Genomic DNA, 523,797 nt, shown 5'->3' on the forward strand with positions numbered 1-523,797 from the left:
CAGCTGGCGGGGGGATGGGCAGGACGGGGCCGGGGGATGGCGAGGGGGCGGCGGGGGGGGGCCGGGGCTGTGCTTGGCTGGGCACCCCGCCATGGCTGTCCCCGGGCGGGATGGTGTCACCCTGCTCTGTGCTCTCGGGGGCCGGGGGGACCCCCGGGGCTTCGGCCTGGCCCATCCCGAGCCCAGCACACCCCAGTACACCCCAGTATGCCCCAAAACACCCCAGAATGCCCCAGTACACCCCAGCACACCCCAGTACATCCCAGAAAATGCCCCAGTACACCCCAGAACGCCCCAGTACATCCCCGAATGCCCCAGCACATCCCAGTACACCCCAGTATGCCCCAGTAGATCCCAGCTCGCCCCAGCACGCCCCAGTACACCCCAGCGGCCACAATCAGCCCCGGCGGCCCCGGGGCGCCCACCCCCCGCCCGGCTCCGCCCCCGGCCCCGCCCCCGCCCCCGCGCCCGGCCTTGTATGGAGGCGGCGGCGGCGCCCGGGGGGCTCCAGCCCCCCCCGGCCCCGCCCCGGCCCCGCCCCCAGCCCCTGCCGAGGGCCTCAAGGAGGGGGAGCCGGGCCGTGACGTCGCCGCGGGGCTGGGGCTGTGACGTCACTGCGCGCGTGAGTGAGGAAAGCGCCGAGGCGACCGCTCGCCCGGCAGCCGTGATGTCACGACGTGGCCGGGACCAGGGCCGTGACGCCACCGCGGAACCCGAGGCGGGCGTGACGTCGCCTCCCCAGCCGGGCCGCTTTCCCGAGGCCCCGCCCCTCCCGCCGTGCCCGGCGGCCGGAAGTCGCGCGCGGCGTAGGCAGACGTGTCGGTAGCGGCGGCGGGGCCGGCAGCGCGTGGGTACCGGGGCGGGGGGGCGGGCGGGGGCGTCCTGCCCCGCTGGGGTCCCGGGGGGGGGGGGCCCGGCCGGGAGGGGCCCATACCCCCCCCCACCCCCGAGGGTCCCGTCGCGGGGTCGGGCCCCGGGGTCTCAGGCGGGAGGGGGAGGCGGGGGGGACCGGCCCCGGGGTGGGGGGCCCCGAGGGTCCGGCCCCAGTGTTCCCGGCGGGGGGGTGGCAGCGCGTGTGTCCCGTGTCCCGTTCCCCCCCCCCGCAGGATGATCACGGACGTGCAGCTCGCCATCTTCGCCAACATGCTGGGCGTCTCGCTCTTCCTCCTCGTCGTCCTCTACCACTACGTGGCCGTCAACAACCCCAAGAAGCAGGAGTGAGGGCACCCGCGGTGAGACACGGCACCGGCACCGGCACCGCGCCGGCCCTGCCCCGGCACCGCTCACCCCTCTTCCCCCCACAGGGCCGCAACGAGCTGAGCCGCACCGTGCCATGGCGGAGCAGGGCCTGGCCGAGCACGGCCCCTCGCCCGGAGCATGGCGGTGCCCGCCGCGGTGCCGCGCTGAGGCGGGAGGCCGTGCTTCTTCCAAACTTTAACAGAAACACGATAATACAAGAGGAAACCGTGTGATGTAAAAATATCTCCCGCCCGCACCGGGTCCCTCCGCCGGTCCCGCGGGGAGGAGCAGGGCCGTCCCGGGGTGGGAGTCCGCCATCGCCAAGGAGCGGGCGCTGCGGTGAGCCATGGTGAGACACGTGAGCCGGCCCCGGCACCCTGGGCGGTGATGGCCACGCGAGCCGGCGGCTGTGCCTGGAGCCCAGTGGGGAGGGGGTCGAGCGGCAGAGCGGGTCCGGGGCCCCTGGTGCCGCCATGGCTTAGGCTCTGCGCTGGTGCAGCTTTGGTCTGGGGGGGCCGCAGCAGCTGTGGGGGGGTGCCCCGGCCCTGCCCCAAGCACAGGTGCAGACGCGGTGCAGGCTGGCGGCGTGGGGCCCGTGGCTGGTGGCTGTGGTCAGGCCTCAGCGCAGAAGGAGAGGAGCTGCCGGTAGGAGCTGAGCGAGGCACGGGCCGGGCCCGGTGGGCACTGCGGTGCAGGAGAGTGGGGTGGAGAGGAGCCGCGGCCACGGGGGCCAGGGCAGAGGGGCTGGAGCCTCCTCCCCAGCACCGCGGCCCCTGCCCAGGGCCTGCCGGCACAGGGCAGAGCAAGGCTGAGGTCCCCCTGCCCGCACCGCAGCCCCCCAATGCCGTGGGGCCATACCTGGGGGTGCAGGCCCTTGCCCCCGCACAGGAAGAGTCCCTCGGTGCTCTGCACCCCCCCGGGGGGTGCGGGGGCCTCCTGGCAGAGCCCTGCGGGGACAGAGACCGGCGTCACCATCGGTGGGGCACGGGGCAGGCAGGTGCTCCCAGCACCGGCAGAGTGTGGGGCCGGGCCAGGGCATCCCCCGGGCTGCCCTTATGCACCAGCGCTGCCCCCACAGCCCCCATGCCTGGGGGGGTATCGGGGTCCTAGCCCCCCCCCCCACCCCCTCTGCCTCTTGCAGCACGTTGGGGGCTCCCGGGGGGTGCCGGTGCCCTCCTGTGCCCGGGTGAACAGGGCCAGATGCAGGACGGGCGCTGCGGCCCCCCAGCCCTGTGTTGGGCCCTGCCGGAGGGGGTACCGCAGCAGCCCTGGCACCAGGGCTGTGCCGTGCTGTGCCGTGCCCTACCTGGCAGAGGCTGCAAGGCCCAGGGCCCGCCGTGGCTGTGCTTCCCGGCCCGGCGGGCTGCGGTGCTGTCAGCGTGGAGCCCCAGCAGGCTCTGGCCGGTCGTTGCCCCCTTCCTCCGCACAGGGATCCTGCTGGGGCGCAGGGGAGGCCCCCCAAGGCTGCGGAGAACCACACGCCACTCCTGAGGGGGCTGCCGGGCGTGGGGGGCTACAGCCCCTCTCAGGGCCGGTGGATGCCGCTGGGGTGGAGGGTGCAGCTGCAGCCCTGCTGCCCGGTGGGGGCTTTGCTCGGGGCTCCCACCGCCCCGGTGTCGGCACGGGCTCTGGGCTGGCTGAGGGATGACCCCACGCCGTGGGACGGTCCCACACCGCGGCTGACGCCAGCACCTACCTGGGCTGCTCTGGGGCTCTCCTGGTGTCCAGCTTCTTCGGCAGCGCCTGCGGGGAGGGGAGGGTCAGTGCCTGGGAGGGGTGGTTGTCCCTGGTCTTGTGGGACCCCCCACGGCTGTCGGGGGTCCTACAGAACCGGACCCCTGCCACCAGTGGTGTCTGCACGGCTCAGAAGAAATACACATGGGGCAAAAGCTGGCAGAGCCCCACAGACCAGGAGTCTCAGCCCCAGAGATGGGGGTCTCTGAGCCCCGCAGATGGGGAGGTCTCCAAGCTCTTTAGGGAAGCCCCCCAGCCGGCCTGGGCTGTTGGTGTGCAGTGCCCCACGTGCTCCAGGAGGGTCTGACAGCTCCCAGCACAGCCTGGGCCTGGTGTGCCCCCCGGTATTCCCCAGCCCCACGTCCCCCAGGCCTGGCTGGCAGAGTTATGGGGCAGACCCCTCCCAGGGCTCAGGGACCACCAGAGTGGGGGTTCAGGGCCCTGCCGTCCCCCCAGGCTCCCTGCCCCAGGCCCTGCCGGTGCCCAGCGGTACCTGCAGCAGTGCTGTGCCATGAGTAGCCGCTGGCTCTCCCACGCCGCGCTGGGCCTCCCGCGATCCATGGCTGGTGCCGGTGCTGGGCGCTGCCCGGGCACCCACCGGCAGGGTCCCTGTGTGACAAATGAGACAGAGCTCAGCCCACGCCAGGGATGTGCCGGGGTCGGCAAGGGGGGCTGTGAGCTGCAGCAGGGGTACCGGCTGCCTGCCCTGGGCGCACAGAGCCGCTGCGGTGCAGATCGGCATGGCCTGGCCGAGCCCTGAGTGCTGCTGTGGTGGGAAGTGCCGGGGCCGGTGCAGAGCCCTCACCGAGTTGTGCTGTGGCTGGGCAGCTGCCTGTCCCACGCGGGCAGGGAGCTGATCCGGCCACAGCTGCCGGTTGTGCCCCGGGCGGCTGCAGCAGCCTCGGCGGCTGGTGGGCTGGGCACGGCGGGCATGGCGGCACTGCTCTGCCCGCGGGCTCCGCGCAGGCAGGACGTGGCCCACGCTGCGAGCACGCAGGAGGGGCCAGGGCCCGGCGCGGCACAAGACGGGACAGACACACAGACACCCATGGGCTGGTGGTGCCGGCAGCACCACGGAGCTGCTGCAGCGCTGGCAGGAGGAGCCAGGACCCCGGCAGCCACACCGGCCTGCGGTGGCCGTCGGGGCTTGACACCTGCCCGGACCCACCCCAGGCACAGGCTGGTGTGTGCCCAGGGCAGTGGCCCCCCGCCGGCGCTGCCCCCCCATGCTGGCACCTTTCCCCGTGGCTGCAGCTGCCATGCACTGAGCCCCCGTCCCCCACGAGGCCTGGCTGTGGTTGTGTTTCCTTTTAGCCAGGAAAGCCGGGACGGAGCTGCTCGCTGGAGCCGGAACCCCACCATAGCACAGGCATGAGGCACAGCCCCAAAGCTGAAGAGCAAGAGGAGCTGCTTTGGCAGCTGCCGAAGTGCCGGCGGGGAGGACCACGACAGGCACTCGACGGCTCAGCACGGGGCCAGGGCCGCTGGTGGGAACCAGAGTCGGAGCCAGAGGCAGCAGCACCAGACACATGGCTTGATTGCTGCAGCACAAGGCTGCGGCCGAGGACCAGGCTTTGCGCCCGCGCTGGCGCTCGGCAGCGGTGTGGGAGGCAGGCACAGCTGGGCAGGGTAGGACCGCGGTGCCCTCGGCAAAGCCATAGGCAGCACTGGGCTGGGGAAGTAACCGATGCCACGAGGGCTGCCCTTCATCAGCAGGGCTGCGCAGGCTGCCAAAATGGGGCAAGAGAAACCTCGGGCGGCTGGAGGGAAGACGCAGAACCCTGCACCCGGAGAGAACGGGCTGGGGCTGGCTGGGCAGCACCAACATGGAGGCCGGCAGCATGCTGGGCACGAGTCACCAGTAGACCCAGCCACGCTGATGGCATCAGACAGGATCAGCCCTAAGAGCACTCGCACGCTGTCTGGCCGAGCTGGCAGCGCTGACGAGCTTGTCCCACGCCTACGGCAATCGCTTGGCAGCCGAGGAGGGGGACAGGGAAGGCGCAGCGTGCAGGCAAGGGTTGCTTTCCTTGTTAAACTGTCTTTATCTCAACCCAGGAGTTTTCTCCCTTTTACCCTTCCCGTTCTTTCCCCCATCCCATCGGGAGAGCAAGCGAGTGGGTGGCGGCAGGGGGCTGAGCTGCCCCCCGGGGTGAAACCATGACAGTGTCCCCTGGGAAATGGACACCACGTAAAACACCTGAGTAAACCATGAACAACGGTGGGACCCCACAGCAAATGAGACCCTGCGAGCAGGAGCAGGCAGGAGCCAGGCTGCGGCAAAGTCTGGGTTGGGGCAAGTTTGCGGCATGCCGAAGCACTCTCTGGGTGGTGGGGCTTTACAGGCAACAGCAGATGGTACCGGTGAGTGACAACTCTTAACCTTGGACTCGTCACAACTGAAACGGCACAACTTGGTGATGAACTCCAGGCAGCAAAGGCCAGGGCAGCTGAGGCTGCACAGACGAGAAGGTCATTAGGGGTCCTGCAGAGACACCCCCCCCCCGCCAGCACTTGTGAGGCCATGTGCAGAGCACAGGTCCCCTCTGGGTTCCCTGGGGCTCGGCCGATGCGGGCAGGCTGGAGCGGGAGCCGTGGAAAGGATTGGGGCTGGAGCATGGGGTGTCTGAGGAGAGCCCGATGAAGCAGCTCTCTGGGAAAGCGGCTCCTGCGGCAGCACTGCGCAGGCACAGGCTGTGCCCTCTCCTCCCGCACTCGCACAGAGACCTGCCCTTCCCCTCCCCGGCCCCCTTTTTGGGCACTGCTGCTCCTCAGACATGGCAGCTGCCAGACAAGACCTGGCCCGGCAGCGCCCATGGCTCTGCCGATCAGTGGTGAGGGCTGCACCCCTGCAGCCGGCTGGGTGAACTCCCCACCATGTCTGCAGGGACACCGGTCCCTGCCACAGCCAGGGCTTGCTGGGTGGCACAGTGGAGAGACAGCAGGGCAGGGGGGGCCCAGCGGCCACCAGACAGCTTAGGCTCGTGCTGTGCCAGAGGGCTGTGGCTGGAGCCCACCAGGAAAGGGCTCCCTTCCCGCGAGGCTCGGAGTAAGCAGCTGGGAGCAGGACATGGCTCTGACACTTGTCAGGGCCCCCGTCCGAGCAGCAGGTCCTGGACAGGACATCCTCCTCTGTGTAACCCGGCCATCACCAGGGGACAGCTGTCCTGCAGGGCCACGGCAGGAGAGCAGCCTCCCCTCACCCTCAAGGCACGGCCGGTGGGGACGGCTGGGCATGATGTCCTGCCTGTGGGGACTGGCTCCTGCCTGTCCACATGGACAAAGATCTCAGCAGCACGTGTGCAGGAAGGGGAAGGATGGAACACGACCGGGGCACAGTGTCTTCAGCCTGTGCCATCTAACCATCACCTTGTCACACCTGGCTGGCAGCAGCTGGGGCTGCCGGCAGGATCTAGAGCATTCCTGGTTCCTTCCCGGCTGCCTGGGGAAGGAAGAGTCTGTGACAGCATCCCGGCACCACCCCAGGATGGGACAGCTGACTGGAGGGCAGTGGCATGGTGCTCGTAAGGCAAAGCCGTGGGGTCAAAGCATTCCTGGGCCGCATTTCCCTGCGCAGACGTGGCAGTGCCAGCGCTGCCGGGGCCCTCACACTCAGAGCACTGGCACCGCTGGCTGAGGCAGTGGGGAAAGCTGCTGGCAGCCAGAGCGGGGGGTGCCAGCCAGACTGGGCACACAGAAGGTCAAGCTGCCAGGTGCTGCTGGGGCAGGGAAGGAAGAGCCACGTCCCAGTCCCAAGAGCCAGGCAGCCGGGGCTCCACCAGCACGAGGGCACAGCATCCCACCAGGCACTCGGCTCTGCCGGTCACAGCTCCCCTTGCCGGAGGAGGCCGTGCAGACAGCACCCAGCTACCACACCGGCAGCCAGCAAGCAGAGAGTGCAGGCTAGGGAGGCAGAACGATGCTGATCCATCCCATGGAGACAGGCTCTTCCCCTCCAGCCCCAAAAGGTCTGTTCCTGCTCACGCGCCCGACTATCACCGACTCCCCGGCAGCTGGGGATCGGGCCAGTGGGTTGCTCCCGCTGGCTCTGGGGTGGCTCAAGCATGCACGGCAGAAGGAACAGACGTTACAATGTGCCCATGAGAACATAAGCCTTTTATTTCCTCCCCACCATGTTCTCATGGCAGATGAGAAACAGTCACTACAAAGTGCTGGAAAGCAAACATGGAGGACGAAGCAACGCGAGAAACACAGGCGGAGCACGAGAAACAAGCCGACAGTCAGAAACGCAGCAATCTCTCCCGAGAGCAGCACCAGTACACAGAGCCTTGACACAACAACAGCTTCAGAGTCACACCCAGAGTCACACAGGCAGCCCCCTCTGCCCCGAAAGCAGACCCTCGCTCTCACACCTCTGATCTTTGGGCACTGGGATACTTCAGAGCACGGTGCTCACTGGCCTCCAGAGCCCCACAGCAGACCGGGGCTCCCAGTCCAGCCCTGTTTCCTCAGCTGGGGGCCTGTGGGACCAGCCCACAGAATAGCATGGGGCACCGGGGCTTCCCCCACCATCGGCCAGCCAGCTGCAGCTCTGAACCCCCAAGGGGCCTGGAGCAGCACTGCCTGCCCTGTCACAGCCTGCAGTGGTGCTGAGCCCCCTGCCCCATGGTGAGGAAGCCAGCATTGCCTTGTTTTTGGCACCCTCCCGCTGCCAGAGTTGGGGTGGTAAGCCGGGGCCTTTCTCCTAGCTGTGCAGGTGGCTTGGCAGCTTGGTGCTGCGAGTCGGCCCCCACCGGACAGGACTCGCCGTGTGTTCAAAGCCCCCAGTGACTAATTACAGCTCTGCTAGCCTGCCTCGCCATGACCACAGTCATGTGCCATGATCGACTGCTGCTCAGCAGGTGCCTGGGAAGGGAGAAGGCACTTTGGTGTATCCCTGCAGGCCTTGGGAATGCTTTGGGAGCGGCTGAGGCCTCGGGAAGTTGAGCGGAGGTTTTCTGTGCTGGCTTCTCCAGAAGCCCCTTGGCCCCTGCGCCACCAGTGCAGGAAGGGCCATCTCCCCCAGCAGCCCACAGCGGACAGAGTCCCTCTAATCTCGGTGCAACAGAAGTGGCCGGCAGCTTCTGCCCAGCCAGGGGCTGCAGAGCCGTTGGGCAGGAGCTCAGCTGGGCCCCCTCGGTTCCCTGCAGAAGCTGGGCTGGAGGAGCCACAGGTCTCGCCGTGTGGCGTCTGTCCTGACTCAGCCAGGGCTGCTCCGCTCGGGACACAGCACGGAGCTGAGCACGGCATTCAGGACCCTTCCGAGGGGAGGGGGCGGCGGTTCACACGCACTTCTTCCACGCAAAACCACTTTTATTACGTCAAAGCACACGGTTACGCTGGCACAGAGCTCTCCTCAGGGCTGCGGCTTCACACAGCAGCTCGACAGGTACTGGATCAAGCGCACGAGAGGTCCCCAGCCCAGCTTACCTCTGCCCGGTGCCGGGGCTCTGGCGCTGCCTTTCTGAGGACTCTGGCTCACAGCGGCCGGACCCGAGGGCCTGCTGCAGCTGAAGGTGAAGCTGGGGGAGGCTTTGATCTGCGGAGAGTCCTGCTGGCTGCTGCCGCTCCCGCTGGTGCCATTGCTGAAGCTCCTCATGCGGGACAGGGCGTTATCGGAGGCTGAGGTGGGAAGCCCGCTGGAAGGGGATGAGAAAGAGGAGGCTCAGCCTGGCTCTGTGGGGAGGGGGTCCCCCCCACCGGCCACCTCTGCGCACCCCCATTCCTTCCCAGCCGGCCCTGCGCCACTCCTGCCGAGCGGGTTTGTCGTCTCCAGCCCAGGCACTGAGCGTTAGGCTGCTGATGCTGCAGAGACACCATCTCTGTCAGACCCCTGGACTTTTCCCCAGCGGTTGGCAGGCAGCAGGGGACAGGAACAGAGCCCATGTCACAAGGGGATGTCCCTGAGCAGCAGCAGACCCCAGCCCCCCATGCTGTACATCGCTGTCCCGGCAGCCTCGGTGCAGCAGCATGGTTTCAGAGTTCCCACTCCCTCACCCCCAGTCCCAAATCCATCCCAGTCCAGCGCCGGACCAGGCTGGGGAGGGGGAGAAGCAGAAGAGATGCTGGTTCTCTCTGCAGGCAGATAACCACTTCCCAGGTTACTGGGGCAGGTAAATCCCAAACAGTTTCACCCTGCAAGGTTGCGTGCCCCTCTGGCCTGCCGATGACTCGGAGCTGAGGGATACCCTTCACAAAGCAAACTCTGCAGGGACAAGCACGGGCCCCAACAAGGTGGGAAAGCAAGCAAATAAGTGTTGGCTTCATTAGCTGCAGGGTAACTCACTTGGAGTACATTTATCATCTCTAATTGGCGTTATCCTGCAGTTCTTGAACACTCAACCCGGCAGGCGCTTACGTGGAGCTCCTGGGGGGGGTCCTGGCACCTCCTCTCCTCCGTGGGCCCCCGCCTGCGCCCTTCATGCCCCGCACATGCTTCAGCATCCAGGCTCGCAGGTTGCTGAGGCAGCTATGCTCTGACAGGACGATCCGGGGCCAGGGATTGCACTCTGCCATGTCCAGTGCTGCCACAGCCAAGGCTCTCCCGACCTGCAAGAGGCAACTGGTGAGAAAGGCCTCGAGAAAGAGCAGCAACTCTCTGGGACTTGAGGCAGAAAAAACAAAGGAAGAAAAGAAAACTCAACCCCAAATTCCAGACAACCCCCCCGAGCCCATTTCATCTCCATTACAGACTCCGATCGAGCTCCCCGGCGGAAGGAGTGTTCCCGTAGGAAGTCTCCAGGCGCACAGCACGGATGCAGGGCCAGGGTGAGTCAGGCACCCACAGCCACCAGGACCTGCTGCCTCTCGCTGCAGGCATTAGACGAGCAGGCAGCCCTACACTCAGCAGTGAGGGACCAGGGACCCCGTGTGTCAGCAGTGGTGCGAGATGCGCAGGGACAACCCTGGGATGCCCCAGAGGCTGAGGGCAGAAGCCTCCAGTCCAGCCAGGGGGCAAAGCATTTTGGGGCTGGGGCTAGTGGCGGGGGCAGTCACAGACGGCCCCGCAGACTGGTATGGGCTGGGACGTACCGACAGGTTACGGCACTGACACTGAGAACACCCTGTCTCTCACACAGCTCTCCAAACCCGCACCACGGACTAGCGCAGGAGTTGCGCTGTTTTCACGGGGACATGCAAGTGCAGAAGCAGGAGAGAGCGTGAGCGTTTCTTCCTGGGAGCCGAAAGTCCTGCCTGCAGCACTCAGGGCAGGGGAGGGCTGCGCAGACCCAGCTGCTCTGCCGCTGGGGATCCCCTTACCTGCTCAAACAGCTCCACGGTGTATTTGGAGGGGAAGGCAGGAGGGGGCGGCGGGCTGGCCCTCCCGTTGTCGTGGCAGGCCACGGGGATGCTGTTCACCGAGCGCCCTGTGTTGTAGTTGCACTCCAGTGTGTAGCTGTGAAGCACAAGGAAGCCCACGTTACCCGATGGATCCACCGCTGCCCAAGCACAGCAGCACTACTGCTGCCTCTTGGAAGACGCTCTGTCCCCCAACCCTGGGAGGGGAGGCTCCCCGGGGGAGTCTGGAGAGAAGACGTGGCTTCTGCCATTGAGCCGCAGCTCTTGCTGCGACCTGCTTCACGTGCACTGCATTTTCTCGTCCGCTGAGGTAGGAATAAAGGAGGTAAAAAAAGCAACAGTTGGCCATCAGGTGGAAGTCAGAGGTGTGCCGAGGACAGGAGAGGCACCTGTGACACAGGTGCCAATGAACTGGACTCTGAAATCAATGCCAAAGAAAGGACTGGCTAAGGGGAGCTGGAGAGCAGGAGCAGGAGTGGCCAGTGATTGCTGAGCACCCATCTCCCAAAGCGCTAGAGTACCCACCTCTTACCTTAAATCAACTACCAAAAGATGTTCTTTGGTTATCCTAAAAGGGTCTGCAGTCATCCCTGGTGAGTTCATGCTTAAGGACAGGGCAAGAGGTTCACAAAGGGCACAGGAGAACGGGTGGCACGTTGTTCCCCAGGAGCAAAGCCTCAAGCTGTACCGATTTTCTGGCAATGAGACACTGGACCATCGACACAGCACAGACTGCAGGACTTCAGGGAAGGGGCAAGAGAGTCACAGGGCCATCTTCGTGTCTCTCCACTTCCAGGGAAAACCCAGCGAGAAGTCACTGGGACAGAGCTGTGGGTGCAACACTGAAGGTCTACGCTGGCAAGCCCTGTGCGGAGGAGCAGCCTGGTGTGCTGCCAGCAGAGCCGGGAGCGTGCAGTGGAAAGGAGATCAGTGGTGGAGGAGGGGAGGGAGGTGTGGGCTTGGACGTGCTGCACAGCCAACGCGTGGAGCTGAGGGATTTGCAAATACACATATGGCCAGGATGCGTATCCTGATAGTTTGCAAACTGATAGCGGGAGTGTGTGTAACGAGCATGGGGAAGTGGGAACTCTCACTGAGGAAACTCAATAAAACTGGCAAAGCCAAAGCCGTATGGGGAGATTGGTGTGAGGGAGGTGTTAAACAGCCCAGCTGCAGGGGCATCCCCCACAGCCTGCTGACGGGAGAAACTCGCCTTCATCTGCTGCAGTGTGCCAACGCTGTCCTGGCACCCACAGGGCTAACCACCACAGCAGCTCAGTGGGCTCCAGAAGGCGGAGGGGATCACCCTCTCTCCAGCCATCAGTTCTCGGCTATCACTGTGGGGCCACTGTGTGCACCCCCCAAGCTGCAGAAGGGCTGGAGAAGGGGCCCCAGATCACCCCTCTCCAGAGACAGAGGGTCCTGTAGCCCAGCACAGCCCCCTCCTCGCTTGCTCCCAGCCCTGCACTGCCCACTCCACGCCCCAGCAGCTTGGTGCTGGCACTTTGCAGACAGAGCAGGGAGGGAGGGGGAACTGACAGACAGACTGACAGCCTTCCCTGGCTGCCAGGGCAAGGTGCCATGCAGGGAGCAAGGCAGGAGCTCAGCTCAGGGGGCTAGAGCAGGGCTGAGCCTCGTTAAACCGAAATAGCAAAAGATTGGTGCCCTGGAACCGCGATACTACAGTGATGTCAACCTTGCCTATTAACGACAACAATGACCAATTTTCTTTAAAAAATGCCAGATCCTGAATACATGCCTGGTTGGAGAGTTGGACTTTGTCTGGGCTGACATTGCCAGCTGGCTGAGACTTACCAATCTCCCCCCAGGTGGGAGCCAGAAAGTAGAAAGCACACACCAACCTCCCGAGGAACTTGCTGCACACTTCCAGCGCTGCAGCGCAGTCAAGAGGTGCCTCATCTCCTCTCCAACCCAACGGGATGCCTCCTGCCTGGGGGGGCTATTCTAACACGGGCATTGGGGGTGGGCACTGCTGGACCTCATACTTAGAGACAAAGGAAAACTGATTGGGGGTGTGCAGGTCAGGAGCAGCTTTGGCTGTGGTGACCATGTGATGCTGGAGCTCAGTAGCCTGCGAGAAAGGAACAAGGCAAAAAGCAGGATCACAGCCCTGGGCGTCGGGAGAGCAGATTTTGCCTTTTCAGGGATCTGCTTGGAAGAGTCCCCAGGGACAGGGCCCTGGTGAGGAGAGGGGCCCAGGAGAGCCGATTCATTTTCAGGGCTCACCTCCTCCAACTCCAGAACAGTCCATGCAGATAGGTGGGAAGTCAAGCAAAGGCGGCAGGAGGCCTGCGTGGATGAACACAGAGCTCCCGATTGGACTCAGATAAAAAAAAAAGGAATCGCACAAGAGTTGGAAGAAGGGAGAGGTGACCTAGGAGGGACACAGAGATGCTGTCTGAATGGGCAGCGATGGGGCTGGGAAAGCCAAAGCCAAAGCCCACCCGGAGCTGAATCTGTTGAGGGATGAGAAGGGCTACAAGGCAGCTTCTAGAGGTGCATCAGTAGCAGAAGGAAGACAAGGGAGAGTGTGAGCCAGCTGCTGACTGGAGCAGGGGCCAAGGTACTCCATGCCTTCTTCACCTCAGTCACTGGCAAGCAGCTCAGGGCGCACCTGCACAGCCAGGACACCACAGCTCCGTGGGACCCGGTAGGACGCCCTCACGGGTGCCAAGGGAGGCGGCTGACATCCTGGTGAGGCTGCTGCTGATTATCTCAGAGAGGTCCTGGTGACCAAGGTGGGTCCCAAGGACAGGGAGAAAGCAAACGTCACCTCTGTCTTCAGAGCCAGGGACCCATAGGCTGGTCAGCCTCACCTCGATCCCCAGGTAGATGATGGGAGAAAAGAGTCGTGGAGACCCAGGAAGGACAGAAGGTGTCTGGGAGTGGTCAGCAGATTTACAAAGGAGAAATCACGCATAACCACCCCAGCAGCCTTTGATGATGTAACGGCCAGCTCCGAGGCCGAGGGAGAGCCGTGGGCGATGGCTTACGGCTTTGGACACCGTCTCCCACCCCACCGTTGCAGGCGAGCAGATGAAGGACAGGCGATGCCAGGGGATGGGGAGGTGGCCTGGATGCTGGCTGATGCGCCTGGCTCAGAGCCCAGCTGGAGCCCCAGCAGTGGCGGTGCGCCCCGGGTTGGTACCAGGTGTCAGGATGCTGAGCCCTTTCACCGGTGCCCGAGGTGCCAAGGCAGCATGTGCCCCCAGCAAGGCTGCAGAGGATGCAGAGCTGGGGGTGATGCTCCAGCCGGTCGTGCTGCCCTGGGGAGGGACTCCCCAGGCTGGAGGAGGGGGCAGGCAGGGACGTCCCCACTTTCCCACGGGGAAAGGCAAAGTCCTGCTGCAGGGAGGAATAACCCTGGGGCCAGCCGGGGGAGAGTGGCTCCGCAGAGACAGACCTGGGCATCCTGCTGGGCACCTAGTTTTGTAAACTGATCCCAAGGACACTAATTGGGGTCTGCCCTTCTTCCAGTTTCTCTGTTTGCTGTCTTACTGTGTTCTTTATTCCATGCTTTGACCTCTCTCCACCCTCAGCGTTTTCAAGGTGGGGAAAAAAACCTAATGGCTTTTAAGGTACCTGATGAATACCTGCACACGGCACCCGGTTACTCTGTGTGTGTCTGTCACACAATGAGATGTGTGCTAGAAATTCACCTGTGCTCAGCAGGGTTGAGAAAAAATATAAAAGAAATCATCTCTTAAGTACTGATTCTATCCCCCAGAAAGTCCTGGAGCCCTCCAGATCACTGGAGGGTGTTGGGGAATTACTTCCTGATATGGGTCTACGGGTGCTGGATGGGCCACTCAGGGGTGATGCACAGCTGGATCATGGACAAGGAGGAACTTGTCAGCTGGGGATGTGATAATAAACATCAGCGTTGTCTGTAGTGACTGTGAAATAGTGGAGTTCATGATCCTGAAGGGAGGAGAGCAGCAGAGCAGACTCTGGGCCTCAGAAGATCAGATTTCAGCTAATTCAGTACACTAGTAAGGGGGATCCCACTGGAGACAGTTCTGAAGGACAAAGAAGCTTAGGAAAGGTGGCAGTTTTTTGAGGACAGCATCCTCCAATTGCAGGAACGGTCCGTCCCAGTACTCAGTGAGATGCACAGATATGCCAGGAGATCAGCTGGCGGATAGTGAACTCGTGATGGAGCTCCAGTGCAGAAAACAGTGGGTGGGGTGGGAGGATCGCTCTGCCTGGAGATGAGGCTCCAGGAGGAAAACCACCAGAAATGGACAATAATCAAGTTGGGTCATGTTTCTCAGGAGATCCCCATGTGAGCCCATGGGCCCTGAGGGGCAGCACCCAAGGGTGCCGAGGGGCTGCCGAGGTCCTTGTGGGGCTCCTCTCAGTCATCTCTGGAAGATGACAGGGAGTGGGGGGTGGTTCCTGATGGGTGGAGAAAGGCAAATGTTGCATCTGTTGTCACAAAAGACCAGCCAGGGACCAAGCGGCCGGTCAGCCTCCCCTCGGTCCCTGTGAAATCACCGAGTGAGCGCTCCCAGAGCACGTTTCCAGAGGCAGGAAGGAGAAGAGGGTGACTGGGAGCTGCCAGCTAGGATCGCTTGCATCTGTCTGACTGCTCAGAGACAGCTCATCTTGCTACCACCGCAGAAAACCAGCGAGTCTCCCTCCCCACCCGACGCGCCCGTACAGTACCGCTCGGCACGGGCACCGAGAGCACTCCAGACACCAGCAGAACCCCCACTGTGTTTCGGGATGTCACTGTTGGATTAACCATGGGCTGTTCCCTGCCAGCCACAGCAAATGGGCACAGAGCAAGCTACAACAGGAACCCGAGCCTAAAAAACTCGTGTATTTGTTACTGCAGGGTTGGTTTTAGCCAAATCAGCAGGCTTTCTGACCCAGCCCTGTGGCCAGGCGCAGAGAAGCAGCAGAGTGCACAGCAAGTGCTGAGGAAACGGGGGAAAGAAAGGAGCCAAGGGTGCCACCATCGCTGCCGGCAGCCTGGTCCTACACCAGCCTAAGCCAGCAATGAAACTGCACCTGCAGAAAGCAGCTGTTCACAGGAGAAGGGGTGCAGAGGTTTCTGGGGGAAGTCCAGGGCTGGTAGGAAGCCCGGTGCTGCTTCCACATTCCCTCAAACCGCAGATTCCTGCGGAATGCAGCACCTTCTAAAGAAGCATTACACACTTCTTGCACTTTTTCCTCGGCATCTGTGTCTGGCCACCACTGGGGCCAGAAGAGGGTAAGACAGGCCGTTGGGCTGATTGCTTCAGCCGTTTTTATGTTCCCAGCAACCACAACAAACAGGCCAAAAATATCCCACCCCTTGTTGGAGCACACGTGGCTGCTACGGGTCACACGAATATCCTCAACCCACAGAATCACGGATTGCTTGAGACTGGAATCTTGCATGGCAATCTTGCATGCAAGGTCTGGGGAAGCTGAGCCCATTACAACTAAACAGGTTTTAATTACAGCTCATTACAAATATAAACATCTGGGAAAGAGGTGAATTCCTCCTGGAAAGCGGTGCACAAGCAGCTCTACAACAGCGAGGACAAGAAGCCAGAGCAGCTGCAGGAGGGATGTGAACGGACAGGAGATACAAGAGGAAAAGGAGTCAAATGCGGCAGTAAACTGGCACGGCTGGGTCTTGGCCTCTGCCTACACCAAGCACCTAACATTCCTCTTGGCCAGTCCCAACCCCACCAGAGAGCCGCGCAGGGCACAGCTGCCCCCACAGAAGTGGTTTCAACTTCCCTTAACATCCTGCCTCCAGCAAGACCACCCCCTTCCAGGACAGAGGGGAGCTGGGCCAGGTCAGCTGGCACGGACGTTTAGCAAGTGAGCGGAGGTTTGCCTACCTGTGGATGATCCCCAAGGCTTTGTAGATGGCCACTCGCCCACTGCCCTCCTTCGACTGCCCGTCCCGTTTGTCTTTGGCGTACATGTTCTTCTCCGAGAAGTTACAGCCCGTGAAGTCAAAGTGAGGTGAGTTCAGGGAGATGAGTTTGGGGAACAGCATGTTCTCCACCTGCGATGTACAGAGAGGAACACGGGTGACTTTGAGGAGAGCCCTTGGCTGTTTGTCCTGCTCCAGCACTACCAGTGCCAAGCTCTGGGATGCACTGGGCTGTTGGCTGGGCCCACCCTGCCCAATTCCAGAGTCTCACACGCTCCAGCCCTGCCCGGGGGATGCTGCCCACCCCTGCCTGCCCCCTGCCCATCCCCAGCAGGGAGAGGCAGCAGCTGGGCTCTCCTGACAGCCTGCTCGTGGAGGCAGAGAGGAGGGAGCCCAGCGGCACAGCTCTCCCCCACCCTCTCGTCCCTTAGGAGAAGGGGGGTAGCTCTTCTGTCCTCCCCACGCCAGCTGCCAGGGAGAAAGCTGAGACCTGCTGCAGCTGCCCCGGTAACAGGCCCCGGGAGGGGAAAGGGAGAGCAAACCCCACCGAGCACCGAAAGCAGGGAGGGCAGCCAGCTCTGCGCCCCAGCCCCTGTCCCGACAGGGTGTGACAGGGACGTGCCACCCCCCTCCCAGCAGTGGGAGGGAGCGTTTGGGACCCTGGAGATGGGGCAGAGCTGTGAGGGTCCCAGCCTGCTCCAGCACCTCTGTACTCCTACCCCCTGCCCTCACCTGATCGTTTTCATCACTGAAACTGTTGCCGTACATGAAGCAGCCGCGCTTGGAGGCGTGCCCGTGGAGATCGATGTAGTAGGCCAGCCCACTGTCCTGGGGCAGGATGGTTTCGGGGAGAGGTGCTGGTGGAGGCCTCCTGGCTTCCTCCTCACAGTGCTCCACGGTGTGGCTTGAAGGGAGGATCCAGACAGCTTGGTCCTTGCCGCCCAGCTCGGTGGCAGGCGCTCCCGAGAGCCGGGGTTCCTGAGAAGGGCTGAAGTATGTGCTGGCACGCCAGGTGCTGGGTGAGTTGCGGAGGTTATTGGCTTTCTCCAGCTCCGACAGGGCTGCCTCCGGGGACGGGGTGCTGCTGCAGACGGAATGGTTGGAAGATTTTGTGCTTAACGAGCTGGTGCTGAGCGGGGAGATGTATGTCCTCCAGTCAGGAGAGCCTGGCAGGACGCGGCTGTGAATGTGATGGTAGAGGAGGACAGCTTTGGCCCCATACACTGCGGGGTGCAGCTCAGCGTCGGGGTTGAGATACTGGCGGTTCAGATTTACCCCACGGGAGTCAGTTCTATGGAGAGAGCAGAGGAGGTGTGAGGTCCTTTGCACAATGCCGTCCATTCTGCAAAGGCAGATCTGACCTTAACTCATAACGGCTGCGGCTTTGGGCTCTATCCTGGAGCACAATTGGCCAAACCGTCCCCTCACGGGCTATGGACTCTACCCCAAAGCAGCTGAGAACCTCTCTCCTGGTGTGGCACTTGCCTCAGCAAGGCAGAGCCCTGAGTGATCTCCCTCCCTCCTCCCTGAAGCTGGCCCAGGGAGAGCAAGGAGAAGACAGCATCTGAGTGCCTCAAACGCGCAGGGCAGCATTGCTCGCCCAAGCCAGAAAGCCCTGATCCAGGAGATGACCTACGCAGGCAACAGCAGCCCCAAGCCGTTGCCACAGATCCCGGGGGGTAGCAGGGAGAAGTTGCTGTAGCCTGTAGGCCTCGGCTCATTTTACTGACACAGAATCTTGGGATTGTTCTTCCCAGCCACCACGAAATGCACGACAGGCTCCAAACCAGGAGAGAACAGCTCAGCCTGGACCCCAGCGAAGCTGCAGCTGCAACCTGGGCTCACTCACCGATAGTGGCCCCGCACCACCCCGTCAGGGTTCAGCATAGGAATGAGCTTAAAGACGAACATCCGCCGCAGCATCTGGGCACGGGGGTCCTCCTCCCGCAGGATGAAGTCCAGAAAGCCATTGAAGACAAAGCTGGAGGGTGTTTCCCCCGGGTGGACTCTGCTGCTCAGGAAAAACACCTGAGGGCAAAGAGACAGGGACGATCGGCAGGTTCCTGCCTGCCCCAAGATGCTGCAATGGCTTAGCCGAGGGGCCAAGCGCTCCCTGGGGCTCCCCCCCTGCACCGCAGCCAGGCACCATGCTGCCCAACACACAGCTAAGGTCTTTACGTGGAGCAGACAACTAGGTACTGGGTGCAGCAACACAACAGTTTTCAGTGGCTTCTTTGCCCAGTGCCTCCCCTAGGTCCTGCTTGGAATAAGGTTGCTTATCCCTGTGTGAGACTAAAGGGACAGAAGCCCCGCAGCCTGCTACCAAGAGAAACCAGAGCATGGGCGGCACAGGAGCAGAGATGCAGAAGCGCCCCTGGGAAAAGCCCCAAGCGATCCCACAGAGCGGGGAATGACCTCGAATGCAATGACAACATAAAGCACCTCCTGAAAAACCCTTCTCTTGGTGGGAGCTTCTCAGGAAGAGATGCATGTGTGGTGCAACCCAGCTGCCCATCGCAGCTCTGTCTGGCCACAGAAGGAGCTCCCTGCCCATCCCTGTTCCCAGCAGGCAGGGCCCACCTACTGCAGCAGGGGCTGACACCCCAAATACAGCCCTTCCATCAGTTTCTTCACAGCTTAACAGAACAACAGTGTTAAAAGGACAGAACAAAACTCCTAGGAAACGAGACCCTAATTTTTGCCCTGAGGAACAGGCATGTGGTGCTACCAGAGGGCATTTCATGGTGCTGAGTAGATGCACTGGGGCTCCTGGCAGGCAACCAGTTCCCACACCTCGATGCAGGATCTCACAGACTCTCTACTCCCCATGCTCCAGCCCTCCAGGACATGACACTTTTCAAGTCACAGACGTGAGGGTGGCAGCAAGGCCCCGACACACAGGCCACCACACACTGCCGACCACACTCGCTGTCCCCAACGCAGCCCCAAAGCCGGTGGCGGCAGCTCACCCTCTTCCCTGCAAAGCGGCGTGGCCGGGGAGTGGTCGTGTCTGGGAAGAGTTTGTCCAGCCGGGGCTCCCGTTTCTCCAGCATGCCGTGGCACGAGGTGACGGTGAGCAGGTCCACTCGCAGCTTGTCCAGGGAGTGGCAGAGCAGCTCCCGGTGGTAATAGACAGAGTCGAGGGGGCTGCAGGGCGAGGAGAAACGCTCAGCCAGCCTGCCCCGGTCAGCTGGGAAGGGGCACCCACCAGGGAAGAAAGCAGCTTGGCTGGGGCAGCTGCCATCCCGGCTGAGCATGCCGCTGGGCTGGGGACTGAGGGACAGGGTGCCGAGCCTCGCCGTAGGCAGCTGCGGGAGATGTCTTCAAGGAGCGAAGGGGGCTCCCAGCTGGGCAGGGGACACTCTCCGCACCTACAGCCCTGAGCTCTGCCTCTAGCCGCTTGTCCAGGACCGCGTCCCTGCTCACTCTGCTCCCCAGGAGTTCAACAGCCCTAGCCTGACCAGAACCGCCAAACCCTCTCCTGCTGCCTGCAGGCACCCATGGCTGAGCTGGTCACCGCCAGCTCCCCTTGGAGTCCACCAGGATCACGAGGAGGATTACTTTGGAGGAAAAAGCGGTGGCTCAGGGCCTGGGGTCATGCTGCCTGGCCCCCTCCATGGCTGCGGAGAGCAGTAGGAGAACGGCTCCTGCACAGCCAGACCCAGCAGAGGTGCCCGTGGCCGTCAGGTCATCCCACCGTGGCGGCACAAGACTGCTCCGGTGGGGAAATAAACCCTGGCTAGCAAGAGGGGCTGGCCACCTCCAAGGGTGTCAGCTGGGATGGGCAGGGGAGGCAACAGCCCCCTGTACTTTGGGAGCTCACCGCGGCCAAGGCAGCACCCAGCAGCAGCGAGGTGTGTGCAGGGTCACCAACAGCCTGGGCACCAGACAGCCCGCCGGGCACTGCTGCAGGACCAGCCTCTGGCCTCGGACTCGGGTGTTCGATGTCACGATTGTGCGTGACCCACCTACGCGGCGTGGACATCCCTCCTTGCCCTGCTGACGGCCCCACCCAGGCCCCCAGCAGCTCCCGCTGTGCCGGGGCCTCCTGCGGGATGGTTCGGTTGGGACCACCCAGCCCTGCCGTGATCCCGAGGGGCTCAGGGGCCTTGCGTCAGTAGGTGAGTTTGACCCATAGAGACTATGATATTGCCATCAGAACCTTGCCAACCGACTGCCAGATTTTGAAATTCTTATAGTTCTCTGTTGCATGACAATTTAAGAACAAACCCCTTTCAATAAGCCATTGCTCAGCCCTTGTTGAAGAAAAAGTATTTACGATCCCAGCCTTGCGGCACAGAAACTCTCTGGGGCCAGGAGGGGCTGCAGGGCAGTTATCCGCAGAGGCACCTGAAGACTGACTCTGTCCTCCTCAGCTGGGCGTTAAGTTCTCCTCTGACTTTCAAGAGAAATTCTTGAGATCAGAGGATCTTCCTAGCACCATCCACAAAGAGCCCGATGCTGAGGCTGGCTCTTGGCAGCAAGATCTCCCTCTGCGACAGCAGTTGCAGAGGAAGGGAGCAGTGGAAGAGAGATACCCAGACCTTCCTGCAGCCAGGAGGTGGAAAGCAAACGAGGTCTTGGCTTCCAAGAACCCCCTCTCCTTAAACCAAGGGCTGCAGCTTTGTTACAGCCCCTCCTCAGCCTCTTCTGCCTGATGGGAACCTGCCCTTAGGAATGCCAGAGGGATCTGGTCTGAAGCAATAAAGGCCCCTCTGGAAGCCCCTCGGAAGCACGTGCTTAGGAGCTTGGGGGAGCTGCTGCAGCTGCCCCTGCAGAGCTAGGGCCCAGAGGAGCAAGCACCAGGCAACTACCGGGGGGCAGTGGGGGGCACAAAGACACATACCCCCCTCTGCCTTCTACCCCACTACAGCCAGAGCTGGACGACACTGCACTTCCACAGCAGGGGCAAAGCCAAGCGGTTGAGGGCTGGGAATGGGGTGGGGGGGGTGCGCACCTGCTGGGAGACATGTGCCTGCACTCCTGGAAGCGGCCGTCCAGCTGCGCCAGCATCTCCTGGCACTCTGTGTAGGAGAAAGGGTAGCAGAAGGCAAAGTAGGTGGTGGCACCTCGGTGCTCCAGGAAGCGGTGCACGAAGGACAGCACAAACTGCGTCTCCACCATCTAGGACAGACACAAAGCAGAGGCTGAGCAAAGGGACGGCCCCAGGAGCAGCCAGCCGAGGGCATGCAGATCCACCTCCCGGGCACAGGCCAGGCAGCCACGGCCACCACAGGCCCCCATGGTTCTCCTCCAGCACCGCCACGCCGGTTCCCTCGTGTATCAGGTGGTACCTGCAGCCGCTTGCCCTTCTCTAACTGTATGGGAATCAAAGCTGCGCTCCCTGCAGATCCCAGCCCGCTTCGCTCAGATCCCCAAAACACCACGCTCTTTCCTACAAAGCCTTTGGTTCCCTGCTTGCCCTGCCACGCAGCACTCGGGTCTCCGGAGCAGTGCCAAAGCCTCGGCGTATGCCTGGCTCTGGGGCAGAGCTGTCTGGGAAACCCAGGGGTTTCCTTCTAGTCCTCGTGCCCACCCGCCAGCACTCTGAGACAGAACAACAACTACTCTATTTCAGCACACTTCACAAAGTTAACGAGCGCTGCAAAGCTCAGGTGTATGTTGTGTCTCTCTCCCTGGTGCTGGCATGGGGCAAATCAAGCATCATCTTGTCCTATGTCAGGGGATGGGAGATTCTCTCTGGCCCCTGTTCTGTGGGGCAGAAGGGGGGGGGGCATGCTGGGGGGCTTGCTGCCTCCCCACAGCAGTATGCACAGAGCAAGGACAACCCAGAGCACCTGCAAGCGACTCTCCCCCAGGCAGCTCCTACCCAGACCGAAGACAGAAAATGCCGGGACCAGCAAACTCCTGTTTGAGGTCCAAACGGCTTAGCGGGGGTGTGAGAGTCAACCTGCTGCTGTGGCCCTTCCTGCTGGCTTCGGTTCCCTGGGCTCTCGTCCTACTGCCCTGTGGCCAGCACCACTCCCCTCGCAGGGGCATCAGCAACCTGAGGTCACGTGGCTTGCCACAAAGAGCCATTTACTGGCCACTCCAATGACTGATGAACAGGAAGGGAAGCACCAGGTGTGCTTCGAGAGCAGTTCTGTGGCTACCCCTGTCACGCAACAGGGAAATCACCCAGCAAGAGCCCACACCCCAGCCCGAGCTGGCCAGCAGAGAAGAAGGCTGCTGGGTCCTCCGCTCCCAAGTGCTCAGCCAAGAGAAGGGGCTTTGTCACTAAACCCCCCCTGCCCTCTCCCCTGGGGCTGCCAAAGTACAAACCAGCCGCTCACCTGCCCCATCCTGCCCTGCCACAAGAGGCTGGACATCACCTCGGCCTAGTGAGTGAGGGGTGTTTGTGCCCCAGAGCTGCCCCCCCCAACCCCGAACAAAGGGTCCTCCTCTCCCTAGCTGTTACCGCCCTTCAGCCGAGCCCCCATCCCCGGTGCCCGTACCTCGAAGCTGGGCCGCTCGCGGATGCGCTCCCAGCGGGGCCGCACGGGCAGGGTCCGCACGAAGGGGGACATGCCCTGGGAGTACAGCCGGCTCTGCTTGTTCATGTTCAGGATGTGCAGCTTGATCAGCTTCCCCGGAGCCCCCCCCCGCACGCTGAAGTAGAACCAGGACCTGGGGAGGGACCGAAGCGCCGGGTCAGCCCCTGAGCCCACCGGTCCCCCCCCTCCCCAGGCCACCCCCGCCAGCCTGTCAGATCCCGGGGCTGGGGGAACAGACCCCATGAGCCCCCCCCCCGGGCATCCCTGACCCTGCTAGCTACCCCCCAGCCCCTCGACCCCGCCGGCCACCCCCCCCCCCCCGCCGTACCGTTACCTGTTGCCGTTCTCATACTCGGTCTGGGCGCAGTCGGGCCGCGTCCAGACGTTGAACTCGTAGTCGGCGGCGGGGAGAGCGGCACCCCAGGCCGCGGGGCCGCCGCCGCCGCCCCCCGCCCCGGGCGGTTCTACCTGCTCCACGTGTGCCAGGTTGCCCGAGTCGAAGCGGGAGCTGAAGAGCAGCCCACCGCAACGGATCTCCATGGCTGCCGGGCCGCCGCGGCCCCGCTCATCTCACCGGCCCGGCCCGGCTCGGCCCGCCACGCCGCTTAGCAACAACAACGCGCACGCCCATTGGCCCACCGCTCCCTAGCAACGTACCCGCCCGTTGGACGGCGCCCCGGCAACGAGAGCCCTAGCGCGGCTAGGGCCGCGCCCCCCCAGCTGACCACGCCCCCACCACAGCTGGCCACGCCCCGTTTAACCGCACCCTTCGCCGCCCCCACCCGTGAACGGGCTACACGCGCGCCGCTGCGTGCACGTATTACGTCAAAACACACGAAAGGATAAGCATGTACGCACACACGCGTGCGTGTGTCGCCACACCCCCACCCCTCGCCGCGCCAGCCAAAACTGGAGGATGCGGGTATCGATCCCGCTACCTCTCGCATGCTAAGCGAGCGCTCTACCATCTGAGCTAATCCCCCGCCGCCGCTTCATCTCCCGCCAGCGACCCCCCTACACCCCCCCGGGACCGGGGGGGGATCTACCCAGGCCCAGCTCCATTGTAGGAGTGCAGGCAGCTGCCTGTGCAGGCAACACAGCCCTGGAGGGGGCATGGGGTGCTTATCAGCAATGGAAATTATGGCAATTATGGTCGTTCCCCCCCACCCCGAATGGTTCTGGATAGCCCCCCACCCTGCAGGCACCTTTAGTAAGAAGGAACAAAAAGCACTAATTAAAAATAAAATAAAATAAAAAAATCAGTGTGGTTCATTCACCCATGGGAAGGGGGAGGGGGGTGTGTGGGTGTTAGGGGGGGAGATGTCCAGGTGTCCAACTCTGATCCTTTGATGCTTCGGAGCAGACACACTTGCAGGCAAAAGCATGAAGGTACAGGGATCACAGATGCGGTTAAGACCTAGAGCAGGGACAGTGGAACAGGGAAAGCCAAAGCTGTGGAAAAGCTGGACCTGTGTTACCCAGGAAAAAACAAAACAAAACAAAACTCCCCTGTAAGCCCCAATTTGAGCCCAAAGTCCCCATATGCATCTCCCTCGGCATCCCCATCCTGCGGCCAGCACCAAGTTGCGCTGAAGATATTCCTCGGTGGCTGGAACATCGGGAGATGGCACAACCGTGTCCCCACTCCTCCAGAAAGCAGATCAGTGTCCAGAAATCATAGCCAAGGCCCAGTTTTTGACGGCTAGAGTTGTGTTTTGCAGGTAAATCCAAGAAGAATAGGTAAAGCTTGTCAGGTGTTCTCTCATGCAGTCCCATGACACTTCTCCACTGGAAAAGCGAGGAGAACAGGTTACAGGCAGGGAACCCGCCGTCTATGGAGCAGGCAGACCTGCAGGCAGCAATGGTGACCCAGCCCCAGCATTACAAGCTCAGGAGGGAGACGGGAGCCCCTCGAGCTGGCAGCGGTGCCCACTCACGGGGTTGAGCGCACCCGGCCTTTAGCAGGTGCAGAGCTCAGGGTAGCTGCAGGTTCTGCGGCAGAGGCACCTGCCTGCGCTGCCCACAGGGCAAACGCTGCTCCCACAGGGGTACAAGCTCTCTGGGGGACCGCAGGTCACTCACACCAGTCACAGTGCCACGTCCCAGCCCCTCTGCCCCAGCAGGACCAGGAGCCACCCCCAGCCAGGACAGGGAGAGACTCTGCTGCTGTACCGAGGGACTGACCCCCCTGCCGGCAGCCACGGGGCAGCACTGGGCTTGGAGATCATCCCGGGGGAAGCAGAGCAACACCGGAGCCTGCAGCACCGGGGGGGTCGAGGAGAGCAGAGATGCTCACTTGCAGGAGTCCACACAGTGCTTCCAGCCCCGCTCGAGCGCTGCGGCCACGCACTCCAGCAGCGGCAGCAGGCAGCTTCGCACCAGGAAGAGCAGCAGCTCTCTGACGCACTCGGCGAAGTGCAGCAGGGAATCTGGGACCCGGGACTGGAGCTGCAGGGGCAGAGAGAGCCGGCGCAGGTTTAACACCAACCTCCCCTTCAAGCGCTGGGTTTGTGTACCCCGAGGAGCCCAATGCCTGGGTTACCCGTGAATGAAGCTCTGCCAAACCAGGCTGTCCCACTCCCTCCCCTTTCCACACTCTCCCTCCACGGTCTGGCATCACCAAGCCCTCCCCACGTTCACTGCTTGGCTTGGGCACAGCACGTCTCCACCAAACAGCAGAGATACAGTACCCACGCTGCTTGCTCTGTGGGATGCTAAAGTCACCCCTCCTCCACCAAACTGCTGATTTTCAGGAAACTAGTGAGCTATCTTTGAGACCTCTCCCTTTCAGACCCGACAGAGTCATTGGTGGCAGCTGGAAGGCAGCCAGGGTGAGTGGTAGCCATGGGGGAAGAACGGCATCAGAGACTGGCTGCAGTGTCTCCCTGTCCCCAGACCCACCAGCACCGGCGGGCTTGAGCCGATGGCCAGGGCAGAAGCACCGACAGCGATGTCGCCCTCCTCCTTCGGCCTCTCCCCCCACCTCCCACCCTTGGCGTTGCCACCTGGCAGGAACCCCCGACACGGGCTCTTCAGTCTCACAAGCCCCCACAGGCTGCGGCCACTCTGGCATTCCTCATCTCTCCCGGCAGCTGGGACATCCTTCTTACCCACTCAGTGAACCAGGGCAGGCTGTCGTGGATCCAGGAGAGCAGGGCGGAACACTGCTCGGACGCGTACAGGGCCACCTCACCACTCTTCGCCCAGAGCAGCTCCAGCTGCGGCTGCAGAACGGCCGCCACTTGGGAGCCGTAGACCGGCAGGCTCCTCTCCAGCCACCTGGAAGAGAGCAAGTGCCGGCTGAGGGCAGCGTCGGCTGCCCCAGCACCGCCGGTGGAGCCACGGGGGCACATAGGTACCTGGAGCTGCTGCCACAGGCCAAGAGAAGAGAACTCAAGAGCAGAGCTGAAAGCCCTTTCAGGCAGAGCTGGAGAACACATTCCCAGCAGAGAGTGCTCCCTACAGAGATCACTTTGTGCTGCAAAAACAGCTTCACACCCATGCAGACACGCACGCTGCCACCCAGCACCGCTGCCACTGACCTGTACCCTTCGAGGCAGCAGTGGGAGACCTTCTGCCAGGCTTGCTGCGAGGCCAGCAGGATGCCAGAGGAACGAAGCAGGTGAGCAGAAGAGGAGGCTGGAAGACACAAGAGCCATTCCCTGAGCAAACCTTTGGCCGGGTCTGCAGGAGCTGTGTGCTCAGTCTGTCCCCGAGGCCTCTCTTTGGGGATGCACAGCTTGAGCTTGTCTGCAAAACATCTCGGAAGATGCTCCAAGATGGGACAAAGAGGGGCAGAAACTCCCAATCAGAGAGAAAACCTGGGTTAGGGCAGCCCTGGGTGAAACCCTCATGAGGGGGCAGGCAGGGGGTCTGTCTGCAGCCTGCTGAGAACATCCAGCCCAACGCAGCCCATGTACCCCCCCAAGCACCCCTCATTTAAAGACAGACCAACGGGGCCACGCTGCTCGAGGGCGGCCAGTGACACAGACTCAGGGTGAAGGCAGGGGCATGGAGGGGCTTCACTCGGGAGAACGGCAAAGATAATGTCCCGCAAGGACATTCCTCTGCATCTCACAGAGCCATGAACAAAGCTGCTGCCTTACCCTGGAAGGAGCCGTGTGTCCGGACATCGTGCAGGAGGAAGCCAGCTGCGAAGACCAGGAGGATGAGCAGCAGCCGCGACCAGGGGAAGCCCCGGCCCTTCATCTTGCGCAGCAGCTCCTGGGCAAGTGGGAGGATGAGGCCCCATCACCGTGTGGCTCCCGAGGCTGGGGAGGTATCCGTGCGGCCGCGGCACCCTCCGGCAGCACGCTGCCGTGCTTGCGGCTGCTCTCACCACCCACCCCCGGCTTCCCAGTGGAAACCAGTGTCATCTGCCGAGCAGCTGGTAGGATGGACAAAGGCCAGCACCATCTGTCCTCAGCGTGTCCTGCAGATGTGCCACTGCGGGGCCCACAGCCCGGCGCGTGCCGGTGGCAGGAGAGGCCGACCACAACCCCAGCGTGGAGCCGAAATCTGGCTGCCAGCTGACACCAGGCACCACCCGTCCCAGCCCTGCCCAGGGCTGACCTTGCAGGCAGCATCGCAGGCGGCCACGTCCTGGTCACTGTTGGATCCTCTCGCCACCAGCTCCTCGTTCGTTACTTTGAATGAGCGAACCGTCTCCTGCAGCGACTGACGCACCTTGGGGAAAGCAAGAGCTGTGTCACGGCACCAAGCACCCCGAGCCGGCAGCACTGCGCGCCCACACAACCCAGCACCGCAGGGGCTGCAGGAGGGAGCAGAGGGAGAGGAGACGGGAAGGGTAGAAACAGTGAGGACCTACAGGATGATCAGGCTGTGGGGACACCTCCAAGGCTCCTGCACACAGGAGCAGGAGCTGCGCTGCTTCTCTAGGGACACTGAGCCATGGCCAGCGTGACCTCCCCACTCATCACAGCTCCAGAACAGTGAGGCCTAATGGGGACTGAATCCAGAATATCTGAGTCTTGATGCAGCACGTAGAGGGAAAGGGGCTCTCCTCTCTATCAGCAAGCAGATAAATGCCCTGACTGCGGGCAGCATGTTGCCTGTTCCCAGGACAAAGTGCTGGCTCTCAAGCCTGGCAGACACACACTCACACCAGTGGACCCAGCTGAGCCGCCAGTGTGCTGGAGCAGCGCCGGGTGGGCACACACAGGTCCCACAGGGACCTCCTGCAGCAGCACAGGTACGTTGTCTCCCCACCCCACATAACTCCTTTCCACAGCTCATTCCTACCTTCTTGCTGCTGCTGTCCCAGGACTCCAGCAGATGGTTCAGAAGCAAACTATGGGGGGAAAGAGAACACAGGGCTCAGTCAGGAGCTCCGAGAAGCAACTTAACACACTCCTAGATGCTAGCAGGTTGGTGCTGGCCTGCTCAGAGCAGCGGGCAGGCAGCAGGCACGAACCGACCTGGACTGAGAGAGGTGCTTGGTGTACAGCTGCCTCCAGACGCTGAAGGTCAGGGGGTCCAGGCTCAGGCACTGGCTCATGGAGGTCAGGAGCTGGGAAGAGACCACACACCACATCATCACACCCAATCCTGGCCCCCAGTGTGACACATGTCACTCAGTTTGGTGCATCGGACACACCGTGCCCCAGGCTGTAGGCCGGTGCAGCCGACCATCCCCCAAACCTGCCGGCTCGCTGCTCTCATGCCAGCCAGCTCCTGGGGCACCGAACTCACAGGTCCAGCATTCCCAGACCTTGGGTGTGGGTGGCAGGAACCCTGGCCCACGATCGCCGTCCCTGCCTTGTGATGGCCTGCGATCACCATCCTTGCCTCGTGATGGCATGGGTCTGGCCTGCTGCTGCTCTGTGGGCTCTCCCCAAGCCTCCCTCCCCAGGCAGCTGGGGGACCACCGAACCCGACCTGTCCTCCAGCACCTCACAGGCCAGCTGGGCTGGGTGCTGACCTGACGCTCACCGCTCCTGGGAAGGTCCCACTCCCTCCTTTACAGGGACACACTCCCACCTGCCCGACCCGCCTGCCCATTCAGCCTCCGACATGGGGGAGCCAAGCCCCCATGAGAGGTGGCCAGCACCCAGCCATGCCGGGGAGCCTGGCCAGCGGATGGCAGAGCCCCGGCACCCACCGCAGCGGGTTGGGCAGGGAGGAATGGACCTGCTCAGCTGTCCCTCCTCAGTGGCGCACCAGGGCTGCCCCGAGCCACGTGGTGACAGGCTGGGACTGGGGGTCCCGCGGGACCAACGGCCATGCGTCCCCTGCTCAGGGCTCACCTCTTTCTTCATGCCGGGAGGGCAGCTTGGCGTAGCTCGGGAGAGGAAGGAGGGGAAGTAGGTGTGCAGCGCCGTCTCCGGCTTCGCGCCGAACGCCAGCACCTTCAAGCGAGGGTAGAGCCGCCGCAGCTGCTCCTGCAGGCTGAGGGGAGATGGCACCGGGGCTGCAGAGAGCGGTCAGCGGGGCGACCAGGGCGTTCGGCCCACAGTGCAGCCCGCGCTGGGGTGTGCTGGGGGGGGTGCCAGCATACCTGGGTGGCAGCGAGTTGTTGGGCATGAAGGCAAAGTCCAGGAGGGGGAAGAAATCCTTGGGTCCGATCATACCGAAGCCTTTGGTCAGGTTTGGGTGCATCCTGCGCAGCAGAAACAAACCCTATGAGCCGTGACAGACATGCCGGCGGACGAACGCAGCCCTGGAGGGAAGGTCCGCCCTTGCCCCGGCACCGGCGGTTTCCCTTCAGCGGGACACACTGATCAGGTACACATGGGCAGTTTCTGGCCACCACAGTCATCTGCCTTCGCTGCTACTCAGAGATGCCCTGCACAGTCAGCAGGCAGCTCCGGGGCTCCAGGGGCCGTATTCCCTCCCAGCAGCAGCCGGCCAGACAGGATGGACGCAGGCAGCTGCCTCCACACCCCTGGGAGAAGGCAGGCGGCCTCAGGGGGCTGAGAGGGGACAGCCCCCCCCTCCCCAGGCCACAGCAGCCAAGCAGCCCCCTGGCCCTTGGTGCTCTCGGTGTTCCGACACTCCCGCTGTGGCCCCATTGCCAAAGCACACAGAGGAAAAAAAAGCGGTTTGTGTAAGCCGCTTCCAGCAACCCGAGCGAGAGGCAGCGTTGGCACCCGCTGCTGGTGTCAGGCACAAGGGTTCATGTGGTCTTTTTCCTCCCCGAGAAGCTGCAGACAACGGAGGTCTGGCAGGCCTGTGGCTGTGGTTGCTGGTAAATTAAATGTAGTCAGAGAAGAGAAACCAGATTGTAGAAAACTAATTAAATAAAGTTTCAGAAAGATCAGGATGAACTGTGAAGTTTGGCTTGATGCATCTCCATAAAGTCCTCCAGCACAACCAAATGCAACGTTCTTGTTACAGTGAAGTTGTAAAAAGAACCCCTTAAATAAAAGCTCTTGAACCCTTAGGAAGGGCAGTGGATGTCCCTCAGTGCTCGCCACAAAACCGCTCCTGACCTTTCCCATTTCTGTGTCAGCTATCTGCGCTGTGCGGCACCAGACTTTCTTCCACATCAGGTGCTGGAACTGCCGCAGTAACACCCAGCTTCCTTACACCGTGCTGAGGCAGCGACACCAGAGACAGCGGCTGCCTTCACCCGCACAAAGGCCAGCAGAGCTGCCTGTCCCAACCCTCAGCCAAACGCCACCTCCCTTCTCCTTGCAGGGAAAAGCTCATCTGCCTGCAACGGCTGATGCTGCAGGCACCTCTCGCCGCAGCTGGGAACCCCAACACACCTGTGCACCGCAAGAGCTGGCAGCAATGGGGACCCTGCTCCTCTGAGTGCCATCCCTCCGGGCACGGACACCACCTGCACTCAGAGCGGAGCCGTGCTCCCCCAGGCACGCTGGGCAGGCGATGAGGTGCGCAGGCACCGGAGAAGCCTGTTCCTGGCACAGGGTCACACCAGCGCTGCCGTGGCCTCGAGCTGCGGCACCAGAGCAGCCTGTCCTGCCGCCCCAGCCAGAGCCAAGGGGCGGCTCAGCTGCTCGCCTCCCCCGGGGAGGTGACCAGGGCTGGCTGGGGAAGGGCTCTGCTTCCCCTCCACCATCAGCACCTTCCCCCCCCCCCATTTTAGGAAAGGCACCAGCAGGGCCAGAGAGGAAACCTGTGCAGAAATCCAGCGTTTCTATAGAGCCATAGTGGAACCAGCAGCCATTGAAGCACCAGAGGCGGTCAGGAGGCACTGCAAATGCTGTCTGGACACCCAACACAACAGGCAGCCACCAAAGATCAGGGACAAACTAACCTGCACGGCAAGCCCACCGCTGCAGGCTCTCCAGGTCACACCCACCCACTCACTCGCACTCTTACACACACATGCTCAGGTTTTTTACACCAGCAGAAATGCAGACACAAAGTCACAGGACACCCAGCAGCCCAGGCAGGCTTTCATTCCTCTGAACGAAGATACCCTGATAATGAAAGCGAGGTGTAACTCACATCAGCAGACGGTCCAGGTAGGCAACGGCGTATGGGGAGAGAGACTTGATCCCAAGCACCGGGAGCATGACACCGAGCCACACTGCAGGAGAGAGGCAGTGGTCAGATCAGGGAGCAGGAGGGCTCCTGCCGTGCCTCCACACCCCAGGCAACACCGAGCACTCCCCAGCCGCGCTGCGCGCTCCTTCCATCAGCACAAGCGCTCCTTGGGTCCGCAAGTGGCAACTGAAAAGCAGAGGAACGCTCGGGTGCCAGGACCACAGCTATATTTAAACCCAGGACAAACCATCACCTCATTCCCCCACTCAAAACGCCCAGCAGGCAAACAGACAGACAGACAGATCCCTCAGGAAGGGCTCCAGGGCAACCACGCTACCTCACCAGCTCTCAGAGGAATGGCAGAGCAGCACACTCCCTGTCTTTCCAGGAAGGATGGTTCCTCCTGGGATCCAGCGGTTTCCCTGTCCCTGCCAGGGGGAGATGCTCTCCAGAGACAAGATGCCGTAAGGACAGTTTCTATCATTGCAGAGGAGCCGCTGAGGCTGGGCACGAGATCTGAACTCACCCTTCTGTAAGCAACCTGCTTCTTGTGACATCTCCAGCTTCCCCGAAAATAATTAACCACTTCACACAGCTCTACAATGTCACCACTCTAAACATTGAGTATTTCTGCCTCTATAAACACACTTCAGCACAAGTCGCTCCCCTTCTGCGGTGGTGACTAGCCTTTAACATATATGGCCAAGGAATGAAGGCACACACAAGGCATAATGAGCCGTTGGGACCAGCGAGCAGCGACACGCCAGTCAGCAAACCCCGAGCCAGCCCCACCGCAGCGTGGGGGACACCACCACTCGATTGGACTCAATCTTGAGGGTCTTTTCCAACCTAAATGATTCTGTGATTCTGCTCCCAAATGAGCATCTGACAGGCCTGGTATGCCCTCACCAGGAGGTACCCGCAGCAGCTGCAGGCAGCAGTTCCCAGGTGTCCCCCCGGAGCCGTTTGCCCCTGGGCCCCCCCAAGTGCTGCAGCCCCCTCTCCAGCATTTCAGCAGCGTGACGGCATGTTTTGAAGCAGACCACGTGCCCGAGCGGTAACACCAGTGGGAGCGGAGATGCGCGGGCAGTACCGGGGGCCGCCCTGGCTGTCCTCCCGCTCCCCAGGGGAGGGGGAGCCCCCTCAGCGGGGACGGGTGCCCAGCCTGCCACTCCCAGCTCTCACCTTTCAGGCCCTCATGGAGGTCCGTGAATCCGGCCTGTCCCAGTGCCCAGAGGACGGTAAGGCATTTCGCTGGCCTGTTCTGGTGGGACCGTAACACCTCCAAGTACTGGGGTGAAGACAAGACATGTTAGTCGAGAAGAGCCTCAGCCTGTCCCACCCCAATGTTGCCGTGTCACCTCGTGAGGCCACCAGTGCCGCAGGACCACAGTGGCTTCACTGGGCCCTGGGCTGCCCAGCCTGGCAGGGAGCAGCCCCCGGCGTGGGGTAGAGCCCCTGGCCCCCCAGGAGGGACCCTCAGCACCAGGCAAGGCCAAGGAGCCATGCTGGCTGGTGGCAGGCAGAACGCCAAACCCAGCCCTGGGGAAGCAGAGCTGCTGGCACCACATGGTGCTGGACAGCAGCCGAGCTGCAGCCACCATCACCCTCTCAGCCACTTGCTTCAAAGGAGCTGGACCCCAGAAACCCTCATTGCTGTCCCACGGCTGCCTGACCGCTGAGCACAGCCAAGGGTGGACGTGTTCTGCTCCCTCCGAGAGCAGCAGAGCACAGAGCGTGCAGCAGAGAGGGAGCGTGAGCTTTGGACAAGGTCTTTAAAGAAAAGACACCGCGGGACACTGGTGCTTACAGCAGCTCCAGCACATCTGGGGAGGAGGACAGATACTGGAGGTACCAGTCCCTCTGCGTGGGTTACAAGCACAGGGAGGCACAAGGGCTTCATGAGTGGGACAACCCCAACAGGTCCCAAAGGGCTTCCAATTAACGGGGACAGATGTTCATTGTCCGGCTGCACCGGGGGATCCTTGGGGCGGGAGGAGGAGCAGCACCGCCGAGTTTACTGCATCTGCCAGGAAAGCGCCTGCAAACCCAGGTATCCAGCTCACCTTGCCTAGGTTCATCGTGGCGATTTTGGGCCTGTCCAGAAGCACTGCCTGGATGCAGATCCTGTACCCATGCAAAGACTCCCCTGAAAGAGAGCACAGAAGGGGCCTTCTCAGCCACGGGCCACTTCACATGCCTCCCTCCCCCTGCGATACCCCCAGAAGGCGGGGGGGGTTGACGACCCCCTCTGCGCAGACCTGCCCTGTTCACTGGCTAATGAGCTCTGGGCACGAGCCCCACCACAGCGGCATGGGTCTTGCTCTCTCCTCGGCTGCCCCTGACCCATCCTCTGCCTAGGACCCCCCACTGCAGGGCTCCAGCCCGCAGAAGCAGGACAGACCCCACAGACCCTCAGAAACCCACCAGCAGCTTCCTAAAGCCCCCCCCCAGCAGGAAGGCATGGTCACGGCCCCAAGTCTGGGAGCTTCCAAGGGCTCGTTTCCCCCTTGTTCATGTTCAAAAGAGAAGGAGGGTTCAGGGGACCCCCGTGGTTCCCAGGTGCCATCCAGAGAACCCATCCCCCGGGACGGGTGGCTCGGCCATGGCAGGGGCTAGCTGCCCCCCACGGCAAAGGCTGGCTCCCTCTAGGCCAGTCCTGCTCTCCGGCACAGTCCCGCTGCTGCCACGACCCTCTCCTGGGGCGCACATGGCTTTCACGCCTGATGCACCGGCCACACCAGCCCACAACACAGTCAGGCTGATGGAAGGGCAGCGGCGATGGCAGAAGAGGCCAGCGCAGCCGCGGCACCAGGTGGAGCCCCTCAGTCCTCCCTGTCACAGACCGACCCCGCGGTAGCTCTGCTGACAGCCAAGCATCTTCCCGAATGACGTATGAACGCAACTCCAACAGCAAAGCAGCACCTCGGCCATTTACTAACAACTATTTTGTGCTACTCCTGTCCCATTGTTTTTATCAGCCAGGTAGGTTTTGTGATGGAAACAAAACACCCGTGGGGTTACCAGCCATTCAGCGCAGGAAACAGCAGAGCTGGGGGCTGGGAACCGGCGGTACCTGGGTCCTGCTGCTAAAGCTGCCAGCAGCTGCCGGCATGGCAGAGGATGTATGGAAACAGGTATTTAGGGTTTGTGTCTGTACTCTGCTGAAAGCACCAGGCCATTGCCATCGTTCAGGATGCTGCTTCTGGCTGCCCGAAGACCCAGCCAACACCGCTGGACATCTGTGTGCTCTGCTCAGGGGGTAGAAACAGCCACCTGCTCCCCGCACGGCAGCTCAGACAGGACCCCTCGCTTCGCAGGAAACACCCTTACTGCAGCACAGCAACAAAACAACTTTTACCAAGTTTCATAAGGCCAAACGGCCCCATTTTAAAAGCTGCAGCAACACACGCCACAATGTGAAAGCCCTCGCAAAGGCATTTTCCACCATGCACCCTTCGGTCTGCAATTCTCCCCTTGACAGCACCATGCTGGGCTCATACCTTACACCCAGCTATGCCTGCTCTGGCTCCTCCAGCTCAAAACCCCACAGCCTCAACAGCATTTTGCATCACACTGATGAGCCACCTGGGCAGGAACAGCCCCTCATGGCACACAAGATGCACAGAAGGAGTTTCCCACTTCACTTTCTCCACAGAGGAATTCAGAAGAGCTCTTAAAACAGGCAACAAGGAGCAGCAGCATCCCCACAGTCAGAAAACCTCAGCACCAGACTGCCTTGTAGAAGAACTGCCGCACGAATGGACCACAACGGGTGTGTCGGTGCCCCAGACCTGCGCTGACTGCACCTTACCTGGGGTTTTATCCAGCTCCTGTAGCATGGTATAAATACAGTGGTCGAAGAAGAGCTCCAGCACACTGGACGACCTTCCCAGCAGGGTTCTGATGATGTTCTTCAGCTCCTTGCTCACGAGGCAGTACGGATAGTCTGGAGGCAACACAGGAGTAGGAAGAGTTTAGCAAGCGCCAGTTTGAGACTTTCAGCTGCAGCTGCAAGGAGAAGCTGACCAGTGTGCAAGGTGGTCGCAGAGAAGCAACTTGTTCTCATACACCACACGGTCAACAAGTGGCTTCTTTCTCAGTCATTCTACATTAGATGCATCTATTTCAGCAATAAAGGATTGCTTTCTGTTAAATGTTGATACTGCAGGATGTACACAGGTGTTGAGAAGATATTCTGCTCTTTTACCCATTGCCACCCCTAGCAACAAGTGCTCAAAGCAAGTGTAGACCAACAGGTCATGGATGAAAGGGAAACCCAGCCAGAATGTCCCTTTTAAAGATGAGTGCAGATACCTGCGAGCAGATTCCTGAATTCCACAATAGTAGGTACAGGTCATGGGTCCTTACAGAGAAGGAGTGACTAGGGAAAGTCTCTAATTTGCCAGCTGTATACACAATTCCATTGTCTTTGTAATCAAGGCAAGTCAACTGTAGTGATATCACAGAATCAAGCAAACAATCCCCATTTTATTTGTTGAATAAAGAACACCAGTCTTGTGCCTTTTCTATTACCAAGTTTCCTAAGACAGTTTTGGCACAGAAAAAAACACCTGTTTGGAAGGGGGGAAAAAACAAAGAAAAGCCCAAACATCTCAGTTTGCAGGGAACAAGCCTGGACTGTGGGACAGGCTTGACCTGATTTGTCTCAGGTGAAAACAGGAGATTTTTTTCCTTTCATGTCTGTGACTGTTTTGGTCCTGTCTGCTCTGATGTTTCTAAAAACTGCCTCTTTAGCGAGCTGTCCTTTAACCTGTACTCTTAAGAAACCTGCACAAAATAAACCTGGCAAAGAATAGAGCACTGAACTCCTTCAAGTCTTCCTGCTGGGACCAAGACAGTTGGACTCGATGATCTTAAGGGTCTCTTCCAACCTAAATGATTCTCTAAGATTGCCTGGGGGGGGACAGGAGGGGAGCAGTCAGCGGCTGCTTCTTCCTGGGCACTGTCCCACACCGCACTCCATGCCCGTCTGCCCCATCACCCCACCGCTCGGCTCTGCATGGTTTTAAGGACCATGCTGAGCTGGCCCAGATGCAGAGAAGCGCCTGCCCCACGGCTCTGCACGCCTCTGTGAACACAAGGCCACTCCAGAGCGAAGCTCCAGGGTGCAGCCTCCCCCCAGCAGTGGGGCAGGTTAAACACCACTGACCGTGGGGGTGCTGGCTGAGCGTGGGGTCACTCCTGGGTGCCTGCAGCTTGTAGTTGAGATAGCTGGCCAGGTCCTTCACCCAGACGGAGGGGTTCTCGGGGAACACGCTCTGGCTTTTATCCAGCTCCTTCTGCAGATCTGCCAAGTCGAGCTGGAAGCGACAGACAGACAAGTTCAACTCAGGATGTGCAGAACTACTCAAAAAGCACAGAAAGAAGAAAGTTAACTTCAGCTCCTAAGGGGCTGCTGGGCACAGAGTGGAATGCTGCCCACCTTCATCCTGAGAACGCTGCCCTTCCCATATGGAAACAGCCCCCCCCCCGTCCACCACCTGCTAATGCAAATGGGAAACAGCATTTAGTTTTGTACTGGAAACACATTTTCTTCAGATTAGCAAAGACCGCTACCGGGGAATAACAAAACCCACATGGGGAACTGCAGGCGCCTGGCACCGAAGGGGCTGCAGAAAGCCCCAGAGCCAACAGAGATGTCAGAAGGACAGGCTGCACTGGCACAGCCGCAGGAACGAGCTCTTCCCCTTCCTCAGAGCCCTGCTCCACCTTCCCGCCGGCGCCGGCACGCCAGCCGCAGCTCTGCCGCTCTGTGCTCCCACATGCCCTGTGGCAAGCATTGCCTGGGACCAGGCAGCTCTGTGCAAACTGCCGAGGAGCACGTCGGCATCATCAAAGGCTTGCTCTGGGCAGGAGACAGCTCAAGGCTGCAGCTCGGGGAGGATCAGCCCAGTGTTATCCCAGTGTGGCTGGGTTGTGTGAGCACCATCAGGCAACTCTACACCCACAGTCCTCCAAGAAGAAAATAGCCAAGATCATCAAGACCTACCCAATTAACAACCTGCAACCAACAAACCACGAGTACGGACAGCAGCTCACATCCCTTCACCTTCCTCCGCCTGTGCTATTTGTCATGAAACATGCTTATTGTCTGCTTTTAAATTTACAATTATCTTCAAGCTCGCAGGGAGAGATACCCTGTCTACACTTCAGGGAATTTAGGAGATGCAGCAAGACTAACGGCTGTTTGAAGTTTTGCAGAGACTAACATTTCAGTACACAGCAGATTTCAGCCATAGCATGTTACTAAATCTAAGCTGGTCACCTTTTGTTGCATGTTTATTTCAGCAACCATATTGAAAACAGGAATAAGAAAAAAATAGCTGCTGCTACGTCAAAAAATGAAACGACGCTGTCAGCGAAGCTGACAGAGCAAGTCACACAATGGCATTTGTCGCTGCTGAGCTGTGCAGAGCAGTTACAGGGCAACCACGCTTCAGCCCCAGGCCGCTCTCCCTGAGGAATATCTGCCCTGACACACACAGAAATAACACGTTTATTTGCTCCGAGCTGTCTCCATGTGCAAAAGCTGGATGTGGAGAATCGCTTGTGCCCAGTGGAGCGGAGGAAACCCCCCACCCCTGCTGCAGGGGAGAGCAGAGGTGCTCAGGGCCCAACACTCAGGTGAAAGTGAGGAGCTGGGTGGGCGACCACTGCGGGAAAGCCCTGCCAGGCAGATGCTTTCCCAGCAGACATGTTACCTCAACAGAGAGTCAATTTGGGGTTCCCTTCTAAAATGCATCCATGCTCAGACACCACAAGAACAGGCGGGAGGAAGACAAACGAGTTCTACAGATTCATCTGAAACGCAGGGAGTGTGAGCTGCAGAAACGGCTCCCCAGGGCCTCAGCCGGTCAGACAGGGAGGGGGTTTCACCAAGGACATTTTCTCAGGATTCCTCCCAGACAGCAGACAGGGAGTGGGTGAAGAAAGAAACCAGAAATTCCCTTCCAGCCACCTCCTGCTGTTCTGTCTCCTGCAAAAGTACAACTTCAAGCACGAGACAGATCTCCCAGGCCAGCCTGGCGCTCGCCAAAGCACCGAGCACCATCTGTTCCGCTCCCACAGCGAACGCGACCACCCTGGGCCGCAGCCAGAGGCAGGCAGGAGCACTCATCCCTGCAAGAAGGCAGGGGCACGTTAACGAGCCTGGGGGGGTCTCACAGCAGAGAGGGGGTGGGGGGCGGGAGCTGGCCTCCTCCTCCAGAGGTGCGATGAACCCGTGCTGTAAGCCTGAACCGAAACAGGGCACTGTACTCTTTCTGCTGCTCCCTTCTACAGGATTTAACAATGCCCTGAGCGCCCAGGCTCTCGCTCCCAAAGTGGTGGAGAGCACAGGCTGCTGGAATGCCGGCCACGGAACAACAGCACCCGGAGCTTCGGCTCTGCTGCGTTGGTGTGGGTCGGGAGTGAGCTGGGAACTCTCAGGCCTGCAGGAATGGGGCGGCACGGGGACGAGCAGCCCGTGAGCAGGGCACCCACGAGGGCACAGCCTGGCCAGGCACACTCACGGTTCTCAGGGCTTCTTCCAGCGAGCGGCATTTGCCAGGCTTGACGCCGGCGTCATTCGCCGACGGCTTCTTTGCGCTCTTGCCCGCGTGCTGCTTTCGGTGCGGCTGCTCGGGCGCCGAAATGGGAGGGACCTGCTCCTTGTTCTGCTTCTTCAGTGTCCGCTCGAAGCCCAGCTCGAAGATGGTGTCGGAGGTAGCGATGGGAGCTAGAACCCGGGGGAAAGGGGAAAAGGTGGCCGAGGGCTCCGCCGACAGGTCCGACGCGGTGCACCGGCGGCCCCCGGGCCCGATGGGCAAACCGGGACTGAGCCCCGGCGCGGGGGTGGGGGGTGGATCGGGCCCACCCCGGGTCCCACCAGCGGCCCCCGGGCTCCGCTCGCCCACGGCCCCGCTTGAGACCACCCGGCCCCCAGCAACCCCCCCCCCCCTCCCCGGGGCGCCGCAGAGACCCGCCGGGCCCCTCGCAACCCGCGCCGGGGGGGGCCGCCGGGCCGCGACACCCCAGGCACTCACCGGCCAAAGGCAACGCGCGGCCGGCGTTGGCCTCCCCCAGGGCGCGGCGGCTGCCGGGGCCGCCCGCAGGACGCCGGCCCTTCCGCACCACCTCCCAGCGCCCGCCGCCGGCCGAGGCCGGGCCCGCCGCCGCCGCCGCCATGGCCGCCGGCCCAGGGGAGCGGGAGGAGGACGGTGGCGGCGCCGAGAGGGGCGGGGCGGGGCGCATGCGCCCGCCGGACCCGCCGATTGGCGGCCGCCGCCGCGCAAACGGGACCCGCGCGGCGGGTGCCACGTCTCCCCCCCCTCCCCCGCCCCGCCGCGCCACGTGACCCGCCAGCCCCACCCCCCCCGCCCCGAGTCGTCCAGGCGGGGCCAACAGGCTCCGCCCACAGAGGGGGCTAGCCACGCCCCCAGAGAGGCCCGGCTCCGCCCCCGCAGCGCGGCCGCCGCCGGGAGGTCTCCGCCGCCCGCCCCGGCACTGCCCGCGTTGTCGGAGCCGCTACCGCGGGCCACGGCACGGCCGACCTGCGGGCACCGCCGCCCCAAAGGCGGCACCGGCCCGCCCCGCCTCCTCCGCGGGCCCCGGGCACGGCACGGCACAGGAGAGGGCGGCACGAGAAGGCGGAGGGGCGGGGCCTGAAGAGTGGGGCGGGGCCATACAGATAGCGCCGCCGCCGGCCAAGGAGCAAGGAGGCGAGGCCTTCGACGGAGGGGCGGGGCTATGCAGACACAGCAGATGCAGGGCGGGGCGTTGCAGGTGAGGCGGGGCCATGCAGAGCGCGCCGCCGCAGGCTGGGCAGCCGGGGGCGGAGCCTTTCGGGACGGGGGCGGGGACATGCAGATCAGGCACGGCGCGGGATGGCGGGACTTATCGCCGTTACACGAAGACGCCGGCCACGGGCGTCGCAGGAGCTGCGTGGGCGCCGCGTGACGGGCAAGTGTGGGGTTTCGAGTGGTGGTGTGCGTGGGTGCGTCGTGGGCCTGTGGGCGCGCGTGTCCGTGTGTTGGGAGTAGGTGGTGGTGCGTGCGGCGTTGTCGGGCGTGAGAGGAGGCATACTTACCTGGCAGGGGAGACACCATGATCAGGCAGGTGGTTTTCCCAGGGCGAGGCTCATCCCCTGCACTCCGGGTGTGCTGACCCCTGCGATTTCCCCAAATGCGGGAAACTCGACTGCATAATTTGTGGTAGTGGGGGACTGCGTTCGCGCTCTCCCCTGATTTACCTGTGAGCAAAAATAGAGATGAAAAAGCATAAGGAGTTATTTGGCCAGATGGTCCTATTTAGCCCGTCCAGCCGCGGGTTGTGGCCCGCGAGGGCTGAGTAGTAGATGGGCGGGGGTAGGTCCGTCCGTGCAGGGCACATCCCTCGTGGTGGCGGCGGAAGACCCGGTCCCGCCCCGGCCACGATTCCCACCATCTCGGCGGCGGGCGGAGCAGGACCCGGGGCGGGCAGCGGAGGGCGGGCAGCGGAGGCCGGGCCGCGGCGCAGCGGTTCCCGCAGGAGCCGGGGATTTTCCGTGGCTTTCAAAGCCGCGATCGGAACTCGGCGGTAATGGTCAGAACAAGGTATTTCCCTGCCCACGAGCATCCCGTCCGCTTCCTGACGCTATGGCTCCACCGCGGCTGCTTGCGCCGGGTCCCCAGGTCCCACGGCGGGGCCTTTCCGCGCACCGGATGCCCATCGGCCCCGCCGGTGCCAGCAGCGAGAGCAGTCCCGTCATTTCATCCCCCGACTCGAGCTCCATCCCCAGGGGCCGCGAGAAAGGGCGGAGCTCGGACGGCAGAGGCCCCTGCAGACGCAGACCGGAGCGCGGCCAGCCCCGAGCTCGGCCTCCGCCGCGCTGAACGGTTCGGGCGCCGGCGGGGCCCAGCGTTAGTAAGACCATGGTGGAAGAAGAAAAGCATAGCCGCTGCACGGTGATTCTCGTTCTGTTTTTGCTACCTCTAAGCCAGGGGAGAGCGCGAACGCAGTCCCCCACTACCACAAATTATGCAGTCGAGTTTCCCGCATTTGGGGAAATCGCAGGGGTCAGCACACCCGGAGTGCAGGGGATGAGCCTCGCCCTGGGAAAACCACCTGCCTGATCATGGTGTCTCCCCTGCCAGGTAAGTATGCCTCCTCTCACGCCCGACAACGCCGCACGCACCACCACCTACTCCCAACACACGGACACGCGCGCCCACAGGCCCACGACGCACCCACGCACACCACCACTCGAAACCCCACACTTGCCCGTCACGCGGCGCCCACGCAGCTCCTGCGACGCCCGTGGCCGGCGTCTTCGTGTAACGGCGATAAGTCCCGCCATCCCGCGCCGTGCCTGATCTGCATGTCCCCGCCCCCGTCCCGAAAGGCTCCGCCCCTGGCGGCCCGGAGAGGCTCTGCTGGCGGCGGGGCGATCTGCATGGCCCCGCCCACAGCCCGGCCGGGCTCCTTCCAGGGTCGGAACTTCCAAACGCGGAAGACCCGGCAGAAGGGCGGGAAATGCGGAACCGGCGGGAAATGCGGAACTGGCGCGGAACGGCCGCCGTGTCCAGGAATTTGCACCTGCCGGAGCCGAGCAGCAGAGCCAGCGTTGCCGAGGAAGGGGGACTTTTGAGGGACAAGCGCCGTTTCCCCCGAACGCGGCACCGGGGGAAACGTCCATCCCTGAGGCTCCTGCCCCTGGACCGTCAGGCACGTCCGTGGCCGGGCAGGACGGCGCAGGGTCAGCCGCTCCGACTGGTGGTGGCACGAGGGGTCCTGGTGTCCAAGGACACGCGGACACATCCCTGACCCGCAGAGAGAGAGGATCTCTGGCTCTTTCCTCCCCAGGGAGCTGGGTCCCTTCTAGGGACCTTAAAAGCCTCTGCCCTCGAGAATTATGACAATCCAGGCAGGGGGTTGGGATGGAGACAGGTTCGCTGCCATCCTGCAGCACGCCCAACCCCTTGAACTGAAGCACTGAAGGCAGCTGGGGTGGGCAAGGGGCCGGAGGGGACCCAGCCGGGACAGCTGACCCCAGGGGTATTGCACACTGTGTGCTGTCCTGCTCAGGGATAAAAGGGTAGGATGGGATAGGGTAGGGTCCCCTTCCCAGCTGGAAGGGACCTACAAGGATCATCTGGTCCAACTGCCTGACCGCTTCAGGGCTGACCAAAAGTTAAAGCACGTTGTTAAGGGCATTGCCCAAATGCCTCTTAAACCCTGACAGGCTTGGGGCATTGACCACCTCTTCAGGAAGCCTGTTCCGGGGTTTGAACACCCTCTCGGTAAAGAAATGCTTCCTCACGTCAAGTCTGAACCTCTCCCGATGCAGCTTTGAACCATTCCCAGGCGTCCTGTCCCTGGATCCCAGGGAGAAGAGCTCAGCACCTCCCTCTCCACGTCCCCTCCTCAGGAAGCTGCAGAGAGGTCGCCCCTCAGCCTCCTTCTCTCCAAACCAGACCAACCCAGAGTCCTCGGCCGCTCCTCAGAGGACATGCCTTCCAGCCCCATCACCAGCATCGCTGCCCTCCTCTTGGAGGCGTTCGAGGACCTGAACAGCCTTCTCAAACGGTGGGGCCCAGCACTGCACACAGTACTCGAGGTGAGGCCGCACCAGGGCTGAATTCAGCGGGACAATCCCCTCTCTTGGATCCCCTCTCTTGGCCGCTGCTCACGCTGTCTTTGATGCCCCCCGGGATGCGGTTTGCCCTCTGGGCTGCCAGGGCACACTGCCGGCTCCTGTTGAGCTGCTGCCGACCAGCACCGCCAGGTCCCTTTCTGCAGGGCTGCTCTCCAGCCACTCCTCTCCCAGTTTAGGCTTGTGCCTGGCATTACTCCGTCCCCGGTACAGAATCTGGCATTTGTTCTTGCTCAGTTTCATGCTGTTGATGATTTCCCAATGCTCCAAGCTATCTAGAGGCCTCTGCAAGGCCTCTTGTCCCTCGAGAGAGTCAGCAGCACCTTCCAGTTTGGTGTCTGTCGTGGTTTAACCCCAGCCAGCAACTAAACACCACACAGCCGCTCACTCCCTCCCCCCCCCCCAGTGGGATGGGTACAGCAGCACTGTACCAGCTACTAGGAAGACAGTTAACTCTATCCCAGCTGAAACCAGGACAGTATCATCAGTGAACTTGCTAATGGTGCATTCAACTCCTGGATCCAGATCATTGATAAATGTATCGAACAGAACTGGCCCTAGGATTGAGCCCTGAGGAACACTGCTGGTGACTGGTCACCAGCCCGCTGTAGCCCCATTCGCTGCGGCCCTTTGAGCCCTGCCGTCCAGCCCGTGCTTCACCCAGCGCACCGTGAACCCGCTCATCCCACGGCTGGACAGCTTGTCCAGACAGATGCTGGGAGGGACAGTATCAAAAGCCTTACTGAAATCCAGAACTACCTCCATCCCTTCCCTTCATCCCCTGGGCAGGTGACCTTATTGTAGAAGGATATCAAATTAGTTCAACAGGACTTTCCCTTCAGGAACCCATGCCAACCATGCCTGACAATTGCATTGTTCTTTAAAAGCCTTGCCATAGGGCCCAGGATGATCTTCCCCGTAATTTTTCCAGGAACTGAGGTTAGACTAAGGTCTAGTGTTTACCTGGATCTTACCTCATGCCCTTCTTGTCAATTGGAATAGCACTGGCCAGCTTCCAGTCAGCAGGGACCTCCCCAGACCGCCCAGACCTTCGGTAGCTGACCGAGGGGATCCTGCCAAAACCTCCGCCAGCTCCTTCCGCCCTCTGGGGCGAATCCCACCGGGCCCCATAGAGTCGCGACGACGTCGCGTCCTGTTCCCCCACCGCGGTCCGGGACCCCCCGCTCTACTCGGCGTGCTCAGAGGCAGGGCTATGCTATAGTACGCACCACTGGAAACACCTCCGTGCAGCAATCGCTTTTCCTCTTAAAACTCTGTTTTTGTTCACCGCCAAGCCAGGGGAGAGCGCGAACGCAGTCCCCCACTACCACAAATTATGCAGTCGAGTTTCCCGCATTTGGGGAAATCGCAGGGGTCAGCACACCCGGAGTGCAGGGGATGAGCCTCGCCCTGGGAAAACCACCTGCCTGATCATGGTGTCTCCCCTGCCAGGTAAGTATGCCTGCCCTCACGCCCGACAACGCCGCACGCACCACCACCTACTCCCAACACACGGACACGCGCGCCCACAGGCCCACGACGCACCCACGCACACCACCACTCGAAACCCCACACTTGCCCGTCACGCGGCGCCCACGCAGCTCCTGCGACGCCCGTGGCCGGCGTCTTCGTGTAACGGCGATAAGTCCCGCCATCCCGCGCCGTGCCTGATCTGCATGTCCCCGCCCCCGTCCCGAAAGGCTCCGCCCCTGGCGGCCCGGAGAGGCTCTGCTGGCGGCGGGGCGATCTGCATGGCCCCGCCCACAGCCCGGCCGGGCTCCTTCCAGGGTCGGAACTTCCAAACGCGGAAGACCCGGCAGAAGGGCGGGAAATGCGGAACCGGCGGGAAATGCGGAACTGGCGCGGAACGGCCGCCGTGTCCAGGAATTTGCACCTGCCGGAGCCGAGCAGCAGAGCCAGCGTTGCCGAGGAAGGGGGGCTTGGGCGGGACAAGTGTCGCTCCCCCCAAACGCAGCACTGGGGGAAACGTCCATCCCTGCGGCTCCTGCCCCTGGACCGTCAGGCACGTCCGTGGCCGGGCAGGACGGCGCAGGGTCAGCCGCTCCGACTGGTGGTGGCACGAGGGGTCCTGGTGTCCAAGGACACGCGGACACATCCCTGACCCGCAGAGAGAGAGGATCTCTGGCTCTTTCCTCCCCAGGGAGCTGGGTCCCTTCTAGGGACCTTAAAAGCCTCTGCCCTCGAGAATTATGACAATCCAGGCAGGGGGTTGGGATGGAGACAGGTTCGCTGCCATCCTGCAGCACGCCCAACCCCTTGAACTGAAGCACTGAAGGCAGCTGGGGTGGGCAAGGGGCCGGAGGGGACCCAGCCGGGACAGCTGACCCCAGGGGTATTGCACACTGTGTGCTGTCCTGCTCAGGGATAAAAGGGTAGGATGGGATAGGGTAGGGTCCCCTTCCCAGCTGGAAGGGACCTACAAGGATCATCTGGTCCAACTGCCTGACCGCTTCAGGGCTGACCAAAAGTTAAAGCACGTTGTTAAGGGCATTGCCCAAATGCCTCTTAAACCCTGACAGGCTTGGGGCATTGACCACCTCTTCAGGAAGCCTGTTCCGGGGTTTGAACACCCTCTCGGTAAAGAAATGCTTCCTCACGTCAAGTCTGAACCTCTCCCGATGCAGCTTTGAACCATTCCCAGGCGTCCTGTCCCTGGATCCCAGGGAGAAGAGCTCAGCACCTCCCTCTCCACGTCCCCTCCTCAGGAAGCTGCAGAGAGGTCGCCCCTCAGCCTCCTTCTCTCCAAACCAGACCAACCCAGAGTCCTCGGCCGCTCCTCAGAGGACATGCCTTCCAGCCCCATCACCAGCATCGCTGCCCTCCTCTTGGAGGCGTTCGAGGACCTGAACAGCCTTCTCAAACGGTGGGGCCCAGCACTGCACACAGTACTCGAGGTGAGGCCGCACCAGGGCTGAATTCAGCGGGACAATCCCCTCTCTTGGATCCCCTCTCTTGGCCGCTGCTCACGCTGTCTTTGATGCCCCCCGGGATGCGGTTTGCCCTCTGGGCTGCCAGGGCACACTGCCGGCTCCTGTTGAGCTGCTGCCGACCAGCACCGCCAGGTCCCTTTCTGCAGGGCTGCTCTCCAGCCACTCCTCTCCCAGTTTAGGCTTGTGCCTGGCATTACTCCGTCCCCGGTACAGAATCTGGCATTTGTTCTTGCTCAGTTTCATGCTGTTGATGATTTCCCAATGCTCCAAGCTATCTAGAGGCCTCTGCAAGGCCTCTTGTCCCTCGAGAGAGTCAGCAGCACCTTCCAGTTTGGTGTCTGTCGTGGTTTAACCCCAGCCAGCAACTAAACACCACACAGCCGCTCACTCCCTCCCCCCCCCCCAGTGGGATGGGTACAGCAGCACTGTACCAGCTACTAGGAAGACAGTTAACTCTATCCCAGCTGAAACCAGGACAGTATCATCAGTGAACTTGCTAATGGTGCATTCAACTCCTGGATCCAGATCATTGATAAATGTATCGAACAGAACTGGCCCTAGGATTGAGCCCTGAGGAACACTGCTGGTGACTGGTCACCAGCCCGCTGTAGCCCCATTCGCTGCGGCCCTTTGAGCCCTGCCGTCCAGCCCGTGCTTCACCCAGCGCACCGTGAACCCGCTCATCCCACGGCTGGACAGCTTGTCCAGACAGATGCTGGGAGGGACAGTATCAAAAGCCTTACTGAAATCCAGAACTACCTCCATCCCTTCCCTTCATCCCCTGGGCAGGTGACCTTATTGTAGAAGGATATCAAATTAGTTCAACAGGACTTTCCCTTCAGGAACCCATGCCAACCATGCCTGACAATTGCATTGTTCTTTAAAAGCCTTGCCATAGGGCCCAGGATGATCTTCCCCGTAATTTTTCCAGGAACTGAGGTTAGACTAAGGTCTAGTGTTTACCTGGATCTTACCTCATGCCCTTCTTGTCAATTGGAATAGCACTGGCCAGCTTCCAGTCAGCAGGGACCTCCCCAGACCGCCCAGACCTTCGGTAGCTGACCGAGGGGATCCTGCCAAAACCTCCGCCAGCTCCTTCCGCCCTCTGGGGCGAATCCCACCGGGCCCCATAGAGTCGCGACGACGTCGCGTCCTGTTCCCCCACCGCGGTCCGGGACCCCCCGCTCTACTCGGCGTGCTCAGAGGCAGGGCTATGCTATAGTACGCACCACTGGAAACACCTCCGTGCAGCAATCGCTTTTCCTCTTAAAACTCTGTTTTTGTTCACCGCCAAGCCAGGGGAGAGCGCGAACGCAGTCCCCCACTACCGCAAATTATGCAGTCGAGTTTCCCGCATTTGGGGAAATCGCAGGGGTCAGCACACCCGGAGTGCAGGGGATGAGCCTCGCCCTGGGAAAACCACCTGCCTGATCATGGTGTCTCCCCTGCCAGGTAAGTATGCCTGCCCTCACGCCCGACAACGCCGCACGCACCACCACCTACTCCCAACACACGGACACGCGCGCTCACAGGCCCACGACGCACCCACGCACACCACCACTCGAAACCCCACACTTGCCCGTCACGCGGCGCCCACGCAGCTCCTGCGACGCCCGTGGCCGGCGTCTTCTTGTAACGGCGATAAGTCCCGCCATCCCGCGCCGTGCCTGATCTGCATGCACACGCCCCCGTCCCGCAAAGCCCCGCCCCTGGCGGCCCGGAGAGCCTCTGCCGCCGGCGGCGCGATCTGCATGGCCCCGCCCCCGGCCGTGGGTCGGCTGGCGTCCGTCTGTCCCTGTCGCCGGGCGCCCACCGCGGAGCCGACGCTCCCCACAGGCCTCACAGGCCTCACAGGCCCCCGCGCCGCTGTCGGGCTCGGCTGCTCCCACGGTGGCACCGGCCCCGTGTGGCGCGGGCAACATTTGCCTCCTGCAGCCCACCGGCACCTCCGCCATCACGGTGGCCGATCACAGGTCACCGAGCGTGGCTCACGGTGGATGACGCTCTGCCAGCTGGCGTGGCACGCCTGCACCGTCCCGTCGGGCCCTGGCGCTCGTGTGCATCTGGGCTGCTGCAGCGCTCCCTGCCCTGATCCCCGTCCTGGGGCACACCGTCCCTGCTCCAGCCTTTCCCCGCTCTCGGGGTGCTGGGACCCCAAAGCCCGGGGTGACGCCTCCGCCTCTGCCACCTCCGGTGTCACCAGGTCCCCCGCGTACAGCACCCTGCCCACGCTCTCCGGCACCCCTGGCCGCTCGGCTCCCGCGGGGCTTCACCTCGCCCGGCCTGGTCCCCGGGGCCGGGACGCGCCTGCTGCCCCCCCGGTCGCCCTCCCGGCTGCGGCCTCGGCACGCTCCCCGCGCCGCCCGAGCTTCGCCGGGGACCCGCTGGCCGTCCCCGCGGCGCTCCCGACGCTGTGGCCTGGGTTGGAGGGACGACGCCCCGAGTCCTGTCACGACTATCGCCGACGCGGCGGGCGCGGTCGGGGGGGCACCTCCGCGGGCGGCCGGGGAGGGGCGGGGGGAGCGCTCCCCGAGGCCGCCCGGTGGCGCTGCCCTGCGCGCGTGACCCGGGGCGGGGCCTTGGGGACAGGGGCGTGGCTTCGCAGATCGCGCCGCCGGCGGCAGAGGCTCTCCGGGCCGCCAGGGGCGGGGCTTTGCGGGACGGGGGCGTGTGCATGCAGATCAGGCACGGCGCGGGATGGCGGGACTTATCGCCGTTACACGAAGACGCCGGCCACGGGCGTCGCAGGAGCTGCGTGGGCGCCGCGTGACGGGCAAGTGTGGGGTTTCGAGTGGTGGTGTGCGTGGGTGCGTCGTGGGCCTGTGAGCGCGCGTGTCCGTGTGTTGGGAGTAGGTGGTGGTGCGTGCGGCGTTGTCGGGCGTGAGAGGAGGCATACTTACCTGGCAGGGGAGACACCATGATCAGGCAGGTGGTTTTCCCAGGGCGAGGCTCATCCCCTGCACTCCGGGTGTGCTGACCCCTGCGATTTCCCCAAATGCGGGAAACTCGACTGCATAATTTGTGGTAGTGGGGGACTGCGTTCGCGCTCTCCCCTGGCTTGGCGGTGAACAAAAACAGAGCCTTTATACGGAAAACCAGCCTGCGAGCAGTAGTAAGCGCAACTCTGTGTCGCGGGAGCGAGGGGGGCTCGATGTCTCTCGTCCCTACCACGGTGTTCCCCTATCTCGGAGGCCGTGCTGGGGCGCACCATCTCCTTACGTGACAGCTCCCGCCCTCCAAACGGGGGCGGGGGGGTCCTGAAGCACCAAGAGGCCTGGCCCAGGGACCCGCCCCACAGCAGGATCCAGCCCAGGGGTCTGGAGGGGCCGGTGCCCTGCGATGCTCCGCTGGCCCCTCCCCCGGGGGAGGGGGGGCGGGCAGCCCAGCACTGCACCCATACCCAGGCCCAGCAGCTCCTGCAGCACCCAGGCTGCGCACAGGGCCCGGAGCCAGGCCACAGACGGGGAAGACAACGTTTTACCACACGAGTTTATTTTAAATAAAACTTAACACAGATGCAGGCTTTGCAACCGGAGTGACGGACCAGACAAGCGATGCAACAGGGAGAACGACGGCCAGGGCAGGCGCCGCGTGCCACTCTTGGCAAACCCACCCCGGCACCCCACAGGGTGGGAGACCCAGCCAGTCCAGCTATAGGGGGTGGTCCTCGGTGGCTGTGGGCGAGGGCAATGGGGCCCCGTGGCGGGGAGAGGGGCACCACTGTCCCCATGCCTCAGAGGGAATGCGCTCCCACTCCGGGATCCTCTGTCCTGGCCTGTGGTGACCAGGTGCCCCCGCTGCCTGCACCTGCCCGCGCAGGCAGGCGGCCGCGGCCACGTCCTCAGCCCGGCCAGGGTTTTTCACCTTCCCAGGAACCTGAAGCAACACCTCCCTCCTCCGAGCCACGTCCTCCCCGCTGCCCGCAGGCTGCCGAGCAGGCACCGACCCCCATGCAGCAGTCCCAGCCCCCATCCCCGGGCACCGGGGATGGCAGGATGCAGGCAGCGCAGGCAGCACACGAGCACGCTCCACCCCAGGAAAACACCCCGAGGATTCGGTCTTTCACTCTCACACAGCGGGGCAGGCGGGGACACCGGGGCGGCTGCGGCACTCACACCGGAGGGGACAACGGAAATAAATACGGGGTGGGGGTGGCGAGGGCCAGGCCCCGGGCACGGCGGCCAGAGCCCGTCCCCACCCCCCAGTCCCCGCCATAGGTACAGCCGTGCTCCTCGCTGGATGGACATCTATTTATTATGGAGACAGTGGATTCCCACCGGAGCTGCTGGACGCCGAGGCCGTGGGCTCGGCTGCCGGAGACCGTGATGGCGTGTGACAGTGCAGGGCGAGGCGCACAGGCTCAGACCTCAAATGTCTATGGTGGGGGAACGGCGCGGGGCGTCGCGGGGCATGGGAGCGTGCCGGGGCTAGTACTCGTCCTGGTCCTCTGGCTGCTGCTCCTCCAGCTCGTCATCCTCCGGTGGGGCGAAGCCCTCCTGGCAGGGGAGGGGGCACAGGCGGCCGTCAGCCCGGGCGGCTCCCGCCTCGTCCCCTCCCGGCACAGCGCAAGGGCTTCGGCAAAGCCCAAAGCCACCCTGGGCACCGCAGGGAGCGAAGGAGGCCAGAGGCTGAAAGCAGCCGTGGGGAAGGGGGGTCTCATCCCAGGGAAGCCCAGAGAGCAGGATGAGGGTCCCAGGGCGGGGGGGGTATGTGCAGCAGTGCCCGGCCCTCACCTCCGTGGCATAGAGGACGCTGATGATGCCGGTGATGATGGGGCTGTTCTCGTTCTCGTGCTCCTGGCAGATCAGCTCGATGTCCCGCAGTTTGCTGAAGTAGAAATCCCGCTCCTTCTCCAGTCCGTCCACTGTCAGCTTCAGGTCCATCAGCTGTGGTGGGAGACGGGGGGCCAGACCCTTCAGCTCGAGGCCGGGAGGGGGCCGCTCCCCCGTACCCAGGGCGGCTCAGCACCATCCCCTCCCTCCCACGCCGGGGCATCCCCCGGCCCTGCCGGCAGCCGGGCGCCGGCAGCAGTGGGCACAGGCCCTGCCTACCTGCTGGTTGAGCTCCAGGATCTGCGCGTCGGCCTCGGTGCCCCCGTTACGGGCCGCGGGGGAGTTTTTCCGGAGGATGCTGCTGGGGACGTTGCTGAGGCGGGCCGGGTTGGGCGTGCTCTTGGGGCCGGTGGGAGAGGTCCTCTGGGGGACTTGACAGCAGATGGGGACCAATGGGTTAATGCAGGCCCGGGGGGCTGCCGGCAGGGACCCCCCCCCCCGCTTCGTGCGGGGTGGCAGGGGCCCGGAGGTAGCAGCAGGCAGCAAGGGCAGGCAGAGCACTCGGGGCTGAGCCACGACTCCGGGCTGTCCTGCCTTCAGCCTCCCCCCCCGCCTCAGATTCCCCTGGCAGATCTCACCCCCAGCCCCCTCGAGGGGTGCTCGTAGCCTGGCTGGGGTTTGCAGCGGGATCGGGGGGGGTCCGGCCCTTGAGATGCTCCCATGGGTTGGCACAGGGAGCCCACGATGCCCACGGAGCATCGCCCGCGGCCGGGAGCATCCTGGCTGCGCAGCGGCACTCGGGCACCGCGGCGGGATGGCAGCCGTGGCGGGGTGGCCTGGGGGGACAAACCCCCCACCAGGCCCGGGGTGGGCAGGAAGGAGGAGGCAGCCGAGCCCTGCCCAGCTCCCCACGGGTCCCTCCGCCGTCCCCTCCGTCCCGGGTGTCCCTGCAGACCCGCTCGGCCCCCCCCCAGGTCGCAGGCAGGCAGGCAGCAGAGCGGGGTGCAGGCAGGGGCGGGGGGGACGCCTGGCCGTGGCCAGAGCGATGTGGGGTGCAGGAGGCCGGGCGGGAGGGCGGGGGGGGGGGGGGCAGCGCTCGCCGGGGGGGACCCGGACATTACCTGCAGTGCCAATGGGTTTCTTGGGTTTGTTGAAGATGTGATCACCTGGGTTTGGGGGGGGCGCGACGTCCTGGCCCTGCCGCGCCAGCAGCGGGTTGTACTCCTTCCCGTCGTAGTTGGCGTCGAAGAACTTCTTAAACCACTGGATGAACTCGAAATTGTCCTGGAACTTGCCCTTCACCAGCCTCTCCACCGCGATGATCTGGAGGGGGGACACGGAGGGGCTGGTGGGGCTGCCCTCCCGGCACGGCCCCCGCCTGGCCGCAGCCCCCCCCAACCGCCCCCATGGACCTACTTTGTCCACTCCCATCTTCTTGAAGGCGGCCTGCAGCACCTTGAAGTTGTGGATGTACTCGTGCTCCAGCTTGGCCTGGAACTTCACCTTCCGCAGGTGGACGCAGCCGGGGAACAGCATGTCCATGAACTGGCAGTAGGCAGCCCCTGCGCCGGGCCCACACCGCAGCGTCAGGGAGGGCCGGCGGCACCCTGCCACCGTCCGTCCCCCCCCCGCCCCGTCTCCGTCCACCCCCCCGGGACCCGCACCCCACCTGAGCAGAGCTGCTCGATCTTGGTGTAGTTGAGCTGGAGGGAGTCGTTGACCCAGGCGAGCATGTCATGGCGGCTCAGGTTCTCGCTGGTCACCGACGTCGAGTACACATTGACGGCCATGCCCCAGCTGCCGAGAGATGGGCGTCACGCCGGCGCCGGCACCCCCGTGTGCCCGCCAGCCCGGCCCCGCTCCGTTCCATGGGTGGCAGGACTTGGGGCGCCTGTCCCACCCAGGCTCCAGCACCTGGGGACACTGGGGCCAGGCTGCCATAGTGTAGCCCGTGGGACCCCCCCCCCACCCCGGCTGCACCCCCAGGGCATAAGGGTCCATGGCAGCCCCATGGTGTCCCACCCGGCCAGGCGGACCCCCATCCCGAGCAGGGGTACAGCCCTGGGGGAGCTGGGTCCCAGGCTGCCGCTGGGAGCAGGACCCACCGCAGGACACGGATGGGGTGCTGGATGCGGCTCATGGGCAGGGGGGTCCCAAGGGGATGCCGGCACCACCGAGGGCACTGCCCCTGCACCGGGGCACAGCTCCTTCCCTGTGCGTGGCCACGGGGGCCGGTGCCAGCCCATAAGCAGCTTATGGCCCCCCCCTCCCAGCCCTCGGTGGATGCCTAATCTGCCGGGGCCAGGATCGGGGTCCATTAGAGCAGGGCTTAGAGGGGCAACATCTGCCGGCAGGCACGGCCGCAAACCCGCTCCCAGATGGCGGAGGGCTCTGCCTGGGCACCACGGGAGCAGAGACCCCACAGCTGCAGCCCCGGCACAGCAGAGCGCTGGAAAGCCGTGCCGCAGAGCTGGGGAGGGGGGGCACTGAGGCACCGTCCCACCGGTTCTCGCCAAGGGATTTAGAGTGGGGACCGTCCCCGCTGCCAGAGCGGGGTCCCTGTCCCCCCTGCCCCCTCCCCGAGTGCAGTGGGGGCCCATCCCCGCTGCCCCAGCACCTCCCCCCCCAGCAGCAGCATTAATCCGCTTCCCCTCTCCCTGGCGAGGGGGGCTGCAGGGCTCAGGCCCAGCTGCTGGCTGGGGGCTCCCAGGGCGGGGGGGCAGCCCCCTCTCACCCCCCCCCGGCCCTGCTCTCCTGCTGCCGCAGCCCAGGGTGTTGCGTGGGGCCGGCGACGGGGGGCATCGCCTGCACCTTGGGCCTGGGGGGGGGACACCCCCTGTGCAGGAGCTGCTGTCCCCCAGCAGACAGGGGCCATGGGGGCAATGGCAGGGTGGCCGTGGGGTGCTGCCACCTCCCTGGGTGCCCGCTTGCGAGAGGGGAAGGTGCTGGTGGCCGCAGCTCGCCCCCCCCGCCCCCACCCTCAGCACCGTGGTGACTCAGCACCGGTGATGCTGGCCCCGGCACAGCCACACGCCCTGGCCGGTGGAACCGCCACCGGCAGCTGAGCCGGCCCGGACCCCCGCCAGGGCCGGGACCCCCAGCACCCCGTCCCGTCCGGCCCTGCGTGGGGCCACGTCGCCGGCACACAGCCGGGGGTGTCGGTATTTTTAGCCGCGGGAGCAGCTGGAAACGAGGCCCCTGCGGCCACTGCCGGCCCCTGAGCCCCCAGCACGGTGTGGTGGGCACCGTCCCACCCCCTGGCAGCCAGTGAGGACCAAAGCCACCCATCGTGCTGGCCGCAGCGCCCATCCGAACAGCCTAATGCTGCCCGGTGCTGGCTGGGGTGCAGGCAGGGGTCCCCTCCCTCCGGCAGCACCGAGCTGAGTCATGCGCGGCGCAGAGCCAGAGCCACGCGCACTGCGGTGCGGCCGCCGCGGTGCAGCCGGGAAAGCGGCGGCGCTTGCCTGCTGCCGGAGTGGGCAGGGGGCTGGCAGGCTTGGGGGGGGTGCTGCTGCGGGGCAGGGGGCCACCTGCCCACCGCGGCGAGGAGCCAGCGGCCGGCTGACACCCCCCCACCCCGCCATCGCCGTCCTTTCCCAAAATAGCTGGGAGCAGCTGCCAGCACCCTGCGCACACGGCAGAGCCGGAGCGGGGTTGGGCCGAGTGCCGGAGCCTTCCCGGCAGGATCTGGCCGCCACGCTGAGCCACGGGGGCCAGGTCTCACCCCACTCGAGTTGGGGGGATGCATGGCGCACGCCGTGGGGTGCATGCCATGTGAAGGGGTGCACGTGCAAGATGGGGCACACGCTGCCAGATGGGGCACACGCTGCCAGCACCGGGGTGGGCACAGAGCCACAAGCGAGCCCCCCAGCCTCCACCACAGCCCCACACGTTGGGACGCCCTGCATGGCCGGGTCTGCAGGGACCCTCCCCACACCACAGCTGGGGGGGGGGCAGGCAGGCAGCCCCCCACTAGGGATGCTCTCTGGGCAGGTGAGGCAGTGCAGAGCCCAGGAGCGCACCCCCCGAGTGGGGCTGGCTTGAAGACGCCCTCCCCGCACGGTTGCAGCCCCCGACGGCATCCCAGTGCCGGCACCAGTGGGGTGCAGTCTTGGCAGAAACCTCGGCTGCTCCCGGGCACCCTCCTCATCACCTCGCCAAGCGGGAGGGAGCATCTGCGCCCTCACCCCTCCCCACCTGGGATTTCCACTGCACTTCCCGGCAGGCTGCCGGCATTGGTGCCCCTTTGCCAAAGCAAACCAAGGCCCATGCCGACAGCCGCAGGAACGGGTTTCACAGCGGGATGAATTCAGGCTTCGTCGCGCCAGCCGCTCCCCGGCGTGCCGCTGCCAGCTGCACCCCGACTCCCATGCGTGCCACCACACGTGCAAGCCCGGCAGGGAGAACCCTGACCCCGCTCGGGCACGCGGCACCACCGAGCACGGGCATGTCCCAGCCCCAAGCAGCCGGTGGTGAGGTGAGGCAGCCGGAGCTGCCGGTGCTGCGAGGGGATGCTTGCCGGGGCGCGCGGTGCCACCCTGCTCATTTCCACCCTCTGAAATGCCACGCTGGGCTTCAAAGCCCTCCGCCGCAGCGCCGAGCACGCCCCGGCATAATGACAGGGAAGCCAACGCTTGCGCCAGCCCTCCGGCCGGGGCAGGAGCCGGCCCCGCTGCCCACCCCAGCCCTGACGCCGGGTGATGGACGCACCCACAAGGCAGGGAGCCTCCGGCCCGGCCGGTTTGCAGGTTGCCTCTGCCGCTGGCTTTTGCGAAAAAATAATAAAAATAAGAATTTAGCCCCGATTCCCGGCAAGCCGTGGGGAGAGGAGCTGTTCCGGCACAGGGCTCGGCACACGGCTGCCTCGGCAGTGGGCAAGTGCCGGCCCAGCTCTGCAGGTGCCGGGTCCCTGGGGAGCAGCGGCTGGCTGGGCAGTGCGGCTCCTGCCACCTGCCCTTGATGCCGGCCGTGCCTCCGCCACGCAGGCAGGTTGCAGGCAGCGGCGGTGCAGGGAATGCGGGGGTCTGGGGCGCAGCCCTCGCCACACACGGCAGCCCCCCCGCCCCGTGCCGCCTGCGCAGGGCGCCCGGCCAGCCGTGCTGACGGGGCAGAGGGGACGCTTACCGCTGCATTTTAATTGTCCGGCCGCCGAGCTGCTAATCAAGGCCCAACGGCGAACAAAACACTCGGGCGCGTGTCTCTGCCCCGTCCCGCCGGCGCTGCCGGGGCGCGGAGAGGTCGTCCAGCCCGGCTCCTCGTGCCGACGCTGCCGGGGAGGCGGCGGCAGGCACCGGCGTCCCACGCCGCAGCCCTCGCCGGGACGGGGCTGGCGCGCTCTGGCCAAACAAAGCGAGAGGAGAATGAGGCCGGCGGCCGCGCCGGCCGTGTTTGCTCAGCACCGAGGCGGTGGTGCCAGCGCCGGCGGCCAAGGCCGGGCACTGACCGCGCGCTGCAGTGGCTGCCCGGGAGCCGGACGGGCAGTGCCGCCTGCCGAGGCCGCGGGACGGTGCCGGCCCCTCGCTGCCTGCGCCAGCCCGGCAGCACCGCTGTGCCGGGGCGAGCTGGGCTGCTGCGACTCGCAGCTTCTATTTTGGGAGCCGTCCCGGTGGCTTCTCAAGTGACAAATACGCGAGGGGGGTGGCAGACAACCCAGCGGGGGCTGAGCGCCGTGCGGAGCCGCTGCGGTGCTGCCCGGCTGATCTGGCAGCTGGCAGGCAGCCCCAGGCAGCGGGCAGGGTCACCCAGGTGCTGGCAGGGGCGGCCACTCGCCCTCGTCCCCCCGGCCATCGCAGACATCCCCCCCAGCGCCGCTTCCCCCTACCCCGAGGGGAGCATCCCCACGCCACGCCGTGCTGTGCCATGCCATGCCGCGTCAGAGCCCGTGCATGGCAGATGGGTTTGCCCCGGCGCAGACAGCACCCAGCTCCTCGCTGGGTCAACCCCCCAGCACCTTTCCTGGTTTCCCGGCTCTTTAGCCAGCAGCAGCGCCTGTCCCAGCCCGTGGCGAGGGAAACCGGCTGCTCATGCACTGGGAGCTCGTGGCTCCCGATGGCAGTGCTTGGTGTGGCCGCGGTGCCCGGCTGGCGGTGACGGGGGGGAGCATGGGCAGGGTGGCCCAGCCTCACGGGTCCCCCGCCTGCTCCACTCTTGCTAACCTAAATAACTTGAAATAGCAGCGGCAGGAGCATGTGCAGAGCGCTGTGCCGGCGGCAGCGCCTCCCACCGCGCCTGCTCCCCCCTCGCCCGTGCTGGCATCCTTATCCTGCACAGCATCCCTGAAATATTAATGCCGAGTGCCTTTTGATGATTCAAATTGGGTGGTTGTTAGAACCAGCGCAGGGAGAGCTGCTCATCGGCACCCCACGGCCAGGGCAGGGGACATCCACGCTGGCAGATCCGTGCCATGGCAGAGCATCCCCCAACCCGGGCAGCCCCTCACCGGCGCGGCGAGGCCCCATGTGCTCCGGCCATACCAGCGCGCCCGTGCCGCTCACCGGGGAGAGCCGTTGCCCCGCCGTGTCCCCATGCGCGCGACGGGAGGGAGCCACTGTGGCGGCACACGACGTCCTGTCACGCCAGGGGGCTGGGGTCTGCGCGCCCCGCACCGCCACTTTGGGGACCTGCTCTTTCCCACCCGGCGAGAAGGTCATCGGCAGGAGATGGGGCTGCACGTCCCCCAGGGACGGCGGGGGGGGGGCACCGGGAAGGACACCGTGCCCCCCTCACCGCAGCGGGCACCCTTTGGTGCTTGCGCTGCCATCCAGCCAGCAAAGGGCTGCCCATGCCCTGCTCAGCCCCGGCATGGCACTGTGCCGGAGCCACCGCTGCCATCCCAACCGGGAGGACGGGAGCGCGTCACGCTTTGGCAGGTCACCGCGATGGCCGCCCCGCCGTCCTGGGCTGCTCTGGCCGAGCTGGTGCCACGCAGCCTCTGCCTGCCCGTCCCGCGAGCATCACCCCGCACCGGCACCTGGCAGGACAGGGCAGCGTGAACCCCGCACCCGGTGGCGACCCGGCTGATACCCGGTAACCGGCGGTGATGCCTGGGCCCCGGTGATGCCCGGTAACCAGCAGTGATGCCCGGTAACCGGCGGTGATGCCCAGGCCGGTGCTCTGCGGTGCCGGGTGGCCCCGCCAGTGCCGGGACTACAGCTCCCGGCGTGCCATGCCGTGCCGTGCCGTGCCATACCGTACCGTACCGTACCGGGGCCGCGGCCCTACGAGAGACGCAGCCAGGGCGCAGGGGCGGCCGCCGCTGAGTCAGGACGGACGCTGCCGCCGCCACCGGCACCACGGGACCCGGCCGCCCCAGGTCCCCGGCCTCACGGCTCCAGCCCCGGCCCGGCTGCCCCTCCCCCGGCCCCGGTCACGGCCGCTCCATCCCCGTGCCCCCCCACCTGTCACGGCCGCTCCATCACCGGCGCCACCGGACGGACACCGCCCCCCCCCCCGCGCCACGGTCGCTCCATCCCCCAGCCCCGCCCGCTCCATCACCCGAGGTCCCGGCGCGTCCCCCCCCCCCCCCCCTCCCCTCCGCCCCGGTCCCGGGGGGCGGCGCCGGCCGGTGCCGGGATGCGGGTGATGGCGGCGGCCCGGTACGGCGCTGTCCGGTCCCTCCCCTCCCCGGCCCGCCCCGCCCGGCGGTAACCGGCCCGCACTCACCGCGCTCGGGCCGCGGCCGCTCCGGCCGCCGCTCCGTTCCCTCCGCACCGCGCCGGGCTCGCCGGGACCGGGCCGGGACCGCACGGGCCGCCCGCGCATGCGCCGCCGCCGCCGCCTCCCCTCCCCGCGGGCGGGACCGGCCTCTGCTCTGCCCCGCCTCCCGCCGCCATGGCAACGGGGCGGGCGACACGCCCCCTCCCGTCGTCCTGGCAACGCCGGCCGCGGCCCTGCCTCTCCCACAGCGCCCCCTGCGGGCGGGCGGCGGCCTCCGCACCGCCGGGACCCCCCGGGACCCCCCCGGGACCCCCAGAGACTCCTGGGACATTTGGGCCCCCCCCCCGTAGCCCGGGGACCCTTGTGACGCGCTTGAGAAACCCCAGAGCCCCCCCCCCGACACCCCAGCGGCTCCCAGGACACCCAGAGCCCCCTGCACCCCGCTCCCCCTCACCTGCACCCCATCCCCGCCCTACAGACCCCCCCCACCTTGCAGCCCTTCATGCACCCGTGTGTGTGTGTGTGTGTGTTTGTGCGAGCGGCGTGTGTGCACACATGTGCACGCGTGTGCCCTCGTCCCCAGTGCCACAGCCGTGGGGAACCGGGCCGGGGGCCGCACACCGCATCCGGTGCTGCCGTGGCGGCTGCGTGCCGGCGGCTCAACCCGGAGCATCCCGCAGGGGTCGGAGGCCTGACCCGGCGTGTCTGTGCCCGCACACGCGTGTATGCACGCACACGCGTGTATTCACGCACACGCGTGTATTCACGCACCCGTGTGCGCTGGGCTGCACGCTGCTCCCCGGGGAGGATGGGGCTCCCCCTCCCCAGGCAGCCTCTCACCCCACTCCCCCCCCCAGACAGCACCCAGCCACGCTCGGGGGGGGGTCTGAGCCCCCCACCATGGGCACCCGCCAGGGGCAGCGTGGATGGAGGTGCAGGGGGGACATGGGGACAGTCCCTGACCCCATGGCAGGGTTGGGGTGCAGCCACGCACACCGAGAGGTGGGGACGATGCAAAGCCCACCACATGCCTGACCCCAACCAGGACACCCCCCCCCCCCACGCAGGCGTCCAGGCCCCCCCTCCCCGCAAGCAGGCGTCGAGGCCGGGCGCTGTGAGAACGGTCTTTAATGAGCAAACAGAAACGTACTGCAGGTTCCTAAAACGGCCAATATGCAACTACCCGGGGGCGGGCAGGACCCCCGTGCCGGGCTGTGCCCACCCGGCCCCCCCGCACACCTACAGGGACCATCTAGGGGAAAAGTGCACAAGGAACAATTCACATCTGACACTACCCCGGGGGACAGCTGGGGGGGGGGAGCGGGGCACCCGCCGGATAGCACCAGTGCGCGGCCGGGGCGGGGGGGACGAGGACCCTGCTCTGCCGGGGCCACGCGCACCCGGACCCGCACCCCACCGGCACCCGCCGCGGATGCTCGGGAGCATCGCCGGCCCCGGGGTCGCCGGCAGCCCCGCGGCGGGGTGTGGAGGGGCCGGGAAGGGGCAGGGGCGAGGGGTGCTCCCGGCACGGCGTGAAACAGGCGGCCGCCATCGTGCGCGGAGGGATGGGGACGCGGGTGCATGCGTGTGCACGAGTGTGCGCAGCGAACACCTACCTCACTGGGACCGCGCGCGGTGCAACGTATGCGCGCACGCAGGCGGCAGCGAGGAGCCCGCCGGCACCTTGCACAGAGGGATGCAGGTGTGCGTGCACGTGTGTGCCGGCGAGCGGCTGCTGGTACCATGCTCGTGCCTGCCGCGACGCTGCTCGCTGCCGGGGCGTGGGAAGGGCTCACGCATCCCGCGTGGGGGCCGGGCTGGGAGCGGAGGTGGGGGCCGGTGGGGCAGCCCAAGGAGGGGGGAAAGGGTGGAGAGGGGGTTGGGGGGGTCCCTGCTTCTCCCCTAACGCTAGTGACACAAACCACTTCAGAGTATTTCCACGTGATGCACAAACAAGTCAAAAATTCACTGATCCAAACCCAACGTGCAAACAGAAAAGGGCCGGGGCCGGCCCACCCGCTGCCCCCGTCCCCTCCCGCCGTCCGGGCCGCAGCCCCCCGGCCCCCGGCCCACCGCACATGGCTGCCGGCTGACGCCGCCGGCACGGCCCCGCGGGCAGGACGGGGACCGGGCAGGGCCCCCCGGTGCGAGGGGAGCCCCGCCGGAGCCAGGGTCCCGGGGCGGGGGCGGCGTGGGGCCGGTGCCTGGTCCTCAGTTGGGGGACAGGTCCCCGGCTCTACCAAATGCCGCTCGACCGGCCTCCGGGGGGAGCGAGAATCCGGGCCGAAGCTCGCTTTGGAACGTGGTCATCGATCTGAGAACCTGCCGGACAGATGGACAGACGGGCGTCAGGGCGAGAACCCAACAGCCACCCTGGCACCCACAGCGCGGCCGGCAACCCTGCTGCCGGCACTGTGGGGACAGCGGATGCTCCGTGTCCCCCCGGCTCCCCCGCAGCCCCCGCTGCTGCCTCGGTGGTGCCGCACGCGGTGGGGAAGCACCGGAGCACTGGTGCCTCGTGCAGCATTGGCCATACTGGGACTGACGCTCGCGACCCCCCAGAACCCAGCGTCTTGCCCTGGGGGGGTCAGAGTGTCCCCGGCCCCGCTGGGAGCACTGAGCAGGGTGCCAGCAGGGAGCTTCACTGGAGGATCCCAGCCCCTGGCACAGCCAGCACTGAGCCGCGGTGAGCACGGGCAGCACGGAGCGCCGCAGCCGAGGGAGCAGGATGCAGTCAGTCCTGCTCCTGTCCAAGCATGGCACGTGGCTCGGTCCTGTCCGGCACAGGACAGTGCCGTGGCGGCTGTGGGGTGGGACAGCGGGTGCCCACCGGAGCCGCGGGGATGACCCCCATCCCTCCGGTTCCGCTCCCAGGGACAAAGGCGCCCAAACGCAACGCATGCGCTGGCCCAGTCCTGCCCGCCCCGGCCCCCCGGCCCGGCACAGACCCCTGCCAGGCGCAGCTATGCGACGGACGGTGCGTGGAGGGGACGGGCGAGGGCCGGTGGGGCTGTGGGGCTGGGGAGGGGGTCGGGTCCCTACTCTACCGTGGGAGCACCGGGGTGGCACAGCCCCCTGCCCGGGAGAAGGGGGGTTGCACCCCAGGGTGGCAAGCGCCCAGCCGGTGCCGGAGAGCCGCCGGGTGTGGGGCTGCCGGTGAGCCCCAGGGGGGGCTGGACGCGGGACGGGGGCTGCCGGGACCCTCGCTGCGGCCCCGCTCTTACCGGACAGGCTGAAGCTGGACTCGTGGAGGTCCCTCATGCCCCCGTGTCGCGTGGCAGGCCGGGTGGGCGTATCGGCCAGGGGCGTCCCCGTCTCTTTTTTCCCGGCATGCACAACCACGGCCACGTCCCCCAGGTATGGGGTGCGATCCACACCCCGCAGCTTTAAACTCTGCCAGAAGGGAAAGAAAAAGCAGAGAGAGCATCAGCTCGGGCGACACCGCGCCGCGGTGGGCTGCGGCTGGGGTGTGGGGGGGAGCACGGGGGTGCCCCGCGGCACGAGCGGGGTTAGGGGTGCTACTGCCTTACAGCGGGGTGCGGATCAGCCGGGTGTGGCGGGGAGGGGAGGGTGCGGGGGCATGCTGCGGCGTGGGGAGGGGGGCTGCGGCGTGGGGAGGGGTACAGGCGGGGAGGAGAGGCACCCAGTGGGATGCTGGCTGGGCTGCGGGGCTCCTGGTGCAGGGAGGTACCGGCACAGAGCGGTGCCAGAGCAGGGACTGGGGGAGGCGGGTGACCCCGGCGGCGCAGCCCCTCACCCCTGTCCCTCCCGGCGATGCCAAGCCGACCCCCCCGCAGTGAGGCGCAGGCCAGTGCTCAGAGCGGCCCGTGCAGGCAGGCGATGCCCCGTGCCCCCCCCCGGCGCTGGCTGTTGGCTCCCAGCTCCCCGGCATGGCACCCGGACCCCCCAGGCGGGCCCCTTCCCTCACAGCATCAGCACCACATCGAGCCCCCCAGCACATCTCCCACGGCTGGGCAGGGGCTGGCGAAAGGCGCAGGGGCACGGAGGGGTTCCCGGTGCCGGGGTCTGCCGGAGCTCCCGGGTGTCCCACCAGGACAGCCCCAGGGACCCACGAGTGCAGAGGGGGATGGCAGGGTGGTGGCTGTCCCCCTCGCCCGCAGTGGGTCAGCAATAGGGTGGGGGGCACCGGGGGTAGAGAGGAGGAAGAGGGGGCTTCTGCAGCCCCACCAAGCGTGGGCAAGACCTGCGCTGCAGCCCAGGGGAGCGCGTGCCCCGGGGTCCCCTCCTGTCCCAGCCACGCGTGTCCCTGTGCCGGTGCACGTGGGGCCACTGTGAGGCCGCCTCAGGGGGCTGCAGAGGGGGGACCCTGCCAAGGGCAGAGAGCCCAGGGCAGCGGGGCACCGGGGGGGCCCCAGACGCCTGGCACGCGCCTCGCACACGTGTCGGGACAACCGCCGGCCGCAGCAGCACACAGAGACCGTTCCCAAACACTCTGCACTGCCGGCACACGGGCAAGGGCCCAGGGAGGGGCAGGAGCTGGGGTGGGGGGGTCCTCCATCATACGCCCACCCGCAGGGACCCCACCGCTGGCGCTTGCCCCTGACCGGGCACTGCCGCTGCCATCCTCCCCCGTCCCCAGCACGAGGCACGCTGCGCTCCCGCCACGCGATGCTCCAGCGTGGTACTGACCGCGGCATGGTGTAGCACCGTGATGACATGGCACTAGGCGGCACAGACCCGTCCCCCCATTGACCCACGCTGCTGGGACCACCCGCGACCACTGCCTCCCTCGCCCCCTCCAGCAGCCGGGAGCCAGGCACGGCGCAGCTCTGCCCCACGCCGCAGCACAGCACCGGCACGGCCCCCGCCACCCCCCTACCTTCTCCCGCTGCACCAGCTTCTTATAGACGGAGTCCGGGAATGAGCGGAGCGGGCAGAACTTGCCGGTGCCCTCGGCACACATGAAGACACCGTTCTCGTAGACCACGCGCGCCCGCGGCTGATGGTGACCAGGGGCACCCCGTGGCACCGCATGTTCTCGTACAGGTTGATGTCCCCCCCCCTGCACCTGGGTGCTGGCCGAGATGGTCCTGGGTGGGGGGACGGGGCAGTGAGTGGGTGCCAGCAGCACAGGGAGCCCCCCCTCCCCGGTCCCCTCCCCGCCAGCTGCACCTACTTGGTGGCCTCGGGGTCCCAGACCACGACGTCGGCGTCGGCCCCGGGGATGATCCGGCCTTTGCGGGGGTACAGGTTGTGGATCTTGGCGGCATTGGAGCTGGTCACGGCCACGAAGCGGTTCTCGTCCATCTTGCCCCCGACCTGCCACCAGAGACGGGGGGGGTGAGGATGTGCTGGGCCACATCCTACCCCAACCCCGCAAGACTGCCCAGCTGCCTGTGCCCCGTCCCTCGTGCTTTGTGCTGCCTACCCCAAACCCCCCGAAAATCTTGGGGGGGTGCTGCTGGGGCCGGACCCCTTGCTGGGACCCACTGGGTTGCACTGGGGAAGCGCCTTGCCTGCCCCCACACCGGACGGCAAACCCACCCAAGGGACGTCCCATGGACCTACGGAAAGGGCCCTCCAGCCCTAAAGCTGGGGCCAGCTCAGCCCAAGCCGGACCCACTGCCGAGCCCCCCGAGAGCTGGGGTGGGGGGACAGCCCCGTCCCGGGGGTGCCTGGGGGCAGGGGAGGGGTGCGGGACCCCGTACCACGCCTCGCTCCCAGATGATGTTCATGCGGTCCTGCACCCCGCTGACGCCGTGGGGGATCTTAGTGAAGTCCTCCTTGCCCATGGCTTTCTGCTTGGTGCTGAAGGGCCGGTGGTCGGAGGCCACGATGTTCAGCCGTGTCGCTGCGGGAGGACAGGACAGCGCTGCTGATGGCACAGCCGGGACAGCTTGGGCACAGCCAGCCAGTGGCATGGCAGGCGGCCGGGAGTGGGGTGCCCAGGGAGCTCAGTGCTCAAGGAATGGAGCACCCATGCTGTGGGGTGCCCAGGGAGCTCAGCACCTGGGGAGTGGGGTGGCTGGGAGCTCAGCACGCAGGGAGCAGGGTGCTCAGGGAGCTCAGCACTTGGGGACACCTTGAGGTGCTCAAGGAGTGGGCAGCCACGCAGTGGGGTGCCCAGGGAGTGGGGAGCAGGGTGCCCAGGGAATAGGGCACACAGGGAGTGGGGTGCCTAGGGAGCTCAGAGCCCAGGGATGGGGGTGCCTGGGGAGCGAGGCATTCATCCAGTGAGGTGCCCAAGGAGCTCAGTGCCCAGGGAGCAGGGTGCCTGGGGAGCTCAGCACTTGGGGAGTGAGGTGCTCGGGGAGCGGGGCACCCACACAGTGGGGTGCTTGGGGAACAGTGTGCCTGGGGAGCAGGGGCACCCATGCACTGGGGTGCCCAGGGAGCTCAGCACCAGGGAGCGGTGTGCCCAGGGAATGGAGCAGCCATGCAGTGAGGTGCCCGGGGAGCTCAGCACCCAAGGAGCAGGGTGCCTGGGGAGTGGGGCACCCAGCACCCCAGGTGCTCAGTGAGTGCTTGGGAAGTGCAGCACCCACAGAGCGAGGCCCTGAGGGAGCACAGTGTCTGGGAAGCGAGGCACCCAGAGAGCCCAGTGCCCAAGAAGTGAGGTGCCAGGGACATGGGGTGCCTGGAGGCTAGCCCAAGGAGGGGGGGTGCTCAAAGGATGGGGTGTCTGGAAAGCACAGCACCAGGGGAGCAGCGTGCCTGGGGAGCAGGGTGCCAGAACACATGATGCTGGGGTGACGGGGCAGCGGGACGGCGTGGCACCTGGGAGCAGGACGCCTGGGCACGCAGAACACCAGGGATGCCTGGAGAGCACCAGCAAGCGTGGCAGCTGGGGAGGGGGTGCCGGGAAGAATGGCCCGCGGGGAGGGGGTGACCAGGGCGCGGGGTGCCCGGGGGTGCCTCACTTGGCAAGCAGGCTCATGAGGTAGGCAGAGGTGTTGGTGTCCAGGCGTAGCGGTGGGCACGGTGACGTAGGCAGCAGCATGGAACCAGTCCTGGTGGTAGTAGTGCAGCCCGGTGAGCGTGGCGTGCGCCGTGGTCGTCTCCGCGTACACCACCTTTCCTGCCGGGGTGGAGGCACACGTGTGGGGCGGGGGGGCAGTGGGGCGGAGGGCGACTGTGCAAGGGAGGGGTGTGCACAGGTGAGCGTGCAAGGGGCATGCGTGTGGTCTGTCTGTGTCGGTATCTCTGCAGGCAGCATGTGCCTCCGTCTGGGTATAAGCCTGTGTCCACGCATGTGCCCATGTGTACACCACATGCTCATGTGTGTTGCGTGTCTGTGCGAGCAGAGCTGCAGGTGCCCGGTGGCTGGGGGCCCACATGTGCACGTGTCTGAGGGCACATCCCCACATGCACATACGTGATCCTGTGTCCACGTGCCTGTTCCTGCCTGCATCCCTATCCACGCGAGAGCCCATGTGTCTCTGCGTGCCCACGGCTCCGTACCTCCTGTGCTGTGAGTGTCCACGCCTCTGCACGTGACACGGCTCTGTGTGTGCCCGTCCATGTCCCTTCCAGCCCACAACTGTCCCGCTGCCCACATTCACCCTGCGTGTGGCCCGTGTCCGTGGGTGTGTCCGTGTCCATGCATGTGCCCCTTGCCCACACATGTCCGTGGCTGTGTGTGCCTGTGTCCCTGCTTGTGCCCCATGTCTGTAAGCCCGCACGGGCTCACGCCTGTGTGTGCACCACCCCTCCGTGTGTACGCCGGTGCCTCTGCCCGTGTGCCCGTGTCCCTGCGTGTGCCCACGCGTGTCGCAGCCTCCCGCCCAGGGACAGTCCCCACCACAGGGGGCGGAGCTACGGGAAAGGGGGCGGAGCTACGGAGCAGAGGGCAGACCCGAAGCGCCAAGAGAAGGGGCGGGGCTACAGGCGAGGGCGGAGCTAAGGGCTCTTCCACTGTAGGGGGCGGAGCTACAAGGCAAGAGGGAGAACCAGCGGCTCCGGCTGCAGGGGGCGGGGCCAGAGGACGGGTGGGCGGGGCCAGAGGGCTCCCACCTCGTGGCCACGATCCCTGGGGAAATGCAGGTTTTGCCCCAGTGGTGCCAGACCCCCCCACCCCACTGAGTCCAGAGCCCACGGGGGTCCCCGTCCCACCCCACTGCCAGCTCGGGTGGGGGGCCACATCCTGCCCTGGGGGTGCCCATCCGGGCCCCCTACCTTGCATCTTGGCGGCAGCGATGACATCCCCTGCAGACATGCTGGAGACGTTCACCAGGTAGATGGGGCAGTGGGTCTGTGGAGAGGGGGGTCAGTGCCACTGTCCCCATGGCGCCCCAGTTCCATGGGGGGGGGCCCCAGCACCCCGATAGGGGCATTGGAACCCCCCCCATGGAACTGGGGCGCCCACCCACAGATGTAGCAAAGGGGGATGCCCCAGCCGCAGGAGGTCCGGCATGGCCGTGTGCTGCACACCCCGCTTGCTCAGGGTGGTGGGAGGGACACCCCAGCGCAGACCCTCGGCAGTGAGGTTCAGTCCCGGCCACCTGGCTCGGGACCACTCACCCTGTTGGCAATGGTGATGACGCGGTGCGTGGCCTCGGCTTCCAGCTGCAGAGAGAGTGGGCAGTGAGATGCATGGCATGGCACGGCAAAGCGCCCCGGCTAGGGCACGGTGTGGGTTTGGGTGGGTGGTGCAAGGATGGGCGTGCAGATGGGTGCACGGACAGCACAGATGGGTGCACGGGTGGTGCCAGCTATGAGGATGCCCCGGAGCATCCAGCCACGTCCCAGCCCACCACCTGTGCGATGACTCAGGGACACCAGCAGTCGCCTACCTCTTCGGGCCGGCTGATCTCAATGCCCTCCGGCCCCGTGATGCCCAGGTCCAGTGCCTCCTTTGCTCCCTAGGGAATTGGGCAGGGGTGTGTGTGTCAGGGTGGAGGTGACACGGGGGGCTCTGCCTGCCCCAAGCGCATGGCTGGGTGCCCATCGCTGCCGGGCACTCCCGGTCCCGGCGCTCACCTCAGCCACCAGCTCGCCGTTCTCGGCATGGACTCGGGCGATGGCGCCAATGTCGCGGCAGGCCCGGAAGACCTGGTAGAGCTCGCTGTCCCGCAGCATGTACAGGTCCTTGTAGGTCATAAACATCTGGAAGGAGTTCACCCCCTTCTCCCGCACCAGTGTCTCCATCTCTGCCTTCACCTGCACAAGGATGGGGGGGGTCAGCAAAGTGTGGGGGGGATTCGGTGGCTCCGGGGTGCACGGGCAGCCATGGGACCCACTCCTCCCACCCCGCCATGAGGCAGGGACTGATGCTTCCCCCCCTGGGGATGCGAGATGCAGGATTTGTGCATGCACCCTGGGGTGATCCGGGGAGTGACAGCTGCTGGGGGGAGAACAGTGGGGATTTTGCTCGCCATGTCACGCCATGATCTGGCCCTGGCCTGGCTGGATCCCTGGTGTGCCAGTTCTGGGACGCACCCTGGGGGGGCACCTGCTCCGTCCCCTTCCATCCCCTGCTCTGCCTGGGCAGGGCCTGGCTGGGACACAGGGTACACAGTGGCTGGGGTCTCCCTCAAACCGGGACTGATCCTGCTCCGGCAGTTTTGGCAGGGATTTGCATACACCATAGGACGGGGTCTGGGTGCCGAGCAGGACCAGCCCCCACTGCCACCCCCATGGGGGCCATGCTGCAGGATGGGGTCCCCCCCTAAGCTGGGACCACCGTGCCCAGGCACCCCCGCTCCCCTCCATGGATCGGCAGCACCTTCCCCACCCTGGCAAGGGGCTCAGCCCCACGCGGACCCCCTGCCTCGCTGAGCCCGGATCAAGGCAGCTCAAAAGGCAGCCTGGGGGCTCAGCCCAGCCCACCCCAACAAGCAGCTAATGGGATCAGCGGGGCTGGGAATTAGCCCTGGCCGCAGCAGCTGCTCCCGGGCACTGCGGCCCTGGCGCCTGCCTCGCTGTGCCGGCGTTGGAGCCTTGCTGTACCGGCGTGGCGTGGCCGGACTCACCTTCGGCGCCCACCAAGTGATGCCCATGTGCAGGGCGTAGTCACAGCAGACCTTGGGGTCGGCCAGGCTGCGGCACTTCTCGTAGGCGTCCAGCAGCGAGGTCTCCTTGTCGGGCAGGACGTGGCCGATGATCATCGTCGTCCCTCCCACCAGGGCTGCCTGCAGGTTATGGGGGACAGCAGCGGTGGTGGGGGGCAGGATTTGTCCTGCTGGGGAATGGCCCTCGAGGCCCACGGTGCTGCCCATGCCGCGAGGCGACACTAGTCCTGCCTGGCTACGACCAGGGCTGATGCCCGGGCGGCCGGGCTGGGACAGCCACATTTGGGGCATGGCGATGCCTGCAGGCAGGTGGGGGCCCTGGGCTGGGCCCCGTTGCAGGCAGGGATCCCCCCACATCACCCTGGGGTGCAACCACCCCCCGCAGTACCCTGGTCCTGCCTGCGGCTGCCCGGTTGCAACAGGACATCTGGGTGCATGACACAGCTGGAGAGCCCCATCCTGCTGCCTGCTGGGGCACCGACTGTCCCCCCCAGCACCAACCACTGGATTTGGGGTGCCAGGGGTACGCCCTGCCTGTGCTGCCCATGGGCCTGGGCACCGCAGTCCCTGCAGCCCCCCCAGCTGCACCTCTGGCACAGGGTCTGATCCGGGATGGGGCTGCCCAGCCCCAGCCCTGGCAGCATGGGGGCCACAGGGAGACCCCCCCCCTCCCGCCGCGGCATGCGTGGGCAGCAGGGCGGGTGCTGTCACACCCGGCGGTGTCCCCTGGCTCACCCCAGCCTGGCTAATCCCCAAAGCTCCTTTACCAATTGGCCTTCATGGGCTGGCGCCAGCGCGGTGCTACAAGGCAGACTGCCGGGATGGGGACGGGGAGCAGGCAAGGCACAGGGTGCACCGGCATCCTGCCCTCCGGCACATCTCCGGGCCCATCGCTGTGCCGCAGCATGGGATGGTCCCCCAACCCCTTTGCTGCAGCTGCCGTGGCAGAGCCGAGCTGAGCCCCCTGCCCAGGGATGCTGGGCACGCCGGGGCCAGGCACGGCCAGCACTGGCTTGGCACAATGGCTGCTCTGTGTGGGGTGCTGGAGACAGCCGGCCCCGGCACTGCCCGGGACAAGCCCGCGCCGGCACCCTCGACACCCCGAGGCAGCGGCACCCAGTGCACGGCACCGCCGTCCCACAGCAGGGCCCTGCAGCAGAGGGAGGGCCCTGAGCCAGGCTGGCACTGCAGAGCATCCCCACGGCAGCCTTGCTGCTATAGGTGACTCCAGCCGAGCCAGACCCGGGCTTGCCATGCCCTGGTCTGGAGCTGGACGAGCATCCCTCCCCAGCAGGGTCTGTGGGGCACCGAGGGGTCCCTGCGTGGGAGAGAGCGTCTTTGCTACAGGCAGGTGGGCTGCACCCCATGGGGACCGATCCTGCTGGTGCACCCACCCCTCTGCTCGCCCTCCTGGGGCTGGGGGCTCATCTGTCAGAAAGCGGCATCTTTCACTCGCTGCCCCATGCCAGCAGCATCGGCTCGTGGGGGGCACGGCAGTGGCACGCAGGGAGCCGCAGGAGCAGAGGGACCCCATGCCGGCACGGGTGCCGTGGTCCCAGTGGGGGGAGGAGGATGCTTACAGCAAGGGGACCTGATGGATGGGGACACGGGGACAGCCTGGCACGGTGCCACCCCACCAGGGACTTGATGCAGCCGGCTGCCTGCAGTGCCGGGGCAGAGAGCCCGCTCACGCCGCACAGCTCCTGCCAGCGGGACCCGGCCACTGAACGCTCTTGCCTGCCCGGCATCCCCCTTGGCCACGGATGCTCCGTGCCAACTCCCTGCAGCACCCCGTTGGCACCTGGGGGGCCGGGGGGCCCTCCCCGAGCTGGGAGCAAACCCACCCGCCGGGGCCTCGGGCTGCGGGCAGAGCGTGCAGGCAGCAGCGAGCCCGGGGGGTGCAGGGGGGTGGCTGTGGCCGGGTGGTACCTTGGTGCCGTGGTAGAAGTCATCCACGCAGGTGGCGTTCATGAAGGTCTGGTGGAAGTGGGTGCTGGTGTCAATGCCGCCCGGGATGACGAGCTTGCCGGTGGCGTCGATGACCTTGGCCCCGCCAGGGATCATGAGCTCACGGCCCACTTGCTGGATGATGCCGTTCTCGATGTAGACGTCCGCCTCAGTGTGCAGTCGTCGTTCACCACCTTCCCCCCCTTGATGAGGATCCGCATGGTGGCCGCATGGTGGCCGCGTTGGCGAGCATGGCGCTGCAAGAGCAGGAGTCAGCCCCGGGGCGGCCGACGGGTGCCCCCGTCCCGCGCAGCCCCCCGGGGCCGGGTGGGGCTCACCCCCATCGCCCGCCCCTGGGGGTCCCAGGCTGGCACGGTGCTGCCGCTGCGGGGTCGAGTCCCCCTTCTCGGCACGGGGACCCGGTGCAGGCAGGCAGGCAGGCAGGGCTCCGGGCAGCCCCGCGGCTGCGCATCCGCCATGCCCATCCCCGCCCTGGGCCATGTCAACACTGGATTATCTCGGGAAATCCGGAGAGGGGGGGCCCTGGGCGCCGGGTCAGGGGCTGCCACCCTGCCGAGCCCCCCTCCTCTGGTGACATCAGCCCGCACCCTGGCCAGCGCCAACCGCCCCGTGGTCCCAGCACCTGGAGCCGGCCATGGACCGGGGCTGCCGGACCCCCACCCTGCCAGCCCCACGCGCTGCCAACCCCCCCTTGTTCCTCCCTGGCTATGGGCAGGGACCCCAGAGCAAGGGAGGGGGCCGAGCCCCGGCTGCTGGTGCCACATGTGCCGAGGGGACGCTGCTGGGGCTTCTCCCTGGGGTGTGAGCACCCATGCTTGGGGCAGGCTGGCTGCCTCTGCCCCACAGCCCCGCACGGTGCCAGCTCTGCCGGAGCTCCCCGCGCTGCCCAGCGCCGCCTTCGCCCCCCTGGCAGCAAGGGGTGTCCCCAGACACGATCTATAATTCATTTGGTAGATGAAGGTCAAACACGATCGACCTGTCTGAGCAGGGCCAGCACGCGACGGCTGCACGGGTACCCCGGGAGCGCCATCCCCCCGTGGGGCACGAGGTAGCCTGGGACCCCACCAGAACCCACGGCACTGCCCGGCCTCACCGGCACAACCACGGGGCAGAGCCCACAGCGGCACCGGCCGCGGCTGACCTGCACTGAGCAGCCCCAGCTGCCGCAGGGCGAGCGGGGCCCCAGCACCCACCGAACCCCAGTGTCCCCAGGCCCCCAGACAGGGACGGTGCACGCCGTCCCTGCCGCGATGCCGGGGTCAGCACTGGGCCATGGGGCAGAGGATGCTACTGGCGGGGGCACGGTCCCTCGTGGCAAGGGGCTGGCCCGGTGCCCCCACAGCCCTGCCGCCATTCCGTGTGGATGCTGGGGCCGGGGGCACTGCTCTGAAGGGACTGTCCTGAGCATGTGCCAGCGATTCCCAGCCGCCCGGCGAAACGCCGGCTCGGCAGCAAATGGCTTCCCTGGCCATTGGACCTGGCGGAGAGCCGCGGTGGCCGGCGGGGCTGAGCTGGGCCCTGCCAGCAGCTGAGCATTCCCAGCGCTGCAGGCAGGCGCAGCTGCCCGAGGAGGGCGAGCGGCTGTGCCCACCGCAGTGCCAAAACCGTGCTGGGGCTGGGGGACACCGGGAGCCCTTGCCGGGTCGGCTCGTGCCCCAGGGCTCCATGATTGCAATGCCAGCCCTGCTGCGGGTGAGGTCGGTGCCAGCCTGTGCCTCGTCCCGCTGCTCTCACGCCGGCACAGGACTGCAGCAAGCACCTGCCGGAGGGTCCCGTAGGCAGCCCCCCTGCCGCAGGGAACGCTCCTGGGAAAGGCAGCCCCCGCCCTGCCAGGAATGCCGCCACCATGCACAGCTGCACCGGCTGCTGAGGGATGGCAGAGGAAAATGGGTCCCAGAGGGACCGAGGCGGGATGGCAGCGACCTTCCCGCCGGCAGCAGCTCCTCGCGCAGCATGCCAGGCCGCCGCGGCATGCCAGGCACCGGCACCCCATCCCAGCTGGTCCCAGGGCAGGGGCAGCCTCTGCCCATACCTGCCCCCCAGGTCTGCCTCCGGCACCCAGGGAAGCTGCTGCCCCATGCCAGGGCTCTGCTGGGGGGCACCTGGACCCACGGCTGCGCAGCAGGGGACGAGGAGGACAGCCCCAGCTGGAGACCTGCCGAGCCCCTGTGCCAGCAGCAGCCAGGATGGGGCAAGATGTCGGAGCAGAGACCGACCTTGGTAGGGTGAGGGACCCCAGGAGATGCGCTGGTGCCCACGGGAGACATGGTGGTGCCCACTGCCGCCCCGACCCACCCGGGACCCTAGGGCAGGGGTGGGACGGGCAGGATGGTGCTTGCGTGGCACAGGAATGGGGGTGTGGGAGGAAGGTGGGGCATGGCACCCCGAGATGAAAGCGGGTTGCTGTGATGGATGGATCTGGAGCGCGGCAGTGCGCGGGGAGGCAGCCTGTGCCGGCTCCCAGCAGCACCGCAGAACCCCCCCGCCGTGTGGCATGGGCAGGGCCCCCCGACACGGGTCGGGTGGTGGGAGAGGGCACCTGCTGTGCCCGGTGCTGCACTGACCAGGATAGGACCTGACCTGCCCCGGCATCCTGCACGGCTCGGCCTGTGCTGGGCCCTCATGGGCAGGACCGTGCTGCCGGACACTGCCCCGCTGCCAGCCGGATCCGTGAGGTCTGGCATAGGGGAGCGGGTGGGCTCTCTGGCCCCACAAGCAAGACTGGGGAGAGGGTGGCTGCCATGGGTGGGCTGGAAGGGGGTGAGCGTGGTGGGCAGCGGCAGACGCACAGGGGGTGAGTTGCTGGCCGTGGGGACAGAGCATCACTCAGGGACACAGGCGAGGGTGAGCCTGGTGTGGGCTGGACACGATGCACAGACGAGGGCTGGCAGCTCCAGACGCTGCCCGTGGCCTCGGCCACCACGGAGCCGCCCACGCCACCGCCGCTGTGCTCCCCCCACCCTGCTGCGCCAGGCCCATCTCCTGCCCCCCTCCTTGGGGACCCAGCCGGTCTCCCCCTGCACGCCCCCCCCGGCAGACCCCTGCCACCCCCCGCCTCCTGCACCACTAGCCACTGCTCCAGCTGGCACGCCGGTTCCCGTGCCCAGCCCAGGCTGCCCACCGCGGACTGCCTGGCACACCAGTCCCCCCCAGCTCACTCCCAGTCCCCCCCAGCTTGCACCCAGTCCCCCCCAGCTTGCACCGAGCATCCCCAGGGGCTCTGCCCCTCTGTCCCCCAGTCCGTGCTGCAGCGCCAGCGCGGCACAGCCTGCCTTGGGAACACCCGCGCTCTTGCCCGCGCCCCAGCGAGCTGCTGCAGCGCGGTGGCACAGCCGGCATCAGGCAGCAGCGGTGGTGGCTGCTCACTGGCGTGGCGGGCAGGAGGTTTCTGCGAGACAACAGGTTCCCTGGGCAGGGCAGAAACGCAGCGTCAGCGCTGGGGGGGGCCGCGACCATCCTCGGGGACACCCCCCCGCCCAGCCCCGCCACCGCAGCCGGCACCCCTGTGCCGCAGGCCCTCGGCTCGGCTGTCCTTGGGCGCTGCCGGCAGCCTGGCCGAGCCCCGAGAGGCGGGGGGCCGCGGCGGCGCTTCCCGGCATACAAAGCAGCGCGGCCATCTCGGGGGGCTCGCGGCCCCCCCAGCGCCCGCCGGCTGCTCTGCCAGCCCTGAGCCGCGGGGGCTGGCAGGGCGGGGGCGCGGGGACAGCTGTGACCCCGGCAGGACAAAGGGACCCCTGCCCTGGCGGGGGCTGCCGGGGGGGGCACCTGTTGGGGCCAGGGCGGCTGCTGGGCCCCGGCCTTTGTGCCGGGACGGTGGGGGCTGCGGCATGGCCGCACACAGAGCCGCATTGTGCGGCGAGGCGAGGCCAGGGGCTGCTCCCGCGGCCTGCCGCGGCCCCTCCGCCGCCCCCCGCTTTTGTCTGCGCCGGCGAGCCCCCCAGCACCCAACCTGCCCGGCACCCACCCTCCCAGCTGGGGCTACCCGGCCTCGGCCCTGGCTGGGACCCTCCTTTGTCAGGGGTCGTGCTTGGTGACCATCCCCTCCTGGGCAGGATCAGCCCTGCTGGTGACACCAAACCGCGACCACCGTCTGTCCCTGGCCGGCGGTGGCAGCTGGGTGGGCATAGCCCCCCACCCGGGAGATGCCTCTTAGGGCGTCATGACTGCTGTGTCCCCCCCACCTTGCCCCTTCCCCGGCTCCCTTTTGGACACAGCCAGGCCGGGCACCGGCATCCTGCTCCGGTGCTGCATGAGGGGCCCAGGCTGCCGTGCCCCGCTGCCGGGGTCCCACCGACAGCCCCCCCGGCCAGGATGAGCTCCAGTGCTGGGGTGACCGAGCCACCACCCCAGGAAGGACGGGGAGACCTGGGCTGCCCCACGGTGACCGGGGCACCACGATCCACGGGCAAAGGGCCACAGCCGCTCCGGCAGAGCCGGCTGCCCGTGCCGCCAAGGCCGGGATGCTGTGGGCAGGCGAGCAGCCGGTCCTGGTCCCCGCGGGCACCTTGGCAGGGCACGCTCCACGGCACGTGCCACGGCGTGCCGCACACCGTGGCACGGCCACACCCGAGCGAGCGCGGGGCGCGCTGCCACGGCAGAGGGGTGCCGGGTGGCCGGCGTGGTCCCCCAGCCCCGTTATGGGGGTCCCCATCCCACCCGGGGTGTGCCGGGTGGGCGCGACGCGCTCGTCACTGCGGCAGGCCCCGAACCCAGGGGTCCTGCCAGCCCCCGGTGGGGGTAAGGGGGGTCCCGGGGCTGCGGGGGGGGGGTTGTCCCCGGACAGAGACGGGAGCTGCTGGGGGGTCCCCGGGCAGAGCGAGAGCCGCGGCTGCCCGCCCCCGGTGCGGGGTGCCGGGCAGGGCGCAGCCCCGGTGCGGGGCCGGGCCCCCGGGGCAAGGGGCGGGGGCGGCCCCGGGGCGAGGGGCGGCCGCGGTGCAGCTGCGGCGGGGCCCCGGGGACCGGCTCCCGGGGGGGCGGCTGGGTCCCGGTGCCGGTGCCGGCCCCGCCAGCCCCGGGGCGGCCCCGCAGACAAAGCCCGGTGCCGCCCAGCACAAAGGATGCTCCGAGCCGGGGCGGGGCCGCCCGGGAGCCCCCGCGGAACAATGGGCCGGGCCCGGCGGGACCCCCGCCCGCCCCCGCCGCCTCCCCGCCCGCCCCCCGCGCCCCGGCCGCCCCGGGGCCCCCGCTCCTCCGCGCCCGGCGCACCTGCCGCTCCGCAGCCGGTCGCGACACGGCGCCGACGAGGGAGCCGGGCCCGCTCGGGCGGGGCGGCCCCGTCGCCACACCCCGCCGAGGCGAGCCCCTCGCGCTGTCGCGACACCATCGCCCTGTCGCGACAGGCGACTCGCCGTACGTGGGCGGGGGCCACACACCACCTTTCTGCCCGGCGGTACCCCCGCCAGGGGCCCCGTGCGGGGGGTGGCGGGGGACTCCCCCTCCTCGCCTGTCGAGACACCCCCGCCTGTCGCGATACGCGCACCTGTCGCGATTTTCCCACCCGCCGCGATACAGGCCGCGACAAGCCAGCTCCCGCCCGTGCGGGAACATCCCGGCCCGTCCCACCCGGCCCCGCCGGTACCTCCCGCTCCCGCTCCCGCTCCCGCTCCGGCTCCGGCTCCGGCTGCGCCCGCCGCGCTCCCCCGTCCGCGATCGCCTCTCACCCAAACCTGCGCGGCGGGGGCGGGGCCTACCCGCAGCCGCGGCCAATCGCCGCCCGTCTTCCCCGCCGTGGGCGGGGTCGGGCCCCCCCAGCAGGGTGGGCTGCGCGCGGCCTGACGGACAGGCGGAGGGGGCGGGGCCGGCGCCCGGGACCCCGCCCAGCGGCGGCCACCTGCCCGCGCGGTTGCCGTGGTGACGGGAGCCGGCACAAAGGCGCGCGGGGGCGGCCCCGAGTAACCCCGGGCCCCCCCCGGACCCCCCCGTGGCACTCGATGGCACCTCCCCGTGGCCCCCCGACCCCCCCGGCATCTCCCCGTGGGACACCTGTAGGCCCCCACCACAGCCCCTCCCGACACCCCCCCCCCCCGGGCAACCCCCCCATGGCAGCCCCCCCCGGCACCCCATGGCCCTCCCGTGGCGCCCCCTGACACCCCCGAAGCATCGCATCGCTCCCCCCTGACCACCCATGACGTCCCCATAAGCCCCTCCCAGCAGCACCCAGTAACACCCAGTAGTGGCCAGCACAGCCCGGTAACAGCCAGTGGTGGCCGTAACGTCCAGTAGTGCCCAGTGCACCCCAGCAGCGCCCAGTAACACCCAGTAGTGGCCAGCACAGCCCGGTAACAGCCAGTGGTGGCTGGTAACATCCAGTAGTGCCCAGTGCACCCCAGCAGCACCCAGCAACGCCCAGTACAGCCCAGCAGCACCCAGCAAAGCACAGCAGCACCCAGTAATGCCCATCAGCCCCCAGCACAGCCCAGTATCTCCCAGACCCTCCCAGAACCCCCCAGCACAGCCCATCCCAGCAGCCCCAGGCTCCGAGCCTGTGGGGACAGGACACAGGAGGACATGATGGTGCTGTGTCCCCCCCACCGCTCCCCCGTACGCAGCCTGAGGGACCGGCGGCACGGGGCACCCTGCATGCAGGATGCGGCCCTCGGTGCCGGGGCTAGCACATGGGGTGGGTCCTCATCTCCATCCCCTGTCCCCATCCCATCCCGGCCATGCCTCCCGGTCCTCGGGGTCTGCCTGGCTCCACCAGGTCCCTTTCCTGGCCCGAACAAGCCCCGGGTCCCTCAGCCTCTCCTCACAGGACAAGCGCTGCAGTCCCCTGAGCAGCTTGGTGTTCCTCAGCTGAGCTCGCTCCTGGTTTTTGATGTCTTCCTTGTATTAGAGGCCCTGGGACAGGACACAGAATCACGGCGTGCTCTAACGAGCGCTGAATAAAGAAGGATGATCGCTTCCCTTGATCTGCTGGCTGTGGTCCTACAGCTCAGGATGCTGTTGGCCTGTGGTGCCGGGGCACACGTTTGGCTTGTGTCTGCCCGGACCCCCGTGTCCCCTCCAGCAGAGCTGCCCCCAGCCTGTATCGCTGCTGGGGGCTCTTCCTTCCCAGGGGCAGGAATTTGCCTTTGTGTAGGGTCCCCGCTGGCCCCTTCCTCCAGCCTGGCTCGGTCCTGCTGGTGGCAGCTCTGCCCTCGAGTGTATTGACTGGTCCCCCGCAGATTTGGCCATCACAGAGTCACAGATTTGGGTTGGAAAGGACCCTCAAAGGTCATCTAGTCCAACCTCCTGCCATGAGCAGGGACATCTTCAACCAGATCAGGTTGCTCAAAGCCCCGTCCAGCCTGACCTTGAATGTTTCTAGGGAAGGAGCATCGACCACCTCTCTGGGCAACCTGGGCCAGTGTCTCACCATCCTCAGCATAAAAAAATCTCTTCCTTATATCTAGTCTGAATCTGCCCTCTTTCAGTTTAAAACCATCACTCCTTGTCCTGTCGCTATGGGACCTACTAAAAAGTCTGTCCCCATCTTTCTTCTAAGCCCCCTTTAAGTACTGGCAGGCTGCTGTATGGTGTCCCCGGAGCCTTCTCTTCTCCAGGCTGAACAATCCCAACTCTCTCAGCCTGTCCTCATAGCAGAGGTGTTCCAGCCCTCGGATCATCTTTGTGTCCCTCCCCTGGACCCGCTCCAACAGGTCCATGTCTGTCCTGTGCTGAGGACCCCAGCGCTGGACGCAGGACTCCAGGTGGGGTCTCACCCGATGGGAGCAGAGGGGCAGAATCCCCTCCCTCGACCTGCTGGCCACGCTGCTTTTGATGCGGCCCAGGACACGGTTGGCTTTCTGGGCTGCCAGCGCACATTGCCGGGTCACGTCCAGCTTTTCACCCACCAGCACCTGCAAGTCCTTCTCTGCAGGGCTGCTCTCAATCCCTTCATCCCCCAGCCTGTGTTGATAACTGGGGGATGCCCCGACCCAGGTGCAGGACCTTGCATTTGGCCTTGTTGAACCTCATGAGGGTCCCATGGGCCCACCCCACTGCCTGCCCAGGTCCCTGGGGATGCCAGCCCCCCCTCCCCGTCCTGACTGCAGGTGTGTCACCCGCAAACCCCAGCGAGTGCTGCCTGGCCGCCCCAACAGCCCGGGGACCCCGCTGCGGTGCCCGGCGGCACCCGCTCACCACCAGCCCCCGGCAGAGCACGGCTCCCCGAGCCGTCCACCGCACCCGCCACTCGCCAGACCCCACGTCCCAGCGCGGCCACACATGCTCAGCACCGGCCGTTCAGGGATGCGACATTTGCCTTTCCCCACCCCTCAGGGATGTCCCCCTGTCCCCGTCACCTTCCAGAGATGACCAAGAGGGGCTCACAAGGACCTCGGCAGCCCCTGGGCACCCTTGGGTGCCACCCCCGGGGGGGGTCAGGGTGTCTCAGGAGAGCCCCTGCCTGGTTGTCCTCCATTTTTGGCAGTTTTCCTCCTCCAGCCCCGTCTCCAGGCGCTTGTCACCCATCTCTGCCGTTCCCAGCCCCAGCCCGTTCCCTGGGCAGCCCCCGGCTGCGGGGGGGGTGGGCGCTGTCCCTGGCCCAGGGGTCCCTCACCCCCGCCAGCCCCTCTCCTGGGCTCTGTCCCATGAGGGGTCCCCACGGCCATGCTCAAGACCCCACCACCTCAGAGTCTGGCATAGGGACTGGGGGGGGTCCCCAGGAGTCTCACTACCCACCTGGCGCTGCCCGGCTGGAGGGGAAACTGAGGCAGAAGCTGCTCAGGGCAGTTTCCTCACCCACAGCTCATGGGGCAGAAATGGGGGGTCCCACTCTCCTGGGGGTCTGCACCCCCACACCCCAGTGCTGCATGAGCAAAGCCCCCCGTGCCTCAGCTCATGGCCCCCTGCACCTGGGACTGGGACCCTACTGCCCGCTGGGACCCCACCATCACTGGGACCCCACTGCCTGCTAAGACCCCACCACCCACTGGGACCCCACTGAGTGCCCACCAGGACCCCACCATCACCTGGACCCCACCACCCGTGCTGGGATCCCACCACCCATTGGGACCCCGTCATCGCTGGGACCACACCAACTGCTGGAACCCCACTGGGACCCCATCATCCGCTGGGACGCCGCTGCCCACCGGGACCCCACCGTTGCCTGGACCCCACCACCCGTTGGGACCCAACCACCTGTGCTAGGACCCCTCCACACCCCCCACCAGGACCCCTCTGCCCACCAGGACCCCCCCCCCCCCCGGGATGCCAAGAGGACATAGACCACAGGACCGCAGGGAGGGTTGTTTTTTTTTTCTCTTTTTTTTTTTCCTCTTTTTTTCTTTTTTTTTTTTGCACAAAAACAGTACATTTATTCAAGTGTTCTCCAGCACAAGTACATTAGAAAGGAGCTCGTCTGTATTATACTCTTCTGGGCACCAAAGAAAAAAAAAAAAAGGAGGATGGGATGGAAGCGGAACGGACAGACTTTCTACATCTGCTGCACGCATTGACCTTTAATTAGTTCAGAACAGCTATGTCACGAGCAATACTTACACAGATACAACAGAGTGCCGGGCAAGCCCCGCGGGCCAGAACCATACGGTGAAATGCACAGTATTCAGCGGCAATAAATAGAGAAGCGACCCTAAAAAAACAAACCAACAAAAAACAAAAGGAACGAACCGAGAAAGAGAAAAGTAGAAAATAAAACGGGGTGGGGGGGGGAAGAGCAGCTGGGGACGCTGGGCCGGGGCGGCCGCGGCAGCGCCGCTGGCACTGCCGGGAATGTGGCGGTCGGGCGCGGGCTGAGCCAAATCATAGGAGAGGAGGGTACCGAACTCTACGCGTTTATTCCTCGGTATGAGTACATGATTCCCCACAAATAGTTAAGCGTCAGCTACTTCAATGTCTAGGCTAAAACACATGAAATCTCTCGTTTAGTTTTCAAGTACAAAGTTAAAATGCCTTTTTGTTTTTTGTTTTTTTTTTTTAATAATAATATATAAGAGTAAAATAATAGTGCTCTTTGAAACTCCACTACAAGAAAACAAAACAAACAGTCATTGTCCAGACAGCAGACTTAATTTAACAATATATATTTTTAATAAAATGTTTTAGCACCGTGTTTGTCACCTACTCCCTCGGCGGATCTTAAGGAATTTAGGCTTTTTTTTTTTGTTTTTACTGTTTCATCTAGGGCTGTGCAACAAAATTTGTCTGTTTGTTTTAAAAAAAGATGTGAGTCGGGTACGTTAAAAACTGAACTCTTTCCCCAGGCGTCCCCACGGTCCCCACCACCGCCGGCGGCTGCCGCGGAGCTGCCGACGTGCCCCCGGCACCACCGAGCCGAGCCCGGCGCCGCCCTGGTGCCTTTCCAGTTGTGCCGCGACGGGAACCTGCTTCCCGCCGGCACCGGCTCCGTCACCGGCTCTGGCACCGGCTCCGGCACCGGCCTGGGCGTCCCAGCTGCGGGCGCCCGGGGCAGGTGCAGGAACCGCCTGGGACGCGCCAACGCCGCACCAGGCCGGCACACCGTGCTGCAGAGCCGGCTGGGACCCGGCCCGTGAAAGGTGCCGCGGGGCTGAGAGGGTCCCAGGGAAGCGCTGCGGCGCTGCGCCAGGCCGGTGCGGTGTGGCGGGGCCCGCCGAGACCCCCCAAACCCTGCTGCAGGGCCGCGCCAGGCTCCCAGCCGGCGCTGCAGGGCCGTGCAGGACCCGCAAACGGTGCTGCAGGGCCCTACAAGGCTCACCAAGGGTGCTGCACAGCTGTGCAGGATTTGCACCTGGTGCTGCAGGGCCGTGTAGCGCTTGCACCCGGCGCTGCAAGGCCATGCAGGACTTGGAAACAGTGCTGCAGGACTGTGCAGCACTAGCACCCAGCACTGCGGGGCCATGCAAGACCAGCACCCAGCGCTGCAGGGCCACACAAGACTCGCGCCCAGTGCTGCAGTGCCACGCAGGACCTGCAAACAGCGCTGCAGGGCCATGAAGCACTTGCACCCGGTGCTGTGGGCCATGCAGGACCTGCAGACAGCGCTGCAGGGCAGTGCAGGACCCACAGCTGGTGCTGCAGAGCCGTGCAGGACCTGCGAGCGGTGCTGCAGGGCCATGCAAGACTCGCGTGTGATGCTGCGGGGCCGTGCAGGACCTGCACCCAGCGCTCCAGGGCCACGTAGCACTTGCACCCAGTGCTGCGGGCCACACAGGACCTGCAAACAGCGCTGCAGGGCCGTGCAAGGCCCGTGCCCGGTGCTGCCACAGCAGGCGGGACTCGCGCGCGGTGCAGCAGTCCTGTGCCAGACTCGCCCCGGCGCTGCAGGGCAGCGCGGGATCCGGCCCCGGGACCAAGCCGGAGCCCACAGCCACGGCTCAGCACCGGGGCCGGGGGGCCGCGTCCCGCCTCGCCTCCTTTACCACCTGGCAAAGCTGGGCCCCGCGGTGCCCCCCACGGCGGCCGCCCTGCGCCCGCTCAGCTCCCCGCGCCGTCCACACCGACAAGAGGGGCCTCCGAAACCCCGGTAGCACCAGGCGCGGTGGGGAGGTGGGGGGGGCCCCGGGGCCACCCCCCGCCTGCCCCCGCCACTGTCGGTCCCAGCACCTCTCAGCACCTCTCAGCACCCCGGGGCCACCGGCGTGGCTCGCTGCCAATTAGCCAGCACCCCGCACCGAGCGGCCGGCGGCCCCTGCCTGCACGCGGACCCCCAGCACCTTTCACAGTTAGAGAAGAGACGGCAACGGGCCGGAGACCCTCGAGAGCCTCCCCCGCGCCGTAGCACCAGTCCCTGCCCCCGCCAGAGCCCCTCCGCTCCAGCACCAGGCACAGGATCCGGCCACCCCAGTGGGCACCGGGGATGTGGGGCAATGCCCCCGCACCGAGCCGGACCCACCGACCTCCTGCGGCACCCACAGCTGCCAGACAAGTAGCACCATCCACAGCAATGCCAGCACCTGCCCGCGTCCTGCCTGCACACTGCCTGCACGCACCACGGCTCCCCTCTGCACCGCCAACGCCGTTGCGGCACCCGGCCCCCTGCGGCCGGGGCTGCCTGCCCTCGACACCGACACCACTGCTCCTGCGGCATCCCCATGCCCACCGTGCACCTCTCGGGCACCCATCACCCCGGAAAGGGGGCACGGGGCCACCCCCGGCACGGGGCACCAACGGGACACAGTTGCTCCAAACCCACGCTCGGACAGAGGAGCGATGCCCCGAGCTGCCCGGTGCACAAGGCGCCGCCGCGGGCAGCACCGAGGTCCCATCCCGGCTCACCGGGGCATCGCCCTCCTGCCCGACCAGCCCGGCCCCGCGGATGTTAGCACCAGGGTCCGGGGACCCGCAGCCGTCCCCGTCCCGCGCCGGAAGCGCCCCAGCCACGCTCCGGCACCGCTCCGTCCCACGCTCGCTCCCTGCCTGCCTCCCGCCCTGCCCGCGTCTCTGCCGGCGCGACACCGCCACAGCTTTCGGCAAGAGCCCGATTCACAGCACCCGTGCCCCGTGCCGGCCCGGCAGGCAGCACCTGCGGGCAGGAGCAGGCAGGAACACCCCGCCGCTGCCGCCGGGTCGGGGAGGGGGGACAACCAGCACCGGCCCGGCCGGGGACGCCACGTACGCAGAAGAGCACCAGTACGTTTGTGCGCGTCGCAGGCAGGGCGGGCAGCGCGGGCAGGGCCGGGCAGGGCAGGGCGGCCACCACCGTCGCCGAGGGAGGCGCTTCCTTTTAGGACAGAAAAAGGTTATTGCATGACTCGGGATGGAGACGCTTCCCGCCCGGCCGCCGCCCCGGCCCCCTCCCGCGCCGCTCGCTCGGAAAGGCCCGGCACGTAAGGCAACATGGAAGCTGATGTCTCGACTCACCCCGCTGTTTAAAAGCACCATTATGAAGTCAGGTTGTACAGTAGTAACAGTACCTTTTATATATATATATATCTATATCTCATATCTATCATATATATATAAACTGTAAACAAGAGGTAACAGCGGCTTCTAGAATTTGCTTTCTTCAAGGTTTCCCGTGTGGTAGGCACCCAAAATACTGTAGAAAAGGTGTGTGTTGTGGTGTGTGTGTTCTCGGCTTCCCTGCCAGTTGGGTTGGCTCCATATCACCAGTGAACGGTGCTGGTGGAAAAGAGTGAGGCTCAGTCGCTGGGCGTTGCGGAGCCGGCCGAGCGCCTCCCTGCCGCTTCGCGCTCCCTCCAAGCTCGCCGGGCCGGCGGCCGGGGCCACGAGCTCGGCGCACGCTCGGCGCAGACGGAGCGGGTCTCCTTCGCCTCCGCCTCTCCCGGCTGGGGTTTCCCGCTGCCGTTTCCCCTCCTCCGAGAGCAGAGCTGGCGACGGCGTCTCGTCTCGCCCGCTGCTCCGAGAAGCAGAAACCAAACCAACAGAAAAACCCAGCCAGAAAAGAGCGGAAAATTAAAAGGTTACCCAAAAAAAAAATGGTTTTGGTTTTTTGTTTGTTTTTTTTTTCGTTTCGTTTTTGTTTTTTTTGTCGTTTTCGTTGGTTTTTTTTGTGGTTTTTTTTTTTAAATAGGCTAAAAGCTGAACATTGGAAATTCAGGAGAGGACACCGAACCCTTTCGCTCGGGGAGACGTGTGCTGGGTTCCCGTCGGGCTGCGAAATCCCGTCTCTTTTCTGGGTGCTGACTCTTCTCTCATTCCGTGTTTTCACTTCTCTTGGCGTGGATGGTTTTGTTTCTGACTCGCTCCGTGTCACCAGTTCCTGTCTGTCTCTCTTAAACGCAGGCAAAGTATTCCTTCAGGGGAGCAAAGAGATGGCGGATCACCGGCACGCTCCAGGATCTGCCGAGCAGTCTCTGCCGGGCCAGGCGGCTCATGTTGGACACGTCTGTGTAATGCACTGGGAAGCCGAAGACCCTGTGGGGACACGGGGAGGGGACGGGGAGCGGGGTCAGAGGGGTGCTGGCCCCGAGGGACGCGGCGCTACCAGCCCACCCCTGGCGCCCGCGCAGCCCCGCGGCGAGCCCTCGGCCGGCCGTGGTACCTCTCCATCTCCGTGCACCACAGGATGTCCTCCTTCTCGTTCATGAAGACGGGGAAATGCTGGTCCTTGCCCTGCTTGATGGAGTTGGAGCGAGTGGTGATAGTTCGCACTTTGCTGAACTGCAAGAGGCACAGTCTCGTCATGCCGGGGGGGGGCGGGATGGAGCCCCCCCGGCGTGCTGGCTGGGCAGGCAGGGTGGTCACAGGCAGGGTGACTCCCATCCCGGGGTACCGGTGCTGCCGCCACATCCCTCCTCCACCCTGATGGGACCCCTCCCCAAAAGGTGTGGGACCACCAGGGACGACCGCCGGACCCCACCGCCCCCTCGGCCACACCGTCCCCGCTCCCACCGGCTGCATTCCGCGTGCCGGGGCTGACCTTTGCTATCCTGCCGTGCTCCAGGCACTCCTGCAGCTCCAGCTTATCGTTGACTGTGGACGCGAGTGGCCTGGGGAAGAGAGACAGGGTGGGCACCACATCCCCATGTCCCCATGCCAGCACCTGCGTGGGCACAAGGCAGCTCTCCACCTGGGGTTTGTGGGGGGGCCAAGGCTGTTTTGGGGGGGCTGTGGCAGGCAATGGTGAGAAGCAGCCGATCCCTGTGGGAGCCTGCCCGTGGCCACCCGCTGTGTGCCACCGTGACCATCGTCCAGGAGGGACATGGAGGGCAGCTCCATGCCACCCCACCAGCACAAGGGAGCAAGGGCAGGACTGGCCTCTGTGGGGGCCACCGCTCTGGGCTTTAGGGGTGTGCTGTCACCCAGTGCCACTTTGTGAGCCCCCCACTCTCGCCCAGCACTGACTGGGGTCAGGGGACCCCCAGAGCCACATCCAGGCCAGGGGAGGACCCAGGGGACTGGCCCTTTCCGCAGCCCCCGGCAGCACCCTCCCTCCCGGTGCCGGACCAGGGGCTGCCGGCCGCCCCAGCCCCACAGCGGGCAGGGTGACAGGCAGGCAGCCGCCGCAGGCTGGCCGCAGCGGTGTGGCTCCGGGGTACTCTCACCAACCTGTTCATCCCGGGAAGGTTCCCCCAGAAGTACCGTGCCCTGTGTGCTGCAGACACTTCTTTGGCATCAATCATGACGGGGTTGGACTGCGAGAAGGGCGAGAGGTGAGAAGTCAGCGGGGCTCGGCAGCCCGCCGTGGGGGCAGGACCCTCAGGGTCCCCGGGGCCGGGTTCCGGAGGGTGGCGACCCCCCGGCACTCACCTCCAGGAAGCGCGAGATGTCCCTCTTGTCGCTCACCCCCATGGCCACCACGTTCTCAAAGAGCCAGAAGAAGGGCCGGTCGTCGCCCTCCTTGGGCCGGGCTTCGTGGAGCAGGCGGTAAAACTCGAAGAAAAGCCGCCCAGTGCCCTCTGGGCAAGAGAGAAGAGAGGGGCCGGTGTCAGTGGCGGGGGGCTGGTGGTGGGGGTCAGCCCCAGCCCGGCAGGGAGACACCTACCATAGAGCCCCTTCCTGGCCGGGTTGACGATGGAGAGGTCATTGCAGGGGCTCCCCCCGATCACCAGGTCGAAGGGGCCCCACTCCTGTATCTGCAAGAGGGAGAGCCCCCGGTGAGCCGGGCACTGCCCGGGGAGGACGCTGCCTCCTGCTTGGGGGACGGTGTGCCTGCCGGGGGGGACGCCTGGACACATAGTGGGGGTGGATGGTGGCCGAGCTCCCCGGCACGATGGTGAAGCCGTGCCGGTGAAGACCAGCACGTGGGGAGATGCAGGACAAGGGACCGGTCCCGTCTTGGGGAGAGAGGAGCGCTTTGGGGGGACACAGGGAGGGGGGAGCCGCGGGGGGACCGGTGGGCAGGACGTACGTGTTTCTGGGTGACATTTCGGACGTCCCCGACGTACATGATCTTGCCCTGGTGCCTCACCATGCCCACGGTGATGGAGTCCTCGCACACCTCCGAGGCGATGTAGCGGTCCACCTGGATGCCCAGGTCCTTCAGCACCAGCAGGCCTGCGGGCAGCGGGGCTGGGGTGGGCAGCATGACGACAACAGCCCCCCCCCCCCCTCCCCGTCCCACCCCGGCAGCACCATCATCCCCGTGCCATCCCTCTGCCCTGTCCCCCACCAGCGTGGACCCCCCAGGGCCCGGGGCAGAGGAGACGGTGCGGACTGCCCACGGGAATACCCCGCCAGGGGTCCCACAGGCGGCACAGGTCTGTCCACCCACCGCTGACACCCCGATGGGTGCGGGACCCCCCCACTCCGAGGCCAGACAGTTGTGGGGTGCAGGCAGGTTGCTCAACCCACTCTCTTCTACCCCCCACACCGGTCCCAAACACACCCCAGGGAGGGTCCCCGTGGGGGCTGCCAGGCCGGGGACCCCCACCCACCTGTGGCGATGCCGTCGAAGAGCGAGAGCACCCGGATGGGCTTCCTCTTCTCGGCCGGCACCGGCGGGTACACCTTCGGCGGGTCCTGAAAGCCACAGGTGGGGGTCAGGTGGGGAGGGGGAACACGGGAGGCGGCAGGGAGCCCGTCTGGGGCCGGGGGGTCCTTCTGCAGGGGCACTCACAAACTCCTGGTCGTGGTTGTTGGCGAAGAACATCTGGAGGCGCGAGGGCCAGTCCTCCCGCCGCCGCAGCAGCCCGTAGACGCCCTTATGGCCGCACATGTAGCAGTTCCAGGGGTCCTCCTTGATGGCCGCCTGGGCCGCCCCCGGGCCCACCAGCAGGTCCACGCACTCCACGCAGAAGCACCTGGGAGAGCCGGGAGCCGGTGTCAGTGGCGGGGCTGGGTCCGGTGCCCCCCGGCAGCATCCCCGCTATGGGATGCTGGGGGGTGAGTGCAGGCAGCGGTGGGGGGACGGCGTCCCCGGCACGGCCGTGCTGTCTCAGCCAGCTGCGCGGCCCCAGCGGGACTAAGGCCAGGCTGCGGCCACGTCCCTCGAAGGCCAGTGGCAGGGAGGCACGCCGGGACCTGGCGCGCTGCCCCAACCTCCGCCAGCCCCATGCAAAGACCCGCAGGTGGTACTTGTGGTATCATTGAAACCTCCCAGCCCTACACCAGGACTGGCATCACCAAAACCTCCCCAGCCCCATGTCAGGACTGGGGCATCACCAAAGCCCCACGCTGGGACTGTGGTGCCACCAAAACCTCCCAGTCCCTTGCCAGGACTGGGGCACCACCAAAACCTCCCCAGCCCCGTACCGAGACTGGGGCATCACCAAAACGCCCCAGCCCTAAACCAGGACTGGCATCCCCAAATTCCCATGCCAGGACTGGGGCACCACCAAAACCACCCCTGCTCCACATCAGACTGTAGAATCACCAAAACCTCCCCAGTCCCATACCGAGACTATGGCATCACCAAAACTTCCCAGCCCCATGCTGGGACTGGGACATTGCCACAACATCCCCCAGCCCCACACCAGGACCAGGGCATCACCAAAACCTGCCCAGCCTCATGCCAGGACTGAGGCATCACCAAAATGCCCCACTGGGACTGTGGCACCACCAAAACCTCCCAGTCCCATACTGAGACTGTCATCACCAAAACGTCCCAGCCCCACACCAGGACTGGCATCACCAAAACCCCACGCCAGGACCGTGGCATTCCCAAAACCTCTCTAGCCCCATGCCAGGACTGCAGCATCACTGAAACCTCCCAGCCCCACGCCAGGACCATGGCATCACCGAAACCTCCCCAGCCCCGTGCCGAGATGGCAGCCCCTGACCTGCAGCAGTTGTTGTTGCCGCACATGAGCACCTCGCGGCCACCGCAGCAGATGGTGCAGTAGGACTGGTAGCCATCGTCGTCGTACTGGTATGCGCACTCCAAGAAGCAGTTCTGGGGGAGAGCCAAGGTGTGAGTGCGGTGCGGCACGGCCCGAGCCCCGTGCCGGGATGCTGCTGCGAGGGCACCGGGGCAGCTCCTGGCAGAGCGGCCTGGCAGGTAGGCCTTCGGGACAGGGCGTTGGGGGGGACCCGGCCGTGCCCGCTTGCCTGGCGCTGGGGCTGCCTGTGCCACGCCGTACCTTGCAGTTTTGGCACATTCCTCCGATAAATAGAGGGTGCTCCAAGGTCACGTTGAGGCTCCCGCAGGAGATGCAGATGTCTGGGGACAGGAGGGGAGACGTAAGCCCCAGTCTCTGCCACCCCCTGGCACCCCGGATCAGGGCAAGCCCAGCACACGGGGAGCAGCCTGACCCCAAGCCACGTCTTGCTGCCACCCCCAGCAAACGCTCATCCCCGTGTCCGGGTCACACCAGCTTCACCCCCCTGAGCCAGGGAGCGGCAGAGCCCAACCCCAAACTGCTGGTGCCACCGGGACAGCCACTGCGGTATGACGGGGACCAATCCTGGGGACAGCGTAGCAGGGCTCCCACCGCCTCCCCGTCCCCATCCTGGCCCCACACAGCCCCCCCCCCCCCCCCCGCTGGCCCTGCCTCACTCCATGCCCAGGCTCAGCCCTTCCTGTGCTGGTGACCCCAGCCCCGTGCAGCGTCCCAAGGGTCCCCACCACCGTCCGGAGCAGTCCACCGTCACGGCTGCTGCTGTCCCTGCTGCCAGCCAGGCTGAGGGATGGGACAAGCCTGTCCTCTGGCCCTCCCTGCCCCTCCGAGCCCTCTCTGCCTCTCAGCTCTACAGCCAGAATTGGTGCCTGGCTGGGGAGGGACCCTCCACCCTGTCCCTGTCCCCGGGGAGCAGGATGTGTCCCAGCCCCGGAGCCGGGCACTGCCCCACGCTCACCTTCGATGTTTCTGCATTTCTGCCGGACCTCGTAAACGAGCCGCTCTGGGGAGGGAGAGAGGTGTCAGGGCACTGGCCCTGCCCCAGCCAGGTCCCCTCCACACAGCCCCCGCAGGGGGTGAAGGCAGGGGACCTGCGGGAGGGAAGGTCCCCGATGGAGAGCGGGACCTGGCCCAGAGCAGCTTTTGCCCCACAGCTCCCCCCCAGGGTGAGCACGGCCCTCCCGGCACCGGGACAAAGACCTGGCAGGGTCACAGCTGAGAAAAACCCGTGGAGGGTGGGTGGGTGGGCGCGGGGGCATCCCCGACCCCCCGGGCGGTACCTCGGGTGCGTTCGTCGATGATCTCCTTGACCTTGGGCTTCTCTGTTGTGCTTTTCCTGGGTTTTTTGGCGGGCGGGGGCGGTGCGTAGGCGGCTGCTTCTGGCTCTACCCACATCTCCGTGTAAACTTCTTTGTAGGGGTTTCGCTCCTCTGCAAGGGGCGCATGGGGTCCCGTCAGCGGGGTCCCGACGGCCCTGCGCGCCCGCAGGGAGACCTGCCCGCCCCACGGCGCTTCCTCTGCCCAAGCCCACACCACCCCGGTGACGCCGGAGTCAACGGCCGAGGGTCCTGGGGGACACTCGCCAAGGCCACTCAGCCTCCCCCCGCTCACCTTCGGGGGGCTCCAGGCCCTTGGGGCCGGAGGGCTGGAAGCCGCCCAGGGCCCACTCGATCATCTGCTTGTTCTGGATCTCCACCACCTTGGAGGTGTCCGTCTCGTCGTTTTCGGGGCATGCCGGGAAGATCTTCCCTGCTCTGCTGCTTGCCACCTGCCAGGGGAGCCGCAGGCCCAGCCATCACCCACCCACCCTGCTGAGGGGGTCCCCATCTTCAGACCCCTGCCCCAGCTGCTCCAGACGCTGCCCACTTTGCCCAGCCAGGCAGCCCCCAGCCCCAAAGGGACCTACATGGTCAGACTCCCCCACATTGCGCCACAAGAAACCCCCAACACCTCCCAGCACTGCCAAGAGACCCCCAGAAAGCCAGGACCTCCCCAGCATCACCCCACAAGGACTTCAGCAACTCCCCAGAGACCCCAAACTCCCCTATAGCTTCCCCAGCAGACCTCCAGACACCCTTGGCTAGGACAAGAGATTCCCAGACACCCCCAAGATGTCACTTACAGAGTCCCCTAGATCCCCCACCCTTTTAAGAGACACCCTGTGCCCCCCAGGATGCTGCTGGGTGCAGGAGGTGAGGCAGGGCCAGATCCTGGTGGGGCAGAGGGGCAGCTGCCTGCTCCCACACACCCTGTCCGGGGCTGGCAGGACGGACCCGCTTGGGCACCCATGTCCCCCCAACCTCCCGGTGCTGGGGCCGGTGCCCCCCCACAGCCGGTGCCGGCCTGCAGCCGCCGGTGCTCACCTGCAGCACCTCGTAGATGGCTTTGCGGTACATGGGCTGCTTGTTGTAGGTGGCCTGGTGGAAGGCGCTGGCGAAGGAGCTGAGCGGCAAGAGCTTCTCTACGCAGACCTGGGGGACAGGATGCGGCCGTGAGCCCGGGAGGGGACGCCTGGGGACAGAGGGGGCTGCCGGACCCCCGCCTCATGGGTGCCACTTACCACCGAGAACTTGCCGTCCCCGAACCACATCACCCAGCGGGTGCCCTCGGCCGCCCGGCTCCGGCCCGTCATCCACCAGGAGACGATGCGCCCGGGCCACCAGGAGAAGCCGCGCAGCTTGCCCCACACCAGCTCGCCGATACCGAAGCCCCGGCCATCCTGCGCCGCGAGGAGACGGGAGGAAGGTCAGAGGCCGGTGGAGAAGGGGTGCCCGCGTCCCTGGGGGGCAGCAGCCCCGCAAACCCCTCCACACCCAGCCGGCCCTGCCCTCACCTCGTACTCGGGCTCGTCGTCGGCCGACTTGGAGGTGTTCTTGTCGACGGCGTCGGCCACCACTGGCTCAGGCGTGGTGGCCACGTTGGGCGAGGCAGGGTCGGTGGGCTGCTGCGAGGCGGGGGGGCTGGCCTCCTCCTCCTTCTGGGGCTCTGCCCGCGGCGTCTCCTCCACCACGTTCATGACAGCGATCACCTTTGCCTTCTTCTCCGCCTGCGGAAGGGACACACACCGGTCAGGGCAGAGCTGTGGGGCATTGCTCACCCGGTGCCCCGACATGCGGGCAGGGGCAGGCAGGGGTGGGCAGGGTGCCTTGGGCCAGCCCGGCTGGGTGGGGGGCGAGCTCGGCAGTGCCACCCACACCCTGCTATGAGCCTGGCAGCCCCCCAGGGCAGCCCCCCAAAAGCCTCTCTGGGCAGCCGTGGACCCCTCAACCTGCACGGCCCTGCTGCCCCCAGCCACCACTCCCCTGCCCCGTCCCCGCAGGCTTGGGGTGCTCCCCTTAGTGCCCGTGCCTCAGTTTCCCTCTGCGGTCAGGAGGGGACAGCTTGGGGAGCGTTGGCAAAGCTGCCGGGGGTGGCTCTGGGGGAAAAAGGTGGCAACTGCCCCCCCGCCAAGGGGCTGCCCCTGCTCTGCCCCCCCCCCCCCGGGGGGGACTGTCCCTGCTCCCAGCCTGGCTCCCCCAGGGGTACGTCCCCCCAGGACACGGCCCTCGCCCCCCCAGCGATGCCAGCGGAGCGATGGCACCGGTGCTGGAGCCCTGCGTGCCGTCCCACCCCCATCCCGGCCTGGGGGCTGGCCTGGCCCCCCCTGCCCAGCCTTGCTGCCATGCCAGGTCCCCTGTCTGGCCCCCCCCTCGACCCCTTCCCCTCCCTGAGGGCACAGCCCCCCAGGGCTTGTCCATGTCCCCTCGCCCCCGGCTCCTCTCTGCCCTGGAGATCCCGGTCCCTCCTGACCCCCCCGGACCCCCCCCAGCGCCTGCACCGGGGTGCAGCTCCATTCCGAGAGCACACCCCCCCCCCCAGCACCCTCCACCTCTGTTCCGGGGCGCAGCACCGGGTCACCCGCTGCACCCGGGATATCCCGGGACACCCAGCACCCCCCAGACCCGTGTCACCCTTCTCCGGGTCGCCCGGTACCCCCCACGTCGGACCACCCCCCCCCCTCCCCGCCCCGCGGCCCTCCCCTGCCCGGGCACCCGCTGTCCCCGGGCCGAGCGTGCTGAACTGCGCTGGCCGGGCCGGGCCGGGCCGGGCCACTAAGCCCAGCGGTGCAGGGAAGCGCCGGGCTCAGCCGAGCCGAGCCGAGCCGGGCCGTCCTCCCCGCGGTGGCCACCTACCCATGCGGGCTGGGCGCCGCGGCGGGCCGGACCGAGCCGAGCCGAGCCGAACTGAGCCGAGCCAAGCCGGGCCGGACTGAGCCGAGCCGAGCCGGGCCGGACTGAGCCGAGCCGAGCCGGGTCGAGCCGAGCCGAGCCGAGCCGGACTGAGCCGAACCGAGCCGAGCCGGTCCGGTCCGGTCCGGGCCGCGGGGGCAGGGCCGGCGGTTCTTTGTCTGGGATCCCCGGGTCACATGGTGCCTCCCGGCCCGGCTGGTTGGCTGCGGCGGGGAGGGGCCGCGCGGCGCCGAGGGGACAGCCCGGCTCGGCCCCCCCCCCCCCCCCCCCCGCCCGCGCCTCGGCCCGGCTCGGCTCCGCTCGGCGACTCACTCGGGTCGGCTCGGCTCCGCTCGGCAAGTCGGCTCGGCCCCGCTCGGCTCAGTCCGGCTCGGCTCGGCCCCGCTCGGCTCTCTCACCGTGGCCCGCTCCCGCTCGGCTCGGCTCCGGTGTCTCCCCGCGGTCCGGTCCCGTGCAGTCCCGGGCTCGGCTCCCCGGCCACCCCGGCACCTTCCCCCGCTCCCCAGGCCCGGACCCGGGGTCGGGCGGCAGCAGCGGGCTGGGCCGGGGCCGGGGCCGGGGCCGGGGCCGGGGGGCGTTGCTCCGCGCTCACCCGGGCCGGGCCCGCTCGGTACTCACCGGCCCGGCGGCAGCGATCCCGTCCGGGCTGGGCTGGGGCGGCCTCCCCGCCGCGGGGCCGCTCCGCGCCGCCTTTTGTCCGGGGGCCGCGGCCCCCCCGGCCCCTTTGTGCTGCAGAGCGGCGGGACGGGGGGGGGGGGGGGGCGGCGGCGCCCCGGGGGGCCTCGCCCCGGCACGGCAGGAATCCGCCCGGGGGGCTCCGGGCCTGCCGGCCCCCCCACACCCTACCCCCGCCGGCCCAGTTCGCCCCAGTGGCAGACCAGTTGGGGACTGGCTGGCCGCTACGGGCTGGCACCGGCCCCGCTGCACCAGTTCAGCCCAGTACGGATGCTGGTCTGGGACCCCATCGCCCAGTTCAGCCCAGACACACACCGCACTGGTCTGGGACCCCACCACCCAGTTCGCCCATTGGCACACACCGACGCAGCACTGGTCTGGGACCACGTCACCCAGTTCATCCGTTGGCACACACTGACGCAGCACTGCTCTGGGACCCCATCGCCCAGTTCAGCCCAGACACGCACGGCACTGGTCTGGGACCCCACCACCCAGTTCACCCATTGGCACACACCGACTGCAGCACTGGTCTGGGACCACGTCACCCAGTTCATCCATTGGCACACACTGACGCGGCACTGGTCTGGGACCCCATCGCCCAGTTCAGCCCAGACACGCACGGCACTGGTCTGGGACCCCACCAACCAGTTCACCCATTGGCACACACCGACGTGGCACTGGTCTGGGACCCCATCACCCAGTTCGCCCATTGGCACACACTGACATGGCACTGATCTGGGACCCCATCACCCAGTTCAGCCCAGACACACACAGCACTGGTCTGGGACCCCATTGCCCAGTTCACCCATTGGCACACACTGATGCGGCACTGGTCTGGGACCCCATCACCCAGTTCAGCCCAGACACACACGGCACTGGTCTGGGACCCCATCACCCAGTTCAGCCCAGACACACACGGCACTGCTCTGGGACCCCATCACCCAGTTCACCCATTGGTACACACCGACGCAGCACTGGTCTGGGACTCCATCAATCAGTTCATCCACTGGCACACACTGACGCAGCACTGGTCTGGGACCACACCACCGAGTTCAGCCCTGACCCACATGGCACTGGTCTGGGACCACATCACCCTGTTCAGCACCAGACACACATGGCACTGGTCTGGGACTGCATCACCCAGTTCAGCCCAGACCTGCATGGCGCTCGTCTGGGACCCTGTCACCCAGTTCAGCCCAGACCCACACGGCACTGCTCTGGGACCCCATCATCCAGTTCACCCATTGGCACACACCGACATGGCACTGGTCTGGGACTATATCACCCAGTTCGGCACCAGACCCACACAGCAGTGGTCCGGGACCCCATCACCCAGTTCAGCCCAGACACACACAGCACTGGTCTGGGACCCCATCAACCAGTTCACCCACTGGCACACACCGATGCGGCACTGGTCTGGGACCACATCACCCAGTTCAGGCCAGACACATGGCACTGGTCTGCGACCACATCGTCCAGTTCAGCCCAGACACACACGGCACTGGTCTGGGACCCCATCACCCAGTTCAGCCCATTGGCACACACCGACATGGCACTGGTCTGGGACCCCATCACCCAGTTCAACCCAGACCCACACAGCAGTGGCCTGGCACCACGTCACCCAGTCCAGCCCATCCACACACACTGACACTAGTACTGGCCTGGTCTGGACTCAGCTGTCCCAGTTCAGGCCAGTCTGCAGCCCCAGCGGCACCCCGAGCCTGGGGCCGCGGCAGACCGACACCAGGACGGTGGGCTCACCGGGACAGGCTGCCCCTGCCAGCGGCTGCTGAGGCATTCGGGGGGGCAGGTACTGTCCCCATCACCCCTGGCCCCGCAGAGGAGCTGCAGCCGCGTGGAGAGCTGGACACCCCAAAACACGTCCCCTACTGCCTGCCTGCCCCACGGCACATTCCCCAGCAGTGGGATGTGCCACGCACGCCCCTGAAGAGCCACATGTCCCAACACACGAGAGCTGACGCACCCCAAAGCAGGTTCCCCCGACTCCGGACCCCCCCAAGGCACAGCCCTGAGCACTCAGACACCCCCCCAGCAGCCAGACGCCCCAAGAGATGTCCCCAGTGGTGGGCAGGACAAAGGCCAGGCAGGCGGCACGGCCGGCTGCGGCCGCAGGGGCTTTGCTGGTGTCACGAGGCCGGCGACGAGGACGAGGCGGCAGCACCAGCCACCCTGGCAGCAGCCTGTCACCCGTGGGCTCCACCATGTCCCCTCTCCTTCCCCACCGCTGGCGGCAGGCAGGGTCAGTGCCCCGTGGGACCCCCGGGTGGGAGGCCGGGCACCGAGCTGCTCGGGGGCTCGGGCAGGGTGCTGCGGGGTGCTGGCTCGAGCCCTTCTGCAGCACCCAGGGCGCAGGACCGAGCTGCGGGGTGCCGGCGTTGCCCTCCCGGCACGGTGGGGTGTTTTAGGGGAGTTTTTCACCGATGCCAAGCAGAGCAAGGAGCCCAGGTGGGAGCCGCAGTGGCAGCCCCGGGCTGTGGTGGGACATGCTTGGGGTGTCCGGCACCCCAGGACGGACCCTGCCAGCACCCCGGCAGGCGCTGCTGCCCCCGCTGCCCTCCCTGCCAGCCCTGGGGCGGGGGGGGGTCCCCGAGGGTCCCCCGGGCAGGCGGTGTCCTGCAGAGCGGTGGTTCCTGAGCTCCGGGACCCTTTTGTGTTGCAGAGTAGAGAGACAAAGGGGTGGATGGCTGTCACCCCCAGGCATGGGGCTGCCCCACAGGTGGGAGGGCTGTGGGGCTGGTAGGGGGGATGGCGGCAGAGCCCTCCTGCCCCACGAACCCCCCATCCTGCCCAAGGGGTGCCGGGGCCGACGGGACGGTACCTTGGCCAAACCGCCTCGCCCAAGGCAGCCCCCTTGGGACCCCAAGGGACCCCAAAAACCAGGAGGTGAGCAGCACCGGCCCCTCGGCATCACAGCGGGGTGTCGCAGCCCACGGGCACCCCGTCCCCTCCAGCACCTCTCGGCCATGCCAGAGCAACAAAGCTGCTTTGGGGACCTGGAATAAAATGATCTGGACACAAACCACCCCCGGCCAGAGGAGATTCCCGCTGGGGGGGGTGCTTCTGCTTTGTCCTCGGGGAGAGGCAAGAGTCAGGCGAGAGGCAGGAAATCTCCCATCCACCGGTCGTTAAAGCAGAGATAAGCTGGATCTCCAGGGGATGGGCACATCCAGACAATCAACCCAACCGCCGGCTCTCCTGCCCTCGGGCCACAGGCAGCTCTGCCCAGCCCCTGCCCCGTTCCTGTTCCTGCCCTACCTCCACCCCCATCCCCTGCCCCATCTCCATCCTCATCCCCACTCCACCTCCATCCCCTGCTCCATCCTCATCCCCACCCCCATCTCCATCCCCATTCCCTGTCCTTGCCCCTGCTCCATCCTCGTCCCAACCCCCACCCTCATCTCCATCCTCTTTCCCTGTTCCTTGCCCCATCCCCATCTTCATCTCCATCTTCATCTTCATCCCATCCCCATCTCCATCCACGGTCCCTGCCCCATCCCATCCTGGTCCTCATCTCCATCTCCATCCTCATCTCCATTTCCATCTCCTGTCCCTGCCCCATCCCCATCCACTGTCCTTGCCTCATCCCCATCCCATTCCCATCTCTATCTTCATCCCATCTCCATCCTCTGCCCCTGCCCCATCCCCAGCCCTGCCCCTCGGCTGGCACAGGGTTAGGGGTGCACAGCCCACACCAGGGCCCAGCTGAGGGTGTCCCAGCAGGGACGGGCAAGGGCCAGCGCCCGGACCTGTACGTTACTCCTCCGGCTGCAGCCCTGGGGCTGGCGAGCGGCAGTGATGGCCCTCAGAGGCTGTGGGGGGTGAGGAAGAGGAGGGAAGGCTGGAGGGGGCCAGGCCGCCCCTGTCCCCGCTGCAGCAGGGCTGGTGACCCCAGCCAAGCTGCTGGGACGTTGCCAGGCAGCCTCTGCCCCCCCCAAACAGCACTGGCGTGCTGGTGCACGGGTGGTGGGTGTCCCTGCCGTGGGGGGCACGGGTCTGTGCTTGCCACATGGTGGGGGAAGCCCCGGCACCGTCCGGGGATGAGGAGCGGCCATGCCTGGCCGATGGGATGCCACCAGCCCGCTACACTCGCTAAAAATACACCCCAGAGGTGACTGATTACAGGTTTGGGGACCTCCGCAGAGGAAATAGCCGGTGCCGAAGGGCTCCAGTTTGGCGAGACGAGGCAGGGCTGGCGCCGGCGCCAGGCAGGTTTGCCGGGCATGGGGGACCGTGCTGTGGGGGCCCCTTCCTGGGAAGGGGTTCTGTCCCCCAGCCCTCTGGGTCCTCGGCACCCCCAAAGGAGCAAACCCCTTTGGGGCACGGCCAGTGCTGTATGGGAGCACGGCCAGCACCGTGTCCGGCACGGGAAGCTCACCGGAGCAGGGGGCAAGGTCAAGGCTCCCCACTGCGACGGAGCCACATGGGCTGTGGGTGGCATGTCCCGTCCCCGGGGACCTCATCGCTGACACCACCAGCAAGTGACAATTGGTGCTGGGTGTGCAGCTCGCAGGCGGTTGTCAGCCGAGATCGGGGGCAAAAGGCTGATCCAGCCTGAAAACGTTTCAGGCTTTCTCCCCGTAATGAAAAGAAAACACTTATTCTTATTAGAAAAATAAAAGAATTAAACGCGGCTAAATTCAGCATTGTTTGAGAATGAGAGACTCCTCAAAAGAAGTATTTTGATTTTTTTAGCATTTTTTCCCAATTATTTTTGGCTGACGAGCGATTCTGGCTGACCTGAATCTGCATTTGTTTTGGCGAGCGAACCGTGTGTTGGAAAATTGTTACTCAGCGGTTGCAACCAACCTCCCTGGCTGTGCCGAGCTGTGGTTTGCCCCGCACGCTTGGCGTGACACAGCATGGCCGGCAGCTGCCTGCACGGGCCGGCACGCAGCGCGGGCAGGGGTGGGGGGTTGCGAGGCCGGGCACCGCCGGGGCAGCCACCGCCAGCCCACGGCCAGAGCCCATGGCGCAGGGGTCCGTCCGTGGCACTGCCGGCAGCAGCTGCAGTGCTGCTGGTGGCCAGAGCGCGGCTGCACCGGGGCTGCGCCGCTCTGTGGCTGCAGGCAAACGCCTGCATCGCTGGTGCCCCCCACGCCGGGCAGGGGCAGCAAACCACGACCACGACCACGCGTTTGGCAAACCCCCCTCCAGGCACGCAGCCCACCTGCGCCTGGGGGTGCCCACCCCGGCCGGGACACCCCCCAGGACACCCGCCGGCTCCACCAGCCCACCCTGTGCCTGGCTAAACCTCTGCCCCGGGCAGCAGCCGCACGCAGACCCTGGGTGCACCCGTGATCCCCCCCCCCATCCCTGGCTGCCAGCCCCTCCCGGGGCGGCGGGACCCCCTGTGCCCATGCCGACCACCCCGGGAGGAGCTGATCCACGAAATCCACTGGCACAGCCACCCTGGCCGTGCCAGCCGTGCCCTGTGCCCTACGGGGATGGCCTGGCCGTGCCAGCCGTGCCCCGTGGGATGCTCCGGCCGTGCCAGCCTCCCCCTGCCCCTGCGCGGTGCCAGCATGGCGGCGCTCGGCAGCGCGGGGCTATAAATAGTGCCGGGGGGGGCGGCGGTGGCGCGAGGGGACCTGTTGCCAGGGAGACTCGCCGGCATCGGGGGGACGACGCAGAGAACAGGGCGAGGCGGGAGCGGTGGGGACGCCGGTGGGAACGGGACCACCGGGGCGCCCGCAGAGCCCCTGCCCCACAGGACCCCCCGGAGCGGCTGTCGGCACCGCGGCCTGCCCGCAGCCCTGCGCCTGCGCCGCGGCCGGGGCTCCCGCCGCCGCCCCAGCCTCCCGCCGCTGCCCTCGGCTTGGCCGATTTCGGCTGCGTCACGGCGCGCACTGGTTCCCCGGGAAACCGACAGGAACGGCACATCCCCGCGCATCCCTCGGCACATGCCGCGGAAGGGCCCCACGCTGCCCGCGCCGGCAGGCCCCCTGCGCTGGTGGCCGCGCACACTGGGCCCCTGGCCCCCGGCTTATGGTGGTCCCCGGCTTATGGTGGGCCCCGGCGGGGGGCACAGGCACGAGAAGTGAAGCTGCCCGCCATGGCGCAAATACCGGGTGCAGGCAGTGCAGCGGCACTGCCGCAGCGGTCCCATGGGGAGCGCCCGCTCCACCGCCAGCCCCGCGGCACGGCATGGCACAAGCCAGGGTGCCCTGCGTGGGGGGGGTTGCCCGCCTACGCCCCCACCCTGCGCTGACCACCCCTCATGCAGCCGGTCACCCTGGCACTGCCGGTGGCCGGCAGAGCGCTCTGCGCGTGCCATTTTGCCGGAGCTCTGCCTGCTGTCATTAGTGATGCTGCAATTCGCTGTGGGACCCTTGGAGACAGCTAGACGCCGTGGGGCTTGGGGTGCTCGAACCGGGCAGCACCGCGCAGCCCACCCTGTCCTGGCATCACCGCCACGCCGCGGTGTCCCCCCTCCCTGCTCACTCCAGCGGCGTCCAGCTCCTTACCTCCCTCTTCCAACGGGCCAGCCACTCGTCCCGCTTCCTCTTGCTGATGTAGTAGGGGTCCCCAGCCTGGAAGGTGTGCCGCTGCATGGGCCGCTGCCGCAGGCTCGACTCCCAGCCCAGCCCGCCGCGCAGCCGCCCGCGGGAGCCCTGCCGCCGGAGGAAGAGAGAGGAGGCTGAAGGCCACGGCTCCAGCGCTGCCGCGGGCACCAGGAACGGCAGCGTGGTGGGAGCCGTGGCCCGGGACAGGCAGGGCTCTTGGGGGCAGAGGGGAGGACGGGGGACAGAGCGGAGCTGCTCGGGGGGGCTGGAGGTCAGCACCCCGCTTGGGCATGCTGGGACTGGCCGGGGGAGACGGGCACGGGGGACGCTGCCCGCGTGGGTGCACACACACGTGCACACGCATACATGCTCTGGCCCACATCCGCACCAGGACTGGGCACCATGCCGTGGCTGGCTGCACCTCGGCGGGCGCTGTCGGCACCGTCCTGGGCACGGATCTGCCCCAGGCTGACGTGCTCTGCCTGGGCACCTGGGGGAGGCGAGGGGTCAGTCCGGGCAAGCGCTGTCCCGTGGGCAGGTGGGCTGGATGGAGGGGGGTTCACCGGCCTGGCCACGGCTCGGTGCCGTCTGGTCCCCAGCACAGAAGCAAGTGCTGCCCGGTACCCCGGCTGTGTCGGGGTGCAGGGTCTTATTTTTTTCGACCCCTGTCCTGCTGGGGACCCCCCCCCTTGCAGCTCCCCCATGGCTGCTGGCACCGAGGGACCCGAGGGTGCCAGTTCCCGCGGGCACGGGGAGCACCGTGCTGGCCGGTGGGCTGCAGGGCCGTACCCGTCTCCTGCGGGTGCCTCGGTGCAGCCCCCAGCGGGGACCTGGCCCCGGGACATACTTGCCTCCATTTTCAGGGTGTCGAAGTTGTTTTCTTCCTTCTCTTCCTTGCCTGCACACAGAACAGAGAGGAGCCATCAGCTGGGGGGATCAGCTCGGTGCTATGGGGCAGGGCACCCGGGCCCCCGCAGGGGAGAAGGGAGCCCACCTGGGACCCCCCAGCCCGGCTGGGGGCCGGCTTTGGGCCGGGGAAGGGCACCCATCGCCGCCGTGCGAGGCCTGGGCCATGCTCCCCGGGGGACGCCGGCTGCCGGGATGTGAGCTGGCTGCTTCCGCGCCCCCTCCCCGCACCCCGGCTGGGGGGTCTGGGGGGTCCGGGGGAGCAGCCCCCGCTGAGGCCGGAGCAGGCAGGGGAAGCGCGCGGAGCCCCGCTGGCTTCCTGTGCTATCGGCACATCTCGCACGCTGCAGGTACGCGCCGAGCCGCTGCCAGGAAAGTGGATAAAAATAACACCGACCGTTTCTGGGGCTGCAAACCTCCGCGCACCCTGAGCTGCTGGGGGCTGGGGCCAAGCGGGGGCAGCCGGGCCAGAGCGTGGGGTGTGCCGGCGGGCACATGCGGGGGCACCCACCCGCCCATGCCTCGTCACGGGCACCGCCAGGGCCGGTGGGTGCCTGTGCCGGGAAGGGGACCTCCGTCCTGGGTGCCGGCATCCCTCCGCCCTTTGCCCTGGCCGGCCCGGCACAGACCTGGGCTGCAGGGGAGGGGCTCGGCTGGGACCCCCCGTGCCCCCTTGCCGGCTGAACATGCGCCCTGTTTTGCTGCAACGTCCCCCAGGTCCTGGGGCTGTGCTGCAGCCACGGCCCCCCCGGACGCCCACGCAGCCCCACGTGACACCCAGACAGTCCCTCGCAGCCAGCCCGTGGGGACCAGACCCCTCCATGGCAGCCAGCCCCCACCCCAGAAGCAGTGAGGCCCGAGCAGGAGAGTGGCCGAGAGCCCTGCTCTGAGTGCTGGCGGACAGCGAGGGACACTGGGGGACACGAGCTTTCTGGCTCCGTAGTGAGGGCAGGAGTGTGTGAAAGCCCTGGGGGTGCCTGGGCAACCTGTCCTCCCGGTCCTGCCCACAGGCACCGGGATCTCAGGTGGGGAAACTGAGGCACAGGAGAGGGGACCTGGCCTCTTCCGAGATGCTCGTCCCCTCTGTCACTGGGTCCAGCAACCCAGGCACTGGGACTGGCCAAACTGGGAGCACCGACCAAACTGGGGACAAGCAGCTGGTGCCTCCCCACCCCTCTGCCACCCTGCTTGCTGCGCGGCTGGGGGGCGCAGAGCCCAGCGCCGGGCCGTAACCTGTGCCAGGGCTGCCGCAGCGCCTTCCTGCGACAGGCCGCAGTGGCCCCGCTATCCCACACATGCCTGGCACGGATGCGGCTCGGCAAAGACCCCGGCCTCAGCTCCTGCCCGCCCCAGCACCCTGCAGCAGTGCCGTGCCCCATGCTCTCTGCCGGCCCGCTGCACCGACAAGCCAGGATGCAGCTACCGACTGCCCGAGACCTTCCCCCACCGGGGATTTCGGCAGGGACGGGACTTGGTCGGACAGCGAAGGGGTGCAGAGCTGATGGGGTGGCTGGTAAGTCGTGCTTGGGCAGCGCTGGAAGAGCAGGTCGTGGGCCCCATGCCGGGTCAGAGGGGCAGCGTGAGGTGAAAAGCCAGCGTGGGAGGAGGAGGAAGCAGCGAGGGAGGCAGGAGTGCTGGATGAGGGGGTGAAGGATGCCCGGGAGAGCCCTCTGGCCAGCTGGGCACGAGGCAGCGGGAGCTGAAGGACCAAGGAGCAGAGGAGGATCTGGCAGGAGCCAAGCCTGTCGCGGGAAGGTGACAATGCCGCTGCTAACCTCAGCGCAGACATGGCTGAAGCGCTGGAAATGGCGTCTAGGGAAGGGAGCGAGCTCCCGGAGGCTGTCACGGCTCCCCCGGACAGTCTCTGGGTACCACCGGGTACCACTTCGACACTGTCACCTGGGCACTCGCCCCGAGGCCGGTGGAGGAGCCTTGGAGCAGGGCCGGACACTGGCTGTGTTTGCAGGAAAGCGCCAGAGAAGAAGGGAGGGCAGGGAAGAGCCTCTGGATGATCAGAAAGCGCCTGCCTGGCAGGAATACAGGCAGCTGCCGCTCTCCCCGTGCGGTGAGAAGAGCAGGAGGATGAGCACCATGCACAAGGGCCCCACGGGCAGGTCACACTGCAGGAGGATGGGCTCGGTAACGCCGAGGGGAAAGGGCTGAACACCAGCCTGAGGCCGGAAGGTGAAGCCTGACCTGCTCACGGCACCCACATTCATGGTACCCACGTTCACGCACCGTGCTCACAGCACTGTGCTCATGTTCGCGCCGGTGCCTGCTGCTGCCGGCCTCTGAATGCAGAGCTCTGCCGCGCATGGGAGCCGGTAGCAGGGCACCCCCAGGGCTGTATTCTCCCCACTCCACACTGGTCCCGCCGTCAGGGTGTGCTGCGCTGACCCACCCTGGCTCAGCCCATCTGGTCCAGCTCCCCTCGGCCGCCACGGCCAGCCCGGCACTGGGGCTGCACCATGACCCACGTCTGACCACGGCGTGCCCAGCCCAGCAAGCTCTCCCGACCGTCTGTACCACGCTGCCAGCTATGGCTTCTCCGCTCCCTCAGCTGCCTGCTCTGTGCCTCGTGACTGCAGCAGCATCTGCATCGCTTGTCTCCATCCCCAGCCCTGCCTCATCCATCTCCATCCCAGCCCTGCCCCATCCGTCTCCATCCCAGCCCTGCCTCTCCCAGCTTCAACCCAGCTTTGCCTCTCCCTGCTCCATCCCAGCCTTTCCTTGCTTGTCTCCATCCCTGGGCCAGCATGGCCAGCAGTAGATCTCTGTGCTGATCTGGGTCGAGAAGCCCCTGAGAGCCAGAGCCTGACCCCCAACTTGTTGTCACCCCGTTTCTGCTCTGCAATGCCCCACGGTGCCAGTGCTGTGACACCCCAGCTCCGTGCCCCCTCTGCTGCCAGCTGTCTGTGCCCTGCTGTGGGGAGAGCACAGCCCCCATCACGGCTGGTCCAAGCTGCCCCATCCCACCGCCCGGCACCTCCTGGCCAAGAGGGACGGTGGCAGCGGGGCCACAGGCTGGTGTGTGCCTGGGGGGCAGCTGGGGCCAGCGCTGGGCTCCCCCACGGCCCGTGCCGGAGCCAGGCATCCCTCTCCGGCTGCAGAGAGCGGAGCTGCTCCTGCCTGCGAGCAGCCGCAGGCAGGGAAGGTGCCGGGGAGGTGGGGGAAAGCCTGTCCCCGGTGAGCGGTAGCCCTGCCGGGGCCAGGAGCCAGCAACAGGCACTGCGCAGCCCCGAGGAGCCTGGTCCCCGCTGGGGTCCCCCCATCCAGGCCCCCGCCCCGGCCGGGCCACCCGGAGCCGCTGCCCAGGACCACGACCAGAGTCTCCAGGGACAGAGACCCCCCGCCCCGCCCCGGGCAGCCTGTGCCAGTGTCACCCTCACGCTGAGGAGTGTGTCCCGGGGGGCCAGAGGGACCCTCCCAGGGTCCGGTTTGTGCCTGTTGCCTCTGGTCATGACACTGGGCACCGCTGGAAGAGCCTGGCTCCGTCCTCTCGGCACCCTCCCTGCAGGTATCTGTAGGCATGGATTCAATCCCCCGGAGCCTGCTCTGCTCCAGGCTGAGCAGTCCCAGTCCCCTCAGCCTTTCCCCATAGCAGAGTTGCTCCAGTCCTTCAGTGTCGTGGTGGCCCCTCGCTGGACCCTCTCCCAGGCTGTCCATGTCCCTCTTGTACTGGGGAGCCCAGCACTGGACCCAGCACTCCCAGGGTGGCCTCCTCAACCAGTAGGCAACACTCCTAACGCAGCCCAGGACGCCATTTGCCTTCATTGCATGAGGACCCGCTGCGGCCTCGTGCTCGGCTTGGTGTCCACTGGGACCCCCCAGGGCCTTCTCTGCCGAGCTGCTCTCCAGCCTGGTCAGTCCCCAGCACGTGCTGCTGCCTGGTGCAGATCCTCAGCGCGGCGCTGAGCCCGCTACCTCACATGCTCTGCGCAATGCCCAGAGCAGCACCGGCACCACAGCCGGCACCTCCTCGGCACCACGTCAGCGTGGCCCCAGGACCGCACCATGCACGCGCCTACTGCTCTGCCCCCGGCACATGCAGGGCTGCCATGCGAAGCGGCACAAGCACCGGCGGCGGCAGGCACGCTCTGGGGCAGGCTCGCATGCAGGCAGGGGCATGCCTGCTCCACCGGGCACCTGCACTGGCTGCGCTGGCAGGACGAGGACCGACCTCCCCTCCTGCCTGCCCTGGTCCTGCTGGCAGGAGCGGAGCCCGGCAGAAGGAGCCCGGCAGAAAGGGCGGCGCGATGGGACGAGCGTGCGAGGGCAGCCCCCCGCTCTGATCTGCTGCCCCCACCCCAAATCCCGCCTGGCACGGAGGGGCTCAGCCCTTCCTCCTCCTCCTCCGGCAGCGTTCCCCAGCCTGGGAGCCGCCGCAGCCCAGACCCCTCGCGGGGGATGGCGTGCCGGGCAGGGCGGTGGGGGCCGGGGGTCCCCGGAGAGGCGCAGCGGGCGCCGGTGGGACTGCGGGCAGAGCCGCAGCCCCGTAGCGGGGAGCCCTCAACGCTAAGGTCTTACTTTTCTCTGCGGCCTCCAGGAGTTTCCTCCTCCCGCGTTTCTTCTGGGGGTCGGAAGGGGCCAGCTCACCCTCATCGGCCGGGGCGTCCAGGCCCTCCTTGGGGGTGCAGCGGCCGTTCTCCAGCGCCCGGCCCGTCTCGCCGTCCGGCAGGCTCTCCGTCTCGTCCTCCTCGGGGCGCCCGCCCTTAGGGCTCGTGCCGCCCTCCTCTGCGCCCTTCCACTGGGCACCGTCCCCCTCCACGTCCCCGTTGGGCAGCGGCTCGGCGGGGCTGGCCTCTGGGCAGGGCGGGGGGCACTTGGGGACGGCCGCGATGTCTTTGGGGGTGTCACTGCTTTCCACCTGCCGAGAAGGAGAGGGAAAGGAGCTGCGATGGGTGCTGGCAGGGGGGCATGGCCCCGCTCGCGCCCCCAGCCCGCACCCCACCACGGCACCACTGGCCACCACCACCAGACCCCGCGGCAGGATCCCCTGCACCACCTCAGGGTGGCCGGCTCCATCCAGTCCCCATCCCCGTCCCCCTGCCCTGACCCTACTTCCCCACCGCAGACCATCGCAGCGCAAAGGGTATCTCCAGGACCACAGCCTATACCCCCAGAGTCACGGCTCCACGACCCAGTGATAACCTGGGGACAAATGCGGATTATGCCAAAAAAGGCCAAGTTTCACCTCCTGCACCTCAGGCATGCCACCCTGCCACTGCCTGCAGGGTGCCCCAGGGCGAGACGGGGCTACAATGGCACCCTCAGGCCCAGGACATGTGGCCATGGAACCCTCAGGACATGGACATGCTGCCATGACACCATGAGGACCACTACACAATGCCATAGCATCCACAGAACCAGGATATATAGAAGTGACATCATCTGGAACAGGACACACTGCTGTGTCACCCTCAGGATGAGGACAAGCTGCCATGGCACTGTCAGGACCAAGGCACACTGCCATGGGACAAAAGGACCAGGACATGCTGCCACAACATCCTCAGGACCAGGACACGCTGCAGTGACACCCTCAGGACAAGGACACATGGCCATGACATATTCAGGACCAGAACGCAACACCACAGCATGCTTAGGACAAAGACACATGGCGGTGACACCGTCAGTACCAGGACACACTGCCGTGACACCACCAGGACAACGTCATACTGCTGTGACACACTCAGGACCAGGACACACTGCCATGGCACCTTCAGGTCCAGGATACAAAGCCATGACACCCTCAGGACCAGCACAAGTGGTCACGACACCTTCAGGACCAGGACATGGTGCTGTAACACCTTCAGGACCAGGACACACAGACATGATACCCCCAGTACCAGGACATGCTGTCATGAAACCCTCAGGACCAGGACATGGTGCCATGGTACCCCCAGGACTGCTGCCATGGCACCCTCAGGAGCAGCTCAGGTTGCAATGACACCCTCAGGTCCAGGACATGCTGCATGGATACCCTCAGGACTAGGACATGGTGCCACGGAACCCTTAGGATCAGGAAAAACTGCCATAGCACCCTCAGGACCTGGACACCGTGCCATGGCATCTGCAGGACCAGGACACACGGCCATGACACCCTCAGGACCAGGACACAATGGCATGGCATCCTCATGATGAGGACACACAGCCATGGCACCTTCAGGATGAGGACACACTGCCATGACACCCCAAAACCAGGACATAGAGCCATGGCCTCCTCAGGACCAGGGCACACAGCCACAGCACCCTCAGGACCGAGATACACAACCGTGATGCCCTCAGGACCAGGACACCGTGCCATGTCACACAATCAGGCAGCAGACTCAAACTAACCAATGACATATTCCTTTCAATACTTAAAGCGGGCTTCTAAGAAAGGTGGGGACAGACTTTTTAGCAGGGCCTGTAGCGAGAGGGCAAGAGGTAATGGTTTTAAACTGAAAGAGGGTAGGGTTAGGTCAGACATGAGGAGGAAATATTTTACGCTGAGGGTGGTGAGACACTGGAGCAGGTTACCCAGAGAGGTGGTTGATGCCCCATCCTTGGAAGCGTTCAAGCTCAGGTTGGACGGGGCTCTGAGCAACCTGATCTGGTTGAAGATGTCCCTGCTCATGGCAGAGGGTTGGACTGGATGACTTTTAAAGGTCTCTTCCCACCCAAATCATTCTACGATTCTATGATAGTGCACACCATGTAACGTCACAATCAGCAATAAAATGGGAGTGGAGGGGGTCTGGGTAAGTCAGACATCTGATGTTGAGGAACTGGCTGGGCATCGCTCTACCCATAGGTGGTTAGTGATGGCCTTTGCGTCCCTCGGTTTGTTGTTTTCTTTCCCTCTTCTTCCACTTCTTCTCTTATTAAATAATCCTCATCTTGACCCAGACATTTGCTTGCTTTTACTCTTCCTTTCCTCCTCCCCCATCCCACCGGTGGCAGGGGGCGGGGGGGGTAGTGAGTGAATGGCTGTGTGATGCTTAGCTGCCTGCCGGGTTTAACTCACAAGACACCCTCACCAGGACACACAGCACCCTCAGGACCAGGACACATGGACATGACACCCTCAGGACCAAGACAAATGGAAGTGATACCATGAGGACCAGGACACAATGCCATGGTACCCTCACGTCCAAGAAAAAAGGAGGTGACACCATGAGGACCAAAACATGGAGCCATGGCACACTCAGGATCAGGATAGACTGTGTGGCAGCTTCAGGTCCAGGACAAGTGGTCAAGACACCCTCAGGACAAAGACACATTGCAATGACATCCTCAGGACCAGGACACAATGCCATGGCACCCTGAGGACCAGGATGCAATATCATGACACACTTAGGAGCACGACACACTGCCACAGCACCTTCAAGACTAAGACACACCTCCATGGCACCCACAGGAGCAGGACACATGGACATGACACCCTCAGGACCAGGACAATCTGTCAAGGACTGTCAGGACTAGGACACACTCCCATGACACCCTCAGGACCAGGACATGAAGCCATGGCATCCTCAGGACCTGAACACACTACCAGGACATCCTTAGGATCAGGAAAAGCTGCCATGGCACTCGCAGAACCTGGACGCATGGACATCACAGAATCATAGCATCATAGAAAGGTTTGGGTTGGAAGGGACCTTTGAGTAGTCCAACCCCCCTGCCATGGGCAGAGACACCTTCCACTAGACCAGTTTGCTCAAAGACCCATCCAACCTGGCCTTGAATACTTCCATTGATAAGGCATCCACAACTGCTCCGGGCAACCTGCTCCAGCGTCTCGCCACCCTCATCGCAAAACATTTCCTCCTCATGCCAAACCTAACCCTACGCTCTTTCAGTTTAAAACCATTGCCCCTTGTCCTGTCACCACAGGCCCTGGTAAAAAGTCTTTCTCCATCTTTCTAATAAGCCCCCTTTATATATTGAAAGGCTGCACTAAGGTCTCCCCAGAACAGGGGACACAACAGCATGGCACCCTCAGGACAAGGACACAAGGATGTGACACCACAAGGACCTGGATACACTGCCATGATGCCCTCAGGACCAGGACACAGTGACATTGTACCCTCAGGAGCAGGACACGGTGCCATGACATCCTCAGGACAAGGACACAACACCATGGCACTCTCAGTACCAGGACACATGGCCATGACACCCTCAGGACCAGGACACAATGGCATGGCATCCTCATGACGAGGACACACAGCCATGGCACCTTCAGGATGAGGACACACTGCCATGACACCCCCAAAACCAGGACATAGAGCCATGGCCTCCTCAGGACCGGGACACACAGCCACAGCACCCTCAGGACTGAGATACACAACCATGACACCCTGAGGACCAGGACACAGCATCATGCCACCCTCAGGAACAGGACACAACGCCTTGAGACCCTCAGGAGCTGGGCATGCTGTCATGATGCCCTCAGGACAAGGACACACAGCCACAACATCCTTAGGATAAGGAAAACAAAACCATGGCACCCTCAGTACCAGGACACATTGCCACAGCACCCTCAAAATCAAGACACAATGCCATGACACCCTCAGGACTAGGACACGGTGCCATGAGATCCTCAGGAGCAGGACACAATGCCATGACAACTTCAGGATGACAACGCATGGCAATGACACCCTGAGGAGCAGTATATACTGCTATGACACCTTCAGGAGAAGGATGCAATGCCATGACACTTTCATGGTCAGGATTAATGGCCATGAAACCATCAGGACCAGGACACATGGATATGACATGCTGAGGACCAGGAAATACTGCCGTGGCACCTTCAGGACCAGGACACAATGCCATGACATCCTCAGGACCAGGACACACCACTATGTCACCCTGAGGACCAGGATATTCCACCATGGCACCTGCAGGACCAGGACAAAAGGCCATGGCAACTTCAGGACCACAACACTCTACCATAGCAATCTTAGGACAAGGACACACTTCCATGGCACCCTCAGGAGCAGGTCATGTTACAGTAACACCCTCAAGACCATGACACAATGACATGGCATCCTGAGGACCTGGACAGAGGGACATGACACCCACAGGAGCAGGACAGAAGTAGGCAACACCATGAGGACCTGGATACACTGTCATGGCAACTTCAGGACCAGAACACGCTGCCATGACACCCTAAGGAATAGGACACACTACCACGACATCCTCTGGACCAGGACACAAAGCCATGACACCCTTAGGAAACAGAAGACAAATCCATGGCATCCTCAGGACCAAGACACAAGGATGTGATACCAAGAGGACCTGGACACAATGCTGGGGCACCTTCAGGACCAGGACAAACTGCCAGGACACCCTGAGGACCAAGACAAAACGGAGGTGACACCATGAGAACCAGGATATAGAGCCATGACACTCACAGGACCAGAATACAAGGCCATGGTGCCCTCAGGACCAGAACACAATGCATGGCAGCTTCAGGTCCAGGAGAAGTGGTCAAGACACCCTGAGGACCAAGACGCACCTCCATGGCACACTCAGGACCAGGACTCGCTGCCATGACACCCCGAGGAGCAGGTCATATTGCAATGAACGCCCTCAGGGCCAGGACACAACACCATGTCACCCTCAGGACCAAGACACAAGGACATGACACGATGAGGACCTGTATATGCTACCATGACACCTTCAGGACTAGGACACAACGCCATGTCACCCTCAGGACCAAGACAAATGGAGGTGACACCATGAGGATCAGGACATGGAGCCATGTCACCCTCAGGACCAAGACACAAGGACATGACACGATGAGGACCTGGATACGCTGCCATGACACCTTCAGAACCTGGACAAATGGCCATGAAACCTTCAGGACCAGGACATACCGCCACGATGCTCTTAGGACCAGGACACAACGCCATGTCACCCTCAGGACCAAGAAAAACGGAGGTGACACCATGAGGACCTGGATACAATGCTATGGCCCCCTGAGGACCAAGACACAGGGAAATGTCACCATGAGGACCTGGATACACTGCCATGACACCTTCAGGACCCGGACGAATGACCATGAAACCCTGAGGACCAGGACACATCACCATGAAGCCCTCAGGACCAGGACACAACGCCACAACACCTACAGCAGCACGACACACGGCCATACACCCTCAGGACTGGAACATGGTGCCACGGTACCCTCAGGACAAGGACATGCTGGAATGTCACCCAGCTGCCCCAGTCCCCATGTCGGTGAGGACACCCCCAGCGCAGAGCGGACACTGGAGCTGCCCGTCTTGCCCGGCTCGCTTGTGCTGCAACGCTGCGGCGCGGGGCCAGCGTTGGGACCCCCTCCCTCCTGCCCGTCCCCATCGGCAGCGGGAACATTGACCAGCTGGTGTGTGCACACGCACGCGCTTGTGCAAGACAGGTGGACTCAGGGCCCGCGACGGCCGTGCACGTGTGTGCGTGACAGGCAGAGCCAGCCACTGCGGCGTGCGCTTGTGACAGGAAGGGACAGGGCGCGTGACAACCGTGTGTGTGCGTGTACACGGCGGCAGGGACAGCCCGTGACGGGTGCTCGTGGGTGGTCGTACACGTGTGTGTGTGCACAGCAGGCAGAGCTGGGGACCACGACCTGCGCGTGTGTGTGTACAGGTGACAGGTGGAGCCAGGCCCTGTGACAACCCCGTGTGCAGATGTGTGTGCAAAAGTGACACACGCAAATGCGACACACGCAAATGTGGCCCACGGTGAGTGTGAGAGTGGGAAAGAGTGTGACAAGCACAGCCGGAGCCCGTGACACACATGTGCGCGTGTCAGATGGGCAACGCCAACACTCGCAGGCGGGTGTGCGTATGCGACAGGCGGTGCCGACGTGTGCGACAGGCGGGTGCGCGTGTGACAGGCGGTGCCGGTGCCCGCAGGAAACGTGCAGCCGGCCCCGGCTCGCGAGTGCAGCGACAGAGCGGCGAGCGTGCGCGAGCGTGAGACACGGGGGAGGACCGTCTGCGCCGGCACTCACCGGCACGCCGGGCCCGAGCGCGTGCCCGCGTGACAGACGGCGCCGACGTGAGCGCAGGAGACGGCGGTGCCGAGCGCGCAAGCAAGGCCGCTTGGCTGGGGATGGCATTGCCGGTCCCTCGCCATGGCGCCAGCCCCGGGGCAGCCGCACGGCACGGCACGGCGTGGCACGGCGTGGCACGGCACGGGCTGGCGGCCGCAGGAGCGGGAGCGGGAGCAGAGTCAGAGCGAGAGGAGCAGCCCGGCCCGGCGGTTTCCGTGGCGAAGGAGAGTGAAAGTGCTGCTGCGTCACTGCAACAGCCGGGTGCGCGGCGCAGCCGCGGCAGGGTGGGCTCTGCCTCCGCCGCTCGCCCGGGCCCCGGTGGGCCCCGCTGCCGCCGTGCCGGGGAGGAGCGCTCGGTTCCCCTCCCGGCTGTGCTCCCGGGGGGACACAGGCTCACCCCATGCTGGTGCATGGGGGGCCCCATCCCTGGGGCTAGGCCCTCGCCAGCACAGCCCAGCGGAGCCGTACCGGCACCAGCGCCATTCCTCCCTGGAGACCCCCTGCGCTGCCCACGGGCGAGGGGTGCCTGCGCCGTGGGGTGTCTCACCCCAGCACCAGCGGCTGAACACCCTAAGGACAGACACCCGCTGCCGCTGCCTCCCGGTGCCGCCGGGGCCGGGAGCTGAGGCGGTGGCACCCTGCCCCGCTTCCTGCGCCCCGTGCTCGCCTCCGCGAGCTTGTACGTCCCTGAGCCCCGTGCTCGCCTCCGTGAGCTTGTGCATCCTGTGTCCCGTGCTCACTTCCACGAGCTTGCGCACCCCTGAGCCCTGTGCTCGCCTCCCTGTCCCCGTCCCCACGCCGACCCACAGCAAGGGCTCTGCAAGAAGCCGGGAGCGCTGGGGGCTTTGCAGGATCCCAAGGATCCGCATCCCAGGGATCGGGAAGACGCCCCAGGTTTGCTCCCAGCCCAGCCGTGCCCAACCCCGCCTGCCATCCCGCCGGGGCTGGAGCAGGGCCCCCCCGTCTCTGCGGCAGCAATGCCAGGAAACGCGGCCACGCTGCGGAGGCAGGCAGCCCACCAGCACCTTTCCTGCACCGCCGCTCACCCCCACCTCTGCCTCGGCCCTCCCAGCTCCCCGTGGCGCAGGAGGGCTGGGGTGCCGGGGGGCTGGCGCGGTGCCGGGGTGGCACGGAGGGGAGCCGGCTGCAAGGACGCTCCTGTCTGTCCCCAGCAAACTACATGTCCCAGGATGCACCGTACGGTGGCAGGGTGCCAGGGAGCAAATGCCGAGCTGCCAGCCAGGCTTGACGTGAGCCGGGGTGCTCGCGGTGCTGCCGGGGTGCTCGCGGTGCTGCCGGGGTGCCCGCCGTGCTGCCCACCCTTCCCTGCCCCAGCGACTGCTGCGAAGCGGACCGGGGAGAGGACACCGAGGTGTGAGGCAGGAGCTCGGGGGGGGGGGCGGCAGGTGGCAGCTTTGCTTTCCAGGGCTCCCCGAATTCATGCTGCCGCCGCCACCCGCTCCCCCGCAGGGTGCAGGAGCCCCCTCCCCAGGCGTGCCCGGCAGGCGGCGGTGGGGGGGTGCATGTGACGCTTACCATGGTGCATCCCCTCCGGCTGGCGCGCAGACCCCCGTCCGGCTGCCGCTCGCCCTTGCGCAGGCGCCTCCTCCCCGCGCTGGCGGCCGCGTCCCCGCGGCGGCGGGCGCTTCCTGCTCGGCCTGGCCGCCCCGGCTCGCTGGCAGAGTCACTTCCTCCGCTCGCTCGCCGGCCCAAGCCCCGGTGTGTGGGGGGCCGGGGGCCGTCGTGCCACGAGCGGAGCCGGGAAGGAGGGGACGTGCCGCTCCGCAACCCGCAGCGGGGAAGGGGCTGGCGAGGCAGGAGGGGTATTGGGGGCCGGGGGGGACCCTCGCAGGGTGTCTGGCAGCACCGGCGGGGAGCCACGGCCACGCCAGCGCAATGCCTGGCTGCCCACGGGGACGCAGGAAAGCGCTCCCAAACGCCCTCCCGCTGTGCCGAGCTCGCACCGCGCAGCCCCCGGCCGCAGCCAGGCTGACCCCGCTCCCACCCGGGGACAGTGCGGTGGTGTCACCTGCGCCGGGGATGTGCACGCGCCAGGGCGGGGGCCACGGCACACCCACACGCCGGGGACACGCGAACCACCACCGCCAGTCCCAGGGGTGCCTGGCAGCCTCTCCCTGTGCCGGATGGCCTACCGGCTGCGGCAGGCGGCAAAGCCCGGTTCCTGGGGAGGGCACGGCTCAACCGAGCAGACACCGCTGCCATCGGGAGGGTGGAAGTGTCGTGCCAGGCCACCGCGCGGGAGCTCCCGGCTGCAAGCGAGGGTGCGCACGGGGTGACAAAGGCTGAAGGACAAACCTTGGCGTGCCTGGCCGACGGACACCGCAGCCCCGGGAGGCCTGGACACCGACCACGGTAGTGGGACGGGCTGCAGGGACGCCACGGTGTGTCTGGATGTGGCCCTGGAGCAGCGGAGGGAGCTGGCGCCGTCGGCGAGATGGATGCCGGAGAGCAAAGTCCCCGGCTGGCGGAGGGGAGGGAGCCGCCAGCGCCGCTGTGCCTGCGCCTGGGCCTTGTGCTGGCTCTGGAAGTGATTGTGCGGCGCACGCTCTGCTTGCATCCCACCGTGCCCGTGTGCCGCCGGCGCCCCAACCGCCCCAGCCGGCCGGGGGCCTCAGCGCAGGAGGAGCTGCTGGAAGGGCCGGAGTTGGCTCAAAGGGGATGGGGCAGCCCGGAGCAAAGGGGAGGGAGGGAGGGAGACAGACAACCTGAAGCGGGGCTCGTGGGCTGCACCCCAGCGCTGCACCCCGGAGCTCCCTGCCAGGGGCTGTAGCCGGAGGGACAGGCGGGGGTCCATCCCACGTCCCTCATGGGAACGGCCCGGGGCTCTCTGTCCCCACAGCAGGCTCCACGGCGAGTGTGAGGGGACCTGCTTCCCGCTGCGTCCCCCCGCCCCGTCCCCTGCCAGCCAGCATCTGCTGCCCTCCCTTGGGGTCCCCGGCTGCCGTCCCAAGGCGGTGCCGGGGCCGGGCTGCAGCTTGTGGTGGGGGCCCAGCCGCTCCCAGCCCCGCTCCAGCCTCCTGCTCAGGGCCGCATCCTGGACACCGTGCCGAAAACAATCGCAGGGGCTGCGTGGGCTTCCCGGGAGGAAACGGGAAGGCCAGCAATGTGCTCCGGATTAGGCGGCTGCGGGGGCTGGCGAGGCACGGCTGCGGGGGGCTCGGCCCACTCCCCCCATCGGGACAGCGCCCGGGGGGCCACGCAGGCGCGGGGGTGGCAGGAGCACGGTGGCATGCGCTCCCCTCGGGGCTGCGAGGCCACGGCACCGGCACCGGCACCAGGGTTAACCATCACCGCTGGCCATGCCGCCGGGGAGTACCACCCTGCCGGCACCACGCACCCTCCGCCGGGAGCCGTGCCGCCCCTTCCCAACGTAGGGCTGCGGCCGAGCGGAGCAGATGGAAGCTGACGTGCCGCGTGCCGCCCCGGCGCCGTGGCCCCGCTCCAGCCCCGCCCTTGGCAGCCCCTTCCCGCCAGCACGGCAGACCCCGGCCCACCGCGCTTTCAGGAAACAGGCGTCACCGCGCATCTGCCGTGGCACCCGCTCGGCCCCGGCTCCCTGCCCGCGGCGGGGGGCTCCCCAGGCCCTGCGGTGCTGCCGGACAAAGCCAGGAAGCTGCGCTGGGCAGGCGGGTCCGTCCGCATCGCAGTGGGACAGGCGGCACGTCGGAGGTTAACCCCGGGATGGGACAGGCACCGCGTCCCTTTGCACGACGGCCCACCAGGACAGGGACACGCAGGCCACCCGGCACCACGGCCGGCATGCCCTGGCACGGCACCCATCCAAAACCCGCCTCCCCGCGCCCTCGTGCTTCCAGCGCCTCAACAGCCGCCCCAGCCAAACCTGGTGCCCCGGCTCCACCGCTGCTGCTGCTTCCCTACCTGGGTCGGAACCGGACCCCGGCTCGCTGGGCCCCCCTCCCCGTGCCGCTGGCACGTCCCGGTGCTGCCACTCGGACACCGCCGCCGGGCCGGGGAGGCAGAGGGGAAGGGGAGGCCGGGACCCACCCTGCGGTCCTGCCCCTCCCCGGCTGCCCCGGCGCCCGTCCCCGTCCCCGGCGGCGGGTCTGCCTTCCTGCCCACCCACCCGCTTCCTCCGCGCCGGCCGGGCCCTGGGAACAAGCGTTGCCTTTCTCCCGCTCCCCTCCCCTCCGCTGGGCTCCCGCCAAGGACGCTGCTTTGCCGGGAGCCCGCCGGGCTGGACGGCCCCGTGCCGGCCCCGCCGCCTCGCTCGCTGCCGGGGTGACACCAGTGGGGCCTCGGCCGCGGGGCGGGGGCTGGCTGCGCCGGAGATGCGTGCTGACGCTGGGGACCGGTCCCTGCAGAGGGACGGGGGACAGCCCAGATGCACCGCAGCCCGCGGGGAGCCTCGTGCCGACCCGAGTGCCGGAGCACCGGCAGCAGCTCCAAAAACCCGCAGGGCCTGGGGAGCTGCCAGGCGAGGGGACAGGGGATGGGGCAGCCCCTGGGCCATGTCCCCTCTGCCAGGGGGGGAGGTCTCGGGAGAGCCACTGCCATCCACGGCACCATCCACAGAGCCGCTGGTGTCCCACTGCTGAGCCCCTGCCGGGCCCAGCTGGGGCTGGGGGCACTGGTCGTGGAGGCGCAGCATGGCATGGTTTGGCACGGCGCGGTTCAGCATGGCACGGCACGGCTCAACGTGGCACGGCACGGCTCAACGTGGCACGGCACACCACAGGACAGCACGGTATGGCCCGGCACGGCTCAGCACAGCTCAGAACGGTACGGCTCGGCGCGGCACGGCATGGCTCACAGATACCGTGATACCTGTCCCTGCAGGGCCGTCCCCAGCCAGACCCCCTGGCTGCCCCCCTGGCAGGGCGGGGGTCTGGGGAGGCCACCCGCCTCGGCCAGCAGCATCACACCCCAGGCAAAATATCTCCGACACCTGGGAAATCAGAGGGGCCGGTTACCACCGCCAGGCAGGGCTCCCCCCACCCTGCCCGCTCTGCCCGGCAGCTGCTGGCTCCTGCCAGGGTCTGTCTCTGCCCATCCCCATGGCCGCTGCTCAGCACCGCTGCCCCCCGCTCCGGCGCGGGCAGGCCTGCCTGTACCGGGTGTCGGCATCTCCTCCTCCCGCCTCCCTGCCAGCTCCTGCCTGTCCTCTGCACCCCGCTGAGCACCCTGTGGGGTCCTGGCCCTGATGGGGGTCTCGGGGCTGAGCTCCCCACCCCACGGACGTGCTAGGAAGGGAAGGCAGCAGCAGCACGGGTCCTCGGTGCCCAGACCCCCTGCCAGTCCCACATCGAGCCCCCCCTCATGCCGGCAAGCTCCATCCCCAAGCAGGGCTCATGTCCCTGCCCCAGGCGCGGGCTGAGGTGGGTGCTCAGCACCCTCCTGCAACACATCTGCCTGATGGGTCCCTGTGAGCAGGGTCCTGGGCACCCTCGGCCAGTCCCCAAGGAGCCAGCCCGCTCGCTCAGGGTCCCCGTGCCACACACCGGCTCCCCTACACCGCAGCCTGGTGCCCCCGGCCAGGGGCTGCTCCTGCAGCCGCCGGCACCGCGGGGCTCTCCAGCGGGGAGGATATTTTTAGCAGTTCACACCCGGCCGGGGCTTTCCCCAGCCTCCTGGCAGTGCCCACGGGGCTGTGGGGCTTGCCAGCTCCACTTGCTTGGCAGCGGGAGCCACTGGCCGGCCGGCCGGGCCGGCGCCGTGCACGGGGCAGGTGCGGCGCGCGGGAGCATGCAGCAAGCGTACATCGGACGAGCACCCGCCGCGAGCCGGCCGGCTCTTCTGCAGGAGGCACCGGGAGGTGCCTGGCATCGGGGCACCGCTGCCATCCATCCATCCTGCTCCGGACCTGCCGTACTGGGGGGGGGGGGTGCTCCTGGGGCCGCCTGCTCTGATGGCCAGAGACCTCCTGGTTCCCAGGCTCTGTCTGTTCCCGATGACTTTCCCCATTTGTTCCCGTGCCAGCATTGTTCTTCCATCGAAACGGCTCCCCCCGCCCCGGCACGTACCTCCCGCCCCGCCAGATTTACAGCCAGCTTTCGGAGCCCGGCTGCCTGCTCCCCTGCCGGCTCCCGGCCCCGCGCCCCATCGTGCCCCATCGCACCCCCGCCCGCCCCAGGCGATGCCGTCCCGGCTTCCCCAGCCCCGCTGCCACGACTGCAGGGATCAGGACAGGCAGCACAGATCTGGACACGTCAAAGTGCAGGATTAACCCTTTCTGCAGCCGGAAACCTTTGCAAAAAGGTTTTGCAACCTTCTAGCAGCGAAGGCGCCCCGGCCCCGCTCGTCTCCCCACCAGGGAGCTCTGCCCCTACGTCCCCTCCCGCGGTGCCAGGGGACGGGGACGCTGCCCGAGCCCTGCCTGCTCCTGGGACCAGGGTGACAATGTGCACCTTCCCTCCGGGGCTTCAGCATCGAAAGGAACCTCCGCTCCTCCTCTGAACACCGAATTCACGGTGGAACCAGCCGCCGGCGGCACGACATCCGGCCAGCTGACAGGGAGGAAGCCACCATGGCTCCTCCACCAGCACCACGACACGCCACGGCTGGAGGGGGCCAAGCCACCGCCTCCACGAGTGCCTCTCCCAGCCCTGGCTACCCTGTCCCGGTGCCCCACCAGAGCGGGCTGCTGCCCAAAGCCCTGAGCACCCCATCACCCCGCAGCACCCCCGCCGCGGGCACGGCGGCCTGTGAGCACCGCGGCGCTCTCCTGTGCCTGCCCCTCAGCCAGCGGCACCGCCGGGGCCCCGCGCGGTGCTCCCCGGGATGAGCCGTTTCAGCTGCTTTGGCGCACGGCAGGCTGCCAACCCGGCCAGCTGGGCTAGCGAGCCGGGAGCTTGCCGAGCCCTGCACGCTTAAGAGTGGGCATCGCCTGCGCGGCAGGAGCCGGGGAAGCTGGCGGGGGCTCGGCCCCCCGCACTCGCATCCGCCTTGTTATTGCAGCTGCTGGCGCGAGCCCGGGAGCCGCGCAGCATCGCCTGGGGAGGCTCCGCTCCCCGTACCCAGCCGGCCCCAGCAGCCGGAGGAGGACTGAGCAGCTTCGGGGACGGGGTGGACACACGGGGGTGCCAGCCCCCCCCCAGACAGAGAGCTAATGCACAGCAGGGCCTCGACCGAAGCTGCGCCGAGCGGAACGCTGCTGCCACCAGGCACAGGAGGGGCTTGCCGGGGGCCGCGGGGACGGGGCAGCACTGGGGGCCGGGGGGGGGATCGCTCCCCTCCTGCCGCTCCGCCGCCCTCGGGATCTCCTCCCGGCCGGAGGCTGCCGGGGCCGTGAGCGAGCGGCCGCGTGCCCCGGCACGCAGGGGAGGCGGGCCGGCCCGCGGCACGCCGGGAGCCGTAGTCTCCCGCCAGCGCGGCAAGTCCGCCGGGCGGCGGGGCGGGACGGCCCCGTGGGGGGACGCCCCGCCGCCCCCCACCTGGCCCCCGCGCCCGGCGCCCGCTGGCTCACCTGGGCATGCTTGCGCTTCCGCCCGGGCCGCCCGGCTTTCCTCATGGGCGTCCCCGGCTCCTGCTTCTCCTCCTTGCTCTGGTTCTCCTCGGGCTCCTCTTCCCCCTGCGAGCCGGAGACAGAGAGGACGGTTACGCCGCCAGCCCCGGGGCCGGGCAGCCCCGGGTCCTGGGCACGGCTCCGCTCCCGCTCGGCGCTGGGATCGCCGGCACCGTGGGTGCACCGCAGAGGGCCGCGCGTGGCCGAGCGCCTGGCCAGCAAGGCAGGAGCGCTGCCGGCATCACCAGGCCAGCGGCCCCCAGGGCACCATTAGAAGGGCCATTACGGCTCCTGCCAGGGCTTGGGCCGCGGCGTGAGCTGCCGTGGGGCCGGGTGCCTTCACTGGGTGAGCCCTCCTGCACCGTGGCCCTGTGCGGCGGCCGGCTCGGGGGTACGTGCCTGCTCCCGCAACCCGCCGGAGCCCTGCGCGCGTGGGGCTGGGGGCTCCTGCACCGCAGCATACGGAAAGGGCTGCGTGGGCCCCACGGCGTGGCACGGCACAGCATGGCACGGCACGGCACAGCAGGCCTGCAAGGAGCCATGCGGCTCCCTGGGGACGAGGGCAGGCAGCAGGAGTCAGGGTGCCCTCAGAGCAGGCAGGCAGCTGCCTGCTTCACGGTGCCGCCTCCAGCGCGGGCGCTTCGGGGGACCGCGCGCCCCTCTCCGTGCTCTGCCCCGGAGCAGCCGCCGGCGCCCCGCCGCCCCGTCCCCCCCCTCCCCGGCGCCGTGCCCCAGCCCCGGGCGCTGTCAGGGCGCACGCGCCGGCACGGGTGGCGGAGCAGGAACGAGGCCCCGGGAAATAAACCTGCTCCCCGCGCTGGGGCCGCAGCAGCCGCCCGAGGCCCGCGGCGTGCCGGGGGCCCCCCCGTTCCCCGCTCGGGGGGCCCGCGCCCAGCGCCGCGGCACGGCAGGGGGATGTGCATGCGGGACGAGGGCTGCGCCGGGTCTCCGGCGTGTCCCATGGCGGCGGCGACGGCAGCGGGGCCGGTTTCACCTGAGCCCCAGAAGATCCCGGCGGTGGCAGCAGCCAAGGCAGGAAGAGGCCGCGGAGGGGGGAGCAGGGGAAGGAGGAGAGGCCGGCGGGGGGCTGGCGAGGGAGAGGCCGGGGAGGGGATGGGGCTGGCAGCCAGACAGCGCCGACATCCAGCTGCACTCGCACGGCCCCGCAGGCGCCAGCCCCGGCCGCATTCCTGCCCGCCGCTGCCCTCCTTCCCCCTTGGGCCGGGGCAGCTGCAGGTAGCGCTGCCCACAGCACCGCCGCGCCGCAGCCGGCACACTCCCGCTGGGGTCCAGTCCAAAGGTCCCGTGGAGTTGGGACACGCCATGCCCCGTGGCTGCGGTGCCCCACGGCCGCGGTACCCCACAGCCACGGTCCCCCAGACCAGCTCCCTCCGTGCCGCCCACTGTCCGCCCACCCAAACCCAGCCTGCATCCCCCCGCGCCCCCGTCTCCCCCTGCCCGGGGCCGTGCATGTGGGATTGCACGGGAGCCACGTGCCGGTTTGTCCCCAGCCACTATGGCGGCCCGCCGGGACCACACGCGCCCCAGCCCCACCGCCGTGTGCCACTCGCCTGCGCGTGGGGCAGGGCAGCCCCCAGCCCCCTGCCCTGACCCCGCACCCTGCCAGCCCCGCAATGACCGTGCCCAGGCCCGGCACCCACCGGCACCGCGCCACGGACCGGGAAGCCAGGGCCGAGCAAGGAGAGGCAGCACCTCGGCACCCGGGAACTCAGCCCCGGGCCGAGGCCCGCTCCCCACGCGGTCCTGGGCGGAAAGTTTTGGGACGGGTCCAAGGACGACGTCAGGATCACGGTTCCAGCTCCATCCCGGCGCAGGAGCCAAACGGGGTCCCCGGGTGGGGGAATCCCGGGGGTCCCTGCCCTGCAGGCCCGCTGGGGGGGGGAACAGCACGAAGCCCCCCCTCGCCACGGCCACAGGGACCCGCCTTGCCAAACCACGCGGTGCTGCACTTTGTCCCAGCTGGAGCCGCCTCCGGGTGTTCGGCCCCGGTCCCACAGTGCCGGGACGGCCCTGCAGCCGTACAGCCTGTCCCTGCGGTGAGGCCGCGCTTCATCCAGCGCCACGGGGAAACGAGCAGCTCCTGCCACCGCTGCCAGCGCCGGGGCACCCGGCAGCGCCAAGGAGCCTGGGGGGGCCCAGCCCAGCCCCGCTGCCGGCAGCAGGAGTGCCATGGCAGAGGCGAGCCCCCCGACACCCGTCCCCTTGCTGACGGTGCCGCCCCGGGCGCCGGTGCACGGCTCCAGCCAGCTGCCCCACGCCACGCGCCGACTTCGGCCAGGCCCCGGCAGCGTTTACGCTGGATGTAAAGGAAAGGTACGGCGGGGTGTCAAGTGCACGGCGCTGGCACGCAGCCTGTGCCGGGCGGCCGGTCCTCCCGCGGCTGGGGGAGGATGCGGCCGGGGAGCACCTGGTGGGTGCTAGTGAGGCGAGGGGGGGCTCTGGGGAGTGCTCTGCAGGGTACCCAGGCAATGTCGCCTTTTGGGGGGGGCTGCAGTCCCCTGGGGGGGGTCTCTGTGCTGCCCCAGCCCCGTCTCACCGCCCAAGTGGCAGCAGCAGGCACTGCTGCGATTCCTCCCACGGCCTGGGCCTGGCCCTGCCCCGTGCTGGCGAGACGGTGCTGGGCACGGTGCCCTGCCTGCGAGAGCCGCGGCCAGCTCCTGCCGTGGTGTGCGGGACCCTCCGGCGCTGCCCCTGGCACTGCCCCCGGCCCCCCGGGATCGGTGCTGAGGGCTCCATTCTGCTCCCCACACCGCTGCACGCACCCGGCACGCGAAACACCGGTGGGGCAGCCGGCTTGAAGGACGCTGCGGTGGTGGTGGGGGGGCAGCGGGGGTCCCCGCCGCAGAAACAGGAGGTGCCCCCAGTGCGCACGGGGACAAGGCGAGCCCCCCGCGAGCCGTCCCCACCGCTGCAAACACGGGGCAGCCCCGCCACGAGGCTCAGCACGGTGCCCGCAGCACCGAGCTGGGGACCGCGGAGCCCGGGGCAGCACCGGGGCTGCAGGGACCCCCCAGGGTGTGGCTGGCACCCCAAAAGTGGGGCAAGTGCCTGAGAAGCAGGGATGCAGCCCAGGCGCGAGCAGGGCTGGTGCAAAGGGCTGCGAGGGGGATCTGCTCCCCCCGGCCCGGTGCAGGGGTGCTGGTGCCGCAGCCCCTCGCTGCCTGCAGCCAGCTCGGAGCTGAGTCATCTCCCCATACATCACCCCGCTCCCCTTCTCCCCAGGGCTCGGCCAGGCGCGGGGCTGCATGGCGCGTCCCCGATGCACCGCGCTCCTGCGCCGCGCTCCTGCGCCGCTGCCAAGCAACAACCCAGAGGGAAACCACCGCCGAGGAGGAGAGCTGCTGCATGACGCAGTGCTGGCTCCGCAGCTGCTGCACCGGGTCCCAGCTCCCGGCTGCGCCGGGCCGGCAGCGGGGAGGAAGCAGTGAGCCCTCGGTAGTGGGGGGAAACCAGCCCGGTGGGGCGGGAGAAGGTGGGTGCACAGACACCCCCCATCTTGCACAGGAGCTGGAGCTCAGCCTCGCCGGTTCTGTGCCGAAAGCAGCCGGCACTGCCGCGACCCACAGTGCCATGGGCATCGGGGGATGGCCTCGTCCTCCTGGCCCCGCAGGCAGCGCGCGTCCCTTCGGCAGAGGTGACCTCCGCGCGTGGCCACGGGGGAGACGATGCCGCGTCCCGGCGGGGTCAGGCCAGGACAGCGCTCAGACAGGCGCGCTCACGGCGTGCTCGCTGCCAGCCCACGTGGGTCGCTGGCACCGCGGGGACCGGCACCGGCACCGGTTCTGCTTTCGAGGGTGAGCGGGGCTGCACCGCAGGCGCTGGTTTCTCCCACGGCTCTTCCGGGCGGCCCCCCCGGCACCACGGCCCCGCGCCCCGCTCTCCAAGTCAGCTCTGCCACGCACCTCCAGAACAACACCAAAACACAGGGTGGGCTGCCGCGTCCACCCCCCGAGGGCTGCCCTGCCGCCTCGCTCACAATCCCGGTGCCATGACCCACGCGGGTGGGCTCGGCCGCATGCACACGCTCCGGCATAACCCGCCATGGGGGAAAAGCACGAGACCGACCGACCGACCCCTGGTTTACTCATACCCGCCAGCCGTACCAAGAACATGCCGGGCACTTCCCAACAGACGCAGGGATCAGCCCCCCCAGCAGCCAGGAGCGATGGCCAGAGGACGGGGAGCACCGGCGCAGGAGGCACGGCGCAGCCGCCACGGCTGAGCCAGCCCGGAGGAACTCAGATGACCCCGACCCTGCGCTGCCCGCAGCGGGACAGCGTCCAGCTGGCTGCCAGCCCCGATCCCCACGCCGTGACCAGGGCAGGCCCTGCCCCTGCACCCGCCGATACGCTTCTCCTCTCCACGGGAAGAGCAATGCCTTTGCCGGCACTGGGAGCAGCCGCACCGGTCCAGCATGTCCTTGTGTGGCGAGGACGCCAGGGAGCACCGAGGATGCGGTCAGAGCCTGCCGCCCGCCCTGGCTCAGGCCTCCCCAAAACCAGCACAGCCCCTCGCCTGCCCTGCCCTACATCCACACTGCACCCCAGCCCCCCCACCCGGCCCCCGCTCAGCCCTGCTCCGTCCCACAGCAGGCAGGGTGGTTTGGGGCGCAGCCCTCCCTGCAGAGCCGCTCTTCGGCTGGGGAGGCAGGGGGGACACGTACCGGGGATGGGGGTCCATCCGCCGGGGCCACGAGCCTCTCGCACGGTGCAGCGATGAGAAGGTGAGCGTGCACCGGGTGCCGCTCGGCACGGAAGGGGGTCCTGCCTGACCCCGAGCATTGCACACGGGGAGGCAGGAGGAGGTGCAGGGACCCCTGGGCCCCCGCAGCAGGCGGGACCCCCACATGGGGGGAGCAGGACTGGCACGAGGGCTCGAGCCCGGCAGTGGTGAGGCTATGGGGCCACCTCTTGATGCACGCCCCGCGTCCCCTTCCCACTGCCCCACAGCCCAGGACGCGTACCCACCACGCACCCCATCGCCACCCGCCCAGCCCCAGAGCCGGGGCAGCCCCCAGCCTTGGGGATGCCCCCCCCGACCCTGTGCTCTCTGCCATTGCGGCAGCCCCCTCCCCGCAGCCGGGCTTGCCCCGGCCCTGGCCGCCGCCGGGAGGTGACGGCAGGACTCTGCTTCCCCGTCCCCTCCCCGCGCTCCCCCACCGCCAGGAATAGCTCAATCCTCGCTAATCCCGGCTGCGGCTCAGGGCTCCCCCCGCCCGGCACAGCGCTCCCCACTGCAGCGAGGGGGGGAGCGGGGCCGGCACACGGCAGAGGGGACCCTGCACCCCCTTTTCCCGCACGCCTGCCAAGCCAGCGTTGGCCAGGAACGAACTGGACCCCCGGAGCCCACCGCTGCCCTGGCACCGGCAGGAGCAGCGCCAAGCCCAGCGATGGAGACGGCTGCGGCGCGAGCAGGGCCCCCGCGGCAGCCCCCCGCCTGCCGAGAGCCGGCAGAGCCGCGGCGGGACCCTACCTTGTGCGTGTCGAGCGCCTCGCGGTTCGGAGCGGGGCTGCTGGCGTCGAGGGTCCCGCTGGACGGCATGGTGGGGAGCGAGGGCGGGCGCCTGGGACCGTCGCCTCTTCAGCACCAAAGCGGACCCCGCCGCCGCCGCGCTCTGGCTCTCTGCGCCGAGGAGGGGGTCCGGGAGCCGTCGCCCGCCGCAGCGGCCAGCCCCTGCGTCCCGCCGCCTGCCTGGATCCTCCTGCCCCTGCGGGAAGCAGAGAGGGCCGGGGTGAGGGGGGAGCGCCGGCCCTGCCGCCCCCCGCCCGCCGCACCGCGCCCCGGCCCCCGGCAATTATTAACACGCCACAACCTTGACTCAGCCGGGCTGGGCCAGGCCGTTGTCCCCGGCATCGCCTCCGGCGGGCGGCGGAGCCCCGGCCCGCGCCGGCTGCGGGGTGCTCGGTGCGGGGTGCATGGCACAAGGTGCACAGTGCTGGCGCAGCGGCGCTGGGCGCACGGGGCACGGTGTGGTGCGGGTGTGCGCGGCGCGCAGCGTGGGGTGCAGGGTGCGGGGCGTGCGTTGCACAGCGCAGGGTGCACAGCGCGGGGTGCACAGCGCAGGGCACACGGCGCAGGGTGCCCAGCCCGGGGCGCGCGGTGCGCAGCGTGGGGTGCATTCTGCAGGGTGCAGAGTGCGCGGGGTAGAGCGTGGGGTGCGGGGTGCGCTTCGCAGGGTGCGCAGTGCGGGGTGCAGGTTGCGGGGCGCAGGTTGCGGGGAGCAGAGCACGGGGTGCGGGGTGCGTTCCGCAGGGTGCGGGGTGCAGGCAGGGGCTGCGGAGGAGGCGTCAGCCCCAGCACCTGTTGCTATGGCAAACGCTGCCTGCATTAGCCATGGCCGAGGCTGCTGTTGCCTTTGGCACCGGAGCTGCAATTTGTTTCTAGAGCTTTCCAGCCGCAGCCCGTTCCCAGCCGGCGGGGTGGGGGGCTGCCGGGCGGGCAGGGCCGCTGCTGCTAGGAACAGAAACTCAAAACCCGACACGTTCCTCCCGTCCCCACGGCTGCCTGCAGCGGGGGGCTGCCTGCGGGGCTGGGGGGGGGCGGGCTGGGGGGGGGCTGGCCCCCGGCAGGGCTGCAGCCTCCCCTGGCCCCGCAGCAGCACCGCCGCATGCACGGGGACCCCGGGGGGCTCAGGGTGCTGGGCAGGTGGGACAGAGGGTGGGAGATGGGTGGCAGCTCGACCGTCCCTGCCCCGGCTCCCCCCCCTGCCGCAGCACGGCCCCTCTGGCAGGGGTGGGACGCGGGCAGGGGGTGCAGGCAGGGGGGGTGGGATGGTGGCGTGGGGTGCGGGCTGGGGTGCAGGGTGCAGGCTGGGGGTGCAAGCTGGGAGCGTGGGATGCAGGTGCAGGATGCAGGCTGGGGGTGCTGGGTGCAGGATGGGACCTGGGGGTGTGGGCTGGGGGTGCAGCAAGCAGGATGGGGACATGGGGTGCGGGCTGGGGGTGCAGTCTGCCCCCCTCCCACCATGCACAGCCCCGTGCCAGCCAGTGGGAGCCGGGGAAGGGCTTCCCCGTCCGTCTCCTTTGCCAGCTCGGGGAGCCCCTGGGGGAGGTCCCATCCCTGGCCCCATCCCGGGGCTCCGTCCCCGCCAGCCCTCTGCCGCGCAGGGCCTGCGCCTGTTCCCCGCGGAACCCCTTTGCCCCCAGCCCGGCACGCTTGGCCCCCGCCGCTGCCGACCTCCGCCCCGCACCGGCACCCGGGGCACCGCGGTGCCCCTCGGTGAGGGGCCGGGACTGGCGCCGAGCACCCCCAGCACCCACATGGCACCGCTTCAGGCACCCGTCTGGCACACGGCACACGGTTCGGCACAGCTCGGCACACCGTTTGGCACGGCATGGCACAGCACGCCATTCGGCACAGCACGTCGTGCCATCTCGGCCCCGTGTCCCTCCCTGCGAGCTGCCTCCCCGGGGTGCTGCTCGCGGGGCCAGGGGCTGGTGGAGGCCCTGGCTCTGCCCGTGCCCCCCGCCCGAGCCCCCAGCCCCGCTCCCACCGTGCCGTGCCTCAGCAAAGTCCCGGCCGCGGGCACGGGAGGACACGTGCCGCTGGGAAGCGCCCGGGGACACCCTGGCTGCACCCAGGCACCTCCGCGGCAGGGGCACCCCAGACACCCTGGCGGGGCCCCCCCCCGTGCCCAAAAGAGGGTGCTGGTGTCCCCGGGGGAGCCCGGCATGTCCCTGCCTGCACTGCCCTGCAGTGCTGCCGCCGGCGCCTGCCTCAACGTCCCCGCAGCCCTAGAAAATGGCTCGGCAGCCCCCAGCCCCCCAGGCTGGCCCCACCACACCGGGGTCCCTCCGGCAGCGCCGGGGGGTGGGTGAGCCACCCCCCCCACCCCCGGCATCGCCGGTGCCCGGGGAGCGCGCGGCCGCGAGCCGCCCCGCTTGGCGCTGCCGAAGGGCCAGCTCGCGGGCTTTGATTCGCTTCCAGCAAACATGGTCTCCAAACGCACTAAAAATAGTTGGGCTGCGTACAAACCCCGCGGCAGCCCCGGGCCGGCGGCCGCCGAACAAAGACGGGGAGAAGCCGGCGGCACCGGCTGCCTCCCGCTCCCCCAGCCCCGCCGCCGGCCCCACGGGCTGAGCGTGGCCCCGCCAGGAGGGTACGTGCGGGTATCGCCACGGCCCCCGGCACCGCTCCCGCTCTCCCGCGCTCTTACCCGGTTGAGGCTCGCCCACCGCAGCGGGACGGGATGGGGGGCTGCGGCGCCGTGCCCCCGCGCTAGGCCGCCGAGACCCTCCTCCTGCAGCGCCGGGGCATCCCCTCGCCGATGCGGTGGCTTGGCGGCGGTGGGGGGGGACAGACCCTCGTCCGGCGTTCGCCGCCGAAGCGCGGGGAGGGACTCGCCGCGCTCTCTCCTGCCTCCCTATTTAACGGCTCGGGCTGACCTTACGGCTGACGGTAAGCGGGGGAACCGGCAGCCCCAACCCGCGCCGTGCCGCTCCCGCACGGCAGGGCCCCGGCGAGTCACGCTCGCCGCGCGGCAGAGGCGTTTCAAAGTAGGTTACCTGCGATGGATGGATGAGACACGCGGTATTGACAAAAAAAAAAAAAACCAAAAAAAAAAAACCCGCCTTTTTTATATTTAGGGACCTCGCCGGCGCCCACCGTTGCCGTGCCGCAGCCGGGAACCCGCAGAAACCCAAACGGCCATTTTAGGTGACGGCGAGCAGGGTCCCCGACAGCCCCCCGTGCCGGTGGCGGGTGACACCTTCACCGCAGTCCCCCTGTCCTGTCCTAACGTGACCCCGCGTGCAGCATCCCCCGGCGCGGTGACACCCACCGGGTTTGGACGGGGTCCCTCGTGCGTCCCCACCGCCAAAGGCGGTGGGGACGCACGAGGGACCCCGTCCAAACGCCTCTCCCGTGACAAGTGCCGCAGCGTATTATTATTGTTGTTGTCACTTTGAGTCACCGCCACCCCCGGGCAGCCGCGCTCCTCCTCCTCCTCCTCCTTCCCAGCGCCGGGGAAGAAGTTCAGGATTGACTCAGAGGGGATGGGAGCCGTGGCCATGAGTCACCCCCCACCCCCTGCGCCCCCCACCCCTGACTCACGGCGGGGCGCTCCCCCCCACCCACAGCCCCCCGCGGCGTGGGTGCTGCTGGCAGGGGCAACCGGGGACGGGGTGGTGGGTGTCCCCCAGGGCCCAAAATTTAGCCGAGCGGCGGCAGCTCCCCTGCGATCGCCTCCGACAGATGGTTGTGCCGAAACCACCGTCGCGGGCAAAGCGTTGACCTCATCCCCCGTAATTATAACTTACGAGCAAAATATTTGGCCACGCTGCTCGGGGGTGCACGTGGCGGGCAGGGAAGCAGCCGCCCGCCCGGCCACACGTGCAGCAGCTCCTGCCCTTGCTGCAGCCGCCTGGGAACCGCTGCCAGCTCCCGCGGGGATTTTGAAGGGACGAGGCACCGGCGGGCGCCCTCCGCTCCCAAAAATAGACACGGCGCGGAGGGGGGACCCCAGGTTGGTTGGCACGACGGAACCAGCCCCATGCTGCACCCCGGGGAGCGATGCACTGCACGACACTGCACCCCCAGGAGCGATGCGCTGCCCTGCGCTGCTAAGCCACGCCACGACCAAACCGAAACACAGGCTGCAGCCCCAAAGAGAACCAGACCCTGCAAAGCGGGAGCACTAGCAAGGGCCGGGGTCAGACGAAACTGCCCGTGGGACGGGACGGGACGGTCACGCGCGCGGGAGACCCCAGCACCGGGACGTGGTGCTCTTTTGTAGGCGGGACGGTGCAAACCCGGCGGGGTTCATAAAGGAGCCGCGGGCGAGCTCCCAGAGCTCCGGGAACGCCTCGCCGCAGAGAGCCAAGGAGCTCGACATGCTCAGCTTCTTGGGGAAAAAAAAAGGCTGAGAGATGATGTGATTACGGTGAGCAAGTGCCGCTGTGGGCAGAGCCCCGGGCACCACGGAAACCCTCCAGCTGGCAGCGGAGCAGGGCCGGGAGCTGAGCCGGGGCGATTCAAACTGGCAATCAGGTACGGGCTTTGAACTGGGAAGGGCGGTTAACCGCAGGAACAGGCCCAACCGGCGGCAGCGCGTTCCCGCGCGTGCTGAGCCCCGCGGCGGGAACGCGGTGCGGAAGCGGGACGGCGGCTCGGCCCGACGCCCCTTCTGGCCCCGGCTGCTGGGTTAGGCGAGTTTGCCCCAGTGCGGCCCCACGTGTCACTGCCCCACGCCGCGACGGTGGCACCGGTGGGAGTCCCACTCTGCAGGTCGGTTCAGCCGGCGTTAAAAACCCAAACCAATGCGCAGCCTCGAGGACGAGCGGGTTCCTGCAGCAAACCGGAGAGCAGACAACATCTCCGACCCCGCGAAACCGCATGCCCAAACACCGCCGGCTCCTCCCGCGGAGCCGAAGCCGCTGTGACACGTGTGCACCTGGCACACGCATGCCCTGGGCACACGCACACACGTGCCGGCGGTTACCTGGCAAGCCCACAGGCTTTCCCCTCCAGGTGCTGCAGGGCACCGCACGCTCGCTTATGGCCCAGCCTGCCTGGGGCAGGCAGGCAGCGGTGCAGGCAGAGCCCGTGGGAAGGCGTCGGGCAGGGATGCGCAGATGTGTGGTCCTAAAAATACCCGTACGAAAACCACCACCTGAAGGTCCCCGAGCAGTCGCCCCGGCACGGCGGCTCCGCGGCAGTCCCGGTGGCGAAGCAGCGGCCGCCACCGGATTTCAGGCACAGACGTCGCCCGTGCTCCGCAGCTCGGCGGTCACGCAGGCAGCCGGGGGAACGCCTGGGCCGCGGCCTCGCCAGCCGGCCACCGGCACGGGCACCGGCATCCCGCCTTTCCTCGAGAGGCGGCGGGCGCTGCGTGTCACGAAAAGAGGCTCCCGCTAGGAAGTTTCGAGCTGACTCAGCACGAAAGGCCAGTGCAGGCGCGGGAGCTGCCGGGAGCAGCCGCCGGGTACGACAACATCCTCTCCCCTCCGGCTCCCCGTGGCTGCCGGCTTCGAGGGATTTGCTCTGGGCTGGTCCGGGTCTCCCCGTCCGGGCGGGCGAGGGGCAGCCCCCCGGCACAGCCGGGCAGGATGCGGGCACCCACCGTCACGGCCGGCTCCTGCCACCGCGCACTCGGTGCAGCAATGCAAGCACCGAACGCCAATCCCGTGGTGACACCGTCTACGTCACACAAAGGGAAGAAATAAAGAAAGAGGAACTGAGCGAAGAGGAAAATTTCATTTGCCCACAGGTTCGCACACACGAACACCCGAAAACGAGGAGGGGGGGTGGAGAGAAAAAATAAAAGAGAGAGGAAAGGGGGGAGCGAGCGGGCGGCCGGGCCGTGGCCCTGCCAGGGCCGGAGGAGCCGGAGAGCGGGCAGGCGGCGGGCAGGCGGCACCGAGCGCCCTGCCAGGCCTCTGCCCCGCGCCGCCCCCTCCCCGCCCGGGGCTGCTGCTCTTCTGGTTCCCCGTGGTGGTGGGGGACAGACACGCGCACACGCATTTTTTGGGGTACAAAAAAAAAAAAGAAAAAAAATCAAACTTTTGGCAGGTGCCAGCTAGCCCGTCCCCCCCCCCCCCCCCCGTCCCCCGGGGCGAACTCTGCTGCTGCCCGCGGGAGGGCAGCGCCGCGCCGGGCCGGGCCGGGGGGCTGCGGGCACCGACCCCGCAGCGGGGCTGGGGTGGGGGGGGGGTGTCCCCCCGGCTCTCCGGCCCCCAGCAGCCCCGGTGTGTGTGTGGGGGGGGTGTCTCGCCCCGGGGGTCTCCGCTGCCAGGCGCGACGGGACCGGCCCTGGGGGGGGGGGGGGAGCGGACGACGACCCCCCCCACCGGCGGTGACCCCCCCCCCCCCCCGGGGCGGCCCCGCAGCCCCGGAGCGGGGATCGGGCCGGGGCCCCGCGCTGCCCTTCAGCCGCCCGGCGCGGCGCTCAAGGACACGGCGGCGCCGCGGGGGCCGGGCCGGGCCGCGCCGCCCGCCACCCCCGCCCGCCGAGCGGGGCCGGGCCGGGCCGGGAGCGGAGGAGCGGGGCGGGGGGGGGCGGCGAGGCGGGCCCGGCCCGGCGGGTGGCGGCCCGGCCGCTGCCATGTTTTCCTGCTCGGCGTTGCGCCCCCCGGCCCGGCCCGGCCCGGCTCGGCTCGGCTCGGCCCCGCCGCAGCCCCCGCCGCCGCGACGCCCCCGGGCCGGGACGCGGACAGACGGACACAGACGGACACACACCGGGGCGGGGGTGTCGGCGGAGGGGGGGGGGCTCCGCGGGCCGCCCGCCGGGCTCCGCGGGCCGAACCGAGCCGAGCCGAGCCGAACGGAGCCGAGTGTTGCCGAACCGAGCCGAGTCCTCCCGAGCCGAGGCGGAGGGGAAGGCGGGCGGGGGGGGGGGGGGGGGGGGGAGGGAGAGTCGGCGGGGAGTCGGGGGCTGCCCGCCCCGTCCCGGGGGTCCGCGGGGGCCACGCCGTGTCCGCGCCGCCGCGGGGCCGTTACCTGGGCCGGTGCGGGCCCGGCGCGCCGTGCCGAGCCGTGCCGAGCCGCCGCCGCCGCTGCGCTGCCCGGCGAGGCCTCCTCCCGCAGCGCCGCCGCCTCCACTGCAGCACCGAGCCGCGCCGCCCGCCGCCCGCCCGCCGCGCGGTCCTAGCGCCCGCCGGGCCGCGCCGAGCGCAGTCCAGAGCGGGCCCGGGACGGGACGGGATGGGATGAAACGGCCGCGGGGGCAGCGTCGGGGTCGGGGGGTGGTCACTGGGACGGGCCAGGCCCGTGCCGTGCCGTGCCGAGCCAGACCGAGCCGAGCCAAGCGTAGTCACGGGCTGCGTGCCGCGTCGGGCCAAACTGGGCTGGCCGGGGCCAAGCCGAGCCAAGCCAGGCTGGGTGACGCAGTGCCAAGCCGAGCTGAGCCAGGCTGGGTCGAGCCAACGCTGGCCACGCGGCACCGTGCCAGGCCAGGCCATGGCGTGCCAACCCACGCTGGACCAGGCCAAGCCAAGCAAGCCAAACTGAGCCGCGCCGTGTGGTGCTGGGCTGGGGGGGGGGGGGGCAAGCTGAGCCAGGCCTGGCAGTCCCACGCGGTGCTGGGCCAAAGCCACCCGGAGCCAGGCTGAGCCCGGCATCGCTGAACCGTGCTGGGGAGCTCTGAGCAGTGCCAGCCCAATGCCGAGTGGTGCCGTGCCCAGCCGAGGAGCACCAGGCCGTGCCATGCCAAGCTGTGCCATGCAGTGCCAGGCTGTGCAGCGCCGAGCCATGTGTGCCAAGGTGACCCAGGCTGTACGACGGCACGCTATAAAGACTGCTGCCGAGCCAAGTGGTGTCATGCCATATCAGGCCGTGTCAACTGGAGCAGTGCCATGCCAAGCAGTGCCACACACTGCCATACAGCGTCAGGCCACACAGTACTATGCAGTGCCAAGCAGTGCCAAGCCAGGCAGGGCCATGCAGTGCTGGGCCATGCAGCGCAGCGTTGAGCCGTGCCATGCAGGGCTAAGCCATGTTGAGCCGTGCAGAGCCAAATTCTGCAGTGTAGCACCGATGCGGTGCAGGTCAGCTGTGCCGAGCCGTGCCATGTGGTGTGGCATCTACCTGTGCCGAGCTGCACACTGTCACGCTGAGCCGTGCTGTGCCAAGCCATGCCGCGCTGAGCTGTGCCCGCAGTTGAGAACCATGCCGAGCTGTGCAGCGCCATGCCAAAGCAAGCCACACTGGGCACTGGTGAGCTGTGCCATGCAGCACCGAGTGGAGTTGTGCAGTGCCAAGTCACGCCCTGCTGTGCCTAGCCACGCCAGCTGTGTGCCGCAGTGCTCAGCTGAGAGCCATGCGGTGCTGAGGCACGTGCCTTGCAGTGCTGAGCCGTGCCGTGCCGTGGGGACCTGCCCTATGGTTTGCACTGTGCATTCTGTGGTGCTCAGCCACGGGGGCTGCTCCACGGCAGGGACCCTCGCTGCACCCTCCCGCGGTGACCCCCCAGGGCTGGTCCCACATCCCTCTGCCCAGCCCGCGGTATCCCCTGGCCCCATCCCTTGCTCCAGCCCTTCTCCCCACGCTCGTGCCAGCCATGTCCCCCTGGTCCCCTGGTGCCAGCAAGCCCTGACCCGCAGGAGGCACCGCCGGGCACTGCCGGGATGTCTCTGGGAGCTTCTGCTTGCTGGGCACCCCTGCCCTGTGCTCCAGCACCCCACGCCAGCCCCATGCTGGGGGGGCGGTCTGGATGGAGACCCCCCCTGTTTCTCTCCCAGCCAGAGGCTGCTGGAGGGATGCCAGAGCTGAGCGGGGACCAGAGCATCCTCGGGCACCTTCCCCCGCGAGGCGTTTGCGAGGCAGTTCCTTGAGAGGCTCAAAGCCCCATGATGGGCACGGACGCATCACGAAGGCTCGGAAAGCAGACGATGGATCAAAGGACTCGGCGGTTAGGATGTCTTTGAGTCTCGTGATTTGTAAACACACCTGTGGTTTCCTCGGGGCTGATACAGGTTCCTGTGGCACTGGTGGTGCCGTGGGTGCTGGGGAGGGACTGGAGACCTGGGCACTGCTGGGACCAACCCACTGGCTGGCAGCAGTTGTGGAGGGGAGACGGGCTCTGCGCTGTGCCAGTGGGGAAGCACCTGGAGGTCGGGACTACAAGGAGCATTGGAGACCCCAGAAGAGCCGTGCGCCAGTGTTGCGCTGGAGAAGGGGGGACCTGGGGGGCCATGGAGAGCTGGAGGGGGGGTTGCTGGGTCCCCCCAGCCGCAATGGGCACCCAGGTATGCTCACGCTGCCGCCCCCCGACACCGCACACACTGGGCATGGGCTGCACCGCCAAAGCCTGTGCTTGTCCGGGGCCGCATGCCAAAGCTGGCACCAGTGGGTGCTGAGGACAGAGTGACCCCAGAGAGGGCCAGCCTGCCCCAGGGAGCATCACAGCACCGCCTGGATGAGTGCCCGGGGGTCCCAGGCTGGCATCCACAGCCCCCAGCATGGGCATGGAGGGGCTCAGCAGCACCCAGCCGTGTTTTGGCAGCCCCACTCCTGCCCCCGGCCGTGCTGTGCTGCTGTGTTGTGCTGTGCCGGGCGGCAGCCCCGAGAGGAACCTTTCAAGGCAGGGGCCCCGGCTCGCCTTCAGTGCTGGAAGGCGCCTAGTGCACATGGGGGCACTGTAAAATAAGACATTAATTAATAATAATAATAATAATTAATGTTGCATTCCCCTGACTTAATAGACCGTCTTCTTCACTGCTGCAGGGGAAGGCTGCTCCTCACCTCCCTCCCTCCCGCTCCCATGGGTCTCTTGCAGGAGACCTTCAGTGGGTGCCGGTGTTCCAGGCTGGAAAAGGGCAGGTGCCTGCCGGCCCAGAGCCATGGCAAAGGCCGACAGGCTGCCTGCTTCTGCCGGTACCTCCCCGTGCACAGCCGGCGGCAGCACTCGCGGTGCCTGCAGCGGCAGACCCAGCATGTGCATTTGAGCCAGCATCTGCTCGCTCGCTGGGCTCGACCCCACCAAACCATACAGGGTTGGCAGCAGCGCCGGCCACCGATGGCTGCGTCCGCGACGGCACAGCCCCGGCGCTGCATTGGGAATCACCCTGCGATGCTTCCAGAGCAAGGCTTGGGTGCAGCGAGCAGCGGCGTGTCATTGCCCAAGCACATGAGATGAGGGATCTGCCCCAGCTCCCTGTTGTGCCGACATAGCCGGGCCTGGCAGCGGCATGGCGTGTGGGATCCCCGGGGCGAGCAGCCCCTACTCGCTGGCACGGTGATCCCAGCCGGCTGAGCCTTGGCTCCAGGGGTGTGCCAGGACTTTACCATCGGCTGATTAAACCCCAGCACCCCGGCTGCCCCCGACACCGGGATGCAGGTGAAGAGCCTCGCCGCGCTCCCGGCGAATGCTGCTGCAGCTCAGCCCCGGCAAAACCCATTTTTCTCCAGTTGCTTAACGTGCCCCAGGCTGCCCTGCTATCCCGTGGCGATCTTCCTGGAGCAGCACGTGCCGTGGTGATGGCAGCTGCCGTCACTCCCTCTCGGCAGGTCTCCTCCGGCATGCCGCCGTGTCGAGCCACAGAGCCTTCGTTCCCCCAGCCGGAGTAGCCGCGTCCCAGTGCCCCGAGCCACCGCGCGCCCTGGTGCAGCGCAAGACGGCTCTCCCCAGCTGCACCGCGCCAGCTGCTATTTCGGGATGCTGGCACCGGCGGCGGAGCTGCGGTAACTGCGTGCCTGCAGCTGAACTCAGGCAGGCTGACCCCGGCCGTGCCCCCCTGCATCCCATCCTCGAGCCGCCTGCGGCCCCACTGTCCCCCCCCGGCTGTGGCACGGGCTGTGCCAGGGCTGGCAGGGCTTTTCCAGCTGGCTCTCGGGGTGTTGGTGATGCTCGCTTTAGCAGCCTGCTTGGGTTTGTTGCAGCTGCCGCACGTGTGCTCCCGCTCCCGGCTCCAGGGGAACCTGCCACGCCGCAGGAATTTTTTTCCATATCCCAAAGCCCCAGCCTAATTGCAGTGCTGCTTGGCACAGCCGCCCTCGCACTCCGGCACAGCCGCCCTCGCGCCCTGGCCACAGCCATGCTGGCACCCTGGCACACCCATGGGTCCCCGCGCCTCGTGCCGCAGCACTTCAGGTGACTGTGCCCACGGCGCCGGCTGGCAGCCAGCCCGGCAGCAGCCCGGGCACGCACCGCTCCCATGCAGCGCGCGCTGCCTGCGCTGCTTGAACAGGCAGTGTTGCCTACGGCACGGAGCACGGGCAGCTCAGCCACAGAGCCCTGCCGCAGTGCCGGTGCAGCAGGTTGAGCTGTGGGTAGGTGCATCATTGCACAGGGGATAGCTGCCGGTAGGAATGGCTGCGTGTAGGTATACCTGCATGTAGGAATAGCTCCATGTAGGTATGGCTCCATGCCGGTATAGCATCACATAGGTATGGCCCCACGTATATCTGCACATAAGTAGAGCTTGATGCGTGGGCACATCTGCAAGTGAGTATGTCTGCCCATAGGTATATCTATATGTAGGTATGGCTGCACATAGGTATATCTGCACCTCTGTAGAGCTTGATATAGGTATATGTGCAAGTAGGTATAGCTGCACATAGGTATATGTATACACAGGCATGGCTCCATGTAGGAATATCTGCATGTTAGGTATAGCTGGAGGTACATATATCTGCACATGGGTGCGCCTGCAGGTGGGTATGGCTGTGGGTGGGTTCACAGCAGCGCCCGGGAGTGGTGAGGGTCCAGCACTGCTCCCTCCCGCCGGAGCAGCCCACGGCCCCGGCTCAGCAGCCGGGTGCTGCCCCACAGGGATGCCCGGCCGGGGACGTCCCTGGGCGAAGCCCTGGCACAGCCCCGCTCCCCGGGGAGCAGCCGCAGGGACCAACAGGGGATGGGCACGGCAGAGCCGGGGTGGGAAGCACCGCACGTGGGGCGGCACGGGGCACCAGCTGCACCGCGGCACTGGCTCTCCTGCACTCGCTGCCCAGGCAGAGCCGTCTCACCACGTTTCAATGACAGCATCAGGGCAGCTTCATTTAAATGATCAATTAACAACCTGCTCGGGTTTGTATTTTTGACTTCTTTCCTTGAAGAACAACTGCCCGGTGACCAGCTGGGGCTCCTTAAACCTGCTACTAGGTCAGGCTTTGCGCTGAGCCTGGCTTTTCCTCTGGCTGAGCAGAGGCCATGGTGCTGCTTATGCCGGGGTTTATTGCTAGAAACACGCCGGAGCTGCGCTCCTGGCTGGGGCAGAGGGAAGGGACGGGCAGGTTTCTCCTGCCAGACCATTATACGTGCTTTCCCTGTCATTCCTGCCGCGGTGGGTGCAGAGCCGGGGGGACCCTGGGCATCTGGGCTGCAGGTGATGCAGGGTCGCTCCCCCGGCCGGCTGTCTGGCAGGGGTGTTGGGATGCTTCTCATCACGGCGCTTCCTGCGCCTCTCCTCTCGCCTGTCAGGAGGTTTCGCCCTTGTGTCTGCTCTTGCTGACAGCTTTCGGGATGGAAAACATTACTGTCTCCAAAAACAGGACATTTTTTTTCCCCCTTTTGCTTTGAAACCCCCATTGAAAAGGAAAAGTTGATAGGAAGAGCATTTGCTGCGTCTTGCCTCCACTTCCCATTCACCAGCGATGGGCATGGGGTGGGTAGGGCTCTAAGGTGGGCTCCCATGCGAGCCATGCCAGCAGCACCCCAAGCGTCCCCACTGTGTTGTCCCCCAGTGCTCCTGGTGTTGTCCCCTCCATTGTCCCCTTTGCTCCTGACATTATCCCCCATTGCTCCCGGCATAATCCCCTACGATATCCCCATTGCTCTCAGTGATATCCCCATTGCTCTCAGTGTTATCCCCATTGCTCCCAGCATTATCCCCCACATTATCCCCATTGCTCCTGGAATTATCCCCATTGATCCTGGCACTATTCCCCCCATTGTCCCCATCGCTTCCAGTATCACTCCCCACATTACCCTGCCGTGCCGGGGAAGAGTTTGCACCTCCATCAAGAGCCCCACGTTGGACTCCGCCACGGCAACGCCCGCCATGCTGGCCAGGTGCCGTGTGCCGGTGCCACATGCCGACGCTCCTCTCTGGCAGGGCATCACCCAACCGGCCCTGCCACTGTTTCGGCATTTGCCGATCCTTGCTCTCAGCGATGGGAAAGCTCTGGTGACAAGCACCCGAGCGTGCCACCTCTCGTGGCAGGGCCGCGGCGCGCACATCCTGTTATCGCCGCTCAGGCGCCGCGCCCGGCAGGAGGAAGCCGCCGCCGACCGCCGGGAAGAAGGAAACGGCCGGGGCTGAGCGTGGGGCACCGGGGACGGGCAGCTCCCGCTCACCGAGGGACCGGCCGGCTCTCAACCGCCTGCGCAGACTGAACCCGGGCACCTTCCCCGGGGCTGCTCGGTCACCAAGAAGCAGCGGGTTCACCGGTGGGGAGGAAGGTGGTTTTGGTGTCAGGGCAGGCGGCGGTGGTGCTCAGCGGAGGGGAAGCGGTGTTTGCCAGTGGGAGAGGGAGGCTGGACGCTGGCGCTGGCTGGGGGCGGCTGAGTTAAGTGAGGAGCTGTGAAAGCTGGACAGAATATTGATCGGGGATGCTGGAAGCTCAAGGGGTGGCTCTGGGCAGCAGCGAGGGGGACAGTAAAGGGAATTTAAGCATATGGGGAACAAGCGAAATCCTGGCAGAGATGTGGGACCATCCCTGGGTAACGCCGCTGGTGAGGGCAGATGCAGCCGGTGAGCTCTTCTGCTCTGGCGAGGGGCTGGTGGCAGGCTCAGCGGAGGAGGAGGTAGAGGATGGCTACGGGTCGTCCATCTTCCCCTGCCAGGTCTCGGTGTCTCCACGCTCCAACGTGGCCATCCTGTTCCGTGGTCCTCGCCACTGGGGGAGCTGGCAACTCCTGTCCCCTCCGTGCTTTGCATCTCCGGGGAGTTTCTGCAAACCCCAAAGACCCTTCGAGTACCCAGGGAGCCCTGTGGCCGGGGCAGCCGGCCTGGGCTGTGTCCCTTGCCGTGCCGAGAAGTGCCCGCGTCCCTTGGAGCCACTTGGCTGCTGGCATTGGGCCTTTCCAGCCCGCTTGCCACTTCCCACGGCAGGCTGTGGCGCCCGGCATGGTCCCTGCTGCCCCGCTCCATGGGGGCTCAGCTGGCAGCCGCGGCCGTGCCGGGGAGCGCAGTGTGCCACTTGCCCGCCTGCCCGCTCTCCTGCCCTGCCAGCTCCTCCGGCAGCCCATCCTCCACCGGCAGCTTCGTTTTGGCTAATAGGTGCAATTATCCCCGGCTTAAATCTCTGCGTGACAGGGAGGTCAGGGCAGCTGGAGGAGGGCAGCAGCTCCCGGCAAGGCGTTTCCGACCGGCCGTAAATCTCCTGTCCCACGGATGGTGCAGCACCAGGCACCAGCCGGGCTCTGACCCTCTGCCTGCCGGGCTTGTTAGGGCTGGAAGCAGTGCTTGCCGGACTCAGCGTCCTCTCCAGCCGTGCTCCTGCCACTGCGCAGGGCACCGGCCGCCCATCCCGCAGCCCCTGGCAGAGGTGGGGGTCCCTGGGGTCCCCCTGCGCCAAGCAGCCATCCGCCCCCGGCAGCTCGGCCTCGTCACCGAGAGGAGCCGCGGCAGCGTGTCCCGGTGACGGTTGCCAATTTGGAAGGCGGCTCCCTCTGGGGGCTTGGGCGCGGGGATCGGATTAATTAATCTTGCCAAGAGGGCAGGCGCCAAATTAAGCCGGTGACACACGGTCAGCCAGTTAGTCAGCGCCGCCGCGGAGGGAGCAGCAGCTGATCCTGCCTCGGTGCGGGGGGAACCTGCGTCACGCGCCGGGCAGCGGCATGGCGTGCCAGGCTGGCGCACAGTGTGCCGGGCTGGCGTGCGGCCTCGCCGGGGTGGGGGGGATCTCTCTCACGGGCACCTTTGCCAGTCCCCCGGGGATGTGGGGCGTGAGGATTGCGGCACGCCGCCCCAGCAGCGCTCACCGCAGGCTCCGGTGGGCTGCGTGGGGGTGATGTAATGGGGGCAGCAGCGGCGGTGCCGGTGGGAAGGCATCCCCTGGGAAGAGGCAGAGCTGCTGCAGTGGGGCCCCACATTTGCCCCCCGCTCCCTGGTGATGCCACTGACCCGGCCCGGCCACCGCTGTGCTCGGGGTGGCTCCTGTCGCTGCCTGTGCCCCACAGGTCCCCCTGCCTCTGCAGTGGGGGGGTATTTGCTCTGTTCCAGAGTCCCTCTGTCCAGGTCTGAGCACCCCCAGACTAAGCAAATCCCAAGAGCCGCGCTCCGGGGATGGGGCCCACCCCACGGCTCTGGCCCCACGGCAGATGTGGGGATGCAGGCGTGATGCCACCATGGCCAGAGGGACCCCGAGGGATGCAGGTGTGATGCAGCATGGCTTGAGGGACCCCCGTGCTCTCAGCACTCGCGTTGCTGAGCAGGGCCGGCATGCTGTGCCATGTCCCGGTGCCATTCCCGGCGCGTGGCTCCCACCGCGCTGCTCCCACCGCCGCAGCCTGGGGAGGGAGAGCAGCCGCCGGCCGGTCCTTCCCGCTCCCCCCCGCCACCGCCGTCTTCCCGCCTGACCTTGTTTTCAGGACCGATGGCTCCTCGTTATGTAATTGCCGCCGAATTTCTGCACGAGCCTGCAGAAATGGCTGATGGTCCCGGCATCCCAAAGCGTGGCAGGGGGTGGCCAGGATGGACCCCGCGTGCCCCGGCCCCTTGCCTGGACGTCCCCAACCCGGCGTTGTGCCGGTGGGAGAAGGATGCTGGAAGGGGCTCAGAGATGTCCCACAAGGCTGCAGTGGGGCCGTGTCCCCTGCGCCGTGTCCCGGAGTGCCACCAGGGCTTGTGCCACCCCCTGGCACACCACAGCCCCCACCGGGGCAGGGCAGCAGGTGAGGGGCACGGGGAGCCGGGGTGCAGGGGCTGCCGGGGCTGTGGGAGCACTGGTAGCACTGGTAGCACTGGTAGCACGTGGCGATGGCCTGTCCCGGGGGGGGGACACACACAGCGTGTGTCACACGGGGGTGCGTGTGCGCAGGGGGTGTGTGTGCGAGGCAACCGGGTGCGTCTGGGACCCCCCAGGGAGGGACCGGCAGCCCCCCGCGGAGCCCCAGGGCAGGCACTGTGCCGGGGTCCCCGGCACCCGTGGCCGCACCCTCCATGTCCTGCCCCAGCGTGGTGTTTGCCCACCGATAACCGCGCTCGGCGCTCCCCTTCCTCTTCCATAAATCATGGGTGGGTGTGTGGGACAGGGAGGAGGAGGAGGGCAGGGGAGGAAGGGCACGGGTCACACCAACGGCTTGTAGCGGAGCGGAGGAATCGGTTCCCTGGTGATGGATGGAGCCGGGGCAGCCGATGTGGCCCAGGGTGGCCGTTAAATGGTGCAAACGAGGAGCAGCCCCGGCCCCGGGGTCAGGCACTGACATGGAGGCCCCCGACCCTGCGTGGGGCGAGGCCGGGTGCCCCTTAGCAGTGCCACACGTCCCGGGGGGGCCATGCTGCGGGCTGCCCTGGGGAGGGGGCTGCAGGTGTCTGAACTGCACGGACACGGGGCCACGGCTGACCGTGCCCCCCCAGACTGGGGCAGCGGCCCCCATCTGTGGCACCCATGGGACCCCCTGCCCACCCCGTGCTGTGGGTGGGAAGGGAAGGAGGGGGATGCAGAAGAGAGCGCTGCATGCCCTGCTGCCGTACCCCCTGAGCAGGGTCCAGAGGGGGTCGCGGTGGTGGGCGTGGGTGCAGGGACTCCAGTCCTGACCTTGCACGCTCTGAGGTGTTGGGTGCTCGTGAGCACCATCCAGCATGCGGGGCCATTGCTGGCTGGGGGCCCAGGGGCTGTGCCGCAGCACCGGAGCGTGGCAGCGGGGTGGGCACGGCGGGCAGTGGGTTGTGTTGGCACCTCTCCCAGTGCTGGCTGGGGGGAGCCTGGCAAGGGGCACCCAGGTCTGAGCCCAGCTGTGGGGCTCACGGGGGTCCCTGGGGTCTCCCTGGGGCACGTGGAGTCCTTGGGGGTCTCTGTGGGGCACATGGGGTCCCTGGGGGTCTCTGTGGGATGCATGGGGTCCCTGGGGTCTCCGTGGGGCTGAGCCCATCTGCTGCCCCATGCTGAGCAGGAGCTGATCCCCCTCCTGGGGCTGGGGGTAATTGGGTTCAAATACGGCACTAACGAGGTGCGAAAGTGTTATCACCTGTAGAATAAACAGAGGGGCAGGGATACAGGTGCCCCTGGACAGGCACCTCAGCTGCAGCCTGCAAACAGGTCCTGTGTCCACACGCAGCACCCGTGTCCCCCTCGGCACAGCACCCAGCTGACGCACAGCACCCACATCCCCTTTGGGAAGGGGCGCAGGCAGGCGGGGGACCCTCCCCACCCTCGGGGACGTGGTGTCGCGGCTGTGCCGCGGAGCAGCTCAGCGCACGCGGAGATCCCACCAGCTGCCGCCGGGACCTGGGTGCTGCCCCATGGCACCCGCGGCTGCGTCCCCCCCCCGTGCCCTCCCGCCTGGCACGGAGGCAGCTGCCGGCAGCATTGGGGAAGGACCAACGCGGTGGCTCGATGTCCCCAAGTGATGGCTGGCAGGGTGGGTGGGCAGGACAGGGTGGACGCCGGGGACGGGAGGGGACAGGCAGCACGGGGGAACCGGCGCCGAGCACGGTGCTCTGTGCGTGTGCAAGAGCACACGCGCTTCTGCACAAGTTTGTCTCAGTGCACGGCCGTGCCTGTGCACGCACGTGTATGTGGGCGCACGTGCAGGCGCACGCGCGTGTGCACAGGCATGCACGACCCCGTGGGGACCCTGCCCACGCGTGCACGCGGGGCGCGGGAGTGTGCGAGAGCACGCCGCGAGCGCGCACAGGCCTGAAAGCACGGGCGAGCGTGCACGCGCACACGGTGTGTGCACGCACGCTCTGTGCAGGCGCGTGTGCTCGCACCCACGGGTGAGCAGCGGCCGATGCAGCCCTTGTGCCAGGCTCGGGGCTTCGGCTCCCCGTGCCCGCCGGCGGCCGCGGTGCAGGCAGGGCTCAGCCCGGCAGCGTGGGCTGGGGTCGGTCCCCGTGAGTGGGAGGCGGTGGGCTGCGAGCACGGTCTGGTGATGGACACAACACTCGTGGCTGTCTACCGGCCTCCCCACCCACTGTCCCTGTGTGGGCTGGCGCGTGGGGTCCCCGGGGAACCCCCCCGATGGGGCCCTGGGCCTGGCGGGCTCCGGGTGGCTCCTGGGGGTCTGCGGGTGCCAAGGAGGGGGGGGAGAGACACAGGGTGCTGTGGGGAACGGGACCGATCCTGGGGAGGAGAGAGCAGCGTTCCCACTGCGGGGACCCTCCTCTGTGGGGGCTGCGTGGGAGAAGGGGGGAGCCGGGGATTGAGGCAAAAATCCTCCGCCACAAGCAGGGGGGTGGTGATGGACAGTTAAATATGGCTTTTAAGGGCAATAGCTATATTTAGAGGGGTGCTGCCCCCACGTCCCCCAGCGCGGGGTGGGAGGGAACAGTCGGGGGGGCTGGGGGACAGCAGAGGGAACACAGTGGCACTGGGATCTCAAACCGTCTCCGTCCCCAGGTGGTCCTGGGCACTGCTGATGGGGTCGGGGGACACAGCACCCACTGCTCCCTCCCTGGGCACACACTTGGCCGGGGGATGCGGGATGGGGAGCAGAGCCCAGCAGTGCCGGTAACACCCGGGCCACCCGCTCCGCCGCACTCGGCAAACGCCAGGTCCGTGGTGGCGGCCATGGCCGGGCAGGACCCCCGCCAGGGATGGTGCCTGCGCCGAGGACAGGCAGCTGCCCCCAGGCAGAGCCCGGCAGCGTGCCGGTGCCGTGGCGGCAGAGCTGGGCGTGCGCTCCGTCTGTGCTCCTGCGAAGCCGGGCTGAGCTCTTGGGGGGTTTCTCGCTCCCAATCTCACCTCGCGCTGGGTTGAGAGGAGCACGAAGCCGCCCCAGGCCCGGCAGCCCCCCCGGCTACGGGAAGGGTCTGTGTCTTTCCCACCAAGGTGCCTAATCCCTTACACAAATGAGCGCCTGGAGCCGGGCAGCGCCGTGCCAAATCGGGGCCGAGAAACGGAGGGGATCCATCTGCGCCCGCGAAGCCGCGGATTCCTGGGGCTAAGGTTTCCTCTGCGTGAGCGGAGCCTGGCCCCTGCCGCCGGCGGCTCTGCCGGGGGTCTGCGGGAGCTGGGGCATCCCTCCGCAGCGGTCGCAGGAGGGTCCGGGCGTGGGCGTGAAGCATCTCCGCTGGGTCCTGCGGTGTGGGAACTGGGTGTCCCCATGGCAGAGCCGGTGCCGGCTGCGAGCCACTGCCAACCCAGCGCACCGGGGCTGGATGGGGCACGAGACCCCCTCCATCAGCGGCTCTGTGTCTGGGGGGACCAGTGGCGACAACGGCCCCACCATTGCAGGGGCCGTTACCGGGGGGGTCGGGCACCTGGTACCGCAAACCCCAGCTCCCCCAGTACAGTTCCTAACGCTGCGTTGGGAGAGGATGGGGGCTCCGGTGCGGATGCTCCCACCCCGGTGCCTGCCCGCCCTCTGAGCCCGGCCCTCGCCCTTTCTGCCACCACCAGATGTGCTTGCCGGTGCAGGGTTTGCAGTGGGGGGGAACATCTGGCGGGGAGGAGGCAGCCATGCCGGGGCGTCGGCGCCGTGCCGATGGCACAGATGCGGCGGGCGCCACGGCCCCGAACACAGGCAGCTCTGTCTGCTTCCAGTGACCTGCAGCCATGACAAATGCGGGTAATCCTCTGGCTCTGCCGCTCCGTACGAATCCACGGCAAAGTGCCGGCAGCTGCTCTCATACTGTGTGCTGCTTTGGAGCAGTCGTTTCCTATTAAAAACCTTTTTTTTTTCATGAACATCTCTGCTTTTTTCACATGGTGAAGGGACAAGACACCCCTTAGGGATGAGATGAATTTATTAAATATTTGGCAGATGACAGAACATGGCTTCCAGTTTACAGGTTTCTGTTAGAGACATTCCCCACACTTACAGCATCGGCTCCAGCGCGGGTTTGCCAGCCGCTCCCAGGGACGCTCCCGCACTCACCCGTGCCCGCGGCCGCACTCACGCGGTGCCAGGAATAGGGAACGGCACCAAAGCTTGGCACGGTCCCCGACCCCCCGACTGCCGGGCTCTGCTGCCGGGGACACCCCGATTGCGCGAGCACGGTCAGGGCTCGGGGAGCCTCTGAGCACGCCTGCGCCGAGGGATGGCATGAGCGGCCAAAGCCACCGCCTTCCTTTGGCACATCGCCGACAGACCAGCCGGGTGTGGGACATACTGCAGGGCGCCCGTCCCTATTCCTTACCCTGTGAAAACTGGGGGTTTCCCTCTCCTGGCATTAACCCCTGGCACCGGGGCATCGGCCGGGGATGCCAACGCAAGGAGATGGCTCTGTCCAGGTAACTTTCCCATGAGAAAACATTTTTAGGTGGCATTTTGCTTTTTTGTTCAGGTAGGTTTTGCCCTAGGGAAATTGCAGTTTCCTTGCAATCCGAATTTGATGTGTGCTGCCGGCCGGCTCTGCCCGGCAGGAGAAGGCACCGCGAGCCCCATGGCTCTGCCCCAGCCCGTGCTCAGCCCAAGTGGGAATTAAAGAGGGGCTTAATTACAGCCGCCGTGGCTATGCCGCAGCACTGGCATGCCTTCCCATCACTGCTGAGGCACCAGGTCTGTGCTGGGGACCGGCCATTCCCTGGGAGCAGAGCCATCTCCCAGGAAAACCAGGGCGACCCGGGTGAGGGAGCGGTGCCGTTCCCAGCGGTTTTGCAGGTGCCGGGACGATCGCAGGTGGTTTGGTCAGTATTGGCGAGGGAATTACAGCACAGAAAGTCACTGGAGAGCAATCAGCAACTATTCCCTTACAGCCCACCTCAACACACCGTCCCCAGGATTCAGCAGCGATGCCCGACACCACGGCCCGTGGGCTGCCTGCTCTGCCTGCTCTGCCTGCACCCGCCCGGCTCCGGCAGCACCGTGCCCGGCTGGGCTCTGCGCGGGGCCTTGCATCCTCCCCGGGCTCCGGATCCGGTCCCGCTCTCTGCTAGTGACTCCCATTCCTGGATCCTGACAAAAAATGACCATCCAATTGCACAAAATAAAGCCCCAAATTGGAAAGCAAAGAACCGTATCTGTGGTTATTTATATTTTTACCAGCAGCCTCAGGGGTGCGGGCAGATGCTGGGCAGCAGGGATGGGCAGGGAGGCACCGGCAGACACGCTCGGACCCAGCAGATCTCCCGAGAGCAGCAGCGTCACGCGACACGCTGCCTGCAGCGCATGCAGGCACCCGTGCACCCACCCACACAGGCACACATGTGCACACCCGCACACGTGCACCCACACACACCCATGCACACATGTGCACACACGCCGGGCTCCGACCCCGGGAGCTCTCTGGTGCTGCGGAGCAGATTTCCCTGGCAGCCTCCGGGACGTTGCATCCCAGGCGCTGAGCAAGGACTCGGGTGAGCGGCCGGTCCCTCCGGCACGGTGCCACCGGCCTCGGGAACCCGCACACGCTGGAGCCGGGGTGCAGTAACGCCGCAGCAGGACACAGCCTGGGGACATACATAAAAGCCCGGCCTGAACTGTTCCTCCCGGAGGGTTTAAGGCGATTATTCCAAAGGCAAACAATAGTTTGTAAGCAGGTTTCAAAGTTAACCACAAGCAAGCTGGGGTGCTGGGTGGTTTTTCCCCTACACAATGTCCCAGCATGTCACCGGTGGAGGTGCTTGGTGTTACTGGGGTGCAAAATGATCCCGGGCATCCTGCCTGGCACAGGAACCCCTGCTGATGGCCACGGCAAGGCTCGGACCCCAGCATCCGCGCTTGTCCCGGTGCTTCCCGGGCTCTGCTGGACCAGTCCGTGCCCCAAGCCCTGCTTTGAGCCCACGCTGCCTACCCCAGTGCCGGACTGGTGCCGGGGGCAGCGGCACCACGAGGGCAGACCCCAGGGCACCGGGACCGCCCGCACCAGCTGGGCTTCACCAACAGGGTCTGGGGACCAGCGGTGACCTCCCTAAACGACACCATTGAGTGACATGTCACGACAGCCTGCCCGGAGTGCCGCCAAGCCAGCTAACCGTGCTCTCCTCGGCATCACCATGCACCGCAGGGAAAGGCTGGGGGGACCCTGCGGCATCGTTCCCGTCACCTCCGAGCGATGGCGGGGGGAAGCTATCGGCAGCGGGCTGACGAGGACAGGTACAATTAAGCTCAGGCCTTGGTGATCCGATGCCTGGACCTGGCTAGCAGCTGCCCTGGCTCTCCATCACTCCCGGTTGCTCCTGCTGGCTGCAGGGTGCACATTACCGGAGCCATGCCCACAGGACCGTGGCCTTTCCAGGACCCTTTAGACTGGGGGGGGCACAGATTCCTCCTGCTCCAGCAGTGGCTTGCTGGGCGCACGCCGTCCTCACGGCAGCAGCCAGCACGGCAGCAGCCAGCACCAACCTGCAGCCCCAGCCTTGCAATAATATAAAGTATCTGCTAAAATGCTTTACCGGCCACAATAAATGGCATAATGGGCGAGGCACTGCAGAGCCACGGCACGCAGGGTCACATTTAACACACACAGACGATATCCCCACTGCATCTGTACAAAACCCCATTGATCCCGCCAGGTTTTCCGAACAAAGCCCAGATGCCCCCGCTCCCCCGGCTGTCACCCTCCCTGTGACCGGCAGCGCTGGCTGCAAGAGCCCTGGCAGCGGGGGGTTCTCCCCAGCGCCTCCCCTCCGAGCGCCTGGCCGGCCGGAGCGGTGGTGGCCGGTGGTGGCCGGTGGTGGCCGGTCCCGGCAGTGCCACCTGCACCTCCTCCAGCTGCGGCCGGACCGCAGGCTCAGCGAGATGCTCGCGGCCGAGGTGGCAGCTGCGGCAGGAGGTTTTTTTGCCTCCTGGCAATCGTGGTAGCAAAAGCGAGAAGGGAAAGTCACAGGGTGAGTAATAACAGGAAAAAAGCAGCAAATGTGACGCTCCCCTGTGATCCAGGCTTCGTGCGTAACGTGCTTCCCTGACGGCTACGGGAGACGTGTCTCCATCCCTTCCTTCCAGTCTGCGCCACATTTTGGGCCCCGGCACCTCTAAGGAGGCGACGACTTCCACCCCACCATCCCGCACGTTGCCACGGGCTCTCCCATCACCGCCCCGGGCTGCCCCGCGGCGCAGCTCCCCTCCTCCGGCACTGCCGCCGGTGCAGACACCCAGTCCCTGACGCCGGACTCCGCGGAGCTCGGCCGGGAGCTCCCAGCCTCTCGCCCGCACGAGGTGCCAGGAGATCCCACCGGCACGATGCAAACTCCCCGGCCGCTCGCACCTCTGGTCAGCAGGAGGAAGACCCCGGTGCCTGCGCAGCCGTAACACCTCCTGCTGCCGACAGCCTTCACCACCCCAGCAGGTCCCCAAGCGTGGCCATCAGCAAAACATTCCTATTTTCAGTGCTCGAATCCGCCCGTAGCTGCAGCCAAAGCCGCTGCAGGTCCTAATTCAGCAAATTCAGCCGAAAACGCACACAAAACCTTCCCCATCCCCGCGAGCGCACTCTGTTTGGCAGGCTAAAGCTAACATGCTGCACCAGGTTATCATCACTTTCCTTTCCTTCTTGACAGCTCATTCACAATATTTATATTCAACTAAGTCTGTGGCCACCACGTGCGTTTATTTTCTCTCTCCCCAAGGGCTGTAGGTACCCAACGAGCACTTTCCACCGAGAACCGAGGCCATGTATCGGTTCAGACAGGAAGAAAAGCTGAGGGCTGGTTTCAGGGTTTATCACTCCTTTCCATTCATCACCCTTGATAAATATTTATAGATGCATTAGGGCACTCAGCTCCTTCCACTAAAAATAACATTCCTAAGCACCAAGAAGAAAAAAAAATCACCAGTGATTGGAACTGATTACAATGTTTTCTAAGCAGCTATGGAAGAAAAGCCTAGCAAGGATCAGAGAGTGGTGAGCTGCCAGCCTCAGACTACACAACTTGGTTATTTCTCTTAATTTTAAACAAAACCGAACTCGACGCCTGAAAGTGAATGCAGAGATGCTAATCTAACCCTAGCAATGGTCGTCCCTGAATTCTTTGCTTATAAAGGGAAATTTTTAACAGTCTGAAGAGAAGCAGAGCCAGGAACGCCGGGAGGCAGGCGGCTGGTGGCCCATCGCTGCCGCTGCTGCTCCTCTGGCTGTGCAGCCCTCCACCCATGACGTGCCCTGCCATTTACTCCCAGGATGACACGCGACATCACACACGATGGCAACCAGACACTGACAGACAGCGCGGTGTTTGGAGAAGGTGGGTTTTTTGAAGGCAGAATCCCCTTCGTGTCACACGCAAGGGACCCAGGAGGCTCTACACCCATTTTTTCATGCATATCGAGGGGCAGAAGTCAAGAGGAAATAACCAGTGTGTGACGCAATGATGACACCATTTGGGAGGAAATCAAAAAAGATCAGTACACTTAGCAGGAGCAGGGAGTATTAGCTTTCCTTTTGGTTTTTTTTTTTTTTTAAACCTCCCATAAATTGCTGAGTTTGATGGGGCATTGTCTGATTACCGTTAGTAAACACATGAAGGAAAATAGTACATGCAATGACCTAAGAGGCAAGTGCCCACGGGGAAAGCCCTCCAGGTGGTTCGGAGAAAGCCGCTTTCATCAGCAGGTGGTTGAGATCGGTCACAGTTGCACGATGGTGAATGTATCGGCTGAAATGTGCCTCTTCCAAAGGATGGGGAGACGTCTCTCAATCGTAAGCGTAACCCTCCATGCCTGCGTCATCAGAAACACACAACGCGCCGTCAGCATCTGCAGAGCAGAGCTCCGGCCTGACCCTGCACGGGTTTGGAGATCAGTTCCCGCGCGGTCGCAGGGCAGAAGCCAAGCTCCTCTGCTGGGACCTCCTGAACCCTCCGGTTGGGGCTGCGCATCTCTGGGGACATCCCGGGCAAGCTTGGAGCAGACCGAACGCGCGGCGCCCACCACGGCCGCCAAGCGTCCTGCTGACCCCAGAGCTCCTCACCTTGGACCCGACAACCCGGGAAACAGAGGAAACACGAGCTCCTGAGTCACCGATGCCGGGACCGTGGTGCCGTGGCAGGTCCCCAGGTCCCGCGAGCGAGGGCCCGTGAGCTGACACGGTTGACTTTGCAAGCCAAGGTGAGGTTGGTGCTGGGCATTTTCCCCCCAGAATAGCCAAGATCTGTTAACAGAAAGCCCCTGACGATGCTGCCCGTCCCAGCCCCCTCTGCCACTGGTGGGCAGCCAGAGCCGTGGCTTGGCCGGACACCACCGCCACCAGGACGGCTCAGGAGGACCCATCACCGGTTCTGGCACCGCAGACGGGAATGCGAGGAACTTGAGCTACCACAGTTTAAAGGATTTTTTTCTTTCACTGACATGTCTTCATTCTTTCTGGAGGATAAAGAAACCTGAAAGTAGTTTCACTCTCTTATTTTTTCAGTTGTGTCTAATTTAGCGCTCATCAGCGCCGGTCCTTGGTGGTGTTGGAGGCACTGCTGGGCTTCTCAGGGAACAGGGAGCTTCTCGTCTCCAGATCAGTGGCTAAGGGGTGACCGGGGTCAAAGCCGTCCTTTCCTCCAAAGCCATTAGAGTTAAAGGGACATTAAGAAAAAGCCACACACAGCAGTATAAACAGCTCCCCATTGCTGGCTTCCTCTCTAATGGTATAATTTCACTCCTTCTTGAGTTACCAGATTGTTTCCCAGATGAGGCAGGACTTGAATTTCTAATGTAAAAACTATCAGAAAAACTCTCAAGCCACTTTCATGTTATCTCTATCCACCACTAAAATGGCAGGGAGGCAGAAAGGGCAAAGCCTCTTTTTTCTCCTTTGCAAATTACCTTTAGAGGACAACTGTGGTGGTTTTATCATGCAAAATTGTGTTTCAGATCCATCATGACTAATTCATCTGGCCCACTACCACCGTGGGCTGGGTCTGAACTGATAAGCTAAAGATAAGACTTTCTCCTGCCTGGTTTCTACAGCTAACCCACCTACAGTGTAAAGGAACAGGTCCTAGAAGGAAGGTTACCTACTACACGAGTCCCCATCCCTTTCTGGCTAATTATGTGTGCATCCACGCTACGTTTTTCTGCCACGAGAACCCTCCTCCTTCCCACTGGGAATGGTGAAAGATGGGCATTGTGGCTAAGGCAAATGTCCAGCGAGTGTATGGGGAGTGTGGAAACCTGATCGGGTGCCCTCCTACGAGCTTTTCAGATGGGGATGATAGGGATCTTATTCAGGTCCTTCGGAGCCATTGTCACCGTAGGGCTCAGGCTTTCTCCCTTACCGTATCCTGTGCTCTCCAACCACCTGTTTGTCTATCCATCTGTTGTGCCTTATTATAACTTAAAGCACAGGCTCTTCGAGGGTAGAGATGGTATTTTTAGTACATCTGGATAGTGTCCATCACAATAGGGTCCTATTTCCTGGCTGAGGCCTCTCAGTATAGAAGTAATACTAATAAAATAGGAGATAATGCTCTTCTCGCTGAAGTTAATGACGTTTTCCCACTGTCTGCAGCAGGAGCAGAATTCCGTCTTAACAAGAAAAAAAAATCAACATCCTTTTGAACGGTTGTGGAGCGATGGGCAGGCGGGGAACCTTCCTTGTGCACAAATAGGAGATCAGGGGCAAGGGCAGGAGGTGACCAGGGACTTGGTCCTATGCATTGCAACAGTGCGTACAGAGCAACGCTGCTGGAGATGGGAAGAAAAAAGATATCCATCCTTACCTGAATTACTGTACAGCCGGCGGTCATCCATCTAACCTGCAACACAGGCGGAAAGGCACGTTTAGAAAGCAGGTAATTTTATTTCCTGTAAAATGAAAAATCTACCCTCCCCGTCTCTTGTTGCTCTTCTCAGGACTGCAAACAGCTTTACAGGCATTGGAATAAATGGCAAGTCCTCTGAAATACAAGGTGGGTAGAAAAGTGCTCCTGATCTTACTGAATCCCAGAAATCCCAGCATCGCTGGGATCACCCAGCCCAACCCCCCCCCCCCTCAAAGCAGGGTCAGTCACTGCAGGCTGCTCAGGACCTTGTCCCATCAGGTTTTGAGTATCTCCAAGGGTGGAGACCCCACAAACTCTCTGGGCAACCTGTGCCAGTGTTTGACCAGCCTCACGGTAAAGAAGTATTTTTTATGTTCAAACAGAATTTCCTGTATTTCGAGGTGTGCCCGTTGCCTCTTGTCTTTTCACTGTGCACCACTGAGAAGACTCTGGCTCGGTTTTCTTTAGTCTTTTCCATCAGTTATTTACACACATTGATGTGATCCCAGCTCTCTCAGCTTCTTGTCGTGTGACAGATGCTTCAATGCCTTCATCATTGCCATGGCCTTTTGCTGGACCCTCTCCCAGTCTGTCCATGTCCCTCTTGTACTGGGGAGCCCAGCACTGGACCCAGCACCCCCGGGGTGGCCTCACCAGCACTGAGCAGAGGAGAAGGATCCCCTCCCTTGACTGGCAATGCTTTGCCAGCCCAGGAAACCATTCGCCTTCGTTGCACGAGGGCACATTGCTGCCTGATGGTCAACTCGGTGTCCACCAGGACCCCCAGGTTCTGCCCTGCAAAGCTGCGTGCAGGTGGCCTCCAGCCCGTCCTGGTGCCTGGGGTTGTTCCCAGGACTTGGCACTTCTCCTTGCTGAACTGCATGAGGTTCCTGCCGTCCCATTTCTCCGGCCTATTGAGGTCCCTCTGGACGACCCGCTGGTGTACAGCCACTCCTCCCGGTTTGGTGTCACCTGCAAACCTGCTGAGGATGGGCTCCGTCCTGCTCTCCAGAACAGATGGCTGCATGGACTACAGTTTTGATTGGTGTGGGCAGGTGTATTTCAAATTGGATATTTTTGTCTAACAAATTTTACGTGGCTGCAAACCAGGCACTTTCTTCCAGCAGTTTGACAGAGCAGATCACAGCTCTTTAGTCCCTTTTCTAGCGGTTTGGGGGTTATAAAATCTGACCGGCCAATACATGAAGGGACCAGCTCATGGAGAGTCTTGTTTCAGGTGATACTGTCATGGGTTCACCTCCCGGTCACCAACAGAAGCATGCCGTCTTGGAGAAAGGCAGCAGGACCCAGTGACTGTGGGACAGCCCTAGCCAAGCAGGCATCCAACCTGGGATAATGACTGGCACGTGTGCAATGTATGGATACGTAATGCCAGGTTTCAAGAAGGGGTAACTCAAAGAGAGTGCTGAGGCTGGCTGAACTGCTGTGGGGTGACGTCTAACGTGACTGGATGGACGTGGCTTTGCCAGCTCCCGACTGTGCTCTTCTGTGCCTGGAAACCCATGTAGACATCATCTCTGGAGATGCTGCTTAATTTGTAATCCTAACCACAAAAGACGCAGCCAACTTGGAGTCTTCCCGAATGATTTCATCCTTCTAAAGCTGCACCACACCGCTGCTATATCAAGTATACGAACATAAGCCTCTCCAGCGGGGAAGTGAGTTCTGAGGTTGATTAATTGGGACCCAGAGAAATATGAAATAACTTTGTGAAGAAACTTGTGAGGAAGCCCAAGGGTGATGCTGTCCCTAGGAAACACATCGCAGTGGAGTCCCTGTGAGGACTGGTGTCTCCCTGGTCGGCGCCAGTGCAGAAGTTGGGGGAATACATGAGCTGCAAGTGATTTTTCTTCTTGTCCGTCCAGGATGGGAGGAAGTAACGGAAGAGCTTTGCTGAGATGGGGATGCACACAAGAGTCACTGTGCAAAGAACGAAGTTGGGGCAGGTAGTGCTCGGCGTGGGTACAGGGTCCATCGGACCCCACGTGCCTGCAGCATCCTGGCCACGGGTCCCTATAGGTAACGTGGGGCAGAGAGCAAGCGCTTTCGTAACGCCCGTCCTCTACGTAGCTCACACAAAACCCATTGGGACTCCCCATTGCTGTGTGAGCTTTGGTGTCTGGAGGAGCTCCCATAGAGTACACACTCCACAGGAGGACTGCAGTTTATATATTGATCATTCCTTGATTTTTCTGCCAGATTTTTATCTCACTAACTTTGTGACATTAAGAAATCACTTACTCTCTGGCAGAGATAATATTTACATTCCACATGAAGGCTTTTGGACCAAGTTCTGCTTTTGGTTACATGTCTCAGTCCCCGTCCCCCCCCCCAACTTCAATGCTGCTGCAATGAGTAACAGAGCTGAATTTGTCTTACTACGTCTCTGCTACCATACATCATAGTTCAACTCTTCAAAATCCCCCTTTCCCTATTTCCCATGCAAGATACAATGCACATTTGGAAAAAAGCAGAAGGGTCATCTGCTAAGCATCTAAAATATTTAATTGAAGAGGAATGTTCTAGGGCAAAGACAGGGTCCTGTGATTTAAAGCCAATGCAATTCTGCTTTGAAAACTCCAGTTTTAGCTAAAATCAAACTTACTGCACTTCCTCCTACAAACTTATAATGTCTAATACTGATGGACAAACCATCAGGAAGCAGAGCATTTCTAAGCACCCGAATGCTTTGCAGGACTCGCTGGACAGAAAAATTTAGGAAAACGAGCTCTTTTGGTGAGAAATGTGAGCCCCGCCACTTCAGCTTAGCCAGAAGGAAAATGTGCGTACAACAAAAAAAAGGATAAAAAGTTCCAGTTTGTTGACGCTGAACTTACTTAGGTTTGGCTCAAGTGAGACAAATGCTTGGGCTGATTCAAACCTGTCTGAGTCTGTTTCTCGTGCTTTGGTTTAAAACATCGAAAGCAAAAGTCAAGAGACCCCTGAGCAAGGTCTCTTTCCAAGGAGGCTCTGGGAGGTGCTTTTGTGTTCACTTGTGGAGTGTGACATGAGGAACAGATCTCCTGCAGACGCCTCCAACTCAACCGTACGCTGCACGGTTGTTTGCAAGTCTCGGGGCTGCGCTCCACGCCTGCGATGATCACTTCCAGCCCCGGGAATAACTCTGCTAGCACGTGTCATGGATTCATTTGCACCAAAGGAAGATGTGGTCTGGGGAGGATTAGTATCTAGACCTGCAATCCAGGGATAGCAGAGATGAAAGAGACCTCCTGTGAAACCGTGTTCAGCCGATGGCACTGCCTACACGGGATTACCGTCAGCAGAGTAATTCTGAACATTTGTCCAGCCAAGGTCACAGGAGGCAGTGGTTCAGCAGATGACGGTCCCACCTCTCAGGAACTTCACTGGTAACCAGCCCACGCTTTTTTTTTTTTCTAATATATTCATCTGGAGTTCTCGCAGCACTCAGAGCAACTCCTCCTCCTCCTCTTACACATTTCTGTGCATGACCTTTGCTGAAAGAAAAACATTCTTGAAAGCTGAATACACACACTGAAGAAATCCTGGCCATGACGTCATCTCAAGCCATGGCAGATGTTGGAGAGAGCGACCCAGCAGCATGGCGATGACCGGAGCAGATAAACCTGTGCTGTGTCTGCAGGTGGCGTAACAGCAGCAGCAGCAAGGCGGGCTGCTTCCACCCGGAGCCATCTGCATTCACAGCCCTCTCCTGGGGCTCCAAATGGAGATGCCAAACTCAGTTCCTGCGGAGGAGCAAGGCAGAAAATGCTTTACAGCCCACAGACTGTAGTTTGTCCCCTTACCTCGGTCCTTTCCATTCTGCATTTTTTCTGTTTCTTCTTCATCTTCTTCCTCTGCTTCAAAAAAAAAGGAAAAAAAAAAAAAAGCAAACATGAGACAAGCAGGTGAGAGAATAGATGCTTGGGGAACTTTTCTGTGGCAAGGAAGAACTGGCTTTTCAGGCATAGCGGACATTGGAGGGGAAGGAGGACGAGTGTTCAGGCTCCCAAGGAGAACCTGGATGGAAGCATCATCATCCTTCCTACGGCATGGTGCCTGTTCACTGCTGGCGGTGAAACGGTCCCCGCTCCATCCTGATCGGATGATTAGAGGTTGTAGAATGCTAGCTGGAAGCGGTGTCTACATTGTCCGAAAGAGTGGACTACTAGCTGGCCCGGGTAGTACTGGGACCAAAGTTCCTTGTGCACTCTTACTTTAGCACTGTAAGAAACAGAGAACTGCACAATGTACACAGTGGGAAGGAAGTCACGACTTTTATGCCGAGGTCAAACCTAAGGAAGAAAAATGAAAACCGTTTACAGTGAGGTGAAAACCTTGGAGGGTCCCTCCTGGCGTTGCAGGGTTTGCCCACGCAAGGTGTTCAGGTACGCCGACGCTCACACTGGGGCAAAGCCACGTAACTGGTGACAGGCTGTGCCCCCAGAGACAGGCGCTCATTATGTCTGAGAGCTGGTGGTTCATTATATTTAACTCCGGCTAAGTTGAAGAGAGTTTATGGCCAGGCTCGTATTTATGTAGCAGAGAGCGGGAGCAGAAGGTCACATTCTTCTGCAGATGGTGGCTCATATCTCTCTGTGCAACATTTCAATGAGACCTGTGTAAACAGGTAATAGTTATTATGAGCAGTGATATCACTTCTGCCTACTTCACATGCTGCTGAGAGCAAAGAAAGGGAGAAAACCCTGCAATGAAAAGCACAATTTGAAAAACAGAAGCATTCTGAATTGATCTGATCAAAGGGGTTCTTATACACATTTGATCTCTTTGTTGCTTTGACAGCAGGACCGATGAGACACCTGGGAGTCACACAGTCTCTGCCTACTCAGCGATGGCTACCAATGAGTCCTTAATGCGAATGCAGAAGACATCACTGACAAAACCAAACGCATTTTTAATAACAAGAGACATGACCTGGAGCTCAGCAGCCGCTCTGCGTCCTGAACCTGGCTCCTCTTGGGCAGCTTTGCAGGGCAGGGGCCGAGCCGCCTCCGGCAGCGTCATGCCTGGTCCCTGGAGACCAGCAGTGGGTGTCTTTTTAAGCTCAGTTAGGAGTAAAAATGACGTCAAGTGTTCCCTCTGCAGCACCAGGAGCATTCGACTATTGGCACAGGAGAAGGGGGATGGCCAGAGCATCTCTGGAAGCCCATCTAGGAAGGGGCAATGCAAGCAGTGTTTCCTTTCCAAAGGAATCTGTTTTCTGAGCTTGTGCAAAGGTACGGAGAGGCAAACAGAGGTGTGGGTGGTGTACGCACCCATGTCTCACAAAACGCTCAAAACACAATGCCTGCAGCTATATTGGGCGAGCCTGAGGCTGGAGGAGGTGTCTATTCTCACAGCGTACCTCCAGGACAATATGTGTTAAATCCCACTGACTCTCATCAGCTGAGGATAACTCATGCTTTTCCTAATTTACACAAATGAAATGATTTCAGATACTTTCAAGGGAGCCTTCTTTAGTATCTGCATATCCTCAAGTAGGAGACTGTAATTAATTCCATTTTCACTCCCTTGTGAACCATAACTGCTTTGCACGATCCCCGACAAGCCTGAAAGGGCTGTCAATAGCGCAAACCCGGGCTGTTTGCATTTGCCAAACTCTCAGGGATCTCAGAGGAGGGCAGGAGCACCGCAGGTCCAGCCGTCGCTTCAGCTCTGCCACCAGCCACCCTGGACCAGACCCTGAGCTCAGCCGTACCGCTGCAAACGCGCTCCTCTATTAAAAGCAAAAAATAAATTACTGCAGACATCTGTTTTGGGCAGAGGGTTTGTTCACTGGGTTTCAGCCTAGCAGGAAGAGAGCTGTGCGTCTCGAGCATGGTGATTTATTGAAGAAACACACGGCCCTTCACTGCAATGGCACCAGCGGTGCTGCTGTCATACATGAAAGACTTTATTAACTCACAGCTGCCTTTGCAGCCAAGACACGGGGTTTAGACTGGGTGAATTTACTGCTTAGCAGTAAAATATCAACCCGGTTTATAACTGTGACTTCTCCATTAAGGGCAGTGGGAACAAAAAGCCTAACTGGTTTTAACATGGAGTTTGATAAGTTTATGGGGGGATTATGAGATACAGCAAGGGGTTGGGGGAGGTACGAAACAGAAACCATGAGGTTCAGTCTGAATACAGAATGCTTTACTTTTTTCTTAAGAGAAGGCAGCCCACAAACAAGCTGCTGGAATCCTAAATGATCATATATTCCATCGCTGACAAAGCTTGAGAGCCACAGGATGCGTCCCTGGACTATAGCAGAAGCTGCTCCAGTCCCATCAGGGTGTTTACTTACACTGGCCCAGTAAAAAGGCACGAAGGGAATAATTATCTTTCTTCCACATCGCTGTTTAATCCTTTGTTGCAATTGGCCTCACATACATTTACTATATATTTGTGATTACGGCATCTAACGGGGATTCATGGCAGAGGAGTCTCACCTGCTGCTCAAGTATCGCTGTCACTAAGCAATACTTTGGGGAGACTCACTCACACATCTGCCCTGGCTTCTGACTTGCTGGCTTGTGTTGTTAAGGAGCTCTGACTTCCAGAAGTGGGACTGGGAAGTGGCACTTCTCCTGCCTCGTAAGAGGTCCAGGACATGCCTGCAGGGTACTCTGGAAAAGCTGCTTAATGCTGTTATATATGCACGATCAATACGAGCAGGAGCGCGGGAGCTAGATGTGAGTCTGCTTCATGAATCACCAAACGGTCCTATCAGCCAGGCTTGTATCTGCAGAGTATTGCCTTAACTATCAGTGATAAAAATCAATGGAAAGCCTGTTCAGGAGGCATTTGGAGTTCTCAATGACGTTAGCTATAAAGATTATTTTTCATTTTATCATTGAAAAAATGAACACATAATCTTGCATTACGCTTTAAGTAGTTTTTATAAAATATAAACCTAAAGACAAATCTCCAACTTGTGGCTTCAAGCTCTCCTTTTTCTGCTGCGCGATGTACCGCTACGTTAACTCTTACCTGAATGAAGTTCCTTCACCAGCGATGACATGGTGTTGGTGATGGAATCGGCTGCTACCAGCAGGTCATTGCGGAGGTTCCTCCTCGTACCTGGGAGGAGAGCAGACACACAAACAGCAGGAATTGCACGTGCCGCACTGCCACTGCCCAACCTCCTCGCGCCGCGATGCTCGGCCACGCGTCCCTCACTGGTCCCCACCAGCGTCCCCATCTCGGGACAGAGTTTGGACACCCCAGCGTACGGCAGGGCCCCATCAAAGCAGCTCGGCTTAGCAAGAGATGGTGATTTGCTCTGGAACAGCCCAGTTCTGCTTGGCTGCCTGATTGCCTGTTTGGATAATTAGCTATCACACCGCTCTTCTCCTTGACAAGGACAGCGCTCGTACGGCAGCTCAAGGGCAGACGCTTCTCTCTCCATGACAGGAGTCGCTGGGCGCTGGCTGTGGCGCAGCTGATCCACGCTTTTTGTTTGTGCAGAGTCGTTATCGCTGCTGGCTTCTCTGTTGCAATCGATATTGCTCAGGTTTGAGCGGAATAAAAGATAACCGAATTCTCGCCCTCTGCAGAGCTCTCCTCTTGCGTCACTGGAGGAAGCAATCCTCTTCCTCGGTGTGCCACACAGCCGGGGGCATGGCACCTTGCTGTCACCCACATGACATTGCCCAGTTCCAGTCTGCACACTTGTCTTGTGCGAGCCTCTGCTCGAGGGACCCGCTCACCCCATCAGCAACCTGGACATCTGCCACGGCTCCGTCGGAATGACCGGGACCAGCGAGGGGCCACGATCTGCAAAGGAACCGTCAAACCGGCTGCTGCCCATAAGAGAGATGAGTGAGGGCAGCAGGAGCTGCTGCGTGTCGGGGATAATGCTTATTGCCTCTTGCTGATGCTGGGAAGATAACGATCTCCTTCGCCATCTATTCTGGTTCCCCGTGCCAGTCCCTCCGGCAGAGCCAGCCATATTCTCGCGGAAGAGCTTCCATCCTGCCGACCGCAGCCCAATTCTGCTGCGCTCCAGTGCCTGCAGATGCTGAGTACGTGACTCCCCGTCCTTGCCGAGCCCCCTTTCCTCCGGCACCTTTTCGCGCTGCACTGTTTCGGTTTTATTTGGAGGCTTTGATGGCGCGGGGTCACGTTTTCTGCCCTGGCAGGTGGTCTGTAGCTGCAGTTTCTCAGGTTGCGGAGCCAATGGCCCTGAGCTGCAGCTTTGCTGGGAGCAGGTCCCTGTAAGGGTTCATTGGCCCCAACTCAGCCGTCCCCGTGCTTTAACTGCTCACAGAAAATGGCTTTAGGCGGTCTGTTATCCCACACAGGCACCAGACGTCCGCACCGGCGTAGCTGCCAGGAGCATCGCTTTGATGCTGAGTGTCTGACAGTGCTCTAAGATCTCGGCGTTTGGGATCCTGTCCTGCCATTTACTCCAGCGAGGGCATGAAGACAACACGTGGAATTGCTGGAGACATTTGATGTGACATTTTGCAGCTGTACTGAACTGCAGTAACGACAACTGTACGTTACACGTTTACTTTTGTTTGAAGTCGGGTGTCTCTCTCATTCCAGACGTGCCGCTTTAATCTCCCAAATGCTGTGCTGGCTTTTACTCCGTCCTTGGCTGGGGTGCTGTCAGAGTGCCTGCTCCTACATTTTGCCTATGGATTTTGGTGCTGTTTGAGCGCTGCCAGAGCACGCTACTGAGCTGACGTGCTTTCCATCAGCATTTTTTTCCTCCAGGTTAGGTTGCCAGCTGACCAGCATCATGCCCAAGGCAGCAACAAGGCACTGGGTGTTCCTGTGCACGTACAAACAGTGTGCAATTCCCAGGAAAAAGGCAGATCTAGGCCAACAAGTCTGGGACCTCTGACTTAGGGGACTCCTCTGCATACAGAGGCCACTTTATCCAGGCCTCTAGATGTCCCAAGTCCTGTCACTGCACGTGACAGTGAAGCACGGCCACCACCCTGCCCGGCATTACTTTTGGGTGTGAAAGGTTGTAAAATTCCAGCCTGTCTCCCCTGTGAAACAGATGAATAATGTTAACGAGCACGTCTGGACATGTACGTGCAGAAGCCACCTGAAGCCCTCCTGGCTGGTGGCATTCAGTTATTTTATTATGTGAAAACATAGAAATTTTATCCTGTTTCCTGTGTTCTCCAGTTGCCCTGATAGCACTAATTGTGCAGATTGCCTTTCCGGAACGATCATTCCAGGAAATTTATTACAGAGTCTGTTGACCATTCTTTTCTTGCAAGGGTTTTTCCAGTAGTTGAATAAGCCACCACTGTGGTTATCATGAGAGGAACTTCCACCTTTCTGTTGCCAGCGGCGGATCGTATTTGCATCTAAGAAATCCTGAGGGACTGTTTTCTTCTCTTTCAAGATGATAAACAGCAGCATTAGTTTTCTAATTAGATGGTGGCCTCTGTATCTGACTATTTCAACCGGAATACCATCCGGACATTTTATTCTACTACTGTATTACTGTGTTCTCTCTCTTTGGCCAAGTGGAAGATCAAGAGATCACCTATGGAAGAAACTTACCTAATCTTAAGACTATTTTATTAAAATCACTGGGATTCAATTCTTTAAAGGTTTCCTTCTCTAGACCTTCCTGCACTGATGGGGAAGCTCGCAGAAGACTTGTGCCCTGGGAGGAAAGACAAGACGCTGACATCCCTGCCCGCTCCCAGGTCACAGCAGCAAGAGGTGGAACAGTACCGAGATCTTCACTCCCTTTTCCTCCTCTCTCCCACTGTGACATTTTATAAGAATCTGGTGGACACACAAAAGTTAGCAAAAATAATTTAAATGTTTTTGTTAAAAAACTCCCATAAAATAAGTGTACTGCAGGCATTGCCTATAGATTTTTTGCTTCTGGGGAGTTGTCACCCCCACCGACACCTAGCTGTTGTCATGTGGCTGCTGTACAAATCCTTAGCCCAGCCCTGAATAGTTTTATACAACACCTGGTTCATTGCAACATATATTGCTGTCAGGTGTTAAAAACCTAGAAAAAAACAAGTTTTCACTTTGGGCAATATCAACAGGTCCTGACGAAGACTATCGCCTTATGAACCAGTCATTCAGGTAAAAGGCATGAATAAACCCTTGATTAATTACATCAGCTTCTACCGGAGCCAGGAGTTTGAGGAAGACAGCTCTGGTGATTGTAAACCATGCAGAGAGAAGTTTGCTTTGTCATGGCTTTTGCCTGTATCTCCGAAGAAATAAGCAGATAGATAAGAGAGCAAATTTGGATGCCAAAGCAATACTGTAAAATGAAAAAAAATCAAGTAGGACAGCTAATGTACTACTGTAATCATGTGTTCATTACTCCTAGCAGCAGAAAGGAGATAATTTCATGTCTTTGTGCTCTCCTAATTAAAAAAGGAAAGGGGAAAATGATGAAGCAGATAGAGCAGATTTTCCCAGTAACTGGTAGGACTCATTGCGCTGCTGTTCCACTTTACGCAGCCTGGAAAAAGAAAGCCAATCTGCAAAGGGGGGAAGGAGAGGCAGCTGCCAAAGAAATCAGTTGAGAGCTCTCGGCTGTACCATCAAACTTGTTGTAGAGATGAAGAGGAGGCGACTGGACCACCCACAGCAACAGATGGAGTGTTGTGCCTCTGGTATTTGGCATCTTGCCTCCCTGGAAATGCCTGCTTCTGCTGTCGTTTCTGGAAGTGTTTAGAGAGATGAGGAGCTTGTTCCTACCGATGGGATCGGAAAAAGATATATCCTTCTCACAGAGGAGTTGTAGATACTCGGACTGGATGTCCTCCTTCACCTGACCCGTTCACCGGCTGAAGTTCTGGAGAACAAGTAACAGCCTTTCCCTCTACTGAGTATGCTGGGGGCTACGGGCTTGCAGTCCTTGCGGTAGCACTCCAGGCATCAAATACCAATTAAAAGTATTCACTGATACTTCCTGCTCCTCTGCTACCATTTTGTAGTCTCTTTCCTCACCTCCTTCTGGCAGCAGCTCATTTAGGCAAGGAAGAAGATCGTTCTGGAAGGATATGTGTAATGAGAAGCTGATAAATGCAAATTGTTATTTAAAATCTGTTTGGTTTTGAGATATATCTTCAGTTCTGGGAAGTTTGTTTTCATGTTTTCTTTGTTTTGAAAAGGAGACCATCTATCTGACAAAGGTATTTGACACTGATATTCACGATTTTCCCTACCCAGAATGAGAAAACAACACCTCCAGTTTTGTGACTCCATATGATACAACCTGTCATCTTTTAAAGAAATAAACAACCCGGCCTCTGCAACAAGATGAGGGCTCTTGTTTACTGCAAAGGACCAGTACACAAGAGAGGCTGCAGCACCCCGGCACTACAGGCTCTAAGATGTCCAGTACCCGGTGGGATTTCCCACGGAGTACCAAGAGGTCCGTATGAAGAGTTGCTGCCCACCGGTTGTCTCTGCCCGCAAACAGGTGAAGTCCTTGCCAGTGCATTAGGGAGAGGTGGATTTTCTGTCCTTCTTTTTTTTATTGTCAATGAGAAGAGTATCAAATACGACTGGATGTCCACCTCCAGAAACACGGATCGTGTTCAGAAACAACCTCTGTGTCTGTCAAAGGTACGTGGGGAGACCAGGTCCTGCTGCTGTTTTTCTCATAGCTCTACATCCCGGAATGCTTCTGGAGTACTAAAGATGAAGAGTTCTGGCCCAATATGGGCAAAAGAGAAGAAAAGAATGTGTAAAACCCAAGTGACACCACTCCTGAGAAATACAGAGTATGGGCACCCGTTCCTACTGGGAATGGCTTCCTTCACCATGAGCAGAGCTGAAGTAGGTAGGACTGAAGAATAACTAATTTCCCTCTCCTTTGCAGTGAGATGGTCCCTGAAGGTAAAAAAATATTTGCCAAGATTCTTGACAGCAGACTGACAGTCATGTCTTTGCTTGCTGCCTTCCAACATCGCCAGATAGTAAAGCCTCTTTGGTATTTGAGGAAGAGGCAGTGGTCTGCATTGGGCTGAACAAGTTTCCATTTCATCTGGTTTTCCAATTTTGGAGCCCTTCTTGAGCCAACAATGGGTTTGACATGGAAAAGTTTGACTTTTTTGAAACGCGTGACTGTAAAACTTTTTTTTCTTTTTAAAAAGCAACAGCAGCTAAGTATAAACTCACACTACCTACAGAAGTTGGGGAATAAAAATATGTATGTCAACTGCTGCCCTGATTTTCTACAAAGCACGATAAGCTGTATTATCCACAAATGGACAGCTTACCCATTTGATCCAGCCACACTGATTTTAGCAAAGAACTGAAGGACAAGGTGGTCAGACAGGAGTACAGCTCAAACTACCTGATAATCCAGCACTTCTTATGTCTACTTACGGAGCAGTTGACAGCAATGAGTTTAGGCCAGAAAGTGATATTTTTTTCAAACACAGAGGGGAGTAACATGTAGAAAAGGTGCAAAAGAAGGAGCTCCGAGTGTTGGAGCAAGAAAAAGTTCATTGTCCTATCTGTCTTTCTGCTTCTTCATTATGGTCTTCCTCTCTTCTCTCTTCTCTTCTCTTCTCTTCTCTTCTCTTCTCTTCTCTTCTCTTCTCTTCTCTTCTCTTCTCTTCTCTTCTCTTCTCTTCTCTCCTCTCCTCTCCTCTCCTCTCCTCTCCTCTCCTCTCCTCTCCTCTCCATTTCTCATGTTAAGCACTTTTTTCTTCTTGTCCCCAGAGGGCTGCTGCACGTCTGTGTCTCCAGCAGAGCAAGCAAGCCATTCTGCAGATGTGCACGCCAGCCAACCGCTCCATTAGGAACAGCCTTGAGGTGTGCTGCAAAATTTCAGCTTCCTTTCTGCCTCATAACCAGCAGAGAGGCAAGTAGCTATTAGATAAATACTCTGGATAAGAGGCCTGCTTGTTTTCTTGCTTTTTGTCATTAAACTGTTTTTTTCCTCTTGCAAATCATAGCACAGTTCAACCACCAGATTTGTAAATATGACCAGTTTTTAATATCTAACTGTTAAATTACTTGTGGGCGTAACTTTCTGGGATGGAAGATCCCTTCCCCGGAGGGAAGTTCACCATCACAGAAATAATTTCATCAAGTTATAAAGATTAAAAACGTGTCCCCAATCTCTTTGGTCTAGAGCACAGGAAAGGGATTCGTAATTATTGTCTCACTATTGGTGAGTTACGCTTTTGTTGTATACACAGAATCATCAAATCATAGAACGGTTTGGGTTGGAAGGGACCTTAAAGATCACCTAGTTCCAACCCCCCTGCCATGAGCAGGAACATCTTCAACCAGATCAGGTTGCTCAGAGCCCCGTCCAACCTGACCTTGAATGGTTCCAGGGATGGGGCATTGACCACCTCTCTGGGCAACCTGGGCCAGTGTCTCACCACCCTCAGCGTAAACAATTTCTTCCTTATGTCTAGTCTGAATACACACTCTTTTACATGATGATGGCAGGATTAAGACCAGATGTGGTTCTGCTCTATGTGATATTCACCTTGTGTGAAAGCTTCCTGCACATCTCCCCCGACACCTGCAAGCGAGTCCTGCGGGACGTGAGTTGGTGTAGAGCCGGCGGAGGTGGATCTGACGGGCATGGGCATGGGGCGGCTGGCTCCGTGGGTGGGCGAGGAGTGTGCTGAGCCTGCTGCTTGCGCCTGCACGGGAGACACGAGACACAGTTTCCAAATTTTAAACTTTTTTTTGGGTCAATGTCTAAAAATAATTCTGTAAAAAAAAAAACCAACATAAGGAAAGACGCTTCACCAAAACACTCTCAATTTGAGTAATGATGTGATGCATGATCGGTAGATGTTGTGGGAGGACCCCGCGGTGGTGGCACGCTGGGCGCAACGCATCACGCGTCGGCCTGCAGCACCCAAGGTTGTGCTGCACGTGGTGCTCGCAGCCATGCTGCCTCCGGTGCAGGATCTGACCCGTGGCCTCCGCACCACATGCTTACCGTGTCACTGGTCAAAGGTCAGGTTGGAAAAAACCCCAGGAAGGCATGGAGTGACCTTCCCAGCCGTGTGCTCCAGAAGGACCCGTCAACTGCTTGGCATCGGCTCATCCTTCCCACAGGCAGCAGTGAGGAAACCCCCAGAGCTCCGCAGTGCCACTGAGGCTCTGCGGGAGGTCCATCCCCTTTTTAGATTTATTTTTATATGTCTTATATATTTCTACTTATTACTAAAATAGTGATTTTAAATCTTTTATTTTACATTTTCTCCAGCCAAACCCGCCCCGTCTCTGTCGTGCCGCTCCAAGAGCCTTGCGAGCAGCTTCGCATTGCGGGTGCTGGTGCCTTCCTTGAGAAGGCTTCTGGTGCTCCCCTACAGCCCTGCATGGATGACGAGCGACAGTCCCAAGGGTCTTTCAGGTACTGCCTATGTACGCAAACACTGCTGAATTTCATAGCAAATCACAAATAAACAGAGAATAATTTTTTCCCTGTGGTTCGAAGGCTCAGAGAAAACTGTTGCAATACTCACTCGGGCAAAACTCCCACTGGCTTCAAAGAAGATGCTGCCCCAGCAAAGCCTCCGGAGCACAACCTGAGGTTAGGCACTGGAGCGATGAGCCCAGAAAGGAGAGGGACTGACAAACGTATGAGGACGAGATAAATACAGGAGACTACATGCACTTACTGGCTCCGTGCTTTCAAAAAAATAATCTCACTTAAGTACTCGGCATGTGGTGCCAGCAGGAGAGAGAGCAAGGAGGCATTCACCAAGTGATGCACCTCGCTGGGTATTTAAGGACATTTGCAGAGAGCTCAGTTCCCCATCTCCCTCCTCCGGCTGTTCATGCAGGTCTGTGCAGCCTGGCCGGGCCCCCCGTCCCCGGCAGTCGCTTGCTCCCCCAGCATCCATCCTCACCGCCCGGGAGGCAAAGACGTCACACTGCCCCGGAGCATCAGCCATTACTTACGAGAGCTTTGAATGTGCACAGTATTACTTTATTGTTAATAATCTGGTTGTTCTCTGCAGCCACTCGTGTCTGTCAACAACCTCTGAACCCTCTTGCTCAACTGCAAAGTTATTAGTGATCAGTTTTGTCTGGCTTTGCTAACAAGGGTTTATGATCTGTGACTGTATTTATATTTAAGCACGGTCCCTATGCTGCTGTTGATTAAAGGAAAGCTACTCATAAATAATTACACATGAAGGGCATTAAAACCATACAACTACTCTGAGCAAATACCTGGTTTGTTTGTGCCATTTGATTTGTCGCCCTTTTTTTAAGCCTGTTCATCGTTTGCTCCCTTTGACGTGCATCAGTTACCGGGGCAACCCGGCCGGCACAGCGACGATGCGGCACGGTGACACCGCCAGCACCCGTGCAGCCGGTCCTCGCGCTGCCACAGGGCACGGCATCAGTCGCCGGCATGTTTTACCCGTGCTCATGTTGAGCGTTGCCCTGCTGCAAGGTCCTGCTTCCCATGGGAGCGCCCAGGAATGGGATGCTGCTCGGGACCATGTGGGGATGGCAGCAGCTCCGGCTAATCCCTGCCAGCCCAAAGTTGATATTCTTATTAACATGAAAATCTAGTCATGTGTAAAATTGTCATTTTGAAACTGTATTAATAATAGGGGGATGAAAAGAAGTGAGTAAAATGTTCTTGTGACACGGGTGTGTGCAGAGGAGAGGGCTGCAGGGGGGAAATGACGTCTTTCAAAGGTAAAATCATTAGAAAATGCACATGCCACACCAGCAACTTCACTTCCCCACACTAAAACCTCAAATAAAACCTTAAAAAACGACCTGAAAATGCACAGAAACAGGCAGGAGTGTCTGAATTTGCATAAATTTGTGGCAAGACGCCTGCCCACCGCTCGGCGCTCCTAGTCCAGCATGTGGGATGCGGCAGGGTGGAAGCGGCAGCGTTCACCCATCCCAGGGCTTTGGTTCGGAGGAACCGGTTCATTCCCTCTCCTCCTCCCAGACCGAGTGTCAGCCTTGGCAGCCGCTCAGATGAGGAAAAACAGCCCAGGCGTAAATTAAGACTCAAAACCAGGAGGCAACCCAGCGCTGACACCCACATCGGAGGCAGCGGCCGGTGAGCCGGAGCTCCCCGTTCCCCAGGAGGGAGCCAGAGGAGGGTGTGGGAATATTTGATGTTTTGAAGTTTGTTCCCCAGGTTGCACCTCGCGTTGCGGGACCTCGGCACGTGTTCCTGTTCACCACCTGAGATCTGCTGAGGGTGGCAGGTGTGAGAGGGATTACAAATGAAAAGCCACCTAGAGATTTTGTTAGTTGGAAAAGCAACGAGTTCAATTAATGGAGTAAGACCTCACCGCTGACCTCCTTTCCCCAAAACACATTTGCCTAAGCTGCGAGGGGACAGATTTTACCCTGTGCGGCAAATTCCACCCGTCCCACCCATCTCCACATCTGGCCCACGGTGGTTTTTGCAGATGTGCTCGCTCCTTGGACCAAGGGGAGACCCTGAGCCCCAGAAACACCCACGCTGATGGGCTGGCAGCAACAGCCGGGAGAGCAGCACCCCACGCACACGTAGACTTCGGCCCTTGGGAGAGGGAAATCTTTTTTTCACCGTCATTTATCCGTGAGACATGCTGTCTACATTTATATTCTTAGAGTAAGTGCCCAAGCACTCTAATCATTTTTTTAAAGTTTTTTTTAACCGCTGGGCATGCAGATGGTCCCTGCTGATTTGCATACTGCAGCCACCGGAGCAGAGGGGCTGGGAATGTCCCTCATCTGCGTGATGACGCGGTTCCTGGAAACCGTAGTGATTTTGAGAACAGCTTGTGAGGTCACACACAGACAACATATTTCCACGGGGAGCAGTTACAGGGCAGAGCTGCGTTTCCCTGCTGCTCCTGTCCTCATGCATGCTCACGCTCCCGTGCTCAGTGACTCTACGTGATGCACCCCACAGCACTCAGTAGTCGAAGGAGGATCTGAAAGTTTTCGGTTCAGTGAAGACTTGAAAATCACCTTCACAAGAAACATGCACTGTCCCAGCCTGCCTGCTGGAAACACGGCGGCTGCTCAGGACCACAGGGCTGCAGTTCCCAGGCTGCTGGTGCTCCCAGAGCTGCACTGGGATCCCCACGGGCTCCTCTTGCTGCACTGGGATCCCACTGGCTCCAGAAGCTGTGCTGGGACCCCAGGGGCTCCAGTAGCCGCACTGGTGGGTTGGCCCCAGACAGCAACTAAGCACCCACCAGCCGCTTGTGCGCTCCCCACCGGTGGGATGGGGGAGAGAAGTGGAAAAGCAAAAGCAAGAAAAAACTCCTGGGTCAATCTGGGATGGACTTCCTAGCCAAGGAGGGATGCGCCTCTCACTCCTGATCTAGAAGATGAGTAAAAAAACAACTCCTGGCCAACACTGACACTAAACCTTCTTGTGCAGCATTGACCAAAAGGCAGGTGGGAAATGCCGTGGTCTGAGCTATACCTACATGTGCACGGCATGTGCAACCTTGCGGGGGCTGTTACAAAGCCCTCCAAGTTTATGTCTCTAGGACGAAAGAAAGAATCTGATCAATTGTGGATGATTTCTTGGGAGATCTCTCTGAGGCCACAGTTCCCATCAGACGGCCACATTTTTCATGGCTTGAGCCTGACATAGCCTGAGCATCGATGGAGCTTTCCCAGGCCAGTACAGGAACCAGGCATGAAGAAAAGTAGCAACCATCACTGCAGAACTTAAAACCCAGAAGTAGCACTGGCATCACGAGCACAATGGACAGAAGCTTTGGGAAGGAAAGGAAGAAAGATTGAGTCCAAAGCAAATGTAATGATGCATTCACCAAATTACAAGTCAGCAGAAGTCAGTTCAACCTCAGCAACAACCTCAGGGGGTGTGTGGGGTGTTCACTACTGACATACTTTGGGTAAGACTTTCTGAACACACTCTGCGGGTGATGCTGAAGCACAAAACACTGTTGTCTCCAGTGGCTGGATGTACTCCCAGCACGAGCATACACGTAAACAAATATCCACAGGAGAGTGAATGGGTGCTTTTCTGGGCCAGGGCTGCATGTGGTTCTCTAGCACCTGGTAATACTTGTTCTTCTCTAATTCCAGATAAAATAAAATAAATAAAATAAAATAAAATAAAGTAAAATAAAATATATCTATTTTACTTATTGATCTCTCTTCTTGCACTTTATATAGCCATGTAGTCTTAACATGCTTGTGTGTTTTCCCCCTGTACTGAATGATGAGTCCTGTGGAAAAATGATGCATGTGGAAAAATGGTATATGACCTCTGACTGTGATGCACATACATACAGAAAGCAGAAATAAGAACGTATGAGTTGGCGTTTCCTAACCATTCACATTATTTGTACCGCCCCTCAGCCCATGGCTCTCGGGCAGCGTGTTGCCTGTGGGACCCCGATGGCATCTACAGCCACAAGGAACTCAGAGGCTGACTCAAAGGAGATGCTTGAAGACACGAGTAAAAGCCAAGGACACCAACGGTGACAACGAGCCTCAGCAACAGCTGGGCTCACACTGCACAGCATGAAACCAGCCCTGTCCTAGAAAGCACTTTATCTACTGAGAAAGCAAGAAAGGCACCTGGGGCGGACGGCGAGGGAGCAGCACAGAGCCCTGCCAGCAAAGGCAGACACCACACGACCCACGGGCACTAGGGCTCGGGGCAAAGGAAGCCGTGGGAGGACACGGCCGGTGTAGCTGTGCCTCTGCAGACGTGGGAAGTGAACCGGGACAGCCCGGAGGCAGCACGCGACCGTTAACGGGTACGCTGTGGGATGGCTGCCAAGGCATCACTGAAGCGGGTTCAATAAATCACTCTTGCAACCTTCCTTCTCCAACGGCTGAAGGCAAAGGGAGTGAAGGAAGGAATGAGGCAAGGTCCAATAAATACTGGAGTTGAGGTTGTTCCCATGGTTTTTGAAGCTGTTGAAGTTCAACATGAAGTTGAACAAGGCCAAGTGCAAGGTCCTGCCCCTGGGTCGGGGCAATCCCAAACACAGATACACAGGCTGGGGGATGAAGGGATTGAGAGCAGCCCTGCAGAGAAGGACTTGCAGGTGCTGGTGGGTGAAAAGCTGGACATGAGCGGGCAATGTGCACTTGCAGCCCAGAAAGCCAACCGTGCCCTGGGCTGCATCAAAAGCAGCGTGGCCAGCAGGTCGAGGGAGGGGATTCTGCCCCTCTGCTCCCATCGGGTGAGACCCCACCTGGAGTCCTGCGTCCAGCGCTGGGGTCCTCAGCACAGGACAGACATGGACCTGTTGGAGCGGGTCCAGAGGAGGTCACAGAAATGATCAGGGGGCTGGAAGACCTCTGCTATGAGGACAGGCTGAGAGAGTTGGGATTGTTCAGCCTGGAGAAGAGAAGGCTCCAGGGAGACCTTACTGTGGCCTTCCAGTACTTAAAGGGGGCTTAGAAGAAAGATGGGGACAGACTTTTTAGCAGGGCCTGTAGCGAGAGGGCAAGAGGTAATGGTTTTAAACTGAAAGAGGGTAGGGTTAGGTCAGACATGAGGAGGAAATATTTTACGCTGAGGGTGGTGAGACACTGGAGCAGGTTACCCAGAGAGGTGGTTGATGCCCCATCCCTGGAAACATTCAAGGTCAGGTTGGACGGGGCTCTGAGCAACCTGATCTGGTTGAAGATGTCCCTGCTCATGGCAGGGGGTTGGACTAGATGACCTTGAGAGGTCCCTTCCAACCCAAACCATTCTGTGATTCGATGATTCTAAGTGAGCCTGTGCTGGGGCTGTTGTTTCAGCATCTCTGTTCCCCAGCACAGGCAAGTGCTTCTGCAGCTTTCCTTGATATGAAGACGGGTTTACTGAGGAGCGTGCAGGGCTCTGCTCCTCCATGGCCACCACTGCAGAACTCACTAGATGGGAAATTCTGGGATGCCTTTTGTAAACAGAGCAGAGACAGATTTGAATAGGTTTGTAAACTCCTCTCTGACTCTGTTGGAGTTGCAGACTTACAAAATCCTGGGAGTTATTGCATGTTCTTCCTGGAAACTGCACCAGGGAGGACACAGAAGATGGATTTCAATTTAGAAAAACAATGAAGGAAACCTCTGACCCGGCTCCTGAAATGTTTGGGAGCTGACTTCTATTTATTGGCCCCAGCTTATCAAGTCTTGTATACAAGAGTTCTGAGGTTTAACCTAAAAAAACCTTAATATTTCCTGAAGAAAAGAAGCAGAGCTCTGGCCTGTGCACCAAACCCAGTTCAATGGAGGTACAGGAAGCAGTGACCGTAATAGCTTTTAGCACGTATACACAATGCTGTTGCACCATCACCTCCCTCGGCCCAGCAGTTTAATTGGAGGTCCCCCAGCTCTCTGGTGACCTGCTGTCAAATATTCTGCAATCACCGTGACAGAGAAGAGTTTTAAAGGAGCATTGAAAAATTCAGGTCGGAAGGAGCCTCAGAGGGTGTCCAGTCCAACCTCCTCCACTGAGCAAGGTCAACTTCGAAGTGTTGCTCAAGGTCTTCTTCAGCTGATCTCTGAAAATCCCCCAAAAGGGAGATCCCACCAACCCTCTGGGCAGCCTGCTCCAAAGTTGAACCACTGTCACGGGAATTTCTTTCCCACACCCAGCCAGAACCCCCCGGTCAATCTGTGACCATCACCTCTTGGTTTCTCCATGCACCTCTGGGAAGGCTCTGGCTCTGCTGCCTTCTCGGTCACCCGTTAGGAGATGGAAGATTACAGCTGGATTTCCTTTTTGCTCCTCTTCTCCAGGCTGAACACAACCAGCTCATATGTCACCCTGACCAGAGGGTTTTGTAGAACATGGACATTAGGAAAAGCTTCTTCATGGGGAGGTCACCAGAGACGTAAGGGACCTCCAACCCTTAGAGCTTTTCAAAGCTTGCCTACGCAAAGCCATAACTGACTTGCTCCAGTGCCAGCAGCAGTCCTGCTTCAAGCAGAAAGTTGGGCTAAAGATCCCCAGAAGGCCTTACATTTCTACAATCTACAGATGTTTACTGAGAAACTAAGAAATCTTGCTTTGCAAGAAATATACATTGATTTTAATGCATTTTCTTATGTAGCATATTCCTATGAATAGATTAAAATAAAAGGGATTGTGTATACATATAAGAACAAAGAGCTAACAGTTTTTAGATAAGTGATTTAGACAAGTAAACATCTCATCATGCCCCAAATAACTAACTCCAGAAAATACAGCAGAAACAGAACGAAAATGAAAATATGAACACATGGCCTACAACTCTCATTTTTTGTTCTGCATCTTTGCTGTAGGAGATAGAGCAAGCCAGAGGATGTCAAACGGCATCTAAGAAAAAGCAGGGGGTCTTCATTAGAAAGTGAAATGGCAATGGGTTTTTCATCTGCATACCATGCACATTTGATGTCTAATTCACATTTACTATGCTTCCCTTTGTCTTTACTTAAGAATCATGAGATGGCTCTTGAGCCCGGCTTCCTCACGTCAAGTATCATGGGGCTCAAGCTGAAGAGCTTTTATAATATTCACTGTAAGTAACTGGAGCTCTTCTCCATGCTGCAGGGCCTTTCTTGGAAACAAAAGCCCCTCTTTTCTCACCCAGGTGTTCTCTCCATGTCAAGGGCTGGGGACACACACTGAACCCAGACCCCCGAAGCTGACACTGCCCATGGCTTTCTCTGCGGTGCTCTTCTTGTTCAGACCCTCATTTTCAAATAACATTGACATCACCCTGCTCGAATGGGCAGAGTAACCTCTGCTGACGTTATCGCATGTACTGTGACCACAAAATATTATGCAGCAGGGAAGAAAAAAATGCTTTCTGCGTATTTCACCAAAAAAACTGTCAAGTAGGAAATCAAGTTATTCTTTCCATGGATGTATAGGTCATCTGTCTAGCCTACATCATCTGTGTTTAAAACTTCACGCATATATACAACCCAAAAGCCACATGCCACAGTGCCCTTGCATTCCTCTGCTCATTTTGGGGCTGAGCCAACTCAATAAATAGCGTCGAGGAGCCTGAAAACAACAAGCTGAGACACTCCTTGCACTGAGGTTAATTTTGTTTAGAAACGTCTTGAAATATTGGGGAAATTTCTGAGTCCCGAAGAGTGCAAATGTTTTACTAGACAGAATATTATGGAGTACTGCAGGCAGGTTGGGCAGGCAGCAATCCTCGGCCAACGATCAAACAAACCAACAAACCCAGAAGTTTTTAATGACGAGGAATAAATGACAGAAACACAGCAGATGTTGGACAAGTTGGTTTTGCTGAAAACAGGCCTTGCCAAATAACACTTGATTTCCTTTCTTGAGAAGATTATGAGTTTTATTGACGAGGATAATTATGGAGAAATAATATCCTTCATAAGGCATTTGATTTAGTAATGTGTGACTTTCTGATGAAAAAAGTGAGCAGTAGGCAGCAGCAGCAGCATGCACTCTGCACAGATTAAGCAAAAGATGACTCAAAAAATGTACCACTGAAGGGCACGTCACATTGAAGGTAATTTGGGTTTGGTCTTCAGAGCAATGTATTGCCCAAGTCCTGCCTGATGCCCCCAGCCACAGCCATGTGCTGTGCACTTCCTCCTCCATCCTGACCACTTGCTGGCAAAATTTCCTCAATATTTTTTTTGCAGTTTTCATGCACACTTCAATGCCCTGCCTGTCCCCACTGCTGGAGCAAGAGCAATCCCCTTGTGTGCATGGACATACCCAATGTGGATGTGGAGCACCTCTTCCATTAGACTCTATCGTAGAACCAACATGCTGTAGACCTACGGGAAACTTTGCAATCATTGCCACAGAAGTAACAAAAATAACTTGTGTTTACTGTAATTTCAGGCACTTTTCCTGCAGTCATGAGTTATGGAAGCTGCTGTTTACAAAGGTGAGGTGCAGGGAAAGGACGTTATTTGCTGACACAGAAATGAACAGCATCATAGAAAAATCAAGTTGTACGAAAACACCTCATCCACCCCTGTGCACCACAGCTGGATCCGCTCTTTTTAATCCCCTCCTGATAGATGTTTATCTCACATGCTCTTAAAAACCTCTACATTCAGGTTTTCCTAAAGTCTAAATGAAACTCCTAAATGAAATTTTCAGCAAGTGAAGACTGTGGCATGGCCCAGCCCCGTGGGGCAAGGACAGCAGCTCTTCCCTCCTCTATGCAGCAATCTTTTCTGCATCTTAAGCCTTCTCTAAACCTGCTCTCAGTCCTCTCTTCTCCAGGTAAACAACTCTGGTCTTTCAGCCGTGTCAGGTGAGCCAGTGGTTCAGCCAAGACAAGCTTCCTTATCGACCTCCCCGGGACTTGCCGCATCTTTTTTGAGAGCTGGAGCCCAGGGCTGGAACGCTTGTTTCAAGTGGGACCACAGCGAGGGTCGGTGGAGTGGGAGGCTGGTTTGTGGGTCTAGTGAACCCCACAGTCATCTCTAGTCTTTTTTTTTTAATACCATGAGAGCATTGACTCATGTTTGCTTTGTAATCCACCACAGCCCCAGGTGCTCGTCTGCAGAACAGCTATCCTTCCAGTTGCTTCGCATTTCGTATTTGCTTAGCTGATTTTCCCACATACATACTGCATATATTCCTTCCTACATACTGAAATCCATTTTTTTTCCCCTCCAAATATTCCTGCAATTTTTCAGGATAATTTTGAATTCTCATCCCCTTCTCTAAAGCCCCAGCAACCTCCTCCTGCTTGGTGTCAAGAGCAAATCCAAGTCCCCTGCAGGAAGGCTGAATAGTAATTAATTCAGGACAGAAATAATGAACTATAGAGGAATTTCAATTTACACGTCTTTCTATTTTAATAGAAAACCCTTGACAACTGATCTTGGAGAAAACTTTCCCAACCAAATTTATAACTGCTTTGCATGAGGCTCATCTAGCCTACGCTGCTCCAGCTCTATGGGAGGAAAATAGGAGTTTGCTCTGGAGCAGGTCTGCAAAGGAGAACTACAAAGGGGATGCTCACTGTTTGCTGCTTTTTCCCAATACACATTTACTTGAATTGCTTTAACCTGTGATAAAAATTGGAATGCTGTTCAGCCGGTTTGCTGTAAGACCGTTTGGTCTTGTCCCTACAGCTTTTGCAGAGAGATCAGGTAGGTGCTAGAAGCATGACGATGCAAGCTAGGCACTGATGCAGCTCATGGGTACAAATGCTATTTTCCTGGGACACCACCGGAGCCATCCTCCCTGTTCCTGCTCTGCAGCCCCTTGTGCAATTGAGTACCACAACTGCAGTCACTGGGGCTGTAACTTCCCTGCAAGGTACTTCTCCAGAATTTGGGTCTGTATCGCCATTTGCGGTTTTCCTTTTTACTAGTAATTTAAAAACTATTTATGTTAACCAGAAACAGAGAAGAAAAATCCCTTCAGTGCTGCAAATGAAACTATTGCTGTTGCTGCCTGAATAATTCCAGCTTGATCGAAGCGAGTGCTAAAAATAATTCAACCCCCTCTCCACAAATACACTTTGAGGAAAATATTTAAAACAGAAAATAAGGTCATTAAATCAGAGCCCCCACCAATTGGTCCTGTTAACCTTATTCTTGTAGGAAAATTGAATTTTACTCTCCTCTGTGGCACATCAGTCAGGGCTATCGGCTCCAACAGGCCTCACACTGCCTGCCGCCCTTCTCCAGGAACAATCACGTCAAGGAATACATAAAAAGCTTATTAGTTGGGTAGGCTAATTAATAAAATCCCCCGACTAAAACCTAACGCAGGGCTGTTTTCAAGGCAACAGAGGGAGAGAGGCGTGATGCCCTCTCCCCCGGACCCCCGGTCCCCCCAGCACGGGGCGGCAGCCAGCGAGCAGCCGGCTCGCCTGGACAAGGACCTCCGTCCTGCTGCAGCCTCTCTGAAGACGTCACGCTCCCGATTTGCAGAGGCACACGCTGCTCCGAAACACGGGGCGAGAAAAGTGCTCTGCACGGACACTGTGCTGCTGGCACCCCAACATCTATCTATGGACGTATGCACCTATCTATATAAAAGAAAGATGTATTTATATATAGAGGGCTCACGTGGGCACGCGTGGGGGAATGCATTACAAATATACAAACACCAACCTCCGAACCAAGGCTGCTCTGTTTTGGATCCCCGCTGACGCCGGGCTTTTCGGCGATGCCAACCCAGTGATGCTAACTGTCTAACCCAGCGGTGCAGTGCTGAGGCTAGGCAGAGTCGACGGGATTATTAGACAGCACATTGCCCATTGCACCGAAAGGTTTGCATTTAATTGTTCAAAATCACATAATTAGATTAGATACACAAAACCACCCAGCAATACTGCGTGGGCTGTGAGACAGGCAATCTGGCGGGGAGGCTGAACGTGCCAGGGGGGCACACAGAGGGGAGGAGAGGGGGCCAAGACTGCGCACGGAGCAGCCTTTGTTTTTAAATCACAGTGTTAATTAACAGCTAGTTTGCTTGGGAAGAAAGCGGCTCCCCCCTCCTGACCGCAGCTCCAGCCCTCGCTGCAGGTGAGAGCCATGCACTGGGCTGGGGGCTGCAGACAGGCTGGCGAAACCCCCGTACTGCACGACTGCTGCATCGCAGAGCCCGAGACCGCCGGGCTGCAACGCAGCTATGATTGTTAGCGCTAAATTAAAACTGCTTCGCCAGAGTCCCCAATTCCCATCCCAAGGGCAGGGCCCTGTGGCAATCGCCTCCGTCCAGGCAGTGCCCCGGGAGCCGGCAGAGCCTCCAGCGGAGCCAGCAGCTAATCCTGCGGCAGCTGGGCAGGACTCGGTGCATCCTTCTGCCAAACTGGGAGACATCTAGCCTCAGTGATGTTTCCACCGCTGTTCTGGCAACCGCCTGGTATTACTCAGCTCTTTTTACAATTTGCTTTTTCAGCTTTAATTCTAACGCACGGATAACCCATGACTTCAGGACAGCTATTTTACGCAACTTTGCCGTCACTGCTTTGGGAGGTGAGTATTTTCAAACCATTTACCCATCGAAGCTGGGGAGCTGCTTTGCAGTGCTGCTGAACGTGATGGCCGCGCAGGCAGCCCTGCCTCCCCTGCCTTCTCCCTGCACATCAGGCAGGGCGAGTCATGTAGCAGAGCCATACACACTCCCTGCAGAATTAAACACTGTGTCTTATAAAGGAGAGAGCGATGAGGATGCTTCTCCCTGGATTATGACAGAGAAAAGGGGGAGAAAGAAGAGAAAGCTCCACTTGACTTTTCCACTGGTATCCATGTTTTCCAGCAGTTAACACTGAGCAACCAAATCCTTCTTTTATTGGTACAAGGAAGCAGAAGATGCGAAGCCTTCTGCTGCCCGGCTGCCGAGGAGCCCAGCCGCTGCTCCGAGACCCCCCCAGAAACAGGTCTGCTCCAACCCCAGCTCTGCCGAGTGCAAGACAGTTGTTTGAACTCCGCCATTCATGAAATGTTGTTTGTTTTCATTCCTCTCTATCCCCCCAGCTGTGGGATATAGAGCAGGGATCAGGAAACAATAAAATCTTGGTTACCACACAGAATGCCTCCTTTTTCCTAGCTCCTTTCAAAGCCTGACATTTTTGCTTTCATCCGCCATTTCCACAGTTATGGGGCATGTGCTGCCTCCCCTTCCAGCGGGGCCTCATGTGGGGATCCCGTAACTGCGCTCAATATGTACCAGATTGCTCCCCTCCCCAGCATCCAGCATCGCCTCCCACCCCGCCGCTCTGCGCTCTCACTTGCAGCGGTTCCCAGGACTCCTACAGTTTCAATTCCCATCCGATTCCCTGACCGACTTGTATTACAAAGGCTAAAAGCAAGTGTTATCTTTCAGAATTATTCGAGTTTTGTTTTCAGGCTTCTCAGTTTGCACTTTTATCCCTTTAACTCATCAGGATTGCTAACGTGGCTGGAAAGCTTTCCGCTGCCTCTCCGGAGGCAAGCAGAGCTGCTCCCATGCAGGAGGGGTGGAGGAGCTGCCCCAGGCCCCATCCTGCAGCCCCAGCGCCAGGGCGGTCTGCACAGGGTCAGAGAAAAATGCCTTAATTCTGGGAGCATCCAGACCAACCACCGGAGCCGCTGTCTGCGGTGGTGGCTCTGGGATTCCTCTGTTCTGCAGACATAACTAGGGGACATGTGAAGTGCCTCGGGTCCAATTTCCCTACCATTAAAAAAACCGCTAGAAAAGTTCACCCAAGCTGAGAAGGCAGACCTGCACTACCAGAAGTACGAAGGCAAGCTGTAAGTCTATTTGACTTTCAGCATGGTTACACCATGGCAGCAGTGTAACGAGAGGACACCCATTACTGCTGATCAGACGTGGGAGAGAAGCCATCTCCCCTAGAAAACATCAAAAGCTTGTATTGGGAGCTCGTGCTCAACAAAGCAGGCTGTTGAGAGCACACCTCTTGCAGCTCTGGCTCTGCACCCATCTCTCCACGAACACACAGCCTGATCAAAGTGTCTCTCGTCATTCGTGGCTACCTATGAGCACGTGGCCATGGACCAGCCCAACTGCTCCAATACAGTGTCACCAGCAAGCAGCAGGAGGGAACAAATCTGGAGGCTACAATAATCAGCATGTTGTAGCACAACACTCATGTCTGACATCTTGCTTCCCAAGATCAAGTTCCTTCTCCCTCTGCACAAGCAGAACTGCTCTTTCGAGAGAGAAGTATTGCTTGTGGTGGTTCTCGGGCAGGATACGGGTACTATGATGACGGAAGCCACCCAATTAAAGCGCTTATGCGATAAGAACCAGAACCAGTGGGTCTCTCAAGAAATACAGCTTTTAAAGTCACTGATGAAATTCTTCCTTGGTAATAAGAGCATGAAGCTAAAAAGACGGTACATAAACAAGTTTGCACATGAGCTTCTAAGCAGGCAAGGGCATGTGACTTGCAAGGAAGTTGGACACGAACCATAGCTCTGTGTAAATGCATGACAGATATTGACAACAAAGAAGTACCTCTGCAATCCTGGATGAGCTGCGCTCCCTTTTCACAGACCAGAAAAAAACCTTCCAAAGCTTGCACCTTCTGGGGGCCACACTAGACAAAAAGATACACATCTAGAAGCACACGCTTAAACACCGCATCCAAAGGATAAAGGCATTTTGGTTAGCCTGATGTGATAACCATTGCCAAAGACACAACAAAGAGAAAGATAAGAGAAACAAGCCTGCGAGAAGCTGAAAAGATGGATTGTCGACTTGTGACCATGAGACAGAAGCGTGAAATCTTCAAGTCAGAACACAGAGTCGTTAGATGATGCTTAGAAAATGAACTACCAAGGAATCTGCCCCAGGCACCATGCAGTAACAGGCTACAGGAGATAAACCTGGTATTTGGTTTTGTTCTCTGAAACAGTTGTCAGCACAGGTCAACTAGCAAGGCAGGGTTGTGATTTGTGGCTCTGTATTGAGAAGAAAATGGGTTCTGCTGAAAGACAACCTGCAGGCTGGAGGGTACAAGAGGAATTCCTCAGGGATTCATCTATTTAATATTCTAATTACGTGCACAAAAATAACTGCACTCTAATGAAACTTCCTGATGACATAAAGGTTAGGATGAATCATTAATACAGAGGCAGAGCAGAATATTACACATGAACTGGAGGCTCAGAAGAATAGAAATGGCGTGGGGTACACTTACGCACAACAAAGCAAGGGGTTCTGATGCCCCGGCATATGGATGCCCACAGGATGACAACTAGTGACTGGTTACCAGGCAAGTACGAGTTACTAGTTACTAATTCCAGATAAGTACTAATTACCAGGACAGTGTAGTCATGTAAGTAGCCCCAGGGCACACTCTGAAGGTATTACCATTAATATGTCCTCACCTCTACTCTAACATCCACAACACTGACGAGACACCCTGCAGAACAACGTGCATAGGATCCGGTTAGTCCTGTTCCAGAAAGAGGAATTTGAAACGGAAAAGGAGAAAATGGGGGAAGACACAAACTCTGTTTTCCATCTTAGCAAAATTAAAAATATTATTGCTACCTAAGGACAACAGTGTTGTGAAAACTCAGATATAAGAAGTCCTTTGGGTATCCAAAAGTATTAGTCCAAAGAAGAAGTAAAAAGCCCCAGAAATCATGGTTAACGAGGCAGTAGAAACCAATGGTGCTGACACTGTGATCACAGAGAATTTGCATGCTTGGCATCTTAAAATCCAACTTTTTCCCATTTAGGAAAGGTGAAGAACGTAAAGAGAAAAAGATGTGTGTGGGTGGTGGCACATCTTCTTAATTATTCTTCCTTTAGATATATCGTTAAGCCAGAACTCCACCATCTCAAATGCAATAGATCCATGAGGTAACTGATACGGATGGAGAGGTCTAATAGAATTAAGTATCACAGCAAATGAGGGAGCAGGATGAGCTCTTCTTTAAGACCTTACTCACAAAGCACAGAAGTGAAGTTGCGTGGTTTTGGAGGATTTAAATTCGACATGAGTTTGCAAGAGTTCCCCTAGGACCGCTGCTAGTGTTTAGAAAGGTTAGACATTACAGTGTTCTACAAAGTGCACCATACCCAACACAAGATTACCACCTGGACTTCAGGATGGCGAACAAAGATGAAATAACTGATGCTGGGGAAACTCGTCGTTGTTCTGGGACCAGATTTTATGACTTGATTACAGCACAGTATTTCAGTATTCAGCACACTGTTCTCTGAAGATACTTATTTTTAAAGGCAGCAGGGTGGATAACTTGAACCTAAGAGTCCCTGAAGACTTGCTTGAAGAGTTTTTTGGCCTACTGATATCCATTTTTAATAAATCTTGAAGTAACAGGGAAATTCCAGATGGTATATTAGCATTTTCCTGGATAATATTAAAAAGGAAAAGCAGAATGATTGGGTAGCTAACACCAGTTAGCCTAATGTTAATAACAGGCAGAATAACAAAAAAAGCTGATAGGAGATTATAATAGCAAAAAATTAAAGGATTATAACTGATGATCATTAACAGGATCTTTTAGTGGGCTGCTGCGGCAAAAGAGAAGAGGAGCCAATATGTACTGAGGGTGCTAATGGTGATGATACTGGACTACCTGAGCGAAAAACTTTTAGACACTACATTGTAAAACAGAGAGTGAGGAGGAGAAGGTGCTCACAAGAAAAAAGCCAAACAGAGGCATTAGTTAAAGATTTGAAAAGACTAGGACACATCTACCTTCTTCGGTTATCCAAAAGTTAGTCAAGAGCCGACTAGATACATTCACAGGATGAAAATACAGAATACCAGAGATGTTTAATCTAGCAAGCAAAGGTAAAATCAAAATCAGCTGAAGCCAGATACGTACATCCTGGGATGGAGACAACATGTTTTTCAACAATGTGTGATGCAGCAGTGGGATAACCTGCAATGCAACCCAACAGATCCTTTGTATCATCATGTTTTCACAATAACATCAGAGACATTTCTGGCTCAACAATTTAATACAGAATGGAATTTTACTGGATTCAAAACGTGAATTAACCAGATGAAATGTCCTATGATAAAAAGAACGTCAGACTAGCTGGTGAAATGGTCACTCACCTTCAGGAGTCCATGAACTGCTCAGACCAGTTTCCAAGATGGACATCTGGACTTTTGGGCAAGAAACTCAAGTGACAAGAGGGAGCCTGTAAGGGTCCATGCCAGTCTGAGAAGAAAGCCAAGAGATAAGACCATCAACCCTTCCCTAAGGAGCACTGTTACACAGTATAGCCAGAGAGCCAAGGGTCTTCTGGATGGGGACGTCAGGGACCCAAGGGCACCGAAAAGCTGTGCCCATCCTCTACCTCCCCAGGGGTGTGCGTAGCTCAGGGCCAGCTCTGGTAGAGTGCAGCTGTGCAGGTGGTCGCCCACCTTGGTGAGCATGGGCTTGGAAAGGGGAGAGCTCAATGCGCACGCAAACTCCGATCTCACACATTTTCTATGCCACGTACTGCCTATCATCTAATCCTTAGGAACAGGTGTAGTGCATTAACCTACGAGCACCACAAAATCTGTATGTGCAACGTAATTTTGACATTTCTGAATATTTGAGAACCTTTGCTATGCAAATGTAAATGTATTCTGAACATAAAAGTATTCACTGAAAAGTGAAGTTCCCAGCCTTGGGGATGTTTTTAAACAAAAAAACGTTTTCTAATTTAGACAACACAAACTTGGAGGAGTGCATAAAAAACAATGGTAGGGGAACAGTAGTCTTCCCAAGGAATTGAAACATTTCAGTCACTTAAAAAAGGCTGCTTTGAGGAAAAAACACCTGCTTCATGGAAAAGATAAGTGACAAAAATGCATTAAGAGAATATTGTTACTTTCAAAAGAGAAAACAGTTTCTTACCGTAGCAGGTAATTACTGAAAAATCTGATTTCTCTGAACTTGCAACTCTTGTGTTATTCAATAAAGCTTGAAGGAAGCCATCCAGAAAAGAGACTTCTCAAGTCAAAACTCTTCTTTGAGACCCAATAAACACCTACATTTGCTTCATGGTTTGGATCAGACTTTATCTGACCAGTCCTGACAGCAGCATGAGATGCTCAGTATTTAAGACCAATACATCTCTCCAGGTAGACATGTTCCTCTTGATGCACACGAGGTGCCCAACCACGAGAACGCTGTTCCTCCTGGGCTATTTGTTATACTGCACTTATTTTATATATTACTCACTACGGGGTAACGCTACGTTGAGTCAATGAATGAATTCGCCATAGGGGAAAAAGTCCAAAGCTGGGCTCCAAGCCTTCCTGACACATTGCTCCTGCCCATCCTCGCTGCAGAAGGTGCAAGCCAAGCCCCATGGAAGAGGAGCCAGCAGCGTGCCTTTGCAGCAAAGGCCAACCCCCTCCTGGGGTGTGTTAGTGGTCAGCAGAGCCGGGGAAGGGAGCCGTCCTCCCCGCTCAGCACACGTGGTTGGAGCAACCTGCTCCAGCTGGACCTGCTCCGGGCAGGACCTCCAGAGATCCCCCCCACCTACAGGAGAATCATCCAGAGGAGATCTTCACAGCCAGCTCATGAGTGAGGAGGCAGGACCATGAGCAATTTGCAACAGGGATCACCACTTGCCAGGACTATGTAACCGCTCAAGTCATGGTGTGTACACGCTCGTAAAGGGACCCGCAGGGGCAATCGGGTGACGGAGGAGAACAGTAATTCTGGTTCCAAATTGAGCTCTTGAGACCTTACTGACGCATGCAGAGGAAAAAAGGTATGGAGTCGTCCCAGGGGCAGACTGATGTGGGGTGGTGATGGAAACAATTACTAACTGCGTCGGAGAATTAATCATTAATTAATGATACAGCTTCAGATGCTGAAAGGAGAGAAAACACTGGATGGATTTACAAGGTTGTTCATCTGTTGTTTAAACCCGTGGCTGTCACGTCAGAGAGGAAGTGTAAAAGCAACAGAGCACTCAAGGCTTTTGCAGGACCTTAAAAAACGTGGCTCAAGGTTTGAGTTTGTTGGAAAAAAGGAGAAGAAGCCAACGAAGACAGAATGTGGGCGAGGACAGAAAACTCGGGAAAATATTTAAATTCTTCATGGCTTCCATCATTTCCTGGAACACTCTCCAATATTTTATGCGGTCCTCAAGGACACTGGAGACTGTGCTTGGGAAGTTCTGTGTTGGTGACGAACACTGCCAACGCAGGTGTTGCTGTAGGCTAACCTGCTGCCAAAATAACACAGGCCTGTGTTGTGCCATGGAAATGGCTGAAACAGGCATGATTAATTTAGAAATAGAGGCTGTAGCCACACATACATGTTCCAGTGTTGGCCCTGAAACAGAGGCACTCAGGCCAGCAGGAGCATGGACCGCATGAAGGCTATGCAATATGCTGCTTGCAGGGCAGGGACTAGGAGCTGCCTGGAATGTGAAAAAATAATGCATTGTTCACAAGAGAGATGAGCGCTCAGTCTGCAACCAACAGTGTTGACAAACTGCAGAGACTCTCCAGGAGCTGAATTGGGAAGATTACTATGCCTACTTGGGCTCAAAGAGTCAAGACACGAAATAATAAATTGTCACTCCCCTTGGGCTAGCTGTCCCTAGCTGAATCTGTGAACAATCCTCAAATCTTACCTTTTGGGGCTTTACGTGAAGCTTTATGCAATCAAAACTGCAAGAAGTTAACACTGATGGAGTAGGCACAGAGGGTCCGTGCCACTTCGTGTAACTGAAGCACAGTCATCAGTATCAGGGTCTGGAAATGATTCCTACAGAGTCCACGAATGGCAACTAAGAAAAACCACGTGCTCCTTTGGTGTTCCCAAGAACTGCACAGGAAGTTTTTGCTTTTTCATCCACTCTTCCACTGAAAAACTTTTATGTGCCAAAAATCAAGACAGATGAAAACTACTTGTCAATGGACTAAGAATAGAAACTGCTGAGCACTGGGGGAGGCAGGGCTTTTTGTGAAGTCTAGTTTCGCTTAGTGGGGCTGACCTCCTGAGGTCATGCTGAAGTCAATGGTGGGAGGTGCAGCATCCTCTGGAAAGTGATTCAGAGCAGGCGGCTGGTTCAGCCTCTGACTTGCTCTTTGGAGGACCACTGACTGCAGAGACTCATAGAATCATCGAATCATAGGATGGTTTGGGTGGGAGGGGACCTTTCAAGGTCATCTAGTCCAATCCCCCTGCCATGAGCAGGGACATCTTCAACCAGATCAGGTTGCTCAGAGCCCCGTCCAACCTGACCTTGAATGGTTCCAGGGATGGGGCAGCGACCACCTCTCTGGGCAACCTGGGCCAGTGTCTCACCACCCTCAGTGTAAACAATTTCTTCCTTATATCTAGTCTGATTCTAACCTCCTTTAGTTTAAAACCATTACCCCTTGTCCTATCGCTACAGGCCCTGCTAAAAAGTCTGTCCCCATCTTTCCTATAAGCCCCCTTTAAGTACTGGCAGGCTGCTATAAGGTCTCCCTGGAGCCTTCTCTTCTCCAGGCTGAACAATCCCAACTCTCTCAGCCTGTCCTCATAGCAGAGGTGTTCCAGCCCTCGGATCATTTTTGTGTCCCTCCTCTGGACCCGCTCCAACAGGTCCATGTCTGTCCCGTGCTGAGGACCCCAGCGCTGGACGCAGGACTCCAGGTGGGGTCTCACCCGATGGGAGCAGAGGGGCAGAATCCCCTCCCTCGACCTGCTGGCCACGCTGCTGGGGATGCAGCCCAGGGCACGGCTGGCTTTCTGGGCTGCGAGGGCCCATTGCCCGCTCACATCCAGCTTTTCATCCGAGAGTCATGAACACCAGTTTCACCAGCTAAACTTAGTGGCTGGGAATACAGCTCGTGTTCTTTGAGAAACACTGGCATTATTACTGCGAGAAATGTGGAAATTCCCAACTTTCATGGACTCTGATGGTTTCAGTGTTTGTGCTGCGCTGTGTCTGAAGTTGGATGCTCAACTTCCTCTGCACCTTCTCACCCTGAGCTTCTCCCAGTCTAAAGACCTATGTCCTCAGGGAGTCACGCTCCAGGTTGTTTTCAGTTGTGAAAACGGGTATAGATGGCAAAATATTATTCCCCTCTTCCAGTTAAAACGAAGTAGACATGCTCACGGTGATCTTATCCCTGGCTAATGAGAATACAGTGAGGACCAACCTGCATTTCTCCAAGATGTGAACAGGGAATGGGCTGCACTGAGACCGAACTACAAATACTACATGAGAAGATAAAGGGCCTCAAAATTGCCAGATGCTGCGTACCAGTCCTAAGCTCCTTCTCCTGCAATGCCTCAGATGGTCCAACCACCTGAGAACATCCCACGGATACTACAGGTGACGCTCCTGTGGTCCAGCACCAGGACTCGCTCTGAAGGCACGTAAGCAGGACCATGAATTGCTCCATGCCAAGGAGCTCAGCAGGGAGAGGACCCTACAGCGTCCCCTTCCAGACGCCGCCGCGGCGATGGCTGAGGGCACTGAGCGCTTCTCCAGGCTCTTTTTATTGTCTTGCTCCTAGAGAAAGATTTGTTCCTTTTCTCTCTACTGTCCAGGACACTCCTCCTGAAAGACAAGTGTCAAATGTGGAGCTTACATGCCACAAAAACATAAGGAAACCTCTCTGACCATGAGCTCTCTCAGAAAACATTACTTTCATGAAGACAGTGACCATGACAAAAAATGAACTAGCCTAAGACCCCACGTGTTCAGGTCCCGCACAGTGCCACTGAAGTCAATATCATCGGTCTCACTCTTTGAGCGAGACACTGCTCAAGCCTCTGGTCTTCTCCTTCCAAACGAGGTAAGTTTGCTAAATGTTTATATGATGTTTATATGCAGCTGATATACACAGCCAAAGCACTAAAACCCAAAGATTATTAGGAAGATGTATCTTTCACTGACCACAGACTAGCATAATAAATACAGTCTTAACAAGGATACAGAAATGAATATTTTACTCTCCATAAACTTAAATCTAACCACTGAATAATAAAAAATGTACACGGCTTGATTTCTGTACCTAAACATTTTCTCTGAATAGCTGTGAAGTGGTGAAAATAGATTAAAAGATAAATGAAGTGTTTGATGAGAAGGATACAATACAATGAGGAACAAGCTTTAAGGAAAGCATATTTCATTGCTAATGTAACATTATGAATTTCTGTAGAAACTGATCAAAGTACACATTTTAAACCCATTTCAGGAAGACTGTGATTACAAATAAATATTTATTTTGGGACGGTGAAAAATTGCTGTGCTGTGATGAAATCTCTAGTTCTTTGGATAAATATATCTATGCTTTATGCAGAAAATGGAAGGCTTACAGTGCCCTTAAGTAGTCATTTCCACACTCTTTGAAGCCACGGTCTTATAAATTTTCATAGGTAAGTAGCAGCTGGTTACTTAGCAACTTTCACTACTTTTCTGAAGTGTACTACCTATAAAATTCTCAAGGATTTGTCATCCTTTTTTAACATACTTGGCTCTTAAAAGAAGCAATAACAAATGCAGATTAGTTGTCTGTAAGGCTTGGCGCGCAAGGATGCCGCAAATACTCTACAAATGAATAACTTCATCAAATGATCTGCATGTGAAGTTACTCCTCGGTGTATGCCTCCACAGGCAATGGCCTACACAAAGAGCAGAAAAGCGTGAGGAGCTGACATAGGAGAGAGCCAGTAAAGCCGCCTAGTCACACCGCGCCTGCAGTACGAACCTCATTTCTCCTCCTCCTCCCTCCTGCCCAGCAACGTTAGTGATGCTCAGAGGCTTGGTAAGTACAGCCGCGCCGGCTGCCGCGCTTCGGGCAGGCAGCATCCCCAAACGCAGAAGAGAGGATGGTTACTTACCTGCCGAAAGCGCCGCGTTGGGAGGCTGGCTCTCGGGCTGGGTGTTTAGGCACCTCTCGCGCACAAGACGGGAGGAATCTTCTCTCCGCTCCCCAGGAGCAGGCGCAAGCCCGGGCTCCCGCTGCTCCTCGGCACGGGCACGGCTGCGCCCGGGGCGGCTGAGACACCGCTCCTTGCATGGGGCAGATGCCCGCGCTAGCTGTGGGCTTAGAAAATGAGCAATGGGAAGGATGCTCATGGGATTCGCGCTGGTTCAACAGCCCTTCTGAGGGCAGGATAAACACTGGCTCCTTTCGTCTGAACGTGTGGCAGTGTGAATCCCATGAGCATGCTTTCCTGGACTGACTAAAAGTAAACTGGACTCACACCTTTAGTAAAAGGTGAAAGATCTAAGAGAAATCCGAGGAAGCAGAATCCACTCTAGATGGACAGGAGAAGCATCAGCTGCTACGTGAATTTGAGATGGAAGAACTGCTCTCCCCAAGTTTGCCCGAGACCCAAACCAAGGATCGCACGTTTAGCACAAGGCAGTAGGTTGCTCCATTGCCTTACAGCTGCTGGAGGCATGTTTTTAAAAGCAAGCTCCTCGTGTCCTGGTGAAGCTCCTTTGATCTTCAGAAGGAGTGGCTCACGAGCTAATTAATAACACATGGACACAGAGTATGACGCATCACGAGAGCCTCTGATGTGATGCTGTGGTCTTTTAGTGAGCTGCAAATAGCCACAAAAGGAAGGGAGATAATCTGAAAGGCTTAGTCCTGTCACCGTAAGAGAGCGAGGCCCAAGGAACAGCCCGTACAGCTTCTCTCCTCCCCCTCCACACTGTGTTTTCTGATGGAAAACTCCCAGGTTGATCATTTAGCTGATCAGACTAAGCACGATATGCGTGCTGATGTATCACCCTGTGTCCCATGCACAGAACATATGATGACTGGGGTCAAATTTAAGTGTTGTGCTTCTGATAGGAAATTTCTTGCTGATTGAGAGCAGACAAGTCCCTGTAGACTTTGTTCCCTATGATGACAATATGATCTGTTCCTCATATTTTCCAGAAGCTTACAGAGGAAAGTAAGAACAGGGCATACTCTGGCCATGTCACTTCTGATCTGGAGGACAGTAAGAAACAAAGCAAGCATTACCATCTTGAACCTGACATAGAGGCACCTTTTTTTGCATCTTCTTGGGTCAAGCATCAGGAAAAAAAGCTCTTTCTTCTTTGAAAGAAAAAAATCTGGGAATAAAAACTGTTGTTAGCTCCTATCTACAGCAACAAGCATATGCTGTTTTGTAACAAGTTCATGTAAGAAGCATCACTTGAGAGAAGAAGGATCATGAGAAGCACAGACTGGCACACAACTGGATACGGGAGGCACAAGCAATGGCTTCTGCCCCTTCGTGTCTGATGCCATGGGCAGAGCAGTGAAGTTTCTTAAATTTCATGCTCCCTCATTCTCAGATGGTTCACAAAAACAGCATCAAATTCACAGAGCTGTCAGCTGAGCAGCATGCACCGCTGCGGATGACACAGACTGATGATCTTTGCTGTATTTTGGGTCTTTCCCTGTGGGTAGAGCAGCAGTTGCCTACGACGCTGCGAGAGCGACTGCTGCCTCGGCTGAGCTGATGGCCCGCAGGGTTTGCAGCAGGGAGCTGAGATGTCAGGCAGGCAGTGCACAGCGCGTGGCAGCACACGCACTCCACCCGACAAACACCAACTCCTCAAACATCTAGACTTCTTCCCTTTTCTAGGGAAACCCAGTGCTTGCAGCATTGACGTTCTAAATCATCGTTCCATGCTGCTCTTGGTTTCAGAAATGCCTCCTGCTGTCTGACCCAGCTGCCTCAATAGCTCCCCTGCATCCCTCACTACCACCTTAGAGTTTTGAGAGGAACAGAAGCACCCTGCTCCAGTTTAAATAAAAGCTGGGCTTGGCTACCTTGCAGACGGGGACGCAGAAGAACTTGGGCCTTTGCAGTCACCAGCTCTTAAAGGTGCCCTTCAGCAAATGGGTTTCCCTGCGGTACTGACACATGCAGGGAGCGAGAATGGGGATGGGATAAGACACACAAATCCTGGCAGATGGGCTTAGCTCTGATCTCCAACCATTTGAACGTGGGTGGCTTGAAGGCCAGTACAGCAGTGTGGCTGAACATCATCCACATTATCAAATCTCTGAAGAGGTTTCACTGGTGACGACCAGCGTCACTATCAATAGAGTCTCTAAAACTCATGAATTCTTCCAATAATCCTCAGTCACCTGCTGTTTTTTAGGGTAGTAGAGAGCTGGGAAAGACTTTCTAGACATCAAGCCTGATCTCCTCTTATCACGTATAACCACATCAAGTAACTGTGCTATAACCCTATCAAGACCTTTGGCAATGGCTTCCTTGGTAGGCAGGCTGGACACGATGGAGTTCAGAGCTCCTGCCTGTTTCCTCCTGATGGCCTTTGCCAAAGGCTACTCCTGCGGTCAAAGGAGCTGATGATCCCATGCGGCATCTCCTAACGTCACAGGTGACGTATTGTCTGTGACCATTCTTGACAATGAAAGTAAGACTTTGGATCTGAAACTGATGGTGAAGATTCTTGATATCCTTGATATCGAGATGATGAAGTTCTTGGTATCAGCCACTATCAGCAGTGGGAGATTCGGTGACCAGAGGTTTGCAGTCTCCAACACTGAGGAAGAGGGATGTGTAAAGGGATATCTGAAGATACAGGCTGGGCTGGAGTGAACCTGATGGTCAGCATCCAGCTCGAACAGGTCAAAGCCAATTACTGAGGCTATACATCAATGGGTGAGAAAAACTGCAGGAATCTTTGAGACAAATATTGGAGCTAAGAATTTGGCAATTCGATCTTGCCAAGAGGGCAGTACTGACCGAGGCTGCCACGACTGCTCCGACCATGCAGACACAGGGTGTACCTGACATCTGGATGCGCAGCAATGTTCAGCAGAGTCCGACCTTGACATGCACGAGTGCCAAGAGCATTCATAATGGCATAACCCAACTTGCAAGATGTAGGTCTCCTGGAATTCTGCATTTTATTTAATCTGATGAACTCATTAATGTTGTCAGAAACACAGGATTAAACTGCCAATGATCTGGAGAAATGAGGCTGCTAGAAGTAAACGTGATGTTTTCAAATGAGTACAGACGATGGGGTTTGACTGTACCACGGGTGCACTACCACTTTTGTTTTTTTCAGTCCCAGGATGCTACTGGAATTCAGATCTTTCTTAAAGCAAGCACCCCCCTCACCTCAACTTGGTGAATTTATTTCAACAGGGTAAGGTTCAGAGAAAAGAAAATTAATATTCATGTGAGCAGGGTTTTTACTAAACTACATTAGTTAAAATACCGCGATTTTCTATTTCTCTGCTGTTTTAATTCTTTGTGGATTTAAGCACATCTGCTTTAGGCTTGCAAAATTGTAGGGATATTTACAGTAGACTAAATCACAAATACAATACAAGCATTTCTCTCTAAACCGAATTTGGATTACATGATGATTTTAGTAGTTAGAACAACTTTCATTTCACTTTGATAAATAAAACCCCCAAAAGGTTTCAGTCTGAAAGCATCATGAAAGGCCAAATCTACAGCTGGAACAGATATTTCATACAATCAGGCTCTTAGGTAAGACTATTTTGATCTAGCACTATGGATAAATTGATTCCAGGTACGTTTTTTTTTTTTCATTTCTGCAGTACAGTGTAATATTTACACCAGTGTTTGACTATGTGAAGTATTTTGATTTTTTTGATAGCTAGGTTGTAAATACATGTTGTCACAGTGCAGTAGCCATCACTGTACAAGAGGAAGCTATCACTATAATGGCTAACATAACATCTGAGTAAGCAAATATTGAACCTCATCATTTCCAGGGTCTTGAATTCCTAGTATTTCTTTAATACTAAACAGCACTGCATCTGTATTTCCTAGGTTTCTTTATCTTACCTCTAGCATGCTTCAAATCAGCTGTAACTACAAAAAACCCCCCCCAAAAAGTAAAGCAAAACACACAGCTCAAAGGTTTTACCCTTTCAGAAGCACCACAAATGGTCCCATTTGGCAACGAGCTCCATGGCCAGTGGGGAGGACTTCCAGCCAACCTACAAACAAGCTAGAGCAAGCTGTGCAAAGATCTCCTCTCAGCTGCTCAACCTGGGATGCTTTTTAAGGATAACTGAATCAACACCAATGTGACAACAGCGAGGTAGATGCCAAAATGCAAATCCTTTCTACAGGTGTTATGCGCTCTTCAAAACCAGGCTTGCTGGCATGCAGCTCGCTGGGATCTATTATTAAGTTAGACTTCAGTGACACAAACGCTGGTTTGAGATAGTGCATTTTGTCGACAATTATGGGGTTGTGTCTTCTCATAGCTCTTTCATTTGCTCAAAGTTGGGAGTGCAAAAGTGTATTTGTGGGCTGGGGAAATAAAGAACAAATTGGAGAGAAGCCAATAACCCAGAAGAAACTACCAACTTCAAAAAGATAAAAGTTTACAACACAGTTAGTAAAAGAGTGATTTATGCTCAAAGGGATCATTTTGTTGTATCAGACCATACCTAAACCCCTGTGCTGCACATAACATGCTTTAACAAGATGTTCCAAAACTCCCTTTGAAAAAGACAACCCTTATACAGAGGCGAGGTGGAAAAAGGGATAGCTCCTTACAAAGGAAAGGGCCAAAATGGAGCAATAAAGTCTGTGTAACAGATGATGAAATGAGCCCCAAATTGCTGCCATCTGTTAGCAACCTTTGCCCAGTGAAATGAATTTCATGTGAGGTCAAGAAATCCCAAACTGCCATTTCCTCATTACTATTAATAAGGGCCAGGTGCCATATAAACCAACACTGGATCCAGATGTCCTTCATGTGGCTTTGATTACCCTTCTAGGCTTGGATAACGACAGGAGGGAAAGTTTTACAGATGCACACACAGAAACACGTTTAATATTAATTTCTCTGCAATTGAATTACTGGGCATTAACAGCATTATACACCTCCCACCCTACCGAATGTCTGCAGGTCAGCTATGTGGATGGCACTCCTGCAAGGTGTAGAGCAGGCAGTCCTTCAGGATGAAGTTACAGCATCTGGGCTTCTGCCATATTTTCCACGATTGTGTTATGAGAAGCAATCCCTTCTACAAGTGACAGCCAAGATACAGGCAACAGCTCTCATTTGAATTTCATCAACATCTTGTTGGATAGTCTTGAATGTCTAAAAAAGTATCGGTTTTCCCTGTCTCTGAAATGGACACACTCAATTTAATACAGCAAGATGTGAAAATGTATGGTTATGTAGTTTGGTTAAGATTAAAATGCTATGGAAAAGCTAAGCATATCCACTATTTATGGCATCAATCCGTTGTATTTGGGTGCCAAGGCAGTGCTACAGCACAGTAGAAGGAATTAGTAATTGCAGAGAATTAAGCATTATGCTGGATCGTATCCTGAAGGAGTGTGCATGCACTGTTTGCACTTAAGTTTATTTACATACTACAGCAGGTCCTTGACTACGAAGTGAAGAAAACATTGTTTTAGAAGAGTCAGCATGGCTATGAAATTCAGCAGGGAAGCAATAAATACTTCACATCCTGGACTCTACAAGGATAATCATTTAACCAGTTACAACCCATGCTCAAAGAAAATACGGTAAAATAAATTATTCCAGAATTCTGTCTTCTAGCTTTCAGTCTTGCCAAACTCATCCTCAGCATCACATTTCTTAGGAACTAAACAAACATCAAGAAAAATTCGATCTTGCCAAAACAAATGCAAATCCTTGGAGTACATCCCTCCAGTCATCTTAATGATGTCTCCACAACAGAAACACAACATCTATAGGCTCATGAATATCTATCCCCAAATGTGGCAACAAATGCTTTAGTGGAAACATCTATGTGAAATGAAAAATACCACCAACACACCACAGTGAATTCTCATGAACAAGTGACAAAGAACAGAAACACCCACGTAGTGGGAGAATATCTTCAACAAAAAACCCCCACTCTGACCTTGCATATGAGATCTTTCATGGTGACTGATAAAATATTCCTATGGGATAAGCCTGAGCACTGAATTCATGGTTCTAAATAATCACTGACTCTGGAGAGACATTGCTTGTCAGCCTTTATAACCTTCTTTCTGATCTGCTGTTACATGAACTATCCTTTTTTCTTGCTGCTCCAAAGGGGCACGTACCTTACCATGTCCCTGCAACTACACCTTCCCTGATCCACAGGTGCTCGCTACCTATTTTCTGCCAAGGAGCTTAAATGATTGACACAAAAAGATCAGTCTCGGGAACTGCATCCAGCCTCTTCCAGTTTGGATCGGTATTTCTCAAAGATCTGATGCAAGGTCAGTGAAGGCGTAGTTACAAGAGCTTCTGGCTTCACCTTTTTTCTAGAAGTGCTGTTTTTAAGTAGGACAATTTCAGTGCTCTGATTTGTAGCACGGCCCCTCAAAAACTGTACAAACATAATTGCTGGAGCAGTGAATACTGGCACAGGAAAAGGAATGTTTCAAGCTGGCTTTGCTGTCAGACAGCTTATTGTAAAGCTGAACCCTGGGCATTTGACAAATACATCTGGGTATTTGAAAAATATTACTAAACTGCCAAGAAGGAAAATTTCTCATATAAGTGACTCGTGGAATAAAGCCGTTGTTGGTACACCCCAAACTGATAGCCCGTGCTCGGACACCTCTCAGACACTGTTCTTACTTTGTGGCCTCTGGGGCATCACCTGCACTACAGCTTGTTCATGTCAAAGACGCAGAGACAGCTCCAATCTGGTGGTGGCGATTAGCTCAAGAACTGTTCCCATGCACCTCTACATCCAAGGTAAGTTTAGGCTTGAAGACACGATGCTTTTGTGTGCTGACTACTGCTTTGGCATGACATGGTGAGCCCATTAATGGATGCTGTTGGATTCACTCTGGCTGAGTCCAGCCTGGGCGCCCCAGTGCTGGGCTCCCAGAAGTGGGTGCTGTGGGATGGCGCTTGCAGTTCTGCAGCGAGCAGCTGAGGTCTAATGGGATTATTGGTCCCAGCAGGTCAGACTCAGGCTAAGTCTGAGCAAAGTCATCGTTTCTGCAGCAGTTCCCCCGATCTCCACCTTTATTTGCTGGGGCACATCGTAATGCCTGAGCCGGCTCTGTGCTCCTGTGCTATGCTGCTGCTAAAGCAGCCCCTGAGACCCTGGGCTTCCTGGGGGGTGCAGGAGCACCCCACGGATCTGCTGGAGTTATCCTGCAGCCGGCAGGATGGGCGCTGGACTCGCATTAGGGAGGTTGGCACAGTGCTAGGACATGCGGCTGCCTCTGCACCACCTCCCCGTTGCAATACCTGGGTTCTTCTGGTGCCTGGGGCACCCCAGGGCCCGCTGCAGAAGTAAGGGAGAACTGGCTGTATTTAACTGTCCCGAAGAGACCTAGACCTACAAAACAGGCGCTACATTATACATCACATACAGCTTTCACATACTTTCCTACATACAACCTCCCTCCAAAGCTGTGCCCCTCGCCCCCACTCCCCGGGGCAGAGGGTCTCTTGGGATGGGATGTCCCTACGATTTCTGCAACGACCCAGGAGCCTGCAGGTAGGAACTGCAACCAAAGCAGCGTGTGAACCAGAGTCTTGGTCATTCCGCCCGAGTGAAATGCATCTCAACACCAACCCTTCCACTACAGCCAGCCGGCAGCACGGCCAGCGAGCAGCAGAACTGCCACGTCCAGGGGTGCACGACGTGCCTTCTCAAAGCAAGGACACTCCTCTCCTGCAGCCACTGTGTTTCAAATTTATTAACATCAAAATGGGACATCAGAAGGAAGGGGAGAATACACCGAATACAGAAATAAGCTCTCGGGGCTCTTGGAGCCCCTCTGAGCACACCTGGCGTATGACCAAGCCTTGACTTTCCTTATAACTGCCCGCGATAAATCTATAGGAACTGCTGCGTGCCAGTTCTGTGCATCTTGGTGTAAACGCTCTAACACCATTTCATTTCTAATCCTCTTTTCACAAATAGCGTGCATTAAAACAAAAAAGTATGCAAATAAACAGAAACCTCTAGAAGATAAAAATTGAAAAATTTTCATGCTGGGCAGCCTCTTCACAGAAGATCTGTTTAGAAAATAAAACCAATCCCTTCAGCTGGTTTTGAAGTACATTAGAACGAATAAGCGTATTTTTCCCCCCAAGTCAAAAGCAAGTGTATCTGCAATGCTTTTGCACAGAGCTTTGTTAAAAATGGTAGCGGCTTAAAAGTTGGAACTTGGCACATGTATCTTTCTCAGCGAAGGCAGGGCTTGGAAGACAAGAAACTGAACAAACTCCTGCCTGTTTCTAGCTGTGCAATCCAAAACATGATTAAGTACAGAGGAATGCGATTCAGGGAAGGCATGAATGGAGTGGGACTCTGCAGAAACCGTTCTGCCTTATGGCTGTTACCTCTTCATGGGACAGCGGGAGCACAGGAAAAACACACTTCTCCCTGACAGCTTTCTCAACTGCTATTTTGGAAAATATCTGGTTACTACAATTCAGGATTAAAAACATCTAAGTGCTCTCTACTGTTTTAGTTTGTGTTTGACAGTTACTTACTCCCTCGTGCTGTTTGTGTGCCCTCCAAAACGGGACAGAATGACTAGATCCCCTCTGGACTGACAGCAACAGGCCAGCAAGTCCCCAGCTGAGCGTCAGGAGAGGCTCTTGCACCTCTCCACTGCTCCCCTCCAGCAGCAAGTTTATGCAAAGCCACCAGACGCAACCACTGCAGGTCTGCGTTTATTTGGGAAGGTTCTGGCAGACTTCGGCAGTGTTTGGCCTCCACCATCCACTAGACACAGCATTAGAAAGAAAAGCAGCAACCCACTTTCCTCTGCTGCTGACCGAGCCATGCTCAATCCTCTTAGCTCTGCCCGCCGAGCTTGGCACAGATGGCCAAAGGCGGCAGGGGAGGGCTGCGTGAGCCCGGAGAAACTCGCTAATGCTCCGCTAGTGTGGGGAGAGGGATTTTCTTTTTCTTCAGACAGAAACCAGGTCTTCTGCAGACATCAGCTCCACACCTCGGTCTACGTTTCAGTGCATTCGTCTCACCGCAATAGGAAGCACCACCACGTTATTCAGGGATTTGTCTCTTACCTGACGCAACCACCACAGGACAGTGTGATCCATCAGAGCAAACAGACTTCCAAGAAAGTAATCCCGATGCGTATCTACAGCTTTTCCCTGCCAAGCCTTCCCCCTCATATCCGAAAAGGTCATCTGCTGGGAGCAGCGCTGCCAATTACAGAGCAGGGTAAGGTCTTCTTCACCTCCAATACCTGCTGTCAACACAGATCCAGCCTTCCTTTCCAAAATCTCTACTGACAGATAAACTCCATAGGTACGGAGATCTGGTTCCCTACGTGACTTTAAATCAACACCTAAATGGCTCTCTCAGGAGCCTTTCTAGGTTTGAAATCCTCCAGGAGGCCCATGAACATGGCTCTTAGTGTGGAGGCACCAACTCAAAGCTTATTCTAAAGCTATGTCTGCCTATATTAGCGAATTGAACCATACGCAGGAGTGTTTCTGGCACTGGAACAAGATAATTCACACTATCTAAGTGTTAGAACGCTCCCTGGCAGGGTTGTGACACATTTCAGCTAGCACACTCCCCATCAGTTCCTAGGCACACCACTCCCAATGCTGCATGCAGCCACCAGGTCTTGGAGGTGGGTGCTAGCACGGACGCAGGCATCTTCATGCCAGTTGCCCTCATTGTCAGAGAATTTTTCCGTGTGCATTTACTAGCACAGACATAGCCTGCATGCTACAATACTTGTCAGCTTAACCAGAGAAGGCATTTAAGGCTGCCAGTGTGGTGGGTAACCAGGTATGGTCCTTTCCTTAAATTCATCCCAAATAGGCAATTTTGTCTTATTCTACATTATTCTGCTCGGGCTGTTCACTCCTACCCTCCAGAAGGTGGTCTTCCACTTATTTCAGAAAAGTTTTTCAGTTATGAGTATAAATGAATGTCATTCAAGCAAGTTGGGTCATATTAGCTATATAGGTGGCAGACATAATCCATCAGTGCTGAGAGCTTGCTAATCATACACAGAGACCAAAGGCACACCCTGCAGATGAATGAGACCATGCAGTGTAAGAAGCTGACTTGCAGTGTTGAGGCATTAGGAGGAATTCTTCATAGTTTTTTTAAAACGCATCAGTATGTGATGCTGGGAGTCACCCAGACATGCATCAGTGATCCACTCCGGAGGGGTGTACAGGACCTTTGGCTGATGTAAAAATGGATGCAGAACTGAACAGCAGTCTCAGATTCAGATATCAACATGATGAGACTTCTTCAGCTGTTACAGGGCTCTTCAAGGTTAGGAATTCCCCACTCACAGGTTTCTACATCTCTTGGGAAACAATGCAGGTATCATCCTAGCTTGTTGTCTGGGCTCAGCTTTGCTATAGCCATTGGTTAAGAAGGTTCACCTCATTAAAGGTACGTGCACTGCTGCCCTTGCACTTCTCAAGCTGGCTGAAAGGTATCATCTATATACTCTGAATCTGAACAATGGGAGGAAAACGGGAGGTCCTGACTCCCTCTCCGTGGGCTTAAGAAGCAACCCTCCCATGATTTCCATGACTTCACAAGGATTGTTGGGTGAGAGTGTGTCTACTTTTTCTGATTGGTAACATAACCTTGAAATTCATGAGCCCAATCTGCTCTGCTATGTCGTATGGTTCCCACCATCTTCTGAAAGGAAAAGATTTCCATTCCAGTGTTTAAACACTCCCATGTGAGGTCCTCTGCTGTGAAGCCATTTCTGTGCCTGTTCGACATTAGAGAAGTTCTCTTGTGTTGGAGTACGAGTGCTTGACGCTCTTCTGGATTTGTTGTATGAATTGTACTACACGCAAAAAACATCATACATGTGATGTACATCTTTGTGAATTCCTTTAACGTTCTTCTGAATATTGAACAGTACAGCTCCAATGGCTGTTCATTTGACTATAAAACAAAGAGGTTTTAATATTTAGCAGATTATTCAAGCCTCTCACCAGCTGTGACATGAAAACGGTCCTGTTGTAAATTAGGATCTACGCTGGCAAAGATCTTTATTAGCTGGGACACAACAATCTTAGCAGTAGTAGAGAATAGTGTGGTGGACTATGAATACCATGTGGCTTAATACTCCATTACTGGACTAATATCTCTACACAATGCACTGTTCCTCAAGGGTGTGACCAGGACCAGCCCCATTGATTCCAAGGGGCAGTCCTGCAAAGGGAAAGACAGTACAGAAACTTTCAAAATCTTCGTTGGAGATCAGCTCTGAACATGGGGCACAGAAGTTTTGGACTTTCCTGTAAATACCAGGACCAGAAATAGTGGCTCTCTCCTGACACAAATTCCTTATAGCTTGCCATGATTTTCTGACCAAGACTGGCCAAGAGACATGGTAGCTTCTAGGCCTTTTAAGGGCATTTTTGTGACTGGAGTTTCGTCTCTCGGATGTCACTGTGCTCACCTAGTTGTTTGCTGGAGATGAAAGTCAGTTATCACAGTTTTCTGGAGGTACTTGGTGGTAACCTCAGCAGCCAAGTGACTTCTCACTAGTGTCCCAGGAGCAGCAAAGATCTCTACTCAATGCTTAGACATGCAATCACTCTGGCTGCAAATACATGAACAAACTGCCCCACCAGGTTAAGTGTCTTGCTGCACCAGGTGGAATGCTGGCTCAAGATGACAGTCAAGCCATTCAAAATGGCCATGCTAACCTGGACACTTTCAGCCCCTGGAATACAGCGTATGTTGTGTCAGTTAAATGCAGAATGAATGAGATGGCTTTTTATTCAGGAAGCCTTTTTTGCTTGCCAAGCAACTTGCTTGAACATAGCCAAGAAAGCTGATCCTCTTTGACCCGTCTCTGTAAATCTTACTAGCAACATGGAGAAGGTAGAATGGGACTTGCAGCCTTAGCAGTGAAGGGAAACCAGAAATTCCTAATGTGCATGCTGATGCTACTGCTCTTGATGTGCTGCCAGTCCTGAATCAGTGATTGTTATTCTGCCTGTTATTTACCTTAACCCTTCATATAAATTCATGTTGCCACCACATAATCAATCCACCTCGTCAAGGGTCGAGAGGATCATCACTTTAGATCACTAAGACACTTGGGCCTTCTCTTCCACAGGACCCAGATGGTGCTCCACATTTTCCGTCATATGTGGTCCTGCTGTTTCTGGACTAGTCCGTAGACCTTTGTGATGTACTAACCAGACGAGCCTCCTCTCCTCTACCTTCTTTTTCCTAGCCAGATGCTTGTGGACACGAGGATGGGGCTGGCTGAGCACACAGTAGACTGGTACCCTCTCCTAGCTACTCTAAGGTTTTATACACATGCAGAGGGAAGACATGACACTAAAGCCACCAAAACCAGTTCTCAAGATTCTCAGGGACAAAGGGATGTTTGATAATATTTTTAAAGTTCTTCAGTTGGCTGTGTTCCTTTAAGTGTCACAGACATCCACCCTTTATTCAAGTATTGGAGTACATGGATGACCATGAAGTCCTGAAGACATCTGGAAGCCAGTGTATGGTCCAACAAGTTCTTCTGGACTTCAAGCTGGAGACATGCCATTACGTCCCTTCCAGAATAGTGCAGATACCAACACAGTGTGTGATGTGTAGGGTTATCATCAGCCACATGAAGTCCAGCTGGAAGCCAATTACCAGTGGCATGCCTCCAGGTTTGATACTGGAGCCAGTACTATTTAACATCTTCAGTAATGACCTAGATGATAGGACAGCATGCACCCTCAACAAGTTTGCAGACAATGCAAAACTGGGAGGAGTGGTTGATACACCAGATGATTGTGCTGCCATTCAGAGGGATCTTGAAACACTGGAGAAATGGGCAGATAGGGACCTCATCAAGTTCAACACAGGGTGCAAAGTCCTGCTCCTGGGAAGTAATAACCCTGGGCATCAAGTGCACTCTGGGGGCTGACTGGCTGGAAAGCAGCTTGGCAGAAAAAACATGTTGGGGTCCTGCAGAGAAGTTGAAGACAAGCCAGCAATGTACCCTTCCAGCAAAGAAAGTCAACAGCATTCTGGGCTGTGTTGGGAAGAGCATTGGCAGCACGTCGAGGCAGGTGATCCTTCCCCTCAACCCAGCACTGGTGAGGCTGCATCTGAGTGTTGGGTCCAGTTCTGGACAACCCAGTACAAGATTTGGAGCAAGATTGGAGCAAGTCCAAGGAAGACCCAAAAAGATGATTAAGGACCCAGTGTATCTGCCATACGAGGAGAGGCTGAAGGAGTTGGGATTGTTTAGCTTCAGGAAGAGAAAGCTCAGGGGGATCTTATCAATGCATACAAATCCCTAATGGAAGAAAGTAAAGAAAACAGAGCTAGACCCTTCTCAGTGGTATCCACTGAAAGGACCAGAGGCAATGGAATGGAAATATAGGCACAAATGGAAATATAGGAAATTCCATTTAAAAAGAAAGAAAAAACTTTCTTAGGGTGAGGGCACTTGAATCAGTTGCCCAGAGAGGTTGTGGAGTCTCCATCTTCGGAGATACTCAAAACATGGGACAAATTCCTGAACAGCCTGCTCTAGTTGACCCTGCTTTGAGCATGGTGGCGTGGACCAGATGATCTCTAAAGCTGCCTTTCCACCTCAGCTATTCTGTGATTTCTGTGTGTTTCTTGGCCAAGTGGAGGACTGTATCCTGGGACTTCCAGCTTTTTTCAGGCTGCACTTTTATAGTTAAGAGGAGAGCATTTCAAGCTACTTCCATCCATGCAAACATAAGGATGTAGTTTCAGTTCCTAAATCCTTTTTGGCTCATTCATCATTGATTCCAACAGAATGGGACTGGACCGAATGTCAATGTGTTGACATTATTTTAGCAGTCAGTTTTGGCTCTCTTATCCTCCTACTAACATAGTGTTCCAGGGAAAGAAGGGACGTAAAATTGGGCAAATTCTTCTTTTTCTTCTATTTGCCCCTTTTCTATATCCATAATGCAGATGAACAGCACAGCACAGGAAATACGAGCTAATATAATGTTACATTTCCATGCAGATGATTATTCCTAGCAATGATGCTGGGTAAGAGAATGACATACAATACAGCACTCCACTTGCACAGTTAGAAGTTGGAAGACAGGGATGGTGGTGTCTTGGTTCTTTTCCTTCCTCCAGGAAACTCCTTGAAGATCGCTGCCACATGCTGCAATCTGGTCCTTTCATTAAGCCAAAGAATTTCTGTAAGGTGCTGCCTTAGCAAACCCAGGGATAAATCTTCACTGGCAGCATCAAGTAAAGATGAACTGGGCTCCAACAGAAGATGCACACTTACCACCATCTTCTTTTTAATTTGATGACAGAATGTTAATAAAAGGCCATCCAGGAGTCACCAAAAGCCAATTTTAGCACATGTAGCACTGAAGCATTTTCAGCAATAGAAGTTACCTAGAAACATGTATTTCCTTACAAAAAATAAGTCACCAGAATTTCTAATTCATATATCCAATATCCAATTTGGGTATCTGATAAACAACATTTAACCCCCCCCCCAACACTGGGAAACACAGGATTAATCTTCATTAAAGCTTTGTGTATAAAGAAAACTGTGTTCGAAAATGCTGAAAATTTGTTCTGCTGGAGAGAAGACATTGAACATCTGGCTATTTCTGAGAAAAGCAAAAGGGCTCCCTCTGGAGTGGATTCCGAAATTAACACAGGATTCAGATTTTAATAGGCAGGCAGAGAAAATGAAAATCAGTAACAAAGCAAATGCATTCTTGTCTCTCGTTAGTTTACTCATCCTGTTTACAATGAGCATACTGGGACTAATTCAAGGAGACTATATCATGACTGAATGATATGGATCCATGCCCAGAATATTAAGTCATTAATTAGTTTTCATGCATGGACTTGTATGTGGCAAGGAGGCAAATTAAAGGATTCCTGAAGAGACAAGAAAGCTTCCTTAGCATGTAAAATACTCCAAAGAATCTCCAACAAAATAAATTATGAAGCCAGCTGAGAATCCACATTTTCAACCCTGGATGGTGATGCACAATTCTATAAAAACCTAATGAATACAGCCACTGGTTGTGTACCCATGGCAATAAACTTAATTTGAAAGGGAGAGAGAAATAACTTTAAGGATGTATACAAAAACATGCTCTACTGGAAACTGATGAAGGCTGCTTTCAAATTTACAAGTGAGAAAGACCCCACATTCCCATGGTTTATTTGCATACAAGCCAATTAACAGAAAATTGTTTTTCATGCAGAAAGAAAAAAGTTAGATCACCTACAAAGTGAAGTCAACTTACTGCCTGCTTTTGCTCTTCTTCCTATAAACGTTGGCAAAAGAAAAAGGTGAAGAGAGAAACAGGATAGATTAATTATCATATGAAAAGGAAACATACGCACACAAAATACACGACAGACCCAATGGAAGAACAGAACATGGCAAATCATAGAAACATCTGCAGACACGAAAGGAAACAAGGACCTTAGACACAACAGCCGTGGTGGGAAAGCAAAGCTGTCATTTGTTCCATTCTCAGAAGAAGAGTCTTCTCTAAAATGGCCCTCAGTGTTGGCAAAAGTTGAATCCCCAGGATGGATATTACAGTATGGATATCCTGGATATAGAATAGGATATCCAACGGATATCTTTTCCTTTACGCAGAACCTTCACTGGCTTCTCTTCCTACCCTGGGCTCAGAAATGCCTCTCTAGCTGTCCTCAAGGCAAGAAATATCAGACTACCATCCTCTAACGTCTGGAAATACCATCTGGAGTGTGCAACCACTGCATGGCATTCAGTTCCCTGTGTGCACAAATCTGCCATCACAGACACCCAAACTGTCATAGCCCGAGAGGCAAAATATCACCTTTTTGGTCAGAGAGTGCCTGTTACCACCAGGCATGCAGGGATCTCTGCAGATCAGATTCAAAAGGGCAAATTAACAAGCGGCCGGCAACCGGGTCCAGAATGGGAGGGGAGAAACTGGGAGGCAAAAGCACCAAAGATGCAGGGTAAGGACAAAGATGCAGAGAAAACAATTCCTTTGTTGCAACGCAACATTTGTCAGTACGGATCACTACTAATTTGAAAGACCAGAAAAGGTGAAATACGGATGAATTTATTCTCTCTTGAAGCAGGGGAATGTACACTCTGATCCTACTGGGCCAATGGGGTCACATTCTGACTTCAACTATATGAGCATTCCTGGGAACGAGCAAAATACCACCTAGTCGAGAGTTTCTTTCTTAAGTCAAAAGTTTTCATAGATTTTGTCCTCGCATATATAACAAACATTATGAGTCCTGAGGGTTCATGTCTTGCGGGCTCGGTTGTGTGGAGGAGCACAGCAGTTGTGGTGCGGGCAGCAACACTGTCTATTAAAAGAAAGGCTGGCAGCATGTTTTTGATGACTCTCATCTACGCAGAAATAGCAATTACAGCTTTTTCAGGGTAACAGCGTGTGTTCCCTCCAACGGTGGCTTTGCATGGTGTGGAGGGCAGCAGGACAACTGGTAAGCACGTCTCCCCAGAAATTCAGGTCATGGAATTAAAATTCATGGAATAAAAGCTCCTTCTGGCCTTGAAATCCCATGAACCCATTTATCCACCTTCCCTCATTTATTTCCCATCTGAGCACGATTAACCAGAACCTGTCCCTTAATTTAGAGTAGCTTCTTCTCACTGACCACTCTACTAAAAGATGTTTTCCCAACTGTGCACTCAGGGCACTACACAGATATCTAGGAACGACTGCAGAGAATTCCACATTTCTGAGCAGATACTTTTGTGCTTTTCTCCCAAGACTTGGGGTTCTTTCAGGTGTGTATTTAGACACTGATGTAGCAGATGTAGGGTATGGCTCCACTCAGTCATGGATCAACATCAGCAGCCGAGGCCAGTGCTGCCCTCCCCACACTCCCACATGTTTCCAGTTGTTCCTCCTACCAGCACTGGGACTTGCAGGACCAGATGGTGAGCCAGGTCAAGGGAAAGATCTTAAATGATCTCCACTCTACAAAAAAGTTGTTAGTTTGAAAAATGAGGCTTTAGCATTAACTACAGATGTGAAAAAAAATCTCAAGAGGCATGGAGCTTTGCTAGAAGGACTGAGCAGTTATTAGATAAATCATCAAATCAGCTAGTGAGGAAATTACCACTGAGGAAATGGAAAAAGTGAAATGGGATATGTCTGCTGAATATCCGTGTAGCTGAAAGCAAAAGCCCAGGCAGACGATCATCACTGTGGACTACGTATTAGAAGAGTGCCAGCTAATGGCACTAGGTGTATTACAGAAGACTTCAGGAAAAAAAAGGAAGCTAAGCCAAAGGCCTGGATGAGGAAAAGAAGGTAAAAATATTGGAAGAAAGTCACTGACGACAGTACTGACAGGTTGTGGCCACTGATCAGCCTAGAGGGACAGGCTGCCTCTTGTGTGCAAGGGGCTCAATCCGCTGAACTAAAGGCTGGCTGGAGCGGCCAGGAGGACATGAGGTTAGCAGCCAACGGGGAGCCTGACGGTGGCCACTGCGGCAGCCCTGCAGACTCGGAGGCTACAGCATTAAATGAAATTGTGCAACTGTTCTCCGGCATGATCTGCACACGTCCACGCTGTTAAAATCCCTTATTGCCCCGATCGGGGTGGCCTTATCCAAACTGCCCCCCGGGAACAGATCTGGGCACCTGATAACCTCCGGATGGTGGTTGGAGATGGTTTGGGAAAGTGCTGGCAGTTCTGACCCAAAGGCACGTCAGTGACCACACCAAGAGCAGAGCAGGTAGCCGAGTGGCAGTCCAAGGAACGCCATCCGGCACTAAGGAGCTCACCCGGACAGACACAGCCAGGCTCTCACAAGTGCATGGGACGACACAGCAGAAGATACCAACCGCAGCACTTGGGGAAGAGCTGAACGGCCAGAACTTCTCCTTTGGGGAAAACCACCAACAAATTCCCGTAACCAGAACCTCCTAACCGGAGCGTCAACACACGCTGGCAATAAGATGTGGAAGAACACTCGATGCAAAAAACAACCTTAACTCTAAATGGCAACGGCGCGGGTAGGTCACTGTGTGGGCTAATAAACATCAGAGCAGGACCCTAATCATGGGGTTTTGAATACTTCTGCACTACCACCCAAGATAGTCAAGGGCCTTTCTCTACTCTGAGGCCAACTATCACAGCATGGCTCGCCATGGGAAAAAAGGATGAACCTCCAGAGAACAACAACGTCCTTCCAAGCATAGGCTTTCCTCTCTCTCCTTTTTTTCCACAGAGGGAGCTGAGGTACCAAACTCACAGATAACCAAAGTTAGGTAAGCTGAATCCAGCTCTAAATGGTGAAATGAAGGCAGCATTAAAAATGTAGAAAATACTCCATAAGAAAATGGAAAAAACCATAAAAGCTTAACAGCTGATGTAAATTATAAATGAAAATTTTTGAAGTGCACCAAATGATGAGAGAAGCTAAAACCTTGCAGGAAAAATTCGGGTCTGGCAGGGCACGAAAAACCACCAAAAAGAGACTTTGAAATGAACACAAATCAGAAAGAAAACAAAGCCCTGAGGTGTTGTATACTGCTTCTTGATAGTCATGGTAAAATTCTTAATGTGGGAAGAGGAATTAGTATTTCTGTTCTGTGTTTGACTAATAGTACTTTCCCCTTGTAGTTTCTATCAGCAAACAGTGAAGTACTTTCCATTAGTAATGAGAAAAGGTGTTAAAAAGTATCTACTAGAAATAATATTTTTAGATCAGCAGGCCTGGGTAGCTTGCAGCTGGGATTCTTAAAATAATTACATGAGGAGTTATATGGTCCAGGGAAGGTAATTTTTAATAGATCTTGAAATACCCAGAACTGGAATGTGCTGTGTTGCACTAATGTTCAAAAAGGAAGGTATGACAACTTAAATAAGCATAAACATCTTACCCTGTCATTAATTTATTCAAAGTAACAGAAATGCTGATACAAGACTCAACTAATAAGTAAAATACGAAGCATTATAACTTCATGGAAAAGAGGTCTTGCCAAATAAATCTGATTTTGTTACCTGAATGTGTTACAGGTTTGGCTTCTAAAGGAACTGCAGAGATGTAATATATTTTCATATCTGCAGTTCTGTTAGAGGCCAAACTTGTAATCCGTTGTCATTAACCAGTTAGCACTATACAAAATAAATAAAGTACTTTATATGGAGTAAGATCTGGATTACTGACAGCTTTCAAAAAGCACTCACTGGTGCAGAAAGGCACAAAAAGAAAATAGTCATGAAGAGTAATGAAACTCCTCCTGTAACTCTCTGCATAGTGTTGCTAAGATTCAGAGAAGAATTCAACATACAGTTTGTTTTTTCCCAATTTAAAAAATTATATTCAAAATTGGGAGAAGCCAAAGAAATCAACCATAAAAAATACTGAAGTACAGTATTGTGAGAAGCTCAGAAAAGCTCTACCTGTTTAACTGATTTAAAAAAGAAGATTGAGAAGTGCCTTCACTGAGATGAGTAAGTATCTATGTAGGAAAAAACCAGGAGTGCTAAAGTACTCCTTAATTTAATGGAGGGAGAACCACATGTAGCAAAGCCAATGGGTGTAAAGTGAAGCTAAATACATTAAAACTGAAAATGAGGCATAAATTTTTAACTGTGCAAGCAAATTTGCATTGGCAGTGAATTTCCATTTTTGATTTCTTCAGCTCAAGAACAGATGTCTTTCTGGGAGATGCTTTAATCAAAGAGAAGCTGCCAGGCTCCATAGAAAGCTAAGAAGGGGAAATGCAAAGAACCATATTATGCAACCTGTAGAACCAAATAATTACAACAGTCACAGGCTCATAGGATAATTCAGGTTGGAAGGGACCTCAGGCAGTCTCAGTTCCAGCCTCCTACTCAGAACAGGGTCAAGCTAATCTCAGACCAGGTTGCTTAGAGCCCTACCCAGCTGGGTCTTGAACACCTCCAAGGATGGAGACAGCACAACCTCTCTGGGCCCCTGCTCCACTGCTCGACCATCCTCATGGGGAAGTAGTTTCTCCTTATATCCAGTCCTATTTGCCCTTATAGTTTTTACACAATTTTGGGAACTGGGGGAGTTAATGAAAAGATACCAGATTTATAAATGAAAAGTCTAGTAAGAGCCAGCTTCTAAACTAACCTTCTGTATAATGCAGCCTAGAAGATGTCATTAAAGTTTCTGTCAAGCTCATAATCGAACTGCATGATTCAACTTAATGAATCGGTCCTAGAAACATCAGTTTATCGAAGGTGAGTCAGTTACGGTTCCCGTCCCTCTTCTGCAATCCTCCTTCCTCCCTCCTGGGTCTCCCCAACTGCAGCACCCACCACTCATACTCGTGCTCCCTTCCCTCTGCAATCCCCCGCGGTATCCGTGCTCTCCTCACTGGTGTGTTACTGACACCGCTATCCTCTGCTGCTCCACACAATGCCACGCTCATGCGTCCAACCAGCCGGGCAAGAGGAAACACACACTGTTTGGGCAGTTGGGAGAGGAGAGAATGATGGCCAAGCAGGCAGCAAAGGCGGGCATGCTGCCGGCCTGCCTGCTGCATCTTGCCTAGAGGGTGGGCAAATCTCTGCAGGTTGCTCTGGAGTCCACAGGTTCAGAGCAGCGCATCTGAGAAAGATAGTCCACGTGGCCTTCAAGGCTTTCGAGATGGAAGAGCAGACAGTCAGGCTGGCCGGCAGAACAGCCGTTCACCCTTATGAGATGACAGCATTTACATCAGGTCCTGTTTGGGAGAATTCATTTGTGAAGGCTCACGAGTGCTTTGAAAATAATGGGGTCTACAGAAAACTCACGTCAGAGTTTGTCATCATGTTAAAGCAGATATCCAAACTGATTTTGTTATAAAGAGGCTCCTCAAATGTGTGCAAGAAAAACGCTGACTGTGGTCACCTGAACCACAAAGCAGCAAACTGTTTCTGATGCAACAACTTTTTGTACTTTCCTAAATCTGTAATTTGGTTTTGGATGTCCATTTTCAGAGATACCACACTTCAACTTACAAAGGTTTAGGGTCTGAAGAAATCAAGGTGAATTTAGCAAGTGATTGTCTTCAACATTTTTAGAAGACAGACATTAACTGGCTGAACAGGAAAAAAAAATACAGCGTGCAGAGCCACTGACTTAAAAAAAAAAAATTACTTCCTAAATATTAATACAAACTATGTGCTCATCTGCGAAGGGAAACTAAATAAAACAGGCACCTCTGAAGAGTACTCGATCATAGCCTCTTGTGTGTATATATATATATATATATCAATTCCTATTCCAGAATGCAAGCCTAATCTGAAGAGCAATCACACTTTACATTTACAGAGGATGTGAATTCATTATCGCTTTCAAGTGCAGGCAAGCTCTGAATTTTTCTGGAACTATCAAGATGTGCCTATAGCTAATCTATAAACCCCTGCACTGCTCCTGTCAGTGTCATTGCTGCGATCTCTCCCCCACCTCTATTGCCAACAGTCGCACCTTGCCTTAGACCAAAACCTCTTTGCTTAAGGACAATGTTTTGCCATTCACTTCATAGAGAGGCTCTTGTCCAATTTAAAGAATGGAAAGAATAAACACATAACAGTATTTCAGACTATAGTCACCAACTATGAGCTCAACTCTAGCAGGACTCTATAAAAAATAATAATGGACTCTCATCAGAAATCCAAACAACAACATATATTATAGATCAGAGCCAATACCATCATACTCTAAAGCAAAAAAACTCCACAGACATTGCAGGGTTAGTGTAAGATTACCTGGTGAAACACAGCACCATGCCACTGGGGAGTCATATTCTGTACTGCAGTACCTATAGTTTCCAGTTTATTTTCCAGTTAAAGTTGGAAGACCTGAATTGGTACCCAGAACAGCATGCAGTTGATTACCAAACCCAACACTTCTTTAAAGCCTTCCAAATCTTACCGGTTCTTGATATTTTAATCAAAGCAGCAGCATATGAACCTGAAAACCCATTAACCATCTGCACCTCCACGCAGAGCCAGTATGGAAATAACATTTTGCAAATTCCTTCTATTCCTCATGAAGTATTTATAATGGTACGACAGAAAAGCAGGAATCTCAGAGCAGCAGTAGTGCATTCCAGACCTGGGGAAGTGAAGGATGCACTGCATTTCTGACAGGAGATGGCTTACTTTGAGCAGTTTCATCAGCCCTTCAAGCTGCACCATCAGTTCTCTTCTGCTTTCCTGAAGTGCAGACATCCTCTGTTCCAATTCATCCTTTCTCTGCCTGTTCAAGTTACATGAAAGAAAGAGTCAGAAAATAAACGCTGGGTATTTCAAAACCACTTCAGGAAATTCACCCGTATAAATGTGTCTTTGATTTTCATCACTCCTCCCTGCTTCCAATTTAAAAAAATAGAGCAAAGCACAGTACAATGACCATGAAATGTATATATAACAACCAAGCTTTTCACTTAAAATCCACAAATCTGCACTCAGCACCTTGGTAGTAGGAAGCCCTTTTCAAAAGCACTGCATTTTGAGAAAAAAAGCCTGCTTTTTTCTTCCTTTTAAGAACTCTCTTAACGTCAGACCCAGGCATCCTGCAGAGCTTTCAGACAAGCACGAATGAACTATGGGAGGAAAGACAGAGAAAAAAAAAAAAAAAAAAGAGGAGAAAAGGCTGCAGATGTTTGGAAAGGAAAAGCTATCACCTGTCTGGATGGAAACTTGGCAGAGCTATTTCTGTCCACCAATGTGACGTATAATCTTTGACATATTTGCTGTACCAGAACCCAGGTAACAAGAAAAGGAGATAAGTGACCTTCCCTTTCCTTGGCATGAGAAAACCACTGTATTTCAACAGATGCCTATCTGTGAGATATTTAAAGAAATAGGAGTTTGGTTTTATTTTATATTTAAAAAAATAAAGAAGTGACTAATATAAGGAAAAATTCAAAGATGAATGTCAATGTGTCAGAAGTTCAGTATCTTATATGATTTAAGAAATGCTGGGCTCCACAAATCCCAATCATAGGTAATGATAAATAACTGTAAGAAAAAAAGAGATTAGAAAGCCTTATTTATTAATCTACAGTTATTTTTGTGGACATCACAATGTCTGAATCCAAACTTAAAGGCACCACATATTATAGACTGAATTTGTAAATGTCTTAGATTATATCTGTGTTCTCACGTGATATACTATGGATAAATCATTCTGGGAATTTTAATAACCAACTAATTTTAGAAAAAACAATTAGACATCAGAGTCTGGAAAAGAAACAGGCCATTTATTTAGACTGAATAAATCTGCCGAGTATGGCTTGCTTTCATTATGGTGATGGTGAAAATGGCATATCATAAGCATACACCCCAACCAGAAAACTGCTAAGACTACGTAACAGAATGAACTTGTTTCTACACTGGTTCTTAAAAGGACAGAAGACTGTGAAGTATTAACTATCCTCGGTATTTCTTTCAACATCTTTTTGTATCTTGAAGAATGTGGTTATTAAATGCTGACACATATCACAAAAATAAGGCGATAAAGAGCAAGATTACACATGCCTGGTCACCTAGAATGTGTTAAAAAACCACCACAGACATAGCTTTATCTGTCTATACGGTCTTTTTTCTCTCTCTAGGTCAGTTCAAAGTCTGTGGCTTTTATTCTATAGTTATTTAATGTAACATTCTGGTTAACAACTACAAATAATGTAAAAATCAACGTATTAAATAAGTATAGGTCTCCAAATGCAGTTGTTAATGAAGAAGCAACATCAATGTGTATGTCTGATTTTCGTTGATGTTATTCAATTTCCTTTTCAACGACCTCCAGTGAAGAAAGAGGAGGTACTGTTTGTCAATGACAAGGGGTGTTAAATGTTTACAAAAACAAGACAGGACAGCCTCTAGGGACAAATGGAGAGACGCAGTTTGAGCCATACGCCTGGGCCAAACGGGTCCTTGGCACCCGTGTATCACTGAGCACCCTGCGGAGCTGGGAGCAGAAGCAGCTGAGCACATCTGCATTCCAGGGCAGGGATCTGTAAGGACGACGGATCCAGCCGTGCTTCTTCCAAGGTTACATTTGCCAGCAGCGTGGTAGAGATGACTCATCTCTACAGGCTGTGTTGTCTGCAGGTTTTTAAACCTGGGACACGTTGATTTTCCATGGATTATCCTTCTCATGCTTTCACAGCCTAAATTCTACACAGCAGCTGAGATCATTTGGTAATGTGCTTACATATACTCAAAGGCAAGGTCATCACATGCCGCTCACAGGCTCGGGGAACATCTCCTCGTTAGCTGTGACTTTGTAAAGTACTTTCACATCACGGATAGCCCACTAATTATGAACTTCCAGTGTGATGCTATGCAGTCAAGACAATTAACATGCACTTTGAATTTATTAATGAGAGTGGTGTTTGGTGGTAAGAAAGCTAACACTACTTCTATCTATAGCACCAGTGAGACTACGTATGAGATACTGCAGCCAGTATACTCCAGCCTATATAGAGAAGAGATGCAGAGGACTTAGGGAGAGCCCGACAGCAAGCTAAAGGGATAGCTGGAGATTTGGCAAACCTGCTTTATGGAGAAACTGAAGAAGTTCAAGCTATTTACGCAAGATGAGGTTAAGAGGGGAGGGAATCAAAATCTCTAAATACTCACACACAAAGAGGAATTTTGAATAAGACCTTTTTAGCCCAGCAGACAAAAGCATGGGGAAAGACAAGGTTTGGAAAATGGCACTAGGCTTATGAAGGTTAGACATAATGGGCACACTTTTAGTCCACCAAGCACAGATGCGGCACAGAAATTAACTGACGATCACATTAACAGTATCGGGGGATACTAAAATCTCTAACATGAAAGCTTGAACGTTTGTCTTGCATGGATGCTGTAGCCCCATCAAAAAGGGTTCTGTAGGAGTGCTGCAGGGAGAAATTTCCCAGCCTGTGTTACAAAGAAGGCCAGACTGGACAATCACGATGGCTTCACAGGCTTTACATGCTTAATTCAACCTTTTTTTTTCTTTCATAACTCTTCTATTTGCCAGTGGTGTTTACGTATCTGAAGGCCAGAAATGGCTACAATGATCATTCAGCTTTTTTTCTTTAGCAAAATACAGGCCATCTAATTCTTCCTGGTTAGCTCTGTTTTGTTCCCAATAACCTATATTTCTGGAAAAACATCTTCAGGAAAGATGTTTAGGGACTGAAAACTCTATCACTGCTCTTGAGATTATTGCCTCGCTTTAAAAAGCATGTGCTTTATTTGTGGTCTGAATGTGGCTGGTTTCCAGTTTAAGCTCTTGATTCTTTCTCTGCTGGGTCAAACAGCACATCAAGTTGCACTGCATTCTCTTTTTTCTCCACCTCTTACATAACATTTGTGGGTATTTTCTGCATCCTCTCCAGTTTTTTAAAAATTAAGAAAAATATACATAGCTATGTAAAGCATAAAGCTAGGAAAATCTATGAGCTATTATTATCATTAGGTAATAGAATGAAAAATATCAGTGAGATACCAAAATGTACTGTAATGTAGCAAATTCTATATGAAAAAGTAAAGAAAGAAATTGAAAACCTTAGATTTTGCAATATGGGGCTGGATTATACCTCGCAGGCACTGCCTGCAGTTGTAGTAGCTCCATCCCAAGAACAGTGCACTTCATGGAAAACCTTTAAACATTCCTGGGAAGCACAACAACCATGCCATTTCCTAAGCAGGCGGGAAAAGTTTACCCCAACAAATGAAATACAATGCAGTTTGCAAAGAGCTACTACTGCCAAGAGCTTGTATTTTAGAACCTACTTTAGATTACAGATGGCATTTTTGAAGGTTGAGCTCTGAATTAACTAGTAACAGAAGATGAAATAAAATATAGCCAGAGAATGCCCTTGTGACTACCCAAACTATGAAACACTTTATTCTATAAATACTGACATTTTTTCCCTGTCACTTCAAAATGCAAACTTAATCAAAGAGGCTTTGAAGATTGTTCTCCAGCTTTGGATGTATGTCTGATTATCTGTAGGTATGACGTTTTGGAGTTTCACCGACTAATCAAATAACTGACATTTATCTTCAGCTCCACTCCTTGGACAATAAATAATAAGCAGTTAATGTAATTTCTGCTAGTTTTTTCTTATCAGTTTCTTCTTTACAGTTTTGTGAACTATACAAATAAAATTCACTTTAAGAGACATTTTTATTTACTTCTAAAGTCACTTTAAAAAAAAGGCAAATTGCAATATGCTGTCAGTCTTCAGAATTCAGCAGTTTAAAACAACACTTTAAGGTCATTGAAGATATGCTGACATTACCCTCTCCCCAGTAACAGGCAGTGCTGTCTGTGCCACAGAGCAGACCCCATGGGCTGACTGGCCCAAGTACCAAATGCACGTGAGCTTTAGATATTTCTTACCGTAGAAGCCTGAGTTCAGCCAATAAAGTTGGGTTCTGCTGGGCTTTCTCAGGGGTAGGTTGAGAGGCTTGTTCATGTTCCAGCCTGAGACGCTGAATCTCTTGGAGTATCTCTCTATAGAAATGACATAGGGAAGATTAAAGAGGAAAAAGGTCAATCTCTGCACTGCTCTTGAATACTGTTATAGCCCTTCAAGCATTCTTTCTGTCAGTATCCAGCCTAAGTACAACAAATTTGTTCATGTATGACTGGCACAGACTCAAACCCAAGACAGGTAAGTTAGTGCAGTCCTATGAATTGCTGTAATACACACAGGAAAATTTATTACTTAATAAGTATGAAATCACTTATGTGCCATACGCTGGCAACGTCTCTCCAAAACTTTTCATGCAGAATGGGCTTAGAGACTGTTCTAAAAAGAAAAAAGTTCCATTTTCAGCATAATCTGCATCGCACGTGCTGTAGGAATGGCTCTGAAGTGACACCGCCAGCATCCCCAGCTGTGCCAGCACCAGTTAGCTTCCCACTCACCTTTCCAAGGGCTCCTGGCAGGTCAGCAGGAATAAGGAAAGTAACAGCTCATAGTAATAGAGACAAACTTGTGAGGTCTCACAAAGGGAAGGTGATCAGCCAGCAGCCCAATTAAGGCCACTGTGTTCTGTGTAGCCAGAGGCGAGCAAAGGTAGCACTGATGGCCAAGGACTCACTCATTAAAATAGAAATGAAATCCTTCTGAAAGTGAAGATTATAATCTCTAATTCTCCCCCCCCCCGCCCTGCTCTTTTTTAAAACTGCTGAGCTGCTCTCCTTGCAAGGTTTCATACCAGCACTGACTGAAATCTCCCTTATCTGTGATCTCGATGAATAATTTCAAATACCTGCAAGGTCTCTCGGTAGCATACTGAAGCCAAGATGGTGCAAGGATTGAGCTGTTCCTGTGCTCTCCAGGAACTGGTTCTCCTCCAAACTAACCCTAAGAAGTATTTTTACCTGGCATGGTGAGGGTGCCTTGGCAAGGGGCCGTGCAGGCAGCAAGCTCATGCATGCCAGCTGAGGCACAGCTGGAGCACAGGGAGACCCGAGCACGCTTATGAGGAGAACACATCATCGAGCACCCGGAGAGGCTCCATAGGTAACCCGCGGGCTGCCTGTGCCGTACAACACGCGGGGTTTGCAGCTGCTTAACAGCTTGCTCTTTAGAGCTGTACCCTCTTAGTTTCTCTTAGCCAGAGAAACACGAACTCAAAATGTGAGTGCTGAAGAATCACGCCGGTGAAAATGCAATATTATGATAAAAACAGAGTGACCTCTTCTCAACAGTCCCTCTGAAGCAAGAAGAATCATTGAGAAGGGAGCTTTCAAGGTCATCTAGTCCAACCCCCTGCCATGAGCAGGGACATCTTCAACCAGATCAGGTTGCTCAGAGCCCCGTCCAACCTGACCTTGAATGGATCCAGGGATGGGGCAGCAACCACCTGGGCCAGTGTCTCACCACCCTCAGCGTAAACAATTTCTTCCTTATATCTAGCCTGAATCTCCTCTCTTTTAGTTTAAAACCATTACCCCTTGTCCTGTCGCTACAGGACCTACTAAAAAGTCTGTCCCCATCTTTCCTATAAGCCCCCTTTAGGTACTGGCAGGCTGCTGTAAGGTCTCCCCGGAGCCTTCTCTTCTCCAGGCTGAACAACCCCAACTCTCTCAGCCTGTCCTTATAGCAGAGGTGTTCCAGCCCCCTGATCATTTCTGTGACCTCCTCTGGACCCGCTCCAACAGGTCCATGTCTGTCCTGTGCTGAGGACCCCAGCGCTGGACGCAGGACTCCAGGTGGGGTCTCACCCGATCGGAGCAGAGGGGCAGAATCCCCTCCCTCGACCTGCTGGCCACGCTGCTGGGGATGCAGCCCAGGGCACGGTTGGCTTTCTGGGCTGTGAGCGCACATTGCCAGGTCACGTCCAGAAGAAGGAAACCATCTTCTACAGCCCATCTCCTATTTCTTTCAGGCCTCCCAGTTTCTTCAGACTGTTTTGTTTTACAGCAAAAGGAAAAAACGCACTCGTTCTTCTCAAGCTGAATTTACCACCCCAGCCTTCCAACCAGCTCACTCCACTACATCGCAGCTGATTTATTTTCCTGCTGCCACCTGAATGGCTTACCCTGCTGTGAGAAGTTTGCTGGGTCTGCAGATAGCAATACAAGATAGCAATGCAGCTCCTGACGCTCAGCACCAGTTAAGATGATCTTAAGATCAGTGAAGAAGATCAACCTGCTCCCTGGGGAATAAGGGCACTGCAGCTGCATCCACCCTAAGCTAATTGGTTAGAGGCAGCTACACCTTTCAACAAAAGAACTAGGAAAACAATCTGGTTAATATAATACAAAAGGTTAAAAACAACGAAGCACAAGGACTGAAGGCTCTTCTCTCTTCAAATATTGTTCCTGAAACAATACTGATCAAAGCTTGCTTTTTACCTGTTTTTGTTTTCCAGCTCTGCTATCAGCTGTCTTTGTTGTTTATTGGCATCAAAGCTGAAACCCAGGTCTGTTGGTGGGCGAGGCTGGTGGATGAGGAACAGAGAAAAAATTAGACAAAACATTCATTACCTGTTACCACATATGACACAGTCTGGATCCAGCCTCATATTTCCTGAATGCCGTGGTACGATACTTACACCCCAGGCTGCAAAACTGTGAAAATATCTGTGCTGAGATGGACTACGGGGGCACACTGAGGTGTGGTTTTATGGCTGACTTGGTCTGATCTCAGGGTGGGTGGCTGCTGAAAGGGTGACCTGGCTTATCGTCCTATCTGTCTGAAGAATTTTATTTGCCCTTTTTTTTTTTTTTTAAGGACCTTCAGAAAAAAATACACCATACCTATCTGTTCTTAAAGCACCGATAGGCTTTCCTGGGAAGAGATGCATATTTACCCTTTATCATAAAGTCTTCTAGCAAAACATTGATCTTCCCATACGTCAGCTAGTGAAGAGAAGTTAGAATAACTTACAGTTTATGAACAGGATTATTTGCAGACATTAAATTTAAGCATGGTCACCACCTCTGGAAAATCTAATTCTTCTCAACCCCTCAAAAGCATCAGCTGAAGTGAGATTTGTGATCCTTGCGTTAGGTACTTTTCACCATCACCATTACTGAGAAAAGGAGTAGGCAATTAAACAAGAATCTGTACTTTCTGGGAGAACCTGCTGGCAGCTGGGCTGGGTGGTGAAGAAGCCAGTTATATGAACCAAGAAGAGAGAGAGAAATATTACAAGGTCTTGTACTGATTCAGTGCATTTTTCCAGTGGAATCCTAAGATCCTGCTTAGGAGGTCTAGTACGACTCAAAGCTATCTTTCTGGCCATCAGACACAAGAAGTTGTCCACTCGGAGCTGAGGAGACATCTTTTATCATGGACAAGTCTCCCTGGCTGAGAAATGCCTGATGCACAAGATGGTATGTAGGGTCTGCTTCTAACACCAGGTCATTATAGCATCACAGAACGGTTGAGGTTGGAAGGGACCACGGGAGGTCATCTGCTGAAGCAGGGCCACCCAGAGCTGGTTGCCCAGGACTGTGTCCAGACAGCTTCTGAATATCTCCAAGGTGGGAGACCCCACCACCAACCTGGGCAACCTGTGCCTGTGTCACCCTCACACCAAGCAGTGTTTCCCAGTGTTCAGAGGGAACCTCTTGTGTTCCTGTTTGTGCCCATGGCCTCCGGTCCTGGCACTGGGCTCCACTGGGAAGAGCCTGGCTCTGTCCTCTCAGCACCCACCCTGCAGGTATCCCTTCTGTGCTCTGCTTTTGTCTTTTTTTCATCTGATCTCAAGATTGCACAGATTTTTACAACAACATTTTCAGAAGGACCTCAGATTGGGATCCTGGTTTGAGAAGACACTTTCATAACCATTTTCTGAAACTACTTGGGTAGAAAAACAGAAGTTGGAGGGAAGAGCTTGGTATCCGCCAGTGCTCCTGGAGACAGGGTGGAGAGTGATAGATCCAGGACGAAGGGGACGGACACCGCTGGGCTTTCAGCTTTGTTTCGCTGTGGCTATCTAGAGCCAACCCTGACTGGAGTCAGGCTTGACGTGTGGATAGAACTTCTGTTCTTTGGGCAAAACCCTCACAGTGGGTGGGTCTGCATGTGGTAAATGAGTCTTGCTTGAATGACAAGCCTACAAGTGCATCTTCTGTGTCCTCCTGGGTGATCTGATGGCCGCTTCGGGAGCCTCCTAATGATGTGGAAACTGCCTGTGTAGAAACTTCTTGGTAAGGCAGGTTCCAGGCAAGAAGAAACAAACAGCTTGGGAGTTAAAATGAACAGTGTGAAAAATAAAAATAAACCAACCCAGAAACTGAAGTGCAGAAACACTGTTCATTGCAGCAGGGTCAGAAAAAAAGCCTCTTCTCCCAAGCAGCGGGGAGGAGCTGCCAGGGCAGGGTGGGCTCTGCTCTCACACCAAGGAACAGGGCTGGTGTGGGCGAGGAGTGGGATGGATCTGCCGATACAGCCAGGGCAAAACCCCAGCTCTCATCTCTCGTCTCATCTTGACGGTTGAGGTCGGTGCACAGCGTAGGCAGCAGCACTGCCACCACTCTTTCCATCTTGGGGTGACCTGAACAGTCTCGGTGTACATAACTCTGATAGGACCTACCGGTCCCCCAAAACAGTGCGTCACAAAGTCCAGGTCCCACGGTCTCTCCCTGCAGCCTGGTACAATCAGCTATGAGGACAAGTGCACTCTGGGGCTCCATCCAAAGCACATGAACCCTTGCTCTGCTGCCAAGTAGGACCGTGCCTATAAAACCACAATCTTATCCTTAATTCCTTTCTTCAGAAATCTTGTCCAAAGCCTGAAATCACCCTCATGACCTAAAGTACTCGAGTCCTCAGGAGCAAAGACAACACTGCAGAGAACTTATTTAGAGCAGACACATCCCTCATGCTGCTCACTTTCAAACATTGCTAGTCAAGAGGCCTTTTGGAAACTGTACGGTGGCTATTTTACATGACAATTCAATGTTCTATTGCTTCCAAGAGTCTATTTGATTTTTTAACAACTCAGAATCACAGAGTCGGGGTTGGAAAGGACCTTTTGAGATGGTCTAATCCAAATCCCCTCCTCAAAGCGATGTCAACTACAGCGGGTTGCTCAGGACATTGTCCAGCTGAGTTTTGAATACCTCCAAGGATGAAGAGTCCACAACCTGTTGGGGTGACCTGTTCCAGTGTTTGAGCACTTACACCATAAGAAAGTTTTTTCTTTTGTTTAAATGGAAGTGAGCTAGTGCCCATTGCCTCTTGTCCTTTCATAGGGCACCACTGAAGAGAGTGTGGCTCCATCGTTTTACTTGCCACAATCATATATTAATACAGAAAAAGACCCCCACGAGACTTCTCAAGGCTAAACAAGCCCAGAAAAAAAATTCAGGCTGCTGATTCTCCACCAACATCTAAATCTTCCAAGTTCTTAAACTTAAAGGGCACCTGATGCTCAGTCTGAAAGTTTGCAAAGGGGATGCCTATGCTCGTGAAATAAAAAGTACCAGGCAGAGGCACTGGAATTTGATCACCCATATTGTTAGATATTTAGTATGGCCCCTGCCTTATTTTTAGCCCAGACTAACTAGCTCTCTCAAGCAATTCTCAGCATGGTTTGGGATTTACCCTAAGCTGAGAACTATCTGCAGCAGGTGGTTTGTATGCAGCTGCACTGTTCTGGAGGATGAGAGCACTCAGTATTATAGATGTGGGCACCAGCAGTTTTTAATGACTGCTATACACAAAGCCTAAGTGTCTATCTTACACTCAGCTATTGAGAAATAGCACTTATCGCTCACCTAATCTATACTACAATGTGGACTCAGGAGGAGAGGTATCTAAACTCTTGGGTATTCAAAAGTGCCTCAAAGAGTCACCTCAGACAGCGTTGAGCCTGCTGAAAATACAACAGAGGTACATGTCTAATTGCTACTGCACTTGTCCAGGAAATATCTGACACCAGTTCTAGATATATCTGACCTTGAATGGGTACTAAGACACAGCTCCTGTGCCACATTCCCCAACAAACAGGCATCCTGTGAGGCAGCAGGCTCCATCCTTCCCACCAAAGCCCAGCCACAGGCAGCAGTGCCAGATGCAGTGGTGGTCAGGAGGCAGCCCTGGGATTCTGGTTCATGCTCTCTGGGGTAGGTTTTATTAAAAAAAAAAATCCAATGGTGGTCTAATATTAAAAAATATTAACTCCCTTGGACATGGAATTTAAAGCCTTGGGGTAAAATCTCAGATTAGAAAAGAGAAAACAGACCGAAGACAACATAGACAGATGTTTCAAGTAGCCAGGGCATGAGGAAATTCATCAGAGTACTTAGATCTTGATACTTAAATAAACCTGAGGCAATCTCGGAGCTTTTGTGTTCATCTCTGAAAGCACTAAGTTTTATAAGGTGACATTCCAGACACTAGAAGTGGCTATCCATAAAGCTTACACCTAGAAACAATGTAAGAAGGAACTAACAACTATCGACCAGTCAGCTTAACCTTAGCTCTTGGGGAAAAAACACGAAATAAGAACACTTGTAAATACTTAGAAGATAGGCTAAGTAATAGGTGTTTTTATGAACAAATCATGCCAAAGCAAAGCACTTTTCTTCCAAAGTAAAAAATCAAATTCTACGTATAAAAGAGAAACTATTAACACAATACACTTTGACCTCAGCAATGCTTTTGACATCCTCTTGTGGGGTTTTACAGCTTTTCTCTTAGATTTAGTACCATTCAATATTTTCATTAGTATCATGGATGATGGAATAAAGCATTTATTTCCTACATCTGCAGATTGTGTCACACTGTGGCGAGCTCCTACTGCTTTATAGGACAAGAAAAAATATAAAATATACTAAAATACAAAATTGTTTGAGAAATTCAAGAAATGGTTTGAAAGAACAGGTTGCATTCTATTAAGACAAGTGCAAACTCTCATATTTACTTTCGACATGTCAACTACATAAACACCCAATGGATGAGGCAGCAGTTCTGCAAAAATGGATTTGCAAATTAGTTTAGTTCACAACCCAAACAGGGGTCAATAACCTCATGCTGTTGTGGAGTCCAGGAACGGGTTGTTTGAAGCAGGGCATGCTATGTAGTACAATGCAGGACTTACCCCTGCTCTAACTCAGGTGAACTACTGTTTCCAGCCTGAGCATTGCAATTTTAAAAAAGCTAAGGGTCAACTGGAAAAAGAAAGTGAAGAAGAACGATCAGAGGTCAGTAAATCATGACAATGAGGAAAGACTGAAAAAATGAAGAGAATAAAAGAATGAGAGGAGACAACATAAGAAACTACAAGTATATAACACTTGTTGCAAAGAGGCAATTAATACATTGCTCTCCATATCCCCTGAGACAGGAGAATGAGTCGTGGGCTCAAACTGAGGAAGGAAGCATTATGTTAGGATTCAGGGAAAATTTTTTATTGGTAGATGAACTGACACATCGGAACAAATTCCCTCAATGGACTCCATCTGGAGTGGACTACATCCACTGAGGTTTTTAAAAAATAATTTGGATAAGCATCTGCCCAGGAATGGTTTATGCACAGCTGAGTGGATGGACCTACAGTGGAAAATGCCTGGAGGTACGTCCTAGCTGGCCTGTCACGATTCAGAACCAGGGAAGCCACTAAACTGTCAGGGCACTCCAGCTTTGATAATGCGGGTGCAGGCTGCACGTAGGGTGTTTACATTTATACCGATCTACTACTTGCAAAGAGATAAGGTATATGACCAAATACTCAAAAGTGACGGCCAACTTCAATTTTCATACTGCAGAGAGCAATGTCATTTGTTTGGCCATTTCCAGCCTCTGCCGATTCCTCACTGGTCCCTGTTCCCTTTCAAAGAACGTAAGGGAAAACCTTCCTCTAATCAATAAACAAAGCTAGGTAGCTTTCTTCTCTCTATTTAGATCTAGTGTGGAAACATGTCACCTTCTGGTTCCATAGCTGAAACTTTCCCTGAGCATTGTTTCCTGCGGTATGGTAAATAGGAATGTCTCAGAACATTTCACACCCCGCCCCATCCTCCTCCTCCCTTTTAAAAAAAGTAATCTTTTCTCTAAAATACCCTCAGAATGTCCTGTAACTCATATTTCTATAAAATCAGAAGATATTAGAGATCTTCACTATTTTCAGCCTTGTGAACTAGATACATAGTTATTTGAATCAACAACTTCCCATCTCTTCTGTTTTGATTGAAGGAATTTTTTCCTTTACCCTTTAAAGCCCCCAAAATCTGACTCCAAGACACCCTTCTGCTCCCATGACTTCTCAAGTTCTTCTATTAGGTTTTCTCTATCACTCTTCCTTTTTTTTTTTAATCATTCTTGTTACCAGTCTTCATTCATATTGCTTTATAAACCTCTAAAGACCTGTGAGAAAAAGCACAGTGTTTCATAGAAACTAACGAAGTAAGTGACCATCATGTTCTCAGTAACAAAGGAGTAAGATTAACCAAGAACTCAGATTTTTTTCTTTTTCAGTTCTTTTGTTGATGGGAAGAAGTCTTTGTGTTTATGTTGCATTTTCGGGTGGCTTTTCTAGTAGCTCAAGCATTGCTTTTATTTCAAACTGGTTTTTCCTCCAACTACCAGAGCCCGGTAGTCTTAACACAGCACAATTGTGCAGCATTTGTAGAAAATCTGACATTCTGCCCACAAAAGCACACCTGAGTTTCAAGCATCCAGCATGGTAGGCATCTCTATTGACTCCTTCTCAAAAATGGGAAGTCATTTAAGTAACTGAAAATTTCTTATCAGTTACTTTGCTCACAGGATCAGTAGCCTTAATCTTTCCTCGATTGATCGTTGATCAATAATCGCCCAAGTTCCTTTACAACCTAGCCATGAGATGTAACTATTTTCTCTGTGACAGGCAAGTATCTTGCTGGAGCTTGCATAAAAATACAACGACATAATGAAAGAGTTTACAGTGTACACCTGGATTTGAAAAAATTTGACGCTACCTTTCTCAAGCCTAGATGATTGCAGGCTCTTTTATGGAGTAGACAGTTTAACGAACCCTGGTTCATTTTTTGCAGCCATCTCAGGATGCCCTTACTCCTCTGAAAACATCAGATTTCATGGGTGAGAGGAAGTATTACTCAGGGTAAAAGTATTCTGAAGAATGACTGAGAAGCTGGTGGACAAGGTGTGGGACCTCTTGTTGATCTAAGGGTTTCAAATTAAATTCATATGGATATTGCACTACCTCTTGTGGATGCGAGTATTTCAAATGCATCTTCTAAATATGACTATTAGGAGATAATTATAAAGTATGAGGCATCATTTAAATGTGTGAATACTGTTCTGGGCTTCAGGTTGGACGTTGGTAGGACAGCCTGTATTTCTTTAGTGAGTGAACTCCTCTGGAACACATGGAATGAAACCTAACTGTAGTCGCTGCTCTCATTTCTGCCCAGCATTTTATTAACACCAAATTCTTACTGTCATTGCCTTTGGAAGAGTTTTGGGTGTATGGTATAGGATTGCAATGGCAAATGCTATTCTTCTTGTAAATCCAGGGAGACAGAATTCATTAGAGCATTTGCATGCTACTATTTACTTTGATGAGAGGTACCTGTCCTCTCTGTGAAGTTACATGTGGTTCTTAAAACCTCTGCACTTAAAAAAAAAAACAACCCAAACCATTTGTTTACTGTTCAGCACTCTTATGTTTGCACTCCACCATACTGGACAGGTACGAACGACTTGTGCCTTCCAAGATTTATTACTGTAACTCCTTTCTTCAAAGAGCCTAGCAGGTTCAGCTCCCTACCTGCTCAGCAGCACTGAACATCAGGGACATATCCCCTTTCTACTCAACTCTTGCAAAGGCTTTCTACTACAACAGAGCACAAAAGACCTGGTGGGAGTCAACAGCATCAGATGTAACGCCTTCAAAATTACTACAAAACCCCAAACCCCATTTTTGCATGTGCATGAGAAAATGAACAGAGTTTATATTATTTTGTCCTCCGTAGCTTTCCTTCACAGTAAGGAGTAAGTATCTCAGGAAGAGAATAGTCCTAACTATTATGGCATAGAAGCAATGTGGAGATCCTTACTTGGCCCTATGGGATGCAGCTCCCAATCTTCTGACAGTAATGTAGTATGACCAAACCCCAAAACATTACAGAACCCTGCAGAAACAACCAGTTTATCCAGGGAAAAGGATTTTGAAGTATGGTGGAGCTTGAAAAGGAAAGAGACTTTTTGACAGTGAATTGTAACATAGGTCTCTCATTTTATACCAAACAGCAGCAAGACCAAAGCCGAAGCTTTTCAAGCTGAAGACTAATATTTTAAAAGTTAAAATGTTAAAAAAAGTTTAAAAGCTAAGCAAACTCTCCAACACAGCTGAAGGTATGACTACCATTCTCTTCTGCTTTCCTGGTGCTCAGCAGGAATGCTGAAGCCTCAACAGTTCTGAGAAGATCATCCAAATGGCAAGCCCCATTTTCTCTCAGCAAGAAAATTCCTAAGGTGATTATCACAAAATCTACTGAAGATCCTTAATATCACATAGGAACAGTAAAACCTTCTAGCACTGTAATTTAGTTTTCCTATTAATAGGCCATTAAACTTGAGAGAGAGACATGCTGGAACTTCAAGTCATAGAATCATAGAATATCTCAAGTTGGAAGGGATCCGTAAGGATCATCGAGTCCAACTCCCTGTCAGACTGGTATCTGTAATAAGGAGCATTCAGACCTCACCTACAGTATACCTTTTGTGGGTGACAGAAGAGGATTTAATGACAGTGTTTAATCAAGTCCCAAAAAGCCAGTTTGGCAAGCCACTGCACTCCTCCAACACCCTGATTTGGAAGAAACTGCCGAAGAACAGTAAAGCTTGTGTCTCATGGGCATCAGATTCCAGGTTCCTTGGTGCAAGGACCTCATGGTGTGATGGAAAGTCTGAACCAGTACTTCTCCTGCCCATCACTGTGGTATCACAGTGTTCTTTATGATCAACAGACAAAGAAGAAGAGAAAACAAATAACAAAAATGGTTCATATAACTGGTGTATCCAGAAGAAGAAGAAATGATCCAAGAACCAAGCTGCAGATTTATCCTGCAAACATGTACAACAGGAAATCTGGTTTACTTCTTCTTTCCTTATTTAAAAAACTATTTATTAAATAATGCCTAAAGCCTAAAAGAAAAGTTACATGAAGGGAATATGACAAATATTATTTAGGTTGTAGGTAGCTTTAACAAGATGAGATCACGATAGGCTTTTAGCAGTGCTTAATGTTGAGGGAAGAAGAGCAACCACACACTGTTTTCAAAAAAGAGCAACGTGGGCAAGAACCTAATTATTGTAACTCATCCACATAACTCAACCTAATTATCCACTCATCCATAATTGAGTATTATCTCATATTTATTGGGTGCTCGTGCTTTTCCTAGCAGCAAGGCTGCACAGGTCAGCAGAGTCCTGCCAAGAGTGCAGGGTCCCTGTGGACCTCTGCCCCCGCCGAGTGCCACAGGCTGCTGCCGGCCACGGTGGGTCACTCTCCATCAGAAGTCCATCGGGAAGCAGCAGGCCCATCTGGCTCACAGACCAGATACTGCCCTCTGCTTGTACGAATCAACCTGCCCAGGTGGATCAGCAGAAACGGGGGAGGATCTGGGAGTGTGCTAACAGCAGAAAACGGGGGAAATAAAAGAGCTGAGGTAGACCAGGTGGGAGAGGAGATGAAGGAGGTATTGGCTTGGAGAAAGGGAGGTGTTGTATAGGACACTGATAACAGAGGGCCTAGGGCTGCTTTATATATGTGGCTGTATATACATATATTCACCTGAAATACACATAATCACCCCTTCTCTTAAAAGTATGCAGTCACCTTATATGCAGGATTACCTATATTCAAGTAAGAGGGCAGTATTGAGGCGGGATCTGATATGTATGTGGAAGGCATTTTGTAAGGGAAGGTAGGCAAGGGGGCTGGGGACACAGGACATCATTTTCAGTCCCTGCTTTTATCAAAAAGATGATGCTTGATAGGAAATACCAGATTATTTCTCACCTCAGATTGATAATTCCAACAGATCAGCAGAGGGAGACACACAGATGAAGCTGTGATCTTGAAAGTTGTGATTTAAATGAAGTTTGGCTTGCTTTCCATTAATTTCTTCACTTTACCATCTAGTCACCTTCTGCTTTTCTGTTTTCTGCTTTCTAGCTAACCGGTCTAGCGGAGCCAGCCAACAGTTATTTTAATGCACAGCACTCTGCTGTGACCAAACTGGCCGGCCAAGCATAGCCCTGAGCAACTTAAATTCAATAAAAGGGATTTTGTCTTCTGAAGACTGGATTGAAGAAAACAAGAGTAGCCCAGTCAGAGCTTGTTTGAGAGAACACAGACTGAGCTGCTGTCTAGCAGTGCGTAATTGCACTGGTTGCATGCCATCAGCCTCTCCTGCACTACTGAGCAACTCACATGTATCAAGTGACAAATGATGCATTCTCCTTTCTCCTCCTCCCTCCCCATCTATTTTTCTTCTTTTAAGAAGAAACAGACTTGGATTTCAAGAATTAACTCTGAGATCTGCCTAAAATTACTTCGTCCCAGTAAGACTTCAAGCAAAGGCATTTCCCCTAAAAATGTTAATGGAATGTATTTGCATTCATATGGCAAGTGACATTTATTATAGTAACAAGCCTGCAGAAGGCAGTTCTAACATTTTATCTAATTTGAGAAAAAGCAGAAACTGATGGGCTGAGTCAGATCCATTGCCACACAGCCTAATGTACAATTTCCAGCAGTGACCACTGCCAACTACTTCAAAGAAGACAGTAAGAAACTCTGCATTAGGCTATTGTAGTATGAACAGTCAGTATCTGGGATCCTCTTAATTTCTAGCAGTTAGAGCATGTTAAAAAATAAAGCACATTATATCTGAGAGGTAGGGTTGCAGAGGATATTAAGAAATAATTTTGTTCACATCAACCTCTCTCAAGTATTCCTGGAAGATACTTGTCTACCTTGGTTTTAAAATCTCCACTGACAAATATTCCATAACTCCTTTATGGTGGTTTGTTTCCTTTCTCTACTTCTCTTTAAGGTCCAGATTCATAGAAAAATATAGGTGGGAAGGAACCTCTGGAGGTTTCTAGTCCATGCACCACTCAGAGCAGGGCCAATTCACAGCAGGTTGCTCAAGAGCTTGCCTAGTTGAGCTCTGAATGTCTCCAACGAGGAAGATTCCAGTTCTTCTCTGGACAACCTCTTGGACAACAATATTTGACCATTATCATGGTGAAAAAGTTTTTCTTAACATACAGTTGGAATTCCTCTTCTCGCCACTTCTGTCTGTTTCTGTTGCTTTTTGTCCTTTCACTGTGCACCTCTGTGGTGGGTTGACCTTCGCTGGCTGAACAGGTCCCCATGCATCTGGCTCATCAGGCAGCTGCAGACAGCAGTGAGATCCTCCTTTGCTTTCTCTTCTCCATCCTGACCATACCCAGCTCTCTCAGCCTCTCCTCGCGTGCCATGTCCTACAGCCACCAACCACCTTAGTGGTGTCTGCTGGGCTTGCTCCAATATGTCCATGTCTGTCTCGCACTGTGGAGACCCAAACCAGACGCAATACTGCTGATACGGCCTCACCACCTCCGAATAGAGGAGGAAAGTCACTTCCCTCAGCCAGCGACCCTCACTCTCCTGGCTGCACTCTTGCCAGTGGTGGGCTGCTTTGCTGCAAGGGCACACTCCTGACTCCAGCTTTCCACCAGGACATCCAGGTCCTCTTCTGTAAAGCTGCCTTCTGGCCCCAGGGCACTCAGCCGGCACTGCTGCGCTGTGTTTACCCTGGCCCAGATGCAGGATCGGCACTGGGCTATGTTGAACTGCATTATAATTGTCAGCTCATTTCTCCAGCCTGTCAAGGACTCTCAAGTTAATGCCATGCAGATCCAGTGACTTACCATGCTACGTGTTACCCTTTTTAAAAGCTCCTGTATATTTATTTTGAACTGATCTGAGTCCTCCAACTTATCTGCTATAAAGAATACATTGCATGATGCACCTTCAGCAGTAAAGACTGATGCAAACCACTCAGTAGGCTTCTTTGCTATGGTTTTTCATTCCTGACTACTCTTTTGTACATCTTGGTCACCAAAAAGTCTTATTCGTTCCCTAGTTAGGTTCCTACTTTTGATGGTATTGAAAATCTTTTTACCATAGACTTCAGCATCCCTTGTGAAGTGTTCTTCAAATTCTCTTCCCATCTCCAAATTTCCTGTTAACAATTAACCAGCCATGTATATAGGCTTTCTTTTTCTTTCCATTTGGGCAAGCTCTCCATTTCTTGAATGCCATCCTCTCCTTGGGACATCCTCCTTAGCTTTCTGATTGACCCATGAAAAGAGTTTTTTGTATGGTTTTGTTTTCTTTTTGAATTTTGATACATAGATTTGCTGAGCTTCTAATACAGGATTTTTAACAGTCTCCAGGCAGCTTACAGGCTTCCTGCTTTTTTGACTGATCCTTTTAGGGTTTTTTCCTAATAGTTTCATTTTTACATAGTTCCCTTTCTTGAAACTAAGTATCTGCATACTGGATTTACTTGGCGAGCTTTCTCCTGCTGTTAAAGCTAAGCGTGTGATTGTTACTACTACAGATCAGCTAGCACAGTTAACACCACTTGAACTTATCCTGATGCACCACTCAGGACCCAATCCAGGAGCGCATCTTTTTGTGGATTCTAAAACTAGTTGTTCAAAAAAGTATCATTTATTGCGTTCCAAACTGCTTTTGCATCTCCCTCTGAAAAGGAATTCATTTAGCCTCTATGTGGGTAGCTGAAATCTCCCACTGTTACTTACCTGGCATAAATTTGCAGCTTGTCTTATCTCACTTAACATTTCCTGATCTCTACCACCACCTAATCAGGGGGTCAGTATTTCTTTTCCATTATTAAGAATTTGGAATTTCAACCCACAAGGATTCTGCAGCTCTTCTCTTTTTCTGTGATATTTTTATGCTGTTACACTGTGTATTTCCTTCATGTACAGTAACATTCCCTTGCCTGCACATCCTACTGTATCATTCCTGTAAAGTTGGTAGCCTGGCTGCTGTATGCTCAAGGAGCATCCTTCTCCTACTGGATCTCTGAGGTGTTTATTATACTAGGGTTTTCATTTGATGTTTCCTATTGTAATTCCATATAGGAAGAAAAAATTGTTCCTTTTTTTTTTCTTTTGGTTTTGAATTTCCCAGCCTTGAATTTACTCCTATCTCTCTGTTTTAATGCTAGAAGAAGAGTATTAAAAAAAATGACTGTGGCTGACAAATCTCAGCTATTCCATTTCCCACAAACAGCGAATCCTCAGAAGCGAGTCCCGCAGACACGGCACACTGTCCCAGAGCTCAGCAGGATGTTCCTCCACCAAGTTGCAATGGCCAACTTGGACACTAGTCATACAAAGTGCTGGCTGGGGAAGGGGGATCTCCTGTTGGCAAGAAATAATTAGAATCTGCCATGAAGCAGAGCACTTTAAACTCGGATTCCTTCAGAATATGAAAAATATATCCATTTCAGCTGATTATTATTTCTGGACTGTGAATAAACAGTGGACCCAGCAGATTCCTTGCTGCTAAGCTTCAGTCGCAATGGAAACACACTATTATTACTCTTACATCCTTTCTCTACCACACTTCAATCCCTGGAAGCACTTTGACATCTACCCTATGCTGTAACTTATTTGGATGAAAAGAAAGCAGTAATTTGTCACAGGTCTTTGAAAAGTCTCAGGAAATTCTAAATGCTGCTTTCTTTATATCCAAATAAGTTGCTTCATTTTTGACCTCTTTCAGAACTACAAAGTACACAGAAACAGACTGAGGTGATTTACAGATTTTTAAACGATCAGTTTCTTTCAGAACCAATATTGTGACTCCTTAGTTTTCATAACACTCCTTTGTTACTACCAGAAAAAGTCAGGTCATGAGTAAGAATTCTTCCACCATCTTCCAAGGTGAAACTGATTCAGCACTTACTGTCTCAAAAACTTTAATTTTATATGAAGATTACATAGAAATCACCTCCCTTTTCATCTAAACCAGAAAGTTTGCACTGTATTGCTTTAATATTTCAACACGAACATAGTCCTAGTGAACTGAATGACTTCAGAAATGCAAAGATACTTTTTTATTAAAGTTTTACAAAAGGGAAATACCCGGTCACATCCATATGATGAAGTCAGATTATTGGCTGAACACACGCTGAAGGAAATTATGAGGAGGCATAAGCCTACCTTGCTGGAAAGGACTTGGAAGTATTTATACAACAAATACTTAATGAAAAGGTGAATGAGGACACTGACGTTAAGATACTTCTCTAGCCACAGTAACGTGTGGCAAGACACACACTCTGCCATAGTGGTGAGATGCTTAGGAGAGGTCATTGCTACTGCTGGAGGTTGTGGAAGACAAGGGCTATATCTGAAATGGTATATGGATAAGAATATGTTTTGCAATAGCGATCGCGTAGAGCAGCAATGAGGGAGAGACATTGGTGCAGCCCGTTCAAAGCTGTTATAGCAGGCCTAAGGATGTGCACCTTCGACAGACAGAAAGCGTAGCCAGGTTTTTGAGTATGTGCTAAGCCAAGCTGCTTCTGAGCAGCATACTCGGTGGAAATGTTATAAAATGGCAGCCGTGATTCGAGGGAGACCCACTGCCGCTCAGTAACACCGAAGATTGCTCCTGCAAACACTACTATCCTTTTGTACGGATAAAACAGCAAAGACAGGTATCTCCCCATCCAGCTAGACTGCAATTATGCTGTGGAATTTCAGTAAATTCTTAATTGCCATGACCTCCTGTAGCAATTTTCTGTTAAAGTAGTGTTTATTTTTACCAATTTAAAATTGGTTGGGTGTTTTCTTTAGTTTCTTCTATTATAAGAGACTGCAAACATAAAAAATACCTTCCCTCCTTTCTCTCAGTCTCCTTCCCTCCGGAATAAATATATTCCATAACGTTTGTTCCATGATTTGTTTTCCTCAGGTATCTACGTATTTATCTCTTCTGTAGACTAAGTAGGACTAATCTGCTTATTCTCTTGTCTCCTCTGACCTCATTTCTAATAATTTGTGTTGTCGTTTCCCATTTCCCTGCTCTTCCCCTGCTGCCTGAGAACACAGTATTTCTGCTGAAAATGAGGAAAGCTTACTGCTCTTTCGCATCAGCCGAATAAACAAAAAATGACAATTTCACACAGCTATTAGCATTAAGCTACTAATTAGACTCTGAAAAACACGTTCCATATTCCACGGTTGGTAAAGAGGGATGAATATTCACTTACTGCATTTCCAGCTTCGGCAGCCAGCCGGGCGGCGTATCTGGCAATCAGCCTGTGCTCCTCGTCCAGCCTGCCGGGGCTGTCCAGGACACTGCCGGGGAAAAGCCAAAACACCCTGTCAGTATCCGCCGCCTCGAGATATTACTCATACAGGGGGATGACAGAGAAAAGGATGTATTATTGCAAAGAGACAGTGATGGGAAATAGAAGAGTCACACAGGAAATAATCTAGATCATTCTCTTTTTCATTCCACTTCCAAAGGGGGGACTGCTCTCAAGATTTTCTGCCTAGTAGCATTTTCTCCAGGATTCACATATTCCAGTTTTAAATGATTAAAATAACTTGTTTTCAACAATTCATAAATATGTATCATGAGGAACAAATTTCATTTGTTTCTGAGGAGCTTTTCTGCAAACCCTTTTGGTTTTCTCAAGGTAAATAGGGGCAAATAGCTGAATGACAAAGGACAAAACCTTTGTCCTCAGGAGATGTAGGATGACAAGTGTCAAAGTCAGGATGATTTCCAGGAGGAAGAGTGTGGAGAACCACACTGACCTGAGAAGAACAGACTCTGTCACTGAGCAACATCAACTTAAATGCAAATAGTACTTTGTAAGTCAGCCTGACTTACGCCTGACTTCCTACCACCTTACAACACCCAAACATACAAAACGTGGTAATTTGAGACTTGGTCCTTCACAGCTAGCGGAGGATGAAACAGCTCCAGCTGCCACGCACTGCCTCACGCAGACAGGCTGTAGCTGTCTTGGAAATGTTGCTAAAGAGGTATTAAAAAATATTTCCAATAATCATCAGCAACAGTGACAGCACCATGAGGTGACAGAAGAAAGGGACATTGAATTTTGAAACGGGAGAAGTAGAGACAGTAAATGGGCAGATTCCCAAGATTAGGAAGTGAAAGGCAGCACCTGGATCTTTCTCACATTTAACAGGAGCATCATCCCCTCTGTGCATGTTAATCATTAACGTGATTAACCTAGTCTGGTAACCCAGTTAGTGCCCAGAGTGCTGAATCAGTTTCTACTATTCACAGATAACTGTCTTTTTAATATAAACACACAGGGGGACAAACGATAATTTTCAGGTTGTGTTAACTGAAGGCAGTCAATGTTAAGATCTATTACCAGCTTGGTTTCGGTGGCACAGTGGCCTTGCCACACAGAAGCAGCAGGAGGAAGCCAAATGAAAGAGCAACTTTTTAAGTCAACATTCAACTGAACTATTCAATAGTTGCTTGTTGTCTTACTGCTGCACAGAGATTTCTCATCACAGTCTCCCTTTAAAAGGGAAGCGACTCAATTAGTTGTATAAACCAAACCATTATTAACTGCAAACAGCCAGGATTAATGTGGAAATGAGCAACCTGCTTCATGTTGCAACACAGCCTTCCTAACACTATCCGTGGTGTTTCACGTGGGATTCACAAATACCATGCTGGCTGCCATAAATAACACAACACGGTACATGTATGTGCTTACAGTGAAATTCAGGGTAGGAATCACACCACAGACAGTAGCAAAGAAAAAAAGACACATACCTAGTGCACAGCAAAAGTTACTTTCAGTCCATGTTACCACTTCACAAGATAATTTACATTTCTTTAAGCTTAATTTCACAGATTTATGTTTACCTTATTTTAATTTCACAGATTTATGTTTACCTTAAGAACTAAATCTAAATTGCATACACTATGTTTATTTAAAAACGTAGATTTAATTTCTTTTTTGTAATGCTGAATTTAACAACCTGATCTCTTTTAAGACTCTGAAAGTCTGCCAGATGATGCGTTTGAGGTGGCATAGAAACATTGGACTGAATTTAATAGACATACGACTACAATTTACACAGATGGGTCTACAATGAGTATAAATTGCACTATTATGCCTCTGCGTTTGGCCTGCTGGATTAAGACCTGAAGATATTCAACTAAACAGCAGAAAGAAAGCAGCTGGCGAAAGGCGAGCTAAAACAGTGGGGAAACTGATTTAAGAGAAGAAAAAACAGTCTACACTAGGCTTGATGAACTTCTCACACGCCTTCATGCCAATTCATTTTCATTTTTTTTTTTTTTGGCTGAAGGAGAACAAACTTCCCCATCCCACTTCCTGAATCTGATACTGTTTTTGTTCAGCTTTGCTCTGCAATTTTGTCTGTAGGTGTTTTTTTCTGCTTTTATAGGAATGCAGATCATTTCATCCCTTCTTCTTCATCCCAGATTTCCATAATCTGGTATCTCCTAATACCTCTCCTAGCTCCTGGAACTATTACCTCTTCTTATCTAAGAGAATTAGAAAATAGTTAATTAATAGAGAATAGTTATTGACAATTTCTTACTTTCTTGAAGAAAACCTGTAACTTAAAAAAAAACTAACAAAACTTTTTGCATTTGCTTTTAGAAATATCTTACAGATGGAGAGGAAGTGGAGTTCAAGCGCATCTCCTGGCCCTCCTGCATGTGCTTTAATATAAAAGTTTGAACAAATGAATCACTACAGCTCTGTCGAATTAACAGAGAGGGTATTAAACACAACCCACAAAATACTACAGAATTCTTTACATCGCTTCACAAAGGAGAACTCATTTTTTTGTAGTTTTAATTTCTGTGGAGCCATTGCAAAGGATTCCTACCCTGAAAACCCTTCCTTGACAGGAGTCCTGTGGAGCCTCCCCCTGCCTAAACGAGTCCCATGGGTATCCAGCGCTGCCTGTGCAGAAAGGTCCCGGAGCGACAGCCAACACACAAACTAGAGGACAGTAGCTCAAGAACAGGAAAGGTAGCAAAGGGGAAGAATAAGTCTGGCTTAAGCCCAGAGCTCAGAAGCAAGGAGGGTATGTGAGTGAGAGTTCAGAGATTTTCACAGCAGCAGAATTTTGGAAAGGTAATATTACAGATTTCCCTATCTTAAAAATACTGTGCCAGGTGGTTTGGTCTATTCTGACAACGTTGTGCTACTTATACAGCACTGATGATTCGTCAGTCCGCGAGCTCTCCCACTTCTTCCTTTGGAGATACAGGTGATAGCTGGCACAGGGATAACACAGATGGAAAGGTCTGACTTGGGGAGGCTTTGACGCGCACAAGGAAGCGTCATCCTCGGGACAGCCTGGCTCTACTGAGAGGCACCGAGACAAGGAGACAGAATCAGACTGATCGGAGCCACAGAACGTGAGCACCCCGAGGGGAGACAGGGAGGGTGAAGTGATGCTGATTTTTAGGTGTCAGCAGAAATGTTTGAGGCAACGTGATAAATGCATACAGAAAGTATTGCTCCTCCAGTCCCTTTGATCTGACCCAAATGTGTGCCGGCACTGAAAGGGATGTTCGCAGCCTCTGCCCTCCACTGCTGTGCTGGCAGTAGTGTCGGGGCAATGTGATGAGCCAGCGAAGGAAATTGAATTGGCTTAAGACTGGCCTGACAAAACAATAACTTGGTTTCTGCCAGGGCAGTTCCCTGAGCCAGCTCAGGAGGTGGCTGCATAAATGTGGGAGTTAACACAAAGGCAAGAGCCAGTGCACTGGCAGGATGAATGGAGCAGGGGGAAAAAGGGGAAAAATCAGCACTTATGCCAGCTTGAGGCTTTTATGAAATCACGTCCAGCAAAATGGGGGCAAATGCAGTCTGTAAAGAGAAAGCTGTGATGCCAGTGCCCTGTTGTCAAATACTAACACAAAAATGAGCCTGGACAACCAAAGTATTGGCTAGGGATGGGTAATCAGTAAAGCATGTAAGAGAAGACGATACAACATGGGGGGAGGTTTGAGATCTTAGGCTCCTTCCAAAACTGCTTAGGAATTCACAATGCTGAGAAGTGGCAGAGAACAGCAAAAGAAGGCAACGGCTTATTCTTCCAGCACTGACCTGAAGGGCCACACATCCCAGGTGTCAACTGATGGTGAGCCAAGAGTAAGGATCCTGGGGACAGAGTATCTTCAAGAAAAGTGACTCTTTCCTTTCATTCTCCTTTAAAATCAGGAGTGCTGCAGACAATTGCAGTTTCAGAGTCAGGAATTTAAAGGAAACCAAATCAAACCAGCCAAGCAGCTAACCACCCATCCATCCACCTAGATCAACCGACCAAAAGTAAAACACATAAATCCTGTGGCCAGCTGTTTTCTGCAGGAAATCCAGAATACATAATACATAAAAATAACAACATTCCAGGTAGGGCTACTCAATTTTTCTAGTGAAAAGCAGAACTGAAATAGAGGCTTCATGGGGACTGGGGAAAAGCAGGCTTGCTGAATGATGTGGAACATAAGTTATGAATGCTAAGCTTAAGAAATATGTAACAAACAACTGTCCAAGTAATAAAGCACAACTCATCAGCTCCGTAAGCTTTCTAACTGTATATGGTATAACTTGCTGCACTCTGCAACTGTCTTTGCCTGCAGCACATCCTTTAGTGTGGGGATTTTCTATTATTTCTTTGAAAAGCACTTAACCAATTTGGCTTGCTACCACGATAATACAGTAGGTTAAAAAAAAAGAAAAATATATTACTGTAAGATAAATGAAGTCCACTGAGCTCTGTTTGCTATATTCCTTATGTAGCTTGGATGGACTTTTTGGTTGGAGGACATAAGTGAATTAAATAATTTTTAATATGATGAAAAATCTCAGGGAGCCAGCTAGCCACGGCTTAAAGGCTCTCAAAGTTTGGCTGAAAGACATGAAAAGATGCTGGCCAATAAAGACCAAAGGTAAGTATACACAAAATCAGTGACTAGAAGTGGAAGAACGTTCAAATTTGAAGTAGGGCTCTTTTTTAAAAGAGTCAGCACAATTAATCACTGGGACATTGTCAGTGAAACGAGTGGCTTCTCAATCATGGTGTTCTCTGAAAGCTGCATCTTTAGAGAAACAAGGTATTAGGATCAGCACAGGGATGAACAGGGGTAATGGTTTTAAACTAAAAGAGGGGAGATTCAGACTAGATATAAGGAAGACATTGTTTACGCTGAGGGTGGTGAGACACTGGCCCAGGTTGCCCAGAGAGGTGGTCGCTGCCCCATCCCTGGAACCATTCAAGGTCAGGTTGGACGGGGCTCTGAGCAACCTGATCTGGTTGAAGATGTCCCTGCTCATGGCAGGGGAGTTGGACTAGATGACCTTGAAAGGTCCCAAACCATTCTATGATTATAGGATAGGATAGGATGGGATAGAATGGAACAGAACAGAATAGACTATTTCAGTTGGAAGGGACCTACAACAATCATCTAGCCCAACTGACCGATCACTTCATAGCTGACCAAAAGTTAAAGGATATTATTAAGGGCATCGTCCAAATGCCTCTTAAATGTCCAAATGCCTGGACACTGGTGTGAGTTGACAGAGAAGATGCTCTAATGGTCTCTTGTGGCCCTGAAGGCTATACTGCCCTGACCCGACTGGGGCTGTGAGGAGCGTAAGAACAGCAGCTGGGCCAGAACAGCAGTCCTGTACCTTGTCTCCAACAGCAGCTCAGAGCAGATGCAAACAGGAGAGCAGAAGAGAGAAAGCAAGTGATGGTTATTACAGAAAATGCTGTCCATAAGTGAGATTTACTGTTATCTCAATCAGTCAGAAACAGAGACGGTCTGCAAGGGCTGGCTGGAATACACTGAGGATCTCCACACAGCCTGCCAAAAGCAGAAAGATATACTGTTATAGGAGATTTTGGGGCAGGTGAGGGGTGAAGATCAAAAGAAGTGACAATGGAGCACAGATTTCATCAGTCTCTGGTGCTGATTTGGAAGACACTCCCGTGCACAATGAAACTAGGATTTAAATTATTTTCTTCACGTTTGGCTCCTTCTAGGAGTACGCTGTTACTCTGGTAACACTACCAAGTGATTTTTTAAAATGTAAAGACCTAAAAGACTGGGAACCTCTACTCCAACTGGTTGTAACATGGCAGCTACGAGCTACATACAGTATACTAATCTCATATACTCTTCAAGATGTACTCCTTTGTATCTCAAAACCCTATGATTACAGTAATTGAGTGAAGGTGAGAGTCTGAAATTCCTCGGTTTTTATTGTCTTGTGGACAATATTATGGGCTTTCAGTTCATAGCAGGTGATAGCCGACAACAGTGATTCACTATCAAGAAAAAAACTGACTTTCCCCAGAGATCTAGACAGCCAGAATGCACTTCATCAATACAGCAGTGGAATACAAATTTCTACATGACAGTGATGAAACAGGACTCTAAAAATATTATCCAGAGGATGACAACATGGATAGAGCAAGGCCTTTACATATAGCCTCCAGATCACTAAACCTCCCTTTCCTTTCCAGCACAGCTCTGGCTCTGTAAAGGCATAATTTAATTAGGTCCAAAAGTGGAATACGGAAAACCTCCTGGCTATGTCCTGTGATGAAATGGGAGAGCTGCATTTTGGGGCTCTAGGGTAAAATTTCTCTACATAAACACAGACGTGAAATATAAATGTGCACAAATACTAAAGCCGAGATAAAAGAAATTAATTCTTCAAAGCATTAACATTTTTTGGAAAAGCACAGAAAGAAGCAGTCCTATTAAGCAGGTCACGTTGATGGGACTGAAAGAGCTTGCTTGTTTAGCCCAGGTAACAAAGACGGTGACAGGATGGGACACCTGTCTGCGACTGCGTTGGGTTGGAGAGGTAAAAGCGGTAAGGAGAAAGAACAGTTAGAGTTACAGGACAATGCTGGCACAAGAACTAATGGGTATGAGCTGGCTGTGAAAAAAATGTAAGGTGGAAGACTGTGGAGAGCAATGACGAGTGGTAAGTGGCGTTCCTCAGGGGTCGGTGTTGGGACCAGCGCTGTTTAACATCTTTGTCGGTGACACGGACAGTGGGATTGAGCGCACCCTCAGCAAGTTTGCCAACGACACCAAGCTATGCGGTGCAGTCGATGCGCCGGAGGGAAGGGATGCCATCCAGAGGGACCTGGAGAGGCTTGAGCGGTGGGCCTGTGTGAACCTCATGGAGTAAAGCAAGGTCAACTACAAGGTCCTGCACATGGGCTGGGGCAATCCCAAACACGGATACAGGCTGGGGGCTGAAGGGATCGAGAGCAGCCCTGCAGAGAAGGACTTGCAGGTCCTGGTGGATGAAAAGCTGGACGTGACCGGCAATGTGCGCTTGCAGCCCAGAAAGCCAACCGTGTCCTGGGCCGCATCGCCAGCAGCGTGGCCAGCAGGTCGAGGGAGGGGATTCTGCCCCTCCGCTCCGATCGGGTGAGACCCCACCTGGAGTCCTGCGTCCAGCGCTGGGGTCCTCAGCACAGGACAGACATGGACCTGTTGGAGCGGGTCCAGAGGAGGGCCATGAAAATAATCAGGGGGATGGAACACCTCTCCCATGAGGAAAGGCTGAGAAAGTTGGGGTTGTTCAGCCTGGAGAAGAGAAGGCTCCAGGGAGACCTTATTGTGGCCTTCCAGGGGGCCTACAAGAAAGCTGAAGAGGGACTTTTTACAAGGGCATGTAGTGATAAGACAAGGGGTAATGGCTTTAAACTGAAAGAGGACAGATTGAGATTAGATGTAAGGAGGAAGTTCTTCACTATGGGGGTGGTGAGGCACTGGCACAGGTTGCCCAGAGTGGTTGTGGATGCCCCATCCCTGGCAGTGTTCAAGGCCAGGTTGGATGGGTCCTTGAGCAACCTGGTCTAGTGGAAGGTGTCCCTGCCCATGGCAGGGGGGTTGGAACTAGATGACCTTTAAGGTCCCTTCCAACCCAGCCCAACCCATTCTGTGATTTGATGAAATTAAATAGTTTCCTGCTGGTGAAAGATAAGATTCCAGAATGGTCATGGAGAGAAAAATTATCTAACCCATTTGGGACGATGATAATCAGTTCATGTAAGGGATTCTGTAACACAGTGAATGCAACAGGGTGGTAATGGACACAAATTGATCCCTTCCCATCTGATGTCTTCCCCTGTGCATACTTGTGTGTGCACGCATGCATACATACTTGTGTATTTTCAGAAGATTTCGGAGAATGCTAAATACATTTCCCTCTATTTGCCAATGGAGGCCAAATACCTTTGATTGGAACATCACTCCCCAGAGGAAGCAGCGCTACTGTACCCGTCCCTGCTCCAGGAACGCTTTCCTAACACTAACCGTGCACCGCTCTGCAGCCGGTTCACATAGGTTGCTATCAGTGCATGCTCGTCAGCTAATCGGCTGGCAGTATCCAGGTTGCACTGTAACCTAGTAGCAATGAAGGCAAAAGAGAGTAAACAAAACATAACATAAATACAAAGCAAATAATTAATGAATGTTAATGAAACAAACAGTTAAAAATTAAAACAAACAGATGAGTAATTAAAAATGTAAATATGTTTCCGCAAGTCACATGAAAAGGATACATTCTACAGTTCAAGATTAAAACACAGATTAGAGAACATTTGGGTACCTAAATATGCAATGAATACAGCTGTGGAGCTTCCCTGAGCCTGCTGTCGCTCTGGGAGAGCGGGACTGCCCTGAGCAACACGATCAAAAGCATCAGGCAGCCTCCGACTGCAGCAGTGACATTTCCACCAGGATCCGCCGTCTTCAGGGAGCCACTGGGAACAGACTGCTGAGCGCAACCAGAGCCACCGTGGCTGGGGGGACTGGAGGCTCCAACCTGAACAGAACTTACCCTTCTGCTGTCAAACCACTCCAAAAATACCCCAAACCACAATGGGTTGCAGTTTTATTACCATGTCTAAAATCAGAACTGAAAGCGTCCAGTCTCTTCTCTTTCTCACATAAAACAGGTCCACCAAACGATAAAAAACTAAAAAATTAGTGGTTGGTATCAACAGAACTACCCTCTAACAGGGATTCATTAAATGACATAGTATTTTTTTTGTTTTGAGGACTCACAAAAATAAAGCTACTACAGTTTTGAATACTTCTATGAATAAAGATTGAATGCAAGAAATATTTGTCAGAAGTAATCCCACATAAATAACTATTTGTCTATATGGTCCAATTAAAACGTGCTGGTTTCTACCATGCTTGCAGCATCATCATCTCAAAAACCCTGAGAGAATACAGCAAAACAGTTCTTTTTTTATCCCAGGCATTGCACACAAAGGCTACAACGTTTTCTTCTCCAACCCAAAAGAGCGATATACCAATTCTGCTATGCTAGATTTCCTCCACATCCATATGAAGTTTTGCCTACAGGACTCCAGTCTGCTGTTCCACCACAAGGAATGGTGCGTGTGTAAAGAAAGCACCACTCTCTACTGGGAGACGAAAAGTCCCGTGCAGATATGAGATCAGATTGTTACCTAAAAAATGATTCTTGAACATGTATCACTACTATTTTAGCATAATATGCATTCCTTCCTAAAATACAAGTATAGGAGAAATTCCATTTTTCGTTTCTATGTCACATATTCAAGCCGCTCTTTCAATTGATAAACTGCAGTTAATTCCTTCTCCACACATGTCCAGGAAGTATTTGTTTCAGAAGCTTTTATAAACACGGCATTTATTGCTTTCAGCATCAATATACTGACACTATGAAAACAGAATTCACATTTTTTAGACATACAAACTCTTTTCTTCTCTGTTATGTGCAGCAACATGTCAAAGAAGTCTGCCAGAAGCAGAATAAGACCTTATAAAAAAGAGGCAAAATGGAATTACCCACGTCAACCCCTCCAGGCAACGAGCAACCTTTGTAATAATGGGTTTGTAATAAGAAAGAGACTTAATATTAACCACTGCACGGAAGAATTTTTAAGCAATCTACACTTTGTGAAGCCTGACTCCTGGCAAGTGCTGAAAAGCTTAATTTTAGATATGCTTTATAGCAGGCACATTGCTGCAACCACAACAATTAAGATTCCAAGACCTTTTTCATTATAACTCATTACACATGCTCTTTTGAAAAGTAAAAAGCCCAGCAGAAATGACCACATTTTAAACTCAAAATGGCAATAGCTTTAACAATGATTAGCATTCCTGGTTTTGGAAGAAAAATAAGAGTTAGATTAAATGAACATGAGTCTGAACACTCTTCCTAGCACGTATCTGATTTTCCAGTCACATTTGTGAACACAGGTAAGCTTGCCGGGTGGTACCCCAGCCCCCTCCAGAACATCGCTCAGCAGCCTCCAAACCTCAGAAAATCTCAAAATGCAGAATTAAGGTACATGCTGACAACCTCCTCTCTGCCTCCTCCCAGGATGGCACTAAGATAGTAGGAATCCCCAGCAGGTATTCTGGCTGCTTTACTTTGTTAGGTGCAGCTATATAGAATAGTGGAAAGAGTAAAGATACAGTCAGATCAGGTTTTTGACTACAGGAGAGCTGGAGAAAGAGGGTCACCAGGGGGGAAGCCCGCTGCTCCTGATAAATCTATCGCCAAAAGTAGATGCATCCTGGGAAGAACAATTCATCGCTGTGTTTGGCAAGCTGTGTCAGCTACAGCGTACAGATATTTTCTCATCGAGGAGAATATCTTAGTGGGCAGGAGAAAGTGCAGGGCCAAGTGGCATTCTGTGGCTTGCACTGGGGTGTTGTAAAAATCTTGTAGGTATGCATGTTGCTTTCATAGAGCAAGGGAAAGATTAAAATATAAAAGTTAGTGTAGGTAATCCTGATCTGCAAAACTCACATAAACACAAGCTTCGTGGTTCAACAGAAAGCATTAAGCTCGTACCCACTGTCCTAGTACCTTCCTAGCTGAAGGTGCTGCTTTATTTGCAAAAGGCAGGCCGCGTTTGTCCCCTAAAGCGGAGCCATCATGGCAGTGCTGGCTCATTATTCAAAGAAAGCAGAATTTAAGTTATGCTGACATGTACCTTCAACTCTCATTTCCAAAGGGCTTGCCTTTTACTGAGTTCAGCTCCTCTGGGAAAGCCTGAGATAACTACGGACAAGCTTAATTCTTTGTAAACTTGGTCAGTATAATACCTACTGAATGTTTGTATAGCAGTTAGTGCTCATTCAAAGCTGCTGCAGCATGCTAATTAACAGCTAAGCAGCAGTGCGGATGGCAAAAAGTAGAAGCAATACATGACAGCGCTACTGACAGGACAGGAAAAGAAATCACCAACCTAGTACATAAACCTATACCTTAAAAATTTATTTCGCGTTGGCCTCAGTTAAGGTGCAAAATTGTTTGGTATGTCCCTCTGCTTCCTCACCCACCCAGCAATGTTCCCTGTTGCATGTAAACAAACCCGCACCACCACCAGCCTACCTCCTCTTGTTTTCTTACGAAGCAACTGGCATCTCGGTAACATCGCTACACCTGAACTGTTCCTGGTGCCTTCTGCTGCCGCGTGCCCTGCTTCACAAGCGGGGATTTACTTGGAGGACAGTCACGCACTGGAAACACCGAGCAAGGTGTGTGCTGAACTGGGGACCCCCTGGTCCAGCCACCTCCCCGCTCCCAGACGGCTTCTCACCTCTCCCCATCACAACCCAAGGCTGCTGACTTGCCTCCTTCCCTCTCCCCACCTCGTCCAGGGACGTCTGACATGGTAATTCTGTATTAGCTTGCTTTCAGATGTTTAAACGTATATAATTCTTAACCTCTACATTTATGGTGTTTTGAGGTTTAAGTTTAAGGCACTCTGTATTTTGGAACGCTATTAGATACCCTTGATTAGCATTGTATTAGAACTATTCTGAGGCATTTCATTTCTTTGGGTGAGAAAAAGCCCTGTAATGTCTCTGTTCATCACAGCCCAACTCCATCCTTCTTCATTACCTCTGGCTCTTTTCTGAACACCATCTCACCAGACCTGAGCTTCACCCAGCCCTGCTGCACCACACAACCATGATGCAGCTCTTGGTCACCAGCCACCAAGTTACAGCTCCCAAGGACACTCTCATACTCACAGGTGTTGATTAGAGCAAATTCTCCCCTCTGGCCTTGATAAATGCAGTTCTGGCCCTCTCTTCTCTATTCTTTTTTTCCTCAATGAATCATTCATACATCAAAAGGCAATTTTGGAGTAGCCCAAGCCAATTGTGAACGTGGATAGAACTTGCTAAATAATTTTAAGCAAAATGAAAAAACCAAACCCAGGAATCGCTTCTCCATATTGCTCAAGCCATCTTGCTAGTGAACATTATGTGGACTTTCAGCCTCCTGTTGAAGTTGTTTCATCTAACACGCTTAGACATACTCTTTAAATTAAAGAAAATCATTAAAGAATGGCTCTATGCTTTGGTAATTAATTTACTAGAACGGTGACGTCAAAAGGATCTCCACAGGTCTCCAGTCCACCCTTCTCCTCAATGGGGGATCAAACAGATGAGATAGCAGATGTTTTCCTAAACTGTTCTTAGAAAGTGTACTGCTGTACATGTAACCTGGTCTGAAACGGATCTGCAGAACTTAACAAACCTCTAGACCTACAGTTGCCACCGCTCATCTGAAACCTCCATTGCTGAGAATTAAATCTGGTGCTTCTCCTCCCCCCTCCCCAGGTGGACACCCAGTCCCCTTCACCAATCCCTCGCCCACAGGGACCGCCGTTAAGAGCTCTGCCAAAGCAGAGCACTCTCCTTCTCTGGAAGGTCGAGCTGTCAACACCACCAGCTGCTTCTGGACTTGCCGTGCGTCTACAGCCTTCTGAGCCCCTGCTGTCCAAAAGTCAAGGCAGCGCCTCGGGTGGATGCCACCGTGACCGAGTCGTCGTCTGAGCTGCCCTAGATACGGCCCTCCTGTTACTACAGACCCCAATCCCATTACCATCTCCTTTTTTGTGGGAACTTTCTTCATTTGCATTCAGTTCCTAATCCGCTACAATTCCCCAGTCACTTTTCAGCAACAGGCCCGTCTAGTCGGTCATTCTCTACTTCTTATTCATGCATTGTATTTTCTGTCGGTCGAAGCTGTCTTTATTAATTTCATCTTACTGATCTACAGGACCATTCTGAATTAGAGGCTTGCCCTCTGGAGAATCCCCAGTACCTCCCTTGCATAGTGTCACTAAGACATTTATGTATGCCTGTTCCTTATTTCATCGTGCAAGCTGCCAAGATGTAAACCAAGCGATGCTGAACTGGGAACTGACCCTGTGGGATCCCACCTGACACGTGCTCCCTCTTTGGTAGGAAAATATTGATATTTTCTTTCTCTGACTGCAATTTTTCAACTGGTGTTGCACCCACGTAACAGCAGTTTCAACCAGTCAACATTTACCTAGTTTATTTATGAAAATACCATATGGGATAGTGTCAAAAGCTTTATGAGTCAATACATTTTAAATTAGTGCTTCCCCCTCCTTCACGAGGCCACCCACCCAGGCAGAACCACCCAATTTCCATTCTTTGACGCGATTTGTTCTCCACATAGATATGTCAGCTATTTTTATTCCCTACCCCTCTACGTGGGTACGGACCGATTGTTTTGTAACGTGTTCAGGAATCTGAAGGTATCCCTTTGACTTTCAGACACGTATTTCAGCAAAAATACTTCTTTATATAGCCTGAGAGCAGAGAAACAGCAATGTCACCTCTTGACACCACAATGTCACTCCCTCTCCTTTCTCTTTTTTCTTTTCTTGAGTAAAATATAAGTGGCTCGGTTCCTTGTCTGTGCAGAAAAAGGCCCACAGCCAGCAGTGCCTGCACAGCTGAAGGATGGCCAGCTGTTGGGGACAGGGACACTTCGGGGTGGTTAGGCTGCAGATGCAGCCACAGCTGTATCTGTGCCATTCTACAATTGCCTTTAAAACCTAAAGTCTGGGAAAGTTCATTGTTGAAAAAACACCCCTTACAAAGTTACTTTTTATTTATCCTGCGCTTTGAGTCATATCTACATCTTCCAAGAAAATTTTTAAACATCTCCCAGAATCATGCCTGGCCCTTAACGTGGCCTGAATTCAGACAGCAGTCAAACACACTGCTAAGGGCTTGTTTTGTTCTGCTTTTAAAAAAAATTGAATATATCCCTGGTAGAGACACTCAGGACTATACTATAACCACAGAATCTTTTAGTTTTCAGAAGATGGTATCAAGGACAAAATACTACCTGCTCCCCCAAGTTAGCCACACACTATAACTGAATTCTTCAAAGCAGCATTAAAATGTAATTCTGTAGTATGTTTTCCACGCTTTTCATATAACAGCCACCATACACAAAACCAGGTTACACCATGCAAAGCAACAGTCCAAAGATAGCAAGAAATAATGTTAACCATGCTCCTTCTGAGGGAAGAAGGGAAGCAGTATTAAGTGGGAAGGGAAAATCGAGGTCAGAGGAATCTGCACAGAGCTGCAGGACACTCCTCCTTGTCCTGCTTCTCAGGGGTGATGGTTGAAGGTTTGGGTCTGGGTGCTCAGTCGTGCCCGGGGCTCGAACATGTAACTGCACGTCAGTGAGAATGGGGTTTGAAAGGTTCATTGGCTCCTGCCCCAAATTTTACACACTAAGACTTGGCTCTGCAGCTTTATAAGCAACTCAATAAATTACTAAGGTATTTAAACAGTACTTTTGGTGTCTTAAATTAAATTCTGTTCTGAAAATCTACCAGGAAAGCCAAGTAAAATAGACAATTTATTTAAAATCTTGTAATTTACAGCAAGAAATCCCTGCAAATTTTTATTATGCTGGCTCACAACTTTGTAAATCTTTACAAAATTGCACACTGCTGCTCTGGCTACTGAGAAGGGAAAGAGCTTTTGAAAGAGCTGCCAGGATATAATCTAGAGGGGTCTCTTGTTTTCTGTCACATTACTTTTCCCCATGATTGATTTAAATAGTTGTTAAGGTCAAAAAGGATAATTACCATCATTCTCTGCATACTACAGACGATGAAATTTAGCATAGTAATTTCTGAATCAAAGCCATGCTTCTGACTGACCTCCAGCACTCTGTTCAGACAGTGATGTAATCTGGCTTAAAGATTTAAAGTCATGGGGAAGCCACCACATTCCTTGAACACTCTGAACAACCTTTTAATTTCTTCAGACCCCTACCTCCAGCTGTCATATGCAGGAAAGACGATGGGGCGTATATCCAAGCTGAAAATCACACAATATAATTATACAGGGAAATGTAATGCAGTCCAACAGCAGCAGCATGCTGGATGGTCATCATTAAAGCAGAGAATAAAACCGTGATCTCCTAACACTTGAACTTAAAGCAAATACAGGACAGGGAGGAATGAAGAGCCAGCAAAGTGGCTGCAGAAGGACAGCAGTGATAAAAACTGTTTGAGTATGTATGCTGCTGTTAAGTTACTTGAAAAAATAATCAAAATCTTAATCAGAAAACTTGTACCAAACATGTGGAAGAACATGTGGAAGTGTAAAAACAGAGGACTTGAACAAAAATTAAAGTATCAGCATCATAGTGTCACCAGCAGGTTGAGGGAGGGGATCCTTCCCCTCTGCTCAGTGCTGGTGAGGCCACCCCAGGAGTGCCGGGTCCAGTTCTCCCCAGTACAAGAGGGACATGGACAGACTGGAGAGGGTCCAGCAAGGGGCCACCACGACGCTGAAGGACTGGAGCATCTCTGCTATGGGGAAAGGCTGAGGGGACTGGGACTGCTCAGCCTGGAGCAGAGCAGGCTCAGAAGGAATGAATCCATGTCTATAAATGCCTGCAAGGAGGGAATGAAGAAGAGGGAGCCAGTGGTGCCCAGTGCCAGGACCAGAGGCAACGGAAACAAAATCAGAAATGCCATCTGAATACAAAACCCCCACTTTTTTACTATGAGGGTGGGTAAACACTGGCATAGGTTTGCCCAGAGAGGCTGTAGAGTCTCTGTCTGTGGAGATATTAAAAACCCAACTGGACGTGGTCCTCGGCAACCTCCTCTGGCTGACCCTGCTTGAGCAGGAGTTGGACCAGGCGATCTCAAGAGGTCCCTTCCAACCTCAACAAGTCTGTGATTTCTGTGACTTTGTAATGTAAACATTGAGGTGAACTAGGCTGACAAATCTCAGAGCAAAGATCGGGTAGCTAGAAAAAAAAAGTGTACCCAAAATGCAGTGAAAAAGAACTGAAAAAGAAACTAAGTGTTTGAATGGGATGAGAAATGTGATAGAGAGCAAATCCAAATCCTCAGAGTGCAGTACTCTGGATCTGCTCTGCCTGCAGGGTGCTGCTGACGGACAGTCTTGCTTCCCATTCCCTTCCCTTCTGGCATGGTGTTTTTATCACCACTGCTCTGTTGGACCCAACAGTCCTGTGACACCAGTTGGATTGCAATAAAGTTATTAGAAAACCCATCATGAACCAGAGGGAGGAAGAACTGGAACGCATGAGAAATATTACTTCAGCGACAGCATGTAAGATACACTGAAGCACCACTACTGAAGAAGGGAAAAAACTACACAAGAGGTGAAAGTAGCTGATGTGAGAAGTGGTGTAAAGGTAGACCGAAGCTTTCACAACAGAGATAGGTTAGAAGACACCATCAAAGCAGCATCAGGATTAAGCACAGCTATCTTGCCCGCAGGTCCTGTGTCTCCTGTTCCTACCCAGCAGTCCCACGAGGCGCTTGCTGACTGCAGGATGAGTCTGCAGAGTGCTGTACCTGCACACCCTCGAGGTCTGCGTTAGCCCAAGACCATCCACATGCCAACAGCAAGAGAGAAACACCTTTCACATCTAGGTTCCAAACCCAAGATTTCTTTTATATTTTATTCACATACTGTCCTCTCGATCTTGAATCTTATAGCCACTTAAGAGTAGTGTAAAAATGTCCCAACTATTCCCCTTGGAGATGCTTTCTGACCATTTTTTCCTCCCCATCAAACTCCCCACGCTCTCACCTAACGCATGTTCCTCAACCCACATCCCACAGACTCAAAATTACATGCAGAGGATTTTAAACTACAGGTTAAAAATAAATACCTAGAGGCATCTAGATATCAGTTTAAATAATAAGTACTGAAACAGAGATTTTTTGTTTGAAATTGTTAGACTGAATCATTATGCTGACCCTTGTCCTCACCCTTCCTTCCTCCTTGCTGTCCCCTTCTCTTTCATCTTGTAAAGTATCATCACATCTTCACTGAGCAAGGTTATATGTGAGCTGGGATCTCCCTTGTCTCTAGACAAAGAGGTATTTTTATCCCTTTTTTAGAAAGAAAGTCTACTTTGGTATTATGCAGGTATATATAGGGTATTATGGGATGCATTATGAATCATGGCACAAACATGCCTGACCACCCTGGCTACATCTATAACGGCAATCCAGACAGTGCCAGCTGCCACAATCCACCCAGGCTCATGCTATTGAGCTCTCTTCCCCAAAACCTTTTCATGGCTGAAACTATGGCTAAAATGGATCTAGGATCCCTAGAGGTCACATAGGTCTAAGAAGCAGAATATAAAAAACCAAATGTACTCCACCTGTGTCAAAGAAAAATGGCAGAGCAGATAATAACAGTAGTTTCAGTCACTTTCAGGTGGAATTGGTGACTGGACAGCTAGAAGGAAATGTCAGAGAGATGAATGTGGATGTGGGAATGAAGGAGAAAAAAGGCACATTGGAAATTGTCAGATGATAAATTAAGCTAGCCGAGCAAATAAAAATCACCCTGGGTTACAGAACTTAAAAAACCCAAGAGACAGCATCAATGACATAGATATGTAATACATCAATGCAGAGATGAAGGCAGAGGAAAGTTTCTGGAGGTCTGATCAAAAAGCTGGAAACTACACAGTTCTGCATACATTTGCAAACCCAGAGAAGGACAGAACTCAAGGGGCATAAATCAATGGTACTAGAGACAGCAAAGTTAAATAATGACAAACAAAAATAAAGGCAGAAGGAATATGAGGGTCTAGGAAGAGCAGATAATCAGTGACATTAGGAGCAGAAGACTGAAAAAAAAGTCCAAGTTAGAGTTAGTGGAAATAAAACCTCTCAGATAGGAAAAAAGAAGGTTTCTGAATATTGTCTAGGCAGGTCACATCACATCCCTTTCAACTTCAGTTCTTAAGTTGGAAGTAATTTTCTTTCTAGGCTGTAAGAAAATGTTTCACCTGCCCAAATGCAATGTCTATAGTCTCCAAGCTCCTTAGAAATCAGAAAAAAAGAATGCAATATTTTGTTGTATTATAGGTAGCAAATACGGTGACTGCTTTTATACGCTAGGTTGTTGAAAAGGACTTCTATTTTAAAGACCCTTCTCAGTCCAAAGGAGAAACTTTTGCCTCCCTGAACACACATTACTAGAGGCTTCTTAATATGAGCTAGCTGTCTGCACTCCCTTTAAGGTCAATGGGAAAGAAAACAGGCATTGCTAGACTGTTCTCATCTTAAAGTGGACATCTAAATCAGGTCCGCTCTATCACACTCCAGAACAGTTTATTTGTCTACATAAACTACGTAGGGAGCCTACTGCAGCTAGCTTAGGAAGAAATGTCTCCGCTGTAGGCAACTGAGCAGTTGAGATGATTGTCACTCTTACACATTTATAGGAGCCATAATGGCAACAGAGACATATACAAGCCTTTTAGGAAAAAAACAGAGTGATCAATCCATCTTTTCACATAGTATATACATTAACAAGACTGAAATACAATGCATTTAAATTCTAACATGGATGTGCAATATAAGAGGTGCTGCATAACCTACAGACTGACCACGGCTGCTGAGAAAACAAATGATGTAGAAGGGTATTTAAAGAGGGAAGTACACGTCATTAACCTAATTGAGGACAGGTTGTCTTTGGGAACAGAATTACTGGAAGAAGAATAGTGCACATTGACCACAACAGAAATGGAAAAAAAAAAAAATCCGTTCTTGAAGTAATTTAAAATAAATTAGCTAAAACAAATAACATTTAATGGGCTTGGCCTACTCTTACAGAAGAGACATAATCATCTCCATTTATTCAGAAAGGCTCATTGGCTGTAAAGATCAGAGAAATGCTGTGTTTTGTTGTATCATAGGTAACAAATATAGGCAAGGTTGCATTAAAATTTCCGTTTTGTAAATGTCTCAATAAATGTACAGAACATGTGTCTCCCACATCTGATACAACACTATCAAATGTAAACATGCCATTGAATCAATCGGCTTTTTTCATTTGGAAACTTACATTTTGCAGGATGGAAAATATCAAAATTATAATGTTACATTTCTAAATGTGAAAAAAATCCACAGCTGAGCATGGCCATAGCTACACTTCTGTTCCCAGAACTCCCTGCTTACTAGAAAAAACTTCTTCTGACCTCATTCTGTCTACAGCATTTTAGAGATGACAGAAAGCTCCCTGCCTCGCGCAAAATATAGTTATTGAAATGGTGGGATCTGAAGAGTTCATTGCCCCTCTGGATATTTTCCCACTGAAAGCAGAGGATGAGGAGGCTGGAAACGCTAGAGGTTCCTCAGAGATGTGCATAGACTGAAGTGAAGCATTGACGAGGGCTCCTTTGGTTTGTTTTTCACATTTTAGTTCACAAAAAAAGTGAGCTCAGGCATTACAATCCTGTTCTTTCAGCTCAGTCTTATTCCCGACAAAACAGTTGCCAAAGGGAGGTTATTTTCATGTTTTTAACAGAAGGAAATCACAAAAAGAGGTTTCCATCCTGCCCTGCTGCTGAATGGTGGCGTTCAGGGTGTCCTGGAAGAGCAAGAAGCTCCGCAGTGCAGCTAGCCCCCGTCCTGTCTTTTGGTAGCCCTTGTGCAACGAATGGATGCAACCATCACAAGAATCATAGAATCATCGAATCACATAGCGGTTTGGGTTGGAAGGGACCTTAAAGATCACCTAGTTCCAACCCCCCTGCCATGGGCAGGGACACCTTCCACTAGACCAGGTTGCTCAAGGACCCATCCAACCTGGCCTTGAACACTGCCAGGGATGGGGCATCCACAACCTCTCTGGGCAACCTGTGCCAGCGCCTCACCACCCCCATAGTGAAGAACTTCCTCCTTACATCTAATCTCAATCTACCCTCTTTCAGTTTAAAACCATCACCCCTTGTCCTGTCGCTACGGGACCTACTAAAAAGTCTGTCCCCATCTTTCCTATAAGCCCCCTTTAAGTATTGCAAGGCTGCTGTAAGGTCTCCCCGGAGCCTTCTCTTCTCCAGGCTGAACAACCCCAACTCTCTCAGCCTGTCCTCATAGCAGAGGTGTTCCAGCCCCCTGATCATTTTTGTGTCCCTCCTCTGGACCCGCTCCAACAGGTCCATGTCTGTCCTGTGCTGAGGACCCCAGAGCTGGACGCAGGACTCCAGGTGGGGTCTCACCCGATCGGAGCGGAGGGGCAGAACCCCCTCCCTCGACCTGCCGTCCACAGCCTTTCTTCCCCAGGGAGACCCTGGGCTGACGACTGCCCACTCTACCTCCAGCGGTGAAATCACTGCCTCAGTTTCTCAAGGCCAGAGCTGTCAAGCACAAGCTGGAGAAGCCTCTCATTCTCCCACAGCAAGAGTTACTGATTTCAGCCTCTGTTTCACGACAGATAACGTATTTTACGGATGCAGACTGGCTTTACTTTTTTTTTTGCAGAGGTCAGTACGGAGGAGCCGTGGCACACAGCCCAGCTCTGCAGTAGCTCTGGTCGCAGAGAAGCCCCGGGACGAAGCAGAAAACCCGTGTGCCTCCTAGAGATCCCCACACCCTCCACACGCGCATCTGTGATGAACAGATTAAAACTGGAATGAGGCCAGTTTTCACAAATAATTTAGCGCAATTCACAATTACGACTAAATTCCTTCTCTTGTGAAAAACATTACTTGGAAGCACATGAAAAAGGCTTTTAAAACAACGTACATTAATTGGTATGGACTTTCACTGAGGTTCTGGGTTAGCTGTATCTAGCTATATTTAGCCAGACAGCTATATCTAGCTATATCTATATCTACAGGAAGCCCCGTGAACAGCAACTTCCTAATAGTATGTGGGTGCAATAAAAAAATTGCAGAAACAGTTCTCTTTTTCCAACAAAATCATGTATAGATATCCATTTACTATTCCTTCCAACTTTGCCTTCAAATAAATTGACCCATGTTTGCTCCATCTTTTGGGGAAAGCAAGCAAAACAAAAAACCTTACTCTTGGATTAGTCTACTGGTGGAAGCTGGAATATATTAGCGTGAAGGAAGGAAGTTTGATGAATGTATAAACAAATGTAAAATGCTCTTCAGAATGGAAAGGATTTAGGCAGGATACTACCTTTTGCTCCTACTATAGTATTACTGTCACAGAAATCAAATATATTTCCAACAAATGCTATTGTGCTTTGCTGGTGCCCTTTAATTCTTTTTCAGCACTGAGGACATTCAAAGATGAGCCCTATTGTGTCCCCAGACAGGCAACCATGTAACTTCTAACACTTTCATCCGTCATTTATTCCAGGTATATAAAATACAGTCAATTTTAGGAACAAATTTGGCTTTCAAAAAGAAGCCAAGCCACTGAAAAGTGGCCAGTTTGAACAGCTTCAGCACATTAAAATGCGGATCCGAACCCCATTCAGCTCACACAAAGCAACCTCAGCAACCCTGCTATCTTTATTTCATGCTGCCAAGATGCGACAGTGCCTCCAGCTAGGGAAATGAGGCCCTTAATTTTAGTCAGTGATGATCTTTTACATCATGGATTGATCTAGAGCACTAGTAACTGTAATAAATCTTGGGGAAAACATTGTAATCAGACATATGTGAACTGACAAAATAGAAATGTAAGAAATTTTTAAAGGGGGAAAAACCTGTTTCTCCTGCCTTACTTAACTCTATTATTAACTGCTGACACCTGTACATTTTCCAGGTTTAAAGAAATGGTGGATACAAAGACAACACAGACACGTGCTCCTATGCCCCTGACAAACTAGATGGATGAACCAATAATGCTTCAATGTATTCAGTGGTTCAGTCAGCGCACTAAAAGTCTCAAAATACTTGGAAATGTTATCCCATATATGGATGGGCATATGCTGAGACAAAAACAGAGACTTTCAAGCTGAGGCAAGAGCCAAGTATTTTAGCTTTCGTGCTTACTACTAACTCCACAGGTTCTGTAACCATCCACTTTGGCTGTATGCAGAGGTTATGCAGAATTTAGTGGACCTTGAAATGCCCTTCTATGCAAGGCTAAAAAACCACCCTGCTACTGGATATATTTCCATGTATAAATATCTGTAACCTAGCAATCAAATCACTTCCCTACCTTCCTTAATAAACTAAACAGATAATGCTCCTTTAGCATCACATTTCCAGCTTTTAGATATTTCTATAGCTCTCTCCTAATTAATTTTGCAGTGTTTCCATATTATTTTTGAAATATGTATACTTGACCTGAGCCAAAGTTTTAGCAGTCTCAAGTAAAACCTGGAAAGCAGCATTTCTTTGGTATGTGTGGACACAGCCTGATTAAGATAATCTATGCTACTTTAGAAGTACTTTTCAGTGTAGTTCAACTCAATAATGCCAGCAGGCAAGCCTTGCAGAGATGGAAACAGCTTGGGTCATATAAATCCTATAATGTGAAATGGCTTTCACTGATCACTTCCTGTAGAACCTCAGCTGAACAAACAGAGAAGCTCTGATGAAGACCTCCATTTCTCATTATTATGTGATTAAAAACAAACCAACCCTGATTAGACTTGGACAGGTGTATGTAGCCACCACAACTAGATATTTTGCAAAGAACAAAGGCACTAAGCAGAGTCTGAATGACAATACCTTTCGAGAGATGTGTTTGGGTTCCACTGCGAGCCTCAGGTACATCCCCAGGGGCTTGTTGAGTGGTTATGGAGAAGTATGCGTTCTGCAAGCTGAGAGCCTGAGGAGCTGGAATGATGGAGGCAAACATTACTACCTGAACCTGAGGCAGCCTGTCCGTTCCCCCCAGGTCCAGGAAAAGATAAATACCCCATTCCTTCTTTGGAATAAGCAAGTACAGAGAGAAGAAGCCTCCTCCCGTGAACTCTTGCAGAATCTGCTAGATGACATAACCTTTCGTAACAGAATTCTGGAAGTGGGATCCTTGAAGAGGGAAGAGCCAGGACCTTGGTAAAAGGCAGATACTAATACAGGTGTGGCGATCACAGATGGTGACATCTACCATGCATTTGCTGCCTGTCAGTTCTCATGATGCCTAACTAAAGAGGATGCTTGAAAGTAAGATGATTTCTGGCTTTCTAAAGATTGGTTCTGGACTGGTTTAGTGTCACACTTCCGTGAATGTCTCGCCTCTCAGAAAGAGCAAACTATAGACAAAGCATGACACAATGATCATTTTGCAGAATCAGGTCATTTCTTTGGTGTTTATTCCATGTTTATTCCAACTTCTTTTCTTAGCCTTTGCTGGGGATGGTATTTGTAAAGTATATATGCTATAGAGGTCTTCATTCTGAGTTACTTCACTGCAGCCTTTGAATCGCTGAGGGAATGGCTTATGTATCGGAGTACAGAGAAGTTCTGTGCTTTTAAGTGGGCAGTCACCTATAGTTACTTGCGTGTTTTTCAAAATACAAGCTGCTTGCAATCAACTGGTACGTTGTTTGATAATAATTGTGAGCAAGGATCGTCCCCAAAGACTGAAGTAGCCTATCTTGACATTTGTGTTACCATTCAGTGTTTTTTGATGATCTCAGTCAGCTCCCTTCTAGAGATGTATGAATGAGGCCTGAGTTAGCAAATAATAACTGATTCTCACAAGGAACCTTTTAAGCAAGTCTTGCTAGTTGACAATTTCAGGGTACGTAGAGGCAGATGACATGCCATATGTCCAAACAGGTCTGATTTCTCAAAGTTTTTATTTCTGAACTATCTTTGGTCTACCTGGTCTTGTCTTGGACAACAGACAGCAACAGAGACCTTGCTCCTTTATAAATACAAAAATGGTCCAAGCCAAAGGGTGTTGCTGATTCTAAAGCCCTGTTGCTGATTCTATCATGTCCTTATTAGTCGAAATACTGATCTTGGTAGCGCTGTTGAAAAGCTATTTATGTTTCCCTTGATCACTGCGGTTTCTATATTCAGTATTTCTGGGATTCTTGTGATCAGATCCAGATCTATGCATATCCTTGCCCACATCAGAGAGGAGAAAGATTTCTTTAGTTGCCTGCCTTTGGGACAGTCTCTGCTCACAAGACGTATGCGGATCCCTGCAATTCACACAAGCAGAAGAATATGGGACTGGAACACCAAAGTGGCCTCAGATTTGACTATTAGATGCAGTTCTGGCCATCCCACATAAAAAAGAAATGTTGAAAGAAGAAGAGTACCGATAAGGACAACGAGTTACAGACCACCTTCTGTGCAAGGAAGAATTAAGTAGACAAGGACTCTTAGGCTAGAAGCAGGTGGGATATAAAAAATGTTCAATAGAATGAAGAAGGTGAACTGGTGAATGTTACAATAAAAAAGGAAGAGTTTTCTTAAACAGGTCATAACTGAATTGTAGAACTCACTTGTGGATGCTGGATTTATGAAGCAGTGGTCTCTACAAATACTGCAAATGAGGAAGTAGACTGATGAGTGCTGCAAGACGGGAACAAGTGCAAAAAACAAGAGCGAAATTTGACTTACTGACTTGACTTAATGATTTACTGCTTATAAACTTCCCTAAGCATCTGGTACTTGTCATCATGGGTGACAGGAAACAATATCAGCATGGAATTCCTGTACCCTTAAACATAAAGGTCTTGTCATAATGTAATTAGAGTTTACCTTCAGCACTACTTTGCCTACTAATACCTATTTACCTCAAGCTGTTGATTTTCTTTCCCTCCATTATTCCATACAAAAATGCTGTTCCACTATTCCTTATCTCAACAGTGTATTTTAAGATCTACATGGCCAAGAAAAAAAGTAGAAGGGTCAGGTGGCAATAGCCAGCCCTTCTCTTACTTTGGATTAGTGCTTGATATGGTATTTTCCTAGCATTTTCTGTGGTGTCCCCCTTCTCACATTAAGGGAATAGGTGGGCTAGCCCCTGCCCACAGACGAATGGAAGCACAGCTGGCAGATGATGATGTGAAAGAGGTATTTTGAATGAGTTTCTGGATGTTCCCATGGGAAAAAAAAAACCAAACCCAAGTGTTTCCTTGGGTAAAATGTACTTTAGGATCAATACTGGTACTTAGCAATAAAGCCAATACTGGTATCTTCTCTTTTGTTCATTTAGTAATAAAGTATTTGTCCCCGTGTGCTTGAACTAAATTGGCAACTGAAAAGCATATCTGTGGAGGACTGCTTCACCTCCTCCATCAGAGGCCATCCTCCAGAATATTCAGTGCTAAGCTTATATTTTGCATGAGTCTGCCTCCTGGTATTTTGCAAAGCAAGAAACATAAAGATACTTGCTGTGGATGATCTTGACTCAAGTTTCACTGGCCTCTTCTTCCAGAACAGATATGATTTTTATAGATAACACAGCAGACACAATCTGAGAAAGAAAGAAATCTCTGAATGGAAAGAAGCAGAGGAATGAATGGTTCCTGGGACTACGTTATTCCACAAGACAAAAAGGCACCTATCACACCCACTGACCAGCACAGAAACTCATCACATACTGGAAAGAGGTGAAACGCTGGTAAGCCAGAACATGACAGGATGGCATTAGGAAGCTCTCCCTACCAGACAGGTGAGATGGTCTTGATGACTGTGGAATTAAGAGATTTTTTAAATGTGCATTATTCAGCTTGGATTAAGAAAATGGGAAAAGGTGGTTAAACAAAGTAGAAACTACAGAACTAGGTGATCACCACCCACATTAACTGTTGCTCCTGAGTCAGAACTGGCAGAGGGTTGCACCATTCCATTCTGTAAGACCTTTTACGCAAGAGGATGAAGAGGCTGCAGGAGAACCTGACAGACACTGTTACTTGGGAAAAGTTTCAAGCTTGTGTGCACAGAGGACATGAGTGCCTAAAGCACGATCTTGTCTGATAGAGATTTGGAGATGGCTGTTGCCTCCGCTACAGTGAACAAACTTGGACCCCAAACAGAGGTTAAAAGCAGAGACAATGCAAAAGACCTTGCCCACAAGGTTGCTTGCAACCCAATAAACAAGATATTATGTGTTATGTTGCTTAAGGACTGTAAAAGCAGTCTGTAAAGCACTGGCTTTGGGAATTGTCTGCTCTCTCAGCCTCTTCGCTTCTAATTCAGCAAAAGTTGTATTTCATAGAATCGCAGAACAGCCTAGGTTGGAAGGGACCTCACAAGGTCATCTGGTCCAACCTTCCGTGGGAAAAGGAGCCTAGACAAGATTATCTAACACCTTGCCCAATTGTGTCTCGAAGACCTCCAGTGATAGGGACTCTACTACATCCCATATTTGAAGTCATACAGTGTATTGCACATTGCGTAGTATTTGTAGATGTTACATGGAATGATTTACAGACCGATTGTGAAATAATTTTAACACAGCCAGTTCAAACCTGCATACATAACTGACTTATTTTGTCAAGGAAAGTACATGGATCTTTGCTTAGTTCTGTTTGAAGGACTGCTGCTGAAAATGAGGGATCTAGCTTGCCCTCCTGAGTGCCACCTTGCCACTAAAATTGTGACAGTTCAGTTTCTCATTCCCTGCAGGGAACATATATTCATTCACAGCTTTGGACAAGTGAGGTCTCCAGTGAACCACCTTGCTATTCTCCATAACATATCTTAACAAGAAAGAAAAGTGCAAATACATGATTCAACTAGTTTTTTGCATGTTTACATACATACATCCATACAATAATTTACATATATATAACTAAGTAAAAGTAAAACCAAATTCAACTCAAACCTAAATGCCTCTAGTAGACGTGGGCAACGCGAAAGAACTTTGGCAGCTTAGCTGTGTTTGGTGTGAACAACTGTTAACAATGGCAATGCAGTATACTCATTATGTGAAATGTCTCCAGCAGAACAGAATAATCCTTTGTCAGCAGAGGAGCCTATGATACAACAAGACCAGCCTTTCTCAGAACAGCTTTGGAAGTAATGCTCTATTTAAAAATGAAAAACAAAAATATCTTTAGCGCTCTTTAGATATTTCTTAAGTCACACTCACATAATAACATCTATTCCAATAAAAGAAAATCACTCTTCAGAGAGAACAAAATGAAGCACTGCAAACAGTTCCTTATATTATGAATGCTGCATACACATTTTGAAGGGGCAGTGTTATGTGAAATATATTAGAAGAGTCCTAGTGATGCGAAATCCACGCTCTGTATTTTTTACCTCTCACAGAAACAACCAACCAATATTGCAAAGCACACATACCTTTTTGTTGGTGTAGGTGCTCCAGAGGACATGTGGGTCACCATGGTGTCATTCATGTTAGTCAGAGGCCGAGGAGGACTAAAATAAAAATATTTACTCCAGTTAGTGATTTTAAAAAACAAAAAAGAAACAAAACCAACACTAGGAAAAAAGACATAACTGTGCTCTTTGCATTTTGCACACAGGTACTTGAAGAGCTTGATCTGCTGTAGACTAATTGCTTTTCACAGTTCATGTGTCACACTAAAATGAAGATAAAACTAACATCTGTGATTACATAGTTGACCTTTGGCATTGTCTAGTAGTTCAAGAAAACATAGAAACCATTCAAATTACGGCAATTATTTGAAATGTTTAAAGGAATTAAGCAAAGATTTATTATAACAAGCAATCATTTATACAACAACCACATACACCATCTGTCTGGTTTTTATTTTAATAAATTAAAGGTAGTTGAAAAAAATAAATTGATAGAGCCTTGTGTTCCTTTCTGCCCTATAAAATACAACCACAGACTGATGCTCCCATTATTTGCATTTTTAAACCCTGAAAGTTTCCCAGTGCCACACTACTGTGGCCACCCAGGCTTCGTCTGCTTGTGGCTGTGCAGGGAGTGGGAGGACACGAGGAGCCCACACGGGACGTCCCCAGACAGCTCTGCCGGTAAATTCAAGCCACTGGGAGAGAAGAACTACAGCAGCTACTATCACAGAATCAATATTTGCCTATGTTTACCCTCCAGTGATATCCAAATACATCCATCATCCTTTAAAATGAGACGTGCAAAAATGTACAGGGTTGTCTGTGCACAGATAAAAGCTCAATTTGCACATTAGACAACATGGGACCTGCGCAGATCCTAATGGAGAAAAATGCCACACTTTCCTGCATGCTTTCTTGGAACATGGATTAAAATCTTCATAGGTTTGTATTTGCCATCATCTTAGCATTCCCTCTCAGTTAGATTTACTGCAGATAATACTGAAATTAATTCCTGCCAACTTCCGTTTTCTACAGTACAACAGCGCAGAAGGTGTTCTCCCCAACAGCGTTCGCAGCTTTTGCCTTCCCTGACATTCCCAGGGCAGCTGCACGGAGCTCCTCTTTCGGACGTGTGAACACTAGGAATTGCCTTAAGACTCATTAGCTTATTTCATTCAACAATTTTAAGAGCCCAGTAATCCAGAGAATCAAACAACCATTAAAAAAAAAAAAAAAAATCACCTGGATGTCAAACATATGAAATGACAAAGAACATATTTCCTGTACATCTTACTGCATTCCTTCTCCATGTAGGATTTGAGTGCAAAAGCACTTCAGTTCTCAGTCCTTGCTCAGGACAGATTTGCCCAGAAGTAACTGTGCTGCATGCTTTCACGTTAATGTTGTTCTAAATATAACATTAAACCAAGAAATGATTTGGTCATAAGGTATTTACTGAATGTGCTCCTTTGGAAAAGGAACTTCTTACTGTACAAAAAAAGCAGAAATAGGATTATAATGCACTGGAAATCCAACAGTATGTTTGGAAGCCATTAATTTTGCTAGTGAAGGTACAAACACATCCTGTGGCAACGAGCAGTTAATTAACAGTGCTTTCCCTCTGCCCCTTTATCTCCCTACTTACTTCTTCTTGACCGAATGCAAGGAATGCTCTGTCCACATCTCCACTGCAAAACTCTCCTTTTTTCCTAAAGATTTACTTATTGGCTTTGCATTCTCCTGCCACACACACCATAAAACTATATGTGCAGCTGTGAGAGAAACAGCTACAACAAGGAGCAGCTTTTGCAACCAAAACTGTATTTTTTAGCAACAACTCTTGTTTCACCGTTTCTGTGTGCATTAGCTGGGTTTTGTCCTTTGGGAGGGACAAGCAGTTTCCTTAAACACTGTGCTCTTAGACACAACACATACCACCTCAGTACTCCTAATAACTCTAGGGTAAGTGAATTTAATCACACGGTATTGCGTTTCAGTGGAGGGGATAAAGCAAGCTCACAGCAGAGTGTGCCTGAGACACTGAAGCCCGGACCGCAGCGTGCTGCCAGCCTTTAATGGCTGCACGGGGGTATATGGAGCGTAGAGACCGAAGAGGACAGCACACGCATACTCACCCTCCACGAGACATATACAACAGCAGAAGTTTCCACAGAATTCATTTCACTTTAAGTAACAAATTGTACATGAGGGCACATTTTCCATTATCCCACAGAAGCTCACCTCTGTGGGTCTACTCTTTTGAGTGAAGGGTAATTCTTTATTTTATTACAATACTGCTTTTATATGACTCTTCTAATAAGAAAGTGGATGCAATTCACCATTTGCAATCTGGTTTTAGTACCATTATGAGACATTTCCACACGTTCACTCCAGTTCTGTAAATACCAGTGTCCTCAATTTTCCAGCTAAATCCTTGCTAACCGTGAAACAGGCAAAGAAAATTAAATACGAACATCTGGTTAAAAGATTTCTAATAGCACGATTTCATCTTCTTTATTAAGTACAATAAAGCCTTTCCCAGTTCAGAGAATTTCTTGAGGCCATTTATATATTTTTATGGAATACTTTTTCAAAAAACTGTAACTCTGTCAAGATGGCACTATTTTTTCTTGTATAACCATGACAGAAAAATCATATTGTTTGTGAAACTGGGAGGATGCTGTAACCATGTACACAATACCACTGGAGTAATAAGAGCTGCTTTTATGAGCCTGGGACTTTCAGTGCAGGTCCACCTTACGTTACCACAGGTTCTAGTTTAAAAGGAACATAACTGAATTCCCCTTCCAAGATGCTCATGATAGTTGGCATCTGCTACAGCCTACCAACATAACAGAGAAAAAGACAAATATTCTTGAATCAGCTACTGAGGAGAGATTTTTCTGCCTCGATAATCTCACCAGAAAACATAACTATCCAGACACCTGAGACAGGAGAAATCCCCAAACGATCACTGGCAGAGAAACTCAGAAGATGCACTCAGAAGAAGTAACTCCTCTCCCACCCACAATGTAGCTGAGATATTAAAACAGCTAAGGGACTCTGATGCATATCAAGAGCAGCTTACAACTTTCTTTCAAAACTTCGTCTCTTTTGTTAGGTTAAATTTTTCAGGTTTAACTTATCTGGCACTTAAGGTGTGTTTAATCAGCCTAGGGTGCTGTTGGGAAGAAAAACACCTAAAAATAAGCAGTATAATAAGAGAAATCTTCCACATACCCAGGAGCTGGGACAAACGCAGCAGCCATAGAAGCTGAGAAATCAAACTCCTTAAATTCTCTTTTTTCACGATGCTTACAAAAAGTGACATTAGCCAAGCAGCTGGGAGGTCAGAGATCAGCCTATGCCAGAGAGCATAAATCAAGACATGGGCAATCTTTACTCCCATTCCACACGCGAGGTCCAAGGTGTATATTGCATAAACTTTTAGTAGTTTGAAAAACACGACAGTATCCTTCGCAAAACAAAAACGCTTATTCTACTTAGTACGTTGCTGGTTAGCACTGAAGTAGGTGCTAACTCGTTCAGTCACGTCTGAAATGCTATCCCTCTCTGTGTAACTAGACCCAGAAATAACTGAGGAAATAACAGCATTGTAGGCTCAAAGCCAGGACAAGGGCTCGTCTTGACACTTGTACTGGCGAGAAGCATCTAATGATGGGGGTGCTCCTTTGGCCAGGGACACGTAGAAGAAAACTTACAGCTTTGGGTACTTCTATTACCGTGGTCTCCTGGGGTTTGATTTATTCACAGTCTAACCAGGGTCTGTACACTTTCATGTACCGAAGCATCGTATAGCAGTGGCAGATGCTATCAGAACACAAATAAATAGTAGAGATTTGTGGAGGGCTTGAAAACAGGGCATGAGAGTCCTCTGCATTCAGCACAAATTTGGGAAAGAAGGAGTAAAGACTTGAAAGAACAACGCAAGTATGCCATCACTTAGGAGCCATTTTAAACAATTTACGCACATAATTTTTTTTTTTTTTTACACAAATGTCATAAAGTTAATTCTGAAGCTAAAATACCTTAAATCGTCTTTATAGAAGGTATCACAAGTTAGAGCTTTCCAGCCCCAGCACTTGTTTATGTTCCTTTATTTTTTCAAAACATATTTATGTGTGAAGATTACCTCTGTCTCTTCTGTCATGACCATCTCCCTCTCTAAGTGTCCAGTTTTGGCTCCTACTGGAAACAAGATATTGGACTAAAGAGCTTTTTAGTCTAACTCAGGATGGATGATATTCTATTCTTAGATTTCCCCATCATCTTCCCAAACGTGTCAACAGGCTTTTATGGGCAATTACCATAATTCTAATAAAAACAGCAAAAATCTTGACTTGTCTCTATCACTAGTATTTAGTCTTATTAACTACTGTCTCCTACCTGTAGTAAAACCTATGAGATCCAGATGTAACTGAAGTTGCTGTCACACCTGTTCTCAGTAATCTTGTCTAAATATAAAAGTAATCTTGTCTAAAAATGAGAAATAAGAAACAGATTAGTCACTGCTATTTTGTGTCAACAGTTTTCCTAAGTAGGAAAATCAATCATTACGCATTCTGAAGAAAAGCACAATTAAGCCTAGGTCTAATTACTTGCTTGTCTTCTTTCAGACTTGGTTGATGAAGGTCCAGAACAAAACCAGGACAATTCTGAGACCTCAGAAGTCTAAAACCTCAATAAATAAAAGGCACTAAATCTTGAGACTTTTTGCTGTGCTGGACAATCACCCTGTAAAGGGACCTTTACAAAAAAGCAACAGTAAACAAAATTTACCAAACTGTCTTCCGCTCTAAACAGTTCTCCTATCTGAGATTGCTGATGTGCAGCAAAGCAACATTATTTATTGGCTTCCATCAGAGCACAGAGACTTGGAAAATGCAAAGCTCAGGAAAAGCAATCTATACTTGAGGGTTAAGGGCTGTCACAGCAGCCAAGAAAAAAAAAAAAAAAAGAAAAAGAAGAAAAAAAAAAGAAAAAAAGAAGAAAAAAAGAAAAAAGAAAAAAAAGAAAGAATGCTCTGTCAGTCAGATCTGGAATTGATGAGTCTGAAGTCAAAGACTGACACCTGAAATTCCAAAATTTGAAAAATTTCACTGGCCCTCAGGAAGGACAATTAAATAGGGTCTGAAGGGTCCCGAGCCAGGTAAGGATTTCAAGCAGCAGAAGTTAAAAGTGTATCCATGTCAAAACCATAACTGGTAACATTTCCTACCTTTATTCAATGTTTTGTGTGTAAGAACCAGTGTGTGTATCACATATAACAAAAAAAGACAGTATTTTTCAGGTGCACTGATTAGCACTGTAATAAATGTCAATATTTCTTTAATTATCATATAATAATGCCTGGAATTAAGCTACTTTTAAATTAGGAATTAATGGGGATAACTACATGATATCTGTCAGTCTTTTTTTGTTATTTTTTCTAAAATTGTAGCTATTGTATTTACATAGCTACAATCTGAACAGCTATTTATTTGCTAAATTTAAAGCTGAGTTTTGCTCTATAACCTGAGAATTTCTAAACCGGTAAGACTGTGTAACAGATACTATTAGTCTTTTGACATTGCTTAGGAATCCCACTGACAGGCCAGGTTGTGTTTCTTTGTGAAAAGAAAATTACAAAGAATTACAACTAAGACTGGACCGACACATGAAGGTAGGCACAAACCAAAGGTTATATTATATATATTAGGTATATGAAACTGAAAAACCATACTGATGTTACATCACACTACACTACAGAGTAGTTGACTATAATCTCTGATTATTATTATTACTATTATTATTATTTTACAGGCATGCTGATGGAATTTTAAGGAGAGATTTAAAAGAAAACAGATAGTTTTGTGGATGTTTGTAGGTAAAGGTTAACATAAAGCATTTCTAGGTGCCAGGCAGGCTGGCATCACAGGTAGCAGACACTGCAGTCAAGACCTTGATATCATAAGAGACAATTGCTTGAAGTTAAACAGAGGGATTGTAACAAAGGAATAGCAACCAAATCCACAGGGAACCCTAGTTCAGTTTATTAAGTGAAACCCCCCACCCTAAATGATAAAAAACGGCTGATGAAACATAGTTGCATAAAACTGTAAAAATAAAAACATCCCAGCTGGCATGCTAGTCCTTTCACTTTTCTCAGATAAGGAGTCAACTGGAAAAAGCAATAAAGTGAGATTGATTCCTTTTTCTGGGAACTTTATTATTTCTCATACAGCAGTTCAGGAAGTACAAGTCATTAGCATTCATTAGAATTGTTTGTTCCTAACAACACACACGCTATTAACGCTTTTTTGCTTAGCAGTTCCCTCTTGATTAACGCTTTTTTGCTTAGCAGTTCCCTCCAGGTGAGAGGGACATTGATTATAAAGTGCAATCTGATTTAATGTAATTCTTGCTTTCTACTGCGTGCCATTTTCACAGAAGCAAAGAAATGCCTCAACAGCTATCTGGACGTCCAGTAGGAGACTCCCATGAACAACCATGTAAAAACTAATCTCTTTCTATTATAACATATCAGGAAGGTTTCAAAGCAACAGAAGCATGACCAGCTTTTCTCACATCGTATTCCTGGAAGAACTATGCTAATACATTTTGTTAACAGCACAATAATGTTACCTGCTCTGTCTTAGCTCTGGTTCTCGGGAGAGACCAAAAGATTTCTCCAAACACTAGTCACACCTGAAGCTACCTACAGTAAGTACCATCCCCGTCTATTAGCAGTGCCACCCAGTTCTCCCAGAAAGACAAACGCTGTGATGGTTTGAAGGGACAGGAGCAAGGTTGTGACCCCCAAAACATATTCTTTCTTTCCTGTTACGACAGCTGATTTAATAAAAGAGATTACTTCTCCCCTGCCACTCTTTAGAAAACAAGGCTACTTGCTGGTAACCATAATTAGGTAACTCCATATACAAGGTTTTGATTATTTAAACTTAAGGTTGCAAATCCACGTTTTGCTCAATACATACACGCACAAATACAAGACACACATCGCAGAAACTGTGAATCAAATCATGACACTTTGCTTTCCTTAGCTAACTTACATGCTTTAGCAAACTGTACATCACTGCAGTCAAATCACTTGTACTGACATTTGCTCAAGGAATGCAGTTGGGTTTTGGATGGAAGCACATACTAGCTCCTAAACTCTCACGAGCCAACAACTGCATCCACATCTGAGACCATGTTGCTGAGGATGTTATGCCAGTTTATCATACTAACAAGAGCTCAGGACAAATTCCAATAATCCTGGGCTATTACCTATTACTGTCACAACCTCCTTCTCTCACAGCAACCAAAACACTGCAGGTACGAGCACCCTGTGGTATACTACATCCAGGATTGTGCACATGTGACGCTACTTTTCCCCAGAATACCACCTGAACACTCAGCCTGCAGAGCGCTTAGTGCAAACGCTGATGGGAGCGTACACCACTGTTCTTACAGCATCACCAGCTCAAGCCATGCTAGGACTTGTGCTCCTGTATGCTGCGGCAGAACACGCTCGTTTTCCACGGGATCCTCTGCCGCACTGCTCTTCGCTTGCCAATGCACTTGGCTGAGGAACTTCAGGACCAACGCTCCTTCCTTGTACCTGCTCCATGCAACGCCAAACCACGGACGATCCAGCACTGCTTAAGCTGACTTAATGATGGAACTACTGTTGCAGAAGGACTGAAAAAGGACTCAGCGATATGACTCAGCAATGTAACTGAAAAAAGACTCAGCAGCAATTTCTGGTCATTGGCAGATGGGTGGCTCCTGAAGGGGAGTTCACAGGGTGGAGACATGTCTTACAGCTGTAATTACTTAGGGTTTGTGCATGAGGACCAGCAGTTCTAGACCAGGACAACTAGAAAGGCCAGTCTAATGTGGAAGAAACCCACAGTGACACCAACCTGGAAGAGGCAATGGTGATTCTGGTACCTTTACAAGAAGAGACAGTTTTACAGAGATGTATGAACAGATTATCTTGCCCGTTCGTTACCTGGATGCAAATAAGGATGAGGTGATATCACTTCTAAAGCAGGTTGGTATTACCACCAGGAGCTGGCTGTCATATTGCTACTACCTTGTGGCACATCAGTGTGGTGACTGCATCTCAGCTGATGCTAGTATAGTACTGATTTAAGAGAAACTATAACCTTTTTACAGATGATAACTAGTACATTTAACAAAACAGATAATGTGTTTTTGACACTCAGAAGCTTGCTGGTTTGTTTGCTAGAAGGCGCATGTGCACATTTCATTCAGTTCCGTCATTATGCATAGACTCGTAGGTTCATCAACGCCAGTAAAGGCCTTATTACGCTTGATGTTGGGATGATACGTCATTTATTTTACTGGGACGACATGGACATTATTCACACCAAAGATGATTAGTGGATTGCCTGTTCTTCCTGTTATTCTAGCAGGTCTTGTTTATCTTTAAGATGACAAGATACAGGATCTCTTGCTACTGTTTTGTTTTTAAGCTTCCTTTCCAGCCAATTTTACTCTGTAATAATCCAAAAGCCAAAGAAGGACATACTCTTCCAGGCTAGTGTATAAAGGAGATTGATTCTTTGTTTTGCTAGTTGAATGAAAAACCTACCAAGTAGTGGCAAAGGAAGATAGATATAGAGACAAACACTTGAAATGCGCTTTGCCTGAGAATCTCAACACTTCTCCTGTTCAGAATCTTCCCATCTGTCACAAATAAGACAAGACTTGGTATATGTTCAATGCAGTACAAGGACACTGCGATGCTCTAAGGGGAACAGAGTCTCTCCCCTACCTGGCATGATGCCAGACATGGCAATAGGACAAAAAGGCACAAGACACAACCATGAAAAGAAAGCGTATCCAGGCCATTGAGGTCTAGTGCTAGCAACTATACAAGTCTACTCACTCTGATAAAGTGATCATTGGATCTAAATGACCAAAACGAAGGGTGGAGTCGGGGGGGAGAAGGTTCAAGAGAGCAAGGAAATGGTTAGGGTCTTCCCTCAGTGAAAGAGGATAAAGCCATTTTGCTATACGCAAAATGCTCTATATTGATAATACATTTGAAATCTTCCCCCCTTGCATTGCAAATTCTCCAAAAATAATAATAAAAATGGGAGATACCATTTACTGAGTTAAAGATTGAGAGCCCACTCCAGCATGCCTCATTTTCAAACTGTTCCTACAGTTTATGTCCCACAAATCTTCAAGAATGTAGTTTGATGGCCTGATCCAGAGCCAGTTTGGCCCCACTTATATTAGTAAATGAAACAGTGCCAGGGAGTCTTCTAATATCCTGGAACGGGATCATCTGCATGTTTAAATTGTTAGCAGACCCTAGCGCAGTTTTGGCCTGAGTGAAATAGCTCTCTCCCAAACAATTCCTGCGAGTAGTTTGGGAGTTAGCAGGGGCCAGGAATGACTCCCAGTAAGCAGTTCAGATGTGGCCAGACTCTTTTGGAAGGTAAGAAAGATCAATAGCATGGATGTGACGGTTCAGAGCCAGCTGGCTTCACTGGCAAAGAACGGTCCCAGGCACATTCAAATTAACAGCATACACAGCACTCTGACGTGATTGAGGGCTTATTCCTTTGACTTTGCATCTTCAGTTTTTCCTCTGATATCAAAGCCGCACAGCTTTTAACCAGAAATCTGCCAGAGGACAGTGTTTGATCACCAGCACTGATCCAGGCAAACCCCTCACATCAGTGGTAGCAGACAGGGAACTGACAATTGTGATTTAACTGATGATTTCTGGCAGTGCTTGATCACCCTGCCCCAGAACCTTGAAGCTGGTTCCTGCAATTGGGTATTTCAGATGACAGAATCGTTGAGGTTGGAAGGGACCTCTTGAGATCACTTAGTCCAATCTCCCTGTGCAAGTTGGATCAGCCAGAGCAGGTTGCCCAGTCAGGTTCCTAATATCTCCAAGGACAGAGACTCCACTGCCCCTCAGAGCAACCTATGCCAGTGCTCAACTACCTCACATACTTCATCCAAAATCAGGCAGCCTTTCCTCTTTACATCAGAGGTTTTGATCAGTCTGATCTGGGATGATCCGCAGAAACAGAGCAGTCTGCACCAAGGTACTCAATAATCTCAAAGGAGTTGGACTCGATGATCCTTATGGGACCCTTCCAACCTGAGATATTCTATGATGATAAACCTACACATGCTCCAGAGGCAAGTGGTGAGCAAGCAGCTGGGAAGACCAGAACATATAAGGTTCAAGCACTTTGTAATGGTCTTTCAGGCCTGACTTTGCACAAGCACTGGCTATTATCTCTCCACAATAGGTATAGGTTAAAGAATGTCTGAAAGTGAAAGCTTTAACTCATGCTAGGCAAGAGAACATAGTTTCAATGAACATATTGATAAGTATTTCAGAGCTTTGCGTGCAAATGGCAAGGACTCTGGGCCAGACAATGTACATAACATGGGCTAAATGTGCAACATAGACATACATTAAATTTAAAGAGGAGGGCTGGCATGAGCAGACAGGGCTACTGTGGAATGCTGTGGGATAGCGAAGCTTCAGCAGTAGTCCACAGAGCTACTTTTAAACAAGATTGGGTGAAAATGGTTTCAAACCTCTTACTTAAACATTGTCCTTGCTATTCCACTCTATGTGCCTGAAGAGTTCAACAATTACTTGAAACAATTCTGGAAGTTAATTGGGTCAGATACCTACTTGCTTTGAAATTCATCAGCTCCGACGTTAGTAGGTCATACCATACGCTTGATAACAGTGAGCACTAGATGGGTGAATTTTCTGTCCAATGTTCTCTCTACTGAACAAAATTGTTCCACTATTTAACAGGGTAATTCTTTTACTGTTATTTGCTGTATGAACTCTTATCCTCTTAATTGCTCAAAAACTATCATTAAGTAGGCGGAAATGCAAGAATTACTTCTTTTGTACAGTGTATTATATATAACCAAACCCATAAATAAGGTCCATTATTTATTATTCAAATCTAAATAATGATCTCCTGCTGCCTTTTCCCTCTGACTACATGCCTGAGTAAGTAGAATGTAAGATCAATACATCTGTTCAATAGGAGGCACTGAAGGCAGACAAATGAAGAAAAGGAAAACCTATTTAAAAATGCAAAAGCTGATAATGAAAAACAAAAGTTCACAACAGAAAGCAAAGAAGGGGGTGCCAGAATTACCTTTTTCACAGAATTGACAGATTGGGGACACAAATAGACTTCGTCTTGGGAAAATGACTGCAAAGGGCACGAGGGTTCATGGCAGTCAGCTAAAGAAGCATCCCTGGTGAGATGCTAGAGCAAAACAGCCAAATGCAATAACCATGTGCAAAAGGAGAAGAGCAGTTTCTAGGAAGTGAGGGGTTTCTGTTGCATTTGGCTCTGTAGAATACTAATGGAATTACTTTCAATTTTAGGAACTACAATCAAGAGGGAGGCTGAAAAGCAGGGGTGGTTCAGCGAAGAAACACAGGAACAACTAAAAGCTGGAAAACATTCTTTCCACAGAGAGAATCGTAATTCCAAACCTCCTATTTAGCAGACAATTATGTGGTGATTTGATGGCATCTTACATATAAATTTGATTTATTTCTAATAAAACCAAACCGCAGTACACAAGCAAAGATGTAACAAATCCAAAGAGCAGAAACTGCAATGAACAAAGTGCAACAAAGCACATGAACTACTCCCATGGCTGTGGCACCCTCTTCATGTTGGAAACTTTAATGCTTTTTATAGAATACCTGATTTTTTGCACAGGAAGTAATTCAAAGAAATCTTCTGATCTCTGTTTTATTTGTGGTTGAGGTTAAACGTCTGTGATGATTCACTTGGACTCCATGAACTCCAAATTAGGAAATAATTGTAGTAACATCTGTGTATATGTTTGGAGCTCTTTTGTCCCAAAATGTGAGGGAAAAACTTCACAGCAGGCAAAGTTTGGAAACTTTTCTTTGTCATAGATATATATATATATGATTTCTTACAATGACTGAAGACAAATCTATGACACAAGAAAATCCATCAGACACAAATGTAAGAATTACCAGCCAAATTCAAGAGGCAAAATATGCAAATTCAAAATTACACTTTGTTGGCAGCTAAGGCCCATGTTCTCAAACAGCTAACGATCAACCACGAGATGCTGCAAGGGAGCGGGTCCCTTCAAAATGACATATTGATGCAACACGCTATTTGTTGCTTTTCCTACTACGCTGTACTTTCTCTTCATGTAATATACTGTATGATAAAATCTCAGAAAGACTGAATTTGCATAGTCACAAAATAAGGTTTGAACAATGCAGTGGGAAGATGCTGCAGCGCATGCAAAACAGACCTCAGAAATAAAATCACTGTATTTTAAGAAGGGTTTGTTCTTTTTCTTTTGGGCTTTTCTTTCCTTTTCACCATCTGTACATCAAAAAAACTCATGGCTAGGTCTGCAGCCATGCTTGCAGCAGCCTTTGTCACCCCACAGAACTCCCATAGAGCAACTCTGGCCAACGTCAAGCAGCCAGAAGATTTAGCCCTTTGGGCAGCTGAGTTTGAATCCTGTACCGTGCATGGCTTGGCTGGACTTGAGTATCAAGCCCAAGATTTCTGATTCCTCTTGGCAGGAGGACTTAGGAGACAATATTTCAAAACGCTCACTGCACTCCAGCTGTAGGCTAAAAACTGAGCTGGAACACTACTTACACCTAAAAAACAGAGGAGGGTTTCTGGCTACTTTGGTAGGAGAATATTTAACGATATTAAGTTGGGGGTTTTTTTTGAGGTACTATGCACAAACCAGAAATATATTAAATCTTTCCTTAGTGGGTTTTGTGGTTTTTTAAATCTTGGGTAGAAGTTCAGATTAAGAAAGAAGAAACTACTTCCCTCCCCCTTTAGAGAAAGTATAAAAGTCTTACTCTACTCTACATCAGGAAACCCTGATAATGAAAATATGCTGCTACAATGAGAAAATTTTAGAGAGAGTTGAATTGTTTGAGTTCCATTTCTGTTCTGAAGCTATTTCAGATTAGATTTCTTCAATTTCAAAGAAAAAGGGCATTCCATCGCACAGGCAGGTAGGACTTGGAACCGAAGCATCTTGGTTTTGTCCAATTTGTGCTCTTGCACAGACACCAATTCTACTTTTAGTGCCAGTGGCACAACTGTTTTCTCCAGCGAGTGTGTGCAACTGCTGTGCTGGTAGTGTTGCATGAGCCACAACAGAACATGACTCACTCTTCTGCAAAAGTAATGGCTGCATCAAACTAACAGGAGTAAATGACTAAACACTTCTTTTTGTTGAAGTGAATAGAGCTAGCTGTACCGGCACTGGGAGCTATGAATATGTGAATGGAGCAACAAAGCTGGAAGCACAGACTTGGAGTACACAATGCTGCGTTATCTACATGGAAATGAGCAGGTCGTGCATAGGAAACATCAGAAACAAACAGACTCTGCACTGGAAAAAAGACATTTAAAAGTGTGACAAATTTAGCTCCAATTCATCCAAAGGCAATTTGCTGCTGTTGGAACAGAGCTTCATTGCACTTGGGGATTACACGATGCAGCTTTCCAAAAAATCAGTTGGCTTGACTTTGCCACAGGTGAACTGGTTCATGAAACCACGTCCTCAGGAGCAACTCCAGACCAGCTGCCAAGACTTTATGCAGCTGCATTCAAGGCAAAAACCACAACGGCTTGGTGCATAGCTCCCAGACAAGTGCAGACATGGCCACAGGGCAACGAAAAATTCCTACCGCTTCTTACCTCACCTCTATTCTAGGCAAGGGCTTATTTTATCTCATCAGGGAGCCAGGGAGAGCAGCTAGTCAGGTTCAGTCTTGAGCTTTGATGTCACCTTTGAGATGCCCCAATAAAATACGAAAAACTCCAGCAAAAAGTGGGAAATTGTTACCCATTATTTCTACCATTAAATAAAAAAGAAAGCCTGTTTAAAGTAAAAATGCACTTTCAGTGGAGAAGGGAGATTTTAGTTTCTGGTACTTACTCAGCTTCTTTTCTGAGCAGGGAACAAAAAAAACCCAAATAGGGGTAACTTGAACTTACAGGACATGCAAACCAACTAATTGTGCAGATGAAACAAACTTCAGAATGGGAAAGCATTTGTGGCCGTCCCTGAACGGCAGAGAACCAGATGTAAAATTCCCTGTAGCCCTTTACCTGTTCCTTAAGCTACCCAGATTATAGTATTGTTCAAATATTTCTAAAGAATTATTGCACTGTAATTAAAAAATGATGTATATGACTGCAGTTTCAGGAAGGCACTGAACACTTACTCTGCACAAACTTTTGTAAAATTCCAAGCACAAGATGACTGTCAGCAGTTCGTCATTGAAACATACTACTTTCTGACAGTGTATCTATAAGAAAAAATCAGCTATTGTTTAAAAATAGCTGCTAACACTTCTCCAGTGAGAGCACCAAGGGCAAATACATCCATGGGTATGCTGAGCCAACATTTTTTTTCCTATAAAAAGGGAACATAACTACTGTAGTATTAAATTGTATCTCAACACCCCATTCTGGTGCAAATCATGTGAGCAACTTTCAAGAAAATTTGCATGTATATATTACAGATTAATTACTCCTTTGTTTTCTTTGTTATTTTAAACAGTAGCAAATAGCCAATTCCTGCTCTTATACTATTCAAGAGTGTTTTTTTACTTGTGGACTAGGAATGAGAAACGTGGTCTCTGCTTCCCTTTAAAATTTTGAACTAAGTTTTCTACATGCCTTTATGGAGCTTTTACATCTGTTTAACTGTGACTAATTTTCCTAATGCCACTTAATAGTAAACCAGCCAAAAACTATCTTGATGCAAAGGAAGGCAGAAAAAATAATTAACAACATATAATCCAACAGCAATTTAGGTTAAAAATGTATAATCCAAAAATAGCAGCCTATATATTTGCCAAAGGGAAACATTTTAAACATGTTTGGATACGATAATGTTTCACTACCTGACTCATTACTAAAGCTGGGATAACAACCTCCTGTCATTCAGCCTGGCTTTGCATTACCATGCGCCTGGGTGAGGGGACTCAAAGATTTCATCTTTTTGCTCCGTCCTCTTGAAAACTGCAGATTTAGGTTATTTTAGCAGCAGGAATGATGAACAGACTATTTTAATTTTACAGGGTTTGCCGTAATTTAAAAAATAGTTTAAGGTATATGCTTCTGTTAAGATGATCAGAAAAAAACGAAACATGCTAAGAAGTTAAAAACCAATCACAAACCTGAATATAAATACAGATATTTGAGATTTTACCTAAAGACGGGTACCGAAGAAAATAAATCCCTGAGCACTATAACAACACCTAGCGAAAATATATACAATGTATTGTTTCTGGGCAATTTTAGAACAAAGTCTTCACTGTTTTTTTTGTGTAATTGCCAATGTTTTTTATGCAGTATCTCTAACAAAAACAGTAAAGAGCATTCTTCAGCTGGCTGCTGTCTCTAGTGTGTAAATGGAACAGCAGTAACAGTTCAGAGACACTGACACAAATATGAGCTCGTTATTATGCCTATTTATTTCCAGTAATTTGCAATACGCATATTACTTATGATGACAAGATGTCATGGTAAATTCTGCTGTTTTCCACTAAAATGTCACAGGGGTACAAATGATCTATGAATAACAATTCTTATTGTAAACAAGGCATCAAGTGAGATATTACTTCATAATGACTTTGTTCTTGCCCTGTTCAAAAATGACTAACAGGAAGGATGGAAACGAAGCATTCGGCAAGTTACCCGTTCCAGGCTGTTCAATAAGACATCCCATGCCGTGTCCCTCTCTCAGATGTTCCTGCAATCTGTTTACAACAGCCAGGAACAAATAAAACCTGACAGCACGGCCACGCTGCCGCTCCTCACGGGCATCCCTCTCGCTAGTCCATAACAGCTCCCCGCAAACCACCACCAAAAAACCCAGGGTTACGTTTCCAATAGCATTCAGAGAAGTTAACTCTGCCTTAACAGTGCGCTCCTGCATCCCGACAGCGTGCAAAGACCTGGCTAACGTTTTCGTGCTAAAGCAACAAAACGGCGAGGAATGCAAATCCAGCAAACCTTTGTGGTCCTGGCGAACGGCTCTCCGGTCCTCCACCGAGCTGGCATCCCGACGCTCAGCATCCCGATGCGCGGCACGGCGCCGTCTCCAAGGAAACGGAGCCGCCACGTGACCCAGCATCTCCTGGGCACAAGGCATGTTATCCGACAAAATGTTCTTGGGTTGGGTAAGGCAGTCAAGGATGGATTGTCCAGCTACAAAAGGACTGAGGGCTTTCTTTAATTTTTTTTTTTTCTTTTAAATCTAACCCATTTTGATCTGTTTGGAGGTGAAGGGACAGACGTGCCCATTACCCTGTCAGCCAGAAGCAGCACACCAACCCATATGTGAAGTTTTTTAACAAGCAAACTACACTTTATATTTCACTACACTCTTCCCCTTGAATCAATTAATATAAAAGTGCAAAACTTACTCTTCAAAATACAATATTCATCACAAGAAACATAAATGTAACACAGGAAATGCCACACCGAGATGAAAAGGCTGGCTTTCAGAGGAAGAATATTGTTATGGCTCTCTAACGAGGCTGCTCGCAGCCAGCCACGGCATGTCCCATGTGGATTAAAGAGAGTACAGAATAGTTTCTCTCCTTTGTAAAATTCTAGGTTCCTAGTTATTTGCCATATAGACATCTGTGATTTTAAAGTCTTCAGTGGATCAGACTTCTTCCTGTTCCAACAGGATCCCAGGCTTCAGCAACTTCAGTAAATCTAAGACTTTAATACTTGCAGTATTAGTAGCTGATCTCCTGCTGCCCATAGATAAAGGCTACAGAAGAGCCACTGACATCGTGTTCTCTGCAGCACTGAGGAGCTAAGGAAATTTAAAAGGAAAAGAAGGAAGCAAGAAGGGGAAGAGCAGCAGGGAGGAAGGAACAGAAATAAAGACTGACTAGAATATAAGCACAGATCTAACCAATATACACACACTAAAATGCAAACTCCTGTACATTTTGAACTAAAAGAAAAATTAATAGGACTTATAAATTGTAAGTATAATAGAGATTATTCCACCATGTAATCTGACCTCTTGCATATAAAAAAACAACAACAAAAAAATTAAATTTCACTCACTTACTCCAGCACTGAGGCAAGTTATTTAGCTTTGTCTAAAGCCTAATTTCAGTAAGTTTATCTAAGGCATCAAAGAGAAAAAGTCACGACAACTTCCCTTGGTTGTTTATTCCATTACTATCTTGATCATAAAAGGTAGATTCTTAACTGAAATTTGTTTGGCTTCAGCATCAATAGCTGAAGCATTAAAAACAAGTCTCAGCTCCTTTCTCAAGTGTAAAAGGAGGTATAACTAATGCTCCATATTCTGTCCCAGAATAACAGCATTATTTCCAGAACCATGACTGTGAATACAAGTATTATAAGATGTTAAATTATTATTAAATAAATATTGGCAATATCCCATAACTTGATGACATAACATAGTACCTTGATAATATCGCATTGTCTAGGAACAGGTGAGAGCTGCTTACTAATACTGTAAAAAGATCATTAGAAGATTGATATACCATATGAATAAAAAAGAATTCAAAATAAAAAAAACAGAGTTATAATCTCACCACTTCGAGTTTCCTATTCATTTTGCTGGTTAATATCATAATAACCTTCTACCAGCCTGAAATCAAGAAGAGATTTCTCTCAGCCAGCAAGCAAAAAGCGCACGTACTCACAGCATACCACAGAAACAAACAAGAAGAATTCAAAGTAAAGAACAATTTTGTTCTGTCATGGAGAATGAGGACAGCTGCAGTCAAAACAAGCATATCATCCAAGCCTCTCTACTCTGAACACTTCAATTATAATACTGGCCAAAATGCTTCAGGAAAAAAAAAAAAAAAAAAGCCCACAGTAAATATCAATACCCTTTACAGGGCCATTAGGTTGCAAGGGATGCCAGTCCCCAACATTAAAGGCTGTTACAAAATTTGGTGGAGAGCTGTTACATGTTAATCCAGATGAGCACGTCGCCTGTGTAAAGCAGCAAAACGATTTATGAACCAAACATTAGGAAATTGCCCTGTCCTCCAGGAATAGCTTGCTTTCAAGAAAAGCATGTAAATCCACCAAGAATCCCTCTCCTGGCATGAGATACGGATCTCTCGCACATGAGGCAGCTCTTAGTCTGGAGTCCAACCTGCTACACACACTGGGAATGAATTTCAGTCTAAGACTATTAAGAAAATGTTCACGGGGTATCAGTCAAATCAAACCCCCAGTGTGGAGATACCTAAAACCATTTTAATCCTGAAGAAGCAATGATCAAGATGACTACAGAAAATACAGAAACATGCTTGCTTCACTGTGAAATGAAGGAAAATTCAATGTAGCAGGTGTTGTATTCAAATGCAAAACCTAACAGAATACCAAAATCAAGGAAAATGTGCATTTCAAACATGTTTAACTTTATAACCCTTTCATAAAAAAAAAGATGTCATCTGTCTTCTGTTAAACATATTTACATTTTTTAAATGTATATTTATGCAATTTTGGTAAAAAATGCCTATAATGTGACAGAAGCAGATACCATTCCTCAGCTGTGACAGAATGAGCATGAAAGTTAAAAATAAGCCATCGTATTCCAGCAAAATAAATTCGTACCAAATGCTGACGCAGATCTTAGGAAAATACAGCAATTTTCAAAGAATGCAAAAAGATAAAAAGAACAGGAAGCCGAAACCTCACAACCGCGTGCCAGCATCTCATCAATGACGATAATTAAGACATGCTTTTCAGTGTCTCGCATCACCTTCTTCAAATCATGGTGGCACCAGCGCAAGCGTGGAAAGACTCTTGCTGAGCTCAGGCGGGTGCGTGCGGGATCCCCGCAGCAGAGCTCGCTAATCTACCTTTCGAGCGGGCGATGCCGTGCTGGTGTTTGCACACCAGGCTGGGGGGAAGCGCACGTGGCCACCGTGGGGGAACTTTGAGCTCTTCAACCTGGGAGGTGTAAACACGCAACTCCTTGCTCCGTGGGAAGCTGGCTGGCTGTTGCTGTTAATCACGCGTACCAGCAGAAACAGTGGCCGTGAAGGGTGGGGACTGGAATCGCTTCTAGTACAAAAGTTCAGAGGAAAAAAAGAAAGCGGGCAACATGTTCTTGTGAAGTTGTACACACCACGCAGACTCACCTATGTGTGTGCGTGCGTACACAGACACACATCCCTGCAACGAGAAAACCTCCGAGCTCCCAATGCAGAGAGCAAGTTTCTCTTACCTATTCCCGATTACAACCCGTACCAACGGGGGAGAAAGGTACTCGCACACCTCGAGGTCTTAGTGCTCTCCGTTCCTCACGTTACTCCCATTTCAGATGGGAGAGAATTCTCTCAATTTTCCAGTTTATCTTTTTCTCATCCACTAAGCACAGAAAGGTAACAGGTTGCTCTCTCTCCTGTTCCCGGTAATCAAAAGGAATTGTCAGTAATTTACATGCTGCAGGTTCAGGACACTGAACCTGTACAAGAGGAATCTCCTCGCCCTCCCCACCCCGGCCAAGGAAGTACTCGTGTCTGTCCTTTCCTGCTGCTGCCGCGAACGGCACCGAGGGTCACTGAATCACAGGATGGTTTGGGTGGGAAGGGACCTCTCAAGGTCATCTAGTCCAACCCTCCTGGAATGAGGGAAGGGACATCTTCAACTAGATCGGGTTGCTCAGAGCCCCGTCCAACCTGACCTTGAATGGTTCCAGGGATGGGGCAGCGACCACCTCTCTGGGCAACCTGGGCCAGTGTCTCACCACTCTCAGCGTAAAACATGTCTTCCTTATACCTAGTCTGAATCTATCTGATGCAGGGTGCTACTGCACCCCCGAACACGCTGCCCTGACACCCCACGCGTGATGGGATGAGAGACCGAGGAGCTCTGATGGGCCAGCGGGTGATCCCTCAGCCCTGCCCTCACCCTCCCTCCTCACCTCCCATCCCCACAAGACGTCCGCGGGAAGCGCGTGGGACTTTTCCCCGGCACACCGTCCCAGCCACTGCCACGCTGCAGCCGCTCCAGCCTCCCTCGGCTGGCACGGCCCAGAGCAGCATCCCAGCTATGCTAAAGGGATGAAGTATTACAGGGAGGGCACGCGTGCTTTCAACTTCCTTTTCTAAGGGAAAAACGTCCTAAAGCCCAGCAAATGCTACAGCACCAACAGCTGTTATCTCACAGCCGTAGCAGTCTCCTGCAGCAGCGTCTGCTGAGCCGTCCGGCACGGCCGTGTGCCCGCTGCGGCAACGGCATCACCGCTTCAGACACCCCGGCTGGCAGCGGCAGCGCTCCCGAGGCTGCTCTAGATCAGAGCGAGCTGCGGCTGCTTCGCTCGACGCCGGAGGCTTCAACAGTTCCCTAGCACAACTTCGGGGTTTGGATGCTGCCACAACGGGTTGACCAGTTTCGTTGCCCGCCCCGAGCCTCCCCCGCTTTATGAACCATCTTTTACCCGTGCTCTGTCGCCAGTGCGAAGCACTGCACACCACTGCTGCGGTACCCACTAACCACAGCTGCTGGAATTTGCCATAAAGTTTGTGGCTTACTGCTACAAAACTGAAAATATGAACTACATGATATCAACAAAGTCTTTTTAAATGGATTAAGGACTGTTACGTCTCAAAAACATCTGTCAGTTTGTCATGTTTGAAAATAAATGATCTTAGTGGTTTTTACAGCTACTATAAAAGATTTGAGACTTTTAATTATGGCTTCAAAATACACAGAAAATGAGCCTTGATAAACTGTATTTTAATACTTTGTTTTAATATTATCCTGTATTTAAATAAGACCAGATGTAAAATTATACATCTAGGACATAAAAATGCAGAGTAGATTCAGAGAATAGCGCTCAATTTCCAAAAGCAGTGACTACAAAAAAGGATTACAGACCACAGTGGACAGTGAAGGCAATTTGTTGCAGGCAGAGCTAATCTGATCCTTGAACATACGTATACGGAAATGTATTAGTGTTTAGGTAGAGAAATAAAAACAAAACAAGGGCTGGAAACAGAACATAGTTTAAGAGAAAAAAAAATGGAAATAAAAGACTATCCATTCAAACAAACCACTATTCGAGAAACTGGGCATTTATAACCTCTGGAAATCAAGAGTGAGTGCCTTTACGGAGGGTAACCTTTCCCAAATACAAAATACTGGGCTCAGTAGAGAAGGAAGGTGGTGACATTTAATGATCAATGAAATACAGAAGGTCAGACCGGCTGATTTAATGTTTTCTGACCTTAACTTCTATAAAAAGTCATCTTTGATGCATGTTTGCAATAAATACTGGCAACCTAAGCATATTTCTCCTTCCTTTCCTTTCTGTTCACCTAGATTTTATTTAATACATTTAAGAAGCCAATTTGGATCGGCAACCCCTGATTCAAATGGAAAGGATCTACATTTTCTTGAAGGTTTTGGAGGCCACAAACCTTTTACAGGAAGGTTTTCCAGAAAACTTCCCTAACTGGAAGAAAAACTGTGATTTGTTTGCAGTTGTCACTAACGTTCAACAGTTGGACAGACAAGCCTCATATCAAGGATGAAGGAATATAAAAATATTCCTAATCAGATCAGTCTCTGCTCCAATCTAGAGTGAGGTGGTTTCAGCAGCAAAGCGATCTGTAACACTTCACAAAGCTGCTCTCCAGAAAACACCAGCCCTGCTCTACCAGCAACATCAGAGGGGACTTCCCCACCTAGTCCCTTTAGGATCGGCTAATGGACCCCAGTACCGACCCTCCTCCACCCCAAAACTGCCCATTAACCTCTACCTTTTGCTTCCCTAACCTTTAACACTTTCCAGTCCATCAAAAGACCTTTTTTCCAATCCCATGGTAACTTCTTTTCTTTAATAGCCTTTGACAAATTATCCAGACACACAAAATCTACTGGATTCCCTTTATCCGTGGTCCTCCATCGAGGACTGTCACTCTCACCTAAGTCCAGTCACTGAGTGAGGCTGGATTAATTTGTCTGAGAGGAGCTGGAAACCCTAAGTAATCATAACTGTCATATATAAAACTTACTATAAAATAGGGTGGGGTTAGGCTCCTAAGGGTTTCCATGCAGGAAACAATAGCCAAGCATTTTGTTTTGCTCTATAATTTATTGCAATGGGCATGCCCGGCAGTTACGTACAGTTAAGCAAAATTCAACATGACATTATTTTTCTTGCTAGGAGTATTGTTTTTTGAGATATTTAAAACAGAGCAGTTTAAAAGGACGAACAGATGCAGAGTAATGCGCAAGTTAAGACATTAACTTGATAGCCAAAGATCACGTGGTAGCCACAGCTGAACGATGCCCAGGGACAGGGGGCCACGATACTCGAGATCCAGTGGCCAGCATCAGCCATGTACGTTCCTCTCCCTTCTCTCTCCTGGGGAAGGAGCACTAGGGCAGCTCACAAGAGCATCTCCTTTGAGCCACACAAGCACCTTGGGTGTACCGTACCTCAGACAACGAGGTGTCTCAGCACCTCTAAACCTCAGAGCTTTCTGGCAACTGCAAGAAGAAGAAACGATTTCCACTAAAAGCCACCTCACAAAATTAGCTACCGATGTTTCAGCCCCACTGTTAGCACTGCAGAGGCAATAGGCAGCCTGGGCCAAGAAATATGCAGTTTTATAAGCAAATCAAAGTTTTGGTTTCCACTGTAATCCGCATATTTTCCAAGCTTTTCAGTAGAGCTGTCCATAGCAGTAGATAAAGGGATATGATTTTTGATAGGTCATTGCTCCCTCCAGGGTTTTGAGCTGAAGCAATGAAAGAGACCCAAAATCACTGCTGCCTGAGGAAGTGTTTGTGGGCAAAAGAAGGAAACAGTCAGTAAATAGTTTTTGTAAAACAACATAAAACTTCTGGCAACGTACATCTGATGGTCCAGAAACACCTCTGTAACCTGCGAAGTGGTATTCTTCATGTAACTCTTCACAAAGATCTTACAGAATTTATTTTCATGTGCAAAGGCAAACCTTTTACACATTATCACTGCAAAAATTTCTGGGAAGAAATATATTCAGTGTCAAACCCAAATCTCTTCCCAAATTGGTCATACCACTGCTGGCAGAGAACAAAAAAAGTCATTGTGATTTCTTATGGGAAGCAGGCGATGCAGAACCATGCTCCATTTTAAATTCAGCAATTTCTGCCTTTCTCAAAGACTTAAGCCTACTCTCTTGGTCTTTTGAACTCGGGTCAATCTATGAAGTGTCATTTTGCTAGAAACAGGATCTAATTCAAATTCTAACTTAATGTGACATGTAAATAAAATAACATAACAGGCAAGAAGCCAGTCCACAGGCAGTTTTCCCCATTTAGACCCCACTGCTACACCGCTCTTCCATCGTAAAGAGAAATTGTACTTTCTTAACAGCCAGGGCATGGCTGCATTGCACTGTGTACAATATATACAATATACAGGCTGGCTAGCATGTGTCAGCCACATCATCTTCTATGCATACAGAGCGGAGTATTTCCCCCCTCTTCACTGTATCGAAGTAGCATATTAGCAATATTAGTAAATATTACTGATAGCATTACACACTCTCCCATTAGCAGGCAGCTCTCTGGAGGGCTGAGCCTAGAGCTGACTGCAGCACCCACCCACGTCTGGGACTTGCTGGTGGGGATCTAGGGGTGGGCTTGCAACTGTGCTGCAAATCCCTGAGCACCAGGAGAGTACTGCCGCATCAGCCGGGGATGGCGAGGGCTCGCACAAGGGAACCAGCTACGGATCCACAGCCTCAGCAGCCTGCTGCGGTTTGCAGCAGTTCGTAGCTACGCGGCTTGCCAGCGGAGCTGGGGCGATCAGCAGAACCCACGTGCCCCCAGCTTCCCTTTGCGGGGGCAGGGGGCAACTTTTATACATCAGAGATTATTAGTCCCTTCCGATATTGGCCTTGGCTGACCACCAGGAAAGCACATTAACATAAGCACAATATGGCCCCAACTTTATCTTTTGTCAGCCCGGCCAGCAGAAGCATGAACACTTTATGAATCCCTACAAACAGCTCCTCATCCCATTTTCATTTATCTGCTGAAGGCTTGAAGAAGCATCTCCAGTCCCCTAACATAGGAAAGTTGATTTGAAGCAATCCATAGTCCCTTATCTTTCCGTGGCCTCACGTATTTGTCACCTGGAGAGACTCTCAGCAGACAGACTCCCTTTCTGCGAGCCACCGGAGTGGGACGTACGTTTTCTCTTCAGCTGTCACCAACCGTGGCATAACTCATTAGCACAAACCCACCTTCGATAGTGTCACGCTGAACTCCCCCAAGCCGTGAAGAGGAACGGCTGCGGAGGTGACACATGCCACATTCCGCCGCATCTCCCGCGAAGACACCGATTTCTCACAGCGAGGAGAGAGGAGCGGCTCGGGGCAGCGGCATCACCTGCCGTAGCTGAGCGTGACGCAGCCCATCTGTCACCGCAGCAGCAGCCGTGCCACCGAGAACGACGGTGTTTAGCGACCGCACGAGAACACCTAAGCACTCTAATGTTTACTGTAGGACGATACCGGTAGTGGTAGCTTTTGCTGGCACAGTTATTTCGGTTAAGAACAGTAATTTTTCATGTCCTGTGCAACAGGGTTGTGTCACCGAAAGGATCCATCTCGGCTAACATTTTAAAATAAAGGCTGTAATGGGAGGGGTTTGCATTTGATGGGTCCAGAGCCAGGGGAAAATGATCATGTTATAACCTGAAATAGCACCGCAGTGAAGGAAAACTTTAAATGATTTCTCCGAGCAAAACTGATCCATGTCAAATACCATCTCTGTTTTACCAAATATAAGCTAAAAAGAGGTTTTAAATGCCTATTATTTTTTTCCATCATATAGACTGTAATTCCTTAAAAAGGGGGAGCCTTTGGAGCCTGTGGGTTCCAGCAATCGTATTCAGAAAACCAACACCTAAGGAAGAGAATGATTCACACAGAATTACTCTATAGCAGCCAGGAAACTTCCACCTAGACACGGCTTACAATCTGGAGGAGGATGCAGGGAGAGAGATAAGGGGGAGAGAAGCAGAATGCACCAAAATAGCAGGAAATAGCAGAATTTCTATTTTTTATATTACTGACCCAGCACAGCTGCAGGAATGCAGGTAAAAAGAGGCAGAGGTAGTTTCAGAAACACTCACTTATTTTTGGAAATGTAAGTAAAGCAAACCCATGAAAGCATATGTATGGTGCTCTAGCAGTGGATTCTGTAAAACTCCTGACTCTGAGACTACATTAAAATTTTTGTATGCATTTTTCATATCTCATAAAGCTATAAGGAAACACTGTACTAATGGAGGTTCTGTCAAACAGAACATAAGACTGACTGGAGTTCTTATTTGATTTAAAATACTCTCCTCTTGATTTTAAAGTTTCAGTGGTGGAAATCCCCCCCCCCCTTTTGATTTTGGTAATCTATTCTAACGATTATTTACTTACATTCACTATTAAAAACATAGTTCTTATTTTTATTCTGAATTTGTCTAGCTTCAACTTCTGATCTGTGTCTTTTTGTTAAGCCTATCTGCTACAGCTCCCTAGGATTACATTTAATTTCCCTAGGATAGATATTTTTAGAAATATCAAATCATTCCTTAACGTCTGTGTGTTATACTTACATTACTTGAGTCTTTGGATGTAAAAGCTATGCATCTTCCCATACTTATTTCCAGTCCTTCAATTGTTTTCATTGACCTTCTCAAACCCTTTGGTCTTTCAACATTTGTCTTGATTGTGGGTGCTGTAACTACGGAGTTTTCTGACAAGGATCCTGCCACCACCAAGCACAAAGGGTAAACTCTCCCATTTGCACTCTCAGATCTTGTTAGCATCCTTGGTTACAAAATCGCCCTGAAAATGCACATTCAGCCAATTGCATACCATGACCTCCAAAAATTTTTTGAGTCATTCTGCCCAGCATACTGTCCTTTTAATCTTCTTCATTCCTCCAATATTTTTGTCATTTGCCTATCTAGCCTATCAGTAGGGATTTTATATGTTTTCCTCCTGCTCATGAAAATGAATGTTAATAGCACAGAAGCTAGGCTTGATCTCTGCAGGACTCCGCTTGAAAACACACCCTATTCAGCAACCTTCTTTTTGCAGTTATATTGAGGACAACGAGCTAAACAATTTTTTTTCCAACCTGCTGTATATATGCTGTATTGATCATTGTTTTCTAAATTATTCAATACTCATAATAAATGCATTATGCCAACAATATCACTTTATTAATCAAAATTAATCTCATAAAAAAAGATACAAACTGAGCCTGACTACACTGAATTGTCAAAAGCCTATGCTTGATTGGCATGAGTTACCTTTTTATTTACTGATCAACAAAATAGCTTATCTACTGCTCAATTATTTTATTCACCATCAAAGTCATGTTAGTAAACACAACATGTCAGAGATCGCCCTGTTTGACCTCATTCCCTGCCCCCCCCGCCTTGAAAAAAAGAAATGAGATCATATGCATTTTCTTCCAGTGCTCTGGGAACTTTCCAATGCTCCAAGACATCAACAATCAGCAGTAAGTATCCAAATTAATAAATTCTTTCAAAACGCAGTTTAGACTGAAAACAGACAGTGCAATTCAACATCCTTTTGGCTTATCTCTGGAAGCTAAGTATCTCACCAACAGCATATTGCACAATTGCTGCCCCCCTGCCAAACCACAACCTGAAAACTATTCTCCAATAACTTTTAAACCATTAGTTTACATTCTTTGCTACCCATTTTTGTCTCTTCTCCTTCCCTTGACAAGTATAGCTATTTTTACTTCCCTTCCAAGCCTTGTTTTCCCTGGAACATTTGGCCAAGTATTCTTAAACTGTTTCTAGTTATTAATATTTTTACGTTCACATTATTTACTCAGCTGAAGTCGATTTTAATTTTGCAAGACAGTCTCCTTTAAAGCATTTGTTAGATGCCGATGTGCACCTCGTTTACATGAAACAAATGTAATCAAGTCATGATCACTGACACCTAAATAATGAGTCATTGTGGCCCTGAGCAATTCCTCTTTGTAAGTTGAGTTCTATTAAAGAATCTCCTCTGGCTATGTCACTTTTCACGCTTAAAAACTGTGGGGTTTTTTTGTGTGCCTTTTTTTTTTTTAATTTTTTTTTTTTTTATTTCAGTGGTATCACTTACACAGAAAACCCCAAACATCTTATATCACTTATATAAAAACCCAGTAGGTCTTTTTTGTCCTATGTTAATTTTATTTTCATATGATTGTTTGATATAAATCACCTACTTACATTATTTTTACAGCAGACCATTATCTGTTGTTCCCGCAGTCATCCTTGTAGAATTAGTCAGTATTTCCCAATACCTTGGCTTCTTAGGGCACTTTTTTTTTCTTTTTTTTTTTGTAAATTAAAGCTGGCAGCACAGAGCAGATGTCTCCAAGTTGTCTTGCTGCTGCCAAGCGTGTCTGGGCAGCAGTCCCAGTCACTGCAGAAGGTGCTGTACCCCCACCCGCATGTCCCCAGGGCCACACACTCCTGCCAGGCTGCCCAGGCTGCCTGCAGCACCCCCCGCTGCTGGGGCATGCGACTGCCTCCGGGCTCAGGAAAAAGGCAACGCCGGGTTTGTAAGCCGAGGTATAGGCTGTTACTGATTGGAAGCAAAAAGCAAGCTCGGAGGCACTTCTCTACCAGCACCTTCAATGGGTCATGTATTAAAAATAAAACCACAAAAGTAAGCCACCCACTTTTACCATTCCTTGTCTAGCTGAGGACTGAAACTTGTTTAATCCATTAACAAATTATTAAGTCCTAGCAAAAGAAGTAATTTATCAAACTTGGTAATCTGTGTCAGAAGTAAAACGTCTCGTAGTTTTGGGATCAGTTTCCACAGCCTTCCTTCATGCAGGCAGTCACAATACCATTGCTGTAATTGTTTTCATACACTGTACTTATGCAATTACTTAATTTTTTTTTTTTATAGAAGTATCGCATTGTAAACTACTAATTTTCTCTTGTGAATGTTATTGCGTTTCAACATGGAAGCAGCACAGAGAAAAATCTAAAAAGAAAAATGTGAACAGATTCACGATCTGATAAGATTTTAAACATGAAATTGTTTTCTACGAGGCTGAGCAGCACCCTTACTACAGAAAAAATAGATTTAAAGCTAAGTGACAAGCTCCACAACACATCCTGGCCAAGGCATGGAGCTAATTCTGTGGACAATGTACAACCTTGTCCTTGTGGGTCTGATAAGCCATTCATTTAGGAGAACACAGACTTCAGCTCTGAAATGAACAGTAGTAAACAGATTTTTTTTTTTTTTTTTAAATTTGAGTGCAATTTCACAGAGAAAATCAGAACAATTATATCCCATTAAATCACATCAACTCCCCTCAGTGCACAGGACTAAAGCAAGCATTATAAAAGTTGGTAAATATTCAGTGATGCAAGAACTGGAAAAAACAACCACACAGCTAAGCAGAAATTGGTAAAGCTCAAAACTATGTTGTTAAGGAGTCTAGCATTGCAACTACTCTTCCATGTCAAGTTATGGATCTTCTATGCTTTTCACAAAAGAAAGCCACACGAGTGTTTTACCATGCTATGATAAGCTTTACAATTCTCACCTTTCCAATATTTTGACAAGCTAGCCTCCAGCTTTTTCTTAATGACTGCCACAACTGTTAAAAGGAGTGTATAGAAGAGCCAGTCAATCAAAATCATACGGCATTAGGAAAGGCCAAAGCAGCACATCCTAATATTTAACTGTCAGAGGTTACAAGACATTCAGATTTGATACCTTGGTTCTCCATTCAGAAATTGTGACAGAGAAAACAGTTCAAGAAGAATCTAGTATTTATGACGTCAAAAGAAAACTGGAAGAACATCAATTCCACTTACTCTCAGAACTGCAAACTACTCAATACGCATGAAAATGGGAGTCCTCCATTTTACATAAATTATATCCCTTTGCTTTATTCCTCTCTCCCTATTCTTCTCTATAGCACGTGCTTAAATTTAGATATATAAAAAGACTGAGACTTTTTCTCAAGACTCTGTAGGACATTAAACCAGCTCTATTTGGAGGCTTTGTTTATTATATATATACAATAACAGAAGTTGTTTGGGGTTTTTTTTTGTCTCAGGTTTTACTTTTGATGTGAAGACTGGCAAATTGGGAAAGCAGACTGATTTCAAGTCTGTTCAACAACAGTACAATGGTATTTAGTTAAAATCATTCCATCGGTTTGATAGTAAGGTCAGAATGAAAGGGTAACAATAATGCCATTGAGCAGAAAAACACAAACCTCTCAGTAAGACAAGTAAGAACGTAAAGCCAATGCTCCCAGGCAGCAGCAACAAGCTAAACCATGCTACCGCTAATATTAGGCAACATTAACTTGCAAGTAAATGTGTTTAAAATTGTATAAACAAAACAATGTTAGTCTACAATAAGTAAGAAAATAGAGTCTGCTCCAGTATGGTGATGTGCAAAAGGTAAGATTGATTAGTACTTTGAAATGCTAATAGATGCAAGTAGAATATACAGTCAGGCCTTAGTTTAACTACACATAAACATATTCTGTATCTCGTTTCTTGTTAACAAGATATTCTTAACAAAACAATATGTTTCAAATAATTTTTCAGAGAAACACAACAGTTATATCATTGCAACTTTATAACTTCTAATCTAAGGGCTCCTTTCTGCTAACCTATTTCAAAGTGAAATACAGCCACAAATACCTTGCTTTGTGTCACTGATTAAGCGAAAAATAGATTAAAATAGATACTCACACTATATGTGCAAGATCAAGTGGCTTTTCTGGCTGCTCAGGAAATACAGGACGAGGTGGTTCTCTGCTTGGTACACAACCAAGTGATTTACTAATTGCATGGCTCAGCTTCTTTGCAGGTGATTTCTGTTTTTGAAAAGAATAACAAAAATGAGTTGACTATTACAAAGAGCAGGGTAATATGTGCAATCAGGTAACAGAGAAGTGTAAAAAAATGCATAGTACTAGAATATTCAGAAATATCTGGTTATATTAATACCATACCTGAGAAACTAGTACAGACACTACACATAGGTGAACAAGTTTTGTGTGTGGGTTTTTTTGTGCTATAATATTGAAAAATGAAGCAGTTTAACAAAAGTATGTAAGATGAAGAAATAAACCAATTGTCTGGTCTTTCTATCAGGAATTAAATCAAGGGGCAATCCTATCCAATTAAGGGATTTCTTATACTTACTCACAATGTCTTCTGAACACAGACATTGTATTTTGAGGGGAGGGCAGGGGAAGAACAAAGGACCTGGTGCATGAGCAGGTAAATAACCTGCATGCACAGGCTTACCAACTGCCAGCACCGCTTTCATTTCCCATCTATTGGAATCAACAGACAGTTGGCGCTATGCCCCCTCCCTCTGTCCTTTGCAAAGGCAATTGTTTTTGAAAAACAACTTTCAAATTTTTTGTTCATTATGGGCAAAGCCAAGGTGAACCGTAGTGTTAGATATGAATGACCGGTTTCTTTATTTTCTTTCACAAATTCACTTGGTTGTGCTAACTAATCTCACAGGAGCAACTATCCTGGGATCATCTAAGGAAGACTGAAAGGCTGGTGACAAGCATTGCCAAACACGCAAGAATGGATAGCTGGCCTGAGTCATGCACTTAAAATGTGTTTTTAGTCCAATGTTGACTTACAAAATTAAGTCTTAAAATGTTATTACATCCACTGAACTCATGCCAGTGATGTGGGAGGCCAGATAATGCTTTCATGAGAGCTCAGAAGTAACCTGACAGTTCTGTTTTTCTGATTTAACTCACTAACAGTCCATGTATGTGTAACCGAGTGGCTAATTACTCCTACGCAATTTTTTTACTACTCCTGCAAGACATTGCAAAGCAGAATTAGGACCAATTCTCAAGGCACATTCAAATTAAAATTCAGATTAACACTGATTTAAATAGGAGGCAAGGCAACCCAGGACAGGAGTTACACATATAATTACAGTTTATATAAATTAGTAACTAGCAACTACTAACTAATATTTACTAACAATGAAAAACAATTAGTAATTAGTAAACCAGTGAGAATCTTCAACTCTGCGCCTCTTGGCTTTAGCAATATAAAACAGGCAATAAGGGCTTTTATGAGTGGAGAACCTATGCGTGAGGAAGTTGTTCCCTCTGTGGATTTACATGGTTTGTAATAGATTGGGATGCATTTGAAGTATGAAGTAAAATACTTTATATCAAATGGAAAACAATGAAAGAAAGAAAAATTCCTTTCAAATTAGAAAAGATGAGCTGGATGCCTGTGAGAATTTATTAGGATAGCCAGTTCTTAACTGAAGATTTATTATCCTCCTTCAACTACCTTACAACTCAAAGTCAATGCTAACTGAGAACTCTAAAAACCATCAATGGAAGCTGCCTCTAAATTCATGGTGAATGTAGTTTTGGGAGAAAAAGAATTACTCATGATCATATTCTTCCTTGGAGTACATGTCAGAGACAATTCAAGTGGTAGCTACAGTCAAATTCCAGTCACATGCCTCCATCAGCATCTAACACTGCTTTACAATGCGTACTCTGGCCTGGTTACCATACTGTTTCACAAATCAAACCAATTATTCAATATGTTGCAGCCTAATTCCTTTCAGATTCTAGAATTTTTATTCATGAGCCCACAGATCCAACCTGTGAAGCAGCAGAATACATGAAGGCCATGGAGAGCAAGCCATCTAACAACCTTCAGATACCGGGTGGAATGGGCAATTGATCTTCCCAATATATTATCTTTGGCTCTTGTAGACAGAAAGTCTTGGGCCTACTGAAGTACCACTGCAAAAATCTCATGAGGGGTGTAAGATTCTTATCTCCTCTCACCAAGAAGGGCTTCAGTAGGAAGGATGTCAAGATAATTAACTGCTTCGGGTGAGTCTCCCATAGGGACCTCTGTAAAAGAGCATGTTCAGAAACACTTCAGCCTACTAATTCACTAAATACTAAGCACTAAAAAGACTTGCTGATAGTAAGCTGATGTTTTTGTTGTTTTTTTGTTGTTGGGTTTTTTTTTTTTTAATGTGTTGAGAAAACCTGGTAGATTGCAATCAATGGATGATCCTTGCAAAGTGTTGAAGTACACAGCGCTCTCACTATGAAAGGTTCTGCAGATGATCATCAGCCTTTAATTATTTTGAAATCCTATGAAAAACACAATCCAATCTTTATGTTACTTCTTCCTAATTCCACAGTAAAATTTAAATTATGCACACAAATGTGATGATACCGAAAGTAAAATACTAGTTTTCCTAAATTAATTCTTCTATATATTGAAAATTTTCACATTTATTTCTCTCTCAATTTGTTCTCCGCTTCTCCTTTTAGAGTATTTCCTACTTGACTCTTTACCCTGTTCATCTTTGGTTTCTGCACAGACCATCTATTCTCAGCATACCTTTTCTGTGACCTCCTCTTTAGAGTATTTTTAGGCTATTTTAAAGTGTTTTTTCCATTGTGGTAACAAACACTATATCCTATTGTGCTACCCCACCATTTATTTTGTCAAACAAACGCAGTGCTGTCTAGAATGCTGTACAATTGAGCCACTACTGCAGCTTCACTTTCTGAAAATTATAGGGGAAAGATAATTTCCATTGATCCCAACTTCTTGATAATGCTTCTCAGTGCAGCTGACAGTGAAAAGAGCACAGCAGGCAGAATGAGCATGCTACTTCACAGGCAAGTATACCTCTTACGGGTATCTCATTTCCCGGAGAAACAGCTATTTTTTTCTTTCAATTAGCTGAGTTCTACTTTAGTGATTTCTAATAAAAACCACCTCTCTCTCATCATTGTTGCTAATCTTAACCTCTTGCCTGTTTGATACTGTCTGTAAGATACTCTCCCCTTCAAAAAAGCAGAAAAAACAAACAGAAAGCTCCAGAGTAACATAATCCTCTCATCTACCACCACCACCACCACAAATACCACTATCCCCTTCCCCATCACGGACACCACCACTGTGAACCTCCCCAAATAACACATCCACTTGCCCATCACTAGCACTACTGTATTTTTACAACTTCTTCCTCCCCAGCTGTTCATCTCGTTCCTTCCTGACTTCAACCTGTATTTGTAAATAGCTGGGGGCAAACTATGTTTTATGAAGTATCTGCAACTTTTGTCACAACAGGATCTCAGTCAGTTTGGAGCTTGGATGTACCATTGCAAAATCCCCTATATTAATAAATTCCAACTCCAAATAAGTAGTTAAAATTAATAAAGAATTTCAGACTTTGAAAAAGGTTTCACACATCCTAGAGTCCAATTTACGGACTTATTTATCTTCAGCTTTAGATGGGAAAACAGTCTGGTGTGCCTTTATTTTCAGAGGCTTTCAACCACTTAACATTTCCTTCTGCTACAGAAGCGTAACTGCAGAAACCAGCCAACAACATGCTGCTCTACCCTCAGCTTCATCCACATGCTCTCTTGGGAATGGCTAACAGGCAATCCATTTTGTTTTACTTCCTAAATGGGCACAGTACATGACTCAGCAGGATTTGCACCGCTGTGGCCATTATATCAGTCTGACGGTAAGCATGGTTGATGATCCAAAAAAAGTCAGGCACATAAACGAAATACGTGCTCTTTATCTGGACACAATGTTTCAGCAACCTTCCTGGACCCTGGTATTCATGTTTTTGGTTTTCCTCCAAAATGTTAAGTCACATAGCAACTTACTTTCCCTTTTTACTGATCATCTAATTGCCAAGACATTCATGAAAAGTTCTTTCTCTGCATTATTCCAAAAGGTTCATGAGATGCAAAAGTATCAGTTTGGCTCTAGCAATCTGCCAGTAGCGCTTTGCAGTTTTGAGTGCATTAGCAAGGAACAACTGCAGTGCTTCTTGTGGAACTCCTGCTTTTCAGCACAACAAATCTTTTTACAGTCTGAGATTCCTTCTTCAGCAAACTCTCTCAGCCTTTTACCTATCCAGACCTATCAGTGGAGGATACTTACCTTTTTCCCAAGTCTATCAATAAATATTCAAAAGAAACAGTTTCTGCTTCTTTTTCATCATACATGGAACAATAAAACTTGTGAGAAATGTTTGCCACCAGTTACCTAGGTGTTTAAGGAATCAATGATCTCCAGATAGTTACAATTCAGTATGCAGTTACTAGACATCCCAGTAGATCCCCTTCCTTTTGAGCTGATTATTCGAGATACACGTTTTTGGGTTTTCTGTCTTCAGAAATACCTATGAAGTTCAGAGCCAGAGCTGGACTACTGAATTACGTATGAATCCAGATATCCAGGCTGTTTCTATAACATCACTTCCACTACCACTTTCTAGATGATACATTTTAATAAATTTTTCAACTGAACAAGAAATCGAGGTCAGATCAGGTGAACATTATACAAGTTGTCTCTCTCCAGGCACAGCACTGGCTGGTATGCACGCTTTCTGCAGCTACTGCAGTGGCAAGCTGCAGAAGTTCATAAGTAGCAGCAAACACAGTTTTCATGATCCAAAACAGTGTCTACCTACCAGCAAGCACATCTGACTTCTCCAGGTTCCAGAGAAAGCTCAAAAAAAAAAAAGTAAAATAAATACTTCTGAGAGGCTGAAATGTTTGTTCTCTTTTTTTCCTCTAAAAAGTTGAAGGAGACCCTGGCTCTGCACTTGTACACGTCTGGTGATTTCACATTCCGCTTGTATAGCCACAAAGTAAGGTTAAAACACCTTTCCTATTAACCATGGAATCACTCTCCCTATGGCACTCATCCTCAGTTAGAATCAAATGTAAACCAAACACTTGGGGTTCAGTTATTTCAGTAAATTTATCATCGATACATCAGTCAAGGACTGTTCTAGATTCTACATTTTTATTTAATAAACAATCATGGTTTTATCCAACTTAGTTATGAATAAAGCATGAACAAAATATGACTTATGTAGCAATGCCTGCGTAAGCATGCAACTAGCCTATAAAAGTCATTTTAAGTACTAGAACAACTATTCAACTGATTTTTCCCAGAGACCCAGAAGGCAGATGTCAGCACATCACTGCACTGTGCGGGGTCTGGCTCTGCTCGACCAGCGAGACATGCACACTGCTTGCAGCTGGAAACACTGCTCTGCAGCTGCTTTCTAATAGCAGGGATTCAGCTTGCTGTCCTGGGAGTTAGGAAAATACTATGAAGGGACCTCCCACAGAAAACACAGCAAGTGCTTAGTGCGTACGTTCTTAACCAAGTTTAGACAAAACTGAGTTGCGCCTCCATCCTGACAAGCATTACCCTTGGAGTTGCCTAGATCTGCACAAACAAACACGGCTGAGGTATGTGCCTCAAATGCAAATGGACTGACCACTTTATGCTGGGAAAACTAGTATGTTATTGACAGATACCACTGAGAAACTGTTACATGTGCAAAAGACATGAGAAATTATCAGTAAAATGCAACTGTGATGTTCCATATGTTTGAAAACCCATTGCACCTGTATTGTGTGTTGCCAGATCCTCTTCACTTCAGAATGGTTTGCAGATCCTATCCTATTCTTCACTATGGGGGTGGTGAGGCACTGGAACAGGTTGCCCAGAGAGGTTGTGGATGCTCCATTCCTGGAAGTGTTCAAGCCCAGGCTGGATGGGGCTTTGAGCAACCTGGTCTAGTGGAAGGTGTCCCTGCCCATGGCAGGGGGGTTGGAACTAGATGATCTTTAAGGACCCTTCCAACCAAACTATTCTATGATCCTGTCTCTGTCCACCTGCCTTCCTATCAAAGGTTACATCTCTTAAAAACCCCAAAACTCCCATCATGGAATTAAAAAGCTGGAAACTACAAATTACGTTACCAAAAGTTGTCTCTCTAGCTTTTTCTAATTGTCTATTTATTAATCACACCACCTCTACCAAAAGAGTCCAGTAAACAATTGTTACGATGGCCTTAGAAATTTGTAGGTAATAAAAACTGAACTGAAACTTGGTTGATAAGAACACTTGTTTGAAAATTGAGGTTTTAAAGTTATCCGTTTCACTCTCTTTCCCCCCCTCCCCTCCAATATCTGTCTCATTCTACGTATACTACTTGTAATATCATAAACCACACAGGATGCAAACACAAAGTAAGGCAGCATATCCGCCCTTCTTCTATACTGAAAATGGGTAAGCAAGCAAAAAAAATTTTCAGAGTCAGTGCACAGAGAACTTTCCCTCTTCTCCCAGCAGAGGAATTGTGCTGAGCAGCCAAGTGGATTAAGTAGAAAGAAGCCAGTAAGGTAAGTGAAGCGAGCGGAATGCATAGATGGAAATGGTATTGCAAGAAGGAAGCTAAAGCACACATGTCTGCCTCCAGCTCTCAGCAGAGAAGGTACACAGTCACCCCAGATGTCCAGGCCTGTTATCTGTCTGTGTGCGAGGGCAGCGTGCCCTCTGCTGGAAAATGCTGAATTATAAAAGGGTTTTTCACATCACTTGAAAATAGGAGCCCATGTGATGGTGGAAGTCCACACATAGACAGCAACGTGACAGGGATGCAGAGCACACCATTTCATACCGTGTTCCCTTTCAGCTTGTTTCTGGGAGACTGAATAAAAGCATGTTCGAAAATTTTAAACAACAACTTTAAGGTAGTCTAAATGGGAAATTAAATGAACCAGAAATATAAGAGATGTAATTTTGAGAGCAAAATCTTATTAACAGCTACTTACGGTATTGCTAGACTTTAACTCGGTAGATAAAAGGGTCTGTCTTTTGTTTTAGATTTGATTAGTACCCAGTATAATGACTTCCCAACGGAAGCCATAGATATTATCGCTATAGAAACAACTAAACATTTGTTTGGTTTGTTGATACATATTCCAAAGCCACCATGTTAAGGGTGGTTATAAATAACAAACATTCCATTATTTATAGCAGGAAGAGCGTTCTAACTCAACCACAGTTAAGAAACCATCAGAACTTACACCCTAGGGTACAAGCCCTTAGGGTACTTGGCTATTTTAACATTTTACCTGAAAATTACAGATGACAGAGACTGCTTAAGTTTAGCAGACTAAACAAAAAATAAACAGAATGAACAGTGACTAATCTAAATGGTTTCAAAATGAACAATTTGATTTTCAGTTCTGCTGCACGCACATAACTAAATGAATCAGTGTTTAAGGCTATTTAATAAAAACAAAATTGAAATAGCCCAGAAGGAAAAATTTGGAAAGTGTTTGAAGGTGTTCCCCGCCCCCCCCGCAAACAGGCCCCAACAAGCAATGTGTTCATGCAGCAAAATCCCTCTTTCAAAAAAATGTTTCTACCTGAACTTACATATATATGTAATATCACTATAGTAATATATATATATGTATATATATATTTAAAATATCACCATACTATATGATTTATAGTATCAAAAATTTTCAAAGGCATTTCAGAATTTCAGGAAAAAGAACCTTATGAAAATACTTATTATTAATGCTTATTCTGGGTCTTAGGGCTCCAAACCTCTGAAAATACACCATACAAGACTGAACTGGACCTGGCTGTATGGGAAACCCAGGAAAAATAAGTTTCTTTTTTCATTGTATCAGAGTACCAGCTAATCTCTGCAGATCTGGTCAGCAGGATTCTTTGGGTCTTCACTCAAGAAATTATTGTTCAGTAAACACACAAGTAGGTCATGCTATTTCAGCTGAAGCTGCACCAGCGCTCAGTAGAAGGAAGGACTTACAATGCGCATTTTGCAGTCGTGTCTTCCTTTCTAGACACCAATACAGTGTTTTCACAACAGTCTGACATTGCTGATGTGTGTTCAGTTCATAGGCAACCGCATTCCCCAAACTGTCTTCTGCAGAACTGCTCCCCAGCCACGTATCCTTCATGAAACTTTGTGGTTGCTTAGTCTCACTTGAACTTTGCAATTTTCTGTATGGAACCGCACCTTTTTTGAAAATGTAAGCAATCCAAAATAGACAACTTCAAATTCATTCCCTTTGCCAGATGTTCTTCACCTTCTTATCAGGTTCAGCTTTGCCCCCTTACCAGCAGTACTAATCACCCAGCTAATGAAGGCAGAAGTGTCCTACTGAAGACTGATGTGAAAAAGACACTTCAGATTCCCTGACCTCACCAACTGATGGATTTCATTGTCTGTTATTTAACTAGCAACGCAGTCCAAAACCAAAACTAAGACATATTTTTTTTTAAATTAAGGAAGACTAATTTTCAATTTTCATAAAATTGACACACAAGACTTGCAAAAGTTAAAAAAAAATTAAAAGAAAAACTATTTAAGAGACCTCTCTCAAGATTCCTCTTCCATGCTCAGTTCGTAAGAGACAACCCAGTCTGTAGTAGTATTTTATATATCCCTGAATTTTTTAGTCCATTTAAAACACTTTGTTGCTTAAAAAAATCCACAAAATGGTTAAAAAGGCTCAGAAATAAGTTTTTAGAGCTAGAGCCAGAAATATTACTTTAGACTACAGGAATATAAATGCTCCTTATGATTGCCTTATTGTTTACTGGAATCCCACAGATTTCTCCATTTTTGTCCTTCATTTCCATCTTTTGCCTTTCCTTCACCTTTATGCAACTTTTAGGCTCTTATTTTCATCTTTCTTTGATGTGGATTCTGACTATGCTGAACAACAAACGTAAGTATCTCCTTCGCTCTTCATGCCTTTTATTCTTTTGGCTCACATCTAGGCATAACTCCATAGTTGTACTATACAAACCTCCTATAAAGATTTACATAAGCACGCCTTTTAAAAGTGTTCCTTCCATTTCACCTACTGCTGCAATTTCTTACCAGTTTGAGTTACATCTTGTTTCTGTACAAGACAGCCAAATTTGCTACTGCTAAAATTCCTTCTACAGACTTCTGGACCAATTGTTTTTATGTATCAGTGTTTTCATTAGATAAGATATTAAAATGCAGCCTCTTTCCAGGTTCCCAACTATCACTTTCTTTCATACTTTCTTTCCTTTTCTTCTGTAAAAACTCAGTTTCCCAGTATCTTCTGCTGTTTCCAGTAACCTTCTACTTCCAGTTTTGTGCTTCGTTTAGTGTTGCTTCTGTAGGTGCAATTCCCTCTTCTCCTCCTCCACGAAGAATACGGAAGGGAACAGTTCCAGAGCCACTACCTGGTCCCGATGGCAGGTAATCTGAATTCTTGATCTCCAAAGCAAGGTGGCTGCACCCAGGCTGTCTAGTAGGCATGGTTCCTTGCCTGTGTCAACTCCTAAACCTTACCTTAGGAGCTGCTTGGGAGACTGCCATCTGCTCCACGATAAAGCTAGGGATTGTTCTGACAGTCCGGCAGTTCAGATCATGCAACAACCCTGCACTGTTTCATTTACCAGAAGAGTGATAGTCTGAATATCCTCCTTTTCCATTTATATAATTTCCCACTCCTCCAGTTCACATTATCTCTTAAAATCAACTTATTCTGTACAGTCTAGAAAGAATCAAATGCCTCAAAAGTTAATACTGAAACAAAACCGGATGACAGATTCACAGGTCCTACTACCAGAATGGGGCACAGTCCATCTAACCTGACTTGCTGCAAACACACGTCAGAGACTTCAGAAGGAAATACCTACATTAGAGTTAGAGCTACTATTTAGATACATCTTTGTATTAAAAAAATGCAGACTGGATTTATATCTACTTAAGGGGATAATAATCTACTGGTAGTTCAGATTAAACATTCCAGAAGTTTATCCCCCACATAGTTAAAAAAAGGACAATATTTAAGACCGAATTTTCCTATCTTCGCCTTCCAACTACTGAATGGTATTAAGCCCCTATTTTCTAAATTAAACAGTAATACTATAATGACTCTTCCTCATGAATTACTAATTATAATTCAATCATCATTTGAACTTCTCTTTGAGTAAGTAAAAGGTTGGTCTTAATCTTTTGCCATAAATTAGGGGGTTTTATCTAAAATTGTCTATTATTTCTTGAGATGTGATTATCATATAGTCATCTAACTGAATGTTATTTCTCATATAATTTCTTTAGGACTTATTAGTTAAGAGTTTTCAATGCATGTATTTACAATTGTCAGGACAATACCAATACTGAATTTTTCTCTTGAAGAAATACTATCTTTAACGATGCCACTTGGATAAAGTTCCTTTCTAAGCACAGCATTCATGCTAACTGGTTTACCTTTCTGGGGAGGAAAGGTATTGTAACCTTTAAGTCTTTTTAAGCTAGAAGAGAGGAAAATACAAGAAAAGTAGGACTGATGTGTGTTTTCTTCCCCCTTTCACGTGTTAAGGCCTTGAGAAGGACGGTGCTGTCTTGTGTGCTTTAAACAGCACTGAATACATTGACAACTATCAATAAATTAACAACGTTACTTGTAATAAAAACAGTACAGTTTACCTATTTATATGCATTTGCTATTTGAAAACCTTTAAAAGTCCTACTGTGCAGTTCTACTATAAAAACTTTAACTTTCAGAATAAATGAGTACAGAGGTGGTTGTTTCAGCATGACAAACAAAGGTGAGTTACCCAAGAGGAATGCTCCTTCATCTGATGCTGGTTGCTATGAGGACCATTTGCATGGCCACGCCAAAAACAGTTTTGACAGAGCTGGTAGTTGTGGCACTGCTGGCATCGGTACCGGAAACCCATCATGCTCTCACACCGGCAATACGAACATTCCACAGGATGGAAGACTTGGTGGAGATGGGGAGGGAAGGGGGACCGAAAAAAAAAAGGAAAAAGAAAAAAAAAAGAAAAGTAATAAGTGAACTTTAGGAAAACCTCGACCATTAAATTTCATTGGAGCTTACAACCCCCCCACACCCCCCCACCCCCACGTTCTTAACCACTTAACCAACTTGTTGTTCTGGGGAGGTCATGGATTTTGAGTGTAGAGCAGGTAATTTTGGTGAGATTAACCGTAAATTTAAGTTGATGATAACATAGCAGTTCCATCTGACAAGCTCAGTATTTCTTCAGATTTCTCCCTCCTTGGAGATACTCAGACGCAGAAGGCTCCGTGGAAGTCCAACAACACCGAGAATATGTATGTGTGGACAGGAAAAGCAGAAAGGCTATCTTCACGGACTCATTTCTGCCTAAGGAGATCACTTTTCCCTAGAGTCAGCTGAGAGAGCTTTTCACAGAACAGGCAAATTCAGAGCACCACGTTGGGCTTCTGCTCTGAATCACCTCTCACTGAGGAACCTCCCTTGCTCTTCCCCAACTGTGAGCTGCCTCTTGTACCTCTATAGCTTAAACTGAAGAAATCCCCAATGTACCTCTAAACCTTAACATCTGAGAACAGGAAAATTAAATTAGGTATGACATGCAGAACCACCATTAGAAGCAGGCTTGAAAAAAAATTAAAAAGAAAAAAGCTTCTTCCCTGTTCTTCTACCCATGAACAATCACAGGCTTGCTCCATTTAAGAGATAAGTCTTCAGGATAAACAAAAGAGGAACGTGAGAATGAGGTAAAGGAGATATCTTACTATGTCAAATGCATCTTAAAAGGTAAGGCACAGGACATGGAACGGAAGGATGAAGGTGAAGGTGAATTACAGAAGCAAATGGTTTAGCATTGCTGTGGGTCTAGAGCATAAGTAGTTACAGACAGGTATAAATAACTGCTATGGAGAAGACCACAGGAAAAAAAGAGCAGCTCACTGGCCAGTCAGCTGAAATTCTTAGATACGTCTATTATAAACTACGGAAAGATGCAAGAGAAATAATTAGAAAGAGTCTGGAGTTTCGATCTGTGATAAAAATGATGACTTAGCTGTTCTAACTGAGACTTGGTGCAATACTGCACAGGGCAATAAAGTTAATGTAGAAAGATACCGCTCTTATGGGAAGGTTTGGCCAGTTTAACAGTGCAGAAGTGACTACTACCTCAAGAGTGGATGCATATGCCAAAACTGTTGAAAACACACAGATAACAATTAAAGCAAAGACAACTTGAGCATTAATCTGATCAGGAATGCCATAGATAATTAAGCCAAGATGATCAGGTGGATGATGCTCTATTGCAGCACGTAGCAACACTGTATAAAGCAAAGGACTTGATCGTGGTAGACGATTTCAATATACAAATGCCCTTTGGGAATGGACTGTAGAGGAACTGGTGACTTTTTTTTTTTAATAAAAAAAGGTAAAGAAAGCAATGATAAGGAAGACTTCTAGATTTGGATCGAACAGTAGAAAAAAACTGGCTGAAAAAGATGATGACAAATGACCTTAAGTTAACATGCCAACAGAGTAATTTTGTGAATTTTAGGAAGTGGAGGAGAGAAAACATGACTTCAGTGCAGCAGGCTTCAGTAAATTCATGAGAATGAGTAGGTAAGCTACAAGAAGAAAAAATTCAAGAGGAAAAATGAGTTAGGAGAATTCTTAAAGTTCCTTAAAAAAGTTATGCTAAAGAAACAAGCATAAAATATCTCAATGCAGAGAAAAGAGCAGACTTTAGTAAAAGACCAACATAGCTAAAATTGAAGAGCTCCTTAATAACCTAAAATTCAAAAGGAAGTCTATAGAAGTGAAAACTGGGACAAATTATTAATGAGGGTTAAAATACTCACAAAGTTAGAAAAACAGAATGAGAGAAAACTAGCAGGGGATTTAAAAGGGACATTACAGGAATTGTAATTATGATCCTTAAAAGGGTGTGAAGTTATACCTATGTAACTACTGACTTCTCATGTTATTTTAACTTGTAGAATACATACTGGAACAAATAATAAAGCAAAGTATTGTGAACACCTGAAGAACAACAGAGAAATGAGCCACGGGCATTTGCCAAATCAACCTAATGTTTTACCATGACAGAGTAATTGACCTTGAAAATAGGAAACAGGCATCAAATGTCATCAATTTTTCATTTTACTTCAGCATTCTTACAAAATTGGTCTCCCATGATATTCTCATGACAATGGGAAATACACAGTAGACGAAAGGACTGTAACTTGGATGTGAATCTCATTGGAAAAAGACCAGAGAGCAGTTAAAATGGAAAGATCTGATGAGCAAAGGGCTTTATTCCAAGTCACAAATGGGTCAATATTTTTCATAAACATACTGAATGATCATCAAAAATGTCTGATTTAGGGCATCACATTTTAAGGAAGATGTGGGTTAATTGTATGTACAGGAGAAAGCAATAGGATTGTCTGAACAATATCTAGTAGACATCTTTGCTGGGAGTAGACTATGAGAAGGTATCATCAAACATGCAAGAGGTACTTACAAAAATAGCAATACATTCTCCAGAGCCAGTGGCCAAAAAACAGGTACTTAAGGGTTTAAACTGCAATAAGAAAAAACTCATGCTAGAACATTAGGAAAAACTTTCTCAGCCTACGAATATTTAAATACCGATCTCACCCCAGCTTCAAGTCCAAAGAGGTGTTGAAAGTTTTTGATAGAGGATTTTTAAGAAGCAGTGAGGCAAATCTTTCAAGAATGTTTACATACACTTGAGTTTGCCTTTGGGAACAGAGATGGGTGGTCACAGGTCACCAAAGCTTTTTTTTTTTGCGCACCCCCAGCCCCACACTATCCTGCAATATCCTTTCTGCCTGTGGCAGGGATGCTGTCTCCTGTTAAGCCAGAGCATTAGGTCACTACCTTAATGAAAGCCAATATACTGGTATCAGCTGATCGCAGCATGTTCTGTCTACCTCTGCGTGCCACTTGATCTTGTCTCTTCTTCCCTACCTTTTAAAAAATGTCTCTTATCTTCTCTGACTCCATGCATTTAGAAGAGATTACTATTGATGAAAAGGGGACAAAAGTACTACAGCATCCTGAACCAAAGAATCAAAAACTTGAAATCTACATGCTTGATTTAGGAAAGCAATAACAACATTCTGATAAAATAAAACATGAGGCAAAACAATAATGGTGACAGTACTCAATGTACTGAAAAAAGCATGCTCTCAAAATGATTGGTAAAGAGAAGATCAGAACAACCAGTATCTGAGATTATTAGATCATGGGCAAGGTACCTGGCCATCAAGATAGAAACCAGAGAGATGCACTTTTTGGTTTGTTTGTGGGGTTTTTTTGTTTGTTTGGTTGTTTTTTTTTTTTTTTTTTTGTCTTTTTCTGAAAGTGACAAAGTTTAGCTATGGATGGGAAACAAAGAAATGAAGTGGAACAGCATGCTTCTTCCCAGTACCAACTTGCTGTCTTCCCCTTCCTGGCTTACTGGCAGGTGGTATGTCATGATCAAATGTAGGTATTACTCTTTTCCCATTTTTTTGTTCATTTCTGAATGCCATAAAATATGTTGTTGCAAACTTTATTTCTCTTCTCTCCTGTTCAGATTGCTTTCCACACTCCCATCTGCGTAAATCCAACTAGACTGTAGTTGCCATGAAGTGGTCAATTGAAAATGTTTTTCACATCATTGACAGGCCCAACTCCAAGTCACACTTGAGTCACCATGACCCCTCCTGCCTGTGGACCGCAAGAATTCACCTCATGTCCCAATCCATTTTTTCTCTCTCCTTCCTACTCTTCTTCTCCTGCCTCTGAAATACTTGTTCTAATCAAAATGTTCATGCTTCATTTTCTCTGCCTCAGTGATCTGAACGTTTTTTTGTTGTTGACACCTTTCTCTTTTGAAGGTATCCCTATACTGAAAGCTCCCTGCCACATATGGGAGTGGGAGGTTTAAGCTTCTCTGCACTTTTCACTGCTTCCAAGTCTTCAGTCATTCCCTTTGCTGGCTGCCAGTACTCCAGACTCAAATCTCCTACAGGTCTTTCAAGAAAGGGACAACCTGCTCCTTCCTCCCTTTTCTCCTGCCAGCAGACCAATTCCTGATGGAAAGCACAGGAAGGGCAGGAGAGGGAAGCAGCTAGAGAGATTCGACCATGAACCCAATTCTCCTGTCTGGCTTTTCCTCCTTTTTCTGACTCCTGATCACATATCTGTATTCTGCAAGTTTTTGCTTTCCCTTTTTCTTCAACTGATACAGTCAGTGACTGTCATCGTATTTCAATTCCCTCCCAAGCGTTCTGCCCCACGCTGCAGGACACATCCTTCTACTTTCCATCCTGTCTGACCCACCCCAGCATGACTAGCTCTGCTCAGGCTCCTGCATTCCCGAGTATTCCTGAAAGAAATCTCGTCACAAAACTAACCACTCCCATCAAAGCTGTGTCCTCTTCTCCTTTCAGCTCTGCCAGCCTCCAAAACTCTTCTCATGTAAGTAATCTTTAACTCTCTGCTAAAGCCTCAACAGTATTTTTGCCACCAGTATTCAAATCTTCAATCATTAATCTTCAAATCTCCTCTCTTTTCATTCCCATTTCTTCTCTGATCAGGACATGTTAAATTCTTCCAAATGAAAACCAGAACAATGTGATGTGACTTTTCCCCTCTTCTTCCCTCCTCTATTACACAGACACTTCTAATTTGCTCTCTTCTACAAATCCCAAATTTGTTCAAAGACTTTCTTGTGCCATCTTGTGATTTACCTCAAACTCGTCATAGCTGTTCCTTCTTTATTATTATTTACTTTGGTCTGTTCCCCTTGCTCTCCAACATCAAAATATAAACACAATTAGGTTTTCAGATTCCAAGGACAAAAATTTGACCATATTTTCTTCTCTAACCCCAAGTTCCTTTTGTCTCTATGCTTACCGAATGCACGCTTACTGTCTGATGTCCCTCTCCTTCAGTTCTGATCTTAAGAAATCCCTCTGCTTCTCATTTCCACAGAAGCTGTTCTGGTCAGAATCCCTTACTACTGTTTCCCACCCAAATGTAGGTATCTTCACTCCACCACCAATCTTTGGGCTACAAACTCCAAATCCGATCTTCTTCCTTGTCTTGAAATCTCCATATACTGCCCTGGCTCCATGTAGTCATCTTTTATGTTATATTTTGACTGCTGATGCCAAAAACCAGTCTTTGCTCTGTCTGGACAACGCCCTTCTCATGGGGACATATGATTAGGGCTTCCAAAATATGAGAGTAATATAAATGATAGATTGCTAAAATGAAATAATGAAGAAGAGTTTTAGACGAAAATTGTGGATCCATACGTTGGACATCTTGTTTCAAATTACCCTAATTTTAAAGATACATGAGAGAGTGAAGAGAGATGCAGGACTGGGTGATCAGAGACTGGTCCGGAACTGAGAAGCATATCCAAGTTGTCTGCTTACACATGACAGTATTTCTGTAGGAAGAACAGTATGAATAACAAAATGTAGATAGAACTAAGTAGGGGAAAAGAAGAGAGCCTTTATTAAATTGTGTAGGAGAAATTCCCAGAGACATTAAAAAAACTAGCAGGTAAAGGAAAATGAAAATATGACAGCTGCAAAATACAAGAAAAGAAATCAGAGAGGAGATAATAAAAGTAGAAAGCACGATGAAGATGTAATAACTCACCATTTTCACAGAAATGTTTTAGGGAAAACCTTGGAAAAACCCCTACTGTTCAAAACTCTGGCTAAGACAGAATTAATGTTGGAGGAGAAATGCTTTGAAGAACTTGCCATGACTATAAATACGAACTTTTATTACACTGTTCTTTTACATGTGGTACTCACAGTTACATCTGTAAACAAGACATACTGCTACAAGATTTTGCTTTGTGCTAGAGGACACAGGCCAGCAATATTGATGTGTACACCCGTAACTTCTAAATTCTATTACTCGGATGTAAAATACATGCAAATGATACCATTAGCTATGAGATTAAACAAGCCACAAAAAGACTGTTACTTCAAATACAGCATTCCTTAAAAAGCTGTATATAATTTTACCACAAAAATCAAGTCTAGTACATGCCAAGCTCCAGGCTTCAACTCTGACTTGCAGAATTTTCCATGGAAACTATTCAAATAAGCAGAAGGAGAACTCTTCCAGGAGATTAACACTCTTAGTGAAAATCAGTGGATAGAGGTCTGCTCAGGTAGCAGTCAGAGCAGGATTCTATACCTTCCTATTGACTAAACCAGGAACCTAACCTCCTTGGTCTAAATTAACAGTTGTGAATACACCCAAATACTCTTTGGGCCTGTGTTCTGCTGCCAAATCTCTGAACAAAAGCTCATCTCCTGGACTAACCACATTCTGCTCCACTCATTGCAGTGGAACACTGCTTTACAACCTGTGATCTATAGACCACGTAGATCTGATGGGCTACGTCCACAGCATCAGCAGGTTATGATGAACAGAAGCAATCTGGCATGTGCTACACAGCAGCCTATGTAGAAGAACCTTTTAAAATAATTTACATTCCACTGGAAAGCTTAGGGACCAGGAAAACAGAGTAAGACTGAAACACGTTACAGAATTTGTATCCAGAAAAGAAATGATGGACTTAAGAACTCACAGAATACCACCAGTGGGACACGCTCCAAGGTGCCAAGTCAGATGATGGCTCTAAACAGGGCATGGAAAAACACAAGTGTATCACAAGACCCAGTCTAAGTTGTGCAAAGACTCTGCTGAGTCTAGCAGTGTCTGCTGAGCAGTAGCTTAACATCTTCCTGTACTCTGTAAAAAAGCGACACAGAATTACTGACTTACGCTACCCAAGTTACCACAGACAGGAATTAACATACCAGGGCAGCATGGACCAAAATATCTTTGCAGAGGCTTCTTTCTGAAACGTGCTTTCAGATGTTTGTTATCACTAGTAGGTACAAGTGACACTGTGCCTCTTAGAAGGGTATCAGTCTTCCTAATTATAATGATGTCTACAGCAGTTTGTAGCTTCCTTTCCCTTTCTTTAAAGCAATCATCTGGAGAATCTAAGTAGTTTACAACTGGTTTTTAAGGGCGAGAGTTCACAATCAGAAGAGTCTTCCTTAATGACAACTTACAACTCTGACAGTGCAGGAAATTACCTATTGCTGGTACAGAAGATTTTAAAGCTACATTTTTCTTATTAAGCCTTTTGTTTACCTACTGACAACTCAAGGACAATGCAGACCTCCATGAAAGTGTCCACATTCCCTAAAGCAAAAACTGAAAAAATTTTAGCCCCTGAGTAATCATAAAAACATTGTCTCAAAAATCACAATAAGGAAAAAAGGAAGAGTAGTTTCTCGATGGATGTCAGTGATACATTCAGAGCAGCAAAGGACAGACTGAATCCAAAGCACAAGTTTCTGTCACTGGAACTCCTTTACCACCACCAAGATAATTCTGAAATAATTCTGAGTATGTCTGTAAACTTATATTACATTTCTTAATGGAAGCTAGAATTCACAGAAACCCGGGGAAGCACAGAAAGAATAAGTGTGAGAATAAGGCAGCTCTGCTTCTGGAAAGGGATTTTCCCCTGTGCTTCAGGAAAGGCAGAGAAATGGCAACACAACCCACCCAGACACTGAAAATACTGCTCAGCCACTGACCTGCCCATCTGGAAGCAAGGAAGGGGAAGGGAGCAGAGATCAGACACAGACCACCGAGAGGTGTCAGAGCTCTGCAACAGCTGAGCGTGATCTTGGCCAGCCTCCACCCACCCTCCCACAAGAGGAATAATGTTGTTAGAAGAAAGTGTTAAGATGGCCCATGTATTCAACATCCCTGTCAAAACACCAGCACGTCTTGCGTATCTTCCTGGGAAATCACCTTCCTCCTTTCAAGAAATGTGAAAAAGCCAAAAAAGAAAAATGGCATCATCACCACAGTTCTGTGGATTTTTTAGCCTTTTTTTTTTCTTTCTTTCTTTTTTCCATTTTTTTCCAAAGGAAAGCTGAAAATGAATTCTACTGCAAGGCTTTATCTTCCCTTGTAAAAAGTAAAATATTTACCCCAGCTAAGGCTGCTTTACAGCTGCTAAACACAAATGTTGTCATTTTAGGAAAGGCAGAAATTCTCAATCCCATTCAGAAATTACTGAAATTATTTTGATCTTCTGGGAAAGGTAAAGACTTATTTGTCACAGCAGGCGGCCAAAGCTTGAATTATAATACCTGACTGAAGAATGACCTGACATGGTTAAAACAAATGGTATGGAGCATTTTTTAATTGGGAACTCCCAAACAGGAACTGCATTCTCCCTACCACACACATTTGGTTTTTTTAAATTGTTGTATTTCAGGTAAGATACAATCCTTACCCTAAAGAGTCTATGAGCTAGCAAAGTATTTCTACAAATGTTAATATAAGCTTAAGATAATAGTAATGGCAAGCTTAAAAGCTAGATATTCTTTTCTGTATTTTCACTTTGTTATAAATGGGAGAGATAAAAAACCCATAGCCTGAGACGACTTCTTTCACTTGCCTTTACAAAGGATCCTATTTCTACAAAAGCATAACTAAACAGATTAGAATGCCTGCACAAAAGCATATTGTTATTAGGCTGCATATCAGCATGCAGATTGAGATGATGGCTCTCAAAAATAACATGCTGGCCTATTTGTTTAGATCAATACTAGCAATCCATGGAGTTTATTTGATGCTTTGAGAAAGAAGATATGTTATTTTGTACCTGTAAATGTTATGTCGCCAACAAAACAAGCTCAGTTCAGAGCTTAATTGCCTTTTGCTTATATCAGAGTTGAAAAGACAACCAAGGAAATTGCAGGATCATTATTATTTTTTTTTTTAAAGGTGTCAACTGAGGTGTTCAAGTGCCTCTGAAGTAACTCAGCAGTGATTGCCAGAGTAATTAATGAGAATATTTACAAGCTGTGAAGACAACAAACATCAGGTTGGGAAGAAAGGTTAGGGAAGAAAAGCACTACACTCTGACAAGGTGCAACCCAAAGAAAACTAACTTGCAGTGGAAATTAACAACTGACTCCAGAACAAGACTACTACTAAACCGATACTACAGGGAGAAGTGTTCAAGATAGTAGTAGCAAAGACACAAACTTAAAGGATGGATCTTTATGGACTGAGCCCATTTTTATCAAATAAACATTGTTTACAGACTCATGGAAGAGGAGAACTTCAGGGAATGATTTAATGATTCTCATTGCAATCATACCTAGAATCACAAAACCACTGAACAGCTGAGGATGGAAGGGACCTCAGGAGAGCTGCTCAAAGCAGGGTCCACCAGAGCAGGGTGCTCAGGCAATTGTCCAGTTGGGTTCTCAATATCTCCAAGGATGGAGACTCCACAACCTGGGCAACCTGATGACGCAGAGTTTGACCACCCTTACAATAAAAAAAAAAATTCTTGTTATGTTTAAACAGAATTTCCTGAATTTCCATTTGTGCCCATTGCCTCTTGTCCTGCCACTGGATACCACTGAGAAGAGCATAGTTCTATCTTCTTTACTGCTTCCCACCAGTTGTTTACACACGTTGATAAGGTCTCCCTGAGCCTTCTCCTCTCGAGGCTAAGCAGTCCCACCTCTCTCAGCCTATCCTCGTACCACACATGCTGCAGTCCCTTCATCATCTTTGTGGCCCTTTGCTGGACTCACTTCAGTAAAGTCCACATCTCCCTTGTACTGGAGAGCCCAGCACTGGACACAGTATTCCAGATTTGGTCTCACCAGTGCTAAACAGAGGGCAATAAACATCTCCCTCAACCTGCTAGCTATGGTCTTCCTAATGCAGCCCAGGACACTGTTGGCCTTTTTTGCTTCAAGATGGCATTGCTGGCTCATGTTCAACTCGGTGTCCACCAGGACCCCCAGGTCCTCTTCTGCCAAACTGTTTTCCAGCCAGTCAGTCCCCAGTGTGCACTGGTGCATGGGGTTATTCCTTTCCAGTGCTGAACTTTGTGAGGCTCATGAGGAAAGAGGCAAAATTATTTTTAAGACCTCACATTCTCATGAATCTGCACTGGGAGAATCATCTTATACATTTCAGGATAACTGACTACAGCCTTGAAAACCTATTCTGAAGAAACAGTTCAGCACCTCTAGTAAAGCATCCACAGTAAAAACAAAATTAAAAAAAAAAATCTGCATAGTGCTAGAGAGTAAAGTTCACCTTGAGCAGGGAGGTTATTTATCATGAGCTACCCTTTTGTCTGCCTTTATAATTTCCACTGGTAAAGGTGGAAATGTTTCACCTTTCTCACAAGTTCTCACAAGTTCTAGTGTCAGATCACAACATAACAGAGGTTCATCAGCTAGAGAGACCTTCAGCAGCAACCCTAGTAAAGCAAGCTCCAGCATCTGGGTGGATATCAGAGTTACTCTCCCTATTGTGACTGCTGCTGATTTTAGTTTACACTGGATGCGAGAACCCGTCACTAAGAAATTGTACAGTGCTGAAACACAGATGCCAGCTGTAGCTTAAAATTTAAAAACTGAGTGTACCAAATTCATTAAGGGCCCAAATCAATGTCTGAAACTTAAGCCCTATTAATAATTGTGCAACACTTTATGGAACAAAGTCAGTATTTTGTCTGGGAACCTAATGTCTCAGATTTCAGCTCCACGACTGCCATAGGGAGATGCCAATTCCTACCCTATCCAGTGCTGAAGTTCCCACCATGCCAGTCCTGGAAAAGAGCAGTCCTACACCCAGCACTGAACAACCGGTCAGGATTAGAAGCGGAGGCAATGTCTCAAAGAAGTATGCGCTCGCAGCAGTAGCCCATTATCACGTAACAGATGAAGACGAGAGAATCTTTGTGGCCAATTCTTTCCTCCAAATCAGAGGACTGGTTTTGGGAGGCTTGTAAGGCTGACAAAAGTCTGACTGAAGGCATTAGTACAACTTACCACCACACCCAAAAAAAAGATGATCCTGTTTTGAATGAGCATTGATTTCTGTTTCTTTCATGGTTTTGCCCACGTTCTGGAAAAGTTTTCAAATGAGAGGAGACAGGCGTTCCTGTAACCTCTTACAATCATACAGTTCAACAAAATTTATGGGTTTTTTAATATATGCAGATATTAACACACACAACACTTACAAAGTAACTTCATATTAATTTAGTCACAGAAGCCACAGCAGTAGCCATTGTCAGCACAAGCTTCACATCTTCCATCTTCTGCTTTTTAAACATTGAAAATGACCATTTAATAGGAGATATTCAATCCAGATCCATAGCAACAATGAACTCTTGCATATGTCCTGTCCCAGACTTTAAACCATGAAAGCTTCTGGCCTGCTTTTTCCTTAGCGGGCACATCAGTAATCAGAGCTGTGTCTTCCCTCAACACTTCTTTTCCTACCACATGTCCCAGTAATCCCAAGCTCATTCCTTCTATGGTCTCTATCCTTCAAATTTGCTATTTTTACCTTCCCACAGTCAGGCCCCAACACCAATCCTCCCTTAACTTCTTTTACTGCAGGGACATAATCCAGACTTGATCTCCCCCACCTGCTAAGCCTGCTGTGGCTTGCCACATACCTCTACATCAGCTGCAATGAATTCTCATCAGCTCTTTTAAGCAGAGGAACTGCTGCCTGACTCTGGAGCAAAAATACCATTTGCAACAGAATAAAAGTTTCTGAGGAAAAAAAAATTGTAGTAACTTAGAGGGCAAGAACACTGGCACGAATTATCAATGGTAACTAAATTCAGCAAACAGCTTGGGAGGTAGCTGTAGAAGAGGTTTATAAGAATTAGAAACATAATTCTAATGCCACAAACGTTAAAAGTTATCCTACCAAGTTATCTGACTGCTAAACCTATGTGTAACAAGACTCCTGTGTGTAACACAGGATTAAATCTGGGGACTGGCTGGCAGAAGAGATGAACAGGGAGGGAGGAGTCTCTTGCTGCTTGGAAGAAAGTGTCAACAAAAGGGGCACTTATGCAACTGCTCCCAGTGAAGATGGCTGAACAGGGATCTGCATGTTACGGAGCAGCCATACAGCACAATAAGGGCAGAAGCTGTCAGATAATATAGGAACGCATGCACTAATCTATAAAGATGATATTATTCTTGGTATCTAGTAATTTCCTTCACGTAGTTTCAAGCAGAAAAATGATCAGACTGTGGATTATCTCCAGATCTTTCCACCATTTCATTTCTGTCCAAACATTGTTTAAACATTTTACCCTTGCCTAAGCTCTGTGCAATTCTATCCTGACTTGTAATCCATATAAACAATTTTACTGCCCATTTCCTTACTATATTTATTTCGCCCTATGTGCTTTTCTTGAAGTACGAGTTTATAAGGGTAAGAGGATAAAGGAAGAAGAAAGCAAGAAGTCACTGCTGCCCTTCTATTAGTGCAACCTGGCCCATAAGGATGGGAAAGACACTGCAGTACTGTAGTTTACCTAATATTTTAAATAGATCGGACTTCTCAACTTTTTGGTAAGTTTTCCCATAAGATTTGTCTCCATGAAATTGCTCCCCTCAAAATTCTTTTAAAAATCACTTTTTTAATGAGACCCACAGTCATCAGGAAATGACTGTAAACATATTGAGCAATTGGGAAATTCACCATCTCTTCTGTTGCCATACAGAAGGAAAAGGCCCACTGAGCATTGCAACTCCGATCTTGTTCACTGATGAACAAATGCAGATTAAATGCACAACCAGATATGCTTTGCAAGAGGATCAAGAGAATACAATGAAACAAATGCCAAAAACCAGCATATCAAAATCACAGCAATACTTAAGCATGCCACAGGCATAAATGTCAAGAAGCAGATAATGGAATATAAATCATGAAAACTTAGCTAGAGCCAGACTGCCAAGCTGTGCCTGTAAACAGCTAGGCAGAAAAAAGAGTCTAGAGTTTATCTACCTGTGTCTTAAAAGGAAGAAGTCTATACACCTTGAAATGACCATAAATGCACTAAGTGGAAGAAGAGTTTACAACTAGTAGGGCAGAGGTTTTGAAGGATGATAACATGATTTTACTCTGTGGGGCAGGAAACAAAAGATGAAGTTTAGTTTATGGGTGAAGAAAAAAAAAGTTTTGGTTTTTTTTTTTCTTCCCTAGAATTCACATAAAAAACATCATACACATATACTGTGTGCAACTGTACAAGAAATTAAACACAGCACCTTTTTGGCCACTAAAAACAACAAATAGTTTTGATACACTTGCACAACTTTCTGCAGGAAATCTTTTTGCTTCCCTGAACTCCATAAAGCCCTCTCAGCCACATGACTCTTCCATCACTCTTTCTCACTGTTAATCTTCAGTTTTCCATCCCTTATTGCTCCTTGAATACTTTCCATAGGCAGTAAACCCAGGATATTTTAGCTAAGAAAAGGTCTGGAAGTGAGAGGAGCTCAGCATTTGCCTCCCATAGTGAGCACTGAAGTGACTCATGTGCTCAAATGCTACTCAAGACAGACATTTGAATGGGTACCAAAAATCTTTGGGAGTCAGCACTTGAAAGCATATGTTGAAGCACAGTTCAAGTGAAGATTTTTAAAAGTTTCAGAATAAACATGAACATGTAGAGAATATCATTTTTCTGCTGCTTGTTTTTTCATCTTCCACTACTGGCGATGCTAGAAGTCTAAAACTAATCTTGTTTTGCATTATTGCTGATGATTTCATAAAGAATCAGTCTTCATCCCAGAAGTGTAGAACACTTCAACAAAAGTCTGGGCTTAAATGCTCTGGGACTAAGACCGTTACAGTGGGAATGATGAAGGCATTAAGTGCTTCGTTACATGAAAAAGGACAGCATATTTACATATGTTGAACAGAAACCCTGCTCTGACCAGATGTTTCAAACAAGAAAATATTCCATTTACCATTTTCAACATGGGCAAGTCTGTGCATGAGAGGCAGCCACACAAGGCACTGAGGAGGTGGATCAGCCATCAATGTGTCTAAAAACATGTTTAGCATGATCTTTTTCTGCAAAGAAAAGAAAAATAGAACTTAATTATAAGAAAAATTTCAATTTTGTATACCAAAACTACTTCAGCCTTCAAATCTGTCTATGACTCAACTTCTGTCTACCAGGAATATTTCATATGCTATAAAGAGATAAATATCACAACTTCTTTGCTCAGGGAGTTTCAGTCTACATTAGGCAAACAGTAACACTACAAAGAAGGTATTAGTATACACATGATATAATCGTACAAAAATAAGTGACAAACAGATGAACAGAAAACTCAAAAAAAATGGAGGACTAGTCAGTCAGGATTAGTTCCTGAGTTGCAGTTAAAGAGTCTTATTTTGAAGAGGAATAGAACAAATGTGAGCGGAGGTTATTTGACAATGTAGAAAACGGTATTTCAAACATACAGACAGCACTGAAAAAGGTAGACGCACATAAAAGAGTAATTACAACTAATATTCATACGTGATCCATACAGTAAATGAATTTTTTCTAAAAAGGCAAAATAAGAAAAAAAGAGGCAAGGGGAGAACTAGGCTAAGATTTTAAAAAACTGTCAATAAAAACAAAATTGAAATTAAATCATTACGAGAAGGAAGTCAGGCATGTTAAGAGTAATATTTTCTAAGGCTTCAAATTCAAGTGAGCAAGAGAAAATATCTGCTGCAAATACAAACAGATGGAGATAATTGGTAAGAAAAACAGCTAAGAATATTATGGATACAAAGAAAGAATATGTTGGCTTTTGCATACAATAAGCTAGATGCTTAAGAACTTCTCACAGGCAGAAGACCAGCTGGTCAGATGGCACTTTTTTCTCACCTTAGCATATGGCAGTGTTACTCCAAAGAGCATCCACAACAGGGAGGGTAAGCAGAGCTAGAGGAAAAGCCAGTCTGGTTTTCTAGGAGCTGTGAAACTAACTGTAGCTTTCACTTGCAACTGTCATGCCAAAAATGAAGGTGTTTTTTGTTTGCAGGTTTTTTTTGGTTGTGGGTTGATTGTTGGGGTTTTTTTTGTTTGTTTGGTTTGTTTGTTGTTGGTTGGTTTTTTTTTTTATTAAACAGAATGTTTAAATTTAAAGCATCAATATTTTCATGATTAGTGGCAAATATATATATCTAATACCTCTGCAGCTAACTACCCTGGAGAGATAATATGGAATTATAATTATCTATCCCAGTTACCATTAAGGAAAATTCTAAGAAATATTTAATCTTACTTCTTCTGACTTTTATAAGGTGTCCTTGTTCCAGTCTCTCTGCTTAGTAAATGAAAACTTTTCCTGAATATTTAACTGCTCTTACAAGACAGTCCAAGAATTTCCTTTGCCAGATACAACATCAGATGCACTACCTGGACAAGAACGAATGCCTGGATCTTGCCTGGCAATCCCAGCCTTCCCTCCTCCTCAAAGCCAAGTCATCTTTCAGGCTATTAATAACTACACACAGTCAACCTGCCTTCCCCTCTCTTTGGCTGAAGAAATCCAAAATCTTTTAACAAATGCACCTCTCGGTAAGGCCACGAAACACTCTAAATATGCTGAACCAAGCCTTCTGATAGAAGAACCACAGTTTTTAACTGGGAATTAACTGATAGTGGTATGCAATGTCTGAGACCACAAAGGGCCGCTCACACAACCAGAAACCACTGTGCTTATGTTGTTAAATGGCAGCAGCATCTGTAGTAGATGTGCAGACTGTATGTTTCAAATTTTAACACAATTACCAGTTACTTACTTGTATCGGTATTGTACAACTTTATCAAAATGCCTCCAAAGTTCCCAATTTTGCCTTGCCTCTCATCTCTCATACTGTTTCATATACAAGAGTATGAAGGTTACTGCAAATAATAAATACTGGTCACAGACAGACAAGTTTTCTGGAGACAAGACACAGGATCCATTACACATCACACCTATTTTTAAAAAGTGTAAAAAGGAGGATCCTAGGAACTACCAGTCAGCCTTACCTCCATGCCTGTTAAGGTCATGGAGCAGATCCTCCTGGAAAACATGTCGAAACATACAGAAGACAGGGAAGTGATCTTATTGCGGCCTTTCAATATATAAAGGGGGTTTTATGAAATACGGAGAAAGACTTTTTACCGGGGCATGTAGTGATAGGACAAGGGGTAATGGTTTTAAACTTGAAAAAGGGTAGGTTTAGTTTAAATTGGACATGAGGAAGAAATTTTTTTGATGAGAGTGGTGAGACATTGGAACAGGTTGCCCAGAGAAGTTGTGGATGCCTCACCACTGGAAGCGTTCAAGGTCAGGTTGGATGGGGCTTTGAGCAACCTGATCTAGTGAAAGACATCCCTGCCCATAGCAGGGGGTTGGACTAGATGACCATAAGAGATCCCTTCTGACCCAAACCATTCTATGATTCTAAGAGTCTATGATTAGAGAGTGGTATATGAGACAAACAGCGGTGGAAGAACCTAAACCTAGCAGGAGAGTTTCTTCCTGCTATAGGCAAGGATGTTCCTCAAAATAAAAAACAGGTTCCCTTTAAGCATGGAGAACCTTATGAGTTGTCAAAGCCTGTGTACAGAGTGATGCAACTTCCATGTAATTCACAAGAGGGCAGTCGGGGCACAGGCTTTGTGGTTTTTTCACCAATACAGGTAGGATATTTTGCGACCAATTGACCAAAAAGAATCACACAGCATTATCACTGCTACATCTTGTCTGTCTGGGCATAGGCATTCTTGGTAATGGCTGAGTTGACAGGAAAGCAAACCGCAGTCTCCTTCTCCTGGAAATTATGAATGTGTCAGAGTAGAAGCCTAGATAAAGCCCTTTTTTGTCACTGGTCTGACATTTCCTACTGAGTTCAGAACCCAACCATGGAGCAACCCAAAAACATCACTCAATCACCATTTGTGATGCTACAACAATCAAATAATCTTCCAAGCAGGTTCCAAGAACATAAACTGAACATTAGTAAATGTGAAGGCACAACCAGTTGTGAGGGTCAAATGCTCCGCAGGAGAACAAATGCATTTCTGCATAGATGCTCTCTGTAATCACCTGCTTACTCTCTATCCTATTTTAATAATTGTTTTTACCAATTGCTGTTAGCATACCTACTTCTCTTAATAGCTCTGTAGTCTCAGATCTTCTTGCAGGTGGTGCAGTGGCAGATTTTACCAATGCTATTCTTACATTTAGAAGACCACCATAGGCTTGCTTCAATAGCAAAAACTCAGTCAGTTTTATTGTTACACTGCCAACATGCTTGTTTCAACAAGATGTTAATGCATATATTTCCCCACAAAATACTGGCACAAAACCACATCCTCTGAGCCAACACAAAGATATGCAATTTTTAACTCTGCAGTGATCAAAACAAGTTACACCAATCTAAGCAGTTGTGTATTAGACCCCACCTGTATCTCTAACTGTCCTGCATCTTGTGCTTAAACTGCAACTCTGTCAGAGTATGCTTACACCATCCTTTATACACAAGACCATCCTGTTCTTAATATTCTTATTAGTCGCTTTAATAAGACTGTACATCCTGACCATCCTTCTGACACTGTTAAGCTTGTGCAGTCAGTTCAGCTACCAGCCATACCATCCAAGAAGCCTAAGTTAGCCAATGCTTTAGCAAAGCTTTCATGTGAGTAAGGTACGCACAAACCAATGCCTATCTAGGCCTGCTTGTATAGTTTGTGCTGCTGAGTTTCAACAGCAGTTTGACTGTACAGAAGCCAAGCTCCTGGCTCCTAAGTCTCCAAGGTGAACTTCTCAGCTCAGTAGAAATTAAACTGCTCTGTAAATGACATATAAAGCGGACACACCTCTGCAATGACAGGGCAGGCTGTGCCATAAACACAGAAAGATTCTGACTGAGGCAGGGAATGTCATGGTGATACATCATCTCTAACAAATAGATGGACTGTAGCCAAGTGAACAAGTCTTAAGAAAAGTATGACATGATACCTTACATCTGTGGAAGCCCCCACTTGACCTAGAATAGTAAATTATTACTGGAAACTCTTTATACATCTGGAAGCCATCACAAAGAATGCAGCTCTTGCCAAAAGTATCTCGATAAACTCCATTTTGTGTGGGCAACAAGTTTGAATTATTCTATCCGTGACCCAAGAAATGAAAAAGAGCTGTGGAGCGTATACAATCACTGACACTTCCTTGCCTGTCTGCCCTTTCACCACTCAGACAGCAGTAAATTATCGGCCTTTGGCACCTGAAAGAAGTGGCTCCCAGAACCAGGACCTCCATGGGTAAGCCAGGAACCACAGCTGGCCAGGAAGGATTTGTCTCTTGGCAGTTTAAATAACACTAGGGAATGTTCCTGGCACTAAAACTCAATCATGCATGCTTTTATGTTATTAAACCTGTGCCTGGTTTAACCACTCACTCTCCCAAATGATTCCAGCAGCCAGATCAGGTGTTAATATCAGCTAGGAATCATTTTTAATAAACAGCTTCCATGTAACCACCCTGCTTGAGGGAATAAGAGAGTTTAATAGCATGGATGTGGTTAGACCATTCCAGTTGGCCTTAGGACCACAGAACAGCTCAAGGCACTGTTTAGTTAACTAGTACAGATGTAGCTTGAATGTCCATCATGTCCACAGCTTTATCAATGCCATCTGGAGAGAATTTTAGCAAAATGATAGGCTGTAAAAGGAGAACATCACAGAAGTACCTTTGGGAAGCTTATTTTCAGATCTGGGAGGCATAAGAAAATGGAATTAAATCTAAGACATTATCTATCTACTTCCCAGGACCTGTTTGTTTCAATGTTTTCAAATCAATGAAAGAACTGTCTTGGGGTACAGTGTATATCTGGATTAATTAAAAACACATTACTACAAACCTGGCCTTACACTAGGGATTTTGTTTTCCTGAATAAAATGAGAGCCAAGGAATTTCTAAAAGTGAATCAATATGAAGAATCAGCTTTATTGTTCATGGGAGCCAAAGTCAAAGAGTGCTAAGACATGCTGCAGGCAAGCCACGCGCAAATCACAGAATCATAGAATCATTTAGGTTGGAAAAGACCCTTAAGATCATCGAGTCCAACCGTTAACCTAGCACTGCCAAGTCCACCACTACACCATGTCCCTAAGCACCACATCTACACATCTTTTAAACACCTCCAGGGATGGTGACTCAACCACTTCCCTGAGCAGCCTGTTCCAGTGCTTGACAACCCTTTCTGTGAAGAAATTTTTCCTAATATCCAATCTAAACCTCCCCTGGTACAACTTGAGGCTGTTTCCTCTCATCCTATCACTTCTTACTTGGGAAAAGAGACCGAGACCCGCCTCGCTACAACCCCCTTTCAGGTAGTTGTAGAGAGCGATAAGGTCTCCCCTCAGCCTCCTTTTCTCCAGACTGAACAACCCCAGCTCCCTCAGCCGCTCCTCATAAGACTTGTGCTCCAGACCCTTCACCAGCTTCGTTTTTCTTCTTTGGACGTGCTCCAGCCCCTCCATGTCTTTCCTGCAGTGAGGGGCCCAGAACTGAACACAGGACTCGAGGTGCGGCCTCACCAGTGCCCAGTACAGGGGGGCGATCCCCTCCCTGGTCCTGCTGGCCACACTATTTCTGACACAAGCCAGGATGCTGTTGGCCTTCTTGGCCACCTGGGCACACGGCTGGCTCGTATTCATGGGCAGTTACTATACCCCACTTGGCTACCATGGTGAGATTTGCATCAAGTATCTTAGAAATCTCAGTCAACTGTCAAAGTCTAGCTCGCTACACTAGCCTCTCTTTATGGTTAAGAGAGAAATGGTCACCTCCAGAGTGTCGGCTTCTGAACATGACAAAAACCCCGTGCCCATTGCCTTTGCAGGCAACGGAAAGGGCACGTAGAGCTTAGAATCCAACGTCTGACTTCTACAGCTCCGTAGTGAGGCCGAGGTTTTGCATTCAACAGCACTGCCACTAACATGAAACTTGATTTGATTGGATCAGTTTACCTACGTGCATAAACAGCTTGCGCTGACATAACAGAAAGGGTGGCATGTCCGTGGGAACAAGTATGGCCCACAAATGCCTCAGCCAGTATGGAAAAAGAAAAAAAATATTTATTAATTACACTATTAGTAAAACGAAACACTGTCCTCAGTAACTCACAGATGATCTGGAGCCCTCATCATTTCCTAAATCAAAGGCTGGTTCCTACTGTGCTGTATTTCAAGTATACTGATTGCTATTCAAATTTAGGAAAAGTGGCTATAAATTCTAAATCTAAATACTTCAGAAATATTTTTTCTGGAACGTAATCATGACCAGAGTCTAAACATTTAATTTTAGGCCTAAGATTATCTAGGTTCATGTTTACAGTTGATTTAAGGATTATTTATACTATTTACATTATCTCAAATCAGAAACAAATCCTTGGAACAATTAAATTACAACTAAAATGCATAAAGAAATAAAAAGCTCTTTTTAAGATCATTACTACAACATCTATTCCAAACATTACATTTAATGGAAATATTTTGGAAAAAAACAGCTATATCAATAAGCACAACAGTGAAATTGATTTAAAAATAAACTACACATATATAAAATAAACTATGTGTACAATAAACATATTTATTTTGTACAGACCCAACCAACTAGCAAGTGATTTGTTGACAGTAATACTCTTAACATACTGAGAAAGCTTAAAAAAAAAATCAAGGGAAAATAGTAAAAATGCTGTTTCATGTTTTAGAATAGAAATAGATCATCCTTGCTGTTGTTCTGATAGGGAACAGAAGTGTCTCTTCAAGGAGGGGGAACAACCTAAAATTGTACAAAATCCTTTAATTGCCAAGAACCTAGACATACTATTTTAAATTATTCAGACTGTCTTAAAACTGCTTAGTTTATATAGCACATATTACCACCACCCTCCCCCCACCCCAAACCCCATACAAACTACAACCAACACAGCCAGTGGACTTCTGAAGAAAGCACGGTATTAACAAGCAATACAAAAATCCTGTTTTGTTAACTCTTACTTGTTGTGGGAAACAGGTCCGTACAGAATGCTCTGTGTATCCAAAAGAAGGCCCCTCAAACACAGCTGTTGGAAGTTTTAGAACTTCTTTCAAAAACTGATCAAACTTTGTAAATATCATTAGTCCATTTGAATCTGATATTTGAGAGAAAATATCTGTAAGAAAATATAATAAAACCCTACAGTAAATACATGCTTACTACAGAAAAGAAAAAAAATTTCAATCCATTTAAACCCCAAGAAATTTCTTTTTGTTTTATTCTGAACATAGTTTCTTATCACTTGCTACCAAGAAAAAAAATTATAAATGAACGTATTCAAACATGCTATCATATAAATCTTCCTGTTTCCTCCACTCCATCTCACCCAGTCTTGAGAAAAGATCCTGCCAGTACATTAACTGTAATAGCAAGAAAGCAGAGGCTAGGAGGCATTATAAAAGTTATAGAACATTAAATCTTCAAGCTTATGCCTTCAAAATAAAACTACATAAAATCCTCTGAGGAGTCTCCTAGAATTAAAAACATTGTAAGAATCACAAAGTCAAAACTGGCAAAAATCCTGGTAAATCTGGTGCACATCAACAGCACGTTGAATTTAAGTAACACAGCATTAAAAGAGAGCATCAGACGTAAAGTAGCGAGAAACTGGGGTGCAATGACCTCCATCTCCAAGGCTAAAACACATGAGCCATGCAGCTGAGCGGATGGGGAAGAGGAAATCTGATCTTATTTTGTATCAGAGATGCTACACACACTGAAGAGCTAGAATAGGAACTTTTGTCCTTACACAAGAAAAACATTTGTGATAAGACGAGGTGTGCTTTTTAATTAGCTATGTGGGGCTAAATGTATTTCTGAAACCAAAAAGAGAATCGAGCAAGATGTTCAGCAGTCCTGTGTATACATGGAAAAAGAAAGGTAGGGAGGGTGGTCCCAGAAGGTGGCAGGGAGGAGGGCAGTTCTGCAGGTATTTTCACTCCCACGCCATGCTCCCAGCTATGGGCATGTGGACAGAAGGATGTCTCCTGAGCCTCCTGCTCAGGAGTCCCTCCATCCCCTTACTGCACAGAGCTTAACTCCTCCAACCCCCCTGCTCCAGCCATTCCACGAGACCAGCCCAAAGCTCCCAGCTCTCATGTCTCAGGAAAGGTAAAAATATAGGAGAATATGTGTAGATAGCATTATAAGAAAATTATTTCATAAAATATTAGGACAGCTGCATACATGTAAAGCAGAACTGTCCCGGGATCAAAAACCTCATTGGAAAAGACAAATCTCTCAAACAGCAAAATTGGGTCTCCGAGATACTTGCAGAGTCAGATTACTCTATAAAGGAAGATTTGTCTAATAAGAGCACTAATATTAGTAAGACCTAATATTTTCCAAGGTGTGACAGATACCAGAATTCTTCACTAACACTGAATCATCTATGAGGTTATTTAAGACACCATCAGTAATTAAACATCAAAAAGGATATGTCGACAGAAAATAAGCTTAATTTAAGTGACTAAAACTAGGTCTGTAAATAAAAGACTATTTCAGCAAGGCATATTTGTAGTAAACCAGAGAAATTATTCCAATCCCCTGGATGAACGAGCTCACAAAGAAGCCTACAATATCTAAGTTAAGGGTGATAAAGCTATCTGGAATTTGTATCACTGGCTAAACAGACAAGCTTGAAGTGAAGGTCAGAAGCCCTTGTTGAATAATCTTACAAACCATATTAGGGAGGGGGGGGGAGACGAAATGGGGGTCAGGGAGAACGCTGTATTTTAGAAAATTAAGCCAAGCAGAGAAATTAAATTTAAACTGAAAATTGAATGTGCAAGAAAAGTCAGGATCAAAATGCACACAAATGAACACTATGGAAACAACTAATACTAATTAGAGAGCCAAACTTCCAGAATCCTAATCCATTCGAGAACAGAATCACTCCAGAACTGGCAAATGCACAGAAACTGAAGGTCTAGTAATAAATCTGTCAAGGTGGGACTGGTAGAACATGACTGGAACATGACAGTACTTGTATTTAAAAAAGGACGGAAATCTTCTGGGTATATACAGTCTATTAATCTGATCTGAACAGTATGCAAGATTTAAAAGATTTTAAAGAGAAAGTAATTAAAGCTATGGAAATAAATTGAAAATGAGATAAAATAGAACAGGCTATATCAAGGGTAAATTAAACAACAAAAATAACCCAAACAAACCCTACTAACCTATATCTTGCAGTCATAAAAAAAGTGGGTTTATAGTCAAAGTAAAGTTGAACTCATTTACACAGGGAACTTCCACATGGGAAATTACCAGTGAAATTGGAAAAGATAAAGATTAGTAGGATATAATTATATAGTCATCTGCCCTTTTAAAGGGCAGTAAATTACCCTCAAAGAGAAAACCTCAAGCAAAACAGAAGCTAACAATGTAATATCTCAAGAGCTCACCTCAGGGTCACAACAGGCACATGCTAAGAGTTTCCTGATGACAAGGTATTATACTTTAATTCTCATATAAAATTTAAGTTTGATGCTACTATGCTATAATTTTATTTTTAACCAGAGAGAATAAAAAAATTTAGAACTACAAAAAGCACTTCTCGGTCCCCAAAATACCAATGTAAAATGGTACTTGTGCAACTCACTATTTCCTTTTTTCAAAAGTTTGTAGTAAAACTTTTACATTAAGAACAGAACTCATAATATCATGTTAAACCTGTCCAACAGCTCCCTTGAGAGCCTCTTTTCAGTTGCTTATAACTGCCAAAATTGACTGTTCTGTTTTCCAATCAAGGCGTTTGCCTGATGCTTTGTACAGTTTCAGCTGAAGGCTCGACCATTTTTCCAATTAAGTTAAAAAAGCAACAAAAACCTGGCACCCTCATTTTCTAGAGTCTTGACCTTGAGTGTATCCTGTGTCTCAATTCCTATGAAGCTGTCAATTTTTATTGTACAAATTCCTAAAATATTTGTTAAATAGCAGGTTTAGTATCGGTAAAAGCCAAGAAAATAAATTTAACAGATGAATTGGTTTGACTGTGCTTTTTGGATGTGTATGTGTGTGCAGGTTTTTTTCGCATTAATCCAAAGTATGTATTAAGATCAAAAGGACAATCCAAGGAAATACAGGCCAGTCAGTCCCACTTCAGTTGCTGGGAAAATCATGAAGCAAATCTTCTTGGTGCACATTCCTGCATACAGGAAAGAAATGGATCTACCGAGGCTAAATCACACCTGACCAGCTTGATTGTCTTCTGTGATAAGATGACTGAATTTGTAGGTATCATCCACCTCAACTCGAGCAAGGCTTTTTACTTTTTATTTCCCCACGACATTCCAGTATCCAACCTGGGATGTCACAGTCTGCATGGGTGAACAACCGGATGGGTGAGTAGCTGGTTGGATGATCAGGCTTGGAGGGTAGTGGATAATGGGTCAAATTCTATATGGAGGCCAAAACCAAGTGGACTACTGCTGGAATCTGTCCTGAGACATGACCTGCTCAACATGTCTATCAATGATCTAGGAGAGGTACCAGAGTGCACTCTTGTCAAGTTTGCAGATGATGCCAAACTGGGAGGACCAGGTGATACCCTTGAGGGCAAGGGCTGCCATCCAGCAGGACCTAGACCAGCTGGAGGAACAGGCCAGCAGAAACTGTATGAAATTGAAAAAGAACAAATGCAACTTCCTGCCCCTGGGAAGGAAAAGACTCCGGCAGTGATCCAGGCTGGGGACTGCCTGGCTGGGGAGCAGCTCTGCTGGAAAGGTCCTTCTGGGTTTTGAGATCACAAGCTGAACATAAGCCAGCAGTGAGCTCTGGCAGCAAAGGTGGCCAATATCATCCTGGGCTGTAGAAACAGGAGCTCAGCTAGTAGAGGGAAGTGATTTTCCTCCTCCACTCAGCACTTGTCAGACCTCTTCTAGGTATTGTGTCCAGTTTTGGGACCCCCAGAATCAGAGAATTGTTGAGAATCACAGAATATAAAAGACAAACTGAAGTGAGCTCTGTAGAGGGCTACAAGGATGGTCAGTACACTGGAGCACTTCCCCTATGAGGGCAGGCTGAGGAAACACCAATTGTTCAGTCTGGAGAAGATAAGACACTAAGACCTAATAACACCACCCAAACACCTACAAGGAGATTACGAACATGCTTTTGGAGGAAAATTTAGTGATTAGAGTTTGAGAGCTAGGTATCAGAGAGGTCCTAAGTCTGGGACAGATACTGGAGAGACCAGAGGATCTAAGAGGCTCCAAGGACCAGCTACAAGACAGATGAGCATCTAAAGCCAGTCACTGGAGAGATCCATACTGTACAGGCATGTGCATATATGTATATATTTATGCCACTAACAGGCTTTCATCCTGATCAGGCAGAAGGCAGGGAACAGAACAAGGTCATTGGTGCTGTTCGTGTTCACATGGGTATCTTCTGTCATGTGGCTGCGTGTGCGTGTTCCTACTGGGAATGCATGCTTACCCTCACCACTGGTGGACTGGGGACATGACACTGCAGCAGCCTTACCTCTATCAGATCAGCAGATGTTGTGGCAACTCCTAACATTTGTTATAAACAAATGAGATGTAAGAAAGCCTGTATGCAATCGCGCACTGAGCTTGTTCAGTTTGAATAGATGGGATACTACAACAAACCACATATTATTACTACTGCTACTTTGGTCCACTGATTAGGACCAAAACAAGTAACTCCCCCTTCACCCCCACTCCTCCAAAAAACAAAAATACCCTCTCCCCAAAATCAAAACCTCACAATCAGGCTAATTCATCTACAGCAGATTAACTTTCAGGACCTTTATTATGTGAAACCTAGTATTTAGCACACATTATTGTATGAATTTTCAGGGTGAACTTTAGTAAGCACTAAAGGCTTACCAGAGCCAGATGGTGAGAGGAAAAAATGAGCTAGTGAGGCAAGGGAGCCAAGGAGCACCACACAGGTAGAGCCAGTCATTAGGGAAGTCAGACAGCCCTTAAAATGAGCAGGATGGAGTCTTGATTACTTGAAATTCTGTTTGCAATTTACTTGCAGAAATGACATGGAAGGAAGCACTAATTACTTCACAATCAATCTACTTGAATGCCAAAATGAAATCATCTGAATCTACAAAATTTGACATTTTTATACAGCATTTCTTGGGCTTAAAAAGCTATGACAAAAATCATAAAGTCCATAGCAGTAGGCTGGGTTTACAATTCCTACCTTGCACACCATGTAAAGAAACTCCTTTGCAAGGAGTATCGTGTCACAGGAAATAATCTTTTCCAGAGACAGCAAAGCGGTATCATTGAACAACTCCCATTTCATATGTGCTGTCAGACACTGTATGGACTGAAAAACACTCCATTTGTTCACATTTTCAGAATTTAAAAAAATAAGACTGTACATATGCAAGTACAGAGACCAAGTTACTATCATTCATATCAATTATGAGATGAGAAAAAAAAAATATATTTACAACTTCCAGGATTTCCAGAAAGCCTTGCATTCCAGCTGAGCCGGAGCTGACAACCTGCTTAGGAAAGGGAGTGGAGGCAGTGCAGGAGCGGGGGTGGAATCAGGGGAACAAGTAAACTGGAAACAGAAGAAGTTCAGTGATGAAATGGGTCAGTAATCAGACACAGGTGGGAAAGACAGGAAAGGGAAAAAAACCAGGACAGCATATTCATAACAATCAGAAGAAGAAATAAAGAATATGAGAACAGCTGAGGCAGATCAGATCAAAAGTCTGTTTATCCCAACAGCATATGGCTCAGGCAAGCACGTTCCCCAGAATATTCCTCCACTCACTGAGAGTATCTTTGCATTCAGCAACCTTTGATGAATTTGCCTTCAGTGAAATTGGTTCAAGGAGTAAAAAGTTTGATACCAACAGCATGCTTTGGTTAAGTTTAAAGAAGTATTGGTTTTTGTTATTTCAATCTGTCACTGCTAATTTCAGTTACTGCCGTTTAGTTCTTGTACTGGAAGGGGAAAGGAACAGCTGTTTTCTATTCACCATGTTGCTCTTGATTTTATAGAACACTACCCTTTTACCACCATTTTTCTTTCCAGTTTGAAGAATCCTGCTCTATCTAGTTGTTCTTTGTACAGAAAGCTTTCTCTACCTTTGATGATCTCTGTCGTTCTTCTCAGAAAAGATGTATCAGAAGTGGAAAGGGCAGAGTACCAGATGGGGGGTACTAGAGCAGTACTTACTCAAGGCATAAAGACACCATGGATTTATACAGTGCCTTTACCTCTCTACTTTGTTCTTCACATCCTTCCCCTCCGTAACATTTCTTATGTTTTTTAGCCATTACTAGAGTGTCAACATCTTCATAGAAGTATAGCTCCAAGATCTCTCCTCTGAGCAACACTTTCTTAGCTCACCTTTCTGTGCATCACATTAGGATTACACTTCACTCCTCCAGCATGCACCACTTCACATATATTCACACTGAATGTCACCTAACATTTTATTTCACAGTTACTCAGTCTTGTCAGATGATGCTACAACTCTTCAGTCTATTTTAGCTTTTACTACACTGATCTACTTTGTATCAAATTGTCCCCTTTCACTGTATTTTCCAACATCATTTATGACCATGTTTAAAACAGTTTAGGTCCAGCACTATCCACCAATCTCAATATACAAAAAGGATCTTTATTGTTCCTTTTTGGTTCCTTTTAGACAGTCTTCTACCTGCGCAAAGACCCCACCTTTCATCCCTTTCATCAAACTTTTAAATCTCTTTAAGCATTTGATAAAGGACCTTCCTGAATGACTTTCAGAAATCCAAGAAGTCTGTAGCAGAAACAGAACTCCTTTGTCCATCTATCTTTTTTTTTTTTTTTTTTACCTCCTTTAATGAACTCCTGTGGTTTTATAACGCATCCCTTCACAAAAGCCATTTCCCTCAACAATAAAACCTCATTTATCCATGTGGCAACTAATTTCACCCTTTATTACTAACAGCTTGCCCAGACATGTCAGGTATACAGGCTCGCAGGTCCCCACATCTTTCCTCCCAAACTTCACATGACATTTTCTTCTTCCCATTCCCTAGCCCCTTAGAAAGCTTTCAGAAAGACAGGTAACCAACAGTTAATAGTTCAGCTATTTTATTCTTTTCTTGAGTTCTGGTGATACTCAGAAACTGATTCCGCTAACAATACGACACACTTGCTCTCTTCTCCTCTGCCCCCAGAAGGTTTACAAGATCCTGGTATCCTGAATCTCAGATCTTCTCCCACATTCCACAGAATGCTGTCCTATGGCCTTGTCTGAAAAGTCAATGGCCTAATTCTATCCTGGTTCAGAGAAAGCTTTTCCCTCCTGCACAGATTTCCTATACTCCTAAAATCTCAATTCCAAATTAGCCAAAAGCCCCTTTTCCTGGACAATCCTGTGCTGAGACTCTGCCTCCATGTCTAACCTTGCACGTGGCACTGTGAGCATTTTATAGAATAATAGTGAGGTGGTTCCAGTCCAACTAAGCAGAGACAACAATGAGCACATGAGGGGACAGAGGAGTATCCAGAAGCGACAGAGGAGTGTCCACAGCAGACGGTGCATGTGAAGAAAGTGCCATGACCATACAAAGCAGTGGCAAATCAGCATTACCATTACAGTTATGGATAAAGAAATTTTTCTTTGTCAGTTGACTCGTAAGATATTGTACCTGACAGAACAACAAAAAAACCCTCACCAAAACCAGGTTTTAAATAGGTGTGGTCAACAGTTAGTGCTCTGTCATAAGAACTAGCCCAGAAACATCAAATGGTGGGAAGTCAGTGTGAGTGACATAGTGAAAAGGCAAGGAGAGGAACTGAGTTTTAACATTGAATTAAAAAAAAAAAAAAAAAGGACAGAAGTGTTACTGTCCAAAACATGTCAAATTCAAAGTCACATGCTCTTTGAAAATGATACTCCATATCCAAAGAGAAGTGCACCAAGAAAAAAGGGACAGCAGATACTGGAGAAAAGATCCCGGAAGTACAATGCAATCTAAAGGTCAGCTGATAAGATACAAGAAAGAATAAGCAAAAGGCATGACAACCAGAATATAACAAAGCTATAATAAGCAGCACTATTCAGTGAAAGTAGTTAAAAGCCTTTCCTTCAACATGTATTAACGTCAGTTAAGAATTTTTATAAAGAAGAAAGTTACAGTGGCAAAGGAAACAGGAGCCAACAGAAGAAGAAAAAAGGAAGCTTCAAATGCTACGAAGAAAAGCAGACATTATGAAAAGACAGAGAGAGAAAAGTACATTAAATGCACAAATTTTAAGTTTTAAGACTAGACACACCTGTTAAATAGGACTATTAAATAAGATGTCCTTAAGGTGAAAGCATCTTAACTAGCCACCTTTTGAATCAATAACTTGAGGCTTAATATAGCTTCCAGAACGATATCTAGGTCTTTGTCTGAAAACATCAAAAGTTTACTGATTCCTGTAACATTTAATTCCAGTGGTTAATTGCCTTTTCCACTAAAAAGGTCACATTGCCATTTTCTTGATGTGTTTCAGTACTGTCTTGCTAATTCTAGAAATAATGCTCCTTTTCTGTCCCAGGCCTGTACTGAACTGCTCATATACCGTAACCTCCTCAAATCTTACCTTAATTGAATCCAAAATGTAATCTTTTACTGAGGAGATACAGTCTCTATCTTTTCCCCCCAGTATTTGATCTTGCACATTTTATAGAGGTAATTCATTGGTTAAAAATGCTTAAGAAGTCTTAAATATCCTCTGTCATATATGCCTGTCCCCTTTACTTAACACTAATCTTTAGTCACCTGCAGCTTTGTTTTTAATCGGACAGTTTTATAGTTACTACCAGATTAAAAAACCCTGCATTTCCTGGTATTGAAACATGTGCAGCCTTAATATTAATATGTGCATGCAATTATTTCTCACTATTTTTCAGACCTTGTCATGTAGTTTAATTCAGCACACTAGTATTTCACATCGCTAGTTTTAAAGCAAATATAATAAAGAAGCGTAACAATGTAGAAAACTCTAAAGAATTATTTACAGTGAATGACAACCATGGAGATTAGGAGGAATTAATTATTACAAGATAACTTTCACAAAGGGAATTTAGGGTGAAGTGAAAAAGACAAGACCTGAACAGTAAAAATCTGGCACTGACAGTAAGATTAACTTCCCAACTTTTCAGGGTGGAAATGAAATGAAGGAACACCCATAACAACAGTACACCTTGGCACTAAGATAGAAAGAAGAACAAGAATTACTACTAAAGGACAAAACCAGTATTTATGGATATCACTGATTCTCTACTGCTATAGCAGAAGACTCATGGAAACAAGAAAAAAGGAAGTAAGATTAAGAGAGAATGAAAGAGTTAAAAAATAAGAACTGAGAAGCTGGAATTACAGAATGAGAAGACGCAGAGAGCACCTCAGATGAAGGAGAAGATATACAGAAGCCTCCCAACATCCTCAAAATAGGGAAAATGGCAACAAATTTGACATTACTATCCGAAAAATCAGACCTGAAGTTTTACATTTAAAGAAGTGCCCAAGCATTTCAAAATAAACAAATGTACTTGTAAAGCCTACTCAGTAACAAACCCGGTATGTTTTATGGCCAGCAGATGGCATGTGTAACAACAACATTAATATAGCAAGCTTCATTTCAGTATAAAGATCGCTGAATAGACAAAGAAGTTAGCTTTCAGAACTTAATACAATAAAACATATGTGGCCAGTAATGGAAAGAAAAATATTTCATAAAATGGTTTGATTTTCTTGAAAATACTTACATCTTAGTTTGTCCAGTATTTTACCGCCACACATTGTTGCTAACATAGCTTTCACTGAAAATACCGTCAACTTCCCATGGCCCTCACTGTGAAAAAAAATTACACAGTAAGTAATCGCTACACAGAATGATAAGTAACAAAAGTACTTGAGGCCTAGGAAGGAAACGCATAAATGCCCTCCATTAACTACTAAGATGTGCCAAAACTATTTAATATAACATTAAAACAGTGATAACACTAGTATTTTTAATATATTGGAAGAGTTAACAAGTGTCTAATCGCAAATCAAATTTTCTTGCACAATTATGAAAAATGCACAGATAAAGAGACTACCATTCGTCTTGTTCCTCCCACAACTGTCCTATAAAAAAGTAATGTGTTAATTTTTTCCATTAAAATACATCTGCTCACTGTAATACATCTCATTTTTTCCTCTGCTACCCTGTTAGTTGTTTTAAATTTTTACTCCTTGATTTAAACTCTGATGTTGAAATACACATTGCATTCTAAAAATAGTACAGTAATTGATAGCTAATGGAGAAGTTGTACAATATCCTGAATGTACCACATAGTACAGGAATAATGTGAAAAATGTTTTATTCTACTTTAAGTTAATAAAGCTGCTGTACTATCAGAAAAGATGGCACATTTGGGGAATAATTTTCTAGTATCAGCAAGAGAAAATGAATTTGTCTCTATGGAAAGTATGAAAAGCCCATTCAGCACTGTATGACATGTAGAAACAGCTACGTGTATTATTCCTGTTACCAGAAAGAAAGATAAGGATGAAATTATGAAGGAATCAAGTCACCAGGAACACAGAAGGCGGCCTGCTGGGTTAAAGCACAGCACAGTTGACATCAGTAACAGTTTCTCCCAGTTTAGCGCTGGCCCAGAAGGCATGCATCCCGCCTCCCTGTCTCCTGATTTTCTCTGTCTTTCATAGTAATAAAGACAGGAGTCAGAGAACCTCCAATACCTGGTATTAAGACAGCCACAGTGTGGCGATCTCAGTGTAAAGCCACTGTTACTGTGAACTTGGTTGAATGTTGGTTTAGGGGTGCGTAAGGCAAAAGAAATGTGCGTGAAGGTGGGTAAAAGCTGTTGGAATTCTGAGCAACTTATTGCCAAACAGAAACATACTGAGTCATTATCCTTAACTATAAACAGCAACAGTGGTACAGACTGATAAACCACCAAGAAAGTTAAAGTCACATATAAAAGGAACTTATTTTAGTTCTTTTTCTCAAGTAACAGTAATTAAACTTATTGGACAGATAATTTGTACTATCATGGAAAATACAATGATGGGGAAAATACATGATGAGTGTTGGAAGAGATCTAGAAAAACCCTAGAGTACTTCTCAGTGGAAACGAGATGCATAATTAACATTTGCACTTGGATGACTAGCACTTGGAAAGTGTTAAGAGTAGAATTATTCAAAGTAAATATTGGCTCATGGTACTGAAGTAGTGACAAGGTCTAATGTCAGTGACAGACGAGCAACCAGATGGAGACATCAGGAAGTAACCAAATAACTTTCCCCCTCCCCTTTTCTCATGCAGAGTTAATATGCATATATTATCTTCTGGTAACATTTCACACTCCATGGTGAGGTAAAGACTGTCCACCTTTCTCAGGCTGAGAAGTACCCAAAATAGAATACGCTATTTCTCTACTACAGACTCAGAGTATTTTTCAAATATTCCCTCTAGAGAAGAGGCAATCTCTCCTACTTCACAGCTGCAGGAGGAGCTGTGAAGAGGAATGGAGATTCAAAGGCCATCACTTTGTCGATATCCAATACCCTTTTAACTGCTGTTTGAAGAAACTAAGCAAAGGGAGAAAACTAAACACATTAGATATTTATCTCAAGCTATATAAAGGCTATAAGGTTAACAACAAGGTAAAGATCTCAGCCATCCTGTTTTATTTCTGTCTTTTCTCTTAAATAGCTTTCTCAAAAGAATAAGTTGGCACTCCCTCTGTGTGTTAAAAAAAAAAAAAAAGACCTGACTATATCTGAAATTGATTGTCTGAAAAGTTCATCCTCTTCAAGCCTTGACCTCCACTTTTATCTGAGCAAATCTTACTAGCTAATTCAAATCTCCTTAAGTTATAGTCTCAGCCCCCCTCTCCCTTCCCTTTTAATAGACATTCATTTTCTCTAAAAAGAGAGTTCAGCTTTGCATTAATTTCCAGAAAAAACAAGTGACTAAAGCCATCAATATCTCCTCACAGGACATAAACTTATCCTTGCAGAGGTATCTTATGGTGCCTTCAGACATTAGGCCTGCTTCTGCTGACATTCTGTTTATTAATCACAAAGAACCCCAAACTCCTCCCCCTGCAATCTCGTAGAGGTGTAATTATTAAGCAACTTGCCAAAATCAATTTTTGTACCAATGCTATTCAATCTGCTGAACTCCCTATCGAAAGGAAAAAGGGCAGAACTTTCAAACTGAGTTTGAAACTCCTGTAACAATCAGGAGTTCTCAGGATTGGAAATAGAACCAAGGGACTTGTTTAAAAACTGGACCTGCATACACAAGGCTTCTTCCAGTTCCAAAGCCTCATCCTCTACATCCTCCTATCTCGGTGGCCTGTAGCAGACGCCCACAGCAATGATGTCCATGTCAGTCTGCCCACTAATCCTGACTCAAACTCCCAGCTGGCTCATCATCCATCCCCAGACAGAGCTCCATGCACTCCAGCTGCTTTCTCACATAAAGGGCAACTCCCCCTCCTCGTCTGTCCATCCTAAAGAACCCACTGCAGCACTCCAGTTGTGTCAGCTCTCCCACCGCGTCCTCTCTAGAGGAATCAGACCTCTAAGTCCTCCTCTTTGTTCCCCACGCTGCATGCAATAGTGTACAGCCACTTCAGAGAGGCACCCAGTCATGCTCAGTTCCCAGAAAAGGCACGAGAGCTTTCTGCACGATGCTGATCTGTTGGCATTTCCTTATGTATATGCATGTGCTTGAAGTAAGCCCCTTCCAGCTCTGCTGATTACACGGCTCCTCCTAATCGCATCACTCCACACTTTGCTCGCCAACTCACTGCCTCACTTGTTTGTTGGTCATCCTCTCCCTCCCCCTTATTGCACACTGCTTTATTACCAACATACAGTGTGGTTTGATACCTACAATTTAAAAAGAAAAAAGAAGCTGGAGCAACTAAACCCACTGTCACATTAAATGCGATTTCTAGAAACAATGAAATAAAAACCTGACTGCTCTGAAACAATCAATGGGGTCAGGGAATGAGCCTTTACTCTGAGGTGCCAGGGACTTTGGAAAGCCATGAGATGCTATTGGGAAAAACAGACCAGGAATAAACTGTCACACACCCATGCAAAGCTCTGTGGGAGAAAGCAGCAAGGAATGTCACATCACAGCCGTTCCTCCTCACAACGCACCACTGATGCAGTACGAGCCATCATTCCTGCACCATGATCAGTGTTGTATGGGTTCCAGTGAAGCGTTCATTGTGAGCATTTTTCATACTTACCTAAGTTCTAACTTAAATATTTCCACGGGGAAGACACTAGTCAAATCTTTGATTCTTGTACCTGTTTGGTGGAATGCTAATGACTTTGTGACATCACCACCAGCACCACGTTGTAAGAAGCTACTGCACTATGTGCATTCAAATAACCACACTGCTACCCCAATGACGCAATGCCAGCACAGATGTGTACTTTCGTAAAAAACAAATGTCTGCCATGTTGATGAGCTCCTGCAGAGGGAGCCTCAGCCCTGCGTCTCCTCTTGTTCTTGGTTCTCCCACTGCACAACACAGCACAGCATCCCAGCTTCTCTCTCAATCCCATGTGCCAGAGAGGAATCTAAAGGGAAGTTGTGGTACTGTGCTGGGATCAAGCGTGCTGCTTGGGTTCCAGAAAAGGCAGAACTTGCAGGGTTGGGGGCAGTGGGGGAGAAAAACGTACCTCTAAAGCCTCAATCTTTTGAGCCAAAATATGACCATTTCTATTTTCAAATTCTGTATTTTCTAGTGTGAACTGTCTCAGAAGAACTAAAACCATCAGCTAACCCTTACAACTTGTGTCACAACTAATACCAAATCAGAACTAAACAGAAAAATACACATTTGATTCTGTTGTCATAGCAGTCTTCCTGCTCTAAGCTTTGTGGTGTTTTTACCTGTCCTTAGCAAGACAGGGATTGGTCCGAAGTCTTGGTACTTTTTTGGGGGGGGGGGGGGGGCCGACACCTAGCTTCTGTTTGGTGACAATACGTAGTAGTCACATTAGGAAAGGATCAAAGTCTGGACATTACAAACACAACAACTATTTGGCATATTCAGTGCTCCAGATTGTCTTGGGTAAAACTCCTCAGTCTCTGTGACAGCAACCTGGCCACAAGCAGTTCTCTACTGCTAGGAGAGAGGGCAAAAGCAGAAGAAAGATAAGACTGAAGTAATAGCTGACTGTGAGAAAGATAAGACAAAAAGTAGGAAGTGCTAAACAACAGTGAAAGATTTGCAGTTGCTACTCGGAAAACCCACAGAGACACATCTACTCAAGAAGATTAGCAGACCAAACTGTGAAGAAAGAGGCTGTGAAAGAAACTCATAAACCTGGACACAAGGAAATGCCTAAACAGTACCCTGAACAAGAAATCAAGCTTCTTCCAGCCAAGAAATGAGAATTAGCTTTTACAGGGTCACAGCATGTTAGAATGGGATGCAGGCTGACTGTCAAAACAAGGCAGTGTTATAAAATGGTCTTGTTGATCAAGATTCAATAAAACACTTTCACTTTTTAAAACAGTGCTATATCACCATGAGGTTAACATGTTCTATCACAGTCTGCAGAACACAGTTTCACTTCATCCTCAGTTCAGATACATGGCTTACAGCAGTCTGCAAGTTCCAGAAGGCACTAACTCATTTTTCTTAAGAAAGCAATTTTTAAGACAAAGCATTGCTTCTGTGGCAATGTAAATCTCTGCGGGCACTACTATGATATTAAATATATGTGTGTGTCTGAGCAACACACAATTTCATGAACTTGAGAAATAGCATGCGGACAGTTTGCCAGAGACTCATGCAGTTGTTGGCTGCATTCATCTAACTAAAAGAAAAAATTAGTTTAAGAATACAACTAGAGGAGTTACTAGCCTGTCATATGCTGCTATCATGAAGTTGAGGAGGAGGCTGATGGATTGCTCTACACTGATTTGGTGAGTAGAAGGAAGGCGTTTGTTTAGCTGGTAGTAGATGGATGAAATGATTGTTTCTAGTCGAGACACGTTGATCTCTGTGTTATGATCCAAAGTGTTAAGGCCATTATCTCGGAAGGCTTCAATCATATTCCAGATATCAACAAGGTGAACTAAAAATAAAGGAAAAAAAATTAACTTCTATTCTGTAATGCATGCAAGCTTACTTTTATGGTACTGTTTCCGAATACTATGTTAGTTTTTATTTTGGAATGAACAGTTACTTATCTGTATTCAAAGTGAGAGACAGACTCTTGATATTCATACTCATAGTTTGTGTCAGCTAGTTTAAAATAACAGAGCAGTGCCCAGACATTTTGCATGCCTTTCATTCCACCCTTCAACATCTGGGTGCTCTGGCAGAAAAAGTTGATAAAGGGGAAAAGCGATCTTCCATCATCATGCAGTGCATATTAGCAGAGTTAGATATTTTCATTTGAGAAAGACATCAGCCATATTCTAAATCCACTACAAATTGGTAACAATAATTTTGAACATCTTCATGCTGACTAGTAGTTGAGTATTGAAGGAGGAACTTGATGTTCCAGTTAAACCATGACTGTTTCCAGTTGATCCAGTTGCCAAGTCCAGAGCATAATTTGTAAACATAGGTCTAGTACTCCAAAGCGTTTCCCTAAATTACCCTGCCATATCTTAGTGCATATCTAAGAAGTGTTAACAATGTAAAGTTTTCCAAAAACCACAGTAAGTGATCTTCAGAACCACATTAAATAATATTTTAAAATGTTCCAAAGCTTGAAAGGTATGCATGATAGTGGGAGAAGACATCTAAGGATCAACAGTAATCCATCAGTCCAAACTGAACATGATCCAACAGTTAAAGGATGGACTTATTTGCTAACTTCACAAACTTTGTCATCTTCCTTAACTTATAAAAAAGGGTCTGAAGGAAGAGTGTGATCTTTAACATTTCTTACCTAAAACTTGTCTTTATATTTCTCACATAAAAACCACACAACAATAAAAGCCAAGCTACCTAGTCACACCAAGCATATGCCCCTGGATCACCCTGTGGTCCAGACAAAGATCATAAATGCACAGCCTCATCTATACATACACAGGTATAAAGGTTACCCAAGGCATATGCATGGCATCAGTGAATTGGGCCCAAAGCGTGCAATGTACTATAATTAGCATTTCTTAATACCTCTCTGCTGATTAAGAGAGATTTTTAATTCAAAAGCATGAATTACAGACAAGAACTAACACTTTTGCACAGGAATGAAAAGTTGTAAGCCATCCATCAAACTAAAGGCACTGCGGGTACTGCCACAACAGCCCTAAGATACTCACACATCCCAGGGTCAGCTGTGCTACAGAGGAGCTACGATTTGCAGCGTGCAGTTGCACGTGTTCTCTACAGGACTCCTTAGCTGTTCTCCTGTCTTCTTCCACACCAGACACACACCAACTCCACTTCACTGGGAGGAGGGACCTATTCCTGTGTATGTTAGTCTGTTCTGCTTTTTGCTTTGTCCAATTCAACACTGGTAGCAGAACGCAAAGTAGTATCACCTATTCACCCTTGGATTAATCTTTGCTTTGGTGAGCTATCCAAGGTCAAAGGATCATGGAAGAGAATAAGAAAACTTACACTGACTAGTATGGTATGAACTTAAAGAATTCTTTACGGTTGCTACAGTTTACATATGCCACTACGATCAGATTCAGACTTTCATGCTAGTGACTGTATAATGCATCACCAAACTCATACCTGCGCCTGTCAGGTGGTTTGCAGTACACCATGATGGAACAGGAGCTCAAACAGCTTGAGACTGCCTGCATCCAACACTTAGGGCAACTGAAACACATTAGGCTGGCCCGTATATTTTTAATGTTTCAAAAATTTAAGAATAAACCTGAAGATATTATAGAGTACTGGACAAAGATTGCTGCCTCATTTTAATTATATATTTAATCTCTGTTTAGTTTAAGTAACAACTATCATTGTCTGACAAAATGTTTGCTTACTCTTGCTATACTTAATATTCACATGGGTAGACTATTTTAAACAATCATGCATGAGAAATTTTTGAAGATAAAGAGTAATTATAACTTACGATTACATCTTTTTTGTACAAACCGCAGTTTACAGGCTGTTCGATACGTTGAAAGTCTGATGACATCAAAATTCTGTGCTCCTATGAATAAAAAAAAGTTTGTGTTTTTCTTTCCTCTATAACATTCAGCTTATCTGAGAGAATTACTTCAAAAATGGTATGAGTGTTTCTTCACATACATCATCTTTGTCATATGAACATGACAAAGATTTTCATTAGGTATCTCATGGTAAAGTGATTTTCAGCAGTATATTATAAACTGACCTAAGTTTGAGACTGATACAAGTACCTTAAAAGAGAGCAAGAATTAAGTGGTGAGTAAGGAAGAGGATCACACTGATGTTGGAAGACATGTACACGAAAGATAAGAGACAAAGAAAAGGGGTGGTTGGTACTCCTACCACCACCTGCATTGCAGCCCCATCAGGAGCATGCTTTTGGTCAGCCAAAGAGATCTAGATCAGGCAAGAAGCAGAAGAAAAAGCATAGAAGAAAAAAAAAAAAAAAAAAAATCTTATCTCCACCAACAACCTCCCACTTCAAGATGTGTAAGTGTTACACCTTCAAACAATACCACATCATGAAAGATTTGAATGCTATTATCTATCACCAGTCTGTACCACACCTACCAGTTCCAGCAATTACTCTGAACATTACAAACTTGAGCAATTTCAGAAAGTTGTGTTAACTCTCTGCCAAACAGACCTGTGTACCTCCTACATTGATCAAATGAGATGATAAATGATACCGGTTTAAAGTCCGGTATTGATCATTTTAATTTGGAAGCAGCCAACAAGTCAAGTCTTGAAAATCCCATTAATCATAAACCAAAATGCCTTTTAAATGGCTCACATTTCAACAGCATTAGCAGCTATGTCCTATAATCAATATAGTTCTAAGGTGTAGTCTGAAACAATCCAGTTGCACATGGGCAATGGCATGGATGCACATGGCTCCTGCGTCTCTTGTATTCTCACGGGAGTGCATAAAAGCAGAATCTGCTGCAGTCTTTCATATTTCTCTCAAAAGCCAGGGCCTAGATGAATAGAGAACTGAGAAATGGGGATAACTGTGACTTAAAGAACCTATACTTCTAAAAGGTACTTAAAAACAAAAACCCAAACCCACATCCTCCCGAGAAGGTATCTGATTGCTGTATCAGGGAGTCTTGCTCAAAGGTGGTAACTTATTCCCTCCTACATTCTGAATTCAGAAACCAACTTGCAAATACCTCATTTGAATTACCTTTGTGTATGCACCCACTGACTCAGAGTTGCATATTTAAGAAAGTATTCCTGTCTTTTAGAGATTTCATTACAATTTCACAAACACAATGCCAAAGCATCTGCACACATGCCAAAGCATCTGCTTGTTCTTAGAGACCTATGCACTGTGTCTTGAAAGTGACATAAAAGAATTACTTCTCTTCATCACTGATGTAGAACATGAGGTGAAAAGCCTCTCGTAAGATCAGTGACAAGGCTGACCTCCAAGGCTCCCCATGATGGCTTACCTAAGAGTGGCACTAGACTAGCCAACATCTGAAGAGCGTTCTGCTTGATGGTATAGTGCAATAAACTTAGGTGGATTATTTCACAGTATCATCTTTAGAAAACGAGTCTCTGATATATTTCAGGAAAGTACTTGGCCAGGTAATGTAAGCTGGAGTATTCAGATCCAAGGCTACGACAAAATAGCTCATTTTGTATTTTCTATGCAATATTCTTTCAAAACTCTCAGTTAGGGTATATACTTCTATCTTTCAAACCACAGTAAACATTTCTACAGACTGTGAGTCTTCACAAAACGTTTTGCCTATATAAAACATATAAATCTATATAAAATATAGATGTATGTATATTTGTATATATAAAAAAAGATCATTTAACAGCTACATGCAAAAACTACAACAAAAAGTCATCCATTTTCTGTTCTTGTCTTCCTGTGTCACATTACCACAAAAGCTTCAACAAGGTCATTCTTCTAAACTATCTGAAGATAAAATGGGATGTGTTTTCAAGACAGGCTATACAGCTCAGAATCACAGAATAGTTGAGGCTGGAAGGGACTGCTGGAGATCACCTAGTCCAACCTCCCTGCTCTAGCAGGGTCAGCTACAACAATTTGCCCAACACTGCATTCAGTCGAGTTTTGAATATCTGCAACGATGGAGACTCCACAACTTCGCTCAGCAACCTCTCCCAGTGCTCAACCACCCTCACAGTAAAAATGTTTGGTTTTATTTTTTTGTTTCCCCCCCTCACATTCAGACAGAATTTGCTGTGTTTCAGCTTGTGCCCATTGCCCTGTATCCTGCCACTGGGCTGAGAAAAATCTGGCTCCATCTTCTTTATATCCTTCCATAAGATAAGCTTCATATGTATTCTGTGGTTCAGAGAAATTAGAATAGCTTGCACAGAATTCTTGCCTGTCAGACAGCTCCGTAAGTACTACAAAACCAACAAACGCATCCTGGGGTAGCATGCCCAGTATGGATGAATGCCCAGGTCTACTCTTGTCTCACACAAGCAATTATCTAAACACTTCAGCAAATTTGTATGTTGACCAACAATAAATGGTCACCAAAAGCATCAATTTTACACATCGCACATGTACACTGTGTATGAAGCTCACCTAGAAAGGAAAACATTTATGGGTTCACTTTACAGTGAAATATTCCACCACAGGACAGGTGAAGCTTGAAAACCTTAGATTTCTCATACTGATATGCTAAAAAGCCTTACAGAGAAAGGCAATTTGGAATGTCTATACACCAGCACTTTCACTGATAATGAACAGCAAGAACCACAGCTGCAAAAACAGACACCTTGTATAAAGATAATTGGAAGACTTCTGAATATTTTTAGCCATTTAGCCAAAGCTAAAAACTAGCAAGTCCATTTCTGTACGAAACGATCACAGGATGACTACACCACTTCAAAGTGATGAGACAAATATAATACTCTGAGGCACCAGTCAAAGCATCTCTAGTGGAGAAGTCCTATTGTCATTTTAAAAGGTTCTAATGAGATTTCATCCAGGATATCAGGCACAGTTCAGTCACCTTTGCCCAAGTAAAACTGAACAGAGGCAGAGAAGAACAGAAGATGAGGTGTACAGCAGGGAGGCTACAGGAGTTAGCTTGTGCCATATGCTGAACAAGCCAAAAAGGGACACAACTATAAACTCAAACACAAAGCAAGCTGGGAAGATGGGGAGAAAAGCTATCCAAGACCAGTCTCACATGAGAGGAAGCAGATATAAATTAGCCAGGAATGAAACTGTTCCTGACATTAAGACATTTACAATCACAATAAGAATGTTACTCTGGAATTCCTTCAACAAAACAGCATGATTATACTATTGTTTTAAGGCAGACCTTCATCAGCCTATAATTGGAATTATAGGACATGCTTGCCTAACCTAGGAATTTCATTCAGTCCTGTGTTCCTGTAGAAAAGTAAAATAACATGATGTCATGCAGACATAGAGTCTTTTACTTCTAACTGCACATATCTTTTTAAAAGGCTATGTCTCATTCCTTTAAATTATATTATCTCTGGACAGACATTTGATTTCTAGTAACAATTACAGCCTCTCTTTCAGAGAATGGTCCTGTATAAAAAACAACCCCTGAAAGCCCTCAAATGGTTTCTCTTCTGAGTCACACTAGCACTGTAGTGCAACTTTTGTTTTGGGTTTTTGGTTTTGGTTTTTTTTTTTTTTTTGTAAGGTAAAAGGTGATCGGTCTGTTGTCATTATTTATTTTAATAGTTGTCCACAAACTTTAGATATTGCCATATATGAGAAACGTGAATGTTCCTTAAAAAAGGAGCTTCACAAAACCTAGAAATGAATGACCTTTTAGGCAGTTGTGACCCACCTCTTGTATTCTTCTCCTGACCAGCACCCAGGAGCACCCAGGATACTTTTCAGTAGATGAGGTAATGGTCTCGTGGAAACAAGATGTAAATGATCTGGTAAAACTATCAAAGCAAAGTTCTCAGTAAAGAATAAGTGACATTATGTCTTCGAGTTTCTTACTTACTCATTTCCATGAACAGCTGTCTCTTCTCTGCCATTGTCCTCCTCCTCTTCCCACTCTCCTCAATCATTCTGAAGACAAAAATGGCAAACACTGTTTGTGCTAGAATTTCTGTTACAAGAGCAACTTACTGTGAACAACATTATGTTATACCTCAATTGAAACAGTTTGATTATATTTGGTAAATGAAAAGACCAGTAGAAGGACAAACATCTCTTCATAAGGATCGTCTTCCATAACAGAAAGATACACTTTAGACTTGTTAATGCCTTTTAAAGTGGTGCACAGCACAGGAAACATTAATTCTAAACCTTTTAGTTGCTAATCTTAAGTTTGCAGAACTCAGAGCTGCATACATATACACAGCAATATCATGTAAAGAATTGCTTTCTGTTCAAAGAGATTTTGTTTGCAAAATACAAAGCAAGCAAGACCTCTCCGTGAGCAGTTGAGCCAATGAAGTGCAGAGCCCTATGGATCTGCATGTTAGAGACTTTGGTGTTCAAAAAGAGAAAGCTTATTACATTCCTTTCCCTGGCTGACAGAGATTAATAATACTTCTCTTCCCTGCTTAGGGTTTTTGTAAGGATGTTGGGTTTGGGGGTGAAACTTTGAAACCTGATGCCTGGGGTCAAATCATATTTGTCAGGGAAGTAAAGACCTTAAATGTAATTAAGATGGAAAGAAAAGCAACCCATGCAGTTTGGACACACACGCCTCCCTTTCTTAGGAAAACAGATTAAAGAAGTGACAGCAACATAGTGGAAGTTATACCCAAGGTAAGGGAGCGTAGGGACAATTTAGTACTTCTTATGGATTACTTCACTATGTAGTCCTAAAAGACAGATGCTAAATTTCAGTCAACTCCAGCAGAAAAAAAAAAGCAACTTAATTCAGTATCAGTGTAAAATTTCACTTAAAATTACTATATTACATTGTTCTTTTGTTACCAGGTTCACAACTCATTAAATATGTTTTTAAAATGTCTAAAAAAAAAAAAAGGCAGCAAAAATACAAAACAATTATTCTACAATTACACCAGGATCTAACTCTAAGGGAGTTAGTCAGCTCACCCTCATGCAACATGGCAGGACAGATTTCATTAGGCTTAAATGTCAACCAAGGAAAAGAAAGTCATGTCTTGGCACTTAATATACACTCTCTGATTAACAGTTTCCCTCAGCAGTTGTCCATTGCCTGTTAATTATTCTCTAGTGAAGATCTCACAGCACATTCATCTTGAAAGCCACCAAAACCTTTTTTCTTCACTGTTCATAAAAGGAAAATAAGCGTATGGTGGTATTAAGGAATCTGCAGATATACTTTATTTGCTTATTTTTTCCTACTTCAGAAAACCATAGACTCGGAACCAACATGCTTCTGTATTTTATTTTTTTTTAAAGGAAAAACCTCAATGGCATTTTTTGCAGATATGTAAAAGTTTCTTTTTTTCAGCTTCCTAAAATAAGTTAATTTATTAATTTAAATAAATTCATTTATTAATTTAAATAAATATACACAAACGGAGTGACTTATCTTCTCAGCCAAGGTTCTTCACAATGCATTATCTCAAGCTGTACTTCAGCGTAGACTGAAGCAGGTGTTCAGAGAGCTGGGCACTGGGAAACTTTGCCTGTGCAATTCATTTGGTTCACCCACAAGTTCCAGCTATCCTCATACGCTGCCCCAAGGTTAGGAGTTTTTGGAACTACTATTCTCTTTATTTCCTCATCACATAAAACATGTACGTTATCTTGAAGAATGCCAGTTACTGTACCAGCAATTAGCTTTATTTCAAGTGCTAGCACCTCTCTAAATTCCACAACAGATGGACTCCAAGATTACTTGTTTGATCTTTTAAATTGTTTTTAGTAGAGACTATTTTATCAAGACATAAGGGACAATACCACTTGAATCTCCTGTAACATCAAAAAAATATTCATGATAATATTAGATCTTCTTGTCCTTGGGCTTTGGGTGCATGTGTCCCTCATTCCACCTTCTTAAGCCCCTGCTTCCAAGCCAATCTCATTTTTCTGCAAAGCTGGAACCAGTCCCTGGGAAACTTGCCTCGCATCAGAGCCGCAAGATAAAGTGATACTAGAGATACCGTACCTGTCATTTCTCCTAGCGATTACCTACCGAAGCCCATGGATTCCAGCTAAACCCACGAGAGAGGCCTCCTACCGTGCTTTCACAGAAGGCAGACATTGCTACCAACCAGCAAGAAAAAGCATACGGCAACGCCAGACGGTCCCATTCACCACCACTACTGGAGAGGCTGTGCAAGTAGCACAACCGCGGCTGAGGAAAGGACTAAAGGCAGAGACGAAGCAGGGTATGAGACTAATACTGTATATTAAGGGCTGCAATTAATTTTGCTGCTCTCTGGTAACACGTACGTTTAAAGTCATGATACTACCATGACATCAATCTCTTTCCCTACAGACACTTTACTGCCTTGCAAGTGTCAGGATTTGAATCTTTTAAGAGGTCATTCAAGCTGCATGGACCACGGTGATAGAACACTACCATACATAATTCATAGCTAAATAGGTTCGACTGACCAAGATACACACTTTTAAAATTTTAAAGGAGCTAGCATTACCCTTAATGTTCTCTGCAAAGCAAATGAGTGAATTATCTGTTCAGCAATGTCCTTGAAATGAGATCTGCGTAAGTAAACTGGTCTCTCCATGATTATGAGGTGCTGCAGGGACACATCAACAAAGCCTGATCAACCCATAGCTCAGGAATTATCTTCTACAGATTTTTCAGGTACGGTCTCAGGAAAGTCATGTCCTAAGGAATGCTACCTCAGGCCCTCCTCCAAGTCTCTTGCCTTTCTTGAAGGGAGCAAAAGATTTGAAATTTTCATTAGATGAACAGCTCAACAATCCTGTACCTGCTGCCCCCCCCCCCCCAAAAAAAAATCAAATGTTACTATCTAGATTCACAAGCTCTCCTTGCTGATTCTTTCCTGCTATTATCTGTGAGGGGGCAAACATCTAGGAAATGATCTTTCTGGGCCAGAGAGTTACACATTCTAAAAACAAATAGAGCGGAGAAAGAAGAGACAAGCCGGCAGGTATTTGGAAAAGTTGTGGAAATTACATTAGTCATATAAGATCTATTAGAATAACTGACAAACCTGTTTTAAGAGCCTAAATCAGATACAGAAGGATCCCTTACTGACAAAGCTGGGAAGGAGAAAGTTGGAAAGTCTATATTCACCTTTGCACTTCAAACCTATCTCAAGGTCAAAACAGGAATGAACTAAAACCAGAGTAACTGCAATTATGCTAAGGATGCAAATTACAGTGCTCAACATCAGAAAACAAGAAAGGTAAACTGCAGTTTGTTCTGCACTGTTTTTTGGTCTGGTTGGTTTTGTTTGTTTGAAGGGGGTGGGGGTGTTTGGTTTTTTTTTTGGTGGGATTTTTTTGGTGGTTTTATTTTCGTTTGGCTGGTTGTGCATTGTGGTGCGTTTTTTTGTTTGGTGGGGGTTTTTTTTGTTTGTTTGTTTTTTTAACATTTGTGGCACAATGCATGAGAAAAGTGCCAAGAAACATGCATGAATTGAAATGACAAGGCAGAAAAAAATTCTCAAGATGGATGCTCACCTTACAATGGACATATGTGGAGAAATAACGCTCAAATATATTTATGTACCAACAGAGGACAATGTAAATGCATTGGGGATTCTGCAGTATCACACTACATATTTAAACAGGTACTTATGAGGGGTTTTTTCATCCAGTTTTGTCCTTCACATTTTGTGATGAGCTGCTTGTAAACACTTGGTATCTATTTCATCATTCTTCAAACCCCCAAAAGATCAGCAATGCTTGGGATAAGCGGTATACATAGACCAACGCCCATCTTAGAGAACAGTACTGTATTTTTGTGCTCTTTAGCATATGCTACCATTTTAGAATGTGCTAACTATACAGCATACACTATATGATCCCTCTATGCTGAAGAAGTCCCAGGTCCATGCCTGCAGTAACCAGGCACTATATTGCAACAAAAAGGACAGCAGCAACATGCATCTAAAACTGTCAATACTTTACACCGTCAACAGACAAAAGTTCTTCTACATTCACAAAACATCAGCTTTGGACCTGAATATTTCTGTAACAGTGACCCAGACCTAGTTTGTTGCACTTGAGTCATAAAAAGAACTCAGATGAAATGCTGAAGAGGGATTTAGAAGAAGAAACATGCTTGGTCATGCTTAAAAGCCTTAATTATTTTATTGCAGAGTTCTACTAAAAGAATAACAGCATGCTACTGGGCCAAATCCAGCTTGCCAACGCAGCACCACATCTCCAAAAGGAACCCAAAGCAGATCTGCAAGGAAGAATACAAGAATAGGGCAAGCATACAGAAAAACTTCCCAAGAACTTCGTTTCAAGTTCCCAAAGTTTGCAGTGCCACGACTTCCCAAGCCAAAGTGATTCTCTGTCTTTAGTAACCATCAACAGCCCTTTTCGCCACAAGCCTGTGTGTTTGTCCCTTTACTGCCCATAATCTCCACAACGTTCATGATTTTATAGCTCTCCAACACATCTCCTCCCCAGCTGCCTCTCCTCCACACTGAGGCATCTCAGCTTATTTTGTCATTCCTTGTACCAAATACACTTTGTGCTCCTATGAGTCCAAATCAGCACATGCATATGAAGAAAGCTGAGCAGCCAAGGAAAGGTCAAACAAAGAGGGGTGACTAAAGCAATTAATGCGCATGTTACTAGGAAAAGCCTAGGATGGAAAACCACAACAGGCTGAACAAGGAGGTGAGAAGTAAAGATGAACAGGGGATCATGGCTTTGCACAGGAATGACTGGAATGGCCATGAGCAGCAATACAGAACACACAGAACGTTATTTGACTTGGACAAACTGAAAGATGAGAGGTAAGGATCAAAATTGCTACAGACAGCAGAAAAAAAACCTCCAGCTTTTCCAAAATAAAATAACTGTGAATTTAAGTTTTCCTCTATCCATGAAATAGAGTAATAAAATGCATTTCATTTTCCTGTAGCTTTCGGTACATGTAGCTGTATGCTACCTGAAGGTGCAAATGCCTACAAACATTAGAACTTGCAGACGAAGAATGCATGCAGGAGTCATTATGTATTCAGAAGAGGAAATTAGGAGGGAGTTTTAACATAAAACTACCCTAAGTATTAATCAGACTTTTATAAAAACAACAGTAAACACTGTACATGTGTTTGAAGGGAAATGGCCAAGACTGAAAGGGAAATGTTAAATCCTAACTTCAGTGTTTCTTTAAGCGTGGTCTTAAACTGCATACACAAATACCAAAAATGCCAGACAGCTTTCTGTGGTTTTGGCCATAGTACAAAATGCCCGACCTCCATCCAGTCAGACTTTCTAATGCTAGACAGTACAATTGTTTTCTGTGGACTAGGCCTAATGATTTCTTACTTCTTCCCTTATGCTTCCTGCCATATACCCTTTGAGCACCTCAAAGGTAAAGTTCATCGAAAGAGCCTATGCATTAAGATACCAGGACTTGGGATTAGTAGTGTTTAATTAAAGAATCCACTTTCTTCCTTCCCCCACTCTAAATCGCCACTGAACCTCAGAATAATTACACAGAAAAGCAAGGTTCCCTAAAAGGTCCTTGCAGCAACAAAAAGCCTCACTTGCCAGCAGAGATACTTCAACTTCTTGGAAGCCAGGCACTTTGAGATCCAGACAATACTTCTTGCTATTTGTATAAAGCTAGAAATCAAAACCTCTGAATTTCACAAAAAACTCTATATTTCTAATTAGGTTCAGAGATGTTATGCTTTAATTATTCCGAAAAGCCTGGATTTTGCTTTAAAGGCCAGGGTTAAAATTGTAGTACCGAGTTCTGTCTTCTCCATGGTTCTTCTGTATGACAAGAAACCTGTAAAATTCCATTCTGCACTCTTGGAAATTTGCAGGGGTGTGGTTTCTGTTTGTTTATTTTAAATAGAAACATAAGAATGAGCACACTGTGTCAAACCAAAAGTATGGTTCCTCATCATCTTTCTGCTTCTTTTAGACTCATGACTGGTTAGTTCCATTTTATGCTTCCTCCTGCCTCCACCCATTTCTGTATCGGACAAGACACAAACAATCCTCAGACATCATCTCTTTTCTAGGCAGAATCATCTGGAGACTAGCTGTTTCTCGCATAGAAATCACTCAGACTTATGATTGATCTTTATCATCTTCTACCATCCCTTTTCTTATTCCACCATCTGCTTTCAGAGATGAAGGAGAAACAGAACAGAGTATTCAATAGGTAGGCACACCACTGCTTTATACAGCAGGAATAACAACATTGTCTTCTTTTTTAAAAGGCTCTTAATATTCTTAATAGAACATTAAGAATATTTTTAAGAACATTTATTAAGCTTTTTTTTTTTTTTTTGGACCATGACTGAGCATTGGTCTGAAGCTTTCACAGAACTATACTAAAGCATCAGGATACTAACCCTGAGGGACAGTTCAGAGCCTAGGAGTGGGCACATAAACCTAGGACTGCCTGTTTATCCTCTCCCCTCTCTCACCCCTTTATTTGCATAACTTCACATGCCTCTACAGTGGACAATAAAAGAGGAGATGAAAGTCAATCGCTAACAGAGTCCTTCTAAACATCTTAATAATTGGCTTGCATTTTTAATGTGATTTCCTTTGGCAGACACCTCACTGTTCACCCTCTGGTCAGTTATCATTCGTGATTGTCACTGTCATAAACAACAGTGTACAACAGTGTAACCTGGGGATGGTGCCTACAAGGAATTAATCTCTGACTCTTTAGCTATATTTGCCTTCTACCCCAAAACATAACCTTGCTCTTAGAGTAGAAAGGTATGTTTTTCTTACCTCTAGCCTATACCGAGGCATTCTTAGCAGTAAGATGTGTTCATCTGTTTTTGTTTTGCTTCCCATTTCCCCACTCCAGTGTTTTTCAAATTAGAAATCTATATAGTGTGATACAAAACAAACCTGTTTTCTCTCTTGCTGCTAAAAAGACATAGAAGTCATTGTCAAAGTAAATACTGTACTCACAACTGAATTGAAAGAAAAATCAGAGGTCTAGACATTGCTTCAAGTGCTAAGTAAGACTAGCAGATTTTCAAAAAGTATAGAATTGGTGTACATATAAATAACTGAAGAGTAACACTGGAATTTAATTTCTTCAGCTTTAATAACACACAATTCAACCAAAGGCTGATACCTCCAGTGCTTAAAGAAATATGCCTGGACACAAACCATCTGTATTGCCACCAGTCTTTTTAGAGAGGAAAACCTAAAATCTGATAAAGATGTGAATTTCACACACACAAGTGTTTCTTGATGAACACCCTGTTTTGCTATTGTAGCAAAAGCAGTATCATCAAGTAACTTACTCAGCTTCCAGTCATGGTGATGTGCCAGTGAGTCTACATGGTCTGTCCTGGATGATTTCCATTGGTATTTCTTCCTCAGAAAGCTTTCTGTAACCTTTGGCAATCCAGAAAGGGCACTTGCATTACGACAGCTCTTGGTTCACTTAAGGATAGGACCAAGAGTAGGTTCAACCTACTGCATTTTTTCCTTCAAGGATTCTGATAAGCATGGAGAACTGGAAGTAAAAGTTAGTTCCACAGGTTTTGGTCTTCTCATCAGTTCTGCTCTGACAGCACAGGCTAAATTTACAGTCACCACTTAAGACGGAAGTACAGAAAACTTGCAAGAGAGTGCACAAGTGCTCTGCTCAAGTCTGACTCGGTGAAACAGAGTTTCCTCTCCAAAGTGACAGAACAGTGCTTGAATTTAAAGTCAGAATGGTGCTTGTTCCACAGAATATGGTTCTGCTTTATGTCAAGAGGCAGCAACTTTGTTTAAGAAAGAAAATCTGAAATCAGTAAGATGAACCCAGTATTGGCAGAGTTTCTTTTATGTGCCAGAGAAGTCAGGATAGGTACCAATACTGACTGCAGTCTAGAAGTCTTAACAGTCAAGTATGCTCAAGCTGAAATCAGAAATGAAAGTTTAAGAGTTGAAGTTACTGCTGCAGCCAGCACCTGACACCATGCTGATTGTGTTTGCTGATTTAACTGCAGAGATACCGAAAGTAAGCCACAACCTGCTCCAATTTCAACTACTTCAGTCATAATGCATGTGCTCAACTTGCTTTTCTAAGTATTCAGATTAGAGGCTGAGGCGGTTGAAAATTACCGAGACACTCTAATATTATAATGATAATTTATTTTTACTTACACATAAGTGTGTGTATATATCCGTATGTCTGTGTATATATCTGTATGTCTATATACATATATAAAAAAGGATTTTTTTTTTTTTACTGTAATGGGAAGATTAATCTCAAGTTCCATGGGAGATTTTAGTTCAAGATGCCTATTATTTAAATTTGCAATGTTGAGAATCAGCAGAGAATTATCTGCACTGCAGTAAAATATTCACTAAAGAAACATAGTTTAATTATTATTAAATAATATTAGAAAAAATCATTAAATGCTAACAGTTATTTGCATATACTTGTTGCAAAGTAATGTTCACCTTAAAGCACAAAAATTGTGTAAGATAATAGTAGCTTACAAAACTACAGTTGAGTATGTTTGATGCAAACCTTCAAAAAGTTTACCATTTCCCTTTATCCATTCACCTTCTCCCTCTCTCAGTAGCTACAATAACACTGATTGCTTCATGAGTAACCTCTATGACAGAAGAAAAAAGCTGATTTACAAATTCCATACCAATAAGCGTGGAGAATTCTACAGTCAGTCATCATCTAAAATATCTTCAATAGCACCATAAACTCAAACATTTTTCTTATTTATCTTGTGGGTTTTTTTTTTTCCTGTTTATATTCCATTCTTCTGTTTCACAGTTCTCCCTTTTCCTTACCTTTAAAAGCTCTCTCCCACACCCACAACACATGCATGCATTATATATGTACACCTGGCTGGATAAAAGCCAACGATATAAATAAAAAGTAAAACCTAATGACTGTTTTCCCCTTGACTTGGTGTAACAGGTTCAGCCACTGATGACTCTAGACCACGCATTTCTGTGGTTCTTGATCACACTTGTAGCTTAAGCACAAACATGAACACAAGCAAGCCACTCTGAAGATTGTTAGGCCAATACTACAGGACCTATCTTAAAAGGTTTCGCTCTTCTTGGAGCTCATCAGCTGTAGGTAACGGCCTAAATAAGCAGCTTTTCCTTTTCAAATCAAAGCAAGGGAGACAGACCATGTAATTAATCTCAGCTAATACAGCAGCCTTTATATTCTAGCACTAACTATAGCCACCACCTAAGAAGTCACACTTCTATTCTTCCCTAACTGCTATTATATTGACTTCTTCCTACCTTAGGGACTATAAACTTAAACTTTGTTATTTGGGTTCCACATCTGCAATTTCAGGTGCTTCCTCACTGCTTTTTGATTATTCTAATTTAGACACTAAATCAGTTAATTAGCTAGACAGATTTTTTTTTTCTTTAAAGTCAATTTTATTTTGTATTTCCACCTTTAAGATAGACTTCAAAGGAAATTCTGATCTTTATGATGTGATAACCATTTCCAGGCATTGGTTTGCATTGAAATGCAGCCTCATCAGCCAAACAGAAGAACACAGAAATACAAGTTAATTTATGAATTATTAAATTTGAGTTTGCTCAGATTCTTGATGTTGCATTTTACTAGCAGAAATAATAGTTGATATCACTGATAAGACGACTGCCGTTGCTGTGTGAGGGTAAAATTGTGCTTATACCTATTTATGTTCAGAAATAACTTGTGATTAAAAAAAAAATTCAGAATACCAGTTTGGGGCATATGTTGATCTTAAACGTACTCGATACACAGTGAAGCAAGTTTAGTAACTTTCTGCCAATTTTCTGATTAGAAAGAACACATCTTCACAGGTGGTTTAAAGAAAAGCTTTCCTGCCGTGTCAGTCCATTCACTTTTAAAATCTGAATGAACCTGTCATTGAGATGAAGATATTGAATAAAAATTCAGTGCATGCCTGCACTTGCAGAAAAAGTTATTGCTGTCGTATCTGGTTTAGCACTTCAGTCACTTGTTTTGGGCTTCTAAACTTGTATGGCTTCAACTGTCATTTGATTTGACTAATTTTAAATAATTTCTAAATGTTCATAAATGCTTTGTTAAAGTGTAAAAATAAATTTATTTAAGATAAAGGCGCTTACATTTATTCATCTTAGACAGATTTCAGTAAAAAGATGCTGAAGTATTTTTACTTTTTCTTTACTAAGAATTTGAACAAAAACCCCACAAAGATTGATTTCATTCCCTCATCTCCCTCTCTGTCTGTCCAAAATAATGATGCTGTCTTACTCATTTCTTTGTTCTTCATCCTCTCTTGGTTCATATTCTGATCTCCCTTTTATCAACAGTCAAACATTAATATATGTAATTGATTAAAAGTATTCCTTCATTCCCCTGTGTGTCTTACTAAGAAAAAGAAATCAATCTAGAATTTATTTCAGGGGGACACATCTAACACACTTAGACCAAAACCCAGAAAGACAAAAGATAAACCTTTTATACTTATGGAATTAGATTGGCAACATCTTCTTTTAATGTCTATTTTAACCATTTCTGATAATTCTCCTAGTTCAACTTAAAATTTCAAACTCTGGTCCCATCACTGTATGGGATAAGTAATTGAAGCATAAGCAATTGTGCACCGAAGTATTAAAAATACTTTAAAATGTTACTTCTGCATCTAAAGCAACAGGAGTAACAGAGCATCTTTGAGAAATAATATGCATCTTCTAGTTGCATAGTTTCCTAAAAAGTTAAAGGTCTGGATCACTCACAGGTTTTTAAGATAAAGCTTGCTTACAACTATTGGACTCAAATGCTTGCATAAGATCTTTACAAATCAAAACTGACTTCAGTCTAGAAGAAGGGAGTAAGTGAAAAAAAACACTAGACTAAGACCAAGAGAATGGATTATAACTTTGCTGTGAAATTCTAGACAAGTCGTGGTTCCTTTTTTTTTTTAAAATAAATACAGACGATCAAAAGCTACTCTTAAAGAAGATTTTGCAAAAACATGCACATATTGTACAGTAAACTTTCTTGAAAATGAATGGGCAATCAAGTAGTTTAGGAAATAAAATTTAGTACTATGAACTAAACATTTCCCTACTCCATGCCTTGCCACTTTTGTTTAAACTGTAAGATTTTTTTCAAGGCATAAAATGCCATCTGTTTTGTTCGTACAGGACATTGCATGCAGCAACAGATCCTCAGCCAGTCCTTATTGCTTTAATTTTCTGTTACAGAAAACAACCACAGCATTGGTCTAAGCCCCAGTATGAGACCAGCAATCTTATCTTCCCACCTAGTAAGAAATTGATGAAGATTTTACTAGAAACAAAGATGGAACAAGTAACAATATTTAATCATGGGTTTCTTTCAAAACCTTCAAAAGCTTTTAACACTATTTTAAAAAGAAGCTCCAGATTACCTCAAGACAAAACAAAAAATTCAAATCCAGGTAGAGTTCCAAACCATCTGAATTACTGTAACACAACAGGATTTCAGTTCACATATATAACTGTTCAATGCCTAGAACAGAAGAAAATCCCTGCCCTAAAGAATTTACAGGTCAGGTGCAAGACTATAGACAGGTTGGTGAGACCGACAGTAGGCACTGTACGTTAGTAGCCTACTTCTTGTGAAGTTTAAGTCACAAAAACAAAGAAAGCATTAAAAGAATGCTACAGGGTATTACTTTAGGTATATAGCGATATATATTCATTTTTAGTAAACAGGAAATTGTCAAGCATGGAGAATAGGAAAACTGAAAGCTATTAAGAACAACACTGTGTGTTTAAACACGTATTGCACAGTCAGATTTGTCTTCCAGCAAACTAAAGAGAGGATGGATAGAAGTCAGGACACAAAGTGTTTAGAATACAAAAATGCTTTTCTTGAATAACTGCAGAGCCATCACAAACTCTTATTTTTCTTCATTGCCCAAAAGCCTGAGGAATAGAAGTGGGTTTTTACAACTTGCCCTGTTGATTTTAAGGCTGAAGTTAAAAGTAACATCTATATGTAAGATTTACCACGAGCCTGCAAACACAAGCAAATTTAGCAGTTAAAATTGTTTCCTTAAAATAAAGCAGTGTTAATGTTAGATAAATGAAACATTACACCATGATTTTCAAGGAGTAAGAAGTTGGAAATATCCTAATTAATAGCTTACCTCTTCCTCTGAGGAAGGGAAGACTCATCTTCTTTATAACACTGGAGGGGATTTCTGTGCAGTCTGTGTTTCCCAGATTTTCCAGTGTGAATCTTACAAAACCCTTTCTAGCCATTTTATTCTGCAGGTTCTCAGAACTGCTTACTAGACCACAAGAGAGAATTCTAAAATTGCCTCTTCACCAAAATGAAATATTTATTAGGAAATGTTTTGAGTTACATTTTTGCCCTGTTCTCTATTAACCTAGATTAACAGATTGAGCATCAACAGAGTAAGGAATGCACCACCAGCAGGATAACATACATAAGTGAAGACTGACAGAATGCAGACAAACTCTGATCTCGGGCTGGCAGATGACAGTATTAAGCATAATCACTACTCTCCTCCCAATCCATCCACATCAGTAGAAGATAATACCATTTTCAGTATGTGTCATCACCTCTAGTTCTCTATCACCTGCTACCATCTTCACCAATCAATAGTAATCCAAGCAAGACCTTCCCTTCCCACCTCACTTCAGATGTAATCACCTTAGATTAAAAGTTTCAGCACATCAGAAAAAGTTCACAGAAACTGCTCCTTTGGCACACCTGTAGAAATGGTAAATTCCAGTCAAAGGGGTAGTGACAAACACCTGGAAACATGAACTACTATCACAACTGAATTAGGAAAGAAAGCTTACCCAAGCTTGATTATTCACACAATGATAATTTTATCTCCTACATTAATTTAAAATGTAAAAACATCCTCACTGACTTCACAAGTCTACAAAGTCATATTTTTTTGAGAAGTGTTAGACATTCTTAAAAGGGCATAAGAGTATAGAATAAGGAATTTACATTAAATTTAAAAGTATATCTGCCATTTGGCACAGTCAATGGGAAAGTGAACACACATATAGTCCCAGGTAACCTTAATTTTGTCTGAGCTGCCAGAAATGTACAATACTTTCTTCAAAAATCTGGCTGCACCCAAACTAGTTGTCAAAACCACCATTGCCTCCCTACTGCCTTAGTATTTACTTTGATGTGACCGGTCTATTAAAAGAGTAACTTAAAATAATTAAAAGATAAGATTCCATAAGCACTGCAAAAGAAATTTAATATACATAAACAAACACAAAGAAGACTGTTGTGCTTTTTATGTGGCATTCTGCCTGTCCCCAAAGCACTTCTCTCCCTAGGCATAACTCTGCCATGCCCACACAGCTAGGTTGCTCCACTGTGCAATCCTAGTTAAGCCTCTCGAGACTTGCAGGCTTGCCCATATTGCTATTTAAAAAAAAAAAAAAAACCAAACCAAAAAAACACCCCCAAAAAACCAAACCGTATTTTGGTTGCATCCACTAGGAAACCAGGGCCAGAAACACTTTAACATGCATACTTCATAGCACACCTACTTCCAAATAATTTGCTGTCTGCTCTGCTATACAACCTGCAGGATCACAATCATATAGCAAGTTAACTGATACTACTACCCAATCAAATTTTCTTAATGTTTACTGTTGCCATAAGTTTCTTCTCAAAGTCTATTCTGCTGTTATAAAAAACTGACCTACAAGCAGTAACACAGAATACATTATAGTAGAGCTGGAAACTTCCTCCCTTCCCTGCCTCCTATCTAACTTCTCTTTGCAGACTATATTCAAAAAATGCCTTTTAGAATATTCAGTCCTTAACATTCAGCTCTGCATGGTCTTCTATTGCTGTTCCCACATACGCAGCTGTAACACATGCAGAACTCTGTCAGCTTCTTTTCCAATCATCTGTGATCCAACAACATTCCAAATATCTGACCAACTATGGACAGAAATGAAATTTTTTCTTTAAGAAAGGAAAAACAAAATAAGCCAAATGTAAAACTAGTTGATCACGGTTGCCATTGTCTTCTGTAAAACTAAGAGCTTTTATCCCTCACCTTTGTCACTTTTCCTGTTTTTAAAAAAATTTAAGTTAGGGACTAGGCTCCCTGTTTGCTTTACAGCAAAATACCCTCTTCACTCCTCCACCACTTAAATGAAGTAAAAAGCTGCACATGAAAGCAGCAAGACTGATAAAGACTAAAAAATACCTCACACTTGCAGTCAGTCAGTAACTGCTTACAGTAGAGTTATTACGATTTTAAGTGTTTTGTAGCTATAATACACACACATAATACAACCAATCTTTTAAAAAGATTGCTGTCATAATTGCATTCCTTTCCAAAGAGATACAACTGGCCAAATAAAATTCCACAACAGATATCACATTATAAGATCTCCTACCATTTCTTCCAGATTTAGGTTGCCTAAAAGTCTTCAGTGGTATTTTTATAAATCTGTATTACTTAAGCACAGCTGAGAGGTTAAAATACTTTCATTCCTTCTAGTAGCCCTTGAAAGGCCACAGGGCTGGAAAAGACCCACGAAACTATTTAAGTTCAGCCACAGTTTATCAGTAGAAACCTGTTTAAACACTAAACCAAACATACACCATACAATCATGATTTCTTCTCCCTGGTACTCAAGGGGGGGGGAAGAAATATTAACTCAATACAAATATTATGAATTCAAATCCTTATCACCAGATAACATAACCCTGAAACCACAAAGTAAAAAAAAAAAAAAAAGTAGCAGTGATAGATAATGGCGAGAGAATCAGGCTGTGCTGTGATTGGAACGCTGAAAGCCAATCCTTCACACCTGCTGGGAAATTGACTTCATTTCTATCAGGTGATGTATTCTGTAACTACAATGGTAGCGTCAATACTACAGACTACCATGTCTGAACTAAGGGAATTATTGACCTTACCTTTTAAAAGAAGTTCTAGGAAATTATTTGCAAAAAGTGCCTCATTTGAATACATCATTTAGGTTCTATAAAAGCTTGTGAGGGGCCAGCCACATGAAGCCAGACTCTCTGAAGTATGCAGAGAGAGTATGTGCTGTGCACTCTGGTTAATGTGCCAACTAATCCCCAAGACATTGGTTTAAACTTCAAGACTTGATTTTTCTCCCTCTTCAAAAACTGTCAGCTTGCAGAACATACCATAGATAACGTACGACCACAGCTACAAAGAATTGTAAGTTGTCACTCCTAATGCCACCCTGTGGTACTGAGTGCGTATTATAATTAAACTGATGGAAAAATTATGTCTTTTTATCAACACTTTATGATATTGCAAAAGCCCTTGTTCTTGCATTACGGTTTCTTCCCAAGTTTTCCATAGCATCCATCACTTAACTTTTTAGAATTTATATTATTATTGAAACCTCTAGGTTCTGTGATAAACCAGAAGCCTGAATATATTAGCTGCAATACAGACAACATATAAAGGAATTCACCATTCTAAGTAACATACAGCCTAAGACAAAAAGCTCTCTGCTGCAAACAAACAGGGAGTTTGAGACAACACTGATCAGCCTGCCAGCAGTCTAAATGCTGTCATGGCTCTTCTGTATTCATCACAACAAAAACTTTAATGAACAAGGTAGGGGGGGAGGTGGGGTGTCACAAGGCACTTATACAGAGGTCTACTGGATGTGCCCTCTTAAACATGAGATCGTGTAACAAGTAGGCAACAAACTCTGGCATCCCAAACACCAGAGTGGGGAGTTCCCTTCTTGTTACTGAAGACGACCTCAGCAGCAGATTGGGGATAAATCATCAAACAGCTATAAAATAAAGACAAGAATCCTATGTATGATAATGATAAGAAGCAGAAACCCAAAGAGGATTTAAATAGGACAATACAGTCAAGGCAACGACCTAAGCAAACTACCTCTGGAGTAGCATATTGGACAGATGAAAGCATAGCAAGAATTTAAGGGTCAGAGGAATGACGTTGCTGGAAACACGATGTGAACTGACTATTCTCCTAGGTCTCATAAGGAAATCCATCAGCTTCACCTTCCCCAGCTAAGGGAACTGCTGCACAAGTAATATAACTGTGTGGGTTTTTTTAACTACAGGATTGCATCTCACCATCTCACATAGGAATACTTTTTACATGTCCAATACCTCACATGAAATGCAGAAATCACTACTTCATACCAGAAGTTTGCCATAAATGAAAAATTTCTATGCAAGTTATGTGAGTGTGAACAAACAGGTAACTGCAATCGGTTACATAACACAAGTTTTTAAGTTCCATACCACAGGTAGTCACAACAGATCACATTACCTGAATTACACTGAGAAGTCTCTCAGGGCAACTTCCACTTTCCTGGGCTCAGTTCCTTCTTCAAACGTTTAAAGACAATCTAAAAAGATGGGGGGAAAAAAACCAAGTTTTTTTTTTTCCAAGAAAGATGTGGTTTTCCACAGAAAAATAACACCCCCCCCCCATTTTGCATACAACTATGATTATGCTACTTTTGCCCTGATTGTGTCTCCTGCTAATTACAAAAAAGCAAAGCCTGCAGATTCTGCGTCTATGCGAGCATCTGTCTGCTACAAGATGAAACAAGAAGACACAGCCAAAACCACTTGGGTGCCAGGACCGTTCCCGCTGCCAGCCAAGAGCCTCCACAAAGAGAGCAGCGGCGACGGAGCGCGGGGCAGGTAAACCTGCCAGGCTCTCTCCAAGGTATCCGGGGCCCGTTTAGGAGCACCCGACGCGGCAGCGCACCCTCTCCTCCCTCCCAAGACTTCCCGCAGGGCGCTCCGCTCAGCATTTCCTCCGCGCCAGGCCCGGAGCCCGGCAAACCCCACCACCGCACCCGCAGCTCCCGGGGCTGAGGCGAGGGGCTCCGGCTTGGCGCTACCGCCGAGACCTTGCGGGCAGGAGGGGCGCGTCCCGGGCCTGCCCGCCGGCCGGCCGGCCGGCCGGCCCCTGCACCCTGCCCGGGCAGCGGCGGAGACAGGGGCACCCCCCTCCCTACAAGGCCCCGCACCCTCCCACCCCGCGGGCAGCAGCGGAGCTCGCAGCGGGCCCGCCTACGGCCCCGCCAGCGCCTGCCTCCGTCCCGCCCGAGCACGCACCTCTCCCGGGGACGGCGGTCGGGGTGAGGGGGGGTGTCCCGGGGCTGCCCGGGTGCGGGACGCACCGTCCGGGCTTCGGGGGCTCCGGGCTCCGGCGGCCGCCGGCGGCTCCGCGGGCACGGGCGGCCAAACACCTCAGCCTCCCCGCTCCAACGGTCCCCGGCCGCCTCGCGGCGCCCAGCCAATCCGAGCACGCCTCCGCAGGGGCGCGCGCACTCCCGCCAATCTGAGCCCGCCCTCGCCTCACCCCCTCCCCCCGTCCTCCGCCGCCGTCAGCCAATCAGCAACCGCAGCCGCCCCTCCCGCTCCGCGCGACGCCGCCTGGCCGCCAATCACGAAGCAGACGCTGCTCCGCCGGCGGACGTGCGTGCGCTCCCCCCCCCCCCCAGCCTCGCCCCGCCCCGCGCGCTCCCCCGTTCCCTCAGCCAATCGGCGGCCGAGGCCGTGCGCCGCCAGCGCGCTCTCTCCTTGCGCCAGCCCCCGCCTACCGGAGCGCTCGTGCTCCCCAGCCAATCAGAGGGCCAGCTCCGCCTCGCCGCGCGCTCCCGTCGCCGCCGCGGCGCGCGCCGCCGGCTTCTCGGAGCGTCCCCTCTCCGGGCGCGGCGGCAGCGCGCAGGCGCAGTGCGCGCGGCTGAGGAGACGGCCGCGGCCCCGGGCTGCCCTGACAGGAGCGGGGGGCCGGCTGCGGTGCCTGTGGAGCGGTGCGGAGCGGAGAGGCGGTTTCTTATAAACCGTTGAAGCGCCCGGAGGTAACTGTGGAAACCCGTGTCTGAGCCTGAGGGCGACCTGTCAGTGGGACAGGGGGAGGCCCGGCACGGGTGGGCTCTGGTAGAGCGCTCCGTGGTGTTGCTGTGGCTCCAGAAAGCAAAGTGCGGTGTTTGTGCGTATATATATATATTTGTGTATCAAAGCCCCACAGAACCAGTCGGTCCGGTGCCGCTCAGCATGTGCTCCTGTGTGCTGAGCTGTGGCCTGCTTTCATCCACAGGAGCGTTGGTGAGTTTCAGGATTGGGCTGGGGCCCTGCGTCAGAAAAGGGCCAGGGAAGGAGGTAAGGGTGAGGGATGGAACCTGCACCGGTCAGCCCACAGCCAGCCCCTCAGGAGGCATCGCCAAAGCAGTCTGCAGGATCCTCCGCTGAAGGTCAGACGCTGGTGTAGTGCTTTAGCTCTGTCAGTATATCTCGCTGTGACTATACCTTCAACACCCTTCATGGGCTGGGAGGGCAGCTTTGGCTTGTAAGGAACTGTGCACTTCAAGGATGTGTCGCTTGTACACCAAGGGAGTCTTCTAAAAGCACCCTGCTGTGTCTTACAGCTTCCCCCACCAGAGGAATGGCAAGTTTTTCAAATGACAGTCTCCCCTGCTCCATTCCTTGACCATCTGTGTCTGGCTGGATAACGCTATTGCATAGCAATCAGCTATGTTACAGCCTGGCTTGCTGGCAACCAATAGTAGTACAAACAGTCACAGCAATGACTAGTACGTGAGTGTTTTCTGAGGAAGATGGGACAGGACAGGCATCTGTTTCAGGCTGTGCATGCAGTCTCCCTCTCATCAGTCTCCCTGTGTGGAAATGCCATGGTTCCTTCTGCAAAATGTTTTCTGTGCCTGTGGGAAAGGAACAGGATTCCTACACTGTGTGTGGAGAGGAGGGACTACTAACATTTTGCCTGTGTGGGAGGGAGATACTTTGTCATGAGGGAGTAGGAAAATGAGAGGAAAAAAGTGCTGCTTAGGTGTTCTAGCTAGTGCTGCGTTAATGTTCATTCCGAGCTATATATGTGCAAATGATAGTACATGTTTTTTTCCCAAATTCTGGAGTCAGGCCCGCTAGCAGCAGTGGAACCAGATTCGGCAGAGGTGGTGTGGAGGGTTGTTTTTGCTGACTGCATCTATACTAGTAAATTAAGTAGCAGCAGGATGTAAGCATTGGCACTGGAATTTGATGGTACTGTTTAACTGTTGAAACAGTTAAGCAACCAATGTATTTTAGTGTGTATATATAAGCTTCAGCCCAGTTACTATTCTCCCAAACATCCTCCAGGCAATTCTGGGCATCTTGCATGGGATAGGAGCCATTCCTGGTAGCCAGTTTGGATAGAATCACCATTTTGTGCAGTCTGAGAGGTTTTAGTAGTCTGGCTGCAGCCCATTCTGTGCCATACGGTCTCATGCCTCTGAATAACCCTCGGGCAGGTTTCACTCGCTAGTCCAAACGCAGCTGCTGAATTCACTCGATGCAGAGTGACTTACTGGAGGCTTTTTGCCGGGTGTGCACAGCGATTGTAACCTCTCATTCTATGACAATGCCTTAATTATCTTGCAGCTTTTCACTGGACTGACACTAGTAAGTCCAGGTCTTTCCTGTACTGGGGAGCCCAGAGCTGAACACACTGCGCGAGCTGTGACCTCACCAGTGCTGAGAGAGGGGAAGGATCACCTCTCTCAATCTGCTGGTGACACTCTGCTTAATGCAGCCCGGGATGCTGTTGACCTCCTTTGTCCCAAGGGCATGCTGCTGGCCACCAGGACCCCAGGTTCTTTTCTTTCAAGTTGTCTTCCAGCCAGTTGTCCACCAGCCCATACTGGTATGTGGGGTTGTCCCTCCTGAGTGCAGGACTTGGCATTTACCTTTGAACCTGACGAGGTTCCTCTATGCCCATTTTTCCAGCCTGTCGAGGCCCCTGTAAATGGCGGCACAATCATCTGGAGGATCAACCACTCCTCCCAGTTTTGTATCCTCTGCAGACTTGCTGAGGTTGTACATTGTCCCATCATTTAGATCATTAATGAAGATGTTAAACGCCTGAACCCAGTACCAAGACCCAGGGAACACCACTAGTGACTGGCCTCCGACTGGACTTTGTGCCACTGATCATAACCTGCTGAGCCTGGCAGTTCAGCCGGTGTTCAGTCCACCTCATTGTCCCCTTATCTAGTTTGTACTTCACCAGTTTCTCTACGAGTATGTTATAAGAGAGAGTTTGAAAAGCTGCGCTAAAGCCCAGGTAAACATCCACTGTTCTTCCCTCATCATAGATGGCTAGCAGGTTGGTCATTTCACTGCAGAAGGCTAAAATGTTGGTCAGGCATGATTTTGTCTTCACTGACTACTCCTAATCACCTTCTTGCCCTTCATATGTTTCAAAATGGTTTCCAGACTAACTTGCTACATCACTTCCCCAGGGACTGAGGTGAGGCTGGATCTGCCTTGCCCTTCCTGATGACAGAAGTGACATTTGCTTTTGCCCAGTCCTCAGGAAGATCCCCTGATCACCATGACCTTTCAGACATGGCCTCACACTGACATCAGCTGGCTCCCTCAGTCCTCCTTGAGTGGGCACGAGCTCCTGGCAGAGGCAGAACAGACTGGTCTCTTCCCTTCTGAAGTGCTGTGGGTTGCTCAGCGTAAATAGGACAATATAGTCAAGCTAGTGTGTAGTTAGTCCCTTGGCTTAAAACCTTTCCTTGACAAAGGGGAAACCAAGCCTGGGCTGTGACCCAAACCAAAGTCACTGCCTGGGAGGGGAGATTAATGGACATGGTTTGCACAAAACTCTTTCCATTCCCTCGTGGTTTTGCAGTACAGTTGCCTCCAAGATGCCAACATCCATCTGCCCAGTATTGCTCCATTCTAGGTCACAGCCTCTCCAAGCTATTCTAGAGGAAAAAAAAAAGGAGGAACTGCAGCAATAGCACACGGGATATTTATGCAGCTAAAGAAAAACAGCAGCGGAAAGTGTGCAGAGAGGGTACTGCCTTATGTAGAGTATACTAATGTAGTCTCAAGAAAATGAGCTGAGGGTATTAATAGTGATGCAAGAGAGGCTTGTGTTATGGAGGTACAAGGGCTAAAGCAACCGCTATCATGCTCCAGAGCACCCCAGCTGATTTGCTCTGTAGGATCTTAGACTTAGGCCACTATGGACACAAAGCATTTTCTTCTGCTTTGTCTGGGGACCAGGAGCCACTTTTTAACATGGATTAGAAAGAAATTATTCCATCATATATGGTAAAAATTTAAGCACCTGCAGGGCTATATGGGGGTTTTCTGAGTGTTAACAGTGTCCTCTTGATGGTCTTTGGTGAATAAAGAGACATTTAGATGCCTGTATCTTTTTTGTGAATCTAGCTCCCTGAGTGGGATTTGTATCATCTGACTTGAGAAATCTAAAAATGAGATAAATAAGTCTGATCCCAACACCCTGGAAAGCCCTTCACAGTCGAGTAAATAGGTACCTTCGGACAGCAGTTTATATGACCTGCCTTAAGCACCTGTCTTATGGTGACATGACTTGCCCTCTGAATTCTGTCTGTCTGCCTGCATTGACTATAAGGGAAATCATAACTTGTTCAGATTTAGACATCTAAATTACAGATGTCAAAGTTAAGGCCAATGAATCCCATCTCATGTTGCTGTCATGGTATCAGCAGCTAGTGCACTCCGCAGCCTCACCCTTAGAGGTAACAATTTCTTAAGGAGTGCAGCAGGTACAGTCATGGCTCCTGAATTGTGATAACCCAAATCAATAGATCTATTCTTTTTTTTCCTTGCTGTGTTGAATTTCAACATCGACTACCTGCAATTAATTGCAGTGCTCTGTAAAACATTGCATTGTGCACTGCTACATTCAGTCCCATGAAGTGACGGCATTTGAAAAGAAATACTCTTGCTTTTAAAGTGGATTGAGACAGTGAAGCCCAAGAATTGTACCACCTGAGCTTGAAGAAAGTCATCACTTTGTATTTGGACCCAGTGGTCAGGGACAGCAGTGCCCAGCTGCTCGACAAGGGGAGACAAGCTAGACAGTGCAGGCAGTACCCTTACTGACCAGGGCCTCTAATACAAGGAGGACATAAAAACCAGGAGCAAGCTCAGCTGAGGGCCACCAAGCTGCTCAGGGGACTGCAGCGCTTGCCCTGGGAGGAGAGGCTGAGGGACCCGGGGCTTGTTCGGGCTGGAGAAGAAAAGGCTGAAGGGGACCCGATAGCCACCACCCTGCTCCTACAGGGAGGGTGTCAGGAAGATGTAGCCAGGTGTGTCACAGTGGTGCATCACACAAGGATGAGAGAAAATGAGTCTCAGTCAGAGGGGACATAAGGAAAAACATTATTCCTATGAGGACAGTCCAGCAGTGGAGCGGGGGCCCAGAGAGGTTGTGTCATCTCCAACCAACCTGGGCTGGCCAGAGCCCTGGGCAACCTGGTGGAGGCCAAGCTGCCCCTGTTCTGAGCAGGAGGTTGGACCGGAGACCTCCCAACGTCCGTTTCAGCCTGAATTATCCTGTGAACCTCTGACTGCATTTGGACTCGGGTATGCTGCTCTACAGTCTTTACATTCAACGAGCCATAGCGTAATTTAGGTGAGAAGGGACCGCTGGAGGTCATGCTGCTCCAAGCCATTACTCAGTTGAGGACCAGATCCATAGAGACAGCTTTAAAGTTAGATCAGACTGTTTCAGTTTGTTTTTAAAATAGTTTTCTCTCTTCAGAGATTCTGGTTTATTTAAATTACATATTTAAATTTAAAACTTGAATAAAACTAATAGAGAAGGGGAGCAGCTGTTAATGGCATTTGTAACTCTTTAGCATTTTGTTAGAAAATGATTATGTCTCTTTTGGCTGATGGATTTTTCTTAAAAAAACCTCTGTCTTCTTTCAATAATAAAGCAGTTTGGTCATTTCTCATTCATAATTGAAGGAGATATTGTTTCCCAGTTGACATATCTTTCTGTTTCATGTTCTTATAATGAAATCTCATTTCCTGCTTCCTTAGGAAAAAATAGGAACAAGAACATATTCCCATTTTTAAGTGTAGTGCCAGAAAATTAGATTAAATTGTCAGTTCTGAGTAGTGACATAATATATAGTGTTACAGTGTTCTTTTGCGATGTCTAGGGAAATCAGACACTTGGTAGCCTCAGCATGTGCAGAATCTGTCCCGGGCATACATGTAGTAGTTAACTACAAACGTATTTCCTTGTTTTCCTCTGTGAAAGGTGCTGGCAACCTGGAGTAAATGGAATCTGGCATTATCATTTACACTTAGTGAAATGCATTTAAAAATATCCTATATGACTGAGAATTAAATCTGTCATCACCAATGTAAAATTTAAATTTTTCCAGTAAATTGCTTTTTCCTGACGCTGCTACTTTGTTTTCTGGACCAGCGATAACAAGTATTTGGAGAACCTGTTTACCTCACATGTATGTACTAGCTTACTGGTTCAAATCTGAGAGACAGAAAATGCCACTCAAGAAATAAATATGAAGAAAGTACCAATGCTTAGAAATGCCCCACTGCCATTTTCAACTGCTTTGCATTGTTACAGCTTAAAAATACCCGCATATAGAAGCTAAGATAGTAAAAAGATGGATTTTCCCTTCAGTTTGTATAGATAAAAATTCTCCTTGTATTTGTGGGCAATGGATGCGTGCATCAAGAGGAGAGTAAAACCCTACAGATACTTCTTAATTCAAAATGTCATTTTCTTTAAATGTTGAATAAGTAGATTGGAGCTGGCAATAGCAAACAGCTCTTGCAAGCCCACAGTGTTCCTCTTTGGGTTGCAGAAGCAGCTACATAAAAAAGCCGAAGAGGCTGAAGACATTCTTCTGTAGGAGTATGGTTTGATGATACAATTCTGACAGAAGTTTTTGTCAGAAGAATGTACTTAGCATTCCAGAGTAGTGGTACTAGTTTAAAAATAACATGAAATCTGGCATAGGAAATATTTGCCTTCTTGTTGAGATTTTCAGCTTCAGTGTCATCATACGTCATTTCATCCAATTGTGAACAAAACACAAAAATGAAAGGAAACCTCAGGTGATGTCACCTCAGATCTGAGCACAAGATTGAATTTGCATTTTGTGGCTGTTGCAAAGACATTAAGAGGAGCAAAAAAAACCCCAAAAGTAGATGATTGTAGGTGTAGAAGGTTTATAATATTCTTTATTTTTGTGTTCTAGTAGAAGAGCATCCTACTTGCTTGGAATATAGTGTTCTTGGTGCACAGAAAGTAAGTCTTGAATGGACCTCTTTCTGTCCTGTGGAAAGACAAACACGCCCATCACGTTTGTCTCGTAACATGGAACGTGTGCCCACAACACATGCTTGTCAAGCCTGACTTAAAACACTTCTGGCAATGGAATATTCATAATCTCCCTAGGTGATCTATTGCAGTGTGAAATTAGCCTTACCATTAGAGAGTTATTTGTGCGCTACTACCTGTCCTTCCTCCACTGGATATTGAGCAACTTGACTCCCTTCCTCTTTACAGTTATTTCTAGATTGATTGCTGTGATGTTCCTTAAGCTTTCTCTTCTCACGTTTAAACAGCAGCCCTCCTTGTAGGGCATGTTTTCTATGCAGAAGTATTCAGTTGCTCTTCTCTGGACTCTTGTCCAGTCAGCCCACTCATCCTTGAACTTTGGTTCCCAAACCAAGATACAGTACTCAGGGTCAGTGCCATCCTGATACAGTGCTCAGGAAAGAACCACTTCACCAGACTCACAAATAATACTTCTCTTTATGCAGTCCAGTATTACGATTTCCTTTTTCTCAAGTATGGTATTTGTCTGAAACAAATCCTACATCTTCTTATACACCACTGCCACCTGCCCTGTGTTGCGGCTGTGTGTGTGCCGTTGATTGTACATACATGCATTTGTCTGTGCTGACTGCTGCTACTACGCTTTTCCTGCTTTTGCTTTAAAAATGGCTCAGCACGGATCTGAAGGGGAATCAGAATATAAAATACATCGGTACCTCTTTGCTCAAATTCAGTGTCCCAGCACGTTTTGGAACATTACCATAACTTCAATTTACAAGTCTCTGTATTTAGAGACCTCCAGCAGAGAATCAGCTGTTCATTTTATTTTCCATTACTAAATATTCAGCACTAAATGGAATTTTAAAAACAAAATACCTATTAGGACTATTCAGTTCGGTTTCCTTACACTTACAATTTAAGAAGCTGTGTTTTGGACCAGCTTCAGGCAAGATAGGAAAAGGTTTTCAGTAGGTGTGATGGGAGAGGGCTAAACCAAATTTAGTAGAGGTGAAGAAAAAATAAAAACAGAAAAAAGCATTGAAGTTGGTTAAGCTTTGTATGGAGAAGGGGTGAAGGATTTGCAACGTCAGTAATAATAGAAGTCGCATAGCAATGTAAATAGCTTACTTTTTCCATTATTCTGAAGTAAAAAGAAGTATTTTCCACAGGCTATATTTGTCTTCTGTGTGGTTTTTCTCAGCAGTACAAGAGTAATAAGGCTTCTGTCTAAAAGAACCACAGAGAAACAAGACAAGGGGGGCAGTCGGAGCTGCCCACTACAACACTGTGAGTAATCAGCAGTGAAATCTCAAGTAATGCTGAGGCAGCAAACTCAAACCAGAGCCATTTCAAGGGCAAATGTTTTCTCAAAGATAAATTGTGCAAAATATGGAAAAAATGGGGGGGGGGAGGTTGGCATGGAAGAGACAGTGGCACAATATTTTATGTCCTTCCCCTTTTACAACTGTTGCTTTCTTAGCAAAGTGGCAAAGTGTGGCAAAATTTCATTTGCAGCTTCTCATGTCTTGAAACAGAGATAAGATGTTTCAGAAGATAAGCTGTGAATTTAAGATCTTCAGCAGATACTTGGTTTTGGTTCAGTCATTGACTGAAAAATGCCTTTCTGTTAAACTTGTGGTGAAATGAATGGTGAAGAAAGATGTTGGTAAGTGGTGACTCAAAAGCAGCACATTCCACCACTGGGTGAGTTGGACCCTTTTATTTATATGACATCTCCAAATGTGACATAGTGCACAAAGTGTATTTAATGATTAGAAACGTAGAACTGGAAAGAATCTATTGGATCAAGAACAGCTCCTTGATGTCACTAGCAACGTGTCTATAATTCACTTCATAAATTTATAGGGTTTAAAACCTGTTAGATTTTCCACCTGCCTATCTGTTGGAAGATGTTCCAAAATGCTACTTTTGTGCAAATGGAAGCCATTTTCTAATTTTGATTCAGATTTATTCACTGTTCAGAGCACTCCAATCCTATGCCAGTGTTTCTTTAGTTCCAGTAGTTATTTATCTCTTTTTTGTTGTTGTTTTTGTTTATGAAGAGCAATAAGATCTACCCTCATTTTGTTTAGTTTCTGTCAATGGCAGATTCTCTGTTCCCCTGGTTAGACTGAAAAGCTTTCATGGACCCTGTTGCACTATGAATTCACTGTTCTTGGTTGTGGCTGATCAGAGCCATGCACTGCATTCTGCACAGGTATGCCTAAATGTACTAGTACTAGTTACATTTACTTATTTATAGTTATTTATGTGAAAAATTCTAAAAATTAATCTTACTGATGGCTAATTTCAAGGTAATTCTGTAGGTTTTTATAGCCTCTGCAGGTAAGGAGCTCTAAATCATTTTTCTGTCATCCACAGATTTGACAGTGCAGAGTTTAATTCTTCTTCCAGATGGCTTAAACCAACCTTTTCTCAGTTTTTTTTTTCTTTATTCTCTATTTTAAAATAGATATACCACCCAGCACCCTATAAACATGTATAACATCCTGGCTTGCCAGTTTGCTGGTATGTGCCAAATTGGTGGCTTTGTTTGACTGAACATGGTGATTACTGTGTAATTAGGAGCTCTTAAGCATCAGCAAGGGGTTCAGTGCTCTTACAAGACAGAAGACACAGACCTCATCCCCTAGGACTGTATGAGCACAGCCGCTGCCAAGTCCAGCTGAGTATTTGGATGCTTGACTGACCGCGGCCTATTAAAATGCCCAGTGATTATATGGTATTATAGGCTACTCAGCTTACTTGGGTCCTCATTTCTTACATACTTCTGAGGTGGTAACTGCCTGCCAACTGATTATGCCTCCTTCCATTAACTTTTCTTGTCATTAAGCATCCATACTTTGAAATGTTTTCCTCAACCTGGACTCATCTATTTGACATTCTTTCATGGTGTTGGTCTCAAATAGTTTAAACTTTCTGAATTCCTTTCATAACTTTTATTTAATTTCTCCAGATGAAAACTGAATTTCCTCTTTGAATACTGGCTCACTTTTCATTTTATGCTGTGTCCCATTTTTGTTAGAAATTATAGCTGATTACTAGGTCTAAGTAAAGAAAAAAGCACTCAGTATTTTTTTTTTAATTTTAAAAAGAAACTTCTCTACACTGTTTGTGTGGGTCCCAGTCTACATTGTGGTCTGTATTCCTTTGTTGGATTCCTGAATAATATGGAAGGTAAAGACAAGACTGTTTGGTCTGATGCTCCTAGTAAATGTTTTATGAAGTACAGAGCAGAACTTGTCTGTTCTGTCAATTCCCCATTCTCTCTAGTTCTCCATTTCTTTGTTCATCCATTTTTCTCTTCTTACCTCTTCATTCATGTAGGAGTTAGGTGTTAATTCTTTGTCAAATCTTAAACATGCATCTTCACTGTTGATGGCTTCCAGTGTTTTATATTTTAGCAATACCTTGATTTTAATTAATTTCTACTTGTATAGCATGGTTTTGCTCCATATCTTTCACCATTACAGTGTGCACATTTACACATTTATGAATTCTTTTGACGCTCATGCCCTCAGCCTCAGTGTCATATTTGTCTTTTCACTGATCCTGGTATTTTATCTGCAAAATGGTGGTAACTCTTGTTACTTCTTCTACATGGTTTGTAACACATCATATAAGACTGATCTACACTTTGTAACACTATAATCTTCACTTTTTTTTTTTCTGCTCATTTCTTGTATCATTGTTAATTTTGAGCTATTAGCTGATTATCTTCCACAGCCAGGCTGCTACATTTGCCCTTCCTTATTTTTCCTTTTTTTCTTAAGTAGCAACAAAAGTCCATTGTGAACGTCCCACACAAATCAAGTGCCTGTGCTGTTGTTTGTACATGATCTTTTGGCACACAGCACCATCTAAAGAAGTGTTCAGAAGTCAGAAGGCTCTGAGCTTAAATTCTTAGGCCAACTTTCCTCAACTTTTACGTGAAGTTATGCTGTACATGGTTGTAAAGAGAACATAGCTCAGTCCCAAACAAGTATAACTAAAAAGGTGAGGTTGACAATGTTCTGATTGAGAAACTGGAATAATGTTTTTACTATCCTTCTATTTTTATTTACATGAACGTTTCAGAATTTTAAATTAATGTAAAATTTTGCACTTCAGCAGCTATCTGAAGTACCAAAGGAGGTCCTTATAGCCCCTGTATATATGTGTCTCCAGCTGTTGGCTTAGCAGCCAGTATTTGTTGTTAAGCAGTTAACTGCATGTCACAAGCTGCTCTTACATCTCACAGGTATTCCCAGTTAGCAGCCAACATGGTAACTGAGATAAAGCAGAAGCTGAGCTCAGGAGACAGAAACAATCTCCTTTTTTGTTCCTCTTCAGCATGACAAGATAATTACCTTGCTTGAGCCATAAGCGTGCTCCTTATCTATATTTAGAAACAGATTCTGCAGCTTTTCTTTCACTTACAAGTTTTTTTATTGCAATTTGGCAGAGAACAAAACAAGCCAGATGTTGATTGTAAAATTGAAGCAGATTCTGTTAAAATACAGGTGAAACAATTAAGTTTAATAGGACATCCTTTGTATAGCTCCCTCCCAGGGCACAGAACTTAACCACAGCTGACTCATTACTGAGGAGGTGTTTTGAGAGCTGGAAGAAAACAGGCATGAGAAGGTACGGAGCTCTTAGGAAGTAAGTACTCATCGGATATAACCAGCTAGAGGCAATGGTAGTGAGGTTTTTGGTGCAACAGGGCGTTCCACTGCATGATAACAGAAGTCTGCCTTTCTAAGTACTTATTCTGCATTATAGAGAGAATAATGGAAGAGCCTTGCAGCACTGTTAGATGGACCTTTGAAAACTGCCCCTTCCCATAAGATGGAGAAACTGAGACAGCATTGTAAAGTAAGGAATGTTTACTTCCATGTCTTTCCATAGTAGCAAGAACTGAACTTTTCACTTTGTATCCTTGCATTTCTTGTACCTTATTCTCTGGTCTTTTTTTTCATAAAATATTTCTTATTTCCAGTGATAACTTTTTTTTTCTGGCCCATAATTCTTGCTTTTTCACTAGACTCTCATTGCATTGCCCAGTTGCCACTAACTGGCTAAAGCTTATCATCTAGAAAGTCATCCCATTGTGATTTAAGGACAGTGGGAGACAGAGATTCCCAGACTTCAAGTTTATTTCAGTGCATAATCACCCTTGCTTTTATGTCTGATGTGATGGAACTGTTTTAAATGTTCTGCTTTGCAGTGACTTAGGGTCTAGAGAACAAGTCCTGTGAGGAGCGGCTGAGGGAACTGGGGTTGTTCAGCCTGGAGAAGAGGCAGTTGAGGGGACGCTTTATTGCTCTCTACAACTACCTGAAAGGAGGTTGTAGCGAGGTGGGTCTCGGTCTCTTCTCCCAAGTAAGAAGTGATAGGATGAGAGGAAACGGCCTCAAGTTGTGTGAGGGAAGGTTTAGATTGGATGTTAAGAAAAATTTCTTCACAGAAAGGGTTGTCAAGCACTGGAACAGGCTGCCCAGGGAAGTAGTTGAGTCACCATCCCTGGGGGTATTTAAAAGATGTGTAGACATGGTGCTTAGGGACATGGTTTAGTGGTGGACTTGGCAGTGCTAGGTTAACGGTTGGACTCGATGATCTTAAGGGTCCTTTCCAACTTAAATGATTCTGTGATTCTATGACTGTATCTACCATTTACTAAGAAGATGTAGGCTCCAAAGTAGATGCAGTGGAGGACATGCACCCTTCATAACACCACCCTGTTGCCTTACCAGTGTATAGCCAAATTAGCATTTGGAAAATCAGTTTGCCATGTGGTCTGTAGGGAGAAGTTCTGAAACCTAGAAAAACAACAGATGGTGACCTGGCTTTATTTATTTATACCTTTGACTCTTAAGAATTCAGGCTTCACTGTTTCATAACTGTGGGTTGTGCCCATCCTAGTTCTTCCCAGGGGTCACAAGGGAGTTCTATGGGGCTAACAAAAGTTTAGAGTCTTATTTATTTATTTAACAAGATATAGCAATTAATTAGTTACATGAATTAAAAAAGAGAAGAATAGAACTCAAGAAGAAAATAAAAGTCCAGTGATGACACCAAGCTGAGTGCTGTGGTTGACACACCTGAGGGAGGGGGTGCCATCCAGAGGGACCTTGATGAGCTCCAGAAGTGGGCCCATGTGAACCTCATGAGGTTCAACAAGGCCAAGTGCAAGGTCCTGCACCTGGGTCAGGGCAACCCCCAGTATTAACACAGGCTGGGGGCTGAAGGGATTGAGAGCAGCCCTGCAGAGAAGGACCTGGGGGGACTGGTGGGTGAAAAGCTGGATGTGACCGAGCAATGTGCGCTGGCAGCCCAGAAAGCCAGCCGTGTCCTGGGCTGCATCCCAAGCAGTGTGGCCAGCAGGTCGAGGGAGGGGATTCTGCCCCTCTGCTCCCATCGGGTGAGACCCCACCTGGAGTCCTGTCCTGATTTCAGCTGTGATAGAGTTAACTGTCTTCCTAGTAGCTAGTACAGTGCTATGTTTTGAGTTCAGTATGTGAAGAATGTTGATAACACACTGATGTTTTCAGTTGTTGCTAAGTAGTGTTTAGACTAAAGTCAAGGATTTTTCAGCTTCTCATGCCCAGCCAGCGAGAAAGCTGGAGGGGCACAAGGAGTTGGCACAGGACAGAGCCAGGGCAGCTGACCCAAACTGGCCAACAGGGTATTCCATACCATGTGACATCACATCTACTATATAAACTGGGGGGAGTGGGGGTGAGGGATCGCTGCTCGGGGACTAACTGGGTGTCGATCGGCAGGTGGTGAGCAATTGCACTGCGCATCATTTGTACATTCCAATCCTTTCATTATTGCTGTTGTCATTTTATTAGTGTTATCATTATTAGTTTCTTCTTTTCTGTTCTATTAAACTGTTCTTATCTCAACCCATGCATTTTACTACTTTTCCTGATTTTATCCCCGATCCCACTGGGGTGGGGGGGGGAGTGAGTGAGCGGCTCCGTGGTGCTTAGTTGCTGGCTGGGGTTAAACCATGACAGGTCCTCAGCACAGGAAAGACATGGACCTGTTGGAGCGGGTCCAGAGGAGGGCCATGAGGATAATCAGGGGGATGGAGCACCTTTCCCATGAGGACAGGCTGAGAGAGTTGGGGTTGTTCAGCCTGGAGGAGAAGGCTCTGGGCAGACCTTACAGCAGCCTGCCAGTACTTAAAGGGGGCTTATAGGAAAGATGGGGACAGACTTTTTACAAGGGCCTGTAGTGATAGGACAAGAGGTAATGGTTTTAAACTAAAAGAGGGGAGATTCAGACTAGATATAAGGAAGAAATTGTTTACGCTGAGGGTGGTGAGACACTGGCCCAGGTTGCCCAGAGAGGTGGTCGCTGCCCCATCCCTGGAACCATTCAAGGTCAGGTTGGACGGGGCTCTGAGCAACCCGATCTAGTTGAAGATGTCGCTTCCCTCATTCCAGGAGGGTTAGACTAGATTACTTTAAAGGTCCCTTCCTACCCAAACCATCCTGTGATTCTATGATGCTAACAGCTGGCAGCAGCTCAGTTCCTGCAGGGTGAGGAAGTGAGATGCTGTGGCAGTTTCTGGTTGCTGACATACACTTACACATACACGTACTGGGGGAACCACTGCTGGCCTGTTATGTGCTGGCACCAGCTCAGTCCCTCCTGGATGGGGAGTACTTAATGCAAGAAGGAATTACAGGTAGGTTGCATTATCTACCCATGAGGAACTGATGTTGTTACCAGAAATTAAAAATAGTTGCCTCTGTCCTGGTTGGGGAGGACCAATCCTTCGGTAGGCTGCCCAGAGATGGATAATACCACAAGAGCTTTCGATTGCAGAAACACTGCATTTCAGCATCCTAGAACATTAAGCCCAACATTTTAATAGAGACATACCATCCCTGTAACTCCATATATTCTGTTGTGGTTTACATTTTGCCAAGTAGCAATTTTCTTCTGATTTTATCTACAGCTAATGCATACCCATTTATTCTTGTACAAGTGTTGAATAGCTGTTTTTCCCCTTTAATGTTTATCCTGCTGACAGATAGCCTTTTACCTTTGTTTTTTAACTTAAACTTTTGGGCTTCTTACCATGTCAGAGCATCTCCCTTCCTGATTATTTAGAAGTCTGTCAATGCACTTGTTCCAGTTTGAATTAGTTTTCTTGCCTGCAGGTGAGTGGATCCACACATAGTGTCTTACTACTTTGTGTGATTCACACTGATTTCATCACTACTGGCAGTAGGGGGACTGGACTTTCAGAATTGCTTTTCCTTCCTGTGGGTAAATCAGACTGACAGCTTATAATCACAGGGTATGATTAATTAATATATCCAGGACCTTCTCATCCTCTTTCCAGTTACTCCTAGACCAGAACCTTGTGTTATTTGTCCCCATAAATACCTTGTGACACCAGTGTGTACAGCTGAATTTCACTTACCAGCTCTTTCTTGAGTTACGGTTTTCTAGTTTTGTCTATATGCACATATAACCCAAGTTTGTGTCACCAGTTAATTTTGCTGGGATACTCTCAACTTTTGGTGCTAACATCATTGATGAAAAATCTTAAAAAGATATATGTCCAGAATGACCCTTGAGGAATTTTCAGTAATGTCTCCATCCAAACCAATTTCGCCCTTTGAGGACTACCTGTGAAGCCCCTTTGAACCAGTTCTTTTACTTTATATTTACTTCATTTATCTTCATCTTCTCAAGTTTTATTACTGATTTCCCACATAACAGTTTCTTGTATCATTTTTATTACTGAAGATAGATACACCTTATTTTATCTGATGAGAAACTATTTATCACCACAATACAGTCTGCACATATCTTTGGCAGGATTGTGTTGCTTTCTATCCCATTTATAAGCATGTGTTCAGTTAGTCTTTACATCAAAACCTCCAGAGCCTTGCATACGAATGATGCCATCTTTTCCTATTCTTAAATACAGATAGAACTATGCTGCGCAGGTTACCACAGTTCTCTTGATAAACAAAAATATGCATTACCTGAACTACAGCTCTTTGTGTCAGCTCTTTCAAAAAACTGTAATCTGGTTGCAGTGGTATGTATAACAACATCCTCAGTGAGCACAGAGGAAGAGTATTACTTTTGGTTTGGGTGGGTTTTGGGCCATGCCTGAAGACTATCTTTAATCACTATCTTTTCTTCTTTTCCTCTTTTTGTGGTCTTTTGCTATATGAGGTGGTAGAATTGGGGGGCTTTTTTTGCTAACAGTTGCAAACTCAAACTCAGCTGGACTTCTTGTATTCGCTCTTTGCTCTGCAGGCTACAAATTTTACAGATCTTTCCTTCTCCATTTTTATGCTCACTCTTGACACTGATTATTCACACCAGTAGGTTCACAGCCCCTTCACAGTACCTTTCCATACTTGAAATAGAGATTGTTGAGACTTCTAATAGATTCAGTGAAAAGAAATCCCAGGCTTCTTACACATTTCCAGGCACCTCAGTCTTGCTGATTTTACTTAAGTTGTTCAGTGCATTCGAAGTTTACCTGACAGGGATCAAGAGAGTTGGTTACAGGTCTATTTCTCTGAATCTCTCCATTTAAGGAAAATCAAGTTGCAATCACTTGATACAGGTTTCTTCCTGTTTTTCCCAAATCTACAGTTCAATGCCCCTGAAGTGTTTTGGGGTCCCAGGAAGTGAGGCTTGAGGGAACTGCAGAGTGTTTATTAAGGCTTAGTATTAGACCAAAGTTTTCCCTTTCAAATGTGTCAAATTTTACAGATGTCCACAGCTTGTAAAGCCAGAAAAATGTAGTTCACTATCTTTTTTCAGGGTCCCTTGAAAGACAAAAGGTAATCATTGACAAATCAACATTAGCAGTACTAACGACCATAAAATCATATGCTTTTTATTTAACATAAAATGAAACATTAAGATAAAATACACATTTGTCCATGTGCTGAAGAACTACTGTATTTTACATTCATTTATAAAGCAGGTAGTTTTACATGACAAAAATAAGTGAGAGGAAGAGGAACAGAATCTGCAATAAGACATAAGCCTCAGGGCAGGCTTTTCCTTGTCAAAGTGCTATCTCCTAAGGGCACACAGATCTTCAAGTGACAGGTTAGAAATAGGCTGTTTTTAGCACTCCTCACATCCCTCTTAATGCTGGTGAGAAGCTAAGGTGGAATCTTATACAGCAAAATGAGTGAAAAACTTGTTGACAAAACAACCTTTGCCAAAATGCATAGCTGCAGCACGATGGACCACGTTTGTCCCTGATGTATTGCTCCTTTGCTGGAACTGGCCCGTGCTGTTTTTAAATGCCTAGAAGTTACCTTACTGAACTACAATTCCTTTTTTTTCCCTATACAAACCTCGCCACATTTCTTACTTAAATTTGACTTTGCAGACGGACTGCGATAGGGTATGTATGGGCTTACAATCGCACAGATTTACGGCAATGGAGGGCGCTGTAAATCCAGTGAAGTCGGCTGTTTGTGGGTGTATCCTTGGTACACCTCTAGACACCGGATCAAAAACCTGTTACTGAAACCTCGGTCCCTGAGGTTCAAGGTAATGCCTCTCCTGTCTCAGCTACAGGTGGGCTAAGAGCATCCACACAGGCAGTACAGTTAAAACCGTGTCAATTGGGAAACAGTCCTGTAGTAAGCTGCAGTAGCTGCATCGTACTCATTTCCACGCCTGCGTTGCCTCTTGGTTCACGTTCCTGCTGTTGGCCCTGGAATTGGGCCATGAGGACCCTGGAGGCCTGGCCTCTGAAAGTTAAACTCTTGGCCCAGCTTTTCCAATATAAAATCTATAATGCAGCATCTGAGAAGTCTTAACTGAAAGGTACAACCAATTGGTTTTATGTTTTAAGTTGGGAGAGGAAGGAATGGGAGATGCAGCAGTACCAGGGGAATAAGGAATGTTTGTTTGTTTTTTTTTTTTAAAAAGTGCAGCAGATCAAAACACATTGCTATTATATATTTTGTCTAACCCATATATCTTAAATACGAAAACAAATATAAAAGCTGTAATTCCATCTCAGGTATGTGGTAACTTTGCAAGGTGTAATGTCACCAGAAGACTGAGACGAAGCTGGTCTTACTATGTACACTTAGCTAAAATATAGCTGTGTGTACATATGTATACATGCACACACACCTGCACAGCCCCCCCACTATAGACTCTATGTATATACACACACCCAAACAGTGGGACTTTCTTACAGTGCAACTGTTTATAGAGTGAAAGCCCCCTCAATGTGTCAATAGCAAGTTTTGACAAAGTATTGGGTGCCATGTTTTGTTTTTTCAAGAGATTCTGATAATAATTGAAGCAGTGTAAAAATAATCAGTTGCCTGCCTTTTCAGGGTTTAGATTTGTACTTTTAAAACTTGACTTGTTAATGCTTCTTCTTTTCCCACATTCGGTTTCCTTCCCTATAAGTCCCAGCAACAGAGAAGTGCTGTAAACATCTCCAGTTAATAGACAGGATTCCTGTAATTGCTTGCTGGAGTAAGTGGAATAGTGTAAATGTCATTTGAGATTCATCTAGGCCAAAATGGGCATCATACAAAAGGGGATGAGGCAAGTGCACTGTGCCTTCTGTGCTGTGGGGCCATTTCCACCTTTCTCTCGGTAGATTAGTATTCTCTCTCTCTATATATGCAGAACTGGGGCCAGCAATTACAGGGGCTGCAGATCTCCTAGTCTTTCAGAAACAAGTATACACAGAACAAGCAGTATTTGCTGTTTACTCTAATAAATAGTTCCATGAAGCAGTACCAGCACGCAGGGGAAACTGGTACACGGCGCTGCGTATCTCAGCTTAATCCTGACAGCGCCATGACCTCCTCATTTGCACACCTTTCCTGTCTGACCCGCTCTGCGGCTGCTCTTTGCAGTGTGTGTGTATCAGATAATTGCTGCTCAGGATGAGCATCTCTAGGATCCCATTCCTGATGAGAATTCACTCCATTTCTAATAGCTGCAAAGGTGTATCATCCTCTACAGTATGATTTTCACCAAAATTCCTACAAAGTAAAAAAAAAAAAAAAAAATCTGCTTTGATAGCATTTCCTTGAAATCACTGGACTTTTGGTATATCATTTGAATTCCTCAAAAAGCACCATAAGATGCTCACACAAGAAATCAAGCTATTTATTAAAATTTCAGCGGCACAGCAAAACTGACTAGCTTCCGATTTTGTTTTGGTTGAATAGCTTCTGTACCAGTATGTCTCTTTGGCTATAAAGGTAGCATTGCTTGTATAAAAGATCCACCTCAACTTCTTGTCTTCTCACCATAGATTATTCTGGGTGATTATGAGGCAAAATGAACGAATGTGAACGGAAACACAAACAGGACACAGGACTGAAAAATGCGCTGTATGCTCGCTCTATCTAAAACTGCTAAACTCTTCAAAAATTCATTTGCTCCTCAACTTCTGGTTCCTCTGCTACCCTGTAGTTGCTAACAGCAGCTCCTGCAGTGGTACAGTACTTACATCCTCTCTCCCTCTTTTCTTCTTTTCCTTTTTTTTTTTTTTTTTTAAACATTATTACATGCTCAAATCCAACCAGCTCAAATACTTTTTAATACATTGAAAATGTAAAATAAAGAATATATGAAGTACATACAGTATATATATATACATATTTCAAATACTTAAAATTCTTATGTAAAATATGATTTTTCTATATTATTTGTGTAAAAATACATTTTAAAATGGTGTCAATTTGATTTTTCTGTACATACCCTCTATTCCAATTTAAGTCCCTTTTAAAAAGGCAAAAGACAGACAAAGGTTTAGTATCTTCTAAACTGTGTTTACAGGCCTGTTGTCAAAACAAGAAAAAAGCATGTGGTAAACAGTATTGGATTTCTTCTTTTTAAGAATTCCCATTTTTATTGCATTAATGGAAAAAACTGAATCTTCTCAGTTCTCCTGCCACTAAAACTATTCTTGGCCTTGCTGAGAAACTGCATACTCCCAATACCCTGTTTATCTAGTTCATAAATCATCCTTTGTCAATTTTTTTTTACAGATACTAAAATATATATTACTTAAAATATATTACTGTAAGCTCTTAAAATTGATCTTCAGTTATATCAAATGTATAGCATTAAAAAAAACAACCTAGGTAACAAAGAAAATTCTGGATATCATCATCCTAACAAACACTCGAGCTGTTCTCCCTGTGAGATGCGGGTGGCAAACAGACCCGCCATCTGCAGGGACCTCCTCGCCCACCAGGTTAACTCTGCACACAGCAGGTTAGCTGAGGGTGCTCCTCAATGCCGCAGGGTGCCAGAAGCAGCAAAATCCTGGGAATGGTCTTCTCCCCACCCTCCCCACCGCAGCAATTAATCCACGCTAATCGCCAGAGGTAATTCAGTGTGCACATGCCATCTTTGCCCTCCTACCACCACTGCAGCCACCCATGTTTTCAGATGTGGGATTCTGGAAGTTCAAACCAGTCAGTCCTGGCTGGGGAGATTTGAGCACCCTGCTCTGCTGACCCCTGAAACCAACAGAGCTGCTGAGGCAAAGCCCGGCACTGATGTCCAGTGGTGGCTTTCAAACAGCTCAGCCTGAGCAGAACTCCCAAGCGAAACAAAAGTTTCCCCAGGGCTTCAAGCACCCTGGGTGAGACACTTCCAATGAAGAATGCTGCTGGCCTTTCAGTGGAAAATAAAGCCACAGCACTTTCAGATGACGCAAAGGCAGTCTGCCACCAGAGTGGCAGTGGGTTCTGCCTCCAGCCCTACCACGGGCCACGCGCTTCTACCGCTTCTCACGCCGCTGCCACGGTTGTGTGGCTGCACAGTGCTGAAGACTGACCGCCTCCAGCTTTCGAGGGGTTCAGACGAACTGTCAGACTGAGCCTCCCCAGCAGAGAGAAGCCCGAGTCCCACTCCAATCTACCGCTGCGTGCAGGCCGGGTAGGAACCAGCTCCAGGATGGTCTTTGCTGCCTCTGTAGCAGCATGAACGACACCCATCAGAAGTAACGACCTGAGGATACCTCCTGGCTGTTAATGACATGACCAGGAACTTGCTGCCCCACCAGCTAGTTATTACTACCATAAAAAAGATACAACTCCGCGGACCAGCGTAACTGTTAAGCATCTTGGTCTTTCCTCTTGATTTAAGAAGGGACATTAAAATTTCACACAACATTCCTTCCCTGTGCTACCAATCTATCTCAAAACCCAAACTCATTTACAGCACTGCATTTGCTCCTCCATTGCAACAACTTGTACCTGGGTTTTTTTTGTACTGGAAAGTTAAATTCCATTGATCAGTCTGTATTTCTGGTTCTCATGCTGCAGGACTTGGATGTGGCCTGAAAGGGAAAATTTAAATCTGAATATCTTTTCTTACTCAAGTTGCTTTTACTATCACAAATATAGTTTGACATTAGGCTTCGAAAACATTTTATCTCAGATTTTTTTTGACAGCATTTACTATAGTTCTATTAATTTAATACCTGGGGAACCAAAGTCTAATGCTTTAAACTATGTCACAACACACCTTATATTTGTAAATCCAGTGTGAAGGCAGGTTTATTATCTTGCTGGAAGGAAGAGAGGGAAGGTCAGATGATGGGAAGAATGGAGTCTGCCGGGAAGAGCCTCAGCAGTAAGGCAGCAGCAGGCTGATCCCATGTAGGGAACACTCCTATACAGGCTGCAGGATTTCCCCCTTCTAAAATACTTTATTCAATAACCAGCACTGTAAAACATGCAAAACTTTCAAGGTTTTATGTCAACCTGTACTTACAGTGATTATTACACCGAGTCCCATTATTTCTAATGATTTCCTAACTACTTAATGCCCTCTTGCAAACCTGTGGAGATTCTTCCATCAAGTTGCACCTAGTAGCTCATAGCATATGTTAAAATCAAAGACATGCAGTTAAAAGAATTTATTTTCTTAAATAGAATAAAAGTAGCCCAAGAAAAGTGCTGATCCGTTAAAATATAACTAAGGCACTGAACAGTTGTAAACTTCCAAGTCATCACACAAGATGCCTACACTGCCCAATACATGTCCGGAGCCACGGAGATCCTTGTGGTCACTGTACATCCCAACCCGGGACAGCAACGGCCAGGCCAGCGCCTTTCCTGCAGGACTACGCGTGAAACAGCAGCTTCTTGCACTTCCAGAGTAGACTCACAAGAGGTGTCTGTGGCACAAAAAACCGAACCCATGCACTACAGAGAATGCTTGTAAAATTCAAAGAGAGGAACAAGCTGGAACCACAGCCAGGGTCAGTGACTGGTTTGGAAAATGCTGAGAGGAGCAATGGAACAGCCTTTCCAAGCAGCAGCTGCAGCAGGCTGAAAAGCCCATGAGGGCTAAGAGCAAGCTGACAGATCACAGCCTGCTGCTCCCTCCTCATCTTCTCCTTCCCCCTCTTAAGCAGCCTTGTCAGCCTAGAACAATTACACTGATAAAAGTCAAGGTGTGAACAGAATTGATCCAATTATGCCAGCAAAACCTCTTTACTCTTAGTTGAGGCAAGAATTACTTTTTCCAGTTTAGTTTGTAGCTAGCCACAATCTTTAAATTGGATTATACTGGGGGATCTGTCTTAGACAGGAATGAATGTGTCGTTCTGAGGATTACACTGCTGTAACTTCTTTCGTGTCTAGACAAGGCTTGAGTTAATAAGGAACAGACAGACCCCGCTCTCAGTACTCAACTCCCCAGGGCACCTGGCCTGAAACCATTCTACACTGCGCCCCAAGATTTTTAAAACTGGCAGAAATTCCTCTTACAGCACAAGAGATGGAAGCAGGCAGTGATGGGCTGCTGTCCGAATCAGTGCTGATGTACAAGTCGCCCCAGGGAACAAGATTATCCCCATTACAGCATCTGGGGCTGCAAGGGGAGAAGCCAACCCATGTTTGCTGGTCTGCATGTGCATGCACGCAGGTGGCGGTGGGAACACGTACAGTCCAGTGGCTATTCCTTGGGCTATGACCACCACCACCGTGTGTGCAGCGTGACAAAAAAACCTGGGAGTAATTTTTGTGTAGGGTTTTGGGGTTTTTTGAGATTTCAGTTTTCGATTAAAAAAATGGCAACTTTATTTCTAATACTTAAATCCTCTTTGCCACTGGATGTCTAAGCAGTGATACCTAGAAATCAGGAGTCACTGCTCCCCAGTAAATTTAAGATGAGCAAAACAGACCAAGATACACTGCAGCTCTTGCTAACTCACACCCACTAATCCTGCTCCGGAGGATGCCATGCTCTGCTGGACAGGGAAGGAAACGTTTCTGTTACGACATGATTAAGTCTGCAACTCTCTTTTCTTTAACATTACCAAATAAATCACCACCCACTCCTTGGAAAAACACACTGCTTCACAGGCAATTATTTCTGATCTTTACCAACAGCATGCTGGGTTCCCAGGCGAGGGAGAAGGGAAAGGGGAAAGCAGTAGTATAGTCAAATGGAAAGAAAAAAAGGCTGAGGACCCCAGCTCACAAAACAGCTGTCCCACCTATTTTGTTAATATTGCTTCATCTTAAAAAGGCCTTTGGATTAAAAGTGAATTCAGTGCTTTTCCATCAAAAAGATACATAGATCTGTTACCTGACCAAGATGCAGTATGGCCCCCCACCCGCCCCGAACAGCAACAACATGGGACTGGACATGATTAGTGAACCTGATGTTCTTTGTTTTGGAAGAGAAACAACATACAGATCCTGGATGTGATGCGGACATGTTGCAATACATCAAAACGCAGATTGGCATGTGCTTCATTAGCCAGCCTGTCGTCAATTCTTCTTGTTGAGAACAGAGTACCATATTGTAACTGCTTTAATTTAGATTAATCAGAGGGAATGAATTTGTGAACACCGAAAGTGAGGATGAGCATCACCAGCTGTGTCCCACCATCAGGTATGAGGGGTGCGGCGCAGCCCCCTTCCCCCCGCACCCCCGCCCATCTTTCCCAGCCCCAACGCAACCCCGGACCTCAACTGAGCAAAATCCAAGCTGAGTCAAGCCTGATTTGGTATTTTAAAACACAAAGAGACACCCACAGCAGGCTAACGGTGAGGCCCAACAAGACACTTGTTTTTCTTTCCCTACACTTAGCTAAATATAAAATCTTCTATAGAAATTAGAGACGTCTGACTATTGTGGAGGTTTGAATGAGCACAGTAAGCTTCCTAGAAAACAGCAGGACCGAGGGTGACACTTAGCGCACTTCACTTGCATCATGTGCCGTAACAGCTGATGGTTCATGACTGTGGGATGGCACTTTCCAGCTCACTCGAAATGCCTAAGAAAGCAGATTTCTGCTGAGTCCTGACAGTCCAGAAATGAAATGCAGTTCAGCACGTATTTGTGATCTCTGCTTTAAATGGTTCTTGGGATTACTGATAATCATGGTTACTGAGTTGTTTTAGTGATTTAAATTCTTGAATCCTATGGTTAGTACAGTTGCCCTTTTCAGTATTTACCAGTAGCAAATCAAGACACTACCTTCCTTAAAACAAGGTTACTGCAACTGACTCCTTGAAGGGGAGAGGATATGCAAATCAAAACCACCAGCCAATATTGCACAACCCAGTATGCCTTCTGGAAACAGCCTGGTCACAAGTGAAAGGCAATTACTTGAAAGGCTGGTACAATGGTAATGCCTTCCAATTCTGAAAAATTTGAACTAAAATTCAGAGCAACAAAGTGAGCCCACTCAGGGGCTCCTGCTTCGGTGCTCTGTGATCAGTCAGTACAAACATTTTGTTTCTTGATTATCCAGTTCTTCTCTTTGCCAAGAGAAGACCAACAACAGGCTAAGGTTTTGCCGGGGGTTTGTTCCCCCATCTAGAGCAGAGCTCAGCAAACATGCTGGATAGCAGGCTGGGGTTAATGAAACTGCAGTACAAGTCAAACACTATCTCCTAAAAGATTGAAAAAATACTTTTAAACAAAATAATGTGACATATTTACATAATTCCTTAAGTGCAAACTCTTGTCACAATTCACGTAGTTGAGCTCAATTTAGACTCACTGTACAAGAAGGTGCTCTTTCTTTAATGAAAGAAGAACTCTACTCTGTATTCCTGATTCAGTAACGTGTCTCTTGTGCAAGGCAGTAAATTTCCTGTTTCTTCCCAATGTACTTCCGAAAGCAAAACCAACAACAAGCCATCCTCTTCCCCACTTCCCGTCCCGGTTACCGCACAACGAGGCAGGAGACACAGAGCTTAGAGGGGCCAATGCAATCATCATGGCAGAAGGCACCGCAGCCCTTGCACATGATCATGGCTTTCAACCTGCAGTAACATTTGGAAGGGGAATCCTCCATGCTGTTGTCTTCAGTGAAGGCTTGAACGGGGATGGTCTGAGTGTGGTTGCCAGAGTTCATAGCTTGGCTGGTGGGAATGGTGGTTACAGTCACAGAAAAGGACATGACGTTCCCCATGCTACTGGACAACTGATTGCATTCAGACAGCCCAGTCATAAGAGACCCTTGGTTCACGTCTGGGGAGGTGGAGACATTTATTGTGCCACTGTAACTGGGCCCAATGAGCTGTGCTGCAGCATTTCCAGATAGCTTTGCAGGGTGTGAAGGAGAAAGCAGTGGAGGCTGCTGCTGCGCAGAGTCCGAGGACGGTACAGAAGTACTGAAAAGCTCCGGATTGCTGTGCATTTTCCCCCTCATTGCATGTGCCATTTGCTCTTGAGCGGCTTGAATAAAATCTCGTGCTAGCGTAGTTCCGTCAAATGCCTGAACGTTCTCCTTGTTGACTGCTGCTTGCTGAGACGTGGCTGCTTCTGTCTTTACACCCTTTTTAGGAAGGGTGCTGTAATCCGAAGAATTTATGCTATGTGATACCTGCTCTTTTTCACACTGACCAGAAGCCTGGGCAGCCTGGGGCTCCTCTTTTACACTGATACGCTCACGTTCATCACCAGTACTCTCATCATCTGCATCTCCTTCATCGCTGCTGCTGCCATGGCCAGCTATCTCCTCACATTCCCCAAATTCTGTTTTTGGAGCATCAGCAGGACTGTTCAGACACAAGCGGTTTTCAGGGTTCAAGGAGAAGCCTCTCCTCAAACTCTCTGAACCACGACCATAGGTGGAAATGTTGAGCAGATAATGACCAGACATAGCAGGCTTGGATGTCCTTCTGCCCATGAAACCCAGCATAAATCTCTGGCTGGTGGAGCTGTTTTCTAACTGGAAACCTGAGTGAGTGAGGTTCAGTTGTGAAGGCTGAAGGACTGGCAACAAATTCTGCCTCTGGACCCTCTTGATAAGAGTCTGAAGGATCTGCTCTTGGGTTGTTTTGCTGAGTGCCTCGTGGCACTGGTGCTGGTCACGACTGGAGTCCTTTCCCGAGGGGAGTGGAAAGGTCCTTGGAATGTGAGGCAGAGGCCTGTTCTGGCAAAAGATCTTCCCAAGCTGTTGTGTGGGTAAACTTGACTGTCTTTCACCGCCCTCGGCTCCAGCACCGTTCCCTGCTACACTTGTAGCACTGGATGCTGCTGCTGCCCCTTTTTCTTCATGAGAAGCTAATGGGACAGTTTTCATCTCCGCTTTGGTGAGAGGCTTCGGCAGGATTTGCTCCAGAGGGACGTTCTTGCCTTGAAGAAGTTGGGTGACCAAAGGGTTGTTAGCAGGAATACTGGAGCTTGGTTTTGGGAGGGCCCCACTTGAGCCTGAACTTGCATGAGTTTTAAGGCTAGGCGCTGCTGACGAAGTGCTAGAGGGTGGGACAGATGTAGCAGATGCGACCACACCTCCAGCCTGGGCTTCTGAGCTCACGGATGTTAGTGAAGACGTCAGAGGGGAAAGAGATTTGCTTTTAGAAACATCTAAGCTGGTCCCTCCTAAGGCTGTAGGTGCTACCTTAGTTACATTTGTGCTGGGATCTGCTGTGGACACCATGACGCAGACTGTTCCATCCCTGACAGCTGGTGCCCCACAGGCCTGGCTTGGACCTGCTGGAGCCGAAGGTGCTTTCTCTTGTTTGTCACTGCTACCAGCATATGGGGAGCCTGAAACCTGATTTACAGTCATACTGGGGGGGCTCTGCTTTATTCTGTTGGTTTTCTCTAATGCCGATACCGCTGATGAGGAGGAGCTGGTGCCTGTATTGCTGGCTGGAGTTCTGGACTGCAGTGTGGAAGTTTGCTGTAGTTGTGCTCTAGAAGGATTGTGAGGTGGTGCCTGGTCCGTGGCCTGGGTGTCCATTTGGGTATGGGTCCCTGGACAATGGGGAAGAAACCCTCTCGAACTTCCCCCGCTTCCAGTTCCTGCCAGTTCCAGTGCACTTCCTCGAATTCCAGTTTTGTTGGTTCCGCTCGTTGCTGCGTTACTCTTCTCTCCTCCACCGCCCGGTGGGCCCCCACCACCGCCCGGTCCAGGCCCTGGGACAGCCCCCCCCGTCGAGGCGGCAGCAGCGGCGGCGGCGGCGGCAGCAGCGGCTGCTGCCCTCTGAGCCTTGGCTTGCTGGGCTTTTGCCTTGATGTCTGCCAGAGTTCTGGCCCCTGTTCTTCCCGGACTGGTGAGTGAGATTGGGAAACGTGCCCTGGGAGAGACCTGGCCCGCAGGAAATGGCATTGGGGAGATTCTGGAAACAGGAATCTGAAACAGAGGAGGAGAAAAGCGCAACTGAGTTACGGGGAACATTTAACCCATACGTTTAAGGATTTAAGTGTTTACAGTTTAGAGAACTAGTTGTAGTTTTGGAGAAATCCCTTACCTCCCTCACTTGAGATAAAAGACATGTATGATCTTTTGATGTCTGACACAGCTATTTTAAGTCTATTACAATCTTAGCGGCTCAGACTGGAAGTTCATCCCTTGCAGTTACAGGTTAGTACATTGTACACCATTATGCAAAAGTTGATCAAGCTCCCTCAGCAAAAACTGTAAGGTTGTTCCAGAACTCAACACCTGTCATCCCTTATTCCAAGTTTCATACTTTATTCAGATGTAGTTTATATCCTTTTAAAGGTTTGCGTCAACATTCTGCTTGATTTTGTATTGCTCTTCTACCCCTGCATATTTACACGTGTCTCCTCAGTGTCTTTATAACAAAGCAATAATAATCTCTCTACTGTGTATCTGTCGATAAAATGCCAGTATTTTAATCCTTTCTTCTAAAATAGGTTCTCCACTCCCCTCATCATTCCAGTTTACTTTCTGTAAGTTTGTTCTTTTTAGAACATAAGTGATGAGAACAGTGCACTAATGTTAGCGCTCTTCTGTCTCACAAAGATTTAAGTGAGTATATTTTAAGGCTACATTTGTTTTCATGTATCTGCAATACCTCGCTGACTCCCACTCATCTTCTGATTAACCAGTTCACCACTTCTTTCTTTTTTGATGAATGACATGTCTTCTACCTTACAGGGGAAAATATTTGCAATCACCCTTCAATTCACTCTATTATTAAATTAAATCCCATGTTTATTACACTGGAAGGTCAACCATTCTTCCTGTATGATATTTCAAATCTGTTCTATTGACAGGTTTCCCCCAATTTTGTGTCACTAACAAATTTTATTAATGCTTTCCTACCTTTGTGCTATGCTTATTAACACAGTGAGAAGAATGAACCGTTTTTAAAATTTTGTGTTTGCATACTTCCTAATAGGAGAGTAGAGTTCTTAGGACATACAGAAATACAGTAGTTAAGCAGTTTTCCATTGACAACTTCTGCCTAAGGCTCCAAATCAGGGAGCTGAACTCTAACCAGAGCACATTCTGGTAGAAAAAGCACAGGCCCTATTCTGCAGAAACCAAACTTCAAGACTGTAAAAATTTTTTCTGTGCTGGCTCATCCATTTATTGTCTACCATTGAGCATAACATCACTGAAGAAGGAATTCGTGTTATCTGTACACATGCAATCTTGTAATCGTTTTCTGAAAAGAGTATCAATCATCCAAATCGAGTGTTTATTACTTACCAACATGGTATTTCCTGGCAGTTTAGGAGTAGGCGTGTGGTCCTATGACCTGGATCTCAAGTGTAAGAGAACAGCATCGTCCAGGCCAAAGTCTGGAACATTTCTTTCATGCTTCCTTTCCACCTGCCCTATCCTAGTGGTGATGGATTGCCTGTTTCCTTTCCTATGTAGGTTCTCGCTAAGACTCAGCAGCTAAAGGGCTTTTGGACTCGAGATGTTCCCTAAAATAGTCTTTCCCTGCTACCTGGTCTGGCACTGTACTGCATTCAGCTGGTATAAATGATAACTAGAAATGATAATTGCTAGATGGTCTTTTTTTTAAACACAGGTAAATAATTTAATTTCTGGACTTGATATAATAAGAGGAAGCTGCTGATAGCATTCTCTCTGGACCCGTTACTGTACTGCTGGGGATACTCACACATCTGCAAAGTTCTCTGCACTCCTGGGCTACAACTTGCTTTGTTATTACAGCCTCGCAGTTCCGCCGCAGCTCTCCCCCGTTTCCACCGTGAACTACAGTACTCCCTGTTATACTCAGTCTTGGGCTTTTGCACAACAGTTTGAGCTTCTGCCCAAGAGATCTTTTAACAGATGCACGTGTACGAGAGATACTTAACTGAAGTTATGTTGATTAGCCAGCCAGCAGATTCCCTTTAGCAAACAGCTCAGCTTTTACGTTTTTGGATCAAATATCTCCATCGCTATAATAAGCAGGTAACATAATTTACATAACTAGAACTGACAAAGCATTTCTGTGAGAGCCACCAGCGGAACTGACCCATGTAAAGCCACTCTTTGGATCTGTCTTCATTTCTCTTTACCTTGAGTGGGGGTACCCGTGGCACCGGGGTCCCCGCTGCAGGAAAGGACTGTGGCTGGGTCCGAAATGCCTGGTGGTGCTGACAGTTCTCCATGACGCGTGGCTTTTTTTCAGGAGTGGTTACAGCTTCTTCGCGACACTCCGACTTCCTCTTATGGGCTTCAACACTGACTTCCATCTCTTCATTTACAGGAGACTTCTTTTCTGGTGTTTCTGGAGTCATCACTGGACTTTTCACGTTTGCTACTACTTCACCTGCTTCAGGGCTCTTTGGTTTACTCGGGGCCAAAACTGAGGTACTGACAGTCTCTTTCACTAGCACTTCCTTTGATGCAGCGTGCTTTCTCTCTTCTTCGGGCTTTTGACTAGCGGCAGTTTGTGGCTTCTCTTGAATGGATTCTCCTTGGACTCTCTCTTTTATAGGGAGAGAATGGTCGCTAGGTTTCACTGCACACCCATCTGGGGAAACCGAGGCCTCTGCAGGTTTGGCTGGTTTTGGCTGCATGTCCTCTCTTCTTTCCTCTCCTCCTTTTTTCATCGCTGGTGCTTCCTGAACTGCTTGTGCTTTAGACTCTAACAGAGAAGTAATCTCCTCTTTGCGTGGTGCCAGAGAGGCTGGCGTGCATTTTGGCTGTTCAGCTGTTGGATTTTCAGTCTCTGTCTCGGCAGAGCTGGTATTTGCTGTCAGTCTCTTGGACTCTTCAGGACTTAACCCAGAACTATCAATAAAAACAGAATTTTTATTTTGTAAAACATTCTTGCAAAAAGCATACTCTCCCTTAGGAAAACTGAGAGGGGATTCTCTACATACCACACCCTAAATAAGTATACGTCACACACCTCATTCTGTGCCATGATCTTTGAAAACCTGCAGTACTGTTAGTACTTCCACATGAAACAGAACATAATAGCAAAGTTTAAAAACAGCTAAAGGAAATACATGGAACACAGGTTAGATCTAATCTTCTAACCAGATACAAATTTTCCAGGCTGCAAACCAAAAGAATTTGGCAAACAGTAAACATTCCCTTTATTAACTACCACAGACCTATCTCTGCAGCATGCGAACAACCCCACACAGCTTGCATTTGACTGAAACTCATATGGTGATTATTTGCAGAAAGGGACACTGAACTCCTGAAGAGTGTCCCACCATTTTTTCCAGAGGAACACAGCTAGTGTCAGAACCACTGACATACCCTTAGCTTAGAAACGACGTTGCTGCCTTTCTCCATCATCAAAAGTATTTCCCTGTATTATTCATCCATCTTTATTTGTGAAAGAAATGAACAAGCTGGGAATCAGAGAGGTGTCTGATTTAGGATCAACTTCATCCATCCCTCTTAACGAAATATCAAATTTGGGTTTTTTGCCAAAACATGAATCCATAAAGTCTGATGAAGCCAGTCTGATGAATCTATGGGATTGATTTATACCAGGCAAGTTCTTAGGAGCTAGAAAGAATTGAAGTCCTGCTCTTGTGCATGTCATCTCCATGCTGTCCTGCTGTCCCCGGTCCCTCTAAAGCTTCAAGAATATGGCTGTCACCTTTTATCTTCCAGCACAGAGCTCCATGGGTGATTACATCCTGGTTTTCAATGCTGGGAGAACTGGGTAAGTTAGCTGAGTAAAGCTCTTTGCTAATGCCACTAGATCACCTGCATTCTCAACCTGGTGTATTCCTTTACTCAGTACTGCAGCCTGCCATATGTACATGCGCACACACATCAGCCTCCTGCTCACCCATGAAACCCCAAACTATCAGACCATGGAATGACAGAAATAGGGCTTGCAATAATCCAAATACTCTAGAGGGTTAACAGATCATAGATGAATGGGAGGAAACTGGCTGACAGTCCAAGGACAAGCATCAAAGCTAACTGTCAAGATGCAGGATAAGAAATTCCTTATTAGTTATTTATATGCATCTGTTGTTTTTCAAGTTTCTTAGTATAGTTACTCACACAGAAACCTGTAATCCTCTCTATAGCCCAAAAGGATGGCAAAGTCTTAAAGCAAAAAGAAATGCAGAATAAAAGACTTGCAGACTTGGGAGTTTAACCAAATACGTGTCTGATTGAAGATGTGGGGAAATACACAAGATTTTATGTAGCAGGTGACTTACTGCAAGGTTGAGTATGCTCAGCCACCACATACCCGTGGATCTCCAGAATACTGACACTAGAAGAACCCTAAGAGGGGTGTGCCTCAAAGTATCGTAGTAAGGAGCAAGAAAAGTTAAGATGGAAAATCTAAAGGACATCCTCACCTCAGGAAAACAGTACTATGCTGGTTAAAGCATTAGACATCATGACAGCAAACACATCGCTTCTGACCTAGATCACTCAGGCATTTTCTCAGTTCTGTGGCAGCTAGATGAAGCTAGAGACCCTTTTCAGGTTTCAGGACTAATGAGAAATAATGTGTATTGATAGACAGCACGCTACAAACACAGCAACAGGTACACCTGGACAGGCAATGCAGGATTAAAAAACACAGTTGAATGTCTTACCTCTGACCATAGTAGCTCTCAAAAAAGTGTTCCTTCCACAGCTCGACCTTCTTTTCCTTTTCTATTTCTTGCCTTATTCTTAGCTGCATTTCTGGTGTAAACTCACCTGCAAAACACAGCAAAAGATATCTTAAAAAAGCTATGGGTAAAATGAATCAGGATAACCAGAGGAGCCTTCACGCTTGCAGGTGAGAGCACCATCTCAGAAGTCCCCTTCGCAGCTTGTGACACTGTAGCCCTGCCTGTGGTACTTCAGCATTTCTCCTGAGCTGCGAGGTGTTTCTCTGCTGCTTGCTCCTTGCTGTGGATGGGCAACAGCTTTACACCTCACAGTCACAACTCCTTTCCCTGTCAGTGTCTGCTCTGGCTGCCAATAGATGCTTTATGTGAACTAGCGCTTATTAAATGAATACAAATCTATACACAAGTATATGTTGTGTGTATGCATGCACTACATAACTGCCATTTTCTGAAGGATATGAAGATATTGCCTATGCAGATGGCAAAGCAATGTGGCACCTTGAAATGACAGTCGTGGATGGCTGCAGTGAAATACACATGCAAGAACATCAAAGACTTCTTGCCCAGCATAAATGACAGAAAGTATTTCTGGCAACGGATGCTATCCTGTCACAGGCAGGTGGGAAACAAAAAAAAACCCAAACCCCTCACATCTGAAGTGCACATTTCACACATAACGTATTGTGGTTTGTAAGAAATGTTTCCTAGTGTCATGTCTGAACCCTCCCCGACACAGCTTTGAGCCATTAAGGTTTGTAAGACCTTATGTTAATACTTTAGAGTTCATTAGGCAACAAGAAAGCTTGTTTTTCTGACACAACTGCAGTGCTTTGATGATAGACATGTGACCCTGAGCCTCAAGACTTCACTCCTTCTCAAGGTTTATCTAGTTCACACGCCATTTTGTACGTGCTCTTTAGCACTGGAGGAAACAGTTACTAGAATCAGATCCTTTCCAACACTGCAGTTAGCAAAGAGAGGGGAATCTTTAAAGAGATTAACAGAAATTGGATACTTTCATCACTGCACAGTTTCTCAACAATTTTTTCCCATCAAATAAGGGGATCATAAGAAATTCTTGCTGAGTTTGTTCTCCGTGCAGTTCTCAAAATATGTCCAAGGGAAACTAAGAGTGTGTCCCTTTCTAGTACACTCCTATTTGTCAGTATGAAATCAGGACAGTCATCTTTTCATTGCAGCAAGTACAGAGGGCCCAAAACAGAAACTCTGGTACATTGACCTTCTTTTCTATTTTTGTATAAACTTGGTCAGGTAAATAAATATAGAAAGTCTGTTGCATTGAAAACAGTGGAACACCTGCCTTCACTTAGAGTAATTTAGCAACAGGGTACAACATTCATTCATTTGAAACACTCTCTGTTATAGCAGTGAATTCTTGGATTTTCATTGCTGTGGTTATGCCACCTTTGTCTCCCAGCTGGGAGATTGCAACTAAAAGCATACATCTGCATCAGCCTAGGCATGCACTGAGTGCAAAGCACAGTGAAAAACTTTGTGGCAGCTTGCAGTCAAGTGGAAGTAACTTTACTTATGAATGTCTACCTGAAGGTTGATAGGGACCTTGGGAGGTCTCTTAAGTCCAACCTCCTGCTCAGAGCAGGGGCAGCTTGGCCTCCACCAGGTTGCTCAGGCCTCTGGTCAGTTGGGTCTTAAAAACCTCCAAAGTTGGAGATGACACAACCCCTCCGGGCCCCTGCTCCACTGCTGGACTGTCCTCACAGGGAAAAAGCTTCTCCTTATGTCCCATCTGACTCACGCCTGTTTTCTCTCATCCCCCTGCCACTGCAACAAGCCTGGCTCCATCTTCCTGATGGCCTCCCTGTAGGTAGCAGGGGGCTGCTACCAGGTCACCCCTCCCCAGCCTGTATCGCTGCTGGGGGCTCTTCCTTCCCAGAGGCAGGATCCTGCCCATCTCCGGCCTCTCAGTCCCACTTGATGGCAGCCCTGCCCTTGAGCACATTGACTGGTTCCCCCCATTTTTGTATCCACTGCAAACTCCCCCAGGGTCATTGATAAAGATGGCAAATAGGACCGGTGCCTGGATAGACCCCTGCGGTCTCCACTTGTCCCCAGCCTCCAGGTGTGAACTGTGACTCCAAGCTTGACCGTCTAACCAGCTACTCACCCATCTGGTTGTCCACCCATCTAGACCCTAGTGTCCCAGCGTAGATACAAAAGTACTGTGGGAGACACTTATCAAAAGCTTTGCTTAAGTTGAAGTAAATGACGCCCACTGCTCTCCCCTTGTTCACAAATTCAGTCATTTTTAATGCAGTCAAGCTATTCAGGCATGCTTTACCCTTGGTAAACCATGCTGACTGTTTCCAATCACCTTATGCACATGCCCAGACATGTGCTCCAAGAGGGCTCACTCCATGACTTTCCCAATGATGACACTGAGGCTGACCAGGCCTGCCTATGTTAAATAATACTGTGGGTGACGCCAAACAGCATTGTTATGACTCATCGGTACCTTGAAGAGTAGCTGAAGAAAGCCTACAGGACTGCTCTTGCCCACAGTGGCATCATGTTTTGATACCTGAGCAGAGATACAGTGCTCAGCAAGAATGGCAGTGGAGATCTCCAGACTTCACCCTCATCGTTGCAAGCTTTACCACTGTAGCAGTTCTACAACAGTTTTACTCTGGTGAGAAAATCTTTGTGTAAACATAGCTGCACCCTCTAGACGTGTAGACATGAATGGACAAAAGGTCTTCTAAGAAGCATTAAAGGAAAAACACTAAATGATGGTGGCTAAAACTCGGGGTGGTTTTAACAAACAGATTAGACAGCTGAGTTCTATGCCTTCCTGTTTACTGGCATAGATACACCCGGAATCTACAAAATGTGAAGGGTTATTCATACAGAATCGGATACAGTTTCTATGGAAAAGCCTCTTTAGAGTCAATCATCTGGGCATGAGTAAATGATATTCCCTTCTTCTTAAAGTGATTCATGATTGGTGCCGTAGTCTTTATAAAAACTCTGGTGACAGGCTGCGTGGTTCAGTTCTGTAGAGGAAATGGTCCCTGCCCACAATGAGTGAGCACACTTCTGGTGATGTGATTTGATCAAATCACAGAATTAAGCACCTCTAAGTTCAAGATGCAAATGACTGTTGAAGGTGCAGGAGTCCTATAGATTAGTAAATGGCTGACTTTATGTTATATAAAAAATTACAGCTCAAAGGACTGACCATACCAGCTGTGGCTAGATGACTTCGCTGACGACAAAGTGCATTAATCTGGGAATATAATTCACCTTCTCTACTGAGCTTCGCAGTGGGCTGTATGTAGCTACTACAACTTGAGAATAACACAGCTCTACTGTCATTTCAACAAGATTTTAAACACATTTTTCCTTCTTTTCTCATCTCTTCCAGACACTTGCTCAGTTTGCCACATGTTAAGTTCAAAAGAGAACTCCTTACTGCAGCCCTCTCTATGACCTTGAGATTACATAGTTCTAGGCTTGCATTTGCTCTCATGGGCTGCATTGACTACAGCTGTCTTTACCTACTAAATCATCCCAGTGCTTCAACTTCTCTGTAAAATATCTTTTACACATTCCCCAAAACATTCACTAGCGGAAAGCCTTCTAGCGTTTTGCTTCGTTGTTTGGGGAAGTTTTACCTTCTGACAACCTCTCCTTCCAGCCTTGGGCAGCTGAAGTGAAGAACTCGTTGTTGAGTGCAGAGCCACTCAGCTTCATCAAACCATCTGCCCCAACCTGGAATACATGACAAAGCAAATAGTATTAACTAGCTGGAAAGACAAATGTCACATGTTGTCACAGGGGATCTGAAAACAGAGCAAGAGTCCAACATAGCCACAAATCTCACTGGAGTCTGCCTTTACCTCACTCAGAAGAAAATAAACAGCCTTCTTAAGGCTGTGCTTAGCCAAGTCTGGGATCTAGGAGGCTGTGGTAAGTTTTCCTTGTCCTTGCCCAATCCTCTATAGTCCTGCTGCTGCACAAACATACTTGAGCAGCAGATGGTACAGGTGGCAAGGAGAAGCACACAGAAACAGAACAGCACAGCCTCTGAGAAGCTTCTTCAGATGCCCTTTCCTCTGCAAAATGAATGCATGGCATCGCCTGAAGTACCATCCAAAGCAACAGCTCTGCTGTCATCTGGTGAATGTAAAGTGCATAAAGGAAAAGCAAGGACATAAAAGGTATCATATAAAAGTAACTTTGAAATTTATATAATCATAACCATGGATGCTTCAGGAAAAACAGGGACAAATGAAGCTCAAAACCCATTCTGTCTTTGAAATACAGGGAACCAAATAGGGCAGTCATGCTATAGAGTAGGACGTAAATGAGAAAGCATGAGGCTAAGACTGGAACATAGCATGGTGGGAAATTATAACCAGGGTAAAACAACATATATGAGGTTTGCTTTTGCTCTTTATCCCACAGAAGTAAATGTGGAATTTCTCTACCAGAAGCACGAAAATACACATATCATTCAGGAAGCAGGCAAAACTGATGTGCTTCCATTTCTTGCATAAATAATAAATCAGAACAAATAAGCAAAATCCAACTGTCCAAATGTAGGCTATGTCTGATTACACTGGGAGATCTCTGCAGCAAACGTTCAATGGTGCAGGATTTGATAAAGAGAAACACTGCTCTTCCTGAGGCAGCATTTGTGATGCAGGTAATTAAAATGATGGAAGTGACCTAATAGAAGGTTTTGTAGATAAGATTTCGTTAGAGATTTTTAAGTTAGGAGCAGCCATTATAGGGATTTACAAAAGCAGAGATTTATTTTCTAGTCCAAATCTCTGTGGATTGACTACAGGGAGCAGAATTCACAAGACTATCCCCTACTGCACATATGGTGTTTCCTGTTCCTTGTGTTGGAGGACAGACAACTAGCGCAGGGCTGGCTGGGTTGTGCCTCAAAGTGCCCACTCTCTCTTCTACAGAAGCACCAGCTGTAATAGCTCAGACTGAGTCACTGCCAAGCAAAACACAACAGATATGTGACCTTTCACAACTGGCATGTCCAACGCCTTCACCTCTTCTCCTTTTTACTACAGCAAAGTCTGACATTTTATAAAGCACACATCAGCACTTGACATGGTGGGCTGCTCTAGGAGATCTACTACAGTGAAATGTAGAATTTGTCCTCTCAGGAGCCAAGCAATATTATTTAGTCAGTCAAAATTTGTTCTCAGTCAAATTCTAATTCAATTTAGGGACAATTAAACTTAAAAGTCAGGACAGAAATGTCTTACCATCTGCTGTGAGGTTCTTGCCAGAAAACTCCAGCTGCAAACTCCATCACATCATATTTTAACACATACCTAATTATTACAAAGGCCACAGGACTTATAAAACAATTCCTTCAAATATTTATTGGATCAACCTTGGACTAACAAGTCCCCGATGAATGCTGATTGAAGATTAGAATTCACGAGACAACATTAAGTGTTAGAACTCCTCCTAACTCCAAATTAACACTATCTGTTCAGCAACGCACCCTCCATAAAGCAGACCATAGTGCAGCTGCCAGACCCGTATGCATTATTAACATTCTGCAAGAACTGAAAGAGCAGCACAGCTGTGAAGATGGATGTAACTTCCCTAAACACGGATGTCTGTGCTGTCAGTGTCTAAGCTGGTGTCCCTTCACAGTTTATAGTGATCGAGTCAACTGAGTGTATGGAGGTGGGGACTCGGTTCATCTCGTCCTGAAGCAGACACCTGTATTTGGTCACAGGCTCTTGATTGTACCAACCAGATTTCCACGTTCTATAAAAGGAGCCCCGAGTAACTAGCTGAGACATAGGCTCCTGGGAGGTGACTGAGGTATGTAAACACAGGCATCTAGTACTAATCTGAACACCACACAGAAAAGTATCTTCAAGGGACTGGCAGATCTGAGACAGGACATACAGAAGATTTCCATCTGGAGTGGCATCTTGAAGCCAGCTTTGATATCTAAAGAACATTTAAAATGGCTCTAGTCACATATGTTATGGCATCTGAATTAACACCCCTACAACTGAAGTGGAAGCATAGTGCAGAATCCCACTCTGCTCTGAAGCTCCCAGCCAGCTGGGGTAGGAATGCTGAAGACAAACATAACATATGAACAGGGTAAAAGGAAGGAAGCATCCTTGTTCTATCTACTACTTTCCTGGTAGTGAGCATAAACAGATTGAACTTCACTTCTTCAACTCATTGTTTTTTCGTCCTTTTACATGTAAGTGCAACATTAGTTCTTTTCTCATCTCTTAGTATAATCCCTGCCTTCCACAAGCTGCTGAAGAAAGCTGCTATCATGTTGAGATTGCTTCAGGAAGTTCTTTTATGTACCCCTTCGGATGAAATTCATCAGATCCAGCTGAGTTGAAATAACTGTCTTATCAAAAGATTCTCTTAGCTGTTCTTTCAATACTGAAGGCTGAGTTCTTGCCCCCTTGTCCCTCATGTTAATTGCTCCAGCTATCACCAACTCTTTAGTGAAGAGCTCAGTGAAAACCTTCACCATTTCTTCTGTGCCACTCCCAGAGCAAATGAACCCATTCCTCCCCACTGAGTACTTTTCTGCTTTTCCAAATTCCTCTCTTCACACGCAAAGAGGTCTTAGACAGACAATCCACAAAAATAAACTGCCTTCAAGGCTGACCTGCACCGCATGCTTGGTACCTTTAATCTAGTGTGTGTTTCAGGTCAGGACACAAGCTCTCTGGAGCAGGTCAGGTCTACTCTGCAATCTGGACAGCGTATGTATGCAATAGAAAACTCATTCAGTTTTCACTTTACCAAATTCAGAATTTGACAGCAGTGACACGAGGTCATGAGAAATGAGAATGGTGGAACTAAATGGCTGCATCTGTTTAACTCCTGGCCGTCTTCAAGTCCAATGTAACAGAAAAATTGCTCTCGCTGTAGCTGGGAACAAACATGGAGTTGATTAAAGAGAATTAAGCCACTGGTTTATCAAACCGGAATTCCTTTTTCTTTCTGGAAGCAACAAATACCCAAGCAAATCACTGAAGAATTTTCCAATTTTTTTTTACGTTGTGCACAGAAGAAAAAGTCTACCCCATTGGACATAAACACCGTATTTGGATGTCTAGTCTGCGCTACTTCTGAAGCTGCTCCCTACTGACACCTAAGAGCCTAGCTTCTCTCCACAACAGAACCCACGACATACCTGCCTGTCCACCTCCGGCAGCAGCAGCAGCAGGCGCTGCTGGCATTCTGTAGGCAGAACGGAGAATGTATGCTTGTTGATCAGTGCCCGCAGGTTTGTGTTCACAAGGATGGAGTCAGGAGTTTCCACATCAATTTCAGCACACTTTGTTCTCTTCAGCTGCCCTGCAATGAACCACAAAGATGTAAGTAACGTCTTACCTAAGAGAGGATTAAAGGCTCCTTTGGAGTTCACTGTACCTGAGATTTTCAACATGCCACCTTAGTAATCCATTTCAAACCTTGACTTGAAGTATACATTTTACCTTTGCACATACAGTTAAAAACAAAGTGTAGGAGGTCCTTTCCAGCACAGAAAAATTTCCATACCTACTATATTGTAGCCTGTGTCAGGTCACCTATCTTTTGTAGGAATCCTGGCTATCTGGGGACTGGCAAGGAGTCTTTTTCGGGGGGGCTTCTAGAACTGCTTTTAGCCCCGTCAAGTTTCTATTTTAAGCCTCTAGTTAAGGTCAGTTTGTTGCTCAGCATTTCTTCTTGGACTTTCCCACTTTGTTCTCAGCAAAAGCATTTCAGAAAAATTCATCAGCTCATTGTGCTTGTGTAGAAACCACAACACTAGACAAAGCCATAAAAATGAGTAACTATTCTCTTTCCTTGTCTGTGTTTGAAAGCCAGCAAGTCCAGCATTAACCCTTATGCTACAGCCAGCTTCATGGATGTGCTGCAAATTCAGAGAAGAATAATGAAGAAAGTATTTGTACTGTGTACTCTTATTTTCTTTGGATGCATCCACTGTCCATTACTGGCAAAATACTATGTGTTTCGAAGCTTAAATTAAAAGTGCATTATTAGCAAAATGGGTAATATTAAGACAGAACCTGCTCCCCCTGACTTCAGGGATGACAACAATTATTTTTAAGTTAACAGTACCTAACAAAATAAATGCCATGGAGGCTCGTTTCATTAGGGGAAGTTTGCTCTATTAGAAGTCATTCAGAAAATGGCTCTGCAGTTTTATAATCTACTTAAGCTGCAGAATTTCCTAATTACAGCGGACAAATGAAACACACCCTGTAAACTGCCTATTTTCACCACTGATAAAGGAAATGTAGGATGATTAGCATCGATAGAGACCTCAGCATATCCTTAAGTTCACTGAGGTCAATTCCATCATTGGTATATGTAAAAGAAACCACAAAAGGTCAGGAGGGCTGAGAAAGACCTAACTTCAATGAATGGGAAGGAAGCCAAATAACAGTGGGGTCTGAAGTATAAAGATCTGGGAAGGAATTTCTTTTTTCTTTTTAATGTTATCAAAGTGTCTTAAGTACATTAAAAAGGCTGCTAAATAATGCAACTCCTTTTTTGCTTGTCAAACAGCAAGCTGCAAATCCACAGGTAGAAACCCCTGATGATAAGAAATGAGAAAAGGCTTATTTGCATATGTAAGGTTTGAATTATTTATCCTAATTCACACAGCATACTAGCAGTACCTTCCAGAGTTGTCCAGAAGTCACTTTAGCAATGGAATTAATTACACATATTTACTCAATTTTGCTATTTAGGCTTTTGTTCTGTCATCAGAGCAACCAAATCTCTGTAAGCAGAAAAATAAATATCTTACTTGCATGGAGCCTGTCAGATCTCTGGAATGGTTTCTTCCCCAGCCCTGGCAAGGAGTTATCAAGCTTAACAGAAGGAGAGGAACTGGAGGTGGAGTTCTGAGGGCTGCTTGACTGTCCATCTGACTGCTTTCCTTCCCAAGCTGCACAGGAAATGGAAACATTTAAACACAGGGATGTACAAAGAAATATTACAGGAGACATCTGTTTGGATTGAAATAAAGGTTCTTTAACATGCATACCCTAATCCCAGCAGCTCTGGGACAAGCACTTCTAGGATACTTATATTCCTTTGTTCTTGTAGCACACAAAACCCCTTTGTAGCTACCAGACTACCACAAAATAAAGGGATGGACAGCCATTTCATTTATGGTTGGAATCTATTTCCCAGTTAGTCCCATCTTATTTCACATCTATATCCAATCCAGTAATGATCTTGTTAAAACTTCCTTTCAGAGGCAGCTTTAGTTTCTGTTAGAGTTCACTGTCAGGAAAAATCTCTTCATACTTGATGTGTACTTTCTAAATTTTAACCTACTATTGTAGCTTTTGTTCTTTTAGACCACCCTCAGTAATCCCTCCTCCTCTTTCAAATACTCAAGAGATATTTTCATGTCCTCCTCCAAAGTCACCACTTAGCCAAACTGGACAGATTTCACCACGATGACTTCTCCTTACAAATCAGTCCCACCCACATTCTCTTTTGTATAGCAGTATTTTTTCTGCCAGTGGGAAGAGCTTCTTCCCTAGATTCTCCCTGCCTTCCTTTCCCTCCTCTTCCTAAGTGAGATAAATTAAGAACATGAGCTGGTCCTCCCTCTGCTCTCTTTAGGTTTATGTGTAATAGCAGGTACTTACTCAAGTATGGAAAGGTGCTGAAGCCCCATACCTTGAAAGAGAAACGCTACAATACACATCATGAAGTCACAAACTAAAGAATGCTGGCTCTGATTAAGGACTTCTAATAATCAATTCCTTCACCCAGTCTGTGTCAGCTTTGTTCCCCATCTGCCTCTCTTACTCTCCTCTCTGCCTGGTTCCTTTCCTCTTCCTTCTCTTCCTTACACTAGCTGTTCCAGTTCTGACTAAAGGAATCCCTGAAATTGTGGAATCAGCATGTTGCTTTCTACCAGAATATTGTTCACTCTCCACTTGTATGTTTAATTTGCTTCTCCATCTCATTCTATCCCACTGTCCTGGCTGTGAGCTATTTCTATATACTATCACGTGGATAGGAGGGGAAAAAACGACTCCATGGATGCTGATGAAAAACATACAAACACTACTCATGTTGCAGCAACACTCAAAGGCTTTTACAGTAATCAACGTTCAGTCTAACTGGGGGCTGCGTAAACACACACTGTTCCTACCCTGAATCAGTCGAGTAAGGTGATGGCAAAAGCTGAGGAATATGGCTTTCCTGAGACCACATGTGAAATGAGTTTGATCCTTAACTTCTTTCTGTCTTTAAGGTAGGAAAACTCACATGGCTGGATGCCGGCATGGATAACTACCAACTCTTCAGGAAAGGCAGGCAAGAAAGATCAGTCAAGGTTGTCTCTACCTATACAAGTCCGTAGGACAACATGAGTTGAATCCAAGGGTCCTGGGGGAGCCCACCAGTGTCCTTGCAAGGCCTCTCTCTACCATCTTTGAAAAGAAATGAAGATGGTGGGAGATTCCCCACAACTAAGACAGGCAAATGTTGCACGCACCTTCAAAAACGGCCAAACAGACAACCTGAGAACAGACAGACTGGTTAGCCTCACTTTTCTCCCTGGGAAACTCATGAAGTGACCTCTCCTAGAGCACATTTCTGGGCACACAAAGGAGATAATGATGACTGGAAGCAGTCAGCATGGACTTACCATGGATAAATCATGGTAAATCACCTGATGGCCTTCTGTGATCAAATTACTGGATTTGTGGATGAGGGAAGAGAGGTGGATGCCATTTACCTTGACTTTAGCAAGGTATTTGACATTGCGTCCCACAATACTGTATGCGAGCTGGGACATTAGGGTGTGGATGGGTGGACAACCAGATGGGTAAGCAGCGGGTGAGGTGGCCAGGCTTGGAGAGTCATGCTCCATACTCTGCCTGGAGGCTGGCAACAAGTGGGCGCCTCAGGGCACCGGTCCTGGTTTACATTTTTATTTGGGGGAGGCAATGGAGCACTTGCTCAAGTTTGCAGGTAATGACAAATCTGCGGGGACCAGTCAATACGCTCGAGGGCAGAGCTGCCACCAGCAGGACCGAGCCAGGCTGGAGGAAGGGGCCAGTGGGGACCCTACACAAAGGCAAATTCCTGCCCCTGAGAAGGAAGAGCCCCCAGCAGCGATACAGGCTGGGGGCAGCTCTGCTGGAGGGGACACGGGGGTCCGGGCAGACACAAGCCAAACGTGTGCCCCGGCACCACAGGCCAACAGCATCCTGAGCTGTAGGACCACAGCCAGCAGATCAAGGGAAGCGATCATCCTTCTTTATTCAGCGCTCGTTAGAGCACGCCGTGATTCTGTGTCCTGTCCCAGGGCCTCTAATACAAGGAAGACATCAAAAACCAGGAGCGAGCTCAGCTGAGGAACACCAAGCTGCTCAGGGGACTGCAGCGCTTGTCCTGTGAGGAGAGGCTGAGGGACCCGGGGCTTGTTCGGGCTGCAGAAGAAAAAAGGTTGAGGGACACCGAGTAGTCACCACCCTGTTCCTACCGGGAGGCCTTCAGGAAGATGGAGCCAGGCTTGTCACAGTGGTGCATGGCAGGGGGACAAGAAAAAACAGGCAAGTCAGCCAGGATATAAGGAAAAAAATCTATCCCTGTGAGGACAGTCTGCAATAGAGCAGGGACCCGGAGGGGTTGTGCCTCCTCCACCCTTGGAGGTTTTCAAGACCCGACTGACCAGAGAGCTCCCGAGGTCCCTGCCAACATGAATGGTCCTGTGATTCTAACATATTTTCAGAGTAGTACTAGAAAGGTTGGATAAGTTGACACACAGAATGTTCGATAGCTTGCAACCGTAATGTAGCAGCAAAACATGGGAAAGTCAAGAGAGGAAAAAAAAAACAGTAACAAAAATTAGATAGAGATGCTGGAAGAAAATAGTTCACCCATGATTAAAGTGGATGTGGTAATAGTTTGGGAAATGTGAAACCAAAATAAGGAGAGAAACTTAATATGCCGTGACCTTCTGCCCCAGAGGCCTGACATGCAGTGCCTGGGAAGGGCCAGACAGCAGACCTCCAGCAGCTGGATCCTGGCCTTACTCAGGAAAGGCAAAAGCCTCATTAGAATCACAAAAAATAAAGACACCAAACAATACTTTAAGTACTCTAAGAAACATGAGTTTGGATTACGTACTCCATTAGTCTGTTTTAATAATTATCCTATGGTAGCTAAGAATCTTACAAAATAGCCTCCCTGTTTCAGTCGCTCTTAGGTCTCCCCTGTTCCTACTTCCCTAAGTGAAGGTACAATTCCTCCTGGGGCAGGGAGCTCAGGAGATGGGGTCCTCCAGGAACGATATCTGCCTATTGTGCTAATGAACCATTCAGGTTTAATCCTAGTTAGCAGAGAAATTGCAAAAGGCTTTTAAACTATCTTTTTATGCTAAAGATTTCATACACCTGGCACTGCATTTTCTTAATACCATTATGGGAAATGTGTAATTTTCTACTGGATTAATTTTGGCTTCCTTCTCAGACTACACCAGCCTAGGTGTAAAGGGCACAAGCACAGCTTAGGACTGAATTTCAAACAAGCAAAATGATATTAACCTTTTTCCCCTTAACCTTTTTGAAAGGGTCTGAGCCACAAAGCTGCCTGGGAACAACAGGCAAACTCATCAACTGTTAAATACTTACTCTGCTATTAAATGATGCATGCAGTACAGCTGATAAATATGCCTCTTCCTTTCAATTGGATATATGGCACATAGCCGCAACCTTGCATATGCCTGAACAGATGTTACAAGAAACATTCCAGCAGTATATAACCAGCAAGCCAGGACAGATTGGTCTAGTTTTGGTTTGGATTTGTTTAGAGCTATTTGGAAAGGGAAAATAAACAAACACACTAAAACACAGAAAGACTTTTATACTAAAGAAAACCAGCATGAGATGAGGGAACATCTCCAATTATATAAAAGGCAGTAGGGAGAAGAAATCAAATAACCTGCACTCTGTGGCCATGGTGGACAGGACAGGAAATCTTGGGTTTAAACCCAAGGAAGCAAGAAAAGATTCTGATTAGAAGTTAAGAAAAACATTTTAAGGCTAAAGTTAACAAAGCAGGAAGGGCAAGACTTGCTGGGAGTTTTTGGTCTTTGCATCGATGGCATCTCAGAGCAGACTGAAGAAAACATCCCTCAGGAATGCATCATAGATCCTGCCCTGAGGAAAGGATGTGGACTAGATGAGGTCTCAAGGATACTCCTAGGCCTAGTTTCTGATGGCTCTATGAAATTTCTTAACCTGACCAGTCAATTTCAGCTAAACATTCAAGTAATTACACCAAAAACATGCAAGGGCACACTGTTTTTCATGCTAATATTGTCCTACTGCTGTTGTATAATCCTCTCCGGCTACTTCTACACCAGTAAACAGAACGGTGACATTGACCATTCCCCTGGCCCCAAGAACAACTGGCACAAACCGGCCGCGTTCACATCCTTACACTTTCTGTCTCCTCCGGGCGGGGTTGGCCACGTTCAAAGTGCCTGCAGGGAATAGTATTTGGCCTGTGCTGAACACCAAGCCATGCCAAGGACTGCCTAGGAGACTGCTAGCTTGTCCTGAGCCAAGCTACGTCAGGGAATTTAGCAGAATGGATTGACTGAGTTCCAGTTCTTGTGCCCAGTACTTTGGCAACGATTAACTCGGCAGCCGAGATGGAGCTTCTCTTCCTCCACATGCAGTTGTTTCTTGTTCTAAGCACAGGTTTGTTGGCTAAAGGACTGACTGGAAGGGGAAGGACTTTGGGGACTGGAATCAGGTTAACAGATGCTGTAAGGATAATGAAGGTAATGGTTCTGTAAAGTAACGGTTTGGTATTACCCATGTTATCAAGCTTTACCAAAAAGTCATTTTTAAGATGACTGAAAATAGCTTAGGATTTGGGATTAGAGATGTAATTTTGTTGTGATCCAACTGCTTTCCCTCTCTTTTTTTGGGCAAGCTTCATGACTGTCAGTCTCAGCAACTCCATCTGTGAGAGAACACCTGAATAAAGTCTTTCAGAGTGAGCGTTCTTGCTGCGTCGTCCTCAACAGTTACATTTTCATGATCATCGTCCTTCTGAGATGTCAAGTAAAGTCAAGTAAATCAAAGGTGAAGGATAGAAAAAGAGGGTAATTATTGGGGGGGGGGGTGTTTGGAATTTCCATCTCATAGAAGTGTCTGAGTTTGACAGATAGCACAGCATTTTACCCGTGATAATTAGTGTAACAGATGGGGTATAAGGGCAGGGACTTCAAAAGTACACACAGCTTAAACAGACAGGGACTGTGTACATGCTGCAGAAGACGGTGAAGCAGGATCAGAATCAGCAGGACTGTGAAGCAGAGGAGGAGACCGTTGCTTTTTGGAAGAGATCTCAGCTTCAAAAAGCCAGCTTTCTTTTCCTCTTGTACACAGTGCTGCTGATCCTGCTCCATACCACATGTATTAAACCCTGTACACCTAAATTCTGTTTATTTCTTAGGTGTGTCCCTCCCCATTACAGCTGCAGAAGGACTTCATGACAATGAATGTCTGAGTGATAAAAGAACAGATATGATTCGCTGCACAGAAACATGAAGTGATGTACAAAAAGAATTCCCCTGACTTCACATGCATACTGTTGGACCCTAAAATAGAAAATGACAACTCAGGAAAGAGTCTCAGAATCTCAACAGTTCTAGGAAAATGCCTGCTTTTGGCGGGGTCAAAAAAAGCAAACTGAATGCTAGGACTTGTTAAGAAAAGATGAACAAAACGCAGAATACCAAAATGATGCTATACAAATTCAGAATGCATCTTGCACCCTGAACTGTGTACAGTTTTCATTCTCTCTTGCAAAAAGTGTATAGCTTTCCATATGAGGAATGAGAGAATACGGTAGGACTCTTCAGATCAAAAAAGAGATGTCTACAAAAGTCACGAGTGGCAAAATTGTTGAATAAACAATAGTTATTCATTGCCTGCTTGATAATTAGAAGAAATCAAATGAAGGTATAAGCAGCCTGGCTCAAAACAAACAAAAATGAGTAGTTTTTACAGTGCGGTGCTTGCCACAAGGCATTTACAAAGTGAACTTTCCCACCCCCCAGGTTCAGCAAATCCACTAAGAAAATCCCACCCAGCCCAAGAAATACAAATACATCTCCTCATGCTTTGAAGGTCCCCAAGCACTGCTACATGCCTACCCTGCTTTTACACACTTCTCAATGCATGTGCCATCAGCAGTGTTGGACACAGGTCACCAGGCCAAATGTCTTTGCTTTGATAGGCCTGCTGTTCTGATTTCTGCCATAAGTATGAACAAAAGCAGATTGGTGTTCAGTGACCAGGGAGCTGGTACAGAGCCACTACTGGTAATGTTCACAGATGACTTGACAAATTGTGGATTGATAAAATAAATCTGCAAAGTCATTTACTTGTACAACATTAAAATCAGTCTATACAAACACAGAGGCGTTTCTCACATCTAAAAGAAAACAACTTGAGTCATGCATACAGAACCAGAAGCTTATAATGGAAATCAGTTACACCAAAAAGAATTTAGAGAAAACTAGCTAGAAGTAACTACCAAGAATTTATGGTAACTAGTGAAATGCTGCTGATGGTAAGGGAGCTAATGAACTGTTGAATGAACAAGAGAAGAGCAGTGATCTCATTAATTTCTAATGCAGCATAAATGCTGGAAGCCACTTGGGGATCTTTCAGATCAGAACATACATCTTTGGAACAAGACACGAAAGCCACACAGAATGAGAAGGCACTTTGGAAAAAAATAAATACTAAGAGAAACACCACCCAGTTTGCTTAGCCATGAGAAGTACCTGACCACAGCATATAGGCAACTATATGGGAAGACATTTATCACAGAAAGAAGCTTTTTAACCAGACAATGGCACAATAAGATCTATCCAAGATCTATTCTTAACTGAATGCATTCCTAATAAAATCAAAGCCAGGAAAACAGAAGCTTCACTATTTCGGAAACAAAAAGAATGCCATATGAAAAGAGCACTTTCTTCTGTCATCCCCTAAGAAGAAGAAAAGGCAAGTTAGAGAGACACAACAGTAAAAAACCACATAGGAGTGTCCCTGCCACGTACCAGATTTTGCAGGTGTGGAGTCACTGGCTGCCTTGACAGCCTTCAGAAGGACGTGCTGATTAGCCGACACAGGCATGCCTGCTCTGCATTGCTGCTGTTGTTGCTTTTGCTGCTGCTGTTTCAAGGCCTAGGGAAGAGGACAGAAGAATATGACCAAAGAGAAATTCAAAATATTCGTAGAAATTATCAGCACACAGTACAAACTGCTTGTTTTACAGCAACTGATAGTTGTGTTCTAACTATGTCAAAAGTACGAAATGACTTCTGAAAGACATTCAGTTCGCATGGGACACTGTCTGTTTAAATACACTGCAATACTGCAAGTAGACAGATTTCCTACCTTGCATCTAAAGCAAAAAGTTAATGGTTGCAGAACATCTTAAGTTGTGTTGTTTCATGAGAAATGATCTCTAGAGAATGCAAAGAGAAAGGATTCCAAATCTGGAGTTGGTTCAAGAAGTAATTATACAAATAACTTCAAAGTAAAAGTACCATCATGTAATTCATTTCCATCTCCTGGAGAGGCAAGCAGCAACTTACTAAAAACCTTCAAGAGAGACGCTACTCATCAGGAAAGACTTTTTTAATTAGGAGAGTAACAAAGATTAAAACACTAAAGGGAAGAAAATAAAATCCTTTGTTTGAGAAAAGGCTGTTAAGGCAACCATAATACAGCCTAAAAGGCACAAATGACTAAGACAAGGAAGGAGGAAGACATTTGGTTAAACTGCAGCATTTACCCAAACCACAGTGGCTGTTTTCAGAAAATGAAATCCAAACCCAAATAAACTTAACAGCAGAATAAATTACAACAGATCAAGTACACCATGGAATTTCAAAATAGGAAGGAATGGGAAATGTTGTGTTGCACGTATACAAATGAGTGGTACTGTTAACTAGAGATAATCACCATCTCAAATAACAACAACAATCATAATAATACAGTTAGAACTAGGACAGAGAATAAAACTATGCAGGAACCTGCAGAATCTGCCACATGAGGAAAACAGAAGACAGACTGACTTTCAGTTTGTAAAGACACAAATGAGGGAGACTGACAGCAAAAGTATACAGATAATGAATGGACACGTTAGATTCCTACTTTCCAATTTATTATATAGTTCCTATTTGGCCACTTCTACCATGGGTTAAAAAACCATTCAGCCAAACTGAAACACAGCAAAATTAAAAATCAGTAGGAGGAAGTATCCTCTGCAATGCACAATTAACCTCCTGTTATTGAGGTCAAAAGCTTTTTTAAAAGAGAGAGATAAAAAGAGAGACCTGGCATTCATACGAGTAACAAAAATCCATAAACAAGTTCAAGAAAGCTTTTACAAATTCTTCTTTGGTTTGAAGATGAACCACAGGCAACAGTGAACGTCAAGAAAGTACTAGAGTATGAAGACCGCTGTGTGTTCAGGGAGTTGTGTGAATCCCATACTTCCATTATGCAAATCACTTCAAACATTTAAGGTTTAGTGTATTCAGTTCACCTATTCTGTATACCATTTAATTGCTGCTTTTTTCTCGGCTCAGGTAAAACAATTCTGCTTTTGCTCATTGTGTCACCTCAGTTCTCAGTCATGCAGCGCCTGAGGTGCCCACGCCAATGGTGGCTGAGGCATGTGTGGGAAGAGGAGAAAACAATCATTCACTAGACACCTCTTTAAATTCTGTGTCAGCTTTGCACTTTATGTTATAATTTTTAGGGGTTTACTTTAATAAATCTAAATTTATATTGAGTCCTGCCATAATCATAGAATAATTCTGGTCGGAAAGTACCTCAGGAGGTCTCTTAAGTCCAACCTCTTGCTCAGAGCAGGGGCAGCTTGGCCTCCACCAGGTTGCTCAGGGCTCTGGCCAGTCGGGTCTTGAAAACCTCCAAGGGTGAAGGAGGCACAACCCCTCCGGGTCCCCGCTCCAATGCTGGACTGTCCTCACAGGGAAAAAGCTTCTCCTTATGTCCTGTTTTTCCTTATACCATTCAACTTATGCCCGTTGTCCCTCATCGCCCCACTTCCTTCACTATATTGCGACAAGCCGAGCTCTGTCTTCCTGATAATCTCCTTGTACATATGGGGGCGGGGGGCAGGAGGGGAGGAAGGGGAGATGCCCAGCTCCCCCATAACACCCTATACTGGGCCCAGCTCCCCCATAACACCCTACACCGGGCCCAGCTCCCCCATAACACCCTACACCGGGCCCAGCTCCCCCATAACACCCCACACAGTCCCAGCTCCCCCATAACACCCCACACCGGGCCCAGCTCCCCATAACACCCTACACCGGGCCCAGCTCCCCCATAACACCCCACACAGTCCCAGCTCCCCCATAACACCCCACACCGGGCCCAGCTCCCCATAACACCCCACACAGTCCCAGCTCCCCCATAACACCCTATACTGGGCCCAGCTCCCCCATAACACCCTACACCGGGCCCAGCTCCTGCCATGCAAGGTCCCACTCTGCCAGCCCGCCTCTGTCAGGAACCAGCCAATCAGGAAAACGCTAACTACCCCGCACCCACCAATCAGGCGGCAGCTTGCAGGCGCCACGGCTGCAGAAGCCTCTGGAAGCGTCTCTCTCTCAGAGGGTCTCTCCAGGGCCGCCGGAGCACGGCAAACCCCTCCGCCAGCACCAGCCCGCCAAACCTCCTCTCACCCTGACCTGCGTGGATACTCCCTCCCCTGTGCCCACGCGCTGATTTTCATTTTGTTTGCCTTTCAGTTGTCCTTTGTTCTCCCTCAATGGAGGGCAGATGTTCCTCAGCACACCTGCGTTTGCACAAAGGGCAGCTCTGAGGTAAACCCCCGCTGTCGAGGGCGGAAACCACCGCTTTAGAGTTGAGAAAGAGCGTCATCCAAAATGGCGCCATTCAGCACCATCAGCACCTCCTTTTATTGTAATTCAAAGACCTTACGTCAGCAGCACGCTCCTCCCTGTCAGCTCCACTGTGGATGACAACGGTGACGGCAGCAGGACCAGGAGCTGCTCCTAAGCACCCACCTCTTGCTCTGCACCTGCCTACAGTCTCTGATAACGATGTTAAAAACCCACGGGGACACACCTAACAGGGAAAAATCTGTACTGTACACCTCCCTTCGTCACACAAAAGGTGACAAAGTGACTAGTCACCGACCGGAGAGCTTTTGTAGGGTGTAACCCAACCCAGTCCCCAGCCCTACTCATTCCATGTATGCGGCAACAACAGATAAAATGTAATGGATAAAAATGAAAACCAACAGTATAAACCTTATCTGAGAAGAGGGTCTGAGTTCTAATCTTAAAACACCATGACGAGATCTGGATCAAGGGAGGGGATCCTCCCCCTCTGCTCAGCGCTGGTGAGGCCACCACGGGAGTGCCGGGTCCAGTTCTCCCCAGTACAAGAGGGACACGGACAGACTGGAGAGGGTCCAGCAAGGGGCCACCATGACGCTGAAGGACTGGAGCATCTCTGCTATGGGGAGAGGCTGAGGGGACTGGGACTGCTCAGCCTGGAGCAGAGCAGGCTCAGAAGGAATGAATCCATGTCTATAAATGCCTGCAAGGAGGGAATGAAGAAGAGGGAGCCAGGCTCTTCCCAGTGGTGCCCAGTGCCAGGACCAGAGGCAACGGAAACAAAATCAGAAATTCCATCTGAATACAAAAAAAAAAAAAAAAAACCACCACTTTTTTACTATGAGGGTGATGGAGCGCTGGCATAGGTTTCTCAGAGAAGTTATGGAGTCTCCCCCCCTTGGAGATATTCAGAAGCTGTCCGGACGTGGCTCTGGGCGACCCCGCTTGAGCAGGGGGGTTGGAGCAGTGGGACCCCAGAGGTTTCTTCCAACCCCAACCAGTCTGAGTTTCTGTGATTCTGTGAATTCTGATGGCACTGGGATGGCCGCTCAGGCTAGGAAAGGATGAGATGAGGTCAGTGGATTGGAAAGGATTAGAGGAAAGAATTAGAGTAGTACCTGCATTTTCCAGTGATGGGTGAGAAACCGCCCATCTTTCTGGATCTGGATTATAAATTCCAGAGTCTCAGTGTGGTGATTTTTTTGTATCAGCACACACTCACTGTAACAAAGGGGGTTTCTCCCCATGATTGTTCCATATTTCCAGCAGGATGAGCACTGACATGTCTCTGCCAATTTAGATTCAGATATTGCAAACCTCTAACTCGGGATTTTTCCAAACAGTTGTAAAGAATGCAGCCATCTGCTTACTATACTTCATGGTGATGGCACACCAGTGTATACCATATTATTCACCTGTATTTTACAGTTTTAACTCTGATATGTTTATGAACTACATCCTGATCTTTATTTCTTGAAGGATCTGATACTTAGAGTCAGTATAGTGGCAGCATGGTATTCCAGGGTTAAAAGTTCTCACTTAGAAATCTGCTCTCTCTTCCCTCCAGTAATATTATAATTACTTAGCACCTAAGATAGGAGGGCTGAATCCAGCCAGCTGTCTTCTGCAGTGCATGCTAGCAAATAATCTGGGTTGCAGACATAATTAAAAATATGAAAGCTTTCTTTAGTTCTCGTTTCACTTGATATCTTATGTTTTTCCTATTCCTCTACTCATAACACTGCTGTCTCCTTTCTGCTATCTATATTTGCTCATTTTATCTATGTTTTATAACTTTTTCTGACCACAATGGCAACCATGTTTAGGAAGAGGTGGAAGATGTGATATTTGGTCAAAATGACAGAATTCCACTGGAACTAAAATTAAGCAAAGGATTAGGCATGCAAGGTTCTTAATTTGATCCAAAGCTAGAGCAAACCTCAGGCAGGTAAGTTAGAACGACTGAATGGTGATAGTGTTCTTTGGCAACACCTGTTTTTCCTGCGTGCCTGGAAGGCAAGTTATTCACTATGCTACAATGTGATGCTCTACTGTGGGCCACAAGAGTTGAGTTCAGGGAGGAGAGCTGTTGTGATGGAAGATGATGACCACGAGAAACAGCTTTTTGCCCTGCAGACAGCCGCAGAAATGTTAAGTACAAACAGGTATGGTATGCTGACATCAAGGCCTCCATGTAGTTCCCCATTTCTCTTTCAGGGTTTCTGACTTTTTTCCCCAAACCAATGAGATTAACAGTGAAACTGAGAACACTGTCTAAATTTTTGAATTCACTGGCTCTGACATATTTCATTACCTTCAGCAACAGCGCTGGAACAAGGATGCTCGGGAAGTAGACATCTCAGAATAAGAAAGCTGGGGGGTGGAGGAGGGAGAGAAAAGAGACAGAGAGGAATGAATATAAAGGTGGAGGAAGGCTGGTGGGAACAAGAGCATGGGGAATTCAGAGATGAAGAGTAGAAGACTATTAGGCATGTAAGGACAGAGGCTGGGAAGAGAGGAGAAAAGTAGATGGAGTGTAGGATTGAAAATAGTCTAAGTTTGGAAATGGAGTGTAGGTTTGCCCAGAGGTCCCTTCCAACCTGTGATTCTGTGAAACGGGGACCTGCAGACCAGAGAAAATGAAGAGGAACTGCTGAGCACGGGAGGGGAAAGAGGACTGTTTACAACAAACGCTGAGTCTGTTTGATCACTGTCTTAAAAGAGAAAAGCCTTTGCGGATGTTGGAGGGAAATGATTGCCAGCCAGGCTTAAAGAGGGATGAGGAGGAGAAAGCAAAGAGTATAATTAATATCTTGTTGAATTAGTGAGAAGCAATTTTCTGAGGATTCAAATGAAAGTGGAAGCTTGACTCTGAACTTCAGAAGAAAATCTGCCTAAAGTGACAACACAATCTCGCTTTTTTATTGCGGCTATCAGCAGCAAGCAACATCACAGTAACACTGATGCTTCTGTTGAGAAACAGCCAAGTGGGAAAAGAAAGAAGCGAGAAGATTCTCTAAAGCTGGCATCTCATTTTGACATCAATTCAACTCTCTCTTGCTGGAAAGAAAGCTCCAGTTAATCCAGTTGCCTTCACCTGTAATATTCTCCTCAATGATATGCCCTAATTAGATCCTTCCCTCTCACTGCAGATCCTTTTCCCAGGGCCACAGGCATCTCTCTTAGCTGAATGCCATCCCGAGTGTTGCTTCTCAGCTGGAAAAAGTCAGGAAAACAGGCTGGAATAGAAAAGGTAAATCTATCTGGAACACATCATGATTTCATCTGTGACAAGCTTCTGTAATGCCTGGACTAGCACCTCCTCTGCAACTTGATTCATAACTCCTTACAGATTTTTACTTCACGAAGGAGTAAATCTAACCCTGATAAAGCATTTCCTTTCTAAGGATCATGGAAAACTAAACAATGCAGTTGGGGAAACACCTGCAAATAAGACACGCAGGGGAATAATTCATCTTGCATTCTTCATTAGCAGAAACAAATCATTTGAAGTACAAACACTTACCCACTCCATCCTATGTGTGCACAATTAACACTATCTACACAACAGTCATTCCCCAGGAATGGAAAATAATCAGTCCTCCTCTTTCTCTCATAACACCCAGTAGAGGTGCAACACAAAGTCAGCATGCTCTCCTTCCCCTTCTTCCCTCCATATATACATACACACTGCAACCACAGAATTCCTTGGAAGGGAAAGTATGTCGCTAACTAGGGGAAGAAGTCAGTGGATTTAGTTCTTTTCCCAAAGAGACCTTTCATTTACCAAAACAGACTGTAGAAAGCTAAGCACACTCATCAATAGGTTGGGCAAAAAGAAATAACATCTTATATCCATTCACTAAAATAATAATTTTAAAAAGTCCAGATGCTTATTTAGGGAAAAAGCAAAAGAACTAAATAGCACAATATTTTGCATTACCTTTAACAGACAGAGGTGTTTTAGCAAAACCCTGTTTACTATGAGACAGCCAGGAAGTCCTGAATTACTTCCCTGCAGGGAGCAGTTTCATCGAGAAAGATGATTTACCAGAGAAATAAAATTACTGCAGCGATTCCTAAACCAGGCTGCAGACTAGGCTGCTTACCTGTTTGAGTGCCTTCTTGCTGTGTTTCTGCGATGAGGAGATGACTTTGCCTGTCTGGATGGAAGGTGACGGGCAGCCTGACTGAGGGGAGGATGTCTGTGACAGTCTAGATGACACTACAAGAAACAAACAAACAAAAAAACCCAAACATAATCTGACCTTTATACGTTTGCCTGCAGCACGTTAGCCAGTCCTCACCATTGCAGATCATCCCATGAGGCTCATGAAAACTGCACCTCTAGCAAATGTTACTTTTTGCATGAAGAATCATTTCTATTTCCTCCCCACCACCAAGGCAGCTGTTTTTGTCTGAAAGCCAACAGCAATTCCTGTGACCAACTTCAGATTTTTCATCTCTTGTCCATGTCTTTTTTTATTAATCTTGTAAATAGCTGCTATCAAACACCACTACAGCTTGAGAAAAAGCTTCGGATTCATGCAGGTTTAGCCAATTCAAATCTAACTGGAAATACAGATGCAGGCAATGGTTGTCTTCATCTGGAATGTCCTGTGGTCAGACACTTAACTGATAGCAGTCTCTGATCAGATTAAATCTGAATCCCCCACAAGAGCAGGAAGACAAATGACATGCAAAGGAAGTGGAACATCACTTGCTCCTTTCTAAAAAGAAATATGGGAATATACAGGATATCCCAGTAAATGAATGCATATTCTCAGTGGATAAGCCTAGATGCTTAAAGAAATCTAGTCCTAGCCAAGTGGAGTCCTAAAGGCTTCTAGTTTCAGGTGATTTAGACTTTTAAATGGTCTTGTTACAACCAACAAACAAGGGATAGGAATTAAATACAGCTGGTCATGTAGCTTGAATATACCTTTTTGGCATAGCATACTCAAAATACTCTGCTCTGGCAGCAGTGGGGTGATGGACATGTGGCCAGCCAGGGAAACCACTCAGTCTCTCATAATCACGGTTTTGCCTCTATTTTCTTGGCAAGTATATACTGTACTGGCCAGCAGCCAAGGTTAACCCACCACATGTACCTATGTAAAAAGCCAAGTAATCAGCACACTAGAGCTAGTCAAAGCTGTTTAGCTGCTGAGGCTGAAATAGTACAACAAAGACAGACAAAAGCAAAATGATGTTAATTGGAATGCCTTACATTGCACGATAGCCGTAACAAAACAAACACTATGTACGCATAGCCAAGAACATCAATGAGATACGGCTGCACCTGCAATGAACTCTAAAGGTAGATCTGTGAGACTGGGTATGGAGGCAGCCAGTTAAAAAGAAAACAATAGAAGTTAGCAAATTCATGGTCTGTATATATATCTGCATGTGAATTTGTGTAGATAATAATGCCCACTGTAAGATCAAGGAAACAAAATGAAGAGCAAAAGAATGTTTGATTGCAGGGGCGGGTGGGGCATGACCCCTACCATAAGGGATAATAAACAGATTCACATGTAAACTCTTTAAATTATTGCTTCCTGAAGCAATTAGTTCTACAATACACAAGGCTAAGCTAAACTCCTTTCTGTTGCAGAAGGACACGAGAGATAATGGCAACAGCTCTTCATTAACAGTAGCCACAGTGTGATCCTGCTCCGTATCCACAGAGAAGGGAAGCTCCCCAAAATAATGCAGTGACAGTAAGCATCAGAAAGCAACATTTCAATAAAGTGCATAGAATTAGTAACAACAAATTTTAAAAAGTAAAATTCTCACATGTGGCATGGACATTAAATGAAATGAGCAACTTTTTTAGAAGGCATACACAACAGAGATGAGGTAATATCAGACTCTGAAATGTCATTAAAAACAACAACAATAAAAAGGTATGGTAAGAAACCGGTCATTTAAAAGTCACTGACAAGATTACCATATCCAGACGATACATGCACATGAGAAAAGATGACACAGTTGCACAGCAAGCAGAATTACCACTTAAAAGGCAAAAGAAACCCCTGATGTTACACCAAGACCTGGAAAGCAAAGGTTATATCTGTAGTTTGAAATAGCAGTAAGAATGTTTTTAAACTTGCATTTGTCTCAGTTTAGTTGAAATTGGAGTTCAAGAAGAATAAGAAGATGCTGGAAAAGATCAGAGTCTGCTCAGCACCTGGAGAGGAAAAGAAGATCTCAAACTCATTGGAATTCTCTGAGTGCCTTGATAAAGAGAACTGAAGAAAAGAAAGTCTGTTGCTAAGAGTTTACTCACACTTCCAGAGATTTTCAACAAAAGGCTTCTAAAAATTATTTGGCTATTGTTTAAAAAACAAAGAATTGGCATAACTCTGCGGTTGGATGGGACGGAAGGCAAAGAACAGAATCAAATGGTAATCAAGCAAGAAATCAGCAAAAATTCTGCAAGGTCACGTACTAAGCAGGGAGCAGTTTAGAGCTTAGTGATAGACCAGAAGGCAGGAAACAGTAAAATATTAAATACTTAGTTTAGTTAAGGTCAGAGAGAATTGTGTGGAAACACAGAGAAATATAACCCAGAGAACAAAAGACCAAAAATACAGAGTAAAACATAAAAAAAGGAGTAAGTAAATTTTTGGAGGAAAGAACCCAAGATACTCATAGAACCTGTGGTAAACTAAATGAACTGTGTCATCTCAGGAAAGAGATCCATGATGGCTGACAGGTGAATGAAAACAGCCAGCAAGATGATGCTATGTGCAAGGATGGAAAGATGGCAATATATAAAATTCTTACAGCATATTCACATCGACTGTCTTGCATACTGCAGTGCTGATTACACAACATCAATAGAATTTGATGGGATTCAGTAAAGTAAAGAAAACGGTGAAGGATATGGAAAAAAAACTAGGGATAGTGAGCTATTTTGTATTATCCTCAAAGGAAGGACTATGAGTGAAGCATACAAAATGAAATGATGTAGCTTCGTGTCTGAGCATCCCGTTTCTGCTGAAAAAGCACCATGCTCGCAGCTGCTGGGCCACTGTCATCACCCAGAGAGCAGCAGAGCCATTGACCTCACTCTTACACCAGCCAGGTAAGTTCCCAGTCCACCACTGCTGCAAACACAACCCTCGGCTGGGCAAACACTGCGCCCCCGTCCTTCTAAAACTAATCCTTGCTCGTAGCTGTTAAACACAAAGAAAACACAAGTTTGGTTTAACATTTCAAACCCAGGCACAGAAGCAGATTGACTGTTACTGGTTTTGAGACATTTGAATAGCAGGAACATAAACCACATCCTCTTTGAAGCCTATCACTGCTGAAACTACAAGTTCTGTGTGAAATAGAAACATTAAGCCAAATACAGGCTACTCTTCTCTGGCCTCATATTCTCTTCACATTTTAATTTTTATGCTGTCTTTGAATAAAGAAAACTAATATTTTAAAACCAGGAATGGCAGCACAGGCTAAGCCCCACACCTGGGAAGACAACTCATCCCTGGAGCTGATAAAATAAAGCCGCATTATGATATTTTGCGCATTCTCTGACTGTGTAAAAGCCCTCGGTGCCATAACGGCTGCTGTGTTGGACTGACAGCTGTAACCACAACAGATTCACAAGAACAAACAGGAGAACTTGAGAAAGCCAACCAAGTCACAGCAGCTTGAGCTTAGCTGTGGGCCCCCAAAGCGAAGGGGGGATGGATGGGAGCATAAACCTGTGAGAAGACACCCCTGGGTCTTTGGACCCAAAAGCTCTCAGAAAGGTTACATCCTTTTAAGAACTTCGCACGCAGCCAAGCGGAGGTGTAACACAAAGACATGCACATGTAGAAAAATATTCAGACTCCCATAAGTATGAGGCTTGACAAGCTAAGTTTGTTTCCTTTACATTTAAACAGAATTTCAGTAAAGTTAGTTCTGTCTTCACTTCAGGCTTTCTTGTAATTTGAAAAATATGTGGAGCTGAGATTATAGCTCTTCATGCCCTTAAATCTTAAGAGCGCTTTCAGAGAGAAGCTGCAGCAATAGGTACAGAAAGCAGTGCATCCAGTAAGACACTCCAATTTTAAAAGACTTGATGAGTTGCTTTGCACTGTTTTTATGTAAATAAGGATTTCCTTGAGCAGCTAAAGATTAGGCAAGACTGTGGGCCGGTATCTGACAGAAACGAATTTCAGTAGATTTTCTGAATTAGAAACAGTAAACAGAATCCTCTCATCCCAAAGAGGCATATGAGAGATGGGATGGAGACATCACCTTGATAATAAGCGGTAAGGACAGAAACATGACTAAAGGGCACTGAGAAAAAACCTCAGGTATTTGAGAGTGCTGGCTTGGAGAAGCAATTAAACATATGTATCCATAGCCACGATAGCTAAAAAAACCCCATAACTCTGCACACTTGGCCTGAAGTCACTGCGCTGGCTGGTTCATTCACAAGGTTTCATTGCTTCCTGCTGGTGGTTTGGCTGGGAGAGGAGTTTGCCAGGTGAAATTTTAACAGTTCTCTAAGATTAAAGTAGATGAGATAAAGCAGAACATGTGTCAGCCAAACCTCACAAACCCCAATTTGTTAGATAAACTAAGAGTGGATCCAGTAGAGCCCCATGTCCCAGCTGCAAGAAGAAATACTGGAGGAAGACCCATCTGCAGTCAATTACAGCTGTAATTTATGGGACAGAGACTCCTTTACACTTTAGACTTCTTACTTGAAATGTCACTGACAAGAGCATTTCTTCTAAGAAATGAAATTATAACAGAACTTTAATTACGTTAAAGGTCAGTTAAATTAGAAATTTCAGTCTGGCAAGATCTGATGACATTTTACAAGGTATTGGGTTCCCTTAAGATTTGCAAACTCTAAACCATTGGTCAATCAATTCTCTTATATACATTTATAAAGAAACTGTGCTAACAGCAGCAAAGAGAAGTAGTAAGATTTATTTAACAATCATTTATTGAAGAAGATGAGTGGTTAATTCTTTTAGAAAAATTGCAGTAAATTGCTGCAAATATTAAACGCAGGATGTAGTCTAGGGATCCCTTCTAACAGAAATAGTTAGGCTGTACAGTTTCATCAAGACGCTGCCTTGTGCCTTTCCTTCGAGGAGCCCCAATTCAGTAAATGCTAAGGACTTTCTGCTTGACCCTCTTGGGTAAAGCAATGCATTAATTAACCACAGCCTCAAACGAGGCAACTGAAGTACGATCTGACAACAAGTCCATTTTAACAGTGTGCCACATCGTGTGTTTTCCTGGTGTTTCCAAAGGCACGCCCCTTTGGAAGGAACGCCCCACGTCTCCTGACACCCTGGTACTTAGATCCCACCATGCACTCTTTGCTGTCACCACCCAGTGCAAGACTGGCCTGCTGAAACTGGCTAAAGTCCATCCTACCACCAAAGGAGCACTAAGACTCATAATTCTCACCTGGTGTTAGGTACCAGCACAGCTCTGCACACTGCACGAGACTGAAAGTAACAGAAAGGTGAAGGTGCCCAAAATATTTTTACTTTTTTTTTTTTCTTCAATGTCTCATCTTGCAAAGGTTGTTTACCTTTTAAGGTGTCAAAGTAGTGGGATATTTGTTTGAAATCCCACTGGCTTCCAGTATACATCTGCTCACTTGTATAAGATGATATTTAATAATAATATTCTGGCTAATGTCTTTCACAAACAGTGTCAGATAAACAACGATAAAACACACGGACATAGCTGATCCTGCTTTGGGGCGGCAAGATTGACTGTATGACTGTAATGTCCCTCTAAGCTCAACATTTAGACAGAACTGTAGAGATCTTTGCTCACTCAGCCAATAATTTACTTTTTGATGCATTGCCTTATCCTCCCTTGTCACTGCATGGAGCATAGCTGGCTGCAGGACTGGGCAGGAAAACACCTGGAGGAGCACTGAGCCAGAGAGGAGGGAACAGAAAAGCAAAGGGAGATCTTACAGCCAAACAACGGGGATGATGACAGAACTCATACTTTTTTGGCAGGCACTCAGGCAATTACTAAATCAAGATTAAGATTTTCTTAAACTGATGTAGTAGAAATGACTGCTGGCTTTCTCAGGCTTGTTTCAGAAGAGATGCAGCGGACACTGCTTAAGAAAGCAAGCATAAAGAATGACCTTGCATTTATACAACAGTTTTATTTCAGTGGCTCCAAAAGAGGGTCACACAGCTTAAGGTCCACCTTCACAGTTCACTCTACCAAATACTGGCATATAGATATTTTGACTAACATGCTAACTGTTTAACAGCATGAAACAAAACTATTAAAAATGTGCTAGAAGTAAAGGAAAAATATATCTGCAATTGTTGAGAGAATTTGGGAGTCAAAATACTTTCAAATCAGACAAAGAAAGATGTAACAGTTTGCAAAACTAAAATTAATCTGACAAGAAGAGTCTTTTGCATGAGCTATGGCTGAAGACAACTGAAACCAACCTACCCAAATATTACTAGCGTAAAAACACCGCACAGACCCTGTATTTTGACACTACAGCAGGCTCAGTGATGTAAGCAAAGGGCACAGCCTTCTGAACTGCTCGCACGATGGTTCCTGGAACTGTGGGGTTTTACTGGGTCTCTTATCCTTTATCTTTTAAAGATCAGAGCTAATTATAGTTTCAAATACACTATGCAATAAAAGAAACTCTCATCTTCGGGTAAGTGGAATCAAACTATTTTGGAACAATGAAATTGTTCTGCTAAATTTATACTCAGAGCGTTAGATAAAAAAATTCTACCAGGGATAAAAAGCCTTTTGCTAGATAACTGCTTCATGAGCATCACCTAACAAACTGCTGTGGCTGCATGTGCTTCAGAAATCAATGCCATCTTATGAATGGGTAATGCATCCTGATAATTCATTCCACCCATCAGGAGTCTGAAATCTGTAATCCCGCTGCCAGCATAAATTTGATTTATTATTTGGCACAGAAGCAGCACTCTTCTGTACAGTCTTCAGGCATGAGATATTTACTCTTTGCCTTTAAAAGGACCAAAATGCAGCATGATCTAGACACAAGACACGTCCCATCGGCAGGCACTGCTGCCAGCCCTGTGCCTGCTCTCGTCACTCTTGCAGCAGAGCTCGGTGCAAAGCCACATGGGCACACGGACTACGTACTCACCTCTGCGTCCCGGCTGGAGCTCAGAAGTAGGAGCTCTACTGGGGTTTTGTCTCTGATTTTGTTTGGGCTTGGGAGAGTATAATATGAAAAGAAATTAAAATAGTAGATCCAGAGTTCCTGCTCAAGGGGTTGCATGCATTTCCATGGGGTTGTCTGCCTCAATATCTACACATTCAGAAAGAAAAGGCTGCACTTTACTCATCTGGAAAGAAAGTACAGTCAAGCTGAACTAAAAATACAATACCCCCCCCTTTCAACTATGTGCAGTCATAAGCTTAAAATAACACAATTTTAAACAGCTAATGGGATCCAGATGTATTACATGAAAAAACTTCTAGTGAAAGCAATTAAAACATGTTTTGAGAGGCACAGAAATGTCTCCAGTTAATCCAACGCCCTTCTTTTCTACAGGTATGCAGTTTACCAGAATGAGAATGGGAATGCAACCTTGAATTCATATCAAAACAGTATCATACTTACAAGTGAGACAACCATTTTAAGAGTTCTCCTCCACATGACTGTTCCTTGCTAAAATGAAGGAAGAAATAATGCCCAAAAATACTGTCCAATTGCAACTTCCCAGAACTCCCCCTCTGCACTTACTCTGGGTAAAGTTGAAATTTATACTGCTCTGATGAGGATTATGCATTCCTGTTATCAGATTACATTTTTATAAACATAACAAAGATCAACTCTTTGCTTCATATGGAGAGACTGGAGTGTATCTTGCACTGGCAGCTCTGACAAAACAAGCTGAAGTACCCAACAAGTCTGTGTCGGATTGCTCATACGTCTCCATGCTCGGTGATCTCACCTAAGCTCTCTACCCTCTTTCTCTCCCAACCTAAGGCCTTCTTAGAGTAAATTTATTCATACCTGCTGCCTTGGTTACACTGGGGAACTTCTCCACTCTAGGAAAGAACATCAGTTAAATATGGACAAACACCTTACGAAAGAGGGGTAAAAAGGAAAGATACAGCTCTACAGCTCTCTGCTCTAGTGAAGAATTAAAGTTGGCACCAAGCAGCTCTCACTAAGTAGCTTAACACCACGTATAGTATTGGATCACTTAGAGAAAGGTCTGACAACCTGAGCTGCCAATAGCAGCCATAGACTCTACATCATATACTTGAGACGCTGCCACCAAAACCTGCTCTGTGTGTCCATGAATGATGGCTCTTCATCAGAGGGACAGGTCAATGTGGAGCTCTTTGGAACGCAGGACCAAGCACATTGCCCTTCAGACTGGCTGCAGTACTCTCCAGCCCAGGCACAGGAACATCCATCAGCATTATAAACATTTCATATAACAACTCTGTCACAAAGCCTTATCAGCTATGGAGATCTCCCAGTTAACAAACCCCAGGCTTACCTAAATGACACAAAAGTAGTTCTGGTTTCAGCCCAGCCATGGGGAAGGCACATGACTACGTTTATTATTCGCAGCATGCAGCACATCTAGAGCAGCCTCCACAAACTGGAAGACCCTGCTACAGACAGTATGTGTACAAAAGGAATGAGTAGTCCCCAACACAGCAGGCTCAGAATCTATGTATAAAACAAATGAAACTAAAAGAAATAGTAAAAAGAAATGCTCGGTGATTTGTACCCCTGTCAATTCCTAAGCTTAAGCATTTTCAAGTTTTCTGGAAGACATACGGCGATGACAAAGGCACAGCACCCTGGGTGTTCAAGAAGTCAAACCATGATCATCAAAATGTTCTGAATTTAGAGATATTTTACTGATACAAACAACATTTTTTCAGCTGTTGTACTGGAAGGAAGAAGAGAAAGTAAGTATTTTACATAAACTTGTTAAAAAATTACAGCTATAAGTGCTAATTACTTTAGCTGACATCAAATTAGCCAACATCAATGAGTTGTTCTGCTGTTTGGTTTTTTTTTTTTTTTTGTTAAAAAACAAGATAGCAGACGTGTGCCTTTAGGAAAAAGTCAAGACTGTAAGGGTGAGTGATAAATCTGAGTTATTCACAATACACACTATGGTAGCCCAGGTCGCTGATAGAAGCAATCATTCATTCCCCCTGTTGATAAACACCCAATGCTCACTGAAAGTCATTTGACAACCAACCTTGGCAGCTGCCCCCGTTTGGTCTCAGTACATTACTGCAAAGATTTCAGTGTGTGTTTGTTACTTTAGCCAAAATACAAGTTTCCATGTCGAGAACACTTCCCTCTTCCCTAAAAAAATACCTTTAGAGCTCAAAGAACTTAGCAGTTCACCTAAACTTCTCTCCTCTTGGACACTGAGAAGCAGAAGCGAAATTATTCAGGTCAAGGCCAGTTGGGTAAAACCACGAACTGAATCTTGCAGTCCATCCCGTCAACACTTACTGCCACAGAAAATTCAGGTGCTCATGTTTCTGGTGACAGCACACATGTACTTCAGGCCTGTCCCTGCAGGTCCCCACAAAGGCAGTGGAGAAAACCCGTCCCAAATTCATAAATAATACCTGTACCACTTCATGATAAGACAGAAAGATACAAACACATGCTGTGCATAACAGCACTGATGAAGAAAAGAGTTACCCTGGCATGGTGGAAGAGCTGTTTTCTTCACAGCCACTTATCTGATGATCAAAGGCAGCCAAGTGACTCCTGCCATGAGGTTGGTACAAAGAGGGATCACAAAGAGACATCTGCACTCCATGAGTGCACTTGACAGCGATGGCCGATGATGGCCTCGAAATGGAGAGCGAGGAGGATGCGTCGACCCACAAGGAAAAGACCTTGTTATGTAGATGGTTTTCTATGATGATATAAAAGTGGGGAGAACGTCTCCGTTAAAGCAAGGGAAAACAAGAAAATCTTCCTCTGAGCATACCAGTCTAAGAATTATTTTGAAAAGGGCCAACATTTTATGCTTTCACACCAGAAAAGCTTTTAGCACTAACATTCATCTACTAAAGCAGCCAGTTTTGACGTGACCAATACCCAACTGACAGTGTTCACCTTCCTGGTATCCTTTTGTTGCTCAGTTTGAACACGGCACCTGCTGCGAGGAGCCTCTAAAATGACCCTTGTCATTCCTTGCAGGTATTCTCTTTCTCTGGATCTCAGCTGATGTGCAATAGCCAGCAAATACCTGCCATTTCAATAGGTCATTCCTTGACTTCTGAGTCCTTTAGGAGCAAAATTTACAGCCTACAGAACAGACATCGAGTTGAGTAACTGCAGGTCAGGCAGGACGTGGACTTTGCTGTGCCAGCACCTCCTGCTGTCACATAGGGACCTATATAAAGGCAGAAGCAGCAGCGCACCTCTTCTCCCTCACTCTTCAGGCATTCAATTAAAAAAGGAGCATGAAAGGTTTTTCTGCATTCACACATGTGAAGAAGGAGAGAGATTAATTGTGCAACAGTACGCCCACTCGGCGGGTTTGCTCTGGCTGTCACGGCCTGCAAAAGGAAATGCAGGCAGGTCACGGCCACCTCCAGCACACGAAGCGTTTGGCAGCTCTACAGACACGGTCACTCAAAACCCGGCATCCTGTGCACACAAGATACAGGCTTCAGTAAGACTTCTTCCGATACGCACTCAAGAGCAAGGATATGAATTTAAGCACAGCATCAATAAGGCACCGTGGAAGCAGAAACAGAGGCAGCTCTACTGAGAAGCAAGAAGCAGCACAAATGCAGCGCTTTCTTTCAAAAATGTTTACCTTGCAACACAGTTCAACAGTTCAGCTCAGCAACAGCAACGCCAAATTAACACCAAGAGAAACCAGAGAAACCCACTTGCTCATATGAAACTGTACCAGTGCACTTGCCTGTGTTAGTCACTGCATTCCTAGGAATGCATGGTTTTAAAAAAATATATAACAGAAATTGCAGCACACACACACAGAAGGCACCAATGGCACTTGCTGTCGAGTACATTTTCAAGCAGTGCCACCTCCCTGAAGAGCCTGTCAGAACCCAAAGCTTTACCTCACCGTGTCAAGTGTGAGATGCCCACAAAGCTCAAAGGAACATCTGTTGACTGTTGTGACTGGTATAATTGTATTTTTAATAATTTATTTTTAAGAGAACCCAATCACTATATAACTCATTCTGTAAGGGAGCATTTGCTCTGAAGAAGTAACACACCTGCAACTGAAATACACCCCATACAACTTTGTTCCTTGCAAAGCAACCCCCTTCGGGCAGCATATGGTTGTGAAAAAAAACCCCTAAGTTACAGCGAAGATTCTTCTTATGCTTCTTTACAGAATCCTTCAGTAAAATACCTTCTTTTTTGAGTATTACTTGTGACTGCTTACTAATACCACAGCATGCTGAAGACGTGTGTTCCTGAGCCAGAAGAATGTATCTGGAGCACAGCAAGTTTGTTAAGGTACACGAGCAAATGAACTCATCTAATGGTTTGTGGCCATCAAAAGGAGGTCTTACACCTCCCACCACAGGTGAGCAGCCCCATCCCTTCCCTCGGACTGTCCCGGCATGCATTAGGTTCCTCCGTGAGCTGATTCAAATTGCTCATCAGGCACAAGGCTGCCAGTCTTTTTATCGCTAGGTTTGCTTTCGTAGGGCTACTGAGGCATGCTGGCTCGCAGCAAGATCACCACGGCTGCCCAAGTCTACCCAGGGTGAGTAAAGAGAGGGCACGGACCAGAGTTCTGGGCAGAGAGTCTTCGGAGCAGCTCAACTGACCCTCAGCATCTCTTTACAGCAGATGCTTAGAGGCCAATGTAAGGGGGACCGTATGCTTCGGATGCTTTCTTTTGGGGTAACAGAACATGATTCTAGGTTGCTGACTCAAACACAGAGCAGATCAGAGGTGGCCAAACATGAATTGCGTAGGAAGCTAATGTAGGCATTCGAAGAGAGGAAGATGTGGTCACATTTCTTTGAATTCCCTGCCAGGCTCCTGCATCACGTATCTCACCTTGGTGTGACTGCATCTAGGGCAGCACGGCTGCTCTTCTCCTCGAGTCTGAAGAGCTACCTACCACTCACTCATTAGCTCTCAGGTCTCTTTGATCATTGTTATTGCACCTTGTCTCTGCCCATATACATTTTAATAAAAGAAAATAAGCCATTTAAAAATCTCATATCCAGATTACAGAGGATCTCCAACCCAGCTACACAGCAGCACAACCTGGAACCTGCAAAGGTTTGCACATCGCTCTCCCAGCTGCCACCTCACCTGTGCCTGCGAGGTGTCTCACCAGCTAATCCACTTAACAAGGGTTTCTTGCCAAGACACACATGCCTGAAAACAAGCCTCCAAGGACAGCACAAGTGCCTACAAGAGGATTATTTGATTACTGTGTGTGTCATGAGCACATGAGAGTGATAAGCAGTTATGCCTGGACTGTAGCAGCAGTGATGCCAATGCATTTACTGCTGAGACAGCACTAGCACAAGTGTTTAATTTTTTGGAGAAGAACCATGAATTACCCACTACACTGAAGCTTCCTGATTTTTACCCCATGAAGTAGCATTTTTCTTCATTGGTAAAACCACACAGTTAACCTGGAAACAGTTGATTTAGACAATTTAGGAATTCTCCAAATAACTTTTAAGCAGAGAAACTGATGAAGATAATACGATGCCAATGATCACATTTAACACCAGCTCTGGGGTACCTAGCTGAAATAAAGGCCTGTCGTTCAGAGTCCTAAAGTAGGGGTCAAAGCATAGCCAGTATAGATGAACTTAAACAGTTTCCCTGTATTCTCTTCTCTGCTTTTACCTACTATCACTTAAGTGATGTGACTGCAAACTCCCCAGGGCAGGAATCCTGTGTACAGCACCCAGCACAACGGCCTCTGATCCAGGAGCCATGCTAAAACAGGGTTGTAACATGTCCAGCTAAGGGTCTGCTAACTTAAACTTAGCTAAGATTAAATTCAGTTTCTTCTCTGCTGTTGAGAGACCAGTTTCTAGAGACCACTGTCAAAAAATATAAAAATGAAGGTATTACAGCTCTTCCTCACACAGTTGTTTGTGATTAACTCTTCCTGATTCACTCCATCTGGGAACAATCACTCAGGAACAGCAAGGTCCACATGTGGAATTAATTGTCAACAGCACTTCCAACTCACACCCCAAACTAATTTTCATTAATTTGCAAATGTACATTAAAAATAGCCGAGAAACATTAAATCTTGTCAGCTGCAACCCAAGTGCGCATGGGGCCTATCTGCAGCTGGGGCAGAGGCTGCAGCACAGCCTCCGCAGCCACCCAAGGGCTGCTGCAGTGGGGCCAGCCAAAAAAGCAACTCCTGCATTTTGACAATGGATTCCACCACTCTGAACTGAAAACAAAGAAAGAGCCAAGCTGAGATACTTACAGTTCTGGTGAAAAACGAACAGCGCTTAAAAGCTTGCCTCTCTGTCAACCCCAAGACTGTGCTCCCTGTTCTTGTTGTTCTAACCTGTGCCCTCACCCATGGCTGCAAACCGGCTAACCCGAGACTCTCAGACGCTCAGAAATGCAGGCGCAATGTCGTAGAAACAAAAAAATTGTTGGGGTTGGGTTTTTTTCAGCAAGAAACTACGCAGTCAAATTCAAAGTCCTGGGCTGAGGCACTGCCATGGCAGTGGATTACACTGGTAAAATAAGACTTTTAAGTGGACAAAAAAACTTCAATCTCCCTACACTTTTTTCTCAGCAGCAGTTGAAGAGATCCTGCTGATGTTAAAAGACACTCCCCCTTCCCCAGACAGACAACCAAGCCCCAACATTAAAGTTTGGCAAGTGAAAAAGGTCTTTAAAAGAAGATTGCCGGGCAGCCTTAGCTACAGGCACTCCCCACTTCCATTGCCTCCCAACGGCACCGAGAAGAACACGCTGCTTGCAGAAGGAACGGGAAAGCCTCCCTGCGGCCCTCTGACTGCCACCAGCACTGCTAGGACAAGCATGAAAAGGACAGAATGGACAGGCAGGGAAAGCATCCTCAACACACACAGCTGTCTGCTTCAGACTTACTGAGATCTTTTTATTTGGAGTTATCAGCTGCTTCTGAATCAATGTGGTAACCAGCAGAGTAAATCTCATGCATTTGTCTGTAATATATGGAAAGAAACTGCAAGTCTTAAAGACATCAGCTCATGTGCAGCCTTATGTGACAATAAGCAAAAGCTTTAACACTTCTAAAAGTTAGGAAATTACCGTGGGCCGTGTTTTGAAGGGAAAGAATTAACTACTGGACTAGAAGATGGCAAACTGCTGAGGGCACAGAGAATGTGGCTGTATTGTTGTCAGTAAGGACAGAGACAGTCCAACACGCTAATACAGGTACGTCATTTTAAAAGATCTCATTTCCCCCAAGTGATGAAAACACGAGGGAATCTGACTGGTAAGAAAAACGTTGCCAAGAAAGCGCAATTGAAAACTCCAGATAGTTACAGAGACATTCGTTAGACCATCAGTAAGTCGGGGTAATCACATTACCCATTGGAAATACAGAATAGGAAAATTCTTCTCCTAGAGCAGAAGCGAAGGAAGCAACTAAAATAAAAAATGTATTAGATATTGCTATGAGTCCTTCACAGTTGAAGGTGACTACCAAGCTGGTAGTAATCACTGCACATTAGAACTTTACTACTACTGATGCTAAAAATACAAAGAGGCAGTTATGTGGCCAATACTTATTTGAAAAGAAATGCCAGTTCCTCTGCAGTAAGCACAGGGCAGTGCTACCTAGCCAGGACTTTTAGAACATATGTTATCCAGTTGTTAAAAACTAAAGTTCAATAAGGCTAAAAACATTTTAATCCTCTGTTGGTAAAACAAGATGTTTTCAGTCACTCTGGGCAAATACTGTGCAATACCCATTGACAGTTATGAAGACTCCTCACGTCCCTACTATTTCAATAGTGTGCATGTATATATATATAGTTTATATATAGTGCTCCTACTTTAAATAATGGTTGCACAGGAAATTCAACCAAATTCAGTGTGCTTATGACAAACACCATAACATGGTCAAGTCCCATCAGAGACACATAATTTGCATGGAGCTGGCACTGCTACCAAAGCTTGACATGCTAGTGGCAGCACACTTCCCAGCTGTAAAGCCTACCTGAAATACAAACACACTCAGCTGCCTAAAATACACCTCAGTTTATGTAAATAAACAGAGCTCTCAAAGGGCAGCAGGTTCTGCCCCAAACACAAGACAGCACGATTGCTCTGACAACATGGTTTTCAAAGGCACAAGCAATTTTATTGTGTGAGACAGTTCATCTCCTTGAAAGACTGACCTGAGAAAAATAACGCTGTATTTGGTCCTCTGATCACTAACCTGGTTTCCCTCCTGCATTTCTGAGTTACATAGTGACACAGCTCCTTAGCACACCTCTCTGGAAACTTTTTTTTTTTTTTTATGGTTTCTGCAATAGTGAAAGAAGGAAGCAGAGTCTTAAGATGTCACGGTCAGCCTGCCTGGCTGAATGCCACCAGACCCAACTGCTGCCTACTGCATGTCCTGGATGCTCCTCATAGGACCTGTTCAGCAGCCAGGTATTACACACGTAGAGCAAAAACGTATCTGACAGCAAAGAACATCAGGAGGTTGTCAAGATATCCAAGTATCAGATTTATAAATTGCGTGGAAAAATGAGCTCGTAGTGAAGTGGTGAAGTTTGCTGATGATACCAAGTTATTCAGGGAAAAACACATGGGCTGACGGACAACTTGTAGGAGAGGGGACAATGACCACAGAGGAATGTTATCTTAGTATTATAATAAACACTTGTACAAAAGCCTCAGGTCAGCAGTGGTCAAAGCAAGCAGAATGACAGGAATTACCAGGAAAGAAATACAGAACAGAAACAAAACATACATGCACCTACTTCTTCAAGACTGTGTGCCATTTTCATACTGGCTCTAAATACATCTACGTGAGCTAGAAAAGCCCAACAAGGATGGAATGGCCCTTAAATGAGGAACGAGAAGGGTCATTCAGCCTGGAAGAGAGAACCGACAACTGATATGATCAGAGTCTGTAAAATCCTAAGTGGTACGGTAAAGCAAACAGAGCAACAGTTTGGACTCAAACACAAGAGCTGGGGAGCATGAAATGAATTTAGACAATGCTAGGTTTTAAAAACCAGACCAAGCAAAAGGAGATACTTCTTTGCACAGCACATGAAACAGAGAAAATCCTTACTGCAGAGCAGTGCAAATGCTAAAACTGTACAGCAGTTCACAGTGGGATTGGACAAACCCACGGAGAGGCATCAAGTGAAAGACAGCCTCTTTGTGCTCTAAGTCCCTGAGCTACAGACCGATGGATGACGTGAAACCACACTTGTCATGTTCTTGTGCTCTTCTTGCACGTTCTCTCTGGGTTACTGCTGTTGATCAACACTGGAGCAGACTACCAGGCTACGCAGGCCTGTGATCAGGCTCGCTATTGCTGTTCTTGAGCATGCCTGAGACTGAGCTGGAATCTTCATTCTTAAGACTTTGAGCTGTCAGACTGCTAGTGCTGAGGACCATGATTTTTGCCTTCAAAAAAACCCAACCCATCCTAGCAAGGTCTCCTCTGCATGCAGGCATGGAAGACACACAACCTCAGTATCACTGTACACATAGTTCAAAAAAACCCCAGTACTGATTTGATACAGAACAAGTTTAAGATTAAAGGGAATAAGGAAAAAAATAGATGTAGAAAGGTTAAAGGAGGATCACATCATGCTGGTGAAACAAGAAATTCAGGCTTTACTCAGAAATGGCTCCACATGCAGAAAGATCAAACATCTCCTGAACGTGCACTTTGCTTTGAAGAACGAAGCAGGTCCTTGGCTGGCAGAACCAGCACCGAGGTGCCAACCACACAAGTGCCGTGGGCTGGGAAGCCAGGAGCCCTTCAGCCCGTCACTCTCAAAGCAGGAATTCCTGCTGCGTTTTCCCAGCAAGTGGTTCCTGACCCTCTCCAATGACCTGGCAGCGAAGGGTGCATCTGCTGTATGCATATGCCTAGCTCCTGACCACCTTCCAGAGATCCACAGAAACACCCAGGTTGGCAGGGACCTCAAAAGATCATCCGGTCCAACCTTTCATGGGAAAGGCAACCCAGATGAGATTATCTAGCACTTTGCCCAATTGCATCTTGAAAACCTCCAACAATGGGGATTCCACCACACCCCTGGGGATGTTGTTCCAGTCAATGATTGCTTTTACTGTAAAAAATTTCTTATGTCAAGAAACCTCTCCTGGTGCAACTTGTACCCATTGTCCCTTGTCTTCTCCATGTGGCTCCTTGAGAAGAAAAGTTTGTTTTTTCAAGTTTGTATTCCCTTTCTCCTACAATACAGAACTTAGAGGAGCAGCAGGTCACAGGTGACCTTTCTCCCAGAGAGGAAAGGCACCCGGCATATGTTTTTGTGGGTAAAAATTGAACATGACACAGTACATGAGGCTGAAAGGCAAAGCCACTGAGATTTTGTTTGACATGGAATGACAGAATGAACTGCAAAAATCTCAAAGACAAGCCAGAGAAGCTGAAGCAATGAAGGAAAAAAAACCCAGATGAGAAAGCTCATTCACAAAGCAGCCCCTGCCCTCAGACAGGGCTGTACATGCTTTGCTCCGTGTACCCACGTACCACTGGTGACGGAAGGTGGGAAGTGAGCCTGTCTTCTGCAGGTACTGCACGGCAAAACCTCCCCCGCTCCACATGAAAGCTTGTACAACCAACTCCTGTACATCCTCGCAGACTGCCACCGAGAGGAGACTTTATCGCTTTGAACGAGAGCATTTCCATTGCTTCGGGGATCCAGGAGAGGTCAGAGCGGGCTGTCCCTCAAAGCCTGTCAGTGTTCATCTCCTATCAGCTTGGACATGCTCCTGCCCCGTCCCTCGCTACAAAGCCTGCTGTCAGGCTTAGCAGCAAAAATATTTCTAATTGTAATGCAATACAGTTGGAAAGTCAGAATTAAGTAGAACAATACATTGATACGTGGTAACTCCTAACAAACATGCATGCACTAGATTTTCTTAAGCCTCTAGCTCAAAGAAGCACTTGAAAAACCTGCTGAATGCTTTTTCATCAGAAATCAGAAAGCTTTAGGACAGCAAAGCTCCGGACCGAGACAGAAGTGGTTTTATTGCTCCTCTGCTCACCCTGCACAGCTGCAGCCACACGCAACAGCTTTCAATTCCTCTTTGCTCTCAAGCTCCAGCTCTTTGGCTGAATCCTTCCAGTCCATCACACCTCCAGTGCAAGTGGACATCCCCGAGGGTGTGGGGACGGCGCTGAGCGCAGGGGACCACCGCTCAGAGGGTCACACACCCTTCCCAGCTACTGCACACAAGCAGCCAAGCTCCCGCAGGGCCCGACGGAGCCACAGGACTGATGCTGCCCTCCCAAACGGGCACCTTTAGGGGCCAAACAGCACCTGCCGGGGGGGATGAGAATCCCTGAGAAAACTGGCTTTTTTGGAAAAATGTTTGCCTTATTAAATGGCTGCCCACTCTTCGGTTTTCTGCAAAACAAATTAAGGACTTACAAATCACACTTCCCTACATTTCAGCGGAAATACTTTAGGGCCTTACAGCGCCTTAGAAATACTGTGCTTATGGGAATAACCACCCCAAAACGTCTGTCCTGCCCACATCGGTCAGGGACACAAGGCAGGAGTGATGCCCAAGGCTTCTCCAGTTCATGCACCAAACAGCAGTGCAATGCCACCGACTCCAAACAATTCAACAGTAACTACAGCTCCTGCCTGGCTCTTCTCCTTACAGAAGATGACCAGGAGCTTGGATGAGCTCTGCAGCAGGGGAGCACAAGCGGTGAGCAGCAGGCTGGCGTGTAAAACAGGCTCTGAGCGCAGCTTTGTCAGGCCAAGACCATAAGCTGAGAGTTTGCTAAAGTGCTGGGAAAGGATCGCAAAAGTTCGCTTGGTAAAAGCACAGGTCGAAGGTGTCCTACAGAAAACTGATCTGTCATTTCTTCGGTAAGCCTTAGGATTTTTAGTTGCTGAGGAAAATTCATGCATGGGAATTCATGCAAAAAAATCTTCTACTGTAGATTTTAAGTTTATAACCCATTCTTCTACATGTCTAAAATGCTTACCAAACAGAGCCACATGTAAGTGCCTGTGACCACAGCCTAATGACTGTTGCTCAGGCAGCTTAAAAAATACGGTGCTTGCTGTGAAGTCTAATGGAAATACAACTTCTTGACTGCTAGAGAGTAAGCCCTCGGAGGCTGTATAGCCCATTATGAAAAACTACAGCTCACTCAAAATCTGGATACTACGATATACTAGCCTAAACAGAAGATACACTAACCTAAAATAAAGGAAAAAGTAATGTTTTTTGGCTTTGTGGCTGCAGATTCCTTGATAAATTGCATCATGTAATACTCGGGAAACAGCTTCCTCATGAGTCACGAGCACAGGCAGGAATTGGCTGTATTTAGAAAAGCTGATATTTCTACCAAAACTTAGCAGGAAGAAACAAAATGACATAACCCAAACAGAATTCTTTTTTAAATTTTTTTTTTTTTTTTGGCAGCTGTTATGGGCATGCAGCAGCAAAGCACTTTCTGAAGGCAGTGCCGTGATCAGGCCACGGGTGTTAATTAGGGAAGCTGAGAGACACTGTCACAGCAAAGCTCTTATAGTAAAAGCAGGTCACACCCTCTAACTGTGAACCAGTATTTCTGTGTGTCTAGACTCCCAAGGTTTTCCTCTATACAAAAAGATAATGCACAAGATTTCAGGTATAGAACAGTGTTTTATTTCTTATTGCTGTTTTCCTAAGTATGGGCCATTGGCAGTGAACATAGTGTAGAAGTTTAATTATTACAGATGTTTTCCTTCACTGTTCTATGTAAGAAGAGTTTATGGTGATATCCTATTATAACCTGATGAAAAATCTTCTAATCTATTTTCAGTAAACGACATTTTACCAAATATAGTTACTTTTCACTTTGAACACTAATCTGGTCAAACAAAATTCTGCCTGCCTAGGGACCACGAGGGACCCACTGGTACGTGTTTGTTGTACAAAAATGCAAGACAAGCTGGTTGTTTGCTAATGGGGAAGGATTATCGATAATCTTGTCCAGTTTGTTTCCCCCTTTTCCCTTAAAGTTCACTTTACCATCTAATATTTTTTCCCTTTATAATACAGCAAACTTCGGTTGGGTTTTGCTAGAGGAGACACCTGTTACTGCAACGGCTCTCACAGAAGCTGTCAGTTATAGAAGCTAAACAAGATCCTTCTCTTTCAGGATGACTGATTAGAAAGGGTACACCAGGGACACGCAACATGGCAGAAACTGTAGGAGAATCCAGTTTTGACAGCCATTTTCCTTGCTAGAAGCCATGAAAGTCTGGGCAACTCTATACTGGAACCAAATGCCTTTTATTTGTACAGGCTTGCAAAGCCAGGCGTAGGCACTGACTGTGGTTCCACTCCAGTCAACTGAAGCTTTGTAGCTGATCACAGAAACACGACTACATGTTTTATTTCCAGACACCATAAGGACAGACTATATTAGTAACCTTGAGCTCACAAACAACCCCAGGTGTACAAATGAGGTGCACACACAGGCAATAACGCTGAGCAGCTGTATTTCACATTCATGTAGCTCAATACAACAAACCACTTGCAAGCTGTCCTACAAAACACATAGCAAAATGGTGATAAAAGCATCCAGAATTGAGGCATTTAGACTTTAAGTTTCAGGATAATTTAAAACAACAGAACCCAAGAAGTCTTGGCAGTATCCGTTCACAAGTCCAAAAAAAGCTTTGTTTTTATCATCAAACTCCAAAGAGAAGAGCCGAGTAGATGCCTCAAAGCCAAGGAAAAGGTATCTGTCTCACCTCTGATCGGCACAGAGGGACCCCAGCCAGAAAAGCACCCACTTCATTCCCAAAAGCAAAAATCTGCCGCAGCTGCCTGCTGAAACAACCCCATCTTACCTTCAAGGGGAATTGCATAAAGCTGCTCCATGAACATTGCTGCTGCTGCTTCTTAAGCTCCGCAATCAGTGCTGCTCCTGGCTTCCTCCCGCCTTCTGCTCACGCACAGATGTGCAGGCAATAATGCATGGGGCTTGTTTTTAAACTTTTTCCCCTGTGCTCCTGATTGGTCCCATGTAATGCCCATGTGGGTCTACAAACGCACAAAGGTTTCTATCCTTTCTAAAATCAAAGTGTCAGTTTTGCTGCTGTCAGACCACTATTTTTGTACATATAAGGAAGTGGCTGTTGATGTTATCTGAATGCGCTTCCTGTTTTATATGTATATGAGCAAAAATAATGTCACATTAAGCTAAACTGCAGTCTCAAAAAGCTCAGGTCAAAGCCTCTAAGCAAAACAATATAAGCACAGCTCATCTGTTCACTGTCTAACCCAGTTTGCATTCACTTCATTGATTTTTACTAGAATTCCATATTCTCACAAGAAAAACTATCCTCCCCAATCCTCCGGGAAAAAAAAAAAAGCTGTACCCTATACTAGCGCTGCTTCCTACCGAGACTCTCGGGACCAGTCGAATTACAAAGGGCTCGGTGGATGCTGACAACCCTATCTCAAACATCACATGGTGAAAACGCAGCCAGCAGCCACGCGAGGCCACAAGACAATTCTGGCTGAAATTTGGGTTATTCTTGAATGTGAGTAGATACTTTTTTCTTAATGAAGGAGGCTTTTTTGTGTTTCATGTACACACAGACAGTCCAGGAAGCGGCCGTGTAGGAGTGCTGCATTCCAGAGCTGATGCTACACAGCTCAAAGCTGAAGGAATCTTTCTAATTAGAATTTAGTGCTTTTCTGGTTACTTTAAAAGCAGAGCAAACGAACGTACTGACTAAAAATAAAACCTGTTTTGGTGTAGAAATTCTTCTCCTCTTGCAGAAGAAAACAGCAGTAAAACATGGAGGCACCAAGGAGGAGAGCTGCCAGCATCAATGCCACAACTTCTTATCCCCCAAAGTCAGAACTGTCATTGCCAGGAGGTCCTGCAAGGTGCGGATTCATTCACTTCCACTTTCAAACATTACTGATTGCAGAACTCAGAGATGAACCGCGGCTGGGAGTGAGCTGAAGCCATTTGCACTTTCTACTTTCATTATACTTTTCATGGCAACTCCTTGGATATTAAATGCAAGTTATTTTTTATATATAGCAAGATTATGAAACTTCAGGTTTTGCTAGAGGAAACGAGAAGAATCTTTTCAGATGCATAAAGTAAATGAAATACTAAAAATGAAAGAAAATTTTCTTCCCTGTGGACTTCATGGCACAACTCTTTTATATAGGTCTCTGAGACTGTCAGCAATCTGAGTACAGCTGGTCTGCACTTTGAGAAACATTTAAGTACTGTCTCTAAAATATCAATGAGTTACAGTGTGTGACCTAAGAAAGATGCCTTACAAACATTAGAATTTAAAAATGTTTAATGCAAAGATTTTTTGAACCATTTAACATCATAGTACCTTACTTTAACTCATTAAACAGTTTTGGATCATTTAATTTTCATGCAAAAGTTATGTTACCGCCAAGAAACGGAGCTGGGAAGATAAACCAGGTGTCTTATTTCGTGATGGAAGACTGAGAGCTATCACAGCAAAATTAAGTAGTGAGACCTAGAACTAGCAAAGTCCAATTTGCTGCATATTTATGTCCTGGTGTTGATTGATTTGAAAGTCTGTAAACAGGCAAGCTTCAGAAGAAGTTTTTCCTGCAGCTGGGGCAGCTGCATCACCCTCGTGTGTATTCTCACATGCCTACTAAAGCACAAGTTCATGCTACAGCCTTTTGCACTGTTGGAGCAGCTGCGGCACCTCTTCTCCCTTCCCAGCCACTGACTGTTGTGAAAAGCAGGGATGTAATGATCTTTGTAACCCCTCCCGCTACTCCTTTAAGCTTGGATGAAATCAACTTTAAATGCTACAGTTTAAGAACAGACTGACATCGAGAGTACAAGCCTTGTTTCCAAACCTAAAAACCCCAACAAATATCATAGGTGCACCCAACGCTGGACATGTTATTTGACCAGCTCGGTGGAAGTATGTGGGTTTCTGTAGCTAGTGACAGAAGATGACAGGATCAGCCTCATGTTCAGCCAAATTTAATTTCCCAGAACAAACAAGCAGGTTCCCATTCGCTGCCTGATCAGGGATGGCTTTTACTGAGAATCCCTATCAAGGCTCTCTCCCACACTTCAGGTGTCTTCATAGCTCCTCCACTGCATGCCACACCTGCACCAAATATCAAACAAGCTTCCTGAGAAAGGAGGAATCAATCCAGATATTAATTTAAATCTGTTGCCATTAAGCATCCTTCAGGAACTGACTATTTCCCTACAGCAGCCTCCCAGTGCCAAGCTCTGCTAAGGAAGCCTCCAACTCTGCCATTAACACGGGAGCCTTGACTCTGCCTGTACCTCCCCTTCCGTAGTCACACCCTGGAAGGCAAAACAGCACCATGAATTTGGAGGTTTTTTGGAAGGTTAGTGTATCTTTTCTTTTTTTAAAGACATTTTTGGCAAAGAAGTATTTTTTGTTTATGTCCTTCATTACATATTTCTAAAATCCCTCATGAAACACATGGACTGACAAAGACCTATAACATCCAACAAGTGTCTCACACGAAGTGGCCAGGATACCATTCATTCAAAATGAACATCAGACATCCGATGGCATTTATTTGTTCGAGTGCACCAAACGCCTAATTCTTTCAGCTTTTATGCTTTCATTTTAAATCTCTGAAGAAAACCTATGGGGGGGGGGGGGGGGGTGCAGAGATAGAGATTGAGAAGACATTCCAACAGCTGTCTGAATACAAGCCAGCCATGTGCCCAGGTGGCCAAGAAGGCCAACAGCATCCTGGCTTGTATCAGAAATGGTGTGGCCAGCTGGAGCAGGGCAGCGATCATCCATCCCCCTGTACTGGGCACTGGTGAGGCCGCACCTCGAGTCCTGTGTTCAGTTTTGGGCCCCTCACTGCAGGAAAGACATGGAGGGGCTGGAGCGTGTCCAGAGAAGGGCAACGAAGCTGGTGAAGGGTCTGGAGCACAAGTCCTGTGAGGAGCGGCTGAGGGAACTGGGGTTGTTCAGTCTGGAGAAAAGGAGGCTGAGGGGAGACCTTACCGCTCTCTACAACTACCTGAAAGGGGGTTGTAGCGAGGTGGGTGTTGGTCTCTTTTCCCAAGTAAGAAGTGATAGGATGAGAGGAAACGGCCTCAAGTTGTACCAGGGGAGGTTTAGATTGGATATTAGGAAAAATTTCTTCACAGAAAGGGTTGTCAAGCACTGGAACAGGCTGCTCAGGGAAGTGGTTGAGTCACCATCCCTGGAGGTGTTTAAAAGATGTGTAGATGTGGTGCTTAGGGACATGGTGTAGTGGTGGACTTGGCAGTGCTAGGTTAACGGTTGGACTCGATGATCTTAAGGGTCCTTTCCAACCTAAATGATTCTGTGACTCTGGAGCATTTTTGCTTTTAGAAAGGTGCTCATCAGACATGCCTCAAAGTACAAGAGCTTAATAGGCACTTGAGTGGCAGCAAGTCTAAACTATCTAGCTAATAAAAACACAAAACCAAAAACCAAACAAAACCCCCAAGAACAACAAAAAACCCCCTGCTATCTTCTTGGATACCAAAACAATATGCTTATCGGCAAGAAGCACTGCAGGAGTCCCCAAGGATCTCTAAAGAGCCTGGGAGCCTCCCAGTGAGCGGGGTGGCAGAGGTGGCACCTGGGGACAGCCCAAGCAGCACAGCACCGCTGCTCTGCAGCCTCACTGCCACAGCAAGACGAGAAAGAGGAAAGGGAGAATAACAGAGAAAGGAAATACGAGCTGCAAAACAAAAACTCAAGAAATGGCTAGCACAGCAAAAAGCCCTTGGGGAAAGCCCCCGGTGCGGTCGCTCCCTTCCTACAGCATATCACTGACACAGCAGCATCAACAGGCAATGAACAGGGCAAATGTGCCGGCGTGGGTGAATTTGCACCCGTGCAGAGCGATAACACGCAGCCACGCTGCACAAGTCCATTTTCTTATTTTGCCGTAAGAGGGATCTTATCATGAAAGAAAGTACCAACAGCACACATTCCTCGAATCAAGGTAACCTCCGTGGCTTTGGGGGGTACTGCCAGCCATGCTGGGTGTACCAGGCACTCCTGCCTGCACCTCTGCTCCCCCCCCCCATGGACCCTCCTGCCCACTGGAGCAGGCTCACCCCAGTCCAGCTGGGCTCTGACCCACAACAGGAGGAGGGATGCCCAGAACTGGCAGGGTTGGATCTTTTCTTAGTGAAATTCAGCTAATATCCCAAGCCAAAATCCAAGCTCTGTGTGTGTGTAGTGCAAAAACAGCCATCCACAAGTTAAGAGAAATACGAGATTGTATTTTAGATGAGAGGAGTTCATTTAGCTAGGCTCTACGCAAAGAAATGTATGTACCTATTTCTATCCTCCCTGCCACAAAGCAAAATCTCAATATTCACACGTATCTGAAGGCCACACCAGAATCCACAAGCACAGATTTCAGTAGGACAGCGTATCATCATTGTCCTACAACACCCCATAAAATCCAAAGGTTGCTCACTTCCTCTCCTAATATAATAGTACAATGTACTTACAACTTCAGTGTTACTCAAATTGCTCAAAAAACCCCCAACCCCCCATATCAATACCTTTTAAAGAGCAAAGAACTAGGCAACATATTTATGCCTTTGAATGTTCACTTGTGTAATACAGGCCAGAAAATTTTATTCTCACAAGAAGCTTCTGATTTCTAGCTGAACTAAGTAGTTTTGGTTTTGGGGTTTTGTTTTCTCGTTTGGTGTTGTATTTTTTTTTTTGTGGTTTGTGTTTTTTTCTCTTTTTAAATAAAGAAAACATTTATATCTACAAAGAAATTTCTCAAAAATGCCATATGCGGTGTCACAGCAAGACTCAACTTCATAAAAAGGAGAACCACATTGAAACACAGCAATGAGTTAAAAAGAAATTAAGAGGAACATCTAAAAGGGTAAAACACATGCCAGTGGCAAAGACATCATTTAAATAAATCATGACAGATTCCCAGAGAAAGTGGTTATCATGTATCAAATACGACTAAAGATTTAGAAATAAACTCGTCCGGTTTAGGAACAGAGTAAAGGACTCTAAGTCTTGCAGATCTTTAAATCCTGCAGATTGATAACTGATGAAATGTAACAGGAGGTAGAACCAGCTAGGTTTCCCCACGGCCGGGGGTATTGGTGGGGTGTCCAAGGAAGCGTGCTACCACCCACACCACCCAACCTACGTGATCCGTGGCGAGACGCAGCTTGCAGGCCTAAGAAGTTATTCTGCATAACAAAAGATTAAACCTGATTGCAAAGAACTGCAAAAGGACCTCACGATACCACGCGATGGGGTGCTAGAACAGCAGACATGACTCAGTGAAGATAAAAGGCAATATAATGACCAAAGGAAAGAACAACTCTGAAACAGCTACTGCTGCTCAGGGAAAGGATCCCAGAGTTACCAGAGATGAAAACATCAACTCAATGCTCATCAACAGTCAAAAAGGCAAAGCTTTATAAAATACGATGGAAAGGAATAAGCAAAAAATTGTTCAGAGCTGTTAGAAGATAAAATAAGAGGGGAAAGACATCATTACATCAGTCTGTGTATTCACAGAACATGTGCGTTTTGAAGCATACGGGCATTTCCACCCACTGATCTCAAAAAATACACAGTGTAACTGAAAAAGATTCAGAAAACGAAATAAGGATAACCAAGACCGTCTGAGAGTCCTGGCTCTGTCATCCCAAAGCCTTGCATTAATTCTCCTGCCGGTCTCCTCACGGGTCCAATCACCTTGTTTCCCAGTGCTGTGGGAGCTGCTGCACCCAAGTGTTGAGCACTGCTGGCAGGTGCACAAAGGCTGTATTGCTGTGGAAGAAGTCTTCATAAATTGTATCCTTTAGAAAAGCATCCCTATTTTCAACACAGTCACGACTGCAGCTTTTAAAAGCCATTTACGCAGCTTGAATAAGAGAAGTGTCATGGCTGGTAATGAAGTCAGATTTACTCTAAGATGTGAGGCACATCCTGCTCTACTACCTACCAACCACAGTATTTATTTTGTCATCTTCTAGATAGCCTCAGTAGCCCCCAAGAAAATAAGAGAAAAATCAACGTAATGCTGAAAAGAAAAACAACATGGTATAAGGTACTATACAAACAAACATGTCTTACTGTCCATCATATTTTTCTTGTTCAGGATGGCCTCTGCCACTTAGTATTTAAAAGAATGCACTTTCTTTTAATATGGCAAAGCAAGGAAAGTTGACTGCAGAGAAAAGAGGTTTCATCTCAGCTCTAATAACATCAGGATTCAAATAAATCCTGTGTTCTTTCCCTCCCAGTTGACTTAGCTCGTTTCTCACAAGAGGAGTAGCAGAAATGCTCAGTGCACCACTCGAGCTATGTTGAGGAGGAATAAGTCATTACATGCCCCTCATCCCGCACCTTCCAAAGGGAGCGAACACGGCATCTTGTCTGGAGAAGGAAGCATGGAGCAGAACAACACGCAGTTACAGTGGCACCGATCAAAGCAGACAGCTATCCCCCCAGCCCCCCAGAAATTTCAGCCTGGTGTTTGAGAGGAGTGTGCTACATCCATAAGTTAGTTTAAGCGAAGTTTTAATTTTACTAGGGAATTTCATCGGTGCAAAGCAGCTCATGGTTGATTTATGTTCTGAAGCCCCAAACTCACGTTGTCATCTTTGGCAACTGGCTTCTGAGACCTAAATATATGCAGAAATGTTGCTTTACCTTCCCGGCGTGACACAGAGAAGTGTATTTTAACCACCCATTTCTTAATACTATCGTGAACCAAGACAGACGAAGGTGGAGGCCGAGCTGTACTGCAGCAGATGACCTCAGACGAAGTGAGGGTAATGTCCTCCTGCCCGTGGGTAACAACTCTGCCACAGCACTCAGCACAACTGCTTGGTTTATTTGTTGAAGACACATTCTGATTTTCACCATACACGAACCACCTGACAATGTGCTTTGACATACTGTGTACCCCTGCTTTTGACCCGTTCCCCAATATAAAGGTACATTTTGCTTTGGGAGAACTCCCTCCCGCCTGTCCATGACGTGTCAGTATTTCAGACTGAACACAGCCTACGGCTCTCTGTGTCCCAAAGGTGATTTATTTTTCTTTATGCCTTACCCTGACAGCTGAAACATGGCACTCTGGCAGGTAGCGAGATGAGCAGTCCTAGTCTCAGCTTGCGTACAACCAGGCTGCTAAAAACCTGTCTCATAACTTACTACCAGCTCATCTCTGCCAGGAGCAGCAAAGGTGAAAACTATAGGGGACACGAGAGTTGAGTGCCTGGGAGGGTAAAACAAGAAGGTACTGTATGTACTCTGGCATCTGGCTGTCTCATGAAGATCCACCACAGCCACTCGCTCTCATGTAACTGTAAGAAATTAAGTACAGAGGCAATAAAATTGCCCAGCGAGGAGGAGCAGCTCTGCTTGCATTCGCTACAGACCCCGCAGCAGCTGACGTATGGGACATAATTCCCAGGCAGCAGTTGGTGGCACACAGAGTGGGAGAGATTTACCTACAGATGCGGTATACAGCCAGCCAGCTTGCAGGATTTAAGCCGAGTTGTAAATAGAGAAAGGATGGGCTTTGATTGTCACTCCTGTCACACCTTGCCAGTGCAGGTGAAACCCGGGCAGCTGAAGGCTCCACTGAACCCCTCTTAGTCCAGAAGCAGCTCCATACATCTGCAGCTCCAAAAATTAATTTGCCCAGAAATGCCATCCCTGCTTTAGCAAACAAGCACATTGTTTTTCCAAGGGAAGCTTAAGGAGAAAGCCATTTCCCCGCATAACCTGGTAATGCCTTGGTGACACCAAGTGGTACATTCATTAATAATTAAAAGAGTTTCTCACAGAAAGGAACACAACCCTTGAGGGCAGGTGTTCTCAAACAGAAGGAACACACTCAGTAACACTACTGACCAAAATGACTTTTCTAATTTACTGATAATTTTTTATTTACTAATCACTAAAAATTCATGACTTTCAGTACATTAAAACCTATGAAAATGACCTTTACGCTAAAGGTCAAAATGCCACTCCTAAGAAAAATCATCAGTACCAGCCAACAAAGGGGACTGTTGCCTTAAAGGGTAATGAAGTTTGGCAAAAAATAAACCCCCCTGCATTCCAGCTTGTCCTCAGATATAAACGGGCTGGGGGCAGCTAGGCTTAGATTCCAAGTGATGTCCAATTCAACACTACAAATCCGGTCGCATTCAATATATATTGAACTATCACGATTTTGGATACACAAATAGCGTAACATACTTTCAATCTAGTCATGTTCAACAAACTATCACAGCTAAATTTTAATGAACAGTACAGTTTATTAAAGCAACAGAAGCACAGGTTCTTTTGGATTGCCGGCAATAAATACACTGTCTGCAAAGCATGTGCAAGTAACAAGAATATGAATAACAGAGTTGACTACAAACGTGTTAAATTATAGAAAAACTCTAGAGATTTCTAATTTTCCTGGGGAAGCACTCAGTATAACTGAGTGTTCAAATCTTACCAAGTAGGCATCCCTATGGAGGGAAAGAGAGGTTCAGCCCGTCGACTGATCCCAGAAGTCAGCTATGTCCTCCCAACTTGTCTATGACGGTGTCTTCCCTAGCATTCCTCCTCTTAAGCCCTTTTATACTATTCTCTCATTTTTAGGTGGAGCTTGAATGACTCTAGTCATAGATACCTTTATTATGATTGGTATAAAATCTCCTCGCTTACTTTTAAAGGTATACACTAGAAAAAATTCAGAGTGGATGCTTAGTGAGGGGTGGTCGCACCTTGAAGGCGGGTAGCCACCAAGCTCCCCTGGTGTTGCTAACACCTAAGGTTGCAGGTTATGTTGCTTAGGGAATGGAACAGATTTCATGTATATCTACCACATTCCACCCTGGAAGTTTACCTTCCCTTAAGAGGGGGACATATCAATAAGTCACCTCCAGCGATCATTCCACAGAGGAGCAAAATTCCTTTTTTTGTATTTATACTGAAACCACTATCTTCACATTGTCTGCTTTTGAGTTTTGGGTACCTTTTGCCAGCTGTTTCAGGGTAAGATTTCCTTTCCTTCTTGCCTGGGTTCCTAAACCATGGCCCCTCCTGCCTTTTCAGACTTTCAGTAAGGTAGTATATAAACTTTTATATAAAATGTATACATGTATTTCTACATAAAGATCTCTCTAAAAGATACATAAAATCCCTTGCAGGTTTTTACATAGTATCATAACATTGGAGGTGTAGGCAAAGTAGCCAAAAAAACCCCTTACTGACCAAATATTTTGAGAGGATTTGTTAGAAATGAAAATATTTTAGCCAGACTATCTATAGCTTTCCTTTCAAAGGATGAATTTGGAGTCACCTTAATTCTAAGGTTTTTTTAACATTTTCTACTTTCATGGTGCTTTAAATGCTTAAAATTCTACATAATACTACTTCTTTTGTTACTTGCGTTGTGACTCCAGGGAAAGCTCCAAGCAGGGTCTGGTCCACACGAGCCTCACGCACCCATACAGTAAGAGCATGTTCTCATTCAATGACTCCCCACTGCAAACCTTCCCACCGATGGAAGGGTTTCAGTAGACCCCATCAGTTATTGCAAATCTTTAAGTGCTTCAGAAAACCTCTCACGTGCTTCTACTCCATATCCTATAGCATTGGAAATAAGTTTTAAATAATGTTTCATTTCAGCCAGGAAATTCTGTGCATGACTGAGGAGAATAGGAAAAAGGAAGAGATCAGATTGAAGGGTAAATTTACAGCATCAGCAGCTGCACCAACAGCTCCCCAAGAATATCCAGAGCTGCAGCCTGCTACCTCTGCCTAAAGGGAGGACTTCATGCTTCTTCACAAAGCTGTGAGTTACAAAACATACTTATTTTTAACAGAGAGAATACAATGCTATAGTGAATAGACTCTCCCCAACTCAAGGAACAATATATGTCGCATCCTCACATACTGTTACGGCTTTTTAAAATTAATTCAGCTCATAGCATCTAAGCAGACAAGCAGATATCTGAGCAGAATTTTGAAGGAGGAAAGAATTCAGACAACATTGGTCAAATGAATGGGTGCCAAAACTAGAGGCAGGTAAGACAGGAACTTCAGTTTATTACCAATACAGGATGTAAATATTACAATGCATTGGCTAAGAGGTGCTGATTTCCGCTGTTCCTTAAACAGTAAGACACTGTGACAGCAGTATCTGACAAGATACATTGCTGCCTCAGAGTGGCAAGACATCAGGATTCAAAACAGAGTGAAATCCGCTATTTCCTCTGCTTGGTACTCTTGCACTACCAAAACCACTCTTCTGTAGAAAATCCAGAATCTGGATATTCTCGAAACATCACTGAACCATCCATCTTCAGCAACCACCCAGATACAGCAGTGGAGCAAAAAAACAGCACTTCACTGTATTAGCCAAGGTTGCAAATGATTTAATATTCAACAGTGTGGAATACCTAAATATTGCCTGGTTTATGAGGGAAAGAGTCCAAAACAGGACAAAAGAACAAAGCACAGTGGCTCAAGCCCAAACCCTACAGGACCCATCAGTTCACATAACAGGCTTTAACCTCAGAGATTCTGTGCTCATTCCTAGTCAGGTGTTGTATCAAAAGCATCAGAAGAGGCCAAAAGTAAAAGTTGCAATCTTCTTGGGAAAGCAGGCAGATGGCAGAGAAAACCTGGAAGAATCAAATTCACTTTCCTGGCTGGGAAGCTCAGTGTGCTGGTCTGTGACTTGTGTCAAGGCCTTAAATACACTTAATTACAGGAACCTTCTCCCCTTCAGCGCCCACAACAGTAAATCAGCACTTGTGTCAATCCATGAGCGCCAATGGTAATGGCAGATTTTAAACTGTTATTGTAACAGCCTGTCTTTACAAGGCAACAGATGTGATGGATAAAAACCTCCAAATCCTACACAGATCATGTTAAAATCATAGTTCCTAAAACCAAAAATTACCTTTCCTTTTCCATCTGCTTTTCTTCCCATCTTTGTTACTGCACCCATCGCTGCTGCTGCTGCTGCTGCTGTTCTCAGAGCTCTGAGAGTCGGACTGGGCATCGCTGCTCTCCTCTGAGCCATCAGAGAGCTCCTTCAACCCATCTGGAACGTCCTTCTGCAAATGGAAAAAACAGATATAGTTACCCACTCCACAGTAAATTCTCCCAATTAACAAAATACTTAAAAGTAGCAGTTTTCTTTATTTACCAAGCACTGACTGTGGATTTTTTTTATGCTGCAATGTCAGAACTCCTTAGCCACTGGCCTCTTAAACACTCATGCGGCCTTCTGTGAGCCCATAATATTTAACACAACCCCAGCTGGCACATCTTTTACACTGCCCTTGCCATCACTTCATAAGTATGCTCTTCCTTAACTTCTCCATCCCTAATCACTAACTCCAATTCACTCCCCCTTTACGAGCAATCCAGTCCATTTTTGAACTTCATGATAAGAGAAAAACAGCTCAGTGCCCCACGATCCCACATAACATTATTTTTCCAACCAGGTGCTCAGCAGCTCCGTGCCTGCCAACACAGGTCCTTGCAAAAACGGAGCTGGGAGGTGTTTCTGCGTGGTGAAACGGCAGTGGGTTCCCTGCGTTCACCTGCGTGGTTTTAGGCAGATAACAGCCAGCAGAGAAAACCAGCAGCGGTTTTCACCCCGTCCACACCTAAACCCAGACTGCCCTCTAGTGATTATCCCGCCAGATTCAGATTGTAACCTACATTGGAAATTAGTGCTAATTAGCAATAACAGACTGTTTGCTGCTGCTGCTGCTGTCGTTAATGTCACCACTGCCCAAGCACCCAAAACAGCTCTGGACACCTCGCAGAGGTGCTGAGCCGAGATGGGCAGGACAGCGGCCGGAGGCACCAGCTCATCCCCACCTGACACCGGCCACCCTCATACCTGCACCTCTGCTTCTGTCCCGTCACCTCGGCAGAGTCATATGGCATACCTGAAACTATGCTATCGTCCTGAATTCCTCGTTAGTACGGTAACTGAAACTTTAAATGTTTACTGTACAAGGCAAACAGGACAGTGGTCATAACAGCTGGACAAATGAATAGGTCTGTGTGCATCAGACGGGGAAAAATCCTTCTGTTAATAGCCACTGGAAAAAGTAAATCAAAACACCTCTCCCTTTAACAGGAGACAACTGATTTATTGTCATTTCTCTGAAATAGAGCTATGAGTAATTTCCACATGTAAGGCCAAAAAGTACTTAAGACAACACAAGTGTTATCAATGTAATTAATTCCAGATTTCTTCCATCAGCAAGGTGAACTAATAGGTTCAGATATTCAATTGTATTTTCATCTTGCACTTCAGAAATAAAGTTCTTTTAACTGCACGTTATAAGTTACTTGTAAACCACAGTGGAAGAGAAGATATCACCAAAAGCAGGAAAAAAAAAATCTTTATATCAAGTGTCACCAAAGCTGACAAAGCTTAAGCTTGCATATTCCAATGCTGACACTCCTTTCATTAAACCTCCTTTATAGCTTAACCTTTGGAAAGACAATTTAGTCACCTGAGATGCAGTAACTGCACATTTATTTATTTCATTTTTTTCAAGATATCTCTCTATAAGTCTTCTGCTGAGAGGAGATGAAGCCTCGACATGGGTTGCCTTCACCTCCTGCCAGGTTTGGGGAACACATGAGGAGCTGGAAAACCTGGGCTTCTTGGCTTTTCCGGTGGGTAAAGATGACAGAGCCAGACTCTTCTCAGTGGTGCCCAGAAAAAGGGCGAGAGGCAACAGGCACAAACTGAAACACAGAAATTCCACTTCCACATAAGGAAAAACTTCTTTACTGCAAGAATGATGAAACACTGGAACAGGTTCCCAGAGAGGCAGAAGGTCTTCATCCTTGTAGGAATTCAAAACCTGACTGGACACGGTCCTGAGCTACCTGCTACAGTCGACCCTGCATTAAACAAGTGGGTTGGACCGGATGATCTCCAGAGGTCCCTTCCCACCACCACCATCCCGTGATTCCAACCTCCCCTTGCTTCCGCAGACAACAGCCCCATTAGCTCACAAAGCCCGTACAATGTCAGTGACTCCCCTTCCAGCTGAGCCTCTTCTGACCAGTGAAAGGTTTTCACCAGTATCTTCTGATGTGGTGTCCAGTCCGCACTGTGGATCCTGCATTCTCTTGAATTTTCCATGCAAGACATTAGTATAAGATCTTTGTTAACACTAACTCCTCCACGCAGCTGCAGCTCACCCTATTGCAAGTTCTGTTTTCAAAGCTGATGTACACCCTCAACTGCAGAACTGTCTTCTCTATATTAAACTTGTCCTTCTTTCAATAAGTAAACTTATTCCTTTTAGTGAACCATACTCAATAATAAAATCTGGTCTCTTAGCTATCAGTCCCATAAATGCATCCGGTAAGATGGCATGCACTATGGTAAAAGTTTAAATAGTCAGACGTCTCCAAATACCAGGTCAAAAATCTTCCTCCAGACTGGAATCTTCCAGGCTGCTGGTGAACAGCAAATCCACTGCATAGCATGGAAAAATTCAAAGGTAAGTGCACAAGGGCAGAACTACAACACAATCATCCAAATAGGGACAGATGCTATTTTGTGTTCAACATTAGCAATGAATTTGGGACCAAGAAATCTGAAGCTGGCAGGCAGAAACACACTTGGAAATCATCAAGCGTAAAAACACAGTTGGAGTGGGAGGTCTATGTGAAGGTCAACGAACTGGCATACTGGACTTCCAAATAATGCACCTTGCAGCAACTCCGCATGGCTGGTGGTCACTGGGATAACGGCAAACCTCAGGACAAGCAGGGGCCGCATGGTTACTGCCGTGCCATGGGACAGGGAGCTCATGGGCTGCACCAAGAGCAAGTGTGGCTGAAGGAGGGGGACAGGGAGCATCTGCAGCCGCCCCACGTCCTTCCTCGGGCAAAAATATCCCCAACATTCCCACCTTGATGGCAGTGATGCAGAGGAATCCAAAAGAGAAACAAAGTCATTCAGAAAAGAAAAAAAGTCTAAGACAAATATACACAATGTATATGCACCTCACATAACAGTTTTGTTTAGATTTTTCTACTTTTTACTTCTTTGATCTTTTCTTTCTCAGCCTCCTGCCAAAATGACTCCAGTTTCTCAGCGTTAGCGCATCAACTTTCTGTCTAAATCCTACAAGTGTACGTGGAAGGGGAGAGCATTGACCTCACTAATATTTGCCAGTCATCATTTTTTTCAAAGCAAAGTATGGAGGAAGCTATAAACAAAACCACACAGAGACACAAACCAGATAAGCAGGGGGTACCAGTGACAACGCCGAAGACCAAGAGGCTCCAGTCACTAACTGATGGGCCACCAGGACCCTCCACCAGCATAGCTCCAGAGAAGGCCAACATGAACTTCATCAGTAATACAATGGGGAAACAGGAAAATGAGGATTTGGGATATTGGCGAGGGGGAGCTGTGGGACGATGCAAAATTTATACAGGAAAGTTGAGGGGAAGGGTATGGAGGAGGATCCAAGCCGGGGAATAGACAGAAAGGGGCATGGAAAGGGGCCGGTGGCATGTAGCCAGCAGCAGGTCAGGACATGTGTCCGACCGAGCCCTGCCCTGGTCACCACTGTCTGCCCTGTCCTGTCCCACTCATACCCCACTTCTCCTGCCTGCTCCGCTCATTTGCCCTGATCTGGATTTGCCAGGAATGACAAGTTTTGCCCGACTGCCAATTTTTTCTCCCTCTCTGGGAGTATTTCACTGTCCATTACACACTAAATGCCTCTAATCTTTTCCTTAAGACCATCTTTGCCATGCATTCTACTAGAAATCCCTGCCTTAGGCATACTTTGCCTTCTATTTAAGAAAATGACGTTCATTTTCTGTATTTATCTGTTGACCCTCAATACGTCAAGTGTTCTCTTAAAATGTGAATCCTTCCAGGCACGGCTGAGCCTTGGCATGTACCTGTACAGCCTGAAGCAAAATCAGACCCTCAAAGCTCACCCCACACACACAGCCTTTGCAAACCATGAAAAATACCAATTACAAGAAACTCAAATACCAGAAGTTACCAAAAAATCAGCACTTTTGCTACAAGTATTTAAAGGTCATGGTAATTTGTTTTATTCTGTAGTATTTAGGACTACTTGGAGTTAATTTTCCCCAGGGGTCCAAGCAGACTGTTCAGGCTGTATGAGAAGCAACCAACACATCCTCACTAGGGCAAACGCAACTCACTGCAAGATTTAGAGTTGCTGCAGCAGAGCATAGCTGGCTGATTTGGGGTGTTACACATCCCTTCAGCACCAGAGCAAGTCTTGAGGATCTAATCATTTTTAGAGATTAAATGTTATTCTTTGCTTCCCCCTCCCCATACAAAGCTTGGCTATCGTCTCTAAAGCACTGAAACAGTCATTTTGGGATTCAGTTTGCTGTTTGCATCATTACTGTCAAGCCTGAGTGTGTCCAAAGTTGTACACCTCCCATAACCACCCTGCTTGCTGCTGTCAAAAATACACAGCACCTAGCAAAAGAGAAGCCTGTCCATCAGCTCAGGACCTGACCTCCCAAGTCCTTAAACAAACCTTTGCAGCTTAGTTAAGAAAGCAGTCATGTTTCTTGAGAACCATAAACCATGTCTTGTGTGCTCTGCTTTGGGAGAGCACCTGTTCACCACCACGAACAGACTCATCACTGAGGCATGGAGCGCTCGGTGCACTGCAGATCACTTCTGACTACTATAATTAGACAAGGTTTGGGAAAAGGAGACGATTAAGTACTTGATAACAAAGCTGGAAACAAAGGGACAAAAAAGAGCAACAATAAAATCACGTTAACAAAAACTAATGGGAAATGTAGTTCAATTGCTAGCTGCCATTAAGAATTCACCTCTGGAGTGTCTCCTGGCCACCAGCACTAAACAAGCACCTCCAGAAACACCTAATCCTTTGAACATTATTTCACAGAACTGACATACTTCTTGGTTATAATTCTCTAATCTGTTTTACATATCTTTATCATCAAGTCTAAGAAAAAAATAATTACAGGAAGATCCCAGCAGCCTACCAGTCTCCTTACTACTCAGTAACGGTGTGATACCATAATCCAGTTCAGTGAGCCAGCAAAAATGCAAGTGCAACTTTGCTTCACTCACCATAAGCTGCTTCTTTTAGGAGTGTGATTTACTGAGCACCTGGCTCTCCTTCACTCCACTGTGGTGTAACAACACATCGCCTGGGGAATGGTCAGCCCCGTTCTTCAAAGCTTTCTATTTCTAACTGCTACCTAAGCCATCATGTTTTGTTAATCCTGGATCCTCCAAAGGATTTCTCATTCAGTGCACCATCACAGTTTCCAGGCTCCTCTTGGCAACTGTGCTGGGACTACACATGGCAAAGGGGACCTGGGCTGGTGCAGCAGGGCTGAACCTCTCCCTTTCCTGCAATACTGGGTTTCTCGATGCTCCATGGAAGTTACCACCTCCAGACTACACAACTCTAAGGAAGGAAAGATGACAACAAAACCGCAGTGTCTTCAGATACACAGGACACCGTATGCCTTTGGAATAACTCAGCAGATAGTCTGGCCTCCTAATAAATACAAATTGTTACACTTAACCAACTTACTCTTACATTGAGTTAAATAATATTGGAGTTTTGCTGAAGCTTAATATTAAGAAAGATAATAAGTTTTAACTTGCAGATCTCATGAGGAAAACAAACTGAACTACCACAGTAACTCTGACAGTCTGTTTTGTTGCTCAAATGCGTACTTAGGCTTGACTTGCTTAGATGATTTACCCCACTTACAATGTGCTCGCAATCTTTCAAAAGTGACTTTTTTTTTTACATCTTAAATTATTTTGTTCTTCTCTGAAACTTTTCAGCATAGCTTTGCCACATCATGACACAGAATTCATGGACAACTACTCAATTACTTGTCTACTACCAGATCTAAATCTTTTCCCAAGTCATAATGTTTTGATAAAACACTGTTTTCGCAGTCTGTATTCTTTATTACTAAAACATAAAACTTCACACTTTTCTGTAGTAAAACAAATTGTGCAAGACACAGTCTAGTTTATCAGCAAACAGATAACTACCTTCTCTTCACTGTTGGTTGTATATCTGATAACCCTTACCTTAAACGTACGTGTTATCAAAATAGTGGTTTATGTACTTAGATGCAGTGAAATCAGGTCAGCCTCTGCTTGGCACAACAATGCTCAAAGTAAGAAGTTTGTCAGATGTCTTGCAATGGCATTTTTGGAAGCTCTAAAAATGTTTTACTCTGACGGCACATCAGCGCCAATGCATGGCTCCCAAAGGAACATCCTCTGTTGTCATGTTATACACAAGTACTCAAGGAATAATGCACTTTGAGTTTACAGGGCAGAGAGAGGAGATGGTGAGAATGGAATTCAACCTAGCTAAATTTTTGGCGATGATGATGAGGACATCCTTTTCAGGGCAATTCTTAGTTGATTCCATTGGTAATCTAACTGGCACTTGTAAAGCACAGACTCTCATACGTTTTGAATATTTTAGGATGAAATGAATCTCATCTTAGAAGTTATTATTTCTCTCTATTGAGCACGGAGTGAGACGAGGAAAGTGGTTCTAGCGGAGACACCTATGCTAGACAGGTCTACGTGCAGGGAGAAGAATCCTATCTTATGGCACAGTTTTCAGAGTTCAATTTACAGAAAATAAAGCGCAGGCTTCCTTCTAGTAGTTTAACTGGGGTAAAAGGTTTCAAATAAAGATTAAAGATGCCAATCAGACAAATCAAGGAATCCACACTTTTTCCCTACAAATGCTCTCTGCCTACTAGTCACAGACTGAGGATAAAGTAATTTTTGATTTCTAGATACAAGTTGAGATCAGTGAAGATGAAGTTACCCTTTTAGGGCTAAAATTTCATTAAAATTTTAATTACTCTTTCATTTCTGGGATAGTAATTAATATTGGCAAACTCCACCACTGTGAATAAGAAGTAGCACTTTCAGTTGTACTTTCAGCACCCAGGTGCTCGCTAGCAAGCATGAAGACTTAGTGTGTGCATTTGGAGGGAAAGTTCATGCTACAATTCATGCCAATGAGGAATAGTCCCCTCTTCAGGATTATCCTAATCCAAGATATTTGTAAATGGATAGAAGTCACCTGAGCATTCAAACAAGATTCCCCAGCTGAGTCACTTACCTTCAGAGTGTACACTCCCATGCGCCCCGGGACCTTATAGAAAATGCCCTCTTCCCCTCGGGAGTTTGTATGTAACATAGCATTCAGGCATGCAAGAGGAGAAGTCCCACTGAAAACAAAAACACAAGGTTAATGTTTGAATGTATTTGGTCAGTGTTAATCTTCTGCTGGGAGACAATCATGGCCCCTCACCTCACCATCACACATGCATAGGCAGAAAGATTCCAGATCCAACTTCTATTCCCAAGGAGAATACAAGTTGAAGCTGCTGTAATAAGCAACAGTGAAACCAGTCCATGTACCCACGCTCCAGTCCCAGGAAAAAAAGCAAACAAAGCAGCCCCCAAGTTCAGGCTCTCCAATACTTCTCTGCCAAACATCAAAACGATCACACATTTTTAAAGCTCTAGATACTCAGCATTGCTCATCTGAAACTCAGAGCAGATTTGTTGTGAGCTAATGACTGACTGCAGAGATATTTAAAGTTGTGCTGTGTTTTTTTTTTTTTTTTCCAAAAAACCTCCCCACGTCATACTGAAATGAGGGTTGTGGGATAAAGAATGGAAACCGATTATGCAATTTCCCTTGAAAAATGTGGAGATCTTCAATCCCAGTCAGGAGAATGGAGGCAGAAGATCCATTTTTTCACCGGTACTGGTGGGGGTTTCTTTGGTTTTTTAAAACCCATCCTGCTGTAGCCAGAAGCAAAATCAGGCGGACACAGCAAGGCAGGTGACTTTTGTTCCCACTACAGGGTCAGGCTGATCACATCCTCTACTAAATACATGTCCTTGCTTGTAATGCATATTGACATCGAGCACAACCCCTGCACAGAAATTAAGCGAGAAGTTTTCACCTCCCAACACCCTGTCACAAAGGCTGGAACGGGCACCATCAAATTGACTAAAAACCTAGATTCGTGACTGATTGACTGAAATCCCTGAGCACTGTTTGTCTGTAGTAAATTACGCTATGAACATTCAAACAAATTGCAAACAAAATTTATACAAAAAGGGTAAAATAATCCCTGGGAGAAAAGGGAAATAGAGGCGAGGATGAGCACAGCGCTCTGACGATTTGGGCAGGGCACTAGGCTCAGCTGAATTACTGATGACTAGTACAAGCAGAAGCCAATGTCCTCAAATAGGTCTGGTCTCCTCTGCCCCAGCACGTACCAGCTAACAAGTAGGAGACCCCAGAAGGAACACTGGCCAGACACGGTGGCTCAAAGAGAGAAATGGAGAAATACCATTACAAGAGGAGGGCTAGTATTTATGTTGCTAGACCTGATCCCATCTGTGCTGACTGCTATGCAAACGTACAGCGAGAGACCAGTCGCTGTCGGAGAGACTGGTGGGGAGCCAGCAGGGCACCGTCCTGGTCCCTCCTGCCTGCGGCACCACAAACCGAGCATCCTGCAGGCTGCTCGCTCCTCCAGTTGAGAAACAGGCTTAGAGAAGTACTCGAGCTCCCGTGGGAGCTGTGTGGTTGTACTGAGACGCCCCAGGGCTCGGGCACAAGCCTGAGCGGGGGCACACAGTCGTCCCCCACCAGCAGAGATCTCTGTGGGGTTGCAGCCTGCAGTCAGACCAGATGACTTCCTTCAAACCTACGTGCAAAAGGTCAGAAAACAGCCTCTACGGTGTTAATGGATACGACGGTGCAGGGGTGCTGCTGCCCTGCAGTTTTCTCTCTCCCAATCAGTGCCCGGGTGCACACTTTGCATCAAGAGATGCTGCCTGTTGCAGTTCTCTCCAGCGAGTGTCAAAATGGATGTGACACAGACGAGAGGATGCCTGTCCAAACCACACGTTCACCAGACTGCGCTTACGCATCTCTGCTCTGCAGGATCCTGCGCTTTCTGAGGTTTTGCGAGCATCATTTGTTAATATATACCAGCGAAAACAGTGATGAGGAGGGAACTTTCTAAACCCCAGCGCAAAGCTCATCTGACTGCGTTAGCAGGCGGCTCAGCCTGATGCTCAAGCAAAAAACACCAGTGCTGGAGAAAGCAACTGAGCCTCAGGCACGCCAGGGACCTCCCACTAATCATGTTTTGGTTCTTACATGGCAGAACTCAATTCCATTTGGGTACTCTTACACTGACCCAGTGACTCCTCTGGCTAACAAATGTCTTTTGGAGAGACAGCCAACTGTGATACAACAGAGAAATCAGTAATGTGAGCACCTCGCTTTGATCCCTGCCAAGAATTCATGCTTGTCTTCAGACACGGCTTATCTAGGTTGATGTCTAGCCAGAATCCCTATTGCTGAATATAAGCTTCTCCTAAATACATCTGCACGCCATAGAAAACCTCTTCCTTGACTAACCCCACCAAAACCAGCTCTTGGCTCATCACTCCCTGCCGCTCCCATGGCTTTTCTGTGCACCTTCCCCAGTGGTGAAGCAACTGCTGCAAACAGGAGCACCACAACTGGAAACAACTCTTCTCACACCAGCTTCACCAAGGGTATGTGCCAACTTCACAGGGCTAATCCTCTTCTCCAAAAAGCCACAGGGTCTCCCTGGAAGCTACAATTCAGTGTGATTTCCTACAGCAACCCAAATTCTTTTCAAAGGCACTGCTCCCCAGGGTACGCCCTTCCCCTCTTCTCATCTTTGCTCCTGGATGCAATTTCTGCATGCAAGTACTATGCAAGAACTGCACGCAAGTATATTTTATACGGGCCCAGCTGTATCAGGCAGTATAAACAATATACCTGCCCTTCTCCCATCACTGTTGATCATCACCCCTCCTATCACTGCATCTAGGAAATTATCAGAAGTCATTTTATACTTTTTTCCAGATCACTAATAGCATGTTGAATAGCAGTGAAGGCACCGAAGCATTCCCATGTTCAGGAAGCTCTAGGGCAGCAAGGAGAGCTCTGCCACATACCTGACCTTTAGCTCATGGAGTACATTCTTTTTAAAAATGGTATCAGAGCAGAATATCAATGTTAAGCCAAGCATTTTACAAAAGTCTAGGCAGAGCTACGCTTTGGAAGATCACCAAGGAATGAAGCCTTGGCAGGACCTATCTTTACAAGAGCTATACTCATCTGGCATCTACACTGCTCCTACTGAATTGATTCCATTGTTTAACAGCTTATCCACTATTTTTGCCTTTTTTTTTTTCCCCCCCTCTCATGTTTACCCATCTCTAGTTACATGCCTTCCTCTACAGGCTGTTCTAGAAAGCTGGTGCAAATCTAACAGTATTCTAGCCTTTCATAAAGCTTATTGTGAAAATTTTAGAAGTTAAAAATCAGTTGACAAATCCCACCCAACTTTCAAAATAAAAAGGGGGGGGGGGGGGGGCATTCAATTTGGGTATAAGATGCATGGTCTTCATGTCATATTACATCCTTTCTGCCTCAATGAGCAAGTACTCATGAGCCCTTCCTTATTAACCATCTTATTTTCATGACTATCAGTCAATTTAAGCCCCCACTCTGGGTGCAGGGTGGCACTTCACACTTCTGAACAGAGCTGCCCAATGCAGCTGCAGAAGAACAGGACAGCAGCTGCTGCTGTAGGGTTACATGAGCAGCCTAACCAGCAGCTTCCAACTTCACTGATCTGATCTTGATTTGACATACAAACCTCCAAATTGAAAAAGAAAAAACATACCCCCAAAATATCTGAAAACAAGCTGAGATGCTCATCCCAGAATTCAGATGAAGCCTTAACCAGCAGGGCTGTACTACACCTACCTGCATCCCATGGGAAACCACTTCAGGCATTTTTTCTTATATAAAAGGTGGTGTTGCCCACAGCTCTGAGAGTTTGCTAACGTCAGAGCAACGTGCAGCGAGACTGTGGTTACGTTTATTCTCGGCAGTGAAACCTGTTCTCCTCCAAATGGAAAGATTTCACCCCTTGCTTGTTCTTTACCGCCCCTTTGCTCAGAATCCCCTAACATTCACTTATTACTTTTTCCAGCTACCTGTGTTTTGCACCCAGCCTACCTTTTGACACTTTAAAGGCAATAGCTGCCTAAAAACAGCCTTAGGAACCAAATGTTATTATGCCATTTTTTTTTATTGCCTTTTTTTTTTTTTTTAAAGTAACAACGGCCATCTCCTCCATTTGCCAGGAACACACACCGGATCATCAGCCACATCTGGCAGTTCCCATCATTCCACCTCAAACCCAGTACTTTGCAAAGCAGATGAAGTAAAAGACAAGTTCCTGCCCACTCCAGATTCATCATTACCCATTATTTCACTTCATTCCCTTCCATCCCACCCAAATCTGCACTGTTCCACCTGCAGAGCCACAGTCAGTCTGACCATCAGCTTCTATTAAGGTGACTGCTAATATACCAGTCCTTTTGGAGGTTTCAAAACAGGATTCATCCATCAGAAAAGATTATGTGGAGCTCAGCAAGACTATGACATGACTAGCTCCTAACTGCTATGCTCCTTCACGGCCCCTTAGGGGAAGCTGTATCAGATCTGTTAGAGCTCAAGCCCCTAACTTGATTTCTAAAGCTTCTGAACTGAAATGTTCCCCAGCTTGGTAATCACGGTCATCAGTCACCCTGGGCTCTAAATAAGCTCAAACTGTGGCTGTTGAGTTGAAGATGAGGAGTTTAAGATGTGGATGCACAAGCCTTTTCCATTTAGAAAGGCAGGAATTACATTACTGCTTTTGAGGACAGTCTCATTGCAGGCTTGTGTTCTACCACTTATCTACAGCAAACTGGCTTGACAGCTTATTGCAGCACGGACAGACAGCATGCTCACAGTTATGGTGGGAGGAGAAAGAAAAAAAAGGTATATCCACAGTCATTAACATCAAATTCTCCCAGAAAATCCTGAATGAACATTATCCGTTCCACCAGTTCCCCTCCCACAGCTAATGCTCACAGTCTAGGGGCTGCTTTGCCCCTCCTGCCCTTCTCCATGTAGGGCTGTTCTCATTTATTATTTAATTTCCACTCAAAGAATCTTCCAAAATGAGCTAAGATCAATTTTCATTTTTCCCATTACATTAAATTTCCATATTCCCCTGTTCTCACAGACTACCCTGTTATATATTAATATATAAAATTAGTATTAACAACAGCAGCACCCCAGGACTGCTACAGAGAGGTGGTGGGCAGCTAAGCTGTCCCAGCAGCAAAGGGATCTCACTCTCCTAGTTAAATGCAAGGTCAAAATATTTGTCTAGATGCTGGCAATTAGGTGCAAGTTACTGTACTAAAAGCACACAGCCACTCTCAAATCGGGTATTTCGTACCCTAGCAGTTTAGGAACAGAGGTTGAATTTGAATGCAAGCAGTACAGCACCCCGTAACCCCTCTAGGGCTTCCTTCAATACTACATGTAGGGTGCAGGTTTTGGGGGGTTTGTCTAGTTTTAGAAACAAGGGAAGGCTTATGAATCAAAATGACACTTTCTTCCACTAATTCAGTTTGTGATGTTCTCAGCTGGGATGCAATGCACACTGTTTACTGTTTAACAAAGCAGCGAATACAACTCCAGACTCAGGTTTATGGCACCCAGCTAGAAGTTTTTTATATAAACCAGTGCACTTGAATTACGATGCTTAATCTAGACAGGGCACACTTCTGATTTTACTGAACTTCTAGGGTTTCCTCCCAAGAACTAGCTACTGTAGGAAAGAGTTAGACATCGGCTCGTGCCAACACTAGAGGGGCTCATCCCCACGGCCCCTAGATCTACCTGGACTGTTTTCATCCCCAATCTCATTTGTGCACTGAAAAATAGATTACATGCACAATCAAGATATTGTAACTTTATCCAACTGTCAAGTAATGCAAGCCTTTTTCAAATACATTCAGATATTTCAGTAGTTTATGTCGGTAATGTACTTGTGTTTCATCAGGCCACTTTCCTGACAACAAAAGCATTTTCCTGATGAAAACAGGATAAATTCCTGATACAGAAAATAGTTGACTTGGACATCCTCCACCTCCAGAAAGATACTGGTGTCTTGTCTAATGCTTCTAACAGTCATTTCTGACAAAAACTTCAGCAGAGGCATTCCTACTGCAGTTCATCACGAATGGCAAGAATACCGCTCCAAATACAACTGGGGAGAACAATCTGGGGCTAAGGTATTCAGCCTCTAATAGTAGCAGCACCCTGCTGCTTTTTCTGTGCAAATATTTTTCAGAATTTTACATCTTAGGTGCATGCATACACGAGCTGTGTTTGTGCTTCTGTGAGTGGAAAGGATTTAACTATTATGATAATAAATGTTTTAACTATTATAATAAATAGGATGCTCACCTTTATCAATTATCCAGTGCTTAGTGCCAGCCCACTGACAAATAAACAGCACCCTTAAGAAAACCAAGATAAACATGCCTTTGTTTATACTGGTTCACATCTCTGCTGAGCAATACTTCTCGGGATAGTTCAGATCAAAACAGGTGCTTAGGCTGATAAATTCAGCTGATGCTAACAGTCAGCTATAGGCTTTGTTCATTACAATGAGCTTACATTAAAAGTAAAAAAAAAAAAAAAAATATTTGCAGCAGTTTAGAAGATGCAAAGGTAGCTATAACAGCACTTACGTGATTAATTTTGTTTCCATGGCTTTACAAGTACATACTGAAACTTCCCAGTTTTTACTTCTCAAAAAGCTAAAAGTAGCACAGCCTTTCAGTAAATCTGCCAAAATACAGGCAGCAAACTCAGCATAAATAGGACTCATGGTGCCACTGCAAGGGTCATAATCCAAGCTCTCATGCCTAGACCTCGGATCTTCATCATGAAAACATCTGGGAAACATCGATTTGTTCACTGTTTGAAGTTTTAAGCCATTTTACTTTCCCATACCTTACGCATTACCCTCACTTACAATATATTTCAGCTTGAGAAATACATATCTACCCGTTCAAAGCTACCTTTATCAAAAGGAAAAATGGTTTAAGTGCTGACATAGGCTTTAAACCACAGCATCGAGAATATTTTCATTTACAGATGCTGTTTTAGAGAGAGGTCCAATACAATCAAGCACCCATCAATACTTACCAGGTGACCACCCAGTGAACAGGCTGAACAAATACCTGTTCTTAAACTCCTATTATCAGAGCTGGCACCGACCTTTTAGCTATACAGCACCTTCGACAGCAGGGTCTTAACGATACTTATATTGCTGCATTGGGGCAAATATGAAGTGCCTGTGAAGTGGCTATTTCAGTTAAAAATTCAGTTCCCAATTGTTTTGCTACTATTGCTGTGCTCAGCAGTGCTGCCTGCCACTGAAAATGGTGTTTTAGTAATTATTCCCTTCTAATACCAACTTGCCAGCTACAAATAACCAATTTAACAGATTTACTGGAGTTTATAAACCTGTTTATACTTATAAACCTGTGACCACTACACAAACTATACATTTTTTACATTGTTGACTGAACAAGGGTTTCTGGTAACTTCTAAATATTTATTCTATTCTGAAAATTAACATTTTCCATACCCGCACTTTCATTTCATTAATGAGTTAGAAAACTGATCTCATAGCAATCTCCAGCAAGTGACAGTCCCTCTGCCTGCAGAACAGGCACATTCTTTACTTATTTTATTGGAATGCTGAAAGGGTAACAGTATAATAATAATTTTTGTAGTTGAGAGAGTTGTAAGGCCAGTCAATGGCATAAGAAGAAATACATATTCTGAGCTCTCTCACCCCTCCGAGTATTTCCCTAAGCTACTCGACATTTCAGAGACATACATACCAAATTTTCCTTCTGAGAACTGCCAAATTTAAGCCATCATTAAATCATGGCATTTTAAACTCCACATTAAACTCAAAGCTTCTTCAGACCGAGCAGGAAAAAGGGGTTTTGAGAGTGGTAAATGTACACAAGGTTAAGGGCAGGACTCTACTCCGAGCAGCTGCCTGTTGAAGGGGAGGAAGGAGGTGGAGCGTTTCTTCCCACACTTTCAATCCCACTGCAGCATCCCTTCCCATCAGCCTGGCTCCCAAAACCTCAGGGACCAAGCTGACTTATTCTGATTCGAAAACAAAGTGTGACCAAATCATTTTTGTTCAGTCACATGTGGGTAGGACACCAGATTGAAATTTTTCAGTCGTGACATATTTGAACTTAAAACCCTTGCCCTCAGAACATCATGTAAGGTGTATTTATCTACCAAAAGGTTACTTTATATTAAAGCTCCATTTTTAATTCGGTTTGCAGAGTTTACAGTATTTCTCCATGTGTGCACAACAGCACAGTCTTCAGCATGGTGCACCCAGCAGATCCCTTGCAGCCTCCTACCGCAGGACGCCCTCTGGAGCAGGACCCCCACCTTCGGGCTCCAGGGGATCCTGCAGACAGAGGGGCATCTGCTGATGCTGCTGGGCACAGAAACACCACTCGGAATTCACTGGTTTCACAGCAGGTAGGTGCCATAGCACTCAGCAACCTCAACACCAGGGAAGAGTTAATTATCGCCTTCTGCTCTAAATGGAAGCTTTATATAAAGTGCACGCAGCAGCGAGTGTCTTCATTTCACATCGTCACTTCATGTTGATGTAACTGGATAAAAACACCCAAATGGACTGGACTGTGTTTAAGGGTGAGGGTTTTTCTCGTTTTGTTCTTTTGAGCATCCCCTTCTTCCCCACTTTTCATTTGAATCAGACATTCACACAAATAGCTTTTTGTTTATTAGTATATTAAAATATGATGTTTTAAAAAAACAATAGTTTCAGATCTATGGAAGTGTCAGAGCAGAGAGATATTGTAAGCAGACACCACTGTACCAACTTCAAGCTTGTTAAACACATTCATGATTTAGAAAAGCAGCTTATTTTACATGTTAAATTTTGCTTCACCCAATATGCAGTGCCAAATGTCCCCGAGACAAAAGATGCACAAAAATACATCATGCAAATCAAGCATCCCCCTCCCCCCAAATTCAGGTTTGCAGACAGCAGGGTTAATTTGTAAGACACTAAGCATTCACATGCTATTAGCCTGACATTTTCCACAGACTTTACAAACAGATTAAGATTTCAAGTTTGCATCGCACTGAAGCGCTAATGCAAACAGCATGCAGGAAAGGTAGATTAAGGTAACAGAAGCTTTAACACCAAATATACTACCATTACTTGGTTTCTAAGTCTGTGTGAAACAAGCAGTTGCTCATTTAATTAAGGCTTTTGCAGCTTGCGTTAATAGAGAAGAGTAGCTTTAGAACAAATCAGCAGTGGTTCTTACCTTCTGGAGTTGGAGTGCAACCCAAAAAAAGGAGAGAAACACCCCTTTAAAAATTTGAGCAAAACAATTGTCTAATCATTAATATGAACCCTCCCCCCCATCCACCAAACCCAAATTTTAAAAGTTTCGGGCAGATCTGCAGTAATACTAAGGCCAGGTTATATCAAACAGATATGGGGGAGAAAGATGTAGACCTGTCAGATTTTTTCAGACTATTTTCAAAGAAGCTGGCATACAGCTACCCACCCCAGGCAACTCCTAGATGCATTGTTTTCAATCTTCACCAGTTAATAAGCTTTTTATAGGGTGGACCCTTTGGAAATATCACATGCAGACAGACAGCAGTATAGGAGTTTACTTATTGTTTCACACACCCTCAGCACGACTCAGAGCTCCCAACTCCAAGTAAAATAGCAGCCCTGTAACCCAGAGGAGCGAGACAGACTGCTAGCAGTTTAATGAAGCCAATAGTTATGGTGCAGGAATGAGCATGTACTGCTTCATCACCTCCATGGGTAATCCATGGTCTCGCTAAGTCATTAATAAGGCAAACTAATACACCACTGGCCTCATTTAAATATTTCCGCAGTAGCGGGGCTTGGGGCAGGTAAAATGTTTCCTGCTCTAAGGCCAATTCATGGCTTCACACAGCACTCAGAGTTCATGGGAATTTGTGCAAGATCAAAACAACACGAGTGCAGCCGGCGATCACAGCGAGTTCAGGTGGAGCCGCACGTAGACCATAGCGTAATAGAGGGCCCAGGAGACACTCACGGATGAGGATCAGCCTGGAGGACACAATAAAGCTCTTAGGCACACACTGAAGTTGGACTTTACTTATAGCTTTAATTAATGGTCTATCATGACAACTGAATCTGACCTGCAGGAACATCAGTAGACCCTGATATCATATGCAGAGTCCTGGATAAGATTAAAAACCCTAGTAGAAGTCATCTGACTTTCTTAGACATGGTTTACAGGTGTAAGCAATACATTCAGGTTTACAGCACTTGATTAGCTTCACCTTAACACAGTGTCCACAGATAAGATACTTGTTCACGTGCTGTTCACATCCTTGAGGGACTATGCAGAAACTAGCATGTTCTGATTTTAAAAGAGGAAACCAGATAGAAGTATCTTCCTCTAAGGCTTTTGGGGCACAGAGTTAAAATTTCAAAGTTTTGGGGTTCCCCCGCTTTGTATTTCTGCTACAGAACCACACGCCAGTTCATACTGAAGATAAATCCTAAATCTAGATATTTTTTGAGACCTCGACTCTAACGTTTTCTAGAAGAAACAGTCAACCTTTCAGATTCCTGCAGTGTTCATCAGTAGTGTATTACACCCCACATTTCTCATTGCAACAAGCTAATATACTCTTTCACATGATGAAAAGCAATGTGCAGTTTTATTTTGAGGAGACAGCAGAAACCGCTACTACCCCAGTCTCAGTTAGGATTAGAGAAGTGGAATATTTTGTTAGTTATGGATTTGCTACCTTTATATAAGTGATATGGAAAGAGTCACCTAGTCAGAGTTTCTCCTACATATAATGAATGTATTTAACACTCCCTACTCATGGTAACAGTATGATCTTTCTCTGTAACCATTCATTCCCTTTGAACTATTATTTTTCATACCAACATTTTTCCCTACATGTATCATTTATGGCATCCACTAACTCGTCTCTGTGCTTCTGCACAGACACGGAGTGGTACAGAAACCTGGGGCTGCTTCAACTTTTAGAAGAATTAATGTTAATGAAGCAAAAAAGAAACAAGCCCTGTGAGGGTCTGCCCAACCCAGGGTGTCCCTCAAGAAGATCAGCTTTTCATTCTGTGGTCTACAGGGGAACAAACCAGGCTCCCCATGAAGTATGGGCATGATCTGCAGTCAAAGGTTCGTGGTTCAGAACCAAAAGACAAGGTGGCCTGGAGCTGGTAGTGCCAGGAGAAAGTGTTCAAGGGGCAGAAGTTGCACCTCCAGCTTTTCCTCACTTCAGGAAAAGTCCTGGTAGGGACCCCCTGCCTGGTTCACAGGATAGTTATGAGTGTCCAGAAGAGACAATCACCGAACATACTGCTAACCTTGTTAAATATTAATCTGTAACTGTCACTATGACTAATACTTGACAGCTGTTTGACCAAAAATAGCTTTAACGTGTACTTCACACCACAGACTTTACACACAATTTCCACCTAGATATAAAGACATCATGAAGGTCTCAGAGAATACCATGTTCTGGTGGTCTTCAGTTAAAAATTTAAGTTAATAGCTGTTTATTTTCTCCAGAAGAAGTCAAATCCAACTTTCAGCTGACTATAGGGAAAAAATTGCAAGAACTTACTGCACCAGCATTTATTGGCCTTTGCTGCTGCCAGCCCCTTCTCCTAACAGCTTACAGTAATTAATAGAGCAAAGCTGAAGAAGAGTCTTGCAATTAAAACGTGCATGCCTGTAAGGCTGGCCCTAAGGCATCTGCTTTCCAACAAATGCCCCTTTCCCATCAGCAAAACATCAGGAAAGAGCCCCAGAATCCCAGCTGTGAGTAAGAAGTCCTGCACGTGACAACCCCAAGAGATTAGTAATACTTTTATGGACATTTTATAATACCCATCTTCCAGCATAATGGAAAAAAAGCTAGAGAGATTTGAGGTAACCCAACACTGGTAGTTCTTAAATAAGAAGCACGGATGCCCCTATCCTATATCCCCCCATACTCACTTAAAATTATCAATATCAAATCTATGAGACATGAACTCAAGGTGTTCCACATCATTTGAAGATTACCATTAAAGAACCTGTGGATTAAAGCATGTGTAAAGTTATTTAAAGGTTTGTCAGCTGATGGCTTCAGTGCCTTCCAAGCCAGCTCATAATTTGCAGCTTCACACGCTGAAAGGGGGGAAAACCAAAGCTGTTTTGTGCTAACAGAGTATGACCTGTTTGACATACTGTACCCTAGCTGCACATACTAGAAGCAGCCCTTTTAACTGTACTCTCTTGTCCATAAATAAGCCTATTAAGGCTTTGAGGTATTGCAGTGACTCACAATCTTACAGGAGGCATTGAAGCCAAAAGGCCACTTTGCTAAGGAACGAGGCTGGGAACCATGACTTAGAGTCATTTAGATGGGGAGGAACGTCTGGAGGTCACCAGTACAACCTCCAGCTCAAAGCAGAAGCAACCAGTCCAACCCTAAATACCTCCAGAAGTGGAGGTCACACAACCCTCCCTGGTCCTGCTCTAGTGTTTTATCACCCTTATGGTGAAAAAAATTTTCCCCCTCATTCTAATCAGAATTTCCCATCTTGCAATTTGTGTTCATCGCCTCTCAGTCTAGCACTGTGTACCCCCATGAAGAGTCTGGCTCCATTTTATAGAAGCTATTGCTAGAAGTGAATGCTCACCAGAAACACCAGCCACCAGATTACGAAAAGCAGGTTTGGATATAGCAGCTTTTAAATGTACTGCTGTACAAATTGCCCAAGCAGGAGAAGGTTCCTGGTGTGGTTACCTATGGACTGCCAAAGCAATGAGTAGTTTCAAAGACTCTAGACCAGACTACACAGAAAGGTGGTTTTTTGCAAACATTGTGTCACCCAACCTCCTCACTGTGGCAAGCCGCAGTTATCACCAGGCAAATTTGATCATAAATATTATTTTAAGAAGTAGTAAAAAGCTTTATTTGAATAAATTCACCCTGTAAACAAACCAAGTGTGCCAAATCTGCTGCCTGACAAACCCTCGATGGCCAGTAAGGACAACTCCTTCCAGCATCCTCTCCCAATGGGGTCCTGCAGCACAGGGGATATGCCCAGGCATCAGCTGCTCTCACCAAAATAATTCATCCCATCCTCAGATGCAGACAGCAGCCCTTAGGGAAGACTATATGGGCACAGGTGGTATAAACCAAAAAACCTGCTCACACGACAGGAAGATGCTACCTATTACAGTCTCTGCCACTCGAAAAAATGTATTGGTATGCTTAATTAGTATTCAAGAAGCTGCGTGGTTAGCCAAGGTCAGAGAGCACTATAGGAACCCAAGTGTCCTCTCGAGGATGCTTTGCTGTAGGGCCATCCTGAAGCACTTCTGGCAGGTCCTCCCAGCTGTTCCTACCTCTTCTACCGTACTCCCGCCAGGCTCCCTATACAGCAGTGGCAGGAAAATGAGCTTCAAATTGGCTTTCTCGCTTCGGCACATTACTTTCCAGTTTCCCAGCTTCCTGCTGTCGCAAGGAATCAGGAGGCAGCACAAGCGAGCTGAAAACACAAGCCTGCAGCAGGTCCCATCACTACCTCAAGACCCTTCCCCTCCTGCGTCCTGCCTGACTAGGTATTTTTCAGCCAACGGCTCAGATGATCAGAGGGAAAACACTAAAGATGAGCTCATCAGCATGTCAAGTGGCCTGAAGCCATTTTAAGAGCAATACCATGAAGGTTGCTCTGACCCATGCAGATTTCCTTCATCAAAATTTGAGCTCTGTGTAACAGTTAGCTCTTCAGTAAAAATATATCACCTACAATGCAGAGACAATTTCAAGTTGCCAATGTGCAGATATTCATTAAAAGGAGACAGCAAGCAGACTGCATAGCAAGAAGTTGTTTCCTTAGCATTTTGACTATAGACATCAAGGATGAGGGCAAAATTCTGGACATACTTATTCCACAAGAAGTTATCAAATGGACTATCAAATATTCTACCAAGATAATTCTGTATATTAGTCAAATGTGTCTAAAAGAAGGACAATGGCCTATATATGTTCCTCAGCTATAAGGTCATGACCAGAATCAGACTGAGCTGATGAAAATTCTTCATTTCTTGAAAGCAAGTGAAGGTGTCCAGAGCCATTAAGGAATTTGCTGAAGGATTCAGTCTACACTTACTATCCTCTGGACTTGTGAAAACACTTAACTGGAGAATCTACAGAGGACGTGAGTTATCAGAAGATCTGCTTTTCGGGAGGTAAAGCTATATAAGTGGACTCAAATCCAAGATTTGCAGTCTCACAGTAGACTCAGAGCAGCAAATCTTCATGGGTTTTGTACAGCTGCCCTGCCAGGCAGGGGGAAGAACATGGCTGAGACTCCACATGCAACACAGCTAGCCAGCAGCAAGAAAAAGAGGCTTGCCTGCTCTGTCAGACACAGGATGCATGTCTCTTCCATTGTTGGACAGTTTCAGTTTTCACATTTTCCTAATATTTTTTAAGATAGAGAAATGAGAAATACATTTTTCACTGGTTATCTATTTAATTCTCCACCTCGATGAGTTTTTTTTGCCTGGGAGAGCCTTTTATTGTAGGCTCATCATGGCTTTAAAGAGCAGCTTTTACAAAAAGGAAAGTCTAACAGTTTTGATAGGGGCAGCTTTTAATAGGGAGAGGAAACTCTTTTTAAGAGATAATCTATCTTCACACCCAGTGTCAGTGGGATCCAATACCAACTTCATCCTTTTCAAAATAATTTAAGAACGCTACTTCCTTTTAAAAGGCCCCCTTCCACCCTTACCCTGTGGGGGGTGTTGGGTTTGTTAATTTTTTGGAGGGAAATTATGCTGGAGGAAGAATTTCCTAGCATCAGGCTGTTGAAGGAACAACCGCCCTGAGAATCAACGCATGGAGGAGCATGCAACTGCATCTTATTTCCTAGCTCTGCAGCAGAAGATGAGGAAATCAAAGTACTGAAGAACGGCTGGGAAATACTTTAGTGGCAAAGCCTTCTGCCAAGAATAAGGAGAGATCACTTTGTTGGTCCTTAACTCGATCTGAGATGCAATAATATCCTCTAGCAGTAAACAGCTTCCCTCTTCCTACAGTTATCACCTAAGGCCAGACTCCAGCCTGACCTTTGCTCATATTTCTGAGAAGTCAATGAGGGAGCTGGTGGTCTTTTAAGTTCATCCCTGCTCCTCTTGCAAAAGAGTGACCAAGTATAGAGGTTTTTTTCCCACTCAGGCAAGATCCTCATTTCATAGCACTAGAGCAGTAATACAAAGGAGTAATACAAACATGACACTGCTCTGAACTACACAGAAGCTAAAAGCCCCATGTTTTGTTTCCAGGCAAGGGCAGTCACTATCACTGTAGTTGTCCTCATCACTCAGGAAGACAGTCTGTTCACATTACCAGACTCACAGAGGACAAGCTAACCACAGAAATACAGCAGGCTTCCGATTTTCAGCTAGCAAGAAAGAAGAAATACAGGAAACCGGTTAAGAAACCTTACAGAAGCCTCAGGTTACAGTGCTGGCACATCATTTATACAAGCATCAGACTGCGCAGCTCCAGCCCTCTTCACATAACCATCTCCCCTGGAACCAAGTCCCCTCCTCAAGGATGCTCTGACTTGGATGCTCAGAGCATCTTGCAAGGAATTTGGAAGGACCAACTTGCCAATGAGAAGCATAAATTAGCCACTGCCTGGAGGGCAGCTAAAACTTGAAACCAAACTGTTCATGACACACTTATCTCTAGTCTAAATATGACCAGTGAAAAGGGGACTTTGGCTTCTACACTTTTTTTTTTCCTCCCAAAGTGGTTTAAGAGTTTGTTTTGGTTTATGTTAGAAATTCCATAAATACTTGAAATAAAAGTAGCCAGAACACCATGTCTGTTTTCATTTTTACCAAGACTGAGCTAGTGTTTAGATGTATTTCCTTGCTTAATTAGTATTTGGGCAAAAAAGTCAGTGTGTTTGGACAGAGGTACACAAGCTACTATTTTATAGTGTCCCCTATAAAATCCAAGAAAAACAACACATTCATGGCTATTATGAAAAAAGGCTACCAAAGATATCTTTCAAAGATGCTAACCCTTCAGATACTCTTACACTGATTTTAACGTACTCAAGGAGATTAATGGAAATCCACTGACAAGTTAACAATTTTGATTTAAAAAGCTACTTATCATTAAACAAATGTGATTCTCTGTTGCTAACCATTGGTGCCCATCTATCCCATGCATTCAAGTTTAGGGAACTTTCACAGCTGGTGTTGCTTGGGTTAACACCATTATCCCTTGCATCTTCAAAGCCTCATTTGAAAGTTTAAGTGTTACAACATGCTCAGGCTTTCCCAAGCTACATTGCCAACAGAGATAAGGCAATATAAGATGCTGGACAAATCTTAGAGCCAGATATGGTTATGCTGCCAATTCATCAAGTGTTTATCCCCATGTATTTATTTTCACAGTTTGCAAGCAGTGACCTGTAGGTAGGAAAGGATCTCATAGGATTAGCACAGCCTGTCAAAACAGGCAAATCAAGAAAATTAGGATGACAGATCACACGAAAAGTGTAGTTCTAGCTTCAGGATGCTGTAGGTCTCCAAAACTGACACCTCAGAGTACTGATCCTGGGTTGACCTTTAAAAATCTCACGATTAAAATTACTTGAGTACTAGGATAAAATTATAAATACAGGTAAGGTGATCAGCCAGTATCATCACAGGTTTCCGTATTGCTACAAAACCCCCTCCATCTTACAAAAGACCTAGCCTTGTCCAAAAAATAGTCAAATTGTCCTGCACATAGCAGAAGTCTCTGCTCCTGTTTTTTCCACACTCAACTGTCACCCTTATTCCCTGCAATTCCAAATCCTCTACAACAGTACCAGCACTTTGAGTCCTCTAAACTCTTCCAATGTGCCCTCAAGCTTCCTCCCAAGCAGCCAGCCAAGGGGCAGCACATGCCAGGAATCATTAGCACAAAAGGGAGATGGACTGGCTGCGTGGCCAAACAGAAAAATGACTGCTGGACACTAGCTGGGCTCCCTGTTCCTCTGCCTCCTTTCAGGTCATTTGTCACTTCTAAAACTATTTTCTTTCTGGAACTCAGGGATTTTAAAAAGTTAGATATATCAAGGATTTGAAGCAATAGATGCTGAATTAAAAAAAACCCAACCAACACACACACACTGAAGTCAAAACTGACAGAGTTTAAAGATTATGTGGTTTGTGGAAATAGTTTACTACCAAAGAAATTTGCAATTTTGTTTATTAAAAGCAAATTGCATTGAGAAACAATTCAAAAAACTCAAATGCCTTGACACATGTGCTGACAGGAGAGCCCATGTCCTGCCTGCAAACTTATACACCATTTTGCCAGACTAAGACTCTTGCAGCTGCCTGCTATCTCAAGGCAACCAAGCACAGGGAAATTACCGTAACCTGCTGTCAAAGGCTTTGCCATGGTTTCCTACTGGAACCTCCACATGAGAGCACTCAAAATCTGGTGAGCTCAACATGCTCATCTTACAGCTTTTATACCTTCTCTAACATGGTTTTTTCTCTAATAAATGCTGATTTGTGTTAAGCCCATCTTGGCACAGGCTATGACTTATCAGAAGCCCAATCCAGCCACAAACACATTACTGGCACTGAATTGCTTAAGAACTGACAACCTTTTAGGTCTTAACCTAAATAAAGCTTTATTACATCAATCTAACATGTAAGGGGAAAAACATACATAGCATCCAAGCGTGGCTAAGTCAGTAAGGTGGATAGTTGAATGAGAGAAACTGAGTTTCACATCTGACTGCTCCCACAAACATCTTTCAGAATTTAAGATACTCGGGAGTTTGTGCTGTCCTGATGCTCAGCAACAGCTCTTTTAGAGAGGAAAACAACTTACTAGCAGCTCAGGCTAAATCCCCAAATTGACTCTAAAAGGAGGACTTGAGGTTGAGAAGGATTATATGGCACCATGGCATTTCTGTTCTGCTTTTTTTTTTTTTGCTGTTCTGTCCAAAATCTGGCCTGGCCATCCAGAGACTGGATCTTTCACACCACATCTGAGCTCTTGCCTAAGGCTCTGCCCCAAAAAGAGCACTCTGGAATTGCTAAAAACATTCACCACGCCTAACTGCCTGGATGTTTGCTTTGCCATCAGCAAGACCACCAGTACAGATAACTGCATCTCTATCCTTGGGTGGGCACAAAGGGCTGACAAGTGCCATTACTGTTCGTGAATACGCCTTTGATGGATTAACAGTATTTAACACAATACTGAAGCTGCCCTAAAGCTGGTAAACCTTTGATCTGACTGAATGTAGTACTGCCCCAAAGCAAAGTGCATAGTCAGGGCAGGAAATAAACCGCACTTTTGTTACCTCTTTAAGAGCTAAATGAGTATATCTGGTTTCCTTATTTTTAGATAAACTCACATTTCCAAAAAGCAAACCACCTTTGTGTTGTCCACAACTTGAGTGGAAGATGTTATCAATAGCAGAATTTCTACACTTGGCCCCTTGAATATTTCCTGCAAAGCAGATGGATTGCTGTATTAAACTGGGAAAGTGGAGTGGAAAACTTAAGTCAAATTCAGGATGGCTATTTAATTCCAAAATAGATGAACTGGCACATCTAATCCCCTTTTTCCCCTCCCTTTTTCTTTGCTGTTAGAGAACAGAAGTATAAACACTTTGTACTTCATATGGACAATTGTTCCCTATCTCAGCAAATACACCTGTCCATCTCTGGGAAATATATATGAGCAAGGACTCAAGAATTAAGCTATGGTAACAGCAGTTCTAGAGTTGTCATGTGAGTTGCTCTGTTTCTAAAGCAGATCAGTGTCACCTGGGTTGGCACCCTCCTTTCCCCAGCACACCAAACACTCGGTCTGCTCCTTACGGGGAACAGGAAGATCTCTAAAGCAGAACCACACGCTACTCCAGATAGTACTAAAGAAAACAGCATGAGGAATAAAGTTTTCTAAATAAGGATTTGTAAGTGAGGCTGCTTTTTTACTTCCTGGATACCTTTAAGTTCTGTTTTAGGTAATTTCAATTAAACTGATGATTTTTTTTTTTTTTTTTTTTTAAAGATGAAATAAATAGTTAAGTTTACTTCAGTGTCTAGAGTCTGAACTACCTGATCAGGTCTAGTTTATCTTATATGAGCTGCAGACCAGAGTCATGCATACCTGGCATGCTGGTTTGGGCTGGAATAGAATTAATTTTCTTCATAGTAGCTAGTACGGGGCTATGTTTGTGCTGAAAACAGTGTTGATAATTCAGGTATGTTTTTGTTAGTGCTGAGCAGTGCTTACGCAGAGTCAAGGTCTTTTCTGCTTCTCACCCCACCTCACCAGTGAGTAGGCTGGTGGGGCACAAGAAGCTGGGAGGGGACACAGCTGGGACAGCTGACCCCAGCTGACCCAAAGGATATTCCAGACCATATGACGTCATGCTCAGCATATAAAGCTGGGGTAAGAAAAAAGGAAGGGTGGGACATTTGGAGTGATGGAGTTTGTCTTCCCAAGTCACCGGTCACACATGATGGAACCCTGCTTTCCTGGAGCTGGCTGAACACCTGCCTGCTGATAGGAAGTGGTGAATGAATTCCTTGTTTTGCTTTGCTTGTGCGTGTGGCTTTTGCTTTACCTATTAAACTGTCTTTATCTCAGCCCATGAGTTTTATCACTTTTACCCTTCTGATTCTCTCCCCCATCCCACTGTGAGGGAGGTGAGCAAGCGGCTGTGTGGCACTTAGTTGCCAGCTGGGTTAAACCACACAACTGGAAATTTAAGTATGACCCTTATCTAGCTTTCTAGGTGAAAAGTACCAGTGACTTGAGAGCCTGTTTGCAAATGGGACCTAGACTCCAATTCTGCAGGTATTTAACATTTCAGTCCCCAAAATACTTATAAGTTAACAGTAAACTAAACTAAGCTGGAACTGAAGTATGAATGTATTTTACCAGTATGGGTACTTAACTCACCTGATTTCTTTAAGTCCTTCTTTCTGGATAACTTGAAGGATCTCTTTATGGCTCATAGGTGTATTCGGATATTTCTCCAGGACCTGGCAAGCAAAAGCAGATTGAGAGAAGTTACTCATTTGCACTTTCATTTTAACATTTGACTGCACAGAAAACTACATATAACAGTTTTGACTTCTCCAAGGATATGACCAAGGAAGAACTATCAGCCTCCCCACATCTCATTACCACCCCTTCCATCTGAAGGATATAAGGAGCAAAGAGACTCCAGAAGACTGGCTAAAGGACTTGTTTTAGTGCAATTCCCAAATTTTATTTCAAATGCACTGCCCCTAGATAACACTTCTTGGAGAATTAAATGCTCCACAGTAACAGGGTGGCTTCACAACCATCAGCTTTACTTGGGAATGCTTCGGGAACTGTCATGGTACCTCAGATACACAACTTACAAAAACCAAATCCTTAAGCTTTGCAAAGTTGAAAAAAACAACTGATCGGTTTGGTCATAAGTATAAAAAAAGTTTAAGGAAATTTGGGATTTAACACTCTTAGGGTTCTTTGAAAGTCTGCGCACAGTTCAGGCTTAAAGGTCATCAATATGGTCTACAAAAATGCTTCCTACATTAAATTGTACACAATCCGCCCCTTCCCCAGCCCACATGAAGCACACCCCAGTGCCTAAGCATCACTCACCTCCCTTTCAAGAGGGCTAAGATGCAGAAGTATAATTCACAACAGCAGACAGAGGGATGCTTAAGACTTCTGAAGGAAAACGCCAGTTACTGCACGTCATTTGGATATTTTAAGCAATATTTGTGCTGGGGGGATGGGCAGGAAATGCCTCGTTTCCTTCTTAATCATCTGCTTTTGACCCATGCCCAGCACATCAGCCCTTGCGTTCTGACTTATGTCTTTAACCAGAAAACAAACCATCAGTATGTTCAGTATTAAAACCTACAAGTGACTTCGCAGAAAGAAATTACTGGTTTTAATTTCCTCCATTCAACAGCTGTGCAGAATACAAGGCTTCTAAACCCTTGCACCTTATTCCCTCCAGGAACATTTAAGTTATCCTTATGGCTGCAGATTTAGCTCTCTTTGGTGAGAACTTTGAAAAGACCTTGCTGAACTGCAGCACCTGTCTGATTAGAGAAAAAAAAGACCTACATTTAGCACCATCTTTAGCTTTGGAAGCCCTAGCTGATGTCCTCATCATGTTAAATCTCTTGTTAGGTTATGTTAAAGCCTGACTTTCATGGCAACTTAAGCTATTTCCAAACCTGGTATGTGTCTTTTGCCAAGGCTGGCTGGCTGCAACGAAGCATACTCTGAAGCATAGCACTGAACAGCAGCACAGCATTTCGGCTTTAGCGACTTCTTGAACAGCAGAGTAGCACATGTAGAAAAAAAGTGAGTTTAAAACAGATTTAAGTGGGATTTGCTTACACTCACTCTGGTATCAGCCTCAGTGACTCATTCCACTTCATTGCTGGCTGTATTGTAACTGAGAATGCCCATAGCAAAAGGGTAGAAAATTAAGGTGGTTGAAGAATGATTTAAGTCAGACCACTGCAGTTTTTAGATTTATATCAGCTCCTAATTCATGTTCGCTTAGCACTGCCAAAGAGTCAGTATACTTTTATGCCATTAACTTGGAACAAAATCTGAAAGCTTGTTCTGCACAGTGTGCTGAAAGCCCATGGAGGGCAAGAAGAGTTAAGGTTATCTCAATTTCCATCTGTGGTGTCAACTTTTTCATTGCAGCTAGCAAAACAAATTTGGAGAAAAATAAAGTAGTGCTATGATTCCTTAAAGAATGAACTTTAGGGCATTTGCCATTTCTCACACAAAAAAATACAAGTGTGCATTTTTCTCCTTGGGCACTGTGTTTTTCTCTCAACTTTCACTACATAGACAGGCTTTTGACAAGTCCCATCTCGCTCATACCAAGAGCAGCAACAACACATTTCATTAATTTTTCACTAGGCACAACCGCAATGCAAGCTAATACCGTGTTTGACCAGAGAATATCATTAAGAGCAGAAAGAAAGAAAAGCTTTTCTAATTACATCCTTGCATGCCCACAGGATGCTTCCACATATTTCTCCCCAGTAACCTGTCCCCACATCTTCCTTACATAGGACTTTTTCCTGTAGTTGAGCTCAGCAAGATGATCAGTCTGGCCTCCTGCCACACCTGCTTGGCTTCCTGCAAATTACAATGGACCACTCCTGTGCTCTGAGGAGGTTGCTCCTGAAGATCAACCAGCTCTCCTGGGTTTCTCTGCTCTACAGGAGAGATTCCTGTAGGATGCCATGAATCAGTTCTCTGAACAAGCCAAAGCCAGGCATTTTTATGCTTCTACTCGTTTTCTTCATTTCCCAGAGGATCTTAAACTCTCATTTCACGGTCATGGAAACCAAAGGTGCCACTGTGCACCACTGTTCATACTGCCAGTCAGCTCTCTTCACCCTGCTAGATCTCCTCTAGCCACTTTGTCCAGCACCTGGCTCAAAAAGTTGTCCTCAAGCAATTCCAGAAATCTCCTAGATTGGTTGTGCCCTATATCACCTTGTGCTTCCAGCAGATGCCAGGGCAGAGTCAGAACCGACTTCCCATTCATAAGGTTTTTTCCAGTTGTCTAAAGAGGGTTCATCCACTTCTTCTTGATCAGCTGGTCTGCAGCAAACACCCACCATGATGTTCCCTTTGTCACCCTCCCCTCTGAACTTAACTGGTAATCTCCCAATTGAGTCATCATCAGTTATACAGCATAGCTCTGCACATTCCTAAAGCTGTTCTTTAGCACAGAAGGCAAACCTTTCTTCATTTTCCACGTCTTTCCTTCCACCTAAAGCACTCCAATCATCCATCCCTCCATGGGTTTAATCTCACCAACATTGAGGGCTCTGCACATAACAAGAGCTGATCAAGAGGGAACTAAGCTATTAGTATCAAAACTGCACACAGATCTCTAACTCCTGATGTCCCATGCTGAACACATTTACATACAAGTATTTCAGGCTAGCCCACGGGTGTGCTGGGGAGGTACAAGAGTTTCTCTGGGGAAGTGGAAGAGGCTCCCTTGTCACAGACACCCAAGTGCCTCTCTTCATCCTATACTTCTGGTTTTCAGTCTCCATCCCACAACAAACCTAGTTTAAAGCCCTCTACACTGTTAGCAACCATGTTCGCAAAGATGCTTTTGCCCATCTTTATCTGATGGATCCCATCTCCTGCCATCAGTCCTCATTCCTTAGAGTCCCATGGTCATAAAAAACCCACCCTGTCTATAAATGCTAACTGTGCAGGCAGAAGCTCATGCTCAGACAACATCTGCCTCCTGCCTAAGCCTTTCCCATTCACCAGCAGGATCTAGGAGACCACCTGAACTCCCAAAGCCTCTAAAACTTGCTTCCAAGGCCTGGCATTAACTTTTTATCTGCTCAAGGTCTCCTTTGGGAGACCTTATTCCACTTCCAATATAGGGACGATGCTTATGAATCGGAGGGGGGGAGGATATTAGCAGTGGGCCCCCAAGATGCTCAGGGGACTAGACTACTTCCCCTGGAAGACAAAGTTATGAGATAGAGGACTTCTTCAGCCTAGAGATTGAAGAAAGCTAAAAGAAAAAAAGGCTGAGGTTAAGACACCATAACAGCCTTCCAGTACCTATGAGAAGGTTAAAAAAAATGGAGCCAGACTCTTCACCCTGGCATCTAATGAAAGGTTGACACTAGGCAAAAGCTGAAACAAGAGGTGCCAAGTGAGTATAATGAATAACATCTTCACGATGAGGACAGCTGAGAAATGGAACAGGCTGTGCTATTTCCACCCTTGGAGGTTTTCATCAAGACCTGACTGGATTAAGCCCCAAGCAATGTGGTCTAACCTCAAGCTGAGCCTGCTTTGAGGGGAAAGTTAGACCAGAGAGCTCCTGAGGTCTCTTCCAACCAGATTATCCTATGATCCTACAGGTGCCCGCATGCATGAGTGGCAATGGGTACTAGTCCGCAGACCAGAAGAACTCTGCCAACTTCTCCATAACATCCTGGATCCAGTCTCCCCACAAGCAACAAGCTTCCCAGGACAGCAAGTCTGCTCAGTGGATGGGTACCTCAATCCTTCATTGAAGGAAGTCTCCAGCCATTACCACCAGCTGCTTCCTCTTGGTGGCACTGGGTCATACCCATAGACCAGGCACAACCAGTCCAACACTTGCCAGTCTGTCAGAACTGACTGCTCCTCTTGTGTTGCCAGAGCCCTGTACTTGTTCTCCATCCAAATGTCTGCATGCAGAGGAAGGCTTTTTGCTGCTGAAAGTAAGAAAAAACTTCCATCTTCAACACTGCCCCTGGCAAGGGAATTTAACTTTTTTTATCATCTCGGGTAGTGTGGGCCTTGGGCTGTTGCACTACAGCATCTCGGCAAATAACCAGTTAATCTCCCATTTGTCCTCCCTGGTGCTGCACAGTCTGCTCACCTCCTCCCACAGGTGGTTCACCCAGAAACTCCAGCAGAGCCCATGCTCCACTGGTCAATCATAGACTATCTCAACTTGGAAGGGACCACCCACGAGGACCATCAAGTCCAACTCCCTGCTCCACACAGGACTACCTAAAGCTAAACCATATGACTGAGAGCGTCATCCAGATGCTCCTTGAACTCTGGCAGGCTTGGTGCCATGACCACTTCCCTGGGGAGCCTGTTCCCACGACCAACCACCCTCTCAGGGAAGAGCCTTTTCCTAATATCCAATCTGAACCTCCCCTGACGCAGCTTCATTCCATGACCTCATCCTATCCCTGGTCACCAGAGAGAGGAGATCAGCACCTTCCCCTCCACAGCCCCCCTTGAGGAAGGTGTAGACTGCAATGAGGTCACCCCTCAGCCTTCTCTTGTCCCAGCTGAACAAGCCAAGTGACCTCAGCCACTCCTCATAAATCTAGCCCTCAAGGCCTTTCACTATCTTGGTCACCCCTCCTCTGGACACACTCCAGTAGTTTGATGTCCTTCTTATATCGAGGCGCCCAAAACTGCACACAGTACTCAAGGTGGGGCCACACCAGTGCGGCATGGAGTGGGACAACCACCTCCCTCGGTCAGCTAGTGATGCTGTGCTTGATGCACCCCAAGACATGGCTGGCCTTTTTGGCTGCCACGGGACACTGTTGACTCATGTTCAACTTGCCATCAACCCAAACCCCCAGATCTCTTTCCACAGGGCTTCTCATCCCGCAGTTTGTACATTGTCCTGATTTCAGCTGGGATAGAGTTAATTTTCTTTCTAGTAGCTGGTATGGTGTTATATCTTGGATTCAGTATGAGAGTAATGTTGATAGCAACAACTGAAAACTTCAGTGTGTTAAGTAGTGTTTAGACTAAGTCAAGGATTTTTCAGCTTCTCATGCCCAGCCAGCAAGAAGGCTGGAGGGGCACAAGAAGTTGAGAGGGGACACAGCCAGGACAGCTGACCCAAACTGGCCAAAGGGGTATTCCATACCGTGTGATGTCATGCCCAGTATATAAACTGGGGGGGTTGGCCTGGCGGAGGGATCACTGCTCAGGAACTAACTGGGCATTGGTCAGCAAGTGGTGAGCAACTGCATTGTGCATCACTTGGTTTGTATATTCCAATCCTTTTATTACTATTGTCATTTTATTATTGTTGTTATCATCATTATTAGTTTCTTCCTTTCTGTTCTATTAAACTGTTCTTATCTCAACCCACGAGTTTTACCTTTTTTTTTTTTCCTTGTTTTTTTTCCCCCTGATTCTTTCACCCTCCCACTGGTCAGGATTATCCCATCCCAGGTGGAAAATCTTGAAGCTACCATCATCTTCAATCCTGGCCTCCAGGAGGAGCACCAGGCACTCCCTGCAGTCTTGTCTGGGACAAGGCCTCTCACAAACTCATGGTGGGGTGTTCAGCCACTGCAGGGACTGACATCCTATCATGGTGTCACCACCATTGGCGTACCAACTGAAAGAGTCTGCTATGTGAGTAGATGATTTTCCTAGCTCAGTTTGACGGTGTTAAAGGTCCTGGTGTCAAGGTGAACTTTCTCTTGTAAGGTTACACCAAAGAACACAAGACATATCAGGAAGATGACAAATTAGAAATAAAACTTCGATTAGAGGAACCTGAGTAGTAAGGAGAGCCACTTTTTTTTTCTTCTTGCTTACAGTAACTCATCTTCAATAATACGCATGAGTAACACTAGGCTATAACAAATACAGCATTGAAGAAAAGACGACTGATTCAATGGGTGACACAGCTGTGAGCACCCTTGAAGCAAGCTAACAATGGGATTTGAGCTGCTTTTTTTCCCTCCCCAGCATGAATATGCTGTTTCTGAACAGAAAGCCTAGAAGAGGAAAGAACATATCAACAGAATTGTCAAAAGGCAACTGAGGATCACGTGTTGTTGATCTTGCAAATGAAGTTTATAGCTCTGCATGGTTAACTACAGAACAGCATCATGCATCAAACGTAGATTTTATTGACTTAATTCACCTGACATTCTGCTCAGAGATGCCTTATAAATTCTTATCTATCAGAATCCTTGAAAGATAATTTTGCCTGCCAGATCATAGTGCAAACTCCAATTTATTTTCCATTGGGCTGGATGTACAAGAATACTCAGATGAGGACATGACTCTCGGGTGGCTTCTAAGTATAGAACTGCAGCATTTTGCTAGAGCCACTAATGTAATGCCACAAGTCTGGGTACTGCAAAAACAGATCAATACAAAATGGTCTATTCTCAAATGCACAAGAAAAGTGGTTGTAACTCCAGGTTAATCATTAAAGCTGACTTCAAAATAATGCAAATCTGTATCTCAAGACACTCAGGAACACACAAGTAGCCAAAAAGGCTGCCGGTCCACTAGGAGCAAAGACTGAGCTCCCAACATCTACACCTTTCCTTGACTCTTGACCCCAGATGGTCAACAGACAGATGAGAAACTTTACTTTGCCCCTCTCCCCACCCCACAATACACCAATGAAGACAAACTGCATGAAATTAATGCTGCTAACAATATAGCTTGAGACTTAAGGTGTTGCTTTGCTTACCAAAACCAAACAAAACTCTGGCCACCTCTGCTGAGGAAAGACTTTTAAATAGTCTTCATAAACACAATTATCTGCTGTCAGATTATCTGCTATTTGGCAATAAGTAGTAAAAAAAATCCCAAACTTCAAAACATTGGGGTTGGTACTGGGTCCAAGACTGTTTTCCATCAATGACCAGATAACAGCACAGAGTGCACCCTCAAGTTCACAAACAATACAAAACCAGGAGGAATGGCTGATGCACAAGATGGTTGTGCAGCCATTCAGAGGGACCTTGACATGCTGGAGAAACAGGCAGACAGAACCCCATCTCAAGTCCACAGGGAAATGCCAAGTCCTGCACCTGGGGAGGAACAACCCCTTGTTGACCATGAGCCAGTGTACCCCTGAGGCAAAAAAGGCCACCGGCACCCTGGGCTGCGTAACGCAGAACGTTGACAGCGGGCTGATGGATGTGATCCTTCCCCTCTGCTCTGGTGAGACAGTACCTGAAGTGCTGTGTCCAGTCCTGGGCTCCCCAGTTCAAGACAGACACAGAGAGACTGGAAGAAGTCCAGCAAATGGCAGTAAAGATCATTTTAAGGGTCTGGAGCATCTTTTCTATGAGGGGGGCTGAGAGATCTGGGATTGTTTAGCCTGGAGAAGACAAGGCCCAGGGGGATCTTATCAATGTGTACAAGCACCTGACAGCAGGTTGTAAAGAAAACCAAGCCAGGCTCTTCACTGGTATCCACTGAGAGGGCATGAGGTAATGGGCACAAGTTGAGTGTGGTGGTGGTTGGGGTTTTTTCCATTGGGTTTTTTTAATTATTATTCTGACAGTGGTCAAACACTGGAAAAGGTTGCCTAGGGTAGTGGTGGAGTCTCCAACCTTGGACTGGACAATGTCCTAGGAACCTCACTTTCAGCAGAGTAGTTAGACTAGACAATCTCCAGAGGTCCCTTTCAACCTCAATTGTTGTGTGATTCTATGATATAGACCTTCCTCAAGCGACCAAAAGAAACTGATTTAGTCACTAAAGGTCTGAGGTCAAGTATCACCATGTAATTTTATGTTCCCCGTACTTTCTAGCTGACCAGGTTAAATACAAGGAACCACTTTCCACAGGCTATTGCAAGTGCTAAACAATGCATGGCAAGGAATGGGAAACTCCCATAGAAAGTTAACACCGTCGGTTTAGGAACTTCACTCAAAGACAGCTGGGAGAGTATTTTGAGGAAAAAAAAAAACAAAACAAACCAAGAATCACTCTACACTTGCCTTTTTAATTTAAGAATTTTCTTTACCCATCTGTTATTATCTATTGTCAAGACACTATTGTGATAGATTAATTTGATTAGACAATACAGACATACTTAAAATGACAGAAACAGCCTTCAGAAAGTATCCATGGAAGTAGCGATCCATGTAATCTAACCAGCACACAGCAAGAAGGAATCTTAGTCTTTCACTTAGGATAACTGGGAACATGGGAAGGAGGGAGAGAAGGATGCAGAAGCATGCAGAAGGGGAAAAACATTCAAACAGCTTCACATTCTCATTCTTCATCTCAAAATACTGGAAAAACAGGCACATGAAGTTGCAAGTCTAACAAAATCAAGCAAGTTATGGTCAGAGAGAGAAGTACAGATTCAAAGTTTTATGGATTTTAGTCTGAATGGCTACCGGTAACTTTGACATGTAAGGCATAACTGCAGAAAAGGGTCCTCAGATTCACTATTCCTACCCCATAAAATCGGCATTGAAAACCCTTTCATCATCTGCAAGTTCAAGACAACATCTAAGGAAGAAAAAAAACCCACCGCTATTATTGCAAAAGCATGAACAGGAACAGGCCATTGTCTAAAGGCTTCTAGATCACTGAAAACATTTTATCCAGTGAATACTAAGCAATTAGGTATGGTTTAAATAGAACAAAATCATGAGAAGGGTCCAAGATTCGGGAAGTGCACCGGATACTTAAACTAGGTCTAGACCAGCTTATCTGGAAAAACAAACTTTTCTGGCTGAGCAGCCATGGCTTCATCTAACAGCTAAAAGTTTGCACAGGAATTTAGAAGCTTGTTTACAGTGGTCAGATCCTTCCCAGAAACCTCAAAACACACACATCTCCTGTGCAACCTGATCTCCAACCAGATCTAAGGACAAACCAGAAGTGAAGAGGTTGGACAACCCACCCCTGAGAGTGGTCAGGGGACTCTGAGTCACCAGTCCCATATTTTCCAAAGGCATGCAGCCTCCCCATCAACTAACCTTAAGCAGAATGCCAAGTTCTGCAAATACCCCAAACGGGGGTAATGAACATTTAAATCTGCACGAGCCACACCACTGCAGGACTGCTTCACATATCTCAAAACAGAACTGGCACACTTTTATCCATAACTGCCTTTAAGGAAGAGGCACAGAGGCCAACAACAGCCCAGTGACATTAACCCAGGCATTGCTCCATGGCCATTTTGTCTCACTGTGCTTTCGTTAACTTTAGCTAATCCTGCACTGTAGGATCAAAGTTTCTTGTGTTGGGCAACCGCCACCACCGGCGAAACCGATTAAACAACTAGCTTTGGCTACACAGGACCAAGATTAATTTGCACTATCCTGATAACAGTCATCATCTCATGCTCTTTAAGAAACTTGTTTAATACTAACTCTGAGCCCACTTAGATAAGCAAAGCAGTTCACATCTTCAGATGCAGTAATAACTGGGCCGCTTTACAAGCTGATCCAGAAGAACCAGGAACAAGGATTAAAGAGATTCTTAAAAAAAACGATACACCTTAAGGACCTTCTCCTCTCTCTTCTCCCCTTGTAATCCCGTATCAGATCTTTCACTTGAGTCCTTTTTCAGTTACTGTGTAAATAAATAAAAACTACTACTACCTGCCACAGAACTGAATTTGAGAGGCATTTTAAAATTAAGAGTCAGGATTTATAAACTACCTTCGTACTACGCTCAGCGTTAGTCGAAATTAATACAAAGAACAAACTAGCAAGTGTCATCACTGGGTACTGAAAAAGCCTCATTACTTGAGCCTAGCTATTAATACTGAAAAGTGTCAGTGTTCAATACAGGTGAGCCATATACTTGAGATGGTCTCCCTGATGCTGAAATTATGCCGCCTTAGGTGTTGAATTATTCTAGTTGGGTCATTGTTAACAAAAACCATTAATAGAGTTATCTATGTTATAGTACACATTGCTTTCTACCCTGAAGCTGTCCCAGTTTCTGCAAAGGTTTCCAAGAAAACAGGATCATCAGAAGAAAAGGTATTTCCTAATTTCACATCTTGGAAGAAAGGCAGCTTTCTTACTCTTACAGTATTTACAGTGTGAAGAATTTATTCACACCACCTGCAATTAAATGTAAAGCATTACATTTCAGAAGCAAGGCAGCTATATCAAGTGGACCCAGAAAAGTGAGAGACTCCCCTGCGAGCACCCGCCTGACACACTGAACAAAGTCTGCAACAAAGCATGTGAAGAAACCTCTGCTCTTCCAAGCACCTCAGTTTTGCCACATTTCCCCAGGTACCACAGATTTACAAGCATTGGCAAGAGCGGAAGATTGTGTCACACCTCAAATCTATAGTAGAATAAGCAAAACTGCATTTTACCCAGGCTGTTTACAGAACAAAAAGTAAGCTTGCAATTGCATCCAAACTGTTGGAGCAGATATCTGACATGTTTCTTGGAGAACTGAGGGGTGGTTTAGGTGTACCAGAGACTGAACACAAACAATAGAATAGTAAGAGTTGGGGCTCTTGCTGCATGAAATCCTTGTCATTACAGTATTCCTAAAACAGAAGGGCGATTCTGGAATGTGTGATAAAAACAGGGGAACACCCAAGTGGAAGATGTTTCAATGCAAGAGATACTATAAAGGGAAAGCAAACGTAACAATAGAAATTACTTCAGGGTTCATATCTCTTGTTATGGTTTTACTGAACTCAAGCTCAAAGTCCATATTCAGCTTCCAGGTTCCAGGTTGACCTATTGCAACATGATCCAGAGGAACCCTTCTGCTTTGGCTATGCTGCCTACCAGCATTCCTGACTTTGAGAACGAAACACAAAGACTCTGTGATTGCCAGCACAGAAAGTTGCATTTCCAGCATCTCCGTATACAACAAGGATTTGCCCATAAGCAAGTGTCCTCTTAACCTTACAGGAAAATATTTCTCCTACGAGTCTGAACTTGCTGCTCAAGTCAGCAATGAGGACAACCAGGTCCCAGCCAGCAGGATGGAGGAGGAAGAAAGATGGGGGTGAGGAGGAGGATGGGGTTGGAAGTGCAGGTGAAGTGGGGGGCATGCCAGCACACATCATCTCGCAGGTGGCCCAGCCCACAGTTGGGAGCAGCCTCCACCTCAGTTGCTGGACCTCAGAGAGGACCTGCGGTGACCAGCAGCGATGCCTTCGGTAAGCTTGGCAACCCCAGCACGACGGCATGGAGCTACAGGACAGAAGCCATCAAAATCAAAGAGCTCACATAATAAAAGTTTACAACAATCAGTGCGCCGATGCATCAGTGTTAAGTGCAAATAGGAGGGTTTAAAAGTTAAAAACAAGCCAACCAACCTCTGAACGTGATTATCCAGGGTTGGCTGCTTTGGGAGTAGTTTGGCATGCATTTTCCAGCATTGTTTTGGTTTGGGATTAACAATCTCATCTCTACATCAAAGCTTTCATCTCATTTTTAGAAATCTTTTTAAATGAAATCAACAACCCTTCTCCCTCTAAGCCTCATGTAACAGCAGTCTGTTCTCAAAGGGAACTCCCCAAAGCTACAGCAATTCCCATGCGCTGCACTGGTCGAGCTGCAAGATGACACACACTTGTAAATGAGAGACACACAGACTGAACAAGAGGGATGACTGCCCACACAATTAAATTTTTGGTACTGGACACTGGTACAGCCCAGGTTTCACTCTGAAAATCTACCAAACACTGACCCACACGTCACAGACGCAAATTGCCCAGTGTTACCAATGCTGTTTAAATGAATGCAGTAAAGAAACATAAGTGTCTTGGGCCACTATATCTGCAAAAAGTGGGACATGTATCTCCTCTGAACTGCATCCCAAGTCTCTCTAGTGAGTAGAAATCTTTGGTTACAGAGTTACATCTCTGGTTTAACAGAGTTAAAACTGTTAGGATACCTTCTCACACAGTACTACGCAGACCAGATAACCTCCCCATTTTGGATTTTATGCCTTTCTTCAGTCCTTTGACAGGAGGAGGGAAACCACAGGAAGATAATCTTCAAGCACAAGAGCAAGACAAAGGGCTAGGATTATATTGATCAACTGATGATTAACTGAAAACAGCTTAGGAAGAAAGCAATGAGAACCTCAGTTCTTACACCTTTGTGTTTAGTCCACAGTTGTCAAAACCAGCAAGAGCAAGGGTGTTGACTTGGACATGTAGTTAGAAGCTGAAGATCCAGACTTAGCTTACGAGGGATTTCCACATATACTATTTCATCTAGGTTCTTTCTAAAAAGATGCAGACTAGATTTACAGTTCTTTACATTCGTCATTCTCCTGGCTTCTTACTAGGAAAAATAAACTTACTCTTCCTTTAGAGCTTATAAAGACAATGTAGTGAACTCCCTTGTGCTAACAAAAGATGGGAATTAACTAAGCCCACCACTGCTCTTCCCCTTCCCAGTTCCACCCACTCTCAGCTCTAACTGCTCATCATGAACAAAGCTCTGGATAGTGGGGATTTCCATCCAGAAAGCTGGAGCATCACGTAGATACTAACACTCTGCTCTCCTGACATTTTCATACACCACGTAACAATCCAAATAGGACCAAGTTGTTGGGAATCAGACACTTCTTTCCAGTGAAATACTGGAATACATCACTTGACTGTATATCCCTGAGCATTACTGCTAATAGATGCTTCTCAAACATTTATCCCCAGTATGACTATCAAAAGAAAGCCCACAACCAAACACATACCTGCTTCCAAGACTAAGTGCAAGCAAGCCTGAATGACTCAAAGCAAATCCATACAGTACACCTTCCTTTTCCTGAAGCAGGACTAGTGGGGAGGGAAGGACAGAAGTAGTAATTTAACTTTTAAGAACTGAGATAAATTGTTCTAACTGAATTTAAAAAACAACTCAGCTGTCATAAAGTTGTCAGCTTATTACAACTCACACTGTTCAATAAAATATATTATCCTGAGCATCTTCCGTAATTGTATTTCTAGGGAGAACAAGTTACTGTATGATAGCTTTGTAAAATTGATTATTCAGAGGCAGGAAGCCTTTCAGATGGTAAAAGTTGCAAAAGTAATTTAAATGAATGTGTGTGAAAGAACACAGGCAACCAAGTCTACTGGAAACAGGAGGTAAGACAGGATCTCCAGCTCCTAAGTAGCTCTGGAACAAACAGGTTTTTCTTTAGCTGAAAAGATTTCAGAGTCTTGGCACCAGCAGTGGTCCCTATGCTGGATCACAAATACAAAGAGGAAGAGCTGCATCTTCCTCCCTTCCCCACTCTGTGGCTATCACCTTGGGAACTCCTAAAGCTCTTCTACTCGTTTTGGGCCCAAAGCTGAAGTGCAGGTCTTAAGTTTCCTGCATGCAGTCAGGAGCCGATCAGAGAGATGGTGTTACTGCTGCATCAAGCCTGTGTTTGACAAGCTTGCCAAACACCCAAGTGAAGATTATAGTGCCTTCATAACACAAGGAGCTTCTACTGTTCCTTTCCCTGGCACACACGACATTTTGTGGCTTATGTCATACCATAAATGCAGATGCAGACAATGCAGTACTATTTGTTTTTCATCCTACCAGTGTGCCTGATGGGAATCAAAGGGCAGAAAATACAGTTTCTAGGTACACCCCACCTATATTCATGTCACCTCTTTTCTGCATAAGGGAAAGCTCAACAAAATCCGAGAGTACCTTAGGGATGTCCATGTGGAAAGTCTTTCATCTTATGATGCATTAGCCAATGTTTAGGCCTACGTGGCACATCATCTGCAGAAAGTTCTGTCAAGTAGCCCTACTCCTGCCACATCAATACTCTTTCCTTATTGGCATTTCCAACAGTTAAGTGAAACTTTCTAAAAAAAAAAAAAAGTATCTGTATCACTCAACTCCACCTAAACTGTCAGTGCTCCAGCAAAGTGCCATGCCACCACTGCTTCACTGTCAAGGCAGAGGGAACTTGCCAGAGGTCAAGCTTTCCCTGATGCCAACTGCCCATTCACTCATCCCTAAAGCCACCAGATTGTAATTAGGCTAAACCTGATGCAGAAGCAATCTGTGATACCTAATTACCTGTTACTTGTTTCACATTTCAAGCCCTTAAACTTTACTGGGAATAAAACTGCAGCATCTGCGAATCTGACCATCTACTAGCAGGAGCAGCAGAGCAAAAAAAGCAATTCTGGCAAAGCCATTTCAATCTCATCTGTCAGCAAGTCTTCCCCCTTGCCTTTTAATATCCTTGCTGCCTTGCCTTGCTATTTGTGGCTCTTGAAAGTTGGAAGAATAGGATTTTCTCAATTCAGCTCAGCTTTCAACACTCTTCTGCATGAAGAATTTCTACAGTTCTTGTTATAGTCTGGTATTTTACTGACAAAACAGAAATATTAAGTTTCAGAAGTACTAGCAGCAACCATATTTAGTTTTCCTGAAGCAGCACATGACCATTTCCCCCACCCCAAAAGTGCTACACCACCAAGTTATCCATATCTCCATTACATTGCTATCTTTCCATCTTTAAATACCAAAATGAAAAAAGCTAATAGAAAATTAAAATATACTGTTAGAAACTACAAGCTGGAAACAAGGCTTTGAACACTTCCACTGCTGTGTCTTCCAGCAGATGACATCAGGAACACACTCCTTCCAGTTTCAACGCCAGATCTTCAGGAAATTTAGCAACTGCTGAACAAAACCAAACATTTAGTACTGATTAGTAGGCAAAGAAGGATGAACATTATGACAGGGAACCCACTCCATTTATCATATGAAATTAATCAACACCTTCATTCACATATACTAAGGTTCAAGGCTAGTTAATAGCTTCAGAGCATTCTCAGGGCACCAAATTAGCATGCGCCTCACTAAAATGCAGTTACACCACAGGCAAGCAGCTCCTTAGAAGGCTGCAATGAATCATTCATGAATACAGGAGCTGAAATCCTTGTTAAGGGAATTAAAAAAAAGACATCCCCTCCCCCAGACCTGTCCAGCACAAAACAACTCTTACTGGGTGATACTGTTAGGTTTTCTTTTATAGCTCATCCTTTGCCAGAAGCAAGAGTTGGCCGTACTTTTCAGTTTAAGAAAGCTCTAAGCGATCAGAGTAAGTTCTGGCCATGTAACTATGACAGTGTATCATGCCACTATTCAAAATTACATAGGATAAAAGCCTCATGGAAACTTCTGTTTGAAGTGGTTGGGGGGTTTTGTTTGTTTGTTTTTGTTCAGGGTTTGTTTTCAGTGGGTTTTTTGTTTGTTTGGTTTTTTTTAACAACAATCTGTCCATCAAGGCTTAAACAAGAGATTCTCCAAGACTGGATATGAAAGAACACCTTAGTCCATTACTGTTTACGGCAAGCTTTGGTAAAAATGCACTTTGGAATTCTTGTTATTGATTATTCCCTTATACAAAGGAGGAATTACAATTGGGCAACCTAATGCTGTAAACTTAATCATCACTTACACTTGGGCTTCTTCCTGGAAATAGAATTTAAACTTCATAAAAGCCATGAATCCACAGCAACTTGAAGAGTCATTAGCTCAAACCCCTGCATGCTCTGGAGGGGCAGGCAGCAATACCTGCTCATTAGATTAATCTCAACCTCATACCTAACACAGCCCTCTTACCTCCTGGCCACTCCTTTCTAGGAGGAGAATTCCAGCTGCAGCTACAGAAGCCAGCAATAGCTGCAAATTTCCTTATACACTCCTTCAGCAAGGAATAAGCTTTATGCAATGCAAACCTTTTACAGAGAAGTGGGTCAGCTATAAAAAAACCAAAGTGTATGTGAAATTCCTTTTCAGTCAGTCACTACAGAACAGTGTGCTGGGCAGAGGCAGCATGCAAAATACCGTTTCACTCTGGCAGCAATGAGAGGAGTGAAGAGGGGGACTGAAGGACTTGACCTAGATTGCAGTATCTTTTCTACTCATCCAATTAGCCAAATGCTATTCAAGGTTTTAACCAGAAATGAGGTCAAGATGGAATGGACAATTCCATGTTATTAGAAACAAGTGCCATTAAATGCCAGTGCATGTTATCACTTTATGCAGCATTTAAGACTGTAGCATGTCGCACCATTTTTAAATGTGTTGGAACAGTAGCGTGAAGAGGCGAGATCCAAGAGTCACACTTCACCTCGAGGACCCGGTTAGGCAACTGTGCAAGTCAGAGCGCAACAGGAACCTGGAGGAGGACACGGGAAGACACCAGGCTACGCTGCTGCAGCAGCTCCACGGATGTTCATTGCTTGTTTCTGCTAAGATACGCCACTGGAGAGACAAGGCAGAAGAGGGACATGGGTTTAAAGTTGTACACTGCTACACAGCAGAGACAGGAACCAAAATTGCCTGTATTTAATGACCATTTCATTTCAAGGATATGGCCGAGAGGAAAACTGAAATGCTGCTTCTAATAAACCATTTCTGGATTTGTGAAAAACTTGTCCCACCGAAAGACAAGACCATTCTGCAGACTACCCTGTGCTCCCACCAACTTCCAAAACACCCACCCAGATGCTTGATAAGCTCAGCTTTAAGTGGAGAACAAACGGTTTGAAAGAAGCTCAACAGGATTATATCAACCTCAAAGACCGGGAGAAGTCTGATGTCTAGGACAGATTTTTGTGGGGAAACCCCAAAAGTGACCATCCCTACAAAACAGCTCAAAGGTTCGGGACTTGGAGCTTACATCCCTGAATTTAGAGAACAGAAACCAAAGTGGAATAGCACTTCTGAGGTGAGGGCTTGTGCACAACATGCCTTCAGCAATAACGTGTGTATGAGATGGGAGAGGGGCAGAAGTCTATCAGTAGAAACTAACAGAGTAGCCTTTTCCAAAAAAACACCTCTGCATTATTTCTCAAGGTTTGAGAAGGCTGAGGAGTTATACAGTAGTGATCTAAAAGCAACATGAGAAGGTCACAATATTAGCAAGAGACAATTATTAAGCAAGACCTGCTGAACTGCTCCTGGCTGTACATTTTGGCTCCCACGCACAGAGCAAGAGTTCAGGATTCAGATGCAAAATACTACAAAGTTGTAATCTTTGCACATATATACTTCTTTCAAGTATAAATGGTCTTAAGCTCCCAAAAAACGTGTAGAAACAAAATTTATATTTGAGATTAAGCCCTGCAGTAGTGCCTATGTTTAGTTAGTGAAAGGAGAGCACTGGACAGCCAGCAAGGTGGTGCAGGTCTGTTGCAGGTCACCAGTTCCCAACAAGAAAATAAATGGCAACGCAATTGGAGAGCAAACACCAAAGAGGTCAGAGTCCCAGAACCTGTGCATAGCAGCCCAACAAGGAAGTCTCAAAAATAAACAGTCCTCAGACAGCCATCCTGCATGGGGCAAAGAGCTAAACTGAAGCCAGCTCTTGCTTGAATCAGGTAGCACACCAGACCTACGAGGAGGAGTTTTTGATATTTGTATATGAAAGCATGGGCATGTTAAAACCAACACAACCAGCTACTAAACTTAAACAATTTATTTTACTTAACTTACTGACAAGAAACTGCATTTGTCTCAAATGACTGAATTTCCTATTAAAACACCAAACTTCTGCAAGCTGAAGTGTCCACACCGATGTTGAAAGATGGTCCTGCACCTTTGGCACATCTCCCTTCCTCCAGGCTGCGTTACCACGTGTGCTGGCAAAGTGGTAAACAAGATCAGGGACCTAATCCAAGCTAAAAATAATTTCACCTTTTTTTTTTTTTATAAAAAAAAACCAAAAAAAAACAGAACAGCTTTACAAATGGAGTTTGCCAAGTAGCTTCACTCACTCCTGTGGCAAAAGAGGCCAGCGCAAGGGCAGCGCTGATACACACCTCCCCATCTGGCAGCAGCAGCAGCAGCTTGAACAGTTCGTAAACCAGCCTTTGACTTGCAAATATCACACAGGAGCCTGCAGGAAGCAGGTAATTGCATCTCCTGTGGGTGCCAGCCTTGGATCCTGCACGGGTTCATCCTTCTACCACGGTAAGGAGAGTCCCAAAAGGAAAGTAGGAAACAAGCATTCATGACAGCATGTGGTACAGACAAAATTATCAAGTTTCATGGTGTAGTTTCATGGATTTGTTAGCCTTTACTTAGAATACCATACTTCTCTTTAGGTTTTACCATTTGATACAATAAGGTTTGAATAGTGATCTTGCATTCAATATCATACACACACATTTGCAGGCTGTTTGTCAAACACAGGGAGCACACTATGAGCCAAAGCCACTGCAGCTATTTTTACCCTGCGCATGAGACCTTGGGTGCCTGTGCTATGATGCGTGGAGTCAACAAGTTCATGTTAAGGATGATTGGCAAAGATCAACTTGACTTGCACTCTTGGTTTCCAGAGGTGAGATAGCAAGCCTTTTAGCAACAACACTGACAAAAAACATCACAGATTGTCCCTGCTGGACAGGTATTTACAAAATCTCCAACTGAAAAGTGTCTTTAGCCATGAACATCATTACACTAACAATACTTAAGGTTGTTTAAATGCACCAGCTTAACTGAAGTCACCAGAACATGCACCAACTGAGTAATATTTATTACTGCCCATGAGAAGAACCTTATTTAAAACTCCACCTTGTTCTAATAACTACCTAATAATTAAGTGTGTTTAAAAAAAAAAAAATCAGATTACCAGAAGAATATCAATGCTACTTCAACTTCTAAAATTTGTCTTCCAATAATTAGAGCCAGAATAGGATTATCAACCTTTTTTCCTGTAGTAAAACAGTTGCCACCTTTTATGTTCTTTTACCCTTGCTGGAAAAAAGGGTTCTCTTTCCTACTTCAGCTTTCACATTAGTCAGAAACAGGAAGCAGAGACACCATAGGGAATTCATTGCCTACTGACCTGAAGTGGGAACTAACACTACAAACCTTCACTTGAATTTGAAGTTGACGATGAAGTTATTCATCTAGCTAATTTTCTCTTCTGAAGAGAAATCTCTCAGAATAGAAGCTCCTGCAGCTCCTCACAATCTCATTTGAATACAGTTTGATAGACCTTGAAACTACCCGGACACATGCAAAGCATCTGACACGGTCCTGCACGACAACCTTGGAGATGAAATTAGAGAGACATGGATTTGATGGATGGACCACTCGGTGAATGAGGAATTGGCTGGATGGTCGCACTCAGAGTTGTGGTCAACGGCTCGATGTCCGAGTGGAGAGCAGTGACAAGTGGCATTCCTCAGGGGTCGTTGGTAATGGGACCTGCCAGCACTGTTTAACATCTTTGTCGGCAACACGGACAGTGGGATTGAGTGCACTCTCAGGAATTTTGCCGACAACACCAAGCTGTGCGGTGCAGTCAACGCGCCAGAGGGAAGGGATGCCATCCAGAGGGACCTTGACAGGCTTGAGAGGTGGGCCCATGCAAACCTCATGAGGTTCAACAAGGCCAAGTGCAAGGTCCTGCACGTGGGTCAGGGCTATCCCAAGCACAAATGCAGGCTGGGCAATGAGTGGACTGAGAGCAGCCCTGTGGAGGAGGACTTGGGGGTGCTGGTTGACAAGAAGCTCAACATGACCCAGCAATGTGCGCTGGCAGCCCAGAAAGCCAACCGTCTCCTGGGCTGCATCGCCAGCAGCGTGGCCAGCAGGTCGAGGGAGGGGATTCTGCCCCTCTGCTCCCATCGGGTGAGACCCCACCTGGAGTCCTGCATCCAGCGCTGGGGTCCTCAGCACAGGACAGACATGGACCTGTTGGAGCGGGTCCAGGGGAGGGACACAAAGATGATCCGAGGGCTGGAACACCTCTGCTATGAGGACAGGCTGAGAGAGTTGGGGTTGTTCAGCCTGGAGAAGAGAAGGCTCCGGGGAGACCTTATTGTGGCCTTCCAGGGGGCCTACAAGAAAGCTGGAGAGGCACTTTTTACAAGGGCATTCAGTGGTAGGACAACGGATAATGGCTTTAAACTGAAAGAGGGTAGATTTAGATTAGATATAAGGAGGTTCTTCACTGTGAGGGGGGTGAGGCACTGGAACAGGTTGCCCAGAGAGATTGTGGATGGAACCATCCCTGGAAGTGTTCAAGGCCAGGTTGGATAGATGGGGCTTTGAGCAACCTGGGCTAGTGGAAGGTGTCCCTGCCCATGGCAGGGGGGTTGGAACTAGATGACATCTAAAGGTGCCTTCCAACCCCAACAAGTCTATGATTCTGTGATCTTATGAAATGCAAAAGTCTCTATTGTTACCGTAAGAGAGAGTTGCTGAGTGTTGACAAGATACTCACACTGCCTGGCAGAAAGCCTCAGTGGCTTCTCTGAAGTCAGTGCTCAGGCATGTCTATATGACCCTAAAACCGCTACTGTGTACCTTCCCACCTGGCTGGGAGAGCCAGCAATGAGAGGTAAGGTTGCTGAACTACACTTGGGTTTTTTTGTTTTGTTTTAAACACTGCAACCAAGGCTTTGCATTTTATTTCATCCATTTTGCCACTGGTAAAGGCAAGCAGCAGAAATGCTTTTCACCAAAACCTACCTGTCAGCACTGGTGAGCACTCTTCGAAACAGATTAGAGGTTTAAACACAATTTAAAAAAAAAAAAAAAGCCAGTGTACAGCAGCAAACATCTGAATCTGTCAGCACAGGAGGTGGCTTCTTCCCCATTCAACAATTCCCAGTTCCGATAAGCCATGAACATAGTGTTTTTGTAAGTCACTAGCCAAAGCTTCAAAATGAAGTGGTGTGTTTTATACCAACAAATTGCATCTCTCCAACCTTTCCATTCTTCTATATTCTGGTATGAGTAGCATATAAACACTGATGGTCTCCACGTGTGCTGGCATGAGACAAATCTTTCACAATCTTAACTCACCACCACCACTCGGTGCAGAATCAGCAGACCACCCAGGACCCTACATTTCCTTTTCAGATCTACTTGTGTTTTAGGGCAGCATCACCACAAAACCAGAACCTAAAAGGCACTATTGGGACTGTAAGGCTCCATGATATTCCTCCAGCTACACAGGCAAAAAAAAAGAAAAAACAACAGAAATGCAGAGAAAGCTCAAGACAGCATATACAAGAGGTTTCTTGGTGAAAGGAACAGAGGGATAAGCAAATTTCATGGAAGACAGCAATATCTCACAAGACTTCACTGTGAAGGCCAAGGGGTGGGAAGTCTGCAGGGACAGAAAGCACAAGGAGGAGCAGAAGACAAGGGGCCATCTCTCACTTCCATGCAGATGTAGCAAAAGACAGTAAGGTCACTACAGCTCCAGCTTTTGAAACACCCACAAAATGAGAAGATAAAGAGATGACCCTGAAAGTCAGGGCTAACTGGAGCCATCGGATTTCCACGTTCAAGTAACTATGGAAGATACAGGTAGATAACTTGAACCAGGGCAGCAATTTTGGAGGATATTTTTTTTCCACATTCCTTCCCCTAGAGCAGAGAGGAAACCTTAACACTCATTCTTTCCTTTTAAGACTGGAAAACATTTAGCTGTATGCAGGTCTAGAGGCAACATTAGGTCAAAGATAGACAGGAAGCCTCACCAGCCTGAAACATCAAAATAAAAGGCATTTGAAGTACATTAGCTGCTTGGTTAAGGAAAGTACACTCTTTGCAGAGAACTATGTAAATAAGTTTGTTACTGGAGGTGAGTGCTCACCTACAACTCAAAAGCTTTGTCAGAAAAAATAACAATTTTTTTGCAGAATTTATAATTGCACAGCAAAGAACTAAAAGCCTCCAACAGAAGTAAGGTAAGGTAACCCCCTGCAAACACTTTCAGCATAAGGAAAGTAAGGAAAGTAAGGAAAAACAACATTTTAAGCATGTTTCAAGTGGCACTCCAAGATTTAAGACAGCCAGGGCTCTACGTGTGCCTTGTCACCTGGTTTTCAGGTTGTTAATTCACCCTATGTCCCAAAGCAAGAAGGTCAAACACAAAGATGCAGGTGCTTTTTACTTCAGCTGTCCTTCCAAAACAGATGTTTATTTAGTGGAAGAAAAATCCATCAAAGTTCAGGCATGAATGAAAATCTTCCTGAGTAAGGATAAACCCATTACTGCAATGACACTGCTGATATGAGACAATTTTCTTTGCCATTTTCTCAACAACTCTGGTGTTCAACCTTCCAACAAGGACCGAGATCTGCAAGTTCAGATGGAAACACCTGCAAGGAGGCGAGCAAAGAGACCCTGAAGACCTGTAGCTGCCTTTTAAAAATTTTTAAAAGAGAAGCAGACTTTTCAAGTCATGGTGTGTGTTAATACTTTAGAACAGAAGTTACCTAGCTCAGCCAGACTTCAGTCTGGGTTGAAACCTTTAAACCTTACTACTCTAACGGCAGATAGTCATTCATACAGCCTGAACCAGAAGTGTTTCATGTTTTCCTGCCCACTAGCTGCTGAAAGATAATCTAAGTGATGTTATGACAGTACCATGAAACAAACACTAACTTCTTCATGGCAGTAAGGATGGAGTCTAACCTTCAATAGGGGTTAAGGAGTGCTGAATTAATTCTGGCTGATATACCAACAGGCACACTCAGGAGGGGGCAAAGATTGTGCCATTTAATTTCCATGACAAAGTGCATAAGAAGTTATTTGCTGACCCTCTGCCACCAGGAGAGCTATGTTCTCATTACATAAAGACAAAGCAAACTTTGAATTCAGTATTTCCAGAAGTACACTGATACAAGACTGTATAGGAGAAAGCAGAATTACATTTATACTGCACATACTTTTAAAAGAAAGACTGCTACAGCAGCCCCTCTCAACACTCCCTCAGTCCCACGGTGGGTTGGTAAGAAGGAAGAAATGCTGAAGACAGATGCAAGTTAAACACTGGCAGCTAAAGCAGACATAATACAAATTGCAGTGCCTTTCAAAGTATTTGCACCACGCAGTAAGTACTTGGCTAGAGCCGACTCTGGAGGAATCCTACTTAAAAGCCTGTGGGCTCTCAAGACAAGTGATAAGCCATCTTCAACCCTTCACCTTGCTCCATGAATTATTTCTGCAGAATTTAATGGAAGGAGCTGTAAGACAGAGTTGTGGCAATGCCCAAATCCAAGTTGGCTTGTTCCAAGTCCAGCTCAAGAATCACAGGCTCGAGAGCTGACATCCCAAGTGACAGTGGAGAAAAGCCCTCAGAGGTATATAAGGACACTATATTCCACTGGACAGACAGTGCATGAGCCCAGCTCATGCTCCCAGCTACAGCACACAGACTCCATCCATCTGAAGCATCATCTGCCAGGCTTGTTAAAAGCTTCACATTTAAAATGCTCCATTAATGAAGAAGTGACTGTGATATTCCAATATGATTCTGCTGAAGCATACGCCACCTGCCACAGGGAAACAGGATCAGTGCAGTCAGTGCTGTGCGAATATTACTGACCATTTACTTGCTAAAGTCTTTTTAAATTGCACAAGCCACTGCTGCCAGGAACACCAGCCTACTGCAGCTTTTCAGCGGCCACAAATCCCCCAAGATGCTCCATTTGTGCATCGCATGCCAGAAAACACAGGGGAAAAGAGGAGTAAATGGGTTTTGTTGATCTTGGGGGGATGCTGTATTGGGACAGAGTTTAGACTGAGCTCAGAAAAAGCTTCTGAACAGCAAAAATGCAAGCCGTAACAGATAATGTTTATTGCTGTGTCTTGTAAGAGGTTTAAGAGCAAATTCAAATTTCCCCACATGGAAAGTAGGGAAGAAAGAATTCTTCCCAGCAGAACACAAATTGCATGACTTGCCAGAAAAAGAATAGGGACATTTTTACGAAGTGATCTTATCAAATCAATTTTGAATTCAGAATCCAGTAAAACACAAGTGCACTCAGACTCCAGCAGAGCCAGTGCAGTTATTAGAAGACAGTGTCTAATATCTATAAAGCCACTGAAAACAGTTTTAGGAGAACATACAGCTACCAGCAATGGCATTGCAGTATTTTGTGCTCTTGAAAATAAAGTTTTAATCTGCCCCAAAGAGAGAAGTTCAGAAGTTCAGTTCCTGCCCCAAACTTGCATCATTGCAATAACATCAGCAGGGCTTCCTGGTTGGAAGTAACCAGTGATCACATCAGTTTGGCCTACAATGAACCAAAATGCATTTAAGCAAGGATTCCTTTGGGTGTTCTTCCATGGAACTACTGCAGAACCACAAGCAATCAAAATATTGTCCGTATGTGAGGCAAAATTTATGCTCACATCAAAGCATTACAAACAGGTACAGCTGTTGCCCTTAGTTTGACCGAGTTCTCTTATGGTCTCAGGTTCTTTCAGTTAAATTTACCTGAAGATGAAAGCATACTGAACCTACCAGAGTTGGCAAACAGACCCTAATCCTGTTGCTACTCATTTTTTTTTTTTTATATACTCCAGTGAAAAAAAGGCAAATTCTTTTATTTTAAACAAAACTAATGGAAGTACATAGCCCATCTGGCTGAATAATTTTGTGCACCCTCCCTGAAGCTGCAGAGTCTAAAGGTATATACTTGGTTTTAACCAGGCAAATAAATTCACGCTAATTTGAGAAGAATCAGAAAGTTTATCATGAACATTTATAATCACACCATACACTTTAGAAGAGTCAACACTTAGCTATTACAAAATTATTACAGTTCAGTATCTAGAAGATACCCAGCTCCAAAACGATTGTCTTCCCAGGACTGTCATTTTCCCTGTAAAGGAATATGATAGTCACAGCCGCATTATAAGCATTGAAACATGTTACACTACAGCTGCACCAGACACCATAGAAATATTTCTGGAGGAGAACAGCAATCCAAACCACACTTCGCAATGTAGGACATACTACTTTCCGGGTTTGTTCTAAAAGCAGAGGAAGGGCAATAAACTTGACCACCCACAGACAGTTATCTAAGTCACCAAGCCCCGATGATTGATGTATTGGGGTTCTAGCCGTTACAACAGGAACCTTTGGTACACATCCGAACACCAACACAAAGCACCAGCTCAGTATCAGCCTCAGTACCAAAACCCAAGGACCACCACTGACACGCAGTAGCCAGTGCATGGCTGTTCAGACCGTGGTACCTGGCTGTCCAGTCAGTTTAGCATCAACCTTGTCACCTGCTTATCCAGCCTGTGTCTCACCAGCTTGGTCATAAGGATACTATGGGAAAAAACATACCAAAAGCCATGTTAAAGGCAAGGTAAACACCATCCACTGCTCTGTCCTCCTCCACAGAGCCAGCCATCTCATCACCTTCTTCAGCAACAGCTTACCTTTGGTAAATCCACACTGGCTGTCCCCCCAAAAAAATTCTTCTCCTACATGCACAAGAAAGCAGTTTCCAGGAGTATTTGTTCCATACCTTCCCAAGGACCCAACTAAGGATGACCAGGCCTACTTCCCCACATCCTTCTTCTCACCCTTTTGAAAAGGAGTGTGACATTTTCCCTCTTCCTCTCACAAGGAGCTTTCCCAAGTCACCACAGCCCTTTAAGGACAATAAAGAATCAACTTGCAATCATGTTGGCGAGTTCCTTCAGCACACCAGGAAAATCTTTTGTTTACACAGAAAAGCAGGAAACCATTCTAGTGGCCTGAGGTTGAACTAAATACTTAAACACCAATCTGTATGGGGCCACAGCAAATCTTGATAGACCTTCTCTGCAATTATCTAGCATCCCAACATCCCAGGAGGCTGCTCTCCCATCCTCCATGCCGCTTGGGACTTCCAAAATGAGAGGGGTTTCCAGCTATTTAGTAACCTGCAACAGATTTCCACAAGCCCTTGCAAGCCTTTAGCATCCACAACACCCTGCAAAAGCAAGTTCCGCAGCTTACATCTCCTCTTGTGCTCTCTGAACATGAGGCTGGCAGACAGCAGTTGCCACCCCTTGGCTTCTGCACTGAAACAGAGTGAACTCTGCATCATTGGAGGATTTTTCTTTAGAAAACAAAAAAGTATAGTCTTACTGCCACAGCTATCAAGTGATAAATTCACACGCTTAGTCCTCCAAATTTTCATCTCTACTTAACTCCACAAGAGTAATACTGCTCTACTCTGTAAAGCAGAGTTTCTCAGCATTTGCGGAACATAAGCGATAGGCATGATTATCCAATTTCTCACATTTTATTTGACAGGCTATTCAGTAACAGTGAAAGTATTTTCAATATGTCCTACTGAAGCTGCCTCATTCAGGACATGAATTCAGATCAGACTTCTGATCAGATTCCACAGCTGGTTACAGTAGAGATGTTTCAGAGACACAGGAAAAATTTGACTGAATGTCTTGGCCGTTCTTGGCCCTCCATTTTTAGTTCTCCAAACAGTTTAAGCTAACAACATAAGCAGAAAACCTGACAACCATAGAAAAAAAACTCCCAGATATATCAAGCAACCGCTTCTGGTGTGTTGTAACACACACTGTAGGCAACAGATGCACATGCTGAATTGAACCAGAAAGCCACAGGATGATCTTCATTCAGCATTGGCATATTTGGGCAATAACACCCACCTGTCACATCTACATTATTATAGTTTTCACTCCAATCAGGAGAGCACTCAGGGTGCTGGCTCTCAATTGTCTCCACTTACTGTGCTTCAGCTCACTTTCCAGAGCAGCTAGTGGAAGAGACAATGGATTCTCTTCGGATGAAGCCAGAGGAGCACCTTTCAGTTCGGAGCACATCCAGTATGCGACAGGCAAAAGTTCAGTCCTCTGGGTCAAACCAGAGCTACCCCAATGCAAAACCCTGCAGCAGACATAGCACTGGTATCGACTCCTCCTTGCCACCAATTTCTCTCCGCAGGGTGATTTTATCACTCCACGTTACTCACTAATGCAAATAGCACTTGGTGCATGAAAACGCAGACTGCGAAGCATGAGTTTTAAGCACAAAGCATTTGAATTTCCCTCTTTTTATAGGAAAAGCTTGCATGATACCCAGAATCCAACTACATTTTAGTAAAAGATGATTCTTCCATTTCTTTAGGACACTAGACAATGTGCTGGTTACTACACAATGGTTAGGTTCATTTAAACCATCTTCTGCAGATGCTGCAAAGACCATATCCGGGAAACAAAACTGTCTTTTGTTCTCAAACATTCTCACTTGGAAAAGCCTTGCACAAAAAAATGCTCAAGACATGCTTGCACATCTACATTTCTCAGCTGATTTGAAAGGAGACCACAACTTTTGCAGAAAAGCCATTTCATTGCTCTTGCAGCCTTAGAGACAAGCTCACTCAAGGAAGTCTGCATGATACCTTTAAATCCTTCTGTGCTACAATAACGTTAATGAGAGAGACCAGGCAAAAGTTTATCTAAGCCCTGTATTAAAATTAATACCTAAACTGCATTTATTGTTTTAAATAAGAATAGAAAGAAAGAAAACATGTTTGAGAGACCCCTCAGCAGCACTGAATTTTTCCACTGGAACACAGAACAAGGTGAACAGTTGCCCAAACCTCCAACTCTGAGCTTGCTGTGAGAGGCACTCGCAGGCAGGGCTGCGATGCTCTGCAGCTGGGGGGGATTCCCCACCTGGCACCACTGCTCTCCGTTTCCTCTTCCGTGCTGCGCTGCTGAGCTGGGTGGTTGCACATCTGCCTCCACCCTGCTTTGCAGGGGGAAAAATAACACTCCAAGATTTTACCAAGTGCATCGACGCTTTGGGACAGATGGACTCCACTACCCTCAAGCCAAAAGCCAGCTCCCTCAGGTATCTTTTAAAGGAAGTTGTACTACTAATAATAAAATTTACCACACCTTAGCACAGCATTGCGTTGTCAGCCCCACAGATCAGATACAAAGCTGGCAAACAAGCTTACTCAACTCCAGCCAGAGCGTGCACAACTACAGATCCAAAGCAGCAGGTATGTATATGTGTAATAAGTCACAGGGATTTTGACACCTTTTAGAGGTTACAGCTCCTAGCAGGAACACAGGCTATGACTTGGAAAATAGTTTTTAAAATGGCAGGCAAATAATTCGATTATTGTGATTGGAAGAAGGACAGATTCTGTAGTTTGCCAGTTTGCTACAGCAATTAAACTGGATTACTCTTCCTCATCATCCTTTCCAAATTCTATTTCCATATCAGAACCAATTTTTTAAGCCTCCATTTGTCTCTTACAGATTCCCAAGATGAGTTTAAAGTGAACTTTCAGTTCAGTAGAAGTTCTAGCATCCAGAAGAGCAGATATCAGAGGATACAACCCACATTGGGCCAAAACAGAGTTCACATTTGCAGCGCAATTGCTGACTTTACTGTAAAGTCCTTAAAATAAAAAACCTGGAAAAAATGCAGGAAAAAATACATCCAAGTGCTGTGGTCAATAGAAGATACATGCAAGTAGCGAAGAAAACTGCAGTTCTCTATTAACACGTGACAAAGTTTGTGCCAACTTTTGTGCAGTCTTGTGCAGCCACAAGTCTACTTCTCTAGAAACACTGCCAAGGTATTTTCCTGGCTAGCAGACACATAGATACGTCACACAGCAGAAGGACGCTGTACAATGGCTCGGTCACCAGAGCCATGGCTACCAACAGCACTACGCCTGTCCTGCAGAAGTCTCTGCAAAAGCATTTAACAGACCAACCTTAGCCACCGCTTCTTGTCCTCAGTGGAAACAGGTCTTGTGCCTGGACACATACTGAGAACAGGGAAGGAAACTGTGATAATACTTAAGGGATTAAAAAAAAAAAAACAAACCACACCACCACCAAAAAAAACCTAGCATACAGCAAACAACCCCCTCAAAAAAAAAAAAACCAAAAAACCAAACAAAACCCCAAGCTTTACCAGCTTCAACTATCAGCTCATTTCACAAGCTTTGATTAATCATTTAACCTTCTACAGTGCTACCTCATTCAATACCTTGCTGAAAAGTGAAAAGCCAGTTCTCAGATTCACCAGGAAGGGCCTGCTGTGCTCCAAATCATCCTCCAGATTTTTTCCGATTGAGCGATCAGACCTCTGAAGGACTGGTGAAATGAAGAAATCCGTCTCAGACATCACATGCATTTTGTACCCAGTTAAACCAACTACCACTCTTCTCTCAAAAAAACAATCTGCAAGCACACACAATTCAGCTCTGCCAATCTATACATTGAAAAGCTGTAGCTGGGCACTTGAAATACATAGTAGTAAAAAATAACAGCATCATCTACTAGGCTGATCAGTCCCTCAAACTGATGTTTTACAGAATCCTCTGAATTTCTGCATATCTTTGCAGCAGTCTTGGAACCTTTGCAGATTTTTCAAGTTTGTGTATACAGGTGAGCAAATGGACTCAGGTACTTGTAGACAAGTGGGAAGCTTCTACAATTTAGATCCTTCCACCCTCTCTTCTGCATATGTCTTTAACAGAAAGCAAGGAAAAATGGCATCCCTCGGGTTCCTTGCTTCATCGCCCCCCAGAAAATTGCACCTTATTAAAAAGGACAGTCTTAATAAAGTCAACTTGCAAAAGCATGCCATGTTTCCCTAACAAATAAGCCTTCTACTTGACTTCGCCTTTTGACCCTACTACATTATGTTCTGTTTGACGTAGCAGATGGGCCTGCAAACCCCAGATCAGATCGTATGTTCTGCACTATCAGTTTCAGAGATGGCATGTCTTTTCATTTTAATTCTTCAGTTGACACAAGTGATGCAAACAAACCGCTACAGCAAGAGAGAAGCTGAGTTCACATCACAAGAGCTGCACAGTAACTGCCAGCATCATGACAGGACTCATACTTGGTCATCTACGCCTTGAGAGGTGCCCACCACAACACGTTTAGGCTCTGTCTGCTTTCCCAAGGGCATTCTCACACTGCATTGCCACCCTCCAAAGCCAACAAAGTCGGTTTGACCCAACAGGAAATCAGCACACAGGAAAAAACACGGCTGCAGCAGCTCCCTCTCACAAACAGGTAGCATAAAAGACTGCATTTTGTGTTCCTAGATGGCCCAGCCAAGGGGCACTTAGAGAAACCATCTCCGGCCCACATTTGCATGGCCCCTATGCCTTGGTACTCTGAGGCCGTACAGCAGAAAACTGTTCTGTCAGGTCACACACAGGGACTTCCCATGAAAAACAAACACCAAATTTCTTCAAACTTGGCACACGACAGCATACACTTTCCTCCACACAAACAAGGCACAAAGACAGCCTGTTTGTGGCTTCTGTCCAGCAACAGGACTTCTTGTCTGGATCTAAACAGGCCACTAACACACCACAACAGTCCGTTTGCTGCCATACTCCATCACACAGCAGAGCAGAGGATGGCAGCAGGGAGATGCACAGAGCATTCAGCTGTGGTCTGGTCCCTCCCTGTTTCGGAAAGCTGCATCACAAGGACTGTGTTAAACATAAGCAAGAGGAACAGCAACAACTCTGAGACCCAAGCAGTCAAAACAAAGTGCAGAACTTCTCTGCTGCACAACCAAAGTCCCATTGCCACATGCAACATGGCGCCTGCCCCCTTCAACCACAGCCACCGTGACTATCAATTCAATGCTACAATGATAATGCTTACCCAAGTCAGACTAAGGCAAGTACCACTGAATATTTGTTCTCATCTGCCTGCACCAGCTTAACAGGCATCAGTTCCAGTTCTCTGATATCCACTGGACCGCCACAGCCCTATGTTTAAGCTCAGCCACAGCAGGGCACTGCACAGCCACCAGCCCAGCTGCCCGCACCATTACGTTAGTACAAGGTCCCTGGCACAGATCTGTATGTAAGATTACAAATTGAGCCCGGACACCAGTTTATGATGCAGTTCAAGAATTGGCACGAAGAATTAGCCAAAGGCAGCTGGAACGTGGTCATCCAGTTTGAAGGATGGAGGTTCAGCAGTATGGATACACACAGACCCTGTGACATAGCCTTGGTGCCAGAAAACAGGGCCTAAAACTCGAGTTTACCAGTACAGATGTAATCTGCCTGTTCTAGTCTTCAGCAGAATAGATAAATCAGCTCTTTTCTTTAGACACACTGTCCCATTGGTGTGTGTCTGCAGTTTGGTTGCTCCACCACTGTATCTGAAGAGGATACTCCAGGTTAGAGACATATACAGTGTATTTATCTTAAAACCCTGTATCCTAAACTTGTGTACTATATAGTATCAGCTTCTTACCTTAATGAAGCTTTTTACTTTAACTGCAGGGACACCCAGCCATTGTCCCAAGAAGTCACAAGTTAACAGTCATCTGCAGCTGCAAACTTACTGAATGAGCCAGGAAATAAGAAAAAGGTTGTTTATCAACAGTAACTTCCTCCCTGAAAGCGCTGCCCACATGGGGCACCCTTTCCTTACTTCACACTGCAATTGTGCTCCAATTGATAGCCGTATACACCCAAGAGCAAGCATAGCTTGAGTCCCACTGAATCCACCTTATCCACATACCTAACCTGAGGTCCTTCTACCAAACAGAAAGGCCACGCTTCTGCTGCTTACCACCTTGTTCCAGCTAACGCTGAACCACTGAACCGCTACAACAGATTAAGCTAATTCAAGTAAATATTACCTTGGTGGGGAGGGGAGAGCACATTCCCATCAACTCCCTTGCACTGGAGGACACCTAATTCCAACTAGCTGGTTAGGAAGACTAAACTGGCATGAAGCCAGATCAGCACCATAATAACAACGATGGTTTTTTGCTGGTTTAGCTCCCAGAACTACCTACGAGCACCAGCGGTGAGGTGACAGAGAGAGCAAGGAGGCAGAGAGGGGACAGAATTGACACAAAAACATCAGCTGTGATGACCTTACACTGCTATTCAGCCACCGCAGGGCAGTTTGCCAGGGCAAGCAGGTCTATAGCCAGCTGCCATCAAAACCTGCAACCCCAAGCCCCCTCCCCTGCAGCTCTGTGCTGACCTGTGACTGTCGGGGCTCACTCCACCCCACAGCGAGCCAGCTTACGAGAGCTCAGCAAGTGAACTAACTCCACAAAAGAGCACAGAAATGCAACACTATGCTGAAGAGAAAATGGAAGGTTTCTCAAGCTTGAAGAAAGTTTTATGTTACCTTTGAGGAGCAGAAGAATAGGGTACCCGAGAGCTGCCACATTTCTTAATGTGGTTTTATAATATACCCTACTAACTTCAATCACCAGCAGCTGAGAAGCCAATACAAGCACACAAGCTAGGACAAGAATCAAAAGACATTATGTCAAACCAAAAACGTAGGGAAACTTTTTGAAGATTGGAGTTGGAGTTTGACCAGAATATTTTAACATTCCCGCCGAATACACAAATAGAAATATTTGCCAAAACTGAGGTTTTGGCAAACATTTACTCATCTTTTCCTAGTTTTGGCTGCCTCTGCCATGAATCTAGGTATGCAACCCAGGGTAACATGTAACCTTCAGTTTTGATAAGTTTTCAGTGCAGCTTTTCTAAATACGTGTTTTAGCCTTTAAGTGGATTTTGGAAGAGATCAGTGGATGAACAGCAGTGCACATAGGCTGAAAAAGATCTGGTCCCACTTATATGCTACACTGGACATTCTTCCACTCTTTTTTCAAAACAAATTATTAAAAAAAGATACACAAAAACATACACAGAGAGGTACCAAAGTGTTCACCTGTGGGACAGTATCTTATATTCTTAAAATAGTTAACTGCATCACATCTCCTGAAAGAGCAGCTATTTTGATGCCTTTCAAACTGTAAATACAAGGTCCAAATAAATTACTATTTATTAAAATAGTGCTTGCAAGTCTCAGCCGCAGATGCCTATTTACATTTGCTTTCTAGCCAGACTTTTCAAGTCTTGTTTTAACAGATACCTCTTTCAGAATGGTTATGATAGAACCCAAACTCCTCCCCCTCTCCATTAGACAGATTCGAGTCCGCACTGCAAATTCAGATATCTCAGAAGCTTGTGTTGTACTTCCACAATTCAACACTTCTGTCCAGCTCCTGCAGATTGCACTTGTTTCCTCTCTCTCACACTTGTCCCACTACTCAACATCCCTTTTCTTTTATCCACCCTCTAGAGTGCCTGCCCCACAGAGAAACTACATTAAGTCCATGTTGAACACAGTACAGTAGCAAAGACTGTCAGACTGGGAAATTAGAAGATAAAAATTCTCCTTTTAGGTTTTGCAACTTGCTACCTGACCTGAAGCAATTCAGTAGCTCCTACCGCAACAAGTTCTGCTGCATGAAAGACACGGATGCACTGAGAATACTGAAAAAAACCACCACGCATGTCGCTTGTTTGCTAATATTATTTACACGCGCAGCAATCGCAGCATTTTGCAAATATGAAGAGGTAATCCCTCCCCCACAAAGCTTCCCATATAAATTTGCGCTTAGAAACATTCAGCAACTGGAGAAAACATCAAAATTAAAAACAAAAACCTGCCTATGCAAGCGTGCAGCCATGGAACAAAGTTGCAGGCAGAGACAGGCCAGCAGCTCGCACAGACCGCGCAGCCCTTCACCCCTTCGCACCTCACCGGGCTGCCCCTGCAGCCCCGCAGGCAGCCGGAGGCCGAGGCTGCACCGACCCCGACCCCGACCCCCCCCACCGCCGCCGCCGCCATCGAGGCTGCCCGCCGCGCCGGGCTCTGAGCGGGGCCAGGCGCGACGGGAACGGCCGTTCCCCGCAGGAGGGAGCCCGCATGACCCGGAGGCCTCTGACCGGCCCCAGCGGCCTACCGCCCGCCCGCCCGCTCCCCCCCCACCCCGCGGCCCGCAGGCCCCGCGTACCGTCCGGGCGGCCTCTGCCCAGGTCCTGCCCTTCTTCCTGCGGCCCTTCTCCCTCATGTCGGACGCGACGGGGCGCAGCTGACTCCGAAGTACCCTTGGGAGGGGAAGAGGGTCCGTCCGCCCGGGAGGGGAGGCGGAAGGAATGGGGGAGAGCCGGAGCGGGCGGCGGCCCTAGGTGCGGACAGCCCCGACCGCGGCGGGCCCTGCGCCCGCCGCCGCTGCTGCTGCCATATTGGGATCCTACTGTAAAGGGCCCCGGTCATGTGACCCTGCCCCGCGTGACTCCACCTACTGTACGGGCGGCGTAGGGGGAGGGCGGGGCTCTGCGCCCAGCGGCTCCGCCTTCCCTGCGCCTGCGCATGCGCGCTCCCCGCCTCCGCGCCGGCTGCCAAAGGGCGCGGCCGCCGCCGCCCCCCCCCCCCCCTCGGTCCCTGAGGCGGAGGGGAAATGGCGGCGGCGGCGGCGGGATCCCGTCAGGGCCGCCCGCCCCGCTTCTCCCCCGGGCTCTCCTCCCCCCCGGCTCCTTCAGCCCCAGTCGCCCACCCCATGGCGGCCCGTTGCCCTCACAGTCACCAGCTGCCCCCCTCCGCTGCCTGCGCCCGGGGTGCAGTCGCCATGGGGTGGCCACCAGCCACCCCCCCTTCCCTGTCCTGACAGACAGCAGGAGCCACCGAACCGCCCCCCCCTCCTCACGCCAACCCCTGGCCCACCTTCCCCCCCAAGACCACCGAGCTTGGCCCCTTGCTGACCATTGCTTCACAGCTGCAGCTCCCCGCCACTCGTGTTCCCTTCTCCCTCGCCGCTGACCACCAGCCAGCCGCGCACCCCCCTTTCCTCTGGTGCTACCAACCGTAACCCCAACTAACCTCGCAGCCGGACACCTAATTACCATCCGCGTGCCTCTCCTGGACACCAGAACCTGCAGTCAGTCCCCATCCTCTGGCATCAAGCCCCCGTCCGCTCCGTGGCGGTTAACCAGCATCCCAGGTGCCATCTTCCTCCGTCGGCACCTCCACGCTGCATGTGTCCACTCGCGCGGCCGCTGCCCTGAGCTGCCAGCTCCCTTTGCTCCCTCCCGCAGCCTCCCCCGTCACGCAGCCCGCTGCCCACCAACTAACCGCCTTTTCCCTCGCCGACACCATTACCTGCTCCCATCCACATGCTGCCACAACAGACTGTCCCGGCTGTTGGCTGTTCTCCTCCTGCAATGCTCCCAGTCCCCTTGTTCAGCACAGCTGTCCCCCCATCCCACCTCGACCTCTGGAGTTGCAATCCACTCCCATCTTCTCTCAACCAAAAGCCCCTTCTGCCCTTGGAAGCCCCGGGAGCTCCCAGGTGACACTCCCATCCCACCCAGACTTGTGATTTTATTTCCATCTTCTCTCCTGTTAAAGGAGGGATATCACTGACTGGATAGAAAAACTAATCATCACGCTATTTGAAAGCCAGCCCTTGTTACCTACCTGCAAAGGACGTACGTCTATGCAGCATCTCAAATGGTTGCTCTTTCCATATTGTGGTTTCATAGAAAAATGAGCAGCTTCTCACAGTGTGCAGCATCATATGTTCCTGTTTCTATGGGAAGAGAATGTGGAAAATCATGGTATGTGCCAGTGTGGGAAAGCCACCATCAGTGAATATACTGTGTCAGGGACGAAAGAAAGTTAAGGCCAGTGTCCTTACAGGTGTTTGTACACTTTAGTCCTACAGTGGGTTGCAAGCTTGTGTACAACAGTTAGACAACGAAGCCAAAACAGAGTAATGGGCATAAATGTACAGCATAAATGGTTGTACAAGACAATGTTGAACTGAGCATCAAGGGAAAGGAGCAAGTTCTCATTATGACCTAGTCTTTGAAGAAAAATCACTTACTGAGGCTGTGAAAGAGGTAAGCCGATCCAGGATCTAAGATTAAAGACCACTTCTCCACCTCCTAAGTGGATCTCAAGCCGACTCCCAGAATTATAGCTTGCTTCTTTTACTAAGATGTAATATGGTACCTGCTCCAACCCATGATGTTAGAGTGGCCCTCAGAATTTATGTTGTGAGTCATAAATTCGTAGAGGCGTTGGCTGGAAGAAACATCAGGAGGTCTCTAGTTCAACCTCACCTAAAGCGGCACTGTCAGCAGCATTAGGGTGGGTTAACTGCGGCTTTGTCTGGCCGTGTCCTGAAATCATCCAAGCCTGGAGATTCCCCCACCTGCCTCGATAGCCTGTGCTCACCTACCTGTTCTGGAGGAATTTTTCCTGCTGTCCAACCTGAACCTCCAAACTGCGGTTTGAGCCGCTGCCCCTCGTTACACCCCAGTACCGAGAGCAGTTTGGCTCTGCCCCCTTCGCAGCCGTCCTTTACATAGTAGTGGGCTGCTCCTAGGTCCCCCCTTTTCACCCGGCCAAACAAGCCCTGCTGCCCCAGCCTTTCTTTGTGCGTTGCGTGCCCCAGGACCTCGAGCATCTCAGTAGCCCTGTGCTGGCTCTCTCCAGTTTCTCCCCATCCCTCTTGAACTGGAGGGAGCCCAGATTAAAACTTTATTCAACATGAGGCCCCAACAGTGCCAAATACGGGGGGAATAGTAATTTTTCCTCCCATAGTCAGCATGCCACTTGTCCAATTTGTGGTGAGGTCGCACCACCAGCTCATACTCAATCATCTGACCTTTTTCTCTGGGCTCCTCCTGTCCCCATGTACCTGGTGGGATGCCTTCATTATCTCTTGTGGCTTAGCATTGTTAACCATAACTGCAAACTTGCCGGGGAGATGAGTTAGAAAGGGGACTGTGCTAATGTGCATTCTGCTGTCTATCCATACTTCTCTCTAGCTTATTTAATAGTAGCTTCCAGGGTTTTAAAAAAGAAAAAGTGCGCATTTTGGGTAAAGTAAAAACAGATCCAGTGAGCTAAGGAAATATTTGTGGTGTAAGATAATCACGTATCAATTGATTCATCTTAAGGATGTGAGCCATCATGTTATTCCACTCGGGATTTACATTAAGCCTGGAGTTCTGAATCTTAAGTTACCATCTGAAGGTCATTTAATTTCCAAATTGGAAGTCAGACAAGCTGGAAGATATTAATCACTGGCTTTTTGATTGACAGATGACATGGCCACAGCAGCAAGCAACCCTATCTGATAGCAGCTGACTGCAGGAAAGGGCAGAGCAGGAATATAAACACTTTCTGCAAAATTTTACATGAAATATGAAGTTTTTAAGAGGATAGGTGAGGGGGGCACTTAGCCCAGATATGTAAACAGAATTTAAGAATTGTTATCTAAGAGATTTTATGTCATGACCATTATACTCTTTCCACAAATCAGCAGCTGGGAACCATCGGCAAGAATCAGAGCTTATCTTTGTCAGTTTTAGATGTTCTGCCCTCTTTTGCTGTGGATTAATGACAAAAAATTCTTGCAGATCCTTAAATTCTATAGCAAACCACCTGGCAATTAGAGCATAGGAGTGAGGTTCAGGTACCAAAATTCCTTTCAAAACCTGAGAACTAAATCACAGGCCCATTTAAGGCTTCCTCTGCTCTGACGAAGAGACCAGATTCAATTAACAGATGTAAATTAACTCCAGTCTCATCTCCACATTGCCTTGACTTAGACAACATCTTTAAGTATAGGGCTTTCTGGTCCAAGTCAGCCTCTCATCATCCTATCCTGTCCTCCTATCTCCTGAAAATAGACCAAAGATACAAAATGAGATATGTGGTCAAGTGCATAGAAACAAATACTAAGATCATATTTTCATAAATATTTACTCTTTACAAACAAATCAGACCGATAGTAATCCATTTACTTAGGTATAGTTGGCATATGTCATTGGTTTTATGAATTATTGAACTTAACCAGTTAATTAAATTTAGAAAAAACAACACAGCATGTTCATGCTTCAAAAGCTCAACACACCATTAATTTAACCCTGTCTTTTGAAAGTACCCCTAATGTTTCCAATCCATACTGAGGTTTGTGCTAGATTCTCTTCAACTGCAGCCATTCCGAACACTATTCAACAGTCTTGGGCAAGAATCCTGCACCTGGCTAAAAATGCTGGAGACAGTAGGTCTAGTGACAAAGTGTCCTTTGCAACTTACTTTGGCATTGAATTCAATATTTCTGGGGAACTGATCCCCCTACACTATCAAGTTCTTCAAGTAAAGTACATCAGCCAGTACAGCCATCCTCTGAACAGGTTGAATCTATGCCTCATACTGGAACACGTGGCCTGAATTCTCCCCTCCTCATTTGAAGCCTGCTCACGGTGACCATTTAGAAGTTCAAAAATGGCTTCTGAGCAGAACAGAGTTTAATTTGCACCTTTGATGTAAGAACCCACTGATGCAGAGACCTTATATCAGCAGATTCTAGGCATGGCAGAATTATACCACGGAATGTACATCTTCATCAGGGAGGATGGTAGCGGATGGGTAAAATATCTAATATAGCAGCTTTCCTCTCGATCAAATAGAAATCTCATCCAGGCTGTCACATACTGTACCTCAGTTACTGCAAAATCCTTCTCCAATGCAGTCATGCCCTGATTATATCCATCCATTTTCGTTTCATCATTTTCTAATCCAGAATCACTCTTCCCCATGTAGCTCTTCACTGGCTCTTATCATGTTAAAAATGAGATCCCTCTCTTCATTTTCAAAAGCTTTCACATCCTACCCTACTTATCATCTAACATTCAAATATATTCCCAAATCCACTCAACTTGTAATGCCAGCCTCCACTGTCCACTTGATTGATTTTCAAACCAGCACATTTCTATGCCTTAAAATGTTACCTTTGTCTCCTATAGCTGTCCATTGTCTCTTCTTTTACGCTTAGGTCATTGCCCCCGCACGCGTGCTGTATTTCCGAGGTCACAGGGCAATTCTGCTCTACGACTAAGAGGTCTGAATTCTACAATGTGAGCAGCAAATACCATTTGAGAGCAAATCTCCATTTGAGATGGAGCATTAGAAAGCCAGCCCTTAGTTCATGTTTCTTACAGCACTGAGTTGCCATATCCAGCATATTCATCTCCCGATTCTCAATCAGCTGAAAGCTGGACACTGCTGAGCCAAGACTTCAGCAATTTTCTCCTGCACTTCTAGTTCCAAATCAGGTCCATAAAGTTCACATGATCTTCCTTTTGTCCTAATCCATTCCTGTGATGGAACAAATCTACATTTTTCAAACACTAGGACAGACATGATTAGGCATCAAAATTCCTTTCAGAAGACGCTCTTTCTGCTCGTAAGTCACAAAAGCATGACTCCCACAGCTATTGTGTACCATATTCCCCACACTATTCCTTTTAAAGTATAAAATCAAGGGTAAGTTTGTACACTGCCTTGTTTACATCCCCCCACATTGGCACCTAGTGATACATACGAGACAAAGCAAAGCTAGGATTTAACATGCTCCTTCAGCCCTGTATCTGAGCTGGGAATGTATCTCCAGGAAGAGATGCCACTGTAAAAGTCAAGTAGCCATGGTCTGTGTTGTGTTCTGGAGCCTGAAAGCTCATCTGTCTTTCAGAATAAAAATAAACATAAACAGGTATGACTCACCAAGGTGTATTTTTATTATTATTATTATTATTATTATTATTATTATTATTATACCTACTGTACCACAGTTTCGTTGTTCAGAGGAGCATATAAGGCACATAAAGCTGGTTTTAGAAGTAAAGCCAGTAGCTGTTATGAGGAGGTAAAGTAAAAAAAAAACAAAACCCAGAACAAAACAAAAAAAACCCAAAGAAACCTCCTGGTCAGCAAGTGAAGAGGGAACTTGCTGCCCAGAAAGTCTTGGTGCATCATGAGGGCAGAAGAGCTCTCTGCACTCCCCAGGGAGCATCTACAGCTGCACAGAGGACCTCGTGCTCCGCTGCCTGCGCAGAAGTGTCAGTTCACAGCTGATACCAAGTGCTGTCAGTAGCAAAATGGGTCTGCTTTTCAAATGCTTCCACTGAGGCTTTAATAAAACTACCCGAGCCTTTCCTGGGAAACCTGGGGAAAATAATTTGCTCCACAGGCTTTCTTAGCAGTGAAGACTTCCCTCTCATTCTTCCCACTCAGAAGAGATCAACACAAGGATTTATAGAGAAAAAAAAATCCCAAACAAAATAACAAGAAGGCTAGAAGAAACAGTGCATTGATTCAACTTGGAGCCTGTTAGATAAAATTCTGTCCCCCAAGGTATCTTAGGGAGGGACATGATATTTACCATCTCCTTATGGCTTCAGCCAACAGGACAACACGTTCTAGCATTCACCATTCCTCTTCTCTTCTGTACCCTGTTAACAATTTGCTGTAAGGGTGTGGTGAAACCCACCATTTTTATCCCTTGCAAGACAATCTGCTTAGGGCATGAGCTTATCCAAATGGGTAAAAGATTGACAGGAGTTGGGCACTGGGAGCCACACCTGCGGTCAGAAGGAGATCATCATTTCCAGCCAGCTGAAAACTGCCTTTGCTTTAGTCTAATGCTCAAAACATGCTCAGAAACCCCAAATCTGCTGGTCTGACAAATTCTATTCCAAATAATTTTGTTTCTCTTTGCTCCTACCCAAAGATCAGTATCACATTTCCTGATAGTTTATTATAGCATTAGGCAATGCATATAGGTTGACAGGAAGCCTGATTTGATCCTGCATTTCAGAGAAATGATACAAGTTATTTTGGCTTCTTCTAGCTAGAATGCCTGCACTCTGCAGGTTCGCTAGTGTGCCCTGTGTGGTATAGCTGTACCCACAGACTCTTCCAGGAACAGCCACACTATTCACCCAGCTTCCTTCTCTTCTAACGTTACTTGACTTTCAACTGCTTTTAATGACACACATGTGGGTGGCTTTAGTTCTACCTGTTACCAAAGCCCACTCCGATGGCAGTTGTTAATAACTTTGCATACAATGCTCTCATCTGAAAGTTTGACTTGGATTTGCACCTGTGCCAAGCTGAGTGTAAAACACTACCAAATCAAGATTTTTGCCTCTTTAGAGATAGATGTTGTACCAGCAGGGTTATATGCGTAAAACTAACAACGAACAGATAAAAAAAAGTGGCCTGCTAAAAATGAAACAAGGTTAAATTTTATCGTTTGTGAAGTTTTAAGATGTGCTTTGGGCATTTTTCAACTTTGGTTCTATTATTTCAAGGGCTAGAAAATTATTTTCATATAAGAAATTAAAATATTAGAGCTCAAATTATTATCCAGTCTTATTCTTTATGATCGTGGGTTTTAAGAGTGTATCTAAATGCTCTAAGACTTAGAATCAGTTTGTGATTAGCAAATTAAAATTAATTTTTAGAAGTCACTTTTTCACAAGCATTATACAAAAGGCAGTAGAAATCATGAATCTTTTTTGCTCCTTATCCATTTTTCCTTGCTTCTGCTTATTTATTGGAGAGCCTACAGAGAGACTGATTCACTAGCATACTGCCTTTACTTCCCTGCCATGTGATAATGCCCACAGAAGCAATAGTAAGGTGGTGGTGGTGGTGGTGGTGGTGGTGGTTCAAAGTTCAGAAGACGTTGAGTATGTTCTTGAAGATACTTGCTTCTTTCCCCCATAGGGACAAAATGAGTTTGACAATAAAGCTATCCTGCAAAGGACAACCTATTCTGCATCTTGCCAAAGGGGCTGCGCGGTTAGCAGAAGTTAGACCTGCACACAAACTCGCTGCATCGGCAGCGCTGGTAGCTCAGGTGCAGTGCTGTGCTGACAAGGCTACCCAGTTCCAAACCCAACACTGTAGCTGTGAGCTCAGGGAGTGCTGCATCACGTCTCTTTGTGCACTATAGACATATCTGAAAGCCTCTTGGAGACCTGAGGAGGTCCTTAGCAGTCAAAAGCAGGTTCCTTTGTGCTGTTTCTGATATTACTGCCCAGTATTCTTCTTCCTGCACCTGGGCAGCCCTACACAGAGAAGCCCCTACATGGCAGATAGTGCTGAATGCCCAGCCAGGAGGTTTGTCTGTCTAGTGCAAGGAATGTTCTCTAGTCCTGGCATGTCAGGAAATGGAGCAAAGCCCTAGAAGTCAGGGAGGAACTACACTCAACTGGATGCTTCTGGAGAGGACATGCTACCCTGCATGCCAACACCTCCAAGGACCCATGCTCTGGACAGGTCTGTCTCTCAAAAGCAGCTGTGCAAACCACAGAATTGAGCTGTTGGTGCAAGGTCCTGCACGTGGGTCTGGGCAACCCCCTTATCAACACAGGCTGGGGGCTGAAGGGATCGAGAGCAGCCCTGCAGAGAAGGACCTGGGGGACTGGTGGGTGAAAAGCTGGACGTGACCCGGCAATGTGCGCTGGCAGCCCAGAAAGCCAACCGTGTCCTGGGCTGCATCCCAAGCAGCGTGGCCAGCAGGTTGAGGGAGGGGATTCTGCCCCTCTGCTCCGATCAGATGAGACCCCACCTGGAGTCCTGTGTCCAGCGCTGGGGTCCTCAGCACAGGACAGACATGGACCTGTTGGAGCGGGTCCAGAGGAGGGACACAAAAATAATCAGGGGGATGGAGCACCTCTGCTGTGAGGACAGGCTGAGAGAGTTGGGGTTGTTCAGCCTGGAGAAGAGAAGGCTCTGGGGAGACCTTACAGCAGCCTGCCAGTACTTAAAGGGAGCTTATAGGAAAGATGGGGACAGACTTTTTACAAGGGCCTGTAGTGATAGGGCAAGAGGTAATGGTTTTAAACTAAAAGAGAGGAGATTCAGGCTAGATATAAGGAAGAAATTGTTTACGCTGAGGGTGGTGAGACACTGGCCCAGGTTGCCCAGAGAGGTGGTTGCTGCCCCATCCCTGGAACCATTCAAGGTCAGGTTGGACGGGGCTCTGAGCAACCTGATCTGGTTGAAGATGTTCCTGCTCATGGCAGGGTGTTGGACTAGATGACCTTTAAGGTCCCTTCCAACCCAAATTATTCTATGATTCTATGATTTCAAAAAATATCCCTCAATCCTCTTTCAATTAATCATTTATCTAGCTCTCAGTGTGGCAAAAAGTATAATGGCTGAAGTATAAATTATGGCTTATTAGAGATGTTTCACAGCAAGTGGCTCGGTCGGCCAGCTGCTCTCAGGGGTCGTTCTCCTCAGATCTAATTTTATCTCTTGAAGCTGCATAGGAGGAAGTGAAGCGTAGTTCATTGCAAGGGGATCAGTTCATTCTTGATGGTGAAAGGAAGGACTGTCCTTATATATGAACCTAGCACTATCCCTCTTTGTAAAAATCAGGAGCAAGGTTATTACAATCATTTTGCTTTAAGCTTAAATAGTTCATACTTATTAAACAGGAATTAATGCTAAAGCAGAATTGGTAAGTCTGTTTAAATCCTCTTTCTAAACTCAGATTCAAAGTGGCAGTGAGCTGGTTGCAGGTTGATACTTCCAGCCAGGAAAAAGAACATGCAAATGTCAGATTGCTGAGCTAAAACAATGAGCAGATGGCCTTTCTAGTGGGGGAGGGTTATGGGGCTACAGCTTTACAATAATTATTTTAAGTTCTGAAAGTGATACAAAAACCAGGAACCCAAATCTTTGTGCAAATCAGTGAATGCAACCTTGAATGAAAACAAGAAATGTAACATGGACACTTCACAATAGAGTGGTGTATTGTCTTCTTGACTTTTGTTATCCATTGGCAGGATGTCTGGGTTCCTGGGAATGCAGATCCCTGACCTGGGGTTATGCAGAGCCAGCTCAGGTCCAGCAGGACTTCTTTGGTCAGGCAAAGCATTATCCCCATGAAATCCAAGCAGACCTGTTGCAGAATGAGCTCAGAAATCTCTGCACGCTCCTCAACAGTTGTGTTATTAAATCTGATACAAGTGTGATTGGATGAACCACATTGCTTCAATCCATATACTGCTTCTGGACTTGAGCCGACACTTTATATTTTCTGGAAATAGTAGGGAATATGGTGCAGTGGCAATCAAGCTAAATATTTAGGAGCCAGTTTTGCTGCAGGAGAAGTAATAGCTGTATTACGTATGTAGATGTGGTGCTTAGGGACACCATTTAGTGATGGGCTTGGCAGTGTCAGGTTAACAGTTGGACTCGATGATCTTAAAGGTGTTTTCCAACCTAAATGATTCTATGATTCTACTTTGAATTTTTCACTACTCATATCCTTACCTTCTATTACTTCTGATGGTGAAAGAACTTGTTCTTCCTAGGATGGCTCAATGAAAGTTTCCTGGCAGCATGTCTGTTGGTCAGTGACGAGGGTGAGGATGACTTCTTATTGGCATGAGGTATGTCTGCAGAACTCCCGTCACTGACACAACTGTATCAGCAAAACCGTACTTCTTGCTTGAGAAAGCTAATGTTCCTGTATCAGGAACTGCAGTCTGTGGGTGGTAGGGAGATGAAGTCCTTAGTCTTTGCAGTGGCCCTAGCCGCAGGCATGGCCGTAAGCCACTTTGAGAAGCTCATCAGAGCTCCGAAATACTGCTGTGGGCACAACCCATATGCCATCTGTACCAGGGCAGGGCAAAAGACAAGCTCCTGAAGCCTGGACCTTCCTCACCACATTTGGTTTGCTCAGCAAATCCCAGACTGTTGTGCTGGTGTATATGACCAGCTCTGGTGCTGCCCTCAGAGCATCCCGCTCTCGTGCCCACACTCAGCCCAGTGAGACTTTCGTAGGTGACAGTCACCTGGCAGTATCCCTTATGGCTCCTTTGCCACTTCTTTCCAATAGATTCCCCTCCTTTCCTGTGAGGTGAGACACTGGGGAAGCTCTGGTGTCCTCAGTGCATCATCGCTCCTGAAACTTGCACTACGGGCAGAGTCGTCAGGAAAAAGAAACATAAAGCCAGGAACAGAGGCCTTTCATTTTCCATCAGTTCTTCTACCTCAGAAGACATGCGGGGAGGCACTTTCCGTCCCCCCCATGAGTGCCTGCGGAGGCTATCTTCGCACTATGTGCAGCCTTGTAAGGCAGTTAGAGGCTTTTCTTGGCTTCAGTCCTCATGCTTTCCTGGAGATTCACACAAAGAAAAGGAGAGTGTTCCCTTTGAAGGAAAGACTTTGTTTAGTGCTGATAAGGGAGAGTTTGTTAACTCAGCTTTGAACTTGCAAGCTATCTTATGATCTTCTGGGCTCCTCCCTTTACCTTGCAGACATCTTAGTGTATCATCTCCATTGTTCACAAAACTCCCTATACCTTTCCCTGCCCCTCAGCATGCACCAGGAGCTCCTCAAGACAAATGGGCCCATTCCTTTGGTACCTCACTCCTCTGAAGCAACAATCTGAAGTTACACCAAGGGTGTGATTGAGGATCCAGCCCTCCTACCTGCCATCACCTATGCCCAGCTATTCAGAAAAAAAAGTTTCAGATGATGAACTGTCCTGGCAATCTGCTACTTTGAACAGTTGGGTACCAGCTGGACTCCCCACCCTGAGAGTACCTCACAAAATCCTACAAGTCCTCCCATTCCAAACCCCACTTTGACCTCTTCCAGGGACTCTTCCTGCAATGCCTATTTCAGGTGAAAGTCATTTTATCCCAAGAAGTTACAGAATTATTATCTCTTTATTTCAGGAGAAAAGAGTCTTACTACAGGCTGTTTCCTGATATAGTAGTAAATAGCAGTTGGAGATTGATTCTGGCCTTAGGGAGGCTGAGCTTCATTTAGAAATTCGAGGGCAGAGTGGTGACACAACCTGGGGCACAGGAGGAAACCTATGAGAAGAAATGTGAAAGGAGGAAGCAAAGAAAACACATGGAAGGCAACGTTCCTGGGGACACACTCTTGGCAGGTGGCACTTTGTGCCAAAGGAGGTACCTCTGACAGGTCTGTGGTGTGTGGATAAGCCACACTGGAGCGGGGACACCCCCAAAGGGACTGCAGCTCCCACACCAGAGCAGGGGAGGTGCAAGAAGCAGCAGAAGAGAAGAGTAAGAAGCAAGGAGTGGTAGACAGAAACCATTAAGCACCGACCCCAACCTCCTGCATTGCCCATTGCCTCACCAAAGAGAGTGAGCGCAGTGTGCGGTGAAAAGGTGGGGAGCTGAGATTAGCAGGGAGAAAAGCTGTTGGACTGAAGTTCAGCCTGCAGCAGGAGGAGAAAAAGAATATCCCTAAGTGTTTGTTGAATTGCTTGTCTTCTAGTTTTTCTAAATACCTAAACCAGTAATGAAAAGTTTATGTTAGTTGCAAATAAATTAAACAAAGTGAAATTCCCTGAGTTGAGACTGTTTTGCCCATGACAACCTATTGACCTGCAAGATGTTTGCTCCCTCCGTAGGGATTTATCTTCCCTTCAGTGTGTGTCTGACACAACATCCTGTGATTTTGTCTATTTGCGGTGTCAAAGATTTTCACAAAAGTCATGGAATTGACTGTGACCTAACTAAAAAAGGGAGATTGATGATACCCATCAAGCAAGACAACAGATTAACAAAACACCCTCCCTAGACTGACTGCCAGATGCTTTGGGACTCACCCTGGATCTTCTGAATGTGGTGGTGTTTTGGGTGAATATGCAGAAAATCCAATTTCTTCCCTCAAATAAGTCTTTCTAGCTGCTATCCTGGATCCATCCTTGGACAGGATTTTGCTACTGCAGAAGTTGTTCCATGTTTGTTTTAAATCATGACTCAGTCAGACCTGCACCTAGAGATGGGACCGACCAACAAACCCCTACAATGGAAGAAGGCTCAGGGGAGGAGGGCAAGGGCTCCTGGAGCCCAGGGAAGGAGGGAGTGACTGACCATAGCTGTTGCAAATAAACCTGAACTGATCTCAACACAAAGGGAACTGGAGGGTAGCCTTTGTTTTAGATCAACTGGCTATATCAGCTGAGCGGATCAAGTGGCTGTGTAAATGTTTGTCCCTGAGTTAATCAAAGGGGTTTGAACACCTTCCTGAGTTAGCCAGACCAGCAACAGGGGACTGTATCCATGGCTCAGCCCCACAGAGAGTATAAAATCTGTACGACAAGCAACAAGAGCTCTAAGGAGAGCAACGGGCCTGAGCTGGTCTCAACCTATGTATTCCTTTGCAGGGACTAGGGACGCTCAGGGTCATGGTGGTGGGCGTATTATGGAGACTAGTAATGGGAATCACGTTTGTCTTGTGATTCAATGGTATACTGCAATTGCTGTTTTCTGCTGTTTGTACATGCATTGTGATTTCAGTTCATCGCTGTACCACTGCTTAATCAAAATCACATGTAACATCAAATAGCTGCAAATAAGTAAATTTGGTATTAAACATTAAACCCTTCATGTGTGGAATATCCTGTTCAGAGAGTACGGGGCTCTGACAGGCTATAGGTGAAAAAGTTGGCTTGGGTGTCCTGAGTCATTGAACTGCCTGTAACCATATGTTTCCTCATGAGAGCCTTTACCTGATCTCCACAAGTTTCACTCCATTTAGTATAATTGTCTAAATATCATTTAGTAACTGCTTGTTCCTTCAGACAATCACAACTGTCTTTGCTGAGCACACGTCTAGAATAAGACATGCAACAGAATGACTTTCAGTGTGCTTCCACGATCTGAAATGACAGTGAAATGTGCCTTAACAGTTGGGTCTGAGTTCATTTCCAACAGTATAAAAGCTCAGAGTTGGTGATCTCACCTGTCATACAAGATTCATCAGCATCCTCGAAATCAGGGAGTGATGAGAGCAGGTCTGGTGTTTCACTCATGCACACAAGATTGTCATACACAATAACAAACAATAAGATCACTTTGTTCTATTTCCACAAAAAGGATGCAAACTTCATTTCCCTTTCCTTGGGAAGTGATGCACTAAGCCCCAGGTGCAACTTTCTGCAGCCTGGATTCTGGAACATGTTAGCGGATGGGTCGTTTCGTGCAGCTGGATTACGGGACCTGTCTTCTGGAGCTGAGTTTTCCTGTCTGCCTTCGCCGTGCACAGAAAGAGGAAGGGCAGCCTCCAGAGCCAGGCTCCATGGCCCTCCCAGGGGTATTGTTTCTGCCTTTGTAGGGGAAGTTGATGAACTGCTTTTCTCTTCTGTTCCAAACTTAGCTGAAGGATAAGGCAGGGAGCAATGTGACTAATCGTTTTGGTCTCTGATGGTCTGAAATCATCGCTGTACCAGGAACTCTGCTGCTTGGCTGCTCTGCTCATCATCTCAACTCATCTCATCTCATCTCATCATCTAATCTCTCCTGGTTCCACTATATCTTCCGACAGCTCACAGCAGGATGCCCCATGCTTTTTTGAGCAGAAAACATTCCAGTGGACATCTAACCGAAGGGGCTGTAATTATATCCTGATGAACATCCACCCCAGTGGCTTCCATTCAATTTATTCCACTTAACGCTTTAAATTACTGCTGGGGCTGAAGTACTCCGAGATCTTCACTAGCCTCTTGTAATACATTTGGTGGCTGTATCTGCCCCCACCCCCAGGAGGAACACTTCTCTCCTTTTTCCATGCTTTCAAGTTTGATGCTCCTTCAAAGGTTTCCCCTCATTACACACCAAATTCCTTGGCGGTGTTTGAGCCTAGTCTCATTTCCTCAGCAGAGCTGTCATGCAAGCCTTTGGCTATCCACTGTCTTCATCTTTCAATAAAGACAGACTTTTTGGTGGCTATCACCACTGACAAGCTGAAGGGGATGATTAAAATCTGTAAGATTGACTCTTCTTCTGTTGCTGTAATTTGGGACAATATTACTGATAAAATTCAACCTAAGTTTTCATCCAAGGTTTAGTCTGAATCTCACCTTGTCAGTACATTGACTATTCTTTTCCCCTAAAGTGCGTACACCTAGGTCTGATGTCTTCCCCATATGTTATGCAGGTGTCTCTATTCTGTAGTGTGGCCACCTCAAACTCTGTCCACATGTTAACTGCACCTAATACGATTGATGAGGTCTCCAGGTATGTTGCTGCTGTTGGAAGGATGTCCTCTGAAAACTCTGATGTTCTTGTCCTAATATTTTGCCACTGAAAACTCTGATGCTCTCTTCCAGCTATTTGGTGGGGTTTAGGTGGTTCTGCTTGCATTCATAGTGTGAATTCAAAGGGAGATCAGCACTCACAGGAGAAAGAAACTTTAATTTCTACTTCTTCCCTTCCCTTAATATTTCTCCTGAGACTGAGGGAAACTAAGAAGGAAAGTACTTCCCAAGTACGGACAAGTGTGGAATGGTGTGGGAAGCCAGTGGCTGCTGTGTGCCTCCACCAGCATTGCTCTTCAAGGATCAGCGCCTGATTGTGAGTATACCCACAATGTGAATAAGCATACAGGCAACACAATTTAAGGCAGAACAGCTACAAATAATTAATATGTCCTTCTGCTGGCACAGAAGTTGGGACTGAGGGGGCGAAGGACAAGTATAGTCTTCCAAACAGAGTCTCAACCTGGGGAAATTCATTGTGAAGGAGGTCTCAAATCACCACAGTCCCAGTGGACAGATCACTTGGAACATCTGAAACCTGCTGCTGCATCGCAAGATGTGCCATGGAGCATGCTTGGGCACGGAGAGGTCAGGGTCACCCCACCATCTACTTGCAAAACAACAAATGTTGACAAGACAGCAATGCACAGGAACAGTGTATAACAAATAATATTAGTGACATGGCTCCCTTGCTAAAAGCCATTAAAGACTGAGTTGAGAGCCTGATGAAAAAAAGTCACTAGAGAAAAATGCAGGGCAAGGGAGTAGAAGAGCCATTGGGGAGAAAAAGAATGAAATTCTTGGGTCTTTGCACACCTACAGTAGTACAGGGAAAAGTCCACAGGGTGTCATCAGAGCATCAAGGAACAGCAAAAAAAACCCCAACCCCCAAAAAACCTTTCTCGAATAAAGGCATCCTGCACAGCTTTTGTCTTGGGAAGTCCATGCAACATATTTATAGTGGCTGTAGTCACCTTTGTGCTGAAATACTTTAGAATCTACTCAGTAGTAAAAACATTTAGCTCCTTTGCAACTTTTTATAGCAAGTAAATCTCAAAGTACTTTACAAAGATGATAATAAGCTTTAGCACTGCTTTAGCAATAGGAAAATTGGGATTCAGAGCAGCTTGCTCATCATGACTCAGGAACAGGGTCAGGAGGAGAGACGAGCTCTCCTGAGAGCCAGGAGTCCTGATGGTCTTTGTGTTCCCTCTGTAGGTGCTCCTGGGGCAGGCAGGAGAGCAGCAGCCTCTACCACCACCATCAAGAGTGGCGGGGTAGGACTGAAAGAGAAGCAGGGCTCAGCGACAGCAAATGTTACCGGTTTTCTTGAATGAGACTGAGATATAAAACATTTGGTAAACCTTGCTTTGAGCTACCCTTGCCTATCTTAACCACACCTCCAAATGTTTTGGAGGTTTCAGAGACAAATCACTATCTGGGTGACTCATTCTTCACACGCAAGAGGAGAGCAAGAAGAGGAACCAAGAGCTGTATAAACTTCCCCGAACACATCCTTCTGTCCTTGGCACGGGAGACTGAGGGGTGGCCATGTCACTCCCCCTGTGCTTCCCAGCACAGATGTTGTTCTGGTGACCCTGGCTCTAGCACCCAGTTCCACTTCAGACACAGAGTCCTAAATTCACATCACTTACCACATGAATGTCGTTGCTCTGAGAGTGAACCTGGTCTGGAGACCAGCACTACTAGAACCGGCTCTGCAGCTGTCCAGTCACAGCGGTCACTGGCTGCGGAGTAACCCAACGCGTGTCTTGCAAAGTGCCCCCTCCAAACCTCTCACCCGTGTCTTACACCGCAGGGAACTGCGATGGTTCTGCAATCAATTACCCCTGCCCAGCGGGTCTGGGCCCACTAAAACCATCTTCTAACAGTTTGAAAGCAGAGCTGGATGCTCTTCAGGGAGTAATTATCCGTAGTGGTTGCAGGCTGTGGACCTTGCCTTGGTAGCCATCTGCCTTCATCCCATCACACTCACCCTCTGTTAGAGTCACACAAGCTTCTTGCGGGTTCTTCTGCAGCTCTTTCAATCCATGTCTTCGAAGGGATTTCCATCTCCAAGACAATCTGAACACCGCAGGTTAC

At 49.6% G+C, this 523,797-nt stretch overlaps 8 protein-coding genes, 1 long non-coding RNA gene and 6 other non-coding genes across 35 annotated transcripts; 3 read left to right on the top strand and 12 right to left on the bottom strand.

The window, feature by feature from the left end:
• Positions 1-611: 611 nt before the first annotated feature.
• On the top strand, positions 612-131,474 carry OST4 (oligosaccharyltransferase complex subunit 4, non-catalytic). Of its 4 annotated transcripts, none has more exons than XM_052809559.1 (3): positions 612-822; positions 1,107-1,232; positions 131,455-131,474. In XM_052809559.1, the coding sequence occupies exons 1-2, from the start codon at positions 668-670 to the stop codon at positions 1,219-1,221; spliced, it is 270 nt and encodes an 89-aa protein (XP_052665519.1). In that variant the 5' UTR covers positions 612-667; the 3' UTR covers positions 1,222-1,232; positions 131,455-131,474. The 4 variants fall into 4 exon arrangements, with proteins under 4 accessions (XP_052665519.1, XP_052665518.1, XP_052665522.1 ...); XM_052809558.1 differs by lacking the exon at positions 131,455-131,474 and adding an exon at positions 1,305-1,428 and having other exon boundaries at positions 623-822; XM_052809562.1 differs by lacking the exon at positions 131,455-131,474 and adding an exon at positions 1,305-1,428 and having other exon boundaries at positions 706-818.
• AGBL5 (AGBL carboxypeptidase 5) lies at positions 1,829-23,385 on the bottom strand. Of its 3 annotated transcripts, none has more exons than XM_052809542.1 (15): positions 23,000-23,385; positions 22,627-22,798; positions 21,129-21,295; positions 19,141-19,318; positions 18,021-18,199; positions 16,904-17,462; positions 16,134-16,303; positions 10,234-10,369; positions 9,332-9,522; positions 8,404-8,612; positions 3,467-3,582; positions 2,936-2,982; positions 2,546-2,703; positions 2,098-2,186; positions 1,829-1,923 (listed from the first exon to the last, which is right to left on the bottom strand). In XM_052809542.1, the coding sequence occupies exons 1-15, from the start codon at positions 23,203-23,205 to the stop codon at positions 1,852-1,854; spliced, it is 2,649 nt and encodes an 882-aa protein (XP_052665502.1). In that variant the 5' UTR covers positions 23,206-23,385; the 3' UTR covers positions 1,829-1,851. The 3 variants fall into 3 exon arrangements, with proteins under 3 accessions (XP_052665502.1, XP_052665504.1, XP_052665503.1); XM_052809544.1 differs by having other exon boundaries at positions 22,994-23,087; XM_052809543.1 differs by lacking the exon at positions 2,546-2,703 and having other exon boundaries at positions 23,000-23,384.
• On the bottom strand, positions 23,576-23,648 carry TRNAA-AGC (transfer RNA alanine (anticodon AGC)). The gene has a single exon. It is a non-coding gene; the product is annotated as a tRNA-Ala (tRNA).
• On the bottom strand, positions 24,056-39,362 carry TMEM214 (transmembrane protein 214). The gene is made up of 17 exons (XM_052809545.1): positions 39,189-39,362; positions 38,676-38,881; positions 36,314-36,464; positions 34,955-35,089; positions 33,207-33,289; positions 32,326-32,431; positions 31,102-31,183; positions 29,183-29,284; positions 28,932-29,073; positions 28,104-28,195; positions 27,928-27,976; positions 27,238-27,351; positions 26,772-26,889; positions 26,208-26,304; positions 25,776-25,944; positions 24,962-25,113; positions 24,056-24,453 (listed from the first exon to the last, which is right to left on the bottom strand). The coding sequence occupies exons 1-17, from the start codon at positions 39,328-39,330 to the stop codon at positions 24,327-24,329; spliced, it is 2,067 nt and encodes a 688-aa protein (XP_052665505.1). The 5' UTR covers positions 39,331-39,362; the 3' UTR covers positions 24,056-24,326.
• LOC128152271 (U1 spliceosomal RNA) lies at positions 40,224-40,387 on the top strand. The gene has a single exon (XR_008238584.1). It is a non-coding gene; the product is annotated as a U1 spliceosomal RNA (small nuclear RNA).
• On the bottom strand, positions 41,121-41,284 carry LOC128152272 (U1 spliceosomal RNA). Its single transcript, XR_008238585.1, has one exon. It is a non-coding gene; the product is annotated as a U1 spliceosomal RNA (small nuclear RNA).
• Positions 44,072-44,235, bottom strand: LOC128152273 (U1 spliceosomal RNA). The gene has a single exon (XR_008238586.1). It is a non-coding gene; the product is annotated as a U1 spliceosomal RNA (small nuclear RNA).
• LOC128152262 (U1 spliceosomal RNA) lies at positions 47,023-47,186 on the bottom strand. Its single transcript, XR_008238575.1, has one exon. It is a non-coding gene; the product is annotated as a U1 spliceosomal RNA (small nuclear RNA).
• Positions 48,619-48,782, top strand: LOC128152260 (U1 spliceosomal RNA). The gene has a single exon (XR_008238573.1). It is a non-coding gene; the product is annotated as a U1 spliceosomal RNA (small nuclear RNA).
• Positions 49,202-58,298, bottom strand: MAPRE3 (microtubule associated protein RP/EB family member 3). 4 transcript variants are annotated; one of them, XM_052809555.1, is made up of 8 exons: positions 58,161-58,268; positions 55,623-55,834; positions 52,168-52,295; positions 51,915-52,060; positions 51,620-51,821; positions 50,778-50,929; positions 50,460-50,612; positions 49,202-50,222 (listed from the first exon to the last, which is right to left on the bottom strand). In XM_052809555.1, exons 2-8 carry the CDS (start codon positions 55,628-55,630, stop codon positions 50,154-50,156), a joined length of 858 nt encoding a protein of 285 aa, XP_052665515.1. In that variant the 5' UTR covers positions 55,631-55,834; positions 58,161-58,268; the 3' UTR covers positions 49,202-50,153. The 4 variants fall into 4 exon arrangements, with proteins under 4 accessions (XP_052665515.1, XP_052665517.1, XP_052665516.1 ...); XM_052809557.1 differs by lacking the exon at positions 55,623-55,834 and having other exon boundaries at positions 58,161-58,298; XM_052809556.1 differs by lacking the exons at positions 55,623-55,834; positions 58,161-58,268 and adding an exon at positions 52,604-52,716 and having other exon boundaries at positions 51,665-51,821.
• Positions 59,906-76,060, bottom strand: DPYSL5 (dihydropyrimidinase like 5). Its single transcript, XM_052810323.1, is given in 20 exon segments — positions 59,906-60,476; positions 61,379-61,547; positions 62,995-63,105; positions 63,108-63,176; positions 63,178-63,205; positions 63,292-63,434; positions 63,824-63,966; positions 65,031-65,091; positions 65,093-65,193; positions 66,291-66,366; positions 66,636-66,680; positions 66,908-66,976; positions 67,095-67,274; positions 68,087-68,245; positions 70,055-70,245; positions 70,248-70,329; positions 73,389-73,500; positions 74,644-74,848; positions 75,447-75,536; positions 75,784-76,060. Coding segments are annotated over 20 exon segments (2,397 nt in total). The 3' UTR covers positions 59,906-60,390.
• DNMT3A (DNA methyltransferase 3 alpha) lies at positions 80,161-126,803 on the bottom strand. Of its 2 annotated transcripts, none has more exons than XM_052809540.1 (23): positions 126,785-126,803; positions 124,102-124,336; positions 118,570-118,674; positions 104,684-104,954; positions 100,033-100,079; positions 99,143-99,289; positions 90,587-90,799; positions 90,314-90,472; positions 90,117-90,224; positions 89,365-89,521; positions 89,034-89,183; positions 88,712-88,756; positions 87,997-88,076; positions 87,697-87,809; positions 86,535-86,718; positions 86,353-86,437; positions 85,827-85,972; positions 85,461-85,551; positions 85,226-85,374; positions 85,025-85,110; positions 84,396-84,465; positions 84,018-84,136; positions 80,161-83,890 (listed from the first exon to the last, which is right to left on the bottom strand). In XM_052809540.1, the coding sequence occupies exons 2-23, from the start codon at positions 124,168-124,170 to the stop codon at positions 83,749-83,751; spliced, it is 2,736 nt and encodes a 911-aa protein (XP_052665500.1). In that variant the 5' UTR covers positions 124,171-124,336; positions 126,785-126,803; the 3' UTR covers positions 80,161-83,748. The 2 variants fall into 2 exon arrangements, with proteins under 2 accessions (XP_052665500.1, XP_052665499.1); XM_052809539.1 differs by having other exon boundaries at positions 104,615-104,954.
• Positions 131,475-143,900: 12,426 nt separating the features above from the next.
• Positions 143,901-358,387, bottom strand: DTNB (dystrobrevin beta). 8 transcript variants are annotated; one of them, XM_052809547.1, is made up of 22 exons: positions 358,176-358,376; positions 357,376-357,454; positions 340,959-341,026; positions 336,911-336,991; positions 334,729-334,942; positions 329,586-329,671; positions 319,795-319,949; positions 312,704-312,809; positions 298,609-298,775; positions 287,860-287,984; positions 258,010-258,087; positions 238,968-239,057; positions 230,851-230,938; positions 215,941-216,026; positions 213,472-213,585; positions 209,226-209,322; positions 202,358-202,378; positions 164,267-164,426; positions 157,798-157,887; positions 154,608-154,658; positions 150,760-150,795; positions 143,901-148,771 (listed from the first exon to the last, which is right to left on the bottom strand). In XM_052809547.1, exons 3-21 carry the CDS (start codon positions 341,023-341,025, stop codon positions 150,791-150,793), a joined length of 1,881 nt encoding a protein of 626 aa, XP_052665507.1. In that variant the 5' UTR covers position 341,026; positions 357,376-357,454; positions 358,176-358,376; the 3' UTR covers positions 143,901-148,771; positions 150,760-150,790. The 8 variants fall into 8 exon arrangements, 7 of the variants coding, with proteins under 7 accessions (XP_052665507.1, XP_052665506.1, XP_052665508.1 ...); XM_052809546.1 differs by having other exon boundaries at positions 154,608-154,661; positions 358,176-358,374; XM_052809548.1 differs by lacking the exon at positions 202,358-202,378 and having other exon boundaries at positions 154,608-154,661; positions 358,176-358,374.
• Positions 358,388-379,074: 20,687 nt separating this feature from the next.
• On the bottom strand, positions 379,075-507,068 carry ASXL2 (ASXL transcriptional regulator 2). 5 transcript variants are annotated; one of them, XM_052810103.1, is made up of 12 exons: positions 506,812-507,068; positions 472,855-472,937; positions 452,926-453,034; positions 445,686-445,842; positions 413,617-413,732; positions 406,664-406,790; positions 399,353-399,493; positions 397,727-397,890; positions 394,182-394,278; positions 390,508-390,613; positions 387,997-388,714; positions 379,075-385,843 (listed from the first exon to the last, which is right to left on the bottom strand). In XM_052810103.1, exons 1-12 carry the CDS (start codon positions 506,866-506,868, stop codon positions 383,423-383,425), a joined length of 4,296 nt encoding a protein of 1,431 aa, XP_052666063.1. In that variant the 5' UTR covers positions 506,869-507,068; the 3' UTR covers positions 379,075-383,422. The 5 variants fall into 5 exon arrangements, with proteins under 5 accessions (XP_052666063.1, XP_052666065.1, XP_052666066.1 ...); XM_052810105.1 differs by lacking the exons at positions 472,855-472,937; positions 506,812-507,068 and adding an exon at positions 462,132-462,154; XM_052810106.1 differs by lacking the exons at positions 472,855-472,937; positions 506,812-507,068 and adding an exon at positions 460,641-460,744.
• LOC128152086 (uncharacterized) lies at positions 439,484-442,486 on the bottom strand. Its single transcript, XR_008238540.1, has 2 exons — positions 442,228-442,486; positions 439,484-442,080 (listed from the first exon to the last, which is right to left on the bottom strand). It is a non-coding gene; the product is annotated as an uncharacterized LOC128152086 (long non-coding RNA).
• Positions 507,069-523,797: the final 16,729 nt, after the last annotated feature.

Source organism: Harpia harpyja, chromosome 15 (assembly GCF_026419915.1).
Source record: "Harpia harpyja isolate bHarHar1 chromosome 15, bHarHar1 primary haplotype, whole genome shotgun sequence".
Taxonomy (NCBI): Eukaryota; Metazoa; Chordata; class Aves; order Accipitriformes; family Accipitridae; genus Harpia; species Harpia harpyja.

Coding starts and splice junctions, on each gene's coding strand:
- OST4 (XM_052809559.1), top strand. CDS start 668: ATGTCACGACGTGGCCGGGACCAGGGCCGTGACGCCACCGCGGAACCC. Junction 823..1,106: donor CGGCGTAGGCAGACGTGTCG/GTAGCGGCGGCG, acceptor CCCCCCCCGCAG/GATGATCACGGACGTGCAGC.
- AGBL5 (XM_052809542.1), bottom strand. CDS start 23,205: ATGGAGATCCGTTGCGGTGGGCTGCTCTTCAGCTCCCGCTTCGACTCG. Junction 22,799..22,999: donor GAGTATGAGAACGGCAACAG/GTAACGGTACGG, acceptor GTCCCTCCCCAG/GTCCTGGTTCTACTTCAGCG. Junction 19,319..21,128: donor AGGCACATGTCTCCCAGCAG/GTGCGCACCCCC, acceptor CTCGCCCTGCAG/CCCCCTCGACTCTGTCTATT.
- TMEM214 (XM_052809545.1), bottom strand. CDS start 39,330: ATGGCGGCGGCGGCGGCGGGCCCGGCCTCGGCCGGCGGCGGGCGCTGG. Junction 32,432..33,206: donor CCACGATGAACCTAGGCAAG/GTGAGCTGGATA, acceptor TCTTCACCCCAG/TACTTGGAGGTGTTACGGTC. Junction 26,305..26,771: donor GACACACGGCTCCTTCCAGG/GTAAGGCAGCAG, acceptor TGTGTCTTCCAG/CCTCCTCTTCTGCTCACCTG.
- MAPRE3 (XM_052809554.1), bottom strand. CDS start 52,638: ATGAGCCGCATCCAGCACCCCATCCGTGTCCTGCG. Junction 50,930..51,619: donor GAAACCCATTGGCACTGCAG/GTAATGTCCGGG, acceptor TCTGCTGTCAAG/TCCCCCAGAGGACCTCTCCC. Junction 50,613..50,777: donor TCCTGGAGCTCAACCAGCAG/GTAGGCAGGGCC, acceptor CTCCCACCACAG/CTGATGGACCTGAAGCTGAC.
- DNMT3A (XM_052809539.1), bottom strand. CDS start 124,170: ATGCCGTCCAGCGGGACCCTCGACGCCAGCAGCCCCGCTCCGAACCGC. Junction 90,473..90,586: donor ACGACGAGCCCGAGTACGAG/GTGAGGGCAGGG, acceptor CTCGCGGCGCAG/GATGGCCGGGGCTTCGGTAT. Junction 90,225..90,313: donor GGGACGGCAAGTTCTCGGTG/GTAAGTGGCACC, acceptor CCTGTCCCCCAG/GTCTGCGTAGAGAAGCTCTT.
- DTNB (XM_052809546.1), bottom strand. CDS start 341,025: ATGATTGAGGAGAGTGGGAAGAGGAGGAGGACAATGGCAGAGAAGAGA. Junction 334,943..336,910: donor TGTACAAAAAAGATGTAATC/GTAAGTTATAAT, acceptor CTTTATTTTTAG/TTCACCTTGTTGATATCTGG. Junction 164,427..202,357: donor AAGAAGAGCAAAAGCAGGCA/GTAAGTTGACTT, acceptor TCTCCCGTGCAG/GCGCAAGCAGCAGGCTCAGC.
- ASXL2 (XM_052810103.1), bottom strand. CDS start 506,868: ATGAGGGAGAAGGGCCGCAGGAAGAAGGGCAGGACCTGGGCAGAGGCC. Junction 472,938..506,811: donor GGGCAGAGGCCGCCCGGACG/GTACGCGGGGCC, acceptor TTTGCTTGCCAG/GTCCTGGAGAAATATCCGAA. Junction 394,279..397,726: donor TGCCGGAGGTGGACAGGCAG/GTATGTCGTGGG, acceptor CATGTATTCCAG/GTTGGGGCAGATGGTTTGAT.